Source organism: Topomyia yanbarensis, chromosome 3, assembly GCF_030247195.1.
Source record: "Topomyia yanbarensis strain Yona2022 chromosome 3, ASM3024719v1, whole genome shotgun sequence".
Lineage (NCBI taxonomy): Eukaryota > Metazoa > Arthropoda > Insecta > Diptera > Culicidae > Topomyia > Topomyia yanbarensis.
Genome location: NC_080672.1, coordinates 46,051,241 through 46,627,956, shown reverse-complemented (window position 1 = coordinate 46,627,956; position 576,716 = coordinate 46,051,241). Strand labels below are relative to the sequence as shown.

Genomic DNA, 576,716 nt, shown 5'->3' with positions numbered 1-576,716 from the left:
TGCCCATTATGTCAATCGTATTTATGCCAAATGACCATTATGCCTAACGTCCGTATGCCTAAAATATTTATGCCTAATGGAGTACACCCCTACAATCTCTTTGCCAAATTTTCGTCTCAATTTCAATCAACTTTGCAACCCAATCTTAGAGTACAGAAAAACGTGTGACTAATGCTACAATCCTACACTGACACTTAGAATTCTTTCTAGTCGAGGCTCGAACGTGTGATGACTGGCTTATGAGACCAGTTCAACACCCTCTGAACCGCCATACCAGAGTCCAGTCCGAACCAGCACAAAATTGGCGTCAGTTAGACACTAAACAACTAACATATTCCGAGCGATATTTCTGGTATCAAACGCAGAAGTTCTGACTTGTTGATAAAGAAACGGAATCCGAAATCTCGTCTTTTGGTTTAAAACCAAACGCTTTGCACTATGGAAAATTTTCCAAAAATATAAAAAATGGAGTGAACCTAAGCTCGTTGGAATCCGGATTCCTTTCAGTGACTTTCTGAACTAGGGTTATTATCGCTCGTCGTTCGAGATTCTCTTCCTCCCGTGGGATTATCAAGGCCAGGTTAGTAGTTACCGATACGGTTTAGGGCATCCAGATAAGCTTCTTTTAGCGGCAGGCTGGGTGTAATTGGTAAATCGATGGTCTTGTACGCAGCTCACCAGGGTTCTGTTCCCAACCCCGCACTTAGGCTTTAGAGATATTTCCAGAGGTTTTTCTAGCCCGTTAAAAGAGGCGAATGATAAGACCACGGCTAGGGCTTCGTACACCAGGATCTCGTCCTCCACCCCCACCCCTCCCCCATCCCCTTGCTAACTGAAACTGGTTACGCAATTGCAGAGGAGGCTTCCTGGTTTTGAGCGGTAGGTTACGGTACGATGTTCGCGTTTGGGGAGGGGATTAGATTCTCCACTTATCGATACATCAAAGATTCGTCGGAGTGATCAATCGGTTACCAAATGCCAATTTTTTGGTACGATTTCGGTAATATTGAACAGAAAACATGTCGAAATATGAATAATTTAAAAGAAATTCTGTTAAAAATCGCCGGTCTCATCAGTGTTTGGCAGCCAACTCAATCGCACGCATAAATGTCAAATTGAAAAAAGTCTAGGCAGTTGCCAAATCGTCGCTGTTGTGCTATCTTATGACAAACGCCATTTTGGGTGTAAACTGAGTTAGATATGCCACATTACTTGTCTGAAAAATCTCTACAAAGTAGCATTTAAGAATTTTGAAATTCTGCTTGCTTACTGAGACATAGCGAAAAACGTCACAAGAAGTTGTGATTTGTTTGGTTCAAATCACTGTATCTTGGGATTTGCTCCAGTTATATTAAAGTTTTAGATGTTTTTATGCTTAAAAATGTGACATGTCATACAAATTTTGTCATCAATACTCACTCACGACTCGTGTGAGTGCGACTTTTTTTACATTTTGAGCAAAAACTATCAATATAGTCAACCGAAATATTCTAATTTAATTCTTCTTCCATTATGTATTCGTCATAATAAGGACGGTTTTCTGATAACTATGTATTGTTATTCGAATCCTATGAAACGATTCGAACCTTTGCCGGCGTGACTCATATGCACAGTATAAAGCAATTCCTCAAATGAGAGATGTAACAGGTATCCTACCACCAGCAGCAGCAGCGATAATGTTACTCGTTCTGCTAACAGAGTAGGCAATGAAGGAATTCGGTCTGAAGCATTCCTTTTATACCATGCAATAAAATGTGTAGGACGCTTATGAGTGTCAAGATTAGATCTGTGAAAATTGTACATGTTAATCCTATTTTTTGCAGATTAAAGGATTTTTAAATAGTGTGCCATTAAAAAATACAAATAAGTTTTATAACATTATTTTACTGGCAATTATCTGAATCGATTGGTGTTCGAATCATGAAAATCCAACAACAATTAACTAAACGTAAGCGAAAACGTTGTGTTTTCTTACATTTCTACAATAAGTACAGTTGAAGTACCAAATTAAAGTTGCAATCAATTTTTAACTTGGACTTTTCTGAACCAAATGGTATTCAATCGACGCAAACCCATTAACAGTTAACAGCGCTGCAGTCGCTCAAAATTATGCCACATTTTCCTGACGCGTATCGAGTTTCAAATTTTAGGTTCACTCCTAACCCCAGGCCCACATAGTCGAGTAAAGTATTTTCAATGCCAAAAAAATAAAAGTTTATGCCATGGAAACTTTTTTTTTGAATGCGAGCAAAATTTCAGTATGATTTTGAACGTGTATGTGATAATCCGACATTCAATATTTTTAGTTTTGTTCAGAGTGTAAATTTCAAAGTCTTTACACTATGACTTTGAAATTTACACTCAATGGCTTTACACTTTGCTTCAGTCATCTAATATTAAACAAGCTCTCTACCCGATACCTTTCATCGAAGATATTGTATCTGTATCACTTTGCCCTTAGTTCCCCTGTCATAGTAACTCTCTTCTTAACTCTTTGTCTATAGTACTCACTTTTACTATTTTATAATTTTCCCAAGATCGTTAATAAATCTGCTTATATTTGTGAAAGATCAATTTCCGTTTTACGAGTTCCATGATCCATAACTTTTAATCAACACGTTAGTCAATTCAAAGAAGGTTTCATCAGCTACTACAAAACATAATTATGACCTTGATGTCCGATTGAGCTAAAAACTTGCATAGTTACTTGCGATGTAATAAGCATTTTATGTAAGACTGTATGCGAAAATTTAAAATGACCATTCTCATTGATATCTGCCCTGTAGAACCACCCTAGTTCTCCATACAAACTTTTAAGATGTGAAGTCCCGTTCCAATTTTTTTCAAAAATTTCTTCACCAGGGGTTTCCTGGGACCCCAAACTTTCGCCATTTTTTTCGTTCTGCCCCCAAAAAATTTTTTATTTTGTTTTGCAGTGTAATCAACGAAACATTAAAACTAGCGTCTAAATTCATAATTACCTAGCTTTAAGATCCCCAACTTTTCAATAATGTTGCGGTACATTTTTATACTTAGTGAAAATGCAGAATCTTCAAAAGTTCGAAAAAAGTTTTCTATTTCAATACCTCTATATCATCCACGATAATGCGATAACAAGATAAATTAGATCATCAAAAAGACAATTTTCAAATCAAATCAGAATAATGTTTCTACATACCATCAATTACATCCATATTAAAGATCACTCCCTCAAGGTTTCCTTCCCCGTTTTCGTTCGTGTTCGACCTTACGTCAAACATGCCTACCGGAACAAATACATAGAAGATTGGAAGATTCACCAAAAGGAACTGCCAAGCAGAAGAGGGACGCACGAATGTGAAGAATTTAATAATTACACAATTTGGGTCAGTTCTCTGTCTATCAACTTGTCGCTATATGCCCGCTATCTTGGCTTTTCATCTCTCTTGTCGCTGATTTCGTTCTTGTACGTTGATGCGATATGGCGTACTCGTATGAATCCTCGTATGGTCAATACCGCTCATATGGACAATCTTTTTAAGGGACCGGGGTAATTTTTTTAAAAGATTAACAATGTTGAAAGATTTGAAATGTTGAAAATATATTTGTTATTGAATGAAAAAACCATAATTGTATGGAAAAAGAATTTGTAACAAATACTGTATGAGAAATGCGAACCAGATTATAAAACAGAATTCTTAACAGTAAATATTCAATACATACAGTTAATAAGGAACACATGAAACATGATTTTGAAAAAAAATATGACAGGATATTAAAATTTGTTAAATAAACTATATTAGTTTATTAAAAGATTGAAAAACTTAATTTAAAACCACAAAAAATATTTCCTATTTAATGGCATTACCATAATTTTACCAGGAAAAAATGAAGTGGCGTCAGCGAGTCAGCTACAAGTACAAAGGATCACAGCTAACCGGTACGATAAAAATGTCTTTTGCTCTAATCACTAGGGCACGAATACCAAAGAGAAGACAGCTTTTACATGGAACAAATTGTCTCAATGACTTCGAAAAAATACCCAGAATGACTTCCCATCATCTGCATCCTATAATTACGATGTTCCATAGCAACGTAAAAAGTACTAGAACACCGTCGGAGGAAACAGCGATTCCTTTCCGTATGTAAAAACCTAGATCTTCCTCATCGGTGAGAAGCGATTTAATGTTCTTATAAATGCCGACGGTGTTGATCCGTAATTTCTTGCTTCGGCTTATGATGATCCTAGAACCGAAAAAAAAATCTTTTCGATTTAGGCGCCTTCATCAGCAGCGGGCACAGCAATAGCTCTTTCAACCGTAGAAAAGAACTAAAAACAGTTCAAGATTGATTATGAGTTGTGTGGGAATGATTGACAACAGGAAATGAGCCTTATCATAAGAGCTGGCTGGTACGGGGTTATGAAGTTATTAACCTCTTAGCGCTCACCTTTCCGCACGGACTAGAAACTGTGGCTCGGTAAACAGTCCACCTCCTCTGCTGCTGCTGCTGCGCAACAACCGGGCCGGGACTCTAATGTTTTTACATAAGATCCACCTGTGGTGGTGGTAATGGCAACAACGACGGCGTCGGCGGCGAGGTCATTCGCTAGCAAGGGCAACCAGACGGAAATTTCAATTTCGATTCTATACCTGACACCGATGAAGGCGAACAGGTTCCATCCGTCTTGCTCGATTATATCACCTGATGGGCACAGACAAATTGGCCGATATTAATCAAGTTGTGGTTTATGGGTGATGTATTCATTATTATTGCTGACCGGGGCGCTTGCTGGCTGGCTGGTTGGACGAGTTTGATGAGTGGCCATCGACACACAGGTTTGTGTAAATTGTGAAAGTCATAGCCCACTTGCAGCCTCAGCCATTTCGGACGAGTGAGGAAAAAGGAAGTCACTTTTGGTCAAGGTGAGATTAAACTATTCCGTCCGCTACATAGGACCAGCAGTACAGCCGAGTCAATGAGGAATCGATTATTAAACGTGCTCGCTGCGTTAGCAACGGACTGGGAGAAACGCTGTTCGACTAAACTAGCTGTAGTAATTAGATGGTTTTGCTTGTAATGACTACTTTGTGTGTTTTAGCAGCAGTTATTAGTAACAAAATGATATGCAGAGGAACTTTCTTATACGGAACACTGTAGTGAATCAGAGATAGGCTTATACTTTAATGTATAATGATACATGGATGCTAAGCGTTCAATTTGCTTATGAGATAATTATAGTTTATGCACAAAAGATTGACGTAGAGATATCGAAATAAATACTTCGTGGGGTGTTTAACATTTAGGTACTAAAGGGTGATTAGCAAACGTTTGTAATTCTTCCACAAATCTTTTCTCATTATCATTTGCTTGTAGAGAAATACACCCATATCCGAACACATAAGTTTACCAGTGTAATCATTTACTGCTTGTATAAACATTTAAACGAACACTAACGCCATCATACTAGCATATCCCAAATCGAAACGGAGAAAAAATAGCTTTCACCTAAATTTTGCTCCACTTTTTTGCTAAGCCAAACCATGTTTCGATTTCTTTAATTCTCATCAACTTAATCCGAACGCCCATTCTTGCATGGCATCACGCCGGACTAGGGGCTTGCCCAGAAAAACAAATTATTTTTGTTTTTGGAGCTAGCATCAATGCGGCGCTTGTTTAGTCCTGTCACTAAGTTAGTGTCGAATTCTGATGAGACGAAGTCGAAAATTCCATAACTAATTTAGGTTTTGGTTGATATATAGCATAGTGAACTATACTATATTTGACCAGTTAAATTCCTGGTGTATGTAAATTGCGCATACAAAAGCGAGTATGCCCAACAACTGGGGCTATTTCCTATCCTTCACGTAGTAGCAGTCATCAGCAACATCCGACGTACTGAAGTTATTGCGATCAGCTTTATCAGTTTACTCTTAAGCAGTGCTACCATGGATTATTTTTTCAAATTTTGATTCAATTTTTTTTTGAATTATTTTGCTGTCGAAATATTGATGATGTAAATAGGCTAGGACGATACTAATGAACATCAGCAAGTACAAATTGGGGAGTTTTTAGCACAGCGTAGTAAGGCATCACAAAAAAAATCATTTTGTTATTCTCAATATATCCGTTTTACGAAAAATACTGGAAGCGAGGGTTCTGGGAGATTTTGTCCCGTAAAATTGTTCATTTTTAATAACATTTCCGCTCTATATTGCAAATCATACATACTTTGCAGTTTGTCTAACAGCTCAATCTCAGGAATCTGAAATCTTTTTTTTGCATTTGATGGAAAACTGGGATTTCTAGACCAAATGTCAATAAAGTTAATGTCTCTTCTTTTAACCGATAATGAATCTTCTTCCATTATCTTCTTGAGGATCTCCTAAGTTCGACAAAATACTTCTGATGAAAATTGCAAGAAGAATAGTAGAGACATGTATAGAAGAAAATAATAGAGTTTAACACCAACTTGTCGTATTCTGATTAAGACTGCATTTGATGTCAAAGATTTATTTACATTAGAAAGCTGTAAAAAATAAATTATTTGTAGTGTAAAGCAGAAATGTTATTAAAAATAGGGATTTAGGGACAAACGATCCAGAGTTCCCGTATTTTTAAGAAACGGACACAGTTCCATTCAAACAGTCCCGTAGCCAGCATTTTGTTTCGGGAGGGGCTTAAAACTTGTTGCATAAATGTTTTAATTCTGGTGACTTGAGATAGTCACTTGAAACCGAATGTAATTTTGAAAATTTCTTAGTGAAAACAGTTCCAAAACTAAGGCAATAGACAATATGTTGTCTGATACAAGAAATGGTATAGTACACCGACGAATTCTTGCTTTTGAATTTGGTTTTTATTATTAATTTATAAGCTACCATTTTCACCGTTGGAATTTGCAAACGTGGGTGCTCTCATCATACAAGCCAACGAAATGAGGCTGTCCAGCGCAGATTCATATGATATTCGTTACGTCAATTGCCTTGGAACGATCCTCTGAACCTGGACCATACGAAGATCGTTGTCAATTATTGGGACTACACACTTTAGAAGATAGTAGACCCGCGTCGTAAACTACCCTCGTGTCTAAGCTTCTTATGGCTGAATATGATGTTTCCGATCTTCTATCACAAATTAACCTCTACGCACCAACCCGTGTCCTTTGTTCTCGAACACTGCTGCACTCTGAAATGTACAACACTAACTACGCATGCCACTTTAGGTCATTTCTTTTTAGCATAGTTCATTAAGACTCAATTATTTAAATACAAATACAAGAGAATGTCTAAATTCGCTCCAAATCTTCTGATTAGGCAGGCGATTTGTAGATGCGCAGAAACGGTTCAACTCCTATTCAACTCGCATTTATAATAATTTTCAAATTAAATGATAATCTATTAAAGACTATTTTCAGACAAGTGAGAACAACTAATTATTTATCTATTTAAGTATTCAGATTTTTCACAGATCCTATTCTTTTATGAAATTGATACTTTTTATATCATTAGACAGGCTTATTTTTTAGGCAATTCTTCTACTAGATCCTAGAAACTATGCCAAAAGACAGATCAGTGATTTTGTTTGTTGACATGTAATTACGAACCATTTACGAACTCTTTTTTACGTAATATTCAATTTACGTAACTTTTTTTACGAACTAAATTCGAAATAACGAACTCTTTTTGAAAAGTTTGAATTCGCACAGTACAGCATGAAGTTATATACTTATGTACTTATGTATTCTTGGTTAATTGTTACTAATATAAGCTGGGTATTTTCGGGATGGGGTTAAAGAGTGCATGACAGAAATCGCTGTCTTGAGCCATTTTGAAATCCAAGATGGCGACTTCCGGTTTAGATAAATTCTCTATAATCTCAACAATATGGGTATTTTCGGAATGGGGTTGACGAGTGCGTGACAAAAATCGATGAGTTGAGCCATTTTGTAATCCAAGATGACCACTTCCGGTTCAAATAAATTCGCTATAACCTCAACAATATGGGTATTTTCGGAATGGGCATGACGAGTGCATAACGGAAATTGAACCCATATTGTTGGTTATCGAGAATATGGCTCAACCGAAAGTTGCCATCCTGGATTTCAAAACGGTTCCAATTGTCCATTTTCAGCATCTACTTGTCAAGCCCATTTCAAAAATACCCATATTGATACGTTTATTGAGAATATTGCTCAACAAACGAATATTGATAAGAATATTAAGCAAACTTTTTTTACGAACTAAATCCCAAATAACGAACACTTTTTTTACGAACTAATTCAATTTACGAACACCCGGTTTGGTTTCTTAAATGGAGGTTTCAGTGTTTCAGTAGAACTATAGCTGTATTTACCTAGATTAAACAAATATTATATTTGAGCACACGACACTTATAGGTTTCATTTCGGAATTTATGGATTTTTGAACAAAAGAAAAGAGATGCTTCAATGAATTAATTTACTAAACTAGCCGGAATTTTATCTACTATAGGACTGTTCACTAATCGAAAAGTAATCACTGCTATCTTGCAGTTTACGTAAATTTTGTTAAATGTATCCAGAGCTTTAAAAAATTGACATCCCTGCGTGAACTTGAAAGAGAACCGAAATTCAATTCCTGCCCGCCGCGACGAATGAAATGTTTGGTTCGTTTCCCTCGTCATTCATTCTCCCGACATAGCGCATATGCGAACTTATGTTCGGTTTCAGAAGCAAACTGAATTTTGTTTATATGCTATCTCTGAGAGTGATTATTAAGCGAAAATGCACTAGACATAGATTACGCAGCTCACTAATGCTCGAACTGTCCACATAAAAACAAATGAATGCTTTGGTTGGTGAAGGAATTTATATTTCCTCTGCACTCAAACATTCGATTCTGCATGAAATTTCAGTCAGTTGGAAAGTTGAATAACCGAGGCGAATGTCAGTTTTGATAAGCAGAAATAGTTAACTGATTTTGAAATTTCGAAGCACTGAATGTAACATTGATGACACCACTAGAATTACTCGAAACTATAAATATGGGTGAGCTAAATAATTTTAGCATCACACTTGCTTCCGACAAATCCAAGAAAACACATCGCACTTGCTTCTCCTGTGCCGAAGAGACTATGTTTCTATGTTTTTAAATTATTGTAATTTATCCGATTTCTGTGAATCTTTTGCAAAATGTTTTGTCAGCGGCAGCTTTCGTGATGCGAAGATGCTTGCAGTTACACTTTCTAAGTCCATTCAAACAATTTGCTCAGTAATTGGTTCGTTTTTAATTAGCTCAAGTTTTTTTTTTACAATCTTCATCAAGATTGGGAGAGATGCATGACTTCTTGAAGAAAGCTGGAATGCTTTTTGATTACAGGTTCGTTTTAGCAAAATTTAGGAAACAATTTCAATCAACGTTGTTCACCTACCGTTGAATGTTGTGCGGATAACGAAGACGTAATGTGTTTTCGAAAGTGGCGTTTTTTTTAAACCGAATTGAGAAGATCAGTGCGAAATTCCGAAAGCACTCGTTCTGAATGCATAGAAAAGATAGAAGAGGTGCTCTTGAGCCTTCTTAGATTAGCTGATTCTTTTTTCCTTCTCCGTGATTTCTTATCATATCTCATTTTAGTCCAATACGAATAAAAAACAGATCGTGAGACTGCTATATACTGAAGACATAAAATCGAAATTATTGGACTAATAGATTCAACCAGTCACAACATTTTAGTCGCAACACTATTGTGAACTCGCATGAACGGAACGAATTCCTCGCATGGAAGTGATACTAAGTGCCAATGAAAATGATAATGTGTTAAAATGACACGAAAGCAAAAACAGTCGCCTCAGCTATATCGTTCTCAGTAAATTGAAATATTTTTTTGCCTAGTACGCTTGAATGTGATGTCTAGTATTTATACTAAGAGTACAGAGTGCACAGACCTAATACAGTAATTCAAATTGGGTACAATTCCAAAGCCTCATCATTCATTTAAATTTAAAATAGAGTTGCCAATATCGAGTATTACATCTGAGTTTTGTTAAACGGGATAATCACTTGCGATGATGCGTTCATTTTTGGTGAGTTTTAGTACTCAGTCGTCCATTAAAGTTCTACTAGTTTTTAAAATAATTCATAAGTGAACTCGGTTCAATGCTTTTGCCAATCGAAACAGTGGTTCTGTTATCTAGTTATATCTATTTCCAACAATAAAAATAATAAAATGAGTTTTACTAGTTGTCCAACAGATCTCCCGCAAGCTCTTTACCATTGCACGTAGATACCTGTTTACGAAGCAGGGAAATATTTTTTTCCTCACCAGCTGCGTATAGGAGATCGTTCATAACTATCTCGCTATTCAACACTTCCGTGTCATAATCGTGGATGCTGCCTTTAAGTTCGCAAACATGCTTGCTTGTTGCTTTTATGATTGTGAAACTCCTCAACGATTGTGCTGGCTGTAGATTTTGAGATATTGACGCCGTTGTCAATATTACCTAAACTTGTGCCACATATTTGGTAATTGTTTGTGTTCAACGGTAAATAAATCGTAATGTGACGTTTTATCACAGAACTGGAACGTACTAGTTTGCCTTTGATATGTGCGAAGAATACTATGTGTAATTGTACTATCGCATTATGTTTTGTACTGCATTTCTCCAATATGTGATATGTATCTGCAAGTAAGCGGTATCCGATCTTGTAACCGGACATTGATTCTCTCACCGTCCATTTATATGATCTTATCTTAATTACAGCATTGTCACACACAATCATTAAAATTTACTGGCTTTAAACCATTCGAAATCAATGATTTCGCCTAATCCAATTTGTTGAACGCTATGAGCGCAGAATACCTGAGGTGGTAGAACTCAATAAAGGTGGCTATGGTAAGTATAGCCTCCATTTTCACCTTCAGAAAATGTTCCTCATCACAAATACTCGGTCTCATGCGAATCATCACCAATCACAGTATTTGGCCGGTGCACCATTTCTTGCTTCTGAGACTGACTCATCTTGACAGATTACTTGGGCATAGTATAGTAGAAGTTTCCTTTGTTCTTCAGACAAGGAACACAATATAAAAGTAACTTTATTTGTCGTTCCTTTCACACCGGCTGGGACAGAAGCATAAACTACATTGAATTTCGTGACCATTGATTTTGGTTGTTGGAAACAGCAATCTTCTAACTTTATCTCAAACCAAACGAGCTACCAGCTAAAGTCGCTGATAATAATGCTTTCGAAATTATTTTCAAAACATTTCCGGGGGGGCTTTTGCACCCTACCCCCCCCCCCCCTCTAGCTACGTACATGCATTCAAATACTTCAATTGTTTCCTTTAAAAAGGCGTGAACTGTAATTTTCCACGCGCTAGTTCAAAAGTTATAGCATTAATTTATAGCATATATTTATTTATTTATTTATTTATTTATTTATTTATTTATATATTTATTTATTTATTTACTTATTCATTCAGTTCGTAGAATTTACTTATACTGGCACACACATGATAACAATCCAAAATTCAACCTTGTGTCGAATCCCCTAGAACGTTCCTGGACATGAAGATCTGCTAATTAAGTTTGATTTGAATATTTTTTTTTAATTCAGTTTCTTTTTCCAATGTACCTTTAATCGTACTCACACCAACTTTCTTCAACTCCAACTTGTTTTCAATAATTTTCGGATGTACGGTCTTTATAATATTCTTCTTTTTCATACTAAATTGAGTTTCCTGTTCATTTTTTTCTAGTTCTTATAGCACACAATTCACATTGTTGCCCTAGTATCATTTCAACACATGTCGAGTTTATTAAGATCAGATAAAACAGTAACTGCTTTATCAAAAAGGACAGTGCTAGTTTCTGGCATCCTTATACGTCTAGCTTTTTATAGTTCCAGAAGTGATTGTGGCAGTGATTTTTTTGCTACATCCACTAACTTCCTGCCAGATCAGAAATTTCTCGACATTTTCTTCGTTTCGACATTTTCTTTATTTGAAATAGGTCTGAAATGGTAAATTATGTCGAAATATTTCTATCCACGGAAGCGATGGAAGGCTGCCTCGATATTGTAAACAATGGCCTCTGAAGTTGACCAGTTCAGTATACGAGAGACGAAAATCCGCCAATTCATCCGAATACCGTAATATTTCGGTTTTATTTTGGGAAAGTATTCGTTGTCGATTTACCCTGGAGGTAAAGGGATATTTCCTTCCAAATGTAGATAAGTGAAGCGAAATAATTTAGTACCCAACAACAGGTTGGTTACAGTCGCGCGGTCTTCGCTGATTGGGCACGTTTTATGTTCTCAATATCAAACTGTCGAACTGTATAGGAAAACCTTACGGCCAAAACGCGGACTCCAAAGATGTATGATCAAGAGCTGAACAAATTAAACAGCTTGCAGAACGGAGGTTTTATAGTGCTAGGAGTCACTGAGTGTTTCCCAATAAATATGAATTTGTTTTAGCGAATGAATCTTCCGGTAAGCTGATGATTAGGCAAGAAATCTGCAGATGTGGCCGCAAGACTTCGATTTTCATAACAACCAACAGCAAAAGGCTAGATTATTTCAGAACCAGACACTTTCAAATGTGTGTAGCGAACACAAACTTGAATCATCCAGGAACCTTACCGGGGCTTGAAAAATTGGTTCGAAAACAGCTTTCGCATAGGATTCATCGTCGATCAAAATACATCCATCAAGGTTCGTCAGCACCTAATCGAACAGCTCATAAGCCTTGACCACTGTTTGTTGCTTGAGGCTTCGAATGGGTTGTTTATGTTCTCGGTACCATTATAAAGCTTTTCAAAGACGAATTCTCCACACAGTACAGCGGTTAGCAGCATTCATTTTTAGTCAAATCATAATGCTTACTAGTGGGATTAGCCTACATTTTCCGAATGACCTTCAACCGCAGTTGACAATGAATGCTTCCACTCCGACGTACGGTTTGCATTTTGCTAATTACACACTTTAAAAAATCTCAAGGTTTCTTCAAGATATACAACCTGAGTATCAGCTGTACTCAATTAATTCATAAAATGAATACAATCAATTCTAGTAACTTTTGGGGAATCAGGTCCAAGTTTTTGTTATCTATTTTTATTAATCAAAATTTTATTAGACTCTAAACTACATTTTTTTTGAAACTTATTTTTTTTGCAAAACTGAAAAGAATAGTCATTTTCAATTTTTGATGCCAAATATAATATAGATTCTTTGACACTGCAATGAAGCGTTCCTGCATATGGATGTCATTACTCTTCACACTCAGAATTGTTTCCGAAAATCTTTTTAGAGCAAAATTCAAAATTGGCAAAATTACTCTTAGACCTAAGTCTACGGAATAACGTTAAGAAAATCTTCCATTCACATTCGTTTTCGAGCTCTCCATCGAGACAGAGGTTGTTTTTTCTAGTCCGTAGTGCTGTGTGAGGCGATAAAGAATAGTTTTAATCCGCATTCAAGGTTATTTTGCCAGTTCGGTTCGGTCCTCAGTCTTTTGTTCGCGTGTGAGGATTAAACAATAGCCAGCTGTATAAGCTGGATCGGTTCGTCGTTGGACACCAGTTTAAAGCTAAGTGGTTTTTGTCATTTGTAACACATTGATTGCTTTCTTCCGTCTGCGCGGGCGCTGACCCCGTGCGTTGACGTTTTCTATGGTTCCCTCTCCGGATGGTCGAATGGAAGTTGAATCGGGTTCAACTTCTAAGGCTCCCCCTCGGCCCAAATGCTATCCAGAACTCTCAACTGGTCCATTTGTGGTCTTCTTTCGGCCCAAGACTAAATCACTGAATCTTCTTCAGATTTCTAGAGACCTGACGGAACGGTTCTCGGCTGTGACCGAAATTTCAAAGGTCCGCTCGGACAAGATAAGGGTGTTGCTAGCCAACTCAAAGCAGGCAAACGATATTGCTTGCTGTGAGCACTTTACGCGGGATTATACCGTGTATATTCCGGCTGTAAGAGTACAATCCGAAGGCGTCGTAACCGATGAGAGTTTGACGTGCGAGGATCTGCTGAAGTACGGGGTTGGCCGATTCAGAGACCGCTTACTTCAGCCAGTTAAAATACTTGAGTGCAAACGTTTGCACTCAGTAGTAGTTGCGGGGGATGGTTCAAAAACGTACCCCCAATCAAACTCTTATCGGGTGACCTTCGCTGGTACCGCTTTGCCAAATTTCGTCCTCTTGCACAAGGTTCGTCTGCCTGTGCGTCTGTTTGTGCCGCGGGTCATGAATTGCACAAAGTGTAAACAACTGGGTCACACAGCCACCCATTGTAGCAACAAGGCCCGCTGTGGAAAATGCGGGGAGAATCATCTAGATGATTCGTGTAGTAAGCAAGCCGAAAAGTGTCCTTACTGTGCGGAGAGTCTGCATGATATCTCGGCATGTCCCGCGTACAAACTACGCGGGGATAAACTGAAACGTTCCCTTGCGGGACGATCCAAACATTCTTTCGCAGAAATGTTAAAGAATGCTACGCCACCATCCTCAGCAAACATCTATACTCACTTGCCTCCTGACGAGGGCGAGGCTGGTAACCCACAAGAGGGAACATCTACTAGGGTGCCTAGAATTTATAGGAAGAGGAGGAACACTTCCTCTCGTAAAGTTCCTTGTAAAGGCCAGAAGGTGTCCCTTGAGGGGGCTCCGAAAGTCACATCTATTGGAAGTGTTGCAACCAAACCGAAGCAATTAGCTCCTGGTCTCGGAGGATTAAGCTCAGAGAAGGAGTTCCCAGCACTTCCAGGAACATCAAAAATCCCAAGTGTTCCTTTGTTTCAGTTCGAGAGTAATCACAGCACTGGAATTATAAAACTCTCGGACATAGTGGACTGGATAATAAAAACTTTCAATATTACTGATCCTATTAAAAGTCTTATGTTAGCTTTTCTCCCTACAGTGAGAACATTTTTGAAGCAGTTGACTGCTAAATGGCCCCTCCTCTCAGCGATTGTATCCTTCGATGGCTAACTCATCGAACGAGGTCACGGATTTGATCACTGTTCTACAGTGGAATTGCAGAAGTATCATCCCGAAAATCGATTCCTTCAAAATTTTAATAAATAATTTGAGTTGCGATGCATTTGCATTATGTGAAACTTGGTTAACTTCCGACATCGATCTCAACTTCCACGACTTTAATATTATTCGCCTGGATCGAGACACCCCCTATGGAGGAGTGCTTTTGGGGATCAAAAAGTGCTATTCCTTCTACAGAATTAACCTTCCCTCGATAACAGGTATTGAAGTTGTCGCTTGTCAAGTAACTACCAAAGGCAAATGCCTTTGCATAGCTTCCATATATATTCCCCCCAACACCGCGGTTGGGCACCGACGGCTAAAGGACATCTTAGAATCCCTGCCAGCACCGCGACTAGTTTTAGGAGACTTTAACTCTCACGGTACAGCATGGGGTTGCCTCTATGATGATAACCGGTCTTCCTTAATTCAGGATCTTTGCGATAACTTCAATTTGACAATTTTAAACACGGGTGAAATGACACGGATTCCTGCTCCTCCAGCGCGCCCGAGCGCCTTAGACTTGTCCCTTTGCTCAACATCGCTGCGGTTAAATTGCACGTGGAAGGTAATTCCTGATCCCCACGGCAGCGACCATCTGCCGATTGTAGTCTCAATCAATAACGGTTCAAGGCCATTGAAATCAATCAATATTTCGTATGACCTCACACGAAATATCGATTGGAAGAGCTATGCTGCCGCGATATCCGACAACATCGAATCTACCCAAGAACTTCCTCCGGAGGAAGAGTACAGCTTTTTGGCTGGCTTGATTCTCGACAGCGCGAATCAAGCTCAGACTAGGCCAGTACCCGGCGCGAACATACAAAAACGTTCTCCCAATCCCTGGTGGGATAAAGAGTGCTCAGACGTGTACGCAGAGAAGGCCGCCGCGTTTAAGACCTTCCGGAACGACGGGTTACCCGCCAGTTTTCGACAGTACGCGACGTTAGACAAGCGAATGAAGAGTTTGATGAAAGCCAAAAAACGCGATTATTGGCGCCGGTTCGTCGACGGATTAACGAGAGAAACATCGATGAGCACTCTTTGGGGAACAGCCCGACGTATGCGAAATCGAAACAGTACTAATGAGAGCGTGGAATATTCAAACCGTTGGATATTCGATTTCGCCAAGAAGGTTTGTCCGGATTCCGCCCCGGCACAGAAGATCTACCGCGCCGCGTCTCCTCACGATAGCGCGAACGAAACACCTTTTTCGATGGTGGAGTTCTCACTTGCTCTCTTGTCGTGTAACAATAAAGCTCCGGGGCCAGACAGAATCAAATTCAACTTGTTGAAGAATCTGCCTGACTCTGCCAAGAGACGCTTGTTGAACTTATTTAATAAGTTTCTCGAGGCTAACATTGTCCCACTCGATTGGAGACAAGTGAAGGTCATCGCCATCCAAAAACCAGGAAAACCAGCCTCCGACCACAATTCGTACCGTCCGATCGCAATGCTATCCTGTATCCGGAAGTTGTTCGAGAAAATGATCCTATCCCGCCTCGACAATTGGGTCGAAGCAAATGGCTTACTGTCAGATACACAATTTGGCTTTCGCAAAGGCAAAGGGACGAACGATTGTCTTGCGTTGCTCTCAACTGAAATTCAAATGGCCTATGCTAGCAAAGAGCAGATGGCATCAGTGTTCTTAGATATTAAGGGGGCTTTTGATTCAGTTTCTATCAACATTCTTTCAGAGAAGCTGCACCAGCATGGTCTTTCAGCGACTTTAAACAACTTTTTACTAAACTTGTTGTCGGAAAAGCACATGCATTTTTCGCATGGTGACTTATCGACTTCACGATTTAGCTACATGGGCCTTCCCCAGGGCTCATGTCTAAGCCCCCTTTTATACAATTTCTATGTCAACGACATTGATGAATGTCTTGACAATTCCTGCACGTTAAGGCAACTTGCAGACGATGGCGTGGTGTCTGTTACGGGACCCAAAGCTGTCGATCTACAAGGACCATTACAGAATACCCTGGACAATTTGTCTGCTTGGGCTATTAAGCTGGGTATCGAATTCTCCACGGAGAAAACTGAGCTAGTTGTATTTTCAAGGAAGCGTGAACCAGCACAACTACAGCTTCTATTAATGGGTCAAACTATCGCTCAGGTCTTCACAGTAAAATATCTAGGGGTCTGGTTCGACTCGAAAGGTACTTGGGGATGCCATATTCGGTATCTGAAACAGAAATGCCAACAAAGGATCAACTTTCTTCGTACAATAACCGGAACATGGTGGGGTGCCCACCCAGGAGACCTAATTAGGTTGTATCAAACAACGATACTGTCGGTAATGGAATACGGATGCTTCTGCTTTCGCTCCGCTGCGAACATACATTTCATCAAACTCGAAAGAATTCAGTATCGTTGTTTGCGTATCGCCTTAGGGTGCATGCAGTCGACCCATACGATGAGTCTCGAAGTGCTGTCGGGCGTTCTCCCGTTGAAAAATCGATTTTGGGAACTCTCATATCGATTGCTCATTCGATGCGATATCTTGAACCCGGTCGTGATTGAAAATTTCGAAAGGCTTGTTGAGCTCAATTCTCAGACCCGTTTCATGTCCCTGTACTTTGACTACATGGCGCAGAATATTAACCCTTCTTCTTACAATCCCAACCGTGTGCATTTCATAAATACTTCTGAATCTACTGTTTTCTTCGACACATCCATGAAAGACGAGATTAGTGGAATTCCGGACCACATACGCCCACAAGTGGTTCCAAACATTTTTTATAATAAATTCCGAGAAGTCGACTGTTCTAAGATGTTTTATACTGACGGATCAAACCTCGAAGGATCCACTGGCTTCGGTATTTTCAATCAAAAGTTCACCACCTCCTACAAACTCAGTGACCCTGCTTCAGTTTACGCCGCAGAACTAGCTGCCATTCAGTATACCCTTGGAGTCATTGAAACATTACCCGCAGACCATTACTTCATCGTTTCGGATAGCCTCAGTTCCATTGACGCTATTCGCTCGATGAAACAAGGCAAGCACTCCTCGTATTTTTTGGGGAAAATACGGGAGCTACTGAGTGCTTTATCTGACAACTCTTTCCAGATTACCTTGGTATGGGTCCCATCTCATTGCTCCATTCCGGGCAATGAGAAGGCAGACTCCTTAGCTAAGGTGGGTGCCTTAGAAGGAGACGTTTACGAAAGACCAATTTGCTTCAGCGAATTTTTCAGTATTACTCATCGGAGAACCCTCGAAAGTTGGCAAACTTCGTGGAGCAGTGGAGAGCTGGGAAGGTGGCTACATTCGATAATCCCTAAGGTATCGACGAAACCTTGGTTCAAGGGGATGGATGTGGGTCGTGACTTCATTCGTGTGATGTCCCGACTCATGGCAAACCATTACACGCTGGATGTACATCTCCGGCGTATTGGGCTCGTGGATAGTGGTATCTGCGCTTGTGGCGACGGCTATCACGACATCGAGCACATTGTCTGGGCGTGCACCGAGTACAGTTCCGCTAGGTCTCGGCTAATGGATACCCTGCGGGCCCGAGGAAGACCAACCAACGTCCCGGTTCGAGATGTGCTGGCAAGCCGCGATGTTCTCTATATGTCCCTTATATTCACCTTTGTGAAAACCATCAATATACAAGTCTAACTGCCCCTTGTTATCTCCTTATCATTCTCAGAACGCTCTTCCACCTGTATCAAACCATCTATATCGAATGAGCCAACAAACACGGGACCTACGGCACGAACATAACACGCTTAACTCGAAATGTAGCCGATCCACATCTGAGCCGTACTACGAAATCGTCTGGATAAACCCCTGCCATCTTGAGGAGGACCACCCGGCGTCCCAGTACATGATTCCCCTGATGAAGGCCACCCGAGTTTGTAATCCATCCGTTGATCTCACGATGCCTGAAACTGAAATAATTTTCTCTCCCTGCCATCTTTGTCTACCCTCCCTCCCCTGACTCTTATACCCAGAAGTAACACCCCTAACCCCCCCCCCCCCCATTATCATCACGAAGCATTTAGCTCTTCTTGTCTCTTCTAGTTTTAACTATTATATTATATAATCTCGTTGAAATTGCCCAACTCTACTACCCACAAAAATAACTATAATTACGAATCTTTACAAAATTCAATCATGCCCTCTAGTTATTCCTAGTTTTAAGTTAGTCGTAAAAAATTGTCCCCCTTAATTAAACATTATTTGCTCCAATAATCTCACTGATAAAAATGTCAAACCATATTGCCACAAAAACTAAATGACCCCCCTAATCTTACGAAAACAATATTATCCCCTTGTGTAGATATATAAGATAGCTATAAAATCGCATTAGTTTCATTTTAAAAAAAATCAATATGTAATCCCCTAGTTTTAAGCAATTTAAAATGTAAAACAAAACAAAATTGGCACCTTTAAGCTAACGCAACGTGCCTTATCAAATAAACGATTTGAATAAAAAAAAAAAAAATCTTCCATTCCAAAACGTGTTTATCTAATCATGTTTTGCAAGAAGATTGCATTTTTTTTCTTGCAATAAAAAGCATTTCCTCGATTAATCCATAAAACATATTTACCTTTAATATTTAAGCTGTCTGCACACGGGGCAACAGACCACACATAACAAAAAATATTCACTATGGATTTTATTCTAGCTACTCTAACGCGGTTACATGTAAATAGAACAAACCCCAATATTTCTGTTGCATGTGTCCTGTTGCCTCGTCTGCGGCACCTTGAATACACCATTCTACCTGAAACATTACCTCGAACAAGGAATTACGTTAATTGATAGAATAATTACAGCCTTTTTCGAAATAAGATGTAATATTTCAAAATAACTCGGAAAACTAGAAATATTTTCGTGTAACAACAAGATAACAAAATACGATTTGTTTTGTTTTAGTATTAGATTAGTTTCCTAGAATTTTCAAATAAAAACCATTGTAAGTTTTGAATATATATTTTTGTTTTGAGAAACGCGCAAGATCTCGCGCTGATTTGATTCGTTTTTTATTTTGACGTGTTCCGTAACAACCCTGTCAACAACTCAAGTGCCTTAAAAGCTTTCATTTAAAGATACCATCCTAAAACTTTCTAGGTATCTACCATAAGAAGAACATTAACGTTACCAAACTCATCACAGGAATGAAAGTTATCGCTACAAGTGGCCATGAAATTATTCTAGAATTCAATAGTTTAACTAATACAATGAAAAGTAATTACTTGTTCAAATCATATCATTATCCATCAAAATACCACTCATCCAATAATCCCTCCAAAACCGCCTTGCTAACTAAGTATTTTGTTTGTTCTAGGTAAGCCGGCAATGAAAGCTTAATTTTCGCACCTTTCGCTTCTCTTGATCACCTTGCCCTGCCCTGCTCTGCCCGTATCGGATGAACCGTCAGCCATCTCTCCCCAGCCGAGCAACGAAATGATACCATTAGCAACCCAGCAGTTCGTTCGTGGTTATGCTTTATGCTGCAGCCACAGTCTGCGTTGTTGCTAAGCAAAGCATTATAGGGTACCGAAAGCCCCCACGCAATAATCACTGTAATCTTCCCATTGCGCTTTGGATTAAATATCCACCGAGGCCGAGAGAAAGAGAGAACCAGCGCACAGAGCAATAGGCAGCCGCCACCACGTGCTCGCAAAATTTTAGCCCCCGGGACGAAAACATAAACGAAAACGAACTCCTCCCGAAGGCTAAGCGTAAAGCAACGGAACGGGTGAAGAAATAAACATATCGACAGTAGGGAACTGCTTTTTCTCTCTCCATTTCACCGAACATAAATCAGAGACGCGTACACGCTGAACGAAACGGGCGAAACTTTAACGAGCTGGGCGAAGTCAACGCGCGGCATGACGTTTCGTTGTGTCCCTTCGTACGACGCCAGCGCTCAATGGGTAAGTGTGAAGCTTTTTCCTACCAACATTATTATTCGGGGTTGAACTTTAGCTGTCAGCGGGTTTGAGCTGAAAATCTGGAGATGTCTCTGTTCGCAGTGGCGCGGGAGCGAGGAAAGTTGTTTCGAATGAACCGATGCGATGCTGATAGAATGATGAGATTATTAGAAATATGTTTCCTTGTAACCGAGCATTTTTGGAAGCGGTCGCATGCTCCTTCTTGCACTGGTCGGAATGATATCTCGCTTTTGCATACCATAGGTCAATTAGTTTGCCATACAAAGTCAAAGTAATGGGTATCGATATGTTACAGCAGGAAGGTATCGACTACACGAAAACAGAAAAGTTAAGCATATTTAACCAAAAATATGTGTTATTGAATCCAATCATTTAATGGTTATTACTTCAAACAACAAACTCATTGGTCTGAAAACATTTTTTTATTACAGCAGCAATAAATTTTTGCTTTCAATAAAACAGTTTAAATTTCTTTAATTTTGGTTAATGAATAATTAACGAAAACCAAGTAGAGTTACTAAAGTAACTAAATATAAACGATATAAATGTTGAAAAAAATGTGGTTAAAGATTTTCGAAAGAAAAAATTCGAAATTTGTAACTACATTTTCGATGAACATTTGATAATTTACTATTAAAAAAAAAAAGTTAAAATATCTGCAGTGCACAGGGCCCAGAGTGTTAATTTAGAAGAAATTTTCACTTTTTTCCAAAACTAAATAACTTAGTCTTATAGTATGTATAGGAAAGTTGTACTTTGCAAGGCCCTTCAACTGGTTTAAATAGCAGTTAAGGTGATACTCATTTCAATAGAACAATAAATTTTAGACTAATTTCCTGCAGACATGTATCATCCTTTCCATTCCACGAGAAGTCGAAATGTAATCTTTAGGATGTTCCTTAAAAACGGTTTTATTTGTACAACTTTTTTATTTCCTCGTATTCTCACCACTTTACCTCATAACACAAAACATTCGCTGCGGAGACCCCATGATAATGAACAAACCTTGGGCAAAGTCATTCAAATATTAATATCAAAATTAAAATTACAAAGCTGTACAATTACTTGGCTTTGTTCAATAAATAAATAACGACATTACGAAAAGTGTTAAGATAATACCATGCAAAACAACTACAAATTACAAAAAGTATACATAAAATTATATAAAATTTTATATGATTATTTCGTAATAAATTTATTATTATTCTATCAAAACAATTAAAAACTGATATGCATAGTAATATAGAACAGAACGTAAAGTTTAGAATTAACTCAATTCAAGGAAGAAAAAAAGTTGCTAAAATACAGATGTTTGGTTATTGATCTTCTGTTTTCTCATATAAACTCAGCGATTTTTTATTTCAAGCAGCGCTTCAATCTGGTTTTAAATATGTTCTTCTTATTGGTTGATTTTAATTCGTCAGGTAGAAGATTATACTGCATTAGTCCCAGTGTCGCCAATGTTCCAGATTTATCTGGAATCTTCCAGATTTTTTCCAACTGAACAGACATTCGTCCAAGTCAGACATTGCAGATTTTTTAAATTTTGCCAAATTTTTCCAGATATTCTGAATTCAACGTTACACCCCGGCGGGGATGACATAATACCAGATTTATCTGGCATAGCCTAAGTTTTTTAAGCTTCCAGCAAAAAGACAAACCTCTCATTCTACCAGATTTTCTAAATTATAGAAGTTGTTACACAAATTTTGGAAATCTGGGTCATATTTTCTCAAACAAAAATCGATCAATACACGTTCAATGAAGGACACAACACAGACTAACAGACATAACACTATGAGGGAATTCCCTCAAAAAACATCGATCCAACAATTTTCCCAGAACACTAGCTCCACCTTTTAGTCACAGTCCCAAATATTTATTTACTGGTGGGTTACCCCTCAGGTTTGGGAATAATTTTTCACTAGTGGTCTATCCCCCATATGCTTGTTCATATGTCAGTGGCGCCATAATTTCAAATGTGTCCCAACTACAAATATATTTAAAATGACCGTTAAAGCGGGCGAAGCTTTGTTTTTGAGTGTTAGTCTGTGGACAAAATGTATACCAAATTTCTATGACTTAGAGATTATTTCTACGCTGTCAAGTGACAAATTTTGCCAGACATTTTTTGTTGAGCAGCCAGATTTTTTTTTGAAAAATAATGGCAGCCCTGATTCAATGTATTATATATAGAGAGTAAAATGGCACTTTGGTATTCGTAAGATGAATCTTACATGAGTGGTGTGAGTGGTAACAGAGTAAATCGACTTGTTTTCGTCATACCGTTCGTTCCGCTCCCATTGAATAGTGACGTCGACCCGTTGTGCTTCTGGATTGTTTACATATTTTTGGTTACCAATACAAGCAAACCATGTGTTCTGATTGGCCCTGCGTATGAAATACATTTTTGTCCGAGACTCGTTAATGCTCTCGCCAAGCACGTAACCACAAAATAACTACGGGAAGCGTCTACGAGTTTTGAAGTAAGATATTGCCAACATCTGCAAGAAATTATGTTTCGAAATCTTTTTATGCGGTTCTTATGCGACTTTTATGCTGATTTTTCTAAGTATTGCGGTTTTTCATACTAATTTTGCTAACTATTGCGTTGCGTTGCGTTGCGTAAGCACGGTATACTTCGTTTTCATACTCATTTTGCTAACTGTTGAACACAAAGTCCACAGTTTGCTCCCTGATAATCATGAATAACATACCAAGCATTAGGTACTAGATACGAGAGTTGCTGATGAACGTCGAAGCTAGAGCTGGAACGTTCATTACGTGACAATGATTTTATTAAAATAATATTTATTGGTATTTTAGATAGCTCATACTAAGAATTTAATCTCATGTTAAAATAGTTTTGTTAACAGCGAGTATGTAAGAAATCTGCGATTATCCGATACCCAATAGTTTAAGCTTGTGCGACCACCTCGGCTTACAACTCAGTTATTGATCGGGACTAGCTGAAATTGCACAGGGATTCAATAAATGATAAAACCTGGATATAACAAACCAAAATTCTACGTTCCTGGTAATCCAAAGTTGTTTATTGATTAATACCGGCGCCGGCTAAGCCAGTACGTAGATCGAAGCTGGAAGAAGTAGGAATGTTAGTCCGACACTTGATATTACTGAATGGCGTATATACTACTGCGTACCCCACCAGTGTCACGGAGAAGAGATATTGAGAGAAGGGAGAGGTATTCGCTTGAAAATTGTGCTAGAGCTCGCGTACGATTCCGGGAAGGGCAAGTTGGAATTTTGGGACATATTGTTACAAAAATCCCCTATTTCTAATAACTATTCTGCTCTATGCTGCAAATCATACATATTTTGCTGTTTTTCGAACGTAGAAAAATCTCAGGAATCGAACTGAACCTTTGCGGTCTTTGTCAGAATACAAGGATCGTGGTTCTAAAGCATTTCGTCATTGATATGAGGTTTTATCATTTTCTCGTGCATATATGTCCTATATTTTTCGAGCAAATTTTCTTTCATTGTTAAAGGTGAAAAATCTTAAGTAACAAAATAGAAGTAGATTTACTATTGATAACCGACAGATGAATTAGATTTTTAAACATTTTGTCTTGATTCCACATTTTATCATTAAATATCACATATCAACTTCATTTAACTTTTTTTTATTTTACTAATTCTAGTGCGAAAAACGCTCAGGAATCATATGATAGATGTTTGATTTCAGGAAAAATACAGAAAATTGGGGTATATGGGAATTCGATGAATAACATGTGGTTTATAGGATAAATATCAGAAAATATGATATTTCTTAATTTTTCTATATCGTACTTATTTCTGTTTTGTTGTTTTTTCCACGCTCAACAAGGTACATTTAATAAAAATTGATTGAAGAGTAATTCACGTGAAAATGATATGTGAAAATTGATATGAATGACAAAATGCCCTAGAACCCCAACTTCTCGTAATTCGACAAATGTTGCAATACTTCCGTTCGATTTCTGAGATTTCTTCACATTAGAAAAACTGCAAAATATGCATGATTAGATGTATAGAGCAGAATGGTTACTAAGAATAGGGGATGTTTGTAACAAAATGTCCCAAAACTCCCACTTCCCACTTTTTCGAGGAACGAAAATACTAAGAATGTTTTCTTTCAAAAAAAGGTGTAAACTGTAATTTTCCAAGTGCTACTTCAAGAGTTATTGCATTTAATATATTTTTCCTCATATGTTCCCTAGTGCCAATGTTAAAAACTTCAAAGGAGTGGGCGAGGGGCTGAAATTGTCGAAATAATATGAAATTTGGCATCTGAGTTTACTTTAACATTTCTCATAATATGAAGGGGGAAAGGTCTTTGAGATTTAAAAAATGAGTGTTCTTTTGCATTGCCCTACTGTGCGATCTGAGAACGCCGACAATCATATATAGATGCCGCTTCAGTAAGGGAGAAGTTGGTGGTTGAGTGACAGAAATTGCGTGTTTCGCTGTTTTTATCACAACACAAGAATAAGCAGAAAACACATTTCAAATCCACTATATCAACAGTGAGAGTAAACTTCCGAACCAATTGGTGCGAAATACAACGATTAAAACTTCACAAAATGCATCGAATATTGAATATATAATCAAAACAACTAACAGAAATTGAAATCTTGTATTGATTTGATATGAAACGAAAATAGTACGGTAGCGATGATCCGTTTGCAAATTGGTTAGCAAAGCTGTATTAATGTGCAACATGACAACAAACTACGTCGCCATTCACCTCTAATACAGAACTCCTATCGCTTACCTCGATTGAGTATGTTTCAAGAAAATGTTGGGTCAGCGAAACATGCACAGTGAGAATAACTTACTCTTCCCAAGCATCATTGTTTTGGTTCATTGTGCATTTTCACTCATTCGGTCAATCACGAAGTGTAACTACGAATAGCCTACCCAAACTAAGTATCGATAACCCGTTTACAAACGTTTGCGTTTTCATCATCGATTTTTTGTGTAAATAAATAGGCACATTCAGTTGTGCAAAGCTCTCTGGTTAACTATTTAACATATCTTCTTGATACACAAAGATGCTGTTGCATAATATGAATCTAGCTGAAGGTATGCTATTGTTCCTGAATCGCTTAAGCTTCTTGGCCATTTTTACATCTTCCGATGTGAAAGGAATCGGGAAGACTTGAGTTATATTGACGATAATTATCTGTGAAATATTATTCCCATGTGAGCTTTCGTTAGGTTTAAAAGGACATAAGCTCGCACTTCTTTCAGTGCCCAATCCCCAAACGAAGCATGCATGAAGGCTCTTGTCAACTGCGAAAAAGGTACCCCGCTCCCAGCTTGATCGTCTTAATCACGGTTGTGACCATCAGCAGAATCGGAATTGCTTTCATCTGTCGTGATTTATCGGTAACTTTGGTAGGGTAGACACTCCCTAGTTCTTCTCAGTCCATTTATTCATCCCAACTGTTTGAACCCTTTGGGTAGGGCAGTGTCAGCTATCTCTGTCCAATGTACTGGCTCAAATGGTAGAATGAAAAAAGAGGCAATTGAGTTGTTCATATATGAGTTTTCCGTTTTTTTTTTAAAATTATATTAATTATGGAATTTGCGTTCCGATCTCGTCTCATCAGAATCCGACACGAACTTAGTGCCACGACTAAGAAAGCGGAGGATGGACTCTAGCTCCAAAAACGAAAACACGATTTGTGATTGCGAGCAAACCCCTAGTCCTGTGTCTCGCTGGAAATGACTTCAATTTTGAGCTAATGAGAACTAGCTTGGTCCTGTCACTAATTTAGTGTCAGATTCTGATGAGACGAAGTCGAAACGCAAATTCCTCACCTAATTTAGTTATAGGTGTTGTGGCCTTAACGCGCAAAGGTGGTTTTAAACAATTTTCTTCTTAGTTGGAAAAAAAAGTTTGATCTAAATTTTTCTCCACTAAGGAGAAATATAGCATATTTTATAATCAATTTTGTTACGGAAGGTATTAAAGATACTTATACTGATTTCAACACAATTCATTGTTTATGGTCTGAGTAATCTTATAAATTTTGTGGTCTCTACTAATAAAACAGTAAAAGAGTCATCTACCCTTCTCATGATCGGCAACGGATTTCTGGTTTTCGAAAGGAGTAAACTGAAGATTGATAAATTATCCCTTACCTACTGTTGATATGGCAAGTGTCAGAAAGGTTCCATGTCGGATCCTTTTTATCTTAAACCGGCCTGGGTAAAGATCACAATCCACCGCTTTGAAACCGTTGTACACAGCATTCCAGCTGAGCTTTCAGAGTCGTTCAATCCAGTTTCAAAATCAAATTCACGAAACAGCAACCCACCAACGGATTCCCCACCCAGTGCAAAGACAAAAGTGGTTACCAGAGAGAAGTAGTAAATATTTTTAAATGTGCTAGTAAATTAGCTTTTATTAGCCTGTTCCTTCGGGTTTGGGTTTCTTTTTATGGGGCGGAGATTTGGGCAGCACTTGTTTTATGCCTGTGACATCCCGCAAAGTTACGAGCTCTCCGGCGAGCATCCGCACCAGGTAGTGCCTTGAGAAATGCGAAAAAAGTAAGCAAACACAGTCGTTAAAATTTAGCAATTTGGCTTCAACTTGCTGGGGTTTCACCTGGCCAAAGTGCTTCATTAATACGTATGGCGTACAAGTGCGAATGGAACCGGCCGAAGCAGTAGTTTGCATCATAACCTTTAACTTCCCAAACAGGGTTGTACTGTGTAGAAATTTTTTTTTCTATCTTCGAAAGGGATTGACTATGAATGGCAATAGATGAAAACCACGAAACCATCCCGACAATTCTGAATCCGTCACCGAGTCTGCGTTTTAAGTGCTATGTCTTAAAAGTGCTTTTCGTCAGAATATGATGGCATCTCAGTCAGTGTGACACAGAGTCGTAAGGAAGAAAGATGGGTAGCCAGTGTGACTTGACCGTACATTTGACTTTACATTTGACCTATCACAGGCAGTATTTGTCCTACAGCTATCTTTACCGGCCTGCATGCAGGCAAGTTCCTGGATTAATGCCTGCCTGGTGGTTAAGGTGCTGGTCGCAAAAGCCAGTTGTCGTATGTTCGAACTCACGCCCAATGTGGATTCTTATTGTAATGTTACGTACTCCCAATCTGTCGAGAAAGAGAGAGAGAGAGAGAGAGAGGGCCAAAATCCTATAAAAGGATTTCAGTTTTTCAGCATTACTACTTTCGATGCCTAGTAAGACTCATCACCCGGAATGTACATTAAAATCCAAATTGGGAACATTACGGCGTATGTAAAAAAGCTACGATTGAACACCCATAGCAGCAGTAAATTAACAACCTGGATTTGAGATATTTCCCAATCCACAATTTAACCAAATTCGCATACCACTGATTGAATAGATTAGCTCAAATGTACTACCATCAACAGGTCCCATTACGTGCCCCGCATCTTCGACTTTCCTAACTATTCAAACTGCCCCCTTACTTTCCGGCAACAGCTTGCACGATTTGCACATGTCTCGAACCCATCGAAAAAAGGCCCATTCCGAGTGTGGATCAATCAATGGGTCGAATCGTAACAAATGGTCCAAGTGGACACACAACAATCAACAAAAACTTTTATTTCGCGCACTCTCACCTCTCATTATGTGAACGGCAGACCGCAACTTCACGCCATTTAACACGTACCCTTTCCTCACGTGAACCGCGATGGACCACCACCAGCTCGTGTAGGGTAAGCACTGCGCAGGTCGGCCGTTTCCATTTATTTTTTTGCTGTTGTGGATTTGCTTCATCTCATACGCGCATTTTCGGAGCAGGTCTTCGCAATCGAACAGCGCAGGACCCCGCCGTAGTCGCCGCAGCGTTTAAAGTACAAAACTGCGCGCGGCCCCGCGGTACATTAGCTTCCAATTATAATTTATTATTTCGAATATTTTAATAGTTAATCAAAGCTAACAATGAAGGTACCCGGGCCAAAAACATTTGTTCGTTCGATTCCGCACGCTTTCCTCCAGCACATTCCAAACGCTCGAGCGAGTTCGTCGCTTATCCCGTTCGACCTTCTTGCAGGTAATGTTGGGTGGCCAATGGGTGCGGAACGACGAAACGGATGGTGGTGGAATAATAAATGAAAAACCTATCATAGGCAGCCGAGTGGGCGTCCAGGTGGGGTCAATAGCAAAAAAAAGTACCCACAACATTCGAAAGCGTCGATGGGCACGGGGACTTCAAATCATACGTACATTTTAGCTGATTTGGAATCGCCAGTATGTACGGTTTTCTTTGGACCTACACGGTCCCATTCGAAGCGCATAATTGCAATGCGATTCAAATGGTACTCATCCTAAGGTAGTGGGAGCGACTGTGACCCATGAAAAGCTTACGTTCGTTGCAGGGCCACAATCGACGGTTCCACCATTCGCTCGAGATAAATACCGGGGACACTATGTATTCACAAAGTGACGATAGCACTTTTTACTTCACGGTAAACGAGGCGAAAAAAGAACTCTAGATTTCATTTTGGCCGCACAGTTGACCACAGCGACAACATTGGAATTCGCTAGTGCCGCTGCGGCGCGATGGCTTGGTGAAAGATCTTCCTTCTCTATGGCCGGCTAAATACAGCGTTGACCAGCTGCTGCTCACTTTAATGTACAGGCACTAGGGTAGGAAGCAAGCAAATCAGTAACAACACCAACAACAACAACAACAACAGCAGCAATGACAAAAAACGGTTTATCTCTTTAAACTCCAATAAAATAGTTTTTTATTCATGAATTCATGACACACATGTGCGGAGAGGTTGGCTACCAGCAGCAACGTGTGCTCTGGAGCAGACCAAATCGAGCATCGAGTTCAGATTGTGATTAGGGTAGCCGGACGGTAGGCAATACTTTTATTGGTGCATTGCTGTGCAAGATATGAGAAAAGGCTACTTCGCTATACTTAATATTTAATTTGTTGCGGAGAAAATTGGGTGTGGTGCTGATAGGTTGCTTGTGCAAGTGGAGTTTACCATAGACTAACAGAAGTAACAGTTAGTACGAATTCTCCAGTATTTCATTGTTCTTTCTCTTTACAAACTTATGCACTACATACATCAATAGTTTTCGTTTGGAACATTGCATGGGTCCTTTAAAAAATGACGGTTCTGCGAGTTTAAATTTATTACAGATTCTAAATCAGCTTCCCATACTGATGTGGAATAAAAGTCCATGTAAACCAGCTCTTGGAATTCTCTCAAATGTGAGCTCAGCGAATTTTATACAACGCTCTTTTCGTTTTGGACATTCCATATCCCAACAAACGATTTCTAGGTTTCAATTTTAAAATGAAATATGAAACAAAATAGAATGTTATTTATGGTATTCTGTGATTTTACTCTTCAAAAGAAATTTCAATCCAACGAATAAATAGAGCTTTGAATGTTAGTTGTTTAGGCTCGATATGCTATTTACTTTCATTTTCTGGTACTCACATGATGCAAGCTACTTAATATTTATTTAATTAAAAAAGTTCGCAGAAAAAATCGTGAAACAATAATCTTTTTACGATACGAACAAAAATCATGTTATCATTGTACTCAATTTTCCTTTCGTAGCATCTCACGAAGTCACCACTTCATACGCAATTGTAATAAAAATTGAGAGTTTAACTAATTTTGGGTCGCTGAATACATTTTTGTATCAGTTTTGAAATTCCATAACTCTTTTTTTTCTACTACTTTCATGTAAACCCATTTGAAGGCGTTGGTTGTTAAAGGGTTAATATACACGTTAATAATAATAACCAGTCACATCGGATAGTAGAAATGATTGACAAAACTAGTAAAAATCACTAATTGTTCAGTAATATTTTGTTATTTGGACAACCAATTTGTAAGAAGTGCGTCTCCAGATGGGTATTGTCAAAAACAAAGACGTAAAAACTTCAGCGCAAAAATGTGCAAGATGAGGCCTATATATCTTGAAACTACACTAAATTTTAACATAAGTGACCCATGAGAGACCATCTCAAAAATTTTAAGACGAATAAAGATAAATTACTGATATGACATTGAATTTATCAATTGCTTTTTCTTGATACAGAACAAACGTAAAGGATTTCTGCACAAAAAGCTCACATCTATAGTTTAGCACTACAGCGGTTCTCAACCTTCTTCGTATCACGGACCCCTTCGTAATCTCCCTGGGTTGTTGCGCACCCCTACATTCACACAATACTACAGCGAACAGAAGGTTATTGTGGATATCTACTACATTTTGCAAACCCTTTTCTTCGTGCTAATGCATTAGCTGCGCACTGAATTTTGTTCTATCGAATCTCAGCTTTTTCGCAACTTTTACTGAGTTTTACATAGCAGAGAGCACAGATTTTGCCGAAATCTCAGTTGAAGTGACGTTTGTTTTACAGAAACTTGGAAAATACGGGTCGCCGTCGTAAAACCTTGCTTATCGGCATTTGATGTGCTGGTTGTTGGTTTGGAGAAACTCGCCCAGTCAATATTATTTCATTGTCAGTACAGGAAGTTAGTTTCGGTATACAAAGTGCACCGGTCATTTATTTGCCAATTGATATTGTTTTTTTAAACATTTATTAAAAACTGTTTTTTTGTATTGGTTATAGTAGGCTGATTTTTCTTAGCGATTTCGAAGCATTATTTTCCGTAATGTGTCTGGTTACAAAACTGGCACGTAGGCATCTGACCAGGGTAGGTGCACAGCACTATTTGCCAACCGCATTTTAACAACACGAATGCTCTTGGGAATGACACTGAAATTTTTTCCTCAAGTAACGAATTTCACTTCTCCGTATTTTGTAACGGATTCCACTTCTCCGTATTTGACATAAATCTTTTAATGGGTTACATACCGTTTCAAGTGAAAAATTGAGGAAAGTCTGATTTTTTTATGTATGTAGCGAAGAATTTGTTACGACAAAGCTATAGGGTTTTGATAGTTAATTTTTCAGTGAAAAAACAAGCAAAAGTTTTTGAAAAAAAACATAGGAGTATTCCTCATACCTAAACGATTAGTTCAATTTATTATATTTTGTTCCTGCGTACGGGAACGTTTTCCCCCAAAAAATCTACGTTTTGGACTCTAAAAATTGCATTAAAAAATTCTTACCTTCAAAATGAAAATTTATGCATAAAATGAAATCGTTAAGGTACGAGAAAAATTAGTTACGAGCTATTAAAAAATGAAGAAGATCGGTTGAGTAGTTGTTCGGAAATCGTGATCACGGAAAAGTCATTTTTTGGAATCAACATTTCGAGATAATTGAGTTTAAAGTTTCAAGTTACCACTGCTCTTGGTAGATAAGGTGCGCTTCGAAGCGCTATAATTTTCGATCAATTGGTCGGGTCTCTATGAAAATTTTAGAAAATATTTTCAGGGAGTTGTGCTTTCAAATAAAGCAAGTTTTTTTTTTAGATTTTTGAGAAATAAAAAGGTATGTGTTCTGGTCTAAGGCGCGGCGCTGGGTCGTGTAGGCCTCAGCTCAGTTTTATCGTCATCCATATATGCAGGATCTTTTTTCAACCTTGTCATATTCGATGCCACGTTGCATGTTGTTCTTCGCAATGAAATGTTCTGCCTGGGCAAACTTTTAAACATTGATAACACAGTTTCTCACGTGGTGTAACTGTATATATGTCACTTCCTTGAGATGATGATCCGTTTTTCCTTTTGATAACAATTCAACAGTACATTACTGTAGGTCAAAGAGACTTTTTTGTAAGCCAATCGAAATTCTATTATACCGCTTTACAGGCACTTTTAGATTTTGTGGCCGGTTCATTTATTCGATATAATATTGTTTGTGAAGATCGACTTGGTTTAATATCAGCATATTAATTTCTGTTTGTTTAAAAAAAACTTTCAAATTTCAATATCCAACCGGTCTTTCCGGACCTCCATAATAGGGGTCCGCGGAGCCCAGGTTGAGAATCACTGGACATATTCATTCTTCTTTCTAATGAAATCAAAACTACTCCATTCGGCCGTATAGTTCTTGATATATAGCCATTAGAAATTCAATTCTTATGAATTGAATCGGACAGAACTCCTCGACATCACTTGCTTCAACCAAAGCTTGAGCCAGACGCTACTAATTCCTGATAGTTGACAAAATCAAAACAAATCTCGTGAGCGAGTTTACAAAAATCGGTATATTTTTAATCGATATATTCATGTCTCGTGAACAAATTCATGATTCCTAGTAAAGAGATTACGCTTCATCATCCGTGCTCGTGGAATAGTTCACAAAATCATAAAATACGTTTTCACTTTTTTATGATATGCAGGGCGAGGAAAAATTACCCACACACCTAGAAAAAATCGGTTTCCTGGCCCTGACATACACGAGCGTCAAAAATAACACAGTTTTTTGTTCGATTCTAATTTTACATGACATTGACTTGCGTAAATCACGCAATTTTACTCCACATATGGGGTTTGATTTAAATGTTGATAGTGTAATCCTGAGAGTATGCAACATTTAACGTATAAAAGTTGGATTTTATTTTATCAATCACTTCATTTCGCGGGAAAAATTCAAGCGCCAATTCATGAATCACGACAACACGAAGAGAAATTATGAAAAGTCGTGACTAAGCCTCTTAAATCATAACATGCATCAGATTACTCAATCACGAAAATCCAATAGCAAGATCGTAATAAAATATTATAATAACGTATGGGGAGGTCGACCGTAAAACATGACCATTGCCGAATCGTTTTACGAATCTCCATGTCTCTGGGAATTCGAATATTGGTTCACAAGAGCAATTTTTTAAAAGAACGTTGAAGTTTTTGCGAGCATTGCTTTCAAAAAAAGTTTTCGATAGACGAATTTCGTACAGTAAAACTATCCGATAACAGGTTAAAGGGCATGAATAGTTCCGAGTGGAAAAATATACGCTGAAAAAAAGTTGTAACATTTTTAACAAAAAAAATGTGTTTTCAAAAATTGAATTACAACAAAACCAATTTTTTGTTTGTTTTATTGTCAAGAAGATACAGTAGGATTCCGTTTTTGGCAACAATATATTTTTTTAAGTTGCCAAAACTAGAACCGTGCCAAAAATGGAACTATACCAAGCTTTTATTTTCAATTTGTGACTTCATAAATGTTACAAGAACATTAATTATATAATAATATGTGAAATGGAATAATACAAAAAAATCAGCAAATTTAATTTTATTCACTATGTCCGCCTCCATAAAATATAGTAAATATGACTCCTATGTTTGGAAATAAAGTCAAAAGTGATATCTATTATTACAACAAAATGTGTATTGAGCATTTTTTTTAAGATTTACTATGAACAAAAATAATGGTGCCAAAAACGGAATCTTACTGTAATAGGAAACATTTAAATTATGGAGAAACTGTTATGAGAGAACTCACTCTCTTCTAGCATCTGAACCATCCACTAAAAATTAAGCGTCAAATTCACGGACCGCGCGGTCATCCAAGAACACACGCGAATATGCAAATGAACACACGGTTATACAATCGAATTTAGGCACGCAAAGTTACATACACGCAAGCCCACGAGCTATACAAACGTCCATGCGACGTAGAAACGCCCGCGTAATCAAACACGTTAACTTACAAACGCCCGAGCCCTTCGCGATCATACACAATGACGAACATGCAATCGCGATCACCCACGCACAACCTCGCCCACGCAAATACAAAAACGCCTCGATGATTTAGTGAACGGTGTAGCACTTATCTTAATATGATCAACGCGGTCTGATGCAGGCACAAATTCCCACGCGATCATAAAATCCCTAAACTCGCCCATCTGAACCGTACAATGAACATCACATTCAGAATCACGGCCCGCTGCAATTGGTCTTAAACAGTGCTTTAGTTGGAGACATTTCCCGTCACGTCCGCAATTGTAGTGAGTGTTTTTGACGGGGAATCCTTCCGAGAACTCAGCTCTACAACTCCAGTAGGACTACTCTAAAAAAAACAAAATTAAGGATATTGTTGACAAAAAAACATACAGAAAATGGGTTTTTGTGTAATTTAATCTAGCACCAATTTTTGTTTTTGTAAAACATGTATTTTGCAATGTACATTATAAGGCAGATTTGTTTATTCCTATCAACTTTTTCGTGGGTAATTTTGCTGTACAAAATACGCCAATAGAGCGAAAATTTTTTGAAAGTCATGCATGCAAAAACTTCTACCGCCTTTTGAAAAATTGCTCTTGAGTCAATATGTTCTAATTGCCAGAGGAAAACATAGAAATTCATAAACCAAACGCAACCGCAAAGTTTTGTTTGTGATGGTCATATTTTATGGTCGGCCGCTTTCTCATGGAATCCTCCTAATACTAATAACTATAAGCAATTTTTTTTCGGTATCTTTACATTTGCACAAGCCGTACAGCCCGCTACAGGGACGCATCACTACAGCTCTTGCCAGAACGGTAGCCAAACCGAGTACATTTTCCCGTAGAGCAGTAGAATACATTTTTGTTTTGCTGCTGTACTCCGACTTCTCGGTGAGAGTGTGGCGTAGTAAAGTTTGTTCTCTCGCTTTGTACACCTTCCTCTGCATAGTCAAAGGGAGAGGTCCGCATACGAAAGCGTTAATGCCGGTCGTGGCGTAAATGAACCGCATTCATTATCGTCTTTTGTGATTAAAAATATTGAATAGATTAAAAATATTAAAAAGTGTAAACTAAGGAAAGAGAAGCTGTACCGTTACTGCTTTGCTTACAGACTGCCGTACAGCGCTGGGCGTCCTGCACTAGCGAACGACAGCAGCGTGGAAAGATAAATGAGAATGTAGGCAAAAAATTACAGCCGCAGAAAATGTAGGCATTTTGCATCCATGTTCTTGAGTCAAAATGATCTCATTGACTGTGAAAACTGTTTAGTCTTTCATGCTGGTGAAACGTGTAGTTTCATTGGAATGGAAGATGGTCGGTTAGGATTTTAGAGTTTTTCGGAGGGATCTTCGGGGAATCCCTCATTATCCAGCGCACTGAATTTATTTCTATTTGTCTGATTGGATTCCGATGGACCCGTGCTGCCAGGAATAATTTTAGTTAGCGACGTAAAATGAAATTGATTTATTGGCGTTATCTTGCAATATTTTTAAAAAATGAAAACTTCAATTTAAGCTGTTCTCGACTATCATTTCCCTGTATTCGGACTATTTTAAATATTCTAGGAGAATTGTATTGAGCATCGGAAGATAAGAATTGAACAGCTTCTAGCACTACGAAAGAAGCACCTATCTTCATCAAAACTAGTTTTTCGTGTTTCTTGATCGCAACAGTCTTGAAAGAAAATAATTTTGGAATCATATACGCGCTAGAAAAAAATGGACATCAAAGAGTTCATTCTGGTCAGTTTCGGGAATTCCAGAATTCGGTTCTCGGAGCGAAGTTTTTTTGTTGTCATGCGCCATGTAAAACAAAACATTAACTCACTGATATACATATGATAAAAGCAATCACAGTGAAAACTATTCAGTATTCAACGACTGGTTCCAGTTAGTTTTGAATTACTTGAACGTCCTTGATAATTATCATTTCTATAAAAAAATCATGTCGTCAATACGCACGTTTGCAATTTAGAGATTGAAGAAAATGTCATTTACGTATCAATTAAAAATAAGAGAGTCGAAGTGGGAACCCCGTGGTATACCTACACTAAACATTTCCGATAAAAAATCCGTACACCATTCAGTATCGAAGCGTAATCGTTCATCACACTCAAACACAAGGTTCGCATATTGTACAGGTTTTTTCGTCAAAATTAGTCATTTTTGGTATACCAATTGGTTCAGAAAGCATACATAATTTGGAAGTGAATTATATTTTCTCGTTTTATTGAATATGGTTCGAGTAAATTCCTATGCCATAATTTTTGTAGCTTGATGAGTAATAATCGAACATCAACATAGTCAAATGCTTTACTAAATTCTGTACATAGGGAACATGGATGCCATGGTCCAGCTCGACAAAGTAATTGAAAAGAATCACAACTTTTGTAATAATCTGTAGCATACAATGCCACCTGGCATTGAAAATACGAGCAAACAGCAATTTAAGCACGTTAGTCCGGCAGCTAGACTTATTCGATTAAGTTCAAATTTAGAGCAAATATTTCAGGTGGGACTAAAAATCGACGTGAACGGATGGTTGTAATATTTTGCTTGTGACCCTCGTACCAGCTACTGTTACAGTGAGTAGGTAATAAGCGACTTCATTTGTCTTCAAGTATTCGTTGTTTCGCTTCACCTAAGTTATCATCAAACTTCCCCTTCAGAATATCCGAATTTTATTCATTATAATTTATGTACAAATTGTACGATTCACCGCTGCGGTTACTACATTACATAACTATCAAACCTCATTGTATGTCACTGATAAACTATTTCACATATTCTTCCTGAAACGATTACTGGTCTTGTTCGAACCGGTAGACTATCCTAATACATGTTTTCCAAAGTGGGTTTTGCAATCATAGAACTAAAGAACCAGAGTGTTGTTAACGTTCAACTAATAAATCGATCCGGCTAATGGATGCACCGGTACGCAACAGGCAGTAAAACACTACCGCTGCACATTGCCCGGCACCACACTAATGAGTCTGATTCGAATCGATTCGACCGCTTGTGTTTATAGACTCACGTGACATAGGAACAAGCGTATGACAAACCAAAAAAAAACACTAAATTACAGCAACTGGATCTGGACATAATTATAATAGGTAGCGATCGCGCATGCGGAGAAAAGCTCGGAAAAAGGGAAGTAACGTCTCTCCGCCCCAGCGATGTCGTGTGACGGCGGGGAACACAGGCATGTCTCCGTGACTCGGGTAATTTATGGCCATTAATGGAAGTCCGTTGTTGGCGGTGCGGTGGTCGGCAGTATGTTGTACGGCCAAATTAAAAGCTAGTTTACACACTATAACCGTTTTGTTTGGGGGGAAAGATGCACACCCGCGTCATTTCGGATGACAGATTGGAATTCGATAGCTTCCGATCGGGGGAATGTTTGAGTTAGATGGAATCCGTGGCCTCAATCAGAGCATACAAATCATAGACTTCAATTCGTTATTCAGGGAGGTCTCCTCCCGCCTGAAAGATCGCAGTCCTCGAAATTGAAACTTTTACGTTCTCGTCCGTCATAAAAAGATGCTGCCAACCTCAAGGATACTACCACCTGGCAAAATTATATTAATTAAAGGTGATGCTGACGCGTAATTAAAAAAATAAATGCTCTTTGCAGATTATTTTTACGGTCGTTTTTCACTCCGCTCTTCCTTTCTTGCCTTAATTGCCTTTATTTTATTTTAATTTTTATATGCTAGTCCCATCCTTTCGGCCCCGGAACCTGAGCAGCAAACCGAGTGCGAGTAAAAACCAAAAGCATTGCTCATGTTCTGCTGATTAGCGTAGCCTACCGCATCCGCAACTACTCATAACATAGTGGATGGAACTGCTATTTAGGAGTACCGCGGTACGTCGGCAATTTAGTTGGGTTCATTTAGGCGACAAATTTCTACCGCTTGCACACGCAGAATAGCTCATCGAGCCACGTCACCCTTACGTACCTAGGTACTAGCAGACAGTTTACGATTTTTTAACATTGCAAACTGTTTGAGAGGGCCGCACCTTTACGGGTGCTACTATCTTAACGAATGCGGAATTCTTGGAATGAACCTTGGTGAGATTTTATTGAGGCAAATTTTAATTGCACCTGTGCTGATGGTGATGCTACTTTCGAGCCAAAGTGTCAATACGACATTCTAGAAAATTTCTGGGCGGTACAAATTATACCCAATGTCAGCAGTAGGAAAAAGAAAATGGTATTCAGAAGCACTCACTCCTTTTCGGAAACAAAAGACTTAAACGTGCGCAACACCAAAACTAGGCGACAAACCCAGCACGATTTCGTTCGCGCTCCAATACATTATTCAGAAAGGACGAATGACCCAACGACGACGGCGGTCGCTGTGCAATTCCCGCTTGAGCAAACAATATTCAAATGAGCAAAGTCACAACTTTGAATCTTCAATACGATATTGGCGCAGATAATTTCATTCATAAATTCTCTCCGGAAAGCGCGGATGCAACATTCCCGCCGGCGGTTGTGGACTTGTGGTACTTACATGTTTACAGCACAGAGGTCATTATAAATTGTCCACCTTCAACACCGGAAAATATATGCTTAGCCCCGCCGCCTTTCGATTGTCTTAACGGCATTGAGCCCCACCGCCCCCCCTCAATATTCGTGCAGCGTTTTTTTTTCGCATTATATCCGCATGCACATTTTTCAGACCAAACGAAACTAATACACTTGAATCACGATCTTTTCGTTCCACCTTCCGCGCGGATCTTTTCACTTTAATTCCGAGGAGTAGTAAAGAAGGTTCAAAAATTTAAATTAATAACAACAATAATAATAAAACGAGCGACACATAAAAAAGGTGATACCGGGTGTGAGGGTGACGATGCGGGGGACCTGGTTGAGCTGAAGTACTCCACACGGAGAGACGAACTCCGAATCCGCCTGAATGACTACGAGCTGGAACTTTGAAGTGTGGAGTAAAAAGTGTGAAGAGAACAGGTTCAAATCAAAGAAAGTACTCATTGGATCTCGTCGTTGGCGTTGGTTATTGTTGTTGGCAGTTTTTTATTTTATTTATTTCTTTCGATCGCCGCCCGTTTCTGCGGCGTGTCTCCTCACTCGGTGATGATGATCCGTGATTCGGTTGGAAGGCAGGCAGACAGAGGTAGGCAGGGCAGGCGGCGAATGACCGACAACGATACACGGGTGATCCGCGAGTACACTCAATTCGTCGTCACTTTGTGCAGGAATCGTTTTGTCTTTTTAGGAAAAATTTGATTCGGCTGCCGAGAAACTGGTGCGTGAAAATGTAAGATGCTCATAGATTTGTGGTTTCAATTAACTAACGAATAATGCTTCTTATTTTATTAAAACGGAAAGCACTTCGAACGCTCTATTCACAGGCTCTGGATCCGAGCTGTTGCCTGGTGGTGCTAATTCTAGCTGCGGATTATGCCTTAAAGTTTAAACAACCTGCGCAAGGGGCTTAGTTCCCAGAATATACGCTTCCTTAGTCAGTTCCTGAGTTGAATGAATAAAATTCGATCTCAGTTTTGGCTTTGTCAACGCAAGCAATCCAGTGAAGTTCTATTTTGTTCTTTCCTTTTATAAACCGAATCGTTCAAATATTCTTATTTATTCTTATATTCTTCGTCCCTAAATACCATCTCATAACCCTTTATGATTATTTAATATAAATTTATCTTACTATATTTTACATTTTTGCATTTTTGAATCTTCAAAATAAAATCAAAATGGGTGTAAGACAGAATTTACTGGAATTTGGTTTGGTTCGTCTTCTAGAGCCCATCAAACATATTTTCATGTTAAAGAGGGGGTACTTTTTTGGCGAATTTTTCTAGAAATTTGGGTGAAGCGAATTGAGAAAATCTTTTGTGTAGTGTAATGCATCATTTCAATAACATTCTGTAATTTTTTCATGTAAAAATACTTACAAGCGACTCGGCGATGAAGCTTTTTGTAGAACGTCTCTGGAAAAAAACACGATTCAAAAACTACTTAACCGATTTATTTCAAATTTTGCATACGCATTCCATGTAAAGAACACCTAACTTCCACGCTGAGTTCTTGAGATATTTTTTTCAATTAAGGGTGCTTTTTACTCATCTATCTATCTTATATTTATAAAAGTCAATGTTTGTATGTATATGATTTATAGACTCTCAAACGGCTTAACCGATTGCCGTCAAAATTTATACGTAGTTGGCATTTGTTATGGAGCGTGTTTGTGTGCTATTGGTTGGGGATTATCTGCCTGCCAGATGACGCTTCGAAACAAATTGTGTTTTGCTCCTATTTCGTTGAAAGTCGCAGCAACGCGCGATGGGTATTAGCTAAATTGAAATAAAAATTGCTATCTTTAACGAAAAATTCCGCCATTTTTTGAGTAAAAACCCTCTTAATCGAAAAATTATCTCGAAAACTCATCGTAGGGGTTAGGTATTTTTTACATAGAATGTGCATGTAAAATTTGAAAAAAATCGGCTAAGTAGTTTTTGAATGGCAGGTATCACCGCAAATCGTGTTTTTTCCAGAGACGTTCTACAAAAATATGATATTTTTACATGAAAAAATTACAGAATGTTATTGAAATTATGCATTATACTACACAAAAGTTTTGGTAAATTCGCTTCACCAAAAGTTCTAAAAAATTCGCCAGAAAAGTTTTTTTTCTTGCAGAAATGTCAAGTGAGTTTTTCCTTACGTAAAAATTAAACACGAGTTTTGCGTAGGTTTTTCGATATTCTTGTATTTCAACGTAACGTACTCGTGTGAAACGAAAGTCATCAATGAAAGCACGTCAGACATTTCGCGTGATTTAACAATATAATAATTTAAGCTATTATTGACGTAGATAATCGAAAAAAACATGATAGAAAAAGAGAATGAAATGGAATAAAAAAATGCTCCGAAGCGCAAATGTGATCGTCGTACAGCTAAGCAACCACGTAAGCCGGAATGTACAACTTCAATTCAACATTCTGGCGACGACGAGAACACCGAAGAAGCCATTCGCAAGTACAAAGCCAAACGTACCTGCTGAAAAACCAATTTTATCAACATCATTTTCAACATTTCCTTCTGAGGTTTCAAGAGTTTTCACATCATTTGCCAATTCCTCATTTTCTTACCTGAATGACGTAAATGGATTGCATGTATTATTTGTGTTAAATTTTTTTAAAATAATCTGCACTATTCATAATAGATTAAAAAAAATTCTATCCAGGCATAAAGTCATTATTGCCAAAACGTTGCCAGATGGATAACCTTTTCAACAAATGTTTATTTGTCAAAATCAGTGCAAAAATTCCATCGCACGAGCTCGCCAAAAAACTGACCTACTTGGCCCCACTCTACTCTCAAAATTAGAAAAAAATTTGTTGAAAGTTAAGAAAATATTTTTCGTGTTTACAACGGTAAACATCTCTTTATTGATAGTTTATGATAGAGAAATGCGAATAACTTATAAAAAGGGCATAGTATCACGAATTCCCAGTATCTCGAAAACTATAAGATTTCGAAGATTTTCGTTAAATCCATTTTAATTTGAAATGGTCTTTAAAATCATTCTGTAATAAAATTACAGTTTTGCTGACAAAAACTTTTTTGAGAAGTTCTACATGATTCAATAACATTTAAAAAGTTTCCTTTGTTTTAAAGATTGTGTTGAACAAAACCAAAAAATAATAAAATGGGTTTTTTGCAATTTAATTTTTAAATTTAAATTTTTTGTAGAAATTGTCAAAGCTTTTTTTCAGTGTATATTTTATTCATGCAGAATGATATAATCCCTTTAACTTATTCTCGGATATTTTAGCTGTACAAAATACAGTAATCGAACACTTTTTTTTGAAAAGCTTCCACGCCCTTTTGAAAAATTGCTCTTGTGTCAAATTGTTCCAATTGCCAGAAGAAATCATGGCGATTTATAAACCGAACACACCTGCAAAGTTTTGTTCGAATCGGCGACGATCATATTTTTCTAATGGAATCCCACAAAAGCTGTCATAGCATTTATTCCATGCGGATTTACGATTGCATTTTTGACGAAATCATTAAAATCGGTCATTCGGGCCCGTAGTGAATTTTTGAAACAAAACCATTTTTTTTTCGCGAAATGCATCTGGATTTGTATTTGGAAATACTATTGAAAAAAGAATCTTCAAATGAAATCTTCTGGCAACTGATAATCCTTCCTTACTGGCAGCGATTTTGAAAAAAAAAATACTCTGGACCCTAGAAGTTGGTGATGCAGATTAAGGAAACAACTATTTTTAGTCCGAAAATTTGGTTTAAGGGTGGTAAAAATTGCAAAGGAAAAATAAAATGAATAAATGAACGTCTGTAATCGGTGGTCTCATTTTCAGCTTATCCTCAGAATCCAGGAGTTATTTACTGTTAATCATGTATTAACCAGTAACCCACCATAATTTCTTTCTAAATTTATGATCCAGCTTGATTTGTCGTTATATTTGCACCAACTTCGTTGGAAGTACATCAAACATGACGAAGCTTGACGTTTTGTAATGGGGGGTAGTAGGTATATTTTCAAAACAGTTTTTTTACGAAATAAATGTAAATATATTCTAAACTAAGTTAAAGAACCGTGTTTTTAATAATATAACATTCATTAATAGTCCCAAACTCTGGGCCCTTATAAAGGGTTAAAGGGTGTCCCACATCATTGAAAAACGCGCTGGGTATTTTCTCTTGAAAATTTTGGTAAAAGTAGTTTAGGGTGTATTACACTGTATTTTTATCTCTGTCAGTTTTACGAAAATTGGAAAAAATGGCGTCACCCGAAAAGCTACGTCGCGAATTGATTTTGCTCAAAATCCGCAACTCTCTCATCGGATATCGCAAAACAACTCGGAATCGTGCAGTCAACGATAATTCGTGTGATTAAACTAAAGTCTGAGCATCGAACGGAATCTTGTATTAGTGATCACAAAGGTGTAGTGAAAGCGTTTAAGCGGAATCCCAATGCTTCAGACAGGGATGTGGCCAGTTGAATCTGTCCAAGTCTTACTTTCAGAGAGCCACGGTTCGGGAGGGACTGCAAACGTACAAAGTACAGAAGGCTCCAAATCGTGACCGACGACAAAACACGGTGGGAAAGTCACGGGGCCGGAAACTATACACCCAGATGCTGACAAAGCCTCATTGTCTCATGCTACTGTTCTTCACCGCACAGCACAAGTTTGATTTTTATTACATGGGTACGTTTCGACTTCGTCTCATCAGAAACCGACACTAACTTTTTGTCGGAATAGATTAGCGCCGGCCTGACGCAAATCCCTAAAACTAAAACACACTTTGTGTTTCAACCGAACGACTGGTTAAACGTGATGTCCCGTCCGAGCAGAAGTTCGGTTTATGCCGATAAAACACAGTGAAGCCGAAACTTGTCTTGGCTTAGCAGGCCTATGCGAAAGCGCTGTGCTATATTTCACCCTAAAGAGAAAAAAATGGGTAAACACCAAAATTTCTCACAAGGACGAAAATTTTTGGTAAAACCAGTCTTTGCACTTGAAGGGCACAAATCCATAATTATTACATGTGTACGTTTCGACAAGTTTGATGTTCCTGAGGAAGTAAGAATGCAGTTTGCCAAAAAATACAAGTTCTGGCAAGCGATCTGCTCATGTGCCAAACGGAGTGCGCCGATAGTGACTACCGGGACTATAAAGGGGAAGATCCACCTCAAGTAGTGTCTGCAGAAACGTCTGACTCCTCTGTTGAAGCAACACAAGGGCCCTACGATCTTCTGGCCGGAGCAGTAAGAAGCCAACGGGGCCACTTTCGTACCCAAGGACATGAACCCCTTCAATGCACCGGAACTAAGGCCCATCGAAAAATACTGTGCAATTATGAAGCAGGTACTATGGAAGCATCCCAAGGAGGTCAAATCGGACAAAGACATGAAAAAATAAGTTCCCGTACAGAAGAAGCTTAACCCTCCGGATGTCGCGCATATGGCCCACTGAACGCGCAGCCGCTGATGCCATAAGACGATTTCACTAGTTTTTCAGAGCAGCGTGCACTCAGTGCACTAGCGCGACTGCCGGAAGGTTAAGCCAGATGTTATACAGAACCCAATCAGTAGAGTTAAGCGTAAGGTGCGAGCGTACGGTTATGGTATTGAAGTTAAATGAAATAAATAGGCCAAAAGCTCACTAATGGGTTATATTTTATTGTCTGAAAGTTTGAAAAGGATCGGTCGACAAGGTAATTTTCTACTGGCGTTTTTTCCGTGATGTAATTTAATGTGGGGCGCCCTTTACGATAAGATAATGTAGTGGAAGTAAAACTACATGAGCTGTCTACAGGAACAGACGATGATGCAAATAAAAATATATGTCGCAAAATGGTCCTCCACCAAGGAGGATAAATGGAGAAACTTTTCCCAGGTATTTTTAACGGCGTTCGTGTAGTGAGAATGCGGATGAAACTCCGTGGAACCTGGAACTGACCTTCTCAGATCACGCTGGGTACTTATGACAATCAGTCTCCTACGTGTCAGAACTGTAAACATACAACACACTACGGAAGATCTTGCGCGATAGTACCCAAAACAAAAAAACACAATTTAAATAAATATAGAAACTTCGAAGAAGCTTGCAGCCAACGAGATGACAGGGAACAAGGAAGCTGGTTTGACAATTATTTTCCGCACACCAAGAACTTAAATAAATCAGCAATATCCAGGACACCAGCAGTGGCAACAACCAAGGAATGGAACTAAATGACCCTAGCCATTCAGCTGATGCTGAAAATGTTCCACCGCCACGTAAATGATTTTCTATACACAATGGCAAATTGCGTACGAAAAATTCAATGAAAACACAATAATATTAATGTTTTATTCATTTGTTTCAAATGTATAAAAGACACACGGCTCCGTGAAGCTCATGCATGGTACCGTGTCAAACATTGCTGACCTTTTATGAAAACGACATATTTATTGTTTCGACCTCACAAAGAATCTCCAAAGTTGACGTGTAATACTGTCTTCACGATACACGTGTTAACCCTTCGTAACTCCTTTTTTTACAATGGAGAAGACCTTTATGTCCTAGCCCAGTACACGTGCTATTGGTAGGGTCCAATCTACCACACGGGGTGCACTGGGGGCGTGTCGGACTCGAATGGTGACCAGCCATTAATACCGACTAAACTCCATTGGGCTCCGCCATCATTCCTCCCAGGAACTACCTATCGGTATTACTTCTGGGGGGATGGCTGTACTAAATGTACTCATTCACTCTCACTCACGCGTTCATACATCCTGTATGAGGCTTACTTGGGTGCTCTCTCAATCGCACTTTGATTCACTCTCAAACACTCCCACATGAGGCTGACTTTTGTGCTCACCTTTTACGTTCCATGCGAGGCTGACTTGTGTGCTCACCTTTTTCATTCCTTGCTAGGCTGACTTTTGTGCTAGCCTCTACCATACCTGTGAGGCTGACTTTTATGCTCACCCTTAACATGCCGTGTGAGACTGATTTGGATGCTCACCCTTCCACTCCTCTGCCACGCCATGAGGCATCGATAGCTAAGTTCCAACATACTACGCTACGACCCTCCCGTCTTGGCATGAGGCAGTCCACTTATACGCCTATACACTCACTCTTCTGTCTTGCTTCGGGGTGGCTGGGTTTACCCCTTACGCGGTTGCCATTCGCTGCGCCAAACCTGCCTCGTCATGAACAGACCATTCACTCCCTTTTTTGCGCTTGGCCTTTTTTCGCTCTAGCTAACCAATCACTAGTTAGCCGTGCCCGTCGTCTGTTGCTCGGTTCGCCAGATTACCTGTAGCCTACTGGCAATCTGGATGGTAGCAGCCGAGACTGCGTTCCACTTCTCCACCGATAGACACATCCGCTGAATAAGGGTATCAGGGGTTGTGTCCCAGCCACAGACGTCAAGCATTGTTCTTCTTTCGACGTCGAACCGATGACATACGAACAGTATGTGTTCGGCAGTTTCATCTACACCTGGGCAGTCCGGGCAGACTGGGACCTCCGCGTGCCCGAACCTGTGGAGGTACTTACGGAAACAGCCATGGCCTGACAGGAATTGTGTCAGGTGGAAGTGAACTTCCCCATGGGGTCTTCCCACCCAGCTCGATATGCTAGGTATCAGCCGGTGGGTCCACCTACCTTTCGAGGAGATGTACCACTCACGCTGCCATCTGGCGACCGAGGTCACCCTGGTGCGCTCGCGGGCTCCCCTATTTCCACGTAGCTCAAAGCACTCCTCATCTTCCCGAATGACCAGCCCGACTGGCATCATGCTCGCTATCACGCAGGATGCATCGTGTGATACCGTGCGGTAGGCAGATATCACTCTGAGGCACATCACGCGGTAGGTGCTCTCCGGTTTCTGTAGGTAACTGGTTACCCTCAGTGCTCTTGACCATGACGGGCCGCCGTACCTGAGGATAGACACGGCAACGCCTGCCAGTAACCTACGTCTACTGGCGCACACCTTTGAGCTGTTGGACATCATTCTCGATTGAGCCGCAACAGCAGTCGACGCTCTCTTGCACGTATAGTCGACATGGCTGCCGAAGGTCAGCTTGTCGTCTATAATGACTCCGAGAGACTTCAGAGTTCGCTGTGATGTGATCGCGACTTCTCCCACATGGATAACTGCATGTTGTGCCGACTTGCGGTTGTTGACGATAACTACCTCCGTCTTATGATGAGCGAGCTCCAGGCCTCTCGCGCTCATCCATTCCTCCACCGTGCTAATCGCGTGTTCTGCGGTTAGTTCTACCTCAGGAATTAACTCCCCGTAGACCTCCAAGGTTACGTCGTCGGCAAAGCCGACGATCTTGACCCCAGGAGGGAACTTCAGTCTCAGAAACCCGTCATACATGAGGTTCCATAGCACCAGGCCTAGGATCGAGCCCTGCGGGACTCCGGCGGTAATCGGAACCCTTTTCTGATCGGCATCGGTCTCGTATAGCAGTACGCGGTTTTGGAAGTAACTTTCCAGGATCCGGTACAGACCCACCGGTAGGCTAAGCCGGTGTAACGAGAGCGCGATGGCATCCCAGCTTGCGCTGTTGAATGCGTTCTTCACGTCAAGTGTCACTAACGCACAGTATCGAATACCTCGCCTTTTTCGTTGGATCGCTATCTCGGCAGTATTTATCACTGAGTTGAGAGCGTCCACTGTGGACTTACCCTTCCGAAAGCCAAACTGGTTGCTTGACAGACCGTCCGTACCTTCCGCGTACGGGGTGAGCCTGTTGAGGATGATCCTCTCAAGCAGTTTGCCAGTCGTGTCGATCAGACAGATTGGTCTGTACGCCGATGGGTCGCCTGGCGGCTTCCCGGGCTTCGGCAACAGCACCAATTTCTGCCTTTTCCATCTATCGGGGAAACGGCACTCGTCAAGGCATCTCTGCATAGCTAGCCTGAACATGTTCGGGTTCGCTATGATCGCTGCCTTGAGAGCGTTGTTTGGAACTCCATCCGGCCCTGGAGCTTTGTTCATTGCTAGGGATTTGGCCACTGCGAGTAGTTCTTCATTCGTCACTGGAGCCACCATTTCGACCGTGCCCGCACTGTCTCGTAGTGCAGGTGGCCAGGGGCTTGTGGCTCGAGACGGGAAGAGTACTTCGATAATCGTTGCCAACCGGTCCGGAGACCGTTCTGGGGGTGAGGAGCCCCCTTTGGTCTTAGCCATCACAATCCGGTAGGCGTCACCCCACGGATTCGCGTTGGCACTCTCACACAGGTTGTCGAAACACGCTCTCTTGCTGCTTTTAATAGCCTTGTTAAGGGCCAATTTCACAGCTCGAAACACTTCACGGCGGTTCTCTCTTGCATCCTCGGTGCGAGCCCTTTGCATCCTACGTCTAGCTCTGAGGCAGGCTGACCGTAGAGCTGCAATCTTGGCACTCCACCAGTATACCGGGCATCTACCGTTTCTGGGCAGTGTTTTTCTCGGCATAGTGGCGTCGCACGCGCGTGATAGAACAGCTACCAGCGCATCCCCGCTTAGACTGTCGGTGTTGGCCTCCAGTCCCAGGTCCGCGGTGAAAGCTTCGCTGTCGAAGTGATTGGACTTCCACCCGCGTACCTGACAGAGATCTCCCGCCCTCGGATGCTGCACACCATAGTTGATCTTAAAGCGGATTGCTAAATGATCGCTATGGGTGTAGCCTTCGTCTACCCTCCATTCCATGCCTGGAGCCAGACTCGGGCTGGCAAATGTTAGGTCAATCCACGCCTCCACTCCGTTTCTACGGAATGTACTAGCGGAGCCATTATTAGCTAGCACAGTATCGAGTTTCGCAAGCGCTTCCATTAGCGCTTGACCCCTGCTATTTGTACAGCGGCTGCCCCACTCCACTGCCCAAGCGTTAAAGTCTCCCGCTATGACTACCGGTTTCCGGCCCACTAGGTCCGACGAGAGCCTGTCGATCATCTGGTAGAACTGTTCTATTGGCCACCTTGGTGGGGCGTAGCAGCTGCAATAGAACACACCATTGATCTTGGCAATCGCCACACCCTCGGCGGAGGGGTGTATTACCTCTTGAACCGGGAACCGTCCCGTTGTACAGATTGCCACCATTCCAGACCCGTCCGACACCCAATTGCCGTTGCCGGCAGGGATGCGGTACGGGTCTGATAAGAGGGCGACATCTGTCCTCGACTCCGAGACCGACTGCCACAGCAGCTGTTGGGCTACTGCACAATGGTTAAGATTTAGCTGTGTGACGTTCACGGCTTCTTCCCTTCGTAACTCTAGCAGTGCACTAAGTGCACAACGTTGTGAAATTCAGACGAAATCGTCCTAGAGCGCAGGAGGTCACTTAAATGTAAATAATATCAATCATAAATTGTCTAAAGGAACTGATGCAGGAGACCCTGATTTTAAATGACTCAGCACAATTTTCGGATAGTCCTTCGTCGATATCTTCAATAAATTTCCAGCAATTCGAATTTTATATTTTTTATTTTAAACAATTTTGCTAGAATATAAAAAAAATTAAATCGACTTTCTTTCGCCTTTAGCCTTTTAAAAAACATTGTACAAAAGAATCCACCGTACCTCCTTGTAATCTTCGAACGCAAGAATCCCGCTCCGAACGCCACGATTTCAAATGGACCATCAACACTAAATCCACCTTTATTTAATATTATCTTAACACACATTTCATGCTTCACTTTTTCGACATGAATTGATCTCGGACCGCACTCGAGTCAAGTGTTCTCTAATTGTGCTTCGTCCGCTGACCCAAACCGCAGATTGATAGCGTACAAAATTTCTATGCTGGATCCGACCGAACCCTTTCGGGGTTGATTCACATACCAACACTCGCCTCGTCAACGCCACCTAACCAGCACCATCGTTGGCGGGGATCAAGAATTGACCCACTTTCACACTTGTTGCAGAATCCGCACGCAGCCAGCAACGAAGGAAAAAAATCACAACTTCTCTCATTAATCCAGCCGGGATCCTCTACACGGTTTACGCAATCAACGTGTAGCCCAATTTGTCACAGTAGTACCGTCCATCGATCAAACGGACGTTCCCATGAGGAGCAAACGGGGCCGTCGTCGCAAAAAAGGAGCAAAACAGATGATTAAGGCACATGTGAACGAGACCCTTGGCTCTCGTTGTCGTAATTTGAGATCGCTTCGATCGTCCGGCCTCGTTGTACAATGTACATACATACCTACATAGAAAGAGAGAACAACCACACCGGGAGAGCGGCACCTGCGGAGAAATCCGAGATTTTGGAAGTCGCTCCGCCGTGTCCCGTACGGAACAAGGCACGCGAGAGAGAAGTGGTGGACAAGATAAAAACATAAACATAGCTAGAGGCCATTATTAGCGACCCAGCGGTTTGTAGTTTACATGGGATACTCGGATCGTACGCATCGTATGCCCGGTTGGTCGTCGCGATCCCCTCCTGGAGCTCCGTGAACTGCTTGTGCCATTACTTCTTCGCCCCGTTTCGCAACCTAACACAAAAAAAACAAAAGGGTGTGTTTGATTAGATGTAAGATAGTGTGACAAGTGCCGGTGACGTCTGTATCAAAGGCCACAAAAGAACGTGCCATACATGTTTACTTTTGGAAACCCATGTCCAATCGATTTATCATTCTCGAACGATGAAAACGGAATTGAAGCGTGGTGCCACTTCAGAAAGCCTGTGTAATTCATTAGCTGTGATTTAGTTGGGAGGACTTTGTGCGTGATTAACGATCATCCAGTCAGTAGTGCCTTAACTCGTTGAACTCCTAGTGGAGACGCTCAGTATTCAGTGCCACAATGAAGAACCACTCGGTTAGTCATGAGATGGTAGATCTCAGTCCGGTTCAGATAAACGATCTGCGACACCATTCGTTAAACGAAATACTTAAAAGTAACATGGAAATTATGAAACCACCAAATCATCATCTCGATTCGCATCATTTTGGAAGCCACCATCACCACCATACAGCGGCGGCGGCAGCGGCGGTGGCCGCAGCGGCCGCCCTAGACTCAATGGACTGCGGTGGCCTGAATGTAGTGGTTAACGGCGGCCAGCTGATGACCGGTAACGATAGCAACAACAATAACAGTGCCAGAAGTGACAGTAACAATAATCACAACCAGGGTCCTGTGGCCGCCAATCGCAACAGTGGCCGAGGTGGCGTTGGTGGTGGTAATTCAAATAACGACTGTGACGATGACCTGAGCAAAAATCAATTGATTTTGATTGATGATGAGCGAAGTTCTATACACGACGATGACGACGTAAGTTTCACTCTGTGCCCGCGATTTTCTCCTTTATTTCTTAATTTCGATAAACTCCTTGTGAGCGGGTCGGCGCTGGCTGCCGCGTTGCGCTTTCTCGATCGGTTGGCGCGATTAGCTGTACCGGGCCGAGCGAACCGTCCGGTCCGGGCCGCAAAACCGAAATGCTTCAAATTTTCTAATCAGTTGGTCCGAAGTGGCACCACTCGCAACAATTTGGACGATTTTTAATTTACGAGGGGAACCGAACGAATCTTGCAAGTAATCCGAGGTACGTCAATCATTCAAGATTACTGAATTAATTATTCTGCGGCGTACATACGCGGGGCGGCAGTCCATGGCGCTGACGATGGTGAGGACTTTCGCTCGTTTTTAGTTTCGTACTAATCAGCCATGAGATGCGTAAGACAGTGTGGAGCGAAGAAGTAGCTGAGAAGGGCGTTCTGCGTGCTGTGAAATTTGGAGCAGAGGGTTTGGGATGTGAAAATTTGCTTTAATGGTTTGGTTGTTGACTGGTTCTCAGAACTAGGTTGCTACTTACTTACGTACTGGTGGAGGGCATAGGTGCTGGACAGGTTTACAGCGGAATCAACGGTTTGAAGCAGTTGTAATCGGCACTATCTCTGGAACAAGTAATCCGTTATGCACTATATATGTGTTGATCGGTCGTAGTTTACACAGGTTTTTAAATAAAGTTGGCTCCAGCCCAAATGTCTATTATCTGTGGATCATAAAGTAATTTAAAACTCAAAACGGATTACACTAATTTAAAGATATTGTTGTGCTACCGAGAAGATTTTCTTTGTCATCTGCATTACAAAAAGATGGGTAGGTAATGTCAGAGACATAACCGAAATGGAGTAGAATACACTTTAGGCTGTTAATACGAATGCTGCAATTTTTACTATTGTCTACAATGTTTAAGTAAAACGAGTTATTTCGGTATTTCCAATAGAAATACCGAAATAACGGTACACGTATATCGAATTTTCTTCTGCTTCTAAATGAATTTTTTTCACTGTCATTAAATGCCCTTTTCAGGATGATCATATGAGAACCCATATGTTAAAATATTTGAATATTTTACATTTCGATGTACGTGTACATATATTTCGGCATTTACATTATAAATACTGGAATAACTGGTTTTAATAGAACCTTTCAGTAGATAGTAAAAATGGCATTTGTTTTAACATCCCAAAATGTATTCTACTTCACTTCGGTTATTTACCGATGAGAGAAAAATCTACTATTTACTGATACATTTGCTGTTTGCTAGGGCAATAGAAAACCGACCAATTATCAATTTTTTTGTGCGTCTAACAGAGCTATTTATTATTGATTTGTTTATTTATCAACAGCTCATTATTGAAGAGTTATATTTCTCGCCAATCGAGAATATTTATAAGTATTTACTCAGACAGCGACGGTGGTTGAGTGGTAAGCGTGACTGCCACTCATTCCAGTTGGTCTGGGTTCAATCCCAGCCGAGGTCATTGAGATTTTTCTGAGTGAAAAAATCTGTGATCACGTCTTCCTTCGGGATGGAAGCAAAGCCGTTGGTCCCCGGAACATGAGTTGATGGATCGATATATAGTCCAGATAGTGGAGTCACCTCTCTGGCGTCGGTCATGAAGAAGTCAAATCCAACTTCTATGCTTACTAACAAATATCCTCCTCCCGTTATACTTGTGGAGTGCACAGTAGTATATACGGCCTCTAGCAAAAGCAAGTATCGGCCTAACATTCCTTCCATTTCCTTCCGCGAAGTACGTTCGGGCCTAGCCGGCGCAAGTATTGATCAGTAAACATTTCACAGAAAAAAATATTTTGTAATTTTAAGTTTATTTTCATGCACATATTTGGAGCATGAATATGAATGTAAAATTAAGTTCCACCACAAATGCACACGTCTTGTCGTGCTTCCTTCAACTAATTTTATTATAATTTTACACGTGGATTGAAAATTACAGTTTCTTTAAACGGAAAACCAATGCACTTCAATGTATTTTTACTCGAATACTGCTGTAAAATGAATGACATGTAATATTACACGAATGAAAGTGTAAAATTGTGTGCTGTTTGATGCTCCAATCGATTTCAACGTAATCTCCAATCAAATTTTTGATTCAATCGTTGTATGCTTACATTCGTATTGATTTACATGTCGTTTAAATTTCATTATTTTTTGGTGTGCAGTTGCACATTGAAAGATGTTTGGCTATTCCCAAGCATAATTATCTACTGATTCCCTGTGCAATAGACTGCCCTAGAAAATAATGAATTTTTGAAAACTCAATCGGCCCACCCCTGAGTCGATTCCTAGTCCCACCAGGAGTACTTGCTCCAAATTTGAAGCAAATCGGACAAAATTAGCTACCGGACCAACGTGCCCGAAGTTTGTATGGGAGTTTTCGACAGTTTACATGGAGACAACCCACTAGCGCGCATTTTCGCCGCTAGGTGACACTGTATACATCGCATTATCACTGTAAGTGAAAACAAGGAAGATAATTTAATTGTCTACAACTTTGTCGAAGACTGCTAGTCAATCCGGCTTTGTTAAAAGAAGTTATTAAACTTTTAACGAAGTGATGTCTGAGTCAGTTTTGCATGGGGCCTAGCAGTGCATAGTTGTGTATCGGTACTCGATTCCCACCAACTATTAATTTTTGTGAGTTAATGGTTAGATTTAGCTGAATAGCATGTTCAGAAGAATTGTAGTACATAATACGAGTTATATTTTGGTTAGAATATTTTAGTTCCACCTGTTACCGCATAGGTGGCGCCAACACTAACTTTTCAACGAAGAAAGATAGAATATCGAGATGTTTGGAAGAATTACTGAAAAATGTTTGTTCTAAAACTTTGTAGAAGACATCTAATTCCTATCTCTCTCCGTTGAAAAGTTAGTGTTGGCGCCCTCTATGCAGTCACAGGTGGAACTAAAATTTTCTAACCAAAACATAGCTCGTATCACATACTACAATTCTTCCGAACATACTATTCAGCTAAATCTAACCATTAGGTCACAAAAATTAATAGTTGGTGGAAATCGAGTACCGATACAAAACCATGCACTGTTAGGCCCCATGCAAAACTGACTCAGACATCACTTCGTTAAAAGTTTAATAACTTTTTTTAACAAAGCCGGATTGACTAGAACTCTTCGACAAAGTTGGAGACAATTAAATTATCTTTCTTGTTTTTACTTACAGTGATAATGCGATGCATACAGTGCCACCTAACGGCGAAAATGCGCGCTAGTGGGTTTTCTCCATGTAAATTGTCGAAAAATCTCATACAAACTTCAGGCACGTTGGTCCGGTAGCTAGACTTGTCCGATTTGCTTCAAATTTTGAGCAAGTACTCCTGGTGGGACTAGGAATCGACTCAGAGGTGGGCCGATAGGGGTCATTTTTTTCTTGTCACTCTACTGTGCAACTTCAGCTATTCCAGATCGATTACTGAGTAGCAGCCAGGGTTGGTCGCGCAAGCTCAAGCTCAACTATTAGAACTATTTCCTCAGTCTCTTTTCGGTTTTCTTTGGCAAAAGAATGGTCTGGATATTAGACAAAATCCTGGGATTGCCGGAGAGCAATTTGTTTAGCTCTTCGTCATTTCGACTGGCCAGCTGCAAATGGCGGGGGATGATTCTGGTCTGCTTTACTGCCAGCTCCATTATTTTGGCGGCAAGATATGCCATCACTGCTGCCGGGCAGACAGATGCTTCGGGATCGACGCGATCGCCGTGGTGACCCTTTCTAAGCAAACGATGGGTTCCACCGACAGGATGTGCTGGTGTAACCAGTACGAGTGTAACACGCGAATGATGCCGCACTCACATACCACCCCCGGTTTTATATCTGTGTTCGAAGCCAAAGGGGCCGGTCATCGAACAAAAATAGTTTCCTTCCATCGTCAAAGAGTCTGACTCGCTTGTAATCGAATTGTACGGACTAATCATGGTGCAGATAATAACCGCGTTCACAAAATCCATTATTTTCGTTATTTTCAGTAGCTGTACATTCTACAGAATTAGTTACAAAATTGTTGTATATGTTTCCAACCAAAAAAATCTAATGTTTTCATTCAGTACAACAGCAGATATTCACGTTCAAAAGCTCAGGTAAAATTCCGACCGATAATTTTAAAGCAGGGTCCCTATATTGAAACGTTAGAAGTAATCTACTTCAAAATGTTTACGATTGGTTTTCATTCAAGAGAACACAGGAATGAATCAGTAATTCGAGGTATTTACGTTTCTGTTTCGCCTCATCAATATCGTGGCAGATAGGCTGGCGACTAAATCCAAAAATGTCAACGCTACTTGTCTACACAACGAACCTTTATTTCTCCCTAAGACTAAATTGGATTAAACTATTTTGTGCAGGAAGGGCAGATTTAAGTGTGTCGAATAACTTCTGGAGATCAAGTTGGTATGCCACGTTACTAGTTGGACGCAGTCGAAACACCGAGATCTTCGTCTCGTTACTTGCCATTTGAGTCGTGTGCTATCCGGGGACTGAAATCTCTCGCAGTATTTCAGCAAAGAATTAACTCACTGTATTTCTGTTCCCATGTTGTAAGAGGCAACTAACAACAGTTGTGGCTGTGGCCCACTAGGAGGTTAATAGTCTATTATCTTATGAAAATTTGAAAAAAAGTTCTTACGCGTAGTCTTTCAACAGGATACATTCCATCAGAATGACGGGAAGTAATAGAAAAATAGAAATCGTTCCCAAGAATGCCGCGTAACCTAGAGGCAGATAAAGAGCGTTAGACCGATCAGTATGACCTTCTTTCTCAAATCAATGTAACGTTAATTCATCCACTACATTCAGAATGTTAGCTTGGGTGCGCACCGCTGCATGCAATGCAACATGCATATCAACAGCAGGGCCTGCCACCATCCTGTTACATATTATTCTCTATAATATATAATTTCGCAAAACCAATCACCAATTAGAAGGCTTTCATGGCACTTTGGTGACACGCATTCGAAACGCAATTTCCATAACTAATTTGAAAAAATGAGTGAAATGCAAAGGTTCCACAGTATAAATCGACGGATTAACCCAGGGTTTTCAATAGTTAGCCACATGCAGTGATATCTTCGAATCGATCAAAAAACGTATCGAAGATTATGGGAAATACAAAATCAACGCTTAAAATGGTTTTGAGAATGAAAATATCTCGTGCAAAAAAATCACTAAAATAAATAAAAACAACAAATTTTAAGTTGTTTCACATGTGGTCGGTGTTAAGTCAGACCGGACTAAGTCGCTAAACCCTAAAAAATGAGATAAGCATTGCAATGACTAAAGAATTTCTTCAGCTACATTCGACTTTTATCAGATTTGCAATATGTTTCAATGAGCAAGAATTATAGCAAAAAATAATTTCAAATTATAACTTTAAATTCATTTTTGCTCGAAATCAATGCAATGTCACTTAGTCCGTTTTGACTTAACACCGACCATATTTCTTCGGATTTTCTGATAGACAACAGTTCTTTTACACCTGTGACAACGTTTTGTCACATAAAGGAATTATTAGCACTAATTCTAACAATAAAATTCAATTAAATGTATTGCTTATTTTACAGCCGCCATTTGCCCCAACTATATACTAATCAAAAATATAAATAAAATGATAAGAACTGGTAGCTGTCTTGTTTCACAAAGAAATAATCCCATTAATGCAATAACAAAGCAGTTAGATGTCGAAACTCTACAGTAAGTACGCATTAAACGATGGATGAAATTTCATACGCAGAACTATCTTAGGATATTATGGGTGAACGCCATAATGAATAGAAATCATAGACAAACTATAACCAATATGACGAATCCATTCCAAATCAGTCTATCTTCCTACTTTGCACAATGATAAACTGTGTTTTGATTACGTTTTTAAGTTTAGACTAGGCAGAAAACTTCATTGCGAAGAACAACATGCAACACGACGTGGAATACAATAACGTCAGAACCAAGATCCCTGTGTATGTGGATAATGAAATGGTGGATGTTCGTATACTTGACTTGGCACCAAGCACTAAACCAGAATACATCAAACGAATTATGTCGCAATGCGGACAAACGGAATCGGTTTCGGAGATTTTTTTACGGATATGTATTTCGTTTTGGGACAATAATTTGAAAACAACCATTATTTTACGATTTTTCCATAAAAGTAACGAAAATTGCTCAACATACTTCTAAAAAACGCCTTCCTTTGAATAAAAATTTAGAGAGAAAATTTAGTTCCGCATCTAACTACTTATCAAAATTTGAGTTATCGATTTTTTCCAAATTAGAAACTCGTTCATATGAACTCTTAAAGGGCCAGTGAGGAATTGCAATGTATTGTCGCGTACTATAGGATTCTAGAATTATATCTTCTCTTATTTTTTTCAATTTGAACTACCAAGTTCACACAAATTTTTGAATGTATACGCAATCAAGTAAAAAATCGATTTTTTTTATTTATGCGACCGTCTCCTTGAAAGTTCATGCGAGCAAATTTGCAATTTTGAAAAAAAAAATCATATTTCTGCCATTTTCCAACCGATTTTGATGAACAACCGATCGTTTGATGCTCTCCCTACCCTAAATTACATTAAAACAAAGACGCTTCCGAATAAAACTATTGAGCAATTTTCATATTTTTCTTGAAGCTATTGCACAATAATGGTTACTTTCATATTGTTGCCCTAAAATCGCGCAGTATTTTTAACAAGAGAACAATACATAGCATGCAGTTGAAAAGTTTAATCTATTCTTATGTCCAGAACACTCAAAAAATTAATATTCGGTTGAAAAATGATCACGTAAAAAAAAATTAGTGCCGAGAGTCCTGAAAAATATTTTTTTGCTATGCTATATTTCACCCTAAGGAGGAAAATTGGGTAAACACCAAAATTTCTAACCAGGGCGAATTTCTTTTTTTTTTGCTATGAATCAAGATTTTAAGGGTATATCAAATTGATCAAACGCGGTTTTGTATTGTATTTGACAAGACCTGCAACCTATAACAGATCACTTGAAAAGTACATTCATTTTTTTATTTTATAGGTCCGTGAATAGGTGAAACTGCACTGAACCAAAAAAACCATTGTATCAAGCTTTCGATGATCTAGCTTGAACCTATAAATCCGAACCTGAAACTCAACCCTAATCTACCTAAGAGAGCATTATGCCGTTCGTTTGAAGCTCGTCGCTGTTGTGCTATCTTATGACAAACGACATTTTGGGGTAAACTGAGTTAGATATGCCATCAGGAATCCCCGACTACATACGGGGAAAGTGCCATTTAAGCCAATATATTCTGATTCCTGATAGATATGCCATATTCCTTGTCTGAAAATCTCTACAAAGTGGCATTATCAGAATTTTGAAATTCTACTTTGTTACTGAGAAACTTAATAAAATATTGTGAGTTTTATGCTTGAAATCACTATAGTTTGGAATTGGCTCAAGTTATATTTAAGTTTTAGATGATTTTGAGTGTAATAATGTCTTAGGAACAAAATGGCATAATCATTTTCAAAAGAAATAATACATGTTTTGCTAGAAAAATGCAGTTTTACTGTTAAACTGGAAATATTGCATGTTTGGCAACACTGTAACTAAAACTTTTGAGAGGAAAATAAATAAATGGTCTTCCCTGAATTGTTCATACCATCTATAAGTTTAAACATATTTAACTTCAAACTATAAAAATTAGCTTGTCATTAGATAGCACAACAGTTACGAGCTAAGGCTGTGTAAATCGGTACAGCCATACAAACATATACACAGACATTTTTTTGTTTTCGACGAACTGAATCGAATGGTCTGAGTTCTATTGTTTGATACTATCATAGGGTAGAGAACAAATAGCAGCCCTCCCATGAACAATGGCAAGTTTGTACCTGTGTACAAAATTTTGTGCACGCGTTCAACCTCAAACATGCTTGGTTTCGATGTACAGGCTCGCCTCGAACATCACACCCAAGCGAACGAAGTACAAACTCTAGTTCAAACATCCGTGTACGTACACCGGGTGCATACACGAGAACGACTCGCACAAGGCGAAAAGAATCAACGCTAGTGATGATGAGAGCGAGAAAGAGAAAACTGGTGCCACGAACCTATGTCCACGCACACCGTTCACGTACGCGGGATTCGGTTGTCCAAGCGAACATGTGCACGTGTTTTGGTACGATATAGCGTGTTGGAGTTCGTATTAGTGTGGGTTTATTATGAGCACAGAATCAGAGCGAACATTGTGTTCGATGTTCATTTGGGAAGACTGACAAATAGTATGAAATCTTATGGCTGTTTTTCAGTGTACAGCAGGCCCGCGCGCAAGGGGAAGATTTTGGGGGTTAAAACTCTTTCCATGAGGGTTTTGAATTACTTTGGAAAATTTACTAACTTCCTGTTCAGTAAAAAAATATACTGCAAACCGTTTTGATACATTAAATATCATTTGAGTTCAGTCACTCTAGAAATAAGTCGATGAAGAAACCAAGGACGAAACCTTACAAGGGTGAATGGAAAGAGATATATGTCAAGTTGGACGGCTTTTCTGAAGTATCGGTTCACGTTTCGATAAGCTTCAGCAACAGTTGTGTGTAGACAGCAGATTGTTTAAAAAAAAGTAGCAATACATATTTACACATCATACAATTATAAACAAACGCTTAATTCAACACTGACAACATTAACCAAATGCAATATTTAAATAAAAACAACGCTAACAAATCCTTAAGGATACCGGTTGGCGGATACAAGAGGTTTAAATTTAGTCGGTATAGGCTTAACTACTACAAGCGGGGTCTGTTGATGACTCCTTCAAACATTTACCCAACCTGTTGAGCTGAGTCGATTGGTTCACAAGACTAGATCCTTCAGCCCTAGGAAAAAAATCTTTAAAGGTTGAGGGTTGCTGTACCTTTCTTTCTTTTAAATCTCGACAAACATATGATTACGGCCTAAAAGCCAACTGTCAAAATCTACTTTGAATGGAAATTCCAGACAAACCGTTACTAGTCGAACACAGTTGACAACAGTTTATGAAAGAGAAAACTTTTCTCTTTCATTTACCACCAACATCTGTGATTAGCGTGTAACGGTTTGTCCGGAATTTCCATCCAAAGTGGATTTTGACAGTTGGCTTTTAGGCCGTAATCATATGTTTGTCGAGAAATGAACGATAAAAAATCAAAACCCTTGGGAATTTTTTGCGCACGTAAAAACATTTTTTGGCCCCGTATGGACATTTCGCCAACATGCTCAAAAATCGAACCGATAGCCTGAAAAATGGTATTAATTAGAAAGAAAGTCTCGCCAATTTTGTTTGGCCAACAAACTGGAAAGATGAACAATTTTGGCGCACAATTAAAGCACGTGCCGCCGATTTCAAAGGCCACGCCGGACGAAAAAAGTAGCTGATTGAACGTCGATCGGTTCTATTGTACGTATCTATCCATGCTGGGAAGATCCGTGGTGGTGAAGAACAACTGTAGTCGTTGCCGGTGCTATTGTGGTGCTCTGATTTCGTACCTGAGCGCGCCCGAGTCGAGACGGTTCCAACCGAAAGTCGTCCATTGCAATGGACCGTACAAATTTGATTACGCGCTTTTCGTTAACCTCGTTTATGGCGAGATTTGGAATGTTAAAATTCGCCTGTGTCGGTGAGTGATGCTGCATGCTGGCATAGATAAACTGCGTGTTGTTCCAGCACCTTAAAAATGCCTTTGAACTCAACGGCAGAGGAAATAGCTGAAGCACTTGACGAACCGCTGGTCGATATGTATTGTAACGAAATAACATTCACTTGTAATTTGACTCGCATGGGTTTATCTTGATCTTTTGGTTTGGAATGAAGCTCTTGCTAGTCAAAATATATTCCGAAATAGGTAGAGATTTTTAAAGAGATTTTTAATTTATTTTCATCAAATTATAATAACAACACAACAGAATTTCACGAAATTTTACAATTTACGTTGAACTTCAAACAATAATCAAACACTATTCTTATATTCAAAGCCAGCCACTAATTAAGTTGTACCAACAAATTTTCCCATGACCTCAAAGTTCATTATCATAATAGCGAAAAAAAATCTGCCTTGACGGATTCGTCTCCCCCGAGAAATTGGCTAAATTCGCCGAAAACATCTTTTAACGATCCGTCCGTAATGAGCAGTTCCACAAACTACGCGGGCCACTAATGTAAACCTCTTCATCTTCATTTCGTTTTCGACTTTATCGGCAGGCACATCTTGCCAAAGTTCACTTGAAAGCGTGCTTGATGTTTTTTTCCTCTATTTGTTGTTCGCTTGATGCCGGAACCATACATATGCAAATTCATTTCCAATGTCGCCAAACACCTCTATTTGTAGCATCGATTTCAATTTCATTTGTTGAAGTCATGTTTCATGACCTCGCCACCGCTACACATCCGAACTGTGTGGTTTGACGATTGGTACAGGAGAAAGGTGAAAAAAGACAAGTGCTTACACTACTCACGACAACGATCGGCGAAAGAATTCCCACACCACTACCGCCATCGGGAGGTTGTAATTTATGCAATAAGTTTTTTTCGTGTGCCGCCATTAGCTGGTTACAAATCGAACAACAACAAATCAGTTTTTTTTTCGGGCTAGCAATCGCCGCTGCCGGGGTAACAGAAAATCGTGACTCATTGAAAATTCGTTAGCAAAATTTTCGGTCGTGATGGTACGTAAGTCATAATCATTTTACGCTAGGACACTATGCTACCACCGATTTGGGTCAACAGAACATAGAATGACCAGAGTAGGTTAATCCACGTTCCGGGGTTTACGATTGCCAACCGGATTGAGGACTTTCTATATAGCAAAAATCAATTTTCCTAACAAATATAAAGTAATTGAAAGCTGAGATATTTTATTGCTGTTCTCTGCAGCTATCTGATGGTATGAAAATTCAACGGTTTGCTTGAAACCCGTGAACCGGGATAACCGCATTATTGATAGTCAATACCAGAACGATAACCCCAGTAGTAAGATTCGAAAGACTATCCTCGGAGCCAAACGAAGGTAGCTTTGCTTCGGGAGACTTTTCGATGCATAAGCGATGAACCTGCTCACTTAGTAGCACGCAAAACCTTCGTGTATGTGACAGGAAGTGCAGAACCTGCCTTTCAATAACACTGATTGTCTTCGTCACTTCCGGTGGTGCAATTTGAAAGTAAAAAATCTTTTCAGCATAACAGCTCAATTGTCGATCGCTATTAATTATCAATAAACATCAGTTTTCGTGCTCCAATAAAAGACAACGTTTGGTTTGATTTCGAAAATGTATTCCACCATAGGATATCCGGTGGTGCTGAAACCATGTTCGGTTTCCTTCTAGCCTCTGCATGCAATTCTCACCAGATCTCCGTGCAGGTTTTGCTCGAGCGATGGTCCGCGGTTGAACGCAAATTAAAATAATCCACGGTTTTTTGGGAACAGGCAGTCAGCACCTTTGAGGTGAAATTTCAACCCATTCAAGACTGTGCGTTTCCTACTGCAAACGATCTCGAACTTTAAAACGAGTTATGCGCATTAAAGTGTGTATTTAACGACTATGTTCAGTGGTTAACACGTTTCTAGTTTTAATGGTTTGACACTGCAGCAAATTAAAGCTGAAATCATCTAACCGATCGTGAAAGGGCTAAGCTGTTGCTAAAAAGAGCCTACTACTGGACGGACGAACAGACAAACGGATGGGTAAAGGAGAAGTGGCATTTATTAATTTGACCGGTCGCGACTGGCGCTTCGCTGGCTCTCCGGTTTGGAAGGAGAGGAAAATCTTTCACACCGTCCGATGTTTTTTCAGTATAAATCGTCGCGGACGATGGGGTGACAGCAATCAAATAATAACAACAAAGTTCAGCGTCGGTTGTGGGAATTGGTGTTGCCGCCAACCGTACTGGGGGCCGCTGGGCTGTATGGGACTGAATGGTTGGAGACGCGAGGGAAAGAAAGACACCGACCTCCGGTCTGATTCCATATAAAAGCTCGGGAAGGTGTATCAATGAGAGCTCTAGCAAAACGTTTCGAGCGTCCGGTCTATTTTTGGCAGATCTCTTTGATGACGAGGGGGAATTTATATGGTGTAGGATACAGGTACCAATTGATTTAGCAGGCTTTCATTCTATAGGGAAGTGTTGTTAAAAACTGAAAACGTATTGAGTATTCTTTATATTTCGATTAGAAATCCAAGATAATCAGTTTATCTAATTACTAATTAATACTTCCTGTAAGTTTTTAAATGTGAGAAAAGTGGTTCCGATTCCGTTAAAGTGGCCAACGCAGGTATCGGTATATCATGAAATACTGCATTAGGAATACACACGACAATATATTCACTAACGGTTTTTACACAAAAATTCCGGACATGTTTCGAAATTTGTTCGGTTTGTGCAGAAATATTGAAGTGATTTTAAATACGAAAAATTTGAATACTTCTTTTTTTTTTTTTTTTTGCAAACTTGGTAGAGACGAATGTTTGCAGATTCCTTATGGCCCACACAACCACAATGCGAGTATTTTCGGTATAGGCTTGATGAGTAGATCACAGAAGTGAAGTTCCCTCTTACCTAATCAATATGGGATTTATCCGTGCGAGTAAATCCAACAGATCGATGTTGGACGCTATTTTGAAATCCAAGACGGAGAGTTTCGGTTTATAACAATTCTGTGCAAGAGGAATTCCACGATGATCCGTCCGAAAATCTTTAAAACCGTGACCGACACTCTTAGATTCCAATGAAATTTTACACGTTTCACCGGCAAGGAAGATTAATATTTTCTACAGTCAATAAGACTATTTTGACACAAGAACAATTTTTTTTAAAAGAGCGTAGACGTTTCCACGTACATTAATTTCAAAATTTTCTTGCTCGATTCTGTATTATAAACAGCAAAACTTTCTGAGAACGAGTTTTAGGAAATGAATACTTCTGTATGGAAAAATATGCACTGAAAAAATGTTGTGTCATTTTTCATGAAAACGAAACTTTGTGTTAAGAATTTAAATTGCAAAAAACTCATTTTTATTTTTTTTATATTTTGTCAACAAAAACCTAAAGAGAAAAGAAACATTTTATATGTGCTTGTATGGTAAATAAGTTTTTCTAACCAAAACTTTATACATGTTTTACATTTCTTATAAAAGAAATGTATAGAATTCGCTCAAACTTTCAAGATTGTTCCCGAGGCCCGGAGGGCCGAGTCTTATATACCAATCGACTCAGCTCGACGATTTGGGACAATGTCTGTGTGTGTGTGTGTGTGTCTGTGTGTGTGTGTGTATGTAACGGACAAATTCTCATTCGTGTTTCTCAGCAATGGCTGAACCGATCTTATCCAAACCAATTTTAAATGAAAGAACTAAAAAACAGTATGAACGCTATTAATTTGTTTTTGATTCTGATGTTTAGTTTCCAAGATATGAATGTTTGAATGCGTAAAAATGGCGTTTTTTGCAGTTTTTTTGAATTATCTGCCGAAATTGACAATATAGATTAACAATTTATATGTTTTTAGACAGCTTTAACGAATACCTTTCGAAAAAGCTATATATTGTTGAAATAGAACTATTATTAAAAGAGATATTTAACATTAAATGCGGACGAAAGATTTTTATCATTTCCCATTGCCAGAAATATGACCAAAAACATGTAATCTATTATTAACGCCAAAATGGCTTATTTTAGGTCAAAAGTATCTTCAGAGAATTTAATGGAGGCAATATGCCCTTTCTTTTGGTATTGTGCTTTTGCTGATTAATCCCCCTATGAGTGAGATATTTTCACAAATTTTCTTGGAAGTGATTATATCGAAATGATGCCTTCAGCAAATTTGTAGCTCTTACTTTTCCGAATAACTTTACTGTAGACGTCAAATATTTATTTTGAATACTTTGAAAGTTATGGCTTGTTGTTTGTTGATTACTCTTTGTCGCCTATTTATTGTTCAATATAGTAATAATCCATTGAAATAAGCTAAACATTATTTCGATAAAACGAATTTTGTATTTCATTTTTCTATCTACAACCGCTAGAAATAATCACCGAACACTTCCAAGTTGTCTGGAAGGAACTTGATAACTTATCAGTACAAAAATGTTCATTTGTGCGATCCTTCTGACTGCAATTTTTCTAACTTATAACCATCGGATCGATCTGAAACATATCGGAAAATGAAAAGCGAAAAAAATGCAGAGAGAAGAAGATGCAGACTGATTTAATTCAATATTACAATAATAATTATCTGATCCATAGATTGATAACCTGTTGTTCTATGCTATATTTCACCCTAAGGAGGAAAATTTGGTAAAAACCAAAATTTCTCGCTAGGGTGAAAGTTTGTTGGTAAAAACCAGTCTTTGTACAGGAGGGCACAAATCCTTATTTCATACTGTGTTGCGTTTCGGCTTCGCCTCATCAGAAACCAACACTAACTTATTGTCGGAATAGATTAGCGCCGGCTTGACGCAAATCCCTTAAAACTAAAACAGTTTTAGTTTTAAGGGATTTGCGTCAAGCCGGCGCTAATCTATTCCGACAATAAGTTAGTGTTGGTTTCTGATGAGGCGAAGCCGAAACGCAACACAGTATGAACCTGTTGTTGTTAACATCATTAGGACTTTTGATAAATTGTCGTAATGGGGTCCTGATACGTAACTGATCTATTGGTCTTGATTTCACAGTTGTCCAATAGCATCAATATCAAATTTCTGCCTGAAAACATTCCAATAGAAAATTCCAGAGTTCTGTAATCAATCATAATCCTCAGATTTCTTTTCAAATTGAGCTCGTTTTTGTAGAGATGTATTGTAATAAGGGTCTTTATTTAATAGGAAGCGAAGTTAAAATTGATTCAATGTCTATGAAACATAGAACTGCTCACAAAAAAATGCATAACTTTCAACATTTGCTAAAAATGTTTTTGCCTTTCTCATTCACTCTAAAATTCGTCAATCTAATCCCGACCCGGAGGACCGAGTGTCATATGCCAATCGACTGAGTTCGTCGAGATCGGAAAATGTTTGTGTATGTATGTATGTTTGTGTATGTGTGTATGAGGAAAAAAATGTGACCTCTGTTTCTCAGAGATGGCTGGACCGATTTGCACAAAGTTAGTCTCAAATGAAAGGTACAACCTTCCCATCGGCTGCTATTTTTTATTGATTGGACTTCCGGTTCCGGAGTTACGAGTTGAAGAGTGCAATCACACAGCAAATTGCCATATAAACTGAAATGAAAAATTTTCAAAATCAAATTTGTATTTTTGATGCCAAATGACTTTAAAATGCATGAAACATTGAGATGTTTGACAAAAATTGACTTCTTTGGACTTTGGTACATTTTTGCCTTTCTCATATAGAAAGGTTATGCAATCACTCTAAAATTCGTCAATCATACCGGCCCGGAGGGAGTATGCAGTGAGGGGTTGCTACTTTAAAATTAAAATTAATTTAAAATATCTTAACAAGTTGAAAATTTTCGGCAGGACCTGGACCTCCCGGATCTTTCTTCATGATCCGCCGCTGGTTTCATCGTACTGAACATGTAATATTCATTTCCACCATTGCATTGCACATAACCAGCCATGGAATCGTAGTCTGGACAAATGAGAAAAGCACAATTGCACCACTAGATGGATTAAAACAGGTTTTTATTTTGGGAATGCGTCGAGTTGAGACGAAAACGTAATATGATTAATAACGACGATAACACTTTCCGAATGTAGAGAGAAATTTATGAAAAATGACGATTTCCATTCGACTCTAGCAGGTTCTGATCTATTTTGATGAGAATTTGATTTTTGTTGTATGACCAATTGTATGTATAGGTCAGATGTTTAAAAACAGTAATTTAAGGTCAAGATAACATCATTTTGAAATCGCCAATTTCGGAGGTTTAGTATCTTCGATGAGTTTTACAAACGTTAAACAGCGCATAATTTGATAAAATAATTTTAACGGTATATCGTCCAAGAAGTATTTATGGTGAATTTTGTCAGGTTAATATTCATGACTACAATAAAGTCTCAACAAATTCGCTAAAGACACGAACCTTATTACTATTTTCTGGAAAATAATTCTGCATAATTTTAAAACTTTAAAAATTATGGTTTCGGAATTATGCCGTTTGGGCAGTAAGATCGATTTTCACCAAACCCCCACCAAACCGAATTTCTGGCTACGCCGCTGACTTCAAGTAAGTAGAAACAAAGTCGTTCTACACTCGTTCACAAGAAACTTCTTCGAATGCTGAATATCTATTATAATACATTGACACCCCAATTGTATCAGCCAAATATGATTTTTTTATTGCATCGAACTACAACAATTTTTAGGTAGCTTTCAAGTGGTTATTTTATAGACTTCTTCCAAAATTTGGCGAACCTATTCCAATTCGTATACCAATTAATTGGTATACTTAAGGGTTTATATGTTGCAGATAGAGAAAATACTGAAATTTTCAGCTTTTTTCCTACACAATATTACGAAAGCTTATTAAACAATTTTTCCTAATAAGTTTGTGAAAATTATAAACTATTTGAAATTTTTTAATAGTTTAATTTTTTATATAACCGTGATTTTTTAATAAATAGTGACCATCACTTCACAACGTAGTCTATTTTTCATGGCTTGCGGTGAGCACGATCTCTCGAATTGCTGAACTGAAAATTATGGAATAGAAAATATTTTTTAGTGTTCTTTACAGATTTAACTCGCCGCGCAGATAGCTCTGAATTAGACCCGCTGGTGCCCTAAGACGATTTCGCTAGATTTTCGGAGCACTGTGCACCTAGTGCATTAACGCAAGTGACGGAAGGCTATCGAAAAGTTTCGTGAAAATAAAAATTCCAGTAATGATGATGATTTCCCCAAACGGTTCGTTTTCGAGAGGTTTTTATTTGTTCTTTGGCATTAGGATTAGCGATAATAATTCAAATCAAGGATACTACTGGGAAGTCACCTTTAGAAAAAGTCGATGTCGAAGTAAAATTTGGAACTATGCACGCATGCACTTCAGAGATAGCGTGATATCAGGAGCTGCGATTTCATTTCAACGCTTTTTTGTAAAAAGGGCGATACTCACAAATGTAAACATATGGCTTTTTTCATACATGCAAATGATAAATAAATAACCCCTTTAGGAAAATTCAGTTTTCCCACCACAATTTAGATATTTTATTAACAGAGCATTAACAATAATTCGTTGGTATGTCTATTTTATGGGCCATTCTTTCGCTTTCCCATTGATTTGGTTTGAGATTTCTAGCACTGGTGTTGTCCTATGCTGATTTGAGCGATTCTCTGAGTCCTGCCACTATCCCATGTAGTATGTGTTATCAAAAACATCGCGAAACATCAAGTTCTAAATGTTCTCAAACGATATAATATCCGAAGAGAGTGATAAGAGTTATAAGAAATGTCTCATCACACTGTTAGGTGGATTAAAAGCGTTTTTAAATTTAATATTAATAAAGATACCTCGGTTAGCCTGAACAGATATTCTGGTTAGCCGATGAGGAAGCGAAATCCTAAACCTAGGTTAGAGAACCAAACGCCCTGCGATTATTGTTGTGGGTACGTCGGCCTGCCAAACACTGTTGAGACGGTGTCGAAACGCAAATCCTACTCTTTATATAGTTATAGGTGCTGATTAATTCTAGTCATGGCGGCTGTTATCAGTTTCATCATATAAGGAATGTCACTTACTACCGCAATCTCGAATGCAAAATTTATGTCACAATGCGAAGAAGTGGTTCAATATCAAGCGAAGTTTTGACGACTGAGTTCGAGTGGTGCAAAGGCTGCTAACTTACGCTATCATTGGCTTTTTATGCTCACATCGCACTGTGTACTTACGGCAATGAAATTTTCATGTGTCAATTATGTATACGCAATGTAGAGCTTTGCGAGGAATCCTTGAAGAACAAGACAAATAAAAAAAGATGGGTGGGTAATGTCTAGGACATAACCGGAGTGTCGTGACTACTCGTTTGACTTGTAATTCAAATCGAATGATACTCAATGAAATATGTGGGAATGTTTCAAGTTATTCTTTATAATAATTATGGTGGTTCTGAAAAGAACCTTTGTTGTTGGCGTCTGCGTTGATAGGGGATGCGCTGGATTCTAAGCTCGTTGAGACATTCATTCATGAAATGAACAATTTTCTTGCTTTGAAATATCAATGTTAAAATCTCTCGAAACAACCATCGGAATCTTTTCCGTACAGAAATGAACACGCTTAGCGAAAAACTAGGGGCGGGTAACGTCCGGGACATAACCGCGATGCTCATATTCTTAAAATTCTGCTTGTATCTCCTTCAAATGGCTAAATTTTGCGCATTAAGGTCGATTCACCGGGCTCAGCGAAATTTTCCTGGGGATCCCGTTCGTTAGTATATTCAGCAAAACAATTTTATTACCGAGTTCTCCGCGTTGAATACAGGTCAATAATTTCATATAATGATTTCAACATGCAGACAATGTACATGTATGACAGGTGGGAGTGTTCTGAAGTGGTTTTAGTGGAGGTAACAACATAAAATCATGTATTGGACATTTTACAATGATTCTCCTTAACCCTGCAAAACCACGTGGTTGGCAGCAGAGGGTTAAGTTGTTTGGAAGAGATGACAGTTAATATATGATAACTAAAAATATAAAATTGTTCTATAAATTGCAAAGTTATTGCCGCGTTGACCTGAAAATTTGTCATTTCATTCATAAAGGAACAATCATTGAAATTATGTCAATTTATGCTTTGCAAGATTTCAAATAACTTCGAAGTGTGGTCACGACACCCCTGTTATGTCATATAGGGGAAGATGGGGTAAAACGCACCCCCGAGGCAAAATGCACCCCTTGATTGTATCGAAAACAGCTGAAAATTTCTAGAAAACGGTAACACCAGTCGGAAGTCCGCCATAGTAAACATACACTATCAAAGTTTGATTACCGTACATCAATAGCAGCTCGAGAAATAAACAAAAAACAAAAACGTGCTCTGCTCATTTAATTATTGTTGCTAGTGCAACAAGGATTTTCCGCTCTTAGAAATACTGTTTTACTATTATATTAGAGCATTGCAGTTCTATTTATACCGTTGTTCATTATTCTGTCGCACTACATATGGAAAATCTACTAAATAATTCACTTTTTGCTAAATTTATATCTCTGCTCTATCGGGGGCAAAATGCCATCTTCTCTGATTTTGCTGGTTTTGAATCGAAAACAGAGAAATCGTTCTGAAAACATACCAATTGCATAACCTAAGGCTATTTAATGGCACACTTTTGTGAAATCTCGTTAGAAAACAAAATTACTTGCTTGTTCGCCGAGCATTATGCCCCGTTGTTGCGGTGCATTCTACCCCGTTGTTATAGTGCATTATGCCTCGTTGTTGTGGTGCATCTTGCCCCCGCACAGGTGCGTTTTGCCCCGCTTATTTTTCAAAAGGTGATTTTTAATGATTTTGAAAAATTGAATTATTTTCACGTTTTTGAATGTTTTGCAAAGCGTTATGGTTTTGATTACAGAGGAAAATGTTGGCTACACGATATCATTAATTAAATTCTCCCAATTGATGTTCTATAGCTTAGTTATGGTTATATTTCCTTAGGGGGTGCGTTTTACCCCATCTTCCCCTACATTACCAACCCATCTTTTTCCATTTTGCCTTTGTCCTAATAAGGACGGTTTGTGGATAACTATGTTGATTCAAGACGGGAATCTTTTAAAACAATTCAAACCTTGCCGACGATTGTTTTTACTGCGTACATCCGTACGATCTTTCCCCTTTCGCAGCTCACACCGAATGAGCACGGTTTTCATCATGGTGTTCCTATTTATTGACTTTACAATGCAGATGGAAGGACGTCCTTTTGTTCGATAAATGAAAATATTTTCATCATTCGTTTTGGTGTAGCTTTCGCTTAGTGGCAGAGTTGGCACATTCACTGATTTTCTTGGAAGGATTTGCAAAAACCTTCGGGTTTGTAGATTGGAAAAACATTTTCTTATGATTCACTGGTAAAAGTACAGAATTACCAAGTGCAAACTTAATACCAGTTAATAAAAGAAACTTTCTAATTAAATTCTTTTTCCATTTTGTATTCGTCCTAATAAGAACGGTTTGTAGATAACTATGTTGATACAAGACGGGAATCTTTTAAAACAATTCAAACCTTGCCGACGATTGTTTTTACTGCGTACATCCATACGATCTTTCCCCTTTCGCAGCTCACACCGAATGAGTACGCTTTGCAGCCTTCGATGTTTTGGTGGCATTTTTAGTGGCAGTTACTACCGCCTTTTCAGTGCCTGCGTTTCTTAGCCTTTGGCTTTTTGGACTTCTCACCGCCACCACCTCCACCAACGTTTTTCTTCTTCTCTCCGATGGTAGCTGATTTGATTGGTCGTCCGATGCAGCTTCTCACGACCACGCACGTCTGTTATGCACTGCGTCTTACACACGTCTGGCTTAGAGAAAAGCTGCGACACCCCTATTTATAGGTTTTATCATTAATGTTGATTTCATTTAAAGTAGTTTTCGAACTATTTAAACAAATTTTATATAGCAAAGAACGCATCGGTAGCAAGCATTGAACGTTTTCCTTCCGATTTATGAAACAAGATTGGCAATCCGTTTTGTAGAAGAAAAGTTAATAAGGTTCAAAATGTACGTAACGCTTTCGCTAATATGCACTACTATCGCTTTCTCGCTCGTTCTCGTGGCGTGCATGAGCCTTTCCTTTCCGTCCGACTTCTAATGGCTTAACCAAAATTAATATCCCGGCTTTCCCCCACCAACTGCTCTCGTCAAGCAACCCAATACGAATAATCATAGGAACAAACATGTAGTGGACCTTTATATAAACTTTTCATTATTTTATTGTTCATTTGCTGCACCATTTTGACGGCTCTGTGCGGGATGGGCTGAAAATTTTCACTTTTCCGAGTCGTTTTCGAAAGATTTTTCAAAACACTATTTTTCCGTTGATAATGAATATCCTACATATTCCAAAATTTAATACAACATTGGTACAAATATTTTCGACAAAATGCCGAAGAAATTGATTAAATCCATTCAGTACAACAAAAGATAGAAGCGTTCAAAATCTTACATCATTTTTCTTCCGAAATTTTGAAAAGGGGCCCCTATATTGAAAGGTAAGTCGTTAGTCACGACAAAATAACACGCAAATTTAAATATAAATAGCACCCACTTCCATCCAGTGTCGATGTTGAAAAAACTCTAATTAAGTCATTCGAATCCAGAAGTCGGATTTTCGTGTGAGTACAGAAACAAGAGTTGCCTTGTTTTGCCGCAACGTCTTCCGTGAATACGTCGTAGAAAAATTAGTAGTTTTCTTTGTTTTATGTGTATTTTTCTGTATCTCCCTTGATTTTAACCCCTTCTGCTTTGTTTGCTTTGTTCTTCCTTGCACGGGTTCTAGTAAAGATGGATCTCAATAATTAAAGAGACTGATAGAATGGACTGGCATTGCTGTTAATAAGACTACAACTTCTCGGTTGAAATCCTGTCCGATCACCTCATTCGGCCCATTCGTGGTCTTCTTTCGAACCGGTGGCAAAAATCTGAATCCTTCATCAATCTCGCAGACAATACGAAGCTATATTCGTGTCCAAATTGTCTATGGTTCGACCGAACAAGCTTAGGATTATGCTGTCCAGATTGAAGTGAGCGAGTGTTACTTGTTTCCAATGAAGAATTTAGGGAATATTACCGCATCTACGTACCATCCCTCGATGTAGAGATAGATGGCGTGTTCTCCGATTCAAGTTTGCATCGCGTGGATCTATTGTAAGGACTTCTTGTTTCAGTCAGTGAAGATAACAATGGACCTACGTCCCATATCCATTCACACTCGTATCGGGTCACTTACGCTAGGCCTGCTTTGCCAACCTACGTCCTCTTGGGTAAGGCTCTACTGCCTGTTTTTTGCAGTGGGTTGTGAACTAAACTAAATAAGAGTCATGAGAACAATTCCCGCAGTGCACAGTGGTCCAGAATGTGAATTTAGCAGGAATTTTAACTTTTTGCTAAAATTGAATGACTTAACCTTACAATATGTTTGCCAAAGTTGTTGTACTTTACAAGGCCCTTCTTTTTGTTCTAACAGAATCCAGGTTCAGCAATATTTAAAATTAAACTTTTTAACGGCTCGAGATAGAGCTTGACTGTTTTCGACGAAGTTGTAGAGCAACACATTTTAGCCAAATTTGAAAATTATTTTAGGGCGCATAATTTGTTTTTATACACCAACTACTAAACATTTTTCGTTTCAAAGTTATGAGAACTTTTCATAATAAATATATTTTTTTCAATATCTTCGATTAGCGCACTTAATACCAAATACCGTTGCTGTCATATGAAACAGCGTGATTTGTAGTATAGATCACCAAAAATGGCACATGCGATATTTTTTTAAATATTTACCCAAACAATAGTGTATTTTTAGTAAAAAGTATATATAACTTTCTATCGAGAGAAGCTAAACATTCGGAAAAATTAAACAAATGGCTCTCCTTCAAAATATCAAAAAGTATTTCTTAAGTAATCTTAATGAAATATCAAAACTGAAAAAGTTATTAATATAACTCTGAATAGAAACACCGTGAAAGTAATTTAAACATGTTGCAATTACAATTCATGAAAAACCAAATTTTTAATATAGCTTTTTCAGTTTTCAAATTTTTCTGATGTTTGTCAGAGTTTTTGAAGACGAACATTTTCTTCCAACATATCAAAACTCTAGCTGCTATTATTCAAAAGCTATATCAAAAATAGATTTTTTGAAATCAATTTCATGAAATTTTAAAAAATACCGCATTCGTCATTTTTTGCTCAAATATAACTCTAATCATGATCTTATTTATAGTTGAAATCATTTATTTGCCCCAATGAGCAATATTTTTATTCAAAAGAACCCCAATTCTGGCGAACAAGTGCACATAACTTTTCAGCGAAAATAGTTAGACATGTGGTACCATGAAACAAATTATTCACCTTAAAATAATCTTAAAGTTGTCTGAAGACTGCTTCAGTTTTAAATCAATAAGTTTTTTGAATAAAACAGTTTTTATTTCTAAAATAATACTAAGAAACACCCTAATATTCAATTTTAAATTTGTTGTAAAATGAAAACTATGGCAGATAGAGCTAATATATCTTCAGCAAACTTTTCCAAAATCTGTCGTTCTACAACTTCGCTGAAGTTCGTTTGGCTCTAGCTAGAATGACTAAAAAGTTATTTTTTTGATCTTGGTATAATTAGAACCACCCTAACTGTTTAACGAAAAGGAGGGACTCACAAACTACGAAAACTTCTCCAAAGACCTAATAAGGCTATTTATTATGGGTAGGGCCCACATACTCTCTTGTAATGTCTGAAACTGAAACCTTTAAGGAAAATTTCAAGCGCTCTTTTGCAGAATTGCTGGCAGAACGACGACGCTAGCCACCTCAATTTGAACTTTGACTTCGCAAACATAGTGACTTTAACGACCCCATTGAAGGAACTTTTTATGCTATGCCTAGAAATTAGAAGGAAGTAATTTCGCAAAACCGAAGCCAATTGCTCCTGATCTTGGAACTTTAAGACCAAACAAGGAGCTCCCAGTACTTCCAGGGGTAGCTCCCCCCCCCCTCAAATGTCCCAGCATTTTAGCCAAAGATTCAGCCTAGTAGCAGACTGATGAAATTCTCGTTGACTGGCTTTCAACATATCTGATTCTCTTACAAGTCTTTTGAAAGGTTTTCTTCAGGCGGTGAAGCTTTCATTAATCCGGTCCTCACAAGAGCTTCCTCTCGAGGAAGAGTAGGTTTAATATGCGAATCACTCCATGGTGGGACAGTGAGTGCACAGACATGTATGCAGAGAAGTCCTCCGCGTGTAAAGAATCCTTGAAGGTTAGAAGGTCCAACAACTTCAGAAAGTAAGCGATGATAGAAACAGAACAGTGAACGCTAAAAATGCGATTATTGGTGCAGGCTCGTTGACGAGTTACCGAGAGAAACATCGATGAGCACTTATTGGAGCACAGCCCGACATAGACCTATCGCGTCGTGTCCTTTAATCGATGCAGAGTTTTTACTTGTTCTCTTGTCATGCCACAATAAAGCTCCAGTACTTGTTGAATTTATTCAATAGGTTCCTCAAAGGTAGCATTCTAATAGCTGTATTCTTCGAAACATCCACGAAGGAAGAGACTCGTGGAATCCCGGAGTTCGTCCGACACTGGCTTTTACTAGAGGCTGTATACACTAATTACTGTGCATTCCAAAAGTGTAGCGAGAGGAGGGAGATTGTTAGTAAATATAGTGATTCGATATTGTGCTCAATATACGTTTCAGGAATATCATAATGGCGCATAACGATACAATGTCTAAAATTATACTTATTTCAAATATTCTTTTACAGAACTAGCAAAAGGAAAATCAGCAAAAATTTCGAAAAAATAAGAGTTGTAAACAATTGAAAAATTTCGACTATTTTCGCGACAAAGATAAGAAAAAAAATTGAGCGGTTCAAAATGAACTGAACTGAAACCCTTACTTTATTATTAACCCAAATGCTAGAACGATAAGCAAGTAGATTTATCACGAATAGATATATCATATATAATACAATGATCAGAATTTAGAATAGTTTAGCACAAAAAACTAGATATTCTAAAAGATGTATGAGACGTAGCCTAGATAGTCCGATTTCTGTCGCTTCTTACGACACGGAAGCAGGAAAAACTAAATTACTCATTTAAAACAACAAAGAAAATGCAGAAGATGCAAAAAACAAAGAAGAGACTCATGGTTTTGTCGTCTTTTAACACAAAAATCAAGCTATAATATTATTATGCTCATTAAATAAGGTTTACATGATCATTAATAAAATAATGAGTGCATTTCTTAAAAGTATATGAAATTATTCAATGCAATAATTAAAAAAAAAAAAACAAAAAAGTAAACCAATGGACATGACAATAAAACATTCGTTTACGTGTTGATATGACTTCAAGGAAATTGGAAACTGGTTTTCGATCCTTCTCGCAAATTGTTCATTCTCAAACCTCATACATAATTGAAATCATCATTCCACTCAGACAAGATCATGCGTTTTCCCTATGCATATTTAATGCCCTGTGGATTAGTTCCCTATGCGTCTATATGGATATGTCACGAATTATGTCAGCTGAATCGATTGTAAATCTGCTCTATTAGAAAAAAAAACATTCTTTTCTGTTTTCTAATTATGTTCAACTTTCATAAACTTTTATTTCTTAATCGGTAAACATTTTTATAGTAAGCGTCATTTTACTGCACCGGTTCGACTCAAGTTCCGCGAAACGGCTTACGATTTTCTTCCGCATCACATTCAAACCCTCCGAACCTAGTCAATGTCACAATTTCCAATTGTAGTGTTAAACAGATGTTTACCGTCAAGTTGTCGTCCTACGACACACGGTAAATAATCAAAATCGATCATCGATGGGCACATAAAACGTGTACAGTTACATAACATCGCTTACCGTTCACCACTGGCTGCAGGAATCCAAAAGTCATCAACGGAGACCGGAATGTGTTTTATTGCTATTATTTTCGAAATGGGTGCGGTAAAAACCGATTAATTCACCTAACGCGCTAGAGGTCAGTCCTTAATTTCGAATTTAATCAACAGGCGATTAGAGAAGTAAATTTTCTATATTCTGGTGTGAAACAAGCTTATACACCGCACACATATCAATAAGTTGTAATGAACATGTAGGGTAAATGTACTATAATTCGCCCCCCTAAAACATTTGTTTTGCGGAAAAACTTTAAATTTCAACAATTTTGAATTGCTCTAACTAATTTTATTTTATCATTCTCATCACGTATCATATAGTATCCAATAATCCTGAATAAAAGTGATTTAAAACATTAAATTAACGCAAAATTAACAATATTCTAAATCAAGATGTGTTTCAATTTTCGTCCCCCTAAATTTAATCTTCGCCCCCCTCTTGCTCTATTCTTCGCCCCCGTGCGCCCACGCACAATTTCACGACTTCTATCATGCTACAATATCACAGAATTGGTAATAGTGAAAAGATTAAACAAATCCAGATTATATTTTCAAAAACTATCAAACAAATAATACGTTAACTTACAAGCTCTTGTATTTATAGTCTTGTTATGTTGTGTTGTGTTGCGACCCGAGTGAGAAGCACTCCAAGTCCGTTCGTTCGCTAGCGTGTATGAATAGCACTGCCCATTATCGCAAATTTGTCCCGTCTTCTATGGGATTTCTTATCTTTATGGGACTGATTTACGATCATGGGCAGAGCATGCCTAGCGCTCTTCATCGTTCGCGCCCGGATTAAGCAAAATCTCGAGCGGGAATGCTCGCGAGAAACCCAAGCTTTCATCTAGTATGTAGGGCATATCCAGGAAGTTTTTCTCGCAAAGTCTCGTGTGCTTTGTTATCTCGCAAGCGTGAAATGCGTTGAAGAGCACACGCGAGTGTGGATGCACGAAGAGTATGGACTACTAATGGCATATTCGTTTTTGACAGTGCACTACACCGGTGTAGTCGGTGCTACACTCATTCAAACTTGGGTGTAATCAGTCTATCTTTTTCTTTGCACTACACCGGTGTAGCACCAAGAAAAAACGAAAACGCCATAAGAGTGTTCTCGATATTTCACGCGAACAAGGAAGGCGATGTACGCGCCAACGTGCAAAAACGAACAAACCATTCGTTAACTGAATAGCATTACTAGAAAAATACTCTAAATGCTAGAAAAATCAAGTCACCCCAAGGCTTCTCACTACATTTTCGTAATTTCCGGTTTTGCAGCAGATGCAATGGATACATAAATTAATATGTCAAGCATATGTTTTAAAAATCATTTTGGAATTATCAACTGATATTCTTTATGTAAATCATGAATGAAACAGATATATTTTTTGGTAGTTGACTTGGGGCAACAATTTCAATTTCTTTCAAATATTTCGAATATGTCCAAAATGACTACAGATGTTCACTTAAATTAAAAGGATATATGTGTAGATACAAAAATCGAAACAATAACTATTCTTTTGTCTTTCTTATCGTTATACGCAAAACTACTCCATGTGCAATGGAATACCCAATACACATGAGACAATTATACGTAGAGCGGCAGTATAAGTTCTTAAGGATGTTTTTATAAATTATTATAAATATCCAAACAGTAGAACCAACATTATAGCGTATTTCACTATTCCCTAATAAGGTCCCGGGTATATACTAGAAACTTTGCACGTGATTATCTCGAAATCATGTTTTTCCAAAAATGTCTTTGCTGTGACTACGATTGCCGAAAATGTTTTCAACCGATGTCAAATTTCTTTTTTTAAATTGTTTGTAATTTAACTGTCGTGTCCTTGAATGATTCCATTTGTTCGTCAAAATTTTCATATCAATGTTATGAATTTCTTAAAAAAAATCTCAGTGATAATAGAAAAATAGTGAATTTTTTGGAAAAATCGTCCCCGTTCGCAAAAATAAAAAAATAACAATGCATAGTTCAAGAACAACACAAGTGCCTGTACTTATGATTTTTTTTGTTTTTATGTTTTCAATTGAGCTGTTATACAACAATCGTAGTCACGGCAAATCTCGTAGAGAAAACGCGCTTTTTTGGAAATGGTTATAACTTCGACAATTAGTGTGGATGTACCAATAGTCGAATACTCAAGGAAAACTTTTGCTAAAAATCGATGAATATACCTATTGGCAATGTTAATACATTAAACGAAAGCTTTCAATCCCAACTTCATAGGAAAAATATAAAGATTGTTTAGTAACCAATTTATGTATTCAAAACCGCTTGTACCACTATATGAACACATGTACCAATAGTGGTGCAATCGCTAGTATCTGGTCCTATTGTTGTCTTACGGGACTCGCAACTATAGGTACACTATGTCAACTATAGGTGCAAGGGAGCACCTATTCAAAATTCAAAGAACATCAAGTTTTAAAAGCTTTTTGAGCAAATTTCAAGGATACCAGTTTTATTGTGCGATTTTAGTGCGATGAATCGATAAAAAAATATTTGTTGATGGTTGGTACCTTAGTTAGGCGTATAACCCACTACTGACACTATTGGTGCACCTCAACTATAGGAGCACCCACCCTATTAATATTTATTCATGTTCACAAGTGGGTTTTGCAAAATAGACATTGTACTACGCTAGACGTATATTAAGTATTCGATATAAATATGGCTACATACCTTCATAAAATTTCAAATTTTTTCCTTTCGTCCTGCACCTCAATATATATAACCCCTCAATCACTGACAGAAACTCCGTTGTATTTATTTTCAATGAGGCTTTCCAAACGAATTAATTTTTGGCTTGTTTCTCTATAAACTATGCAAAAATGAATGGAGAGGTTGTATTTTGATAGGTTTTGTCTTCCTTACAGAGAAAACCTATAAACCTGCTCCGTTCTGTTTAGAATCCGAATATCATGAATATATATTCGCAAAACACCAAACATTACGTTTGTAAAAGGTTTTCTAATTATTATTGATATAGTTTAATTGAATTGTTAATAACATATTTTAGAAATCGAAAACAACTGCGCGGGATTCAAAGTTAAATTGCAGAATCTGACTGTCTTCACTGCAACTGAATAGGTAGAGATCAGACTAGGGGCGCTCTTATTTTTCTAGTATAAAAAGAGGTACTTTCATTTAGTTACCAAGTAGTTTATCCGTTTTTACTCGGTTTAGAGATGTTGACTTTAGAAAGAATGAATAGCTCTGTAAATAGCGAAAATCGAAGCGAAAACAGGTTATGATATTCTAGAAATTTGTCTATTTCAACCGTCTATATTACTTTCTAGAACATCAAAAATCGATTGAAGCTCCATAATAGAAGTTTTGGTGAAAAAAATCTTTTTTGAGGGTCTTTCACAAACAAATCCGAAAGAAATCTTCCTGGTAAATTTTTCTGTAACTTTATTGAAGTGAAAATAAATTTCGTAACTCACTATTAAGGAGATTAGTCAACGATCCGATGTGATTGAAAGAAGGATCGGAGAAATTTCCTCAAAAACATCACATAGCTACAATCAATAGTCTACTTTGGGACAACTGTGGAACGGGGCGAAGATAGAAACCCACACGAAGAAAAGAACGCTATATGGGATTTCGCCAGGGGCGAAGATTAGAATTGAGTTTCATCTTGCGTTAATTTTCGCCACTTTTTAAAATTGTTCAAACTTAATTAAATAAAGGTAATAATCGCGGACGTGCGTTGACATGTATTCCTGCAATGCTCAAAAACATTACTATCGAAAATTCTAACGCTTACTCACAAAATTTATATAACTTTCCCCGCGATAAAAAATTGTCACCATTTTAAGTTTTCAGGAAAATAAGTGGTCTACAGGTATTACTTTATTTACGATTAAAAGTACGTTATGAAATATTTTTGTTTAAATTAGGGCAGTTTACACATTTTATTCGTCTTAGTTTGTTTTTCAATAATAGTCGAAAGTGGAGGTCCAGATCGTAAAGCAGATAGAATTATTTGTAATTGTTCTACAAGGGGGGCGAAAATTAGGGAGGGGGCGAAGAATGATACTTCTACCCTAATTATTTTTATTGTTAATTTCCAATATTTGTACCGCTGGCCGACAAATTAACGACGCAGAACAAGCGCGATAAAAAATACTGCCCGGTTCGGTATCCCAGTGAGCCGCGCTGCCTGGGAAGTACACCGATTCTCCTGTATAAGAAATTCCATTCCAGCGCACAATTCGGGGAGGTCACCCCACTTTCGAGGCCGAGATTCCGAGCCTTCCTTTTATCGACAAATGGCGCGGAGGACAGAAAATCCCATCATTTTTAGCAACGGCAGCCGATCATGGATATCAAAGAAAGCGCTTGCACATTCTTGCGCTCTCTGTCGAGGCGCTGCCGCTGCTGCTGCTGCTGCTACTGCTACTACCGCCACCACCGCCAAAAACCCAGCCAAAATCTGGGTCATCGGTGAGACGTACACCGCACCTGAGCCGAAGCTGCGCATACCAACTGAAAGGAAACCCAAGCCGACACAACAGTCGCGATAATGAGAAGAAAATCTGTTTCGGTTTTTTTTGTTCGTTTACGGTTGTCCCCACGGTTGCCGCCACCGGACGCAGGTCGAAAGAGAGCTTAAACTTTAATCCCGACTACAATAAAGTTGGCGCGATGCGCAAATTTAGGCGCGATAATGCGCAAAGTGCGTCCGCACGAGTGTATCTTGGGTGATAGGTGCTTTTCCTCACACCGAACGCTGTACTATCTGCTGCGGTTTGCGGGGTTTTCGGTGATCGGATTAAGGTCTGTAGCACCGCGGCGGCGAGACAAACTCGGCGAGGTTTTATTGTTACCAGAAGGCTTGAACGATTGTTCATAAATTGTAGATTGGCCAGGGGACCCATTTGTGCTGTTTGGTCCGAAGATTACAGCAATTATCTGGCTTAAGAAAAAGTTTAGGGTTAATTCGTATCACTTATTGACAGATCCGATCAGGTTTCGCGGAAATGAAACCTTGCTGCGCGTGATCAACGTTAATTGTTATTTATTCGACTGCAGGTCGGTTGGGTATGGTGGGTAAAGAAATTTGGCATACTGTGGGATTTGGGCACACTTTTTAAATTAGGTGTAATTATTGTCGTTTCAAAAACCGACGTACCATATCCAAATCTATCCGGTAGAGAAACTCCAGATTTTATATAGAAGACCTACATGCAAGTATATTTTGGAATGTGAATTAAATTGACATGAACGGTTATTTTAACCGATCCAGTTCTAATGCTTAAAATCGGACCTATGGTAGAAGTCGCTGTTTGGAAGTATTTATTGAGAATTGTTAAATTTGTTAATTATCGTTAAATTTATTAACCTACTGATAGTTTGTGAGAATCTCCAAAGCATTACATACACATTTCACACTTATATACCAAGGTTTTGAACTTGCTGACGTACATAAATTCTCGATTTTCGTTTCTGACATACCTCAAATCTGGAAAACTGTCAAACAGCGCCTTTTGGCGAGCATTCGAAGTGATAGTAATATGACGATTCAGGGTCCTTTTCAACTGTACAGAGTATGAAGAATTCAACCACGAAACAAGCTCGTAATTTTATTTGAAACGGAGAAATGTAATCCCCCACTGCATAATCAGAAACGAAATAAAAAATTCAACAATGAAGCCATTTATAGGGTACACTATTTCAATAACGATCGTCTTGTGCATGCAGGACTTATTTTAGCCATGCTTGCATTATGTGCAATTCTCAGTTTTCATTGGTTTTTTACCAATCGTTAGATATCTTAATTGTTATGTAGAATATATATATAAGCAGTCTAAACGTTTATTTTTAAGCGAAACATCAAAATTATTAGAATCTATAAATAGTAGCAGCACAAATGGAAATCTGTTGGTGTGCATGTCGCAGGTGGATTGTGAAAGAAGAAAACAGCCCGTCAGTAAGGGCTGTAGAGAGAAAAAGCAGTTATCTGCTATCATGTATAGTGCATAGAAACTTTTGTGGAGAACTGTAGAAGAATATACTGTGTTGTTAATTCCAATGATTTTTTTTTTTTCATTTGATAGAGAGTTACGATCATTTTTTTTGTTTATTTTCCGTAAGTCTCTGTCTGCACTGAGTGCCTATCACCGACGCCAGAGACTCCACAACCAGATATCGGTTCATCAACACATAGACCGAAATCAACGACTCTACTTCCCTTGCAAATAAAGACATGACTATTAATATCAGAAAATCTCAACGACCTCGGCAGGGATTGAAACCAGACTCACTGGGCTGAGTGGCGGTCACGCTTGCCACTCAACCACTGGCATCGTCTGCATTCAAAATTTGCCAAAAAAAAATCAGCTGAACTTTCGGGTGAGCTTCGTTTAATTACTGCCATTAAATTATTTACAGCCACTTCATCAACTTTGTTCGTTACAGGCAATTTACTTTACCAGTTTTGGCTCTTCTTCGGGCTCCTCTTGACGGTGGACCAACATTTTTCGATTTGGCCGAACTCTAGTGTGTTGGGAGGGTTCCTGTCGCCACCTGAATCTTATAGGCGTCATACCACTACATGTCCTTTTTTCAGTAATAGCAGGATTCAAAATCCAGCAAAAATAGCGTGGAATAATCGTGTTGCTTCATTAAAAATAGCAGACGTTTTTTTATGCACTCTGTCACTTAAAGTTTCTCGTTGACCGGCTCGGTCGTAATGAAAATTTCGCTTTTCAAACCACAAGTACAGAGAGCCTGCCAACCAGATATTTCTGTATGAACTTCGACAGCTTCATATGCTTGAAACTATCTGCCACTATTCATCCCGGTTGCCATTACGTTGATAGCAGTTGATTTGGTCACTCTAATCGATTTCGCTAACTTGACGTGTAAATATTTCGCTTTAAGCCTATACACGAGCAAAATTTCTCTGTATTGCTCGATTTGCTTGGACTAACTAAAGAGCAAATATCAAAATAAAAATGGCATCTTTCTGCACGCAGGCAAATGAGTTCTTTTTGTTGAATATCGTGCAAAATAATGCGTTAAGTTTAAGTCCACCAAATTTTGATCGTAAAAGCATTCATAAACATCTCTATGAAATTTTTAGTGGCTTTAAAAGTAGTCGATTTATCAATATTTTAATATTTATCCAGGTGTCAGTATTGCACCGATTTGTTCGGATCTTTGTCTGGTTTAACCTCGAATTCCTAAAAGTTGGTGCACTACAACATTGCCAGTGGCAAAATGGAAATGTAATAAATTGAAAAGAACAATGGAGGTAGAATTTAAGTAGAGAAAAATAAAACAAGGAACAAAAGAGGAAAAACTAATAAATGGTGACATTTAAAATAAAAGCAAATAAAATAATAATACGTAAATATTCAAAACCCTACCAATATCAAAAAAAGAAAAAATTCCAAAGCGGAAAAACAACAGAAATGGACAAAATCAAGACAATTTAGACAAGTAAAAATTTGAAAATATGTAAACAATTTGAAGAAATAGCAAAATAAAACAAGTTGAATAACATAGTTAAAAATGGTTAACATAGTTAAGAATAGGTAAACAACAAAATGAAAGATAAAACATCATGAACATGAAAACAGGAAAAGGGTAAAAGGAAGAAAAATATAACTACAATAAAGTAAACAAATATCGTTAGATGTAAAAATAACAATAAATAGAAATATAAAAATTATATAAATAAATACAAAAATACAATAAAATAAAAAAATTGCAAACAAAATAAAAATGGAAGGTATGAAAACAAGAAAATGGAAAAACGCTAAACATGTTTCAAAATAGAAAAAATGTTAAATGAATGCAATAAATAGGTGACTATGAAAAATCAAAAGGTGGACAAGTTATTTTATTTTTAATAATAGAAATCGAAATAAATGGGAACAATTGGACAGAATAGATTGAAACAAAATAAATAGAAAACAGGAACAAGTGGAAATAGCCCAAAACAGGCAAAATTGAAATATAGAAATTTTAGAAAACATGTAAAATCAAAATGGTTTAAATGAGTAAAAATGAAAATTCTAGAAGAAATACGAGAAATAGAAATATTACGACAAAGAAAAATAATAGAAAATTTAAATAATAAATCTATACAAAGTAAAAGTGTAAAACAATTAAAATTGGATGATATGGAAAACATAAAACATTCACAAAACGCAAAAAGATCAAAATAAAATGATGGGAAATATGGTTAAATGAAAAATGTAACAAAATTAGAAACATGGATTTCAAAATAGTTTAAGGAGAGCAACTGGTGTAGTGGGAAAAAAATCGACTTGGACGTTTATCCACTTAATTGCTAGTAGTGAACCTCTAAAATAGTGTCACGCAATCTCGGTGAACACGCTGAACTTCTTTTGTTTTAAACAGCCATGCATTCCTCGCGCGTATTTGCTCTAACACATGCAGATTTCAATCTATTGGCATCCATTTTCGAAAAACTGACTGCGATAAAAATACAATGTAAACAATACACTCTAAACTACTTTTACCCAAATTTTCAATACAAAACACCCAATGGGTCATTTTCTAAAGCGTTTTTCCGTGATGTAATTTGATGTGGGACACCCTTTAATAGCGTTTTTCTCGAAACCGCGTTTCAAATTGGCGAACACGATAACATAATAAAGAGGATCCTAAAAAGAAAAATGTGGAAAAAGAACGAATAGAGAAATACTGAAAAAGGCTTTTTGGAAAATAATAAAAAATAAGAGAAAACGATAGATTAGTTAAATAATTTAATTAAATTTTATAAAATCAATTGAGTAAGCGAATAAACATGAATCAAATAAAACGATAACTGAAATGAAAAAAACATGAAACGAAAAATTTATTGAAAAAATGGGACAAATACAAAAATATGGGATAAATTTAAAAAAAGAAGTAAAAATGGTAATAATATTAAAACCAAAATATGGGGCAAAATATACAAAAAAAGTAAAATAAGATTAAATGAAGAAAATAGAAAGAATAAAAATTTAGATGAAATGGAAAAAGAAAAAAAGTAAATATGAAACAACTGAAAAAGAGAAAAAATGAGAAATAAATTATTTAAATTGAAAAAGTTAGTTAAAGATGAAAAAACTTTAGGGTTCTCGTATTTAAATGTTTTCCAAATGAACACGAGAAATTACTGTCGGATCGTATTTTTCGTGGATTTTCATGATCTTTCTTGATTTGTGCAGTTATTCAGAATTCGTTTCTAAAGTCCCATTTGATCAATCGAGCACTGTAAAAGAAGGTTGCTGAGTTTTCTTCTTCTTTCTAATAGATTCTTTTGTAATACATTTAGCAGTTACGACGTATTGGAATAAGTAGTAATAGAAGTCACATATCGCCCAGAAAAGATGAAAAATCCCTATTGTACTAATGATACTATTTTAACCGTATAACTAAAGCTAATAATCAAACCACTGTTTTTTGAAACCCACTCACAGATTACAAAAATTCGACAACTCCACAACTCTGGGTCCGGGGGAAACACTTGTCCCCCCTCCCCTCTCAGCGCCCCTGCTGACAGATACTCTTTCTGTCTTCCTTCTTATCTTGATTATAAGCTAATAATCGCTCCGTTTGCAAATATGACGTGCAAATGAGTGAATCAAAACAGAAGAAAGTAACCTTACTGTAGGTGGTGTCTCTAATGTACAGTTGCACCATACACACAACACAGTAGTGATAACATTAGATTAGCTGGGGCAGAAAGCTTATTTGTGCTGAACAACTTTCAACGGTTTATCGAGTATTAGAATTAAGGTTCCAGTATATTTTTTTTTTTTATTCAAATCGTTTATTTGATAAGGCACGTTGCGTTAGCTTAAAGGTGCCAATTTTGTTTTGTTTTACATTTTAAATTGCTTAAAACTAGGGGATTACATATTGATTTTTTAAAAATGAAACTAATGCGATTTTATAGCTATCTTATATATCTACACAAGGGGATAATATTGTTTTCGTAAGATTAGGGGGGTCATTTAGTTTTTGTGGCAATATGGTTTGACATTTTTATCAGTGAGATTATTGGAGCAAATAATGTTTAATTAAGGGGGACAATTTTTTACGACTAACTTAAAACTAGGAATAACTAGAGGGCATGATTGAATTTTGTAAAGATTCGTAATTATAGTTATTTTTGTGGGTAGTAGAGTTGGGCAATTTCAATGAGATTATATAATATAATAGTTAAAACTAGAAGAGACAAGAAGAGCTAAATGCTTCGTGATGATATTGGGGGGGGGGGGGGGGGTAGGGGTGTTGCTTCTGGGTATAAGAGTCAGGGGAGGGAGGGTAGACAAAGATGGCAGGGAGAGAAAATTATTTCAGTTTCAGGCATCGTGAGATCAACGGATGGATTACAAACTCGGGTGGCCTTCATCAGGGGAATCATGTACTGGGACGCCGGGTGGTCCTCCTCAAGATGGCAGGGGTTTTTCCAGACGATTTCGTAGTACGGCTCAGATGTGGATCGGCTACATTTCGAGTTAAGCGTGTTATGTTCGTGCCGTAGGTCCCGTGTTTGTTGGCTCATTCGATACAGATGGTTTGATACAGGTGGAAGAGCGTTCTGAGAATGATAAGGAGATAACAAGGGGCAGTTAGACTTGTATATTGATGGTTTTCACAAAGGTGTATATAAGGGACATATAGAGAACATCGCGGCTTGCCAGCACATCTCGAACCGGGACGTTGGTTGGTCTTCCTCGGGCCCGCAGGGTATCCATTAGCCGAGACCTAGCGGAACTGTACTCGGTGCACGCCAAGACAATGTGCTCGATGTCGTGATAGCCGTCGCCACAAGCGCAGATACCACTATCCACGAGCCCAATACGCCGGAGATGTGCATCCAGCGTGTAATGGTTTGCCATGAGTCGGGACATCACACGAATGAAGTCACGACCCACATCCATCCCCTTGAACCAAGGTTTCGTCGATACCTTAGGGATTATCGAATGTAGCCACCTTCCCAGCTCTCCACTGCTCCACGAAGTTTGCCAACTTTCGAGGGTTCTCTGATGAGTAATACTGAAAAATTCGCTGAAGCAAATTGGTCCTTCGTAAACGTCTCCTTCTAAGGCACCCACCTTAGCTAAGGAGTCTGCCTTCTCATTGCCCGGAATGGAGCAATGAGAAGGGACCCATACCAAGGTAATCTGGAAAGAGTTGTCAGATAAAGCACTCAGTAGCTCCCGTATTTTCCCCAAAAAATACGAGGAGTGCTTGCCTTGTTTCATCGAGCGAATAGCGTCAATGGAACTGAGGCTATCCGAAACGATGAAGTAATGGTCTGCGGGTAATGTTTCAATGACTCCAAGGGTATACTGAATGGCAGCTAGTTCTGCGGCGTAAACTGAAGCAGGGTCACTGAGTTTGTAGGAGGCGGTGAACTTTTGATTGAAAATACCGAAGCCAGTGGATCCTTCGAGGTTTGATCCGTCAGTATAGAACATCTTAGAACAGTCGACTTCTCGGAATTTATTATAAAAAATGTTTGGAACCACTTGTGGGCGTATGTGGTCCGGAATTCCACTAATCTCGTCTTTCATGGATGTGTCGAAGAAAACAGTAGATTCAGAAGTATTTATGAAATGCACACGGTTGGGATTGTAAGAAGAAGGGTTAATATTCTGCGCCATGTAGTCAAAGTACAGGGACATGAAACGGGTCTGAGAATTGAGCTCAACAAGCCTTTCGAAATTTTCAATCACGACCGGGTTCAAGATATCGCATCGAATGAGCAATCGATATGAGAGTTCCCAAAATCGATTTTTCAACGGGAGAACACCCGACAGCACTTCGAGACTCATCGTATGGGTCGACTGCATGCACCCTAAGGCGATACGCAAACAACGATACTGAATTCTTTCGAGTTTGATGAAATGTATGTTCGCGGCGGAGCGAAAGCAGAAGCATCCGTATTCCATTACCGACAGTATCGTTGTTTGATACAACCTAATTAGGTCTCCTGGGTGGGCACCCCACCATGTTCCGGTTATTGTACGAAGAAAGTTGATCCTTTGCTGGCATTTCTGTTTCAGATACCGAATATGGTATCCCCAAGTACCTTTCGAGTCGAACCAGACCCCTAGATATTTTACTGTGAAGACCTGAGCGATAGTTTGACCCATTAATAGAAGCTGTAGTTGTGCTGGTTCACGCTTCCTTGAAAATACAACTAGCTCAGTTTTCTCCGTGGAGAATTCGATACCCAGCTTAATAGCCCAAGCAGACAAATTGTCCAGGGTATTCTGTAATGGTCCTTGTAGATCGACAGCTTTGGGTCCCGTAACAGACACCACGCCATCGTCTGCAAGTTGCCTTAACGTGCAGGAATTGTCAAGACATTCATCAATGTCGTTGACATAGAAATTGTATAAAAGGGGGCTTAGACATGAGCCCTGGGGAAGGCCCATGTAGCTAAATCGTGATGTCGATAAGTCACCATGCGAAAAATGCATGTGCTTTTCCGACAACAAGTTTAGTAAAAAGTTGTTTAAAGTCGCTGAAAGACCATGCTGGTGCAGCTTCTCTGAAAGAATGTTGATCGAAACTGAATCAAAAGCCCCCTTAATATCTAGGAACACTGATGCCATCTGCTCTTTGCTAGCATAGGCCATTTGAATTTCAGTTGAGAGCAACGCAAGACAATCGTTCGTCCCTTTGCCTTTGCGAAAGCCAAATTGTGTATCTGACAGTAAGCCATTTGCTTCGACCCAATTGTCGAGGCGGGATAGGATCATTTTCTCGAACAACTTCCGGATACAGGATAGCATTGCGATCGGACGGTACGAATTGTGGTCGGAGGCTGGTTTTCCTGGTTTTTGGATGGCGATGACCTTCACTTGTCTCCAATCGAGTGGGACAATGTTAGCCTCGAGAAACTTATTAAATAAGTTCAACAAGCGTCTCTTGGCAGAGTCAGGCAGATTCTTCAACAAGTTGAATTTGATTCTGTCTGGCCCCGGAGCTTTATTGTTACACGACAAGAGAGCAAGTGAGAACTCCACCATCGAAAAAGGTGTTTCGTTCGCGCTATCGTGAGGAGACGCGGCGCGGTAAATCTTCTGTGCCGGGGCGGAATCCGGACAAACCTTCTTGGCGAAATCGAATATCCAACGGTTTGAATATTCCACGCTCTCATTAGTACTGTTTCGATTTCGCATACGTCGGGCTGTTCCCCAAAGAGTGCTCATCGATGTTTCTCTCGTTAATCCGTCGACGAACCGGCGCCAATAACCGCGTTTTTTGGCTTTCATCAAACTCTTCATTCGCTTGTCTAACGTCGCGTACTGTCGAAAACTAGCGGGTAACCCGTCGTTCCGGAAGGTCTTAAACGCGGCGGCCTTCTCTGCGTACACGTCTGAGCACTCTTTATCCCACCAGGGATTGGGAGAACGTTTTTGTATGTTCGCGCCGGGTACTGGCCTAGTCTGAGCTTGATTCGCGCTGTCGAGAATCAAGCCAGCCAAAAAGCTGTACTCTTCCTCCGGAGGAAGTTCTTGGGTAGATTCGATGTTGTCGGATATCGCGGCAGCATAGCTCTTCCAATCGATATTTCGTGTGAGGTCATACGAAATATTGATTGATTTCAATGGCCTTGAACCGTTATTGATTGAGACTACAATCGGCAGATGGTCGCTGCCGTGGGGATCAGGAATTACCTTCCACGTGCAATTTAACCGCAGCGATGTTGAGCAAAGGGACAAGTCTAAGGCGCTCGGGCGCGCTGGAGGAGCAGGAATCCGTGTCATTTCACCCGTGTTTAAAATTGTCAAATTGAAGTTATCGCAAAGATCCTGAATTAAGGAAGACCGGTTATCATCATAGAGGCAACCCCATGCTGTACCGTGAGAGTTAAAGTCTCCTAAAACTAGTCGCGGTGCTGGCAGAGATTCTAAGATGTCTTGTAGCCGTCGGTGTCCAACCGCGGTGTTGGGGGGAATATATATGGAAGCTATGCAAAGGCTTTTGCCTTTGGTTGTTACTTGACAAGCGACAACTTCAATACCTGTTATCGAGGGAAGGTTAATTCTGTAGAAGGAATAGCACTTTTTGATCCCCAAAAGCACTCCTCCATAGGGGGTGTCTCGATCCAGGCGAATAATATTAAAGTCGTGGAAGTTGAGATCTATGTCGGAAGTTAACCAAGTTTCACATAATGCAAATGCATCACAACTCAAATTATTTATTAAAATTTTGAAGGAATCGATTTTCGGGATGATACTTCTGCAATTCCACTGTAGAACAGTGATCAAATCCGTGACCTCGTTCGATGAGTTAGCCATCGAAGGATACAATCGCTGAGAGGAGGGGCCATTTAGCAGTCAACTGCTTCAAAAATGTTCTCACTGTAGGGAGAAAAGCTAACATAAGACTTTTAATAGGATCAGTAATATTGAAAGTTTTTATTATCCAGTCCACTATGTCCGAGAGTTTTATAATTCCAGTGCTGTGATTACTCTCGAACTGAAACAAAGGAACACTTGGGATTTTTGATGTTCCTGGAAGTGCTGGGAACTCCTTCTCTGAGCTTAATCCTCCGAGACCAGGAGCTAATTGCTTCGGTTTGGTTGCAACACTTCCAATAGATGTGACTTTCGGAGCCCCCTCAAGGGACACCTTCTGGCCTTTACAAGGAACTTTACGAGAGGAAGTGTTCCTCCTCTTCCTATAAATTCTAGGCACCCTAGTAGATGTTCCCTCTTGTGGGTTACCAGCCTCGCCCTCGTCAGGAGGCAAGTGAGTATAGATGTTTGCTGAGGATGGTGGCGTAGCATTCTTTAACATTTCTGCGAAAGAATGTTTGGATCGTCCCGCAAGGGAACGTTTCAGTTTATCCCCGCGTAGTTTGTACGCGGGACATGCCGAGATATCATGCAGACTCTCCGCACAGTAAGGACACTTTTCGGCTTGCTTACTGCACGAATCATCCAGATGATTCTCCCCGCATTTTCCACAGCGGGCCTTATTACTACAATGGGTGGCTGTGTGACCCAATTGTTTACACTTTGTGCAATTCATGACCCGCGGCACAAACAGACGCACAGGCAGACGAACCTTGTGCAAGAGGACGAAATTTGGCAAAGCGGTACCAGCGAAGGTCACCCGATAAGAGTTTGATTGGGGGTACGTTTTTGAACCATCCCCCGCAACTACTACTGAGTGCAAACGTTTGCACTCAAGTATTTTAACTGGCTGAAGTAAGCGGTCTCTGAATCGGCCAACCCCGTACTTCAGCAGATCCTCGCACGTCAAACTCTCATCGGTTACGACGCCTTCGGATTGTACTCTTACAGCCGGAATATACACGTTATAATCCCGCGTAAAGTGCTCACAGCAAGCAATATCGTTTGCCTGCTTTGAGTTGGCTAGCAACACCCTTATCTTGTCCGAGCGGACCTTTGAAATTTCGGTCACAGCCGAGAACCGTTCCGTCAGGTCTCTAGAAATCTGAAGAAGATTCAGTGATTTAGTCTTGGGCCGAAAGAAGACCACAAATGGACCAGTTGAGAGTTCTGGATAGCATTTGGGCCGGGGGGGAGCCTTAGAAGTTGAACCAGATTCAACTTCCATTTGACCATCCGGAGAGGGAACCATAGAAAATGTCAACGCACGGGGTCAGCGCCCGCGCAGACGGAAGAAAGCAATAAATGTGTTACAAAAGACAAAAACCACTTAGCTTTAAACTGGTGTCCAACGACGAACCGATCCAGCTTATACAGCTGGCTATTGTTTAATCCTCACACGCGAACAAAAGACTGAGGACCGAACCGAACTGGCAAAATAACCTTGAATGCGGATTAAAACTATTCTTTATCGCCTCACACAGCACTACGGACTAGAAAAAACAACCTCTGACTCGATGGAGAGCTCGAAAACGAATGTTCCAGTATATTTGTACGTCTATAAATGCGAAAAATGATTGCACGATGTCAATGTGGCACATATTTCTGTATCATAGCGAAACACGGATAAGTAGAACCGCTATGAATGATATTTGGAGAAACTTCATCCTAAGTATTTGTCAGTTTGTGTGTAGTGAGCATGCAGCTGATACAAGCTATTCCTTTCTGTCTATCCTTTTCAGGCATGCTTGTTGGTATCATCTATAGTCAGACCACGCTGTGCCCATACCAAGGTCAAATCCCTACGTGCCAATTATGTATCCTGATAAACTGATCATGTAGTTGCAGTTGCATAGACACAAAGATAATGATGAGTATAAGTTATTTTGTGTAAAGAAACAGTTGTTTGACTAGATTCCTTTGATTTTATGGCTATCTTTAAAACATTAACCTCTTCAGGCCCACGTTGTTTATAAACGAAAACATTCGCAAAGACTATTAAGAGTGATAACTGGAGTTGTTACCTGTCATTTGAGCACATAAAGCTATTATCTTTTCTCTGAGAATCTCTAATAAAAATTTTAAAATACGTTCAAATGAAGTAATATCTATTTATGACTTTCTTTCCTTTCAAGACAGACAAACAAACCAGTGACGGGGCCAGAAAGTTGTTTTGGGGGAGGGGGATTAAAATCGTTGATTTTTCGAAAATGCTTAAATTTCATGTAAAGTCGATAAATTATTGAAAGTTCAGAAATAAATTTAGTCTAACAGATCCCCTTTTATCATATGTCAATTAAGTCAAAGTATGAAAATACAAAAAGCACTTTTAAAGTGGAATAAAAGCTCGAAAACTGTTCGCATAATTTCGAAAGCATCAACTGATGGAGTTTTGCAAAAATTATACACATTGATATTTTTCTCATCAGATTTATGTGCGAGCAGATAGTATACATATACTGCCGATAATTGCAGAAATTTATATGTAAAATTAATAGATATTACGGTAAGATTTTTATCAGTGTATGAGGTTGGTTGAATACTAAGAAATCACTTGGGAGCTTTCCGCTAACAGTTCGAGAGTTAAAAATAAACGCAATTACGTTCCCGAAGATTCGTTTTGGGTGTACAAACTATAATTTACTACAAGATTGTTTGTATAGGTTAATATGAATTGTTTTCCGATTGTTTGTTGTATCACCAAACCAATTCAAGCCGCCGGTCCTTCTAATTTGTTACCACACGAGGGCCAGAAACTTTCCCGCCAACCCAAGTGCACTGATTGGCTCATTGTTCAAGCAAAACTCTTACCACCATGCGACCTTTTACAGCAAGGTAAACTCTCCAATCAAGTGCTAAAATAAACATCATCAAACGTCACCACCGCAATTGTCACTGGACTGCCACGACCGATGGTTATGGGGAAAAGATTTGACCATAGACACACGCAGTAGTTCCGTCTAATATCTTCGAATCGCGGGGGTTAAAAACCTCCGCAAAAACAAGTGACCGCACCTACATTAGTGATGTGTGCGAGCAAAGTTATTTTTCGGGCTTTCCTGTTCCGTCCCCTAAGCATGTTTCCCTGGAATTGTGCCCTATCGAGACATGCCTATTATTGCACATGTTGTCACCGAGTGATACAACCTGTTTTATGACGCCAATAAATAAGATCGATCAGGTTGTTTTATTGTTGCCAATTTCTTCATCCGTCGTTCCGTGAATGTGGTTTGGGTAAAAGTTTTAGAACCTGTGATAGAAAAAAATCAACAATTTTTACTACCCTGTTGACAGATAGCAATCAGTTATCGAGTTTTCTAGTACGACTAGAGCACCGAACTACCGAGGGAGAAAGCTTTCAAACGGAGCTTTCTGCTGGCCCCCATCGACAAATCATGTCCCGATGATGATGATGATTATTTAAACTTCTGTCTCTTGCAACGTACCTTCCGTACCATTCGGCGAGGAGGTGAACGGTGATGCTGGGTAGATAAAATTAATTACATTTCTAATTTACCCCCGGTGGCTTCGTATCGAAAATCCACACATTGCTGAACACACGTTGTGCGAGTGTGCGTTCGTGCAAAAATTCGGCGACCAATTTTCGAAAGACGCCATTCCGAGCTGTGAAAAAAAACCACTTGTACACCCGATACAGTGACCGCCCTATTATTGCGGGCCCCGTACAACCGCCGAAAGCCATGCCATAGTGGTCATCGGTCATCAGGCAGAAAAGCTCAGGAGGTGCCGGAGAAAGATGTAGAGGATAGGAAAGAGAGAGAGGTAGAAAAAAACGTTATAAAGGAAGATTAATGATTAAAATGTAACAACATGATTTATAATCGAAATGAAATGAAAGATTCTGTTGATTTTCTTTGGCTTTTGACTTGATTGACCGAATTATCGCTCCAGATGGTTATTCATTTTTTGCTTATTTTAATCTCTGCGCGAGTTTTGATCTATGCAGAATGGATGGTGCCGAGCAGCGCTCGGTCTTCGGGGACAATGGCTTTGGGCTCCTGGGGTCAGCTCTGAGTTTTGGCACAGTTTTGCGAAAAAAAATGATTAAAGTTGCTGAAGTAAACTCAATAAATTCGAAAGTCGTCGAATACCCGCCGTTTCCGTTCAAATTATATCATCTTCTACCTGTATCTGTATGTGTGGCTAACCAATAAATTGCCCCAATTTATGTATCCATCCGTGGCGGGCAGTCCAACTAAAATGCGCTAAATTACGGCCCTCGGACTGCAATTCTCATGCGGTCACCACTAATTCCGCACCAGCGGAACCCAGCAACCCATGTGGTCCACCGCTGTTTTCCTTTAATTTCTGTCCATTTTGTATCAAAATAGCGGAACCGAAACATAAATTTCCCGATTCAAGCCTTTCTATGTGGCCGATATGAGCGCGTGCAGGGAAGAACTACGTATAGCTCAACAATTCCCAGTACAAAACCCAACCGAGCTCTAGTGGAAACCCTGAGAAATGCGATATGGCCCACCCAATTTCGGTTCCTCCCCCCGATCCACACGAACGTTCGATTGCTTGTTTATGCTTCCGATCGTGATAATTAATTCTACAATAAACGTCACCTGATGGTTGGCCTAATATTTAACAGCATAGTCATTTCTACGAAGTTCCCATCTCGATAGCGGAAGGAGAACGCACGACGTATGTGGAGTGTGACAAGCGAGGGGGGAGAGAGAGCGGAATAAAATACGAAACTCCAACCGGCGGCGATCGGTGTGAAATTAATAATTAGCGTTGCTTCACTGCCGGCCGCTGGCTGTCGACGATGTGCGCCATGCGTGTGTCTGAGAAGCGCAACGGCACCTGGCGGCGAAAAATTAAGTTGAATCATTTTCATGGTTCTGATTCAAACCCCGAAAAGGCGTTATTGAGATGTGAAAAGAAAACGATTGCTGGACCAACGCATGGCAGGTACTTACATATGATGATGTGAACGTTTAATAATTGGTTCGATTTTGGTCTCTTTCGAAGAAGACACGTCTAATGTAGATATTTAATTTCAATTAAAGTTGTTCCACCTAACACATCAAAGTCGTGTGGATTGCGAACACGTATGGTGCTTTCGAAAATGTCGTTTTCTTCGAACCGAAATGAGACCGCAATTTTGAGACCACTGGTGTTGAGTGTATAGAAATAATAGAAGAAGTGCTCTTGAGTCGATTTCAATTGATTTTTCTTGCTTTCTGTTCTCCTTGATTTCTAATATTATCTCTATTCTACAACGAACAAAAAAATGAGATCTGAGATGTTACATAGTGAAGACATGAAATCGAAACGGTAATTCCAACTAATTGACTTATACAGTCAACCAGTCGCAACATTTTAGTCGCCGCCTATGATTGCCCATTAATATCTGTTTCCTATATCGTCGTGTCGTTTTTAAACTTACATTGATATTAATTTGTAAACCTAGAAAGCAACTAAAATTCTGTATCTGATTGTAATATTAAGTTCAACGTGTGAGCTTAACCTAGGCTCGAAAATTGGAAGCAACTATTGATGATTAATTGACTAATACATATGTGGTGTAGCAGGTATCGGCATCCAATTGAAGGTAACAACAAAACGTTAATCCTATTGCTACTTTTTAGGTTTCTTCACGAGTGTATTTAGTTCTTGGGTCATAATTAAACCGAAATTTTGACATTTTCCTTTTACTCGTTTTTTTCTTTTCTTATTTTTATCGTTTTTTGTACGATTGTTGAAAATATCCCGGTATTCCTGGAATAAAATTTAAGTGTCAATTTTTATTGACTACTACATTAAAATGGCCCTAAAACAAAAAATTTCTTCCCGTTTTGTTCGCAGCAAGTTGATGTTTTTTTGTCAAACACGCGTGGGATTTATACTAAGAGCACTAACCTAGTACAGAAATTCAAATTGAGTACAATTTAAAAACTTGTTATTAAAAACAACTAAATAGAATACTATTCATAATATCTTATTTTATCCATTATCATTTTTTAATATATATATATATATATATATATATATATATATATATATATATATATATATATATATATATATATATATATATATATATATATATATATATATATATATATATATATATATATATATATATATATATATATATATATATATATATATATATATATATATATATATATATATATATAATTAGCATCAATGCATTAGCTCCTCCCTCCGTTTGATTTATATATTTACATGAAGATAAAAACAATAAAACGATTTTGCACGTGGAGATCTGCTGGCGAGGCTTTTCCTCATCAACTGCGTCTTGGGGGTCGTTCATTTCCACCTCTCTTGTGCATAAATTCGTGTCACCATCGTAGTTGCTGCCTTCATGTTTACGATTGGATGTCCTTTCTTGCTTTGTGCCTTTACGGGTCACGATCGTGAACTTCTTCACTGATGGCACTGGCTGTTAAATTTTGAGGTACTTGACGCAGCTTTAGCAGTTGTCAAGATAAGCAAAAACAGCTGCCGCAAATTTTGCCATCGTTATCACATCTCGGGCCAAATTAAAGCCAAACAGATGCTACACACGATTGAAGAAGCGCTGTAATCCCGTGATGGCAGCCTTTGCTTATTGATTACACCACCGAAGCGGCGCTCTCCGGTGAGAGTTACTGCGCAATGCCCTTGTTCTAGTTTGGACGTTAACCCGTTCGATTAAGGCTGGTGCATCGATGCGTGCTAACAACAGATCGGCCATAATTAGGTCTCTTGCAGTATCTCTATGGAGTTCTGAGCTAAATTAATTGACAATGGCTCTCGTAGATGGGAAGTCGGAAAGGATCGCAACACGGAAGCTGTCTCAGAGCGCACCGTATAAATTTGCGTTGGATAGCTACAATGCAATCGTAGCCCTTCATGTAGAGCAAATTCCAGACCGCCTAGCAATACTTCAGAGAAAACCGAACTAGGAACAGTCCAAACTATTCAAGCAGTATATATCGGTGAAAGATTTCGCAGTATGGAAGATAAACCAGGTTTACCCGGTGCTCGATCAATAATATGCAAGACATGCTGCCTGAAAGTATGCTTGGAATATAGCTTCAAATTGTAATAATTTGTTTCCATTTTCCTATAGAATGTTATTGTAGAACAGTTAGCGAGATAGAAATGTATTCGATCATCATCAAATGCTAAATAATTATTGCTGCAAATCAAATGCTAAATAATTGTTGCTGCAAGAAATGTACGTCCTAAAAAGTCCTAATAGAATTGAAGAGTTTGAGGTCATCCGTGTATGATAACATATGGTCCTCTGTCCTCAGTCTGTAGTTCATAGTTGAAGTAAAGTAGGAATATGAATAGTCTAAGAGGGCTTCTTTGCAGGTTGTCTGTAAACTGCAAACATTTCGGAGTATTCGTTTCCTGTATTGACACTTAATATCTAGACACGACTGGAACCATAGAAAGAAGTGATTCATTGAATTCATTCATTTTGACTAGTTTGGCAATGACGATGTCGTTTTGTTAAAGGCGAGAGACAGATCGGTGTAGATTGCGACAATTCGAATAACCGACCAAGTGGTTCAGCTAGGCCGATTGGGATGTATTTTCATAGTTAAGCTTTCCTCAGTAGAGTCTGAGTAGAGTAATCCGTAATGTGTCGTCTTTGCACAGAACTGATGCGCATTTGCTTGTCGTTGATAAGTGTAAAGAATTCTCTGTGTACTATCGCATTATGTTTTGTTCTACAGGATCAAGTAGAAGGCAATAGGTTGGTCTACCCACATTCATACCACAAAACATTTAAAAAAATGAATAGATGCCATACTTTTTTCGATGAGGAACCTGAATACTCTAAGCCAACATGTTAATTCTTGACGCACTGAAAATATATAAAATATAAGCCACACCCATATTCGATTCGTCGCCAACAAGGAGTCTGTAACTCGATTTGTCTTAGCACTTCTGGTAGGATCGAAATGTAAGTAAACCAAATGTACTACAAAAATCGGAATGCAGATGCCTTGTAAGCAACACATTGAATATGGGTGTGGCTAACGCAATGAAACAATTTTTTCGACTAGACGTATAGTCCCCTGGTATTATTTGGAATTATGCACCAAATATTCGTAGGCCGAAATGAAAGTATTATAATATTTCATCTAGCTTGTTACGTGAACGGTTTATTGTTATATTTGTGAAATTCCAAGCATAGAGAATAGATGTTATTGTTGATTAGGTTATTAAGCACGGACAACTAATAGTAGTACAATGGAGATGGATCTTTTATGTATCAATGATGCAGTTTACTTCTGCGTGCTGAGATCCTCTTCCTTGGCGTTGCAACATTAGATGCATTGTCCGATGCGGCTTGAGGGTCATTCGGTCATGCCTTCGCTCGCGCGATCGCTAATGTCCATGTCGTTATCTGTAGTGCTTTTTTGCTATTCACTGACCAATTCTCATTTGTTTTTTTATTTATTGATCATGCTAGTTTTTGGTTCGAAGGCACTACGCGCTATCGTTGTTGCTTTGCTGTAGGTCATGGCAGTTGGTGTTGTGGTTTTGAGCGCAACTGTTGTTAAGTTAGTAAAGTATTGTTACTCCCCGATCCGTTGTCGTTAGTTGAGCAACCGTTTGTAGTTTAGATAAGACGACTCTTTTTTTTTTATTTTCACTGTGTACCTATTCGGGTCGTAATAGATAGGATTTTCTTAGCAGCCTTTACTCGAGGTTTTCTGTGGTATAGCGGCTGATCACATAATTAACACGTAGCGATCTGTCCTGGGTGCATGACTAATGTTCACAGATGTACAGATCGGAAAACTAGAGGTGGCAGGACGTAAAATCTAACAGCTAATCTTTAGTCTTCTAGTGGCAGTAGTCGAGCTCGCCACACATAGTCGAGTAAAGCATTTTCAACGCTGAAATTTGGGTTAAAACCAATTGTTCTCCACCAAGGAGAAAATTGTGTAAAACCACATTCGCGTGTAATGGACACAAAACCTGTAACTAAAATAATTATGAAATTTGCTTTTCGACTTCGTCTCATCAGAATCCAACATTAACTTAGTGGCAGAACTAGGCTAGCGCCAGATTGACGCTAGCTCCAAAAAAACGGAAGCACTACTTGTGTTCCTTAGCAAACCCCTGGTCAAGCGTGATGTTTTGCAATAAAATGAATTTAATTAGAGCTGATGGGAACTAGTGAAATCGAAACATTTGGTTTGGCTCAGAAAGCCATTACCAAATTTTATCTCCAATTACCTCCTCAGTGGAGATAAAATGGTGTTCACCCATTTTTTTCTTTAGGGGAGAATACTACATAGTGCATCTTGCTAATCTGCTTATCCAAAACAAATTTTTCAATTTCACTAGTTCTCACTAGTTACGGGTATCTCTGTAAAATGCACAAAAAGTTTTTTTATGTTTTATGATAATTTCAATTGAGCGACCGAAAATAAAAGTTGCAAGGATAGAACATGCTTCGCAAAACCCGTTTCAAATATATTAGAATATAAAAATCGGAAATAAACTTCAAGCATAAAAATCGGACAGAAATCCTTCAGCATAAGAATTGCTTAAAAAGTTCTCACCCGTAAAACTCGGCAAGGATGAACCTCCAGCATAAAAATCGTTTAAAAATAAATAAATCGCTCGTAGGAGCATCCGTATATCTTGATGTTCAAGATTAAAAGTCGGCCAAAAAAACTACTGTGTAAGAGTCGGATGTTTTTCTTTCCGGTTTTTTTACTGATGGTTTTTTTACCCGATTCTTACAAAGGAATGTCCCAGTCCGATTTTTATGCTTGAAGTTCATATTCGGTTTTTATATTCTCATATATTTGAAACGGGTTTTACGAAGCATGTTCTGTCCTTCCGACTTTTACTTTCGGTCGCTCAATTGTTATTCCCTTTTTGTCCATTTGCATTTTCCAGGATTGCAACTTGAAGATTCGACATGTCGTCTTACTAGCGCTACAATACTTAGCCTCGGGATGGTGGTGCCATTTTGTATATAGCTGCCATTTTGCTGCTTGGGCTGTATTGGATACGTTTGAATGCGATGAAATGTGCGGAGTATTATTCTAAAGATTACATTACAAACAAATCATCAGCAATCTATTGGCTTTTTATTTGCTCTATAATAGCATTAATTAAATATTTAATGCTTTCGTGGATTAAAGTGCCATGAGGCTACTGGGAACTGACATACACTGCTGGTCAATAAAATAGGTGTGAGATAAAAATACATGAAATTATGAGTTTTCTCTAAAAATATTGTTATATTCAAATCTTTTATAGTTAGACACAGTCGTAAATATGAAAAAGAACACTTTTATTTGTAAATTAAATGTTTTACTTTATGGTAACTCTCTCTCTTCTCCTTGAAATCCAAAAAAGTACCTTGTCAATAAAATAGGTGTATTGTAATCCATTGCATTAAAATTTTTCAAATCCAATGATTTTAAGACTTTAATATTTTTAACAACTAGTAGCCTGTGTAACCTCCCTTATTCGACCAAATTTTATCCATTCGTCTTGGCATTGAGCCATTCAAACGCTAGTAAGTTTCAGTTGGTATAGCGCAACTCTCCTTTTAAGCTGCTTCCCAAAACCGATCCTTATTTGTGAAATTTCGACCGGATAGCTTCTTTTTAAGTACATTCCGTAGATTTTCTATGGGATTGATGACAGGAGATGGGCAGGGTCCGAAATTATAGTCACTTTATTATCCCGAAATCATTCCTTTACATACTTCGATGTTTGTTTTCGATCAATGTCTTGCTGAAACTGCCATATAAAGGCACGTTATCTTTGGTATAGGACTACATGACATTCTTTAGGATGTCCATCCTTTAGCCTTGCATTCGAATCTTGCCATTATAGTGGTGTTGCGGAAAATAGGATCTGCGCCATGCCACGAAAAGCAGCTCCAAACCTCATTGTTCTCACATCCGTGCTTTATCATATTTTGCGTGTGTCGCAGATCAAACTCAAACTTCAAATCAAACCTTGGACGTCCTACGTTTCGTTGTGCATCGGAGGAAAACAAGTTTATCTTCGATTCGTCTCTCCGAAGGATATGTCCCCATTTTTTTATTCATTCTGAACCAGGCCCATTAACGGTATTTAAAAGCAAATTGTATATTTCTTCGAAGGCTTTTACTTGGCAATAGTGAAACCTTCTCAGCAATTCCTTCTGGAAGATTGGAATTTTACGGCCTACGGCGAACTATTCTCGGACTTACCACATTTCCAATTTGTGCTGAATTATTCCTGAAGGACGCGAATGGATCTGATTTCGCTAATGTTGTAATACGATGGTCAGCTGCTGTAGATGTTTTCTTGGGTTTTTTGCGTGTCTCCTTTTTTCAAAGGTTTCAAGGCATTTGTAACGAAGCTTTCGGAACGCCGAATTGTATTCGTGATTTATTTGTACGTCTTATCTTCTTGAACAAGCAAAACTCGTTCCACTTGAGTACAGTGAGCTGCTCGACCCATTATATAACAAATTTTTGACTTATTTAACATTTAACTTTATTAGCACGCTGAATACAAACTTTACCAAATAAAACGTTTAATGGAGTTATGTAACATAATAACCCGTTAATATATTTCACACACCAATTATATTGACCACACAAAAAGCCTGCGGCAGTCTTGTTTTGCATCTTGACAAAGATTGCAAATATAATCATCGCCAACAACCCACTAGTAACTTGACAGATACCAAGGCTCGTGTGTGCGGTAGGTGTGATTAAGATTCTTTTAACTTGGTATGTGTATATTGAGAGAAATACAAAATAATCTATCACACACCTATTTTTTGGTCAGCAGTGTACAACTAAAGATTTCAATTTGTGTAATAAAAATAAAAAAAAACTGTCGCTTTGATATGACAGCAGCAAACACCGACTTGCCATTGGCTGGCGCTACGATCGACCAGCAATCGCAAAACGGGCCTTGCATGCAAACTTGGATAAAATGCTGATTTTCGTATGCAAACCCGTATCCGATGATGAATTTCAACGTATCATTTCTGCATAGGTTTTTAGGGAAACTGTTCTAACTTATATGTCTGTTCTCTGTGATGAGACTTGTATGCGTTATATCATATCCATATAAGTATATAGAGATGTCAATTATGCTACATTTTTCCTGTTGAGCATAAATAGGGTTTGATTACATTGTTAAGAGTGAAATAGAGTTTGTATACATTGCCAGTGCTAATTTATAACCAATATACTTATTGGCACTTAATTTTCATAGATTATCAAAGTAGTCAAACGAAACCTTGCTAAATGCACTCAATTAGCGATCAAATTTGACAACAAGCCATTTAACGTGTGAAATGAGTACTACTTGAAATATTTCTTTCAACTTCTTCGTTTTTCATTTTTGGCCAAACCAATGTTCATCCTCAAACAACGTCCTGTATCTATGTAAACCATGCCACCGCGTGTTAATTCTGTCTGCATACTGCTGAGGATTATGCACACAAAAATATTTCTAACCTAAATATATTTTACTCACAATTGCCATAACAATATCTCTTATTTATGAAATATTGGCTTAAGACCTGGTCTGCTGAAATAAATAATTTCTGTAAAGTGATACATAACCATTTTCATCGAATGTAACTGTATATCACTTTTAAACAGTTTTTCAATAATAGGGGCTCCTAAGTTCAATGATGCACGAGTGATGTTAAGACGATTCGGTGAGGGTTAGGTTCAAGGTTAGGTTCTAGATATGCATTTCCATAAAAAAAAACTTTGGAAATTTACTTACCCACGGAATATTTGGTTACTCCTGCCTTCTTAAAGAAAATAATCTGAGACCATTTCGAAAAAGTAATCTACCATCCTTCAATATAGAATACACCGGAAATAGACCCAAAATTGATGAATAAACAAGCACGAAATATGTGCCCATACGCACAAGTAAATTATTTCCCTAATCGAATTATGATTTAAATCCTTTCCATCCTGTTTCAATTGGCGGCGTGTACCCGTCCGCCCTCTCGAAAAGCGAAACACGAAGGATCAACCAACGATTTTTTTTTCCAAGCAAGGCACAGCAAAAAAATACCTCCAACAACAGCGTCACTAGGTCTGGGACGGTTGAAGTCCTGCATCAATCTGTGCGCCGAAGACGACAGTTTTCGCCTCGCACCGCGTTTGTCGGTTTGAATTCGAGATCGCCTGAGGCCAAATTCGAAACCCATCAACTCCTGTTGCATATGTAGTAAGTGGTCCGGCTGCTCTCTGTAGCCATCAGTATCCGCAGTAGCACATATTGTGTTTTTTTTGGTTCCGTGTGTGTTCCGACCTACACTTTTCGGTCCCCTTCAACCAAATATACGAGCTCTCTTTGGTAGGGCAGGGCAGGGGCAAAAAACTTTAAAAAGTGAAACATATTGTTAATTATTTAGTTGGTTCTGCGCCATGTATAGCAAGGCACATTCTTCACGGTTGGTTTCTCTATTCTCTCTACTGGAAAGCTCTGCTAAATGTCCTCCGGGGAGACAGACCACCTCACATATGGCGGTAGCCTCCTGCTCGTATCTCGCCGAAGGGGTGTTTATTTAGGTCCAACGGCGAAAATCCGTGCCACGATAGCTATCCACCAGCAAACCTTTTGACGCACGGTAACTATCGATTGTTATTAGGATTTCGATTAGGGATTCTCCGGAATTCTCTACGGACAAAAGTTCGCCACGGCGATTCGGGAGTTCCTAGCGATAGAGACTTTCTCCGGTCCCGCAACCGGACCGGCTGGTCGTTCAGTGATAGAGTGATTAAGAATAGCGAACAATTATCGCAGGTTTTTTGTGTACGGCGGACACATTTGCGGTCAGCTCACATCTCATCGGCTTTAGTGGGATGAAGACATTAATCAAATCTGCGATTCACTTGGATATACACATTTTTTTTTTCGTTGCGGTTGCGAGTGCGCTATATGCCGGGCAACCGTCGGCGCAGCATGCGGTAGCAATGAATTGAGCCTTTGTAATCCGCTTCTTTTGATTACCGCGAAGGATTAATTCGATTAAAATGGGCTAGTAATTAGGCCGACTTCGAGTGTGACTAAATTGGGACCGGTCGGTGGTGGGGGTCATATGACGTTGCAGTATCTCAAGATGATTTCGATAGAGTTTATTTAATGACGCGCGCGTGCTCCTGAAAAGTGTTTTCAAACGTGCTTCTTTTATCAATTCTGTAATTTTGCTTCTTTTTTCTGCATATGCTAAACAACATACATTCCATCAGTTATCTATCATATGAACCCAGTAGTTCTCATAAACTTGTAGTAATCAAAATTTACATACATTTCTTCAAAATAAATTTGATTTATTCAAAGATCTGCATTTCCATTATCTTTGGTCCCGATCACCAAATTATCGAACGGCTCGAAAACCAACCACCACCGAACAAGACATGACCCCGCAGATATAATTCCTCACCTTTGTGAGCCATTACCTATCGTATAGGTTTCGAGTTCTCTGTCGTTTGTTGCCATTCGGTATCCGACGCACAAGGCGGGATTCCAATTACGCGTCGTGTCTGTTTTGAAAGCGTTTCGACAAGGAGGAACCTCTTCGTTACACAGCTTCCGAAAAATGTGAAGATTTAATGTGTTTCTCGGAATCGACTATTACCTATTCGGGAGGAGGAAGATTGAACGCTAACGGTACTCATTTTGCCTGACGATGTTACTGATCGGCTGCTTGCCGCAGATTTGGCTTATCTTTATGTTTTGGAAGCGTAAAATTGTCTACGAGTTGCGTTCACTGATAGCCGTCGCCGAGATAACTACCGAGATCGTCAGGTATAAGCTGTTGCAGAAAAAGAGCACTTTCCGGATATTTTCCCAAAAAAGAGACCTGGCCGTAAATTTGTTGATGGGTAATCCATCATTTTAATGGTTTCCTTAGCCCAACAAAACCAAAACCAAGGCAAGACAGTAAAATCGGCCCACTCTCTTTCCTACCCTCCCCCAATGCAGTCGAGTGAAGAAATGAATGAACCATCGAACAGTAACCCTTTGTGACTTGAGCGGTGCTCCGAACACTCGCCTTATCAGCAATCTAAATTATCCTTTATGACATCCCATCATGGCAAGGTAACCATGGGGCCGTACACATTCACACGAGTCGGTCTTGTAAAGGACACCAGCCCGTTATAGACATTTTTATCACCCCTTTTATTGAGTGGTGTTGTTAGCTATTATATATTTGCCCCAGTGACTTCATCCGAGGTGTGAATGGGAGAAAGTTGGCTGTCTGTTTGAGTTGTGCAACAGGCACATGTTTTTGTATGTTCTATGGTTTCGAAATATAATCTAATAGTTTCATAGTACGCATCAACTACAACTTTCCTATTGAGCTTGTAGACTTAATGAAATCCCAAATCCCTAAAATCAACTTATTAATTAATTGATCCAATTTATTCTTATGTTAGTGGACATAATTAGTAATAAAAAGTTCTGCAATTTAAACGCTTAATCCCTCTATAAAGGTAAGTACTCGGGTTTTTTATCAGGGTATGTAATACTGGGAATTTTTCACCGATTAGAACGCTTTAGGATGTTCAATAATAATGTGAATGAATTCAATACCTTTCTGTAATAAAAGTAAAGAGCGTAAATTTTTTTCTCTCCAAAAGTCTCTGGACTCCCTAGAAATGGTTGGCACGTTTCTTTTTGCTTGGGTACTGTCAGCTCAATCGAAGATGGCGTCGAAACAGTAAGCATTCCGCGAGCGTGTTGTACGGTTTTACGAAACGCATGGTCATCGTGGAAGACGCTCCGGAGTATCTTGAGTAGAAAAAGATACCGCACGTGCCTAAAGAAAGAAGCGCGGCCAACTTGCCCCAGTGCCGTCCCATTGAGGATTTTTTTGGCTCCCTCAGTACCCTAGTGTACAAAAATAATTGGCAGACCAAGGATACGAAGTTGACCACCACGATCCGGAATTGTACCGGGAGATGGACGTCGGTGCCGTCCTGCGCTCTTGTGAGAGCATCACGACTAAGTTGCGTCGTACGGTTGACCAGGGCCCTTTCTGCAATATTCATTGACGTTTTTTTTTTTGGAGAAAAAACATTATGTTTTTATTAAAAAATACTGAATACGTTGAAAATTTGTTTTTTAACTACATGATTGAAAAAATTCTCATTTTTTTAACACCCGTTAATCCGGGATTCATGCATATTTACACCCGATAGAAATGGAATTAGGGTTGTGATACAAGTAATACCAGTACCAAACTTCGCACCGCTGAAGTTCCTAAATATGACCTAAGCCTTAAAAATAAAAAATAATAGATACCGAATTTGAAAAAAAACACTAAACTCTGACATTCAACATCGTATGTTGAACAGAGTAGGTTTTCGACATTTTGGAGCGTCTCTCACTTTTTTCTCGAGAATTGTCCTACTGGAGCTTTAAAATTAGGGTTTCGGAAGGGCTTATCATCAGAATCACTCACTACAATTGCAGACGAGACGGGGAATGCCTCTAAATCACTGTTTAAGGCACAGCGGCCGGGCGGGATTCTGAATTGATATTCATTGTACGTTTCAGATATGTGCAGACGCAGGGACTTCACGACCGCGTGTATCATTGCGAAAAGCGCGAGTGTTGTACGTTAACGTGTTGGATCGCGTGGGCATTTGTATGTCGCGTGTGCTAGCGTGTACGTAACTTTGCGTGTAAAAATTCTATTCTATAACCGTGTGTCCATTCGCATATTCACGTGTGGTTTTGGATGATCGCTCGGTGCACGTTTCAGACATTAGAAGAGAGTGAGTTCTTCCATATCACGAGTTTCCTGTCATGTCACCATATAACATGTTGTCTAGTGGATATGAGCGTCTTTTTATTGGTCCAGCTGAAAGCATAGCTCCAGGCTACTAGGGCCGAGAGTAGGAACTTCTGGACGTAACCGACTCATAATCACTCGAACACGGGCGCTTGTAGGTTCACTTTTGGGACCGAGTTTGTAAATTTATAAGTGGTAAAACGTTCAATTAGTAATCGGGCCGTTATCCTGTTTATGAGATCGCGGACGCAGGCGTGCGTGGATAACCGCGAAGGGCTCGAGCGCTTGTATCTTACCGTGCTTGTCGGCGGTATGTAACTTTGTGTGCATAAATTCGATTTTACAACCATTCGCATATTCACGTGTATTCTTAAATGATCGCGCACGGACCGTGAATCTGATACTTAATTTTTAGTGTGTGGTTCAGATGGTGGAAGATCCCATATCACTAGAGTTTCCGGTCATGTCGCCAAGGAACGTGTAGTCTAGTTAATATGGGTGTCATTCTTTTTGGTTCCACTGAACATGGACCTAGGCTGCTAAGACCGAAGGCAGAGATTTTCGGACGTGATTGTCGCGCGAACATAGGCGTTTGTAGGTTCCCGCTTTTATAAGTATTGGTGCTAAAACATTAATTTTATCATCGAGGTGTTTTCATGTTTGCGAGATCGCGGGCTTTGGTGTGCGTGGATGATCGGGAAGATCTTAAGCGTTTGTATGTTAACGTGCTGATTGCTAGAAAAGTGAGATTACCTATATCACTGGTGTATCCGGTCATGTCTCCATGGAACGTGTTGTTCAGTGAATGTGACCGTAATTTTTTTATTGATCCAACTGTAGTTAGCACGAGGCTTAATACTAAGAGCGAGAGTAGAGATTTCTGGACGTGACCGATTCATGATTACGCGAGTGGTGGATTAATGCATGAGACCGCGTTTGTAACTTTATAGGTGCTAAAAGGTTCACTTAATTACCGGGGTGTTTAATGGTGGCGGCTGCAAGTTTGCGTGGATGTTTGCAATTGCATGTTTGTGACCAGGTTTATGTTATCGCGAAGGCCACGATGGTTGGATCGTTTTTCGTTTCCAATGGGAGAGATTGTGAATGTATATGAATGTGCAATTGATTGTGTAAGTGAGTGTTAGCGAGTGAGTGAAAAGCGTAAAATAACAAACCGAATAGAGAAACTATATGAGAAAGGCAAAAACGATGCAAACGGATTAATTAGAAGTGAATAAATTGATCAATATTATTTGTTATACGTGAGTAGTGGAAAAGTCAACTCATAGAAGTACAACAAAACAGACTAATGAAGTAGAAGAAAAAAACACACGCGCTTAAACTATTTTAACTCGTCTAAATGCCAGCAAATGATGTTTACTTACCATTAGCGACAAATGCATACTGTTAGAATTTTATCATGCTATGCTAAACGGGACTGGACGATAATTTAATCGTAACTTAAGTTATCCAATCCGATCTTCCCGAATGAATGGAATCAAATGCACGAGTTCAACACAGGAAAAAGTGGACACGAATCCTAGGTATGATTACCCACTATTTTTTTTTTGTTAACGGAAACTTTGCCACTGCGACCACTATTCAGGTTATCTTTTGTGGCTATTTATTCTATCATATACGCCAGTTCTGCATCCATTCCTTGACCAAGCCGTTACAAATACTCAGACAAACACTTACACAGATAGACATTAGGGTGGCACAAAAATTAGATTCCTGCTCCGAGCATATTTTTACGTATCATTTGGGTCCTAGAACAACTATGCAAATTCTTAGCTCGATCCCTGAAACTATATTTTTGCGCCCACTGTTTAAAGTTTACATAATTTTGCATGGGAAAATTAACTTTCACAAAATAATTCCTCCAGGAGTCTTCGATTATCTCTTAAAAATAAATCGTAATGTGACTTTTATAGGAAATTTAACAAAGAAACAATGTCTCAAAGACCACGAAACCACGATCTGACGCTTGAGAAAAGTTTTGAAGCAGAAACCGATTGATGCTCTGACGATTGATAAAATATTCATTTTTTTCTTGCACCACTGCTGTTGGTTGTCTAATTATATGCAATTTTGTTTTGATCTTCTCTTAATGTGTCTAAATCAATTACCTGAACTGTTTGGCCTCTTCACAAGAGTTTTGAAGGATAAGTCGAGGCTTCTTTTGTATATAATAAGAGAAAGTTAAAAATTTTACATATAACTCGACTGTCAGCATCAGTGAGGCCATGAAAATTTAAATTTTCATCATTTATCAGGGCATTAATCGGCGTTAAAATATAGTTTCACTGATCGAGCTTAAAATTTGCAGAGTTGTTCTGGGAGCTAAATGGGACCCAGAAAGTTACTCGGAGCAATTTTTTTTATATAACCGTGCCTCACTCTAATGAACATACGACTAGGACGTAGAAATTGTATACTAATACTAAAAACTACAATTATTACTACACTAATAGCAATAGACTATTACTTTTACATTTCTTTAATTTATTAGCCTGTGCACGTTGACGAAGTCGACCGATTAATCGACACATAATTACCTCCACTGCGAGCCGTGTCCACCAACACCACCATTGAGCTGTGGAACAATGGTTGCAAACACAGTCCGCAGCAAAAGTAGTATGGACAGGTACAGAGTATGAAAAAACACAAAACATAAAAAAGGCCTATAAGACCTCTCGGTCGCTTCGATGCACCACTGTCGAGGAGCAATGCAATAACCATCTTAGGACAATTATCAGACAAAGGTTCTTTAAAACTGATGTTCGAAACTTGGTTGATGATGTTTGCAATACCGTCAAACCCATCAACCTAGGGGAGGGCATTTTAGAGCGTCTCTCACTATTTAGAGAAAAAATCTTCGAGTACCGGTATTTTAAAGGTATTACCGGTACCAAGGGGTCGAGTGCCCTAGTACCGGCCCACGACTGATTGAGTTCGGTCCCGGTATCCTGACCATGTTGGTAGTAAGGAGGGACCTTCCGAGTGTCGTTGTGGTACGGGGTTCTTGACTCCGTGAAGTTTATATATCCAGTAATATTGAATCATGGGCGACCATTCCAACGCCCATGCGGTGCGACAGAGGGCCTATTCTCTTGTGCTGTATAATGTTGGTCTTAAAGCCAGTCTTTATAAAGTACAGTAGGATAGCAGATAGATCTATTCTCTTACTCCTCATCGAATATCTCGAATTTCTGAGGTCGTCCGCTCATGTCGGTCTCAAACGTTGTGCAAAAATAGTAGGGTTGAACACCCCACTGGGGCAAAATGCCTCTTTTCAATTCCCAGGATTCCTGAATTATCTAAAAAGTAAAAATGACTTACAACAGAATCGTTTCACGAAATCAACGGATTAAGTTAGTTTTGTATTTTTAATATGTAGTAAAACAACAATATACACAAAAGTTATAATATTACAGTTACTATCTTAGTTTTTAGCTTGGCTTAAGACTATGTGTACGTGTAGAATTATTCATGCATTCACAACAGCTCATCACCGGCTAAAACACCCCACCCATTGTTGTGGGGCATACTCACCGATTGCTGTGGGGCATACCATCCTCTTGTTGTGGGGCATATTACATTGTAACCGGTGGCATTTGGCCCTGGGTGAAATAAAAAACTAGAATTTAGGCATCTTTGAAAAATGTTTAATAATAGGGGAACCCGGGGCTATTAAGACAATGGGGGTAATTCGGACCCCCTCGATTTCTCAGAAAATAGCAAGACTTTCTAACTATCGTACATATTCGTGGAACCGCTATTCTGAAACATTAATTTTGAGAGCTGAAGTTGATTCTTTGTTCTTTGTAGAAAAAAGATACAACGAGTTTCGTTGTTTTGACATTCTCAAAACAAAAATCATTATAATGGAAAACCCGTGATTAAAGCAACAAATAAAAGTAAAAAAAAAAAAATAAAAGGTTAGTGTTTTGGAAAGCTTGAGGCTCCTATTTTATGGAATGATTTTTGTTTGGGTGAAATCAGAGATATTTTCGAGACGCTCACCATTTTTGTGCGATATGAGCGTACGGGGCTATTCGGACCCCGTATTCCGTCAACCACCGTTCAGCAGCTTGCGACTGCGCACACCATTGCACACGCCACGGCAAAGAAAATACATGGGCCGCCAATCGACAGCTGTGACATACCAGATTAAGTTTTTGTAAAGCAATTTATTTTTTTGCTTCTTAAGGCTCTTGTAACTACTTCATAGGTAAACATAATTTCATCGTAAAAAAATTAAAGAAAAATGACGGTCTGAATTGCCCCTTATGGAGATCCGAATTACCCCCACATTGTAAAAGGCTGAAAAAATGTGCAAATCGTCGCCTAGCGCTGCCATTGAGTGGTGAAAATGAACTTTTTATGGTACCAAAATGTATCTGAGGTTTCAAACTAACAATTAGGACTCTTGACCAGTATTTTTTTTCGCATCTATCCACCTAAAAGGGCGAATTGCTTAAGTAGGTCCGAATAGCCCCGGGTTCCCCTACTTGTATCAGGATGTTTTTAATAAAAATTGAAAAGGGTGCTAATTTCTAACTAATATAATAATAAATTAAAGTAGTTGGTAGAGAGTGATAGTGTCGAATTTAATCAATGTATTCGGTGCATTGGTAGAGTATTACTGATTGATTTTCATGAAAATTTTTGTAAAGGTGTTCTTGAAATAATTTTTATATATGACGAAAAGGTTAACATAAAACCACTACGTTTTTAAACGTCAGCTCCATCGGAAAAGAAGTACCAAAACATAGCATGGTTTAATGATCCAATTAAATCAATAATATTGATGAATTTCATGAAGCACCGTTCCAGATACATATTTATTATTAAATTTAAAAAATTGAGCTTCACAAATCAATTCAATGCACACGATTCCTCGCAAAATTCACATCTGTGCCAGAGGTCCGCTTACAAATCGCGGAAAACAGAAACTCATTTTTCTTCCAGAAGAAAAACTTTCCAACCTACCTTTTGTATGCTAAAACTCTTATCTCCCGGCGGGCACAAAATGTATGTGTCCGTTTTGCGCTGTCAGGTTATTTATGGGCGCCGGTCTTTTCAAACCGAATCCACCACCCATGTAAGCCAAGGACATGTAAGCCATATACAACATGGCTTCAACGAATATTAGCACATGTAGAAATTGATGTCAGTCTGTCCAAGCCGCCACCTCAGCGACAATTTGGCCTCTGTTTTTTTTACCCCGAGACATCCTCCAACGATTTTCAGCTCAGCCATTGCAAAAGTTCTACATTTATTTAAACTCAATAAATCAACAAATTCAGCAGACAAAGCAATATGTTTCTCTCTTCTTCTCTTTTTCATTTACAGACACTCACGCCGTCCCTTCAATCGCAGCTGGTAATTGAATTAATAAGTCTATTCAATTTCAGAGAGGGTTTCGTGACATGACATGACATGGTGTTGAAAAAAAGGATCGTTAGTGAAGGGAAACGGGATAAAATTAAGGGGTCCTGATCTGCTAGCTCCTCCCTTTCACGAACCCTTACAGCAACAACCACAACAACAACAAAACAGTAGGCAGGGTTCTAACCAAGTGCGTCCCTTATTACCCGGTAAATTTTGACCGATGACGAAACTTGCGTGCAAGTTGAGAAACCAGAAATCAATCCCAAGCCAATCAGAAAAAAATCAAATTCTGGCTTCTTCCCAAACACGTGTACAACCTGTTGGTCAGAGAAAGTTGAACCCGTTCGGGATTACCTGGGGCACGGCAAATTGCGACAACTGGCTCAAAACCCATTTACCCTTCAATTATATTCACATTCATCAATGAAGCAGTCAGCTCCAGATAACCGACCGGACCGACCCAACCATTCGTAACAGCGAAAAGGCAGGCAGCAGGTACCCCAGCATACCGGTCGGGCTGGCAATTAAAGAAACCTCCGAAAATTGCGATTTGCGCTCGCTTCCCGAAAAATTCCGCCAGAACAAAACGACGAAGTGTGTTTACAGCATAATTTTTGCATAAATTAAAATCGTCTTGCTACCGGGTCTACCTGCCTTCGCCCGATGGACGACGGTGGAGGCAATCCTCATCTCCACCGACCGTTGCACCGCGTCGTCAATCCTCGCGGTTCACACGAAATGCTTTCCATTCTTTCTGAAGGGTAGGAAAAATTACAACAATTTCGTATGGTTCCGTTCCTCTGTGTGCGACCAAGTCAATGTGCTACTCTATTTAGAGCAGGATGCGCGACATCGGTATCGTGATTTGCGAACCCTACCGACCGCAGTCTTTCCAAGATTCGGCTCCTAAGAGATGGCTCGTTGATAACGCTTTTGCGCGTCGGTATGTGTGGTTGGGTCGGGTAGAGATGACACTACGCAACACGGTTTGGTCTGAAGAATGGGTAGTTGTGGAGAAAATTAAACAGTGATGCCAGAATTGTGGGTTGTTTGTGATCAAAAAAAAAATCCAAAGAAATGTAGATCGAAATGGCTATTAGTATATGTTGTGCTCGCACAGTAATCGGATTTACAACAAGACGTATTTCAAAAGAAGAGAATATTTTAAATTTTGTAATTTTAAACTTTTCAAGTGACCTAGTATAGGTTGCCATGCTTAAATCTCCTGCTACAAAGATTTACTATCAAATCTTCGAAAACATACATTGATAAATTAAATTTTTAGAAGCATTTTGTGTAAAAATGGGATACATAACCGAGGTTTTGTATTTGTAAAAATCTATCTAACATTCAATGTCTTAATGAAATAATCTAAAACTAGTGCGATTGCATGCATCTTTGAAATCGAGTTGTGATTATGTTAAAAGCAAATAGTTCGGAGAACTCGTACTTCCTAACCATTGCGATGATTTGGAAAAAGCATTTGGAAAAAGCAAAACTCGTTGGCAAATAGTACGAGATGGCACATAGAGGTGCATTTGTGCTAGCAGATCAGGAACATCATATTCACTCAGCAATATTTTGGCCACAAAAACTGCCTGCGATGTCATTCTTCTTTCAGCAAGGGTGTGCAGGCCAAACAAACGACAGCGGTTTTCATACGGCGGTAGCTTTTGCGGATCACTATATGTCAAGAATCGCAGTACATGCCTGACAAACCGTCTCTGAACACATTCGATTCTATTGATCCAAACAGCATGGTAAGGATTCCAAACGACAGTGCTAAATGAACAGTGAAGAGCTTTAAAACACAAAGGATTACGAAGTTCGCTGGATATCTTAAATATGAATCCCAGTTTTCCATTGTAGCAGAAAAGTAACTATGATAGATTAGCTTGTAATCCAGTATTCCTCCGAGACCATTAATGTAGTTAACACGATGTAGCTGATTTCCAGAAATATTATAAGTCTTCCTAGTGCGACAAAAAGCTGATGGCACTGCATTTTGGAATACACAAAACCATCATATTCCGCACACACAGCAGTCGTTGAGAGTATCCAGAACGGCTTACAGTACCAGACAGACAGATTACGAATTACACAATATAGTTTAAGGTCGTCAGGCAAAAATTGTTTGCCACCAGGATTTAAAATACTACCATCGTCATTAATAAACACCGAAAATAGCAGTGGTTCGAGTGCACTACCTTGAAGAACACCAAAGATGTTCGAAAAGCAATCAGACTGAGCAGTGCCGATAAAAACAGCAACTAGACGATTCACGAGATACGATCGAAGCCACTCACAGAACCTATTCGTGCAGCCAGTTTTCTCAGTTTTGTTCGTCGAAAGAAAGCTCCACTGTGCGACACTCAGTCTACATTATGCGTTTGCCCGAGATACTTTATGCGTTTGTTGGAATACGGAGAGTTGGAATACGTTAAATTAGAAACCTGGATAATTTTTTCTCAGGTATTTTCAACATATTCCTTCTTACCTGGACCTACAATAGCAAATAGGAGCCGTAGTCAATTCACAAATCATGCTGTGTACATGTGAAGGGCAGAACTCTCCGTGCCAATCTGTATTAGGGAGACACACTATGGAAAACGCTGTACAAAAACCGCTAAAGAAAAAATATTAACACGACCTCTATCAGCATGTTCCAAATCACGATCAACCGTAGCTTCTATTTAGGCAACAACAACAACAACGATTTTATAACAACAATTGTTGTTATAAAACCGAAGAATAGTGTTTTTACCACAATACTGTACCTACGACATTCAAATAAACAGCTAGTCACGGCCGACAACAATGAAGCAAATAACAAACAATACGGATACATGGTCGTGACCAGTAAGTCTAACAAACAATCAAGTACATCCTATCGCTAAAACTTATATAATATCAACAGCGAGGACAGCATGAACGAAAGTGATAATTTGAGAGAAAGTCGAATAATGAACTCCAAGCAGCAGTAGGCGACGCAGCTAATGGATCTTCACCCAGAAAGTAGGTCTCCACACAAAGCAATAAATCCCTTACAAAAGAACCGAAAACAATTCCTTTATTCGAGTGCACATTTTTTGAAGAACAAGCGAAACCGTTACTGTGATTTTTGCTGGAGAAATTCGTCGAGATGAACGAATCACAGAAGCATAAAGATGGATGGGTAATTCCAGACAATGAAAATATAATGGAAACCCTTAAATGATCAATACTATTGTCAACGCTTGAGATTATTGATAGCGTATTGCAAAAAAATATTATCGAACCACTTGCGTAACACTAAATATTGGGATCGGATAACTCAATATATACGGGCGAAGAGAGCCTTCGTACTGTACCGTCTAAACGTGCATCCACATGTTTCTCGCTCACTGTACTATCGAGCTATTTTTCTTTGCTGACCCTGAGTAGGATTATCGAGCAAAAATGCACCAAACATAAATTACACAGTTCACTTCTGCTCTAAAATATAAAATATACCAAATTCTGCCTTCAATTTATTCAAATATAACAAATGAATGCTTGCGTTGGCGAATGAATTTATGTTTCCTCTGAATGAATGAGGGAGTCGTTGAAATTGAATGCTGGTTTCGGTAATTACACGCAGAAATGTGCAACTGAATAAATTCAAATGAGATTGTATCGAACTTAACTTATTCCTACTACGCCGTCTAAACGTACATCTACATGTTTCTCGATCGACTTTCAAGCGACGAATGAAACACAAAAATACAAGCGGGACTTTTCAACATTCGATTAAATCTCTTAGGTGCTTTGCGTTGTTTATAGAAGCCACACATAATTCGAAATATATAATACAAAATTGGTGAACATTGCTCCACCTGATTAATGTAAACACAGTGTGCATTCAGTACAACGGTTTCCGTTCACTGTAGAGGTTTTGGCATGCAGAATGTCAAAAAAAAAATATTCTATTACCGTATTGTATACAGACTATTTACTATTTTAGAAAGGGTTAAAGGGAATAAAATTTCAAATTTCTAATAATTTCTCTATAGTGCAATCAGATTTAAAATGTTTCATTTCTCTTTAGATTTTTATTGAAGAAATAAAAATTTAAAAATTGGGTTTTCTGTTATTTAATTTTTTTTATCAAAAACTTATGTTTTTGTGTAAATGTCACATTTTTTTTTCAGCGTATAATTATTTTCGGGCAGAACTTTTCATTCCATGCAACCAGAGTTACAAATATTCAAATTCATTGTATTGTACTATATTCAACTGAATGAATAACATGGATTTTTGAATGAATAGTTTTTCTATACACCACGAGTCGCATCAGGTTCATTTAAAGCCGTCAAAAAAGAGCTATTAGCTCTATTATTTTTAACTCTGCATGCAACTCTTTCTCAGATGCTTTTAATATATGAAATACAATTATCGAATTTTTTTTTAGGAAATATCTACATGCAAAACCATCTACGCACTTTTAAAAAATGGTCTTGTATGAAAATGTTCTCATTGACTGTTGATTTAGCCTTTCACGGCGGTGAAACGTGCAAAGCTTCATCTGAACCGAAAATGGTCGGTCACGATTTAAATGATTTCAGGACGGATCTTCGTCTTTTCGTAATGGACCAAGCATTCGCAAAGTGACACATTTGCTGGAAGTGAAAATTAAACTTAAGCTTTTGGAAATCATCTCTATTGCATTCCATCATATCAAGCAGACTGTATTGATAAGGTTCAACGAATTAGTACAGGGAAAAAAGATGAATCATGCACCTAAAATATATTGTTTAATAATCTCGTCTAACTGACGCGACAATACAAGAACCGATTCACACCTGTCCGATCAGCGATCAGGTGGCACATGGCGGAAAACCATGCACAGACATCGCCAATCTCTTCTGTGGTTATCATGTCCAAAATATGGTAATTCCTACCTCAACCACAAACTGTGGTCGAATTTTCAACAATAACGATAACTGAAAAGCTGCGTCAAGTACCTCCAACTCAACAGCCAACATCATCAGTAAGGAAGATGCGAATACCGACTGTTTCTAATTGGCTTTCGTTGAACATTGCCGCGCTCTTTGTCGATGGTTCCATTCTGTATCTGTTTGGTTGACCATTCGACATTCCGCTTTACCAGGGCTGCTACACCTTCCCTTTTCACGGGGTTACCAGTTTGAATATAACTGATGAGACATAGCATTTCTCTACCAGTCGCCATTTCCTGGGTAGACACTGTTTAGGTATCCTGTCAACATACGACCAAAGATCTCACCGAGGTTAGTTGCGCAATGATGGCCTCGGGTGGTGAGAGCGTGAATGTGTGAGCTATTTTCATATTGCGTTGATGGGTTTCATATTGTAAAATTACTCTGCAAGCTGATCAAATACGATCAACATTTTATATATGCTCGAAGAAATCTTTACTACAAAAACAAGTAGACTGAACGCTTGGCATGCGGGAATTCAGTTTGTGTTAATTTTTCAACGTACAATCGATAAATTGCACATGACTAAAATAACTCCTGTTTAAAATCAATACCATTTGTATTAAGGTATGAATAACGCACATTAACTTAGTTGGTGCAATTGTTCAAGAAGAAAAGAAGAACAGCTCATGAAAGAAATAATGATGCATTTTATTATTCATTCAACGAATGATTTTTTTTCGTGTACTGTGATGAGTTACTGGAACAAAAAAAGTATCGTCAAAAACGTAACATCCGTAGCCTAATGCGGATACTGTTCATAATACTACAAGTTTTCATAGCTCCAAAATCTAATGTTTGTTAATTATTTTGCTGTAATTTTTTAGTATGTGGATGCAATTGTATTGGTAATACATTTAATGGACATGACATGTGACATGTGTTTGAACTAAAACTGTTCACGTAGAGAAAGCATCCAGTTCATTCAGGGAAAAATGGAAAAAACTCTACACTTGTAAGGTATAAATATCTCTAATGTTATTTTTCATTTTGCAGCCTGTCGTTAAAATTATACAAAGGTGTGGTATAACAAAGTGTATTTTTTCCTGTTCCGAAAAAAAGAGCGTTAGGTTGAAATATCTACGATAAATAAAGTATTGCGATTGCTTATATATTTTTGTGAATTATACCTATCATTATGCCTAACGTACTTATGCCAAACGTCAAGCACCGGGAAAGATCAGTATTTTATGTAAATGTAAGGAAAAGAGACAAAATGTCGTAGATGTACAACTACTCGGAAGAAATACAAGTACTGTTCCAATACCGCTGAACAGAGCTGGGAAAAAAGTAGTAAAAGTGATTGAAAAGAACCTTAAAAAGGTCAATAACTAAAACCCTGGATAAAAGTCGTATATGCCACGCAGAGGCAAATTCATGAATTCTGAGACTAATCTACGGCGATTGGAGAAAGCTAAAAAACTACGGTTGTAGCATCCACTTCATAAAATCCTTTAATCTTTTCTCGCATGAAAAAAAACTTTACCCGGGATCAAAAGGAGAACCATAACCTATCGTCCTGTTAACCAAGTTTCCGACTCAGTACGTTTCTAGGCGTAGTCTCCAACGAGGTGTCGTCGAGCGGGATACCAATAGAGCCCCTCATGCCAAACTTAGGTTGCTCAAAAATCACATAGCATAGCGTAGCTGGTAAATCGATTGCCTTGTACGAAGATCACCTGGGTTCTGTTCCCAACCCAGCACATATGGTTAGAGATTTTTCTAAAGCCGGTTATTCTAAGCGAGATTTTTCCAACCCGAAAAAAGGCGAACGATCGTAAAGTTAAAACCTCTATAATCGAATTTAAATTAAATAATTTACAATACATATCTATTGCGTCGGAAAATAAACCTTAGCGAACAATTTAACCTAGTATATTTTTTCTGAAATATGACATTGTTTGCAAAAATTAACCACTGTATTATAAAATCGTCGGAAAATTTTGCAATATCACCGCAACAATCAAAACAATAGAGCTTATCATTGTTAGATACATCTCTTCGAAAGCAAACTCGACAATTTGTTGTTATTTTCCATTCTCAAATAAGCCATTCTTTAAAATAGATAATTTCAAGCGCATTCAAAAGATTCTGGCAGGCATGCTTCGATTGTCTGCCACTATCAATTTCAACAACATATTCTAAGCGCCATCCAAGTTCCTTCGACTCTCGCGCTCTATCTTTCTCTTTCCCTTCGATGTACCCAAACAAGCTCTCTCGCTTCCTGTCTTCCTCTCTCAACCAGCAAATCCTCCGTACATTTCCCGAATGTAATAAACTGTACCTTTATATCATAATGGGGGAAATTATCTGAGACAGCCGCCGTCCAAAAAAAATCCTACGCTCTTCTTGAATAAGGTTAGCATAACTCTCCCGATCGGTTGTATTGTATTGATGGGTTGATATACTTCACTGTATACAACAGCACTGCCAGCCAAACAGTAACCCAGCCGGGAAGAAAATAGCGCCTATTTTCGGGCCCAAACCGAGGACACAAAACATGACGTGACGAGGGAAAAGCATGCCAAAAAATTTTATGCGAGAGGGAGCACCAACGGCACACACGCAGCAGTAAGAGCGAGCAGTCAACGCTGGTCGGACGGTGGCGGACGGCAACAGCAACACTCGAATCGCCCGCTAAACCCATCGTCGCTACCGATTTTATGCTCAGTTTGCGATAGAAACTTCAGCCGTTATGATTGATTAGAGAAACACGCGTCGTGCGAATTGTTGTAGTATCTATTAATTCCGCCCGATAGGAGCCGAATTTCATCCTCACGTTGGTGCACGTGGGCGGGTAGGTGCGAGACTAATTTCGTGAAAGGCATCGCACATCTCGCACAGGTGGGTGAAGAGAATCGATCGCGGAGGTTTTCGAGAGTAAGGACCCGGCACAGGTCCGTCTCTGGGATTGCGTAAATCGTTTCGGACGGAGGCGCGTGGAATAAAAAAAAACATACTTACATCGAACAGATATGCGCCTTTGACCGTTTCCTTCGGACTTGTCCCTGTCTCTCGTGTGTGTGTGCCTGTGTGTGATAAAGGTGAAACATAAGAAAAAGTCGTGCCCCGAAATGAGTGCGACTAATTGAAAAATAATTATGCCGTTTGAAAGTGATTATCGAGTTTGAGCCGGTGAAGATTTGGCGGAAAATTGCTGTGTGACGTAAATAGGGCTAGGTCGTGCTGTGGAAACAACTATTGAGTGTTTGGAAAGTCGCCCGATTGGTGCTGTTTTTTGTCTGTTTGAGAAGGTGCATAGAAAAAAAGAAAACAATTCGACTGGAATGGTGGTGGAATGGATACCATTCTTGGTATGAGCGTAGATTACTGATTATCTGCGGTAGTTTACGCGGCGGGTTCGTTGCTTGTGGAATGTGATAGTTTTTGGTTGTTTGCCCACCTGCACGGCTGACGCTGCTGTGGGAGCCGTCTTGGAGCGGTGCTGGCCTGACTTACAGAGGCTGTGGATCTGGCTGTTGAACGATTTCGGTGATCTTAGCAAAGGATTGAAAATTGGGTTTTGGGCACTTGCTACAAGCCCTGAAGGAAATGGTTAAAATTCAGTACAAACTAGTACCTTAAAACAAAGCCTTTAATCCCAAAACCGATTTATAGCGCACAGAACAATCGAAGAGTCAGTGTAACATTCCTATTCAAATTAAGATGCAATCAAAATACTTGAATTTTTAAGCCTAGACAACTGATCGCCAGAAGAAAAGAGTTTTAGATCGCTTGCCATTGGTTAGAGATACCTTGAGGATTTCTTTTCGGAAGATGACCAGTGATTGCACTTTATTCAATATAATTCATTTATTTGATACGGCTCATTGCGGTAAAGTCGCTGCACGTGACTTCGGGATACGAAGAGCATTAAATAACTCGCTGCGATTTTCCCTCTTTCGCAAACCTTTTCATACAAATCCGTCCATCTTCCACATATCAGTATCATGGCAGATCGAGTTGGCTGCCAGATATGTGCTAAACCCAAAAAATCAAATATTACTAGCATTCAAATGGCAAACGGCTGTTCACAAAAGACATTTCGCATGCACAAAAGATCTGCTATACTACATACTAAAATGAAAATTGGATTAAAACAATTTCGGATCAAGGGTCTATATTAGAGTGACAGGAAAAAAATGACCCCTATCGGCCCACCTCTGAGTCGATTCCTAGTGCCACCAGGAGTACTTGCACCAAATTTGAAGCAAATCGGACAAGTCTAACTACCGGACCAACGTGCCTGAAGTTTGTATGGGATTTTTCAACAATTTACATGGAGAAAACCGACCAGCTCGCATTTTTGCCGCTAGGCGGCACTGTATGCATCGTATTATCAATGTAAGTGAAAATAAGAAAGATAATTTAATTGTCTGCAACTTTGTCGAAGACTGCTTGTAAATCCGGCTTTGTTAAAAGAAGTTATTAAACTCTTAACAAAGTGATGTCTGAGTCAGTTTTGCATGGGGCTTAACAGTACATGGTATCGGTACTCGATTCACACGAACTAAACATTTTTGTGAAATAATCGTTAGATTTAGCTCAACGGTATGTTCAGAAGAATTATAGTAAATAATACGAATCATGCATTGATTAAAAAAATTTAGTTCCACATGTTACCGCATAGAGGGCGCCAACACTAACTTTTCAAGGAAGAGAGATAGAAATTTGGTGTCTTCTATAAAGTTATAGAACAGGCATTTTTCAGTATTTCTTCCGAACATCTCGATACTCTATCTCTCTTTTATGAAAAGTTAGTGGTGGCGCCCTCTATGCGGTCACAGGTGGAACTAAAATTTTCTAACCAAAACATAACTAGTATTATTTACTACAATTCTTATAAGCATACTATTAGGCTAAATCTAACCCTTATTTCACAAAAATGTATAGTTCGCGGGACTCGAGTACTGGGGCGACATTATGGAACCATTTCGAATCGACTTTTTCATACAAGCTTGCATACAATAAACCTTTCGTTTCGAGATGCGCAATACCACCCCTGATACACAACCATGCACTGCTAGGCCCTATCCAAAACTGACTCAGATATCACTTCGTTAAAAGTTTAATAACTTCTTTTAACAAAGCCGGATTTACTAGCAGTCTTCAATAAAGTTGTGGACAATTAAATTATTTTTCTTGTTTTCACTTACAGTGATAATACGATGCATATAGTGCCACCTAGCGACGAAAATACGAACTAGTGAGTTTTCTCCATGCAAATTGTTGAAAAATCCCATACAAACTTCAGGCACGTTGGTTCGGTAGTTATACTTGTCCGATTTGCTTCAAATTTGGTGCAAGTACTCCTGGCGGGACTAGGAATCGACTCAGGTGTGGTCCGATTGAGTTTTCAAAAATTCATCATTTTTCTGGGCAGTCTAGTCTATACATTAAGTAAGTATTTGATTTGCGCCTCGAGCCATCGCTTTCAACTTCCGCCTAATAATCGCCCAATACACTGCGTTGAGAAAATATGGAATTGCGGGCAGTTCAGTGGATTGATGTCCATCTTGTTCTCACGCCACCACTATAATATACTTAATTACTGTTGTAGCAGATTGCCAAATCTGGCTACAACTGGACCTTTGTGAGCCTTAATCTAAGATCGCACTCTTGCTAGCGCACTACAACTTCAAGTCCATCGTTTTATTGGTTATGAAATATTTAGTTTTGAGTCAGCAGCTACAAGTTTCTTGCCAGCTCATCAGTTTCCAGTTGACTTTATCTGTCAAAATAAACTTCAATTTGTTAGGGACATCCATGCAGTGAGGTCGTTTAGCTTTTCTATGAGTTTGGTTGAAGATATTGTTAATTGCGAGACGATTTTTTTTTATTGATTACAGAAAATGCGTGCTGCCTAAAAACGAAGAGATTTTCGGAGTGCATATTCTGTTTACAGAACAGAAGCAAGACATGTGGGGACTACCGGAAACAATCTTCACGTCTCAGCTGCAGTGGATTTTTTTTCTTAATATTGCGACACGGATGTTGTAATAGAGTTGACGAAAGCATGTCGTGATAGATCTTGCTGTCGTATGTCGATTGTGTTATCTTCCGCATATACAGCAATCGTTTCTTTAACGCCTTCACACTCAATTACAATTTTCAAGATGGCCTCTTTTACAGAGTTTCTACAGTGAGTAGCCAGAAATCGCAATTCGAAATTCACTAAATCGCATAATTGTCCGTCTCCATAAATAGCGTGATTTCTCCTCTCATCGAATAACGTGACATGGTTTCATTTTCGTGGAAATAAGCAAACGTGTCATATCTTCTCCACTGTCAAAAAAAACCGAAAACAAAGTAGAACAGACCTGTTTTTTCGTGTTAGTGATTAGCACCGGTAAGGCAGTGAGCAGAAAAACTATATCATGATAGACTAAACGGCTAATTTTCCAGTGGATTTATCAGGAGAACTTGCGCGTTTTATTTATTCAGAAAACCTGTAAGAGTGATAATATTTTTTAATGTGAAAATATTTGTTTTCGTTGCCGAACTGTTGAATTATCCGGATAATCATAGAAATGATGAATACAAAGCCACTACCACTGGGGTCAATTTTTTGAATGATTCTATTGCGCACTTCCCATCAACCTGGACTCCACACTTTCAAAGTGCGAGTGACCAAACTGCTACTGAAAACTGCGAGCTGTCAAAACACCTGTATTTCAAGTGATAGAGATGGTACTTTCATAGACAGTCGAACTAACCAATCTATGAGAAGAATTTAATAGAAGAATAGTAAGTGCGCAGTGCGGTTAGAATCCAGCTTTTAGTGCCACAAACAATAATATTATATTATATTAGGGGGTGAGCGTAGCGTAGTTGGTAAACCGATTGCCTTGTACGCAGCGCACCTGGGTTCGAGTCCAGCACATAGGTTTAGAAATTTTTCAGAAGAGATTTTCTAAACCCGAAGTGACGAATGATCTTAAGATTAATACCTCTATACTGCTCATATATGCATAAGAGTTCCATATTGAAAAATAGCAAGCCGATGAAAACGCTGTTCAAGATTTACAGTTTTCATCGAGCTTTATGGATGGGACAACCATGTTTTGGTATTTTTTCGATATTTTCTGAACAAACCTGGTAATCTTATTTGTGCATTATGATTCAATGGTGATAAAGAGCACAATCCAACAGATATCTCAATTTCCACAAAAATACATCTTATGCATATCTGGTCCGCATAATTGAAATTAAAAAAAAATAATAATATAATATTCAATATTCATGTGACTTCCGTTTCACAGCATCCCAAGTTCTTTGTAAATAAATGATGAACTTCGCAAACAATTTTTTCAAGATTCGAATTCTATTGCCACTATGTCGATTCGTGACTTATTTTAAAATACAAGATTCTGCAACAGGAATAATAGTAGCGTGGAATGTGAGAACATCGATCAATTGTTGAATAGCAAATCGATCCAACGTCCTTTGGATAACTTTTATTTGTTTTCAAATCTTTTTATGAAATTATGTAAGAATTAGTTTTACATGGAGCCTTACAGCGTATGGTGCTGGGTTAGTATTTTATTTGATTCTCCGGTTTGTGAATTACAATCTTTGAAACAACATCTACTTTTCCTGTCTTGTTGTTAGTGGTACTATATTTTTTTACTATACTGACACGTTGGCGACTGATTGTCGTAAGTGCACAGCGTGGGCTGAGTTCGGGTAGAGCTAGGTCGCAGGGTCACGAAAGATGGAATAGGATGCCTGGGAAGAAGTTCCTCCTTTATGAGAATGCAGATCATGTTTAATAAAACTTCCTATCCTATCTTTGATCGGTGAGTTTCTTCAAATTAGAAATACAATTCGATATACGGGAGGAAGAACAATTGGTTTTTACAGCTATCTCAAACTATATAATACAGAATACAGTTCGATATAAACAAATAGAGCAGATATATTTTTTTGAACTAGTAATTCAAGTTTTAATAAGGAATATTAATGAATATAGCAGTTGAAACTAGGAAAATACATTCAAATATGCTTGGGCTCGATATATAGAAGGGGGCAACAATCGTATGCGGGACAAGAGAGAGAAGGCGGACAATGACGACAAGAAAAGGGGAATATAAATCTGCAACTTCGAAGCAAACGGAAGATTAGCAACATCAATTGCTGTCTCGGGCAGCCAATATATCCTGACTCGGGTCGACAGATAGTATTCTTCGGCCCGGTAGGGAATCCTTTAAAAGTGTCGGTCGCTCTAGCTTCGAATTTCGTTAATGCCGGCGTAGTATCGAAGGCGTAGACACTCTTGTACGGGTCAGCTCCATAAAGGCGGTTCAGAAAAATTAGGATATTTATCGTTTTTATAAAAAGCTACACAAATGACATATAAAGAAGATTACGACTTGACACGATACTCCGAACTAAAATATTGGGCGGTGTAACTCGGGCCCGAAAAGAGTCCTTCAACTGAGACCTGGCGTCACAATACCACGCGCATACCCAAACAACGTGGTCGACGTCGTGATAGCACCCGTCATAAATTCGTCATAAATTCATCGTCCATGAGAATGCATCCTCTGTATTTTGATAGAACCCAGTCGTGTAAATCCGGGCGAATGTTTTGCTTACTCTGCTTTATCGTCCCATTTGGTTGCTTGGAGGCACAAACTAAACGGTAACCTGTTTGATGGATCCATATAGTAGTTAGTCCCATTCGATAGACCCATTCTATTTCAGTTACCAATCCTAAGTCTCAGCACGACGGCAATTTTAACTTCACCGCTGAAACAGGTGTATTTACAAAACAAATTACTATCAAAATATTCTGAACGGTTGCTATAAGTGTTAGTAAAAAAAAGCGGTTAGCTCATGTTACTCCATCCTTCGTAATCCTGGATCTCAGTACTTATTATGCTCAGTTCATGCTGTGTTCTAATGAAAAACAGATTGACACATACAAATTATCTAACTGAAAGCACCCTACAGAAAGTCCTGAGCAAAATACCTTAAGGAATAGACATTTTGTTGGGACGGAAAGCATGAAATCCAAATACCGAATAGGGACCATTCATAAATTGCATACCGAAAAAATTACCCAAAATGACACAAATTGTCACAAATCTCTTTATCCCCCCCTTCCCTAAAACGTAATGAATCTACGTTCTAGCTTACGCGTATACCCCTAACATAACATGTCACATTTTGCCATACCCCTTCCTTTCTGCATCAACTAGTGTTACATAATTTATTAATCGTTCATTAGCAGCACTCTACAATCGGTGGTAGTTCAAAAATTGATTACCCATATTTGTGCATAAAGGCTCAAGATCTAACTTTGAAAAGCTGGATTTTAATGTTGCGTGTTCCACTCGTCAGTAACTGACACCAACTTGCTGTCAGTTAGACGATGTAGCCAAACTAACACCAAACTAGCGCCAGTCAGACACTAAATCCAAACAGTTCACACAACATATGTGAATGTCTAAAGCAACCGGCTGGTACCGAGTGATGTCTCGATCAGTCAAGCTCAGAAACTCTGAGTCACTGACGAGTATGGTGAATCGAACTGTCTTCTGGCATGAGAACCAAACGCCTGCGAGTATGCAACATTTTTCTCAAAGAAAAAGTAATGGATTGACCAATTTGCGCATAAGGGCACAAATCCTAACTTTCCTTTGGGAAAACGGTGAGTCTGCAACCTTATTTTAGACTTTTTGGTGGTTTCCATTGAGCTTTGGTCGGAGTCTCAAAGGTTGCAGGTTCGAATCCTACTTTTGGGGGGAGATTTGTTCACATACTTGCATTCGCTTCACTCACCATTTCGATCTGCTTTCCCCGTTGTATACCACCAAAAATCTCAAATAAGGTATTGGCACTTACGTCAAAAACCAAAAAATGAGTTATTTGTTTAATTCGAACGGAAGATTCACTCCCGTCATACCGTTGAAAACTGGACAAGGGACCAGAAATCCACAATTTTCATTAGTTTTGTCACGGGGTCATTAAAAAGGTCAACAATGGGTGGCAGCTGCGATTTTGTGTGGTCTGACTGGGCACGATCGCTGTCGCCAATGTGAAAATCATATGTTCTTTCTGGGACGTCATCATATTCCAGGAACAGAATAAGGGTTTGTGTATTGGGCCGAAGTCTCAAAGGCTGCAGGTTCGAATCCTACCTCTGGTGGGAGATTTTTTTCACATACTTGCTTTCGCTTCACTCACCATTTCGATCTGTTTTCCCCGTTGGATACTACCAAAACGTCTATTATACATAGTACCCAATTAGTAGCCTTATATGAATCGGCTTTCAATCTGCATCTAGGGCAGTCTTTAAGAGCCGTTGAGCATTACATTGTAATTCAATGCTAATTATTACCACTGTTGTTAAACATTAATGTAAAACTGTCATAATTGAAATTTACGTGCTTTCAGACATCTCTGATTGGTTGTCATTTTATGCATTGATTTTGCGACGCTTTTTCGTGTTTATTTTTAAGTGTGATTTTTAAAGTACATTATCCATCATTCTGTTAGAGATTTATTAGCTAATAAAGACTTTTTTGTCCCTAAAGTCATATTTGAATTTCTTATGAATTCCAATCTTAAACTTTGATACTTCATAAAATTTATATATTTTCAGTTGTTTAAAGACGACTTACTGATCGAAAGAATTACACTATCAAGCATTACATATTACATACACATGGGAAGAATGAAGCTTAGCTCTGTTATGGTTTGATTTAACCGAGTGAGCTAAATTAATTTAAGAGTTTATTATATGTATAAGTTTTGAAAAGATAAGTAGTTTTTTATGCCTTTTTGAGACGAGATTACAAAATGAAATTTCACTCAAAAGAGAAACTTCATCCTCGAAGATTTAAATGTCAGCATTGCTCGGGCGAGCTCTTTCTACCATCGTACGCCGACTCGGAAACAACAGCAGCAACAAACACTGCATTGCGCGCTGTATTTGAACTCCGCAACCGCATGTATGTATTGAAAACGGCACTCTGTGCTTGTGCTTCAACAATCGTACATTATGAAAAAAAGAAATCTCAATATAGTAAATAACGAAAAATTAATCGCATCAATTTTTTTCGTTTCAACATCCAACAAACGTCTAAGGATCGAATTTTCCACAGTACAATATAAATTGACCATAATTTCTCGTGAAACCCCACTAAATCACTGTATAAATGCCAAACTTAATGCGTGACACTTAAATGGCAACTCCTATACAAAATCGTCTTTATTTCGACTCTCCAAACATCTTCAAACAGACAAGAAACAGCGTTAATTGATTGTAATATCCCAGCTGTGTGCCGCATTTAGTGCAATTGGCGTCTCCCCGTCCGGCCAAACAGTTATGCAGACAGTGAATAAAACGTCAAAATGGCAGTGACACAAACGGTAATAACGTTGACAACCAGTGCCCCGAAATTGATGGTGTCGTGATTTGAAATTAACAACGTAACGGAAGACCCCACCACGAAACCAAAGAAGAGTTTGTGAGTAGCAGTTAGGTTCCGAGAGACGCACCCGCCTCAGCACTCATTTCATATATATAAATATAATTCTGGGTTGACCGAATTTCGCACAAACCGTCGCGGGTCGGCACAAGTGACAGAAATCCAATCAACGACAAACAACCGACGACAGCAACATGGCTTTGGCTTACGTGGACATGTCATCCGTTATCGAAGTGCAGGTATTTATTATCCGCGATCGTGCCTCGTCCCACGGAAAAGCCCTCCCATGCCCCAAACGGCGGAGATATATTTAGTCTTTTGAAAATTGGTTTCTTTTCGATGATCACCTTAATTAAAAGCGACGCGATTTTTTCTACTTCTTCTTAACCATGTACCCTTTCCCGACCTGTTGGTTCCGTCCATCGGACCCGGCTGCTAAATATATTAACATGTGGCCGGAAGTGAGCGGCAGCTGGTGACACAATTTCCCAGAGAGCTTTTGGCATACTCGGTTATAGGTGGTTTTACGACACAATCGTCTAATTTTGATCAAATTTAAATCGTTACGTTGGTGGTATAAAATTGCACCGAAACTAGGCTCCAAAGTTGTCGCCGAAAGGCGATTTTTTGGCGCGTGTTGTAAAAGAGAAATGTCGCTGTTCGCCAATAATCATTCTGCTTGAGTTGTATTTTAGTTAATTGTCACTTTGGATTAGATTGGCCGTGTTTTAGCAGACATGTTGTAAATTAGGGTTTGACAAAAGCCATCGATTCCAAGCATTCCGGCTATCCTGTACTAATGTTCGATTCAAAATTTTTGACCAGCGATCAAACTTTTTTAACCAGCCACGATCAAGCTTGCTATCTTTATCGTATATCCATCATAATTCTGCGATACTAGCCCTGGAATAAATCTCTCCCAATTCTGGCATACTCCGAACAAGTCAATAAATTTTATTAGCCACATCATGTGTTCAACCAATCAAAACGATCAAGAGAATTGAAAGGCAATGGCGAAAAGTAAAATCTATACCCAACGGTTGAGAAGCAAAAAAGCACATGTCATCATCGAAAAAAATATTTTGATTGATAAATTGTAACCCTCATAAACCTAGCCTATTCATTGGCACTAATTTCTGCTTTCTTTTCTCGTCTATCTCTCCGTGTTTATCTTTGCATGTTTTTTTTTTCTATCTACTGCTGCTGCTGCTGTCGCTCTGGTCTACCATATAGGAGCGGCTCACTAGTCATGGAGGCATAGGACTGACGAGTGGTAGTCCGGCATATACCACACACACCGGTGGTCACACGGGTCGCAACGGGCCGACCAGTGGGCACGGCGGTAGCCACGGAGGGTCACACGGTCCAGGACCCACGATGCACCACCAGACGCTGCAGTCGGACTTCCAACCGCCCTACTTCCCGCCTCCCTTCCATCACTCCACGCAGAGTCCTCCGCAGCAACAGGTTACTAATTTCTATCAACATTGAAACTCAAACTCAGCAACGACCAACTTTTTTCCAGAACCATGGGTTGGACTACCTGAGTACCGATCCCTACGGACAGCCGTTATCCTCGCTTCATCACGCACCCCTGCACCACTACAACCAACTAGCCGGGTTAAGACCGTCCCAGGAACAGCTAGGACTACATCGATCGCATCGAGAATCCGAACTCCAACAACACGTGGTGAGTACCTAAATACCAACAAACCCATGTCGAATATCATCAACCATCCATCCATCCATTCGGCCGGAGGGGTGCGTTCGTATGGCAAAACTTTTATCTCCAACTTTCAATCATCATTCCTTCAGTTGCTCGCGAAGCTCATAAAAATTGACCAATAAATCTGTGCACCGCGTCAGACCCACTCTGGAACGCCCCACCTGTACACTTCAACTGTCAAGATGTAGCAATAAAAATGAAATATTTGTTCAAACGAAATTCGACCTAAACGCTTGAGACTGTGATGCGAGCGGGTAGAAGCAAATCGCTGTCATGAGATCACGCATTTTGTTAATTAATTTTTGGTAAAACTAGTTAACCTGCTTGTTCCGATTTTTTATATGAACCGAAGATTTCGAAGCCGTCATCGATTAAATAGAGACGCACGATGCTGGGGCTACCACCAATTTTGTAGGACTGATCATCTTCACCATCACTCGATTTACCCGTTACAGTTTGCGGTTGGCAATTGGCTCGGCCACGGTACGAAACCGTTCTTCTGGCTACCGACGACTAATGGTCGAACGAAGCAATTGTCTAACGAAAATCGGATCCGAGTGCACAATTCGAACTAGCTGCCGCTGCTGGAAACGAAAGTCATGCTAGCGTTGTTAGTGGTATAGACGAAGATCTTGATCGTGTCATGTCACGTGGAGTCGACGCAATGTCTTGAAATGATTTTTTTCGGTGCCCAAGGGCGAAGGGCTGACCCGTGATGAAAATGACGGATTTTTTTATCGGGAACAGGGTCAAAATTGGTCAAAGTGATTATCGGTTTCCGACTATTTAATTTTCACCTGTCCATTGTGTGTATCGGGTGATTCCGGTGAATCATTGTTCTTTTTCAATATGTGTTGTTTAACTGAACAACGTGTGAATTGTTAGCGTGCTTTTTAAAAATAAACGATTATAATGAAAAGTGCCCATTTGTACCATAAAGCCAAATTGAAGCCTCTTGCATCTATTAGTTACCACCATCAATCGGGTTTCATCCGGAGACTCTCCGGTTTTTAGGAGCGATGACCAGGTCTCCGGGTTTACGTCTAATTCTCCGTGTCGGGTGAGACGATGGCTTCCATCACATGTTGGGTTCACTTTAATTTAACTCGACAAAACCAAATGCGTTGTTTATGGTTAATGGTGCACCGAAAGTGAAACCAAATCGACCTATCGAACATGTCATTCTTCTTTCGGAGATTATACAAGAAAAGTATTAGTATTAATAGAAATAATATGAGCATGAGCATGAGCATGATGACTGTACAATTCGTACTTGCTACTCCGTGATTGACCAGAAACCAGAAAATTGCACAGAGAATCAACGAATGGGGCCTGAGAGTAGCTATCCATCATCAACGTGCAATTTTTTGAGAGTACTATACTTTTAAATGCCAATAACGGCGTTTAACGGCCGACCTTGTCCTTACAGTCATCGGGGAAGGGAAAAAAAGTTAGTTGTTATGGAGACCGTGTATACCTCCGTATCTCCACGTTAGCCAGAAGAAGCAGTTTTTTTAGTACAATGGGGTCAAGAGTTACACAAATCTGGATTCATCTTGATGAATGATACGATCTATGCAACTCTCAGTGGTGAAACCATGTGTTTATTGCTCTGGGCAGGCGGTTGCCGAGAATTTATGACAGATTTCTCGTCTATTGAAGTAATTTTGAAATGCTCGGTTTGTAAAAAAGCAACAGTCGGGAGAGTTGCATATGTTTAATTGAATCAAACGGTAGATAAACGATTTTATTATTCCTTGCTTCATTCCGGTGAGACACGGCATTCCAAAAATAATGCAATATATTTAAAAGCGATTTTTTTAGTGTCTCGAGACATTTGTCGATATATCTATGAAATTGAAGGTTTCGTAATACACGCATTATTCATCGTGTATAAAGTTTGGTATTATTATTAATGACAATTATGTGTTGGTTTCTTTCTTCGCGAACGATTCATTTTTATGTTATAATTATTGTTGTTATAAGTATAAAATAAGCTTTACCGAAACACCTGAAACTTATATGACTGCCGATAATTGGTAACTGATTTTGCATTCTTCTTGTAAATTTTTAATTCTCGACCCTCATACATAATTCATAATTCAAAAGTCATCATTCACTACGACAAAACCATGCGTATTCCCCGCGCGTATTAAATACCCAGTGGATTAGTTTCTCAGAAATTAATGTGATCAGTCTAAAGAAAGGTGAGCTCTATTGGCATCAACCGGCGGACACGTGTTCCCTTACAATGTCATCCAATCAAAAAACATTTAAAAATACATGTGACAAAATATGTGTAGTTCAGAATATAAAGAAATAAAGACTGCTTAATTATTTTCATTAAAATAAGATCGGAAAAAACTAGTTGCAAAACCGAGGTAGTTCAATTTCAAAGATAGCACTGCTGATGAATCAATTTATAAAAATAAGTGATAAGGGAGGCAGACAAACATAGCTGACCACCACCACAAAATGTGAAACGCTTTACGCTTTTGCGTGTCATCCTTGCGCAGGGCCCATGCTAATCTTCCAATTTTAGTATATGTCTAGCCGAAGCTAGGACTATTTGTGCTGATAGAAAAAATATTATGTTAAATTATTTCAATCGACTAAACAAGACACTTTATTAATTTATATTCTCTTGTAGCAATGTAAAATAAATAACATGAAAGAATGTTAAAAATAAAGTGCTGTAAGCCACGAAATAGTAACTTTTCACCTCACTCCATATGAATTTATTGTGTAACTCGTTTGAAGACACTCAAAGTTATAGCGAAAACTGTGGTTGCCAGAAGTAATGAAACAGTCATCATTTTATGCAGTGTTTTTCTGTACGGGACTCTAATCATACACAGACACTAAACTGAACCATAGTTTTAAGATGACCAAACTACGTGTACCATACAAATACTGATATTTACTGAAGTGTTAAATGTATGTTCCGCTATGTCACTCAAAATACAATGCTCTATCAGGCGTATCCCCACAGCGAGAGTGGTTGATGCTTCTGATTTCTTACGGTTAACCAGGGATTGACTGAATCGATAAATCAGTACATATCTGTCGTGATTATTATGCTTATAATTTGCCTAAACACTGCACTCTGCGGTTAATATGAGAAAAATGTACAACTTAATCCAGTGCACAGTGGTTTTTTTTCTCCAAAAAGCATACGAAAAATTATTCTCGCGAAAACGGTATGGCATATGATGTCTTCTAGGCTGTTTTATGATGACCCAAGACCTTTATTTAGATGATATAGGTATGGTGAATAATCCCCCTTGAAATAAGATATTTACTACAATTTTTTTTTCAAGGCATGAAAAACAAGATGAATTTTCTAGAAATGCCAGAGAACTTGTTGTTACGAACATGTTTACTGAAGATCAAAAATCTCTATTTATAGTACACTCGAAGTTATTGACTGTTGTTTGTGAATGACCCCTTAAAATCTTTTATTCAACACAACTTTTTAAATATCGTAGATAAAGCTTCAGAATGTTCCGGAAAGTTGTTTGTCTTATAAAGATGCATATCTTTCCAAAAGTGATCATCGGTCAATCTCTTGCGACTTAGAAGTAATTGAGTATTTTTGGGTAAAATTAGCAATAGTTCTAAAAGCAATAACTTTTTAACGGGAAAAGAAAGAACGGGCAGCCAGCTTTAATTGCAATTAGAAATGCTATATCAGCACTATAAAATTCAATAGAGTTCGCTTGTCTCTCGTTGTCTGCAGAAAAGTTATAGATAATTTGAAAAAAAACTATTGTTAAAAAAACTATTGTTTTTCAAAAAATGTCAAATATCTTCGGAAATAGCCGAGATAAGAAAAATTATTCGAGAATCAAAATTGTGTATTTTGACAATTGAAATAGCTTCGTAGAATATATAAAACCCTTAGAAATGGTAATTGAAAAGATATTCACAAAACCATAATTTTGGGGGGGGGGGTTATTTAAATATAGCGAGCCGTGCCACGATTAATGAAAGAAATAATAGAAAGCGTACCACAGAGACACCCATGTTCGAACAAATAAGTTCATAATACTTAATAAACGTTTGCTCAAATATACTAGCATATCCTACCTAGAGGTATAATCCTGTCGACCACTTTGCAATCCCTATGTGATCAGCTAGGCACGAATCTAACATTAGACTATACAGAAAAAAAATATTTTTTTGAAAATTCAACCGGCACCCCTGAGTTGATTCGTAGTAGCACCAAGAGTACTTTCTCCAAATCGGAAAAGTCTAGCTACCGAACCAACTTGCCTGAAGTTTGTATGTGATTTTTCGACAACTTACACGGAGAAGACGCACTAGCTCCCATTTTCGCCGCTAGCTGGCACTGTATGCATCGTTTTATCACTGTAATAAGAAAGATAATATAATTGTCTACAACTTTGTCGAAAACTGCCAGTCAATCCGGCTTTGTTAAAAGAAGTTAACGCAGTGATGTTTGAGTCAGTTTTGCATGGGGCCTAGCAGCGCATGGTTGTGTATCAGTACTCGATTCCCACAAACTTTACATTTTTGTGGAATAATGGTTAGATTTGGCTCAATATGTAGATTAGATATAGCTCAATGTATATTCAGAAGATTTGTAGGTCATAATACGAGTTATGTTTCGCTTAGAAATCTTTTATCGAATACATGACCCTTATTATTTACTATAATTCTTCTGAATATGCTATCGAACTAAACTATTATTGTCATTTCTGTGTTTTACAAAATTATTGACCTTTTAAATATTTTTAGGTGGAATTCTAGATTTTGCCACTCCGCATTTTTTGTTTGTTGTTATTTTCATTTAATCTAGTTCTTCCAATTTGCTTATTTACTTAATTTATTACAATTGTACCTTTTCTCTATATTCCATTTTTCTCCATATCTTTTTTCATTTTATTTTAATTTGTACTTCGTTTTCAATTTCGTGTTTTTACCGAAGTATATCATTTTGCTTTTACTACTATTTTATGTTTTCCATTTTGTTCTTGATTCCAATTTGTCATTTTTTCTATTCTCGTTATCTCTATTGTTACAATTTCTTCCACTCATTCCATACAATTTCAATTTATCAAATTTTTCCGTTTCGCCCATGTTTTAAATTATTCATATAATTTTCATTTTATTCATTTATACCCATTCTTCTTTCATACAGTTTTACCATTTACATTTACATTGAAAAAGGCCAGCTTTTTTAATTGGTTCCTTCGAATATTCCATTGAGGTTTTTCGATTCCTAATTTGCAGTTTTCACTATTTTTATATAAAAATAAAAAGTCAGTTAGAATAAGCATCTAATGAGATGTATTTTCTGAGACGGGCTATGTTTCAGAACATTGCAGCACTTTGACCGACCAGGCCGAATGAGTTTTTGTTGTTGTGATGTATTTCCTCATTCTAGATGAATCTTTGCACATTAAGTCCCGATCAAACTTATGCAAAACTGAAAACAGGGTTACTACGAAAAATACGAAATGGCGCTTTTTAAGGCCACTTAAAAGTTCAAAAAGGTATTCCACTGTTTGCAATCGACTAATATATGAGATTGTAAAGATTTGCTATATAAGTGAAATTTCTGAAGCTTCACGTATTTTCACAAATTTTTGAGAACCTAAACTTAAAAAAAAATGTTTTAAAAGTTCTAGCCTATGATAACATCAATCGATTGCTGCGTAAAAATATATCTTGAACACGATAATGATTATTTCAAATTGCTTCAGCCTGTGTATGTACTAAGATGTCCTCTACAAACACCAGTTCAAAAATTGATAATCGACCAATGTTTATGGTAGTAATAAAATGTTAAAACTACACACAAGAAATAATGAAATTTAAACGACATGTAAATCAATCCGAATGTAAACATACAAAGCTTGAATCAAAATTTTGATTGAAAATTACGTTAAAATCAATGTACTTAATTGGAGCATCAAAAAGCATACGATTTTACACTTTTATACGTGTAATATTACATGCCATTCATTTTACAGCAATATTGGAGTAAAAATACACTGAAGTGCATTGGTTTTCCGTTTAATGAAACTGTAATTGTCAATGAACGTGTAAAATTATGATTAAATTCCTTGAAGAAAGCACGACAAGTCGTGTGGATTTGTGGTGGAACTCAATTTTATATTTATATTCATGCTCCAAATATGTGCATGAAAATAAACTTAAAATTACAAAATATTTTTTTCTGTGTATGTTCTGAACGGGTGTACCCCATTAGGCATAAATACGTTAGGCATACGTACGTTAGGCATAATGGAGGTTAGGCATGCTGGACGATTGGCATAATGGACGTTAGTCATAAATTATCATATTGAAGTATCCTTTAATGAAATAACTTTTTGGTGGTGACAGACTCGGGTGGTAAGAGCGCAAATGTTTGAAAATTATTGAATTTCTCTGGAAGCTGATAAAACTCGATCAACATTTTTATCTATTGTATATACCTCAAGAAATCTTCACTTAAATAAAAGATGCAGAACGAATGCACATCGAATGAACGAATGAACAATTTGCGCATCTCAAAAATAGGCTAATAATTCTCGTTTAAAATCAATCTATGTTGTATTTAGGAATGAATGAAGCACATCAACCACTTCATGCCCATGTTGTTTGTAAACAACAACGTTTTTAAACTGCTAAAACTTTTGCTTTAAGCAGAATTTACTCACAAACACAAGGAAAACCAGTATCTGGGACTTAAAATTTAGAACTGAAGTTATTGCTATTAGTCTGATTTAACTCTGCTGGAGCAGTACCACCACAGATATTTACAGTTGGCGTTGATAGATGAAATTTTTATGTATCTTCATTATTTTCCATTATTATTGAAAACTGATAAAGCGTATCAATTTGCACCGTCTTCGACTGTCTTTTCCTAGCATATAGAATATTGATAGTTTTCTGGGAGAATTGTGTTGAACACCGGAAGGTAAATATTGAGCAGCTTCCAGCACTGCGAAAGAAGCATTTTTCAAAGCGGGGTTTTCGTGTTTCTTGAACCCTATCAACGCTAGAAAAAAGTTGGGAAAGTAAGATTTAACTTAGATTAGTCCTTCATGCATGTAAGGTGTAATTGTCCAAGAAAAAAATATATAACCTTGAAGAACAGCTCATGAAAGAAAGAATGATGCATTTTATTATTCATTCAACGAATATACGAATATTGCTGGTTCTATATTGATTAACTCCCATATTCTTAAGCACAATGATTGTATTCTCGAGGCCATCATAAATGGAACTACGGAAACTCTTTGATGTGAGAGAGTTTACTCCTGTAATGTAATGAGTTTCCGAAACGAAAAAGGTATCGTCACCAACGTAGAATCCGTAGCCTAATGTTGATCCTGTACATTGCACTGCCGGTTTCCATTGGATCCAAAATTTAACATCTGTTCATTATTTTGCTTTTATCAAAATTGGTAATATATCTAAATGGTTAGAAATTTGCTTGAATTTAAACTGAATTTTCTTCATCTCGTCTACAGAAAAAATAGAAAAAACTCTACACTTACAAGGGTTAAATATCTCGTATGGTTTTTTTTTATTTTGGAGTCTCTCGCTAAAATTATGCGAAGGTATGGTATAGAAAACTTAACCTGAAAAAAACAAGCGAAATCTCTAACAAAAGCCTTGCGATTATTTTTATATTTCTGTGAATTATGCCTATCGTCCATTATGCCTAACGTACATTATGCCAATCGTCCATTATGCCGAACGTCCATTATGCTTATCGTACTTATGCCTAACGTATTTATGCCAAACGTCGCGCACCCGTTCTGAACTCCCCACTGCCCTTACAAATTTTCTCTTAAGAGGGTCTTCTAGTACAAAATTTAAAAAAATAAAAATTTTATTTTCTGCATATTTTGCATATTTAAGAAAAATGTGCTCGTGAAAGGTTTTACTCGTATTTGTCTTGGTTCATCTTCTAGAGCCCATCAAACGGATTTTCATGCGAGGCTGACAAACAGATCCAAAAGTTGATAAAATCGGAGATAAAAAAAAAATCGGGGGCAGGCAAAATTGGGGGTTGATAAAATGGGGGGTTGATAAAATCGGGTCTACACTGTATTTCAAACTAATTTACTTACAATCTTGAACCTTCAAAATATGCGGAGGAAATCCTAAATTAATTAGTACTGCATTGGAATCATTTCCAACATTAAATAAAAATTGAATAATTTAAAATTCTACGGTGATGTAACCCCTTAATGGCCTAATTCTTCTCGACAATTTCCTTTAAGAATAATAATGACATCCGGATATTATAAGAATTTAACGATATGTTTAAGTAGGGAAAGCTTGCTGACGTATTTTGATTAAATATTTTACCACAACCTGATCTTGGAATGTACAGTGTATGAAAGGTCTTCGAAGCATATTTTAGGATACCCAATGGCAATCAGTCTAATTGGATTAAAATATTTTCTGTTTCCAACTATTTAAATGAAATTGAATATGTTGAAAATTAAAAGTCATGTTTAACGAAATTTGAACAAAAATAGTACATCTCGAAAGAAATTTACTGCTTATATTCTTTCGGAATGTATGCAACAATCTTCGCCAGCGACCCTAATTATTACCCCTACTGGGAAGATAGGTATTTCTCCACATATTCCTGTTGTTGATAAACTTCATGCCCAACTATTTCCAACAATCTCTAAACATACTGAATGCCAACGCTCGCTTAGCATCTTATCTTTCCTGTAAGATAACGATAACAATAGCAGCAGCATCTTTCCAGCAACGTTCAACAAACAGCCGAAATGTTCAGAAGAAAATATTCGCATCATAACTCACAAGATGCAAGCTTCCGTATCCGCGCAGCTTCTCGACCCCATCCGCCTGCCAAACCCCTTTAAACCGAGAAACATTTTTCCTCCGCACTGTGTCCGCATGCCAAAAAACTTCCCTCGTCCTCGTCTATTTAGCCCGATCCGAAATGGTTTTGTTGTCGCGCTGCCAGTACACAAACCAAACCAGAAGCGACGAGGGTAGAATGTTTCCATCGACAAGTCCCGTACCTATATGAGCTCCGAAAAACGAGCTAGGAGCGGAATGTCAACAATTTGGCGTATTATAAACGACGGAAAATTCATAAACATATGTTTATCGATCAAATCTGCAAAATGTTGCCCTTTCACTAGTCCATACGGTGTGGTTGAAATCTCGTAAGTGGTTGACTTGCTTAGAGGGAAGAATTTAGCGGCGAATAACTTAGTTGCTAATTGGCTGAACTCCACTATATGCGTGTATTAAACCCAAAAATAAATTAATTTTATATGAGCTATGTAAGTTTAAAAGCTGAGACAGATCATAGGTACAACAATCCCGTATGGAAATTAGACCTTCTGTTCCGACAAAAGACGCTTTAAATTCTCGGTGCCCAGGACAATTGATGGGGTAGAGCAAAATAATGTATGATTAAAAAAGCGGTGGTCAAAAACCTAATAATTGGGAACCTTGAATTTATCTCGCTTTAATCAGTGTCCAAACAATGAAAAAATGGTATCAAAAACGATTAAGAAAATTAAGATAACTCGAAAGTAAATTTCTTCTTTCAAAGCATCCCTTCCGCATGTCGTCACTCTCACAGACTTTTGGAGTTTGTTTCCTCGCTTCTTGCTGATAGACAACTAGAAAGAGGCATAGTTGCCACATACTTTCCTCGTCGGAATTGTTTTTACTGCCGAAAATCTTCGATCGTTGAAATTGTTTCCTACTGATTTCTTCCAAGCCCCGAGGATAATTTGACTATCTCAATCCAGCCAGTATGCAGCGAGCATTCCATCCTAAGCCATGCTGGCTATAGTATGATACATAATTATATGGATAATATATATTTTTTTTTCTTTTTTCATTCATCCCCCTCAACACAGACACAACTTTCGCACGGATTTCCCTACTCGGACCGACGAAGTGACTACAGCGGCTCGATTGGAAGCGGTGCGGGAGGTACGCGGCTTGGAGCACACGAACACGATCCACTGTCGCTGCACCAGGCGCTACAGAGTGCGGTGGATGACGGCCAGAATCCGGTGATAGACGAGAATGCCGGTTTCATGAGTGATCTGCCGCTGCTGAAAAGTGAGTGATTTTTTCATTATTGTCCATTGTTTTTACTATTTTAAAGGTGTTATTTTATTCAGGCTGTTTATTTGACACAACAGTTTTAGGGAACATTTTAAGACCGTTTGGGGCAATTGGGTACTATTGAGTGAAGGGGTCCCTATAGTCCTTATCCCGAAACAGATTAAGAGTGACATTCGATGAATATGATTAAACAATGATTGATCAAGGGCTCTATTCTCACAGTCACGTCACCTAGTAACTAGAAGAAAATTTCCTTCTAGTCACTAGGTGACGTGACTGTGAGAATAGGCCCCCAGTATATCGTATTTTATTTTATGGGATCCAAAATGGGATATTTTGTAAAGGCAATTGAAAAGATAAGAAAACAATTGAAGGCTGGAAATATACGTTGTGTTTCTCTTAATAACATCCGTGTAATTGAATGTAGTAATTCGAACTACTTAGTTACATTGTGTTGCTTGAGGATAAAAAGTTTTTGGGCCAAGAAGGAGAAATAGTAAAATAGGGCTAATTTACCATAGTAGATCCCATATTAAATACCACATGTTGGTGTATTTATGGGTTATTGAAACCATTTTATGGTGTCTTTTGGCACGGACCATGTTTAAGGTCTTTTCAAGGAACTATGTGGTGTTTGAACCCATGAGTATTTGCTCGGGAAGGGTTTCAGCGTAAAAAAGCACTTTTTGTGCGATTTATTAAGAAATTTTGGTAGAGTGAATTAATCAAAACTTTTATATATTATATTGCAATTGCAATATTATCCTGTAATTTTTCCATGCAAAAATACAGTAATGTTTCGATTATATCACGCTTCTATGTCCATATATGTATACATGTATATATATATATATATATATATATATATATATATATATATATATATATATATATATATATATATATATATATATATATATATATATATATATATATATATATATATATATATATATATATATATATATATATATATATATATATATATATATATATATATATATATATATATATATATATATATATATATATATATATACTGTATCGACAAGCGACTCGGTGACGAAGCTTGTTGTGGAATGTTTGTGGAAAAAACACGATTTGCGGTGTTAACTTCCATTTAAAACAAAAAGTCACCGAGTCGCTTGCCGATAATTTTGCATGAAAAAATTACAGAATGTTATTGAAAAGTTTCGATAAATTCGCTTCACCCAAATTTATAAAAAAAAGTTGGCATAAAAAAACATTTTTTTATCGCTGAAACCCTTATCCCCCTTAAGCATACAAAACATGATCAATAAAATCATGATTTTGAACGTTCAAAGCTATCTGTGGGCTATAATATCCCAGGAAGAGCACATGATAATTACATTGATGATTGTAAAGATTATTCAATCTCTCAAGCGATTAAGATATTACATCTATTTAAATTTCACGCCCAACAAGCCGTCTCCTAGGTACTAGGGGCAGTCGTTGCTCTGGTCGCGTACCAGTGGTGTTTTCAATAATGATGCAAAAACTACAATACTAGATGATTTTCGGTATGCCGTCTGCCTACAGTACTGACTAGTGTTCTAGCGTATATAGCTTAGTCTGGGCAATAACAAGCGCTCATCGCTCGAAATACCTTTAAGAACACCGGAGAAGAAGTTTGTTCAAAACTCAAATCACCATCTTTGTCATTGTCCTTGTACCCACGAACAGACGTACGTCAATACTTAACATCTACCACTACGGTGTAGTTTCACCTAGCAGAAATATGACATACTTATTGTTCTTTGCCTTTGCACAATGTACAAGTAATCAAAGATCTTCAATCTTAAAGTATCCTTATCTGGCCGAGTTAGACCAGACTGGACCAATGATTTGAAAGATTGAGTTATGTCACGATACATGATTCGTTGTAATCAATGAAGTGCAAAACTATTAATTATAATACTCATTATGGGGCAAATGTCTAGCCAATTTACAGTGACAGACAATTTTAATTACTGAATAATTTCATAAATATTTGCATATTTATCAAATATTCTATGTATCAAACTGAAATTATGTGATAGTTTTTAAAACAACTAATCAACATGCTACTAAACGCTTAATTATTAGGGCCATTTTTTACACCCGTACAATTAATTTATAGTTCATATTGTAGTTTCTGAAATATCCCGATCCATCACGCGAAATTGATAGTATAAAATAAATTTTCAGTTCCGAAAGCAAAAGTTCGGCTACGATTCCAATTAAGCAAACGTCAAATAAATCAATAACTGCAACAATTAATTCATCTTTATTTTGAATAAATTCTTGCACTCGCCGCCTATCAACGGGTGCACAACTTCATCAGTTAGCTAATTCCACCAATTTTTCGTCCGACCAATGTCACTGATAAATTGCTCTCTTCATCTTTAGTTTCCGCTTCTGTATCGTCCAAAATGTCTCTATTGGACAGAACTGGGGCACGGGCATAACGTAACTAAACCATCATGTGACTTAATAAAGGGTAAAATCCATTTGTTGACGCACACCCTCCTATATACTTTCCAATTATTAGTTTTATCGGTCACAAAAATCCTGATTTGCTTGCCACAGGTACAATTCCCTTGCCAAATCCATAATTTTATTTGAGAATTTATCCGAAAAAAACAAACTTTAATCTTCTAGAAACCAGATTTGTAAAATTCAAACCCCGGCTTTTGCATAGGTTTCATCGTCAATCCAGACATATCTATCGAGTTTCGTAAGCTCCTAACCGTACAGCAAACGGACCCGGATTTTGTAGATTTTTGTTGTTTGGGGCTACTGTTAGGTTGTTTACTTGCACGGTTACATTTCTAGCCTTCTAGGAGAGGGATTTGATACATATTTCAGTGTGCAGTTTAATCGCCATGGTGGCATAGATCTATGACGAATAAACCAAAGTGTTCTAAGTGGTTGGTTTTCCCGAAAATACAGATTTCAATATGGAAGCTGGGACGACCTTGAGAGATGAGCAGGAGGAATCTGCTTCTCGTGGAACGTGGAATTTGCCTAATTAGTGAAATGTAAACGAGACCAATTTAAAGTTGGACCTCAGTCGAAAAGACCATCATATAATCTTGTCAAAAAGCCTTCTAACTGACAGGCATTTAATTGTCTAGCAAAATGATAGGTCTTGGCGTGTTTTTCTCAGTTTAGAAACAAATCAGGAGTCATGCAAGGAAGCAATATGAATACATTACTGTACACGCTGTTCTTCAAGGATTCAGAATTTATATATGGTGTTGTGAGTAAACCAGTAAATATACACCTTGTTATCCACTCTAGCGAGGATTGTATCTGCCTTGAAGAGCCTGTAGTGTGACTTTTCGAGATGACATCACACCGCTATCATATACGATTACCAAATCATGCGGATTTTGAAACCCAACTTGAGGTTGTGATGTATTGGTCGTTTCAAATCGAGACCAGCAAAATTTCCCTAAGACATCAAACAGAATTTCTCTTTGTGCAATCAGTGACAGTAAATTGAAAATTTATTGATATGTTCAAATTTATTTGACACGAATGAATACGTTAGCTTAACGGGGTCGTGAGTCTTTACCATAATTAGAAAAAAAAATTACACGACTTGAAGACCGCGGTCGATTATTTTGATATGCTTCTTCGGTTTACTGACTGCGATCGTGAAGCGTTTTTTCTCGTTGTCTGCATCTTGTTTAGCGGTACTGGTCGTTGTCACGGAAGCGCTGGCTGTACTCGTTGATGATTCAATATTAGTTGATGGTTTAACCGATGTTGGTGATTATATTATAATCGTCTGTGATTTAATTTTAGGTGGCGCAGTCATGATGTTTGTTTTGGTTGTATTTGATATTTTTTTCGTGAGGGTTTCAGCACGGTTTCAGCTTATTCACAGAACTGGCCTTTGGAGTTTGTTGGTCATAGGTGCACAGCATGGAGGGGAGTACCTGGTTTCAGGGTCACGAAAGAAAGAATGGAACATTTAGGCCGCACCATTGGCGATACCGATGAAAAAACTCCTCCAAGAATCGTCTTCAACGAAAACCACTTCTCCGTTGTGCGACACTAATCAGTGGGATGCGCCATCAAGTGTACCCGAAGATAGATCTTGAAGTCGGGTCCTTAACTGGACTATCCACCATATACAGGGGGTTTAACCTTAACATTATCATGTTCAACGAAGTTGTTCGTGTTGTTATTGTATATGAATTGATAAAGTGTGAAACGATTTTGAAATTGTACAACTATTACATTTTATACTTGTCAAAGCTGAATAAGGGTAACTTATAATTGGCGATATACATTTTCTCTTTTAACAAGTATCGCTTCTTTCGCATGGGTGGATGAGTTCTAGATGTTTTGAAGTCAATGACCGCTGTGAAACAACAATGCATGGTCCACTCGTTATACTCAGGATGGAAAAGGGTTACTTAATAACTACCAATATACAAAAGGTACATAATACGCACTATAACAATAACGTTTCTTTGTTTGCGACTTCTATAGTGCAGCGCACAAGATCGTTTCGGGTATGTGTTTTCTTCACGCTACGCGCAGTTTCCTTTGTACGCTTGTCGTGACCAGTGTCGTTGATCGTTGAAAGCAAACATAAATCCGAAGTGCAATGGATTAATTTTCGACAAACATATGATTACGGCCTAAAAGCCAACTGTCAAAATCCACTTTGAATGGAAATTCCAGACAAACCGTTACTAGTCGAACACAGTTCACTACAGTTTATGAAAGAGAAAACTTTTCTCTTTCGTTTACGAACAACATCTGTGATTGGCGTGTAACGGTTTGTCTGGAATTTGCATTCAAAGTGGATTTTGACAGTTGGCTTTTAGGCCGTAATCATATGTTTGTCGAGAATTTTAAACTCGCAATTTATATTCTGAGAAAATGTTCAACAATATTTTTAAAATAAAGGTTCATTTAAGTGGACATTTTAGTTATTCTAGATAAATATTTTGAAATCGCAAACTTAGAACTTCGCAATGGGAATTTTAATACTGAATTCATGGAGCGGCAAATAAAATAAAAATGAGACTGGATTCACTAGCTGAGAACAAATTCTTCGATTTTTTTATTTAATTAATTAATATTATTTGATACAGCTCAATGCGTTAGCACAAAATGAGCCATTGCATTACCCGCTTGGAGGTTATTCGGTCAACCCTCGCTCGCGTTTTCGTTCACTCGGACTCAAAAAAAAACTTGTTTTTCTCTTCACATAACAACTCAAAATCTGCTGGACTAATCGTTTCGAAATATTACCCCGTATTTGGCCACATAATTCTCCAGATAACAATGAGAGTTTTTTTTTCAATTTTTGAAATTTTTGAATCACTTCGAATTAAAAAAAACGATTTTTGCTAAAAAAAAAAGACGGCTAATAATAATAATCATAGTTTTGTAAAAAAAAATCTCTTGTTATTACCTAGAGAATTGTGTGAAGAAGAACTGTGCATAATATCAAAACAATAGGACCCTATTCCCGTTTTTTTCGAGGTGCCTCCGGATATTCAGTGTCGTTCACCCAATTTTCAACATTTCGTAATGAAAATTAAGAAACAAGTTGTTCAAATTTAGCATTGTTATATGAAAATTAATTGAATAGACCATTACTCTCCGTATCGCCAAAAATATGAGAAACGATTTTTTTCACTGTGAAAACCATACCCCTCCCTCTCCCCTTTATGTGTTTTAGGGATCACGGAAAAATTGAACAAGTGACAAAGAAAAATGAATAACAACTGTGCATTGTCTCAAGAAAAAAGAAAACATTGTAGTTATTAGTTCTGTCAATATGGGAAGTACAAGAACCACAAACGGTTGCCAAATTTGATGCTGCTGTTTAGGCCATAATGACAACTACAAAAGCAGCATCCAGTACTCCAAAATGAACAACTAGCGCCATCGACGGGGATGTTTATACCAATGCCAGCGAGTTTACGCTAACCCGTAAGTACAAGAGGCAAGGAAAAAATCTTATCACGAGTACCAAGATAGCTTTGATAATAAAGATATTGACATTAAAGGCAAAGGAGTAGTAAATGACCTCTAAGATGCGGTAGGCATGCAGACAAATGTTTTTCTACTGCGAAAGAAGGCCTTAATTAATTAACAGTGGAGCAACATTTGCGGTAAACTTGGGACAATTAGGCATCCAATCACAAAGGGATAAATGTTGCACGAATAAATTTCGTATATTATTGATCCATTGGGGTCATTCTTCTACAGAAAGTGGTACCTTTCTACGTTTAAATTTTTGAACGCTCCTTTAGATCAATAAGTCGCTTACTTACTCTACGTTATCTTCTATAAAAAGGTCACACAAACATGCGGCGAAAAGCTCCGCCACTCCATGAATGAATAACAGGGAACTACGGTGCCAGCGTAAATTGCACGACCACTTATATTCATTCTTCCGCCAAGCTATCCGAGAGCCTCCAACGTACCATGTGAGGAAGTTATCGTTATAATGGGATTATAAATGATCCCAATGAGGACGTGGCGGGAGCACGCACAGCAGCAGAATCCAAAAACAGATGCGAAAATCTCATTAGCATACTAATACTGTCAACCGGGGCTTCGGGTGACATCGAGTTTGTCTGTTTCTTGCGGACCCGTCCACTTCACGACGGTTTCTCTATCTATGGGCGATGATCTCCGCAAGTGTTACCCCAGTTGGTCACTAATCTCGGTACGGTATTTATGGTATAGGGTGACACCGTGCAACCGTGCTGGATCTAATCGGAAGGAGCGAAAATGAAAGAATGGAAACTTGATCCCTATAGCCAATCGCGATAACATCACTCTTGGGACCTGTTGTTGAAACCGATCATCCCGCTTTTACCGGTCAGACACTCAGTCGGACAAGTTGATCGACAAGCTGATCTGATGGGACGCACGCAATGCCTTCAGGAAGTGCAGCCGATTTGCCCGGTTCGGATAAAATCAGCTGCACTCATGAGAAAAAGAGGTGCTAATTAATCGAAGAACTTTGCGTCAATGTCGGGCTAATACAGACATCATCGTAAAGTTCCTCTCGTTATGGCGGAGGGTAAATCACAGAGGGAGACCCGATTATTAGCCATCGGATGAATGAAACCATGCGGCATAGGAAGCGGGAGAAGAATGCACACAAAAAAAATCTGTTAAAGCGCACACAAAGGTGTATTGTAAATTGTAATTTGAAGCTCCATGCTTCGACATTGAACAATGTTTTTCCTCGGACGACCTCCTGAAGTTTTTCGGCACGAACGGCGACTGAGGGTCTCTGGAACATAAATTATATGTATACTGGGTACGAGCGGGCAAAAAAATGTATAAGAAGGGAGTCTCCCAGGGAGGTGTCATATTTTGGAGTTGTTTATTTTTTGTTATTCTACACCACAGTTTGCTGCTATGAAGCTTGTTGGGGTGTTGAGTCAATCCCGCGTTGAAAATCACCATTTCTCTGTTTGTTTGAAGTGTTGCGTTGTGCTACACGGAAAAGTTTCAGATAGTAAAAGGTGGAATGTGCATTGTGAAGGAAGGATAATTTTTGTATGGAAATTACATATTGAATAAATCAGACGTCTGAAACACGTATTGCAGACCTTTGTAGGTGGCGCGGTGATCGATGCAATGCTGTTTGAGTGCAGCTGTCAAACAAGTGTAGCAAACATTTGCATAGATGGCAACAATGCAACACTGATTTCCAACGTTTATCAATTTGAAAATTTACACATATTTTATGGAAAGTTTTGCTCTAGCCTAAATGTCAACTATGGTCCTATGCTTATTACAACTAGCATCTCCCGAAAAATCGGAGATTTTAAATTTTTAAATAATAACTTTGTCCTTTCATCAATTTACCCACAACAATGCATCTTATTTTCAAACCCAACTATTCCTTCTCTCGCCAGATTTTCCAATTGCCGATATCAAGAAGGACAGCAGCCAAATGAACCTCGGTTCTCCATCGGATGTGTTCTGTTCCGTTCCCGGCCGGCTCAGTCTTCTCTCCAGCACCTCCAAATACAAAGTGACAGTAGCGGAAGTACAGCGGCGTCTAGCGCCTCCCGAATGTCTCAACGCATCCCTGCTTGGCGGTGTCCTAAGACGGTAAGCAGCAGCCCGAGTTCTACTCATTAAAATTCAAATAATTAAAAGCATCCACCCAGTCTATTGCGTGCCTGTTTGAAATTGGACCAACTCGAGAAAATCACGATATTGTTTTTTTTTTCTTCTCTCCCAACAGAGCAAAGAGTAAAAACGGAGGAAGGTTGCTGAGGGAAAAGTTGGAGAAAATCGGTCTCAACCTTCCAGCAGGACGGCGTAAAGCCGCCAACGTAACCCTGCTCACCTCGCTGGTTGAAGGTGAAGCGATCCATTTAGCGCGCGATTTCGGCTACGTGTGTGAAACGGAATTCCCAGCACGCCAAGTCGCCGAGTATCTGTCCCGACAGTACTCGGAGCCCCAGGAGTCATACCGGCGGAAAGAGCTGTTAATCAATACCAAACAGGTACTGTTCTCTGCTAGTAGTTAACACCGAAAATTGTTGTATTTTAAATTTTGATTTGTTCATTTAGATTACAAAAGAACTCATGGATCTGTTGAACCAGGACCGTTCACCTCTGTGCAACACCAGACCACAGCACATCCTGGATCCCTCGATACAGCGACATTTGACACACTTTTCGCTCATCTCACATGGTTTCGGTTCGCCTGCCATCGTGGCAGCGCTGACAGCAATTCAGGTATAGCAAACAATAAACAAATCTAACTTGACAAATTAACTGATCTTCCCATTTTCTTGCAGAACTTCCTCAACGAATCCATCAAACACCTGGACAAGATGTACCCCGGAAACGGTGGTAGCATGGTGACCTCCTCGTTAGACAAGAACAAAATGGACAACGAGAAGAAATGACAGTTATAAAACTATCTGTTCACTAAAATTGAACGATTTTAGTCGAGCGCTGCCAACTTACGGGAGAGGGGGGTTTTGGATGAATTAAAACTAAAATCAAATATCATAGAAGAGGCCAAAAACAAGCTTCGCAGGATCGTTGTCCCAAACTCTGTAAAAAAGCAAACGCAAATATTGTGATGTATAAAGAGAACAAACAACGCATAATAGCGTAAGAACAAGAAAAACAAGTTACACTATGAGATTTCAAGTTAAATTGATTATAATTAAATTATTATTGGTCACCACGCAAGCGAATGTTCGAAAGTCTGCACGTTTCATCTCTCGGTGTTATCAATATATTTAACTGTAATCAATTGAAAGCATAAACATAAAGTATTGTTTAGTATTTTATAATCATTTTGTGATAGACTATTGTTTTACATTAAACTATATATGTAAGAGCTAGCACATGTACATTTATATTTAGTTTGAAAAATTAATGGCCATCGATACTTATTTCATCAACAAAATTCCATTCTAGAGAAAAATGGCGAAGTAAACACTTAGCCGAATCGCAGTAATGATGACTGACAAGAGCACCTAATGATTCGTTTTATTTATTGTTTACACTTAAGCTCATCCATCTTTGACAAAAGAGCCGACGAGGTCTAGGATATTTGTGAAGTCATGTGCCAAAATGAATGCTACGACACAGATTTGTCTTAAACATGTCCTCCGATCGCCATAATCCTCACTCAAATGTGCCAACCGATCAACTTTCTGCTCAAAATTAAATTACCTGCCAACCCGTATCCCAACGAGTGCCATGTTTTCGGTTGATTTGACAACGTGACCATACCGTGTCAGCCATATTTGTTACTTTTTTTCGCAATCAGGAGGCAATCGAACAAAAATTCTTGCCATTTTCTGTAAAGTACCAATTATTCGAAACAGGACAGTGAGACAGAACGACACCTAACCAACAGTTTTTTCTTCCAATTAGTCGTCGTAAAGTCATTGCATTGTAAAATTTCGTAACATAATTTACATAAATTATAAAAAGAAAACCGTGACACTTTTGCTTTGCAGAAGTTTGTTGTATATGTACAAAAGTCGATTAGTAAAAATTATTACATTTTTCAAAACTAAATTAAGAACAGCATCAAGATAAACCCCGAACCGTAATTCCGCACAGTTTCTACATGTTTGTACATTCGATCCAGTTTGAAAGGATACATAAAAGCAAAGTTTTCTTCATTCACGCATTAGTAAAAGCTACACATAAATGAATCCCGAAAATTACAACCAACACGACAGGAAGCGTGTTTGGTATGCCAGAAACAAATTCAGCCGCCATCTGGTTGCCAGGAAGAAAAGTATTGTAAAACATAAACTACTGGACCGCTATAGAAAAATTAAGAAATTCAATTCAAACTACAAAAATTGTAAAATAATCGGTATAAGAGCAAATTTCAGAAGTATTATAAATTTAAATTAATGAAAATATATATATTTTAAACTCAAAAGTGTTTTCTTTCATTATCGAAACTGACTGCAGTATAAAACAAACGACCTCTCAAATACTTATATGGATTTCATAGGTCGTTTGTTAGTTTGGAATGACACTGCTGACAGACAATAATTATTCCATTTTTGAGTTTTCGGCAAAAATTATTGGATTTCGGTATAAATTACTGGAAAATGGTTTAAATTAAATGACTTTGGAACAGTTGCTCCATCTATATAACGAGTTACACATCATTAAAACTCCCTGTGTCAATCATCACTATAGCGTTAGTATGAATGATGTGTAACTCATTATACAGATGGCGCCCTCTAGTAAAAGTAAAAGAAAGCGAAACCTCAGCCAAAAACTGGGGACACCGCTTTGTGCCTGCACTAGTTGGATTTTTGCTCACCGCAGCGCATAATCTAAGCTCCAAATCGTTGGTTGACATATAGATAGCCAAAGGAGCGAATCGTTGCTAAACTCATGGAGAAATTGCCCACTACAGTCGTAATTCGTTTGTTGGGCCACTACCTATGTCCAACTAACGAGTTTAATTCGCTAGTTGGACCGAGTGACAAATGTCAAAAACTCTCCAAAGAAGACATTAGTAGTGTAAAAGATTGTTAGATAGATCGTCAAAGTCAATTTGACATGATATTTTGACGTTCAGATGCTTTTTAGTTGGACAATGGTCCAACTAGCGGAGGTCCAACTAGCGGAAGTCCAACTAAAAAGCAGTCCAGTTAAAAAGCGTCCAACCAGCGAATCACGACTGTAGTAGGATTTTACCCGAATTTTACTTCGATAATTTGTACTAATAGACGGTTTGCGGTGTGTCCAAAAGAATGTATGAAAAATATCGAAGCTGGGTAGCTCCTTATTTATACCTTTGGTAAAAATCTGGACACGATGAATTCTGGAAAATGATTTTAAAATTATCCACACCAAAAATCCGAGCGGAAGCAATTCAACATGGATTGTTTTCGTCGGGGAAAATGATGTTTTATTACGTTTAAAAATCTGTGCTGCTCTGAGTAAACTGGTATTTTTAGAAGCAGCAGATATTTTATTTTGACAGTTTGGAGAGATAACGGCGGAAAGTTTTCCATGATAAAAATCCGGCACAAAATCCTGGCCCAAATCCCGCTATCAAATTCCCGAGGTGTACAGTAGCCTTTACACTTCATGAAAACTGTCATTTTTGTGTAGACATCACAAAAACTGTCATGTTTGTGTATACAGTCGTGATTCGCTGGTTGGACACTTTTTAACTGGACTGCTTTTTAGTTGGACCTCCGCTAGTTGGACCATTGTCCAACTAAAAAGCATCTGAACGTCAAAATATCATGCCAAATTGACTTTGACAATCTATCTAACAATCTTTTACACTACTAATGTCTTCTTTGGAGAGTTTTTGACATTTGTCAGTCGGTCCAACTAGCGAATTAAATTCGTTAGTTGGACCAAAGACAAATAATAAAGACGTGTATCATCCGAAGAAATTTTTAAAAAATTGTTGCTCATTTTACAATTTTAGAATGAGTGACTTCGGTCCCTTCAGATTTGACCACACTCACCACTTGATGGCGCCCCAGTTTGACATTTTTGTTGAGAACGAAAAATAACATCATCAACTCAGGCAAACAGATTTTAACGTTGCTATGGTGCTGTACATATACTTGCATCAGATCCCTGGTTGAATATGTTTTGTATCTTGCTTTACGACAGCTATCCCGTTTTTCTTCATTTGGTTTTTGCTATTGATGGTATGCAAAATGTTCTTTTCTAGTCGAGATCAATGGAAGGTAATTGGTGTTTGGTTCATTGAAATAGCAGCAATAACAAATTTTAACTTTTAGGAGATAAAAAAGGGTCAGCTATGTTTCAAAATAAGGATTACTGTTGCAATAATTTGACGATCTATATTCAACATAGCTGTTCCAAATTGGGGAACCTTCAGGTTGGTAGAAAGTTGAATCAAATACTAATTTGTATTTGGTTGAATCGCATCAAAATTGGCTGAATCTCCAATCGTCCAGTGAATGTTTCATCCTGGACGGTAGTTAGTAATCGATGTAACAACATTTAATAAGCAAGAAACTGAAAAGTGGAGTATATTTTTCAATATTAGGAACCATAGTACTGATTCGCATTTCAAATGCCAAAATATCCTGACCCCTGAGATAGAAGACAAAAAGGAAGCTCTAAGCTTGCTCATATGACCCTAATCCTCGCTTTTCTAAACTCCCTTCCTTCAACTCCTTGCTCTCCTTTGAGTACTATGGCTCTTAATATTGAAAAATATACTTCAATTGTCAGTCCCTTGCTAATTAAATGCCGTTACAACAGTTAAAATTGATTCTAAAAGGTCGTTAACAAAAAATGGGGTAACAAATTGTTAGCAGAAGCCTTCAGAAAATAATTGAATTCTTATGGTCCTGAAAAGGACCCTTTCGGCGATGGTCACACCTGGCTGGTTAGTGGTGCAATGAAGAATAAAACGTGTGTACTGCTGACAATTTATTTGCTGTTGATGTTTACAGGTTAAAGTTAGAAAATAGATCGAAATTGAGCTTGCCAGGGGTGCTCTTTCTATAGCGTTGGTTGTGGTACTTGGTACCAGCTAAATCGTAGGTGCGGTTACTTTTCGGTGATACCGAACAATACATATATGTACTACGATACAATAGCGGTCAGTCTCAATGCATTTCTGAATTTTTCTGCTCAATCCCTAAATCAAACCGAACAGAATATGACTTAGGATTCTAATTGATTCCTGTCAAAATTGTAGCTCAAATGTAAACGCCGGTTCATACTCGATCAGCCTTGAAATCGGATGTTTGCATTCGAACCGGAAGTCTCAATTGGTGCCGGATGTTTGAGCTTCAATAACATATATTTTTTAATAACAAATATAGATTGTGGCACAGGAAAATACGTTTTTAAATGAAAGTGTTAGAGTCCAGAAAATAAGTCTAGAATATTGCATTGAATACAAATACAAATTGAGAAATACCTGTTGTGTAAAAATGCTATTTTTGAAATTCAAGTAGTTGCATATGTCTAATAATAAGACTTTAAATTAAAATTGATGTGAAAAATCCGAATCAACTGAATATACTCGAGGCATCAAGACCTGACTATGCCAAGACATGACACGATTAGAACACACAAATTTTATTTTGAGAGAGTGATTCCCTTGGAATTTGGTGTGAATTGGGAGAAAACAATAATTATTAGCGTTGCTTTAAAGAATCCACCCACGGTAGCGTGAAATATGGCTTATTGTGGTTTTACCAGACATCGAACCTACTTAATCTTCCTAGTTTCCTTCTCACATATTCGAAAAACTATAAAAGTTTTGTTTATCTTCGCTCGGTTATTTTTTCCATAGTTACCTTAAGGTTGTTAATTTTTCCTAGATACCTTTCTTCGATAGAAAAATGAGTGATGACACTTAAACGTCATGGTAGGGTTTGACATTGCGAGGGACCGTGAGTTACTTATTGGCGAATCCACTATGAGCCAAAAAATAAACGTTAGAGGCAAGGCCCTGGTTGGACATAGGCAGTGGCCCGACCAACGAATCACGACTGTAGTCATTTTTGTGAAAATTGTCATTTTTGTGTAGAGATTTCATCACAGACTAACAGACATAACACTATGAGGGAATTCCCTCAAAAATATCGATCCGGCATTTTTTCAGAACACTACCTCCACCTTTTATTCACGATCCTGAACACCCAGTTGTTGGAGGATTACCTCAGACTTGGGAACAATTTTTCAATAGTTGTCTTGTTCATGTGTCAGTGGCGCCGTAATTGAGTCATTAAATGAAGAATAAAATTCGTCTTTTATTTCATGAGCCGATAGAGCTCTTCTTTCTAAATATTACAATATACATGTTCAACCTTTAAAACTTCAGAATGATTTTTCATTGATTTTCTAAAAAAAATGTTAACACGTCCTCGTTTGACACTATCGGTCTTCCTTGGCAGGGAATTTAACCACATGGGTTAACATTTTCAACAGTTCTCTCAGCAAAAGGTTAGGGACCAAGGTAGTTCAATGGATGGTGTAGTCGTGAAAATTCAATTTTGTAAAATATTTTTTATTTGTTATTTTGGGTACAAAAAAAGTGAAAAAAAAGTTCAACAACGTATCTTTAGCGTCAATATCAAAAACAGCATATTGCTTAATGACCCAAATGTGACCACAGTCCCAACTACAAATATAATTAAAATGACCGTTAAAGCGTAAGAAGCATTGTTTTCGAGTGTAATGTCTGTTAGTCTGTGCTTTCCAGGTATCTGCGACGCCGCCATGATTTCAAAGCCAAGATCTAAAACGTCGCGTTAAGGTTGATCCACAATAAACATAATCGATTTCATTCGACACAATTTTATGATGGACTGGACGTTCTTTTAATTTGTTGGTATAATGGCGAAAAGTTTTTATTATTCACTGACATGTTCAAAACAACATTTTTCTTCACTTTTCGGTCCAATTTTTTCACTTTTCGACAAACATCTAAAGATCGAGTTATACCAAATACAAACATATTTGTATTTGGTTATACCGTACGGTGTATGATTAGAGCAGAACGAGCTTCAAGCAAAATGAGTAGAACAATCTGAACTGTCAGTGGGGCCCATAATTTGTGTGCCCGCTGAGATGTTGACTTATGTCAGTTCACAGCAAACGGGATAGGGGTGCCATATACGTGGTGCTTTCATACCACGGGATTTGAAATCCTGGGTTCCAAATCCCATGACAAATTTCCTGAATTATAAACTAGCCTATACGCAGGCGGATTACATCTTCTTACTGGGCGGGTAGCGCAATGAACTATTGCTAAAATTTAGAGCTCTCAACATATTACTAACAGGACAATGTTGACCGCCATGAAGGCACGTAAAAAGCTGAATTGTATGGAGCCTACAGCCTACAAATGTATGGAAAAGCAGCGTTTTATGCCCTCTATCATATTATTCTCTTTTGTTATGCAGCCGGTGTATAGCTTATACAACACCGTTTTTTTATTTCACATTCCTATCCCTCATCCAAACCTTGCACCGCAATGATGACTTTTCTTGACACTTGCTTGATTATTTAAACGTCAAACGTGTAAAGTGATCGCGCGAGTGTCGACGACCGAATCATCGAAATCGGGCGGTGTGTGTTTTCTGGAAAATCTATCCGGCTGTTTCCGTTACTGCTAACCAATAGCGATCATTCCCGTGGGACGAACCACTCTCCGGTGTCCTTGAAATCGATAAAGAACCAAGCCAACCGTTCTGCCCAGTGAAACAAAATGCAGTGCAACGTTCGGCATTTAGTGAATCTGGCTGCCAAGGTAGGTGAAAAAAAAGTGCGATAATGAACAGAAGCAAAATCGATTATGCAACAAGACAGCGATCGGAAGTGTCTATTCACCTCCTAAGCGAGTCGCTCATTTCGGAACAGGTCAAATCTAGAAACCGTTACTTCATTGTAGGGTACTACCGCGGCTGGTCTTCGAAACCATGGAGCAATTCTTGGAGCGCTGTATGGACGGTTCTACTCGACGACACATGATGCCGATCTGGTTGTGATTGGTTCCGGTCCCGGCGGATATGTCGCTTCCATTAAAGCTGCCCAGCTTGGCATGAAGGTGAGTGCGGGGACGGGGTGCGGTGCGCGAAAAAAACAAAGTCATTCCGAAGGTGACAAAATCGGAGGACGTACCTCTACAGCGATGGTGATTTGTGCTGGCGATATGTTTACGTCATTCTCAGTTGGAGCAAGGTTTTTTTCTATTCTGTTGCTTTACACTTTTGCGATGCTGGTGTTTTGTTGACGTTATCTGATTTAACAGTCGGGCAGCTTGTGAAGGGATTAAGAAGTGCGATTCCCATCGATACCATATGCAATGATTTTTATTGTTTGTTTATGAGTTGTTTTTTTTTTATTTTCAAAATATTGCGCCTCTTTTTAAGGTTTTGTTTGATATTGAAATTTTCCTTTGGCTTGGAAATTTTTGAATGGAAGCCGTGCTATATTATTCATATAATTAGAAACCCGTTGTTCGTTACAAATATTAAATGGAGAACAGCTTTTAAAAAAAAATAGCCATAAGCAGGTTCAATTTAATAGGCGCTGACCTAAGGTTTAGCATACCTTTCTGCACAATATAATGTGTAATGTTTTTTCGTTTGACAGTTGAGGCCATATTCAGCGTAAATAGTTCTTGATAAATTTCTTAGGTATTTGTAAGAATGATAAGAAAATGAATGATGCAGTAAGAGTAAGCACATTAAAGCTGAACAGGGTATAAACATTCTAATAGCTGGTAGATTAACATTGAAACACTCAACCAAAACTGGCATCATTCAAACACAAAATTGATTGCAATAGTTTAACCGTTCAAAGACCAATAATTGACGATTAAACAGACGCAAGTGTGGCACACAAATCAGCCATTGTTTCTAACATTTCAAAGAACGTAATATACAAAATACAATCTTAGTGTACTTAACTTGTTGCAAACATTCGGTAAAATAGTTCATCTATAACCACTTCTCTACTCCACTTTTCCAGACCGTCTGCATCGAGAAGAACGACACCCTCGGCGGTACCTGTCTGAACGTCGGATGCATCCCATCAAAGGCACTGCTAAACAACTCCCACTATTATCACATGGCCCACTCGGGGGACATGGCAAGCAGAGGCATCTTGGCCGACAACATTCGACTTGATCTCGAAGCACTGATGGGACAGAAGTCGAAAGCGGTTAAAGCACTTACCGGTGGTATCGCGCAGCTCTTCAAAAAGAACAACGTTACCCACATCAACGGATGGGGAACCATCACCGGACCGAACACGGTTGTGGCGAAAAAGTCCGATGGCAGCGAGGATATTGTTAATGCGAAGAACATCATGATTGCGACCGGCTCGGAAGTGACACCCTTCCCGGGTATTGACGTCGACGAGGAAACTATTGTTTCTTCGACCGGTGCGCTGAAGTTAAAGGAAGTCCCTAAGCGATTGGGTCTTATTGGAGCCGGTGTTATTGGCCTTGAACTTGGATCAGTTTGGGGTCGGCTCGGTTCGGAAGTGACGGCAATTGAGTTTTTGCCCACGATTGGAGGTGCCGGCATTGATCAGGAGGTTTCGAAATCTTTCCAAAAAATTCTGACGAAGCAAGGTTTCAAATTCCTACTTGGAACTAAGGTGATGAGTGCTTCTAAAACTGGCGGAGCCATTTCTGTTAGCGTTGAAAATGTTAAGGATGGCAATAAGCAGGAACTGGAATTCGATGTGCTACTGGTTTCTGTTGGTCGTCGGCCGTACACCGAGGGACTTGGTTTGGAAAACGTCGGCATTGTCAAAGATGATCGTGGTCGCGTCCCAGTGAACACCATGTTCCAAACGATTGTCCCTAGCATCTATGCAATCGGTGATTGCATTCACGGCCCAATGTTGGCTCACAAAGCCGAAGACGAAGGTATCATCTGCGTCGAGGGAATGCTCGGTGGACATGTTCACATCGATTACAACTGCGTACCCAGTGTTGTGTATACTCACCCCGAAGTTGCTTGGGTTGGCAAGAATGAGGAAGAACTTAAGAACGAAGGCGTTGCCTACAACGTGGGCAAATTCCCGTTTGCGGCAAACTCCCGTGCCAAGACCAACAACGACACCGAAGGTTTCGTCAAGGTGCTGGCCGACAAGCAAACCGATCGCGTGCTCGGTGTACACATTATTGGACCGGTAAGTACTGCTTTCGGTGGAACTTTAAAAAAGCACTTCCTAAAATCGCAAAACTTTCAGGTCGCCGGTGAACTGATCAACGAGTCTGCCCTTGCCATGGAGTACGGCGCTTCTGCTGAGGATGTTGCCCGTGTCTGCCATGCCCACCCGACGTGTGCGGAAGCGTTACGGGAAGCCCACACAGCTGCCACGTTTGGCAAACCGATTAATTTCTAAATAAGTGTGTAGTGTATGATGAACTCCGAGAAACATCAATGAATAATATAAGCTAAGAACATGCGGAGAATTTTGCGTAAAATATATGTGCTTTTAAAGCACTTCGGTCGAATCTAGTACTGCGTAACTAGAGTGACACGCGAGATTACAAATTGGAGAGAATATCATTTTTAGCAGTTCCCAGGAAGAAAAAAACGTAAGTATCACCAAGTAAAACAACAAATACAAGGCCCTTCATCTCGAACCGAAGCAGATGAGTAAGAACAAGCAATTCTGCTATTTTGTATCAAAAAGCGTAAGGAACCTATTAAATTATTGTGTTAGATACAATCTAAGTAACGCTTGTTTTTCTTTTAACACGAAATCCCGTCTAACTCTTTGACTTGGAGAGCGGGCCGTTTGGCGTAATGGGCTGTAACAAATCTCACAGTCACGTCACCTAGTGACTAGAAGAAAATTTCCTTCTAGTCACTAGGTGACGTGACTTTGAATATAGTGCCCCAAAGGTCATTCGACTTATTCATGTTTATCTAAAGAGAAATTAGGCTAGTGAAAGGGATTACAGCGCTGTTCTACGGATTCACGTGGAGCCTCATCGCTTCCAGCTTCAACGCCAAGTTTCCTAATCTTCTATTTGTTACTACACTTCACCATCTCAAGAGATATTCACCCTTACTCTTGTTTACGACGAATGCGAGATTCGTTCAAAAGCAATTCGAACGAATAGTAAGCTCATTTGACCACCTTCGAACGAATCGTAAACAAGAATAAGGGTGTTTACCTTGATTTTTAGCACAAAGTCATCGACGAACTGAACCAGACTCATGAAGACAAGACATAGTATAGTATTATAGTATAGAAGGTGGAGGACTAGCAAACCTAGATTTACGATAGTCGAAATTTTTCCCTGGTGCTTTTTCAAGACCAGGGATCTCTCCTTCAAGTAACTTACTTACCTTACCGTTCAGGCTAGAGCCTTGTTGTCTCTTGCTGTATGCAGAAGCCGTCTCCACTCCACTCGATCTATTGCTGCCTGTCGCCAGCCTCGCAGTCTTCGAAGGATCCACAGGTCGTCCTCTATCTGGTCTATTCATCGGGCTCGCTGTGCACCCCGTCTTTTTGTTCCTGTAGGGTCGCCCTCAGAACCATCTTCACCGGGTCGTCGTCCGACATTCTTATGACGTGTCCAGCCCACCGTAAGCGTCCAATTTTCGCGGAACGCGCGATGGATGGTTCTTCCAGCAGCTGATGCAACTCATGGTTCATTCGCCTGCGCCACGTTCCGTCTTCCATCTGCCCGCCCCCATATATGGTACGCAACACCTTCCGTTCGAAAACTTCAAGGGCGCGTTGGTCCTCCAAGAGCATAGTGCATGTCTCGTGGCCGTAGAGGACCACCAGTCTAACCAGCGTCTTGTAGATAATCAACTTCGTGCGGCGGCGAATTTTGTTCGACCGGAGCGTTCTCCGGAGTCCAAAGTAGGCAGGATTTCCCGCCAAGATCCGTCTCTGAATTTCTCTGCTGGTATCATTGTCGGCGGTTACCAGTGAGCCCAAATACACGAATTCGTCGACCATCTCGACTTCGTCACCGTCAATCTGAACTCGGGATGGAAGGTTCACATTGTCGTCTCTAGAACCTCTTCCTCTCATGTATTTTGTCTTCGAAACGTTGATGGCCAGTCCAATCCTGCTGGCTTCAGCTTTCAGTCTGATGTACGTTTCCTACATCGCCTCAAAGTTCCGTGCCATTATGTCAATGTCATCGGCGAAGCCAAGAGGCTGGACGAACTTCCTGAAGATCGTGCCACTCGTGTCTATCCCCGCTCTCCTTATTACACCTTCTAACGCAACGTTGAACAGCGCTTTTTCTAACCGTGTTAGCTTATCCAGAAAACCGTACTCGTGTATTTTCTGCCATAGCTGATCTCGATCGATTGTGTCATACGCCGATTTGAAATCGATGAACAAATGATGGGCACGTTGTATTCGCGGCACTTCTACAGAACCTGCCAAATCGCGACTATTTGGTCCGTGGTGGCGCTGGGACCCATGAATCCCGCTTGGTAGTGCCCCACGAATTCCCTTGCAAATGGTGACAATTGGCGGCAAAGAATTTGGAAGAGGACCTTGTAGGCGGCGCTAAGTAGTATGATCGCGCGGTAGTTGCAGCAATCCAACTGGTCACCCTTTTTGTAGATTGGGCAAACGACACCCTTCATCCACTCCTCCAGAAGAATCTCCGCCTCCCTAATTTTGGTGATTACCCAGCGCAGCGCTCTAGCCTGTATTTTAATAGCTCGCTGGGTAGTTGATCTACAGCTTTGTTGTTTTTCCTTGACTTCAGGAGCCGGCAACCTAGCGTCTTCTGCGCGTGCTCCAAGATCCGTTACCATACCGCCTTCGTCCTCTACTGCTTCACCATTAAGGTACTGGTCATAATACTGCTTCCACCTCTCAATCACCTCACACTTGTTCGTAAGAGGGTTGCCGTCTAAGTCCCTGCACATATCGGCTTACGGAACGTAGCCTTTGCGCGAACTGTTCAGCTTCTTGTAGAACTTCCGTATGTCGTTTACGCGGTACAGTTGTACCATCGCTTCGCGATTTCGTTCCTCCTGTTGGCGCTTCTTTCTCCGGAGGACCGAGGTTTGCCTGTTCCGTACTTGTTTGTATCGCTCCACATTCTGTCTTATTCCGTGCTGCAGCATCCTCGCCCGTACTGCATTCTTCTACTCTATTAACTGTTTACATTCGTCATCGAACCAGTCGTTTCCTGGATTCGGAATCGCTGTACCTAGTGCAGCTATAGCAGTACTTCCTATCGCGGAACGGATCCCTGATCCATCTTCAACAGTAGCTGCGCTCAGCTGTTCTTCCGTGGGTAGTATTGCTTCCGGCCGCTGTGCGTAGTCTTGGGCAACCCGGCGTCACGAAGTTACGCGATGTTGGGTCTTGGCGTCCGACTACGACGAGTGTTGTACACCGTCGAGAGTTTTGAGTGCATGCATACTGCAACTAGGTAATGGTCTGAATCTATATGGTGATATCAGAGAAGAATCGCCCGTCGATTAGAACGTGATCGATTTGCTTTTCGGTGCGTTGGTCAGGTGATCGCCAGGTGGCTTTGTGGATATCTTTTCGGGGGAAGAAGGTTATTCGTAAAGACGTTGAATCCCTCTGGATAAAGACTCGCCATCTCTATCTTATTCTTATTATTTATCTGTAAATGTCATTCCAATCGAGCACGAGAACTGTCAAAAGTACTCAATCCGAAGAAAATCGCTTCGAATCCTTCTGAAACGAGGGCCATTGACAGGTATCGTGCTCGATTGGAATGACACTGACAAATAAATGGTAAACAAACGATTGACGTGTCGAATCTTTATCCACGTCCTGTTGCGAAAAGCCGTCGTACACCTCCACCAGCTTCACATAGAACGCTTCTTTCTCGTTGTCGGGTCTCTCATCGTGTGGGCTGTGTACGTTGATGATGCTGTAGTTGAAGAGACGGCCTTTGGTGGTCAACTTACACATCCTTGCGTTGATCGGAGTCCAACCAATCACGCGTTGACGCATCCTACTCAGCACTAAAAAAGCCGGTTCTCCGCTCGTAGAAAGTAGCCGCCCGATGCCCGCTTTTCCATACCTTTTGTCCTGTCAAGTTCCTGCAGTGCTACGACTTCAAAGTTGCGTGATTGGAGTTCGTCGTAGATTATCCTGTTGAAAGCTGGAAAGCAGAATACCTGCAGTTCCATGTTCCTAGTTTCCAATCGTAGTCCTTATTTCGTCGCGTAGTTCTTTGCCGAATGTTCCGATTCGTATTTTCTTCTGCATTGTTCGTAACGGTTAGTATTCCAGGGCAGCTTGTTGGGCCTTCCCCAATCCCATGTCTCGCCGGAGAACCATCGTGCCAGCTCTGTTTAGAGTCCCACGCTGACACGAGGACGATACATCAGCCGCCCCTAACATGGAGAACAGACGCTGTTTTGAGCCGCCCCAACATGGGGGCAGACGTTCGGATGGACTCACCCTCCGAAAAGAGGAGCCCCCCCTTCCCTGTCAGCATACGACCATGGTCCCACCGGAGTTGGTTACCCGATCTTTCCTATTGTTACTCGTACCCCAGCTGGAACTGCGGGAAGGTAGGGATAGGAGTTACTGGATAAGAGGCTAAGGACCACTGCACAGCCCGGACTTAAGTCCATATATGAAGGTTATGCGATATTCTCACTAGTATTTTTCTCGTATCAGCTGAGCCATCAGAGACATTTTCGCGAGATTTTAGGTGATTTGAATGCAAAATGAATTTTTGACAGCTTTTTGAAGGGCATAACTCAAGTGTTTTTTGCATTATTTGACCATAGGAACTACATACGGTTATTCTCGTTTTTCAAAGAAACGGTTGATTTTATGAATTGCATTACTTCACCAAAATTATCCGTGTGATAAAATTACATCGTAAAATCGCCAAAAATAAGTCACTAGTTGGTTTAGTTAGTGTTTAGATAACTGTTTGTCATGAATTTTTATTGAATTCGAACTTCTAAAGCGATAACAACAACGACGCCCGTGAATGCCCGCGATCACACTATGCTCATTCGAAAGCTTTTCATTTTCTCTTTAAAATGAGCCTATGCTAGTTTTGCAAAAACTTGCGATAAGCAGTCAAAATTTGAAAAAACTGAATGGAGACGCATGGTTATTACTGATATTTAATTTGAATATTCACTTTATGACTAGAATAATGACACTAATTTATGCACAACTTTCAAATAGCATTTAGAGCATGATCTACAAGGGTTTTACTAGTGATCAAGAGTAAGGAGCCGAATGGGAAGTATGGTTTTTAAGTGGTAAAGGAATTAAGAATGTTTAAAATTCAGTAAATATTTTCAACCATCTGAAATGTGTCATAAAATGTTTCATGAACTATTTTTGCTAACTTACGCAATAACTGTCAAATTGAATGAACACAGTTGAGTTCTAGTCATTTGGTGAGACTATTTTTTCCGAGTTTGTATAGCGCTGATATAGCTTAAGGGTATGCGATATTATCCTAATAAAATAAGACCATTTTTAAATGAACCATATACGCGAAAAAAGGATTTTGGATTTATTTTAATTTAAGGTGTGAAATAAGCAATCTAAGCAACTTAAAACACACCTGCGAAAACAAAATCGTTAACCATCTTGTTGATAAGTGAATGTAAAATCAATATTCCACTAAGACGCTAAAAATGTTTGTTTTGAAAATGAAAAAAATGTAGTTTTCATACCAAGTAACCCACTAATGAATTAAACGTTCCAAAATTAATCGATCACATCTTATTTTATCCTTAAAAATAATATAGTCATTTCTAAAGCCACATAATGAGAATCAATTCGTTTCAATACAGAAAATAAATTCCAAAATTACAATTGAAAGAAATCTTTATAAAAGACATTTTTTTTTCTTTTGAGCCACTCTAATAAGTAGTAAAGTTAATTTCTATTTTCTATAGAACATAGGAATTCAGCGCACAAAAATGTCTTTAAAATTTTTTTTGACCTTCACAGCAAAATAATTATTTTTGAGCCACCCTAATGCATGATGAATTTTTTTTTGCAAATGTTATTGTCTATCCCGAGATAAACTAGCATTTTGTCGATTTGTTGCTATATGTTTCACACATGAGTGCGAACGAAACAAAAATAAACGTCAAATCGTTTTTTCGCTTGCACTAATGCAAAGTGAATAGGCGCGTGAATCAGCGCACGGCTTGGCGGCGCATGGGTGATATGTCACGATGTGGATTTAAGAAAAGATTCGCAATAATATCAAAAACGATTTAGCACACGAAAATTAATATACACAAATTTTAGGAACGATTTAGAAAAAAAAATTGAGACACCCTAATGAATAGTAAATGTTCATTTTTGAAATGTTTTAATATCGAAAACGAATTCAGCGTACCAAAATTACATAAAAACGTCCTATATGAACCGATACGGAAAAGTTTGGACTTTAGTCCACCTTTTGTTCTAAGTCGTGCCACTGTGCATTGCTAAGATCATATTGTCTACCGTTACATATCTCCTGATCTTTTCCCTTTCCTACTAATACAATTCCTTTTCCATAATGCTCGTGGAGATGTAGAGGTAGTCTCGGTCTCAATCAACAGCGAGTAGGGTTGCCACCTCGTGAGAGGCTTTGACCCGGAGATTTTCACTGACCTGGGGGGTGGTGGATTTTCAGTGGAACTAGACAGAAATTGAAATCAAAACGATTGCTCGGCATTTTAGAGAACTTTATTCGTTTTTTATTACTAAGTTAAAGTAAAGCTATAATTTAATCTGGTGTAGTATTTAACTTCCCCGACTAAGTGCCACGAATACAAAAGCATCTGCTACTCTCGCTGTGGAGGACAAGTCGAACGAGCATTGCTCTGCTCCACAACTAACAGGAAAAAGCGAGCAACGGAGGCAGGGCAGCAGCATCACACAGGGAACACTATGTGGTGTCGATTATTCATCACCAGAGGTCCCAAAAAGGGGCAAAACTCACCTCCCTAGCCAACAGTTACGAATCGCTGGAACAACAATACCGGAAGAACTCGTTTGATGTTGTCCTAGCCAGTTCGATCAGAACAAATTTACAATACCTTGGTGCAGCTCCAGCTCCACTAATAGTGAATTGATTTGGTAAAATTGCAGCAAAATAAATTTATTACACCATTTTGAGCGACTTGTGGGATGTAGGGGAACATGGGGAGACTTGACCAGGTTTTCAGCTAAACCTGCATAAATGTCTAAAAAAGCCTTCATTGCGATATAATGTGCAAAGTTATTGTGCGTCTTCATGATTTTTTTCAGAATTTTTAATTTAATATTTGAAAAGTTACAAAAGTTTTTCTGTGATCGATTTTTTTTTGGTCAAGTCTCCCCACTACGGGGAGACTTGACCAAGGCGTGGGGAGACTTGACCAAGAGAATTTTGAAAAATCATAACAAAAAATAATGACATAAAACATGCTGTAATTATTTTTTTCATATTGTCGAGATCCTTAGGTAGCAGTAAAAAATATAAAAGGGTTGCATTTGATAAATTTCGATTTCTTTAATGCATTCCTTTTTAAGGATTAACTGTACTGCTTGCATTGCATGTTCACACGTCACGAAATCAGTCCTACTCAAGGGGCGTGACACTTCCAATAACTTATAAATTATTATACAATTATAATGTTTTTGTAGATTTATAGACGATTATAATTTTATAGACAGCTTATACTTATACAATTTTCGAACTTGTTTTCGAACTTATTCTCAGTGTGCGGTGAATTTGTGTGAGTTGTCACTTTTGTTGTTTACATGGTTGAAATCAAGACGTGCATAACTAAAATTTAAAAATCGAACGCTTTTGTTCTTGCGCCATAAAATAAGATATCCGAAAACGATCACAGAGGTCAAATTGCTTATGGGACAGCAGGTACGAACAATAATGATATTAATTGTTAAATATATTCCCACTCTTCCAGAATATTGAACAAACCTCTCACGAGCTCTGGCGTTGAATTTGAGCAATATACCGGCCTGCCCGGCAGGATCTGCACAACGAGTTAATCCTATTCCAGACATCAATGCCGGTATGTTCCGGGTAGTGTATTTAACGCCAGAGTATGACCGGTGACGCGGGCAATTATCTGCTACAGCAAATATCCAATCAGCTGGTACTGATTGCAATCAACAAAGCTCAACAACTGTCTGAGTAACTGACGGGTCACGATTTTCAACCGGCGTTAAGACATCTTGGTGTAATTCGTACGGTTTGTCCTCGGATTACCATTTTAGCAGTGACGGCAACTGCAACTTCGAATGTTCATGAAGATATTGTGGCAAACCTTGGTTTGCGTAATCTGCAAGTTCTGTGCACTAGGTTCGATCGACCGAATCGGAAGCTTTATGTTAAAATTAAGGGCTCCCTTGGTGTGTGGATCTTTGAGAATTGCTTAGCAAAAACACTGAAGGCAGCATCATAATCTACTACTGACTCGGAAGGAAACGGAAGAGATTGTGGAGCTGTTGAAGAGCAAACGAATTGATATAAGGCGATATAAAAAATATAAAACCAGGTGAAATATTTTTATAAAAGAGTGTCACGCCCTTGGTCCTACTATTACTAACTTTGTTTACTAATACTAAAATATAAAGACTTATGTTTGAGGTGGGATTTTTTTATTGCATGATTAACATTAACAGTAGATACCAAAGCATAATAAATATCAGGAATTTTGTATCTTTCTTCAGCGTACTTCCACTTGGTCAAGTCTCCCCATAAAATCTTGGTCAAGTCTCCCCAACATTAGTTATTGCATTCAATGTCATGCAAATTCTAGTCATAACTATTCCAATGTTCCGATTTATGTAAAATCATTTTACTGCTTCACAAGGATTAAGATGGAATATTAGTACTTTAATAGTAATTAGTAGTCGAGTAGATATGTCCATACAAAGTTTGATGAAAAATTACATCATTTAATGCAAATTTATTAATTACGTAATATTTTCTGTAAGGAAAGGATTTTTCATTCCAAACTTTTAAAATTACCTTAAAGGATCGAAACAAGTATAAAAATATTTTTGAAAAAATTTGAAGAATCGAATAGAAGACGCCAAAGCCAAAAATAGAATTTTGCGCTTGGTCAAGTCTCCCCATGTTCCCCTAACATTTCAATTCAATATCAATTCTTCAAACTTATTTCGCTCATTACTCCGCTGTCGAGTCGAATTTCATGAAAGATACACATGAATCAACATCTTTACCCTTGGTAGAATCAATTTCAAATGTCTTCTGGGTTGAAAATATAACAAATTAAGAGAAATCAGCAAAACAAAAGTTTGTTTACAAATCTTATTAGCCCTATTCTAATGTTGATACGGAATTGTAGCATATAGTGAAATATTACTTTCCTTAATTTGTAGTAAATTTGATTTCTTTTTCATTTTCATTTCTTTGTGAAAGAAATCAGACATGTTTGGTAAACTTTTCTTCGCCTTCTTGAAACGAAGGGTTAGTCAGGCAAAATAAATCTGAACCAGAGTAATAGTTAACTTAGACTTTTTTAATATTTTGTAATAAATAAAAATTGAAATTATGCGTCTTCCCACCAAACCCGGAGAAATTGATGTAAAACCCGGAGGCCCGGAGATCGTTCCCGAAAAGCGGAGTCTCCGGGTCAAACCCGGAGGGGTGGCAACCCTAACAGCGAGTGTCGAACTAACATTCCTTTCCTTTCTTGATAGATTAAAATTAATGATCAATGATAAATTTGTGTAACAATTGATTACACTTGATTCGCATTTTTATAAAACTGCACTTTGGGGGAAAAAAATCCTAAGAGCCTGCATTTACTCGGGCAAGAATAATTTTTAACAGGATGGCAGAACTCTATAATACACAAGTAATAACAAACCCTGGAAAATAACCAAATACATGGTAATTTCAAAAGTACATTCTGGCAATTTCAAAACATAAGCAACATAGATAATTGGTAATTTTTTTCAATATTACCAATTATCTAGCCAATTACCATGTTCGTGGCAACTGTAAAAATTGTGAGGTCTATAGAAGTAATTTTACAATAATTTATAGTAAGTTTTAGTGTTAGGCTACAATACAAAAACAATAAACTTTAACGTTTTTACAAAACATTTCAATGTAAAATAGACTTTTACAGTGAAAAAGGGGGGTGGTTATGTATCTTAACATTAAAAAATCAATTTTTCTCCATACATTTTTTCTCGAAAACAGTAAAATTTAATGTGGATGCACTGCATCAATTTTTTGCCGAACAGTAAAATTTATTATTACATGAAATTTTATTGTAAATCTACTGTGAGAACTTGGCATCGTAAAATGTTGAAACAGCAATAACTATAATATTTATTGTTTTATGATTGTTTGTAGGGTAAATACTATTGTAAAATTCTATCCGGGATGGCATATTTTACTATTTAATCAAAATTGTTCATAGTGGTTACCACTACCATGCATTTCTTTTCAGTGCACCTTCTTTCATATATCGTGCACCCGCGCCATTCCATTATCTTGGCCGGTGTCGGTCACCAAAGTTCGAAAAGCACGAAACAAGGCGAAACGTCAAGTGCGCTGCTGTCAAATTGCGTGCTGGAGAAAACTTTGCTCTGCACTGCTCCTCTGCTGAAACGCTGGTGCAGCATTTTTGTGGTCGCGAATGTGTTTTGTATCGGTTTATCGAAGTAGTTTTCAGAGCAGCCCATTAGTTTTTAGTTTACCTTTTTCTCAGTTTCTTCATCCATCACGGACTGCAAGAGTTGCTGACCAATTGTTCCCGATCAGGTTAGTTCGGTTTTGCAACCAATTTCAAGCCGAAAATCGATTGCTAATTCTGTGACTTCAATCATCCATTTTCGAAGAAAGGGAGACATTTTCCCGTGTTCTGCGGTTCAGCTGCTGAATCTGTATGTATTCGCGTTTTTTGTGTAGCATTAAAAAACAGGAAAAAAGAACGTGGGTTCAAAAGATCCGGGAGTGGAATATTGATTGCGAAGTTTATCTCGATCAGGCATTATCTTGAAATTATTAACTACATAGTGTCCCGAAAGTAAGCGTATATATTTGCGAATCCTGTTACGGATTGTGATAATGGCCAAAGGCAAACAGTGAAGTGAAGCAAATGTGATTACTAATTAGAATGATACGAGTGAAATCAGCAAGGGAGTCCTTTTTGAAGTATACTTTCTACTCCACTCAGCAGGATTGAATCGGAGATATAAATCTGAACGGCTCGTAGGGTGACACTGGTAAAATGGATCAACAGAGTGGAAGCGGTCACTGGCAGCAACGTCCGGAAGCGAGTTTCGGGCCACTGCGGGCTCCCAAAGGTGAGATTAGGTTTACTATTATCACTTGCAAGATGGAACCCGTTTTTATTTATTTTTTTTTTGTTCACAAGAGTCACCTGAAATAGGTTATACAAAAAATGGAGTTACCGAGCTAGAGAGGGATAACACGATGGCTATACAGCAGGCTTATAGCGAGTTTGCACAAAAGAAATGGCCACGGAACGGGAAAAACAGGTTTTCTACATTCTGATCGTCAATAATGAATCTTGGTTCTTTTTTCTTGAGGTTCGTGGGTATCGAGTTATCTTAGCAGCTAGTGGTTTCTATTCTGTATCTGACAGACTCGCGTTTCTGTCCGATATTTGGAAATGTTTTGCTATGAGACTTGCAACATAATGCGCAAATGCTCGGAAAATGATGACGTACGTTGGCGGCTTGCATTCGAAAACAACAAAATTTGCGTTTGAATATGTTGCATTAAATGAGGTTCATGATCATTTGCACCGGTTCAAAACCATAAGTTGAGTCATTTTAATATTATCTTAAAATTGGAGCGCTGCTCAGTATTACATGTATCATGTTGATATGTATCATCTGGATGCTTGCAATCTGTTTTGTAAACAGAATAAGAAAAGCGATTCTCAACCTGGGGTCCGCGGACCCCTAGGGGTCGTGAAGTAGTCACCAGGGGTCCGCGAACAAGATTATTTCGGAATGAGCTTTTTTTGTAACAGACTGAAACTAATATTTGGATAAGCGGCCCTTAAGCGGGCCTTACACGTTCAATATTTTTGTCAATACTTGAGTGTATTGACAAAAGTATTGTACGTGTAATGGAAAAAAAATTATTGACGATGTGGATTTCAAACGGGACTGAAATATTGTAACAATATCGTCAATACTGGTATTGACAAAAATATTGAACGTGTAAGGGCCGCTTTACACGTTCAATATTTTTGTCAATACTAGTGAGTATTGACAAAAGTATTGTACGTGTAATGGAAAAAAAATTATTGACGATGTGGATTTCAAACGGGACTGAAATATTGTAACAATATCGTCAATACTGGTATTGACAAAAATATTGAACGTGTAAGGGCCGCTATAGTATACAATATGGATGTTAAGCCGTGGGGGGCCGCAACAACCCTTCGTGATTACGAAGGGGTCCGCGGGACGAAAAAGGTTGAGAACCGCTGGATTAGTAGGTTCTATGTCAGCAAAATCGATAGAATTTAAGCTCCAGCGAGCTATTCTCTGGTCCGATACAAAAAAAAAAATTAATTTCTTCTCAAATGGTGACTTGGATCAGGCCAACAAGGGGTTGATTAGCCTAACATTAAAAGAATTTTACTACTATCTGGGCTAGGTGTTATTCTAAAATCTAAAATATCTCCAATGTAACGAAACTATGTAATGTATAGTAGCCTGGCCGCGATTTTTTAGGCAAAATTTCAAAATAGCCATATCAACGAGCGCCGGGCTGAAAATGTTTCCTTTTAACCTAACAAAAACACCTGTAAAATTTTAAACCTATCCAAGAAAAATTAATAAACCCGAAACTGGATTGAAGTGAACCAAGAAAATTTTAATGATTTTTTAATTTTTTTGCTTTTTTCCTTATGAAAACTATTTTAAATCCACTAAAATTAATAAGAAATTGCATATATATTTTTATTGACGCGAGAAATAAATTACAAAATTTAAATTTCGCGCGGATTCGATCTTTTCTAACCAGGGGGTGGCATCCCTATGTTAATGTACATTGACCGTAGTAAACATATGGTGGGCCTAGCCACTTCTAGGCCCATGCCACCCATGCTCTTACATTGGGTTGTTTTAAAGTTGGCTTGAATCGAGAGCGAATGGCCGACCAGGTTAAAGCCCCAATAAATATACAATACAATGTTGGCTTGACCGCCTAGCAGGGGGTGTTCCTAACCTAATTGCGTGAAGTTGGTTGCAAAGATTGGAAATCCTTCAAACTTCTTCTCTAGGACGAACCATCGAGCGAATTTGCGTCGATAATGCTGCTATTCTTACAGCAAATTCCAAGTTAAAAGCATTCTCATTTTTTGTTAAAAAGTGCATCAGAGGACATCTTGAACCATTTTGGCGAGTCTTCGTGCTATCACTTACTAGTGGAACATTCCCTTCCTGCTAGAAAGCAGCGCACATGTTTTCACTTCATAAAAGGGAAAAAATCCAATAAAAATTAACTATAAGATTCACGGTCCGGGCGCGATTTTTCTAGAACACACGCGAATATGCGAAAGGCAAACGGTTTTAATATAGAATTTATACACGTAGTTACATACACCTTAGCACACGCGACATACAAACACACACGCTATCGAACACGTTAACGTACAAATGCTCGATCCCTTTGCTATGAGACACGCGATCGCGAAGTACCTATGCCCGCACATACCTGAACGGCACAATAAATATAACATACAGAATTCGGCCCGCTACGATTGGGCTAAAGCAGTGTTTTAGTGGGCGACATTACCTGTTTCGTCTGCAAATTGTAGTATGTGATTCTGACGGAGAGCCCTTCCGAGAACCTAGCTCTACAGCTCCAGTAGGACAACTCTCGAAAAAAAGAAACTTTCGAGATAGTGACTAGGACAAAAGTTTCTTATTTGATGCGCTTTCTTGATCGTTTTCAGAGGGGTGGAGATAGCGTAGTTGGTAAACCGATTGCCTTGTACGCAGCTTACCTGGGTTCAATTCCCAACCCCGCACATAGGGTTGTAAACTTTTCTAAAGAGATTTCTCCAACCCGACATAGAGGCGAATGACCTAAGGTTTAAATCATCTATAATCAAAATTAAAAAAATGATCGTTTTCATATTACGGCCATATCAATGAAGACTTTCCTGATTGACTGTGTCCGGGTTTCAATGAAAATCCCGAGAAAGCCTGTCAAACTCCATATTTCCTACAGAACTCCACGACATTCCAAGCTTGCTCATTACGTTGGTAATAATTGATAGGGCAACTTTTAACGATCCGATCCGACTAACTTGGGGTGCTGCGAGTAGTTCGGATTTTTCGCAAAGCGCAAATTTGATTGGTTACTCTTCTTGTTTGCGGATCATTTTTATAACTAAAGAGCAAATGTTAAAATCAAATAGAGGCATCATTTTGAACACACACGCACAAAATGAGGAAAGCTCAGCTTTTCTAAATAGTAGTATAATTTATATAAGTTTTTGAACCAGAGAACAATTTTTCAAATAACTCATTGGTTCTTTATATTCAAATATCGAAAAAGGAGCCTTTATCATATGTATTGTGACCATAACAAGCATTAAAGTACATGTAATCTAAATGAAATGATTGTTACGAATTTGGTTTAAAAATTCAATTTTTTGCCAAATAATTTTCTGAGTGTTGGTACTTTCTAGGAAAGCCTTCTGGGTTTTTGTTTGTTCTGGGGAAAAGTTTTCTGGGATTTGGTACTTTCCGTAAATCAGTTTTCAGGGATTTTGCGCTTTCTGGCAAATATATTTCTGGGGAAAAAGCTTCGCCATTTTATTTTCTAGGGAATGGTTTTCAGGGAAATGTTATAGAATCATGGAAAAGATTTGCCTTAATTTTTTTTTAAATTTTGTTTATGGAGGTTTTAACCTTATAGTCATTCATCTCTTTTCGGGTTGGAAAAATCCCTTTCGAAAAATTTCTAACCCCATGTGCGGGGTTGGGAATCGAATCCAGGTAAGCTGCGTATAAGGCAATCGATTTACCAACTATTCTATGTCCGTCCCCTTTCATTTGTTTCAAAAGTAGATACAGAACACTAGATTAGGATTGTCGCTGGCATCAGTGGTAGGAACATCATTGTTTTGATTCCGGGATATACCTGTCAAATGGGCCAAATAAAAAAAGCAAAAAAAATCCTCTATCGTCGTTTCATAGCGACTAATCATTTTTGTTTCTCTTAGCCAGCAAAACAATGGACATTCTTGGCTAATGTGTTTTCACTAATTAGAATGCACAAATTGTCTATATCTGCACTGAATTTTGACAAATTTTCATTTCCTTGTGCAGTGTATAGGGTAGAAGTATCATTCTTCGCCTCCTTCCTAATTTTCGCGCCCCTTGTAGAACAATTACAAATAATTCTATCTGCTTTACGATCTGGACCTCCGCTTTCGACTATTATTGAAAAACAAACTAAGACGAGTAAAATGTGAAAACGACCCTAATTTAAACAAAAATATTCCATAACGTATTTTTAATCGTAAATAAAGGAGTACCTGTAGAGCACTTATTTTCCTGAAAACTAAAATGGTGACAATTTTTTATCGCGGGGAAAGTTATATAAATTTTGTGAGTAAGCGTTAGAATATTCGATAGTAATGTTTTTGAGCGTTACAGAAATATATGTCAACGCACATCCGCGATTATTACCTTTATTTAATTAAGTTTTAACAATTTTAAAAAGTGGCGAAAATTAGCGCAAGATGAAACTCAATTCTAATCTTCGCCCCTGGCGAAATCCCATATAGCGTTCTTTTCTTCGTATGGGTTTCTATCTTCGCCCCGTTCCACAGTGGTCCCAAAGTAGACTATTGATTTTAGCTATGTGATGTCTTTGAAGAAATTTCTTGAAATAAAACGCTCCTTTTTTCAATCACATCGGATCGTTGACTAATCCCCTTAATAGCGAGTTACGAAATTTATTTTCTTCAATAATTCAGATAGAAAAATACTCACTTCAATAAAGTTGTAGTAAAACTTATCAGGAAGATTTCTTTCAGAAACTCTTGGTTTTCGAGATACAGGGCGTTGTTTGTGAAAGACTCCTCAAAAACAGTTTTTTCACCACAACTTCTATTATGGAGCTTCAAGCGAATATTCTAGAAAGTAATATAGACGGCTGAAATAGACAATTTTCTAAAATACCATAACCTTTTTTCGCTTCGCTTTTGCGTTGCGTGAGCACAGTATACTTCGTAAATTTCAGACTGATGACTCTCATTTCCAGCCAGACTACTTGAGGAGCATTGTTTGGGAATAACAATTGATCCAGTTCGAGCGAGATTTTCGCCTGAGAGCCATCGCGGGTCTCTTTACCGTAACTTGGGATGAGAAAGGAAGTGTTGATGTGGTACTTACTTAACGGAAGGCCCCGATTCAGTGACACTCCCTTAAGTACCACGGATTGGGTAGTGGGTGGGTTGTTAGTCAGGATTCGCTTCAAGCAAGCGATGCGACTGAGAATATATTTTCGTGCATGTTTGAATAGTTTATTGACTGTAGGATACGTAAATCTTCTAGGCGTTTAAACTTACCGTTTATCGAGATTGTTTCATCGAAAACAACTGGAACTCCGGGAAAGCCGGCTGTCGGGAGTATTATTGACAATGTAAAATGGACCGTAAACAATGAGTTTAAAAGTGGTATGGTGGAACATTAATAAATTATGTGACGCAAAGATTACCCAATCCTAACTCTCTGTCATATTACCACGTTGTTTTTCCCCTTGGCCTAATACGAATCGAATTCTTTTAGTTTTTCCTTCATTTTGTAGTAGCACTTTTATGCCGCTACTCGCAAAAGTGTTCATGTTCTATGGAATTTCCTATATACATGGCGCAATCGTGCATTTATGCCACAATTAGTCATATCTCTTCCTCCTAATAGTGTGGCAGAATTTATAAATGGTCCTTATTGTTATAATCACAAGCATATTAAGATCCCGTAACTTGAAATTTTCCACCTCGTTCGAATAAACGTTCCGATATTTCAATGAAGACGCGAAACAGAAAAAATATAAATGCTGCGTTCCTAAACGATATTAACATCATGCACGAATCAAACACCCCCCGTTTCCAAATAGTACGTACATATTCTTAGCTCAGTATAATTGACTGATGAGTTAATGGACTAAAAGTGAAGCATTAAATATGACCATAAAACATTTTTTCCTCGTGCTGAACTGAATGCCGCAAATTGGTAATTGGATTTGAATTGATCTTTCTAATTGTCATTTGTCCACCTTCATACATAATTCAAAAGTCATTCACTCAGACAAGACCATGCGTATTTCCCACACGCATTAAAGACTCAGTGGATTCGATTCCTAGTTGGTCAAATAAACACTAAACAAACAAATAAATTAGTTTGTTCAGTCTAAAGAGATGTCAGCTCGATTGGCATCAACCGGCGGGTGTGTTCCCTTACAATGCCATCAAATGAAAGTACATTTACAATTACATACGACAAAATATGTGCAATTCAGAATATAACAAAATGAAGATTGCTTAATTATTTGCATTTAAAAAAAGATCGGACGAAATTAGTTGCATAACCAAGGTGGTTCAAAGATAGCACTGATGATGAATCACTGTTTAAAAATTGGTGATAAGGGACGCCGACGGTAATAGCTGACAACCGCCCATAACCTGTTTTCGCTTCGCTTTTCGCTATTTACAGAACTATTCACTCTTTCTTAGGTCAACATCCCTAAACCGAGTAAAAACGGATTAACTAACTTGGTAACTAAATGAAAGTACCTTTTTTATATACTGGAAAAATAAGAGCGCCCCAAGACTGCTCTCTATTCAGTTGCAGTGAAGATAGTTAGATTCTGCAATCTATCTTTGAATCCCGGGCAGTTGTTTTCGATTTCTAAAATATGTTATTAACAATTCAATTAAACTAAATAATTAGAAAACCTTTTACAAACGTAATGTTTGGTGTTTTACGAATATATATTCCTGATATGCGGATTCTAAACAGCACCGAGCAGGTTATAGGCTTTCTCTGTAAGGAAGACAAAACCTATCTAAATACAACCTCTCCATTCATTTTTTAATAGTTTATAGAAAAACAAGCCATAAATTATTTTGTTTGGAAAGCCTTATTGAAAACAAATACAACGGAGTTTCTGTCTGTGATTAAGGGGCTATATATATTGAGGGGCGGGACAAAAGGGAAAAATTTGAAATTTTACGAAGGTATGTAGCCATATTTATATCAAACACTTATTATACGTCTAGTGTAGTACAATGTCTAATTTGCAAAACCCACTTGTGAACATGAATAAATATTAATAGGGTGGGTGCTCCTATAGTTGAGGTGTACCAATAGTTGCAGTAGTGGGTTATTCGCCTAACTAAGGTACCAACCATCAACAAATATTTTTTATCGATTCATCGCACTAAAATTATGCGACAGTAAAACAGTTATCCTTGAAATTTGCTCAAAGAACTATTGAAAAAATGATGTTCATTGAATTTTTAGCTCCCTTGCACCTATAGTTGATATAGTGTACCTATAGTTGCAAGTCCCATAAGAAATCATTGGGATTTGCAACAGTAAGACCCAAAATTAGCGTTTGCCCCTCTATTGGTACATGTGTTCCTATAGTGGTACAATCGGGTTTGAATATACAAATTGGTTATTAAACAATCTTTATATTTTTCCTATGAAGGAGGGATTGAAAGCTTTCGCTTAATGCATTGAAACGAGTTCATAGTCGTTTCATAGAAGCAATAGTTTTAAGTAGATTTAGCCTACACGTATGCAACGTGGAGGACAGTGCTCGAATCGCAAATATAAATTTTCGCGTAAGGGTAATGTGGGAGAAACGGGGAAAACTGATATCAACCTTTTGTACCGGAAACCATTTTTCTAGAAAAAAGTATAACGTAGTAAAAATAATTCAAGAAACCGGAAACATAATAAAACCGGAAATCAGTACAAGGGGAAATTGAGTCCAGTAGAAATGTAGGTCTGTAGATCGCAGTTCACGATCGATCGACTCTTTCCCTTACGAACCGCCGAGTGAACAACATTAAAAACAGTGTAGTGAAAACTAATTATTTAGACCGTAGTAATGAACATAATATAAATTGAAGTTGGCTTTTACCAGTAGCCGAGATTTACAGAGTTTCTTCTCTTGGTGAATTAGAAAAAAGTCGTGAGTGATTAAAACAATAGACTATATTTGAATTGTGAGTAATTTTAATTGTTCAGAAAAAAAATTGTATAATTAATGATCATTTGCTATAGGAATTATTTACTATAGATCGAGAGTGAGTGAATCAAGGAATAATTACAAAGGCTAGAGTAGAAAAAATAGAACTAGCGTCAGGTAAATGTGATAAAATAAGACAAAAGTTCGTATGCTAATTTGGTTGTTCCACAGCTTTCATGTTGGTGGCCGACATCGTTGGGCTTTCTATATATTTAGTGTTGGTCTAAGGATCGACCAAGCACCGGAGTGCAAGTCGACGCTCAACACCGACCGGGCTCTGCTCCATCCAACAGGACGACAGTGGAATACATCCGCTATTTTCGGTGAGTGCAGTGACCTCGAGTATTCTTGGCAATCCCCCGGATGTGACAATCGCCTCGTGGCTGCGTGCTACTATTGGCACATCTGGAGTGCGTTGGCTGCAATAAAAATCTCGGCCTCGCGGCACCACCCGCCGTTACCGGTTGCCACGAAAGCGAGTCGTGTTCAAAGGGAAAGATTTTCCCAAACGCCAGAGAGATTCGCCTGCTACTCACGCAGCTAACAGCCCAGAAGGGACGCTGTACCGCGTCCTCGTCGTGCGACCACGTGTGCAATCCTTGGTGCACGCCATCACCGCCCGCAGTGCACCGGCTGTCAAACGCCGTCCCCGCCGCAGCGAACAGCATCAGTTCCGCTTCGCACTGCTCGAAATCATCCAACCGCAGCAACAGTGAAACCAAAGCAGTACGCTTCGCCACTATCCATTGGTGGCCCGCATCGACCGCCGTACAAATCGTCCGTGGGCGAACCGAAGCAGCACGCTTTGCCACCACCCACTGGTGGCCCACAGTGAACACAGCATCGTCCGTCGAGCATCGATACGGTGCAATTTACCACCCACCCACCGGGTGGCCTACAACGAACGCCTCGTCGCACATCGTAGCATCGAACCAGCATCGCCGGTGGGCAGCGAATCCATCAGCACCCGACGGTGAGCCGAAACCATTGGCATATTCACCACTCGAGTGCGAACCAGGTAACCGTTCCAGTGCCTGTAAGTACGACCAACCACAACCATACATACGAACTTTCATAGTGCGCGTTGAGAGTAGGGAATTGGAAATTGTAAAGTAGGGTAAGAAGTGAGAGAGAGAGAGAGAGAGAGAGAGAGAGAGAGAGAGAGAGAGAGAGAGAGAGAGAGAGAGAGAGAGATTAGGCCCCGCACAGTTCGGGAGAAATTAAGAAACCAAGGTTAGATGACGTCACGAAGGTAGGATAGCGATAGGAGAGAAACAGGAAAATAAACTCTGAAACGATATTAAAGTAGACGAAATTTGCAATTAAAAATAAAAGGGTTTAAATAAAAAGTTTCTCTAGACTGTTTAAAAGCATGATAATTGGAATTTCATTATTTTGGAAAGTTTTGGGAATATTCGTAAAGACTGGTAGGAAAAGGTATTGGGAGCTTTGGGGTGGGAGATGAACTGGAGGCGGATTCTGCGGTAGGGTTAGGAATTAAAGCTAGCCAGGGCAAACTGATCTGTAATTCCGGCAGACGACTTCGTCGTCTGGCGCATAAGCCGGGTATTTAGAGGCCCTACCAGAATCCCCCTTACAGCATTAACATTGCCCATAGGTCTATTCATCGATTTTTTAGCAAAAGTTTTCCTTAAGTATGCGACTATTGGTACAAAAGCGCGTTTTTCTTTAAAAGATTTGCCGTGACTATGATTCCTGTATAACAGCTCAATTGAAACATAAAAACCAAAAAAAAAATCATAAGTGCAGGCGCTTGTGGTGTCCTTGAACTATGCATTATAATTCTTTTTATTTTTGCGAACAGCGACAATTTTTCCCAAAAAGCCACCATTTTTCAATTATCATTGATTTTTTTTTAAGAAATTCATAACATTGATATGAAAATTTTGACGAAAAAATAGAATCATTCAAGGACACGACAGTTAAATTACAAACAATGAAAAAAAAAAAAGAAATTTGAAATCGGGTGAAAACATTTTCGGCAATCGTAGTCACAGCAAAGACGTTTTTGGAAAAACATGATTTCGAGATAATCACGTGCAAAGTTTCTAGTATGTACCCGGGACCTCATTAGGGAATAGTGAAATACGCTATAATGTTGGTTCTACTGCTTGGATCTTTATAATAATTTGGGAAAACATTCTTAAGAACTTATACTGCCGCTCTACGTATAATTGTCTCATGTGTGTTGAGCATTCCATTGCACATGGAGTAGTTTTGCGTATAACGATAAGAAAGATAAAAAAATAATTATTTTTTAGATTTTTGGATCTACACAAGGGATATAACTTTAAGTGAGCATCTGTAGTCATTTTGGGCATATTCGAAATATTTGAACGAAATTGAAATTGTTGCTTCAAGTCAACTACCAAACTGATATTCTTTATGTAAGTCATTCATAATTGACATAAAGAATATCAGTTGATATTTCCAAAATGATTTTTAAAATATATGCTTAACATATTAATTTATGTATCCATAGCACCTGCTGCAAAACCGAAAGCAAATAAATTTTTAATCCTGTGCAAATACGAAAATGTAGTGAGAAGCCTTGGGATGTCTTGATTTTTCTAGCATGTAGAGTAATTTTCTAGTAATGCTATTTAGTTAACGAATAGTTTGTTCATTTTGGCACGTTACTATTCTCGTTCGATGGCGCGTACATCGCCTTCCTCGTTCGCGCGAAATATCGGGAACACTCTTTGCAGTCCATGCTCTTCGTGCACCCACACTCGCGTGTGCTCTTCAACTCTTCTCGCTTGCGAGATAACAAAGCACACGAGACTTTGCGAGAAAAGCTTCCTGGATATGCCTGTGGTTACAAGCAGGCCATATTTTTCTGCGTGTACCAAAAGTGCGGACCAAAGACTTTTACTAGAGAGACTTTCGATACTTTGACAGATATATACCGGAAGCAAAACAAACATGTTCCGAGGCGAAAACAATGGGAACACCAGCGACAATCCTAATCTAGTGTTCTGTATCTACTGTTTCAAATGATAGCATGTTAGACTGGAGACAACACCCATTCCAGTTCAATTACCTTTTTTGGCAAAGCGGAAAATTATCCCGTTGGTGGTTTTTTAGTTCACCAACTAATTCGACAGCAACCTATAGCTATCGACACGAATAAAATTCTCGTTAACTAACGATTTAACATTCCTTATGGAATCTGATGACTCATAGATATAACACCGTTTCTACTGCACTTAACTATCAGTGGTGAACGATGTTAAAGAGCGTCGAAAAAACGGAAAAAGACAAAACGATTTATAGTTGCACGAGATTTGTTGCAAGTGATGGGTACCGTTTTTGTTTTGCACGTGGAACATTATGTAGAATTTGTCAGTGTGTTCAAGCTGATTCCCTGTAACTGTTAAACGTCCATTTCGTAGTAGCTCTCGTAATATTCGTATGACAAGCAATATACACGACTACGTACACGACTGATCAGCTTTGTTTTTCGTGAATTATGATTGCTCTCCAGCCCGAATCGCGATCAGCTGATCCGGCTCACGGACAACGATGGCACTGAACTGCACCTGATACGTGTTGAGTCATGTGAAAGTAACGGTTGTATTGTGTTTGGGAGAAAGAAGATGAAAACCCATTTAGTTTCGCATGCCGATAAGGGATGCTGGGGTGTAATGGATCGTGATCTAATCACGGAATTTACTTTTAAATTGTTGTGTGTTAAATAGAACTGGCAAATTTTACTATCTCTGTAATGTATGATCAGTGATGTGATTTAATTATTGATATTATTTAAATTTTGATCTGATAATTTGGACTTTTAGAGCTATTTCTAACTATAAAAATGTGTGCATGTTAAATTCAAACGCTCAGTTGTACATACTTTTGAAAAATGTATTTTGAACACAGCAGACGAGATGCAACGCTTGCGGGATGGCGTTGGATTGGAAGCACGATAGATGCTCGTACCGCTCTCAAAGCGAGATCATTGCCGCTAGAAGAAGCTAGTTTGTTATCAAAGGATCTAAAATAAATATTAGATTTGTATATTCCTCATACAAACTGGCAGTATTTTTTCAGTGCCTTAAACATTGAGTTAATATTGTCCCATCGACTGTCCGGCTGAGGCCAAGCTCTCTTTTACCAGTAATGTCTGCTTATTCGGCGACGACCAAATAGGGGACAGACAATGCAACTCAGTATGCTTTCAATCGGTGTTCCCTCATTTCACAGTCTGTTTAGTTTGAAATTGAATTGAACCGATGAAGGCCGGGTTAAGAGTTGGAGTGTTTTTTTTTTGCGTTGCGTATAACCACTATCAGTGCTACATCTTTGACGCCATAACATTCGTTTCCGGTTTTTTCGCCATTTTTGAAGCAAGTGCTGACCCGTTATACATATTTTTTTATTGTGTGAAGTTCTGGATTCCGTACCTTCAAACAAGGTAAGCAAGGAGAAATTTAGCAACATTTATTCATATTATATTAAACATTTACAAGATACTTCCGTAATACACGCATGTTGAAAAATATTTTGATCACAGTGCACTGTTGTCTAGTATGAACATTTAGCACAGGAGCTTTAACTTTCTAGTTTCTACAAAATCTGCAAAACTGAATCTTATGATGCCTTTAAAAAAATATGATTCGATGTACCTTTTCTTTTAAATAAGCAACAGGTAACATAATTCTACTTAGATCTAAAAATTGACATTAATTGGTTCGATATTATACTGTACTATCTTCCATGAAATTGAAAGTTGCAGAACAACTAATTTTAAAAAAGATGCATGTTCTATCTACCATACTAAACATATGAGATAATCTACTCTGGCGGAGAGTTTCCCGGTGGTGATTGCTCTCCCGAAACCGCTACGCGCTGTTCATCACGCCATTTCTCTGTTGACCGCTTTCTACTAGAGCACTCTAGTTAGAGTGTGGCCAAGAGGCCATGACGTATCCAAACGAACATGAAATTTGACGTATTTCTATTGTGTATGCGTCAAATTCCATGTTTGTTTGGATACATCATGGCCTCTTGGCCACACTCTAACTAGAGTGCTCTACTTTCTACGTGTTTATGTCGCTTGTCATTCTGTGGACGACATTGTCCGGGTTGATGGCCGGCCCTCCCATTTCGAGCATCTCTGCATGTTGCTTGGAACCTCATACATTCAACTCCCTGCTTCGGTTTCTCCTCAACGTTCTCAAACTTTAGCAGAACGGTGACGTTGCCCGAACCGATGAAGATACTTCCTGAAGCAGCCGTGGCCCGATAGAACCTGTGTCAAGTAGAAGTTCACCTCTCCGTACTTTCTATTGACCCACGTCGACAGGCTTGGGATGAACCAGTAGGTTCACCTTCCTTTTTCTGTACTGTTCCATTCCTGCTGCCCCCACGCCATCAAATCGATTCTCACCATCTACCTCGTGTTTCTCCGATTGTAGCACTTGAATCCCTCCACCAGGGTTATGCAGTCGGGGATCATCCCGACGATAGCGCATACTGCCTCCGACTATATTATTCTGTACTTACGCACTCGCGACTCGTACGGCCATTTGCCGGAATGTCCTCTTCAGCTTTTCAGTACTCTCGAGCACTGTCCGAATTTCCTCCATTGTCGAAACTCCTTTGCGAAATCCGAACTGCATCTTGGACAGTTCGCGATCACCCTTCGTGCATTTCGTCAGTCTGTTAAGGATGATTCTTTCCAGGAGTTTTCCGGGTGTCTATACGAGGCCGGATCGTCCGGTGGCTTCTTTGGTGTCCGTCAGCTTTCACAATTCGGGGAAGTTACCTTCATTGAAACACTTCCGCCCGGATGAGCCAGGATCGCAGCTTATAGCACCACGTATGGTATTCCATTCGTACCGGGGGTTTGCTTTGGTTTCAGTTGCTTCAATGCTTCTGCGAGCTCTTCGTTAGTTATTTGTCGATTGTCCGTGTTTGCTCCTTCTTCTTTGTAATTTCCTGCTACGACCTGATTCATATGGAAGAGAAGAATATTCTAGCAGAAATTTTAAGAGAGTGATTCGTGTACAGCGAATTACACGAAGCGAATCCGGGAAATGATTGAATACGCCAGGGCTAATCTTGTCCTTCTGTAAGACCACATATCCGGAACACATCAAGATCAACCTGCTGCTTAACTGCTCTGGCGAACAACACGGCGAAGAAGAATGTGCAAAATCTGCGTTCTACCGGAAATGTGAAGGCGATCACCGGTCAACTAGCCGCCAATGCCAGTGTATAAAAAAAAAGAAGTGGATGTCATTAAAATTAAAGTCCGCGCAATCTACCATTCCCGGAAGCACGAAAACGAGCTGAACGTCTGAGGCTTAGGAAACTGCACAATCGAATGAGTCTTTATGAAGAGGGAGGATGAGCAGATCGCAAAACTTCTGGCGGAGACCAAACGCAAGGACGAGAAAATCGAGCAAATGATGACGTACATACACCAGATGAAACAACAGTTCGTCAGTCATGAAAAAACGCATCAAAGCTAATAACAGAAGCAAACGAACCAGCCAATCAGGTCAGTAACGACATCCAGGAACAATCCACCAGCAGTTAATACGGATTCGAAACGAGGAAGACTGCATAAGCAACACGCCCCTTTCAGTAAACCTACAACCTCACCGGATAACTTGAGCCCACTACCAAAGAAAAGTGCTACCAGCACCACCAACGAAACCATAGGTTATACAGGCGATGATTCCCGGATGTACAGTTCTCGCAATTCTCCTGGTTTTCCGCCGGCGAAGATGCATCGCAACATCACGAACAGCAGCAAAGAACCGATCTCTCCGTTGATATCAACACACACAACGTGCCAGCAGGACACCGCAGGTCACATTCGTCTTTATAATCGTCTCCGTCAACGACTTTCGCCAGACGAGATAGTAGATGCTTCGCACTTCAGTGAAACATTCGGATTTGCGAACTAAAGTCAGCGAGCTTAATCTTCTTTAGGTGTTAACTTTTTGTAAGGAATAAGGTGTTAGCGGGTCATATTGACCCCGATTTCGAACTCAGTTTTAAGACGCATTTTCAACCAAATCTATATGAATTGGTAGTTAAACTGTTTGTTAGAGTGTAAATTTTCAGTTTCTGGTAAATATTACCGTTTGACACCTGGTTGGTCAGTGGGAATCGGTGCCCAATGTGGTCATGTTTGGCCGATTCCGGTGGTATACTATTGTACCCCCGGAATTGGCGGTTCGTAATCCGAGACATCCAAGATTGGTCGTCTCATGTACGAATTTAATATATACATTCTCATTTTTGTTTTGTTGGAGTTTGTTATTAGTATTCTATCAATAAACCTGTGATTTATGATGACGGTTCTGCATACATCTATGGATGCAAAACATGACCCCATTTGGCAAAACGGCAACATTTACCGGAAACTGAAAATTGAAACATTAACAAACAATTTAAGGTCCAGTTTATATAAATTTGGTTGAAAATGTGTCTTAAAACTGAGTTCGAAATCGGGGTCAATATGACCCGCTAGCACCTTATTCGTAACTTTTTTTGTACAGCCCTTCTGGAATGAGCAAAAATTTTGAACTCCGTTGAAAATCGTTGCTCTCCATGAAAAAGGAAAAATAAAGAAATTCTGAACTTCTAGGTGCAAAACTTAAAATATCGCATTTTAACCCCAGCACCTAAAGAAGGTTAAACAGCTCATCACTAAATACGAACCGAGCCTAACAGCACTACAGGAAAAGAAAGTGGACAATCGAGTGATCCCAGCCGACTTCATCGGCAAGAACTATACTCTGTTGCTTCAGACGGAGTGAACCTGGCCTCCTCCCAATACCCAACAGTGCCAAGAAAAACTGTGTGATCTCCTCGAACAACTTCCACGTCCTATGTTAGTGCTAGGTGACGCTCATCACACATGTTGGGGATCTAACAAATCGATCGTATTAGGTCAATTCATCGCAGAGAAAACGTTGATCGAACGTCTAGCTATACTTAACAATGGATCGCATACATGAGTCGACCCAGCCACCTGTGCTACTTCAGCTATCGACCTCTCAATCTGCTCCGATACTGTGGCTTCGTAATTTACCTGGCGGACGGTTCCATATACATATAACAGTGACCGTTTGCCATAACCGTTTCCATCCCCGGGTTTTCACATATTCCAATAAAAAGGCGACAATGGATCTACAACCAAGCGGTCTGGATAGTTTACGAACGATTAACTGCTAACGCTATAAGACCGGGCGTCGAAATGTCAATCGACCGTTCTGTCGACCGTTAGATCACTGCTGCAAACATTGCAATCCACCGCACCAGCAACAGGGTCGGATCTAAGGCAGTTCCTTGGTGGTGCCCGGATGTTAAACCTGCCATAATAAATCGAAGTAAAGCATTCAGAGCACTGATGCGTATCGACCCACGAAAACCCGAAGCACTGAAAAACTTTCAGGAAGCGCAGGCAGCAACAAGAAAATCTATCCGTGATGCCAAACAACGATCATGGAAGGAATTTAACGCAGAAGAAGTGGTTAAAGAACTAGCAGAGCATTACAGCGCGATATCGGCCACATCCAGCTACCCTCCTTCGTTTTTTTTGAATTGAGATGGAAAATACCGAACGAAACCGTATTAACTTCTCATCTGAAATTGGCGACATCTACAACTCCGACTTCACACTGAATGAGCTTGTTTGGGCGCTCGACAGAGAACGAAGTAATTCTACAGGTCCGAATTCAGTCGGTTATCTAATGCTACAAGGACTACCATTGTCGAAGATTCGTGGAAACTTGAATTTTTACTAGTTTTCTGTCAGAGAGAACGTCGATGGATATTTAGTTGGAGAATGATGTGCCACAGGGTTCTGTGCTCTCAGTTATCCCATTCCTCGTAGAAATTCAATCTTCCGGGCGGTTCCGAATACTGTAACAGACCTATTGTACGCCGACGACATCCTTCTTGTAGTGCGTGGCAAGAAAAAACAACCACTCTATCGAAAATTATAATCAACAGTGAAAGCTGTCGATAGAAAATCCACTTCCATCTTCTACTGTAGCCCGAATGCCTGTCGTAAGCCCACACAAGCCATTAGGATACATAAAGTAGCCAAGGACATCACAAAGCCCTTGGTATCACTCTCAATCGATTGCTGAACTTCAAAGCGCTTGCAAGCAGACGATCGGAGCTCAATTACCACGTGGTCAACGAGCTTTCTTGCTCCAAATCGGTTCTGCCATTGTTACGGATTCCCGGACAAACTGACGCGATTAGTGAAGGCGACGATGGATCGGGTGATGTGCGTAGTACGTGTCTCAGGGACGCTCTCGAGTCCCTTCGAATCACGCAGAGGGTTACGGCAAGGTGATGGTCTCTCGTGTCTGTTATTCAACATCGCGCTGGAAGGTGTAATAAGAAGAGCAGGGATCGACACGAGTGGTACGATTTTCACAAAGTCCGTTCAGCTACTTGGCTTCGCCGATGACGTTATTGCACGAAACTTTGAGAAGATGGAGGAAGCCTACATCAGACTGAAAAGAGAAGCCAAGCGCGTCGGACTTGCCATCAACACGTCGAAGACAAAGTACATGATAGGAAGAGGTTCACGAGAAGAGAATGAGAACCGCCCGCTTCGAGTTTGCATCGGTGGCGACGAAATCGAGGTGGTAGAAGAGTTCGTGTACTTGGGCTCACTGGTGACTGCCGACAATGATACCAGCAGAGAGATTCGTAGACGCATCGTGGCAGGAAATCGTGCTTACTTTGGCCTCCGCAAGACACTTCGGTCGAACAGAGTTCGCCGTCGTACGAAGTTGACCATCTACAAGACGCTGATTAGACCGGTAGTTCTCTACGGGCACGAGACCTGGACCATGCTCGTGGAGGACCAACGCGCACTTGGTGTCTTCGAACGGAAAGTGCTGCGTACCATCTACGGTGGAGTGCAGATGGAAGACGGCACATGGAGACGACGAATGAACCATGAGCTGCATCAGCTGTTGGGGGAGCCGCCCATCTGTCATACCGCGAAAATCGGACGACTACGGTGGGCCGGGCACGTAGCCAGAATGTCGGACAATAGCACGGTGAAAACGGTTCTCAATTACAATCCGACCGGTACAAGAAGACGTGGCGCGCAGCGAGCACGATGGATCGACCAGGTGGAAGACGATTTGCGGACCCTTCGCAGACTGCGGGGCTGGCGACGCGCGGCCATGGACCGAGTGGAATGGAGGAATCTTTTGTATACGGCACAGGCCACTTCGGCCTTAATCTGTTAATAAATAAAAATAAATAATTTGTTACCTCCGACTATGGCATGGGACTCATTAGTAGGGGCGGAGATGTTGTCATCAAAACTCTCGCATCTTATCATCAAACGTTGTTCCTGTATCGATATATTTGTAATGGTTGCTACTGTATCTATTGTCTAATGGTTGTTCTTATCAACAACAACTGTTTCATTAGTTTTGCCAGGTCATGCCTTTTTTGCCCAATATTAAATTTGATTGTGCCAGTTACTAGAATCTCTGGGGTATAGCCATATTTAAAACGAACTTTCAAAAAAGGGGTGTGTGAGATCGTGCTATTAGTAGTAGTGTAAAAGATATTTATTCATATATCTAACTATTGATTGTTTGAATGCCAATGTCAATGATTCAACTAAAATGTTGTACAGTTAAATGGTGTCTAGTCAGCGAATCGCGACTGAAATAAAAGTTTCGCAAGGATTTTCGCCTGAAAACAAAAGGGTGCTATAATAAGAAAATTAATAAATGTTAGTATGACTTGGATTGCGTTTCTACTTCGTCTCATCAGTATCTAGTATTGTAGTAGTACATCGCAGTGGCTAATTAGTCGAATCTTTGGTTTCGTAATGTTTCTTTAAAAAATAGAACTTTTTTGCTTCTAGGACCTCAAACTGAACCAGCCGTTTACTTCGCGAACTCAAGATGTGTTACGCTTCTGGTTTTAGAGCCTATCGGGCGATAATTTTATTTTCACTAGGGAGTATTATAGAATAATAGGTTTTCTCAAACATGAAAAATCCGGAAGTGAAACTCGTAGTTGTTTTTCAAAAAATAAAGAATTTTGCATGATGACAAGATCGTTCAGATTGTAAATAATCCAGAAACGTTTATATTTTTCCTCTGTTCCAGGCTTATCGGTAGACGCTCCCGTATTCATCCCAAAACAGCAACAACCACAAACACCACAATACAACTCAGCATCACACCACCAGCAGCACCGCTACAGAGGTGATAACGTTGGTGGTGGAGGCGGTGGAGGAGGAGGTGGTTGTGGGACATATAATATGGTTCCGAGCGGGTCGCACTACCAGCAGCAGCACGATACAGGAAACGGGACCATGGTCAACGGAACGGACTCGGTTTGTAAATCGACCCTCTCGGATCGGTTAAAAAATTTACAGATTGCCAATGTGCCGGGTCCTCAACAGCAACAGCAGCAGCAGCAACAACCGCACGTGGGGCACCACAGTTACGGCGAAAACAAGGACGTGAGTATATTCTGCTTTTACTTATAATTTTACTGTTTTAATGATAGAACAGGTGAATGTTGCAAAGAGTACGAATCGTCCGGCTTTTTACCCCCGGAAAAGTCAAATATGAACAATTAAGGTGCATACGATTGGAATATTTGGTTATGGATGCGTTTCGTAGCAAAGGTTTTGAAGGAAACTATCGGCAATTACTAACAGATTGGTTTGGATGAAAAATCTTCAAAACATTTGTTCGTTGATAATCCGAGTGCCAGGTGTTATGAGTCGATGTAAATATTAGGTTCTACTGGGGAATTGAGAGCATGGACGCGATTACAAGCTGTAAATAACAGTGACTATACTTTTTTTGTATCCATATGTTAATTGATTACCTTCCTTTTTGTCGGAAGGAGCATGTTGTGATCAAATCAGTTAGAACATATCAAAACGAGTCTTAGCTACAGCACTATGCGTTACAAACAATCTTTTATGCAAATATATTTTTTTTCCAACTGTCCAACTGAAATCATCCACTAATCCTATATCTACGTATATTACTATTTGCATTCTATTGCACACAATCTCTACGAATGAACATAAACTGCACGGAACGTTACTAAACGTATCTGCACAATACTCGTCAACAAATGTGTCCGATAACCGCGAATAAACAAAAACCTTCAACCTATGGAATCACACGGTAAAACCTCGGAATCTCGCCACCCGTACAATGTAATACAGATGCGTAATCCTGCGCACTATAACCACCACCAACATCATCCGAACCAGCACTATCCTCAACATTCGCAGCAGCAGCGTCTTCAGCAGCAACATCATCAACAGCAACATCACCAACAACAACAACAGCAACCGCAGCAGCAACAACACATGCCAATGCATCAGAACGCAGCTGGCCACTATCCGTTCACGGTTGCGGGCATGGGATACTCTTCGACAGCGCTCAACAATCACCTGCACCATCCGATACTGGGAGGAATGGCCACAGTGGCTGGTGCTAATGGGCCTGGCATGTTGCCGCATGATAATCGCAACAAAAATAATTCCTCCGCAATTCGGTCCAGGTTACAGAACGCTCAAAATTTTCAGCCACATCACCAGCAGCAGCAACAGCAGCATAATCACCATCAACAGCATCAGCAACAACATCATCATCACCATCACCAGCAGATGTCGCAGCATATGCGAGGTGGTCACAACGATTATGGACCTGACGGTGATGCTGAACAGGTAGGGTATAAGTAGAAGCAATCGGAATTGGTTGGAGATGCATGGTTAGTGCTCACTGTTTCTAGTTTTTAATGTATTTAACGCCTGTCTCTATAGCGAGTGGAAGTAGCAATCCAGGAATGACAATATTTATTTTATTTTTAGTTATGTTGCGTACCCAACATTGGTTAATGCTTCGTTTTGGTGTTGCACGTTTTATCTGGAGCTTTGGACCCACCCCAGTATCCACGTTTTTAGTTGGTACCATTTGTATAAATTTCATAACCGCATCTTTCATCACCGTATGCTTTTCCTAGGTTTGAGAGACTAACCCATTTGCGACCGATGCTTGCATATTTCATCCCAAAAGTACTCATAGTTTATCGTTTATCTTTTATCACTTTTACTATTGTACGAAGAAACATACATGCTAATAGTGACAGCATTATTTTGCAGATTTCGGAAAACGAAACACTAGCTCTGGAATACCTGGCGGAGGTAATTGCTGAACTGTACGATAATCCGGGCATGTTTGAAAATATCCAACGAAAGCTAAAGGGCACTTTCGCTGAGTTCCGAAACAATCATTTCGTGCTGAGCAACGCCGTAGAGTTGATCTTCGAGCAGGTACGTACCGCATATTCGAATACCATTTCAACACATCTAAGATCCCCATTGTTTCACTATCAGTCCATCAAGGAGCAAAATTTCCGCTACATGGGAGCCCGCCTCTGTCACCTGCTGGACAGTCTTGACGGTAGGCCAGAAAGTGTATTGCGCCAGCTGCTGGGCATGAAGATGAACCACCAGCAGTCAGAACTACAGGGCTTTATGCAGAACGAGCAGATCAAAGTGCGTGGGACGACCCTGTTTCTGGCCGAGCTGTACATGCAACTGAGGAAACCGCAGGTATGTGTTCGGTATTAGATTCTATCGTCCAATTCGGTTCTGAAAGCCGGTTAACATTTCATTCGTAGGACAATAACAGTCAAATTGCAAGTAGAATAACCGGAGCAGCGAAAATCCTACTAAGTAAGGAAGGTCCGGAAAACATCAAGTGTGTTTGCCAGTGCTTGAAGGTAAGCTTGAAATAACAGCAAATGATGTCTCCAGTAACATTTTTGCACATACCGACACAGCTCTGTGGGTTTGAACTGGAGAGAGACTGTCACAGCGAGCTGATGGGTATACTGACAACACTAGGAGGCCTGGAAGGCCTGGTAGACTGTTCAACCGGGCGATTTATCCGATCGGTGCTAGAGTTGCAGCAAAAATCCTGGGGACGTAATGAAGAAGTTGGTAGGTGTACGGTAAATGTGTGTCAATTCGCCGATATAATCAAGTTGTATTTCAGTACCCGTTGCTGTACCGTCCGTTTCCGAAGCAAACGGTGAAGAATTCATCGACAGTCCCGTGTTTTACGGTCCTGACGGACAGGTTATGACGGAGGAAGAGAATGACTTCCTCGAAACGGCTGCACCTGTTGCGTTCGAGGAGTTTGAGTAAGTTTCCGAAGGATTCAAATAACCTCATAACTCGCCTTCATTTCGGTATCTCATTTCCAGGGACGACGGTGATCCTGATGAACTGGTGGACGATGACAACATGGACATGGAGATCAAAATGGCATTTAAGGACTTTGTGGCGAGTTCTAAAAACCGACAGCCGTACTAGCTGTTAGCGATCACGAATGCACTGCCGACGATTGTTTCGCTTTCCGCGGTTTCCGTTGGACCAGAAAGTGGACACTATTCCAGGCATTACTAACCAGTGTCTACAAAACAAAGGCAGCAGCAGAAGAAAACCTACATTCAGATCGATAGTAATGAGTATCCTATTTTTAGATATTTAGGTTTAAGCCAAAAATAAGCAAGCTTGAAAGAAATCGGAATGTGCAAGTCAAGCCAACTAAAGTCGAAACCTTTCCCTACCCACAAACTTTCAAAATTCCGCCATCAGCAACCCCTGTAAGCTATAAGTGAAAAGCACAATATATTGTTGAATCAGAAATCAGCTATGGAGGTAGAACGGTTTGTGACACTACGTAGGAATTCTACTTAAACCAAGAAAAAGAACAAGGATCAGATTATGAGTAGGCGATTTCCATTTTTTCTTAGTTTTTTTTCTTATCAGTTTATTATTATTAAATGAAATCATTGTGGATTTGTCATCAAATGAGCTAATTGTGAAGCATAAATTATACAATAAATCAGTGGATCAAAAATCGTAAAGTGAAAGCTATACTGACCAATTTTTCCCTGATTGAGCCTAAAATATCAAAAGTCGAGCTTGACCATCACCGATTCTGCAGAAATTTAGCCCATGTCAAAGTTAAAGAGAGCATACCGTAAGCTGCAACTATTCAGTCAAAATGATTCGTTAACTTGTGGAAAATACAGATCCTTCCATAACACACAAACATGCGCTAAGCTTCGTCCGACTAGAGCAGTGTCTAGGTTGGTCATCGGCTGTTTTAATAATTGCTGCTATCCGTTAAATCATCCGATCCATTACGCAGAGCGAACTCAGTCTTTCAAGTCCTTTCGGTAGTAGATCCTCCGCCACTACTTCAGGCTTTGTCGCGGTTTCAAGAATCATCTCAAAACCTTTCCAAATAACAACAAAAATCGTTTTGACTATTGCCATATGTAAACTGTGCTGGCAAAATTGGACAAGGCAGATAGGGCAAGCATAGAGGAATTATGACAAACACGTGGTTCTAAAATACAACAAAGAAAATTTTACTCTAGAGGAAAAACAAAATGTTGCAATGTTCACAATGAAAAAAAAAACAGTGATGAAAATATATGAAAAAGTAAAAAATATAACGTTATCAACAAGATGAAATTGCAAATTGAAACTATGATGACTGCCAGTATGGGTATAGCTGTGATGCTCTTTCCTGTTTCTACAAGCCATCTTCTATTCGCAGTCCGTAGACTTTCGTCGAAAGCTTCTCAGAATACGAAGACTTTTTGGTTGATGAATTTAGCTCGGTTTGCTTCATTCTTGCTTGTACTTACCGGATCAGTTTCAGGGCTCATTTTTACCAGCGGCCCTATTCTGCGCGGCGTGTGACGTGAGACGACTAATCTCAGATTCTCCATTGCGGTTAAATGGGCGTCTCACGTCACCCGAAGTGACTCTTCAGAATTGGGTGAGAAAAGTCACGTAGAGTGAGGTGAGATTAGTCGTCTCACGTCACACGCCGCGCAGAATAGGGCCGCAGGTTGTTGTGCATAAATTTTATGGCTAGAAGCAAAAACAGGATTTTTACTACCGCAACTAGACGCATGACATGAAAAAATATTTGGTAGCACACGGTGGAACCAGAATGAGGAATCGGGCTTTCACATCTACCATGTATTGATAGACTGTCGGACATTTCTCCGACGGCATTGATGTCAGACATTCCCAAGTCTAACATCGAATCTGACCAGTATCTGGTGGTTTGTAAGACCTGCGATAGACTGCCCAACATAACCGCATCCAAGCCTAAGAGGACCATGCGATTGAACATACAACGACAGTCGGCTAAGAGTGTCCGAAGAATATGTATGGCAAGAAGCTCAAAGAACAGTCAACTAGACTGAATGAGGCGGTTGATACAACAGCAACAGAGGTGTTGGGTATCGCACGTGGAATTCAGTGGATTGGCGCTTTACTATGCTGGATGTCTTTTCAATATTTTCAAAGCGGAAGCGTTACGTACACTTTGCACCTTAATATCTTTCTACTAACCGAATTGCTGATCTTGATTCACAAATCAGAAGGAAAACGTTCAACGCTTGCTACCGACACCTTGTTTGCTATATAAAATTTGTTTGAATGGTTAAACAACTATTTTTCAACATAAATGCTAAAGCTTATAGTTATATGTACCACAGCTTTTCTCAAAGCCTGCTGTGTATGAAACACAAAGTAGAATACACGTGCGTGGTAGGTGTGCCGCCCATTAAGAAGCTTCATCGGAATAATTTGTTTCTGACCGAATCCCTCCATTGCCATGCCTACCCTGCTGGCAGGACGAGTAAGATTATCGCTACTGCTGCTGCTGGAAGTATAGCTATTACATCTCTCATTTGACATGAGCCACGGAAGGGGAGCGTTTGTCTGTGTGAACTGGACGAATTTTGTTTGCAGTTCCCAGCGATGATAGCACAACAAAAGCGAGACGGCGAATTGCTGGTTTATACCGTGTGTATAAGCCATGGCGGCAAGGTTTGAATCGTTTCATAGCGTTCTTTACATGAATCGCAAGAGGGTATCAGCAATCCGCCTTTATTAGGACGAATACATAATGAGAAAACTAGAGGTGGGTAATGTCCGGGACATCACCACGGTGTTGACGTAGGACTATTTGTTGGCACATCACATTATTAAAATTCTGCTTGTATCTCTTTACAACGGCTAAATTTATACATTATGTTTGATTAATCGAGTTCAGCAAAATTTTCCGGGGGATTTGAATAGTGTCCCGTTCAGTAATCGATTTAGTAAAACAATTTTGTTGCCAAGTTTTCCGCAGAAAATATATATAAACAATAAGAGTATATAGTTTTCGGTAAATTTCTGCCGATAGAAGTTAAGGAATGCTGACTAGTTCACTAATTCAAAAATTACATTTGGCGAATGACCACTAAAAGTAGCTTGTTTTAGTCATGATTTTTTAACGTTACACAGAAAACTTTTACACCAAATAATTGTATTACGTCAACACCTCGAATATGTTCCGGTCATTACTTACCCCTAGTTTTTCTCCCAAGCATTCAGCAGGAATTATAACATATGACTAGTGAGGTCAAAGATCCTTTGTATGACCATCAGTGACCTAGATTCATACAACTCAACATTTTCTACCCACAATAGCGACGGTTTTTGTCGTAAATGTCAGCTCTTTCCTGGTAGCTGGAAATACAGGAATACCCAAGATGGCCAATTATGTCAAAGCTATATTTGCCATTACAAGAAAATTGTTAAGTTTCATAGATGGTAAATTCTCCTCATAGTTAAGGTCCGTGGTAATAAGTTTAGAAATGCATCGAAAAAAAAATTTAGAACATTCAAGCAAAATTGTCGTTTTTAGTAATAGTGTACAATTGTTACGTGCTAGTCGTATGTCTATCTGTCAATGTGTTCGACTGAGTATTTGTGACAGCTGGGTCGGGGAATGGATACCAAACTGTCATATATGATGGAATGGTAAGTAATTTATTATTTGGCGTGCATTTCTTTCCTTCCTAGGATTCGTTAGTCACTTTTTTCAGTGTTTAATTCGAGTACGCGATTCGATTGATTCGGAAAGATAGGATTGGATAAATTAACCCATTATAACCCAGCTATGTTAAAACTTTTGGCACAGAGAACAGACGTCCATCTTCAGCATTCAGCTTGTGTAAAAATCCACAACGGTTTTGAAGGTAGTTGGGATATCTAAACCAGGTGCGCTACTGTCGTCATGTTTTTTTGTGGCTGAGTTCGATTGAATTGACAGCGGTTTTATCTCTACCCAGTCAACCTAATCCGGAACCGGTTAGGACTTCCAGTATGAATTCGAGCTCAAATGCATGAAATTTCATACGCTGGGTCATAATGGGTTAAGGTACGATAAATTTACAGCTCGTGCGATCATCCAACAACACGAAGTACCATAAACGCTAACTCACGTTTCATACAAAGGCTCACGCGATCGAACACGTTGACTTACAAACGCTCGAGCCCTTCGCGATGTGATATACAAATCATCCATGCATAGCTACGCCCAAGATTTCGTAAACACGAACACGTCCCAATGATTTAGTGAACGCTATAGCACTTATTATCTGATTATTACGGTCTGAAGCATGCAGAAATAAAGGCTAATTCCCACGCGATCGTAACGTCCCTGCGCCTGCACATCTGAACCGTTTTAGCGTCTCGTCTGCAATTATAGTGAGTGATTCTGACGGGGAACCTTCCGAGAACTCAGCTCAACAGCTACAGTAGGACAACTCTCGAAAAAAGTCGGGAAACATCTTATTAAAAAATAATAATAAAAACAATTTTGTAAAGCGCTCCTGTAGTTACCTGGGCAATGATACACTCAGGCCAAATGTGTAGCAAAATTTATAAGAATTATCTTATGACGCATAGAAAAGTAACAAAACTATGTTTTCATAAGATTAATATGAAAACATAAGACTTTTATGATCACTTTAACATTTTATAAGGTATATGCCATGCGTTTGAATTTGACACGAGCATCTTATGATTCACATAAACATAAGAGAAATGTATAATATTGTCTTACGAGAAATCAAAGATATCTTATGGAACATGAAATCATAGCAAACCGGATTGACCAAATAAATGCAGTTTCATAAGACAATCTTATGATTTACATACGGGTTACTTGAGACTAAAAATATACGATATTCTTATTAAATTCGCTGTATTTTTGCGTGAGTGTATGAAGAAGTATTGATGCCACAAGTACAAATTTATTTAGAAAAGGGACAGATTTTTAAACTATTTTTGGTACAGATTCTGTGCGGTACGGATTACAGATTTTTGTAAAAAGCGATGCACTCTAGTAAACAGCAGATACCCGGTCAACGTGGCAAGCAGAAAGGTAGCAAAAGTTGGCAGAGTTTCTGTGAGAATTTTGCGCGATTTGTGCGAGAATTCTGGCAACGAATTCGCTCAAATGCAACAACCGTTTCTGACAGAAGCAGTTAAACCAACCGATGCTGCTCACTTTTATCCAGAATCCAGTCAGAAATGCACGGCCAAGATCTCTGCACGCTTCCTGCCACATCTTTGTCAGATGTTTTGCTCGATTCGTGCTAAATTCTAACAGGTAGGAATTGCCAGGATCTTTGCACAATTTATGTCCGAGTTATGCCAGGGTTTTGCTCGGTTCCTGTCAAAATTTGCCAGAAAACGCGAGCGAAACCGAGTTCGCCCTAGCTCAACTAACCCGACAGGATACGCGCAGAAATCTGAAAGGGCTGCCAAACCAAGACTTACAGAAATCTAGCAGAGCGGTCTCTGCCAGAATATTTGCTCACTGGGTAGATGTTGAGTTTGGCTGTAAACAAAATGACGGTGAGAAGCAGACCTCGCTAACAACATTACCTAGTCAAACCTATCCGGAATTCGAGCTGAAATTCTGACTTGCTTTTGCCGGAATTCTAGCTCAAGTGAGTCGACCGATTCCAAGTCGAAATTTCTGATTTGGTTTCTCGCATCCCAAGGTCGGAAAAAATTCTTTCATAAATTCATGAGAAAAGGTCACGATTTCGTGAACTAAACGATTTACGAAAACCGTGACCAAGATCCTAAAATTATGACTGATGAACCTCGTATTAATTAAACTCTTCGTGTTTCCAAAAAAACTAGCTCGCCTTGAATATTTACATGGCGTTTCATTCTACTATGGTTGTTCCCTGGGTTTATTTAGTTTTTGTTCATAATTTGGGGATAGACTGGTTTGCAAAACTACATCAACTAAAAGAACCGACAGTTAAACGATGTTCATCATTTCAGGAGCTTAATCGCGATTTTTGTAATTTCTCATCACTTTACCGTGATATTTTATTCATCAATTTACTATCGGATTATTCTGCGAGAGTGGCGTGATTTTTGTTCGTGATTTATGGATTTTGATCTCAATTTTCGTAATTTATATTCACGTGATCGTGATATTTTACTCGTGAGTGATTAAAGTTTATGAACTCAATTTTTTTCGTAATTTAGCACGTTACCGTGATATTTTATTCTTGAGTTTACTTTCGAATTTGACACGTGGCGTGTTGTTACTTGTGCTCATGATATCAGTAGTTTTATCATTATATTCGCAATTTCTCACAATATTATATTTTGTGGTTACAATCGGATTTTTACTTGGAGTAGCGTGACAAAATGAACTGGATCGTAAAATGTGACTGATACGCAGTATCTTGTTTTGTGAGTATTTACAGGCGCACGAATGTTGAATCTTGACCAATATAGTAGGAACCATCAATTAGTTCACGTAGTCATATAGTAGAAATAATGAATTAGTTCACGAGAGCTAGAAATTCCGAATTTCGTGAAATAGTTCACGAGAAAATATATGGACTGTTTTGGGTTTGTGAATTAACAGCTACGAAAATCAGATCATGATTAAGAGTAATGCATTATGAATCAGTTCACGTCCTATAGTCTAACTCTGAATATTGTTCCTAAATCTATGAATAACATCACGAGTCAATCTTTGGCTTTATAACCAATGTTGATAATCTTATGAACTAGTTCGCGTACAGAAATTCGAACATGACCGTGACTCAAGTTCAACAAATATCTCAAAACAAAAAGTAAATTAGTTATTGGACAGGCGTTTCGAGTTCCTCTCATCAGAATCCGACACTAACTTAGTTAACGGAATAAGCTAGCGCCGGATTGACGCTAGCTAAAAAAAACGAAAACACGTTGTGTGCTTTTGAGCAAACCTCTATTCCTACGTGATGTTCCGTAAGAAAACAAGTTCTGATTTAAGCTGATGAGAATAAAAAATAAAATGATATGCGGGTGTTACTGAAGGGGAAAAACGTGATTGTTCCGGAATTCATGGCACTTTGTTCATGATTTTGGGATTATTTTTTTCGCCGTCATTAATGAAATATAAATACATCACAATAAATTTGTTTGTTGTTCTTAATGTTTTGATACAAAAGTACAGATAGATTTTTTTTTAACTCCCGGTACAGATTTAATTGTGGTACTGAACAATAAAGAACTGTGCTAAATTTCAAAACGGTTGGTCCAGGAGATTTGGAATTATGGTGCACACCGCATTTTTTAGAAGATTCCATGTCACTTACCCAATTTTAAATATATTATACAATGAAAGTTTGGAAAAATATTCTAATTATAATTATAATTCTATTTTCGACTGAATAGACTAAGAGTTTCTGTATAGCCGATTTTTTTTTGCGAACGGTATTTTATCTCATCGAAATTATCTTGAAAATTTGGGTCAAAATGATACCGTAGTTAATTTTTTAGTTCCGAAAGTCCCAAAAGATAATTTTTTTTTGCTATAAATCAAAGTTTTGAGTTGAGGGTATACAACATTTTCCAAACATTGTTTGTGTTGATGACATCTACAAGCTATACTAGGTCACTTGCAAAGTACAACACCCCTGAAGCACAGTGATACTCTGCAAAGAAACTGAAATCAAAATCTCACATCATACGAAGTTTTTGACCGCCTCGTTGATCAATATCAGAAAAAAATATGCATACGTCGCTCAACGAATCTTACAATTGTAAAGTAAGCTTTCTTCCCCTCTCCCATGTGCCACAACCTGTCACAATTTTTCGTCCCCTGCCTCCGAAAGCGTCACGTAATTTATGAAAGGTTCCGAAACTGTGTGCATATGAATAAAAATGCATGACAACGTGGGGTGGAATGTACCGCAAACAACTCCTCTTTTTTCTCCTAGCGTACGTTACACCGTCTATCCCTATTACCCCTTAAAACATAATTTCTTCATTTTTTGGCATGCGTTATAATATCCTGAAAGAAAAGACGCCCTTTCCCTATCTTGATGGTTCTTTCAGTATCGAGATAGAGACAGTTAACTGTATTGTGTTTCAGTATGAATGGAACAGTGGAAAATTTTTCCTTTTCGTCTGTTGACTAATCCATGTGCAGTTGTATTAGTGCCAGATTGAGGTTAAATCTGATGGAATTTTTACCAAATGAGGTTAAATCAGATGGCGAATCGTTAACATCGCGTATACATATCCTATTGACTTATTTGACGTCTGGGATATCAACACAGTTGCAATAGGTTTGTTCCAGTACATAGAAGTTACTCCCTGTTGCTCCGAAGCAAAAAAATTCTTGCTCCTTTTCACTCCGGTTTGCCACCACACGAAGAAAAAAGAGAAGAAGATAGTACAGGAACGATTTTCTCCCTGCTTGCTCCGGAGTACTTCCAGTTTCTCCTGGCACTGGAACAAACCTATTGTGTATAGACAACATATAACACGATGTTTACAATTCGCCACTTGGCTTAACATCATTTAGCAAAAATTCCATCCGATTTAACCTCAATCTCGCACTAACACAACTGCACATGGATTAGTCAATACATTCTAAACGTCAAATAAGTCAATAGTTTAAACATGTATGGATTTCACCAGAAGGCGTTTATTTTACCCACACGGTATAAACATATTTTATGTTTGGGCATGTTTTGAGTCGTACCGTATTTATGTCGAAATATTATTACCAATTGCGCACAAAGCATGTCTACCGAAAAGCATATAAGGTGATTGCAGTATCTCAATCGCAAATTAGTTAGAAAATAATGACTGCTTAACGTGTTTGTGATTTTACAAGTTTCATCCATAAACTACGACAGATTAAGAGAAGAGAAATTTTTGAGGATTTTTGTTACAGTTTTTAGTAAGATCAAAAAGAAACAACTGATGACTTGATAAAAATAAAAGTAATCTAGATTTATCATTTTCATACGCGTTCAAACTTGTAGAACTGATGCAAATTACAATGGATTACCTCTAGCTGACGAACCAATTCAAATACAGTAATGTTTCGATTATATCACGGTCGGTCTGTATTTTAGCGTGATATATTTGAAGCGTGATATATTCAAAACAAAACAAAAAATTACATTCAAGCATTAACCCATGTATTTCTATAAACAAAAGTGTCAAAAATAATCAATCATAGTAGGGTAATGAGCCTAGGGTTGCCACCCCTCCGGGTTTGACCCGGAAACTCCGGTTTTCGGGAGCGATCTCCGGGTTTTACATCAATTTCTCCGGGTTTGCTGGGAAGAAGCATAGGTTCAATTTTTTTGGAAATAATTGATTCTTTACAAAATATTTAATAAGTCTAAATTAACTATTACTCTGGTTCAGATTTATTTTTCCCGACTAACCCTTCGTTTCAAGGTGGCGAAGAGTTCACCAAATATTGCTAATTTCTTTCACAAAGCAATGAAAATGAAAAACAAATAAAATTTACTACAAATTAACCTTCCGGAAGTCGCGCTAGTGCACTGAGTGCACGCTGCTCTGAAAATCTATCGAAATCGTCTTAGGGGAGCAGCGAATAACCGACACCACATAGTGTGATGTCGCAGCTCTGCCTCCTTTGCTCTCCTTTTCCTGTTAGTTGTGGAGGAGAGCAATGCTCGTTCGACCTCCACAGTGAGAGTAGCTGGTGCTTTTGTATTCTTGGCACTTAGTCGGCGAAGTGAAATACTACACCTCATTAAACCGATAAAACCGTTATCAAGCGTGAAAAATTTACAGTTTTGCTTTAACGTGGTAATAAAAAGCGATTAAAGTGCTCTAAAATGCCTAGCAATCGCTTTGATTCCAATTTCTGTCTCGTTCTACTCAAAATCCACCACCCCCCAGATCAGTGAAAATCTCCGGGTCAAAGTCTCTCCAGAGGTGGCAACCCTAAATGAGCCTATTTTTGCCATATTTCTATTATTACAATACCCATTTAAAACCGTTGGTTAGAGCAGCGTCTGCCATCTTTGTTCAACGCATTGGGTCAAACGGTATGGCATCAGCGGATAATTTTTCTCCACACAGCTTCACTTTACCTATCCCGTACCGTTTCTTAAAATTGTTGAACCACTTAAAACTAAACTTGAAGGAATCTGGCACGCTAAGGTTTTGGACAAATATCTTATTACATATAATATTAAAATCAGTGAATTCGAAGAGACCACGATTCAGTTTTCGTTGTTGCAACATCCATAGAGATAGTCCCGTCTCCAATTGTTGATGAATTCTTGAATTAATGTGAATACTTTTCTTTTGAAAGGACAACTTTTTCAAAAAAAAAGTATTCACATTAATTCAAGAGTAATGCATGTCTCGTCATACCTGCCATATCGCGTATTTTGGTTTTCTCATTGTGTTTGGTAGATTTTCTTTTGGATAACAATTAAGTGAATAAAAAGAAGTCAATTTGTTTACTCGTTATACCAGACGGCCCCTTGAGGTCACGGCAAATAAGTTACGAAGAATTTAAAACTAAAATTGGAATCGGCCGATAGATATTTTGGCAATCCTATTCACTGCAACAAAGTTTTTGGTGAAACATGATTTCGAGATTATTCACGTTTAAAGTTTCGCGCCACGCTCACGTAAAGGAACTGCGCTACAACTTTGCTTCTACTGCTTAAACATCTATAAACATACCGTTTTGTAGATACTTTCAGATTTCTTAAGAATCTGTACTTTAAGATAAACTAATATAAAAGATCGATTTTTTGACCGACCTCATCATATATAATCCGAAAGCCAATAATAAGCTGATTACACTACATGTAAATAAGCAAATCAATTGTAAAAAATCCTGAAAGTACCAGGACACAACATGTGGCTTAATTGGATCAAAACGTAGTGTGTCTTGTCCGTTTTTGAAAAAGCGTGATATAATCGAGACAAAACCGTGATGTAATCGAGGGTGATATAAACGAGTATTGATATAAACGCATAGTGATATAATCGAAACATTACTGTACTTTCTTGAGCACATTTTTTTTATCGATGCAAGACTAAAAGAATTGATTTGTTAATGGGAAGTGTGCACAAAATAATCAAAAATTGTTATCAGCTGATGTCTAGGAACTAAAAGAAATATTCGGTATATTTAAAAGAAAAAAAAAAGATCTCGATTTTGTCAGCTCAAAATAAATCATAGAGCTGATGAGATCAGCTAATCACTCGTCAAGTATTTTGTATTCACTTGCTCATAACAATTGCGGAATGTATAAGTTGAATAACAAAAAAATCATCAATTTCTCCGGCGAGCCTCCGCTAAAACGTAACTTCTATGTCTTGAATGTTTTCATCTATTCGAGCTTTTAAAAAATGTAAATGTAAATGTAAAAATGTAAATGTAAAAATGTAAATGTAAAAATGTAAATGTAAAACTTCAAAAAATCATAACGTGAAAAAATACCATTTTGAAATAAAATATTTTTAGACAACGCAAGAAAATTTATCGAAGAAATTAATAATTTGGTTGTAAATCAGATGTGGAATGACTCCTATGCAACTTTCACCAGTAGGCGCCTAGATTTTGCTAATTATTTTTTCTAGAATGATGAACATTCGAATAGTGATTCTGATGACGGTGCAGATAATAAGATTTGATTCAATAATTTTAATGTCACAATGAATTTTATTTTGTCGTCAATAGTACGGTACTCTGGCAAGGTGTATGTGTTTTTTCTAAAGGGTCAACTTCTAAATAGATAAACAAAAAACAGAAATTACGTCAATCGTGTATTTATTTAATTGCAACATTTTCCTACATCCAATGTTTTATTTGTGCTTTCAACTGAACATCAGGATATTCCTTTACGAAGTAATCCATACCGGATTGCGTGATTTGGTTACAGCCAAGCATCTCCAGAAATATCAGCGCTGGAAAAATAGCCTTCAAAATAACGAGATCGGCGTCGTTGAACGAGAAGCACTCGCGCAGCTGCAGTCGTTTCAGCTGACCAGGGGTGAAGCGACGGACGTTAAAATCGGCACAGTAAAGAACCGCATCTTCAAGCCAAGGCAATTGACTCCAGTTGACGTCTGTGTTGTGTACGGCATTGGCGGGATTCGCTTCGTAGGCGCAAAGCTGCAGCTTTCTCAGTTGTCGAAAGTTTCGACATATGGCTTCCGTCATTTGATTATCTAGGGTTTTCCCAGGTGGTAGACACACGTACAGATCTTGTACGTTTGGTGTGACGATTGAGAATTTATCGAAAAACTGTTCCATCATGTCCATACCCTTTTCGATGGTTAGTGCAAGTTGTTGGATTGATGGTAGGGATGAACATTCGTCCAACAGAGTAGAGGGAAACTTTCCCCTCAAGTTGAGCGTCCTGAGTTGTGTCAAATTACTTAAATCCGGCAGAGGTTTATCGGGGAAACGCAAATAAATCGAGTTAATTGTAAGCGACGTTAGTTGCCTAAAGTTGGATGTGATTTGCATCAAAAAGGGTATGGCATTTTTCTCACTTGGTGATATCACCAAATCTTTTAGCTGTCGTCCGAGGCGTCCCAAAGATTGAAAATGGCGTTCAGCACACAATTCACCGCTTACACGTTGAGCAATGTCTAGCCCATGAATTCGCTCAATTCTATCTTCAGTGACGTTCAGAACCAGCTGGGCCACACTGGGAATTTGCTCTAGCGCTCCATAATCGGTGCTTATCACCTCTTCACATGTTTGCACTCTATCATCCAATGTAACTGCTAGTTTCTTCAATGCGGGCAAACTAACGATGATGGCTTCCACTTGCGCCGGGTGTAAAGCTACATTCGTTGAAAAACTTTCACACGAATCCGAAAAGCGATTCAGCACTTCTTCACATAACTCCCAGTAGTTAGCACACGGAAACTCATGTCCTCCTCGAATACACTGGAAATTGCGCTCACAACGAATGATTCGGTATTTGCGCCAGCTTGAGATCAACGTTGATCGACTGTCGTCGTGTACGGCACGGCACAGTGGCACCCGGAAGGTGATCCGTCGAAGGAATCGACTAGAAAACACTAGCTCTTCCCACTCTTTGCACACAAGCGAAGCGGACTTACGATCGTTCCAGTGCAAGCGTTTGAAGATCATCTCCATCACTTCAGACGGCAAACAGGATATGTCGGCAACGGTGGATTCCTCACGAAAAACAGCCATTTTGCACCGAAAGTCAAGATCGAAGCAGCAACAGCAACGTACAGCACTAACGACACGATCGCAACGTGATCACAGAGGCAACATGACACAGAATGACGCTGTAAGATGCCTGGGTACGGGCTTTTATTCTATACGCAAGTGGCAAATTTCGCTTGCTACCTGGGGTCTGGGGAAGGATGGAAAACAAACGAACAATGTGTTCCTACTTCCTACTGATAGCCTTGTTTTGTCGTATCGATCGTATCGATGTGTAGGCTATACGGATTTTTTTCCCAAAACTGTACTGTTATATTATAATAGGTACCAAGTATAAAAATGTTGATGTATTGATTTAAAAAATAGCCGTTGGGTATCTATTTACAGACTTTCGGAATTTAATTGGTACCTACCATGAGTATTTTCACATCAGCCATTCAGTTGAAATGCTCAGTACAAGTCAAGAATACGAGAGTTTGAAATTGCGCAATTCAGAACAACGCAATATCGGAAAATACAAGATTCTTCAATTTAGTTGTGGCAGTTTGGTAATTTCATATTCGCACAATTTAAATAATTAATACACGGTGCTACAAAATAAAAAAAAATGAATGTACTTTTCAAGTGATTTGTTAAAGGTTGTAGGTCTGTCTGGTCAAATACAACACAAAACCACGTTTGATCAATTTAATATGCCCTAAAAATCTTGATTTATAGCTAAAAACTATTTTTCAGGACTTTCGGCATTAAACAATTTTCTGCGCGGTCATTTTTTTTAAGTGTTATGAAAAGAATAAATGGCCTTTCCAACGGTATGCTACATTATATAATGTTCTTTTGTTAAAAAGACTATGAGGTTTTGGGAGAACAATCTGAAAGGTTCCATTATTTTGCGATTTTTTCATAAAAAATATGAAAATTGCTCAACGTTTTTATTGAGAAGCGTCTTTGTTTTACTAAAAATTTAGCAAAAACATTTACCTCCGCATCCAACTACCAATTTATCATCAAAGTCGGTGGAAAAATAGCAGAATATTTTTTTTCCAAATTGGAAACTATGGCTATGGCTGTTTTCTACTAGGACGTTGATAACAGTCTCTTTCTTGGGACAAAGCCAGCCAAGCGGCCGTGTGGCATCCGACGGGTTAAAGTATCTCAAACAAGAATTGATCAACTGTACATATAAGCGTTTTCACATATTCTACAATGTTTGTGTGTGTAAAAAGTGGCATCTTTTGGCAATAATATTTTTGAAAAGAGTTGATCATAGTAGGCTATAGAAAATTTAACTTTTGAACTGAAAGAGATAGCGCTTGGCAGTCTTCGGCAAAGTTGTAGAGGAAAGTATTTTTATTAATTTTGCAGAAGACACTTGTATCTTACACTCACAGTAATTGAGTTATGAGATGTTTTCTATGATAAACTCCTTCAATTCCTATTTGTTGCTTATCACTTTTTGTTTATGACTTTTCACGTTAACAATGTTCAAAGGTATTTTTTATCATTACAAAACACACAAGTTTTTCGAAAGGACTAAATAGCTGTGAATGCTGTGTAAAGACTTATAGCTGATTTTGATTTTATTTTATCCTGTTTTCGAAGCCGTGTAATTTTACTATCGGCAAAAATTGTAATTCTACTATCAATTATTCTACTAGGACTGGGCTTCACCTACAAAACGATATTTAGGCGCTGGTGTTCAAAGACGTTGGCGCCGCACTCTGTGTACTAGCGCGTCTGCCGGAAAGTTAACATCGATATTGAATGATTTACTACGGGGTGATGTAAAATTTTATCTCGGTTCGGTTAATCGGATGAATTTTAGTTTCAGGATATGACTGACTGCGAAGCGCTATCTCTTTCGGTCCAAAAGTTAAATTTTCTTTAGCCTACTATCACAGAGAATAGATGCCCATCTTCAGCATTCAACTTGTGTAAAATCTCTAACGGTTTCGAAGGTAGTTGGGATATCCAAACCAGGTGCGCTGCTGTCGTCATGTTTTCTTGTGCCTGCGTTCGGCTGAATTGACAGCGGTTATTCCTTTACGGAATCGTTTGTTTTCTTTAAGCAAGATTCCATACTGAATCCATTCAGGATTTCGAACCGGTTCCGGAATGGATTTGACGGACAGTTGGGAAAGGTTGGTGTGGCGGCGCTAGTGTTTATCGTAACAAAATTCAAATGTTTGCACACGTTTTTTAAATATTTTTGTTTGATAATTGATGTCTGTTCTCTGTGCTACTATGATGAACTTTTTTCAAAAATAAAATTGCCAAAAGATGGCGCTTTTTACACCCACAAACATTGTAGAATATGTAAAATCGCTAATATGAACAGATTTGACTCCAATAAATTAAGTACCTCAAAACGCTGTTTTGAGGGCTTTAGGCCGATCAGTCTGACTAACGACACTTGCATTTCAAAATTGTATCGTTGGTCTGACCTAGGGTTGTGGTACCGGTAATACCGGTACCGAAAATCCCGGAAATACCGACCCATTTTTGGTACCGTAATACCGGTATTTTCGGTACTATACACTTTTTTATGACAAATATGTCAACTCTGCAGGGGGATCAGGGAGATAACACCTTTGTGTGGGAATGAGGTGGGGCCATCATCTTAATAATTCTAGAAGTTAAAGTTTTATTAGCGACATTCTGATTGGTTTCCATTATTCACTGGGTTGCGCGTAATAAGACTATGGTCTAAGTCATGTCTGTATTTGGTTTGCTCTTAAACCTTTATCTATAAAAGAACGAGCAGCGATTTAGTAGCTAACAGTTTTGGACTTGGTGAACTGCTTCAAATGGGGCGATTTGTAATTGTTGGTGATCGGAAAATTCAGCAAAACTCCATAGTTTACAGGAAAGCAAGGAGCCTTGATATGCATTAGAGAATAGTAGGCAAACGACATAAAGGTCGAAACCAATTTTCAGAAAAGCAAGAGAGGAAATGCGATTAACCTGCTCGGATTTACTGCCATTCTCGCTTTGATTTACTGTTGTTAAAAGGGTTTCATACATTTACCATCTGTTCAAGTCCACGAAAGTCGCACCACTTAGCAGTTATTGATTTCAAAGTGGCCTAGATTTCGAAATAAAAGAAGGTGTCCTATACGAAAAATATCTTCTTTGAAATGAGTCTTGCCATTCCGAAGCAATTAAAAACAATTAACATATTTTTTGATCAGCACAAGTCAATCATCTGAGAATAAGATCATCAGTTTGAGCATTCAATCAGTTTGAAGCTTTTTTCGATTTTTTTAAAAAAATATTCGAGTACCGATACTTTACCGGTACTGAGGGCTTCAGTACCGTAGTGCCGGTTCTCGCCAAAAAGGGTCGGTACTGCGAACCCTAGTCTGACCTTCTTCCTTCTCCAATCAGGTGAACGTTTAATTCCTTCTCCAATCAGTTGAACCAAATTCGGGATGTTAGCTTGGGCGAGTACCTGCTATATGCAATGCAACATGAATATCAGCGGGTCAAGTCTACTGCCACCATGTTTCACAAGGCTGCGTACAACATTTTGTTCAATTCGCAAAAGCAATCAAGTTTAAGAGTTTTCTTGATATTAAAAGTGCTTTTGACAACGTGTCTTTCGAATCCATTTTGGAAGCAGCACGAGGTCATCTTCATATATCATGATACACGCAATGCTTAGCAACCGACATCGTTACGACAAGTAGAGATAAAACTGAGTGTCTGCGGATGTCCTCAAGGTGGTGTGCTGCAACCACCTTTATAGAACCTTGTCGCCGATGGCTTGTTGAAGAAACTTAATGAGCTTTGGTTTCCAACGTATGGCTTCGCTGATGATTATCACATGATCATCGGTATTTGCATTAACACGCTTTTTCATTTTATGCAACAAGCCTTATGTGTTGTTGAGCACCTTCATATTGGACTATCATTTAATCCAAATAAAACATCAATGGTGCTTTTCACACAACGAAGAATTAGAACTGGAGCTCGTCCATTGCAGTTACATGTTCAATCTGGACATTTTAACATCGAGATTATAGTTGTCAACGTCCTATATGGGCGATCTTTGATATATTAGGAGATTAAGAAAAGTAAATCATCACACAATCTAATTCTCACAATGCTGACAAAATAAAGAAAGAAGTATTTGTTGTTCAGTTTTTATTGTATTTTTTGGGTGTTCTTCTCTTCTCATAGATCTAAAGCTAAAAAATGCCCAATCTAAAAGAAATGATGTGTTTTGCTTCGAACTGAACTAACTGAAATTGGAAATGTATTTACCAAGAAATAATAGTCAAGTACACCATTTGATCGTGCATGATAAATTGGGTTTAACGTTTTGAATTCTTCTGATTAGCGTATCCCGAGCAAATACTCACGGGTTCAAGCACCACATAGCCCCTTGAAAATACCTTAAACACTATCCCGTGCCAAAATTCATCAAAACACCATAAAATGGTCTCAATGACCCATAAATACACCAACGAATGGTATTTTATATGGGATCTACCGGACCATGGTGATGGTGTTTTCATGGGTTGAACCCATTTCAAACACCCATGTCAAACCCCATGAGCATGGAGGTATTATGAGCCATTCGTTTACTCAGGATGACAATTTGAATGTTAAGATAACTCGTTCTTAGTTTTGAAACTACGAGAAAGTTAAAATAGCACGCAGAAATATTATCCCGTTTAGATTTGTTTAGATAAAACTGGTCAGAATCGACATCAAACTTAAAACGTTGCCGAGTTGCTATTTGAAATCAATGGATATAATATTGATTCATAGAAAACTCCACAAATGTGTAGTAAAATAAAAAAAAACCTGTTTTAATCCACCTAGCGGTGCAATTGTGCCTTTCTCATTTCTCTAAACTATGGCACGGAGGCTTTTTATGTTCAACATAATTGTGGAAAAGTCCATTACATTCTTAGTACACTTTGCACTTATACACAATGGCATGCCAGCCACGAACTTGATGAGCTACGTGTCGACGGTGAAACACTTGAAACAAAAAAATATCATACTTCATTAGCCTAATCAGCATTAGATCAATGTTATTTGCTTGCTAACTCATTTTGTCATGCGGGGGTGGGTATGTGAGGAGGACGAAAGTCCCATGAACGAACGACTCCCCAGCTTAAATTGGTATGCTTTGTGATATAGTGGTGGTTTAAAGATGATGGGGTTGAAAGGGAGGGGTATGAGGGCTGGATGAGGTGGTGGTCTGAGGGGTGATTTAAGGAGATTTTTAAAGGAGGGGAGTGAACAGTAGAGGGGGGATGTAACCCCTCTCCGTAAACCATCAACTACGCCCCTGTTAAAATCCAGAAAACTTACGCGAGTCGAAAAAAAATTTGGCCGGGATTAGGTTGACGTTTTTCAGAGTGATTGCATAACCTTTCTATATGAGAAAGGCAAAAATGTGCCAAAATCCAAAAAAGTGAATTGTCGTCAAATTTTTTTTCGAGTTTGCATCAAATCTCGACGTTTCATGCACCTTGAACACATTTAGCATCAAAAATAAAAATTCAGTTTTTAATTTTTCCTATAGTTTATATGAGAAATTTCTGTGTGGCCGCACTCTGAAACCCGTAATTCCGGAACCAGAATTCCGATCGATCCAAAATTCAATAGCAGCCGATGGGAAGGTTGCACCTTTCATTTGAGACTAAGTTTGTGCAAATCGGTCCAGCCATCTCTGAGAAAAATGAGTGACATTATTTGACACATACGCACATACATACACACACACACATACACACACACACACATACAGACTTTTTTCGATCTCGACGAACTGAGTCGAATGGGATATGACACTCGGCCCTCCGGGCCGGGATTAGGTTGATGTTTTTCAGAGTGATTGCATAACCTTTCTATATGAGAAAGGCAAAAAGATACATAGTCTCTTCAGCAAAGTTGTTTCTTATTATTTTCGCTACAACTTTGCTGAATACTGTCTTATTATTTTCATAAATGACCAAACAAAAATTTGCTTCTCAGCTTTAGGGGGATTAATCACCAAACTAATATTGAATAAGATGGGGAATATTTTATAGACAAACTTTGCTGAAGACACTGTAGCCCGAAACTCGTTTTTTCGCGGTCAAAACAATTTTGATCACGTTTTTGCCTTTCTCAATAGAAAGGTATTGCAATTGCTCTGAAAACCGACTTTTTAACGGAGGCCCGGAGGGCCGAGTGACATATACCATTCGATTCAGTTCGTCGAGTTCGGCAAATGTCTGTGTGTGTATGTATGTATGTGTGTATGTGACCAAAAATGTCACTCATTTTTCTCAGAGATGGCTGAACCGATTTTGACAAACTTAGTCTCAAATGAAAGGAGCAACGTTCCCATAGGCTGCTATTGAATTTCAAATGGATCCGTCTTCCGGTTCCGGAATTACAGGGTGATAAGTACGAACACGCAGAAAATGTCGATTTTAATAAATTCTGCAATGAATGTATAAAGGTGAAAATTTTTCCAAAATATGACCACAACTGCTTCGATTTGTAGTATTAGGTCACTAACATCCATTCAAAGTCTATTTGGCCACATTGGCCACCATCATCGGTTCCGGAAGCCCCGGCGGAAGTAACTAAATTCAGAATAACAGTCACATCGGTTTCTCGGCGATGGCTAGACCGATTCAACTAAACTTGGCCTCAAATGAAAGGTATTGCGTCCCCGTAAATGGCTATTTAATTTCATCCCGATCCGACTTCCGGTTCCGGAGTTACAGGTTGTGGCGTGCGATCACATAGCAAATTGTGATTCAAACCGATGCTCCGATGAAAGCAAAAAAGGTAAAAATTTCGCTAAAATGTCTCTCAAACAACTTAAATTTGCTGTTCTAGGTCACCGACGGCCAACCAAACTTTCGTTGACTACATTGACCACCATAGACGGTTCCGGAAGTGCCCGGGAAAAGCTGCCATCTTTCTAAATTTACGAACTCACATCAGTTTGCCGGAAATGGTTTGGCCTTTTTTCACAAACTTAGTCCCAAATGATAGCTATAACATCCCCATAGATGTATATAAAATTTCGTACGGATCGCTTATATGGGTCCGGAAATATAGACTAAATCGTCCGGTCACATATGAAATTCCCATATAAGCCGGAACTCATTTTTTTTTCAAAGGGGGGACCTCATGAAATTTCAGAAATCGAATTCGTATTTTTGATGCCAAACATCTTTAAAATGCATGAAACGTCGAGATTTTATGTTATCTCGAAAAAATTTTTTTTTATAAAAATCAACTTTTTGGGACTTTGCCGATTTTGCACATTTTTTCAGTTCAATATTACCGTGGCTGTTTTTTCTTGTACAAAATTTTAGAACTCGAATAATGATTTATTTTCCTGTATATAGTTGTCATGTGATGTATAATAATAAAATGTAATATATGCATTTAAAAGTTTTTAATGAATATAAACACCGCACACATTCTCGTGATTCATGATTGAGAAAGGCACAATTGCACCGCTAGGTGGATTAAAATAGGTTTTCCTATTTGGAAACACTGTACAGTCTAATAGAAGCCGTCCTTCGTAAGGGAATTGACTCACATTTTATTGCGTTTCTCGTTTGAACGCTATCTGAAGTTTTAAATTTAACCTATATAAAATACATTGTAAAATTTAAATCATTTTATTTCAGGATCACAATGTTTTTTATTATCAGGAAGAAATATTATTATTAACAAAAAGAATGGGGTTGCTCCTTTTGAGCACGATAAGGCGAAGCTCTAGAATGTTTGAAAATTGACATCTTTTAGGCGAAAAACAACATTATTGGTTCGGTATCAGTTTAAGAGGGTCCAGGCATAGTGGAAGAGCAGAATTTAGAGGGGTTCACTTTTGTAGATTTGTCCGTTGGCGGTCCCAAACGTGATAAAAATCAAATCATTTGTCTACATCCGCAAAACGCTTGCCAGATATAGATTTGTTGACTATCGCGTTCTGTTTGTCGCTACGGCTCAGTCCCTTCCGAACTTTATATACCTACATACTTCCTTGGTTTGTTCAAAATAAATAGAAACTTGAACTGAAATGTTTGTGTAACGGTTGGATTGGTTCAATGTTATACTGACCTTGCTGTGAGGCGTTTCTTGTCGCTAGTATCATTCTGCTAGGTTGTCTGATGCTTTTTGATGGTTTGATCACATGGAATACGAATCAATGTGCGATTCCGAACTGCTTTGCTACCGATTCATTGATATGATGGATTGGGATATTGATAAAGCAATGCCAGTATAGACTTTAAACTGTAAACGACTTTCAATTCAAATTTCTGTCATTTTAGCAACGCACTGAAGAGTTACAAATATTCGAGTGTACCTTTTTTCGAAGACAGACGTTAGCATGGATTTACATCCATCCTCAGTGCGGGACCCCTGGCTCAGTGTGCCCATGTGGAAAGACGTAGTGCCGATATCAAATGGGAAATAACCTATTCATTGGTGCTATATAATAGCATTAGTAAAATGCAAAAACTGGCTGTCAATCTCTGCACAGCAATAGCACAATATATCACCTTTTCTTGCATAGTAGCAGCATTGTATCGGAATATAGAGCTTAACGGCTCTTTAAGACTGACCTATATACAAGTTTAAAGCATATATTAGGCTACACTAAAATGCTTATTGGTTTCTTGGGTGCTTATTTTGAGACCCAACCGGAGTAGCCGTTAAATCCTATTTTCGAGTATATTCACAATACCGATATCAAAAAGGGTACGACGGACCAGATATTAATCTTGCGACCAATCCTGTAAAAAAAATCGGAATGTAAAATTTGTTGACTCATTATCTTTATGCATATTTCAAGGCAGCGTACGATTCAGTGAAACGAAACGCACTGTGGCAGATAATGCTCGAACATGGCTTTCCGACAAAACTGATTAGTTGATTTATATTATTCTGCATGGGTCAAAACCAAACATCAAAATAGCTGGGAAGACTTTCCACCCACTTATCATGTTAGATGGATTGGAAAAGAGCGATATACATTCTAATTTGTTGGTCAACATAGCGCTTAAAGGTGCGATGTGAACATCTGCGACTACATACGGGGAACGTGCCATTTGAGCCAATATATTCTGATACCATCTGGTGTGCAAAGGAACAAAACTATAATCTCAAAATCGTACGTCTTTCTTGGCTTCACGTACAACAGCGGTATCATTGAAGTCGATCGTAGAGCAATAGAAGATGCATTTGAGCCTTTTGAAAGGGAAACAGCGAGAAGCAGACTGGCACTAAACTCTCGCAAGACAATGTACATGGTAGCTGGCGCAGAATGGGTCAGTCCGAGCGGTGTTGTCGTCGAGGTGGAAATGGATGGAATACGGTATAAAGTTGTCGACGAGTTGGTGTATCTTGGAATGTGATAACGATTTCAGCCTCGCGGTAAAAAGACGTGTAGCCGCTGCGAATAGTATGCTCCATATCCGGCGGCATAATCGTGAGTGGAGAGTGACGCAGGCGTACGAACGACAAGCTGCATCAATTATACAAACATTCTGACATTGGAAGTCTGATAAAACACGATAAACAACAGTGGGTTGGGCATGTAGTGCGAGTGCTAAGAGGATTCTACTAAATTTATTTAGAACAGGTTGTCTTCGGAGCAGATAGGGGAAGATGCGCGTGCGCACAACACTGAAGAATGGCAACCTGGAAGTCTGAATGAAAAGCAATGGATCATTATTCGAAGCATCTGAGTCGTTTGGTCATGATGAGGTTTGTGAAAAATAATTCAGCACATCGAAATTACTTTTTATGGCGATATTCAAAAATGCTATTGGCGATCTTTTGTCGATAATGCAGGTGTGTTCTTTGCTTCGAATGAACTTCGACTACACGTTGTAGATACGGCAAAAGCACGCGCCGATGGACATTTTCTCTTTATATACAAACAAAAAACAATAGTTCTGTCATTTGCTTCAAATATATTGCTAGAAGAAAATAAAATTAAATAAAATAACTCAAATTAATAATTATAAATACACGTTACTAAAAATAATTCATGCTTTTTTGCACGTCGCCCTGTTCCGAAACTGCTCCCGTTGCACTAAACGTGCTCCGAGTCAGCTCCGATGACAGGATCAAACTCGTAAATCAAAGAACGGATTCATTTCTGTACAAAGAAAGACCATCACGAAATGTTTCAGGCCCGCGCACAATGTCGAGAAAATATAAGATCTAAACTTTAATTTCACTCTTAGCTTACATGGCTAAGGGTTTTTTTTCGTAAAAAATTCGCAACACTACCGTGGAACAAGTTTTCTGTTGTTGCTACCATAAATCATATCAGTAATTTGTAATGATCATTTTTGACACACTCCTACCCTCAAAAATTGGCATTTTTCCCAATCGATTTTCGATTGATAATTTGTTTCTTTGTTTATATTGATAATTGTGGTAAGGAAACACTTTTGCGTTCAAAAAAGTTATTATGTATATATCAACAAAACAGGAAAAACGAGGTGCATCCTTAAAAAATACACTTTCTTGTTTTTACTTACATCTTTCATTATTATTTATACTGTTAATTATATGTACTTTTTTATTCATTTTAAGATCGCTCAATGGGTTTATTTCGTTTTCGAAAGCATATACCTAGGCTCCCATTCGAAGTGAAATAACTCGTTTCCACAACTACTAACGATGTCGCTTGTTTTTTTTTTGTTGCAGCTCTGTGTTTGTATATGTATATACGATTCCCATTGTTTTGATTTTCTTGGTTTTAGAAGACTTGCGTTTGAGGTGGCATTGCGGTGGTTCCACTCCCCGGATGTTCCGGACTATGCCGCTGTTTTTTGCGTTTCTTTTCTTTTTTCCGCTTTTTCCGTTCCTTGTCGTCTTCGTGGCGCTTCTGCTTCTTGTGCTTCTTTTCGTGGGTATCCAAGCCGGCCGCTTCGAGCGCCGACTGCTCGGACTGGGGCGCGATACCTTCCTTGTATTTGTGTTTCTTATGCTTATTCTTATGCTTTCTAGTGGGTGCCGTTTTCAGGTGCTTATACTGTTCCGGGAGCTGTGTGAAGCAAAGGGCGAAGATAAATGTTAGGAATGCAGCGTTCATGGGTTTGCTTTGACGGAAGGTTTCCACTTACCGGTCCGGGATGCAGGCGGAATCCCGCCAGTTGTACGCTTGTGAGGGGAAGTAGTTCCTTGCCAACGATTGGTGGTTTCTCGATTATGCTTCTGAGGGAGCTGTTATCCTGCAATAAAATTATCGGAAAATAAATTTTTAACATGAGTTGATCTATCGGCATCATATTTGTTTGTATCATTTGTGCGCATTGAGTAGGGCACACCGTTTGTTATTTCATAAAGCTATCAAGTTGAATATATCCAGGTACTTTTTATTACTATGAGCCAGATGCTCATAACATCGTACATATAAAAGAGAATGTCGACTACTACTTCTGTTCAGTACGGAATTGGCTCTTTTAAGGCATTATGAACGGAGCGCAACGCTTTCTGCTAGTTATATTAGCTGCATTTGCGGGACTAGCCTTCTCCTGTGAAACTAGCTGTTGTTGTTGTGGATGCGGTGATGAATCGAAAAACTGTGGCAACGAGAAACTCCAAGCTCGATCGCCGAGCAACTCCTACGCAACTTACAGCGGGAGCGCAATAACGGAACCATTATCATTTAATCCAAAATTTCGGAGTTTTACTAGTGATACCGACCCCACCGAAGAAGCCAACATGAGGGCCCGTGAGTTCGATGAAATGTACAAAAGATGGAAGGAAAGTCTTGGTAAATAGTATTTCTATACATTGTAGCTATATCGCTTGGAGTAAGAACATAATATATGCAATGTAAAATCAGGAATCAATAAAACCGGTTACTCATTTTTCAACACTGGTTATTTGCTCTGCTAAGTAACGTATGGAAACAAATCGATCGTAAATCGGTTGATCGATAAAACAAAATCCAAGTGGAAATGGAATAATGCTCATATGAAGTTTTATTCGATTACGACCAGTCTTAATATGTTTCCCTACCAAGTCATACTTGTTCAAGCGGTAACTTTCTTTAAACTTGGTCTAAAGCCTACTCCTTCAAAGGAAAGGAATTAGGAAAGTTAAATTTGACAAGCATACACCAAACTAGGAGACATTCTTTAAGAACAATCCAATCAATAAATAGGGGCCATATCAAGTAACTCATAATTGTTGATACCGATATTTAAAAGATGTTATTGTTTTTGTTCATTCCTGAAGCCCTAGCAAATCTCAGAGCGCTCCGACGCAGTCGTGCTACCAGCAAGCGACCACCTTAGCCGTCCAGACCCTGCGTTCGTTGGTCGGGGGAGGGGGTTTCCGAACTCCCGTCTCAGGCGAATATTTTGCTTTAAGTGACGATCCGCTTCCTGAAAACCTTCTGGTTTCTAGCACACCATTGAGTACATCATAACCTTGCAAAATGTCTGGACGCTTGGCACGTGGCGCTGGCGTTTGCGGTTGTACTACGTTGGAGGGTTAAGGGCGAACATCGAGGACGTGTACTTGGCTGCTGTTGACGGAATTACGATATTTTCGTTCTACTTGGCTTGATGATCGTATTACATCAATGCAGCACTTTGGGAAATTTTAGATGGTTTGTCGTGCGGATCAAAGCGATCGCAACAACATTCATGGTCGCGGCGAAAGCTTGATAGCTGTTTCTTCCGCAACTGTGAATTTAATGTGGACAGTTCATCACGCATTGAAACTGTTTGGACGAAAATTTCTACGCAGACGAAGAACAATTTTATTCGAGCTGTTTACATGCCTCCAGAAAAATGACTTGACTGCACTATTACGTAGCTCCATCGAGACTCTATAGAACGAGCTTCTCAGACAGATGCAAACGATGTGATGGTAGTCCTTGGTGATTTCAACAAATCAGGACTTATGTGGGTATACGGGGCTAACCTGTTAGGCATAAAGTCATTCGGCATAACGTCGTATGGCATAACGTCGTATGGCATAACGTCGTATGGCATAAAGTCGTTTGGCATAATGCCCGTTTGGCATAAGAAAAAAACGATAGTAGGTCATTTGGCATAATAGCCATTTGGCATAATGGTCGTTTGGCATAAAATGTACAGGATATTGAATGCTATTGCGGTCGTTTGGCATAATGGTATTTTGGCATAAAAGTCGTTTGGCATAAGAGCCATGTGGCATAAAGTATGAAAATACCCGTTCAAATGTTTATGGTGTTTTGATTCACTGAAATAAGTACGATTCCAAGAACTGCTCATGTTTGAAAGAAGGAATAAACTTCAGTGAGACGAAGAATATTTTTGTGTCAGATTGATTACATAAAAAACTAAAGTAAGTATGGAATTTGTGCATTGAGAATATTTGCATTTAGAACTATCTTGCATGAAAGTTAAAAAATTTGTGAAATGTCATGCAACAAAAAATCTGTAATTGTAATCTGCTAATGATAGGCTATTTTAAAACTACAGATCTCATGTCAAATCAATTAGAGGGAACGAGCGAAGAAGAACCATTGTATTAACCATTTAATTTACGAATATTTGGATTGCTACAATTTTTTAACCTAACTACTTCTTATACAATATGAAATCTAATTCGAGATATATAGTATCTTGCTTTCCGAATGTTTGTTCTTCTGACGTTTACTTTTGTTTGCTTTCTAAATTGAAAAGAGGGAAAAATCTCGACTAGTTCATATTCACAAGAAGAAAAAAGCACAAAGCAATAAAATTAAAAGTTAAAAGCAATTTACTACATATATGTAAAAGAAGGCAAAATCTCAGACGCTTTAAGTTATTATCGAAATCAAAAACATTCGAAGAATTGGCAATATTCAGAATAATGTAAACTCTTAGAAATTCATAGTTGCATTTAAAATGAATAAAATTCAAGCAAATTATCATGTTCAATAGAAAGTGGAAAGCTAAAGCGCAGTTGGCTGCCTAGCAGATCTTTTAGGACAAATTCAATGTTGACTGTAGTTTTATTGTATTTCCGGAAAATTCAGGCAATTTGTGGACAGTCGTCCAACTAATGAATTTGATTCGCTAGTTGGACCGAAAATGCATATGGTCAAATCTCTAATTATTGTCAGTTTGATTGGCAAAATGAATTTGACATGAGATTTTGACATTCAGATCCAACTATCGGAGCTCCAAATAAAAAGTGGTCCAGTCAAAAATTGACCAACCAGTAAATCACGACTGTAGTCCATATCGTGCAATGGTAATTCGGGACACTGCATACCAGAAAATTACCAATTTTGTATCCTATTATTTCGGCTACATATTAATCAAATAGACCTGAGAAATTAGGTTTAATGTCTATTATGCCAAATGGCTTTATGCCAAATGGCCATTATGCCAATTGGGCATTATGCGAAATGATCCTTATGCCAAATGGCAATCTATCTTCAATTTTGTTTTAATCGATTATGCTAAATGACTTTATGCCAAATGGGCTTCCCCCCTTCTGGACGCTTGCCCTAACCTATTATCGTTGACAACAAATCTTGTCACTTACTCCTGGATGGAATAGCTTTTTACGGACTAGATTTCCAACCATCAATCTCGTTCTCTTGACCTTGTCTTCGTCAGTGACTGACTGGCAATGGTATTGCTCTGTATTCTGCAAGTGAAGCTGCCAGCGTGATCATTCCTTAGGATAACTATAATTCCGCTTTCGAAATACAATTTTTTTCGGTAGTTCACCTTGATATAAACAAGCTTTAGCTGTAGATCGTCGTAATTTTCTCCAAAACGATCTAGTATCACTACGTCGCTCCCTATTGCTAATCGACTGGAGTATACTACATGATCAAGTGGATATAGACGCTGCGGTTGATGTCTATAACCGATTACTGCTTGACTGTGTTGGAAAATCCGTACTAAAATACCAACCTCACAGGAAGCCTCCCTGGTCTAACGCCATGCTCCGGAATCTGAAACGTGCCCGTGCCAAAACTATACGCTCGTACACAAATCGTCTAATGTCCTATTCTCAAGATCTTTATCGCAATAGCCAGTAATGAGTACCTCAGTTACAATAAATTGCTGAGCAAAGGATGTGTGAATCGCATCCAACAAACACTTATGGCGAAATCCGAAGGGCTTCTGGACATCTGTTAATACGAAGAGAAAGTAAACGGGTCTTCCATCTAGGATGGTCTACAATGTCGAAGTAGCAACTACGACGGCGGCAAAATGCTCCCTATTTGCCAGCTACTTCTCGAGTGTCTTCACAATTGATGCGCCATCTGCTATCGAACTCAAAAACGCGGCCCGTGATATTCCTGTTGCTGCGGTTCAGAACAATCGGTTCTGGCTGCAATACAGAGAACTAAATCGTCGCACGCTTCAGGATTAAATGCTATGCCTTCAGCCATTCTGTTCCGATATTTTACCGACGCACATTTCCAATGTATCACTCAAGCAGCAAAAATTTCCGAATGCTTGGAAGTGTTCTGTCATGTTTCCGGTACATAAGAAAGGGGACAATAGCAACATCACTTAGAGTCGAGTCAAAAATGTTTGAATCGCTGTTTTCAGCTATCGACAGTACATAAGCACTAATCAATACGGATTATACCCGGGTAGATCGGTTGAGACGAATGTAGTTAGCTTCACATCGCTTTTGCACCGAAAAAATATCCAGTAAACTTCAGGTGGACACGGTCTAGACAGATTTTACGGCCGCTTTCGACACAAAATAACCACGCGATACTACTAGCAAAGCTTGATAAGCTAGGATACACCGCGAAGTTGTTGTTCAAATTCGTAACATCATGTCTGAATCGTTTTCTAATAGTTCCGTGGTTACTCAAGGTAGTACACCAGGTTCGCTACTATTTGTAATGTTCGTGGATGATGCGGTCTTCGTCTAGTGCGTGGAGGAAGGACGAAATTTGTCAAACGTCTGCCACCAAATCATCAAATATACCCGCAGGTGCAGCACCATTTAAATCTGATTGTTGGCATTACGCACTATTGCAACTGCATGCGATCACAGTGCCAGTTTATCGAATGCATGGATTTTTTCTTAAACGTTGTGCATATGCACTGCGACAAGCAGTTCAACAATCCGTTTTTAAGAATTGCCGCAGAAAATCCATATTTATTTTGGATGTGCAATGAATATACAAGCTGTTAAATTTTCCCATTTTCTGTTTTGGAATTTGGACCACCTCAGAAACGTTGTTGCGAGGACGACCCTTTACGAGCAATGTTTTGGTTGACAGTCAACAATATTATTACGATTGCACCTCCTCGTTGCTTTTGGATGTATATTTTCTACTTTCATCCCAGCATTAGCAAAGCTGTAACGAGGAAATACAAATTATTTTGCATGTAAAAAGGCATTGAACTCAGTGCTCTGAATTTCATATAATTCAATGTTGGAGTTAACCTAAAGTACAGCGATGCATTTTTAAGTCCTGATATATGGGCGCAGAGCATACTACTCAGGAATTCCGCAACCGATAGCCGTACCGAGAACGCATGGTGCCCGTCGACCGATTTTCCTCCGCCTTCAGAAGAAGTATGCAATCGACCGATTCAACCCGGCCCCATAAACGACCCAGTCAAGAACTTCGCAACGATTGATATTGCATTCAGGTTTACTACCCGAACATCGATGGCCTAAATTCATCAGCGGACAGCTGACAGTACTCTGTCTCGCCAGGTGTTTAGTTCGGCATTTGATGTCTGTCGCTGTGACCTCAACAGCCATAAGACAGGTGGTGGTGTACTTAGTGCTGTTCACCATGGCATAAAAGCCCGATTGATCAACGATGACCGGGACCTTAGTGAAACTTGCTGATAGCACACTGTTCCTGTGTATCATGTATTTCCACCTGATAGAATTTGCAATTTCAACATGGTCGATGTACACCTTTCCTTCGTATCTTTCGTGGCCTCGGTTGCCGCCTCGAATGACAATATCGTTATTCTGGGAGTCTTCAACTTGCCCGGATTGACGTGGTGTCCTGTAAGCAATTGGTTTCTACTACTGGATACTGAAAAATCTGCGCTTATTGTCAATGCCACCTGTATTTTAGATACCAACAGTAGCGCCACGTTTCAGCAAATCAATGATGTCACCAATCAGAATGGACATTAGACATCTCCACATTTTTAAAAAGTTTTGAAATATACATGGGTCAGCCCAGATTTTAAGAAGTTTCGTCAAAAATGACTTGATTTGGGCATGATTTAGAGGTGTCTCCAATCAAATCGCGTTTCTGGTATGTTTCCATAGTAAGATCACTTACACTCTGATTTAATAGGCCCTACATGCCACATATCATCAAATGTTGTTCCTTAGACATATCTTAGAGCTGCAGATAAGTCAGTATATATGACATCAGTTTGTTGATTCGCATCGAACCCTTCGGACACAAAAGAGGTTAGAGATAGTAGATTCGTCGACGTCGATCGATTCGGCATGAATCCGTGTTGGTCTTTAGAAATATATTCCTTACAGTGAAAAAACACTGACTCCACCACGACTAACTCAAAGAGCTTGGAAATGGCACAGAGCGCAGAAATTCCTCGATAATTGTCAATGTTCCTCTTATCACCTTTTTTGTGGACAGGAAAGATGAACCTGACCGTTCGAGTTGTGCCACGCCTCTAGCTGCAACGTCAATCTGCTGCAAGGACAGAGTCTCACTGAGGAACACACTCGCAAATTTAGAGGCGAACAATTTGCATATGGCTTGTGAATCATGCCCACCTTCACCATTCAAAAACATTGTAGAAGGCAAGCCGGTTTCTTTCCGCTGCTCATTGACGTATCTCCAAAACGATTTAGGATCCGACTTAAGCTTACGTTGCATTTTTCGTTGATAGTTTGAAAAACAAAAACTGTTCAGTTTTTTAAAATCGTTATTAAGCCTTACAGAATAAGATCTCAGTGACAAGGTACGGCGTTTGGTAAACTTTCGTAATGCTGCTCTTTTCGCAGTTTGTAGCTGACGTAGCTCGGCTGTCTGCCAGGGGGATTGATCACTTCGTTGATTACACTTTGGGACACGACGATCGATTAGGTAGCTCATTATATGGCAGAACGTTTCAGCGGCGGAGTTCACATCATCCTTGCTTAGCACTGAATCCCAGTTAATGCTTTGTAAAATATTCAAAATGCTGCTATAGTCGGCCCGCTTATAATTGTAACACACGGTGGGCGCGTGGCTCGAAAACTTCATAGGCGGTACATCCTAAGGTGTAAGATGTTGAGGCGGATGGTGGCGGACATACTTTACTAGCGGGGCGAGGGCGGTGGAAATATACGGCGATTGATCTCTGGCATTAACGAAACATAGATCTAAAATCCGGTCGTTTTCGTTCGTGGTGCTGTTGATCTGTTGAAGTGTAGCCGTGCTATAGCCATCCAGAAGAGTGACGCTGCCAGGATGAAAAACAGATTCGTCTGGGTCGGGTTGTAGAAATCCGTTATGAACGGAACGTCACTTTATTGTAGAAAGGTTGAAATCGCCGAGAATCATGATTTCGTCAGTGAGTTCAGCCAATTTCCACTACGAAACCAAAGACCGACACCAGAGAGTCTAAGGCCGCTTACAGAGTGGCGACGAGAAGCTGAACTGGGGCTGGAACTGACATTAGAGTGCGAGATGCGAGAAACCTGCTTGCTGCAAACCAGCGTTTATTCCACCTTGCACTCCTTGTTTCGGAGGAATATGGGAGGCGGGCGTTAAGTGTAAACTTTGCTTTGGAAGGTGTAATAAGGAGAGCGGGGATAGACACGAGTGGCACGATCTTCAGGAAGTCCGTCCAGCTTCTTGGCTTCGCCGACGACATTGACATAATGGCACGGAACTTTGAAGCGATGTCGGAAACGTACATCAGACTGAAGGCTGAAGCCAGCAGGATTGGACTTGCCATCAACGTTTCGAAGACAAAATACATGAGAGGAAGAAGTTCTAGGCAATGTGGACCTCCCTTCCCGAGATCGGATTGACGGTGACGAAATCGAGATGGTCGACAAATTCGTGTATTTGGGCTCAGTGATAACCGCCGACAATGATACAAGCAGAGAAATTCAGAGATGTTGGCGGGAAATCGTGCCTACTTTGGACTCCGGAAGACGCTCCGGTCGAACCAAATTCGCCGCCGTGCGAAGTTGATTATCTACAAGACCGGTGGTCCTCTACGGCCACGAGACCTGGACTTAGCTCGTGGAGGACCAACGCGTCCTTGGAGTGTTCGGACCTAAGGTGTTGCGTACCTTCTATGGTAGCGTGTAGATGGGAGACGGAACGTGGCGCAGGCGAATGAAGCATGAGTTGCATCAGCTGCTGGAAGAACCATCCATCGCGCATACCGCGAAAATAGGAGGCTTGAGGGCGACCCTGCAGGAACAAGAAGACGGGGCGCACAGCGAGCACGGTGGATCGACAAGATAGAGGACCACCTGCGGACCCTTCGAAGACTGCGAGGCTGCCGACAAGCAGCAATGGACCGAGTGGAGTGGAGACGGCTTCTGCATACAGCAAGAGACAACAACGTGAACGGTAAGGTAAGTAAGCGTTAAATGTTAAACCATATGAAAAATTCTAGGTTCCCTGCGTTAAAAATGTTTACACTATTGAACCAAATCGCCTGTCATGTAGTTTTATCTACAGCGGGCTTTTCTAGTTTGGACAATCGAGCAACAGTCGTTACAAGAAGCTAGTTGGTTAACCACAGGAAAGATTCAAACAAGGAAAAAGCAGTGTTGAAATTTAAAAACAAGGTTAATGTACATATACTGTCAATAGACATAATAGTCCCTTGTGCATATGAAATCCATTGCAAATTCCACTGTTAGACTATCACAGTAGTATACAATACAATACTTTTCCGTACGATACGAATACCACTTAGAATTAGTGTCAAAAATCAATAAAAAAAAAGAGTAATTGGAACGATACAAAACTTTCGTTTGTAAAATTTTGTCAAAACGTCACCACATCGACGTGGCTGTCGTCTTGGAAATCAGACTACGACCTACTATTTTTGTATTTCACTTAGAATACAACTGCATACCATACAGAAGACCAACCCGTGTACAGATAGGGATGGATGGATACTAATAGCTGTTCGAAGAGGATTCAATTTCGTCCAACTAGATTTTGAAATCAAGCTTATTGAGGTAAACGTAATAACCCATCAATACTTAGAGCATGCACCTTTATATAATTACGAAAACCTATACGCGAAATCTTGTAAGCTGTTAGTTTAATATTTTTTGGATTATCGCAGAAACATTGTCTCTTTGGTTCGAGTTTTATCTATAATAATTAGGCAGCTAAATTTGCAGATCTTCAAATTAAAAAACTGAGAAATGATAGGAATACGTTCGAGAACTTATTTTACTCAAAACGTTTCTATCTGTCCATTGCTGATATCGAGTACGACGAAACGGGTATTGATAATGTATTGTATACCTTTGTAAATTCACAACTAAAACCAATTTGAAGACACTTCCCAATTTATGCCCCAACTAGAAATTATCATCCTATCTTCGCTAGCAATATATAGCGCATTTTCGGTACTTACGAGATGTCCTGGTCCATCGATGACACCGGGCAAATTCGGCAGAAATGATGAGAGCTGCTCCTTTACCTTCTTACCACTAAATTTACTATACGAATGCTCGAGGCCATAGTGAGCCATCAAGTTGGTCGCCCCGGTCAGTTCGCCTTCGCCTGTAACAAAAAACCCAATAACTTATATGCACCTATTATCGAAAACATACAGAAATAAAAAAAAATCAATTGTTTCCATAAACGCTTCAGTAATATTGAAGTTTACTAAAAAAAAAGCTGTATCGCAACATTACGACTCGCAAAAAAAACCACTTACCTGGTGGTTCCTTCATCAGGTAAAACGGTCCACTGTGCACGATCGACGGGTTCTTCCCGAGCTGGATGGTGGTTTTGAGAGTTCCGGACGAGTCCTGCCGGGCCACAACCGGGGACCGTCCTCCAGCCCCGCCGGCCCGTGGTGACGATTTGGGTGAGTACTGTTCCACCTTCCGGAACGGATCGGTCATCATTGCGTTGCCGAAGTTGTTGAACATGACGGCCGCTTCTGACGGTGTTGCAAATATTGCTGCTGATGGCTCCGTTTCTTCTACTTTTTCGTCGTCGTCGATTCACTTTGAACAAGGGAGCCCCAAAGTTTCAAGGCAGCAGAGCGTATTCGAGGCATTCAACAGAGGCCTCTAGCCCGACCAGTGGGAGACCTGAACCACCCGTATTCCGGTTGTAAGCTCACAACGATACTGATTAGTTCACTTTTCTGCCCGAAAAGAATGAAAACACACGCGAAAATTGCACTTTTTTCGAGACAATTTTCACCTCTTTCGATCGGAGTTCTCCTTTTTCGCGACGAGACCTGCTGCTCTGCAACGAAACACAGAGAGGAGTTCGCAAACGAGCAGCAGGTTTGACAGCCACTGTATTTATGTGCGAAAAGGCTTTTTAGATTTTGTTCGGTTGGTAGCGCTCCGCCCTTCAGAATCGGTGACGGTGCGCACATGTTTACGCTAAGTTCCAAATATTAATGTTTGGGTACTAAGCGTGAAGCGTACTCATGTTTTCCCATCCTCGCTTTCAGATGCTTTGTTGGACGAAGGTCCAACTAGAGAAGATACAACTAAAAATCAGTCCAGTTAAATAAATAGTGACCAACCAGCGAATCACGACTTTATTATAATAAACTAATCATTCGCTCGGTATCCCAGATCTAGACTGCCCTTGTAGGCAAAAGTGACGTAAACGCTAGGGGCAGATCACTTGCGATGCATTTTTAAAAATCAGCGAAATTAAATGCATTTATTTCCATCAAAATAGAAATTCATAATGTATTTTGCGTTGCGTGTAATGTTTTTGCGTTGCGTGCAATGTTGTTTGCGTTGCGTGTAAGACGTCAAAACCCTACAAAAAAACTAGCCCTACATTTAACAAAACGTCGAACAAAGTGGATCAGCGTAGGACGTTTGTTAAACAAACTTTTCTGCGAGGGAGTGCAAAGCTGATGCAAAAATGGAAATTAAATGCATTTTTTCTAATTTAATGCAAATTTGTTATACATTCTTAGAGTGATCTGCCCCTAGCGTAAACGCCACATTGGTCAAATTTCACTTTTTCGTATTTTTAAGTTTGCCAAGAAAATCCCCATCTTTCAGTACAATCGACTTAAAAAAAATGACTTTTTAAATGCGAAAAGCGAAGTGACGAATGCATGTTTTTACCCGTACCATGCAGGACAAAAATTGATTTCTTGAAAAATATCCTCGAAGGCGTTTATATCACTTTTGCATACAAGGGCAGTAGACCGATTGCTTCGCTACCGTGTGTGAAACAAATTTTATTTGTTTATGGGCCTTAGCATCTAGGCCTATCGTATGTTGACTCAAAGCCTGTACATCGCTAGAGATACGAAAAATACGAACATGCTGTACTTAAAATATTGATTGTAATTAAATTACAATCAATTTGTCACGTACGTTTACAATATTGGCGGTACCACTGAGTATCGGAAAGCGGCCATCGTTGAAAACGAACAAAAAGTAGTTGTACTGCACATTGTCGGCAGAATTTTCATAAAAATCAATCAATAGCATTCTAACTATGCCCAAATGCGTTGATTTTTATGAAGATTGTGTAAAGGGTAGCGATATAACTGCATTTTTCGTTTTCAAAGATGGCCGATTTTAGGCTTTCTCAGTTGAACGTTAATGCACTTTATGGTTCTAAAAGCACAGACTAACAGACATAACACTATAAGGGAATTCCCTCAAAAAACATCGATCCGACAATTTTCCCAGAACACTAGCTCCACTTTTATTCACAGTCCCACACACTCATTTACTGGTGGGTCACCCCTCAGGTTTGGGAACAATTTTTCACTAGTGGTCTATCCCCCGTATACTTGTTCATATGTCAGTAATGTAATGTAAAATGTGGCCACAATCCCAACTACAAATATATTTAAAATGACCGTTAAAGTGAGCGAAGCTTTGTTTTTGAGTGTTATGTCTGTTAGTCTGTGCTAAAAGTAACTAATTAAGTATAGCACCATGTCGTATTACAGATTTAGTGCTTGCCCCTCGAACAGCGGAATATTTCGCCAAATTGTCCCCCATACGATTTCATAATGGTGCCATTTTTATGGCTTAGTAGCTACTACCCAGTTACCTTGGCAAGCAGAAGGTTAGCAAAAGTTGAGCAAAGCGTAATTGATGCTGGCAGAGTTTCTGCGAGCATTTTGCGCGATTTGTGCGAGAATTCTGGCAAAGAATTCGCTCAAATGCAACAACCGTTTCTGACAGAAGCGGTTAAACCAACCGATGCTGCTCACTTTTATCTAGAATCCAGCCAGGAATGTACGGTCAAGATATCTGTACGCTTCCTACCACATCTTTGTCAGATGTTTTGCTCGATTCGTGCTAAATTCCACCAGGTAGGAATTGCAAAGATCTTTGCACAGTTTATGTCCGAGTTATTCCAGGGTTTTGCTCGGTTCCTGTCAAAATTTGCCAGAAAACACGAGCGAAACCGAGTTCGCTCTAGCTCAACTAACCCGACAGGATATGCGCAGAAATCTGACAGGGCTGCCAAACCAAGACTGACAGAAATCTAGCAGAGCGGTCTCTGCCAGAACATTTGGTGACAGGGTAGGGTTGTTCTTTATGTGACTATAGAGCCTAAATGGTACAATTTTCAGCTTGGTGGTTAGGGAACTAGGACGGAATTTACGGATAGCTTTTTTCTCGACATTTTCGCACAGACTAACAGACATAACACTATGAGGGAATTCCCTCAAAAAATATCGGCAATTTTCCCGGAACACTAGCTCCACCTTTTATTCACAGTCCCAAATATTCATTTGCTGGTGGGTTACCCCTCAGACTAGGGAACAATTTTTTACTAGTGGTCTATTCCCCATATGATTGTTTATATGTCAGTGGCGCCATAATTTCAAATGCGGCCATAGTCCCAACTAGAAATATATTTAAAATGACCGTTAATTAGGGTGAAGCATTGTTTTCGAGTGTTATGTCTGTTAGTCTGCGATTTTAGCACAGAGAACAGACACCCATTATTGAACAAATATATAAATAAAACTTGTGTAAACTTTTGAACGAATATAGATTAAAACACTAACACCGCCACCCCAGCATATTCAAACTACCGTGTAAACTCATTCCGGAACCGGTTCGGAATCCTGAATGGTTTCGTCAGTATGGATTCCAGCTCAAATGCTACAACCGATTCCGACTCAATCGGTTGTTTGCATTTGACTGGACAGTGGTATAATTATGTCGGTCATTTTGAAATCTCAATGTGATCCGCTGTCAATTCAGTCGAACTCAGCCACGTCACCTGGTGGAGATATACCAACTATCTTCGAAAATGTCTTCGATTTTTACACAACCATAAAACACTGGAGTTTGATGTCTGTTCTCTGTGATTTTACCTTCTTGTTCTTTTTTTTGTTGTTTAAATTTATTTTTGTAAGAATTTGCGCATGACTAAAAAAAGTATGTTGTTATATTAGCAAATCTTAAATATCATTGTAGAAGTCTAGATTCTCGTAAAATGTTGACTATACGCACACTAAGCACAGAAGAATTTGGCACCGCCAAGCTAACGCATTTGTGCCTATCAAATAAACGAACTGAATAAAAAAGTAGCTTTTCGTACAGGGAATGTTTTAGGAAACAGATGTTAGAAAAACTCACAATTTTTTCCAATTTAAGTTCAAAGCTCATTGCTTATTAAATATTAAAATCTCGCTTTATTTTAAAAAGGGCCTATAAACAAAATTTGGGATTTTCGTTTTATTTAATATTCAGGACCTCTATTCGAAGTATCCAGCTTTTTACGTGCCATAATCGCCCAGTGAGATTAAGTCATCCTACGTTAGTACAATGCGTTGGATGTTTATTCAATGAACGTCCGACATCTTCAACTGGACGTTGCTGTCAAGCTAGCGTAAACGATTATTGTCAAAAAGGGCAATTAAACGTATTACGAATTGAACTATTTGGACCGCCCATATGGCACCTAAAAAGCTGGATTATCATCTGTAAAAACTCAAACGCCATAAAAAGAAATAATTGAAAAACATATCGCTATATTGAGTAAACGACCAACATTAGTTTAGTGTGCGACGATACATTGGCCGTTTACTTGAGGAAACGGACAATAAACATTTTTGTTTTGTTTTGATTCATTGGCCCTTTAATTTTTTCATTTGAATGAAACATCATTCCTAATAATGCATTGCTTTATTACAGAAAAGAAGAAAGCATTTTTCTAAGTATTTTCTTTTTGAAAATCTCAGCTCAAAGAAAAAATTTGCGAAATGTGAAAACGACAATGCAACCTATGCAACCCATGCAACCTGCGTGCTAATTGAATTAACCCTTAAAACATAAATAAATAAGTTTAGTAAAAGGGCAATAAATAATTTGGCGTATAAGCAAAAGGCCAAAAGTAAGCGACCATAAAGCCACACGATTGAAGCAAAAAGCCAATAAAATTTTTGATCGAAATCTATCTGGAGCTAGAACTTCTATCAATCCTGTTCGTTTAATTTATTAATACTTTAATAAAATGCGCGTGAAATTATGCTAAGGACATTTTAAATGTGCTCAAATTATTGTACGTTTCATTGTAAACGAGCCATGCAATCATTTTGAGGCGATAAATTGAATTGGTGCATTTGATAATAAATTTTAAAAACATCGAAAAATATGTATTACCCAAGTTTAATGTGTGCTAATTATTTACTTTAACTCGATTTATCAATAAAACTGAATGAAAACTGTGCTTCTAAAGTTTTAAGTTTCCGTATGCTTTATTTACAATAAGGTTTTACATAAAATCGCATTACCTTTTTTAAAGTGTCATTCATCTCATAAGAAAAACATTGCGACGAATCGTGCGTCGATTAGCGCTACGAATCTTGCTGCGACGAAAAATAATATTTTAATATTTTTTCTTCAGTAAAACATGTTAAGTCTCGTTTTAACTTACTCTCTCTTTCTCGTAGTTCACCCCCCCCCTCCTGAGACTTTAAAAAGGTTACGTCATTTATGAATGCTCTCTTACATTCACAAAAAAGCAAGATCACAATATTGTATTGTCTACTTTAAGACCTTGGACGACCATAAATCATCCAAATTCTTAAATATACATCTGGTAACTGTGAAAACGACAATCGAATCGCAAAAAAAACTAATAATGTTTACTATTTAGACCAATCTGGACAAAAATTAAGGAAACTAATTGAGCAGTATATGTCGTTTCTTACGTTATATGATAGGGTGCGCTTTTCCATATTTTGAACATCTTGCGGCAATATATATAAAACTAGAGCTTCTTTATGTCGTCCGCACTACAGACACTTTATATGACAGACTAGCGGAGAGAAAAACAGCAAAACTAGCAACCATGAATGTAAACTGGCATCACGGAAGCTCCCATAAGCTTTCAATGGGCTTACTCTTGTACTTCCCCTCTCAAAACCGTCATGCTCGTTTGGCTGCACTTTTTGACAGTTCGTTTGGCTGTAAATTTTGACACTTCGCTAGTCTGTGTATAAAGTGTCTGTAGTCCGCACCATAAAATATCCTCATCCCAGTAAATTACATCCGGTATAAGATTCGGAATATGGACTGATTTATGATGGAATTCCAACCGAAGGCAACAACCCATCCTAAATGAATCGGTTGTTACATTTGCGCTTAAATTCTAAAAGAAAACATTCCGATTGCGATGAGTAGGGAATCTGCTGTCAAAATGAGTGAAACAGAGAGTTGTGAGAGAAAGTATTTTTGGTTGAAACCAATGAGTATTCATTTGAAAATTTTCAAGTGTGTATCTAAATAAACTTCTACAAACTGCCCCATATTTTTTCAGCATCAAATCATCATTTTACAACTACAATATTATAGTTTCTCCAAAATCCCAAGTTTTAATATCTTTCCCACACATTTAAATTCACGTTAGCCACCACCGAAGTAGCGCCATCTCTTAAATATTTTCATGGCATTATTACCTAATTGTAAATAAGAATACAATAGCAAGAGAGCTGATTCAAATGGTCTTTAGTGACAAATGTTAACAAACTGAGTTATTTGCAGCACAGCTCGTGATTATTACACAGCTAACGAATACCGAAAACCAAAGCTAATTATATCCTCTATATATCAAAGTAACAAGGGTTTTACAAAATATCGCAAAATTTTCAAGGTCATATTTTCAAATGTTGCACTTGAGACCTTTTAAACTGAAAGGACACATGCGTGAAACATTTCAAAACTTCTTCGACTATTCATAGGCGCCTTGCAACGACGCAAAATTCATTTCATTCTATGTTTTTTCCCATTGCACATATGTAGGTGCATAGTGAAAACGCCCTAAGCATCAAAATAAAACAAATTATTTACTTCTGTTCATGCGACTTATTTTTGAAATTGAATTTGGAAAGTATAATGAATTGAATTATAATTGGAAGCCTTGTTTTTTACAAAGTAAACAGTTTCCTTCCAGTTAAAAGTTGTTTTTTGTGACAAAGTATGTCATTGGTGTTCTTTTTGCCATCAATTATTTTTTGATAAATTCCTTCACATAAAACAGGAAATGGATACACCGTCAGAAAACAGCTGATAAAGCACAAACATATTACGTTGCCACTAGCTAAAAATCATTGGATAATGTGATTGAATGCATCAGATATGGTCGGTGTTAAGTCAGACCGGACTAAGTGACAAAATATTCATTTCGAGAAAAATGAGTTTAAAGTTTGCATCCTTTACATTATGATTGGAAATTAATTTCTGCCATAATTCTTGTTTTTTGTTACATATTTCAAATCTGGCAAAAGTCGAATGTAGCTGACTAAACTCTTTATCCAGTGCTACCATTATCTCATTTTTTGATGTGTTCCAACTTAGTCCGGTCTGACTTAACACCGATCATATGGCCTTCAAAAGTTCGTAAACTAACCTCTCTGCGACACAAACTAATTGATGCTGAATAGAAGAAGCGAAATATTTAACACATTTATTTCACTAAAAACATTCCGGAATATGAATTCAAAAAATAAAATTCCATTGAATTTCAAAATATGCTTTTTTCCTAGATCGCCACAGAAATCAACCAATGAGCCCCTTGAAATCAATGACATTCAAACGTCAATCAGTTTTTGACTTACAGTTTTGACATAAGAGTGTTGCGAACACGCAACTAACGAACAGCCCAATTAGCGAACCCCTAACTAACGAATTTGCGCTGTATTGTTATACAATTCATTAAAATTACTAAATGTTTTAAAGATAAAAGCTACATCCTCAAACCAAAATTGTTACAATACCATCATGTTTAGAAACGGTAACGAGAAAATGGCATGTATTGATGGGAGACCGAAATACAGCATGAGGGTTACGGATTCAAATGATGCAAACATTCAAAATGAAAGTCGTTCCATTATTGTTCTGAATCAGCAAAACAAAGCGAAGCTATTTTGTTTTCTACAAACTCGCTAGACAGGAACACACGTACAAGACTTCAACCACGCCTCTCTTTGTTGTGGATCCTCTTGCAATAAAAAAATCGCAATTGTATCGCAATAAAAAAATCGCGGCAGATTTTTATTTTGGCTAAAAGAAACAAACAGAATAACAACAAACAAGTTTTGTGAGGCTTGCACATTTGCAGTGTTGCTTGTAAACCGTAGCTGGGTTGCTAGTTGAATTGTTTTCACTAAATTAAGATGGCGTCTTTTTGTTATTCTAGTCTCTTTAGTTTTAACCACTTCCAGCCAACGGTTTGTTAATATAAACCAAAGTTTGCCGCAAATGTTTTTTTCTAACACTTCTTTTAAATCCAGTGCCACTATTTTCGATAAAAATATAAATAAAATTGAGGAAATTATTGCTCAAAAGTTGCATTATTATATGGAAATTGAATGTTCCTACTAACACACGCGCTGTATCGCTTAAAAAATTAAAATCAATTTTTTTCACCTTAAATGCCTAACCTCTCCCCTTAAGAAACTTTTGTATACAGCAATGGCATCGAAAACATTTCACTCTGAAAAGAATCAACTAATATTAGCGTGTAACCCACAGTGCAATGTTTTACTATAAAAGGCTTTTTATTAATATAGACGCAAACCTAATCATTCTGTGTGATTGTAGTCGGTATTGCAGATACACCCCTTCCTCATAATGGAGCAATGTTTTATCGAATGTCGGTTTATCTTTATAAAAACCAGCCGGACATTTAAGAAATGTTCAGGGAAATTTGCGTCTGTGGAAAATATTTGACACATTTGTAACGCATTAAATTGTCACATAGATACTGTCTACATTTAGGCGCTTTGCTCGTCCGAATTTCAGATAAATTTTACGTGTTGCTACCACAGTCGATTTGATTTGGTGCGATACGTCTAGTACGGATTTAGGCTAAGTTTGAGGCTTATACCATAGTCGATTTGATTATGGATAGAAGTCTGCTGATCGCATGGAAATCAGGCGCAATTTATGCGCCGGAATTTATGAAACAATCTAATCTTGGGAGACGGTTGAGTGAAACAATTTAAACATGTAGGGTGATACGCTTTTTTAAATCTTTAAAGTTCGCGCTATTTTTCAATAACTCAACTGAAGCTATTAACAATCTATCACAGAATTTAGTATCTTTGAACAGACATGGGGCATTAAGGGGGAATGTACTGTTGTTATAATTAGCACTATGCTCAATTTCCGTTTCAGTGTTCTTTCTGTTGTAAAATGTGGCTGTCATCGAGAGAACTATGGTTTATTAAATCTTTCATTTCAATATACAACTGTAGACATTATTGTTGCTTTATTCTCTTAACAACAAATCTTTACACAAATAGTTTAGGTCAAAGTAGTTATATACATAAGAAAAACTCATAGAACAAGAACAGCAGCAGAAATTGAATTTTGGATCATTTGAGACTACCAAAAAACAGAGCCCACTTAACTGCCAATCGTATTGTCGTGTTGCTATGCAATACCGGGGTATCCGCCGTTGTCTTGCTCAGAGTTTGTCTAACATACATTTTTATTGTATACAGACTCCAGTTTAGGTGTTCGATTTATCTTCAATGCTCATGCTCGTTACCGTCAAATGTTCATAACTTGTTCATACACGTTTGTTTGCTTAAATGTTGCTTACAGTGATTTAGCTTATTTATGTTCTGTACAGGACTTAATCATTAGATCGAGAAATTTTAAGAATTAAATTAGCTAATTAAGATTCAGATTAAAATAATGTTATACAAATTTATTTTTACAAACTTTCATTGTTTAGAGAAAACCGTTCCAGAAACCCAAACTTACGACACAATCGCACGTTTGCATGTTTAATGTACAAATTTGGAGCTTAAAGGAAACGTGTCTTTTTAACCGATACTAAAAGTAATTGAGTATTTTTATATCATCGTGATTTGTGTGTTGCTTGAAGCTCAGTATATTTACACGGAATATTTGAACAACATTACTTTTTTCCTACATTAATAACTAGGGTCAATCTTGTTGGCGTTTCTTGGTAGTTTCGTTGAAATATCATATCGGGAATGTTCTGTATGCTTTTTTTGGGAAGGTTTTGTCACATAAATCGAGGAACAATATACACGAACTGTTTCTTCCGTTTCCGCTGAACCGGCGTCTGTCGTTTCGTCCGTCCGGAGGCACTGGTTCCTACTTTTGGTACATCAAGAAAGAACGGATCCGACCGGACATCGTCCTCCTTGTACTCATCGTAAGCTCGAGTGGACTCAGATTGGCCTTTGGCGGCTGTCAGCTGGCTCGAAGCGGTCGTCGATGTCGCAGACCGATTGCTGCTACTGACGGAATAGTTGATTGTCCGCCCATTGTTGTCCCGAATGGAGGTGCTAGTCGTGACGATCACCTTTGGTGACTGAACGTAGTAGTTCGGCCGCGTTCGAGGTACTGCGGATGATCGGCTGTCGTGCAGGAGATCGAGGCGACCTCGACTGTACGAACTGGTTGGACTCTTGTGGTGTTCGTTATTGATGATAAATCTACTAGTGTTGTTTTTATTCTTAGAGTTATTGCTACTACTGCTGACACTGCTACTAATACTACTACTACTACTGCTACTTGGATTGCTTGACTTACTAGTAAGGCCACCGGTGCTAGCCAAGTGAGTGCTGAGCTGATCTTCCCCGGAGCGCTTGCTTGCCACTACAATTTCGCTATTTGTGTTTGACTTAACATTATCTAAACTAGGATTCTTGGCTGGTTCCGGGGCCACTTCGGAGCTGTAGTCTTCGTAGTCATCGTACTCAACGTTATCGTCCTGGAAACTGCTCGGTTCCGGAGATGCCGCGGTCACTGGTTTGGACTCGCTAGGTTTCATTGCAGCATCCGCTGTTGCGGCCGTGGCCTGCTTTCCGGCCTGCGTTTTGACGGTAGGTGGCGGTGGTGTGTTGTTACCATGGATCGAACTGTGGAACGGTGGATCGGATCGTTTGAGTTCCTTGTGCTGAGGGATTTGGGTGAGGTCTTCCTCCTCAGTGTCGAACTCGAGCGATATGTCTTTCTGGTGCCGGTAGTCTTCAAAGGGTAGATGCAAGGAGACCTGAAATGTAGCAAGAAATCAAACGCGAATTTTGATCGGAATGTTGAGGGTGGTGGGAGAAGTGGGTTATTCAATAATAATTGAAGTTGGATATTATTCTGTGTACCTCGTGTCGTCCTACCTGTGGGGGTGGCTGCCTTCGATATCCTTCGAAACGATCCTCCTGTTCGTACATGTCAGGCCGTTGTTGGGAGGGAAGTCTGAAGCCTTGAGCACGCAGTCGAAAAGGTGCCAGCTGCGACGCACTAGGCGGTTGTTGGTGATGTTGCATTTCTTGGGACTGCGATGATGATCCGAGGGGGGATGCCGCCGGCAATAGCGGGATTCTCTTTGGTGCATGAGTTTGCTGCTGCTGTTGAGGATTAATAGTGATGTACGGGTTGTAAATCGGAGGTCTCGTTGTGGTAGGAGTTTGTTTCTGCTGCTGGCGTGCAATTTTCTGTTGATGCAAAATCAGCAGCGCCTGATGATTCTTGATCTCGGATTCGTGCTGTTGTACCTGCATCTGCTGCTGCTGAATAGCCTTCTGCTGCTGTTGAACAGCAGCTTCCTGCTGTTTCTTCTGCAGTTCTTCGTGTTGCTTTGCGATCATCTGTTGCTGGAGGAAAGCTTGCTGTTGCTGGGCTTTCTGATGCTCGAGCACTATTTTCTCCTTCTGCGACAAATTGAACTGCTGGGAGCTTTTCTTGGGACTACTGGAATTATTGCTAGTAGTGTGCGTGGTGACAGTCACATGCGAGTTGGTCACAGCCAGCGTTCCGCCATTTTGGAAATGTTGCTGTTGGAAGGACACGGCCGGTTTATTGCCAGGTTTGGCGGGGTCTTCCGGTTTTGGTTGATTTTTCTGGCTTTGTTGTTGCAGCGTAAACTGCTGAGGCGAAAAGGATCCATCATCTTCGATTGTTGGTAGTTGATGATTACCACCGCTCGGATCGCCCTTCTCTTCGTAGTCATCATCATATTCGTATTCTTCATCCTCCTCCGGTGTCTTCGAGGTGGAAGACAAATAGGAATGGTTTGGAGTGGTTGGAGTGCTAGATGGCCCAACTGGAGTTCCTTTACTATTGTTAAAGACAAATCTACGCGATGGCGTTGTCATTGTTGGCCTTCTGGTTGTTGTTGTCGTCGTTGTAGTCGTTGTGCTAGTCGTTGACGATGGACTACTGGCACTACTGGAAGCATCCTCTGAACTGCTCTCTGCAAAAAAAAAAAACACTATTGTTTAATTTTGTAACCTACGAAGCTGCGATAGGATGCCTTACCCTCCGGGGCCGGAATGATAGTATTTCCGTACAGTTCGAGATTCAAATAATAGAACCTTTCCGACTTGGTGCAATCGACTTCGTCCACGCGTTCGCAAACACGTGTTTCCTGATCGAAAACCGTGCCGTTGAGGCAGAGGAACTTGATGTCCATCGGTTCATCGCCTTGTCCGATGGTACATACATGGAACATTTGGCAGGATGCTTCCAGGTCGGCATAGTATCCACCGATTACTTTTCCAGCGCACGTGAAATTAGTCTCCGGCAGGTTATCAAAGTCTAAATACTGCTCGAAAGATAACGGTCAGATCTGGAAACAGTGTAGCCAATTGTAATATACTTACGCCAGGTTCTGCTAGACTCCGCCCACAGTACAAAAGCAGCAGTACAAATGCTATAAATGTCCCTGAAAATAAAAAAGCGGTATAATGATTACCTGCATACAGGGGACGTTGAAATCTACACCTACCTTGCGAGAATGACTGCAAAATTTTCAGAACCTTCATTCTAGATCTACGCCGCATCTGAAAAGGGACAGAGAAGATTGGATATCAGTATCATTCTCATGGTTTGCATCAGTATCAATGGCATGTAGAACACAAGTTGAACTTCTAAAGTGTGTGAAAACAGAAACATTTCGAAGATCAAAACAATGCGTATCTGTCATGTCGAATTACATTAGGCGAGCTCAACAGACTCGAACAGTTCGTGTATCAAATTTAATTTCGCAGCCTCAATGAACGAACGGTAAGGCACTTGATCGTAGCTGGCTGCCATTTCTTAATGAATGAAACTCCAACCACTTCCACACGAGTAAACCGCAGGAACAGATCTAGATTAAAGGGCTACGGTTCAATCAGCGCCAGCTGAGATTTTTTTTCCCATCGTGCGTTGATGCATTCATCATTTCACCTGTCCCTTCGGGGCATGAGAATGGTAGAGACCACGTGATTTCTTTTCCCACTGGCAGTGGTTCTTCGTCCAGACTTCATTGATTTTTTTCCCATCCCTATCAATGACCATGTCCACCCATTAAAGGTGTAAAGGTGGCGAAAATCCGGAGAAAACAAAAACGCCACTGAAGCAGCCTGTCTTCATTCAGGTGGTTGTAAGCTAATACACTGATATAATCGATTGGATTCTGTGGTTTGCAGTTTTTTCTCTCTGTTACATTGCTAACGTTTCTGTTTTTTTTTCTTTGTTGATTGTTCATTACTCCAACGTTCGGTTCGGAAGAAGGCAGCGGCGCAGAATGTATAGTGTACGTTGGTAGCCAGCCGAAATTCCTATCTTCCCGTGCGATCGGTTTTGTTGAACCGAAACAGCGGACAAACGAAAAGCAAATCGAACCGATCGGAGATCGATCCACATAACTGTGTGTTAGTGACTGTTTCACTTTGTTTATAAATGAAATTTATGGGATACAGTCAGAATTTAAAAACTTTTTCTTTTTCTGGAAAGGGACCTTTCATATACAACGTAACGAAAAAAATCCCCAAAACTGACTCCCCCTTCCCAGTCCGCTTCAGCATCTCGTACAGATCAGAACTCAAAAAGCGCACCGCTTGCGAACAGCATACACAAAAAAAAATATCACACGCATCGCGCAGCTTTAACGTGGACGTGTAACATGTCGACACAGCAAAGTTTTACTGCCCTCCATTACGAGTGAAATAAGTGAACCGCAAAATAAATTTCACTCATTACAGGAGAACACAATCGCGATTGCCTTTTCGCAGACCCGTCTTGGGCCAACAGTGCGCGTTCCAACCGTTCCAGATCAAGGTGAAAATGGAACTTGTGCTTACAGAAGTGTGACACATACAACTACATCATACGAGACAAGTTGTATTAATAACGTTCAACTCCTTAACTTAGGCAGAAAGATTCGTCGTGAAGAGCAATATGCAATATGCAAATCAAAAAACGAACCAAGGTCCCCGTGTATACGGACCTTGATCTGACAGAAATTCGCCTACATGATTTGGCACTTTGTACTAGCACGGATTATATTTCAAGATTCATGTCGAAGTGGGACAAGTAGAATCCGTCACGAACGACACTTGGAGAAACTTTTCCTGGCATTCTCAACGGTGTTCGGGTGGTGCGAATGCGGGTGAACCAACCTATACTGTTGTACTTGACTTTCGGGGGCAGATCATCTCAGGGTTTTAACTACATACAAAGAACCCCATGCATATAACTTGGGCAGACGCCCACGTGTCAGTTCTGTAGAAAGACGGCACACTACGGTAAGGGACCATCCATAAATGACGTAGCATTATATGGGGGAGGGGGGAGTTTTGTATTTTGTGATGATGTGTGACGACAGGGGGATAGGGGGTTTTGTCATGCTACGTAGCTAGAGATTAACAATCATCGCTTTTTTTTTATTTTGCGGGGACAAGGGGGGTAGAGTTACCGTCAAGCTACGTAATTACCAGGGGGGGTATTTAGAAGTTTGTGACGAAATGCTACGATGGGGGAGGGGGGTGCTAAAAATCGCTCAAAAATGCTACGTCATTTACGGATGGTCCCTAAGACAAGTGCCAAAACAGTTAAAGAAAACTCATCTACTTCAGCCAACACCACCAAACAGCCTTCGACATTTGTTCATACAACGCAGACAGCCGGTCTAAAAATAAATACCGAACAAACAATATCCCACCCTATCCCTAAGCCAATAGTTAACATACTTAAGGAAGGAATGAATAAGAAAGAGCTATACCAAAGTCATGCTCGAAAACACAAAACACCAAACAACTAACAGCGAAAATCAGAGCTCTAGCGACGACGGCATGGCTAAACCACCGAGAAAGAAAATTAACACAATGAGCGGAAAGCAATGCGCTCAAATAATGAAAAACGGGTAAATAACAAAATGAACAATAAAACATCATGAACATGGAAAACAGTAAAAATGGCAAAATAATGAATAATGAATACAACAAAAAATATAAAAACAAGACGACAATAAACAAATATAAAAATGAGGGAGTTAAACGTAAAAATAAAAATTATGCAAAATGTTTGAAATATTAGTAGCAAATTTAAAAAGTGGAAAGCATGAACGCAAGAAAATAGGAAAATGCTAAAAATATTTCAAAATAGAAGAAATGATAATGTACAAGAATGGAATAAAAAGATAAAAATAAAATAACTACGAAAAATCTAAAAATGGACAAGTTATTTTTTAAAAGAACTAATAGAAATAAAAATAAATTGGATCAATTGGACGGAATTGATTGAAGAAAAAATAGAATTGCAAAAACCCCATTTTTTGAAATTTTATATTTGGACAACGAAAGCCTAAGGAGAAAAGAAACATTTTAAATAAGATTATAAGCATGATGAAGAACTTTTCGGTAAAAAAGGTTTTCTGACAATAACACTTTCTAACACAAAGTGTATAAAATTTAGAAAATTTACTTCATATTCTCGAAAACATGTTTTGTAACAAAAACACATTGGATAACGGGTTTCACATAACACATAACATAATACACAACGAGAGGCAACGTTATATGTCTAATAGAAACGGATAAAATGGGATTCCGCTAACTTACCTCAACTGCCAACTAACCACGGGCTCCCCTACTATTTGCAGTCAAAAATACATTTTTATTTTTAAATTTGATTCTAAATGCCACTTTAAATCAAAACGATCATAGCAAATTTTTTTTTTGAAATGTAACTTTCGGCTTCAAACTATAAACAATAGATTGTTGACATTTTATGATGAGAAAACGCCAATATCTTTTAAAAAGGGAATAATTATACGAATTATTGGTTTTTTGTTGCAGCAATTTCAAATATCTCGAAAACTATCGCATTTTGGAAGATATTTGTTAAATGCATTTTGATTTAGAATGATAGTTAGAATTATATTCTGTAATAAAATTACAGTGTGTCAATTAGTATGAAAATTAAAAATATGTATAAAGTTATTGTTAGAAAAACTTTTTTACCTATAAGTTCTTCATCATGGAATCACATTTAAATGTTTTTTTCTCCTTAGGCTAAAAAAATAAAAAAAAAATAAAAAAAAAATGCAATTAAAATGTTAAACATTTTGTTGTGAAAAATAACACAACATTTTTGTTCAGTGTATATATTATCGTTAAGAAGTATTCATGCCCTGTAACTCGTTCTCAGATAGTTTTGCTGTATAAAATAGAGTAACCGAACAATACAAATTTGAAATTAATGCACGTAGAATCGTCCACGCCCTTCCAAAAAAATTGCACTTGAGTCAAAACAATTTTATTGACCGTGGAAAATGTTTAGCCTTCCATGCCGGTGAAACCTGCAATGTTTCATTGGAATATAAGATGGTCGATGAAGATGGCTTTGAAGATTTTCGGACGGATATTCGTGAGATTCCTCTACAGTGGCTTCAATTTTAACTAAAAAGAACACCCGCTCAAATTGCTGCTGGGGAGAGTACTTTCAGTAGCCATGTGTTTGCTATAAATAAAAACCTATTTCATTCTATTATTTTATCGATCCGTTAAAAATATATATTGTTGGTGGCAATATAGTTACTATTATCTTATAAAGGGTTAACAGTGTGAGGATTGCAGAAATTCCATAGCGTTTACCGCTTATTGTACTGTATGGACGATACAGACGATACAGAGTCAGTCGATGCTTGCATTCCAAACAAGCAACATCATGATTGTATCGTCCATACAGATACGCTGCACCTCTATTTATAATCTCATGGTATATGATTGAGTCGATAGGTCACTATATTTTTGGTTAAATAAAACCATGTACACACCTGGAACATCAGCGGTTCAACTTTTATTTGAAGAGTATGAATACTGAATAAAAATCAATGAGTTAAATAATAAATGACGTCAATTAGTAAGAAAATGAGAAAGTGGCAAATGATGTGAAAAATCATGAAACCGCGGAAGGAAATGCTGACAAAACAGCTTTTTTCAGCAGCTGCGTCTGGTTTTGCACTTGAAAATGACTTTTTCGATGTGTTCGTCGTCGCCAGAGTGTGGAATTGAAGTTGTACATTTCGGCTAACTTGGAGCCTAGCTGTGTGACGATCACGTTTGCGCTTCGAATCAATTTTTTTAATTTCTTTTTCTTCCTTTTTTCGATCACGTTTTTTCGATTACCTACTTCAACAACATCTTAAATTATTACATTGTTAACTCACGCGAAATATCTGATGCGCTTTCATTGATGACGGGCAATTCCATTTCACACGAGCACGTAATGTGTCGAACGGAACCTTGAATTGTTTAGAAGCTGATTGAATGCTGGCGCCATCTTGTCCAGATGAAATTGCGTTCTTTATGCGTTCTGAAAATGGTGTTACGACATAGTAATTGAACATCTTGCAGATATTTCACTGCAATAAATAGGGATCAGGACAAAATGACTCAATCAGAACGGCTGTGAAAATAAAATGTCTTAGAGGGTAAAATGAACAAGTGGTAGTGGGGTAATATCTTGCCACGCCAAGTACTAAGCCTCAAAATTAGTCGGAACGCTAACCTCAAGTTACGACATCTTCACTGTTTTCCAACAAACCCTAAAAGATTAATCACCCATGGATAACTCCAAGTTTATAGATGTTTTGCAATGCTACAGGATTGTAAATTGGTTAATATTACGTCATGAAAATTCAAATTTTCCGTGACAAGTTTTTTTTACCTACAAAATGTCCTGTGTATGCAATGCTCTTGATCCGCTGGGACATCAGCATTGCTCGAAAAATGCTTTCCAATTGTAATTAAATTCACCTTTCCCGTGGTACTTGTAGAGATGCAGAAGATTCCGTGGTCTCTAGCAGCAACATAGGTCAGACTAACATCCGTTTTTTCCATAGAAGATCTACCTTCGAACGTGATCGTCGCGGCGTTGGCATTGAATAACATGCAGTGATAAGGATTCTACCATGCGGCCCAACATGATAACGTCAAGCGTTTTGTTTCTCACGGAAAAAAATTGTTCCCAAAATCGTGAATAAAGTGCCATGAATTCTAGAACAATCACGTTTTTACGTTACGAAAACAGGACCATGACCAAAAATCATGGCTTTTATAATTATGTTCAATTGCCCTTCGGTAACGCCCGCATAACGCTTTCATTTGTGGAAATAATTGTTTTTGTTTTATGAGCTTCAGTCACGGTTTCCACCAAGAACTAGTTCACAACTTTATGAACATTATTCATAAAACCAAAGGTTGACTCATGACTTTTTTTCAGTTATAAGAACAATAGTTCACAAATTCAAAATATTCTGGTTATTTTTCGTGAACTATTTAACGAAATTCGGAATTTTATTCATGAATCCATTCAATACTAGTGAACTAATTCATGATCCCTAATATATTAGTCACGATCCATACTCGTGAAATGGTTCACAAAATCATCAAATTTTATTAATGCATTCGTGAACTGGTTCATGATTCCTAATATATTAGTTATGATCCAATGTCCGTGCTCGTAAAATAGTTCACGACATCATGAAATATTATTCATGCATTCGCGAAGCGATACTTAGTATAATAGTCACAACTTATTATTTGATTTTGTGAAAAGGTTCACGAAATCATAAAATATTATTTATGTATTCGTGAACTGGTTCATGATTCCCAACATATTAGTCACAATTCAATATTCGTACTTGTGAAATAATTCATGAAATCTTGAAATATTATTCATGTATTCGTGAACTGGTTCATGATTCCTAATATATTAGTTACGATCCAATATCCGTGCTCGTGAAACAGTTCACGAAATCATGAAAAATTATTCATGTATTCGTGAATTGATTCATGATACCTAGTGTAATAGTCACAACTTATCATACGTTTTCGTAAAAAAAATTCACGAAATCATAAAATATTATTCATGTATTCGTGAACTGGTTCCTGGTTCCTAGTACATAATTTACGATCTATCTAGTATCTATTTGCGCGTTTGTGATATTTAGCAGATATTCCTAATAATTTCATGCACTTTTTTATGAAATATCCAGCTGCTAGCGACCAGTAATAGGTATGAGCAGTAGATATAATAAACTATCAGAACCTCGAACATTGTGATGTCTGGACAGAAAACGAAAACTGCACTGAGAACCCCAAATAGTGTGCGTGATATGGTTCACAGAACATCTGGTTCGCGATTGAGTCTTATTTTAGTGATCCAGTTCATATTGACCGTTAGTAACCAAAATATAAGATCACGATAAGGCGAAGAGAATTTACGAATACCATGATAAAACTGCTGATATCATGAATATTAGTTACATTACTCTTTGAAAGTAAGCTCTAAAATAAAATATCATGATAACATGAACAGAAATTACGAAAATCGTGACTAAGATCCTAAAATCATGAACACAAATCACACAACTAGTGACAAAAATATATAAAATCGTGACTAAGATCCTAAAATCATGAACATGAACTGCTCTGTTCATGACTAAAATATCACGATAACATGAACAGAAGTTACAAAAAACGCGACTAAGATCCTGAAATCATGAACATAAATCACATAGCTTGTGACAAAAATATTTAAAATCGTGACAAAGATCCTAAAATCATGAACATGAATCACTCTGCTCATGACTAAAATATCACGATAACGTGAATGGAAATTGCGAACATCACGACTAAGATGTTGAAATCATAAACTTTAATCCCGCTAACGTCATGAGAATTTACTAGAATTGCGAATAAGCTCTTGAAATCATGAGCAACGTTTGACTGTCGACTGTGTATTCCCAAATCATGAACAAGAATCACAACAAAAACTAAACATGTCCAGAGAAAAACAACAGTAACCCTACCTAACATTCGAATGTAACGCCATGTAGATATTCGGGGCGAACTGGTTTTTAGAAAACACAAATAGTTTCAGGAATACGAGGTTTATTATTCATAATTTCAGGAACTTGGTCACGGTTTTCATAAATCGTTCAGTTCACGAAATCGTGACCTTTTGTTCATGAATTTATGATCGGATTTTTTTCCATTTAATAATCATTTTGACATAATAAATAACGAAGTAGTTATTTTTATGTTGATGTTGAAGACATAAACATAATAACAAGACATCCAGTGTAATACAACGCTTTCCGTACACCCAGAACTGTATTTTTTGTTGATGAAACAGATAGAGCAACAAGTGCATCGCAGATGCTAACCTACCGTAACTTCCTGCATTAATGTAGGTAGGATAGCATAAGGAAGGGACAAACAGCTCAGCCGTTCTGCCGCCACTTCACCTTGCCGAGGCTCCTATTGTCTACTGTAGCCGCGGAGCGGAGGTACGACAAAAAAACAAAACAATACGGTGGCGGTGGCTCTTCTTCGTCACGATCGCTGGTGTCTCGAAGGGCGCACTGGCACTATTGTGGTGTGGTGCGAAGAAAACCGCGAAAAACGTCGGCTGCTTTTTTCTCGATCTCTCTCGAGCATTGCGAGACGTTGTGAATGAGAGCGTATAGGGAAAGGGATCTTCGGCGAATTTTTCAATTTTGTTCACCTTCCTGTTTGTGCAGGGATTGGGCGTGAAAGCGGTGTGGTGCGTGTCTGTTTTTCTTACGTTTTTCCATCGTATGCTTGATCAGGCAGTTTAAAGCAAGTGCTGGCACTGCAGTGCACTTGTTTGTTCCGGTAAAGGATTGCAAATTGTACTGCGGAACAATCGATGAGGTTATGAATCATGTTATGTATATGTACTGTTTAACGTATAACATGATCATTTCGGGATCTTTTGATTTAGTTGTGCTATTTCAATCGACAAGTTATAGAAAAAGATTCAGTTTTCTTACTGATTATCTAATTTATAAAAAAAACGGAAATTAATTCCTTTGTGTCGTTAATTCTGACTGGTTTTATCCAATCAATTGAACAAGCGGGCCTAATTCGGATGCTTACAGGCAACGGTAGGTACTGAAAACGCAGGTCACAATAGAAGCATGGAGCTTGTGCTTCACCTTAAGGTTCATCCGAGAACGACTTAAAAAGTGGCCATCTTGGAAAACGAAAAAAGCAGTTTTTTCGCACACCGTTGGAAAAATCTTCATGAAAATTAATCAATGCATTCGGCGCATTGGTATAGAATTGCTTAACGCCTTTAGGTTTTATATTTAATCGCAACAGTTTGATGGCAGCGACTTACTGCACTCATCACTAACGGACTCGGTTCGGAAACATTCAATTGTATATGCTTAGCAGCTACATTTAATACTATATAGAGTTTATAATACTCGCTATATACAAGTTATTTTTCGAACACCTTTTCCAAAAGCGAATTTAGTTTCCTCGGAGAAAGGGTGACATTTGAAACGATATAAGCGTAATGGATTTAGACAACATTGTTACCTTGGTAAAAGACAGAAAATTAGATCTTTCTTTGGTTTTTGTCATTTTTTTAACTCACCGATACGAATTTTCAATATGGAAGGTTACAACCCGTGGGTAAAAGTATTCTCTTTTCTAACAAAATATATCTTATTATCAATTAAAGATTTTTCCTTCACTGGTCTTTCGAAATAATACATTTATCATTTCAATATGTGCGCCTTCTCCGTTTCAAATATTTGTCAGGTGCATATGAGAAATTAAATGTTTCGATATAATTTTGTTGCGATACAATTTTGTGGGCCTGTAACGGACGATGCAATAAGGATCATATAATGAGTATTGATTCATCTGATGTTCTTAAAAGACACGAAAAACTTATGTCTGGATTCTGTTGGCATGTAAAACAGTTTCTACCAACCCAAAAAGCGAAACTAATTTAGATCGATTTTGCATACATATTTGCGAAGAAAGAATAATCACATTGTCCATCGAAAAGCAAACGTTCAAATTCACTTATGACAAGATCTACTATTACAATAATTATAGTTTTATACTAAAGTATGTCAATTAGAAAAGCTTTCAACCCACGATAATAATTGTTGCTATTTGAAAAAAAAAAAACCGTTTATAGAGTATGTGCTGAACGCATGCCGTCCAACGGCTTTCTGCAGCTTAGTTTGAATACTTTCTACACCTGCAGTTATTACACTTGTCCGTCCCCCTTGCGATCGCACGTGCCACATAGTTAAGTCGGTGCGGTGCGTTCTCTAGAGGATTTTCTTTTCATCCCCTCGCGCTTGGGTCTGCGCCGCTTGCGAACCAGCTGACCCTATCTTTTACAATTTTAACGACTTTTGTCCCCTTACCCTTTCCGTGAGACCATTCTATCAACGTGTGGTATTTATGTCCGTCTGTATGTACTTTCCTAGCCCCGGCAGCGAGGATCATGTAGAAACGAACAAAACCGTTTAACAGTGTGATCTAATTATCATTCGAATTTTCAAAGTTTTTCGATCGTTGGTGACTTAACAGAATCGAGAAGTGCTGCCCTATGTACGCACGGTACGGTCGGTGGTATATACTTTTCCGCCCCATGGCCCAAAACAACAATATAAAGTCGTCGCCGCAACGAACTTCCTGTCTCGCTCGGTTGAATTTATTTATTTTGTGTGCATTTGCCTTTTTGTATGTTGCTGCTATGACTCCGGGTGGGGAGGATCAACCAAGCGAGGAGACTTTTCCAGTGGCAGTCCGCCCTGGCTGGCAATCGCTAACGGAGAACAGACGCGAATGTAACATATAAGTGTTGGACCGGTGGCGGCAGGGAGAGCAATAGACAAAATGTAACGTTTACAAAGGCTAAAATGCAACTTTAGACCTTAAATCTGATTTTTGGAGACCTTTCCCAGAAGAGAATTTAATTTCCTCGGCGAAAGGGTACATAGAAAAAAAAAATTGATAGTAGTGAATTCGTTAGATATATTTACAAGAATAAGCCTCCAAAGTTCTTATTCAGTGTGAGCCCGAAATGTGATGTATTCGACGTAATAATATTGTTGTGGAATATGTTTTAGCAAACCTGGAAGGGATGGGAGTGTCCCGGTTCGGTGTAGTAGTAAAATTACCGTTCGAAATCACTGTTCCAGAGAATGATTTTCGTAAATTGTGGCATTTGTTGAAAATTTGGCAGCACAAAACGATACTCCGTTCCACAATGTAATCAATTTGGAATAATGATTCAAGATGAAAACTAAAAGCTGTAGTTTTATCTGCGGTTGAATTACACTGTTGTGTAAACTCATAAAATTGCACAGTGGTCCATAATGTTAATTTAGCAGAAATTTAGATTTTTTGCTACAACTTCATAACTTATCCTTTTAATAGGTTTAGGAGAATGGTTCTAATTTTCAAGGCTGTTCTTTACGTTTTACTAGAAGCTAGGGTGCTTCTATTTTTAGCATGATCTAAAAACGAACTTTTTAACGGTTCGAGATAAACCTTCACTATAAAGAGGTTGTAAAATAAAACATTTCGACGACTTTGCTGAATACATGCTCTTTCCATGCCACGAGAAATCCAAATGAAAGCTTTGGGGTGTTACTTAAAAAAGGTTATTATTTACATAACCTTTGTAGTTTTTACTTTACACTAACGTAACCTTCGGACAACTTTAAGATGCGCATAATTGTTTTATATACACCACCCACTAAAATATTTTTAATTCAAAGATATGATCATTTTCACATCAAATATACAACTTTTTCAAATCTTCGATTGGAGTACTTAACATTAAATACCGATTCTACCATAAGGAATCTCATACTTTGCAGAAAAAATGCCAATGATGATATTTTTAAGATTGAAACAGCCTTACTCCATTGTCTGGGGCTAGGAATCATTCTAAAATCTGAAATATCTCCTATGAGACGAAACTATGTAAGGTTTGCTCGCTTATAACTCCGCTATAATACTAAAAGAATTTAATCATTTATGCACCAGCGGATTCGGAAGCGCCTAACTTAAATATTGTTAGTAATTCAATGTGTGTGTAATAAAAGTAGTCTATTGAAAATCTTTAGAATTGAAAAGTTCACGAAAAAAGGGAAAATTTCTATCAATGAGACAGCTATTTCAGGCAAAGCCGTCAATAGGAAGCACCTAAGTGGCTCAATCAAACACGAGTAATAAATATATGTGCCACGTGCCTGTTTGAATCAGCCAAATGAGCAACATCATGGCTACAACGTTTGGATGCAGTAATAAGCGTTATACGCTATGGATTTTCGGCAGCGATGGCATCGCATAAGTTAAACCGTGTACGATTTCTTCGGGTACCAGCACGATATCACAGAATGATTTATCAAAGTGGGTGGGTGGGGTGGTTTCGGATTGAGTTCAATACTGCAACATGTGCACACACATCGCACCCTGCAGTATTGCTTGAGTAGAAAAAGTTAAAAAAAGATTTTATTTTTATGCTTGTATGTGCGTTGCGTCAATCCATATTTTCGGCAGTTTGTAAGTACATAGGGTAATGAGCTTATTAGCACATATGTTTCATATTTCGAATATATGTGATACGTTCTTTATTACTAAGGTATCTGATAACATACTTCTGTCGTTATTTCTATAGCACGGGCGGACTCAACTGGATTTACAGATACTGAAAAGTGGAGGTTGGTTGTAGTTTTTTTTTCAGGGCGGGGAGCCTAAGTTATGTTAGAACAGTTTTACTTTTGATTTATTTCCAAAAAGTTGTGAGATAATCTATTCTTACCTGTTAACCCATGAGAAATGCCATCTGACTCAATCATCTGATTGGGTTTTATTACAGGTTTTCATTGTTATTGTATATCAATCGGATTTTTTAGAGCATTTTCAGCAGCGTAGTATTTTATATAGGAGTTTCAAAGCGGAATTGAAACGGAAACAATCACATTCCCAGCAGAGCCTTTTGATTTATTGTTTCGAAAAGTTTTGTTTCTAACTGTTTAACTGGTATATGCTGCCGTTCTCTTTGTTGCTTCATTTGTATTACGTTTGGAACTGTTTTGAATATATATTGAATATCAGCACATAAACTCATGTTAGATAGATTGTAAAAAATAATTTCGAGTCAAGTAACGACTGAAGAAAACGTTCGGAAGTATACTACAAAGCTGAACTTTTTTTAAAAAAATTGGGATGGACTCTCCCAGCAGCAGTTTGGGTGGGTGTTCATTTTAGTTTGAAATTCATGTTTAGAATTCATGCTATATCTTAAGCAGTACCGGACTGTTCTGCACTATGTATTTACAACACAGTTCTAAACGTGTTTCAATTTGAGTAACAAATAGAACGGTGGTGTACACCAATTTAAATTTTTAAATCAAACTGTTTTAAATTATTAAACAAATCGCTATACTGAGGATGTAATTGTTTCAGTTCTAGAACACCTAGAAACACAATGCACTAAGTTCAATGTTTTAGTTTAAAACCGAAACCGTTTTAATTATTTAATTGATTAAGAAAGACTTAACCTAAAGACTGTTCAACTATGTGCATTAGTACATTATTTTAAATTTGATTGGAAAATAAAAGTTCCTATTTCATAGAAGAACTGAATATTTCCTTTGGTGAGCGTGGGCTTCCTCATCCCAGTCCTCAATATGGAGCTACTCGTTTTGAATATATTTTCTGGACAGACCAACCTATTTTTGCTAGATGGATCAGCTAAATAGTGCCAATCAACTAATGAGATAATAGATTAATTGAAATAATTGATTAGTTTACAAGTATAGCAGAGAGCGTGTTGTTATACTTGCTTTTAGAATTTTGTTACTGTTAAATGATCTTCAAAAAAATATGGTCTCCATGGGCAAATTGTAACATATGGGAGCAGAAGAGTAAATTAGAACGTGAGATAGATAATTTTGATAGATTTAAATTAAGTAATCTAGAACGATAGTTGTGAGAGATTAAAATTCATTCGTGATTATATTACACGCGCTTGAAAAAGCTTTACTTTTAATGTCACGTTGATCGTGCCCTGTACACAACCCTTTAATTTGAGTAGTACATGGCCAATGAGTTCAATAATGGAGTTAATCTTATGAAGGCCTGGAATTGCGCCCAATTGAGAATTACTGAAGAAAGAAGAAGTAAGAAGTAAGAAGTAAGAAGTAAGAAGTAAGAAGTAAGAAGTAAGAAGTAAGAAGTAAGAAGTAAGAAGTAAGAAGTAAGAAGTAAGAAGTAAGAAGTAAGAAGTTAGAAGTAAGAAGTAAGAAGTAAGAAGTAAGAAGTAAGAAGTAAGAAGTAAGAAGTAAGAAGTAAGAAGTAAGAAGTAAGAAGTAAGAAGTAAGAAGTAAGAAGTAAGAAGTAAGAAGTAAGAAGTAAGAAGTAAGAAGTAAGAAGTAAGAAGTAAGAAGTAAGAAGTAAGAAGTTAGAAGTAAGAAGTAAGAAGTAAGAAGTAAGAAGTAAGAAGTAAGAAGTAAGAAGTAAGAAGTAAGAAGTAAGAAGTAAGAAGTAAGAAGTAAGAAGTAAGAAGTAAGAAGTAAGAAGTAAGAAGTAAGAAGTAAGAAGTAAGAAGTAAGAAGTAAGAAGTAAGAAGTAAGAAGTAAGAAGTAAGAAGTAAGAAGTAAGAAGTAAGAAGTAAGAAGTAAGAAGTAAGAAGTAAGAAGTAAGAAGTAAGAAGTAAGAAGTAAGAAGTAAGAAGTAAGAAGTAAGAAGTAAGAAGTAAGAAGTAAGAAGTAAGAAGTAAGAAGTAAGAAGTAAGAAGTAAGAAGTAAGAAGTAAGAAGTAAGAAGTAAGAAGTAAGAAGTAAGAAGTAAGAAGTAAGAAGTAAGAAGTAAGAAGTAAGAAGTAAGAAGTAAGAAGTAAGAAGTAAGAAGTAAGAAGTAAGAAGTAAGAAGTAAGAAGTAAGAAGTAAGAAGTAAGAAGTAAGAAGTAAGAAGTAAGAAGTAAGAAGTAAGAAGTAAGAAGTAAGAAGTAAGAAGTAAGAAGTAAGAAGTAAGAAGTAAGAAGTAAGAAGTAAGAAGTAAGAAGTAAGAAGTAAGAAGTAAGAAGTAAGAAGTAAGAAGTAAGAAGTAAGAAGTAAGAAGTAAGAAGTAAGAAGTAAGAAGTAAGAAGTAAGAAGTAAGAAGTAAGAAGTAAGAAGTAAGAAGTAAGAAGTAAGAAGTAAGAAGTAAGAAGTAAGAAGTAAGAAGTAAGAAGTAAGAAGTAAGAAGTAAGAAGTAAGAAGTAAGAAGTAAGAAGTAAGAAGTAAGAAGTAAGAAGTAAGAAGTAAGAAGTAAGAAGTAAGAAGTAAGAAGTAAGAAGTAAGAAGTAAGAAGTAAGAAGTAAGAAGTAAGAAGTAAGAAGTAAGAAGTAAGAAGTAAGAAGTAAGAAGTAAGAAGTAAGAAGTAAGAAGTAAGAAGTAAGAAGTAAGAAGTAAGAAGTAAGAAGTAAGAAGTAAGAAGTAAGAAGTAAGAAGTAAGAAGTAAGAAGTAAGAAGTAAGAAGTAAGAAGTAAGAAGTAAGAAGTAAGAAGTAAGAAGTAAGAAGTAAGAAGTAAGAAGTAAGAAGTAAGAAGTAAGAAGTAAGAAGTAAGAAGTAAGAAGTAAGAAGTAAGAAGTAAGAAGTAAGAAGTAAGAAGTAAGAAGTAAGAAGTAAGAAGTAAGAAGTAAGAAGTAAGAAGTAAGAAGTAAGAAGTAAGAAGTAAGAAGTAAGAAGTAAGAAGTAAGAAGTAAGAAGTAAGAAGTAAGAAGTAAGAAGTAAGAAGTAAGAAGTAAGAAGTAAGAAGTAAGAAGTAAGAAGTAAGAAGTAAGAAGTAAGAAGTAAGAAGTAAGAAGTAAGAAGTAAGAAGTAAGAAGTAAGAAGTAAGAAGTAAGAAGTAAGAAGTAAGAAGTAAGAAGTAAGAAGTAAGAAGTAAGAAGTAAGAAGTAAGAAGTAAGAAGTAAGAAGTAAGAAGTAAGAAGTAAGAAGTAAGAAGTAAGAAGTAAGAAGTAAGAAGTAAGAAGTAAGAAGTAAGAAGTAAGAAGTAAGAAGTAAGAAGTAAGAAGTAAGAAGTAAGAAGTAAGAAGTAAGAAGTAAGAAGTAAGAAGTAAGAAGTAAGAAGTAAGAAGTAAGAAGTAAGAAGTAAGAAGTAAGAAGTAAGAAGTAAGAAGTAAGAAGTAAGAAGTAAGAAGTAAGAAGTAAGAAGTAAGAAGTAAGAAGTAAGAAGTAAGAAGTAAGAAGTAAGAAGTAAGAAGTAAGAAGTAAGAAGTAAGAAGTAAGAAGTAAGAAGTAAGAAGTAAGAAGTAAGAAGTAAGAAGTAAGAAGTAAGAAGTAAGAAGTAAGAAGTAAGAAGTAAGAAGTAAGAAGTAAGAAGTAAGAAGTAAGAAGTAAGAAGTAAGAAGTAAGAAGTAAGAAGTAAGAAGTAAGAAGTAAGAAGTAAGAAGTAAGAAGTAAGAAGTAAGAAGTAAGAAGTAAGAAGTAAGAAGTAAGAAGTAAGAAGTAAAAAGTAAAAAGTAAAAAGTAAGAAGTAAGAAGTAAGAAGTAAGAAGTAAGAAGTAAGAAGTAAGAAGTAAGAAGTAAGAAGTAAGAAGTAAGAAGTAAGAAGTAAGAAGTAAGTACTTTTTGGTTGGGCGGTATTGCGAGCAGTTGGGTGGATTGATGTGCTTTTCAACGAAATCTATCCTGAATCTACCTTATTACCGTGGTACCACTCTGTAGCACTTCCCGGCTGTAGCGGCAGCGTACCAAATCTGGTCAGTACTTCAATGGACCTTTATTTGCATTATCGAAAAGTAGTATACATGCTCCTAGCCCTCTTATTAATACAGATTCGAATACCTCGTTTTATTAGTGATGAAAAGTTTGGGTTTCAGTCCGTAGCAGCAAATTTCTTGCCAGATCATTAGCTTCCAGACGAATTTATTGACGAAAATAAACAGAAAACTTCACTCTGTTCACTCTATTTACCAGAAAAAACGTTTGTCTGGAAACCTGCCTGATATCCAAAGTTTTCGTCATTGATGAGAGAGCCTAATCGTGCAACTTCCGGCTGCTATAACTAAATTCTGCCTTGTAGTCCTCTCCGGTTGCTTGGCGACACGGAATGAGACTCCGGATGGTACAGTGGCTGTCACAGTGTTTTTTGACAACATCCTGACCCAACAGTTCTGAGTTTTCCATGATCGACCTCAACGCATTCTATGTATTTCAGCTGCTGATCCAAAGTTCCAGCATAACGTTTGCTTCAAACATTCCGAGACACAACCCTCCGGGACATATTCTTATCAATATAGAATCTCCCACGTAATTTTCCATCTAGCACTCCCATTTTCCATCTAGCACAGCATTTTTATACGACACGGATAGAGACGAAAATTTTACCACTGAAGTAATATAGTATACTACGTTTACCACTGAATTAAGTATACTAAGTAAAATTTTACCACTGAATTAAGTAAGTAAGTATCGCTGTCATAACATTTTAAATCCAACCTCTAGATGCGCTAATATATTATTGGTAAAGCGTCTGGACTCCAAATGGACCATAATTTATTATCTCCGCATTGTGTGAGTCTGAAAGGGTGACGCTTCAGTGCTACATTTCTAAGGTAGTAGTATTCGATCATATGGCAGCGGTGTTTGATATCTACTAACATATAAGGTGTAAGGGAATGCAAATTTAGTGTGAGAAAACCGTACTAATTGTAGAGTTTAAGAAGTTATGAAGGTCAGATTACTACGTGTTAATTTTATCAGCATAGTGATAACACTAGTACTTTTCAAAAATTGTGTTATCATTATCATTTTCGTAGTATTGCGGTATTGCGAAAAAATCATTTCTCGCAGTTTAGAAAATGTATCTTCACTTCATCTCAAATATCTACTGTTGTACACCCAAAATCCGACGAGTATGTTTCTATTACTTTTGGGTAAGATTCTATTGTCTTTTCGGTAACAGACCATGCAATTGCGCATTGTGGTATTAAACTCATATTCCCGCAAAGGTAATAAACGGTGGAATGAAGAATTTCGGTTGCTGTTCATGTATGTGCATCACACAATCAAACACTTTTTCAGTATGTGTCAACCTCGGCTCTGTTCGCATGTAGAATAATTCGGTCGATTGCTATGATAGTATTAGTACCGAGTCAAACCAACCGGAATCCTGGCGAATATCCAACCAAATTCAGGCTGGAATCTACCCCAATATTGGCAGAAACCAGCCCGAAATACGGATTTTTTTACTGGGTAGGTTGGATAGCAAAAAAAATTTTTAGGCAGTTTCCGGATCCGGCCTAGTTGCCAGATCCGACACAGTTCCCGATCCGGACCAGTTCTCGGATCCAGACCAGTTTCCAAATCCGAACCTCCCGGATCCGGACCAGTACTTAGATCCGAACCAGTTCCCGGTTCTGGACCAGTAACCGAATCCGGACCAGTACCTGGATCTAACCCATCCCCTTTTCTCCTTTCCAAGTCCGGACCTGAACCAGGCCCAGACTTGGTGCTTAGATCCAGACAAGTGTCTGGATCCGGACCCTCGGTTCGGACACGTGGATCCAAACCATAAGTCTTGCTTCCCGTAAATGACGGGAAGGACCGTTCATATTTTGTGCAGTTGCTATCTTGCTGTTAACGTCCGTGATAGAAAAGAAATTTCAATTTAACACCGGCCGAAGTACCCCCACCACTACTCCGAGCCGTTTTTTTCTGACTGTGCTTTGAAGCTAGCCGAGTGTGAGCCGATCTTCAAATACGGAATGTGTCGTGTAGAAAAATCAAACCTCGTCTTTATCCCCATTTTGTTTACTCCGCTTGAAGCGCACACCGAGGAAAAAAAACTATTGAAATCCATAAGAATCACTTATGACTTTGCGCCACAAGTATTACGTATAGAAATCATAAGTCTGCTTTATGATTTAGAGGGGAAGTAGGCCATCGAACCATTTACGAATTTCATAAGTCAGACTTATGAATTTATTAAGAAATTATTATGGCTTTTATAGATCGTACTTATATTAGTCATTGTGCCAAAATATGAAATTTAAACAGGATTTCTTATAATGTTCATAAATATATAATATGTACCTGGTTCAATACATAAATATTAACACAATTTTTATTTCATTTCACTCGACATACATTTTTTCGATAATAAGATTAAATTTACGTACATACATATTCGATGAAAAAACTTCAGTTAAAAAAATTCTGCTTGGAAGCCCGATAGTTCCAGGAGTGCTATGAATCGACTATGGCTGAGCTTCTATCATGTCACAGGATTGCCGAGGTGCTGCAAAATATACACAAAAGAATTTTGTGTTGAAGCAAAAGCAAAAAACAAAAGCTTACCTTTATCCTCCACTTATTTGCAAACAAGCGCTAATTTGAAGCCAACTCCACAAAAATTTTTTTGAATTATGGAATTTTCATCAAATTATTCCTTATCATAAACTTAACACACGCATATGAATTCCATAACGTGAACTTATGAAATTCATGTAGTGCTTATGAAATGCATAAGCGTCTTATGGAATCTAAATTGTGCAGGTTCATAAGTTGTAACTTATGAAAATCTTAAGTATATTATCTTCAGTGCAATACAATGACAAGCGAAGTGCTACACACTTCCAGACAATCCGACGCGTTAATATTTATTGAATAAGAATTGATGAAACTTGAGTGCGACGCAGAGAAGATTTGAATGTGTTGGTATTGCTGTTTGGGGAATTTTTTGTTGGGACCGTTTTAACATGAAATGTCTTGCTATTAGAACATTTTTTTCTTATTACCGTAAAGGTATTACGGCCGAGTTTTGGGTGTACCTTGCTGATTTTGATGATTTTTATATCAATTTGTCGGTAATTTTATTACCCATCGATTAGTCGTACATTTTTTTTATCTCAGTTACAGTATGTTAATTATTTATATCTTTATTTAAAAAATGCAATTTTCAACTAATTGCGCGAATTTTTTTTTACTGTAATTTTTAAAAATAGTTTAACTCGTCGAAGTTGAAGTGTGTTCGATTACGAAAACTATGAGCTCATAGAAATCGGAAAAGTTATATAGAAGTTACAGTATTTTTGTAGTCCAAAAAGTCAATGTTTTATCATAATTGTTTTTCCACAATATGTACATTTACATTATCTGGGATAGTTGGTTGAAGATTCGGAATGTCATCTTACCAGCGCTACAATGCTTAGCCTCGGGATGGGGCTGCCATTTTGGATATAGCTAACGAGCAGAATTATACAGCCCGAATATTTAAAAAAAAATCATTATAACATATCCTTCTATCTTCTTTAGATCAGCACATGGGGAAATTTCTAAGAGCAGTTAAGTCCTATATGCCGATTTTATGCTGATATAATAATAGAAAGTGCGAAATGTTTTGCTATTATAGCGCATGTTAAGGAACTGTGCATTGTCATACACGGCAAGTGCGCTCCTTTGCTGCTAAGTCTCACTCAGAACGAATCTTCGGGAGCGTTAATGCATCTGTTTTTTCGCTCTATGCACAATGCTTCATGTTCGAAAAGAATTGCTTTTGAGCATGAGATTGTGATCACAAAAACAGAAAATGTGAGCGCGCTATTTTGGGTCTATCAAAAGATTAAATGCAATTGCACCTGTACACATAAGTTTAATAAAGAGCATTAATACACTCTACGCTGATTGTGTACATTATCAGAATATAGTCTGCTCGCCTCGCCCTTTCATATATTAAAATAAACAATGGCGCACAAATATTCATGAACTATCAGATCAAACAAATTCAAGCGACATTTGTACTACTTGGCCCATAAAGAATTTACATTGAATCCAAAAATTACGATTGAAGCAGTAACCCGTGAACAGGGGAAGCCGAGTTTTATGTAGATAATGGAACGGAGCAGAGCGTTTCCAAAACAAAAGCAGAGCCAACCATCGCCGCTTCGCTTTGAACTTCTGCGATCACGCAAAACTGTGATGCTACATATTCCAAGTAAGTACACTGCGTCATGCTAGTTCGCTATTTTCGCTACCATCATCATGGCGGTTGGTGATTCTCGGCTCGGTTGATATCAGCTCCAAATTATTGTGGGTGCGCACTCTGTCAATGTTCCAGAACAATGATTCCCATGGCCTTCGCGCTTGGATGATTTCTACGCGGGTACGGTGGGAATGTTCCGCGTTTTGGACGATTGTGCGCTTCATTTTTCACTTCTTTCCGCGCAAACGAAGGTACAAACTACAAAGCAAAAACCGAAAGTGTCATATTTGAGACTGAATAATTAACTAGATTAGAAGTGGCCTTGAACTTCACACTTGGACTTCGGTCGGGGCATAGCCAAGGGAAAGCGCCGATCTACTCGAACCGATCGACGATGCCGGAATGAAGCAGAGCATGAACGTGAACCAGTTGCTACCGAGGAAAAATGCGCCTCCGCCCGCTGTCAGTGAACCGAATGGAAGGAGGAGAAGGAGAAGGATGTCTGAAAACCGCCGTTCCGTATCGTGGCCACCATAATGTTGTTTTCCCGATCGTGTTTAATACATATGTTTTAGCATTCAACTAGCGTGCCTCGGGTTATTTATTTCTATTTACTGCGATTTGCGATACGCAACCGGACACTGTCTTCATTCAAAAGAGGGTAGCAATGGTAGAGAGAGAGATACATCGAATGAAATCATTTGTAAGGTTTCAAAGCGCCTGCATGAATGGAACAAAAGCAAGAGTAGTTTTGGTTTGAGCAGCAGTTGGTATAATTCTAACAGAGTATAAAGCGTATGAACAATCACTTGTGCGCTTGAAAGAGAAACGTGAAAAATTCCCACACATGATTAATGGTAGTAGGAAGCACTTGACTTTGTATGCTGGTAGGATAGGGAAGTAATTCATACGAAGGATAGAATTGAGACGGCGATGAATGGAATTTTAGCACAAAAATAATATTCTTTAATGTAAAAATAATTTCCATAGCATTGTTATATTTCTCCCTAAGTAAAAAATTGGGTAACGCGGTTTATGCTGAAGGACTTCTTTAATAAGACGAGTTCAACGGAGCTTAATAGTGATCAAGTCGGCTGCTATCTACTGGTGAGATGAAATCGAAATGTCAAACCCAACTTATCATGTAATTTATTTGAAATCAATTTCAATTTTTGCAAAGCGCTTTCTAGAATCGTGTACTATAAGAAACGTGACTATTTTTTTAGTTTTTGTTGTAATTGGTTCATACCAATTAATTGCTTTCTATAATTGACATCTTCGATTTTCGTTGAAGTAAACAACCACATCATCCCATTCCCTCGGCTTCTACTTTAATACAAAAGACGAGCCCATCTTTTTACAAATACGCACATTTTACCTGTTCAACGATGGCTCGCGCCACAATTTTCCTCGCCCTGTAAGCAGGTGAATTGCGTGTCGGATGAAAAGATCGGCCGCAGGAATCGTCATGTGGGTTTAATGACTGTTGCTTTCTTCCGTTTTGTTGTTTTTGTTTTTCTCCATTCGGTATGTGGCCGAATATCCTCGCTGACAGTAATCGACGTCTGACGACCGGCGTCGTTTATTGAGGAAAAGGACTCGGAGATGATCTTTCCGTTGGCTATGTTCGTGTAGATACATAAACGCGACATAATAGTTGTTATCTACTTTCGTCCTTATTTTCTTACCAATCGGACTCCATAAATTCGTTAGGGTTGAATAGACAGCTGTTGAATGTGTCCGTCTTATTGTCTTGTTCTGGATATATTAAGGAACTTCAGGAATGTTCATAAAATAAAGGGGTGGAAAGGGCAATGCACCTTGCGCTATTTCCTTCAATATTCACATGAAAATTATTTTATTATCAGTTTGAAACGAACTCACCAACGTCAGTTTTTAAAACAGCAGGACCTCCCATGTGTAATGATCATCTGATCGTCTGTGGACAATTTCAACTAACGGTTTAATGATCAAACCGCCTGACATACAAAATTTCATTTTCTTTCGTTTTCCCTGGTCCTTTTTAAACAGACCGGCAGACGGTATCCTTGCGTGTTCTAGTGTCGGTATAAATTACCCATATTTATGATCAACGGTATTTACCATCACTGATGGCTTCCTACTCGACGATCGATCCTTTACGATGTGATGTTTCTTGTTGCTCTTCTCCACACAGCCTTTTCTCGAGCTTGGCATCCGTACGGAGGCTCGGCTTATATGCGTAAGACCTATATATGTACATGTCATGGACCTCTTCCGACCTTCACGTGCACCGGCTGGCTGCTTGAAAGGGGCCTCTTTCTACCTGTCGATCGTCAGCACAGTCGTTTCACCTGTTACTTGTTCTCTCTTATTGTGTAACGTTTATATCTTTTTAATCCATTTATCATCGTAGATACATGGCCTTCGTTTTGTACTGTCAGTGCCACTTGTGCAACGGGTTGGCGGCGTATTGAGTGGGTAGCTTTTGTACCGTTTTCGATCGTTGTTATTGCATACATTTGGGCAATTTTGATTATCTTGATTGTTCTTTTTATACAAGAATCACTATGCGGGGTAGAGGGTTATAATAAACACTCCTGTTTATACAAAAGAGTCATATTTCAAAGTTTGACGCTTAGTGCTTTGCAAAAACTTCGGATTTCAGAGAAAAATAATAATTTAAGTGCTTTTTGAGGATGATTATGTGCATCTATTTTTTCAATGGCTATCGGAAATAAATTGAAAGAACTTTATTTGGGACGAACTTTTGCACCGAGGGATTCCATGAGAAACCGTCTGATCGCAAACCATCGTCGATTCGAACAAAAACTTTCAGTTGTGTTATGTCTATGAATCTCCATGATTTCCTCTGCCAATTGTAATATTTTGATACATGAGTATTTTTTCAAGAGGGTAGACATTTCTATGCGCATTAATTTCAATTTTTTATGTTTTGTTAACAAAAACCTAAAGAAAAAGGGAACATTTTGAATGTGATTGCATGATGGAGAACTTTTCGGTAAAAAAAGTTTTTCTAACAAAGACTTTATACATGTTATTAAATAATATACTAATTGGCATACAAAACTATAATTTTATTACAGAATATAATTCTAAGCATTATTTTAAATTAAAGTGCATTTAACAAAAATCTTCGAAAATGCGATTGAGGTCGAGATATTTGGAAAATTGCTCCAACAAAAACAATTAATTCGTGTAATTATGCCCTTCTTAAAAGTTACTTGCGTTACCCCATCATTAAATGTCAACAGTCTAATGTTTATCGTTTTAAAGATGTAAAAGAAATTTTTTCTGTTTATTTGGATCATGGGAAAACTTTCAATCAAAAGTTTTCTAATAATCACTTTTGACATATTTTTATAGTTCATACAATTTGCAGTCAAAAATACAATTTTATTTTTAAATGATTTTAAACGCCGTTTTAAATCAAAATGCTCATAACAAAAGAATTCTGAAATGCAGTAGTTCTCGAGATATTTTAAATTTTGTTTTAGCAACACAATTAATTTGCTTAATTGCGACCTTTTCATAAGTTATTCGCGATTCTCCATCAACAACAATTTGTTTTTCAAAAGGCCCATAACATTTTCTGTTACTTTCCCTTTGAGATCAAGGCGATATTGTAAACCATTTGAAAGATACACTAATGTTGTTGATGGAGAAACGCGAATAACTTATGAAAAGATCATAAAAAAACAAAATAATTGTTTTGTGAAAATAAAATTTAAAATATCTCGAAAAGTACTGTATTTCAGAAAATTTTTGTTATGAGTATTGTGATTTAAAACGGCGTTTAGAATTATATTAAAAAATAAAATTGTATTTTTGACTGCCAGTAGTATGAACTATAAACATATGTCAAAAGTTGTTGATAGGAAATTTTTTTATTGAAAGTTTCTCCATGATCCAAATACACTGAAAAGGTTTCTTTTAAGTCTTTAAAATGATAAACAATAGGCTGTTGACATTTTATGATGGAGTAACGCGAATAACTCATAAAAAGAGCACAATTACACGAATTAATAGTTTTTGTTGGAGCAAAATTCCAAATATCTCGAAAACTATTGCTTTTTCGAAGATTTTTGTTAACAGTTATGTGTCCAACAAAAACAACACCTTTAACAGGCCAACGAGGGTACCCGGGTACCCACAAATTGAAATGCTCATAACTATGGCTTCCTTTAACCAATTTGGACACTTTTAGATGTTTTGGATTCAGAAACTCGTCTACTTTTTGATTCTGTACAATAGAACCGGAATAATGGATCTGGTTATTGGTAATCCGGATTTTCCGGAGTAATGTTCCAGTACTAGGATATGATTTGTAAATGTTAATAATGTCCTAGCAATATGAGTATCAAAACTCTTCAAATTGTCTCGGAAGTCTGTTTTTTATTGTTACAGGATCCTATGGCAATTTGAAAAATGGAATTGGAATGGAATGGCCACTCAAGGCCCTACGGGAACCTGCTCCGGAATGTCCATTCCGGGGTCAATTCACCAAATGGTTCCAAAACCACGAGATACAGCCTACTGATGCAATTCCAAGAATTTTGATCCCCATATTGCTAGTATTCCATTGAAGTTCGCAAATAGTACCCCAGCACTGGAACCTGCTTCCGGAAACCCGGATTCCCGGGAACCGAATGAAGTAACTCGATTCATTATTACCAAGTCCAAAAGTGGATGAGTTCCTGAATCCAAAACGGCCAAAAGTATCGAAATCGGTTGGATATTACCTTAGTTATGAGCATTTTAGTTTTGTGGGTACCCGGGTACCCACGTCGGCCTGTTACGTAGTAAAAAAATTCAGGAGCCCCTCCTCACTCCCACCCTTACTATATCAACAATATTATTAACCCAAAAGCTTGACTTAGTGAAGTTCTAAGATGTCACAAAATTTCAATTTACAGCTATGGATAAAACATAGGAATTTGATATATTGAAACTTAAAAAGGTACCCGGGTACCGCGTCGGACACACAACGGTTAAATGTATTTTGATTTAAAATGATACTTAGAATACTATTCTATAATAAAATTACAGTTTTGTATGCCAAATAGTATGACATTTAAAAACATGTATAAAGTTTTCGATAGAAGAACTTTTTTACCGATAAGCTCTCCGTCATGAATCACATTCAAAATGTTTCTTATCTTATTATATTTTTATTGACAAAGCATAAAAAAATTGAAAAAAAATTAACTTAACCCATTATTGCCCAACCTACTATATATAGTAGGTGCTAAGAATAACTGTTAATACTCAATCAATAACGCAGAACAGGCATTATCAATGAGTTAATGTTGTTCATATACTCTTGCAGAATACGTTTAGAGAAGTTAGAGTGGTTAAACCGGTGTTTATGTTTTGTTTTTATTAAATTTATTAAATTAAATTAAATTATTTATTAAGGGGTTGCACATTTTTGTCAGGATTACAAGAAAAAAGATATTTTTGAAAATTAGATATTCTGAAACTATATACGCTGAGGAAAATTTTCTCAAGATTTCATGAAGATCGCAATACTACAACTTGAGTTACATCTATTCATAGACCGCTACCCATTGACCACTCGTCGGCGGTGTGTAGTGTTTGATACGCTAGACTGTTGACACGTAGCGCCGACAGTAAAACTCGATTATCTCGGAGTTGTATTTTATTGAAAAGTTCATTCGCGGCGATCATGCTATCTCAGAAACCAATTAATCGATCAATCTGGAATTTTCACTGCTTGTTGCTTATTATATCAGCAACTTTGAGTACAAAAATAATTTCACTGGAATAACCACATTATTTTTTCCGATCGGAAAACTCAATTTGTGATGCGCGTGAAAAATAAGTAGGGGAATAATGGGTTCCATTTTTGTTTTTGTGAAAAATTTCACAACAGTTTTTTCAGTGTATATTTTTTTTGTACGGAAGTATTGATTACCTGTAACTCGTTCTCAGATATTTTTGCTGTATACTGTAATCGAACACAAAAAAAATTGAAATTAATCCACGTAGAAATGTCTAAGCTCTTTTAAAAAAATGCTCTTTCATCAAAATATTGCAATTGGCAGAGAAAATCATGGAGATTCATAAACCGAACACAACTGCAAAGTTTTATTCGAATCAATTATGGTCATATTTTGCAATCGGCCGGTTTCTCATGGAATCCCTCTCTTGCGGGTCGATATTTACAACAGCCACCCGTCTTCATCGGTATTTGCTGCATTATTGGTAGTGCTGGATGTAGATTTGGAGATACTAAGTCCAATCGTTATTTCGTTGATCGTATTGGCAGTAGGTTTTGAGGTCCAGCCAAGAACTTCTTCCGGAGGAAGACTACAGATTTTTGGCTAGCTTGATTCTCGACAGCGCGAATCAAGCTCAGACTAAGCCAGTACCCGGCGCGATCATACAAAAACGTTCTCCTAATCCGTGGTGGGACAAAGAGTGTTCAGACGTGTGCGCAGAGAAAGCCACCGCGTATAAGACGTTAGAGACGCGAATGAAGAATTTGTTGAAAGCCAAGAAACGTAGTTACTGGCGCCGGTTTGTTGACGGACTAACGAGAGAAACATTCTTTGGGGCACGGCCCAGCGTTTGCGAAACCGAAACAGTACCAACGAGAGCGTTGGATATTCAAACCGTTGGATATTCGATTTTGCCAAGAAGGTTTGTCCGGATTCTGCCCCGGCACACCCCTCACGATAGCGCGAACGAAACACCTTTTTCGATGTTGGAGTTCTCACTTGCTCTCTTGTCGTGTAACAATAAAGCTCCAGGGCCAGACAGAATCAAATTCAACTTGTTGAAGAATCTGCCAAGAGACGCGCGTTGAAATTTTTAAGGGATCATCCATAAATGACGTAGCATTATATGGGGGAGAGGGGAGTTTTGTATTTTGTGATGATGTGTGACGACAGGGGGTAGGGGGTCATGTCATCCTACGTAGCTTTTTTAAAGGGCAATAACTAACATCTTTTTTTATTTAAAAAAAATCCGGGGCCAGAGGGGGGGAGTTACCGTCAAGCTACGTAATTACCAGGGGGAGTATTTAGAGGTTTGCGACGAAATGCTACGATGGAGGAGGGGGTGTCAAAAACCACTAAAAATGCTACGTCATTTATGGATGGTCCCTTAATAAGTTTCTTGAGGCTAACATTGTCCCACACGATTGGACCACAATTCGTATCGACCGATCGCAATGCTGTCTTGTATCCGGAAGTTAATCGATAAAATGATCCTATCCCACCTCGACAATTGGGTTGAAGCAAATGGTTTACTGTCATGTATACAATTTGGCTTTCGCAAAGGCAAAGGGACGAACGATTGTCTTTACGTTGCTCTCAACCGAAATTCAAATGGTCTATGCTAGCAAAGAGCAGATGGCATCAGTGATCATAGATATAAAGGGGGCTTTTGATTCAGTTTCTATCAACATTCGTGACGAATGAAAATATTTTAAAGTCACGTAAATAAAAACAAACCTAAAAAAAAGTTTCTATCAACATTCTCTCAGAGAAGCTGCACCAGCATGGTCTTTCAGCGACTCTAAACAACTTTTTACTAAACTTGTTGTCCGAAAAGCACATGCATTTTTCGCATGGACTTGTCGACATCATGATTTGGTTACATGGATCTTCCCCAGGGCTCATGTCTATGTCAACGACATTAATGAATGTCTTGACAATTCCTGCACGTTAAGGCAACTTGCAGACGATGGCCAAAATTTACTCCCCCTCCCCCCATGTAACAAATTGTCACAAATTTTTCTATCACTCCTTCCCCTATTACGTAACTAATTCTTTTAAAAAAATATGTTTCTTCAGTAAAAATATGTTACGTAACGTTCTAGCTTACTTCCCCTCCCCCATGTGTAACAATATGTCACAATTTAAAGGAACCCCCTAAAAGCGTTACGTAATTTATGAACGGTCCCTATAGAGTTTCACTTTCCCGGCTTTAACTTAAGTAACAGTCTGTATGGCAGAATTCGCCAAAGACGAAGTAATAATAAATAAATAAATAAAAGTAGAGAAGCAAGATAGCAGATGGCTGGGAATCAAACTGCGGTGTCTTCCAGGATTCTTTGTGGGGAGCGAAGAATCCAGTTTTTGCCACAGTCGCTAGCAAGATCCCTGCAAACAACGTTAACATGAGAAAAAAATGTTAGATATTGACCCGGTCGGTTCAATTAGACCAACCACCATCCTACCAGGCAGCAGCTGCATATGGTCGGTGTTAAGTCAGACCGGACTAAGTCGCAATACATAAAAAATAAGATAATGATAACACTGGATAAAGAATTTCTTCAGCTACATTCGACCTTTTCCAGATTTGAAATATGTAACCATAAACAAAAATTATGGCAACAAATAGTTTTCAATTATAACGTAGAGGATTCTGCGATTCAAACTTTAAACCCATTTTTCTCGAAATCAATATTTTGTCACTTAGTCCGGTCTGAGTTAACACCGACCATATAATCGATTAGTCTCTGGTTCTATTGTGTTTCGTCTTGGATTCGCGTTTATCTAAGCGGCTAAGATGGTCTGCCAGACAGCGATGATACAAAATCGAAACGTAAATCCATGACTCACTATGATAAAATGATAATGATTCATATAATAAGCCTCACCAAATAACTGAAAGTCGATAGAAACAATAAGTGTATATATCAATTACCTGTTCTGCCTGTTCAAAGGACGAGATGCTGGTCTTTTCTTGTATGTTCGAGTCTCAGTCAGGAAAGATTCTAAGTGATCAGTAGTATCATAGCACTAGTCTTGTAATTATCTTGTACAATAAGAATCGCCTGCGAAATCTGTTGAAACAGAAGGTCAAGTTTCGTTACGGAATGGCTTTGCTTTGTTTTGCTACCAGTATAATGTCGGAAGATTGCATACGTATATTAATGTTTCAAGTAGTAGAGGTAATGTTCAAATCTTGCAATGAAGTTCTATCTATTGATATGAATGTCCAACACCACTTGGTGAATGGAGTCGGTACAAATCACCTGCCTGTGAGGTCTAGTGACGGTGGCTAAGGAATTTAAAGTATCTATCATCCTCCAGAAGTAATCTCTATGTGAGGTAAAACCATTGTGATTTCAGAAATCGGAGATGAGTGCTGTGGACAAAAAATGTTAATTTACAAATGTCTAAGTACCCACATGTTTTGTCTGTGACTACGTGGACAAAGTGTTTCGACCATCAAAGAAAATGAAAGGATCACGGGGTACCTTGACTTGACATCTATTGCCTTTCAATAGTAATCAGGCAAGCTGCTTCAACGTATCCATTCCCGAGTTTAAACCTCCATTTCACTGTTCGTTTAACCCATTGATCTATATCCCACTAGCAAATATGAAATCATCAACTGCAACTACAATTTTCTTCGAGTCGGTGCTGTAGGTCACTTTCAACGCGGACTTTAAATTTCTACTCATTTTCCTAGAGGTAGCCGCTTGCAAAAATCTCTCAATGTGCTGAATTAAGCTTTAGAAAATGCCTCTTATCAACAACTTCGCTCCTCCGTTCGTCTGTCTAGGCTCTCCACTGCATAATCGACCTTCTCCGCTGAATGTGAAGAGTATATGTACCCGACGGTACTCACAGGTGGGCAAGTTTGAAGATGTTATTACAAGATAGCACTCGAGCTCTTCAATGTTTGTTGAGCCGGATCAGATGAATAGATTCGTTATGGTGGATAAAAATATCATTTTGCACATTTGCCACAGTCAAAAACTTGCCACGTTGCGATTGATTGTTCAATACCTATGTTTATTTTGTGTACGAAAACAAAGCAGTACAACCATTGCGATGCGAGTTAGCGACACTCCACAGCAGTCATCGTCATTACCTTGCGCATTAACATCAACATCATCACCACCATCGTCGTCTTCGTTCCAGTGGAGTTGCGGTATAGTTTGTAAACGGGCCACCATTCGTGTTTCCATCAGGTATTCAACGGAGAGTCGTTTTCATTCATTAATATACCCCGACTGTATGTGTTTTTCATTCGTTCCAGGCAGATGCCTTTCGAGTGGCCAGACCCAGACGCAGTGAGAAAAGGTCAGCACGGTAAATCACACGCTTCATATTTTATTTCTATTAATTTGATAGAAAAACGTCTCTGGTTTCGGATTGTAAATGTCAAGCCCAGCAAACGAATGTGTTCGGATCCTAGAAGATACGTTACATTGTGTTGAATATATTACAGAATTTTCAGAGATTTGTATGTAATTTGTCACGCTAGTATTTGATGTTACATTTGTTTAATTTTGTTTAGGTTAAAAAATTATTTTCATTGCATTTCAAATGTATTATTTTGACCCAGATGCGAAAAATGGACAAGTGTATTATTTGAAGCTACGTAGTCGACGTTAATTAGCTTTGTTTTCGAAAATTTCCGTTGATATCGAAAGGCAAACTCTTTGTACTAACAGTCCCTTGCGAAACTTGACCTTCTATTTGGGCAATTTTGCCGTCGATTAGTAAGATGTAGTAAGGCTAGTACTACGATCCTACTGAACACATCAGTGTACCCTTTAATATTTTCATACAACACCTTAACTGTAAATTTGAAAACGATCGGCCTCTACTGTCGATATATAACTGATGTGTGTCGAATTGTACCCTGAGGTTTAGCTAATTAGAGTAATCAAACGTGTTCGATTTAGCCAATAAAAGTTTGTGTGCAGTGGTAATTATAAGTACGCCGAATAAGATTGATGGGTGTATGATGATAGAGGTCTACCGGCAAATGAATATGCCTACTGCCTTCCTTTCCTAGAGTTCATGTACTTATGCTCACCTCGTCAGTGGCGCAGCGGTACCGCAATTGCAGACGCCACGCGGCACCATTTGGGCTCAAAGTACAACTCGTACCATAAGTGATGCATGTTTACAATATGCGCTTTGTTCCTTCGTCGACGAAATGTAGGTATACACGACGGGGGTCGATGGGGTGGTCCCAAGGATGGATGGAAGCTCGAATAGAATCATACAGAAAAAAGAAGATATTATGAAATTTCCAACCGCTCAATTTGCAATCGCGCTGCTTTGGTACCGCCCTCCACCCCAGTCAGCTGTTTCTCGCAAGCGGAGCTTTCAAACGTTCAAACGCGCGCGCGGAGGTGTGAAAAGGTTTCTTCCTTCAGTCTGTGCAGCGTGGGCCACGGGTAGGTGGGTTGTTTGCCACACTGCACTGAGAACCATGTTCTGTGCAGCATAAAATGATTATAAATTGCTTCTGCGAAAGAACTGCTTCACAACGAATAACGACACAGTTCAACTGGCAGTGAGAAGGAACCTTTTTGTAGTGCTTAATTATAAAAGTGATAGCATTTAAATGGCAATTTCAAGGGAGTTTATATTTTTTTTTAACCACGGCGGTCCGATAGTAAGTGAATTTAATGAAACTGTTGCATATTTATGCTTTATAATTAAAATCTCATCGGAAATTGCCTCATTATGTTATGATTGTACCTATTTGAATAATTTCCTAGCAGCAGCGTGGACACTCTGTATCATACAAGTCATATATTTGATTGTACTTCTGTTTACATAATTTACCAGTTATGAACTAAGCAATACTTGGCGCAGAAATAATTAAAATAAACTCAACCCTAATTTATGAAAAGATAACAAGGGGTGGGGGGGTCGTATTGGTAAATCGATTGCCTTGTACGCAGCGCACCTTCGAGTCCCGACCCCGCACATAGGGTTAGAAATTTTTCATAAGAGATTTTTCTAACCCGAAGAGGCGAATGACCTTAAGGTTAAAACCTCTATAATCGAAATAAAAAAAGATAACAATTTTCCAACTCTCTAAAAATAATTAAATAATTCAATTGAAACTTTCGCGCATAAACAAAAAATATTTAAAAGCACTTCGTCATTTTTTTTGTTCTTTGAATGACTCAAATCCTTATCAAAATTCTATTTACAGGCAACATATTTGTAAGATTGGAGTCAAAACCTGCGCTCGGATTTTCACCGATTCTGCATCGCTTCCAATTCTCAAGAAAAGTAAAAGAAGAGTGCTATTAGTCGAAAAACATCAACCGCCCCGATTTATTACATTGTAAATATCGAGCAGCTCAGCTTCTCCGATCTGGCGAAAATTAAGCGCACTTTTCCTCCGAACCCATGCTCTCCAAGCCAGATTGTGTGCATGTTTGAACTATTGAAAGTTCTCACGCAATCCAGTTCCAAGCCCGGTAAGTTGACTAATGTCAGCTTTGCTAGAGTTCTGTGCGATTACTAGTCTCTGGGGGAGAAAAGCCAACAATTTTCCCAAGCCAACCGACTGCCAACGGGTTCAAATGGCACCCAGCAGATACTATCTTTATAGCAACAAATTGCAAATTAGTGAGAACCTTTTGAGTTTCAGCCGAACCGCTTACTGCTGCTGTTGCCGGTGCTGCCGTGCTAACGCTAGTAGTGCTCTATTGGGGCAACGAATTGTTAATTGATTTCCTATTGACGCCGTAGGGTGGATAGAGTAGGTTAGGTAGCTGAGCATCAAAGATTTGCGCACGCTGAAGGTGAGGAAATAGCTGCTGGCGATTGATGGAATTATGATTGCTCTTTCAAGCGACAAGTATGCAGTGCAAGACGCGAAAAATCCGTTGGATTTCTGGATAATAATTCTATTTAATGCCCACTTATGCCGAAGACAAAGAATCATCTAGCCGGTAGGTGTTTTATTATTGAAGACTCACCACCGGCGCGGACTTTGATTTATGTGGTCTTGGATGATGCAGTTGCATATGTTCAGATGACCTTGATAATTTGATCGATCTTCACGCTATTTTGTAACCACTCTATCACCATTAGATTGAAATTAATGCTCCAATTATTTTATATTTTACCGGAGTGAACAGCTGTTGATTGTATTTAGTGAACGTGTTTGTGTAACTCCAGTTAGTCAAGTGTAATTCGATAATACCGATCAGAATACGAGCGGTTATTTAAAGGATTTCGCCATAGCAGGTTTATAGCGATACACGATCAGGAAGCATTTTTCAGTAGCAAGAGTTTCAAAGGTAACACGATTAAGTTTGGTTTCTCCTCTCACTCAGTTCAGAAGTTAAATATCGCTCCGCTGCTGCACACTAAATTTTGTTCAACTGAATCCCAGCTTTTTTCGCAATTTTATCGAGTTTTACACGGCCAAACACTCAGCTAACAAAGCTTTTACCGAGATCACGGTAGAAGTGACGTTTGAACTTGAAACGCGCCGTCGAATGCAATGACATTTTATACAGTATCCCAGATTATATAGACGATGACACTATTGAAGTAAAGCTACATGGCCTTGCACCGTGTACTAATGCTAACGTTTTCAAACAACACATGTCAAAATACGGAGAAATAGATACCGTTAAGGAAGATACTTCGAAGAACTTCTTCCCAGTTCTTCGCAACAGCGTGTGGTGAGAATGCGTCCGACTAAACCAATTCCATCCTACCTGACCGTCCAATCCAAAGTACCACATATACTCAGCAAACATTAGTCACGTATCCATGACAGATACCTACGTTCCAATTTTGTGATCATACGCTACACCACGGAAAACCTTGCGCACAGGCTACTAAGGAAATTCTATCTATCTATCTATCTATATAAAAGACAAAGTTTGTATGTATATGATTTATACACTCCCAAACGGCTTAACCGATTTCCGTAAAAATTTGCACACAGTAGGTATTTGGTATGGGGCGTGTTTGTGTGCTATTAGTTGGAGATTATCTGCCCGCCAGATGGCGCTTTGGAACAAATTGTGTTTTCCTTCTATTTCGCAGAGTGTCGCAGCAACGCGCGATGGGTATTAGCTAGTCTGTTATAAGCTAGACCGATACACAGTCGTATGCTAAACCGCAACTGGTTGTTAAACCAATCGCTGTGGATCTGGCAGTAACTAACACTAAATCAATAGTGATCGTGCCCAGTATGTACCAGTAAAATTACCATAACCTAAAGCGAAGAAACAAAGATTACATAAAATGCCCCCAAACCAACAATTAACATCACCAATAAAGAAATAAATGCCGATGAAGATGGAGTTACAACAGCGACCCGAAAGAACAAGAAACAAAGTGGGACTTCCGACAATGAACAGCATGAAAGCAGTACAGATGACAACATGGCGTGAACGACAACGCGGCAAACGGACTGACTCCCAAGTTGCAGAGGATAACGCTGCTAATGCATTACCACCAAGAAAAAGGATTTCAACACGCAGTAGCAAGCTGAGTCGTCAAGACCCGACGGACCTGCAGTAACTCTGTCATTTTTTTGTTTACATCTTTTAAACACACGAAAGATCTACGGTTCAGTTGTGATAACGCCTGTCAGTTGTAAGCCGTTTCAAATAAATTAGAAGAAAAAAAAAGTAGCACGATTGACTCCGGAAATTATAGCTGAACGATACAGATTTGATTTTTTGAAGAGTTGATATGTGGTATATGTTAATATGTATATTTATCGAAATCCCGAGTTCCGTACAAACAAATAAACTTTTCAGGTATACTGGAGTAGCAAACTTTACGAAAAAAGTCACAAGAGGGAACGTAAGATTTTTAACCGATTAGGTAAATGATGTATTGATGGTTTAAACCAGTCCAACAGATTCCACAACTACAATGTTGATCAATATTTAAACAGCCGGTTATTAACCTTCCGACAGTCACGCTAGTGCACTGAGTGCACGCTGATTTTAAAATCTAGCGAAATCGTTCGTGCTCGTTCAGTGAACCATTTGCGCGACTTCCGGAGGGTTAAGCAACTCCGATTTTACGAACTTTGTATCTGCATGTATAAACCTCCATAACAGCAAAGTTTCAAAAGTTTCCGCTTATGGGTCCAAAAACTATTGGAATGTATTCAAAATCGAGATTGTGTAGGATAATTTACCCAATATCGGTTCTGCTAAAGAAAACAGCAAAACTAGAGATCTATTGCAAAATGTAATATCAACCAATTTATACTTGAGTGTATTGTTTATAAATTACTTAGCTCTGTCATGTAAATTAACAAAGTTTAAAGGGAATAAAAACGTCTGGGAATATCATGTGTAACCGCACTCTTTAACTCATAACTCCGAAATCAGAATTCCGATCCAAATGGAACTTAACAGCAGGAATCTATACCTTTCATTTGAACTTAAGTTTTCATACCACGGACCCCTTAGAAATCACCCTGGATAACATCGATTTTGTATGCTATCGAAAAGTTATTTTCAGTTTGTTAGGAAACAAGACTTAAAATTTCAGTCTGCTCTCATATAATAAATTTTTCTTCGCGGACCCCCCAGGTTGAGAATCACTGGTATAAGAGACTCGGCCCTCTGTGCCTCGGTTAAAAAAATCGAAATTCCGAGAGGTTGCATAACCTTAACTTCCTCCCAGCAGGGCAGCAGTTCAAATTAACGACACCCCTGGATCTACTACGAGTTGTGGAGTCTTACTAGGATACGATGAGGTTTGGGTTGCATTGGGCCCTTCTAAACCTTTAAAAAAGCCATGATTCCGAAAGCAACTCCGACGAAGCGAGTCTGTGCCGCTTCTTCTAAGACCCTAAGATTTCAGTAATCAAAGATCTTAGTAATTAAAGCATCCTAGCTCATTCGGCACATCAGGATCAACGCCAATAACATCCTGATTACGGCATACTCGACATAGCGAACGTTAGGACAGGATTCCACCACAAGTTATTTAGGAGGAGAAAAAGCAACAGCAACAGAAGCAGCAGCAACAACAGCAGCTAGAGTAGAGCGGGATGAATTACACGCCACAGTAGCCATAAGTAGTGCCAGCGAAGCACTTGGTGAAGGAGCTCTACAAGTTTGTGGATGCGAGAAACAATGTCCATAAGGACATTGAGGAGATGGTAATCAGAATCCGAAAGATGCTACTGTCTGCCGTGAATGAGTTGACACTGCAACGCGGAGGGTTAATGTAGCTGAGCGAACTAAGGCTATTATCTTTCTAGCCCCTCCGAAGCAGGGTAAGAAGAAGCGAATTGTAGCGGAGAACACGGCAGTTTCCGCGTGACTCCAAAGAGGACAAGAACCTCGCCAGCAGACGGAAGACCAGGCGGGCCCAAGAGAAAGACGCTCGAGAATGCTGTTGCTGTTGCCGAAGAAAAGGACGACACCCAACAGGGAGGAATCTGGAGTACCGTTATAGTTCGAAAGAAGAAACACGGGAAACAGCAGAAGCAGAATGAAAATCATAAAAGGGAGCAGAAGGAGAAAGTAAAACCTTCGGCTCGTCAGAAGGCGCCAAAGTGAGATGCACTGATCATCGAAGCGAACGATGCGAGTCCTATGCAGTTCTTCTCAAGAATGTGAGAGAGGACCCAGAGCTAAAGAAGTTGGGAGAGAAAGTTGTTAGAACGAGGTGCACTCTTCGAGCTGAAGAAGGATCCTTCCGTCAAGAGCTTGATCTACCGCGAGCTCGTTGCTGAATTCTTGGGCAGCGAAGCGAACGTGAGAGCCGTGTCGCAAGAAGCCGTAGCCAGTCTAGAGATAACGACCAAAGAAGAGATAACGACCATAGAGTGTTGGAAGCCCTGGCGAAGCTGGATGAAAGACTGTGTAACGAAGGTTCCGCTAGCACATTCCGTAAATACGGTCGGCAATCCATCATCGACACAACATTCTGCAGTATTTCGCTGATGAATTTGCGACTTAGTGAGCAGTACCACCAAGCGATTCACTACACCATTGGTCGGCGGATTTGTACTGTAACGCCGAGAGTGATGACTGGCGAGCGGAAGTGGAATATAAAGAACTTCGACAAGGACCTTTTTGTGAAAGCACTTCGTGCTGACAGCCTGACTCCAATTCCGAGTGCCGATGAGCTGTCGGAAACAGTAGCCGGGGCGTGTGATATGACAATGCCGAGGAAAATGGAGCCGAGGAACCACCGGCGTCCAGCGTACTGGTGGAATAAAGGGTTAGCATCCTCCGGGCAGTCTTCCTGAAGCCCAGAAGACGCGTGCGGAGAGAAAGGTCTGAAGCAGTCAGAGAAGAGTGTAAGATAACATTCCGGGCGGCCCATGCCACTTTTAAACGCGAGGTAGTGCTGAGCAAGACCACCTGCTACAAAGAGCTGTGCAGAGACGCTTTCCGTATTGTGCTGGCCAGGGCCAAGGGTCCCTTGACGCTAACAAAATGAAGATTATTATGGAGGGTTTTTTTTCCTGAAGCACGACCCAACCACATGGCCACCTACACCGTACGTCGATGCAGACGGTGGAAATGCTGGTGTCAACCGAACCTCCAACGACAAGCTCCTTGTTGTGGCAAAAAGCGAGGAAAGCTCCCGGACCGGACGGTATCTCCAACGTGGCACTGAAGACCGCGATCCTGCCGCTTCCGAACATGCTCAGGATAGTTCTACAGAAATACCTGGATGATGGTCACCCAACAAACAATTATGCTGGATAATGGCTTGTCCAGTTCTTGTTCAGCTTGTTCCCTCGTAATAAAGTCTTGTTCAGCTTTCGTTGTTTGTTGGGCACTTCCCCGATAGATGGAAGATCCAGGAGCTTATGTTGCTGCCAAAACCAGGGGAACCAGCAGGAGATCCAGCGTCGTATCGGCCTATATGCCTGCTGGTTTCGACGGTAGACGCCATCCGCGCAGTCCTCACTAGCGCGGAGAAAGCAAAAGTAATCGTTACTGCGCCCTGTGGTAACGACAGACGTGAAGAACGCGTTGAACGGTGCTAGCTGGGGGCGATCGTCGTAGCGCTGCACAGAATGCGAGTTCTGAACTATCTGTGCAAGGTTCTAAAAAGTTACTTCCAGAACCGTGTACTGTTGTACGAAACGAACATGGGGAAGAGGGTCACATCGGGAGTACCTCAGGGCTCCATACTTGGCCCAACGCTCTGGAATATAATGTACAACGGAGTGTTGACACTGGAACTCGCCAGGGAAGTGGAGATCATCGGCTTTGCAGATGATGTTGTCCTAACGATAACCGGTGAGACCCTTGAGGAGGAGGAGATGTTGACGGCAGAGACAACAGCCATCGTTGAAACGTGGATGGCTGACGTCAAGTTGCAGCTGGCTCACCACAAGACCGAGGTAGTAGTGGTCAGCAACCGTAAAAAATTCAGCGTGTCGTGATCAGCGTCGTGGAATAATCCATCCCAGTCGAGTAGTACGCTACGTAGCATCGGATCGTGCGTCGGTGAGCCAGTGAATCGGACGTCGACACCCCACCGGGCAGTCCGTGAGTAGGCTAGGTCTACCGCCGGGAATTAGAGCGAGTAGATCGAGTGCAATAGCTAGCAGTGGGTCGTTGGGGCACCAGTGAACCGGAAACTGCGCTCTGCCCAGAATCGCTGGACAGACCGCAGCACCTACTGGCTGGCCCGTTGAGTAAGCTAGGTCCACCGCCGGATCGAGAAAATCGGGACAAAGCGATGAGCTGAATGGCTCACGGAAACGAACATCGGTATCGGGAGAAATCTACCGCCAGGGAATTCACTGTAGGGTAGATTCAGTGTCGTTGACTATGCCAAAAATGGGAAACGAAACGTACATCGATACCGAGAGAAACTCCGCAGCCAGGGATCTCTCAGTCGAAGTACGGTATTTCCTTCTTATTTTTTCTCTTGCTTACCTTCCGTGAATAAAAAATACATTCCCGTTTGCACAATACTCTGCCCGCAAGGCCGAGGGCGAAAAAACACCTGTTATCAACATGGAATCCCCGATTCCCCTGATATTCGGATTACTCTCTGAATAACTTACTGCTTAGTCCTCGGTCGTAACTCAGATAACTAAAATTACGTGTGAGCGCTTTGCGCGGGATTTTCGCGTCTATGGATCTGCAGTGGTCATGGGAATTGAGGGTGTGGTATCCGAACCGGATCTGAAGTGAAAGGACCTGTTGAAGCACATAATTGGCATCTTCATGGACACCTCACTCCAACAACTCAAGATTTTTTGTATTGCTAGCAACTGCATTGAGCAAAAATAGCGAAGAATAACGCTATACTCTCTCAAACAGACTCGCTTTTTCCGAGTCTTCGTTTCCCAACTGTTCTCTTTAACAAAGTTCGTCTACCTGTTAGCCTGTCTGTATCGTGGGACATCTGCAATTGTGGCAGTAAGAAACGGCGCAGTAAATGCGGGGGAGATCATAAGGGTGATTCTTGTGGCAAAGGTACTGTAAAGTGTATTTACTGCTGAGGGACTCCGTATGATCTTCAATGAAAATGTCGCTCTTCAAGCCACAGGTACAGATGGCGTGCCCCACAAGATATTATTCTTAGCGAACTTAGACAGCTTAATGTGTTTGAAAATCTCTGCCGCTCTTCCGCTTTCAGTCAATGTATAGTATTCCTTTCAAGGAAGTTATTTAAAGTCTGGTAGGTTCTGTGATCTTGTACTACGCAGTCAAACTTCGTCAGTAATTTTATGTGCACCTTCCGCGATCGTTCTTTAGTCGACTTGTTTTGCTTATCGCCACAGTTTGGTGTCACCACCTTCTTGTAAGCCGACAATCCAGCGTTTTTAGCTCAATGCACTGTTGTAGACGACACTTCCAGCTTGCTTGCGACATCTCGACCGGAGAGTTTGTGAGTACCGCTCCTCCTGCTAATAAAGATTTTCGTCAATTAAGTGGGTTTATTATAAAGACAAAGAATGTTCGTTTTTCAATGTTTTACAACATCTGCGTCAAAAATAGTAATTCTGAATTATGTTTCTTCATAGACATCTGCAACATGTGAAACTTTCACTTCGTTGTTGCTTCGTGAAGTACTAACATCAACTGGCACATACATTCACGAATAGCTCAACAAACGAAGAAGTCCGTTTGATGTACGTATATCAGATTTTCGCACGAGGCAAATATGCGGGCAAGGTGTACAAAGGGCGTGAAACTTTCATGATGATATTCATTACTTCAATTTCTATGCTCTACTTATAAGGGCGAGTTATCAGCATCAACAGGATAGTTACACTATCCCTGCTGCTACAAAATTCATAGAAATTAAAGGTTGAGTTCCGCATAGGAGATAGATTGTTTTTAGTCAAAACTGAGATTATTTCTGTTTTAAAAGTTGGTTTAAATTCGGAATATTCCTTTGCTCAATTATTTTAAGTGCTTCAAAAACAACCGCCAATCCGCTTTACAGATTATATCTCTAATGACTCTTATGATAATCTTACCCAAAAAACCAGAAGGAAGTTAAAAACACTTTCTGGCTTTGCCCAACCTAAAATTCACCAGTGTCTCCTGGTACTCAACGAATTATTTGTGTTAATTTTTAAACACATATCATACCGCGTTTAGGATTATTTCCCCTTTCCATAAGCCATACCCCTTTCTCTCACCATTATATGTAATTATTTTTAAATGACCCCTTAATAACTCCAAACGCCTACCTGATATATTTACCCTAAACAAAACCTGAACTGCAAAAGGTTCATTCTACCTCGATCTGATTAAAATTTATGACTCAACCAACCGCAACTCACGATTACCTAGATCGATAAGTATTACTTATGCAGTCTGCCCGCAAAGATCATCATCACCATAATCAGTCAACGAGGTCCAAAGCCACCGTTGATGCAGCAGAATGAGTAGGTATAACCTGGGAGGTAAAACATTTGCTCACGGCTCAGGTTCGCGCTGCGAAGAAATCGCCAACCTACTCTGATTATAGCTCGCTATCATACTTAAATTCATGGCCTACTTTTGCAGAAAATAGCTCAACATCGCACGACCAACTGCTGACTTTGCGCTAGATTGAAGCAAAAATTGCAATCAGATATCCATTGCTGGCCTTCCGCAGGGCGGTACAAGGAAATTTGCATTCAAACTAGGTAACTCGATCACATCGCGGTTAATTAATTAGCCGGCCAAATTAGTTCAATACCTATAAGAAGCTCATTCACTAGCCGCCGCCGCCACCCGCCCTATTTACGGCAATAGTACCGATGCAGTTTTTGGTCTACGCCATCTAAGGCTGATTCGGTGAAGTTTTGCAAGGGCACTAAAACTAAATGAACACCAATTGCTTTCCCGCAATCTAGCAAGGCAATGCTGGTAGTGGGAAAAAGTTTGCAGCTTGAGCTATCCGTAGAGGAAAAACTGGTTTTCTCTGGGAAAAGCGCCCTTCTGTTTCTAGTATATATTATTCAATAATCAGCGTTAATTATAGCACTTTCCAACCGATTGGCAGCGGTTTTTTGCCTTTTCCAGCTGTTTCCAAAGTATCTTTATTTCATTGGCTTGCACTTCATCTCGATGTTTAGCGAGCAGCTTTTCTATGCACTTAGCACTGCAGACCCCCCCCCCCCCCCCCCCTTCCTCCTTCAACAATTGACGAGGTGTGCAATTGAAGCAAATGTTACTACTTGGGTGATTATTATGATTAATTAACTCATTAGAAGAACCATTGTTTTCTGCTTATTGCTTGTCCTCTTCGAGTCAGATGTGGATGTATCGTAGTTTGGTGTGAAAACTGGTGCGTTTTGTTGGTGGGCATTTATTTGGTCGGCGAGAAATTCACCACCATAAGTGCGACCGAGAGTATTTAATAAACAAATTGCAGTAATGGAAAAGGTTCACCGAGTAGGTGTAAATCACTTGTATTGCCCTTTGTTGAGCTAATAATTTAACACTTTTCGACCGAGAGAGTCGCAGCTGTGCTCTAAGAATAGGTTTAAGATATTAATGCTTTTCATTCGAATTAACAAATTTAGACCACAGCTCCGACCAGATGGCAGCTAAATTTACAGCATGAATGACTTTTTTGGGTTTCTCAATAGATCATAAAGTTATAAAGCCTGGAAAGCACTCTCGCTGTTGCATTGGCACTGAATCGAGGAAACGATACATTCCTTAGATTTTTTGTGTCGAGCAACACATGAACATATCAAATTTAGATGATAGTATAATCCCTTGGAGACCATCTGGAATTGGACAGTCACCGACATATATGGGGTTTTATAGATATAATGCCCCGAGAAAACCTTTATTTTCGGCAATTATAAAACATTGCAACAGTGCAGCCTATTTCGTTGCGTTGTGTAAAAATTAACGGCCTATTGAAAGGCTAGGTACGTTGCCGCCAGGTGTGCTACTGAGTTTAAGTGTATTGACAGCTAATCACATAGATATTTTAAAATGACTGATGTAGTTATACCACAGACTAAAAGACATAACACTTGAAAACAATTCTGGGCCCGCTTTAACGGTCATTTTAAATAAAATTGTAGTTGGGAATGTGGCCACATTTGCAATTATGGTGCCACTGACATATGAACAAGCATATGGGGGATAGACTACTAGTGAAAAATTATTCCCAAACCTGAAGGGTAACCCACCAGAAAATGAGTGCTTGGGACCGTGAATAAAAAGTGGAGCTAGTGTTTTGGGAAAATAGCCGGATCGAAGTTTTTTGAGGGGATTCCCTCATAGTGTTATGAGAGTTAGTCTGTGGTTATACCTCTAGTTGGTGATATGGCTGATATGCCGCGCTAGTGTTCTGACGGTTATTCGTTTAAATGGTTTTACAATTATTTCATACTTATTAGTTCGGAAACAGACTTTCTGTCACTTTATGATCCAATCAAAACTCTCATATTATTATTTTTGTTTTTATGGTAGCGATTTTGTGTGCACAAGATGGCTTCCACTACTTGGGACTGGAAATATAATATTTTATGATTGCATACATTGATGTCTAGTTAAATGTTTGCTGTGGTAATTGGTTTTTTATGATTTGTATTTTATTCGGTCACGAATAAATATTGTGTTTTGCTCAGTCACCGAGGATATACATATCTGGGATACTATATCTGATCAGGAATTGACGTCCATCTTTGACATTTTTCCTAAGCGGTCTAAGGCCTGTATGAAGTCACTGGAGGACATTTGGTCGGTATTAAGTCAGACCGGACTAAGCAACAATTTATTGGTTTCGAGAAAAAGGAGTTTAAAGTTTGAATCGCAGCATCCTTTACATGACAATTGGAAATTACTTTTTGCCATAATTCTTGCTTATTGTTACATATTTCGAATCTGGCAAAAGTGGAATGTAGCTGAAGAAATTCTGTATCCAATGCTATCAATATCTCATTTTTTGATGTTTTGCAACTTAGTCCGGTCTTACTTAATACCGACCATTTCGAGACAACAACGTAAAGATTCAATCCCATCTTAGTATACCTACATTCCTCATAAATATATTGTTATTCCATATATAACTATTAAAGTTGCGACATAAATATTAATCACGGATGTTTTTTCCTCACATTACATTCCGTTTGATTTTACATGAAATATATACTTAACATGCGCAATGACATAAAATTATACTTATTGCCATATGTAAAGCAAAATTACATGATTTACGAAATTCAATGTCATGTCAAATTAAAATCAAACGTAAAACTAAGTCATTTTTATGTTCGTGTATGCCAGTGTTAGGAGACGTAAATTTACACAATTTTTTCTAGGTATGTAGCTTGCCACAACTATTTTTTAGTTTCAGCCTAAGACTAACAGAAAATAGTAGTGTTGCTGTGTATCGCACCAACTTTACAACATACGTTTTTTTGACATTTTATTCCAAACTTTAGTTATATTATACAGCAAGATCTGGCAAAGTTTCTGAAGCAATATTACAAAACAAGATTCCAGCGATCCAAAAAATATTCGGACTCTTTCGATCTTGTCCGATCCATATATTCCAAGCGATTTGAAAATATTGAAATTTTTACTAATTTGAGGTACACCAAAATGCTGTATGGCCAAATACTATGTTTGAAAAATATATCTCTCGTTCACAGGCGTCCTTTCTCCTCTCCCTTTTTCAATGATCATCTGTTTATGAAACTGGAAAAACGAATCTATTCACAAAGATCACCTCGAGATTACTCGGAAGGATATAGAATCCGGATTTCCGGAAGAATGTTCCAGTGCTGGGATACTAGTTGTGAATTTCAATGAAATACTAGCAATATGGGCATCAAAATTCTTGGAATTGCATCAGTTGACTGTATCTCGTGGTTTTGAAACCATTTGGTGATTTGACCCCGGAACGGACATTCCGGAGCAGGTTCCCGTGGGGCCGTGAGGGGCCATTTTATTCCAATTCCATTTTTCAAATGGCCATAGGGTCCCGTAACAATAAATAACAAACTTCCGAGACGATTTGAAGAGTTTTGATACTTATATTGCTAGAATATTATTAAAATTTACAAATCATACCCAAGATCCCATTTAAAAACCATACTGGAACATTACTCCGGAAAATCCGGATTACCGAGAACCAGATCCGTTCATCCGGTTTTATTTTACAGAATCAAAAAGTGGACGAGTTCCTAAATCGAAAACATCTAAAAGTGTCCAAATCGGTCAAAGGAAGCCATAGTTATGAGCATTTCAATTTGTGGGTACCCGGGTACCCTCGTTGGCCTGTTAAAGGTGTTTTTTTGTTGGACACATAACAGTTAAAGAACTCATAAAATAAAGAACGAATAATTGTGTGATTTTTCGTTCAAGGAATAGAAAAACCTATTGCTTCTATGGATTCCAAAATTTGAGAACAAAGATATTTTTTTTAATTCATTTATTTGACACAGCTCAATGCGCTAGCTTAGAGGAGCCGTGGCTATTTTGTACATCTACAAGATGCAAAGCAGAAAAATTGCAATTACTTTCATTTAGAGCCCGTATAATCCCATGCGCACAACTTGTCATTGCGAGCGGAGATCTTTTTTCGTGGTGGGAAAATGATCGTTTTCTCGTCAACTTCGGGGTCATCCATGTCTCTCTCGTTATCGTTTACGTCCGTATCATCATCTTGATTACTGTCTTGATACTCGCGATCAGATGTTTTTCCTGATTTCTTGCCCTTGCGGGTCACGAGTGTGAATTCTCCATCTTCGGTGGTAGGTATTAGTTGTTGAGTTTGAAGTGCTTGACGCAGCTTTTGCAATTGTCATTATTGCCTGAACCCCAAGCAAACGAAAAGCTCAGAATACCCCATGCTCATAGTCCAAATTCACCCATGGTCCAGAAGATCCTATTTAAAAACCATATTCTGGTGTATTTATGGATTTTTGAGACCATTCGATGGTGTTTCGATAGTTGTATAATTTGGCGGGTTCAAACACCATACAACCCCATAAAATGTCATGTATATTATTCATGATATTTTTATGGGGTTGTATGGTGTTTGAACCCATAAATATATTGCAACCATTGTTGGCATTTCTCTCTGCAGGTGAGCTTTCCTCAGCAGCTTCTGCACAGGATGGTCCGTATTGTGCCGTCTGTTCACAGAACTGGCACGTATTAGTTTGTCCTTGATATGTAACAAGAATTCGCTATGTAATGGTATCACCCCCTTCTGGTTTTTTACTGCAGGGTAAGGTAGGTGGGAATGGGTTGATCTACCCGCAATTTTAGCTTATGGTTGGAAACATTTCATGCCATAATCAGGATGTTGGTTCGTGGTTTTATGGAAAAAGTACAAGGAACAGTCCAGACCTGCACTAATAAATATAGAATACTAGCTAATACGCATCGCGCGTTGCTGCGACACTCTGCGAAATAGGAGGAAAACACAATTTGTTCCAAAGCGCCATCTGGCGGGCAGATAATCTCCAACTAATAGCACACAAACACGCCCCATACCAAATACCTACTGTGTGCAAATTTTTACGGAAATCGGTTAAGCCGTTTGAGAGTCTATAAATCATATACATACAAACTTTGACTTTTGACTTTAGACTAGCTAACACCCGTCGCGCGTTGCTGCGACTTTCAACAAAATAGGATGAAAGCACAATTTGCCCCGAAACGCCATCTGACAGGCAGATAATCCCCAACCAATAGCACACAAACACGCTCCATTAAAAAAGCCTACTATGGCAATCGGCGAAACCATAAGTTGGGAGTATAATAGTAATCGATATATTCTGCGTTAACTTTCTTGAACGACATGCTCCAAATTTGAGAACTGTTGGTTCAAATGTTTGCTGAACTAGGAAAGTTGTGGTATCGAAACTGAAGCGCAGTATTTGTATATGTGGCACTTTACTTCTTTTATCCAACTCGAGTATAGATAGAATCATTCCCATACGTACTGCAATCAACAAGCGGGTGTAGAATTTGTCGTTAGAATACGAATCCAAAGATAAATATATTTAAGGAGTTCGCTGAAGCTCAAAACACTCGGCTTCGGTGCTATCCAAATTTTATGAATAGTCGGATCCAGTGTTTGCCGCAGTATAAAAGTTCTTGTATCGAAACTGAAGCGCAGTTTGTCTATGGGTCGCACTGCACGTTTCTCAATCAGCACTGACAAGGAGTGCCGTTTTAAATACCCTCGGTTGCGGTGTTCAAATGCAACATGCAGTGCAGTGCTGTGGTGTATGCCTGGCGCTTGACTGACATAATTTCAAAAATCTTTAGCTTTATCTATTTGGAATCTGTTCATAAACTTATTTCTGAGCAAAAATTTCTATATACTGTCACCGTACGAATCTACAAGCAATTCGATGCAATTCGGTGGACGAGTTTTTTTAATTATAGCAAAAACGCAGAGTTTCCACACATATTTTTTCGCGCAAAAAACTAGACTTGATTATCGAAGGAGAAATGTATGTTGCTGTATGAAATAATTGACGATGTGTATTGTGCTGCACGGTCGGTGTGTTTGGTAGAACAATTTTATTCAAAAAAAAAATCGGCATCGCTAAAACTTCAGCACGTGATAGAATGCGCTTTTCCCTTTCATTTGAAAGTAAAATTAAAATATTCTATCGGGGGCTCCAGAACAACTTTTTATTTTAAAGTTTTTTTGTTTGAAAACATAAGTTTTTCAATGAAACTGGTTCACATTTTTGCCCCTAGGTAGTACTTTAGTCATTCAAATATTACCAAATATGCGATATTAAATTTTTATCAAAGTTTCTAGATTCGCACGGAGCCTATTGGTTAAGAAGCTTTGTTCCAAAAACATTTTTATTTGTAAAAAAATGGATTGCCTTATTTTAACAGTGTGCTCAGAAGAACTTGAATGCTAGCAAAGTCCCACCTTGAAGGGTAAAAAAACATAATTCCAGATTCCACCGTTTTATGCGCACCAATGATATTTTAGGAGCATGGAGATATAGAGAAGAGTAGATAAACTTTGAACGAAATTAGTACTCTTTTGAAAGATGCTGGGCAATGCAGCAAAATGAAACATTTTTTTTCTGTCACAGATATACAGTAAAGACCCGTTTTTATCAGCCCCTTGGCGAATTTTAAGCTGATAAAACAGGGACATTGATAAAATCGGGACATATATTTTTCTGTCTTTTTATTAAACCGAAGCTCTTAAAATGTTCTTCCTTGTTCCTTAGATATAGCCTTGCAACCTTTTTTGATTATTTACTTTACGTTCCCCTTAAGGGGGTCTGACTTTGCAAAATTAAAAAAAAAAAATTATTTTTGCATTTTTCGGATCTCTAAGATAAGAAATATATGCCTAAGAAAGGATTTATTCGAATTCAACTTGGTTCGTTTGCTAGAGCCCATTAAACTACCAACTATCAATTTTCATATGAAGCAGATAAAATCGGGTTAAAAAGCTGATAAAATCGGGTGCGGATAAAATCGGGTCTCCACTGTATTTGTTTCTTCTTTTTTTTCTTCACTCATTCTGGAGTATGCTTGATGTAACCTTGAATCCACCTTTTTGCTCGTTAGCATCTTGTGGGATATCTATATTTGGCCTAAATTTTAACATTATATTTGATCAAACTCAATTATATATGCAGTCATTTGATTTGATTTCGATTGAGAATCCTGATTGACACTGAACTGAACTGGCAACTCTGTCTTCTTGATATGTTGTCTTTGCTCTTATCCCCTATTATGAGGGAAATCTTCAATAAACATACTTTTATTACTTGAATGTATGGTACAACCTGATATTTTCTTGTTCGTTTTCTGTTGTGATCCGTGTATAACGAGTAACGACTCCGGAATTTCTTCTTAAAGGAAATTATGAAACATGGTTTTATTCTTTTTTCTAAGATTGTGTGCTCGATTTGGAAATAAAATTTGAGGACAAGCAAAAATCTGCATCTATAAATTCAAAAAGATAGCAAACATGGATCCAAAACTCGAAGAGCTTTTTATCTTTTTCAATCATTTTTCTTTTAATGTTGATAAAGACAAACAGGATTCTCCACCCAAAATTGCAATAAAATCCGTTGTTTATTACAATGACTCGAACTGTATACTTTAGTTCATTCAAATATAAAGCTTTGAATTTAAGCCAATTGTATTTTACCAGGCAGGATAGGATCAGGAAGAAGGGTCGTTTTAGTTTACATTAGCTATCTCCTAGAGCGAGAAAAGTAATGAAAAAGGCATGATAAAATCCGTTACTACATTAATCAACATCTTGAAAAAGTATAAGATTATCGAATAAATTTGGTCAACACCTTACCACACCTCATAAAGTGTCATTTTCGCCCAAGACCCGGAAAAATCTGATAATATATTTTTTCTGCTGAGAATGGGACTTTGTATACATTGAAATTTATCTGAATTTACTGTTCATTTAAACCCAACATTTTTTTGTAAGTCCTTGTTAATCGACTTCTTAATCCATAGGCCCCGCGCACACCTAAAAACTGATTAAATTTTAATAACTTTCTCGGGTGATTTTATATCGATTTATAGCATTATACGAAGTTGTAGACAATGGGATTGTTCATCAGATTCTCACTTTTAGTATTTTTTTGAATGTCTATAGTACCAATTAGTAGCAAAAATGCGCATTAATTTCATTAAAAAGCTTAAGTTTTCAATCAAAAAAACTTTAAAATAAAAAGTTGTTCAAGACCCCCCGACAGAATATTTTAATTTTACTTTCAAATGAAAGGGAAAAGTCCATTCTTTCATATTCCGAAGTTTTACAGATGCCGATTTTTTGAATTAAGTTGTTCGACAAAGACACCGTGGCTGAGGTTGATGTTGACCGATGATAAACTCATGAATTAAGTATGGCATTTCCATGATAGCTTAGCGTGATATTTTTCTCAAGGGTTAAAAAATCTATATTTTTTCGTGATTTATTTTATGAAGAAGCGGAGGGGGCAATTTATGGTCCTGTAATAGTTGATTGAGAGGCAACTGTACTTTTCCTAAAAGTCGTGCTTATGTATCTTTGAAGCTAACATTTTCAAGACTATGTTTTCCAGAATGGATGTATATCACAAGTACATCTCACTACCAATAACAAATGTTTCAACCTATCACAAATAGCATCAAAAGCTTTGTTTCTGGAATGCCATTTGTAACACGAAATTAAAATAACGTTGCATCAAAGATGATAACGCTATCGATGTATGACAACAAAATCGAGTACAGGATCGGGCATGGTTATGGTCCCTCACCTGGGCTCTGGCACCCCACATATTCTCACTTAGCTCTCACCTAGAGTATGAATTCTTTCTATCCCTAAAAAATAGGCAAAGGACCCTAACGCTAAATCCTTTATCATCGAAACAATAAATCGAGCACTGATATTGCTAGGATTGATTTCTTCTGTTTCACTGTGTAATTTCGTTTGCTTGTTTTCAAAATAAGCAATGCTACTGAATCAGCATTGTATGTCTGTAGGTTCCGCAGTTTGAACAAAATCAAGATCGCGAAAAATTAGCCTATCAGTTTGCATCTTTGACTTGTCTAACTACTGAACAGCTACTTGAACTACAACAGTTCCACAAGTCACAGATTAACACAGATCATCCGTCCTGACACCTTTTATTTTTAACTTCACACATGGCCTTTAACTTGCAGTTGGTAGGTATAAATCAACATTTTCACGGTTAGTAAACACCTGATACATCTATTTCCGTAAGAGCTAGAGTAGTTTCTGATTTGCACCGTTTTCGTCTTTTGTTCAACAAAACATAATCTTTCAAAAACGACCGAAGAGATTTGTGCAACATATCGCACTATAAAAAATCCATTCCAACTCCATCAGTCAATTGTGAGATGAATTTATCCAGAACCTTGGCGGGAAAAACGTAGTAGGGAAGTCGATAGCTTTGCACGAACCTCAACAGGGTTCAATTCCTAATCCCGAAAATTGGATTTTAAATTTTTCTAACCTTAAAATAGAGACTAATGACCCTACGGTTAGAACCTCTACAATCGAAATAAAAAAAATATCCAGAACTTATCACACATTATTTCAAGGACCCATACAAATAAAGAAATCGTTTAAGCTTAAATATTTACACCACCACAGTAGGAATGCTTTCCGTACCTTCAAATGCACCATTATAACAAAACCGATTTGGCGGAAGATCAGCTCGTCACCTCGCATACTATTTATCATATGCATTAACTTGTTAATTTAATACAGCGCAAAAACCGACCATTTGTTCACCACGAAACGGCTCGGTGATTTAAAGTGTCTCTCGCTTGTCTGACAGTTACAAGAAAGTAACGCTAGACTGAGTTTTTTTTCATTTTGCAGTCTCACTGATTGCGGATCCTTTGATGCCATTACGATATCTCTTACTTAGGTTAAACTGTAAGTATATCTATGTATAGTTAGCATGTATCTCGACCCCATGCAGAGTGTTTTCACGCCATATAAGTAAAACAAATTAAAACTACACGGTTGCTGACTGTTTCTTATCTTGCAATGATCACCGGGGTGTCACATTTTGTTTGCTAATTAGTGGTGCTGTCTAACATGAATGGAGAGCTAGAAAGCCATGATTAGATTCGATTTTGTATGCTTCTTAGATGATAGCGAGGAAGAGTTATTCAGGGTACCGTGGATGATTATTCGAACGAGTTTCAAAGATGTGAGATATGGAGACATTTTCTTTTCAATAGTGCAAGAATGTTAAAAATTCATTAAACCTTTAAATGATTCATTTAATTCCGTCAAAATCTTTCGCTAAAGAAACTTGTAAGTATAAATACTTTAATTATATTAACCTGTTTACGCTGAGTCATTAAATTAGTGAGCACATTGAGAACAAAACCTGACCCCCATCGACTGGTTGGTTTCTATAGTTTAATTTTTTGATTTGGCCTTGCTTTTTCACAAAATTTTTGAATTTAAATATCGATTTGTATTCTTGTCTTGAAAGTTTATATTGAATATGCTCAATCATGAAATCCTAGCGTTTATGGCAATTGCACTACTAAATGCATAAAAAACAGGTTTTTACAATATGTAAATGATATAAAAAAGTGGATTAAAATGTATATCTGATCGTTGAATCCTTTAGACGCAGCTTGTTGCTGCGTGTTAAGATCCTTTTTCTATGTGGAGAAATATTAATATTTGCTATTATTTCCCTAGTGACTTCGACAACATAGCTACACGAATTAAACATCGATGGACGGATTAACATATTTGTCCAATTATGATTAATCTAACCACGTGGTATATTAATGACGCTTTATTGCATTTTTCGTTAGTCTATAATCACACAGAAAAAAATCCTTGTTTGAACAAATCAGTTTAAAATAAATGTGAAATTTCTCTGAAATCAACTGAGATGTAGTCAAACTCAGTAGTGCACCTGGTGGCAGTATCCCATTTTCTTTTGAATAGATCGTTGTTTTATGCACAACATAAACACTTGAAATGGACATCTGTGTTCTGTGCAATAACCATCAGTATGTACTCCACGAATAATACCGTGTTTCTCAAAACAACTACTTAGTAGGTTTTTATGGGATGTTACTATTCTGTGACATATAGAATTATATACAAACAATAGACAAAACATTTTTCAAAATTATCTGGAAATTCAACGGCAAAAGACACATCAAATCAGAGCTGTACCATTCAAATATGTGTAAAAGGCAAACAAACGAATGATACAATTATATCAATACTATTTACGGAAGTAGTATATCCTCAATAATAAATATCAACTGGAAGCCATCGATTTACCTACTGGTTTCTCCTTTCTCGCAAAATCAACGCACATAACCATTAAACTTCGTGTACGGAGGACAGCAAACGTGCTGCCTCTGGCAACTTGTTATATTTGTCATTGCACCTGAGTTGCGGACGAGAAAAGTGGTAGAGAGCAAGAAAACGAAGTTATCATCATCGGGTGTGGAAGGTTGCGGGATACACACAAAACTCATGTTAATCATTGCCAATATGACAGATACACACACACCAGAGCTACCCGAGACCGGGTTATGTTTCAAAACTGGAAGCTGTGCGTTGGACCAGCCACCGCATGTCTTGCATATCACGGTGTTCCTAAAACCGTTATTAACTAAAAAAAATGACCATAAATTTGGCATACGGCATTCGACAGATACAGTATCCAAGCATCTTCTCAGTGAATTTCAAAATGATCCATCGAGGAATTCGAGAGATATGGCGATTTGAAGTTTTATGATACTTTTCATAAGGCTACCAGCAAACACCCACGGGTTTGGTCCAATCTCTATAAACAAAAAAATATTTGTCTACTTATTTAGTACATGGAATTCGAAAGATATAGTAATCAAGTATATCCCTTGCAAGTTTGAAAATATTTCATTGACACAATCGAAAGTTATAACGGTTTGGATGTGGTATGCGGTCATAGATGGGTTTTCTACCAGACTTCAAGCGTGAATCCATGTTTGTCCATTGACTATTTAGATCGTTTATACGTGTCGCGACTTTTAAAGGAAAACCTTACCATTCAATTACATAAATATAATGCACGAAAGGTGTTATTTATATGGTGCACTGAAAAAATATGGAAATAGGGTTGTCTACCAAACGTTGAATATAATGTGTAAATTAAAAAAAATAGATGAAAGTTGGAATGTTTACTTCAAAAAACCATATCTCAATGGTATGTTGCCTGATTCTAATTCTTTTTTTCATTATTGAACAGGTAGACGTTTCATCGTTAATTTTCATCAAGAAGAATATAAAATAGAGTTAAATAAATAGAGAATATAATTGGTCTCAACTATACGTATTATAATTATTTAGTGATTATTTTTGTATTAAAAATAGCGGCCTATCAATTTTTATATATTAGTTGATTGCAATTGCTGTTTACTACAAATTATGGATATATGAAATGTTAAAACTAACACAGTCGTGATTCGCTGGTCGCTCAATTTTTAACAGGAGCCCCTTTTTAGTTGGACCTCCGCGCTAGTTGGTCCATTGTCGACATCTGAATGTCAAATTCTCATGTTAAATTCAATTCGACAATCAAACTAACAATAGTTAGAGATATGAGCAGATGAACTTGTACTAATAACATCCCCATTGATCCCCCTACTAACAACATCCCCCAGTTTTAACATCTGTCAACCCAACCAGCGAATCACGATTGTACAAAATTTCCAACAAAAACCGTATCATAACATAAATTGATCTGAATCAGCAAATACCTTCATATTTTTGAATATATGTATTGAATTTATGGTTTTATTTTTCCATGATTTATATTTTGCGTTCGTTGCATTCAACTAATGTATAGAAATTGATAGGTCGTCGTTTTGAATATAAATATATTTACTAAATAGTGATAATACATATAGTTGAGGATAATTAAGTTGTCTATTGTTTGAAGTAGCCAACTCTATTTTATGTTCTTCTTGATGAAAATTAACGATTCAATAATTAACTGTTCAATAATGAAAAAATAATTAGAATCAGCCAACATACCATTGAGATATGGCCTTTTGAAGTAAACATTCCAACTTTCATCTATTTTTTTAAAATTACACATTATATTTAACGTTTGGTAGACAACCCTATTTTCATATTTTTTCAGTGCACCATATTAATAACACCATTTGTACATTATATATATGTAATAAAATGGTAAGGGTTTCCTTTAAAAATCGCGACACGTATAAACGATCTAAATAGTCAATGGACAAACATGGATTCACGCTTGAAGTCTGGTAGAAAACCCATCTATGACCGCATACCACATCCAAACTGTTATAACTTTCGATTACGTCAATGAAATATTTCCAAACTTGCAGGGGATATACTTGATTACTATAGCTTTTGAATGCCATGTACTAAATAAGTAGACACATATTTTTTTGTTCATAGAGATTGGACCAAACCCGTGGGTGTTTGCTGGTAGCCTTATGAAACGTGTCATAAAACTTCAAATCGCCATATCTCTCGAATCCCTCGATGGATCATTTTGAAATTCACTGAGAAGATGCTTGGATACTGTATCTGTCGAATGCCGTATGCCAAATTTATGGTCATTTTTTAGTTAATAACGGTTTTAAGAACACCGTGATATCATTAACCCTCACCAGTGTGCAATTGGAACTATAAGCATAGACTAACAGATATGGGGAAATTTCTTCGGAAAATATCGTTTCGCTCATTTTTCTAGAATACTAATTTAAGCATTTATGCACTGTCCAAAATAGTAATTTGCAAGTGGGTCATTCCTCATGCTAGAACAAAAAAGAGGCTAGGAATATGTCCCCCGTATGCATACGCATGTGTAAGTGGTGCCATTGTCGCATATGTGATACCTGTCGCAACTAAAAATATATTTTAATTGACCGTTGAAGGGGACAAAGAATTGTGTTGATCTCATTTCTAACTCGATCGGAACAATCAAAGGTGCTATGGGTTTTTCGTTTGATCAGGTAATCAATAACTTTGAACAGAATGTAATAAATTAATGCTTCTGTATGAGAATGAGCCTTTTAATGATGCTAAGCTCAACTTTTAACATATTTGGCCAACCCTTGAAATTTCAAAATGATTTTTTTTGATTTTCTACGACATTGTAAACATGTCCTTGTTTGACACTATCGATCATATTAGACAATAGTTTTAGCCCCATGATTTTTGACAATTAACCCAGAAAAAATATAGGGGTCAATATGGTTGAATGATCGTGTGGCTCTGTTACATCAATCTCAAAACATAATTTTTATTGAATGTTTCACGTTCCTAAAAGTACGGCTAAAAAGTACGATTATGTATCTTTAGCGTCAGCTGCATCGGCAATGATTAAGAATAGTATATAGCGTAATGACCCAATTTGATAGACTTTTTTTTTTAAATTATTGTTTTTTTTTATTCTGGGTCTGAATTACCCATGAAAGGGTTACCCAACTAGCGTTTAAACGATGGATGTTGATGAAAATGCAAATTTTTGAAGTAAATAACAAACATGCAAAATGGCAAAAAATATAAACGCATATAAAAAGAGGAAGCGAGAGGCAAGATACGATCTTGAAGCAATGGAGATAAAGACAACATAATAGAAACAAAAATCGACAGGATAGGATGAACTGGTGATGAGATAGTTGAGGGAAAAGCACTCAGCAGGCGGGTTTGTTTACATTTCGCGAAGTATTTGTACGAACGCGGATGGTGTTTTTATCATCCACCGATTGAGGAGCTGTAACTGGACTCAGTTAGGTTGTGGTGTGATGTCACTCTGTATCCTTAGTCCGCCTTGTGCTATTTTTTCCTAGGAATTATAATCCTATATTGATACTTGTAAATTTTAAATTTTTTGATCTAAAGATTTATTTGAAACAGCTCAATGCGTCAGCACAACTGAGCTGTGGGTCTTTTATTTTTTTACAATAAGTTAAAATAAAAAAAAAACCCTAAGAATGTCGGTCTGGCAGATCTTGTTGACGCAGTTTGCTGCTGCCTGTTGAGATCCTTTTCCTTGGCGGTGAAGCCGCTTGGGAATCATTCAGTCTTCTTCTTTCTTCTCTCGCGTTATCGTTCCCATCCATGTCATCATTGGTACTGCGGTATGTTTTTCCGTAGTGGGCTGTATGGTTACAGAATTGCCATGTTGGTGTCTGCCCGAGATATGTGATTAGCGTTGTTTGCTTAGAGGTCACGCCTTCCTTCGGTGATTTGCATTCTCCTGGTGTCATTCGTAATAGATTCTACTTATCCATATTGCGACATGATTCGTTTGATGTAATCTTCCATAGTGCGCGGGGCCAAATCACGGATACGCATGTCCACCATGTCCTTATGCACGGGGATCTTGATTCTGGTGTTATTAAATTCGACCTCGTGTTGCATGTTGTTCTTTGCAAGGAAGTTCACTGCCTGTGCTAAACTTCTAAACGTGATCAAAACGTGATGCAGCTGAATGTACGTAACTTCAGCGAGATTAAGCTCCATTCTAACCTTAACTAACTGTTTCACTTCCTGAACTGTGGGTCTAACACGAGTTTCATTAAAGTCGATCGAAATCGTGTTATCCCGTAGCACGGGCACTTCTGTTTCATTTGGCAAACTTATTTCACTCCGCAGCCGGAGGTAACGATACAATTTGTTTGTGCACTGATATAGAACAAAAGCTAGCTTGATTTACTGGTGCCTATAGCCTGCTATAGCGTAGCGATTTTTTTTGCTTCTACTTTGTGCGAGGTCAGAAGATTGACTGAATGATACTTGTAAATTTGAATATTCGAGTAGTTCTGTCAGATCCTATGCAAGCAGGGAGACCAAGCTATGGTTGACACTATCCCTCATGGGGAGTCAGATGCCAGATTAGTTTGCCAGCGCAGAGTTTTTTGCAGCTTTTAGACAAAAAGACAAATTTTTAAATTATAGAAGTTGTTACACACAAATTTTGGAAATTTGGGTAATATTATCCTAAAATTTAACAAAAATTTATTGATGCACGTTCTATGAAGACTAAAATGTTTGTCAAATTTCAATGATTTTAAGATCAAGTGACAGATTTTTTCCGAAAATTTATAGTTTTTAGCAGCCGAACCTAGTACTATCAACTATTGATAACGAGTTTTGAAGTAACAATTTAAGTTTTATAGAACGCTTCAAGTGCAATTTACATCAATTGTTACTAGGGCGGTGTCTTTCTGAGGTTTGATCGGGACCGAGGCAGCTGTTAGCCCACTCGTCATTTCAAGTCGGTGTCATCCTTCCTTACTCAGAGAATAGAACAGCACGCTGTCAGCCCAAAACCACTGTCAAATTCGCGATCCGTGTCCTGTTCGTTGATATTCTTCATGTCCCAGTATGCCGCAATCAGGATATAACTGGCTTCGATCTTGATGTGCCGGCATGTGATGTTGGCACTCCGGAGGCCTAGGATGCTTTTATTGTTAAGATCTTTGATTCTTGAAATCTTAGGATCTTAGCAGAAGCGATACAGACTCGCTTTGTCGGAGTTGCTTACGGAATTATGGCTTTTTTAGATGAGCCCAATGCTGCTGCATTCCCACCAGATCCTAGCAAGATCCATCAACTTGCAGTAGGTTCACGAGAATTGGGTGGAGGGAGTCGTTAAGCGCCTGAACTCCTGTCCATGCTGCCCCGACTATATGTATGTGTGTATTAAACTGCCCAGCAAAATAATGAATTTTTGAAAACTCAATCGACCCACTCCAGAGTCGATTCTAAGTCCACCCAGGAGTACTTACACCAAATTTGAATCATATCAGACAAGTCTAGCTACCGGACCAACGTATTTGAAATTTGTATGGGATTTTTCGACAATTTACATGTATAAAACCTACTAGCTCGCATTTTCGCCGCGAGGTGGCACTGTACGCATCGTATTATCACCGTAAGTAAAAATAAGAAAGATAACTTGATTGTCTACAACTTTGCCGAAAACAGATAGTCAATCCGACTTTGTTGAATGAAGTTTATAAACTTTCAGCGAAATTATGTCTGCGTCAGTTTTGCATGAGACCTAGCAGTGCATGATTGGGTATCAGTACTCGATTCTCACGAAGTAAACAGTTTTGTGAAATAATGGTTAAGTTTAGCTCAATAGCATGTTCAGGAGAATTATAGTAACTAATACGAGGCATGGTTTTGTTAAAACATTTCAGTTCCACATGTTACCGCACAGAGGGCGTCAACACTAACTTTACAACGGAAAGAAATAAAGTTTAGGTGTCTTCTAAAAAGTCCGTTCTTTCTAAAATACATTACTCGTTGGTATGTAAAAAGTGCTTTTAAAAATAGCGTCAAACGAAGTGCATGTTAGACAAGTTATTATGTGCAGTCCAAACGAAAATCAGGGAAAGCCAAATTAACTCCTTGGTTTCACAATTTTTGGTATTTTTCTTTGGTTGTTACCCCCCTAGCATTAATGCTGCCCTCTCATCACGAGCCCGATTTCGCCTGATAGAACATAGCTCCAGACAGGTCGGTGAATTTGTCTCTTTCGGTGCAATGTAGACATTATTTGCTTCTTAACATGCAAAACGTCACTGACGTAGTGAGGAGATGCTAAAATATTCAAACCCGATGCAAACTACAAGCCATTCGAAAAGAGCCATCCATGCTGGGAAAATATAGAATTAAAGAGCAAATGAGTTGCTTCTTCATTTGCTGCTGTAGTTTTGGCTTGGGTGCGTTCGCTGTGCCAAGTTGCTTTACTTCATTTTCTATGCAAGCAGAATGATTCATATGATAAGAATGGTAGACGGACGATTCGAGATGTCATTTTCCTCATACCTGCGAGCACCATCATTATTCTGTCCATTCTCAAATGAGCATGTGAATAAACTACTGCATTATTCTCAGAGAACTGTGAGTCAAGATATTAAAAAGTAAATTAAAAGTTTCGTAACTGCCCAAAACTGCACTTTCCAAATAACCCAAAGTCATTCGGAAAACACAACTATCTTATGCTAATTTGGCGAACAACTGAATATCAAACCGCTATACTGTTGGCAAATCCGTCTCCGAAAATGCTACAAATGCTACCGAGAAAATGAATAACCCAATCGAAGTACTAAACAACAAATAGCGGTCAAAATTATCTCGCATGGTGTACGATCAAGTGCTGATGAAGCTCAATGGCTGAGACTTGATCGACGATGAATCATATGCGAAATACAATTTTTATCAAATCCTGAAGCTCACATTTTGCAAGGCTCCTGTTTACAGCAAGTTTCCTGTTAGATTCAAATTTATTTTCACGAAAAAGAATTATGGTTTGGCAAAGAATCCGCTTCTGTGGCAAGAGCACCAGCGTTTTTGTGACGGAAAACACCACGAATTGGAAGAGTTGAAAATGGGGTCCTACAACAGACAGATTCAATGCTCAATAAAGTCCTATGATAGTCTAGTTGTGTGTTGGACAGATCTAGCCATTGGCCATTTTGTAAAAATGTAAATTTGCGATTTTTTTTAGAAATTTGGGCGAATTGATCAAAACTTTTGTACATTATAATGTATCATTTTATTTTTTTAACAGAGTTCGAATAGAGAATCCGTTATATATTATGAAACAAGCCCAAGAAAAAAATTGGGATCGATGCGGTTCAATAAGTTGACCCTGAGAAACTCAAAAATTTCCATTCCACAAAAAATTGAATAACACAATTTTCATCCGATTTAAACTAAAAATGGTTTTTAGCAGGATTTAAGCTCAACAAATTGTGATTCTTAGAATTATTTTATTTTGCACAAAATCTTGACCAAACATTCATATTTCCTTAAAAATGAGGAAAAATTAAGAAAAAAGATCTATAAACTCGTAGCTAACGTCAGAACCATTAGTCACACTAAAACAACATGTTCAGATGACCAAAATCACATTTATTTAATTTAACATTGTCATATTTCGTATCGATGCTCTGTAATCTAAGATGTATGGATTTTACTAAACGTACTAATTCTTTTAAAGGTGAAATTCTTTTTTTTAGTCTAACTCAAAAACTGTTCTACTGTAAATTTTTGGAATAAATTTTCGTATTCAGCACACGATTTTACATTGAAAATGACCACCAGCTTACTGAGTTCAGAAATGCTGTTAACTAGTGGTATTAAATGTAAAACAAAGTTTAATTAATGGCAGTGAAATTAATAAAATGAATTGTCGGTTAACATCGAACTGGGACATCCACCGATGCTTCTCCGAAACTCTGCCTTAGCTCAAATTCTATCAGCAGAATACAAAAGATTAGTCCGCAAGATATCAAGCCTGTTCCTACTGACTCTGCCAGTTTTCCGATCTATGTATTTCAAATCCTTCAAACATTCCCTGTTTACTAATCTCTAGCTAATGGAATGTAGTTGGAGTCAATACAATTATTTAAATTTAAAGAGTTGATAAATTGGACTAAGAAAAACTTATATAAACTAAGAGACTCCTCGTGATCACCTTTGGACGAAAAGAATCTAATTTGTCGAGCAAAGTAAAACATTCAAATTAAGGGTTTACACTACCGCAGAATTTTTAAAAAATCGTATTTTTTATTGATCTAAAATGTACTTTAGAGTCTAGAAAACACACAAAAAAATAATGAAATTTTAACGACATGTAAATCAATACGAATGTAAACATACATAGCTTGAATAAAAAAAATTGATCGAAAATTAAGTTGAATTCGATGCACTCAATGGAAGCATCAAAACAAATATGATTTTACACTTTCGTTCGTGCGATATTACATGTCACTTATTTTACAGCAATACTGAAATAAAATTACATAAAAGTGCATTGGTATCCCGTTTAATGAAGCTGTAATTTTCAGTCAACGTGTAAAATTAAATTAAAATTCGTTGAAGAAAGCACGACAAGCTGTGTGTATTTGTGGTGGAACTTAAGTTTACATTTATATTCATGCTCCAAATATGTGCATGAAAATAAATTTAAAATTACCAAATATTTTTTTCTGTGAATGATATCCCAAAAAGGCGAATTATTGTAATTGTTTAATGTTCAAATTTTCAATTCTGCCGGTACGTATACTCTACGCGTGCTGTAAAATTTAACCGCGTTTTTCTCGAAACCATATTTTTGAGCATGGTCGGAAACATAACTGAAACAAATGATTTTTGATCTTTTTTGAAATTTTCACAGCATATTCAAAATTAATTTCTCCAGCGACGTACGCAGGATTTTTTTCTTATTGTTATTTTTAATCAGCTTTTTTGTGTCAATTTTTATGACATTTTCAGTGTTTTTTCACTAAAAAGAGCGCCATTTCGCGAAAAAAACAAGATCCTACGTACGTCGCTTGGTATTGTTATAAGAAATCGGAAAAATTTTAGTTTTAAGCTCTAGGTTAAAAATTACGGGAGATAGGTTTCCAGCCGTGGACCCTTTCCAAAAAGATGGGTCTACGGGAAAGGCTGCACGGGCTTCTTGAGACAAAATTACTCGAAAACAAATGTTTTTTTAATGCTTCACAACTAATATTATAAATCCCATTTGATAAGATCTCGATTTCCCTCTATTTTTTCGATTTCTACAGTGGTGTAACTCCTTAAAGCAAGAACAAATCATGTTTTAATTTCAGCAACAAATTTAAAACTTATTTTTGTCTCAGTTTTAAAAAATTGGAATACTTATTTGTGATTACCAACAAATTTCAATATTTCAAGTGGATCACACTGCTAGCAGAAATAGTTTTCTCTTTGATATTCTCCGGGCTCAATGGTTAGCTACGTCCTTGTTAGACAGCATATTTCCGCTACGCAACACACGCATCATCGTCCCCAGCTTCGCAACTACCCTGCCGAACCGGGTTTTGCAAAGTTTAAACTTCCCATCGATTTATCGACAGCGAGACCACGATTCAAGTGGACAGGACCAGCCACAGCAGCGACAACTATTAGCTTCGCTCTCTCGGTTTCAATACCGCTTGACAGCCAGCTGTGACAGACGATAATGGTGGCATTGAAATAACGCTTTTCTGTGGCATTTTACTGGCAATTTCACAGGGAAAGGAACACTTGTGCGTGCCACAGAAAGTGACGTTGAAGGTGAAACGGGAAAATTATGCAATCGGCGGCGTAGACAAAGTCCTGTGGTGCAGAGTGGGATTTCAATAATGCGATAGAAAGGCAGTTTTTTCGCCAAATTGGCATCAAGCCGACCTTCTGGGTTTCGTGTTTGACTACATTTGGCTAATGGTTCAACTTTCAGGAAACAGTTCAATGGAGGGATTGCGATTGCCGTCAAAATATGAGAATTTTTTCTGTTTGGTGAAATCAATTTGTACGTCTACTTTTTGATTTATTATCTGGGCAAGGTAAGAACCGAGCTAAGTTGGATTGAGTTTGAATTGTTTTGGTTGCACAAGGAACCCCATATTTAGGGGATAGCCGTCGAAAATGTAATAAAACAATTCTAATAAAATCAAATTTTGTTACTTATTAAAATAAGAAGTGGGTGTTTCAAGTATCAACGGCAGATATGCAAGAAACTGAGTTGTTCTTAATTCATAATAAAATACCATGCGTGACCATTATAGTTGTTTGCAAAATTTATACGTTTAAAACAATCAGATTTCTACCAGATAAATAGTGCTTATTCTATTAGCTTTATTGAGGAGATTTCCAGCCAGTGGCTAGTACATCTCAGTTCCTATAAAAATGGACTATATGCAATTCACGAAATCAAAATATGTTTAAAATGGTGAATAAATTAATGTAGACCCCAAATCACATACGAAACTGCTGAAGCAGCAACCTACCTCTTTACCCATCGCGGCTATCAATGTCATCTCATCGCGCACCCGCAACAACTCAAAGCGTCAATTCATCAAAATCATGCTCTCGAATCAATTAGTTTTGCATCACCCACTGTTAAAATGACTTCCTTCACATATCATCATTGTGAGTGACCGACCACAGCGCGAAGACAGGAGGACCAGCACTTGTCGCAAGCAGTGCCGCAGGCTACCGTGCCGCCGTCCGCCGCACTGCGTAGTGGAGCGACAAAGAGTGTGTGTGTTTACGTCAACTTGTTTATCGCGTTTACCTGAAATGGAAGAGCAAGAGAAGAAAAAAACACCATGAGTTTGCATCAGACAACAGGAAGGATGAGTGGTTCGTAATTAATTTTCTAGCTGATTTAATGATTATTGGCATTCACGCGCAGATGGAATGCGCGCGTAAGTCCACCGATCGATGCGATTTGTCATTAACATTCAGGTGATTTCCGATGTCCCGCGTGAAGCTGCGAGTCGGCAGACGACCGTTAGCATATAGGCATACACTATGCAGGCATACACTTATGATGCACCGTGACGGAGACGAAAAGGGAATCATGTGGCGCAGCAAATTGGTCAATGCCGATGCGATGAGATGAACGCGGATTGCCGACGGCTTCGACGACGATGATGATGCGATTAGTTCGGTGGTGGTATTATCGAGTGGGTTTTGCTAAGCATGCGAACTAAATTGAAGGATTTTTGCGTTTCGGCAGGTGCTTTGGAAGTGATGCTACTTTGGGCTTTGATTGATGGTAGAGGCACCGAAGTTCAACCGGATTTTGCGAGAGAAACGAATTTATGACGGGAAATTAATCATGGCTTAGTTTGGGATGATCTACATTTGAGTTTTACAAATTTCTCACGCTTTTCAGTGGAAACAGATTGGAGTTGCGCAATGATTCGATTTATGTGATAAATAATACTCACGGGAGATGCATTCGAGAGTAATAGTTGTAGTGTGTCGTTAGGAAATGGGAATCATAGTATATTGGCTCAAATGGCACGTTCCTCATGTGTAGTCTAGATTTGAGCCTTGCCTTGTCTTTGTATCATTTCCTTCTTATTGGCAGGAAAGGAGAAGGGTGAAGCATAATTGGAAGGGTTAGAAAAATGGCAGCACCAAAATAAACAGCACCTAAGTTAAATTCACAAGCTGTTCATATTGCCTGCGAGAAACCCTAAAGCTCTTTATCGCACTGGATTAAAACTTTAGTATGTTACTAAATTTCAGTCGTCTATAAACACAGCTTCGTCTACGCATGGACAGTCGAAATCGCATTTTCGTTGCTGCTGAACAGTTGCATAACAGTTAATATGCAAAAGCTTTTGCTTGACGACAAGCTTGTAGATTACGCCAATAATTGCAGCGCTCGGTTGAAGCCCAGGACCGGATCTTTTCCTACATCCACCATGTTGAAATTAGCTCAGTTCTAACTAAGTCATTCTCTGCGCCTGTTCTGTCCAATTTGTCGGCCCACTCATTTCCAGATATACCAAAATGTCCGGGTACCCAGAAAGGTTGAAAGTATTGTCAATGCTAAGTTCTTCAATTTGAATTTGGTATGTAATCACTAGCTTGAACCGTGATTTGTCCGAGCTTGCACCGTGATTTGTCCGAGCTAAGGACCTTGATTGAAACCTGCCAATGTGAGCAGGCTCTGTTGAAGAGCCGATTGTACCTTGCACATAATCGAGAACATTTCAGCTTAGAATACAGTGCGGTATCTACCTAGCGAGTGAGACGGTTGCAATCTCATTTCTCGACTGTAGACACCAGCCCAAAGTGGGTTAAAAAGTAAAATACGTGATCGTTTTGAATAACTTCGAAATAGTTAGTATAAGCGGTATGTTACTTTCGGAAGAAATTACGACAATGGGACGTCCCTTCTTTTCAGGCCCGTGCGCAGAAAATTCTCAAGGGGGGGGGGGTTGACTTCTTAACGTATATTTTAAAAGAAACGTACAGAAACCTTCAAACTTTGAAGAGGGCTGTTTGTTATCGAGAAGGAGTCATCAAAAGACATCGCTGCATAGTGGTCGGAAACCTCAAAAGCGTGAACTTAATTCACTAGAGGCCAAACCATCGAATATATTTACAGGGTATCTTTGGACGAATTGTTCGTAAGAATATTCCCCACAACTTGATAAAAAATTAAAATTATGCATGGCTTACTACGATCAAACTAAAAAAATAACTAAAACATGCTGACGAGGTATTTTGTTGAGCAACTTGAACTTGTAGGACTTAAAGTTATCGATTTATAAAGCGTTTTCTATGACAACACTCTTAAATTTAGTATTTTAATATAACTTTTTCCACTGTGACTTTTCATGCAAACCATGTTCCAAACAAATGTGGAAGCACTAAAACCACATAATATGGTTAAAAACTATTAGTAATCATACTCATTCGTTTCAAAGTTGTTGAAGATTTTAACATTTTTTACTATAATTTACAAAATTTTACGATAAAAACCGAAAAAAAAATTCGTTGATTTTTATATGGAAAAAGTAAAAAATATTACAAAGCAAACCTACCCTATTCATAGCGTTCTAGAGTGTCACGCATCAAACCTTCTTACCTTTTTTTATTTCGATTATAGAGGTTTTAACCTTAAGGTCATTCGCCTCTTCAGGTTAGAAAAATCTCTCATGAAAAATTTCTAACCCTATGTGCGGGGTCGGGACTCGAACCCAGGAGCGTTACGTACAAGGCAATCGATTTACCAACTACGCTACGTCCACCCCCTTCTTAGCTTTATTATGCGTAGTTTGGACATTGAAAATAGTGCCTGCACGTACATTTTGGTTTGCACCTTTCTCTCTTGTACGCAGTTGAAGTTGGTGTAAAAAAAATTAAAATTCTTCAATAACTCTAAAACGAATAAGTATTTTTACAAGAGGTGTGCGCCACGCCGTCGATTTCAGGTAAAATTTTTACATGCTGTCTTCAACAATATTTTTCATGCAATCTTCAACAATGATTAAATTTTTACAAGCAGTATTCAACAATATTATGTGGTTTTAATACCTCAACATTTGTCTGGGACATCGTTTGCACGAAAAGTCACAGTGAAAAAAGTTATATTAAAAAACTAAATTTAAGGGAGTTGCCTTAAAAACGCTTAATAAATCGATAACCTTTAGTCCTACAAGTTCAAGTTGTTCAACAAAATTCTTTATTATGAGCATTTCTAAAACTTTGTCGAAGACATTAACTTGCTACCTCGTCAGCATAAAAAGTTAATTTGACTAGTTCAATCATAGTAAGCCATGCTTCAATTTAATTTTTATCAGATTGTGGGGAATACTCGTACGAACAATTTCTCCAAAGACACCCTGAGAATATATTTAATGGCTTGGCCTCTAGTGAATTAAGTCCACGTTTTTGGCATTTCCGACCACTGTGCGCTGCCTGCTCGTGGTGGATTCGGATTGGTTTGTAGTAGTTGTTAAGCCAAACGACTAAACCTAAACCTCTTGTATGTCGTAATCCTCATCCATCCGGGGCAACCGTTACGTACTGCTTTAATAGGGATTGTGTTCTTGCTTATTTTGTTGTGTTAATCGTCATGTTTTTATCCACAGCTACTTTTCCGTACTTGTTGTCCAACCTTGACGATATATCTGACCTGCTCAGGTCTGCTGCAAATATCGTCACCTGTTGGTACATGAACCGATCCGGAGGTGTTGACCATAAGGATTTACATCTATTTACAACCACTTTCGCCGGGCTTCTTATCCTATTTTTCTGCTAGCTGGTGCTGAGAACATCTCGGTGGCGGTATTTCACTCTATACCGATGCCCATTTTCGCGATCCATTTCGCTGCCACTCCAACGAAATAATCATTGGCGTTAAAATTTCTCTAGACAACGATATCCCGATTTCTCCAACTTCGTGTTTTTCCTCCTTAGCTGCCGTTGCTAGTCCGCTGACCAACATCTGCTGTCTACTCCCTACTGTTGCTAATATCGAAGCTTGTCGAAACGTGAACGGATCCTTCAGCGAAGCCGTCCAACTCGACATAAATCCCTTTCCAGCCACCCTCGCAAAGTTTCGTCCTTGGTTTATTCATTGACTTGTTTCTAAAGTGACCGAACTCAACAACGATATCCCGATTTCTCCAACTTCGTGTTTTTCCTCCTTAGCTGCCGTTGCTAGTCCGCTGACCAACATCTGCTGTCTACTCCCTACTGTTGCTAATATCGAAGCTTGTCGAAACGTGAACGGATCCTTCAGCGAAGCCGTCGAACTCGACATAAATCCCTTTCCAGCCACCCTCGCAAAGTTTCGTCCTTGGTTTATTCATTGACTTGTTTCTAAAGTGACCGAACTCAACAACGATATCCCGATTTCTCCAACTTCGTGTTTTTCCTCCTTAGCTGCCGTTGCTAGTCCGCTGACCAACATCTGCTGTCTACTCCCTACTGTTGCTAATATCGAAGCTTGTCGAAACGTGAACGGATCCTTCAGCGAAGCCGTCGAACTCGACATAAATCCCTTTCCAGCCACCCTCGCAAAGTTTCGTCCTTGGTTTATTCATTGACTTGTTTCTAAAGTGACCGAACTCAAATGACATTTTATGTGTCAAAACGGTTTGCAGTATATTTTTTCCTGAACAGGTAATTAATAAATTTTTAAAAGTAATTCAAAACCTTCACGGGGGTGGGGTTAACCCCCCCCCCCCGGCGCACGGGCCTGCTTCAAAGTGAAGATATCCAGAGGTGATGCATTTACCAGGTGGATTAAGCATTGCATCAGACGGAGATGTTGGGTGTTATATGAATACGCAGATCACCAAGTAATCCACCTAGAAGTGAGATAATGAACTTCTTATGCAATCCATCCATATTCATTACTCGTAGTATCGCTGCAAATTTTTGAATTCCAAAATTCTAGTGAAAATTTGAGTTCGTTTGCAAGATTTAGGTTCAGGAATCACGGCGGAAAAATTACCAGTTGCATTATTTATAATAAGGATGTGGGGAATCAATATTTCGCGCAATACATAAAAATAATGTCACCGTACTAACCATCATTTACCATTCCTTACATATCCTTCCTTCCTCTTCATGTTCGTGGCAACTGTCATGACTCACATCTATCCTGCTACAGTAATACCTCTATATAAAGCACCCCATTTTTTCATTACTTTTTATCGAATTACGTTATAACGAAGCAAAAAAGTTTTTTTCGCTGAATCCAAAATTTTCCAAAGTAATCCGAAAATGACCAAAGAAAGATTTTTTTGTCATCTATCATCTATTTTAGTCAATTTTGCTCAAATTAACCAGATATGTTCTCAAAGCAATAGCATAAACTTGCTAGTGATTTTCTTCATTTTCTCTGTATTTTGAAATCAGTAAGCCATGGGATTTTGATATTTTCGACCTACACTGCAATGAAAAAGACTTCTGATACAGTTGTACTTTATCACTTTCTTTTTTGATGTTACATCCTTTTTGGAAAGGAAAATATTTGTAGTCCTGACAAAATTTGCAAAACTTTTGTATTATGAGAAAACTATGACTAATTTATGTTCAAACCCTGCTTTTCCCCGGAAGACATATTCCTTCGAAACGTTGCACTATGGAGAGTTATGTGGTTGAGAATGCTTCAATTGCAATCTAACTCAATTCTATAGTGCGTGGTTATATACACTATAATTAGGGGGGGGGGGGGTGGTTAAGGGTTTCAGCGTGAAAAAAATAACAATTTTTTCGCGACTTTTGTTTGGAAATTTGGGTGAACCGAATTGATCAAAACTTTTGTACATTACATTACATCATTTCAATAACATACTGTGATTTTTCATGCAAAAAATTTGACAAGCGACTCGGTGACGAAGCTCGTGTTTTTTCCGGAGACGTTCTTCAAAAAGCTTTGTCACCGAGTCGCTTGTCAAAATTTTTGCATGGAAAAATTACAGTATTACGAATCAAAGTCCAAAAACATCTAAAAAATTAAATTCTAATAAAGTCGCCCAAAGACTCCCTGAACTCTCGATAGAAGATGTAAGTGTAACGATTATTCTAACTTATAGCTAAGGTTTCAATTGCCCATCTTTGCCTTATGCTAAGTACGCTTCAATTGAAGTTTCAATGCTACAGTTAGTTACAGGGGCGTTGGATAATTCAGTACACGTTTCGTTTGAATGATCCGTAATCTACACGTAAATTAACGAAGATTACATTCAGAGTTTATGTATTGGATAGATAGTTGATCTGACAACATTTTAGCCATAAACATTACTGTGTAGCAACAAATGACATTGATTTGTACTGAAAACCCCAATATAACCTTTTCATTATCAATGTGACTAAACATATTTATTTGTGAAAAATAAGACTTGAAATTCCACGAATGTTCATGTCTCAAAAGCAGTTTGTATGCCTCAACTGCGTCTCGCTTTTCGAAGAATTCACGTACTTATTCTGGTAGTTTGAACCCCTCCTATGGCATGGTATTAATTTGTATAGGACTCACTAATCCATATCTCCGGAACGAGAATTCCTAACAAAACAATTCGCAATTTATAAGGATGACTGGAAATAGACTGTAATGCAATCGACTGAATGCACGGCTTTTGAGCTATCGACAATAATATAATCGCCAACATAGTTTAGACACTTTACACTCCTTTCTATATATTTGAATGTAAATGAATACTATTTACAGGTACTACTATACATGTATCGTATTATATTCGTCTCTCTTTCTCTATTTAAAGGGCTTGAACGCACAGGTGGCCTATTCTCAGTTTACTATTTCTAATAATAGGCGGCTCCAGCCGGATGGTAAAGAGGGGGCACGTCTTCTTGGAATAATGAGTCTGATGCACGATTTGGAACATGAAATTTCAAATCTTGGAAACGCATTTCCTGGCAGGCGTGGAGTGTGTCAAAAAGGTGTCAAATGAAACACAGAAATTATTTTATATTTTCCGTAAAGATTCCTTCAAAGATGAAAAACTTTTCGGATCGTGCCTCCCCCTGGAACCTCCAGTGTTTCTAATTAAGCTTTAAAATACTGGACCTGAAAATCCTATTCTTTACAAAAATCTTTTTTATTAATTTATAAATAAATAGAATAGTTCAGTTTGTTGATAACTTATTGCGGCCCATCAATAAAGTAGAAACACGAAATAATCTTGAACGACGCCGTCAAGAAATGAAGAACCACAACGAAATTATGAAAACCAAAAAGAATGGAAACACTGGAAAGTGTATTGTATAATGATATACTATTTTTCAAAAGATGATATTTTCACAAAACATTTAGAACTTTCTGAAACAATGGCTCTCAATTCGTTTCATTATTATAAGTTATTTTTTTATTCACTTGAGTCTTATTTTTAAATTTCATTATATGTTATCATTTTTTCAGTTTATTCATTTCATCGGCTTTTTTCGTTTTGTTTATTTGATTCATTTTAAATATTTGATTAATTGTGAATATTGTGCTAATTTTCAATATTTGGTCATTTCATCTTAATCATTTATTCATTCAGCATTCTGTATTATTCATTCATTTCGTTCATTTCAACTTATTTTATTTATTTTATTCGTTTCATTTTTTGAATCCATTCCGATCAGTTTATTCATTTCATGCATTTTATTCGAATCATCCATCTAACTTATTTTATTTACTTTTTCATGTCATGTATTTTATTAAATTTTTCCAGTCCATGCATTTTATTCACTTTTTCATTATCTATTTTTTTTGTCATTCGTTTTATTAATTTTATCCACAATAGTAATTAGACACCATGTAATTTATTTTATAAATTTTATATCTTTATTATTTTATTATTATAGTTTTTATTATTTTACTCTGTTTATTTTCTTATTAATCTGATAGTTTTGTTTATTTTATTCTTGTTATTCGTATTATTTATTATATTAACCACTACATGCCCTTGTTGTTTATAAACAACATCTTTTTTCAAACAGCTATACAGACATTGTGTCCATTAAGGTAATACTCGTTCTGAAAAAGATAGAGAGTGACATAGTCGGAGGAGGTACTCTTCCAAACAAGTCCAGGTTAATTATAATCACCAATTTATAGATGCGGAATAGAGGGAAATATACACTACATCCACACAAATATTAGTATCGCGACCGCAAATATCTACCCATACAGGGGCGGCGAAACACTTTACGCCCGAGTGGGTAAAAAGCATAGGGTGAGGGGTCCATTAGTAAGGATTGTTTCCCTTTTCGCAATGCACACGCTTACATTACATTCACATTAAATCGCGTTAGTTTATGCAAATGGAATTGTGGTACATCGATGTTTTCATATGTCTGTAGTGCGAGATACATGCGTTGCGCATCTAAATTTTTTCAAATGCTTCAAAATTTCGAGTGGGTAATTACCCACTCTGTTATTTTCGATTGGGTAGTACTACCCATACCACCCACGCTTTCCGCCGGCCCTGTACCCATAGTTGTTCAAGATCGTTACTATCAGTTTTATGTTTTAACAAGAATGGTTGAATACGGCGATAAGTACACCGCCACCACGTTTTTCTCTATACACTTAGGGTTTTACGCGTTTTTTTACGCAGATTTATGAATTTACGCGGTTTTTATTCGCGCGGATTTTTGAATTTACGCAGTTTTCATTTACATGAATTTTGAAATTTACGCGGATTTTTGAATTTACGCGGTATCCATTAAAGAGGTTTCCATCAACCCGGATTCTTAAATTTATGCGGTCTTCATTTACGAGGATTTTGAAATTCACGCGGTTTTCATTTACGAAGATTTTGAAATTTACGTGGTTTTCATTTACGCGGAATTTGAAGTTTACGTGGTTTTCGTTTACGTGGCCTGTATCCCCCGCATAAAAAAACCTGAGTGTACTGTCTGGATCGCGATCATTATGGTAAAGTGTGTGCTTTGAGCCGAAAAATTGATTTGATCATTCAGCCACGTTTCGGGCTGAACAAAAACACCGTATTCGAGCTCTACAAACAGCGACGAACAACTCGTCAATTTTTGTGCGTAGTCCTCCTACGTTCTGATAATAGATACTGTAGATGTTCCTGCAAGTAATGTTTTGATCATTATGCCATTATGCCAGATTTATCTGGCGCAGCCAGAGATTTTGACAGCTTACAGACCAAAAGACAAAGCTCTCATTCTGCCAGATTTTTAAATTATAGAAGTTGTTGCACACAAATTTTGGAAATTTGAGTCATATAGAGTCAGATTTTGCCAGACATTTTTAGTTGACCTGTCAGATATTCTTCGAAAAATAGTGGCAACCCTGGTTCTGAAGATTGATTGGTAGCAAGACGAGCGGCGATTGTGGTGGCGTCCGCCTGTAATAGGGATGGGTTTTCAGCGGAGGCAGCATCTGTATGTCCTACTTCGGAAGAACACAAACAGTAGTTCCAGTATAACCATAAAAGTCACCAATAGCGAAATTATGATATACCATTAGCGATATGAAGATTGACTGATATTTCGTTAGGTTCTTTAAGCGATTTTAGGGTAATGAGATTATATTGATTTAAAAATGTTTGGAGAAGCTTGAAACTTACTAACAACTTCGCTACAACACTGAAAATTGCTTAGCACTGCATTGTAAGTTTTATTCGAGTCCCACTAGGTGACGGTTTATGTTGCCTTTTTTGGAAACTTCGATCATTGTGTGCAGATTGATGTAGGCACCGAGTGCGCCCTCTTTGATTAATATAGAAAGGGATGAATCATTGGTTGCTCGTTTTCGGGTGTGTACCTCCATGCAAAAAAGTACCAACAATCGGAAGTGCGAGCACAGTGCACACATGACTATTATTGAATATATATTTTCCAAACGCAGGAAGCCGCACGTGTAAGCCATATCCGCCATTTGGTTGCATTTTGCCATCATTGTAATAACAACACGCTTTTTCCATTGAACGTTCAATGTATAGCATTTAGCAGTGGCAGCAAGAACTAATGAGTGAGTGGCTAGTTTGTAGTTTTAATAGCTAATGACTTCATTTCTAATAGACCACTACTGCGTTACCGCCTTCAAAGCCTGAAGAAAAAAAAATATTTGCGGCTTACAATCACTACCCTTTTTCCGTTTCGTTGATTGGTCTCTGTTTGTACCGTTCGGAAATTGAACAGAGGCACGTCCGCTCGCAACAGCAGAAATAAGTTCAAATGAACTACCCGAGCGCGTTTGGAGTACGTGTCTGAATCCGGTCGAGATTTTTTTTCTCCTCTGAACCGCCATTCAGCCGACCCGACCAGGGCAATGGTAGCCGTACTGTGGTGTGGCACTATCTGTCCGTCATCAACCATTGATCGCTCACTCCCGGCTACACAAATGGTAAGTATACGGTGGCAAAACATTCAATTAGCTTGAATGAAAAATATGAGTTTATATTGGATACTGCCCGGGGGCAACCCGTAACCACGTGCTTCCAAGGAACGAACGGAGTCTGGCTGGTGTTCGGAAAACGTTGATTGATTGGGCAATAGGTTGAATTTTGTCATGTCTGTCTCACTCAATGCTGATGAATGAGCACTGATCGGAACATTTATAACTGCCATTACTTTTTTTCCTACTCTCGTTGGTAGCACTTTGAGAATGTTCAACAAAATAACTCGATAAGTTTCGGTAGCCGCTCAGGTTGAGTAGGAAACAGACACTCAGTGAATGTATAATTCTGCATTTTCACTTAACAAACGAATTTTTGAGCAAAAAACCGTAAACTGAAAGGTAAATAAACTGTTTTTAGTTGAATGAACGTTCATTCTTGTTTAATGTGGCCAAGGGGATCGTGTTGCAAAACAGTGTGAAGCTTTCAATTTGTCAACTTGTTTTGCGAAACCGGTCACTATTCAACGACGGGTAAACTTAATATCGTTCAACAAATCGTCTATATTGGTCTGGTTCTCGATTAAAGTAATCTTTATCGACTTGGATAAAATCAAGCCAAATTTAAAATGTAATTTAGATAAAGGGGCCGCAATTTTGTGGGTGTACAACGGCACAATTGAAGGTCGTTTGCGAATGCATGATCGTATTTCAACGTTTATTCTTCCTTTCATTTGCTTCTCTTTCGTCTCATGACGGAGATAATCAAATATACAAGAACAAGACAATCACCTCCTTCGCTGTTTTCGATAATCGTGTAAAGATATGATTACTTGAATCTCATCGCAAAATTATTGACGGAATCTTTGGGACCACCTACGCCTCATCGATCGGTACATGGGCAAGGTTCACAAACACGTCTAATGGTGAGATGACTTTATTTTTTTAGTAACAATCCAATCTTGCTCAAAATCGAGTCGGACCAAAATATAATCTAAATCCTCCATTAGAATAATATTCGTTCGAGGACAGAGCGGTTAATGGAAGGTTTCAACAATATCTCTCTAAATCCTTCAAGCACTATCATCTGATTGAACAAGCTTCATCCGCTTCGGCATAACGAAATTACATACCTTTTAAAGATTAGTCCCCATTGTCCGCCGTCAAAGAGTAGCTTTTTTTACTGTCCACCCGTCCGCCCGGCATAATTGTGCCACCAATCAGAAGTGATTGTACGGCTAGTTTTTTTTCTTTCCGTTGGTACATTAGATCGTTCTCTCCCATGGGCACTGGTTTCGCTTTTGATCCGAGCCATGCGCCATGCGCCACGCGCTCCAGTTCCAGTACAAATCAACCGTGTGCCATTCTTTCGTCCCTACCTCATGTTGTGTCTTTTTATCTATGCAAGACATAAGCCTACTTACTACTTATCGAGTGTACATTTATACGCGCACTTAACTAGCCGCCAGTGTAGTAGGGGCGAGCTCTCAGCTGAGTGGAGGAATTTCGCCTTGATTGAGCTTGGAGCAGGGAGTTTTCGAAAGGTGTTTCCTCGACTAACCTTGTTAGGAAGCTGTGGTCAACACCGAATGATGATAGTGGTAGTTGGTGGCGGCGGCGGAAGGGACGGTTTTTTTTTATTATTCTCTGCAAATCCGAGTGATCGCAATATCGTTACGGTCCGATTCCGTGAGTGTGTGTGTGAGTGTTTGTATTAGCGCGGCATTATCGTTGAAGGTTTAATGATATGCTGTCCAAGCGGTACATTGATTTTCGTGATTAGTGCGGGGTGTGGTTCTACTCAGTCATGACGAAGTGGGTGCAATACCAGGTCATTTTTTATTGTTGAATTACATATACGATTTAATTTGGCAGGTTCGTCACTTACTGTTCAGGAATGAGCGTTGAAATCCTTCGCAGAACCAACAATCAAATCACTACTGCATTGTTGAAATTGCTCAAATTTTTTAAATTTCCTTGTAAGATCGAGCAGTTTGTGGGATGTAAGTAAATTATATCCGGCGTTAAAGGTTCGATACCATCTTATCAGATTACTTGACCGACAGTCACTGCTTTTGCTCCTATTGAAACAACTGGTAACGGATGAAGTACCGTTAGTACATAAATTTGAATTAAGTTAAGACCATAGAATTGTTTCAGTGGGTGTTATTCTGTCGTGTTTATTTTATAAGACAGTTTCGGTATATTTATTTCACCGAAGCTGTACACAAAAAGATGGGTAAGTCATGTGAGGGACATAACCGAAGTGATGTAGAATTCACTTAGGCTTTTAATTCGAATACTGCAATTTTTACTATTCTCTGTAATGTTACATTAAAATCAGCTATTTTGGTATTGATAGAAAAGTCCCGATATAATGGTACACGTACATTGGAATGGAAAATGTTCAAACATCTATGCCTTTCTTCAAGATTACGGGTGAATCTATATGAATGAGTTCCAGTTTTATGTTTTACTTGCGATTATTGATAAGGTTGGCGCAAAACTTTTGACCCGAGTGATATAAGCATAGCGTTAGGAATTTATTACTAATATACGTCACATTTCTGCAATACATGCGGGTCATTCAACGTCAGATTTACAACCAAAATTTTAATTTCTTTCAAAAAAATTTCTTGCATTCTTTAGCTATAAATAATTGACACATTTTAGCTGAATATGTTTTTTAAGTTATTAGATTTTGAACTTTATCAAATATTTTTAAAATTTTTATAAATTTTATGAAATTTGACATTTTTCATACAGTGATAACTCAGAAACTATTAGATTTGTGGAAAAAGAACAAAATAATAAAAGTAGCGTTTTCGCTGTTTTCTTTGTAATATTTGGTTTTGATATGTAACTTATGTATTCTGTAATAGTTAAAAGCATTTTTTAAAGCAGAACGAAAATTTTTTTTTGGTTTATTTGAAATAATTTATAATTGAGAAGAATGCATCTACAAATACTTCACGAAATATTACAATTATAACAGGCCTGATACTGGGCGTTTAGTGTAAAATTGCCTTGTTCTAAGTTTATATTTGTAATATCTCGCGAAGTTTTTTGATATCTGCTGTCAAATTTTGACACAATATTTTTAACATATTTCTTAATATTTAAAGAAAATATTAAGTAAAAAATTTGGGTCAGCTTTAAGAAATTCAATTTATTACTAATAATTGCAGATTCCATAAGTTATACAGCAAATAAAAAGATTAGTAAATTTGTTTTGTTTAGCTCATTTGAAAACGCAATTTTTTACATTTTCTTGTTTGGTACGGGACCTAGCCTCGCATGGTGGTGGTTCAGAAGCAGATTTCCCCGAACTTATTTGTTTTACCAAAAAATGGTTTCATTCAAGCATGATGTTCAAAATACCTTTGATGGTTGTAAAAATGAATAAATTACGTTTTCTCTTTGAATCTTGATGATTTTCATTCATATTTTTCCATTTTTAGTAAATTTTGGGTGCCGATAACAGACCACATTTTTCTAAAAGGTAAAAAATGATCATTTTACTCAATTGTTAGTAAATGTTTTCATGTTGACAGAACAAATGAAATTCGTTCGCCAGTTATTAGCAAAGGCCTCCAGCTTTCCATTTGTATGCTTATGTCCCTATATTGTGCAATTGGAGCAATATTGTGACCCAAAAATAAAAGGGTGTCGACAACCGACTACATTCCTCTACATATTCAAATACGTTCAACATTACTTGGATCACTAATGACCAATCAAAGTAGCTTTGACCACAGTGGCCACCTATGACGGATCTTGATGCCCCGGAGAACTCGCCAAGCTAATGTCATACCTTTACCTGTTATTGAATCTCATTCAGTTCTGACTTTTGGTTCCGGAGTTACAGGCTGATTATTGCGGTCACATAGGAATTTCCCATATAAACTGGTACAAACGATTGAAAATCTACTGAAATGAGCATCAAATTACTTCGATTCGTAGGCCTAGATCACGGATGGCGAATCGAAGATTATGGGAATATATTGTCCACTATCGATAATTCCGGAAGTCCCGGGTTCCGGACATATTCCAGAACTAAAGCCATTTCGGTGATGACTGAACCAATTTCCACTAACCTAGTCTCAAATGGAAGGTATATTATGCAGTTCGTTGTTGCACTCTCCATCTACCCATACCCCTCTTTTCTCTCTCCGACCCTCCTCTAGCACCCCCTCCCCTCACAGACCAACCTAACACCTGCATTTCCTTCATCCACCCAGTACACAAAAATAAGATAGGTGGATCCCGACGCATCCGACCGCTCCATTTTTATATATCCCATCCCTTTCCCACCGACCCGCATTTCAAAATATGTTAACATGGAGATAACATTGAACTCACGCTGATTAATATATTTAAATATGATATTTTTATTTGTTTCAAGTGTGTCGACATGTTACTTATCAGATTCGCCACAATCGTGAACTTATCACAATATGCTTATCAAGTGTAATAAGAATGTAATAGACATTTCCACAATATTTTATTGAACGTAACCAGGCATTGAAGCATAATTAGGATAAATGAGAAAGGCATAATTGCACCACTAAGTCGATAAAAACAGGTTTTTGCCTGTCTCATGTAGAAAAGGTTATGCACCTGCTCCAAAAACCGATTTTCTAACCGAGGCCAAGAGGGCCGAGTCTCATATACCATTCGACTCAGTTCGTCGAAATCGCAAAATGTCGGTGTGTATGAATGTATGTGCGGATATATTAACAAAATGTCCGCATCATTTTCGCAGAGATGGCTGAACCGATTTTTACAATCTATGAAAGGTATAATATTCCCATCACCAGCTATTAAATTTCATTTTGATCAGACATTTGGTTCCGGAGTTAAGAGTTCAAGAGTATGGTTACAAAAATGTTGTTATAATTTGTCCACATCGGTTTCTCGGAATTATCTGAACCGATTTACACATACTTGGAATATAAACCGGAACTAAAACTTTTCTTCAATGTGCTTGACAAAATGAAATTCCAGAAATCGAATTTTGTATTTCTGACGTCAAATATCTTTAAAATGCATGACACGTCGAGATTTTATACTACAACGAAGAAAATTTTTTGGGACTTAGCCGATATTGTACCTTTTTGCCTTTCTCATAAAGAAAGGTTATGCAATCATTCTGAATATTGGCAACCTAATGCCATGTGCTATTCAGTTCGTCTAGACTGGAAAATGTATGTGTGTATGTGTGCATGTATGTATGTGAATGTGTGTATGTGGAACGATCATGTCACCTCTGTTTCTCAGAGATGGTTGAATCGACTTGCACAAGTTTAGTCTCAAATGAAAGGTACAGCCTTCCCATCGGTCGCTATAGATTTTTTTTATTGATTGGACTTCCGGTTCCGGAGTTATGGGTTGAAGAGTACGACCACACAGCAGTTTCCCATATAAACTGATACCACCATCATATCAAAATGATGCAAAACTTATTAAAATGGATGCAAAATTACTTAGATTTGCCAGTCTAGATCAATAATGACTAACCAAAGTCGTTTTTACCACATTGGTCACCTACGATGGTTCTTGATTCCATGTAAGCAGGAACTGAAAAATGCACATCCACAGTCTCCACAAACAACTGTCAAATTTGTAGCAGCTGCTTTGGTTATATTAACACTAAAAGTTGCGCCAATTGAATCCTCAAAATGAACAGCCAGCACCAGTTAACACTCGTGATTCGTAAGGGTAAGAAACAAGGAAGAAAGGTAATAACCACTATGATGACACGGAAATATACGAGATAAAAATAAATGACAGCCAAGACGCTGTTGATGGGGGAAAAATTTTCCGCGTCTAGTAAACAGGTCTCCACGCGTAATCGCTAATCGCTCGCACAAGATCGGCCAAACAACTATTAAAACTCGTTTTATCACCACTAAAACTTTCTAAAAATGAGTTCGTTATTAAAATGACAGTTTATGTAGTTATTCTAAGTACTTTTAAATGAAAAGAAGATTTTTGGGAAAGTGAAAAAGAAGGATATTGGATACTTTTTGGCCCACACTTCAACAATATGGGTCTTTCCGGAATAGCATTAACGAGTAGACGTCAAATGTCGATGTCTGAGATCATTTCGAAAACCAAGATGGTGACTTCCGGTTAAGCAGAATTGTTGAAAACTCAATCAGTATCGGTAACGGGTTTGACGAGTTGATGCCAAATATCGATGTTTGACGCCACTTTGGAAACCACAGTTAAGCGGAATCCTCTAATTCCAGTCAATACGGGTATTTTTGGAACGGGCATGACGAGTAGACGCCAAATGTCAATGTCTGATGCAATTTTGAAAACCAAGTCAGTAACTTCCGGTTAAATGAACTTCTCTAAAACGCTATCTGAATGAGTATTTTTGAAACGGGCTTGCCGATTAGACGCCAAATACCGATGTTTGGAAACTAAGATGGCGAATTCTGCGAGTTTGAGTCCATTTTGTATAACAAAATGGCATCAATCGAGTCAAAAAGTTGACGAAATCGGAGGCAAACAAAATCGAGTGTTTATAAAGTCGTGTCTTCACTGCATCATTGAGGTTAAAGAGGTTTTCACTAAAGCAAAAGTCTGCGTGCTGGATTTTTATATGGTTTCCGGGATTGACACTCGGCATCTATTCTTCACCGCTATTCAAAAACTTCTCATATTGTTGTAGTTATAGAGATTTTTACTAAACCAAAAATATTCATCATGGTTTTCAAAAAGGGCTTAAGCATTGATATTTAAATACCCATATTGATCGAATTTTCGCAAATTCTGCTAAACGAGAAGTCGCTATCTTGGTATAACAATGGCTTGAGATATCGATATTTCTCGTCAAATTCCAAAAATAACCATAATGATTGGGTTTTGGGAAATTCTGTTGAACTAGAAGTCGCCATCTTAGTTTTCAAAATTGCGTCAGACATCGACATTTGGCAATAACTAGTTAGTCCTGTTTTAAAAATATCCATATTTTAGAATTACGGGAAGGAATCTTCAATATCTGTCTTTCCCATTTTTCCAAAAATATTCAAAAAAAAGTTGCATTCAAAAGGATTTACAATAAATGCAGAAATCGTGTTAAAGGATAATATACAAAGTTGAGGGAAAAAGTAAGCTAAGTTCGTTATTTTTTAAGGCTTTCATGCAAATTTTGTTTGACAAAACGAAAGACTATTTGTAGGCTGTACTCTTGAATCAAATTAAAACAAATTGTTCAAAAAGAAGTATTGAAAACAGTCGGAGTTATGGAGCTCCCCTGACGCGCATTTTTGGCAGAGTAATGCGGTGAACACTCTCCAAGACAAGCCGCTCAACTAAAACCAAAAATTTAAAAAAAATGAAAATAATGTCTAATGAAAAATCCAAGATGTCAAAAAAATCGCTGTTTGAGGTATTTTAAATTTTAAAAGAAAATTAATTGCAAAGAATCGAACATTTTTAGATGAAAAATTAATTGTTCAAGTACACGAGAAGGTTAATACGAATAAATAAAAAAATGAATGAGCTGAACAATTTTTGAGATATCACGTCCGACGTGTTTAAAATTAATTATAAAATTAATTATAAACCTACGTATACGGGAAAAATGTCAATTTTTCAACCGCTTTACTTTTTCTTTCTATTTTAGCTGTGACTAAATAAAGTCCAACATCAAAATTCCTTTTCGAAAAAAACGACTTCACTTCTGCGCGATGTACAATGTAGGAAATAAATTATCCTCTAATTAAATTAATTTCAACGGAAAACTAACAAACTAATAAACGGCAACAGCGCTCGCACGGCGCCATTAGTAGACCGTGTATTGTCAGGATTTTTTTTTCGATATGATTTACTGCCGAAAACTGTTGGATCAAGCTTCAAATACCCAATCAGGCAAGTCTAAAGTCTTCACCGCATACCGGTGACTATAAAATAAGCAAGCGATGGTCGAACTGCACAAATGTAAATTCCTGCCTATCTTGTTGACTGCCATTTTTTTGAAAAATCGCGCATTCACGCCTTTCCGCCTCTAGTGATTGATTTGATTCGGTTGGTTGATTTGTGGAAGAGTTGCTTAAACGCGGGGTTCACCGAAGTCACAAATCCAATACTTTCCTCTGCCATTCCTAACAATAGTACATCTACATACATATACAGGATGGTTGAGACGATTCGATTCACAAATCAATAAGTAAGCCTAACACCTCCCGGGGTGTCGATTATTTCTCGCAACCGAAGTCAAAAAACGCTGTGGCATGTATGTGGAGATGAATACAACTGCGAAACGAGTAAGTACAAAAGTGATTCATTCATTATAACATCGAGCACTTGTTACTGTGTTTAATTTATTACCACATGCAGAGGTGTTTATCCAAGTTTGTTTTTTCCAGCTACGAGTACTGTTGGTGGGTATTCCGTCTCTGTTTGGCTAAATGTTTTTTATTCACCGATACCGATAAATTGGATAGAATTAACTCTCAAAGTGATGTAATTTTGTTTCATATTTTTGAATCTAACAAAAATTTTAACGCCTCCATATGACTGGCAAGCGACGAACCCATTCCCCAGTTACGTGATCTGGAGCTACATTAACTAGTTAATTAGTATTCCGGAGAGTACGTCAAGTTCTACTGCACTACAGCCACTAAAGACACCGCACGAAATGAACTACAACCCACTAGGCAACGGTCATCCGTCAGCGTCAGGCCCGAATCAGCGGACTGATTAACTTCACGCAACGCAACGGGAAACCCACGACATTCACATCCCCTCGTCACATAATAGTTTGGAAAGGTTTCTGGGGCTCGTCCGAACGGCGGTACATTACCAGCAATTTGTTTTCTTTGCTCTCGTACCTTCCGTGGTACGGGTTTTGGACTTCAATAAATCAGTCCCGCGGTTGACGTGCTGATTTACAAATTTCCTAGCTAATTTAATTTTCCTCTTGGTTATTCAAGTTCCCGCCCGGGATCGCCCAGCAGATTGTGGACACGCGAGTAGCAACCGGGCGGCTTCTGTTTGCTTGGAGTACTCCTTTGAATCTAGCGCCAGGCCCACTAGCTCTCGTCCAGCTGCTGCAATTTTTCTTTCTCTGGCGTAAAAGCCTATTTGATAGTCAATGAGCCACTCTAACTGGACGCAAAGCGTATTATGCTAATTGGATCATGTCCGAGAGGGTACCGTGCGCACAGGACATGGGGTGGTTCGCGAAGCTTCGTTAACAAGTATTTGAAATTATTTTAAAACTGAGCTTTGGAAAAAGGGTGTTGTGCCTATTATGGTAGTAGAGCCTGTTGTGCCCCTATTTCACACCCTGAGTCAATTCCTAGTCGCACCAGGAGTACTTGCTCCAGCTATTCTCATCCACGTCCCTTATCACCTTATCACCTTATTAATGGTTTACTTTTAGTCCATTAAATGGTCAGTCAATTATATTGAGCTAAGAATAACTAAGTTAGTCAATCTTTGCGTGACATTATTTATGAATGGTCCAAAATACCACTTTTAAACTCATTGTTTATGGTCTTTTTTATATTGTTGACAACACTCCTGCTATCCGAAGTTCAAATTGTTTTCGATGAAACAAACTCTTGATAAAGGGTTACGCAGAGTTTCAAATGCCATGAAAAACATTTACGTATCCGACAGTCAATAAACTATTCAAAGTTTTCAAGAACTAACATATATTCTCAATCGCATCGCTTACTTGAGGCGAATCCACCGACTACCCAATCCGTGGTACTTATGGGAGTGTCACTGAGTCGGGGCCGTTAAGTAAGTACCACATCAACACTTCCTTTCTCGTATCACAAGTTACAGTAAAGATGGTCGTGACCCGCAATGGTGGTTCTCAGGCGAAATTCTCGTTTGGACTGGATCAGTTGTTATTCCCAAACAATGCTCCTCAAGTAGTCTGGCTGGAAATGAAAGTCATCAGTCTGCAATCTATGAAGTATAGAGTGCTTACGCAACGCAATGAATTTAATATGTGGATATTTTTGGACTTTGATCCGTTAGTCAATCCAATAAAATGAATATTCTTCTTCTATAATATCATCCCAAAGCAGGTATTCATAATTTGAAAATGTCTAACCCATACATCCCGAGCAAATACTCATCGGTTCAAATACCATATAGCCCCTTAAAAAGACCTTAAACATGGTCCGTGCCAAAATTCACAACCATCAAAACACCATAAAATGGTCTCAGTAACCCATAAATACACCAACATATGGTATTTTATATGGGATCTGCCGGACCATGGTGATGGTGTTTTCATGGGTTGAACCCATTTCAAACACCCATGACAAACCCCATGAGCATGGGGGTATTATGGGCTTTTCGTTTGCTCGGGATACCTTACTTCGACATACAGCATTCCAACAGAATGTCAAGAAAATGAACACGTTTTGATTGAGCTGATTTTTTGTTCAACTATATATTTACTAAAGTATGTTAAAAAGGGGTTACTTGAGCATAAGCATAAGCATAAGAGATCGCCCGTAGTTGCTACTCCGTTATTGACCAGAACCAAATTAGGTTGCAAAATGTTCATTGGAACAACATGCTTGGGAATAACATGATGTACCACATTGTACAATCTATTCTGATCCCTGCATGCTGATCAATACCGACGCCGGCCACGTCCGAATGCAGATCTTCTGGGAAAGGAAGGAATGTTAGTCCGATACATGTTGCTACTAAAGACCGAGGAATCCTCTGCATCTCCACATGTATCACGGGAATGGGAGAGTTGTTAGTAAGTGTGCCAATAGCGTTATCATGTAATAATTGCTCTGGGCAGCCGGCTGCCGAGAATTTGGGAAATTTATCATTTGTTGTATTAATACGATTAGCAAAATAAGCAAATTGAACTCCGGATAGCTTATATTTCTTAATAATATTCAATCACGCGACGTATTTTTTCGTGGTTTCTATAGTGTCGGTGCTGATTTTACCCAGCGATCGTTTGAATAAAATGAGGAATCTTATATAGAAGGTTCATCAGACTCTTTCATAGGTGTCGCGAAGTTGGTGTTCTAGGATTCGTTCCATGCAAGCGATGTGACCTGTACATAGTTTATTAGGTAGTAGTTTAGTAAGTTTTCGAGAACACGATCGCTCGAAAAAGAAGATCCTGTTTAGATTTTGGTTCTTTTTAAACTCTGGGTAGCCGGCTACCGGGAGTATCCTATGTTTTCTAAACAAAAGCAATTTCAACTCCACACAGCCGATCGTGGGAGTATTGCCTAGAAAAGCTAATCTTATCTGCGTAATGGGCCGGATCACTATTTATTGCGGCATTATTTAGACTAATTTCGCTATACCTTCTCCACGATATATTTTTTTGGGTTGCAAACTACCGAGTGATAACATGTTATACAGACAAAGAGTTATGATAGCTCGAGATGTTATAAATCAACGAAAGTATCCTATTTTCCATATCGGATTGTTTGTGAAATACACGTATACGAACGATTATATCGAACATTAAAGGGAAATACAGAGGATCGTTAACCTGATGCACGGGCTTGTTACCAATATCGGAACTTGAAATTAGATTCATTAAAACAGACGCGGCGAATTTTCAGTACGTATTGACCCGCGATCATCGATACTAATCAAATTAAAGTCTTATTGGAGCTGATTTCCCAACAACTATTCATTTTTACGGTATTGTTTTCTCTGCTAGATCTGTTCGCACCCTCTCATTCTGCTACTATTGGCAGAAGGTTGATAGCACCCAGTCGTCGCCGGTCTAAGGACCAAATGCCATCAATAGACTTAGACTCGCGTAAAGGCATAATAGAAAGCTAACCAATGAACATGACTGCAAAACACTTATTATTCGTGCTGACATAACTGAAGGTAATTGCTTACCGGTCCCCGATCCCTCTCGCGAATTGTCAATTCTCAAACTTTATACATAATTGAAGTCATTATTCCACTCAAATTAGGCCATGTGTTTTCCCTAAGCACATTGAATGCTCTTTGGATCAGTTCCCCCGTTGGTAAAACAAACCATAAACAAACATATAAATTAGTTTGCTCAGTCCAAAGAAAAGTTTGCCGACCGGCAGACACGTGTTCCCTTACCGTGCCATCACATCAACTAACACCCAAATTTAGCTTCCGATGGCCCTACAATTTCTGACAAAGTGAAGTTCTGGAATGTTGAGATATTTATCACTGTTTACGAAAGTAAAAGTATTATAAAGCTAGTGTCAGGCCTTCATGAGACCTCAAGAAGTCACTTTTGGAGGTATTCGTAAATATAGATTTGTCGGTGGACGGTTCCAGATTTAATAAAAATATAATACAAAATTTAACAGATCTACAGATCGCTTGCCACATAAAAAACTTTTTGTGCAATTCGACAGCTCCATCTTAGGCCAATTCAATAAATTTCCTACATGAAAGTTTACTTTTTTTTAAAAAACGGGAAGTTAAACCTTGGCGTGGAAAAGCCGGTATATTAATATATGCTGTTACTTAGTGTAGAATTAGATCTCGTCCTTTATGGCTATTATACAACCGCCAGAAGAAACTTAAAACGTAGGAACACAATCGAGAATAGCGAATCAGAAAAGGTGGCTATATGTCAGTGATTCACTAAATACAGAATGGATAAAGGTTATGATGTAAAACCTTAAGGTCCGTCCAGGTTAAGTACGGAGCAATACCTCGACCTAGGAACTCCTTAAGTCTTCGGTACGGAGCAATACCTCGACCTAGGAACTCCTAGCATGTTGTTAGTCGCCTCTTACGACATGGGAGCAGTTCCCAGAGGTTCTATTCTTGGCTGAAATAGTGCAAAAAGATTTCAGCCCGCCGGACACCACACGGCTTTGTATGTTAAAAAGGGGTTACTTGATCCCATAAATTGACATTTGATCCTCTCATACACACCGCTGACCATAACAAAATTCACACCATACCAATAGAAGTAATTGTTGCAAGAAAATAACAAAAATGCTTTGTAGAAACTTAACTATAATTGTTTACTACAGTATAAGTAGCAACAATGCATCCCATATTTGACGTTTCTCAACCATAACAACATGCAGCTTTAAAATAAATTAAATAACAATGTCTAATCACAATAATCTAATCAATATCACAACCCATTTAAAACATTGAATAGGCTAAAGGGTTTATTTTGACCCTATTAATAAGGGTGCCACACTATTTCATTAATTATTATTTTCATTACTCAGCGTCTTTGCTGTTTGCTGTTTTCTAATATAATAACAAAAATGGCTTGAAAATGGTGAAATTCTACTATTTTGGGCACAGTGAAACCCCAATTATCGCACTACCATTTGAGCAAAGATGGCAGGCTCTGCTATAACCAAAGGCTTCAAATGGGAAGGGTGATGATAGAAACATGGTAAAAACAGGCTCATTACCCTACATGCTCTTTTAAACATGTTTTCAAAGAGGGATCAAATGTCCTCAAGATAGTCTACACTAATCTAAGAATTTTCCATTTGTTTGATGCTTTCCAGAAATGCTTGTTACGTCATTCCTAGAAACCATATGATATTACAAAAAATATTTAATTTTTTATCATTTCACGGAGTTGAATTGAAAAATAGAAAAGGGGATCAAGACTCCTCAGCCTCCCCTATATATAAACGCTCATTATATAATTGAATTAAATTGTAGTTGATGTAGTTTTCTATTTTTGGTCATATCACTATCCATAGTGCAACGTTTCGAAGGAATAACCCTTCATCTTCAGTCGAAAACAGGGTTTGAACATAGATTAGATATAATATTCTCAAAATACAAACGTTTTCAAATTTTGTCAGGACTACGAATATTTTCTTTTTCAAGTTGTATGTCATATATTGAAGACCCGTTTTTATTAGCCATCGATTTTATCGGCCAGCCAGAGTTATCGGACTATGTCTAGGGATTAAAAAAATTGTTTTGCAGCTTTCATTTGATATCAAAAAGAAATAAAGAAATATGTTTTGTACATGAGAATTGTCATTTTTTGTCAGCCGCATATAGCCTTTAACCGAAAAATAGAGCCAGGATTCATTTCAAACTTTAGTTGTGCAAAGAATTAGAATAAAATGGGTGCACGCGTTTCGAGAGATTTATCTAATTATCATCAGTCGATTATCTGGGCTTTTTTACTAAAGGAATACTAATTTTGGTCAGGCGTACTCAACTTTCGTCTTAGTTATATATTCAGTCTTGAACATAAACTCGAACGAAATGGGGATTTGGGGCGATTTTTCAGACCTTTTTGCATAAAAAGCACCTTTCCAGGTACACGTCAACTAGCCTTTTCAAAAAAAAAAGTTGTGTTTTGGGTCCATTTTTCCCACTGTGCAGCAGGTAAATACATCAATTCTGGATAAATCTTCATTTTGAAGTGAGCTTATGCATTGTTTTGTCTTTGAAGTGTACTTGCATATTCATTATTACGAAATAGTTCGTTTATTATTGAGGTAATTCATGAATTGTTTTCGAGATTGAATTCCTCGAGTCACGAAGATGTGTTTTCACATCCAGATATACAAAATCGGTTTAATTTTGCCCCTAAAACACCAGTAAAGCAATACTCTTTGTGTAGCGATCTCATTTTTAGTTATTGAAAATTAACCCATTCATGCCCATGTTGTTTGTGGACAACAACGTTTTTAAACAGATATAACTTTTGATTGAGGCAAGAAACAAATAAGGCTAATAAATGTGATTATTGGCTTTCATTTGAGTATTAACAGTTACAAGGATCAGCTCTAGAACTGAAGTTATTGCAATTAGTCTGATTGAACTCCGATGGATCAGTGCTGCCAGGGACCGTTTACGTTGTCGACGGAAAATGAATTTTTCATATAACTTTGTTATATTGCCATATTAGTGAAAACTGATAAAACTTATCAATTTAGACTATTTTTGGCTACGTTTTCCACGCAGTTGGACTATTGTAAATATTCTAGGAGAATTGTAGTGAGCATTGGAAGGTAAAAATTGAGCAGCTTCTAGCACTGCAAGGAAAGCACCTACTTTTATGAAAAAAGGTTTTTCGAGTTGCTTCCACAGGGCACAGTGGTCGCAATGGTACCAAAACGTGCGTTTAATTAATAGTGCTCTAGGAGTTGATTTTAGCTATTTGGTGTGTTAGAAACACTTTTTCAGAATAGAAACCTCCTTCTTTTGATGTATACTGAATTGTGATTAATCCACCTAAAAGTGAGATAGAAAATTTATTTCCACTAACTTTTAAGATAGGAGCACGATGTCAATGACAAAGTTATAGTAAATTCTACTGCGAGAAAACTTGTTGAACATGCAAACTCTCCAAAATGTAATGGTGTTAAGATAAAGCACGTTGTTTGTGGGAGGCACCCACTTGTTTAAATATTTTTTAAAAGTAATTTCCGAAAGCAAAGGTTTTTCCATCAGAAACGCGAATGGTACTGTTATATTTAATGGTCAGGTCAGTCCATCCATCTTTAATGAGATATCCATTTCCAGTATACTGAGGACCTTTTTGTTTAGCAATGTTTTAACCATACTGTCATTTGCCTCACTGCAGAACTATTTCCCGCTGCTTTTCTGCCAATCCACAACAAATTTCTTCAATACACATAGTTTAAATACTTCTAGAAACGATAGCATTTTTACATGTTTGAGCCATTGCAGTTACACTACTCAACTTGCAAATTATCGATTACTGTTATTATTCAAAACAGTCAAACTAGTACGCTAATAAAAATCTGCTTTGAGTTAGAATCAAATCCCAAAATAAGAATAAATATTAGATCAAATATACAGATTGTGCAATATAGACTTAAGTAAAGCTTGGCGTAAAGTAGCCCCAATTGTAGATAAAATGGACATATGGTCACCAATTACCAAACAAACAAAAATACAGATAAAAATTACAAACACAAATAATTGCTCTACATTGCCAGGTTAATTTCACGAATCTATATCCTCTTATCTAATAATTTGACTAGTATATCACACTTTCCCAAGAGAATTTAAGTTACAATGCTTTTTGAGTATATTTTATATTTCAGTTTCATCGCCTACTACGATTCCTTGCAAGCATTTTCTTATACCTATATACATTTTTTATGTTTGTGTTGAACCAGCGAATACCAGGGGAGGCCGATGCTAGTTGGCGGTGTTTTCAGTTTTCAATTTATAGGTAGATCTTGCAAAATAAAACACGCGGCATGAAAGAGCAGACAGTTGGCAACATTACTGATTTTTTTTTTCAATTTGTTTATTTGATAAGGCGCGTATGCGTTAGCTTAATCTCATTACTGATTGTTTGAAAAGTGTTTGATGCGTTGTCTCCATTTTTAGAGACAAAAATATGTAACGCAGAAAACCCACCAACTTACCCCGGCCCCGGGGTAAGTTGGCGGTATGTGAGGATACGCCAAAAACTAAGCAATCAAATGGAGATGCAATTACTTCAAGAGTTCTTTTAGAACGTGCTGAATGTCTTTTCGAGAAAACTGTATATTAACCGACATTTGCAATTATATTTTAGTTTCAATACCCCGGCATTTTGATTTTGACTAGTACTCCCTATTCAAAAGCAAATTTTCGAAAATCTTCATGCAATTGGCCGGAATAAATCTCTCCGACATTGGCGAGATACGCAAGAAATAGATTTTCTTACACTGGAGTAAGTTCCAGAAATAAAAATTTTTGATGACTTTTTTGCACTGTAAATAGTATCACCAACTTGCCCCGCGTGAAGCACCGCCAACTTTCCCCAACCGCATATTTTATAAAAAACTATTTAAAAAATAATTTTTGTTTGTGGCTAGATGTAATATCTATACGGATACTGAAAGCTCTTTTCATGCGCTATCGAAAAATATAATCATTCGTGAAATAGATTGAAAATCACCCTAAATAACACAAAGTATTTAAAATTTAGAAGATTTACTTGGTATGCACAAAAACACAATATCACCCACAACTTCCACAAAACGAATCGTTTTGCAACAAAAACACATTGGATAACGGGTTTCATATAACTTGAGGTACACAAGAAGAGGCAGCGCTATATGTCTAATAGAAACAGAGAAAAAGGGATTCCGCCAACTTACCCCAACCGCCAACTAGCCCCGGGCTCCCCTACTATGTTATATCTGAACTAACACGAAATTGAGGTTTAAAGTTTTAAGTATAAGCCACGTCTCCATAAGGGAACAAGATGAAAAACTATAACTTTGCGTCTACTACTCCGATCTCTATAAAAATTTTAGATAACATTTTTAAGATCCTGAACTTTACGATAGGAGAATACAAAAAATCGATTTTTTGGACGACCTCAACATATGTATCCACTAAAGATCGGTTCAGCCGATAATTATATGACATTAGTGCACATACATACAGACACTGCCCCAACTTATCGAGCTAAGTCGATTGGTATATGAGACTCGGCTTTTCGAGCCTAGGAAACAGATTTCAGAAATTGAGCCAAACAAATACATTTCTTTTGTAAGAAATATAAAACGTAAACGAAATAGATAGGTAAAAAGCCCATCGTCGATTTTTCTGCTCATTCGTGATCTGCCAACACTTGACATAGTATCTGTTCTAGTAATTGATATAATTCGTCAACTGGGACAGCTTGTTAATTTCTTTTAAGACGCTTTTCCACAATTGTGTTTTCTCTTAGTTAAAAGTATACAGTTTTATAACAGTTCTACGGCAGTGTTCTCAAGATAAGCTTTAATAAGGATGTCATCGAACTTTTATTATACCATTCTTGAGATGTGGGGCTGCAGGAAAATGGTCTTTTAAAAGTGCTCATAAGCTTAATAGCTTGTATGAAATATGGAATATTACGGAAGTTTTTACAAGTGTTATTGTCAGATTCTGACGAGACAAAATCAAAACATAAATCCCTCAACTTGCAAATGAATAAAACCAAATAAAATTTGGATTGTTGCTTAATTTCAGGCGTGGCTTTGCAGGTTCACAATTAATAGAACTATTATATTCAATATTAATAACCACAATTAAAAATTGAAAGACCAATATTCAATTCAATAAATAAATAACTGTGAGATACTATTATTTTAGAAAAGACTTATTAAACGCTTCAATTAGTTTCTAATTATTTCGTCTTGATGTTAATACTTATTTCCTCCATTCGACTATTCCACCAAATTCTCTGAAAATTGAAAAGGCATTGTTTCATAAACAACCCACCTTATATTTCAAACGAAGACGGAGATAACGTATACAGCAATCTATTTTTAACAACCACCCTAAGGCATCAATAGCAGACTAAAAAGGGCTTCCGCTCCGGTCGTAACGTGAATGCACAATTAACTGCGGACATGATCCCATTTACACCTTTACTCTTTATTTCAGATCATCGGACAAGTTGCCTGACTTGCTAACTCATCGAGTCATGGTTCGAAAGCACTGCACACACTGTAGGCTTGTCCCGAGCGACGCACGGCACTTTACAATATACGGTGTTTATTCTGATGTCGACACTTGCGAAGAAAAATGGTTTCCTTTTTAGAAAATACGTACTTCGGTAGCTTTCAAGATCTGAATAAATAGTACTATAGACAAATTATTTTGCACCTACTGAATTTAGTTTTCACTTGACTCGAAATCACTGAATCACTATTGTGGACCTATAAATATCGCTAGGCGATTGTCGCGCGTTTTTGTTTTCGGTCGCTCGGCCGCACCGTGTGGAAACTTTGCACAATGATTTATTGGACGCCAGCCACGTTGCTGGAGAACGTTTTGTAGTCCACACGCACTACTCTCTTCTCGGCACACGATACTGACCAGGGGCTACTCGGCGGACCCAGGCTAAATCAACCGCACGCGAAGACCAGCAGGTTGTGGACTGGCTTAGCTGATTGGACACCGGACCGTTGAAGGCTCTAGATTGCCGAGGATTGGCGACCATGTTCAGTTCTCAAGTAGCCCACGATAAAAAAAGGGATTGTACGGTGGTGCTTAGGCTGTCGGGTCCACTGCCGGGCTGCAGAACGCGTCGTTGTCGCCGTCGTCAAGATCTTGTGAACAAGCGATCTAGTGCTGGCTTGATACACTTTGAAGGAGGAAAAAACTACAGTTTCGCGACCCAGCCCACACCCAATAAAAACGCTAAGCTTTCCCGCACCACACGCCGCACAAGGTAGTGTGTACGTACGGTAGGTACTGCATTGAATGAGGGGGAAAATAGAACGGCCTAACGGCCGACGTGTCCCAGTTCGAGGTCGGAGTTTCGTTGGATTTATTGTACAGGTACGTGCGGTTTCGGTTTGCAGAACGAGGTATGCATGGATTGCCTCATTTTCCATACTGTACCCTTGGCTGCGGGGTAACTGCGTTGTTGTTCAGCTATTTCGGTTTTGTTCGACGATAGGAAACGGAATGTTTACCATTTGTAATGGAATGTAATTAGGCAACAAATTAATTCATCCGGTGATGCTTAGAAGACACTACTGTATTCATAGACGAAGAGTAACTGGTTTGAAAGTGGACTTCTAAAGTGAGTGGCCGTGTTTTTTTAATCCTAAAACGAAAACTGTGTTTCATAGAAGATAAATAGATAATTTTGAGCTTATTTTATGCGTTCTCATTCCGATTCTATTAATCCGTCACAGTAATAAGCTTCCTAATAAGCAATGAATTCAAATTAAAATCAACAACGGATCGGCAAACAATTATTTTCTCAAAACAATCCAATAAATCAACGGTTCTGTTTTGGCCTGTTTGTCCGAAAGTGATAATTATTTCCTCTATGTGCGTACCCATAATTACATAAATGGTACGTGCTTAACATTAGATCGCCACAGTCGTGTGCACGATCGGGTCAATAAATATCACGTTTACGTTGCGGTGCCGATGACGGGGAGTGGGGGCGCTGTTGCCCGGGTTTAAAGCCATTCATACATATTTATCTTATATCCCCGAGATCACTCTGAGCTACGACTGAGTAAAAGACATCATTACATACGGCTGTAGTGCGGTTGGTATCGGTATGCTGTGGAACGGTCGAACGTCAACCAACCAACATATTCTACGCCGTACGAGTGGGTGCGGTTTTCAGCTCAATCATTATGGGAAGGAAACCGTTCACCTTGTCCTTCGTTTGATTGTGCCGAATTCGCGTGTCGTACAGGATCTGTGGTTAGATTGATTAGATATGGATTGAGCGGTGATCTGCAAGATGGGTTGTTTGTTCGGTATAGAATCGGCTTTTTTGTAAATGAAGTGTGTATGGTTCTAATGGTTGTTTGACATTTAGAAATAATCTAAACATTGGCGGAAAGAATTTTTGGCTTCCATTGTTGTCCAAATCAAGACAATAACGTACCTTGATCTTGACAATAGTCATGTTTCCGTGATCTCCACTCAGCAAGATGTTGCAAATTTGAGTCACGTATTTAATTAAGGTTTGTTAATTCAATTATTTGCAAAAACAATCAACAATATTTGGAAGCAAAAATACGAATCATTTTTCTTTAATAATCATCATTAGTATATCGCAACTTCTTGCGAAAATTCATTAACTAATTAGCTTTGGTCATACTTACATGATATTCTTCGTATATGTTATCGGAATATTGCGTGGAGTTCGTATTGAAATCCATTATAGCACAGGCTTATTTTTTTAATTGTTCTAGGTATTAAATCAGTATAGCAATATTTAACCAAAATATATACAATGTAGTTTTATTTCTAAAATGCTTATATTTATTAATTCTCTAGACCTTAAACGATCTCCTATGAAAAATGATTCAATAGTGTCTTTGCCCTCGCGCTTAACTAAATATATGCGATCGCAACATTGTGCTCGATTCAATCAAGTTGCTATAAATAATAACAAACGTTCTTTTGGTGTCAGCTGTGCTGTGCTTATTTGCTAGCACCGTTCTCTACTATCTACTTAGAATATGCAAATCTACAAATTGATGTTTAAGATTTTCCCACTTTGGAGGGCACAGGGAGTAGAACGGCTGCACTACCACCAACTTCAGAGACTCGAACCTTCTGGCGCTCTCCTCAGAAGCGGTTCGGTTTCGCAATTACCCTTAGTTGAAGGCAAAATGTCATGTTATGTTGCGTCGGCGTATTGGTTGAGGGAAAAAAAAAATGTCGAAGCATAATAACAGTATAAAGTATGTGCGCATTCCACAACAAATAGGACTATTACACAGCTTTGCACAGTTCCTGAAAGCATGATAAAACTGCACATTAATGTAGAATCGACTGGAAATTTTCGATAGGACCGTTTCAGGATTACTCGGAGTCATTGGGTGCTATTGAACTAAGGGCCTCTGTCATTAAACAGATGTAAACAGAAGTACATTCGAGAAACCACATCGAAGAGATAACTAATTTCAACATGTAGTATTTTAAACCTCGGTTTCTAAAACGAGGCATATTATTATAATAACAATTGGAAAGATAAATAAATCCCTCGGCATAATATTGTACATTGATGTAGTCTGGAAGCGTTTCCACCAAAGCTGTATTACAATGACTATATCACATAAAAATTTGGGATACGAATATTTTCACTTTAGATAAGTTATATTATGATCAAATTTAGCATTTACTTGTTGATCTTTCTTACTCACTTATGCCATTGTCAAATAATATGTTCAAGTATCTGAAGTTGGTGGTTTAGGGCCAAGTTCTCACTGGAAGCACCTTTCTTTTATTGCTATATTTTAAAATAGTTCCATCCTAACACTAACTAACCCAATAAATTGCTTATTCACAAGCCTGGTCACATACGTGAACGCCCGCGATCTTGTCAACAGTCAAACACCCCGGTAATTAAGTGAACATTTTAGCACCCAAAAATTTATTAACGCGGTCTCAAACGTCAAAACACAGCTCGCACAATCACGAATCGGTCACGTCTGAAAGTCTCTACGTTTCATCCTAGCAGCCCAAACTCAGGCCTTCAGTTGGAACAAAAAAAAATAAAAATTAGACAACACGTTCCATGGCGACATGACCGGGAACTCTAGTGAAATGGGAGAACCCACTTACTTTCTTGTATCTGAACCATACACTAAAAATTAAGTATATTCGTGGTCCGCTTATACGCTTATAAAAACGTCAACATACAAACGCTCGAGTTCTTCGCGATCATCCACGTACGCTTACGCCCACGATCTCGTAAACGGGACAACACCCCGGTAACTAAGTGAACGGTTTACCACTTATAAATTCGGAAACGCGGTCTCAAGAGTGAACCTCCAAACGCCCGCGTTCGCGCGATCATGAATCTGTTTCGTCCGGATGTCTATTCTGGCCAGTCCCTATTCTCGGCCCAAGTAGCATAAGTCGAATGCCTTCAGGTGGACCAATCAAAAAGCACATATCCACAAAACAACACGTTCCATGGCGACATAAACACGAATTTATGCACGCGAAGTCACATACACGCGACAAACAAACGTACAACTGCTTGAACCCTTCCCGATCATCCACGTGACCATCCGCGTTCTTGCAGACATAATAACATCCCGGTGATAATATGAACGTCTCAGCACTTATAAACATCCAAACGCGGTCTCAAGCGTGAACCTACAATCTCCTGCACTCGCCCAATCATGAATGAGCCAGGTCCGGAAGTTTCTATCCTCAGTACCAGAAGTGTAGGTCCATGTCTTCTATTAAACCAATTAATAAAGAAAGCTCTCATATCCACTGGACAACACGTTCCATGGCGACATAACCGGGAACTCTAGTGATATGGGGTAACTCACTCTCTAATGTGAACTGTACACCGAAAACTAAATATCAGAATATCAGTCCACGTGACCATCCAAGAATGCACGTGAATATGTGAATGGCCACAAGGTTAAAAATTGATTTTATACACGTGAAATTTCATGCACGCATGCTTACGCGACAAACATGTTAGTATACAAACGCTTAAGCTCTTCGCGATCAACCACGCACATCTACGCCCACGATCGCGCAAACTTGATAACACCTCGGTAATAAGGTGAATGTTTTAGCACTTACGAAGTTTCAAACGCGAACCTACACACGTCCGTGTTCGCGCGGTCACGTCCGGAAATCACTTCCCCTCCATCCTAGCAAGTTAGGTCCATGCATTCAGTTGGATCAATCAAAAAATAAAGCTTATCCACTAGACAAAATCTTCCATGGCGACATGAAAGGGAACTCTAGCGATATGGAAGATCTTACTTTCTTCTAGCATATGAACCGTATACCGAATATTATGTATCAGATGAACGGTCCGCGCGCGATCATCCAAGAACACACGCGAATATGCGAAAGGCACACGGTTATACAATAGAATTTAACACGTACACGTTAGCACGCGCGACATACAAACACACACGCGATCAAACACATTGAAGTACATATGCTCGGGTCCTTCGTGATAGTACACGCGCTCGCAAAATCACTATATCTGAACCGTACAATGAATATAACATTCAGAATCACGACCCGCTGCAATTGGTCTTAAGCAGTGCTTCAGTGGGCGACATTGCCTGTCTCGTCTGCAATTGTAGTGAGTGGTTCTGACGGGGAGCCCTTCCAAGGATCTAGCTCTATAGCTCCAGTAGGACAATTGGAAAGATAACAAAATATTTGAAGACTAAAAATATATTTGAGTTGCGACTCTTATAAGTGCATCCATATAGCCTAATCCACATTTAACAGTTTGCAGGTAAATTAACATGCACAGAAAAAAATATTTTATGATTTTACATTTAATTTCATACACATATTTGGAGCATGAAAAAAGATATAAAATTAAATCATTCCGCAAATACAGTGCTTTTTCCCATGAATTTTGATTTAATTTTACACGTTGAATGAACATTACAGTATTATTTACTGAAAAGCCAATGGTCAAAAAGCTGTATTTAGGAATACAAAACTGTTTGCGCCTAAACCGTTGGTTTTAGATATATGGTATCTTTGATACTTAGATATGTGAAATTCAGCTACATAATGTTTCACAAAGTTATAAATCAATCAAATGATGATGATGATGGTCCCACCTCATACCCCCACAAAGGTGTGAGCTGAACGATTTATCTAAAAGATAATTAATATTTTGATCCATAACAAAATCAGTTAACCAAAAGAAATGGACTGGTTCAATTTTCAGACATAGCCTTTCCTTCAAAAGAACGTAACCAGATACATTTCGAATATTCCGCCAACAACCAGGGTCCATCAAGAAAATTTCCATTCCGGGAAGATACTTGATAGAATCTTGAAGCAACTTTTGTGAAGAAACTATGTGGCTATCTCTAATGGTTTATGTGCTATGATTTTTGCAATATTTAAGGTAGGGTGGTTCTTGAAAAATTGGCTTTTTATTAATATCTTTTTATGTGTTAAGTTCTCGCTAATACTTTGTTCTAGAGGTTTCAGAACTTTTGTAAATACACATTTTTGCTGAAATAATAAAGTTTCTATCTCTTTTGTTTGCATAGTTACAGGCGATTTTCAAAACAAATTTTTTTTCAAAGTTGTATATCTTCCAAGGTTGCAAATGAATTTTCAATCTTTTAATTTCATTTGAAAGATCGGAACTTTTCTAGTTTTTGGTAAAAAAAAACTACAGAAGCGTTATTTCTGTAACAAAATTAAATAATTTTTAAAAATGGTATATTTTTCAACAAAAATCGTTCATAACTTTTCAAATAGACGAGATAATAACTTTATTACTTCAGCAACAATATGCGCTATACAAAGTTCCAAAAGTGCTTCAAACAAAGTATTTACGATAAATCAATGTATGAAATGACAAATGAAAAATAGTGATTTTAAGGGGTCACATTTTCTTTGTTCAATCTCTTATGGTAAAATCAACTGAGAAATAGCCAATGTGTGTGATAATGCCGATGGTCATTGGTCAATAGAATGGACTTGTAAACGCTTTTGAAAGAACAGTCTACCGTACATCTAAATGGTTGCGTGGATTTACAGTAGTGTTAATTGCATGCAAACTATCGTTAATTCTAAATCGGCCAACACAATTTATCTATGCTCACTTAAGTAAATCCTTTTTGGTTTGGACTAGTGCTCGAAACGAGTGCTAGAAAGAAAATGCTTTAGTTCACGTCTTGTTATCTTAAAATAAAAGCTTGAAACGATTTTGTTATTCATAGCAGCGGCAATTATTGTATGTTTTTACACAGTGGCGTAGCCAAGTGGGGGTTTTGGGGGTTAAAACCCCCTTCAAACCAAAATATTTGAATTAAAGAAAAAAATGATGTTGACTAGTTTATTAAATAATCAAATAATAATTTTGGAAGTTTATTATCTGTTCATTACATTGAGAACCTAATGTTTTAAACGTTATGGGGACTTTTTGTAAATTTTGAGAATGGGATCTTGTAACTAATATTTTAGTGAGGATAGTTGATAGTTGATAAATCATGTAAATATCAAGCAAAATAGCTTAATGAAAAAGCTTACATAGAAACTGATGAAAAATTGCGTTTTACGCTTGTCTCTAACAGGTCGGAATCGGTTTTTATGTGCATTTGATTTTTTTGGGTTATCACTTATATAAAATGACACTATTGATTGGTAATAAAAAAAATGAAAATATTTCAAGTTTTTCGCTATTTAAGATGTACATTTGGGTATCGAATTGAATGGCGCCAAGATTCCATAATTTGGAAACCATCAGCTTTTGAAGGTTTAGTATTTAGCAGCATACTTTTGTTGATTAATTTTTCCAGTTGGATGCATTACTAATTCCAATCAAATTTGGTTCGAGACTTAGTGTCTTCAGCAAAGTTTTCAAGAATGTTATTGCAAATAGCTTGGTTGAAGATATTAATGCAACCCGTATTTGTGCATTATAGGTCATATTGCATCACGAATTCCCTGACTAACGCTTATAGGCGGCAGCAAAGAATTTGGGAGAACACCTTGTAGATGACGTTTGCTATCCTAGTATGCAAAAGTGACTTCAACGCCACTTTGGTCAAATTTAATTTTTTCGTATTTTTAAGTTCACTACGAAAATTCGCATCTTTCAGTGCAAAAGACTTCAAATAAAAAATAACCTGTTGAAATGCGAAAAGCAAAGTGGCGAAAGCATGCTTTTATCCGCACCATGCAAGAGTTGAAAATTGATTTCCTGAAAAATATACTCGATGGCATTTACGTCACCTTTGCATACAAGGGCAGTTCAGTAATGTGATTAATCGGTTTTTAGTTGCAAAAATCCCGTTTAACACCATTTTTATAGATGGGACATACTACTCCCTACATCCTATACTTCGGTAAAATCTCCTCCTTCCAGATCTTCAAAAGCACCCAGTGGAGTGCTCTAGCCAATTCCTCTAGTCTGTGTTTGAGTAGCTCACATGACAGTTGATCATTGCCAGCGGTTCAACCGTCCTATTTTTTCATGAATCTAAGGTAGTAATCTGTTGTCGACTGCGCGCGTCTCCAAGCTGATTCATACTCTTGTCGTCTACTGTTTCGCAATTTGGGTGTTCGTCATAGTATACTTATCAATCGTGAGAATTTCTGCACATTATTTATAAGGTGTACAGACTATCCTGTGCGATAACCGGTTTACACAATACCCCCGGCCTATCAGGATGTTTATGTCGCCGATGACGAGCTTAACATTCCGCCATAGGCAGCTATCATAGATATGCTCCAGCTGCGCATAAAATGCATCTTTCTCGGCTTCGTGAGGTCAGTGCACATTGATAATGCTCTAGTCGAAGAAATGGTTTTTGATCAACACTACACACATCCACTTGATCACGCATTGGCGCATTTTGCCCAGCTCTTGTGCCGTCGCTCGATCCCCGCATTTCCACACCTTCTGCCCCATCTATCAAAGCTCCTCCAATGCTACGGTTTCGAAGTTGCGAGATTTCAGCTCATGCTTTTCTGCTTGATTGATAGTAAAGGGGTGTTTTTGGACCACTCGTTGAACTTGACCTAACCTGTCTCGTAGTCCGCAATCCAACATAACTGACATCAGCGACAGATATTTAGTTCTGCCTACGGTAGGGTTATAGCGCCCATGCCCGCTCACACCATCCGATTTCACTATTACTACAGGACACAGTATTACCCAGTCGATCGCGGCCTACTGATTAAATGTCAGCAATAGATCCGCCAGCATTTTTGAAAAATATAAGATTTTCGTCAAAACCCCCTCCAAACCAAATTTCTGGCTACGCCACTGTTTTTACAACATTCATACAATGTTTGAAAGTATAAATTAAATATCGACTATAATGATGGCTGTCGATAAGTTAAGGAAAGATTTTCAATTCTTTGTTACTATAAACAAATAAAAGCAAGAGATCTGAAAATCGCTAACAGCGAACTGGTAAAATGACTCATAAAGCATAATTCCCTAGCATCTATATAATGCATGATGACGGTACTTGCTTTATTGGCCACGTAATAGATAACTTTTATTTAGAGTTTACTATAGTACGCTATTAACACTATTGTAAACTCGCGCTAACATATAGTTGTACGGTAGACTGTTTTATTTTCAAAAAGTGTCACATATTCAATAGATTTTCTGTGACTTTTGAAATTATCACACACATTGACTAATTCTCAGTTGATTTTACCATAAGAGATTGAGCAATGAAAACGTGACCCCTTAATATCACTATTTCTCATTAGTCACTTTTTTTAGCAGAAATAACGCTCTCGCAGTTTTTTCACCAAAAACTAGAAAAGTTCCGATCTTTCAAATGAAGTTAAAAGATTGAAAATTCATTTGCAATCTTGGAAGATATGTAGCTTTGAACAAATCCATTTTTGCTTTGAAAATCGCTTGTATCTATGCAAACAAACGAGATAGTCACTTCATTTCTTCGGCAAAAATGTGTATTTCTAAATGTTCTAAAAAACCTTTAGAACAAAGTATTTGCGAAAAATTAACACATAAAAAGATATTAACCCATTATTGCCCAACTTATTTTTCACGCGCAACACAAATTGTGTTTTCCGATCGAAGAAAAATGATGTGGTCATTCCAGTAAAATTATTTTTGTACTCAAAGTAGCTGATATAATAAGGAACAACCAGTGAAAATTTAAAATTGATCGGTTAATCGGTTCCTGAGATATCGATGAACTTTTCAACAAAATACAACTCCGAGATAATCGAGTTTTACTGTCGGTGCAGCGAGTCAACGGTCTAGCGTATCAAACACTACGCACCGCCTACGAGTGGTCAATGGGTAGCGGTCTACGAATAGCTGTAACTCAAGTTGTAGTATTCCGATATTTATGAAACTTTGAGAAAATTTTTCTCAGTATATGTAGTTTCAGAATATCTAATTTACACAAATTCGATTTTTTTCATCCTAACAAAAATTGTGTAACCCCTTAGGGGAAATTTATTAAAAACAAAACATAAACACCGGTTTAACCACTCTAACTTCTCTAAACATATTCTGCAAGAATATATGAACAATATTAACTCGTTGATAATGCCTGTTCTGCGTTATTAATTGAGTAATAGGAGTTAATCTTAGCACCTACTATATATAGTAGGTTGGGCAAAAATGGGTTAATAGAAAACCAATTTTTCAACAGCCACCCTACCTTAAATATTGCAAAAAATCATAGCACATGAACCGTTAGAGATAGCCATATAGTTTCTTCATAAAAGTTACTTTAATTTGATTAAATTATAACTTTGTAGAACATAATGTAGCTAAATTTTACATATCTAAAAGTTGATACTTTGAACACCATAACCACAAGGATCACTCAAATTCAACTAATTTAAAAAATGGCAATAAAGTTCTGAGAAAGTTTGTTTGAAGATACTATATATCTAAATCCAACGGTTTAGGCGCAAATAGTCTTGTCTTCCTCAATACAGCTTTGGGACCATAGTGCAATGTATTTATATTTATGTTTACTCAAAAATGACTGAAAAACATATTACGTGTAATCTAATACGAATAAAAGTGTAAAAGCATATGCATTTTGATGCATTATGTACATTGATATTAATTTGATTTTCAATCAAATTTTTGATTGAAACATTATTTGTTTACATGTCCTTTAAATTTTATCATTTTTTGGTGTGTGCGGTAATCTAACCTTCATAGTTACATGGTGTTGTTTGAGGAAGTAGCAGTGTAGCATGAAAAGTATGTATATAGTGAATATTGTATTGTAATTATTGTTCAAGAATACTGCTTAGTTTATAATTAGAACCCATAGCAGCGAAAACCCGTTTTTATCAGCTCCCTTTGTTTATGTTAGGTTGACAAAATGGAGACAATGGCAAATCCCGCCAAAAAGTTTCAACTTGTTAACAAATTTTAAATTAGTTTCAATTTTAATGTAGTTTTTAAACTCAATATCATTTCAAACCAATTTTTTCACTGGTTTTACAGACCTACTAAGGAACTTTATTTAGGAGAAACTAAGAAATTTTCTAGTTTGACGATGTTCAGATTGATTGCATAACCTTTCTATATGAGAAAGTCAAAAAAAGTTAGGTGAACTTTTGAATATGGGACATCACTTTTTTCACGTAAACTACTATAACAAACGAACAAAACGCACCAGGACTTCCAAATTTCGAGAAACATCGTTTATTAAGCTTCAAAACAAACGCAAAAAATTAGTGTAGTTTGTTTGAATAGAAAAAAAAAAGTTTTACAGAGAAATTAGGGTGAACGTATAAATGTGAGACACACTGTATTTTTCCATGAAACCAATGTCACAAACTTCAAGCAAAGTGAGAGGAGGTCTAAAATTGTCAAAATGATATGAAATTTGGCATCTGAGGGGGGGGGGGGGGGTTGATGAAAGGTGGAGGTGTTAGGGTAAGTGGGGGCGATACTACGCCAAATTGCATATTATACCTTTGAGACTTGTTTTGAGAAAATCGGTTCGGTCATCTCCGAGTAACCGATGCGCAATTGTTGGTCACACACAGACATACACACATACGAATACACACTTTTTCTGAACTCAACGAAGTGAGTCGAATGGTATAAGAGTGTCGGCCAACAATTTCAAGCAATTTGTAACTCATTTTAATAATTTTTGTTTCATTTATACATATATTAATTATCGGTTTATATGGAAATTTCGTATGTGGCCGCATACTTCAACCCGTAACACAGGAACCAGAGCTCCGATTCAAAGGAAATTTAATAACATTCAATAGAAATATTCTAGCTAGCATTTAAGACAGATTTTGTGAAAATGGAGTCAGACGTTTCTAAGAAGCAGATGTGAATTCAACTCAGGAACATAACCAATTTCCTGAAGCTTATACCATGCTGACTCCGATTTATATGGGAATTTCATGTGTTACTTCACTATTCAACCTGTAACTCCGGAACCGGAAGTCGAAATTGAATGAAATTCAATGGCAGCCTATGTTGTACCTTTCATTTGAGACAAAGTTTGAAAAAATCGGTTCAGCCATTCCTGAGTAACCGATGCGCTTATTTTTTGGTCACATACATACATACACACGCACACACACATACGCACACACGCACAGACATTTGCCCGACTCGACGAACTGAGTCGAATGGTATAAGAGACACAGCCCTCCGGGCCTTGGTTAAAAAGTCGGTTTTCTGTAGGAGAAAGGCAAAACAAAAAAAAATGAACGAATTCAGTATTTTTTTATTAAAAACATAATGCTTATTCTTCAAAAAACGTCAATGAATATTGGAGAAGGGACCCTGGTCAGACGTACGACGCAACTTAATCGCGATGCTCTCACAAGAGCGCTGGACGGCACTGACGCCCATCTTCCGGATATAATTCCGGATCCTGGTGGTCAACTGCTTCATATATAACAATATATTAATATAACAGCAAAAGTGATGAAGAGGTAGTATATCGTTCATTTCGTCAAGTTTTTCCCATATCCTACACTATAGTATTTAGTGGAAATTATCTTTGCAATTGGCATCAAGGTCATTTCAAACGGCCCATGACGACTGATTACTACACGTGGCGATCATTGCATTCCCTTCGCTTGCTATAGATTTCAACTAATTAAAGTCAATTTTCACTTCCACCAACTGCTACTAAATACCGACCTAAGTGTTCCAACATATCTTTCGAGCGGTAATGTTTTAATCGAAACTAATTGCTCTTCGATGGCAACCGACCGGCCCAACGTACTTGAGCTATTGAAAGTACCAACAGTTTGCATTCCTCGCGTGAATAGCCCTTACTAATGCCAATTTGCACGAAGAAAATAGGCTCTCGGTAGGTTCTGACCTTCAGTCTTGACAGTGCTGGCGGCCGCACGTCTCAACACTATTTCTGCTAACCGACCAGAGGTCAAAGCCATCAATCTTGAACTGTGGTGTCTTATTTAGCAGCTGACCCAGGCAGTGAACAATGGGAGGCATGTCAAGCATGTGCTCTACCGTTTAATTACGGATCGGACCATACTCGGGTCGGGTGTTTAAAAAAATCGATCAAATAAGACGAGCGTTGCATTTAATCCAATACGCAGAATGGTAGCGGGTTACTGCAAAGTAATAAATGGTTCAAGATCTTGCTACCAATAGACTAGCTGGACATTGATACAAATGGTTTCAATTTTGATTGCAGACAGCCAACCCAGAAAAGAAAATGTGACACGCTCAGGCTTCAAGGGTAATTTATTAATTCATGCAAAATTTTTGCACGCTTGGTTTGACGTACATATAGATACTGAAGGTGCTCGTATGCTAGTGAATGGATGGGCGTGGACTGGGTGCCAGTGTCTGGCACCACATTACCACCGGAATCAGATCAGTACTTACGTATAGGAATTTAACGTTATTGTGCAATTAATCTACGAGGTTTAATAATTATTACCTTCAGGAACTGTCGGGGGTCGTCTGGATGTGGACTGTTGGCCGTGACTTCAACGAGATATGTGTATAAAATGCGAGCGACCAACGTTGGAGCAATATTTTACGTATGTATCGTGTTTCTGTATTATAATAAATGAATCTCGAGGGATTGAAGATATGATAGAGTGGGACATGGTTATATGAAAAAAATAAAATTTTGCTCCGACTTACTTTTTGGGTCCCATTTAGCTCCCAGAACAACTCTGCAAATTTTTAGCTCGATCGGTGAAACTATATTTTTGCGCCCACGGTTTAAAGTTTACATGGGATTTTGTATGGGGAAATCGTCTTTTACAAAATAATTCTTCCAAGAGTCACCCTTTGCCTTCTAAAAATAAATAGATGTCTGATTTTTATAGGAAATTTGTCAAGGAAGCAAAGTCTAGAAGACCTTGAAACGATCTGATGCTTGTGGAAAAAGTTATTAAGTAAAAACCGATTGATGTTCTGAAGATTGATGAAAATTTTACTTTTCATAGCATCACTGCTGCTGATGGTCGAATTATATACAATTTTTTTAACATTCTTTTATTATGCACAAAAGAAGCCTCAATTTATCCCTCAAATCTGTTGCAGTGTCCAAACAGCATAGATAAATGATTTAGACACATTAAGAGAAAATTAAAACAAAATCGCGTATAAATGGACAACCAAAATCAGTGGTGCAAGAAAAAATGAATATTTTAACAATCGTCAGAGCATCAATCGGTTTCTGCTTAATAACTTTTTTTTCAAGCGTCAGATCGCTTCGTGGTTTTTGAGACTTTGTTTCGTTATTAAATTTCCTATAAAAGCCACATAGCGATTTATTTTTAGGAAGTAATGGGCTGCTCCTGGAGGAATTATTTTGTGAAAGTTAATTTTCCCATGCAAAATCCCATGTAAACTTTAAACAGTGAGCGCAAAAATATAGTTTCAGGGATCGAGCTAATAATTTGCACAGTTGTTCTAAGACCCAAATGGCACCTAAAAAGTGGCTCGGAGCTGGAATCTAATTTTTGTCCCACCCTAATGTATACTACATTGTTCTTTGGTGTCCGAGATCGAATTGCCCTGATGGTCATGGCTATTCGTATATTTGTTTGCCCTGATCCAAAAACCTGTAGTTTAACATGATCAAAAAACCTTGTTTTACAATATTACGGCGATAGCTCAATTGGATAAGGTGTCAGTCCACTCAGTGTCAACGAAGCCAACTTCAGAAGAATGCGTGCAACAAAATAAAACGTCGATCGATTGAATTGACATGTGAAAGGGAAGAGTTTTTTCTCTCCAGCTAATATTTTAATATTTTTGCATCGCTAGATCTAAAATAGTCATGTCACCATAACCTGTATGGTTCTTGAATGGTATGTTGTCAAAATGTATATAAATGTTGTCAAAATGTATATAAAAAAGTATAGTAGTGATCGAGTTTGAAAAAATGATAATGATTATGTTCGATATTGTACCAGACAATGATAACTCTATTGTTGAACGAAACATATAAAAATGGTTTTGAACGTTTGATGGAATGGTTGGCATATGGTACACATTTATGTAGTTTACAATAAAATTTTAAGAAGGAAACAATTAACAGGCTAACATTTTTTATGGAAACTTTAAATGCTTCTGCTGATACTTAAAATCCTTTCATATCGAGATTCGAACAAATGGCAGCTTCTTTACGTATCTTGTAATTGATTGTGCTAATACAAAAAAACACTTTTAATAAATTATACCAGAATGGTTCAATCTACTGTTGGGTGAATTTAATTGGTTTTTCGCTTCACTACGTCCAATAGATTCAGAAAATTTGAAAATTTCTTTGCAGACACTAAGCCTCTGCGATAAACATAAAGTTAAAGCTATTTACAACATTTGTTCAAATTTCAAGATTTTTTTAAAATTCGTTTCTATAAATATTTTTTTTAGTGATGTAACTCGACGGGCCTGGAGGTTGGATATAAGACATGTGTCAATAGTACTATTGGCAAGTATACATATGGGTACGACAAAACTAGATTCCTGCTCTGAGCAACTGTTTAGGTTCACTCTCTGCCAGAGTGGATTGCCCTACAATCCTCGGACGTCTGGATCTTCAAGCCCGCGTTCGAGCTATACGTAATAACTCTCTTCTGCGAGTTCCGTTCAGGAGAACCAACTATGGTTGCCAGAGCGCTGTTACCGGACTCCAGCGAATTTTTAACAGTGTGGCGACGGCCTTTGACTTCAATGGGACGCGAAATGCGATACAAGCGAAAATGTTGGCAATTTCAAAATGTAATTAGTTTAAGAAACCATCATTGGGGCATAGGGGCCTGTTGGTGAAGGTAATGAACATAAAACATAAAACATAAAACATAAAACATAAAACATAAAACATAAAACATAAAACATAAAACATAAAACATAAAACATAAAACATAAAACATAAAACATAAAACATAAAACATAAAACATAAAACATAAAACATAAAACATAAAACATAAAACATAAAACATAAAACATAAAACATAAAACATAAAACATAAAACATAAAACATAAAACATAAAACATAAAACATAAAACATAAAACATAAAACATAAAACATAAAACATAAAACATAAAACATAAAACATAAAACATAAAACATAAAACATAAAACATAAAACATAAAACATAAAACATAAAACATAAAACATAAAACATAAAACATAAAACATAAAACATAAAACATAAAACATAAAACATAAAACATAAAACATAAAACATAAAACATAAAACATAAAACATAAAACATAAAACATAAAACATAAAACATAAAACATAAAACATAAAACATAAAACATAAAACATAAAACATAAAACATAAAACATAAAACATAAAACATAAAACATAAAACATAAAACATAAAACATAAAACATAAAACATAAAACATAAAACATAAAACATAAAACATAAAACATAAAACATAAAACATAAAACATAAAACATAAAACATAAAACATAAAACATAAAACATAAAACATAAAACATAAAACATAAAACATAAAACATAAAACATAAAACATAAAACATAAAACATAAAACATAAAACATAAAACATAAAACATAAAACATAAAACATAAAACATAAAACATAAAACATAAAACATAAAACATAAAACATAAAACATAAAACATAAAACATAAAACATAAAACATAAAACATAAAACATAAAACATAAAACATAAAACATAAAACATAAAACATAAAACATAAAACATAAAACATAAAACATAAAACATAAAACATAAAACATAAAACATAAAACATAAAACATAAAACATAAAACATAAAACATAAAACATAAAACATAAAACATAAAACATAAAACATAAAACATAAAACATAAAACATAAAACATAAAACATAAAACATAAAACATAAAACATAAAACATAAAACATAAAACATAAAACATAAAACATAAAACATAAAACATAAAACATAAAACATAAAACATAAAACATAAAACATAAAACATAAAACATAAAACATAAAACATAAAACATAAAACATAAAACATAAAACATAAAACATAAAACATAAAACATAAAACATAAAACATAAAACATAAAACATAAAACATAAAACATAAAACATAAAACATAAAACATAAAACATAAAACATAAAACATAAAACATAAAACATAAAACATAAAACATAAAACATAAAACATAAAACATAAAACATAAAACATAAAACATAAAACATAAAACATAAAACATAAAACATAAAACATAAAACATAAAACATAAAACATAAAACATAAAACATAAAACATAAAACATAAAACATAAAACATAAAACATAAAACATAAAACATAAAACATAAAACATAAAACATAAAACATAAAACATAAAACATAAAACATAAAACATAAAACATAAAACATAAAACATAAAACATAAAACATAAAACATAAAACATAAAACATAAAACATAAAACATAAAACATAAAACATAAAACATAAAACATAAAACATAAAACATAAAACATAAAACATAAAACATAAAACATAAAACATAAAACATAAAACATAAAACATAAAACATAAAACATAAAACATAAAACATAAAACATAAAACATAAAACATAAAACATAAAACATAAAACATAAAACATAAAACATAAAACATAAAACATAAAACATAAAACATAAAACATAAAACATAAAACATAAAACATAAAACATAAAACATAAAACATAAAACATAAAACATAAAACATAAAACATAAAACATAAAACATAAAACATAAAACATAAAACATAAAACATAAAACATAAAACATAAAACATAAAACATAAAACATAAAACATAAAACATAAAACATAAAACATAAAACATAAAACATAAAACATAAAACATAAAACATAAAACATAAAACATAAAACATAAAACATAAAACATAAAACATAAAACATAAAACATAAAACATAAAACATAAAACATAAAACATAAAACATAAAACATAAAACATAAAACATAAAACATAAAACATAAAACATAAAACATAAAACATAAAACATAAAACATAAAACATAAAACATAAAACATAAAACATAAAACATAAAACATAAAACATAAAACATAAAACATAAAACATAAAACATAAAACATAAAACATAAAACATAAAACATAAAACATAAAACATAAAACATAAAACATAAAACATAAAACATAAAACATAAAACATAAAACATAAAACATAAAACATAAAACATAAAACATAAAACATAAAACATAAAACATAAAACATAAAACATAAAACATAAAACATAAAACATAAAACATAAAACATAAAACATAAAACATAAAACATAAAACATAAAACATAAAACATAAAACATAAAACATAAAACATAAAACATAAAACATAAAACATAAAACATAAAACATAAAACATAAAACATAAAACATAAAACATAAAACATAAAACATAAAACATAAAACATAAAACATAAAACATAAAACATAAAACATAAAACATAAAACATAAAACATAAAACATAAAACATAAAACATAAAACATAAAACATAAAACATAAAACATAAAACATAAAACATAAAACATAAAACATAAAACATAAAACATAAAACATAAAACATAAAACATAAAACATAAAACATAAAACATAAAACATAAAACATAAAACATAAAACATAAAACATAAAACATAAAACATAAAACATAAAACATAAAACATAAAACATAAAACATAAAACATAAAACATAAAACATAAAACATAAAACATAAAACATAAAACATAAAACATAAAACATAAAACATAAAACATAAAACATAAAACATAAAACATAAAACATAAAACATAAAACATAAAACATAAAACATAAAACATAAAACATAAAACATAAAACATAAAACATAAAACATAAAACATAAAACATAAAACATAAAACATAAAACATAAAACATAAAACATAAAACATAAAACATAAAACATAAAACATAAAACATAAAACATAAAACATAAAACATAAAACATAAAACATAAAACATAAAACATAAAACATAAAACATAAAACATAAAACATAAAACATAAAACATAAAACATAAAACATAAAACATAAAACATAAAACATAAAACATAAAACATAAAACATAAAACATAAAACATAAAACATAAAACATAAAACATAAAACATAAAACATAAAACATAAAACATAAAACATAAAACATAAAACATAAAACATAAAACATAAAACATAAAACATAAAACATAAAACATAAAACATAAAACATAAAACATAAAACATAAAACATAAAACATAAAACATAAAACATAAAACATAAAACATAAAACATAAAACATAAAACATAAAACATAAAACATAAAACATAAAACATAAAACATAAAACATAAAACATAAAACATAAAACATAAAACATACAACATACAACATACAACATACAACATACAACATACAACATACAACATACAACATACAACATAAAACATAAAACATAAAACATAAAACATAAAACATAAAACATAAAACATAAAACATAAAACATAAAACATAAAACATAAAACATAAAACATAAAACATAAAACATAAAACATAAAACATAAAACATAAAACATAAAACATAAAACATAAAACATAAAACATAAAACATAAAACATAAAACATAAAACATAAAACATAAAACATAAAACATAAAACATAAAACATAAAACATAAAACATAAAACATAAAACATAAAACATAAAACATAAAACATAAAACATAAAACATAAAACATAAAACATAAAACATAAAACATAAAACATAAAACATAAAACATAAAACATAAAACATAAAACATACAACATACAACATACAACATACAACATACAACATACAACATACAACATACAACATACAACATACAACATACAACATACAACATACAACATACAACATAAAACATAAAACATACAACATACAACATACAACATACAACATACAACATACAACATACAACATACAACATACAACATACAACATACAACATACAACATACAACATACAACATACAACATACAACATACAACATACAACATACAACATACAACATAAAACATAAAACATAAAACATAAAACATAAAACATAAAACATAAAACATAAAACATAAAACATAAAACATAAAACATAAAACATAAAACATAAAACATAAAACATAAAACATAAAACATAAAACATAAAACATAAAACATAAAACATAAAACATAAAACATAAAACATAAAACATAAAACATAAAACATAAAACATAAAACATAAAACATAAAACATAAAACATAAAACATAAAACATAAAACATAAAACATAAAACATAAAACATAAAACATAAAACATAAAACATAAAACATAAAACATAAAACATAAAACATAAAACATAAAACATAAAACATAAAACATAAAACATAAAACATAAAACATAAAACATAAAACATAAAACATAAAACATAAAACATAAAACATAAAACATAAAACATAAAACATAAAACATAAAACATAAAACATAAAACATAAAACATAAAACATAAAACATAAAACATAAAACATAAAACATAAAACATAAAACATAAAACATAAAACATAAAACATAAAACATAAAACATAAAACATAAAACATAAAACATAAAACATAAAACATAAAACATAAAACATAAAACATAAAACATAAAACATAAAACATAAAACATAAAACATAAAACATAAAACATAAAACATAAAACATAAAACATAAAACATAAAACATAAAACATAAAACATAAAACATAAAACATAAAACATAAAACATAAAACATAAAACATAAAACATAAAACATAAAACATAAAACATAAAACATAAAACATAAAACATAAAACATAAAACATAAAACATAAAACATAAAACATAAAACATAAAACATAAAACATAAAACATAAAACATAAAACATAAAACATAAAACATAAAACATAAAACATAAAACATAAAACATAAAACATAAAACATAAAACATAAAACATAAAACATAAAACATAAAACATAAAACATAAAACATAAAACATAAAACATAAAACATAAAACATAAAACATAAAACATAAAACATAAAACATAAAACATAAAACATAAAACATAAAACATAAAACATAAAACATAAAACATAAAACATAAAACATAAAACATAAAACATAAAACATAAAACATAAAACATAAAACATAAAACATAAAACATAAAACATAAAACATAAAACATAAAACATAAAACATAAAACATAAAACATAAAACATAAAACATAAAACATAAAACATAAAACATAAAACATAAAACATAAAACATAAAACATAAAACATAAAACATAAAACATAAAACATAAAACATAAAACATAAAACATAAAACATAAAACATAAAACATAAAACATAAAACATAAAACATAAAACATAAAACATAAAACATAAAACATAAAACATAAAACATAAAACATAAAACATAAAACATAAAACATAAAACATAAAACATAAAACATAAAACATAAAACATAAAACATAAAACATAAAACATAAAACATAAAACATAAAACATAAAACATAAAACATAAAACATAAAACATTTGGGTCCTAGAACAACTGCAAATTCTTAGCTCGATCAGTGAAACTATATTTTTGCGCCCACTGTTTAAAGTTTACATGGGATTTTGAATGGGAAAATTTACTTTCACAAAGTAATTCCTCCAGGAGTCGCTCATTGCTTTCTAAAAATAAATCGTTATGTGGCTTTCATGGGAACTTTAACAAAGACGCAAAGTCTCGAAGACCACAAAACGATCTGATTCATTTTTTCTAGCACCACTGCAGTTGGTAAGACAGTTATACGTTATTTTGTTTTGATCTTCTCTCAACGTGCCTAAATCAATTATCTATGCTGTTTGGCAACTTCGCAAGAGTTTTGAGGGATAAAATGAGGCTTCTTTTGTGCATAAAAAAGCAAGTTGAAAATTTTGTTTATAATTCGACCGTCAGCAGCAGTGATGCTATGAAAACTGAAATTTTTATCAATCTTCAGGGCACCAACCGGTTTTTGCTTTATAAGTTTTTGCACAAGCATCTGATCGTTTCGAGGTCTTCTAGACTTTGACAAATTTCCAATAAAAATCATGCATCTGTATATTTTTAGGAGGTAACGGGCGACTTTTAGAAGAATTATTTTGCAAAAGATGATATCCCCATACGAAATCCCATGTAAACTTTAAACCGCGGGCGCAAAAATATAGTTTCACCGATCGAGCTTAAAATTTGTAGAGATCTTCTGGGAGGTAAATTCGACACAAAAAGTTACTTGGAGCAAAATTTTATTTTTTTCATATAACCGTGTCCCACTCTATTATACGTCGAGCATTTTTTGTTGAAAGTTACGAAGACGGGGTTAAGTAGCTTTCCAAAATAGAAGTTTTCTTTACGGTTCTTGAACTAAAGTCATGGAAGCTTTTCCTTCTTGCAGAAGGCGGAATACATTCATAGTTTCTATACGTTTAGGCTGAAGATTAATGTGTGCTGCTCTAACCATACTCAATTACAGCATTGCACATTTCATCATCAGCACTTCTATTCCTTGTTTTGACGTGAGTCAGGTTTTTCTCCGTTTTTCTAGGTTTTTAGGAACGTGTCCAATGGAAAATAGACAGAGAACGAATGACCGGAACGGTGACCTTTTATATCGTCAAGCAGAAATCGAACCAGCGTTTTCCCAGTCTCTAGTTGGGTGCGTGAACCACTCCGCCATCGAGGAACTGTGATGATGTCATCAGATTCCTAAACTGTATCGTGATCACCGCTACAGCCCCAATACCTACTTATGGACCCATCTACCCCCAAGGTGTTTCACGATTCATTGTCGCATCACCTAAGGGTTATGTGTAAATCCGATAGGGTTTACAGGAACCACGTGATGTCTTTCGAAAGGTGAAATTTATTCATTTACGTGAATAATAACTTAAAATCAAAGTGATTTATTTGTTGAGTGTAATTCTACGAAACGAAAAAGATCAAACATGGACGCTCGTGCCACCCGAGGCCAACACCAATAAGTCCCTCTAAGTGATACATGATAATTTATGCCTAACGTCCAATGTGCCAATCGTGCATTATGTCTAACATATATTATACCTATCGTTCATTGTGCCTAACGTCTTTATGCCTAACGTTCATTATGCCTAACGTACGTATGCCAAACGTCCGTATGCCTAACGTATTTATGCCTAATGGGGTAAACCTACCCCCAATGGCTCTTATCAGCAAATCGTCGCCGCCCCTTTTCAGGCAGATCTCACTCGTTGTCAATTGTTAGCTACGGTGGATCGCATTCAAGCTTAAGATATTATTACCACTGTTTGCATCCTAGTGAAGTCTGCCCTCAAGGCCTATCGGCAGATAGTAACGCCAAATCCAGCAGTTGTACAGCACAGTGTTTCAAAACGCCGTTTTCACGATCAAAATTCAATAACTCCTGAACCATTGGATTTGGAGATTAGACTTCTTCGAAGAAGTTTCTAGATATAAATAGACGCATCTTTTGATATGATGAGTTGAGTGATTAATTCACCTAAAAGTGAGATTGAAAATTTGTTTTCCCAAATGATTTAGTAAGAAGCAAAGTGCTAGAAATGTGAAGATTTTTTTCAGAAGACGCTAAAGCTCTATATAGCAAGGATAGCGAGATATGAGACCCCTTAAAAACAATTTTTCTAAAATAACTTCTTACGATTATTTTTATGTTAAAAAGATCTTCTACAAAGTTGTTCAGGGCGATGAAATACACATTTTTGGAGAAGACGATAAATATGTAGCTGTTAAAACAAAAAAGTTATAGTGGAATATTTTTAAGTCAATTTGCACCTTAAGGAACTTTCTTAATCGCGAAAATCCACACATGGTTTTGATTACAGTTGAAAGTACTAACTTTTTGCTTTTCCATACAATATAAAAACCTTTGTCTGACGTAGACTGCTAGGTAGGTAACGTATAAAACCAATACTCAATATTATTATCTAGCGCTAAGCATTTTTTTTTTTTTGGTTTTCAGTTCATTTTTCATATATCATAACTATAACATTAGCCATTATAAATTACTTTTTGCTTATAATATATACAAATAGCGAGAAACGTGGCACGAAGATTCATCAAAAATGACGAGAAAGTGGCCAGAATTACCGGTTAGACCGAAGTATCAACTTTGTTGAATAAAGTTTTTTATTATTATCATAAATGACCAAACAAAACTTTGCTTCTCTGGTTTAGGGAGATTAATCACCAATCAGAACATATTGGCTCAAATGGCACGTTCCTCGTATATAGTCAGGGATTTGTGCCTTGCCGTGTGTTTTCATCATTTCCTGAGCGGAAGGAAAAGACAAGAAGGTGTGGGGAAGTAGAATTGGAAGGGTGGGAAAAATAACAGCACAAAAAGAACAACATACAGCAGGTAAGTAAACTCACCAGTAGTTCAACGCGCCTGCGAGTAAGCCTAAAGCTCTTTACCACATTGGGTGAGAAACTTTAGTATGTCTCTGAGTTTCAGTCGTCCAAACATGGCTTCGTCTATATAAGGACGGCCGAAAACTCGAAATCGCAGTTGCGCTACTGCTGGACAGTTGCATATCAGATGATATGAGGTTCCGTAGTCGGATTCACAAAGATCACATGAAAAAGACTCAACGCGCTGAATAGTTGCCATGTGATTATTTAGTTTGCAGTGGCCGGTAAAAGCCCTGGTCAGCATGCCGCAGTGGAGCTTCGATAAATGTAGGTGTAGAAGTTTTCGCAGTCCGTTTTTGGCGAGACTCGAACTGAAATCAAATTTATTTAATTCAATGGTACATTTCAGTTAAGTCATACTAACATACAATTAGTTTCTTCTCGATGTCTTCAAGTAGACAATTGCACTCTTGGAGATGATTTTCAGATGATAAGTAACTAAATAACAATAAGAGAAGCATTTAATCATGATGCTACTCGAGCATAAACTTGGTGTCGTAAATTTACTTCAAACCTGTTCTCTACATAGCAAACCTCTGCGACATATTAAGGTAGCTCGTACCACAATCGACCTTTGCTCAATTTGAGATTAGTGGTATTTGATTTACCGATATATCTTAATTATTATACTAAAGATAACCTATCGCACAATGTGGTCCAGATGATTCCTCTCTGTTTCGTTTGTTTACAATTAGCTTTGTCTATTTATTATCCGGTCTTCGTCGACGCGCCGACTTGCTCCGGCATACCTACGCCTCGCCGCATCGAGTAGATGAAGCAGTGATTGCAGCGAACGAGGGGCTTGTTGGAAAGGTTATTAACACCCCGACCCGTAATGCCTATCATTGGTTGGCCTTACTATCTTCGAGCACGTCCAAGAGAGCCACCTTGATCGCTGGTCGTTGAAGAATACCCGTATTCGTTTGAACATCCACTTTACGCACCTGACCATCGGGTCCCTGGTATGCCTTAATCACGCGGCCACGTATCCATCCGTTTCTTACTGATTCGTCGACCACGATTACAAGATCACCGATCTGTAACGGTTTTGTGTTCGAAAATCATTTTGTTCGCCTAGCAATGGTTGGAAGGTAAGCCTGGATCCATCGTGACCAAAATTGGTTTAGTAGATATTGCATCAATTTCCAATTAGTTAGCAGAGTAATTGTTTGCTGCATTGGAACTCTACTTGGATTGTTGTCCCCCGTCGAGCTCATAAGTAGAAATTTGTTCGGCGTTAAAACTTCTTGCTCCGGTGTTTCCAATGGTACAAACGTCAAAGGGTGGGAGTTAACGATCATCTCTACCTCAGTAAAAAGTGTGGTGAGTCCTTCATCATCCAGCTTATCGGGATGTGATAGCGTTTTGAACGCCTCTTTGACGGATCGAACTTTTCGTTCCCATACGCCGCCCATATGGGGGGCGGATGGTGGATTGAAGTGCCATTCTGTTTCCGCGTTGGTGAATGTGTCCGCTAATTTGCGGGTAATGATTTTAATTTCCTCGGCTAGCTCCCTCGCTGCGCCACGAAAGTTTGTACCGTTGTCACTGAATATCTGCTGAGGGTTTCCTCTCCTATTAATGAATCGACGTAGTGCCATTTTACATGACTCTGCAGACAACGAATGCACCACCTCCAAATGAACGGCACGTATCGTGAGGCAGGTAAACAATGCCACCCACCGTTTGACGTTGGTTCTTCCTTTCTTTACTATCAGCGGTCCAAAATAGTCTACACCAGTAAAGGTGAATGGACGTACATAGGGACACACTCTGACCTGAGGGAGAGGGGCCATTCTTGGTTCGTCAGGTCTGGCTCGATAAACGCGACACCACATGCATTTTTTCACCACGCTACTAATCAATGATCTCAACTTTGACACGTAAAATTTCTGCTTGATCTCATTCAACACCGTCTCCTTGTTGGCATGACCGTAGCGCTGATGTATGCGAAGGATGAGTAGTTCCGTCACATAACTCTGTCGGGGTAAAATCACCGGATTGCGAAAGTCGAAACTATAGAATGCGGCTTTTGGATCGATCCTACTTTCCAGTCGGAGAATATTATCTTCATCTAGAAATGGTGACAAACGTTTCAGAGCACTAGAATTCGCCAATTGCCTATGCTGCTTTAACGGTAAATTTGCATTTAATTTTAGTATTGTTATTTCATCAGGATACGCTTCAGCCTGAACCATCCTCCACAAGCTTCGCTCCGCCGCCACATAATCTTCCCGATTCAGCATCACATTGCGGGTTTGCACTGACTTTGGTTTATGCAATCGACATTTGTTCACGAAATGATGAAGATAGGCCAATCTTTTCAATAGGCCTTCCAAGCGAGAGAAATCAGAAAAGGTGACAAGTGTTTGAATCTGAACTTCTCGGTGCACTTGGGCAACCCGTAGCTCCTCGGTCGGTTCTTCTAAATTGAATTTACTCGTTGGCCATTCTGACTCTGGAAGAAGTAGGAAGTCCGGTCCGCAAAACCATCTGCTGCCGGGGTCGAAACTTGGCCCACCACCCCATTTCGTTGCCTCGTTCGCGATGTTCATACGGGTTGGGACCCATTGCCACTCGTCGAATTTGGTTTCGTCGAGTATTTCTGCAATCCTGAATGCTACGTAAGGACGGTACTTTCGTGGGTCCGCTCTGAGCCAGGACAGTACAGTGGTCGAATCGGTCCAGATAAACCGTTTCTGAATTGGAAGATTGTGGGCATCTGCTATTGTCTTGAAAAGACGTGCACCCATCACGGCGGCGTTTAGTTCATTTTTGGGATAGTCTGCGGTCGTAATGGAGTTACTTTAGCTTTAGATGCTACCAAAGAACACCTTCCAGAACCGTTACCATCGACGATCCGAAAATATGCAACACAACAATATGCCAGCTCGCTCGCATCTACAAACACATGTAATTGTAAAGATTGGTAGCTACGCGGATCGTATTCCGGAAAGTAGCATCTGGGAATCTTCACACGATCCAAATATCCTTGATAGCAAACAGTGGACTAGCTGCTCGGGACGTCCGCATTCATCTCTTAATGTATTAATAATCTCCGGGATTGCTGAAGGCAGAGTGAGTATACTTTGCACTTTCTCACGAGCACTTCCAACTAGACTCTTTTGCAATCTAGCAAGATTTTCATCAGGTTGTATCCCACACATGGCTGTAGTCGACTCAAACGAGCTCAAAAACATTGGCCATTCCAAAGGGTCTCCATCGAATTTAGGTAGATCTCTACTGACAACATGGCGTGCTGCGAGTTGTTGCGGGCTAATAATCCCATCCAATGGCCACACCGACTGTGGCGGCACGAAATGCCCAAGCGTTGGTGGTGGATAGAATGCTGATCCATTGAGTTGTGGTATCGGCTGTTGCAATGAATAACTTGCTCCAAGTGAGGGGTTTAGTTGCGAATAAGCTATCCCGGGTCGCTGTTGATCTTTCGACAAGGTTTGCGTTTTAACCGCGGTCATAGATATTGCAGGGTGTGCCTGATTTACGTTCGCACGTGAATTCATAACAAGTGGCTCAGTTGTATGAGAATATGTCGTCGTTGGAGGCATGAAAGAGCATGTCGGAAACGGCAAAGGTTGATACACCAGAGATGGTTGCTGGTAAACCGATGGGTATGGCATACACTGCGCTGTAGAACGAACCTCAAACGGTGTCCCGGTTGGACGTAAGTTCCTGGTGGATGACCTGTCATGAATCCAGTATTGATTGCGTTCACATGAGAAGCAAGATTCGCTTGAGACTGTACTGGAATGAATGGTACTGTGGCCTCTGAGGATCTTATCGGAGGGAGCATAGGTTTTGGCAGAACATATGAGGTGATGGCTGGATGCTGCTGTTGTTGTATACTATAATTGATTGGCGGGTTACATTGTAGAATCGGAGCGAGCGTGTAAACAGGCTGAGTAGACGAATCCATGTTTCCCAAGGCAGGTCGTTGTACGGGGCCAGTAGTCTTAGAAAGCAAACTGTAGCTGTTGACACGGTAGTTGGGGTTGATGTGCTTGTGACAGGCGGGTTAGCCTTGTCGACAACGAAGTTTTGTTCGGTAACCCAGTTACGTACATCATTTTGACTATGATGGCTACTGAAGCTTTTCAGGCTGCCTCTTTCTTTTTCGGCCTCAAGCTGATGTTTCTGGGTCAAAAACTCTCGTTCCTTTTGCGCCTTTTCCATCTGAAGTTTATCTTCCAGAGCTTTCCTTTCCTCTAATTGCTCCAGTCTTAGTTGGGCGCTCATGGTTGTTCTTACCGAGGTAATAGAGCCGCAGAATGTGGAGCAGTGGCTACATCTCCATGATCGATCGGCGATTGTTTCCGTTACACCTGCGCAACTATAGTGCCACCAGGTGTTGCACCCGTCGCAGGCCACCATGTCCTCGACATGGTCAGGCTGGTTACAACGCTTACAATTAAAGGCCGCTTGCTGCATCATATCTTCAACGGAGTGTGTACTGGTACTCTCAGCTCCTGGAGTGCTAATTACTTGTAATTTTCGAGCTTGTAGAAGTTTTCGCAGTCCGTTTTTGGCGAGACTCGAACTGAAATCAAATTTATTTAATTCAATGGTACATTTCAGTTAAGTCATACTAACATACAATTAGTTTCTTCTCGATGTCTTCAAGTAGACAATTGCACTCTTGGAGATGATTTTCAGATGATAAGTAACTAAATAACAATAAGAGAAGCATTTAATCATGATGCTACTCGAGCATAAACTTGGTGTCGTAAATTTACTTCAAACCTGTTCTCTACATAGCAAACCTCTGCGACATATTAAGGTAGCTCGTACCACAATCGACCTTTGCTCAATTTGAGATTAGTGGTATTTGATTTACCGATATATCTTAATAATTATACTAAAGATAACCTATCGCACAATGTGGTCCAGATGATTCCTCTCTGTTTCGTTTGTTTACAATTAGCTTTGTCTATTTATTATCCGGTCTTCGTCGACGCGCCGACTTGCTCCGGCATACCTACGCCTCGCCGCTAGGGTTGTGGTACCGGTAATACCGGTACCGAAAATCCCGGGAATACCGATCCATTTTTGGTACCGTAATACCGGTACTGAACAAAAGCCAGTACCGGTATTTTCGGTACTATACAATTTTTTATGACAAATATGTTAACTCTGCAGGGGGATCTGTTTCAAAATATCGGTCTGCAAGATAACGTTTAATTATATTAATTTGCCTTCTAGATAAATCATTGAGATAACACCTTTGTGTGGGAATGAGGTGGGGCCATCATCATAATAATTCTAGAAGTTAAAGTTTTATTATCGACATTCTGATTGGTTTCCATTATTCACTGGGTGGCGCGTAATAAGACTATGGTCTAAGTCATGTTTGTATTTGGTTTGCTCTTATACCTTTATCTATAAAAGAACGAGCAGCGATTTAGTAGCTAACAGTTTTAGATTTGGTGAACTGCTTCAAAGGCGATTTGTAATTATTGGTGATCGGAAAATTCAGCAAAACTCCATAGTTTACAGGAAAGCAAGGAGCCTTGAATTCGAGAATAGCAGGCAAACGACATAAAGGTCGGAACCAATTTTCAGAAAAGCAAGAGAGGAAATGCAATTAACCTGCTCGGATTTACTGCCATTCTTGCTTTGATTTACTGTTGTTAATAGGGTTTCATACATTTACCATCTGTTCAAATCGACGAAAGTCGCACCACTTAGCAGTTATTGATTTCAAAGTGGCCTAGATTTCGAAATAAAAGAAGGTGCCCTATACGAAAAATATCTTCTGTGAAATAAGTCTTGCCATTTCGAAGCAATTAAAAACAATACACATGTTTTTTGATCAGCACAAATCAATCATCTGAGAAAAAGATCATCAGTTTGAGCATTCAATTTCAGTTTGAAGCTTTTTTTTTCGAATTTTTTTAAAAAATATTCGAGTACCGGTACTTTACCGGTACTGAGGGCTTCAGTACCGTAGTACCGGTTCTCCCCAAAAAGGGTCGTTACTGCGAACCCTACTCGCCGCATCGAGTAGATGAAGCAGTGATTGCAGCGAACGAGGGGCTTGTTGGAAAGGTTATTAACAGTAGGAGTTTTTTCGAAATCACTGGGCACGGTTGTTCTAGAAACGCCTTTGTTTGGCGACACGTTTGTAGATTTCTCCAATAATTGCGGTGCTCGGACGAAGCCCAGGACCGTATTTTGTCCCTTATCCAACTTGTCGAAATTGGCAGGGCAGACTCAAGACCAACGAAGTCAATCGCTGAACCTACCCTGGCCAATTCGTCAGCCCATTCATTTCCAGTAATACAGGAATGTCCGGGCACCCAGACAAGGTAGATCGTGTTACAATGCTTAGTTCTTCGATTTGGGTTCGGCACGCGATCACAAGCTTGGACCGTGATTTATTTGAGCTAAGGGCCTTGATTGTAGCCTGACTATCGGAGCAGACGTTTATAACTCTGCCGGACAAACTGAGTTAAAGGGCTGATTGTACCCCGCACATAATCGCAAAGATTTCTGCTTGGAATACAGTACAGTATCCACCTAGTGAGTGAGATTGTTCCAATCTCATTTCACATCAGTAGACACCAGCACCAGCACGTCCCTCCATCAGAGAACCGTCAGTGTAACAGACTACTTGCGATTGTTGTTGTATTTCCATATAGCCAAACATCCACTCCTCTCGAGAGGGAATCTTCACAAGGAATGTCCTGTAAGGAAAACTACATGTGAGTGTAATATCGCTGAGAGCAAGAATGTCTTCACCCCATGTAACCATTTGTGACCACAATCGTGTATGAATGGTAGCAAGATCAACATGGTTACTGTTCCAAAGCCCAGTAACCTGCAGTCTGTATGCGCGATAGTGCTTCTTGTTTGAGATGTATGTGTAATGGTTCGATATTTAGAAGTGCCTCAAGAGCAGCAATCGGGGTTGTGGTGAAAGAATCAGTCAACGCCATGAGCGCCATTCTGTGCAGAAGGTTTAGCTTTGACTGGACTGTCACCACATCTCCCCTCTGCCACCACACAAGACATCCGTATGATAGTATTGGACGTACAATTGTCGAGTAAATCATATAACTCCAACGTATTTGACTTGATCTGCACACAGCAGCTCAGAATCAAAGAACTGCAAGGGACGAACCCCGGCTATTATTCGCTTCTTCGTGAAAAGAACCATTGAAGTTTTGCTTGGGTTAACTGATAATTTAACTTGTCGACACCACTGTTCGACAGCTCTTAATGCCTGTTGCATTAAGTCAAAAATTGTTCCAATGCAAAGTCCAGTAATAAGTATTTGGTAATCGTCAGCAAACCCACACGACACGATCATTTGATTCCCACGATTTGCGAAGAAAATAATGGTCCACTGTGTCAGAGATTCGCATAACACAATAAGGGAAAACCCAAAATGCTCCGTGGGCGACTGGCACATTTTAGACCTTCCAGTCATCAAGTCCTCGGCACGGAACTACACCTTGACTTAGGGTCTCCTACTCTCAGTCGCCTCCTACGACATGGGACTGCTCCCATGTCGTAGGAGGCGACTGATGGTAGGAGAACCTAGGGGCTCAACGTTTGGCCGGATACCACACGGCCTCTGGGCAGGTTCGTCTGTAAACATCGAAATTTGCTAATCAAAACTCAGCAAAACTTTTCCGAACTACCATCAGCCGAGAGTCTCACCGAACCCCCAGCCAACCAAAATTCGGCAAAATTAAGCGGATCATCGGTGAAAAAACTTCGGTGCGTAGAGTGAACGTTCCGCTGCGTAATGCAGCATACTGGGGAGTTCGCCCAACTCTTCCCAGGCTTCGTTCGCCATTGAGAATATTTTAGACCTCCTAAATAATTTTACCCATAGCACGGGTCTCATGACACTATGGAATTGGGGTTCCCTGTTTGGTGGGTTTTACCACCGGAACAGGTAGTCCGTAGTGTAATCTATTACCGACACTACACGGTTTATCTTGGCTGTTCGGAGGAAGAAGCTGACATTGAAGGACAACTTCCATAGATAGAACGAAGTATAAACTTTGCTGAATACAGTTTTTTGTTATTTTCATAAATGATCATACAAAAATGTGCTTGTCAGCTTTAGGGGGATTAATCACCAAAATAATACTTTATTAAAAGAGGGATATTTTTTAGACAAACTTTGCTGAAGGCACTGTGCGTTGATGAATTTTCGTATATTCCTTGTTTTGACGTGAGTCATGTTTTTCCAGCGCTTATTGTACAGCAACTAGAATATATCAAACACGCAGGCTTATAATCGCCTATAGCGAACCCCGAAAAGAGTATTAGGGTCACACGGACTCTAGGTTGGTTTTATCCGGAGAAAGATAATAGACTGTTATGAAATCCTAGTGGACCACAACTACGAAAACAAAGTTACCCCATGAGCATTCAAACATTTGATCATAGCGTCAAGATATCCATTCCAAAATCGCTTCTTCTTCTTCTTCCTCTTCCTCTTCTTCTTCTTTGTTTTCTACTTCCTTTTCATGTTCTAGTTATTTTCGGTCGGCCAATTTTCACTACGATGCCAAACACCGACGCGAGAGAGGTGACTCCAATATCTGGACCTGATATCGACCCATCGACTCATGGACCGGGAACCAACGACTTTACTTCCCTTCCACAGGAAGGTGTGATCACAGATTTTTTTCGCCTCAGAAAAATCTTAACGAGCTCGACTGGGATTAAACACAGACCAACTGCGCTTATCTCTTGTAAAAATACACAAATACACACAAAGTACGGTAGTTCAGAATACACGAGGCCTCGTATCCGAATATATCAACGCTTTAAACACAACACTTCAAGTTGATCAAAGAGAGGTCGCCCGCTTACAGCAAACGCTATCACTCGTTTGGCGACCGTTTAGAATGTATGCGCAAATTTACAGTTTAACTTTCAGGTGTTTAAAAAAAATGTCAACAAATAAAACCGAATGGCAGCTTAGCTGGTAATATAAGCCATGTGTTGTGTCTATTTTGGTATCGGCAGTATTTTATGTTTTTATTTCTCCCTCTCCTCTCCTCTCCTCTCCTCTCCTCTCCTCTCCTCTCCTCTCCTCTCCTCTCCTCTCCTCTCCTCTCCTCTCCTCTCCTCTCCTCTCCTCTCCTCTCCTCTCCTCTCCTCTCCTCTCCTCTCCTCTCCTCTCCTCTCCTCTCCTCTCCTCTCCTCTCCGCCCTTCGTATTAACGATTGGCGTTCCGTACGGTGATAGTATCAATTAATTTTATCAATATGGCAGAGCATGTGGGAAATAGGTTTGAAACGCTCCCGCAATCAGTCCCACAATGATAGGAAATCCCATAAAAATGGGAAAAATATGCGATTATGGGCAGCACACAATTAAGTCAGATATTCGAAAATTTATTTTGAATTATCTAAGGCGCAATTGTTCTACCATCACAATATTATGGAAAATTATCAAAACTTGTCCAACGTCAGTTCAACGAAATTCATTGAAACATTTTTTTTAAAGTATCTGACGCATTTTAGCCCTCAACATTATACGGATTGAACTAGTCGTCGTCGGAAAGTACCGACTTTTTTCCCGCTCGGATAATCTACTCGTCCACCTCGTAGTTAGTATTACGGTCGGTGGTAGCAACATTACCCGGTGATAATTTGCTCTCAATACCTACTTCGGCAGTCAGTCGCCGAGACGTTCACGTGATTTTTACGTTCTGCTCATTTTTTTGTTTTATTTTATCGTAGACCGTCTCTTGGTGAACCGAAGAAAAAGTTAGATAATGATATTGAATTTATTTTTTCTGGCATTTTGTATTTTCTTTTTCATTCAAAGCGCAAACCCCTGGCGGACGATTCTCGCGTTCATCCGCGCGGACCTGTGGTCATGATTATTATAGTTATCACCGGTGCGGAGCGGCACGTCGACTCGGGGTTTCTTTTCAAGAGGTGGGTGTGATGATCTGTGCAAATTGTAATGGGTATGTCGGTTCGGTCACGAGACAACCGGCCAGATCAGCCTCGCGCGCAGTCTATCAGTGATTGATACCCTTTGATTACCAATTTCGTGCGTATTAAAGATAAATGACGGTCAGCAGCCGCCGCGGCACCGTATCTAGCGGGTTGAGTAATAAGTAAGGTGTATGTTATTATGATTGACTTTAGGTGTGATATGACGTTTACAATTGATGCAAGGATTCATGCAAGTTTTCGAACCTGTTATAATTATATAGCACAAGTAGCAATGACAAACGCTCGCAGAGTGTGAGGGTTATATGGTTGTTAGTAAAGGTACTTATTTAATATTTCTTAGTGACATTATAGAATATTGAAGGCTTGCTGATGCCAGAGTAAGGTATTTGGTTATAACCCGTAAGTGTGGAGTATATTTTGTTTTGTTTCCAGCGAAAACGATTTACAATGATTTATTACCAAATCATGTAACTGACATTCCAAAACATACAGCACATTTCGTCCATTATGTAGGTTAAATCTCGAGCCACTGTTGCCTTTTCCTGTACTACCTACTACTCAACGATCGTAACGAAATCATATTTCAATTTAATAATCCGATCAAACGCCTCCATAAACCGCAGTTTGCTCCACGCAGAACGTTTGGTATTATAATTCAATGAAACTGAAAGTAAGCTCCCCCGCGGCAGCTGACCACCTTTGGAACTCGAGGCATGTCTCGGTTAATCAGGTTAATCACAATGTTTCGATTTGCAACCATATAACACAGTGAAAAAAAAGTATAGCGATGCTACGATCAAACGAAATTCCACAAAAACAGGATCAAAATAGCGTCGTCCTTCAGTTCTTGCCGCTGGTCTCCGACACCCCATCAAAATCGTATGTTTAGCTGCAAAGTATGAGTTTAGCTTTTTTTTTGCAGTGGCCCAAACCTTCTAACAGTCACTCCGGCAGATCGAAAGTCTACCGCTGCGGCCACCAAATACCCGTACAGCTGTTATCATGATTAATTCCTATAGGGAAATAAACGTGGTGAATGAAAATGGCAAAAGCCACTGGCTGAATTGCGCTGCTGTGCATTTTACCAATATTATTATATCATCGCATTCTATACACGAGTTTACCAGTGATTTACAATTCAATTAGATACTCAGCTGATGACGACGATGAAGGGATAAGTAGCCTTTGTGGCACGGGTAGGGTAAGTGAAACTCTCAACCGGTCAACGCGGTGGTGGTTGGATTTTGCTTCTGTCAATGAATATGTCACGGTGAATATTCAATAACCGTTCGAATCTGATCTTTTTGTTCGAAATGCAAATTTAAACCATATTCCAACTCACCCGAGTCTGAACCAATTCGGTGGGTTGATACGCACCTGTAAAGACAGAAAGAAAAGAAGAAGTAAATTAGCATTGGCAGTTGTGGTTCATGTAAGCAAGGCAAACGAAGAAATGACAATCGGCGAATTAGTATGCCACAAAGTTGCCCACCACAACCATTAGGTCATCGAAGTAATAATAATGGTAAACAGATTTCCACGGTGTGTCAGGTTTCAGTTCGGCGGAGACAGAGCGAGCTAGGCACTACTAACCTAGTGAAAGCATTTTTGCCGCGTCATTTTGAAGGTCTGTAACAGTATGACGATATAAATTTTAGGAATTTTGTTGACTAGGAATTTATTTATGGAATCTGTTGCGAGGCAGCAAGCGGTAGACTGGGTCAAGTGCATGATATTTTGGTGTCGCTTCTGGGTATCTATAACAGTAGATAATAGGGGGATTTTTGTTGAGATTAACGAGGTCAAGCTCATTTACAAAATTTCGAAGCATCAAGCGCTTAAAATTTTAGACATATTGCGAATAAAGGTAAAATGTAGTTTAAAGAGAAAAAGCTTGCTCAAGTAGCGCGGTCGTAGATATTGGCGCTCTAACACGATAGTCTGGGAGCGGAGCGGTGACGCACGTTACCTTAACAAATCAGGTTACCATCCCTCCGGGTTTGACCCGCAGACTCTGGCGATCTGCAGCCCTCCGGGTTTTACATCAATATCTTCGGGACATTTTTTTCTTTTAATGATTGAATTTCTAACGAGTTCTGCAGGTGTTCTCGTTGGTTGCTCCTTTGTATGAACCTCCCTAGCGACTGCGAGTAGCCGGATTCTTTGCGCTCTGCTTAGAATACCGGATGGCGCCGCAGTGTGCTTCCCACACTGCTCTGGGGAATACTTGTTTGGCTTATCCTCCACAGCGAGAGTGACTGGTGCTTTTGGAATCTTTGCGGATAGAATTGAAAGTTAAACCGAAACCGAAAAAAACAGCAACCGAATAATTTACAGGTTAATGTCAACGATACAGACAAAATAAAGCACTCATCGAGTGAGTCAATTTGGCAATTTTCCATCCAGTGCTAAATGGATAACCTGAAGAGTTTCTATTCTATTCTATTCCATTCTAAACATTACACAGCCAGTATTGAAAAGCATCCTGGAAAACACTGCAGTTAGTCTTTCGTCTTTCGAATTGAATTGAATGACCGTTTCAGATAATAGAAGGTTAGGATAAAACGTTGGGAGTGACTTGGTTACGAAGGTTAATGTCACTCCTTTGGTCCTTTGGGATGGGACAGAGGAATTTACACTTTGCGCTGGTTAATTTGCCTAGGTTAAAGCGCCTTTATTCGCTCATTAATTTTAGAAGCACAATATAGAAAAGAAAAACTGCTTTCAACTATTCTGTAAATACCAGATCTTATATTCCAATTTTTCTGACATACGAAAAAAGTTAGTTAGAACAGATCGGAATAGATACTAGGAAAATTTAGCAGATCATCCTGGAGCTTACCGGAAACACCTGAACAATATGCAATTAGTGGTAATATGCATTGCTTACTTGCTGGGCTCATTTCGGTGGCACGGTATTCTATTCACCCTTATATAACTTACAGGCTTGGAGCGGAGTCCTTCTAACGCGAACTTAAATGTTTCGATGTTCTAAACATCAATGTCTTGCCGGTTTTTGACTACATCGAAAGTTCGGATTACCAGCGCTTGGATGTTTAACCGTTAAATGCATACTGTTGCCATTTGGCAACATACCGGTTTTTTTTAATAAAAAGCTCAATCAGTGATATATTCTGGCAACATTTTTCACCTTTTGGCAGCGTACATTGTAGCCGACAAGTACAGTTGGATGAATTGACACAGTTCACGTTAATCGTTGACATTTCGCACAATTAAACGAAAGTCGTTGGAATTACCGTTTTGCTTTGCACCGAGAATTAAAATTTACAAATTTTCAAGCACAAAAGCACACTATTATCCAATCAAAAAATATTACAGCAACAATGTAAGTTTATTCTCTTTCTAGGTTGTGTTATTTGATAAAAATCATCACTTTCCAATACAGCATAAAATGTGTATGTTGCCAAATGGCAACATTATGCGTTTGGGCATATAGTGATACCTACCAAAGTAATGGATAACAATAAGTGATATTTCTTAATTATTTCAGAATGGATGCAAGGAAATACAGAGAAGAAGCTTTTGAGCGTTTTCTTGCATCAGGATGGAACGATATCCGAGGATGATGATATCACTGATGTCAACAGTTTGGATTATTATCAAAACCGAGAGGATCTGATTCGTGAACTTGAGGGCAGTTCTGATGACGACGAAGATGACACATCTGCTGCTGATAGTGCAGATCAGGAAGAAGACTTCGCAGGTTTTCCCGAGACTTCGGGAACCAGCACAATTGAATTCAACTGCACAAGCACACGATTTGTTCCAGTTCGAAAATCTGGAACTCAAGAGCTTACGTGGAGGAGCGATCATTTCGTATTCGACGATGCACGGGTATTATTTTCAGGATCTCAGCCGTCGCCACAACAGATCGTAGATGGGCAGACACCTTTTCAGTGTTTTTCGTATTTTTTTGTTTTGGCGAAAATTGTAGAAGGAACAATTTTTTATCTGGTGCAGAAAGGAATTAGCCACTGTCCGCCTGTATCGATATTAGAAATCAGGCAGTTTTTTGGTATACTGATATTCACGTCAGTGTATCATTATCCCAATGTGAGATCGTATTGGTCAAGACATGGTTTTTCAACCATAATGGAGACTATGACTCTGAACAGATTTGAAAGAATTCGTTCATTAATTCATTTCAATAACAATGATCTTCACAAGCCCAAAAATCATCCCAATCATGACCGTCTCCACAAAATAAGGCCTTTGATAGATCATTTAAATGAGTCGTTTTCGACAGCTATTCCTATTGAGCAAAGGCTGTCTCTTGATGAGCAAATGTGTAGCACTAAGGTTGTCCATTTCATGAAGCTATACATGCCCAATAGACCTCATAAGTGGGGTTTCAAATTATTCGTGTTATGCTCTGTTAGGGGATATGCATATAGATTTGAAATCTACACACCTAGAAAAAATCGTGTAAATTTACGTCTCCTGACCATGACATATTTTACGTTTGATTTAGATTTTACATGTCGTCGAATTTTGCAAGTCACGTAATTTTACTCCACATATGACATTTGATTAAAATGTTGAATGGTGTAATTTTATGGCACTGCGCGTGGAAAGTACATCTTTCATGTAAAATTAAACAGAACACGATTATTTTTCGTCATTTCGTCAATTACGGTTTGTTAGATTGTGGCAAGTTTGAAATTACGTCAACGATAAAATTCAGAATTTTTTGGTGTGTATAGTGGACAACAAAATCTCAAGATTTTACCGAATGAACCTGATCTTGGTACCGTGGGATATAGTAGTCCGTTTATGTCGACCCTTGGCCAAAAACGTGAACCATATACTTTACTTTGACAATTACTATACCTCTCTACCTTTGTTACACTATTTAGCAACACAAGCTATACACCAAAAAAAAATGAATTTTATCGTTGACGTAATTGAAAGCATGACATAATTTAATAAACTGTAATTCACAAAATGACGAAATATATCCGCGCTCCGCTTAATTTTACATGAAACATATACTTTACATGCGCAATGACATAAAATTACACGTATATGACATAAAATTAAAATTAAACGTAAAAGTATTTTTGATGCTCGTATATCAGGATCAGGAGACGTAAATTTACACGATTTTTTCTATGTGTGTATTCACGCCTTAGGAACAATTAGGATGAACCGCCTTGGGAAACATTGTAAACTTTCGCAAAATAATTTCATGAAAAAATCAGTTCCTCGAGGAGCTTTTGAAGAGCAGACAACAGATTATGAAGGGGTTCCTATCAGTGCCATCTGTTGGAAAGATAACAAAGTTGTTACACTAGTTTCAACCTATGTAGGCGCTGAACCGGTTAATACTATCAAAAGATTTGATAAGAAAATGAAAAAGCAAATTTCAATTCATTGCCCAAAAATTATCACTGACTATAACATGCACATGGGAGGAGTGGATCTGATGGATAGTTATCTAGGTAGATATAAGATAAGAGTTAAAGGCCGAAAATGGTACATTCGATTGTTTTACCATATGTTAGATATGGCAGTAGTAACCAATTCTTGGCTATTGTACAAAAAAGCCAATGAACGCTATGAATTCAATATTATGAATTTGGCTGACTACAGAACAGACCTGGCAGACACATTATGTAGATACAACACAAATACATCATCGAAGAGAGGAAGACCATCGTACATCATCGAAAAAAACTTGAGGCGAAAAAACGACGTGGTCCAATGAAACCTGTCGCTTCAAAAGATGTGCACACTGATGGCAAGGATCACTTAGAAAATCGTTGTGATAAGAAAAACAGATGTAAATTGCCTAACTGCAAAGTATATTCACGCATAGAATGCACTAAATGTAAGGTTGCACTTTGCCACACAAAGAATAGAAACTGCTTTGCAATGTTCCATACTTGATTATTTGATTTGATTATACAAAGCCCAAACGCATAATGTTGCCATTTGGCAACAAACCCATTTTAAAGCAAAATAAAATAAAAAACTAACAATTGATGCATTTCATTCCTACTCCCGTGATTTAGAACGTCATATCCTCCTTCTCCATTTTTTTCAAAGCGATGGAAAAAATCATGCATAGGGCTAATGTCTATCCCAATCAGCAATCACGATAATGTTCGGTTTCCGAATATTGTCATTCCAGAACACCTTTCTTTTTTGCCAAATCATCGATGCCCGGTCGATTGCAATATGCTTGGTAAGGTGTATCAAACTTGGCGTCCAGATTAGTGTTTTCATCTTTAACTGATGAACAGGAGAATTTCCCGAGGGTACTGGCAGCTACTTGCTGACAAATTCTTCAATTCTCTAATGACGCTATGTGACTAATGAGCCAATGTAGTGTACATCGGTCAAATGCGGCGAAAATTCAAAGTTCGCATTCGATAATACGAACCTGCTCTTGGCTACGGAAGAACTAATCAATCCAGTGTGGCGGCACACACTATAGCCCACAATAACACAATAGACAAAATATAGAAATTCGTGAAAAATGAACGGAGCTTTGCACACCTGAACGCGTGTGTATCCAGGTATATAGTCAATGCTAAACATACGCCCATAAACGAGGACGCCACGTTAATATCAGTACCCATTTTGCCATTGACAAATCTGAAAATTCTGTGAACATTTTTAATCTCTTCGCGATGAGTACTGCACGCAGATGGACAATATCGAGCCTGAAACCGGTCGACCAAAAAGGTAATATTTTTATATTTAGTAAGCGTTGTGTTCGGTTTCACGTCGCGTTTTTGTGAGTGTGAATCGATGCCTTACGTTGGTACATCCCCAAAAAACACGTGGTTAGTTTTGCCAAAACATTACATTCTACGGTTAATGAGCATGCGCATTATGAGGATACAATTAGTAGTTACTCCGTGATTAACCATAACTTGTAAAATTGCACAGAGGTAGTTCGACGAATGCAACCTGGAAGTACTATACTATATTTACCCCTAAGAAGAAAAAATTGGGTTAGCGCCAAAATTTCTCACTAGGCCGAGATTTTTTTTGGTGAAACCAGTCTTTGAACGTGAAGGGCACAAATCCTAACTTAATAAAATCATGGGTTTTCGTCTCATTGAAAACCGACACTAACTTATTGTCGGAATAGATTAGCGCCCGCTTGACCCGAAATCCCCAAAACAAAAACACACTTTGTGTTTCAATCGAACGACTGGTCAAACATGATGTCCCGCCCGAACAGAAGGCCTGCTAAGTCAAGACAAGTTTCGGCTTCGCTATGTCTTACCGGCATAAACAGAACTTCTGCTCGGATATTTAAAGTAATCAATATTGACCCAACCAGAAACGTTTTTGGAATTAGATCCCTGTTTCTCTATTTTATTTGTTTTATGAAAGTCTTGCATACTTTTTTAAATTCGTTTAATTCAGTGTCACATTCTGCCTCTTTTGTTTATTTTCCGTTATTCTTCACTTTAACCATCTGTTTACTTTTCTTCTTTTTTACGTTTTTCCCATGTTACTAGCATTTAATATTGTTATTTCGCTGCTTTGAAAATTATTTAATTTTTTGGCATTTTCTTGAAGGAATCCTGTATTCTGTGCTCCGTTTTTTCTACTGCGTCATATTTTAATATTCAGCATCATTTTATTTTCATTTTATTTAGCTTTTTTTCCAATTTGTCTATATTCGCAATTAATTTCCAATTGGAATTTATTTTTGTTTTTCACCATATTTTGCATGTTTAATTGTTTTCTATTTATCTATATGTTTGATTTATTTCCTCTTTTATTTTTTACTGTTCTTTCAGATTTTTTTAATATTCCTTTTGTTCATTGTTTTTATTTCCCTTTTTTCTATTTAACCTACTTTGAATTTTTTTTCTTTTTGCCATTTTCTATATTTTTCCATCTTTTTCACTGCTTTGTGTCTTTAATTTGTATTCGTATTTGTATCTCAGGTAAAAATCGGCGGCGCGCCGGCGTGGCGCCGATGTGCTTACTATTTTTACATACAATCGACGGCGCGGCGAGGCGGCGGCGGCGGCGTGGCGCACACCTCTAGTCGGAAGTTATGGTGATGAGCCTATTTGCGCCATGTTTCTATTATCACGTTACCCATTTGAAGCCGTTTGTTAGAGCAGTGTCAGCCATCTTTGTTCAACGCATTGAGTCAAATGGTAGCGCAACGATAGGGGTTCTCGATTCGAGTTTTCGTTGCGCTCAAACACGAGATTTTTACTGTTTTCAGTGCATTTGTGTTATTATCTTGGTACTTAACAACGAAGCAAAGCTGTTGATGTCAATTTTTACGCATTCCATTGATTGTTGGCCAAGAAATGAATGAATTAGTGAGACACCCTGCTAAGTATGGCGAAAATAAGCACTTTACCTTATTAGTCTGTGGTTGTTAGATTGTGGTAAACTCCGAATTTTAGTTTGTTGTCCACTTTTCTGGTAATCATCAGGTCTAAGAACGCCAATTTCATTTCAATTTCATTCTGTACCGTTAGAATTGCTCTAATTTGGAAAAGTCCGAGGACACCAGTCCGAGGGTTTGGTTCATCTTGTCCCAATTAGCAATATATTTGACACTTGTTCACCATATTTATATTAATTTACGAAGTACATTAGTTTTCCATAAAATCATTCGAAAACGGCTCGGTAAACTGGGATTTCGTAGTCTATCTTGGGCAGCGTCAACAACAAGCACAAATCAAAAACCAAAAAACTAGTTAATTTTCAATATAGTTAAGTTACGCTGAATATTTGCGGTAGGTACCATTCATAACCAGATGTGCCAATGCGACGAAGCTGCTATTTCAGGACTGTACATCGACACCGGTATACGGAGAAGGCAGTATAGGGAGGTGAGATCAATCTGGATTGTTTGTTGTTATGGCAATTAGTTTATTCCATTCCGTGTCTATAGCAGACTTCATCTTTAGAGTCAGCATTTGATTCTGCTGCGAAATCGATACTTTGTCTGATATCAAAGTTCTTTTCGAGAGTTAGCATATACATATCTCAAAATATTTTTAATACTTTTCTATTACTATAAATAGCCATAACTGACACAATGAATATCCCCAGTATTCATTATGATAGTGTTCATAATGGTTGAATATTTTGATTTAATTATCACACAATTTACAGCGCGGCAGAGCTAAATTTGTATCTTCGAGCAGGCTGCATTATTCATTGATATGGGAATTTCAAGGCTTGTTTACCAGCAAAACACTGCTTTTTAGATAATTTAATTGTGCACGGACTGAACAAAAATCTATTTAAAAAATCTAAGGTTATTAACGCACTTACTGCTAAAAAGACCGAAAACTCGAGTACATTATTCAAAAAATGCATAAAATATTTATAATTTTAACTTTCAATCCTCTTAATAGTCTAAAAAATTAAAATTAAGAGCTGAATCTTTCACGGAGTTTAAGTTTTCCGCGAAAAGCTGCGGAGCGAGATTGTTTATAAATCTACTAGTTTCATTTATTTTGACTTTCAAAAAGCATTGTAAATATATGCTCAAATATAAGAAATGTAATATTACGCAAAAGATAATTTGTCTCTCTTGTTGTTTTAATGTTCAAAAAATAATCATCTTTTTATGAGCAACTGATGAGGAGATACTCTTTATTTGTTCCGATTCGTACCGATAGACGCTATTTGATGAGCGGCAGAACCCTGACAACGAAATCTTTTTTATTTGGCTATCAAACAAGAATCGAAAAATTATATTTAAACATCTTTCATTTTTGAAAACTATATTGAACTTCAATGATTATAGATTTGCATAAGTGTGTACGACAGCCGTAAGGGTATTCTATTCCACTATCACTGTATCTGACATTACCCACCCATTTCTTTTTCGCGACAAAAATAATAGGAACGCACCTTTTTGGTAATTTTCATAGAGCCACCGGTGCTTGTAGTTGTTGCTGCTAGGATTTTATATATAATCTGGGGACCCTAAAATCCTGGAACTCCTGGCCCTAGCCCAGTCGGCTCATGCGTAAAAATGGTACTGCTAGCTAGGTTCCCAAAAATATGTGTTGGGTGGATTGAATAAACGGCTTTTCAGCATGAATCAGCTAAAAGCTGTGGAGCTTTATTAATGAAATGCCCTATGGAACTTATACGCTACTTACATCGGTTCAATACGTAATCCTTCTTCTTCCCAACAATTGTGCAGGTAGAATACTATCCCGTTTAAAGCTACAATTTGGATCAAAATGTTAATTTTCAGGGCGAACAAATTCACGCCACGTTTGTCCTAACCTTAACTTGAACAATCCGACACCGTCCGTTCTGACCGACAGTATTCTTGTGCTACTATCACCTGTTAAGGAATATAATTCAGGGTAAGGATTAAAAGAATTCCTCTCCGACGTAGGTTCTACTTACGGGATTTAAATTTTTGCTTGTGATGTTCACGAATTCAATGGTCTATATTTTCAACTTCTAACAAATTTCATCTATATTTTTTCTTATATCTTCCTCTCATCTGTGCATGACGTCTATCTTTTTCTATCCTACCATTTCAAACGGTCCTTCTTCCCTTTTCCTATCCTTTCATTTCAAATGGTCCTCACTACATCAAAATTGTCCTTCACCGACAGGTGGTCGACAGTGGAGTTGGAAGGGGTCAGCGGGACATACCGTAACACTCCCCGACCCGTAAGGCTGGTTAGCTATCTCCGGTTCAGCTTTACCTTCTGCTGTTCCCGGCTGAAGCCCCACCTTTTCTATGTCGATCCGCGCCAGCTTTGCTACAGGTCGATGCACCATTCCGTCGGGAGTCTGCACCACGGCATCGCGAACTCGCCCATCTCGGCCCACCACGACCTTGGCTACACGTCCTCGAATCCATCCGTTGCGTATCTTCTCCTCCACGATGATCACCGAATCTCCTACCTCGATCGGTTTCGTCTCCTCAAACCACTTGGTACGACGTGCGATGGTAAGAAGATATTCCCGCACCCACCGGCGCCAAAACTGATCTACCATTGTACGGCATAGATTCCAGTCGTTCCTGCAGGCTTGTCTTGGATCCGTAAGCATCTTCGGAGTCTGCGTTACGCCGCTCGAGCTCATTAGAAGAAAGTGGTTCGGTGTTAGAGCCTCCTGTTGCGCCGTCTCCAGAGGAATATATGTTAGCGGTCTCGAATTGACCACACTCTCAGCTTCCACTAGCAACGTTGCCAGCGTTTCTTCGTTCGGCGTTCGAGAAGACTCCATTGCAGCAAGAGCGGTTTTCACCGACCGCACTAGACGCTCCCAGGCGCCACCCATGTGAGGTGATCCAGGTGGGTTAAACACCCATTTCGTGTTCGCGTTGGTGATCGTTTCGGCAAGCTGGCGCTCGATTTTGCCCATCTCCTACTTAAGTTCGTTGCTCGATCCCACGAAAGTTGTGCCCCTGTCGCTGCGGATCTCCACAGGTGCTCCTCTGCGTCCGATGAAACGCCTGATCGCCATCTTGCAAGATTCCGTTGAAAGTGTGTGAGCGACTTCGAGATGGATTGCTCGTGTGGTCATACACGTGAACAGAGCTACCCATCGTTTTGCAATACTTCGGTTCACCCGCACGCCGATCGGCCCGAAATAGTCGACGCCTACGTAGGAAAATAGACGTACGTACGCCTGCAACCTGGCCGCCGGGAGTGGAGCCATTCGGGGTGTCGCCAGACTTGGCTTCTTGACTTTACACAAGACGCACTCTTTAGCCACCTTACGCACGAACGGGCGCAGCTGCGATATGTGGAAACGCTGTCTCACTTCATTCACGACAGTCTCGCCATTGGCGTGAAGAAATCGTTGGTGGTACCATTCAACCAGCAGTCTAGTCACTGGATGGGCTTTCGGCAATATTACTGGAAACTTAGTGTCAAACGCGGCGACGGTCGCAGCAGATATCCGTCCATCAGAACGAATAACATCTGCTTCGTCCAAGTACGGAGACAGTTTGTATATTTTGCTGGTTTTCTCCAGCCGCGCCTGTTGTCCTGGCTGCTTGTCCCGCATTACTGACAAAGTCGCCACCTCGTCCGGATACTGCTCACACTGCACCCAACGAAAGATTGTGGTTTCGGCTGTTGCTAATTCCTCTTGAGTGAGTGGTCCGTCCAGTCGAGTCTCTCGTTTTACCGTTCGCCGTAGATTTTGTACGTAGCGATGAACATGTGCTACCGATCGTTACAAATGCGTCAGTTTCGAGAATCGCTCCCACCTCACAAGTTGTGGCGGTACGACAACCTCCTTGTGCACCAAACACGACCTCAGCTCTTCATCGGTCGTCGCGCCGACTGAATCTGCATCTACGGTCCATTGATCTTCTGGCAAATATAAATCGTTGTCACCACGGAACCAACGGCCGCCTGAGGACAAACACGGCCCTTTTCCCCACTTTGTCGCATCGTCGGCGACGTTCTTTCTCGATGATATCCAACGCCATTGCTTCGCCTCCGACTTGGACAAAATCTCACCTACTCGGCAAGCTACGAACTGGCGATATCTTCGATGATCTGAATTTATCCAAGCCAGCACCATCTTAGAGTCACACCATAACACTGTCTTCTCGACTACGAGCGAGTGCCCAGTGAGGATGGTCTTCATCAAGCGTACTCCGATTACCGCTGCCATCAACTCCAACCGTGGGATGGAGTGTGCCTTCAGTGGAGCCACCTTGGATTTCCCACCGACTAACGCAACAGAAATCCCATCCGGAAATACCGCCCGAAAGTAAGCGACACACGCATAAGCTTCTTCGCTAGCATCCACGTAGATATGCAGTTGCAGCGACAAGATATCTTTCACCGAACGTTGCGGAAAGTAGCAACGCGGAATGCTAATCTGGTCCAGATGTTTGAACAAACTCGTCCACCGCATCCACTTCCCAAGTAACTCCTCCAGAATTAATTGATCCCATGTCGTCTTCGCCCTCCACGGCTCCTGGATTAGTACCTTGCCGTGTATGAGGAAAAAACACAACAATCCTGCCGGATCGAATGGGCTCATCACTACTCGCAGTGCCTGGCGCTTAGTTGGATGCTCCGCACCCACCGCTAGCGTCGTTGTAAACGTGAAGACATCGTCGACCGGCTTCCAGTACATCCCGAGCACGCGTTCGGTTGAACTGTTCTTGTCCAGCTGGAGACACTTTTCTGTGACTGGGTCTCTCTCCCCGACCCGTGCGAGAACCTCGGTGGAATTTGAAAGCCAGTTCCGCAGAGAAATCCGCCGAGAGAGTGGACCAGTTTGACTTCATGTGCCAGCTTCACCGCTTCGTCAACGTCGTCAGCGCTGTCCAAGTAGTCATCCACGTAGTGCTTCCGGATAATTGCGTCGGCTGCAACTGGATACTGTCTTGAATGCTCCTTAGCGTTCAAATTCTTCACGAATTGTGCCGAACACGGTGAACACGTTGCACCAAACGTTGCGACGTCCATCAAATACACATCGGGGGCTTGTGTAGGATCATCTCGCCAAAGCAGTCGTTGCGCATGTCGATCTTCTCGTCGAATCCGAATCTGGTGAAACATCTCCTTCAGATCCGCGCACAGAGCGCCCGTTTCTCCCGGAATCCGTATATAACATTGAGCAACGTATTTAGCAGATCCGGCCCTTTCAACAGCATCGTGTTGAGTGCGACTCCATCCACTTTGGCCGCTGCATCGCAGAAGATACGAACCTTGGACGGCTTCTTGGGATTGATGACCGTTCCTAAAGGTAAGTACCACGTACGCCGTGGATCTGAATCATCGAGCTCCTTCCGGGTCGCTTTGTGTATGTACCCTTTCGCTTGATACTCAGAAAGCTGTCTCCTCACACTTTCGCCGATGAGTAAATCCCTCTGCATACGCCTTTCCAAACACTGCAGTCGTCGAACCGCCATCTGGTAGCTGTCCGGGAACTCGAAGCTATCGTACTTCCAGAGAAGCCCAGTTTCGAATCGCTGTCCGACCCGCTTAGTAGTTTCCATCAGGATCCGATTTGCTCGTTGAGTTTCCGCGGACTCAGGATGGGCGACTTCCATTATACCCAGACTCTCGACTGAGAAAAACTTCTCCACGAGCTCATGTAGGGTCTGCTCGGCCTCCTGGCACTCGCATATGTGGAAACTATGAACGATATCCCCTGACTTGTCCTGGTTGGATCCGTAAACCGTCCATCCCAAACGTGATTTTGCTGCTATCGGCGCTCCCGGTCGGCCATCTCGTAGCTTGAGTGTCGATTTAACGTGAGCGTTGTCGTTTCCGATGAGGATGCGCGGTACCGCTTGATCGTAATCATCGATCGGTAGGCCCTTTAGGTACGGAAAGGTTTCTGCGAGTTCCGCGTACCGCAAGGATTGTCGTGGTAAGTCCAGCTTGCTTACGGTGCGCACGTCCGACAAAGAATGTTTGGATGCCCCTGACCGTCCTGCTATTTCCAATGCGACCCGTTGAGAATTAGCTTCTGACCTCTTCACGTTCGCCGTCCACTGCAAGCACAATGGTTGCGGATCTTCTACAACCCCAAGGTCCTTTACCAACTCTTCGTCAATCAGCGTTCTCTCCGAGCCGTCGTCCAAGAAAGCATACACGGACACAGATCGATTGTTCCCATACAAAGTCACTGGAATAATACGAAAAAGCCTAGTCTTCCCAGCGGAATGATGGTTGGTGACAGCTTTGGAACTACTTGGCTTAGCTTCACTCGATTCTTGCCTGGACCCATTCTTCGCCGAATTTCCGTCGTTCCCAAACTTCTTACAGCCATTTCCTGGCGTCTTTCCGTTTTCCCTGGCCTGCTGGGCTTCATTTGTGTCCCGTTTGGAGTGCAGCAAAGGGTGGTGACGCCGTTGACATCCGTCGATATCGCATTGCTTGCGATTCTTGCAGGGGCGCCTTCCGTGTGCTCCAAGACAGAGCCGACACAAGCCGAGTTTCTGTATTGTCTCCCAGCGTTCATCGACCGTTTTTTTGTCGAACTCTGAGCAGTCTTTTACCCGATGCGCCGGGTTTTTGCAAATGAAACACGCTGGGCTTGATAGGCGCATCGTAACGCCAGATGCTTCTTTGTTCGTCGCCATCAAAGAAGAATCCTCCGTTGAGTGAGTTCCGCAGAAGTTTTTGTCCTTTCCGTTCTTCTCCTACACTATTCGCTGCTGCTGTACAGGTTGCGGCCTAGGATCGTAGTTCACGGTCACGTCGGATGCCGCTCACACGAGCGTCTGCATATACTGCGAGAAAGAACGCAGGTTCACTTCCCCGCAGCGCTGCTTGTATAGCGACCAGTCCAGTTTCATATGTGCTGGAAGCTTCTCTACCAACTCGAACAGTAGCATCGGATTGTTGAGATGCGCTTCATGCCTCCCGGCTTCCAGATGATCACAAAAATTCTGCACCGCCATACCGAAACCGATTAGCGTGTCTAGTCTTTCCTGTTTTGGCGCAGGCACCCCTCGGATCCTCTGCAACAACGCATGGATCAACAATTCCGGTCTACCATAAAGTATCTCCAGCGTAGCTAAACATTTGGGACGCTCGCCGGTAGCAACAGTCGACTCCGCACCGATTCAAGTGCGTGCCCCTTCAAACACCGTTGCAACCTCGTCAAATTTTCCTCGTTCGAAAACCCGCACGTCTGAGTAGAGTTAACGTACGAGCTAATGAATAGCGGCCAGTCCTCCGGATTACCAGAAAAGATTGGCAACTCCTTGTTCATCACGTGTCTTGCCGCCAATTGTCGCGGTGTCGGTCCCCAATACGCCTGCTCGTCATGCAACGGAGGTTGCTGCGCACCAGCCTGGAACTCCGTAAACCGTGGTTGCTCCTGCGGTCCCAATTGGATTCCTGGTGGCACCGTCTGCCTTCTCGAAAACCTTTGCTCAGTGGGGATCACAGACGGTAACGGTTGGCCGGCGTACGACTGGGAATACTCTCCTCCCAGTAATTCTTCCACTGTCACTGGACCTCTAATCGGGCCTGCACTATCTCTATTCACTGCGGTCGATCGCGCGGCGATTGCAAAATTCGGATTACCAACTCGCGGAATGACAAACGAATTGCCTGCTGGAGGAGGTTGGGTGAGAGGAAAGGGATAGTTTTGGAAAGCATGCTGCTTGGGGATTACATTTGCGATGCCTTTACTAGGCCCGGCGAGCGCGGAGGTAACCGAGAAAATGTTAGCCTGACCTCTACCAACTATTGGCGCTGTTGTGCTTTCGGCTCGACCGATAATACCCCCTAACGTTGGATCAAACCCTGACTGCCCTAACGAAATACCTGCCAACGCTGCTTCTAGAATACCCTCGTTAATGCTAGTTGGTTGCTGCATGCCGTCCTGCCTAGCTTGTATTCCAGTTGCGGTCGTCGCGTTACTCGTACCAATAGCTGGAGCCTTCTCCGTCGGGACAACCAACGTCGAATGGGCGGCCTTCCACTGCTGTACCTTGCTGAAGGAACTCTGCACTGAGGCGACACTCCGGTTGTCTTCATCGCCTTCCCCACCTAGGTCAATCACCTCTCTCAAACGGAATGACTCGTTCATTACCGCCTGCTCTAGCTGCAATTGCCTCCGCTCAAACTCTGCTTCCTTTTTCTGCTTCTCTTGCTCCATCTTCCGCTCGTGCTCCCGGCGCTCCAACTCTATACGCTTCATCGCCAAAGCCTTCTGGGCCTCAAGTATCTCGAGCTGTAGGCGAGCCCTTATTGCTCCAGCACTACAGGTTGAAGTGCTCGTTCCTGCTTTGCTGTTAGCCTTGCTTCCGGGTGCATCAATCACCGGAATCTGTGCCGACGGTCTCTGACAGTTTGGGCATGTAAACGGTCGGTCTGTCGCATCAATGCTGTCGTTCACACCCACACATGTAAAATGCCACCACGAATCGCAGTGACAACAGCTTACCATCCGATCCGTGTCAGGTTCATTACACTGGTTACAGTGTGTTTCCATGGTGGGGGCACTTCCTGTACAATTCGGCATTGCTTCGTGGTTATCTTGGACGATCTTTTAGATTGTTGGGTGGATTGAATAAACGGCTTTTCAGCATGAATCAGCTAAAAGCTGTGGAGCTTTATTAATGAAATGCCCTATGGAACTTATACGCTACTTACATCGGTTCAATACGTAATCCTTCTTCTTCCCAACAATTGTGCAGGTAGAATACTATCCCGTTTAAAGCTACAATTTGGATCAAAATGTTAATTTTCAGGGCGAACAAATACACGCCACGTTTGTCCTAACCTTAACTTGAACAATCCGACACCGTCCGTTCTGACCGACAGTATTCTTGTGCTACTATCACCTGTTAAGGAATATAATTCAGGGTAAGGATTAAAAGAATTCCTCTCCGACGTAGGTTCTACTTACGGGATTTAAATTTTTGCTTGTGATGTTCACGAATTCAATGGTCTATATTTTCAACTTCTAACAAATTTCATCTATATTTTTTCTTATATCTTCCTCTCATCTGTGCATGACGTCTATCTTTTTCTATCCTACCATTTCAAACGGTCCTTCTTCCCTTTTCCTATCCTTCCATTTCAAATGGTCCTCACTACATCAAAATTGTCCTTCACCGACAGGTGGTCGACAGTAGAGTTGGAAGGGGTCAGCGGGACATACCGTAACAATATGTTTTGAATCAGTTAATTTCTAAAATACTAGAATTTTAATGAATGCCGATAACACGAAACGAATTTATTCAATTTTTAGCTTTGATCATTTTTTAAAATCTCCTCGCTTGGCCACGCCACTGACTCAGCTCAGTCATATGAGTAAAAATCAAAATCATTCTGTACTCCGACCTTTAATCGAAAATTAGTCAAAGTCTATAAATAATAATGTGATCAAATTAATCATGCTCAACCATAGCTAAATCAACAAACTCAAAGTAGATGCCAATCGCGTAAGGCATTTTGGTCCCACAATCGTACACTTCCAAACTCTCAAATATTGCAATACTTTGCGATGAGAAAGAGAAAAAAAACCCATATATCAAGCCCATTTTACACTTCCGATGGTATTCTTAGATCGACCGAAATTTAAAGGTCACTTTATCTTGTCGTCCTTGAACGCATGAACGAACACACCCAGTGGACAAAGATTCGCGGTGATTTTTTTTTCTTCGAATGAGATCTGGTTTTAACTCAAACAAACGCGATCACGTTTGATATTTCGGCAGCGACAGTGCTGCGCCGAAGAGCATATTTAATAGTTTATCTTTAGGAGTGTTTCTCCGGTTGGAATTACAGGGTGCCTCAGAATAGGTGTTAAAAAAATTTCTTAAATTTTTTTGCGAGATAGGTAAATTGTATTGGCAGCTCATGTTAAAAATAAATAACGATTGCTTTTGAATTTATTTGTAAACTGTCATAGTTTATGAACTCACAGTTTGTACCTTGTCAGACATAAAAACAATTTAAAGAAAAGATGGTTAAGAGTGAGTAAGCGGTTTGTGTTTCGCACTTTAAACGGTTTAAAGATTCTGGAAGCGTAAAAATTGTACATAATGGAAGTGCTAGTATGACAAAGATGATTCGAACTGAATTAATATTATTTGTTTTTATAATACAGTTGGTATTCTATAATAGTTTAATTTGATTGATTTGTTTTCTTACTACTTATTCGATTTTAATTTAATGACATCTATTCTGAGACACCCTGTTAATCTCAGTGTTAGGTACCAATCTCCGCACGGTGTGAGTGACCTTTCGAATGGACGAAATTCTAGCTCTGTGCGGATGTGCAGAAGATTAATCGGATTTGTATACATAACCGATACCACTGAATAGTCTGAGATTATTTTTATGTTCGCGGCACTAAGAATCCTTTTTCGTACCAAAAGATTCTGAATGTCAAAACTAATTAACATAATCAAAATTCCAATGCATTAGGCAATCACAACCCATCATGTCCAACTAGAGTCTAGACAGTCCATACACATCACCTTCAATAGCGAAATCAGTCCGTTTCATAAAGTTACTATGCGTAAATCTATTATGCAGTACGACTACCGTGCGGTGCCGTCTCGGATACCGACAGACAAGGGAAAAAAGCTGTACACACACCTGAAAACGAAAGTATTTATCTCTTTCATCGGTCGTTCAGTTCCTGGCTGGCTGCACTTGTTTTTATTACCGCAGCGTTTGCTGTTGCATACGAAACCCATATTGGTCATTATTATTCGTTTATTACTTTGTAGCAACAGTGTACCGCATCATCAACAATAAATAAATAATAATCAAAACAAACTAGCAACTGATATCTGCCGATCGCGGTGCCATGCAGGCCATGGTCTGGTGCGGTTTACAACTTGCTTACTCAAATGGAAACTTATATTACGTTTTAATATATCGACAGTGAAGTGATACCTCTAATGAACTATAAAAAAAACTGGCGCCGTATAGGTTTCAAATTAAGTTGAAATCAAATATTCAATCTGATTGTACGCTTTGTATTTAAGATTTTTTGCTGTATCCTGATTTGTGTATTTAAATTTATAAATTTATTATGTTCAATTGAACAACAAATGTCCCGCTGAAATAATTTTAACAGCACGTTCAAACGATCGAAAATAGAGTTATTTCGCAAAACTTTAGGTTTACATATGAAGACTCGAGACTAGACGTCGGCGCATCAAACATAGCGAAGTTGGCCAGTTCCCAAGGATCTGGGATTGATTAGCATTTTAAATATGACCAGTAACATGCTTAAAAATAGCAGAACAAGCTACTGTGGAAATAAATTGAAAAATGTCAAAGTTTTGATTTTTTTTAACGTGCATTCGACATTTTATCACAGACTAACACTATGCGGAAATTTTCCCAAAAAATATCGACCTACCAATTTACTCAGAACACTAGCTCTATCTTTTTTACACGCCCCAAGCACTCATTTGCTAGTACGGTATCCCTCAGGCTTGGGAAAATTTTTCACTATTGGTCTATCCCCCGCATACTGTTGCATATGTCAGTGACATCATCATCGAAAAAAGCGACCACAGTAGCAACGACAGACACTTTATACACAGACTTGCGGAGACAAAAACAGTAAAACTAGCAACCATGGTTATTTACTAGCATCACGTAAGATCCCATAAGCTCTGTACTTCCCGTCACAATACCGTCATGTTCGTTTTGCTGCAGTTTTGGACAGTCCGTTTGGCTGCATTTTTTGACACTTCGCTAGTCTGTGTATAAAGTGTCTGTAGTCCCAACTAAAACATATTTAGAATGAACGTTAAGGCAGGCTAAGTATTGTTTTAGAGTATTGTTTTTACTCAAAACACAAAAATATACGTCACTAAAAATGATCTCAAGATTTCAGTGTTAAGTCGTTTATTATGAGGAAAAAGAAATATTAGTTTAATAGAACGTTACTAGTTCATCTTAAATCGAAGAGTAAATCTAAATGAACTGTAAGTCAACCGTCTGACTATACTACACCGGCTCTGCTTTTCGAATTTGATCCAACAAAGTTCAATCAATTTCTTCGATCACCCTCCTTCTGCACACCTGTACCATCTATTCCGAGCATGAGATCCGTCGGTGTGTTGTTTGAGTAATAAAACCAATTTTTTGTGTGCTGCTGAGCCAATTATGTGTACCTATCTTCGACAGGCCGCGTCGATGAGTTCGTTTCAAATGGGGTGCACGTGCGGTTGTGTAATATCTAATGCTCTCTTCTATATGTAGGTACACCTACCAGACCACTCGTCCACGCACCGGCCACAGAAGCTGTAACAAGTGAAACTGATACCCTACGTTTACCCTTTACAAAATCGAACGCAATTTTCTCTGATTTTACTGATCGGCGAGGAAGCGGGTAACATCCGTGAGAAATTAAGGGTTTCTTTTTGTCGGTTAGATGTGTGAAACAATAAAAAAAACACACAGAGCTGCAAGAGCGAGCAGTGATGGTATCTTTTGGCACATAATTGGGAGAAATCGTGCACGCGCAAGTAAATTAAGGTGATCTTGATCGTTTACAGCTGGAATTAAGATCGGCAAACTGATTTTTACATGGTGAAATAAAAAAAGTGATTCGGTGTCGTGTGGTTACTAGGTAAACATGTGCACTTTTTTCGATGTCTATCGATTCCGGATGTAACGGATATGTTATTGAATGACATCATCTATATTTTAAGCAGCAAATTTCGCGATGAGTGCTTTTTTGCAATTAGTCAACACTAATTACTCTGAGCAAAGTTATCTATTGTCCTTCAATGTCAGCTTCATTCTCCGAACAGCCTAGATAAGCCGTATAGTGTCAGTAGTTGTTGTTTCAACCGACTAAGAATTACACTACGGACTTCCTGTTCCGGTGGTAAAAACTCACCAAACAGGGAACCCTAATTCCATAGTGTCATGCGACCCGTACTATAGTTAAAATTATTGAGGTGGTTTAAAATATTCTGTATGGCGAACGGAGCTTTTACCGGTTGTGGTCCACTAGGAGGTTGATAACAGTCTATTATCTTTCTCCGCACAAAACCAGCCTAAAGGCCGTGTGGCATCCGGCGGGTTGAAGTATCTCAACCAAGAATTGATCCACTGGGTCCCTGTTCTAATGTCGTAAGAGGTGACTGAAAATAGGAGTCCTCAAGTCAAGGTGTTTCTTCTTGCCGAGGACTGAACGACTGGCAGGACTAAAATATGCCAGTCGCGCACGTAGTGCCGTGTTAAGCGAATCTCGGACACAGTGGACGTTTGTTTCTTCGCAAATCGTGGGATGCAAATGATGGTCATGTCCCTAATACCCATTTCTGGGTTCGCTATAGACGATTATAACCCAACATGTTTTGTATCTTCTAGTTGCTGTATAACAAGTGCTGATGATGAAATGTGTAGTACTGTAATCGAGTATGGTTAGAGTAGCACGAATTAATATTCAGCGTAAACGTACAGCAACTATGAATCTATCCCGCCTTGTGCAGGATGGAAAAGTTTCCATAGCCTTGGGTCAAGAACCGTATTTCCATAAAAGAAACTTCTATGTTGGAATGCTACTTAACCCCGTCTTCGTAGCTTTTAACAAAAATGACATAACAAATCCACGTGAAATGCTTCGTGCATGTATACTTGCGAATAGTGCTATTGACGTATATCCGACCTCATAATTCGCGATATTTGTGCTGGCACGGTTTAATTTGAATGTTGACAGCATAAACAAGAAAAACGTCTATTGTTCGGCATATTTGTCGCATAATGAACCTTCTGATAATTTCAAAAGGTTTTTATCATACTGAAAAAGAAATAGGTTTCCTCTCATAATCGGCAGTGATGCAAATGCCCACCACATAATCAGATATCAATTTGAGAGGCACCGAATTAATGGAATACTTAAGTAGTACAATTCTACATATACTTAATACAGGAAACCGCCCAACATTTTGCCCGAGCTGGCGGAGAAGAGTTGCTAGATATAACTCTCTGCTCTAACAGTATTACGCATGGGTTGCCAAACTGGCTCGTGCCAAACGAGCTCGAACCGTCGTTATCTGATCATAAGTAATTGTTTTTTATCATTTAAATGTCTTGCTAGATATCGTCACATATCGTAATCCCAAATCTACGAACTGGAACCTCTTCGAAGAGGGCTTGGCGACTAAGTTTCATGGGTATCTTTCAACGATTGAATCTCCACGTGACTTGGATGAGCTCTTGAATAAAACAAGCTCACTCATAGTAGCAGCATGCCAAGAGGCTGGTCCGCTTCGAGTTATGCGTGCTTCTAGAGGAACATCTTGGTGGAATACCGAACTTGTTCGACTCAAAAAGTTATGTAGAAGAGCTTGGAATCGCAGACGCAGGGACGGGTCGGAGGCATTTAGGTTGGCTCGCAAAGCATACAGAAATGCCCTTCGATCCTCTGAGCGAAGTGCACAAATGTAGATTAAATAAGTTACTTTCTAAATCGAAAGACTTTCATGTCAGATCGATTAGAACTGCTAATGGTGAATACTCGTCTGACGAAGATGTAGTACTCAACTGTCTTTTTGACGCACACTTTCCAGGCTGTACGGAGCCATCGCTGACGACTGCTCCTGAGTTCTCTTCAGGTAGCTCTGATTCTTGGGCATTTGCTCGTAGAACTGTGACAACCGAATCGATCAAATGGGCGATTGAAAGTTTGGCTCCGTATAAGGCTCCGGGAAAGGATGGAATCATTCCAATTCTACTACAAAAAGGATGTTTTGAAAAAGATTCTTATTTGTAGTCTTGCAACAGGATACATTCTATTGGCGTGGCGGGAAACAACTGTCAAACTCATTCCCAAAGGTGGCAGCGCCACTTATGAGGAGGCAAAGAGCTTTAGACCGATCAGTCTGACCTCCTTCCTTCTCAAATCAGTGGAACGTTTAATCGACCACTACATTCGGGATGTTAGCTTGGGCGAGAACCCGCTGCATGCCATGCAACATGCATATCAACGGGGGAAGTCTACTACCACCCTGTTACACAATGTTGTCTACTACATTGAAAAAGCTCTTTCACAAAAGCAATCAAGGTTAGGAGTTTTTTTCGATATTGAAGGTGCTTCTGATAACGTGTTTTTCGAATCCATTTTGAAAGCAGCACGAGGTTATGGAGTACCTTCATATATCACGAACTGGATACTTGCAATGCTTAGCAATGTGCTAATCGTTAAGACAAGTAGAGATAAGGAAACTGAGTATCTGCGGATGTCCTCAAGGTGGTGTGCTGTCACCACTTCTATGGAACCTTGTCGCCGATGGCTTGTTGAGGAAACTTAAAGAGCTTGGGTTTCCGACGTATGGTTTAGCCGATGATTATCATATAATATCACCGGTAAAGGCATCAACACACTTTTTGATTTGATGCAACAAGCCTTATGTGTTGTTATGCAATGCAATGGTATCTTCATGTTGGACTATGAGTTATTCCAAATAAAACATCAATGGTGCTTTTCACGCAACGAAGGGTTACAACCGGAGCTCGTCCATTGTAATTTTTTGACGCTGAAATTATTATCGCAGATCAAGTTAAGTACGTTGGGGTAATTCTTGATCAAGGCACTGACTGGACATTGCAAATTCAATTATCACATGGTTACTATTCAGCGCGCTGAGTATTATTCATGTGATCTTTGTGAATCCGATTACGGAACATCATATCATTTGATATGTAACTGCCCTGTAGTAATGCAATTGCGTATCCGGATTTTTGGGTCACCATACATAGATGTACATGAATCAAAAACTCAAGGATATGCTATTGTTTCTAACCCAGTGTGGTAAAGAGCTATAGTAAGCCGTGTTTGAATGACAATATCTCTTCGGGGTTGTTGTCGTTCTGTTATCTCAATATCCCCTCGGGATGTTGATATATCCCGTCACTGCTTAAATAAAAATTCTGAGTCCCTCTGGGGGTTAGAAGTTTTATTCCTGCTAGCACCTACAGAGCGTTCAGCATCCTTCCGCGGCTGCAGAATGCCTTGTTTTAATTGTTCACTGTCGTTATTTTCGTTAGCCCTATCCTTGCCACTTCCCCAATCCTTCCCATCAGGGAAATGATGAAAAGACGATTCATAGCAAGACACAAATCTCCGATCAACGTGGGGAACGTGCCATTTGAGCCAGACACTACCGATTCCTGATTATCTGCTAAACTGGTTCATAATGTCTAGTATATTGGTCCCGATTTACTATTCCAACTTATTAAATAGTTCACAAAATCATAAAATACGTTTCAATGTCAATGACATTCGTGCAACAGGCATAAGAACACTACCAAAATCTCGCACATCGATATTCATTTGATTATGTTTAGTGTGAAGTTCGAACGAAAAATTAAAACTGTTCTGAGTGCCAAAAATGCATTACAGAGTCGCAATTGGTCGGTGTTAAGTCAGACCAGACTAAGTTGCAAAATCTTAAAAAATGGAATAATGATAGCCGTGGATAAAGAATTCCTTCAGCTACATTCGACTTTTACCAGATTTGAAATATGTTCAATGTGTAAGAATTATGGCAAAAATTTATTGCAAATTATAACGTAAATGATGCTGCGATTCAAACTTTAAACTTTTTTTCTCGAAATCAATACAATGTCACTTATTCGGTCTGACTTAACACCGACCAATTCGTCTTCGTGAAATAGTTTACAATACTACCCATCTGTTACACTTTAATGATCCTGTTCATATCGTCGTGTAAAAAATCCGATAGTTAGTTCAGGTCTAACAAAGAAATATTACGTAAATCTTTATAACACTGTTGATATCATAAAAATGAGTTACATTACTTCGCGGGCCATCAATATAAAGAATCAAGTTAACGCTCAAAAAATACATAAATAGTGATTGAACACTAGAAAACATGCACAAGAGAATGAAATATCAAAATAATGAATGAAATGTCAGAATATTTAAAGCAACTACGAAAATCGTGACTAGCTTCCTGAAAGCATGAATATAGTTAATTCATGAATCATTAAGTCGATAGCAGTGGGGCGAAATCTCAAATTCAGTTGCTTATTTCAGCGCAAATTAACCCAAACCACCATTCAGTTTCAATGCCTTCCTTATTCAATTACTTCTAAGCTGACTAAAGTTACCGGTAGAATTGATAGCCTTCAGTTCAGTGGAAATTTAAATTTATTCAGCAACAAAAGCATTCATGTGTTATATGTGGACAAAATGAGGTGAGATGACAGCATCTCCTACATTTTAGAGCGAACTGCGTAATAATATGAATTTTTACTCTATAATCCCACTTAGCGCCAAGATAGAAACAAAAATTAGTTCGCAACTGAAGCTGAATTCTAACCGAAAATAACTGAATGAATGCACTGCACCGAACTAATGAAGGACGAGGCAGAAAACCTGAAATAGTCCCTTCTGCGCTACAGGCACGAATTCAATTTTGTTTCTCTTTCAAGCTCACCAGGGATGTCAATATTTCTAAGTTCTGGTCGATATAGTCAATACAAATCAGTGCATCACCAAATTATGAACCAGAATCATAATATAAAAACGCTTTTAATCCACCTAACAGTGTGATGAGACATTTCTTATAACTCTTATCACTCTCTTCGGATATTATATCGTTTGAGAACATGTAGAACTTGATGCTTCACGATGTTTTTGATAACACATACTACATGGGATAGTGGCAAGACTCAGAGAATCAACATCAGTGCTAGAAATCTCAAACCAAATCAATGGGAAAGCGAAAAAATGGCCCATAAAATAGACATACAAACGAATTATTGCTAATGCTCTGTTAATAAAATATCTAAATTCCTCAATCAATGCATTGTGGTGGGAAAACGGAATTTTCCTAAAGGGGTTATATATATTGTACTAAGTAAAAACAATTAGAGGTGCGCGCCGCGCCGCCGATTTCAAGTAAAGGTCGAGGGCGCGTCGGCGCCACGCCATGGTGCTTACTATTTTTACATGCAATCGTCGGCGCGGCGCTGGCGCACACATCTAAAAAATCGATTTTTTTTAAATTAATTTGAAGTTTTTACTTTACTCAAATTTCCAATGCGACTGAGAACTAAGAAATCAACGCGTTTTCTTGAAAAGCGCGATACTAGCAGTGACACCATTCAAAGAAAATCAATAGTGGTCAAAATAAGGACAGAAGGTGGCATCTCCTACATATTAGAGCGAACTGCGTAATATATTTCTTGTGAATTTTTACTCGATAATCCAACTCAGCGCCAAGATAGAAACAAAAATTAGTTCGCAACTGAAGCTGAATTCTAACCGAAAATGACTGAATGAATGCGCTGCAATGAACAAATGAAGGACGATGGAAAAAACTGAAATATTCCCTTTTGCGTTGCAGGTACGAATTCAATTTTGTGACCATAGAGGCTGTGCAAAATTTGATGGAAGAAGTCAAACGATAGGCCCAGTAATGAACATTCGCTAAAAATAAGCTTTTTTCTTGATTCAGTATATGAATTGAGATTGCAAAGGAACATGATTTGATTTTTTAATAAAAATTTGCACCGATTTAAACACATTCTCGTTTGATCATATTTTGATCGCAATACGCTTTATTCAACAGGCAAAAATTCAAATATAAAGCCTTGTATTTTTTGGCTTAAACTAGTTTTGTGGATACATAAATTGTTTCATGAATTCTAAATTTATTATTGATGATTTCTAGAGTTTGGTTATCGTTTTCAAAATAGAAAATTTCCTTGCACACATAATCATTTTCAATGCAAAATCTCCTCGTCACTTTTCGATATCTTTGCGTCACAACTTTCCCACAGTAAACCAACACATAGTTATCGCATCGTTCGGCTACATATGAGGAAATGTTAGTTCAAAGGAAATGATCCATATTTATGTAAATACTCGCCAACGGACGATGTGTTTACTTCAAATGCCGTCGGCGGACGTGATGAATGAAATTTATATCCAAAAGCGCTCACATACCTACTTACGACCAGAACCGGGGCTCAGCGAATAGCGCCGGGAACCATACACTGTTTAACTCGCGCACAATAATCGTCATATAATCGACGTGTAATACGATATCAGCCTTGCTCCAAACATTTGCTCAAATTATTGGCTTAAACTAGCTGGTTCACAGAGCGGGAGACCCAACAAGGAACTGCTAACTGAGGCTAAAGCTGACGAAGAAGTGGTCGTAAAAAGTAACGACTCTCTCTCTCTCTCGACCCCATTGTAACCACGCTAAAGGTAAGATAACTAGTCCCAAAGGAGGGAAAAGTGCGGTTTTCCTCAATTCGATCCCATCAATAAAGATAAATTCTAAAATAATTGACATTTACCTTCTCAAAGTTGTCATCGTTGTCGTTATTGTTGGCTTCGCCATCAGCGACGAGTTGGTGCCATGGGAATTGGGGTCTTGGAAGCAAAGAAAAAAATACACAAAAACCGGGAAGAGCGAAAAGGTTGACAGTTGTCAACCAACAACGTTCCAAATGGAAATATGTACAGCCTCGCGATGGAATGGATAGAAATTGCTCCAAGCAGCTGGGTAATTGTTTCTGTTTGAAAACATTACGTTGTCGGATCCACGCGAAACTGGCGGAGGATTAGAGGGTATGCAAGTTGATGACTTGATGTCGGTTGTGATTTTTCATTCTGGTACCTTTGAAGTGGTCTTTTGAATAGAATAACTTCATTTATGCAATATTGTCACATAGGGATTTTGTACTGGTTGGTTCACCATTGGAATGTGGCAGAAGTTATTTTGGGTTAGATTTTTGCGTTTCTCGAGTAGATGTTATTAATCAATTTATAATGTCGTTATCATATATTGTGGTTATGTTGAAATGTGGCCTTCGCACTATAGCCGAAAAATGGGGCGCATTACATAACGGAAGCATAGGTCTAAGATCCCTTTCATTTGGTTACCCGCAGCGATTGAGTCGTGACCTTTTTATGCCGTTTCTTCGTGTAGAAGATCTTCTCATTCATTTAACCAAATTCGATGCCTCGCTGCTAAAGATGGTGAAGCGTGTCTCTTTAGGTCACCTCGTTCGTGTTCCCATCACAAATCGCATATTCGTAAACACATCAAGACGCAACCTCTGGATGCGTCCGGCTATAACGTTAGGGCCTACACTGGTTAGTTTGAAGCTTCACTTAACCGACTGCGGAGAAGCCACTCATATTCGAACTGCCAGCGTACGGAATGGAGTCAGTTATTTTCTTTCCAGATACAACGACGATGTTATGTATGTTCAGATGTAGCTTTTGACCCCATGTCGAACGAACAGAGAAACTTATGTAATGTATCAGAAAACTTTGATATCATCGTATCTTATTTTTTAGTTAAATATTTGAGACGCGCCCGAATCTTCACCCATTGGTGTGGTGGTATACGCATCTGTTATCGCCGCTCCTTCGAATCGACATGATATCACTACCTATTTTACCGATTCAATCGGAATCCGGATCCTTCACTAACTAGTTGTTTTGTTTTCGTCCGTTGGTTGTAACATGACCCTGACCTTCAATTCAGAACCAGTTAGTGAAAAAGGCCAGCCAAACTTTAACTACGTTCCTGATGCTGTTTATAGATATATGCGCCATCGAAGAAGTAATCAACTCGTACTCAAACCGTTTAGCGGTGAGACAAATCCGGTCTTTTATATGCCACAATTTGCATCACGTTTGGCTCCTGTGCGATTATTATTTGAAAAATTCATTTTATTTATCACTTCGAAGCTTACAGGCAGGTTTTTTGCTAACATAAACAGCAAACGTCGAAAAATCGTTTGGCTAAACGGGTAATTGGAGTTGGGGCTTCATCCGGACGAATACTTTATTCGCTAAATAGAAAATGTAATTTAGACTGATTAAAACAACTTTCCTGATACAGTTCACTTGTAGAGGAGAGAGTGTAGCTCGTTAGCATGTTCAATTCTGGTAAGCTTTTATCATTCGATTTGGTAGTCGAAATGTATGAAATTATAGTTGCCGTGGGGTGTCATAACCTGACAATGTGACATCAACCAGCGAATCCACATATTCACAAAGTGTCGATAGAAACAATTACAACGATATAACCCCAAATCTTCTGCGAAAATCAGCCAATTGGCGTAGAGTGATTTCTAAGCGGTCCGTGGTACGAAAAAGGTTGGGAACCACTGATGTAAACAGTTGTAATATTATCCCACATTGTCCCATTGTGTGCTTCCTGATTTATTTTCTAAACTGCAGTTCCCAGTTAACTGGGAAGAAAATATAAATGAAATTTCGTCGTAATGCGAGGATTTTAGTAAATTTCAAACTACACGCTTGCAAAAAGCTTTATTGTTTTTTGAGCAAATCATGATTTTGCATTTCGATTTTGTCTTATCAGTATCTGGCATAGGTTGACTTTTAACACAGATGGACGCTAAATCCAAAACGGAACACTACCTGTGCTGACAAGCAAAAACTGGTCACGGATGATGATCCGATAACACAAACGCCGGCCCGTGGTTCAGGAACAAACATTTAGGCGTAGCATAGCCTTAATAGGATGGCTAATCGTCAGGGAGTCAGTCGCTTCCTCGATTAAGTATACTGCCCCCAGAAGACGCCTTTCCACCCTCGCTGGGAAGGATCACCCGAACGAGCCTAGCTGTCTGTCACTGACAGCTGTCAAGAAGGATAGCGAAGCAGGGCGGCCAAAGGTCAAAGGCCTCCTGAGAAGTACAGTGGGATTATGTTTGGGATCTCGCACGAGGAGAGTTTGAGGAATTAAACGCGGTAAAAGTATTTATTTAATTGTTTTGTTTACTTTGTTTATTTAAGTTACGAAAATTCGAAAAGTTTTGATAGAAGCACTTTGGCCGCCTTGTCATATAAGATCTGCCAGCCATGTAAAGATAGAACCCAGGTAGTTTACTTAAAATATAGAGACAACATAAAAAAGAACTACAATCCTTTTCCTACAGCAAAGAATACGTGATTCTAAAATGACTAAATCTCTATGGGATCAACAGAATGTCCATCGATTCTAAGGGTTGCAAGATGCGAAGTAGAATGTTGATTTGATGGGAAAATGTGGCTTTTCATGGAGTGAAAGTAGAAGTTGTAAAGGGTGATTTTTATTATTCTCTTTAATTTGTGACAAGACAATTTTTATTATTCTTTTTAATTTGTGACAAGTTGTGACATATGGGGGAGGGGGAGTAAGCTAGAACGTAACGTGTTTTTACTGAAGAAAATTTTTGTTTTTAAGTATTTTTCACGTAAAGAGGTGTAGAGAAATTTATGATATTTTGTTACATAGAGGGAGAGCGAGTCAACTTTGGGTAATTTTTACTTTACGTAATTTAATAATGGTCCTTGGCACTATGATGGTACATATAGTCACAAAAATGCCCTATTCCTAAAAACTATTCTGCTCTAAACTGCAAATCATATATATTTTGCTGTTTTTCTTATGTCAAAAAACCGCAGGAATTGAACGGAACCTTTGCGACCCTTTTCAGAATACGAGAAGTACAGCATTTCATCATTCATAATTAACTATTACGTCCCCAACCCCCACTTCACTAAAAATGTTAAATTTCAAAATAAGGGTACTCAGCCGCGTTTCAACCAAACTTTTTGCGGTTTTTAAAAAACGATCAGAAAATTTGTCCAGTTTCAGAAACCAAGACCATCTTTCCGGAAATGACCGCACGGAAAAAATCCGTTCATAAATTCATGAACAAAAGGTCACGATTTCGTGAACTGAACAATTTACGAAAACCGTTACCAAGTTCCTGAAATTATGAACAATAAACCTTGTATTCATGAAACTATTTGTGTTTTCTAAAAACCAGTACACCCCGAATATATACATGGCGTTACATTAGAATATTTGGTTGGGTTACTGTTGTTGTTCCCTGGACATGTTTAGTTTTTGTCGTGATTCTTGTACATGATTTGGGGATACACAGTCGACAGTCATGATTTCAAGAGCTTATTTGCGATTCTTGTGAATTCTCATGACGTTAGCGGGATCAAACTTCATGATTTCAAGATCTTAGTCGCGATGTTCGTAATTTCTATTCACGTTATCGTGATATTTTAGTCATGAGCAGAGTGATTCATGTTCATGATTTCAGGATCTTTGCATGATTTTAAATATTTTCGTCACGAGTTGTGTGATTTGTGTTCATGATTTCAGGATCTTAGTCGCGGTTTTTGTAACTTCTGTTCATGTTATCGTGATATTTTAGTCATGAAAAGAGCAATTCATGGTCATGATTACAGGATCTTTGTCACGATTTTAGATATTTTTGTCACTGGTTGTGTGATTTGTGTTCATGATTTCAGGATCCAAGTTACGATTTTCGGAATTTCTGTGCATGTCATCATGATATTTTATTTTAGAGCTTACTTTCCAAGAGTAATGTAACTATTGTTCATGATATCAGCAGTTTTATCATGGTATTCATGAATTCTCTTCGCCTTATCGTGATCTATTATATTTTGGTTACCAACGTTTTCGTACTCGGAATAACGTGACAATATGAACTGGATGATTAAAATAAGACTCAATCGCGATATCTGGTTCTGTGAACTATATCACGCACACTACTTGGGGTTCTCAGTGCAGATTTCGTTTTCTGTGCAGACCTCACAATGAACCTTGCCAAATGAATAACGATGTTCGAGGTCCTAATAGTTTTTTTATATCTACTGCTCGTATCTATTAGTGGTCGCTATCAGCTGGGTATTTCATGAAAAAGTGATTGGAACAAAAATGATTCCACGAATAATACTCCAAATTTGTAACTGTTATACTAGGTATCATGAACCAGTTCACGAATACATGAATAATACTTCATGATTTAGGGATCATGAATTAGTTCACAAGGACTGAATGGATTCATGAATAAAATACTGCATTTCGTGAAATAGCTTACGAAAAAATAGCCATAATATTTTGATTTTGTGAACTAATGATCCTATATCTATGAAAAAATCATGATTCAACCATTGTTGTTATGAATAATGTTCATACAGTTGTGAACTAGTTCGCGTACTGAGAATCGAATTAGAAATAACTTGGTGGAATCCGTGACTGGAGTTCACAAAACGAAAACAAATATTTCCACTAATGGAAGCGTTATGCGGGCGTTACTGAAGAGAAATTGAACATAATTATAAAAGCCATGATTTTTGTTCATGATCCTGTTTTCGTAACGTAAAAACGCTTTTAATCCACCTAACAGTGTGATGAGACATTTCTTATAACTCTTATCACTCTCTTCGGATATTATATCGTTTGAGAACATTTAGAACTTGATGCTTCGCGATGTCTTTGATAACACATACTACATGGGATTGTGGCAGGACACAGAGAATCGCTCAAATCAGCATAGGACAACATCAGTGCTAGAAATCTCAAACCAAATCAATAGGAAAGCGAAAAAATGGCCCATAAAATAGACATACAAACGAATTATTGCTAATGCTCTGTTGATAAAATATCTAAATTCCTCAATCAATGCATCAATGTGGTGGGAAAACTGAATTTTCCTAAAGGGGTTATGTATATTGTACTGAGCCAAAAAAATCGATTTTTTTTTTGAATCGATTTGAAGTTTATACTTTACTCAAATTTCCAACGCGACTGAGAACTAAGAAATCAACGCTTTTTCTTGAAAAAAGCGATACTAGCAGTGACACCATTCAAAGAAAATCAACAGTGAATATTTCCAGACTTGTTTTTATTTCCTATTTAAGAACTATTGTGTTTTTTACATCCTAGATTGCATGATTCAGTGATCGAGACTCAAAACTTCATGAAGTATTTGAAATTATTAAATAAAAATTTGTGTTTGCTATTGAAATTGACAAAATGATAGTATCACCCCTTTGACGATTGTTTACTTTTTCGGTCCCACCTATCAGCATTGAAGTATCGCCCTTACGTTTTTTTACAATACCAATTTTACAATTGGTGGGCGTTTGGTGAAAATCGATCTTACTGTCCAAACGGCATAATTCCGAAACCGTAATTTTTGAAGTTTTAAAATTATGCAGAATTAATTTTTCAGAAAATAGTAACAGAGTTCGTGTCTTTAGCGAATTTGTTGAGACTTTATTGTAGTCATGAATATTAACCTGAGAAAATTCACCATAAATACTTCTTGGACGATATACCGTCAAAATTATTTTATCAAATGATGCGCTGTTTAACGTTTGTAAAACTCATCGAAGATACTAAACCTCCGAAATTGGCGGTTTCAAAATGATGCTATCTTGACCTTAAATTACTGTTTTTGAACATTTTTCCTATACATATAATTGGTCATACAACAAATATCAAATGCTCATTAAAATCGATCAGAACCTGCTAGAGTCGAATGGAAATCGTCATTTTTCATAAATTTCTCTCTACATTCGGAAAGTGTTATCCTCGTTATTAATCATATTACGTTTTCGTCTCAACTCGACGCATTCCCAAAATATAAACCTGTTTTAATCCACCTAGTGGTGCAATTGTGCTTGTCTCATTTGTCCAGACTACGATTCCATGGCTGGTTATGTTCAATACAATGGTGCAAATTAATATTACATGTTCAGTACGATATGCACATACATACAATGGATCGACAGCCACGATCTTGAGATACTATGTGATACTGAAACATCGCTTGAAACCAGTGGCGGATCATGGAGAATGATCCGGGAGGTCCAGGTCCTGCCAAAAAATTTCAACTTGTTAAGAAATTTTAAACTAGTTTTAATTTTAAAGTAGCAACCCCTCACTGCATACTCCCTCCGGGCCGGTATGATTGACGATTTTTGGAGTGATTGCATAACCTTTCTATATGAGAAAGGCAAAAATGTACCAAAGCCCAAAGAAGTCAATTTTTGTCAAACATCTCAATGTTTCATGCATTTTAAAGTCATTTGGCATCAAAAATACAAATTTGATTTTGAAAAATTTTCATTTCAGTTTATATGGGAATTTGCTGTGTGATTGCACTCTTCAACTCGTAACTCCGGAACCGGAAGTCCAATCAATAAAAAATTCAATTGCAGCCGATGGGAAGGTTGTACCTTTCATTTGAGACCAACTTTGTGCAAATCGATCCAGCCATCTCTGATTAACAGAGGTCATTTTTTTCCACATACACACATACACACACATACATACACACCCAGACATTTTCCGATCTCGAAGAACTGAGTCGATTGGCATATGACACTCGGCCCTCCCGGTCGGGATTAGATTGACGAATTTTAGAGTGAATGAGAAAGGCGAAAACATTTTTAGCAAATGTTGAAAGTTATGCATTTTTTTGGTGAGCATGTTTCATAGACATTAAATCAATTTTAACTTCGCTTCCTATTAAATAAAGACCCTTATTACAGTACATTTCTACAAAAACGAGCTCAATTTGAAAATAAATCTGAGGATTATGATTGATTACAGAACTCTGGAATTTTCTATTGGAATGTTTTCAGGCAGGAATTTGATATTGATGCTATTAGACAACTGTGAAATCAAGACCAATAGATCAGTTACATATCAGGAGGACCCCATTCCGACAATTTATCAAAAGTCCTCATGATGTTTACAACAACAGGTTATCAATCTACGGATCAGATAATTGTTATTGTAATATTGAATTTAATCAGTCTGCATCAATAAATTTTCAACTTCAATCCAATATTTTTTTTGGGTGTGGTGGGGGCTAGGGTTGTATGGTGTACCCCAAAACCTTCTCTTGGCTACGCCGTTGCTTGGAGTTATTTATTTCGCTTTTCATTTTCCGATATGTTTCAGATCGATCCGATGGTTATAAGTAAGAAATATTGCAGTCAGAAGGTTCGCACAAATGAACATTTTAGTACTGATAAGTTATCAAGTTCCTTCCAGACAACTTGGAAGTGTTCGGTGATTATTTCTAGCGGTTGTAGATAGTAAAATGAAATACAAAATTCATTTTATCGAAATAATGTTTAGCTTATTTCAATGGATTATTACTATATTGAACAATAAATAGGTGACAAAGAGTAAACAACAAACAACAAGCCATAACTTTTAAAGTATTCAAAATAGATATTTAAAGTCTTTAGCAAAGTTATTCGCAAAAGTAAGAGCTACAAATTTGCTGAAGGCATCATTTCGATATAATCACTTCCAAGAAAATTTGTGAAAATATCTCACTCATAGGGAGATTAATCAGCAAAATCACAATACCAAAAGAAAGGGCATATTACCTCCATTAAATTCTCCGAAGATACTATTGACCTAAAATAAGCCGTTTTGGCGTTAATAATAGATTACATGTTTTTGGTCATATTTCTGGCAATGGGAAATGATAAAAATCTTTCGTCCGCATTTAATGTTAAATATCTCTTTTGATAATAGTCCGATTTGAACAATCTATAGCTTGTTCGAAAGGTATTCGTTAAAGCTGTCTAAAAACATATAAATTGTTAATCTATATTGTCAATTTCGGCAGATAATTTAAAAAAACTGCCAGAAACGCCATTTTTACGCATTCAAACATTCATATCTTGGAAACTAAACATCAGAATCAAAAACAAATTAATAGCGTTCATACTGTTTTTTAGTTCTTTCATTTAAAATTGGTTTGGATAAGATCGGTTCAGCCATTGCTGAGAAACACGAATGAGAATTTGTCCGTTACATACACACACACACACAGACACACACACACACACAGACATTGTCCCAAATCGTCGAGCTGAGTCGATTGGTATATAAGACTCGGCCCTCCGGGCCTCGGAAAAAATCTTGAAAGTTTGAGCGAATTCTATACATTTCTTTTATAAGAAATGTAAAACGTGATTGTTCCAGAATTCATGGCACTTTATTCACGATTTTGGGAACAATTTTTCCGTGCGTAGTTCCGGATATATTGTTGGGAGTACTGGGATTACTTCCTTTCCGAAAAACGAAAAACTTTCATACCCGTCTTGCGACACAAAAAACTTTATGATTTTGCAAAACAAATGCATTGGAAAACATTATGAGAGTTTTTAGTCGAAATGGCCACAGTTCAGGGTATTCAGGGAACCTGGTTCCTCCGGCAAAGAGGACACTTTTCGACCGGTAATAGAACCCATCTTGCGGTATATCAAACATCATGCATGCAAACATTTTGCAAAACAAGTGCGCTGGAGGACATTTTGAAGGTTTTTTGGTCAACTCCAGGGTATTCCGGGAACCTGGTTCCTCCGGCAAAAAGGAACACTTATGGACCGGTTATAAAATCCTTCTTGCGGCATGTCAAGCTTCATGCTAAATCAATTTAGCACGTATAGTTTTGTTATTCAAAATATTGAATATCTGGAATATTTTACACGTCCCATGTCAAGTTTTGGTACTGATCTAAGTTAAGCCAGTTGTCCGGAGATGTTCGAGAGTCGAAGGACACCCTAAAGTGGTCAAAAATATTTGAAACTATAAGAATGTTCTAAAAGGATGTCATAGCGTAAAATCTTCAGGTTCGATATGATGTAAGTTAGGTTTTGGCGAATCTCTAAATCAAATGATTTATCCGGATAAATCTAAAGGACGTCAAACAGTGTCAAAAACGATAATTACCACTTTGAATGTTCACGCGATAGACAAAACAAATTTTAATACCCTTCAAAAAGAGTTTTCAAAAGAGTTACTTAAGAGGAATCAAATTCAGGTAAAAACTCAGGTTGTGTTCTATACGCATAAAATACCTCGAAATATAATCAGCATTAATAGCGAATCGAAATTTTTCCACCTTCCGATGGAACCAGATTCCATAAATATCCCTTATAACGTCGGTACACCTGTTTTACAACCGGATGAAAAGTGTCCTCTTTGCCGGAGGAACCACGTTCCCGGAATACCCTGGGGGTGGCTAATTCGACTAAAAACCCTCAAAATGTCCTCGAGTGCACTTGTTTTGCACAATTGTAAAGTTTGACATGTCGCCAGACGAGTTTTATAACCGGTTGAAAAGTGTACTCTTTGCCGGAGGAACCAGGCTCCCGTAATACCTTGGGGTGTGGCCAATTTAACCGGAAAGCCTTCAAAATGTCCTCCAGTGCACTTGTTTTGCAAAATCATGAAGATTGACGTGCAGCAAGATGGATTTTATAACCGGATGAAAAGTGTGCTCTTTGGCTGAATAACCGTGTTCCGTGGGATGTGGCCAATTCTACCAAAAACCTTCAAATCGTCCTTCACTGTAATTTTGCAAAATCATTAAGTTTGACCTGTCGCAAGACGAATTTTATAACCGGTTGAAAAGTGTCCTCTTTGCGGAGGAACCAGGCTCCCGCAATACCCTGGACTGCGGTCATTTCGACTAAAAATCTTCAGGTTGTGTACAACGTTTTTTTTCTAATACAGTTTTCATCACTAGAAAGCGGTATTGCTGGATACATAAAAGGATTAAAATTTTCTATACCCCTTAAAATATCACATTTTTGCATTCATGCAAAATTTTTTTTTCAATGTTGGACATAGTCCTTATGTTGCTATAATATGCAGTATGCTTCTAGGTACGAATAAAAATATATCTACATAAAAAATCGAAAATAAAATATTTTTGGTTTTAGCCAGGAATTTGTTCTAGTTACTCCTCTGTGCGATGCTGGGGGGTGTTGGTTGCGAGGTTTTATTTTCAAATAAATTATCGTCAACCTACTAGAGGCATTGCAGTAACTAAATAGATACGGCCAAATTCTTAGTGGACCAGATCTTAGAGAAATTTGCTTAGTCACAGAAAAATTTGAGAACATGATACATTTTCGAACAACATAAAACTCGACATCCTAAACCTAGGAAAAAAAAATACCGAAATTTCAGATTCCGGGTCGGGAACTTTGCTTCACATCTATATATCCACAAACGATAATGCAAAACGTAAGATCATCAACATTCCGGTACTCACCTTTTTACATCCGCTGGCCATAGAGAGGTAGCTCCGAGGAGTGAAATGTTTCCCCACCGGCAACTTTACTTCGCGTTTGAGATGAAGGGCTTCTCTCACGATCCTTCACACTAGAACTCCGATTTATCTCTATCCACAACGTGACCGTTCCAAAATTTCATGTTTCGCCAATTTTCGCTTCCGTCAACTCGTTCAGAACAATTGTTCACGAAACCCTCGTGGGTACTAAACTGTTTGAGTTAAGGTTAATTTCGGCAGGTTTCGATATCAAATGCTCAACAAAAAACTCAGAACTGTTCGCTAATCAAATATGCAATTCAAACACACTCGGCTATGGTCTCGCGAAACGCATGCCTTTTTCCGGCTGACTATTCACACGCCAATCGATTATACAATTTTTCAGAAAAAAAATATCTAAGAAAATGACGCTATGAAAACGAAACACAGAGAAAAGAAATGCGGCAATTCGATTGTGTCACATTTTCCGGCAGTCGGCCACTGGCACTACTGCACTGGTTGCATTTTCCGCTCGCCATGCTCGCGTTCCCACTACCGTTTATGCCCCTTATCGCTCGATTCACGTTTCGTTCGGAATCCATGCGGGCAGCAGCCACGGGCACAATCTCGATCAGATGAAGGAAGAAGAAAAATACGGCACACAAACAAAAATATCACCTTCAACTTTTTTCATTCACTTGGCAACGGTCACTTTTTCGCGATTTATTCGCTCTTTTCATTCGGGCTCCTATATCTGTACGGTTCGAGTTCCATAAAGTTGCATGGAAATTATGCTATTTTAACCACGCGAAAAACCTTTTCGTGTCTCACCAGGCAGTGGGTCACCGCTGCCGCTATCGACCGACGACGGTGACAACTTTCGGTCACTAGGGCAGTGCGTGACACTTCTCTGGCTGGAACTGCGGCAATCTCTGGCTGTCGGGCAGCAGTTGGTTGGCTGGAGAATGACACAGTTTTGTTTTTCGCAATGTTACTAGCAGAACTCGATTTTTTTACTCGTTTTTAACGTCCGAGGTGGGAGTTGCTGATGGTTTTCAAAATCCAACTTACGGTATTGGTTATTGTTATCAATGATAGATATGAAATAAACAAGAATATTTTCTGAAAATATTCGATCTTGAAATGGTATAAAATAAAGGATTTTGAACAGATAATCATTAAAGTAGGTCATTTTTCAATTGTTTTCAGATCGACGTTGGTCATCATTAAATCAGCTGACCTTCACGAAACAGAACATCCCGCTTTTCTCGAACATTCCTCTGAGCACAGTAGCTCAGAGGTATTTCGCTCGTTTTTTGTTTGTTCCACGATCTTAATTGGGTGTAATGTTTCCCATGTGCACAGTTTCGCGACGTTCGAATCTCACGAACGTGCCTTGTTCTTCGGTGAAAATATGTCGAGGACACGAAAGATTTACGCCTGGTGGGGCTGTCTAGGACATTACATTCTTGCCGACACAAAAGCTGCTCCAAACCTTTAGGATTGGTGACAGAACAATAATAAGCTCTGCACGAGGTTTGCCTGCAGTTCGCTTCGCTACTATAGACGGCTAGCTCAAAGCTAAATACAGATCATTTCCCACATGCAAGGAACTGGTAGCAGTCAGGCACTGCTGTGATGACCATCACACAAGTAAGTCATTAAGGGTGTATTAAGCGCTACGGGGGGTCAACTCCGGGTTCGTTTTTTTTCAACCGGAATGACTGTCAATATCTAAAAACGGTTGTCGCCAGCTGCTATCGGTTTATTGCGTGTGGGAATTGTGTGCTAGCAATAATTCATTTTAGTTGTTTGCAAAATCTTTAGAGATGGAAAGTCATGGTTTTTGCGATTCAACTGGTGTGGAATCTGTATTTTTTTCTGCGGTACAATATTAAAGTGGCACATTAAAATAAAATCAATTTCAACATGTGGAGCAAAACAGCGCTTAATCTGGTGATGGCGCTGGGAAGTGGTCGAATATGCAAGCATTTTAAAGTCTTTTTTGTTAATAAACAGCCCCGCTCAATCTATTTTGTCACAGTTTTAAACTACTATGGTTCCTAGATATTCATCGCGGTGGAGGAAAATGAATCAGATACATAATCATACATTTATTTAAACAGCTAACATAACTGCCGGATTATCCTAAAAGTAAAGTGACTCGAGTAATTAACGCTTTCCCGCTTATGGTGTCTGTAGATCACCATAACTTTGAACAACTATAACTTCTGGTTCCAACAAGATTTGTTTGCAAAAACCAGTTAGTTTGATTACTGGGGCTATCTCCTTTCATTTAAGCACTCTCAATTGTTAGTATTATCAGTAGGACTAAAGTTTTTGCAATTGAATTGCTTGGATTCCTTTTAAATAGTGCTGCCAAAAACAATTTAAGTTGAAGGTGGAAAATGAAGTTGTCTTGCAATATTATTGAAAACTAATAAAGTCTATCAAATAGACTGTCTTCGACTATCTTTTCCATGAAATTGGAGTATTGTAAATATTGGAGAAAAATTGTATTGAGTAATGGCATGCAAAAATTTAGTAGTTTGTAGCACTGCGAAAGAAGCACACATCTCATCAAAACAGGTTTTCCGTATTTCATCGCTAACTGCGGTTGAAGGTCATTCCGAAAATCCCATTATGATTTGGTAAATAATCCTGGCTCTCAAATCCTACAATCCACCTGCTTGCGGAAAGGTTGCTGGCAGAATCAAGTTTGTTTCGGAGTATAGGTTCGCGAAAAAAATATGGTTTGGCAAGGGTTCTGCACCCGTGGAAGACGGATAAGAGTAGGATTCGGGAAGTATACCAATAGTGAATCAACGACGCTGGAGTCTAATGAATCCCAAAAGAGCTGAATGCACCAAATTGTCGCCAGTTCTGTCAAATAGAGAAGTAAGCCAGGGAGCAATCACTAACGACATTGGTTTTATTTCATATCCGGAAAGTCTTTCAAATGAAAATTAAAGGGTTGTGCTCCAGACACGACCACGGTTGCATCGAAAATGTCTTACGAACACATGCGCAATTTTTCAATTTTTTCCATTGTGTATTCCTCTTAAAAAGGACGGTTTGCTGATAACTATGTCTTATGGTCGGCATCCTATGAAACGATTTGAATCAACAATTCGGCAAAGTATATATGGCGTTTATGAGTATGGTGATGAAGACTGTGTCAGCAAAAGTCAAGCGCAAGCTTGCGAAAATTGCACAAAAGTATTGGATAATGCGTTTCACATAATTTGAGGTACACAAAGAGAGACAGCGCTTTATGTCTAATAGAAACGGAGAAAAGAGGGTTCCGCCAACTTACCCCAACCGCCAACTAGCCCCGGGCTCCCCTACATAGCCAACAGTTAACGATATTCATGATTTCAGGAGTTTATTCGCGATTTTCGTAATTTCTTGTCACGTTAACGTCATGAGTTTACTGTCGGATTTTTCTGTCAGAGCAGGGTGATTTATGTTCATGATTTCAAGATCTGTAGCGATTTTTGTAATTTCTAGTGAATTCATCGTAGAGTAGAGTGATCCAAGTTCGTGATTTCAGGACCACAGTCACGATTTTTGATTTTTAATCACGAGCAATGTGATTTGATTTATGACCATGAATGCAGGATCTTTGTCACGATTTTCGTAATTTCTATGTACGTTATCGTGATATTTAAGTCACAAGTAGAGTGATTTATGTTCATGATTTCAGGATTTTAGCCACGATTTTTGATATTTTCGTCAAGAGTAGTGTGATTTATGTTCATGATTTCAAGATCATGGTCACAATTTTTGTAATTTAAATGTACGTTATCGTTATATTTTATTTTCGAGATTATTTTCGTATATGACAAGTGGAGCGATGTTACTCATGTTCATGCTATCAGAATTTTTGTCATGACATTCGTAATCATCTATATCACGAACACGATTTGTGACTCTATAATGTATTTTGGTGCTCAGCGCAGCTTTCGTTTTCTGTCCAACATTACATTGAACCTTATCACATGAATATCGATGTTCTAGGTCCAAATAATTTCTTTTTATCTTCTCGTACCTATTATTGGTTGCTAACAGCAGTTACGGAAAAAATCCATTCATAAATTCATACCACGATTCCGTGAACTGAACGATTTACGAAAATTGTGACCAAGTTCCTGGAATTGTGAATAATAAACCTCGTTTTCATGACACGATCTGTGTTTCAAAAAAAACTCGCCCTGAATATATACATAGCGTTACATTCGAATGTTTGGTTGGGTTACTGTTGTTGTTCCCTGGATATGCTAAGTTTTTTTATTCTTGTTCACAATTTGGGAATACACAGCCGACAGTCAAACGATGTTCATGATTTCAGGTATTCACGATTTTTGTGCTTTCTCACCACGTTACCGTGCTACTTTATTCGGATTTTTCTGTCAGACTGGCGGGATTTATGTTCATGACTTTAGGACCTTGGTCGCGAACTTTGTAATTTTAATGCACGTTATCGTCATATTTTAGTTATGAGTAGAGTGATTCATGTTGACAATCTCAGAAGCTTAGTCGCGATTTGATATTATCATCACGAGTAATGTGATTTATTTTCATGATTTCAGGAACCTTATCATGATTTTTGCAATTTCTGTTAACGCAGAGATACATGTTTATTTATGGTCTTTATTTCAAGATTCTAGTCACGATTTTTGATATTTTGTCACGAGCGGCGTGATTTAAATTCATAATTTCAGGATCTTGTAATTTCTGTTCGCGTTATCGTGACATTTTATTCTAGAGCTCACTTTCGAATTTGACACGTGGAGCAATGTGACTCATGTTCATGATATCACCAGTTTTATTCTGTGAACTGTATCACGAACACGACTTATGGTGGTCACTACAGCTTTCGGACATTCCATGAAAAAGTGCACATTACCATATCGCATGCAATTGAAAATGATTAGGAATATATTCTAAATATTACAAGCACACAAAATAGATCGTAAATCATGTACTAAGAACCAAAAAGTTCACGATTCCATAAATAATATTTCATGAATTTGTGAACTATTTGACGAGCGCGGATGGTCAAACGCATGTATTGTATTAGGAATCATGAACCAGATCACGAATGCATGAACAACATTTCATGATTCCGTGAATTATTTCAAGATTACGAAAGATAAGTCGTGACTATTATACTAGGTATCATGAACCAGTTCACGAATGCATGAAAAATATTTCAGCATTTTGTGAATTATTTCACGAACACGGATATTGGATCGGAAATAATATATAATGAATCATGAACCAGTTCACAAATAAATGAGCAATATTTGACGATTTTGTGAACTATTACACGATCATGAACGGCAAGTCGTGAATATTATACTAAAATTCATGAACCAGTTCACGTATACATTAATATGAATAATTTTCCTAAAGTTGTAAACTAGTTGAGCTTAAGTTTGAGCTTGTGCGACCATCCCCCCCTGGCTGCTACTCCGTTATCGATCTGGACTAGTTGAAGTTGCACAGGGAATCAGTAGATAAATATGCTTGAGAGTAGCGAAACATCTTTCAATTTTCAACTCTTGGTAACCCTAAAGTGTTTATTGATCAATACCGGCGCCGGCCTGGCCCGAAGGTAGATCGCCGAAGGAAAGGGAAGGAATATTAGTCCGATACTTGTTTTTCCTAGAGGCCATATATACTACTGCGCATTCCACAAGTATCGCGGGAGGAGGAAATTTGTTAGTAAGAATAGAAGTTGGATTCTACTTCTTCATGATCGATGCCAGAGAGGTGACTCTACTACCTGGACCAGATATCGATCCATCAACTCATGGACCGGGGACCAATGGCTTTGCTTCCTTTCCGAAGGAAGACGTGACCACAGATTTTTTCAACTCAGACAAATCTCAACGACTTCAGGGATTGGATTGAGATTGATTGAACCCAGACAAACTGGGATGAGTGGCGGTCACTTTTACCACCCAACCACCGGCGTCGTCTTTCATAAAGTTTTAAACTAGTTCACATACATAAAATCAATTTAAAAATAACATGCGGAAACCGTTACTTAGGTTCACTAAACAAAAACAAATATTTCAACTAATAAAAGCGTTATGCAAGCGTTACTGAAGAGAAATTGAACATAATTATAATGACATGATTTTTGTTCATAGTTCTGTTTACGTAACGTAAAAACGTGATTGTTCCGGAACTCATTTGCACTTTATTCACGATTTTGGGAAGATTTTTTTCCGTGCGTGATTGTTATTTTTATTTTTGCATATTCACGGATGTTTCAATAGTGTGCTATTAAAATACACATGTAAATTAGGCAGAATTTTTTAATGGTAGAGTAGGGTGGGGTCAAGTAGGTAAGTTTTCTTTGGCGAGCTCGTGCGATAGTATTTTCACACCGATTTTGACAAACAAGCACTCGTTGGAAAGGTTATATACATCTGGCAACGTTTTGGCAATAATGGTTTTATGCCTAGCTAAATATTTCAAACTAAATCGAATAAGGCGAAGATACTTTTTTCGATGTTTTTATAACCTGGTACGATAGGTCACTATATTCGAGGTTAAATTAAGGAATGTATACTAGGGTGGGGCAAAATGATCGTTTTTTCAGCACAGCACTTTTTTGGTTCCTTTTGGGGTCCCAAACAACTGTGCAAAATTTGGGGTCGATTGGTGTTGACCCGGCGTAGCGCATTGGGTTTGAAATTTGTATGGAGATTAGTATGGGAAAACCTACATTTTTGCATTTTTAATTCTACAGACTACAATTCTTCCTGTAGTAAGCCAACGAATTGATAGAAGTATAGTCCAGGATATGCTGAACAACTTTGCCGAAGGATGTATGGTGTTAGAATGTCTCTAAGCCAAGTTGTAGCTGTTCAAAGTTCAATACATCGAATTAAATGCCAAAAATCATTTTTATTGCCAACACTGCGGGTGTACCAATGGCATTTCATATAGAATTCCAAAATAACATTATATATTTTAGATTTACCACCTTGGTATGTTTGGATGAATTATTCAAAAGCCTTAGCTCAATTTCATGAGCGTAGGTAGTTTAGCAATAAGGCGTAGTATGGGGGGGGGGTGCTGTGGGGAATCTTTAATATGTAGAAATTCGAACTGGAATGTTGTCGAGGTGGAATGTTCAGACGAATTATTTCAAAACATTTACACAATGTCCTACGCATAATAGTAACGATGAAATAAAACATACTGCATCCTTTTGCCTTGACTTTTATCAATAGAAGTTACGTTACAGACTGAATCAACTGATGTCCAGTTGATATGTCAGAGGATTGCATTGAATATATTTCAGTTTAATACGCACTATGATTTGATGGGATGCTCATTTCGATCACCTGAAGCAAAAATTGATATAGGGACCTGGTGGATTTTATGTTGAAATCCAGAAATTAGTTTCACGCCTCGTGATCGAACAGCATAGAAATGAGCATGCTATCAAATCATGCATATTATACCGAAATATAATCGTCTGACACATCAACTCAACATCAGTTGATTCAGTCTGTAACATAACTTCTATTGATAAAAGTCAAGGCAAAAGGATGCAGTATGTTTTATTTCATCGTTACTATTATGCGTAGGACATTGTGTAAATGTTTTGAAATAATTCGTCTGAACATTCCAACTCGACAACATTCCAGTTCGAATTTCTACATATTAAAGTCCCCCTCCCCCCCCCCCCCCCTCACCTCTCACTACGCCCTATTGCTCAACTACATGCGCTCATGAAAATGAGCTAAAGCTTTTGAATAATTCATCCAAACATTCCAATGTGGTAAATATAAAATATATAATGTTATTTTGGAATGCTATATGAAATACCATTGGTACACCCGCAGTGTTGGCAATAAAACTGATTTTTGGCATTTAATTCGATGTATCGAACTTTGAACAGCTATAACTTGGCTTAGAGACTTTCTAGCACCATGCATCCTTCGGAAAAGTTGTTCAGCATATTCTGGACTACACTTCTATCTAACTGTTGGTATACTGCAGGAAGAATTGTAGTCTGTAAAATTGAAAATGCAAAAAAGTAGGTTTTCCCATACTAATCTCCATACAAAATTCAAACGCAATGCGCCACGCCGGGTCAACACCAATCGACCCCAAATTTCGCATAGTTGTTTGAGACCCCAAAAGGTACCAAAAAAGTGCTGTGCTCGGTTGACGTGGCTATGATTACGTTTTTCCATATAACAACGCCCCACCCTAATGTTTACACATAGAAAATCACCGGTTCTACTGCTAGTTGAAGAGTATGAATACTGCAGATTATTTCCAAATTACATTGACGTCATACAGGTAAGAAAATGAGAAGTGGCAAATGATGTGAAAAATCATGAAACAGTGAAAAAACTTGTTGTTTCGGCAGCTGCGTCTGGCTTTATACTTGTGAATGACTTCTTCGGTGTCCTCGTCGACGCCAGAGTGTGGAATTGAAGTTGTTCATTCCGGCTCACGTGGTTGATTAGCTGTGAGACTCTTAGTAGTGCCCTAGAGACCCCAAACGGCTAACCTATCCTGCCCAAGCGTATGTTTCATGTTGATGCCCGTATTTTATCAAAAACAAAAATATCGAAAATCCAACACGAAACATTCGTGTTCAGCATTAATTTTTACGTAAGAAACAACTCGCTTGACATTTTTTATATTGATTAAATGTACTGTACAGAGGACGAACGACAATGTGTTTTCGCAGAACAACACGCGCCGTAACTAATACAGCTGATCTACGGTAACAGCCGAAATGACAGTCGCCAACGATGTTCTCTACCGTGTATCTAATTCACACAAGAAGAGCAACCTCGGCAATAACATAACAAAGATACCTATACCCCATACCTATTCGACCCCATTCTACCCTACTTGTCTGAACCGATTGGTGATCGAATTTTAAAAATCCGTTAGCAATAAATAAAACGTGAGCGAAAATTTTGCCTGTTTCCTTATATCTTCACAATAGGGGAACTTGGGGAGACTTAACCAAGCGCAGAATACTATTATTGGCTGTGATATGCGTGCGATTTCCAAAAAATAAACTACTGCAATTAGAATCTTCGAAACGACGTCTTGGGAACTAATGATCCACCATTTATCACTTCGCCCAGTAAAACCATGCTTAAAGGCTTCGGAAGGCTCTCCTATACAATTCGCCAAGCCTAATTCCAAACAGTTCGACCCGTCAACACGACAGAACGCGGACCAACGCTCGCACGGCCAGTAATAGCGCAACAGTCAACCGTGTGGCCTCTAATAGAGCGTGCAAAATGTGACAATGTCGGGCAATTATTGAGGGTGATATAATCGTACATTACCAGGGACTGTCATTTGTGGTCCCAGCCAGCCCCATCAGTATTGTCTCGCTGTCTCGATTCAAACGAGTTATAGCTACAATTATAACGGGGTATTTGTTTTTTTTTTCCTTCTAAAGAATGTGCGCCCCAGTCAGGCGGTACGAGAGCTGTGTAATTACAATGCCTCCTCGATAATCGATTGAGAGTCAGCAGAAAGCCTTGACAGTCACTTCGAATTCCGGTTTGTGACATTTGACTTGGGTCGGCTGACTGGCTATGCTTGCAAGGATAGCCTGGGGTGCCGGTAATTGGCGAAAACCGCTCACTGTCAACCGGATCGGCGGGCGGCGAATTGATTGAGATAATCGGTATTATTTAATCCAAGGAATAGGGGCAATATTACGATTATTTGCATAATGAACGACAACAATCATAATATTTATCGGATCTTCGTCGTATAATTTCGATTGCACTTCGACGCTAGTCCTTCAGATCATCCAAACTTAATGAGCGGGTCTGATGAGACCACCGAATCGTGTGCACAAGAAGCAATAATTTGCGATAAGGTCAAGTTCACTCATGCTGTGTCCTCATCGGCTTATTCAACTACTCTGATGAAGATGTTTCATCAACAATAGCCCCCCGGTATGTTATGGATAAACTACCTCCAATTAAGCTTGGTAACGGCTATACAACAACACTTGTCGCGCAGTAGCAATCCATCGCATTGTCAGTTCGTCGCCGTGATGTGGGTGGCAAAACCTGCAAAATTTAGAGAAGAAAGAAACGTCGATTAGTTTCAAGTGAAGACATGACCAGTGGATTTTTTTTCTTGCTGCTAAGGATCGAATAATTGCATTACTGATGGACGCTAATTGAACGTCTTCTTTTTTATCCACATAAAATTGACATTAGCAAATGCTTGTGGACACGGAAATTGTCAATCTAATGTTTTACAAAAAATGCCGAATAGATTCTTTTCAATGGACTCCTCTTGGAGGATTGACACCGGGCTGAATGAAGGCAATAAAACTTGTTCCTTTTTTGTTGCACTTTAGAAAACGTAAACAACGCTCTACCGCAAAGGTCACCGAAAAGGCATTTTAAAAATTAGACGCTGGAGGTCGCATACTTATAAATAGCTGTATGACAAACATAGAGACACAAAAAATGAAGGACGAATGGCGAGAGCGATCTGGTTAGTCATACACTTTTAAATTTGTTTATTTCGGTCTCTAAGAATATTACGAAAGCTACATTTGAAATAAAGGGTGTGCGGAATCAAATTGCATCACAAGAGAATGTTAGTCAAAATTCACCCATTCAACTGGGGAGCTTCTTGCTGATAAAACGGTGAGAGAGAACAAGATTTTCCAGGTGCGTGCGCACATTTGTTTACACCGCTGATGTTTTTCCGTCTCTATTTCCGCAACGGTTGTATAATCGCTAGTGAAACCTACACAATGTAAACAATACACATTACACTAATTTCACCAAAAATTTGATTGGAAAATAAATAATAGAAAAAAAAAAGTTACTGTAATTTGGCAGTGATGCAATTTCATTCCCTTCTTAGGATTTTTGATCGATATACAAGTGGGAATAATTTAATTTCATTAAGAGTGGACCTTCCCTTGTCAATCAGAGTTTGGCTTTTATAACAAGAAAACTCGGTATGCGAGGTGCATGAAGAGAATGCAAGTTTGAGGGTGGACCAAGGGGAGCGTGATGATGAAAGGGGTAAAGGGGTGGGGACACCCAACTGCATATTATGTAGCTTTGATTAGGGAATATTTCCGGAAGCCGTGATTTCCGGAGTCGTCGATAGAAGACAATATATTCAAAGAATGTTTGATTGGCAATCGGTGACCTAGACCTGCGAATAGAAGTAATTGGGTGACAATTTCAATAGATTTTTAGCCTCTGAGATATTACGATTGTAATAGTTTATATGGGAAATTCCAGTGTGACCTTACTAAGCAACCTGAAACTCCGGAACCAAAAGTCAGAATTGAATGAAATTCAATAGCAATCAATGGACCTACTGTCTTTCATTTGAAATCAAGTTTGTAAAAATCAGTCAAGAATTCGTTGGGAAATAGGTATGATATTAGCGTATGAACTTGGTGAGTTCCCCAGGGGGCATCAAGATCCGTTATAGGTGACCAATGTGGTCACAGCTACTTTGATTGATTATTAGTGATCCAGGCCCGCAAATCCAAGTAATATTTCACCCCTTTTAATATGTATTACATCATTCGAGCATCATGGTGTTTTCAGTTGATATGGGAATTTGCCGTGTGACCGCACTCTTCAACCCATAACTCCTGAACCGGAGGTCCGATTAAAAACATTGTTGGCAGCTGATGGGAAGATTGTACATTTCATTTGAGACTAATCTTGTGAAATACGGTTTAGCGATCTTTGCGAAAATGAGGTGACATTACTTGCCACATACATACATACATACACGCAGTAGTGTAAGAGAGTATGCGAGAAGTAGACGCATTAGACCGGCAACAATTTTGACTTTTTTTCGGAACACTGCTAATTCGAATGGTAACTGGTAATGATAATCATAGGCCAAATATGAGCTTTTTCCGATAGCTCTAGTTCACCCACAAGAGGTTTCAAATTTCTATAGTAATATATATGAAAACTCGAAAATAAAAACTTAAATTCCAATAAAAATTTTAAACAGTAACACAGTATTTTATAACGAATAGCTTTGTTGAAGATCGCATATTGATTGGAGGTTCCCCTAAAAAGTTATTTAACTATGAAGACTAACCAATTTTTTTTTAATTTCCTATTCTAAGCATGTGCGAGAAAGAGAGACAACACATAACTTTATATGAAAATATCTTTTTACTGTAAAATCGGATCAATTCGCAGTCTTCAATGTTGATCCTTACACCTTAAGCTATATATCTGCATATTTTGTGATGCACAAGATGATACTGGCATTTTGTACTGAATTTATTGTTTCAATTGTCTATTTTGCATATATTTTCACATACAAACTTGAAACATCTTGTGAGTGAATTAGAGTTTTCAAAAAAAGCTTATATTTGACAAGTGGTATGTGAAGCTAATTACCGTTTGATCTCCCTGCTGCAGCACGGAGTAGGTTAAGCGGCGAGCGAAAGTGAAAGACGAAAGCCTTCAACAAAGAGCTCTTCGTTGAGTCATTTCGGCCGGACGGTGGATGCGCGGCAAAAAATCAATTCAAAACGTGGATGCGCGGCAAAAAATCAATTCATAAACTCAAGAACAAAACATAACAATTTCATGAACTGAACGATTTACGAAAATCATAACCAAGTTCCTGAAATTGTGAATAATAAACTTCGTATTCATGACACTATATGTGTTTCCAAAAAAAAACTAGTTCGCCCCGAATATATACATGGCGTTACATTCAAATGTTTGGTTGGGTTATTGTTGATGTTCCCTGGACATGTTTAGTTTTTGTTATGATTCTTCTTCATAATTTGAGAATACACAGCCGCCAGTCACATGATGTTTATGATTGCAGGACTTTATTCGCTAATTTTCTGATTTCTCATCACGTTGCCATGCCCTTTTATTCATAAGTTTGCTATCGAACTTTTCTGTCAGACTGACGGGATTTTTGATCGTGATTTTAGGATCTTAGTCGCGAATTTCGTAATTTCTATTCACGTTATCGTCATATTTTAGTCATGAGTAGAGTGATTTATGTTCATGATATCAGGATCTCAGTCGCGATTTTTGGCAATTTAAACACGCGTAATGTATTGTTTGTTCATGATTTCAGGAACATTGTCATCATTTTCGTAATTTCTTATCACTTTTTCGTCATATTTTAGTTATAAGCAGTGATTCATGTTCATGATTTTATGATCTTAGTTAGCGAACTTCTGTTAACGTTAGCGTGATATTTTATTCTAGAGCTTGATTTCGAATTTGATACGTGGAGTAATGTGACCCATGTTCATAATAACAGCAGGTATTTTCTGTGGAATATATCAAAACCAGGAGGGTGTCACTCCTGTCATCCGCTATTGAGATATACAGACTTTGACAGTAGCCAACATATGTGGGCCTAGCCGGCTCTAGGCCCATGTCGCCCGTGCAATAGCATTGGGTTGTTTTGATTTCAACAAAGGCAGATGTTGGCTAAGACAAAATGGCTGCCTAGCAGGGGCCTGATCAAAACACGATTTGTGGTGCTCAATGCAGCTTTCGTTTTCTGTCCAGACATCACCCTGAACCTTATCAAAGGAATAACAATGTTCGAGGTCCCAATAGTTTTCTCATACTGCTCATACCCATTACTGCCCCTAATAAAAATCTTATGATTAAATAGCCTAACGACGTGTTCAGGATATCACCTATACTATATATGGAATGGTTTTACCATATGGGTTACAGTAAGTGTATAGTTTATTTTTATGAGGGTGGTCACCAGCAGCTGAACATATCAGGCTGGATGTTGTTGGCTCAGGGTGCGTTGCCTGAAAGTTTTTATTTCGGAGATTAAATTTTTGGAAACTTCCCTGTTAAGCTCATCCCGAATGCTGGCTGGTTCCAATTCGTATTCCGGCTCCAGTGGCACAACCGATTCTGGTTAGAATCGGTTATGTAACTGGAGCCGGAATGCGAATTAGAACCAGCTTGAATTCCGGCTCATTTACGGTTGCACTTTATTGGTTTCCACAACAGGATGTACGCGGATTTTTCAACTTAAGAATTACTATTTTTCATCAGGTGCATCAGCTTCCTTCTGAGAAGTACAGCCAAGCTTAACTTCACACTTGAGTTGTTAGAGGAACTTAGGGTAAAAGCGGTACACATGTTTCGATCATACTAATTATCTTCAATCGATTTTCTGGATTGTTTTACACAGGAAAAACTACTTTAGATGAGCCGCCTTCAGCCTCCTCCTTTTGAATTGTTGAATATGGCCTAACTCCACACTTGTTTTATATAAGGAATTGGAGTAAAACGGGCACACACGTTTCGTGTGGTCATTCTAACTATCTTTTATCGATTCCCCGCATGTTTCTACATAAAAAATACTACTTTAGATCAGCCCCATTCAGCCTCTTTCCGAAAAGTACAGTCAGATTTAACTTCACAGTTGAGTTATGGAAGAAAATGGAGTAAAACAGGTGCACATGTTTCGTGCTGTCATTCTAACGATCTTCAATCGATTCTCTGGACTATTTAACATGAAAAAATCTTTTAATCAGCCGCATTCCGCCTCGTTTTGAAATGTTGAATAGAGTATAACTCCAGTCCCGTTCGATCATTCTTGCTATCTTCAATCGATTTTTCGGATTTTTCTACATAAGCATTTTTACTTTTCATCAGCCGCATTCAGAATCTTTCCGAGAAGCGCGGCCAGGTTTAACTTCACACTTGAGAAAAGTGAAGAATCGGGGTAAATCGGGTGTACACGTTTCGTGCGCTCATTAAACCTATCTTCAATCGATTTTCTGGACTATTTAACAATAGGAAATGCTTTTGATCAGCCGCTTTAAGCCTCTTCTAAAATGTTAAAGAAGGTATAACTCCACACTTGTATCATGTGAAGAATTGTGGTAAAACGGAAAGAAACGTTGGGTACAGTCATTCTATCCATCTAAAATCGATTCTTCGTATTTTATCACTTAGTCCTTTCATGCCCAACTTTTTTCTAGTACATGTAGGGTTTCAAACCCATTTTTCCTTGAAAACGGTGACATCAAAAAAACACGAAAAGTCTTTTTTCATGAAGATAGGTGTTTCTCTCGCAGTGCTAGAAGCTGCTCAATTTTAACCTTTCAATTCTCAATACAATTCTCCTAGTATATTTACAATAGTCCAATTGCGTGGAAAACGTAGCCAAAGACAGTATAAATTGATGAATTTTATATGTTTTCAATTATATTGCAACGCAACGAAGACATATGAAAAATTCATTTTCGGTCATCAACGTAAACTGTCCCTGACAGCACTGCTCCAATCAGACTAATTGCAATAACTTCAGTTCTAGAGCTGATCCTTCTAACTGTTGATACTCAAATGAAAGGTGATAGTCACATTTATTAGCTTCACTTGTGTTCGTGAGCAAATCTTGTCTTAATCAAAAGTTGTAACTGTTTGAAAACATTGTTGTCCACAAACAACATGGGCCGCATATAGTCTTTTACCGAAATATTGAGTCAGTATTAACTTCAAACTTTAGTTGTGGGAATAATTTGGGCAAAATGGGTGTATACGTTTGGTGTGAATATTCTAATTATTTTCAATTGATTTCCTGGACTAAATTTTAATTTTGAAGACTGAAAAAAATTGATGACCTTGAAACATTATTGATTACATCGATGTTGAAACTGCTGCCAAGTAAGACTTTCACGGTAACCAATGTGTTTTTGGTCTTCAAAATTAAAATTAAAACGAGCAGCTTCCAAATAAAAAATGAAAATTCAAAATCTCTTTAGTAGACACATTTGTATAATTTCGGGTTTCGGGAGTAGAGTGCTCCTTTCACTTCTTTTTGAGCTCTTTCACATTTCAAAGCTCCAGTAGTATTCTTTCTACAAAAAGTGCGGATTACAATAATAATGCGATCACCATCGTCATTAATTTGATTAATTCTGTCTATTTGGTTAGAGTTGACCTTGTCCATTTTTAGGGTAAATGCACAGCCAAACGTGCAATCCAAAGATCTCCAAAACGCAAAACATTTGCAATTTTTTTCGGCTAAAAGCTGTGTGCCGAATTTGGAGGCACACATTTGGACTGAGCGATCAGTTTGATCCAGGAAGTTATGCTAGCACGATCAAAATAGATATAACAGAAAAGGCAATATCTTGTGCAAAAGAATAAAATGGAGAAAAAAAACCTAAATAAAATCGTCTGCTATCACAATAGGGTATATACCCCGTCAGACTCATTTCAATGGTAACTTAAACAAAACCTGTTCTAAATTTAAGAATCGTCAATAGATAAGCCTAGCTCGTAGCAAAAAATACAAAAACTCGAGCAAACGATAAGAGCAAGCCATTATCAGCGAACAAACAAACCTACGCTCGTATTCACCGCAAGCAAAAGTTTTGTAAACATAGCAAACTGTTCCACAATCAGCTGGCTGTGGACGCATTAGTGCTGGTGAGCCCCAACAATATTCTGATTGTGTAGTAACGAGAGTCTATGTGAGAGACAACGAATCCCGTTTCTTAAGAAACAAAACGTCGCACGTCGCGTCGCCGTACGGTTTTGCGATTATCAAACGAGCAACATTTTTTGTCACTCAGTTGAGCTGCACACCTTGAAGCAGTCATCATCCGCCAAAATACCTACCTGAGTGGTACCGCCGCCGGGACCGCCACCGAGTAACGCGTAATTCAATTAATTTTCCATATTCGGTAAACTAATGACCCGCAATCGAAAACATCGACACCGAACTTGGCTGATCCGGTGGTGGCAGTAAGTGAAAAAGCCGCAAAGTATGGGTGAGGTGACCAAATCATGTTGCTACTGCTGCTGCACCTGCTACCAGTCTGGACTTTGTTGTACCAGGTAAGTGACGAATGTGCTCATACACGAGCCTCTTAGTGGTGGGTTCAATTTGATCAAGAAAACTTTATTGATATTTGAGAGTTGATACGCGACCTGTTGTCCTAACTGGAGCAGCGATCACTAATAAGATAAATTCCAGTGGAGATGTTGTAACACCGTAGAACAATAGCGTTTACTGAATATTAATACATATGTCAGAAGGTGATATATTAGCTGATAGGAATTGTCCAACTAGGAAATACCATAGCTTTAGCCTAACAAATTTCCGATCCCAGCTACGTTCCCGACTAAACGAAATGTAAATTCCGATTGCGATCCGATCATTACTCAACCAATTACGCACGGCCATCAACCGTTCGCTTCTCCCATATTCATATTCATAACACTTCCTACGACTGTTCGTAATTTATTTATATTTTGATACGAAGTCAACCTGATTCAGCCATCTCTTTCACTCTTCTTTCCTTCTTTCAGTCTGTGCTGTCTGGTGGTACCGATTGTTGGCCTACTATTGATACTGGCCGGAATCGTGGTCGCACTGCTGCTCGGCTTTTCGATAATCCATCATGATGCCAAGGAGGACACGATCACCCGTCTGGTGACGGTGCTTACAAGCGCAAATCGGTCACACGCGGGGGAAGCGAACGGTACCACTACCGGTACTTTGTAATGTAATTTAAAAGATGTGCTGAGCTTATTGTTTGTTTAGGTTAAGTTTGAACAAATATTACGTTAATTTTATATTTATACTATTATTTATATGTGAATAAAATGTTATATTTAACGTCGTAGGCATTGAAGTTTAAACGTTTAGGAAAAAAAAAATTGTCGTTGTGCTGGTATGGTGGAATCCATTTCGTGAAATCGAATTCGATGATATTTAACAATCTCCACTCATGTAAATATAATACCTCAATAGCCTGAAAGTTAATACCAGCAAAAAACAATCTCAAGGATATTTTAATCGAAATAATTCATCCCTCATGGACTCTCGGGTAATCGGAGTAGTCCTCATGATAAGTAGCAATTTAGTTTTTTATTTACCACCTAAACCCATTCTCCAACGGTTGGACGCTATAAAATATTCAACTATCAAGATCCACTCCACACTCCGCCAGCCCGAGCTTAGTGCTAACCAATTGGATAGTTGTGGTGTAGCTACTGTCCTGCGGCTATTGTTTTTGTATTTATTGTGATGTTACCAACCACCCTTGAACATCATCGATCGCCATCGAACAACGGTAGCACAGACGACGCAGCTCACCTTGACATGTTTGCCAGAAACAACTTCATCAGCAGCAACAGCATCAGGTGTACCCAATGTGTATTAGCGTCACGTAAAAATAAACAAAGTTATTAGATTTGATGGCATATTATCTAATGATTGATCGTGATGGACCTACTTTGAGGGGAACGGCTGAAGGGTGGTTCCAGTATTGAAACCCAAAAGGCGTGCACAGCCCAGATTAGGCGAATATATATGCCTGCCTACGCCCGCCCAAACGAATGAATGAATCGCTGCACTTTGCACATTTGTGCGAATTATGTTAACGAAGCGATTGGCAGTAGGTAGGGTGTTGAGCCCCTTTTAGTCCCCTGTGTCTAATCACAGCCTATTCGTTAATTCGTGTGAGTTAGGCGTTAAACTGAATGTTTCGTCATTGGCACATTAGCTCAAATAGCACGTTCCATTAAAAAATGTTTATTTTACAATTTCATATTAGGTTTGTCGGGGATCCATATCATTAACGAACAATGCATTGATTAGGTCGATGAATAAACGAAATAGTGAAGCGCCTTCGGTATAGGATTAAAATAGGCCTATCACTCTATATCACACCTTCTAGGCACTTGCGAGCAGAGATTTATCACTTTCAGTGCAAATAGCTGCAGCTTATGTGCGAGTTACGATGTATTCAGTGAACTTCTGTAGGAGCTGAAATGAATTAAAGGGTTAAAGTAGAGCGGGGCAATACAACCAAGATGGTACATTACAATCGAAAATCGCTTGCCTGAAAAGAATATGTCAAATGCATGGTATTTTTAGAAATCGTCGCTACTTGAATATTCGTCATACGACTCTTTAACGTCACTTGCATAACACAGTTTACATTCCATTTTTTCCGAAACAGAGTAACTCGAGATCAGATCAAATTTTATTGAGATAATTAGTGTGTTTTATGTAAAATATCTGAGGAAAACGGTAGCATTAGGATTTTCATTATATGTTGAGAGAAAATGCCCTTTCAACGTTAGACTAAATAATTTGCATAGTTGGCAGCACTGTCGGTTGAAACTATCATTGTTCTATCATTGACGAATTCCCTTCATAAACTTTTCGTAATTGATTTTTTACTAAATAGTACCGGAGATACAATCAAAAGAACATCAAGGATGTTGTCAAAACAGGAGGTGTTCGATTGATCGAGTGGTAGTTCAATCAACACAAAATTTAGATTTTGATATATTGGCCATAGATGAACAATCTCTCCAAAATCAATTCAAATTCATGATGGCCGATTTCAAGTTTGCACATTTTTTATCTCTTCGGCGGATTGACTCATAAATATTACTGAAAATATTCTTTTCTGAGAATGCGTTGAATTGAAAAGTCAATATAAATGATAACGAAAATAACACCTTCTAAAATGATTCATCGTTAGTTTTATTTAGTTCAACTATCGAAACGGTCGCATCATGACTATTGACATCGATAACAAGTTTGTTAGGTCTACCTTTTACTTCTGCCTGAATCAAATCCATAAGCGAGCACATCGAATGACAACTAGTAGCCTCCTGATTAACCAAAGAAGCCATTGCCTCTCTTCTTGCTCTCATGGTTGAAGTTCACGAAAAAACACTCCTCCGACTCACTACTGCGGTCATTGACTCAAAGTACGATTTTCAGTATTGATATCATTGGACACGTTAGCCCAAGCAGAAAATTTCGTTTCCATAACAACTAAAAACATGTGGTTGAAAATGACAGCATTGGAAGTGAGATTGGCGTGTATACAGAAGATGACCAAACTGAGGTACGATTACAAGATCCGGCACCACATAATAAACCCATGTTCATTAAAAATGCATGTCGCAAAGCGAACAAGTCAATTTGTTACACCTGGTACTTGGAGAAACTTCTCTTCTTGGATATTATTAAAGCCATTTTTGTGGTGAGGATGCAAGTCGAAAGACAGAAAAATAGATGATAAGGGGGCGGTGGTCACCGATTTTTGTCCGCGTCCCTTATCACTAATTTTATAAGGTGATTCAGCAACAGTGCTATCTTTGAAAATGAACCTTCTTGGTTATGTAACTGTTTTCCCGATCCTATTTTATTGGATATAATTAGGTAGTCTTCATTTCATTATATTCAGAATTGCACTTATTTTGTCGTATGTAATGTACAATGTTTTTTTTTTTTAATTTGATGGCATTGTACACGTGTCCATCGGTTGATGCCAATCGAGTTGACATTTCTTTGGACTGATCAATCTAATTTCTAATTTTGGTTGTTTAGTATTTATTTGACCAACTAGGAAACCAATACACGCGGCATTTAATATGCATGGGGAATACGCATGGTCTTGTCTGAGGGAAATGATGACTGTTCAATCATGCGTGATGGTTGAGAATTGACAGTTCGCGAGAAGAATCAAAAGCCAGTTACCAGTTTGCAGCAGTCATATCAGCACGAAGAACAGTTGTTTTATTGCCATATTCATCGTCTTACTTTTAGTCCAATATCTCAATTAAATTAAATTAATTGTTCTCATTGAATACGTTCATATGCATTGAAGTAGTGCATGCACTATATTATTGCCATGTTAACCATATTTCATCATGATTGTAAAAATATTCTTGCTTGATTATTGACGTAAAAGGTGACAAGTTAGTTTCTTTTCGTTCTTACTAACACTAACTAGCAGTTAGTGTTTTTACACTAGTTAGCGTCATCGGTTGTATATTCAACATACAAAGCTGGTCGTTTCAGGTATTTCGGTAGCGCTTTTTATACCGCTTAAAATGCGCTTCAGTTAGCATAACAACGCGCGCGAATAATGATAATATAACAATCAGCATCTTATTCAATTGTTATATAAATACCAAAGTTTATACACGACTAAATAATACTTGTATTGCGAAATCTTCAATTACATAAGTATTACCAAATCTATTTATACAAATTTCTCGATACATTAAAGGTAATCGCTTTTCATGATATTGCATTGTTTTTGGAATGTCGTGTTTCGCCGGAATAAAGAAACAAGGAATGATAAAATCGTTCACATAGCGTTTTATTGAATTGAACATAAACAACACTCACGACCGTCGGCAGTCCGGAGCTGAATAAGATTTTTTAACAATCCGAGCATTTCCAAATTAATTCAATAAACGATAAATCTATTATAAATTCTGGGCAGCCGGCTGCCCAGAGCAATAAATACATGGTAACATTTCGTCGCTATTGTGCTATCTTATGACAAGCGCCATTTAGCACATTTCGAGAAAAAACGTTTTTTAAAGTTTGAGATCTTGAAACTTAAACTTTAAAAATAGTAGAAACAATTCATCGAAGACAATTGATGCTTCTATCTATTGTGTATTAATCTCTCAAATAATATGAAGATCGGTTGACTATATTGCGAGTTTTTACTAAAAATGTAAACAAAAGTCCCACGCGTCAGGTGTGCATTGATGACAAAATTTGTATGACGTGTAAAAAGCTTCAATTATAAATTCAAGTTTGAAATTTTGAAGGAAATGGGTTAGGAAATTTAGAAAAAATGGTAATTTTTGATTACAGTGTTGCCAAAGATGCTATATTTCCAGTTTAAAACTGCATTTTTCTCTCAATTCGTGTATTTTTATTTTGAGAATGGTGATGCCATTGCGTTTCTCAGATAGTTTTACACAGAAAAACATCTAATACATCAAGATAACTTCTCGACAAGCGTATGATTACGGCTTAAACGCCAACTGTGTAACTGGCCAGCCTAGCGAGCTTCCGAGGTAAGTAAGTGGGTGGTTTATGCGCCACTCTCAGTTGAGAGACCACCCACCTGGTTTAGAGCTGCCCGGCCTTGTGAGACCCTTCTGGAGAAGGTTCTGGTTTTCCTCAATATAGGAAGGAAGCAAGCTAGCTGATCACAACCGTCCGAGCCGCTCGTATAATAAACCCGAGAAATATCCGAAATGATCAATACAAACTAGTTCCGAAGCAAAGATTCTGTTCGCGGGGGTTTTTCATCACTGGCAGAGTCCAATCCGACCAATTGACGAACCAGCGTTCGATTCGAGAGTGGTTCCGGTTGGTATCGGGGCCAACCTCCCAAGCAAAAGACAAAAAAGACGAGAAAAGAATACCGACCGAAATAAACTAGACCCCAAAGACTTCACCAAATCACAATTACTACATCTACCGTACGGGAAACCTCATTAACACAGAACAGAACTTTTCACTTCATCAAAACATTTATTCCTATTTACAATTGCGATTTTATTCCCATTCTTCGGTTTTCTCTATTCAAGCCTAGCTAGACGCATTTTCCTCTCTATCCCTCTCGGTTTCCCTATCCTCTAGTGTGGCGATATACAGAGCATTGTGCGTGCTCTCGGCGTGGGTATTGTTTGATATCGTGCGGTTTGCAAGTTCACCGCGAGCCACGGCTGGCAAATCTGACGGTAGGGTAAGGCCGTCTAATGTGACCCCATGCGCATGGACAATCACAACATATATTTCACTCTACTCACGACCTAGGATTTACGTGGACATGATGGCGGGAAACGGCGATTCCTTCTGCTGCTGTTGCTACTGATGACACCACGTGCGATCACCCTTGATCGGACTGGACTGACGACGATGGTCTTCACCGCCGGTTCGTGGAACTTACGCAGACGGGGTACTTCCGTCGAAACATTCGGTCGTCACCGGAAAGCGTAGATTGCTGTTGATGTTGCACTTGCTGTCTTCGAACGGTCCTGCCAAGGCGCGATTTGACGGACGCCGCCTTCTTCCGGCCACGTGTACCGCCGGGACCAACCTTGAGCCGAATCGTGGGGTCAAGAGCGGTCACTAACGAGAGGTGTGATGTGTCGGACTTTCGACGGCTGCCACGAACCTGTGAAGTAAATTGCCGTCGCACGAGGACAAATCAGCACGCGCACATTTGGGGGTAACCAAAAATTACGGGTTTACCTTATATTTTTCTAGCAGCGCACACACTAGAATCGCCAAGCTACTTATTGCTATACTTTGCAATGCTTTTCTATTGGGGAGGGAAACTTATTAGCAATTTGGTGAAACAATTAAAGTCGAGTCAATTTACCATACTAAACACATCACGGCGCGAACAAAATTGAACCACTCTTGCCTCTTCCACTGAAACGATCAAAGTGGTTTATTGGGCTCTAGAAATCCTCAGAATAACCGCGATTTGGAGATCTTCGTCAGCTGATCTGACGCAATTTCCACGAAGTGGACAATAGAGACATTTCTAATATCATATTGATCATCCCGAACTTCCCCAGTTTCATGACCGCATCTCATTTCTGCGGACGGTGTCTATCATGCACGGCTACTGCCTGTCCAAACATTAGAGTGAAACAAAACGCTCTCCCAACAGTGCAAATATTCGTGAAATTGACCAAGGGTCGATGGCCTCTTTCGGCAGCCCAATCCCTTCCCTCACCGGCGGCATCGCTAGGCCAGCAAATTAGTAATGGGCAATTGCGAAGAACTACGGGCACTCATCAAGTGCGTATTATAGCAAGTCTCTTGATGAAGTCTCTCTCGCGCTACCGTAGCAACTCGATTTTGCGAACATTTCTCCATGGTTTAAATTGATAATATGGATACCATGCATAATAAACAATTTAGAACAAATAACAATTTACGCATACGTACTAATATTTACAAATCTATATACATTTAATTATTTACAATTAACGTATTCGTAACGAGTACGTTAATTGTAAATAATTAAATCAATCACAGATGTTTGTAGTAAACAAAAGAGAAAAGTTTTTTCTTTCATTAACTGCTGTATACTGTGTTTAGCCATTAACGGTTTGTCCGGAATTTCCTTTCAAAGAGAATTTTGACAGTTGGCTTTTAAGCCGTAATCATATGTTTGTCAAGACTTGAGCCAATCCCCAGACACAGTCATTTAAAGCAAATAAATTACAATTTCTCGCTACATTTCATGCTATATCTCTGTAACCAAGCAGAATGTCAAAATTCTGAAAACGTCACTTTGTAGAGATTTTTTAGAGAAATAATATGGCATATCTAACTCAGTTTACCCCAAAATGGCGTCTGTCATAAGATAGCGACGACTTCTGAGAGTTGCATAGATCGTATCACTTATCAAGATTAATCCAAAAAGTTACCTATCCTACTAACAAAAACTCCCGTGACAAACATGGAGATGAAGAGGTATACACGATCTCCATAACAACGTTTGTTACATTAACATTCCTTTCCTTCCCCGATGACCGTAAGGACGTGACCGGCACCTCGATTGGCTTTTCAAAGCATAGAGCTCTCGAAACGTGCACATAGAGAATGAATAGCTACTCCTAGGCCTCATTCGTCGAATCTCTGTGTAATTTCGCTTGCTCTGGTCAATCACGGAGTAGCAACTACGAATTATACGGCCATGATGCACGGAAACAAAAATTACGCGAACGACGCTAAGCACGCATCAAGAACAGAATAACATTTGCCAATTCGGGAATCAGACGACACAAATTGCGCGGAAGACGGAGAATGTACAATCGCAACCCGTTCTCATTCTTTCATAGCAGATTGTGTTGAAATGCAGCGATACCTTAATAATTTCTGTGATTAGTGTCATCGCAATTTGCTAACTCTTCGTGTATCTAAATGCTCTGTGATTTTTCACGCGCAGAAAAAATAGTCTGGAACTACACTGTTTCTGAGGACTCGCTCGAGAGAGTGTCAGTCGTCAGAGACCTTGGTGTTCTTTTAGACTCTCAATTGGTCGGTATTAAGTCAGACCGGACTAAGTGACAAAATAGTGATTTCGTGAAAAACGAGTTTAAAGTTTGAAATGCAGCATCCTTTACACTATAATTGGAAATTATTTTTTGTTTATTGTTACATATATCAAATCTGGCAAAAGTCGAATATAGCTGACGAAATTCTTTATCCAGTGCTAGCATTATCTCATTTCGGGTCTGACTTAACGCCGGCCAATTGTCCTTCAGAAACCACTGCTTCCATGTCATATCAAAGGCGAATAGGAGCCTCGGATTCATTATATGTCTAGCTAAAGAGTTCACTGATCTATATTGTTTACGAGCTCTTAATTTTTCGCTTGTTCGGTCTATCTATCCTATCAACTTAAAGTGGACAGTAGGAAGTAAGCTGAGGTTCCTTTTTGTTTCTCCTTTATAAGTATTGCTCGACATACCAGAGACAATGTACGACATAAGTATACATACCATATACGCGGAGGTCAACATCTGGAGCATGTAACTTTGTCGCTTGCGATACAAAGTTGGATTCGCTATTGTACCATTATCCGCATACGATTTTTTGCTTGAGTACAGTGCGGTGATGGATAAAAAACTGGAAACATAAAGGATTTTCCAGATTGCACGGAGCTGTACAAATGAATCACATGCATTTTCTAATTTTAATTTCAGACATTGCTGGAAGAAAATTGGAATGTCGAAGTACAACAATCCACCTTATCCTGCTTGACGGTTAGCTCTTTATTACATGATGTTTATTTATTCATACAATGCAACACTTTAGAGTTTATATGCATAGTAATAAAAGTATTAAATTTTTTAACGTTTCAATCAGCCAGTGTAATTATTGCAGATTTTTATGATCGACCAAACCATAATAGCCCTCTGGAATGACGCGAATGAACAAAGTTACATCCAAGCCTTAGATTTGATGTCGAAATTAATTCAACTTGTGCTCCGTCGCAATAAATCGAATTAACTGCATACTCCAGTATGTTTTGAAAATTGAAACAAGTCGTTTACATACTGTGTGATACAAGAAAATTGCCGCAACATCTATCGCAAGCGGAGCAAAACTATAACTCAGAAAAGGGGCGAATTATGTCGTAAAACTTTAATGTCGGCCAATTTACGATCGATTTTGCACGCAGCTTTGATGTATGTTCGATATAAAATTATACTTTATGTCAAAAAAGTATTTATTTATGTTTCGAAAAATATGTTAATCACAGTTTCATTACACTTCACATCGAAACGAGAGCCCCAGTTATTCCCAACATGATCACCGGTCGGCCTTGCCATTGCATTGCATCGAGTTAACCGCATGTTCGGGTTGTAAAAGTAGTTTATCTTGATTATGCGTCCGTCGCATGTTGCCAAAAAATTGGTACTAAGCTTGTGTGCTTGTAACACCACTGAACATTATTTTTTCCAATTTCAACACTACATTGGCATGACAGGCTCAGATGATACTTCCATGCATGATATGCAGTAATTATATAGGGGAACGCGGGGCTATTCGTACCTACTTAATGTAAATCGCCCTATTTAAGTGGATAGATGTGAAACAAGGTCCTAATCATTAATTCGAAATCTCAGCTACATTTTGACGCCAAAAAATCATTTGCACTACTCCATGGCAGCGCTTGGCGACGATTTGCAAAACTCTACGTCTTTCCTTCGTTTTACAATGTAGGGGTAATTCGATCCTCCCCACGGAGCAATTCAGACTGTAAATTTCATGTATTTTATTTGTTGTGGCGTGCCGATGCTATTCATGGGTCCGAATAGCCTCGTACGCTCAGCAGCGTCTGGAAAATATCTGTGTTTCCATCCAAACAAAAATCATTCCATAAAATAGGATGAAAGGCAATACACATTCTCCAGGCACCCTTGGTTCTACAGCTTAGAGTCCATCATTTTTAGGAGATGAAAAATTTGGGTTTTGCAAATTCCTTGCTAGATTTTCAACTTTTTCACAATGTGTTGACGATTTTTTAGAGTTTTCGACGAGGCTGTGCAGAATCAATTTTCTTTTCTAGTCTTTTATTTATAACAACTGTTTTACTACTGCTCGTATTGAGACGAAACTTGCACCACTGAAACACGATTTTTTACAAATAAATCGTTGTCAAAATTTTTGAAATCCGATCACTAGAAGCACTGACACAGAATAAAAAAATGTCCAGATTCCAGGTAAAACAGAATTTAGATATACGGAATTACTAATTGAATTATTAACGAGGAGCTGATCACATTGTAAACAACTCAAGTCGCTCAAGATCGCCATCATTCTTGAACCATCCCAAGTTCATGTACATTACTCACATTCCACTCTAACCTTCCCATCAGGAAAAGGAGAGCATCGCGGTAAACCGTCGCATAAATCATTCTATCAACTCAAAAGCGAAGACTATCCACTGGAACGGCTGCATATAAATATGTATAAACTACTTTTCATTTATAATTTATGGCCATTCATCCTTCCTGACTTCGACTACATTCCGTTGACTGACAATGGGAAATCACTTTACACTCTAGTTTGGCCAAGCCCGCTCGACTCTGCCGCGGCTGCATATCTTCAACGATGATCTACTATCTAGTTGAAGCACTCCTTCCCGAACAAGGATGATTACGATGGGATCGTGTTCTATACCGACCGTCGAACGAACCTTAATCTGTCAAACCGCAACCGGCATTGCGAGATGCTCCGACCACAATGCAGCTCGGTTATATAGATTTGAACAGCGGGTCCAACTACCTTAGCAACGGACATTATCGTAGCACTTAAATCTTATGTAATTAATATTTCTGGTCGAATTCAGCTGGTCATCAGGCTTAGTAGTTACAGGCTCCACTCCCACCACCCGGACCCAGCCAACGTGAGTCATGAACTCAATGCAACGGTCGTATCGAAAGGACAGAGAACCAGCAGCATGTGGAGCAACTGTCTGCCTATAAACAAGAAAAAAATTGCGCCAACCGCAGAAGGCTTTCACTCTCTTTAGCAGCTACCGCCAGATCTGGTTCACTGTCTTAGGCCTTCGTGCGATCGGAGTCTGTGAGCCCACAACTTTGAGCCATAAGCGTGCGGTTCGCTCTGAAGCAGGTTTTATTTTTATCACTTTACCACCGGTGCCGCCCATGTTGCAGCGGGGGGCCAAGTGAGACATATCTTTGGCCCTGTTTACATGAGAAAAACGGCACCACTCCGCAAACCTAATTACCTGATGCAAGTAGGTACACATTCGGTCGAGTTGCACGATAGAACCATGTATCGGTGGGACAAGCGATTATCGCAGCATACCGATTGTGTACTGCAGCTGCTCGATCCCCCGTGTAAGGGCACAACAATACAAAATGGGACAAATATTTATCATTTTTAAAGAGCTAAAACAATTACCAATCGTGTTGCTGCGGGGAAACTTTGGGTTCTGTCTCGTTTATACTATTAATCCGACTGACATATTTGCTTGTAATTGAATTACGTTAACAAGAGTGATTATTAAAATAGTGCCGAAAATCACGCTATCGCCTTTGAAAATCGAAAATATCACGTTTCTTGATTAAAACTTCGTTACCGCTTCATCTTCAAGAATCATAAATGTTTCCATATCCATGATAATGGTTCACTCCAGCATTATTTTAGAACTTTTTCTACGTCTACTCAGTCAAAGAATTACATTCTTGACCTTAGACCGTGGCCAACCATATTATCAGAGACGAAGGATTTTCCCATGTTTGAATACCTCGCGAGAATGATCCAGAGCCTGAAAACAACAATGACTAACAGTACTTTTAAGGTTGTCTGAAATAGATATACTAACGATCTATGAAAAGATGAAACGCAATAAAGGGTGTACAGAATCGATTGGCATCACTTTCTAATTGCTGTAATTTGTTTTCCATTAGGAATATTCTTTTGAAATTTTAGGTGAAATTAGTTCAATTTGTATTGTTTACATCGTATAAGTTTGACTAGCAACTGTGCAACCGTTGCAAAAAACAAATGAAATCATAAGGACATCAACGATGTAAACAAGTTTTGTGCACATACCAAGAAAATCCGGATCGCTTTCACCTTTAAAGGGCTGAGAATGATCCAATCATACGAATACAGTAAGTCGTGTTTTGAGGTGGTACAAGTAACATGTGACCGTCGATAGGAAGGTACGTACGCCAACCTACCTTGCTGCGATCTGCCCCTTATGCGTAATACCCTGCAGATCAGGACGTTTCAACCATGTAACAATCAAGTATAGTGCCACAACATTCTCCTCTGGACTGGGGTGAAGAACCCCCAGTATTAATTACCCAGAATTAATTCCGGGGATGTGATAGATCAGCAAACCTTATTATTAAGAGCCATCAACGAACCGGGAAACGAGAAACGACGACACCCTGCCGATCCCATGCTTATTTTAAAATCTGTACAGGAAGTGTTTGGTTCCGAATCAAAAAACCTGGTGAGCGCGACAAAGGAGGCAAGCTTTTATAACCCTACAACAGTTGTATCAACCTCTAAGTAGTCAAAAGGTAAACATTAACTTCTGCAAGATGACGACACGAATGATGAATGAAGTTCATGTTTGACAATTCTCGGTGGTTTATTTACTTCGTAAGTTGTTTGAGTTCGAGTGCAACGGGTGTTCATCTGATAACTCTCATGTAAACAAACCACCGAGAATTGTCAAACGAAGTTCATCCGCCACATTTCGTGGGGTTATGTCGATTGGTGTAAAACCTAATTATTTCTCATTCAACCTTCAATACAGTTCAGGGTGTCATCTACGATCCTGACATCAAAGATTTAGAAGAAACCAGACGAGTGGAAGAGCTAAATACTCAGGGGATTACGAAGGTTCGTCGAATATCAAAAGTGTTTGACGGTAAACCGGCCTAATACACTTTTGATATTCGACTAATACTTTTTAAATGCAAAAAAATGTATCGTCGCCTTCATTTTTTTGCATTTAAAAAGTATTAGTTGGGTGATTAATCCCTCTAAAACTGAGAAGAAAGTTTTTGCTTATGTTTATGAAAATAAAAAAAAACTTTCTTTGGTAAAGTTGTTGAGAATATCTTAAGTATTAACTTCGCTGAAGAGACTATGTGTCTATCTGTCGATTTTAATTTACATTTGTGGAGATTTTTTTGATATACCCCTGAAAATTGCTTTTTTCAATATACTTTTCCTGGTAATTTTGTAGAATTTCAAAATGTTCCAAGATGTTGTTCAGCATAAGAAAATACAGAATTTTTGTAATGTAAGTTTATTTGTATCTATTACAACTTAGAAGTTATCGAATGTTTTAGTGTCCAAAAAGCGATATTTTGGTACGGAAGCCGCAAATTTCCGCAGACGAATGCCAATACGAATCTGTAAAACAAACACTATCAAAATCGTTTGGTGGGCTCTAGCTTACGTTCAAGTCAAATTCGAGTAAATTCCTTCTTTAGCATATTTTTCTTATTTTAGAGATGCAAAATATACAAAAATAATAATACTGTACTGTAAGACCTCCTTAAGGGATTTTTTTACTAAATGATCAGAACGCTTTGTCGAGGAACTAAAGAGGAATATTTTAACCGCTCCGGTTTATTAAAAAGAAAGAAAAAATATATGTTAGTCCAGGTGTTGGCGTTTCGACTTCGTCTCTTTAGAACCAGAAAAAATATGTGCCGATTTTGTCAATGTCATCGTTTTATCAGCCTATAATTCGCCAAGGGGCTGATAAAAACGGGTCTTCACTGTATTCAAAAAACGAATAAAACTCTATTATGAGGCCGTACATAAATTACACTACATATTTAAGGGTAAAAGAAGGAAGCATGAAGCATCTTGTTACATAGTGGAGAGAAGAAACGGAAGAGGGGGCTAAAAGCTTCCTAACTAGAAAAGGAAATCAAACATTGGAAATATGTATGTATATTCTCCTTTTCAAAATCCGAAATCTTCTGGTTTAAATTAAAATTATAATAAAATCTGTTAAGCACCACACGACTTAAATGTGTAGTATAATTTGTGAATGGCCTAATAATAGTGGTTTAGTAGTTTTTTCAATATATGTTTTTGCGTGCTAAAAATTACTAATTGCACAATAGCTCAAAATTTGTTTTCTTCATGGTCAAAACAATATTGATCACCTTTTTGCCGCTTGGAAACACTGTGCACCTGGGACTCTTCTGTGCACCAACTTGATCGAAAAGTTGAAAAAATTCAATTTTGACACATCGTCGGACCCTTCTGCGTATTGAAATGTCCAAAATTATTGATTTTCAATTGCCAACAACTTTCCCTTCAACATAATACATTTTCCCGAAGAGTTGAAATAATTTCATTTTGACTCATCGTCAGACCCCGCTGTGCATAGAAAATGTCCAAAACTATTGATTTTCAACTACCAATAACATGTCCTTCAATAGGTATTTATTTCTAAACAATTGAAAGTTAACCGCATCAACTTCAACTCCAATAAACGGGAAAGTAACGCAAAATGTATCGCGATAACCGATGAACCGACGATGACGATGAAAGCGACGATACAATTATCGACGATGACGATGAAGGCGACGATACATTATCGTTAACGGAGTTTCCGATGACGATACATTATCGTTAACGAGTAACGCCGATAAATTATCGTGAAAAATGTATCGCATTAACAACCCTGCTAGCGACTTCCGGCCTATCAATTTGATTGGCTGTATAGCTAAAACGATCAGAAATCAGGAATCAGTAGCGTCTAGCTCAAATGGCACGTTCCCCATGTTGATCGGAGATTTGTGCCTTGCCAAGAATCGTCTTTTCATCATTTTCCTGATGGGAAGGATTGGAGAAGTGGTAAGGTTAGGGGTAAGGAAAACAACGACACAGAACAATTAAAACAGAGCATTCTACACCCCCGGAGTGATGCTGAACGATCTGCAGGTGCTACAACAGCAGGAATAAAACTTTCAACCCCCGGAGGGATTTAGAACCTCTACTCAAACAGTGAGCGGATATATCAACACCCCCGAGGGGATATTGTCATTCAAATACGGCTAAAAAACTATAGCTCTTTACCACACTGGGTTAGGAACAAAAGCATATCCTTAAATTTCAGCTCTCTGTACATAGGTTCATCTATGTATGGAGAACCAAAAATCCGGATGCGCAATTGCATTAATACAGGGCAATTGCATATCAAATGATATGATGTTCCGTAGTCGGATTCACAAAGATCACATGAATAATACTCAGCGCGCTGAATAGTAGCCATGTGATAATTGAGTTTGCAATGTCTAGTCAGGGCCCTGACCAGAATACTGCAGTTGTGCTTGGAGAAATGCAACAAATTTCTGGACATTTTCGGACTCACATCCGGCAGAAAAGCCTTTGTCTGAACGCAAGTTTGCAAGCTACGCCAATGGTTGGCATGTTCGAATGCAGCCCAAGAGCGAATCTTGTGCTTTATCCAACTTATTGACAGTGGTAGAACTGGTTCTGGACCAACGAAATCAGTCGCAGCGCCAGCTCTAGCCAATTCGTCCGCCGATTCATTTCCAGTAATACCGGAATGACCGGGTACCCATAGAAGGTAGATAGCATTTGAAATGCTAAGTTCTTCGATTTGAGTTCGACATGCGATTACTAATTTCGATCTCGAATCTGCCGAACTAAGTGCTTTCAGGGCAGCCTGACTGTCAGAGCAAAAATAGATTCTTTTACCGCAAATTCCCTGTTGAAGTGCGGATTGTACGCCACACAGAATCGCAAAGATTTCTGCTTGGAATACGGTACAGTATCTACCAAGCGAGTGAGATTGGTTTAATCTCATCTCATGACAATAGACACCAGCACCGGCTCGGCCCTCCAATAAAGAACCGTCCGTATAACAAACTACGTATTCTTCAAGTTGTCGCTCCATCCAGCCAGACAGCCATTCCTCACGAAGAGGAATTCTCACATTGAAAGTTTTAGAAGGAAAACTACATGTGAGTGTAAGGTCACTGGGAGCAAGTGTATATTCATCCCAAGTAACCATTTGGGGCCACAGTCTTGTGTGGCTAGTTACACGATCTATTGGGTTACTGTTCCAGATCCCAGTAACCTTAAGACGGTATGCACAAGAAAGTGCTTCTTGTTTCAGAAACACATGTAGTGGTTTTATGTTCAAGAGTGCCTCGAGAGCAGCAGTAGGTGTTGTCGAGAACGCAGCAGTCATCGCCATCAAGACCATTCTCTGAAGATGGTTTAACTTTGATTGGATTGTCATGACTTCTCCCTTCTGCCACCAAACAAGGCACCCGTATGCCAGTATTGGTCTAACAATTGTTGTGTAGATCCACTGAATGTACTTGGGTTTGAGTCCCCAAGATTTGCCGAAAGCCCGTCTACATTGGCCAAAGGCCATGCAAGCTTTCTTGATCCTGAAATCGATGTGAGCTGTCCAATTAAGTTTTGAGTCGAGAATTACCCCAACGTACTTAACTTGATCTTCGACAATAATTTCAGAGTCAAAAAACTGCAATGGACGAGCTCCGGTTGTAATCCTTCGTTGCGTGAAAAGCACCATTGAGGTTTTATTTGGATTAACTGATAGTCCAACATGAAGACACCACCGCTCAACAACACATAAGGCTTGTTGCATCAAATCAAAAAGTGTGTTAATGCAAATACCGGTGATCATTATATGATAATCATCGGCGAAACCATACGTCGGAAACTCAAGCTCATTTAGTTTTCTCAACAAGCTATCGGCGACAAGGTTCCATAGAAGTGGTGACAGCACACCACCTTGAGGACATCCGCAGACACTCAGTTTCCTCATCTCTACTTGTCTTAACGATGAGCACAGATGTCGGTTGCTAAGCATTGCGTGTATCCAGTTCGTGATATATGAAGGTACTCCATGATCTCGTGCTGCTTCCAAAATGGATTCGAAAGACACGTTGTCAAAAGCACCTTCAATATCGAGAAAAACTCCTAAACTTGATTGCTTTTGTGAAAAAGCTTTTTCAATGTTGTAGACAACATTGTGTAACAGGGTGGTAGTAGACTTCCCCCGCTGATATGCATGTTGCATTGCATGCAGCGGGTGCTCGCCCAAGTTACCATCCCGAATGTAGTGGTCGATTAAACGTTCCACTGATTTGAGAAGGAAGGAGGTCAGACTGATCGGTCTAAAGCTCTTTGCCTCCTCATAAGTGACTTCCGGCCTATCAATTTGATTGGCTGTATAGCTAAAACGATGGAGAGACTAGTAAACCGGCGCTTTGTGACCTTTCTGAAGGAGGTAAACTACCTCGATCTGCAGCAGTTTTCCTTCGGCCGTCAGGCTCGTTTGGAGAGGTAGTCGGTCAGGCGCTCGAGGAACACAAGCACGCCGATATCGTCAAGGCCTACAATACGGTCGCGGCGAGAGGGTGCACTACGGCAATTGCATCAGCGGGGGATAAGAGAAAATAGGGGTCGCTTCGTCCAGAAATTTCACAGGAACAGAACCTACCGAGTGTGGATCAGGGGAAAAAGTCTTATACTTTCCGGAAAGCCAAGGATCCGTATTGGCAGTTCCTCGAGAAAAACGATAGGAGGGGGATGTCAAGTATTAGATATAGTTAAAATATCTACTTTACATTAACCAATACTCCACTCTTTAAAATTGCCAGTATGCACAGGGTCATCGCCCGTGGAACAAACCGCGCAAACCTGGACATCAAACCGATCGTAAAAGAAATGATCCTCATAGCGCAACGCAAGCAAAGTTTCTGCAATTGGTCAATAGTAAATCAAAATCACCACAAAATCGTCACTGACGGATCAAAGCTGGAAGTTGGAATAGGGGTGAACGGTTTCTGTGAAGGATTAGCCCTCCGTCTGCCTCCAGAGTGCTCGGTATTCTCCGCAGAAGCAACCGCCATCTCCGTCGTCATAAATAGAAAACCCTAAGGAGCATCCGTACATCTAGGAAATCGAAGACACCTATGATATTTTCTCTACAGTTTGCTGAGTTCCGGGCCATTACGAAATCAAGGACAACGAGAATGCTGACGATTTGGCCTCTATCGATCAACGAGCGAGGTCAATGGTTATCCACGAAGTCCCGGTTAATGGCATCATTAAAGCATTCGAGGAGAAAACCTCCAACCGCTTCATCGACTAGTGGAGGAATCTGCGAGGACACACACAAAAAATCAAGAGATCTCTCCAAAGATGGAATGACAGCGAGAGTAAAATAGAGCAATCTCGCAACTCTCGCGGCTCCGTGTTGGACATACCAGAATCACCCACGCCCACACTATCTATCAAGTAAATCCGTCACATGTAACAGCAGGTTGAGAGTCCGCAGACCTGTTAACTGACCCGTCTACAACACGTCAACTGCCTTCGTCGACAACACGGTGTATCACCATCCATAAAGAATATAACTTGGAATGTAACGAGAGAAAAAAACTACTGTCATTCTGAAAAGGCACCAACTTAGTTCGCAGATATTTGAAGAGAAAGGAATACCATGATCTCCAATCCTAAATAGACGTCCGAACTCAGAATACATAAAATAGATTAAGGTGTTATTTAGAGCAGTAATTCTCAACCAGGGGTTCGCGGACCCCTAAAGGGGACGTGAAAAAGTTTCTGGGAGTCCACGAAGTTGAATGTCCGGATGAATAACGAAAGCCTTATTTTCGTAACAGTAACCTGATAGCGAACAAAATCGATTTGACAAACAGTATTTTATCGTCACCTCCGGCTGTGCTGTGAAGAACCACCTACAGATAATAAAAATGTCTGTACTACCGGAAAACACAAATTCGAATGACTAAACGAAATTGCCTTGGGCCTACAGTATATGAAATAGAACAATTACTAAAAATGAAAATGGAGTTTAGTCTTGAGGAGTGACATACATACAGTTGCACCACATGAGAAACTGTGCAGTGCTAACGTTTAGAAATTAAAACCAGGCCGAAAGCTATATTGCAAAAAACACAAGCCACACGTCGTCGATTATGACAACGTTAAATACAAGATCTCTGTATGTACTGCTGACGATAAAATTTAAGCACATGACCAAACACCATGCACTAGACCAGAGCATGTTAAAAGATTCATGATAAAAAAACAGGGAAGTGGTATCCATTACAAACGATACTCGAGGAAAGTTTCTCACTGGAATCCATAACGGGGTGCGTTTTGTGAAAATGAAAATGAAATCACCAAACCTATCCCCTCCCATCGATCATTAAAAGCCAAAAGAGAGGGAGACTATAATCAAATAACGCAGTTCACCTACCATTGTCAGATTCCTACGTGCCAGTTCTGCAAACCGTTGCTATGTGCTGTCTACATTACGAATCACCATTCTTATCTTATTACAACTAATACCAGAGAACTGCCATCAATATATGCTGCTAACAACCAATAACTGATGCGCTTTTTTATCTAGAAACTAACTACTTGTACCAACAACGATTGAGCCTAGTGACTCCAAACCAACAACCAGCTCAACAAATACAGACTGATTTACAACAGCGACCCATAAGAATAAGAAATAAATAAGGACTCCTAACCGCGAAACGTGTACCGCACCGATAGAGACATGAACGACAACGATTGAGAGAGAGAGCAGATGGACTGACCTCAAGCTAAGATGAACAACAGAGCTAATGTATCCCCGCCAAGAAAACGGATCTCAACACTCAGTACCAAGCCGCGTCAATTAGACCTTGTGTTTTTTTATTATTACTTAATGTAAATACATGAAAGTTGAGTTGTGTTGAACAAGTTAAAAATAAATATATGAATCGATCTCTGGCGCTAGCTTAGTCATGTCACTAAGTTAGTGCCGGATTCTGATGAGATGAAATCGAAACGCAAATTCCATACCTATTTTATGAAAACCGTAGTTGAACTTTCAGGGTCCACACAACCCAAGGTAATTTCGAAGGGGTCCGTGGTATGTAAAAGGTTGAAGACCGCTGGTTTAGAGTATTGTATAAATATATTTTGATAGACGAATGACCACTTCGGTTAATGCATATAAATAAATAAAAAAGAAAAATACACAGTTTGGTAGGCAATTCGCTCGTGTGGATAGCGGTGCACCTCGTTCGTTCGGTTCTGAAACGGTAAATGGACACGTGTACATGATAGAATGCCTCGAAAACGTCTGCTTCCACTTCTGAGGTTTCACGATGGCCCTATGGTTTCCTGGTCGGATTTAGCCTCGTACCATTACTCGAAAGAGTTCTGGAGTGGTGAATTGAGAAGTACTGGACCATCATGAACCAAGCACATCGGAAGCATCCTTAGAAAGTTCAATCGGAAGCGGAAATGAGAAAAAATTGATTTTCATACAAAACCAAGTTGGTCCACACGTTGTTCAAGATATTATAAGCAGCGTTAAGAGGAAGGTGCGTGGACTTTGACATGGCCATGAAATTAAATAAAACAAACAAGGACCTAAGAAAATGTTTGAATGATTTTGTTTCCTAAATGTTCAAAAACGTTCAGTTGAATGGGTGGATTTTGAAAAATATTTTCAAAACCCTTTAATACCACCTGTCATATGCGTTGACTTCACATTTAGAAAAAATGAAAATAACATGTGGCGTTAACAATATTGCGACGTATTTATCTATCCGATAATAAAAATGTTACAGGTTTCGACATGTAAAATAAAATATTGTTTCTTTTTTTATGTAAAACTTGGCTAAAGATGCTGAGAAATTGTGAAAGACGTATATGTTTACCTGTTCTTGATCGTAAGTTCGAATAAATTGTAATGTATGTGCACCTTGCGAGGCGTAAATATCTTTAAGTGTGTTATAGGAAACCTACCAACTTTTACAAGGTCTGGGAGAGAGGAGGTGTTAGACATAACGCATTGCTCTGAAAGAATTTCAAAAGAGCTGGAAAATTGGCAGGTACCAAGTGAAATTGAGCCGTCTCTATCCGATCATAGATATATATTTTTTGATCATCTTGATGTCACCCTACATGTGGTAACATATCGTAATCCTAAATATACAAACCACATTTTGGAAAACTTGATAACTAAATTTCTTGGATATTTTCCAATGCCTTCGCTCAAACAATCTAGCCTGAGTGTATTCCTTATATAAAGGGTGCTTTTGACAAATGTGCCTTCCAATCCTCTCTGGAAGCGAGGCGCGGTCATGGAATATCTGCACGTATTTCGGTTTGGATAAACGCAATGCTTAGTAAGCGTATTCATTGCTCGTTACTGAGACAGGCAGAGATATGGAAGTAGTGTACTTGTTGTTGTCTTCAGGGTTGCGTTCTGTCACATTTGTTATGAAACCTGGTTGCTGGCGGCTAGTTTGGGAAACTCAATGAGGTTTGAGTAAATCGTATTATGCAGCGGGTGGACATAAGAAAGTACAACCGTCTGCCGCTACCGGAACTCGTTTCATTTTTTTTTTTTTTTCTAAATTTCCAAATGAAAGCGAAGTAATTTGAGCATCGGATTATTCACCATAAAAATTCACACAAATGTTTGTAGTCCTATGGCGTCGTCGGTTACTGCCCGGAGGATTTAACAATAACAATTATTCTTCCATTCGCGACAATTCTGTTGCAATTCGCAAAAATACCCGATCGACTAAAAGCAGAGCGACACAGTCGCAGATTGAAAAAAAGCTTGATTTCACAAAATTATCCGCTTAATCCGCACCGTCAATCCGACCCGGCTGGGATTTCTGGTACTGTTTTTATGTGTTATGCATGATAATGGAGCAAACATCGTTGTCCAACACCGTCCGCCGCTCGACTCGAAATTCAATTTATTTATTACATAAAAAATGGTTGTTTATTTTAATATGCTCCAATGGTGTGTACTGTTCGCAGAAAAGCTCAACTTTCCACCCTCGGCGCCATCGCCCGCTTGCAAATTGTAGCAGACCAACCACATGAATAGCGGTGCGGTGTAAACGGCCGGAATGTTGAGTGCCGAGGGAAATAATGCCTAATCATTTCGAAAGATTGTCTGTACCTGTCAGAGTTTGGACTAATCGCGCAGTCAGCAGAGCTGGAGCACGGACCAGTTTGTATCTCACTGTCTATGCTTTAATACAATCTAGCACTTTGAAGGGGTACGCCTCCCACGAATCTCGTACGTTCATTCAGTTATTCATTCACGAACTCATGTGCGCCTCCGACTGTGCCATGCTATTTTTATGTATGTTTTTTTTTTGTATTTTGGTGTGATATGAACGAAAGGCGCCCATTAACGGTAGCGTTTCCTGACCTAAGTGAGCTACCGACGCGACGTCGTCGACATTCACAGGTGTTGGGTACTTGTTGCTAGAATTACATCACCTGCTGATGGCTTGCGGTACTCGATTCGGAATATTGACAAGTGGAACAAATCAGGAAATGATTTCTCATATGTGTAATAATTCTCGTTGAGTGAAAGGTGTGCGGAACACTCGATGCAAGTGTTTCCACAAGTATGTCAACATCAGCCAATTCGGACTGTGACAACGTAATCATAATTTACTAGGCAAAATTAATGATATAATTCAAGTTTTATTACAGTTTCGATCATTCGCTGATATTTCTTATAAACTGCGGCTTTATTACCTGTCTTGTTTGAATTTACTACTTAAAAGATAGAAGCATTCCACAACAAAATATCACTTTCAAAAACCACCCATGCAGCGCCAAGCTAAATAACATTAACATTCCTACCAAAAACAATTCCCGTCTCCCACGAGTTGAGATTGCTCATAGACCATCATCATGTTCGTGGAGGTCAAGTAGTTTCCCAACATTGTCATTATCGCACGTTTCCCGTACCATCGCATGCGATCTATACGCCGCCCCAAATTTGGTTAGCTAGTGCGAGTATGTTGCTAAACATACTGAAGCTGATGGTAGTACATTACCATGGGAGCTTTTATGATCAGGCCAAGCTGATTTTATTACACGCGAAATGATCATGATCAACTCCACGGATGGCCCGGTGTCGAAAAATCGGTAACCCTTTCAAGGCGGAAAGAGTCCCATGTATAGATACTGTAATCAAAAATTACACTACTTTCTTTGACAGATGACAGATGACAGTGGTGCTGGCGGTCGCCAATCGATGTTGTTTTAGTATGTATGGTATCATCACTAGGCTTTCATTGCCTCAACAAACCATTCAATTTTAAACTTTCTCGTCTGACAAAATTCACGGTGACAGTCTGCAAAGGGTTAAAACATATAACTTATATCCCACACCAGACACTCACTTACAGGCAATAATTTGCGAAGAGCTTGCTCGGTGGGAGTCGGTCTCATTCATCCAAGAGTTAAAGATCAGAAGATCATTGGTTTAGAGTTGCAATATGCTGAAGGAAATCATCGGGCAACGGTTGAAGCGACGGCGGCGGCATGGCAGTGTGCTGTTCAGCAAACAAGCCACCTCTACGGCGCCCGGGTACGAGATCGGCAAATCACACCGCGTGTGACCCATCGCCGTGCATCTTTTCGGGTCAATGTCGCGTCCGGGGAATGTTTGCTCGCCGATGTGCGGTCGTCAGTTGTACTCTGCTGATGAAGATGATGAGCAAGCTTGATGTGCTTTTGGACAAATTGTTGTCCAGCCAGCATCGGCATCGTCGCTGCCGACAAAAGGTGAAGAACTTTTTCGCATTTATAACATACTGTACGGTAATTACCGCTTGTAGCATTAGATGCATTCAAAACAGGTTTTTCGCTTATAGCTGAGCGTGATTAGCGTTGAAGTTTCTCTATGAGCAAAATGACTGCTTGTTGGGAAATATTGAGATTTTAAATCTCTTCGGTCTCTACGTGTCTTGTCAATGTCAGCATTCCGCTCGTCTTTTGTTAATGCTTAGCAATAAACTCGATGAAACAAGTGCAATAAACACTCTTTATTGGGACTTTTCTATGAATCTACTTGCTAAAAATCTCACGCTTAGTGTATGTTAAGAAAATTATTACAGATAAACTCCGATATAACGTACATCTCAATCTAAAAATTGTCCGTTATATCGAAGCATGCAAAATTCTCACAGAATTGTTGTTTATGGTACTTTATTTTGTATAATTTTAATAACTAAGTTTGAAATCTAACCTACCTAGCAGTATGAAACAACTTTTCTCATAAGAAAGTTATAGTGGTTCCATGAAAAAGATGCCACAATTAATTAAAAAAATAAATGAAAATATTCTTATATTTTTTTACTCCTTTCCTAATTATTAAGTCATTCGTCATTATTAGTTCTGGGCTTATAGAGTTTTTTTTAATATTCCCACCGTCTGCGCCTCATCAAATAAAAGCAATTTATGAGCTTTAATCGTTAGAATAGACTATAAAGATCCACTTGTATCCACGATTCAAGAATTTCTGAAAGTATATTTCAGTCCGCTAATCGGTTTCCTAAATACTCCGAACCGGTCGCAAAACGTGCACAAATATGATACAAATATGATCTCTAACTCTTATTTATTTGATGTGACACATAATAGGATTTGAAAACAATCTTTGATTCTAATTACCGGATTCATGAGTCTCAGAAACCTGCAGCAAAATTTAAATATCACTGGATTCCTCGTAGATCGTCAGGGGGACGTCATTTCATGATGGCAACATCAATGCAAAACTGGCAAAGCACTCATAAGTCCAAGGAACTGAATTCAGGAATTTCTGAAATCGAAGCTAAATGTGTCCGCATTACTTTCAATTTGATTCGTAGATCATATGGTTGACGTAATTTGATGACCCAAATGTTGAGAATGATAAGAGGAATCTGTAACCATGGAACTTAAACATTTTCATTTAACCCAGAGAATCAGATTCCGCAGTCCCGAAACTAACCAACGATGGTCACACCATTATAATTAAATTTAGTTTTCAGTTAGAACTTACTGATCTTGTATTATTTTCTGAGATAAATGGTGGGTTCTAATAAATTTGGACATGAAAAATAATTTAAAAAATATGTACGTTATATCGAGGAAAAATGTATGTTACATCGAGTAACGCTATATCGAGAGTACGTTATATCGAGGGTAAGTTGTATCGAAGATTACCTGTATTTCTATTTGAAACGCGTGACCAACTATTCCTTAAGTTTCAGTTACCTCAAGCCTTCCAGATTCAGAAAACAATAAGTTTTGGTCGAGTTTCGCACATTTAAAAAAAATTGCTAGTTTTTTATCGTATTTGTTTCTGAAACCCATAAACATATGAATGGCTGGCGACCAAAAGATGCTAACCAACATTTTGAATTTTTACAGGAAATGGAAAAAACTTCCGCATTTCCAAATGAACATTGTTTTTACTGTATTTGTTAGTAGTTCATTGACCCATGTTGCCTCGAAAAAATAAGATCATTACATGTACTACTTTTCAATTCACGAGCATTTTCGTTATTCGGGGAGCTAACCCCGGGGGTACCTAGAGTCCAAAAGGGGCTAACCCACAATTAACATGTCCTTTCCATACCATTCGTTTTAGAGCTATGGTGTCTTTGGCAAAATTGTTGTGTGATATCTAGCGCTTTATTTGCACATTTCATATTAGTTCGGAATCCAGTCGTTAGGGCGCCGCTGTTATCAACTTTTTAATGGAACGAGATAAAAAGATGGTGTCTAGGGAAAAGTTGTATGTTAGGTAATTATAAGTATATCTTCTGAATACACCAACTTTGTAAGTCCGATAGATTTTGAAATATTGCGCTTTTTTAAAAAAGTAAATGTTTTTATTAAACCTTCTCTATCTCGAAACATACAGCACCTACAAAGTTTGCATCTTCAGAAGAAATGTTTGAAATGATAAGACCTACAACTTTTTCGAAAACACTACATTTCTATCTAGCTTCATTAAAAAGTTGCGCCGCCCTAGCGACTGAATTCCGAACTAGTGTAATTCAACCAAATATATCACTAAGTGCCATACAGAAACTCTTCCGAAGACACCCTAACTCTATAACGAAAGATAATATTTGATTCCACGTTTTGCCTTTCTCATATAAAGAAAGGCTATGCAATCACTGTAAAAATCGACTTTTTAACGGAGGCCCGGAGGGCCGAGTGTCATACACCATTCGATTCAGTTCGTCGAGATCGGCAAATGTCTGTGTGTGTGTATGTATGTGTGTGTGTGTGTGTATGTGTGTGTGTCATTTAAACTCACACAATTTTCTCAGAGATGGCTGAACCGATTTTCGCAAATTTAGTTTCATATGAAAGGTATAACGCTCCCATAAGCTGCTATTGAATTTTTAGTTGATCCGACTTCCGGTTCCGGAGTTACGGGTTGAAGAGTGCAGTCACACAGCAAATTCCCATATAAACTGGTACCACCATGATGTTCAAATGATGTAAAACATATTAAAATTGATGTAACATTACTCTAGTTTGCGGGTCTGGATCACTAATGATGAATCAAAGCAGCTTTGACCACATTGGCCACCTATGACGGTTCATGACGCCCCCGGGGAACCCGCCAAGTTCCTAAGCTAATATCACACCCATTCCCCAACGAATTCTCTACCGATTTTTACAAACTTGATTTCAAATGAAAGATACAGTAATACCATTGACAGCTGCTGAATTTCATTCTGTTCTGACCCTTGCTTCCGGAGTTACAGGGGTGTTAGTAAGGATACACTAGAATTTTCCATATAAATCGGTTCAATCGTAATACCTCAGAGGCTAAAACTTATTGAAATGGTCACCAAATTACTTCTAATCGCAGATCTAGATCACTGATTGCCAATCAAACATTCTTTGAATATATTGTCCACTATCGACGATTCCGGAAGTCCGGAATTCCGGGCATATTCCACAAATAAAGTCACATCGGTTCTTCGGTGATGACTGAACCGATTTTCTCAAACCAAGTCTCAAATGGAAGGCAAAATATGCAGCTGAGTATTGCATCAGAGCCCCTCCGCCCCTCCCCCGCCTTGCCCTTACATCTCCCTCTTTCATCACTACCGTCCCCTTGGACCACCCTCACGCCCGCATTTCCTTCATCCACCCCGTATACCAAAATAAGATGAAGGATTTCTGACGCATCCTCCACTCCCACTCTACTAACCCCCCATTCCCTCCACTTTTAAACCCATTCCACCAACATTTCAAAATATAATCACATGAAGATAACATTGAACTCATGCTGATTAAGCTAATTAAATACTATTCTTTTGCTTTTCTCATATAGAAAGGTTACGCAATTGCTCCAAAAACCGATTCTCTAACCGAGGCCCGAAGGGCCGAGTCTCATATAACATTCGACTCAGTTCGCAGAATCGAGATCGAGATCGCAAAATATCTGTGTGTATGTATGTGTGTATGTATGTATGTATGTATGTATGTATGTATGTATGTATGTATGTATGTATGTATGTATGTATGTATGTATGTATGTATGTATGTATGTATGTATGTATGTATGTATGTATGTATGTATGTGTGTATGTGCGGATTTGTTAACAAAATGTCCACATCGGTTTTTTGGAGATGGCTGAACCGATTTTTACAAACTAAGATTCAAATGAAAGGTATACTATTCCCATAGGTTGCTATTGAATTTGATTTTCAACCGACATCTTGTCCCGGATTACGAGTTGAAGAGTATGGTTACAAAACAAAATTTGTTGATTTGTCCACATCGGTTTCTCGGAATTTTCTGAACCGATTTTGACAAACTTGATTTTAAATGGAAGGTCCATCAGCTGCTGTTGAATTTTGTGTGGATCCGAGTTCTGGTTCCTGAATTACAGGGTGATACGTACGATCACGCAGCAAATCTTGATTCTAACGAATTCTGCGATGAATGTAAAAAGGTGAAATTTTTGCCTTTCTCAATAGAAAGGTATTGCAATTGCTCCAAAAACCGACTTTTTAACGGAGGCCCGGAGGGCCGAGTGACATATACCATTCGATTCAGTTCGTCGAATTCGGCAAATGTCTGTGTGTGTATGTATGTATGTATGTGTGTGTATGTGCGTATGCGTGTGTGTATGTTACCAAAAATGTCACTCATTTTTCTCAGAGATGGCTGAACCGATTTTGACAAACTTAGTCTCAAATAAAAGGTGCAACGTTTCCATAGGCTGCTATTGAATTTCTAATGGATCCGACTTCCGGTTCCGGAATTACAGGGTGATGAGTACGAACACGCAGAAAATGTCGATTTTAATAAATTCTGCAATGAATGCATAGAGGTGAAATTTTTTCGGAAATATGACCACAACTGCTTCGATTTGTAGTATTAGGTCACTAACATTCATTCAAAGTCTATTTGGCCACATTGGCCACCACCATCGGTTCCGGAAGCCCCGGCGGAAGAATCTAAATTCAGTGTAACAGTCACATCGGTTTCTCGGAGATGGCTAGACCGATTCGACTAAACTTGGCCACAAATGAAAAGTATTGCGTCCCCGTAAATGGCTATTCAAATTCATCCCGATCCGACTTCCGGTTCCGGAGTTATAGGTTGTGGCGTGCGATCACATAGCAAATTGTGATTCAAACCGATACTCCGATAAAAGCAAAAAAGGTAAAAATTTCGCTAAAATGTCTCTCAAACAACTTAAATTTGCTGTTCTAGGTCACCGACGGCCAACCAAACTTTCGTTCACTACATTGACCACCATAGACGGTTCCGGAAGTGCTCGGGAAAAGCGGCCATCTTTCGAAATTTACGAACTCACATCAGTTTCCCGGAAATGGTTGGGCCGATTTTCACAAACTTAGTCCCAAATGATAGCTATAATATCCCCAAAGATGTTTATAAAATTTCGTACGGATCGCTTATATGGGGCCGGAAATATAGACTAAATCGTCCGGTCACATATGAAATTCCCATATAAGCCGGAGCTCAAATTTTTTTTTCAAAGGGGGGACCCCATGAAATTTCAGAAATCGAATTCGTATTTTTGATGCCAAACATCTTTAAAATGCATGAAACGTCGAGATTTTATGTTATCCCGAAAAAAAATTTCAGTTCAATATTACCGTGGCTGTTTTTTCTTCTTCAAAATTTTAGAACTCGAATAATGATTTATTTTCCTGTAAATAGTTGTCATGTGATGTACAATAATAAAATGTAATATATGCATTTAAAAGCTTTTAATGAATATAAACAACGCACACATTCTCGTGATTCATGATTGAGAAAGGCACAATTGCACCGCTAGGTGGATTAAAATAGGTTTTTTAACTTTCCGACCACAATGTACCGTTTTTCCCTCAATCCCTTATTGCTAGATGAACTTTCAATGTAGAGACATGACATCATCACTAGAATTTTCGAAAACATATTCTGAATAATATACATTTGTGCAAGAAATACATATTAGATAGAAAATAGCCATACATAGCAAGTATATGAGCGGCTCTTACCTTCAGGAACGACTGTTTGGGCCGAAACGTCAACGCGTGATGCAATCCAACTTAAACAGTATTACATCGAGTTCATCGATATGTGAGCTACAACGCAAAATTTACTGATTGACTACTTTTTCTTAAAACCTCGGAAAGCGAACGAGAAAACTTGAATTTCCATAAGACTCAATGTGTGGTTGGACACATTTTGGACGCCAGCTAGTACTGGGGTTACCTCCATGGTTAACTTTGACTGCTAATAGCAAAAAATCTATAAATTATATTCAAAATTCTTAAATGGCAGTACACGTGGATTACTTAGAACTAACAAAAAATGCAAAAATGTCGATTTCGGACAAAGGTGGGTTAGCCCCTTTTGGACGCCAGCCATTCATATGTACAGAATAATATATTCCAACGCGCTCATTTTTCTTTTCATTTTGTAATGCTTGTAAACCAACAAATGAAAATTTACAAATTTATCGATTTCGCTATTTTACAGATTTGGAACTACTAGTTTACGAACATACCAATCTTCGTCTGCGTAGTAATCTTCGTCCAAACAGCTTCAATGTTTGATCCACACCAAATTCACAGGAGGCAAGTGCGATAGAAATAGAGATAGAAACTCCCCCGCAACGATCATGGGTGCTATTATGAACACCTCGATCCTCGCGATAAACCGCGTAAGAACCCCCGAAGAGTTGCATCGATGTAATACGATCATCAAGCCAAGTTTCTGTCAGAACGTAAATATCTTAGTCGCCGCCAACGGCGTCCAAGTACAAGTCCTCGATTTTCGTCCTTAGTCCTCTGACATTTTGGTAGTACAATCGCAAACCGTCAGCGCCACGTACCAAGCGTCCCGACATATTGCAAGAACGTGATGCACCCGACGACATGCTAGAAACCAGGTTTTCAGGGAGCAGATCGTCATTTAAAACAAAATACTCGCCTAAGAAGGAACCCCCTGGGGGTGGGCGTTTGCCTTGTACGCAGCGCACCTGGGTTCGAGTCCCGACCTCGCACATTGGGTTAGAAATTTTTCATAAGAGACTTTTCTAACCCGAAGAGGCGAATGACCTTAAGGTTAAAACCTCTATAATCAAAATATCAAAAAGAGAGGGACCCCCTCCCGACCACCGAATGCTTCGGAGGGCTCCGGGACGTCCGTAGTACGGTATAACAGGCGTCCCGGTGATGGCAGCGCAGTGTGATTTTGTTTGTACAGTCTTGTGCTTCTTTGTAACGGTGGCATGTTGTGCACGAAAGGAATTCGGAAGTCAGTTGGTTTTAGTGACATGTCGATGAATTCTCAAAACAGTAGGCCCTCGGCCAAGGTAGACAAAGTAAGTGCAATCTGTTTCAGTACTGGATCAAGGCCAATCTTGAACGACACGAAGGACAAATTTGTCGTATCCTTGCCCTTTGGCACTAAACGCACGATATCTGTGGTGCCTTCAACATTCAAACAACGAAAAAGGATTTTCTAGACGTCGCTGTTGGTGGTCATAGTGGAAAGCTGAACACTTTTTTTTCCAACACATACTATCAAGCGTTCAATTATTGTAGACGCTCAGCCAAAGTTCTCTGAACATTAAAGGACCAACAATAAATTGAGCTTGAACATCAGCGTGATGGCCGTACAATTCGTAGTTGCTAGTCCGTGGCACAAATCCCCGACTATGTACGGGGAACGTGCCATTTGAGCCAATATATTCTGATTCCTGATTGACCAGAACAAGCAAAATTGCACAATGAATCAACGAATGAGGCCTTGGAGTAGTTATCCATCCTCAATGTACACGTTTCGAGCGTTCTATACTTTGAAAAGCCAATAACGGTACCGGCCACATCCTTACAGTCATCGGAGAAGGGAAGAAATGTTAGTGTAAGAAACGTTGTTTTGGTGACCGTGTATACCTCCATATCTCCACGTTTGCCACAAGAAGGAGTTTTTATTAGTAGAATGGGGTCCAGAGTTACACAAATCTGGATTCACCTTCATGAGCGTTACGATCTATGCAACTCTCAGTAGTATTATCATGTGTTTATTGCTCTGGGCAAGCGGTTGTCGAGACTTTATCGTTTATTAACCCTTTCATGCCCAACTTTTTTATAGTGCATGTAGGGTTTCAAAACTATTTTTCCTTGAAAGCGGTGGGGTCAAGAAACACGAAAAGCCTTTCTTCATAAAGATAGGTGCTTCTCTCGCAGTGCTAGAAGCTACTAAATTTTTAGCTTCCAATGCTCAATACAATTGTCCTAGAATATTTACAATAGTCCACTTGTGTGGAAAACATAGCCAAAGACAGTCTAAATCGATAAGTTTTATCAGTTTTTAATAAGATTGCAACATAACGAAGAGATATAAAAAAATCATTTTCAATCGTCAATGTAAACTGTCCCTGGCAGCACTGCTCCATCGGAATCCAATCATACGCATTACAATAACTTCAGTTCTAGAGCAGATCATTGTAACTATTAATACTCAAATCAAAGGCAATAGGCACATTTATTAGCCTTACTTGTTTTTGTGAGCAAATCTTGCCTCAATCAAAAATTATAATTGTTTGAAAACGTTGTTGACCACAAACAACATGGGCATGAATGGGTTAAATTTATTTTAAAATGATCGCTTTGTAAAAAAAGCAACTCCAGTTCCGGACAGCCGACAGTTGCTTGTGTTTAATTGAATCCAATAATATCTGAAGCGACCAACTTTGTATGTCGGATACACAACCGTTGACAAGTGCGCGGTTTTTATACGCAAGAAAAAGATTGAAAACAAAAAGAACGAAAAGAAACTAACTTGTCACCTTTTGCGTCAATAATCAAGCTACAATATTTTTATACTCAAGAATAAATATAGTTACCGTGACAGTAATATAGTGTATGTACTACTACAAAGCATATGCAAGTACTCAATACAATAAAACATTTGTTCTTCGTGCTGATATGACAGCCGAAAATTAGTTCAAAACTGAATTTGAATTCTTCTCGCTAATTGTCAATTCTCAAAAGTTATCATTCACTTAGACAATACCATACGTATTCCCCACGCGCGTTAATTAACCAGTGCATTAGTTCCCTAGTTGGTCAAATAAACACTCAACGAACAAAGAAATTAGTTTGCTCAGTGTAAAGAAATGTCAGCACGATTGGAATCAGCCGGCGGATACGTGTTCCCTTACAATGCAATCAATTCAAAGAATATTTAAAATTACATACGACAAAATATGTGCAATTCAGAATATAATGTAATGAAAACTGTTTAATTATTTGCATTAATATAAGATCGGAAAAAAATAGTTGCATAGCCGAGGTGGTTTATTTTCCAAGATAGCAGTGCTGATGAATCACTTTATAAAAATAAGTGATAAGGGACGCGGACCAAAATAGCTAACCACCGCCCATTAAAGGACCATCAATAAATTATTTACTAAGGCGAAGGGTGTATAGAAAATTGTTACATATGGCAGCAAGAGAGTATACTGGAACGTGACGCAGTATGTTCTACTGGAAACTATAGTCTCCAGTCCTGAGATGTGTCGATACTTTAAAGCTGTGTATGTATGTTCAAGTTAGAAAATTTCACATTACAAAACGTTGTGTTTAATAAAAATGTAATAATCAATCAAAAACCTAAACAATGCATTAGAGCAAATATCTGGTGAAAGTTTTCATAAGTAGAGGTTTGAAAACGAGAAACGATTCGATGTATAGAAAAAAATACGAAATAAAAAAGTTACGTTGTCAAATTAGTTCATGGAAAAAAATTACATTTTTTCTTATGTAACTTATGAAATCTGCATTTTTTTTTTAAAGTTGGACTATTTTTTACTTATCTTCTTCTATTGATATTAAGAACCATGTTAAAAAGTTTAAGTGAAAATTTGGGAGTGGATATCAAACTACTTTGCGAGATATTTCAAATTTAAACTTACAATATAGCAATTGTTTAATGAAGGCCCAGTGATAACCCTGTTATAATTGAAATATCTCGTAAAATACTTCCATTCTGAAATATTTTCATAATTTTCTCAACATAATTATAAATGGCATTAAAATAAATATTTTTTTCGGGGCGTTTATTAAAAAATATTTGCTTCTAACATTTGTAGAATGCGCGTCATTCTACGTCAAATGTACAACTAAAATTTTAATTCTCTCCATTTTTTTGCATTCTTTAGCTAAAAATTGTTGACACCATTTTTTGCTTAAGATATTTTTTTCAAGTCATGAGTTTTTGAACTTTATAAACTTTATAAACTATCCGAGTATTCAGTGATTGAAAAATGTTCAATTTTATAAACTTGAAAAGTTCAAAAACTAATAACTTGCAAAAATATCATATTCAGCCAAAACAAAAAATACGTGTCAATTATTTTTAGCTAAAGAATGCAAAACAAAAATTGAGAAGGAATTAAAATTTTGATTGTAAATCTAACGTGGAATAACCCATAAGCTTAATAATCTTCCCACTTATCAAGTAGCTTGGTGTTGATTGTTTTTCACATCGAGGAAAGTCTATTGATAGGAAGTAAGTATATGAACTATTTGTTACATGTAAATCATAACCGGTGACGATGAATTTGAACTTTCTTATATTATTGCTAAGGTGCGATATAATAAACCGAAAATCTGGTATACAAATGTGTACTTACTTGATATTTGCATTGTATAAACGAATAAATACAAAATTATGACACATACCTGAAAGTAAAGAGATAAAATATTATTAATAAACTATCAATATGGGTGTTACGATCTTAAATTGGTCAACACAACTTGACGCATTTGTTCAGCGCGCATTAATTTTTTTCTCATGATAACATGGGCGGAAAAATTTCGTTTCTCGCAAGCATGGGAAAAATCACAACACGAACCGTTCGTTTTCCTATGAAGCATTCTTCTTGCATATGACATGAAGCAAAGTAACTTGGCGCAGCGAACGCACTTGAGCCGAGGCTGCAATAACAAATAAAGAAATTGCTGTTTTGTTCTATCCCTTTCCCGTTGGGATGGCTTTTCTCGAATGGCTCGAGGTTAGCATCGGGTTCTCGTCAAACAATTATACAGTATTTTGATATCATTTTCCCACAACACAATAAATACTTGGATGCTCTGCCTCACTAGACTGCCCAGAAAAACAATGAATTTTTGAAAACGCAATCGGCCCACACCTGATTTGATTCTTCGTCCCACCAGGAGTATTTGCACCAAATTTGAAGCAAATCGGACAAGTCTAGCTACCGGACCAACGAGCCTGAAGTTTGTATGGGATTTTTCGACAATTTACATGGAGAAAACCTACTAACTCGCATTTTTGTCGCTAGGTGGCACTGCATGTATCGTATTTTCACTGTAAGTGAAAATAAGAAAGATTATTTATTTGTCTACAACTTTGTCGAAGACTGCTAGTGAATCCGGCTTTGCTAAAAGAAGTTATTAAACTTTTAACGAAGTGATGTCTGAGTCAGTTTTGCATGGGACCTAGCAGTGCATGGTTGTGTGTATCAGTACTCGATTCCCACGAACTATGAATTTTTGTGAAATAAGCGATAGGTTTAGCCTAATAGTATGTTCAGAAGAATTATAAGATATAATACGAGTTATGTTTTGGTTGGAAAATTTTAGTTCCAAATGTGACCGCATAGGGGGCGCCAACACTAACTTTTCATAGAAGAGAGATAGAATATCACGATGTTCGGAAGAATTATTGTAAAATGCCTGTTCTACAACTTTGTAGAAAACACCTAATTTCTATCTCTTTCGGTTGAAAAGTTAGTGTTAGCGCCCTCTATGTGGTAAAATGTCGAACTAAAATGATTTAACCAAAACATGGCCCGTATGATTTACTACAATTCTTCTGAACATATCATAGAGCTAAATCTTATGATTATTTCACAAAAATGTTTAGTTCGCGCGAATGGAGTACTGGTACACAACCATGCACTGCTAGGCCCCATGCAAAACTGACTCAAACATCACTTCACTAAAAGTTTAATAACTTCTTTTAACAAAGCCGAATTCACTAGAAGTCTTCGGCAAAGTTGTAGACAATTAAATTGTCTTTCTTATTTTTACTTACAGTGATAATACCAAGGATAATACGATACATACAATGCCACCTAGCGGCAAAAATGCGAGTTAGTGAGTTTTCTCCATGTAAATTGTCGAAAAATCCCATACAAACTTCAGGCACGTTGGTCCGGTAGCTAGACTTGTCCGATTTGCTTCAAATTTGGTGCAAGTACTCCTGGTGGGACTAGGAATCTAATCAGGGGTGGGCCGATAGGAGTCATTTTTTTCCTGTCACTCTACGCCTCACACTATCTAACGCAGCGAATGAAACAGGTGTCTCGCTGGCTATTTTAATTTCGATACCTTTGCATCATACCTATTAGTTTAATCAATTTTGTCCGAAAGTCCTGTTCAAGTAATTTCTACCACAATTCATTTCAGTTCATTGGATCGTTTACTGCTGTACAGTACAGTAAAACACGATGATTCCGCAAGTTATATTTCCGAAAATATATTCAGAATTGTTTTTAGGATTCATCGTTGATCGTTCTTCTTGAAACCCATTTCGGTATTTACCAACAAAGGTTTCAGCCAACGAACGCATCCTGTTATACAGATAATTGAGATTTTCTTTTTAAACACTCGAATAGGGTGCAGGATATTTGCAGTTTTAGCTGCGATAGTTTCCCTCGAACTTTTTTGTTGGAAACAGCAACCTCCAGATTAGAGATAATTTGAGAGTATCTCTGAACTTTATTAAGTTGATGATCTATAACTAATTTCCGGTACTTTATTGTCAGTAATCGTTCGAGAAATTAGCTATTATCGCAATATCTTGACTGCGTCAGTGAAACAAAAGCCACTCTGTCTCTCCATCCGTAGAATTGTGTTACAACAGTTTTTTCCTAAACATAACGATCACCCCCGTAACACAGATTACCAGATCGTCGAAAACCATGCGGCAGCTTCCACAATCAACAATGCCACCATGTTTCCTACCGGACATCAAAATAAAAAAATTGGAATATTACTCAACCCGATTCGAAAACAATACATTTCAATTAAAAACAAAGGAAATGCTACCAACAGCCGCGTGGACAGCCACTTTAATGTCGAGCATAGCGTGGACATGAGCCGGACAAGTGGTGCATGATGTGTGTGCATCATTATTGTCCGCGAGAGACAAAGACAAAACGTACCCAGCGAAAACGGTTCATCGAGCTACATCGGAATTTACGGCTGGTCGTAGCCATTAGCCAAGTTTCCAGTAGCCCCGAATAACACACGCCACGAATCAAGTAGGAAGTGAATTCCAGCACAGACGGCGGGCGCGGCGACGGTGGGTAGCCAGACCGATGGCTGACTATTCGATGCACCCTCAGCCGACCGTCGCTGGTTTTAGTGCCGACGAGAAGCATTTGTGGTTGGCCATTGGCCGTAAATAAGTGTAGTATTGGCACTTCGGCATGCATGCATGAATGCAATTAAAAATGAAACTCCGTCGACCCGTCAAAGTGGTACCCTTTAAAGTTCAGCCTAACGTCGAAAGCATCATGCAGCTTTATCTTGTTCAACTATAGAAGAAAGTTTATGCGATCGGTTAAAATTGTAACCAATTAGGCTGTTAGATTTACAAGAAAATTTTCTAAAACAATCTGCAAAAATTTCGTTGCAAGACGTTTCCGTTTCAATATTTATAGACGACCAAGATTTACTGCGATGCAGTGCCAAGGTGAGGTTCGTGTCTCAGCGAAATGGGAGTGAAGGTGAACATAAAACGAGTGTGGCTTCATGGCAATTGATGTGTCGGCTTTTTCTATCGCCGAAAACGGACTAGTTTAATGTTTACCGTGGCATCGGATGATCATACATTTGGAATAGGTAAAAAAATGGAAAGGGCCATAACCTTCGCACATTACGGCGTTTGCTCTCTGGTTCACGAAGCTGCGATGAAATGGCTTTTACGTCACAAACGGTCCGCCAATTGTGAGTTGTCTTGCTCTGTAACGTTGTTCTTCTGATGTGCTAATTCGATAGGCAACCAAATATCGATCTTTTCTCGTCCGAATTCCACCGAAAATGTTAGCAATCTTGAGCACCCTAATTCAAACTTTCAATTTCCACAGCAAACATTTTAACATTTTCTCACAACCCACAAACAAGCAGGTCCATTCATCATCCCAACTATTAAAAAAACTAGTCTCTGACCTTTTGCCCATCTTTGCTCCCATCGCATCACATCGCTAGAAACAAGCACTATGTGCCTTTTTGCCACCGCCGCGCCGCCGCGGTGCGACCGGTCGAGTCGTCTTCTTATGCAAATCTATATACCTAACGAATCTATATTTTCTAGCACGTGATCACCATCCAGTTCGAGCATCGCACCACGTCGCCTCGGTAGGACAGTTCGCTAAGTCTAACATAACTCCGGTTTATCTTTGTAGTTCGATCAATTGCTTCACGCGTTCATTGCGGAGCAGTCTTTGCTATGTTGTGGGGCTCAAAAATTTCCGCAGGGGCTGGAGAAAAAATGATAAATATTTCAGCAATCCTCGAATTGGACTTTAAAATGGGATTCCTTCTGTGTGGCTGGTATTTTTAGCAAAACGGAGCATTAGGTTGAGACTTTTCTTGCGAAATAGTTGTAGAAATATATTATCACCAGGCCCGTGCGCAGAGGGGTTTACGGGGACTCAAGGCCATTATGAAAGGGTTCGAGCTTCTTTTAAAAATTTCTTAACTCTTCCATCCAAAGAAAATTTCAATACTTCCAGTTGTTTGGCACATAAAATGTCATTTGACCAAGTTCTGGTTTCTAATACACTCTTAGGGTTCTGATGAGACGTTTTTCAGGATACTGACGGAATCATATTTAGGATTCAAATATTTTTTATATACTCCGTTCATTTGACACGGTACATTTCGTTTGGTTTGAAGGTGATAATTTGCTCTGCTTCACATATGAAATGTCCCTGCGCACCATTGAACTGAGAGGTCCTTATAGTTGAACAGGTGTAAACAGATGTAAGTTTACGTCCGATAAAAGTGATGACCACCATCACGTACTTCAAAGTTGAGCCAAATCGGAAAAGTGTAGCTACCGGACCAACGTGTTCGAAGTTTATATGTGATTTGAGTCAGTTTTGCATACGGCCTAACAGCACATGGTGGTGAAGTCTATTCTCATGAATTTTGTATTTTGCGAAATAACTGTTGGGTTTAGCTGAATGGTACGTTTGGAAGAATTTTAGCACATTTTACGAGCCATCTTCTAACAAGAAAATTTTAGTTCTGCATTTCATCGCATAGAAAGCGACTGATTCACCACTATATGCTGATAGCCCTTATATAAAACTCACTTAGACATTACTTCATTAAAAGTTCTTCCAAGGAAGTTGCATTGGTTTGCAGTCTGCGACAACTTTGTTGCTTTTCTTTTGTCGGTTCTCAGGGTAAAGAGGGACAAGTCTGTCTTTGCCAAGAGACATGCTGGTGAACTTGAGTGATTCGTAGTTTTGCTGCCTAGCAGAAGACAAAAGTTAAGCACGTAAGATATTAAGCCTGTTCTAATGACCCTGCCACTTCTAGTTTTCCGATCTGTATACTTCACATCCTTGCTCTCACTTGAGTACTGTGGCTCTAAATTATCAGAACTATCCCTACCTAGTAATCTCTAGCCAATTGAATGTCGTTAAAATGTTGTTGACAATAAAATTATCTCTTATTTTCACTTGGAGTCATAAATTGATGCATACAGTGTCACCTAGCGGTAAAAAACACAAGTTTGTGGCCTTTCCCCATGAAAATTGTCGAAAAATTCCATACAAACTTCGAACACGTTTGTCCGGGAGCAAAATTTGTTAGATTTGGCTTCAAAAATACATTTTTTTCTGGCTACTTTAAACTTCTATCAGAAGTAATTTCTAGAGCACACTTAATTTAGAAACAATTAAATGTTATCAGGTTTGACCATTGTTCATTTAAAGAATCATTCAATTTCTCTTCTCCTTGCACTTAAACTAAAATATATCCTAACTATTGGAAATACCGCTCGCTTTGTTGTGTTTGCTGTGAGCTTCTTGAGTGTGAGCAGTACAACGTTGCTGACGTGATGAAAATTGATACAGTATGACTCCGGACTATTTTTATGTATCTATTTGAAGGCACTTTAGGGGGTTAATATACATGCTAATAATAGTAGCAAATCACATCGGATAGCAGAAATGGTTGGAAAAAATAATAAAAATCACTAATTTTTCACTAATATGTTGTTGTTTAGGCAACCAATTTGTAAGAAGGTTTATGAACTACAGGGCGTCTCCGTAGGGGTATTTTCAAAAGCATACATAAAAAAAATTTCGGAGCAAAAATGTGTAGGATGAGGCTTATCAGTGGAGTGGCCAAGGAGGTTTTGGCGGTTACAACCGATCCAAACCAAAAATATGTTGATTGGACAAAAAAATATTAATGCTGACTAATTCAATTAAATAATACAATAATAATTGTCTAATCAATTAATTAAGAACTTATTGCTGTGAGGATCGAATTTTAGGAAAACTTTGAGAATATGATCTTTTAACTGATCTCATAGTCGGGATCCCATAGTTTCAAATCATGTTAATATCGTATAAAATACTTACATGAGCAGACTCCAACAAAAACTGACTCCCGAGCCTTGAAACTAATCAAAACCCAAAGATTATCGATCATGAAAGGATGTACCAAAATATGGATAAGGGACAATGTTTCGTATGAGGAGCGAAGTTGAAATAATCGTAAATTTGCATAAATTTCTACATTTGCTGAAAAGCTTTGTTTAAGGGGTTACATACCTTTTTATTTTTCAAAAAATCGAGAAAAATTTTAGCACTTCTTTATAATTTTTTTTTATTACTTTATCTTTCGATTTTCTCGAAATGTCGTTTTTTCCAAAAATGGTTTTCCCGTGAACACGATTGCCGAAAAACCACTCAACCGATCTTCTTAATTTTTTTTCAATTGATCGTAATTAATGTTTTAGGTAAAACCTGTTTTAATCCACCTAGTGGTGCAATTGTGCATTTCTCATTTATCCAAACTATGTTTTAGTGGCTGGTTAAGTTCAATATAACATTGTGGAAATGTCTATTTGATTCTTATTACACTTGATGAGCATATATAAGTGCACTACCGTCACGAACCTGATAAGCAACCTGTCGATACTGACACACTTGAAACAAACAAAAATATAATATTTATATAGCTTAATCAGCGTGAGTTCAATGTTGTCTTCATTTAACATCATGGTGGAGAAGGATGGGATATAATTAGTAGGAGGGGGGGGGATGTGTCGGGAATCATCTAACTTATTTTAGTATACCGGGTGGATGAAGGGAATGCATGTGGGAGGTTGGCCTGAGAGGGTGGGGGGGGGGGGGGGGGTGAGACAGGAGGAGCGGGTTGAGAGGTAAAAGGTGGAGGGGTAGATGGAGGGTTCAAAACAGAACTTCATATTATACCTACCATTTGAGACTAGGTTAGTGAAATTTGGTTCAGTCGTCACCGAAGTGGTTTTAGATCTCGAATTTGCCCGGAACCCCGGGACTTTCGGAATTATCGATAGTGGACAATACATTCCAATAATTTTTGATTCGATTTTAAACCTATGAGGTATTACGATTGTACCGGTTAATATGAGAAATTCCTATGAGACCGCAATAACTAACCTGTAACTCCGAAACCAAAAGTCAGAACTGAATTTGAAATTCAATAGCAGTCATTGGGAGTATTATATCTTTCGTTTGAAATCAAGTTTGTAAACATCGGTTAATGGTTTGCTGGAAAATAGGTGTGACATTAGCTTGAGAACTTGGCGAGTTCCCAGGGGGCATTAAGATCCGTCATAGGTGACCAATGTGGACAAAACTACTTTAATTGGTCATTAGTGATCTAGACCCGCAAATCCAAGTAATGTTGAACGTATTTGAATATGTATTACATCATGCGGACATCATAGGGTTACCAGTTTATATGGGAATTTGATGTGTGACCACGCCCTTTAACCCGTAATTCCGGAAGTCCGATCATCTAAAAATTCAATAGCGTCTTATGGGAGCGTTATACCGTTAATTTAAAACTGAGTTTGTGCAAATCGATTCTGCCATCTCTTAGAAAATTGAGTGACTTTATTTGACACACCCATACATACACACATACATACACACAGACATCTTGCGATCTCGACGAACTGAATCGAATGGGATATGACACTCGGCCCTCCGGGCCTCTGTTGGAAAATCGATTTTTGGAGTGATTGCATAGCGTTTCTTTATATGAGAAAGACAAAACGTTCCTGCATGCAGGAAAAAATATTATTTATTCAGCTGATCGTTAAGGTACGAGGAATACTCATAGACAAATTATTTTTTTTAAGTTTTTGGATTTTAGTCGATCTATTGGTCTTCAATCGTGATAGAAAGAGCTTACTATGTTAAATAGAACAAATAGCCTCAATGGAACTGAGGCTATCCGAAATGATAAAGTAATGATTTGTGGGAAAATGTCAATCAGCCCAAGGGTGTACTGAATGGCAACTAGTTCTGCCGCTTAAACTGAAGCAGGACCACTGAGTTTGTGGGTAAATTGATCATTTATTCATCCCTTTGCCTTTGCGGAAATCAAATTGTGCATGTGAATTAGCTTCGACTCAATTGTTGAGGCGTATTAGGATGGAACAACTTTTGATACCGGACAGCATTGCAATCGATTGATGCGAGTTGTGATCGGATGCTCGTTTTCCTGGTTTTTGGCTGGCGATGATGCTTACTTGTCTTCATTCGTGTGGGACAACAGTACCCTAAAACATAATACATAAATTCAAGAGTTTTAATTCTGTCTAACTCCGGGGCGTTTTTGTTTTATCCCAAGAGAGCAAGAACTCAAAAAAGGTGTTCCGTCCGTGGTATCGTTAGGAGATGCGGCATATGGGTGGAATTCCGTGTCATTTCAGCTGTGTTCAAAAATGTCTAATTATAATTATCGATCTTTACGGATCATGGATTTAGGTACATTGATTATTATAATAATGGCAACCCCATACCACATTATGCGAGTTAAAATCTTCTAGACGTGGCGTTAACAGGGTTTCTATAATCGAAAAATCGCTTAGAACACTTCAAAGAATATTTTATCTTTGCGCGGTTTGCACGCGTACATGTTGAGACTTCATGCAGATTCTCCCCACAGTAAAAACACTTTTCAGCATTCTTTCTGCAGGAATCATTATGATGTCCACAGCACTTTCAACAACGGACCTTGTTACTGCAATCGGTAGAGCAATTCTTTGCAATCAACGTATTTCATGACCCGTGGTACAAATAGATTGACAGGTAGACGAATCTTATGAAAGAGGATGTAGTTTGGCAAGCGGGCCAAGTGATGGCCACCCCATAAGAGTCTGATTGAGAGTAAGATTTCTTTCCATCCCTTTCAGTTAGTACTGATTTCAAACGCTTGCAATCCAATATTTTCACCAACTGGACTAAGGGGTCCCTAAAACAATCAACCCCTTACTCCAGCAGATTCTCACACCATTAATTTCGACTTTCGTTTCGGGAACATAGACACAACAGTTTTAAGCGAAGGGCTCATAGCAAGCAATACTGTTTACCTGCTTTGAACCTGCCAACACGACCCTAAATTCGTCCGAGCGGACCTTCGATATTTCGCATTTAAAGACTTAGTGTTGAGCTCGAAGAAAACCACAAACAGCCGGTCGAGAGTATCGTTTCAATAGAAGACTACAGAGACACCCGCCAGATTACAACAATTACAGATACATCATAGGATAGATGAAACACTCGCGTAGACGAAAAGGCTAGTGTGTTCACAAACGGTAAAGAGGAGAGCGAGAATTAAAAAACCGGTATTTATCTCGGATTTTTATGAACGTGTCCACTGGAAAACAGACAGAGAAAGAATGATCGAAGCGGTGAGAATGAAGAAACGGTAAAAATTCACCTTTTTTATTGAAAACACTGAGAAAAGATATGTTCTCAAGCAGGAATCGAACCTGCGATCTCCCAGTCTCTAGTTGGAGTTGGGAGGAATTGGAGGCTGCGACGGTGATCACGATACTGTTGGGAATATGTGATAACATCGTCACAGTTCCTCGATGGCGGAGTGGTTAACGCACCCAACTAGAGACTGGGAGATCGCAGGTTCGATTCTAGCTTGAGGACATATCTTTTCTCAGTGTTTCCAACAAAAAGGTGAATTTTCACCGTTTCTTCATTCTCGCCGTTCCAGTCATTCTTTCTCTGTTTTCCAGTGAACACGTTCATAAAAATCCTCGAAAAAGGAAAAAAACAAAGACTCACGTCTAAACAAGGAATGTACGGTATTTATCTATTTAATCACGTATTGGAATAACGTCTATTGTGGAACTCTGGATAGAACGAAAAAACCACTGGACAATCCGAGAGCTGCGAAGCTAGTGAGTTTTTTTTATTGAGGACCACGGAGCAAGAATCCGAAATTTAATGAAGAACTACTAAACTTTAAAAAACGAACTTATTTGCATTCGAAACGCATTGACTATTACGATGTAGGGTGATGAGCCCATTTGCGCTATGTTTCTATTATCACCCTACCCAGCCGTTGCCGTTGGTTAGAGCAGTGTCTGCCATCTTTGTTTAACGCATTGAGTCAAATGCTAGCGCAACAATAGGGGCACTCGTTTCGAGTTTTCGTTGCGCTAAAACACGAGAATTTTACTATTTTCAGCGCATTTGTGTTATTGTATTGGTTCTTAACAACGAAGCAAAGCTGTTGATGTAAATTTTCATCCATTCCATTGATTGTAGGGCGAGAAATTAACGAATTAGTGAGGCACCTTGCTTAGTGTGGTGAAAACAGGCACTTTACCCTACAAGGATTCTCATACAAATCCTTACTAAGAGTTTATTAACCTATTTTTCAGGATTCTGCTTATGATGCTGATAGAATCCTTGTTAACATTTCGATTGAATCTTTATCGGTATTTCTACGTTTACTACTCAGAATGCCGTTGTAACTTTTCTCAGGATTCTGGTGACATTCATCTCAAGAGAAAATCTGTTTAAAATTCCCATGGATTCTCACGCACTGTCTGTGGTCTTCTTAACAGGACTCTTAAGAAAGCCTTCTCAGTATTCTAATAAAAAAATTTCTCAAGATGGAATGCTACTGAAGATTATGCCCAATTTTCTAATAATAATCCTGCTCAGAATTACTGCAGAATTCAGCTTAGTATTTCAATGTAATCTTGCTCAAGACTTTGACACTCCATTTTCCGAGGGCATATTATCCGGATTCTTATGATGCAGGTTACCACCAAAATAGGAGGATTCCATTAACACCATGCGAAGAATTAAAACGAAATTTTGAGTAGAGTTCCATATGAATCCTCCTGGACGGATTTTTATCAGAATTCGTGGTAGGACTGCTTCAAATCACTGTATCTTGGGATTTGTTCAAGTTATATTGAAGTTTTAGATGTTTTTATGTGTAAAAATGTCGGAGGAACACAATGGCATTAAAATTTTCATAAGGAAAATACACGAGTTGTGAGAAAACACAGTTTAAGTTTTAAATTGGAAATATAGCATATTTGCCAACACTGTAACCAAAAGTTATTAATTTTTTCTTGATTCCCTGACTCATTTTCTTAAAAATGTATCTAACCGATTGTTTATAGACCAAATTAAACCAAAGATATGATTAAAAGTTAATAATTGATGCTTTATTTGTATGGAAAATTTTTCATGCACGATTATGACACGCCATACAATTTTGTCATCAATACACACCTATGACATGTGTGAGTGCGACTTTTGTTTGCATTTTTAGTAAAAACTTGCAATGTAGTGCACCAATCTTCGTAATATTTGAGAGATTAATACAGAATAGATAGAAGCAACAATTGTCTTCTCTGAATTGTTTCTACTATTGATGAGTTATAAGATATTCAATCTCAAACTTGAAAAATCGTTTTTCCCGAAATGTGCTAAATGGCGCTTGTCATAAGATAGCACAACAGCGACGATATGTGAAAACTCGCTCTGCTATATGCAACTCAGAAAAGAAAAAGATGGGTAGGTAATGTCAGAGACCTAACCGAAGTGAAGTAGAATACACATAGGCTGTTAATTCGAATGCTGCAATTTTTGCTACCTTCTGCATTAAAATCAGCTATTCCGATATTTGTTATGATGTATTGTGTCCCGTTGTTGTAGTGCATTTTACCCCTGCACAGGTGTGTTTTGGCCTGCCCATTTTTCTAAGAGCAATTTACAATGATTTTGAAAAATTGAATATTTTTCATGTTCCTGAATATTTTGCAAAGCGATTGTGATTTCAAAGTAACATGTTGGCTAAATGATATCATTAATTAATTTTCCCAATTGATGGTCTTTAGCTAAGTTATGATTATATTTTCTTAGGGGTGTATTTATCCCATCTACATACGCTTGCATTACATTCACATAAATCACTTGCGACGCGTTTGTGCAAATGGAATCTTGATCATACCTTGAAAATTTCAAACGTGCGCCCGAGACACATGCGTTGCAAAATTCAAATGTTAGGTTTGTTCCAATGTTTCGAGTTGGTAATTACCAACTTGATTATTTTCAAGTGGATAGTACCAAGGAGCTTTTATTCTCAGGTGATACGATGCTCAAAATCGCCGATCAGCCATGATGGTTCCAGAAACGACAGCTAACAACATTGTTTACTACATCCCCATGCATGTTTGCTTGGATTTCAGTATGTGAAAAAAGTTGTTCACCGTCATTTTTCTACTCCGCAGCTTTCTGCACGCTTACCTCACTCCTCACCTAGTTACTGCCAAAGACGAATCACCTTATAACTCTAAGCACCTTGGATAGTACTACCTTTACTACTCATATCACCCACCGGCCCTGATTATTGAACATTTCATTACACATATGTATAGTGGGATCAAAATACATTCACTTGCTGAATATTTTTAGAAACGGGCCACTTTAAAGTATGGCATGTACAATAAAGTAAATTAAGGGCCAAATCGGATAACAAATAGTTTTTGGACTTACTGTAAATTGTACTTACTTTACAGTTAAGAGCCAGCAGAAGAGCATATGCACGTGAAATGTCAGCATTAGAGAGTTAAGACGAATACCATATACATAATATGTTCAAACCTTCAACAAGTAGGTTTCTTAGTGTGGAGTTTTCGCAATAACCCTGCAATTGCCACGTATGATAATAACCCACAACGAATGTAGTGCCAGGCATCGATGCCACATGTTTTTTATGAAATGTCTGCAGAAGAATAATTAAAATGTCTGTAAATGTCTCTAGATGGTTGTGTAAATCCTAGTTACACTAGAATATTAATTTAAAAATAGATTGAAATTAGAATACTATTAATGAAGGAATCACTCGTATTCGAATACAGTTATTCTAGTACAATTTTGCTAAATACTATTACTCTTTTAAAAGTCTGTAGAATTCTTGCCACGTCTGTAGGAAGCTATCAAAAGTCTGTAGAATTCCGACATGTCTGTAAATCCTGTCATACATGCAGCAGTTATACAATTAAACTGTGTTTAAAACAGCATATACATAGATGATATGTAAAAAGTTATCCCAGTTTGCCCCGAGTATCAAATCAACGACAGAAACATATTATATCAGCATCCAATAAGCCAACATCATCTCCTTCACACAACACAACAACCAATGCTATTAAAATCGTCATCGTCAATCATACTACCGCTTTCCAAAAGAAAATTGAATTTATCTGAGCCTGCCATGCATAATTTAAAGAGCAAGAGAGCTGGGTCTTTCGCACTCAACCACCCCTTCGCACGCCACTTGCAATCCGCATATTGAACACCGAAAAAAGAGCATTCTGCTTTTTCTGCGATGTGCGCTGATCATTGTATGCACGCCACGCCTGTGCATCATTGGATGGAATGATGCCTGGCGGCAGTCATTGAATAACCGAAGAGTTTAAGCTGACACAAAACATAGCAGCTACTACGAAGTCAGAAAGCAAACTAACGAATTTTCTCTTATGTGCCGTTTTTATACCTGGCGAAGTTCATATGATAAAAAAGAGGCAGTCCTAACAACGCTCGCTGCTTGGTTGAATTATACGGACCAATCAGCGCAGATAATTACCACCTTTACAAATTACATTATTTTCGTTATCTATAATAGACGTACATTTTTCAGGATCAAATACAATATACGTGCACATATTTCCGATCAGATAGTGCAAAAATATAGCAATTTCGATCAGTACAACGGAAGTTAATCGCATTTGAAGACTTGGAAAATATCTCAGCAGAATTTTTTGAAAAGGGACCCCCATATTGAAACGTTAGAAGTATTCTACTTCAAAAGTTTCTACTTACTCGCTCGAGAGTACAAGCAAAATGAGAATGAAGTTTGCAGAAATCCCATTTAACCCTTTCATGCCCAACTTTTTTCTAGTGCATGTAGGGTTTCAAAACTATTTTTCCTTGAAAACTGTGGAGTCAAGAAACTCGAAAAGTACAATTCTCCTAGAGTATTTACAATAGTCCAACTGCGTGAAAAATAAGTTTTATCAGTTTTCACTAATATTGCAACATAACGAAGTTATATGAAAAATTCATTTTCCGTCGTAAGCGTAAACGATCCCTAGCAGCACTGCTCCATTGGAGTTCAGTCAGATTAATTGCAATAACTTCAGTTCTAAAGCTGATCCTTATAACTGTTAATACTCAAATGAAAGCCAATAGTCACATTCATTAGCCTCACTTGTTTTTGTGAGCAAATCGTGCCTCAATCAAAAGTTATAGGTGTTTAAAAACGTTGTTGTCCACAAACAACATGGGCATGAATGGGTTAAGAAAGACCGTACACAAGGAAAGAGCAAACTCTTTCCCATACTCGCTTGAAAACGAACAAAATCACAGTGACGCTCGCTTTTTTCGCAACACTGTTTAGAATACTGATGACATTACCTTGTTCCACCAAACTTTTTCAGCATGAATATATTAGTTGAAGTGTGCAAAGCACATTAACCCAAACCTCCGTGTGCTGCGCAACGAACCATTTCCTCGCTACAATCGTGTTTCCACCGAACCATGTTATTTGAGCTAGAGTAACATAGGTTCCCATGTTACAAGATCTAATTTGTGTAGGTATACTTTTTTTCTCAAACTGCGTACATCTGACCAACCGACAGCATTATTTTTTTCTCTAGTTCCCAAACGAAATCGAAAGCAAACGCGTACCTATCTAGGCTTATTGACTGCGAAAATCCCGCAGTCATCAAGCAGCTGAACGTGAGAAGAGGATGCCTCCAAGGGGCCATGCATAAATGACGTAGCATTTTGGGGGGTAGGGAGGGTATACTAAATTTGTGACGAAGTGTGACGAGGGGGAGGGTAGGGTCAGAAGATGTGCGACGTAGCATTAAGTTTAAAAGCCATTGTTTAGAGAATGCGGTTTTTCATGAGGTAAATTTTACGATTCGTGGAATTACAAGTTGGCAAAAATACGAAAAGATTTTGTATGCGGATGTAACTTGCTACACTAGTTAGCTAATGTTGCTAATTAGTAGACTTATTTTGGAAACTGAATTAAATTTTAAGTTCGGATTCAACCAAACAAAGTTCAGTAATTTAGATGGACGTATGCTTCTTAGAATCATTGGCAGCTGCAGGATTGTGAACTGAGAGAACTTCTCCTCATGCTCCAATTGACATATAAAATTCAAAACAAAAGAATCAACACTATATTTGTCATGAAATGGGCTTATTTTGCACGCAATTTGCTGTTGTAATGAAAATGTTGATAAAAGTCGTCAAAAACTTTGAAAGGACATGTATTTAAGGGGTTATATGTTGAGATGCGGGAAGAAATGGAAAAGTTTGAATTTTTATAAAGGTATGTAGCCATATTTTTATGAAATATTTGTTATACGTTTAGCGTAGTACAATGTCCAATTTGCAAAATCCACTTGAGAAAATAAATAAATATTAATAATTGTCAAAGTTATAGCAATTTCCGTTTTTTTTCCAAAGAGGTTTGCCGTGACTACACACAAAAAATAATGAAATTTAAACTACATGTAAATCAATACGAATGTAAACATACAAAGATTGAATCAAAACTTTGATTGAAAATTACGTTGAAATCAATGCACTCAAATGGATCATCAAAAAGCATACAATTTTACATCAATACATGTCATTCATTTTACAGCAATAAGCGTGTAAAAAATACATTGAAGTGCATTGGTTTTCCGTTTAAAGAAACTGTAATTTTCATTCCACGTGTAGAATTATAATAAAATTCGTTGAAGAAAGCACGACAAGTCGTGTGGATTTTTGGTGGAACTTAATTTTACATTTATATTCATGCTCCAAATATGTGCATGAAAATGCACTAAAAATTACAAAATATTTTTTTCTGTGTGCGATTCCTGTCCAACAGCTCATCAGAAACCACCAAACTAGAAAAATTCATTAGTATATGTACCTGTAGATATATATAACCCCTTAAAATAATTGAAAAACATATGCAATTTTTTTTTCATCCCCCGGCCGCTTTGCACTGGTCGAGGGGGAGGGGGTAGGTAAATGCTACGTTATTTATGAGGGGGAGGTTAGAACTTTGTGACCAAATGCTACGAGGGGGGAGGGAGGGGTCAAAAATCGCCGAAAAAAAGCTACGTCATTTGTGTACGACCCCCAAGTGGTTCATCCTACTCATCGCCACCCCCTCATTTCGAGCACAAACATACACAGAGGGTACCTACTAAGCTCCGCCGCTTGGGCACACGTTGAGTGATGGTGGCGAGTTCGGCGGAGAGAAGGATGCAGCATGCAACTGTTAAATGTTAACCGGTTTTCAGCACCATCATCATATCTCGACGCTACCGCTCATCTCAATTGGTTTGGAATAGTGGCAGCGGCGGCGGTGGCGTCAGCGGCACCCGGTATCGCCGAGTGACTTCTAATTGATGATGAGCCACTTCTATACGGTCTGCGGTTTGTGGTTAGAGCATCAGCTCTGCGAGCGGGTCGCCTTTGGCCAAATTCACTAGAAACTATCTGGGGACCGAGCAAACCTGTTGTGTAGCGGCTGTTGACTGTTGCCATTAGCACTTGAAATTTGCCGCTTGGTTTGGTACATTTGGACAAAATTTCGTTTTCATTTGCGCTGAGTGGTCAGGACAGGAATTGTGTTATGACATCGATTAGCTGGAAGTTATGATAATTTATGCAGAGCTGGCGGGTCCGGTGGTCAACTGATTGGAATTTCACCGAACTTGATCGCTCCCGACCGGGACTTGATCTTCATCTCAGCCCAGCGTCGTTCGCGAAATTGGCACTGTAACTAGATCTGAGAATTGAACTGAACCCATGGCTTTTTGATTAATCACTTTCGGTGTAAAGTAGTTATGTCACCCACTTCAACGAAAGGAAACTCAATACTTAGAGAAAGCGACGCAATGCCTTAGTACTACATTCCGTTGCGAAACGTCACCTTCTGTTTCTGTTATTGACTCCTCAGCCGATTCCTAGTGTACAGTGCTACGATCCTCCTGACATTAAGAATCAATCTTGATATAATTGATCAATTGTTCCAGAAATTACACTTAATCGATCTATTGCTGAACGGAAGTCTATGTTAATCTGCTACCATTGAACGCGTGGTAGCATCGTTTGACATTTCCAACAGCGTTTTTTGTGTATCTAAGGCAGAGAGACTTAAATTCGATGGTATTCCATAATTGAATAGCACTTTTTCAGCACATATTTCAAGTGAGTAAATTATTACACGCATTTAGCGATTTTTTGCATTATGTGTGTTTTGTTCAATGCCGTATACTGTTAGAAAAAAATCAAGTAAATTCGCGTCTAATGACCTTGATAAATACGAGCATCAAAACCGACGTTTAATTTTAAAATTACGTATAGTTGAATTTTATAAATCACCATGGGGTTTGTTTGAAATGTGATATATGTAATTTAATGGTACTACGTATGCACAGTGGTCCAGGAAGCGAAATTAGTCGGAAACAATTGTTCACGCTTTCATATTTGAGTTCCCGGCGGTGAATTTGACTGTACGTTGACGGAGAGTTCTCCGGCGAAAGAAGTTCTCCCGACACCGATTCTTCTTTGGTTTCAGTACCACAACTTCTTGAGCCCTTTGGCTCCGTGTGCCATTCAAACGATTATACAAAATTAAGTGGCTTAAAAAATATTTTTTCGGCATATGTTCGACTGACGACAGTTTGTGAAAATCGAATTCCGCCAAATGAAAAAAAAAATCTTTTCCTCGCATTACGGGCCGTCCATTCCCGATGCAAGGGCAATAAAAGTGCACTGAAAACATCTAGAAACACAGCGTACATTCTAAAAATAGTGAAAAATGTTTTTTTCAAAAAAAAAATTCGATCCGAAAAGTGAAAAAATGCGGCAGTAAGAAAAATTGGCATATTAAAATAATTGGCGTTTTACCAGCGACTAGCGACTACCAGGTGTCGCCCCAAAATTCTTCGCCCGAAAAATAGGTGGCAAACCAGTCGGTCGATGCTCAGCTATTTTCGTCCGCGTCCCTTGTCACCTATTTTTATTGGGTATTTCATCGGCGGTGCTTTGAGAATGAGCCGCCTTGGATATTCAACTTATTTTATTTATTTATAACTTTGCTTTCTTATTTTATTGCAAATGAGTAGAGGTTTTGATTCTTTTACATTCGGGATTGCAGATATTTTATCGCATGTAAACTTTGGGTATTCGTTGATGTGATGACACTGTAAGGGAACATGTATCCGCCGGTCGGCCAACTTTTCTTTGGACTGAGCAAGCTAATTTCTGTGTTTGTTTAGGGTTTGTTTTACCGACGGGGAAACTGATCCACAGAGCATTCAATGTGCTTAGGGAGGGCGCATGGCCTTGTTTGAGTGGAATAATGACTTCAATCATGTGTGAGGTTTGAGAGTTGACGGTTCGCGAGAGGGATCGGGGACCGGTTGGCAATTACCTTCAGTTATGTCAGCACGAGGAATAGGTGTTTTGATGTCATGTTCATTGGTTAGCTTTCAATTCTATCTCATGCCTTCACTCGAGTCTAGGTCTGATGATGACATTTGGTCCTTAGACCGGCGACGACTGGGTGCTGTCGTCCTTCTGCCGATAGTGACAGAATGGGAGGATGCTAACGGATCTAGCCGAGAAGACAATATCGTAAAAATGAATAGTTGTTCGGAGGTCGGCTCCAATGGGACTTTGATTTGACTGCTATCGATGATCGCGGGTCAATACGTACTGAAAATTCGCCGCGTCTGTTTTAATGAATCTAATTTCAAGTTCCGTTATTGGTAACAAGCCCGTGCATCAGGTTAACGATCCTCTGTATTTCACTTCAATGTTCGATATAATTGTTCGTATACGTGTATTTCACAAACAATCCGATATGGAAAATAGGAAATACTTTCGTTGATTTATAACATCTCGAGTTATCATAACTCTTTGTCTGCATAACGTGTTATCACTCGATAGTTTGCAACCCAAAAATATATCGTAGAGGAAATATAGCGAAAGTAGTCTAAATAATGGTAGCAATAAATAGTGATCCATCCCATTACGCAGATAAGATTAGCTTTTCTAGGCAATACTCCCACGGTCGGCTGTGTGGAGATGAAATTGCTTTTGTTTAGAAAACATAGGATACTCTCGGTAGCCGGCTACCCAGAGTTTAAAAAGAACCAAATGAACGATGGAGATGGGGGCGACCGGCAATGATGGTTATCACGCTGTTGAGGTCTTAATATGGGTCGGATTGGTATGAATTCTTACTTACCACTTCCTAAGCAAGTCTTATAAAATAATCAGCAGGTAAACATGATGAAGTGTGCATTCGCCAAAATCATCATTACAATACAACGCAATGCAACGTAACGCAACAACTGAAATAACTCAGTTTGCATTCCTGTTTTCACACTTCTTAATAAAGTTTAATATTAATAAAAACTCCTCTTACTACGAAATCATTATACCTGTGCCATTCCAACTATCTAGAAGAATAGTACTCGAAACAATAAACACGCAGGCAAATACAATTTTATTCGAAAGATCGCTGGGTATAATCAGCACCGACATGATCGAAACCACGAAAAAATTCATAGCGTGATTGAATAATATTAAAAAATATAAGCAGTGCTCCTTATAGCCAGCTATCCGGAGTTCAAGTTGCTTATTTGCTAATCGTATTAATACAACAAATGATAAGTTTCCCAAATTCTCAGCAGCCGGCTGCCCAGAGCAATTATTACATGATAACGCTTTTGGCACACTTACTAACAACTCTCCCCTTCCCGTAATATATATGGAGTTCACATGTATTACGGGAAGGGGAGAGTTGTTAGCAGAGTTGCACGAAATCATGACTATCACTTTTTCATCAAAATGTACGTAAAACTTCGGTCACAATTCAAAATGATCGTCTTTTTCAGTTGAGAGACTTGAGCAACCAAAACTGAGCATAGTGAGTGCCAACAGCAGTGACGAAGGAGAATGAGAAAAAAAAAAGTGACGGCACGCAGCGCAGACAGCAGAGTCAAGTGAGAACACAATGTAAATTCGTCTCTTTCCGTTTTGTTTACCTCGTGCTGTTTTGTCTACCTCGCAAATTCAACAAGCGTAGTTTTTATTTACTGAATTTATACCATATGATTCAATCACTGCCAGTATTTATGGACCATTCGTACTTGCCTTAAATTCGATCGAAAACTACTATACTGATATTTGAACTTGAAAGATACTTATATGCTTTTTGACCTGGTGGTATATGGTTGACCATATTTATCAACAGATAAAGCACATTTTTCAACTAACCGAACACATCAACATGACTAAAAAGCTATATGTTTTAAATTCCTTGCATTTTAAGTCTACCTACTGCTAGTGGGAATAGGCCAGGTTTTCTATCTTCTTTATGCTCTAGATTGCGAATGAACAAAATTCAGGTTTATATTATTAAGGAATCCCATAGAATACAGCACGAATATTACATTATTAAATATCACATTATATGAGCATTTTACGCGGCATTAGCATGTTCCATCATCATACATCGAATAATTTCAAGAATGAGCGTAATTCTATTACAATTTTTTTCCAAACATCGACGGAAATTGAAATACAATTTTCCTCAAACAATCTTCGGTTAGCAATTAAGCCAATTTTTAACAGGTAATATATTTGAGCTGTAATATTGAATTCAAAATTTGCATCGTGGAGAATTTAACACTTCCTTTGCCAGACTTCATGACAATAATTTTCGAAACTGACTGTCATCGAGAGGTTTCAGTCAAGCTGAACCGAAACCAAATGAGCAAAAAGCCAGAACATTTTTCCGCAAAGGCACTCACGTAGTATGACTGACAGTATATGTTGCTGTCTCAGTGTGGGAACTTACACAGAAAGAGAGTCGAATATGAGTGCTTGCGACCGTGTAGGAAGTTTTTCTGTTTACGGTTACCGAATGCAGCACTGGTGGAGATGCACAGGAATCCTCGGTCTCTAGTAGCAACATGTATCGGACTAACATTCCTTCCTTTCCCAGGAGATCTGCATTCGGACGTGGCCGGCGTCGGTATGCAGGGCATACCGCATGCAGGGATCAATATAAATTGTACAATGTGGCTCATCATGTTTTCAAATAAATAAATTACTAAATAAATTAAGAAAAGAAATCATTAGTTGAGTTCTAAAATTGTATAAAAGAAGAAAGTCAAATCAAAAACTTTAACCATCAGAACTAGTAAACAGCGATTTGAGACTTAGCTCACGAAATTTTTCGAAACCGCCACGGTAATATTAAATTGAAAGTAAAAGGTGCGAAATCGGCAAAATCCCAAAAACTCGATTTTCATCAAAAAATGTTTTTTTTCGAGATAACATAAAATCTCGACGTTTGCATTTTAAAGATATTTGGCATCAAAATTACGAATTCGATTTCTGCAAAGTTTGGTCGAATCGGTCAAGCCATCTCCGAGAAACCGATGTGACTGTTATTCTGAATTTGGATACTTCCGTCGGGGCTTCCGGAACCGATGATGCTAGCCAATATGGCGGAAGAGACTTTGAATGACTTTTTTTGTTTATTTGACACGGCTCAATTCGTTAGCATAACTGAGCCGTGGGTCCGTTTTAATTTTTACATTATGTAACAAATAAAAATTAATTTTCACTAAGGCTATCCATCGGATCTTGTTCACGCAGCTTGCTGCTGCGTGTTTAGATCCTCTTCCATGCGGTGAAACAGCTGTGTTATCTGCCGCAACTATAGGGTCACTCAGACTACTTTCTCTCGCGTTTTCGTTCACGTCCATGTCGTCATCGGTACTGCATACATGTTGCTCAAGGTCGGATTTTCTTATTTGTTTTTTTTTTTTTTTTTTTGGTGGTGTTGGTTGTTAGTTTGGAAGCATTTGATGAAATCGTTGTAATTTCGCTGTTCGTAACGGTATTTGGTTTAGTGGTCCTTTGTTGTTGTTAGTGTTTGTTAATGCGCGGTCCGCAGTCGTTGGTTTAGCATACGACGACTGTGTACCGGTCTTAGTCGTAGTAGATGGACTTTCTGCCTCCGAGCAAGGTTTCCCGTGGTGTAGCGGTTGATCATAGAACTGGCACGTAGGAATCTGCCGTGGCTACGTGACCAATGTTCGCTGATTAAATGTAACACCTTGTGTTTTGCCATAAATGGTCAGATATGAGAGGATAGGTTTTGTCGGCCGCTTTCTCACTACAAGAACTCCATTGCGAAGACCTGGGAAAACGTTCCTTCATGTGTCTTCCGTAATGGTTTCCACTTCACCGTAATTTGACATGTGTTGTTTGATAACAGCGGGATTAGTACGCGGTGCCGAGTCATGTAGCTTAACTTCAATAGTGTCACGGTCCACGTAGGTGGGAGGCAGTATAAAATGTCATTACATTCGACAACGTGCTTCAAGTTGTTGGGCGTAGCAAATGATTCTGCTTGTTTAATGTTTTGGAACGTAATCAGTACCTCATGATGTAGACGTTGGAACTACACAGCATTGACTTCTGCTATGTTGAGCTTCATGGTCACGATTGTTAGCTTCTGAACTGCGCAAGATGAAAAACCGAACTGACTTTGAATGACTGTTAGTTGCGTAGTACTACAATTCCAAGCAGTTGTGGCCACATTTTGGAAAAAAAATCATCTTTATACATTGATTGCAGAATTTGTTAAAATCGGGATTTGTTGCGTGATCGTACTGTAATTCCGGAACAGGAAGTGGGATCCATTAGAAATTCAATAGTAGCCGATAGGAACGTCGCGACGTTCCATTCCTTTGAGACTGTCAAAATCGGCTCAGCCAGCTCTGAGAAAAGCGAATGATATTCTTGATCACACACATGCAAATGCACATACATACAGGTGATGATCTGAAAACCGGAGGACGGAAACGACCACAGAACGGGCGGCTTCAAATGCGCTACGTACAAAAAGGCGAAGGTTGGCCAAAATGATGGAGATAACCCAGCTAAATCTCAATCATTGCGACATTGAACAGCAACTGTTGTGGCAGTCAACAACAGAAACGAAGTGCGACGTTGCAATTATTGCAGAGCCGTATCGTGTTTCTCACAATAACGGTAACGGTGCAGGGATGGCTGCAATCCAAGTAATGGGCAGTTTTCCTCTACAAGAGGTGGCGGATAACACACACGAAGGCTTCGTGATCGCCATGATCAACAGCGTATTCGTCTGTAGCGGCTTTGCTCCCCCGAGATGCCCACCAGAGCAGTACAATCGGATGCTGAACGCACTAACCAACTCGTTAGTCGGACGAACGCCGGTTGTTATAGGAGGACGGTCGGGAATCCATCATCGAGATAACATTCTGCAGCCCTTCGAAATTCCATAATCTCTACTCCTTTTTTTTTATTCATTTCGTTTATTTGATAGGCACAAATGCGTTAGCTTGGCGGTGCCAAATGCTTATGTTTTTACATTTTAGATATCTTAAAACTAGGAGGTTACAATGTTGAAATATTTTTTTTACAAAGGAAAAAAAAAGTTTACAGCTATCTTAAGACTAGAAATAAGATTCAATATACAAGAGAGGGCCAAAAGATTTTTTATAAAAAAAATTTAAAACAAGGGATTCACTTTGATATACAAGAGAGGGAGTAATAGTATTTTACGAAATATTTTACGGTTATCTTAAAACTAACAATATAGTTTAGTACACAAAAGGGGGAACACATATTTTTGAGAAACTTCACAAAAATCTTAAAACTAGGGATTCAATTCTATTTACAAGATGGAGGACAAGAGTTTCAATAAAGAGTAAAAATTATAGCTATCTTAAAACTAGGAATACAGAATACTAATTTGAATTTTTTAACTAAAACTTATGCTTGGTCAAGATATTCAGAGGGTGGCTTATTTCCGCATCAGTGTAGCAGCAGTTGTATCAAGGACGGGGGAGAGACAGGGAAAGAAGAGCAAAACTTGCAACTTTCGCTCGAATGGGTGGGGGGGGGGGGGTAAGGGGGATCAGCGAAACAAATTTGCGCCTCAGTCTAGTAAGTCGTCGAGTACCGGATTGGCGGATGGTATTCTTCGGACCCGCGGGGAATCCTTCAAAAGTCATCGGACCTCGAGTCGCTCTCGCATCAGTCTCCTTCTATGCAGGCGTAGTGGTAAGGGCGACGGCGGTTACATAGTGGCACTCTGGAGCTGATCGGTTCCACAAGGCAGGAGGAAACTCTAAAAACGAGAAATAAAAGAGAGGGGCTAAATTGGGATATTTATCGTTTTTATGAAGGTATAAACAAGGGACATATAGGGGAAATCACGAGTTGCCAGCATATCTCGGACTGGTACATTGGGTGGTCTACCTCGGGCCCGAAGGGATTCCTTTAACTGAGACCTGGCGTCACAATACCCGGCGCATACCCAGACAACGTTTTCGATGTCGTGATAGCCCTCGTCACAAGCGCACAGACTACTCTCCGCAAGCCCAATACGCCGCAAATGCGCATCCATGGTGTAGTGATTGGACATAAGTCGGGACATTACGCGAATAAAATCCCGACCCACATCCATCCCCCCGAACCAAGGCTTCGTTGTTACCTTTGGGATAATCGAATGTAGCCATCGTCCAAGTTCCCCATTGCTCCACGAGGTTTGCCAACTGTTGAGCGTCCTCTGACGACAAATACTAAAAAATTCGTTGAAGCAGATTGGTCTTTCGTATATGTCACCATTTAATGCGCCCACCTTTGCTAATGAGTCGGCCTTTTCATTGCCCGGGATAGAACAATGAGAGGGGACCCAAACAAAGGTAATCTGATAAGATTTTTCAGATAACGTACACAAGGACTCCTGTATCATCCCCAGAAAATAAGGAAGTTGCTTTTTAGGCTTCACCGCACGAAGAGCCTCGATAGAGCTGAGGCTGTCCGAAACGATGAAGTAGTGATCTGTGGGCAGAGTGTCGATGATCCCAAGGGTGTACTGAATTGCAGCTAACTCTGCGACGTAAACTGAAGCGGGATCATTGAGCTTGAATGAAGCGGTGATAGTATTGTTGAAGATACCGAAGCCAGTGGACCCATCGAGATTTGATCCGTCAGTGTAAAACATTTTGTCGCAGTCGACTTCTCGGAATTTATTATAAAATATATTGGGGATCACCTGCGGGCGTATATGGTCCGGGATTCCACGAATCTCTTCCTTCATGGATGTGTCGAAGAATACAGTAGAATCAGTATCTAGGAAACGGACACGGTTGGGATTGTACGAAGAAGGATTGATGCTCTGTGCCATGTAGTCGAAGTACAAGGACATAAAACGGGTTTGAGAATTAAGCTCGACGAGCCTCTCGAAATTTTGAATCACCAACGGGTTCAGAATGTCGCATCGGATGAGCAATCGATATGAGAGTTCCCAAAATCGATTTTTTAGCGGAAGAACGCCCGCCAGCACTTCGAGACTCATCGTATGGGTCGAGTGCATGCAACCCAAGGCAATGCGCAAGCAACGATACTGGATTCTCTCCAGTTTGATGAAGTGTATGTTCGCAGCGGAGCGGAAACAGAAACACCCGTACTCCATCACCGACAATATCGTTGTTTGGTACAACCTGATCAGGTCTCCTGGGTGAGCACCCCACCATGTTCCAGTTATTGTTCGGAGAAAATTGATCCTTTGTTGGCATTTCTGTTTCAGATACCTAATGTGACATCCCCAGGTATCTTTACAGTCGAACCAGACCCCGAGATATTTAAATGCGAAAACCTGGTTGATCGTTGCACCCATTAATAAAAGCTGGAGTTGCGCTGGCTCACGCTTCCTAGAAAAAACAACCAACTCAGTTTTCTCCGTGGAGAACTCAATACCCAGCTGAAGAGCCCAAGCAGACAAATTGTCCAAGGTATTTTGTAATAATCCTTGCAAGTCGGCAGCTTTGGGCCCTGTAACAGAGACCACCCCGTCGTCTGCAAGTTGCCTTAGCGTGCATGAATTGGCAAGACAATCGTCAATGTCATTCACGTAAAAATTGTAGAGCAGGGGACTTAGACATGAGCTCTGGGGAAGACCCATGTAGCTAAATCGCGATGTTGTTAAATCGCCATGCGAAAAGTGCATGTGCTTTTCAGACAACAGGTTTAGCAAAAAGTTATTTAAAATTGGCGAAAGACCATGCTGGTGCAGCTTCTCTGACAGAATGTTGATAGAAACTGAGTCAAAAGCCCCCTTAATATCCAAGAAGACTGATGCCATCTGCTCTTTGTTAGCATAGGCCATTTGGATTTCTGTAGAAAGCAACGCAAGGCAATCGTTCGTCCCTTTGCCTTTGCGGAAGCCAAATTGTGTATCTGACAGTAAGCCATTTGCTTCAACCCAATTGTCGAGGCGAAACAAGATCATTTTCTCGAATAACTTCCGAATACAGGACAGCATTGCAATCGGCCGATACGAGTTGTGGTCGGAGGCTGGTTTTCCTGGTTTTTGGATGGCGATGACCTTCACTTGCCTCCATTCATAAGGGACAATGTTACCCTCAAGAAACTTGTTAAATAAATTCAACAAGCGCCTTTTTGCAGTGTCAGGCAGATTCTTCAGCAAGTTGAATTTGATTCTGTCTAACCCTGGGGCGTTATTGTTGCACGATAAGAGAGCCAGTGAGAACTCCACCATCGAAAACGGTGTTGCGTTCGCGGTATCGTGAGGAGACGCGGCGCGGCACGTTTTCTGTACCGGGACAGAGTCCGGACAGATCTTCTTGGCGAAAGCGAATATCCAACGGTTTGAATATTCCACGTTCTCGTTGGTACTATTACGGTTACGCATACGTCGAGCCGTATCCCAAAGAGTGCTCATCGCTGTTTCTCTCGTCAACCCGTCGACGAACCGGCGCCAATAACTGCGTTTTTTGGCTTTCATTAGACTCTTCATTCTCCTTTCTAACGACGCGTACTGTAGATAGCTAGCGGGTAACCCGTCTTCCCGGAAGGCCTTATATGCAGTGGACTTTTCCGCGTACAGCTCTGAGCACTCTTTATCCCACCACAGGGTGGGAGACCGTCCATGGGTATTCGCGCTGGGTACTGGTTTAGTCTGAGCTTGATTCGCACTGTCGAGAATCAAGCCAGCCAAAAACCTGTACTCTTCCTCCGGAGGAAGTTCTTGAGTGGATTCGATTTTAACGGATATCGCGGTCGCGTAACTCTTCCAATCAATGTTCCGTGTGAGGTCATACGAGACATTGATTGTTTCCGATGGTCTTGAACCGTTAGCAATTGAAATCACGATAGGCAAATGATTGCTACCGTGGGGATCAGGGATCACCTTCCACATGCAATCTAACTGTAGCGATGTCGAGCAAAGCGACAAATCCAACGCGCTTGCGCGTGCTGGTGGTGTAGGAATCCGCGTCATTTCTCCCGTGTTTAAGATGGTCATGTTGAAATTATCGCAAAGATCTTGGATTAATGTTGATCTATTATCGTCATGAAGACAGCCCCATACCGTACCGTGCGAGTTAAAGTCTCCCAGAACTAGCCGCGGTGCCGGTAAGGATTCCGTGATATTACAAAGCGTTCGGTGCCCTACCGAGGCTCTAGGAGGAATGTAGATGGAAGCAATGCAAAGGTCTTTACCTTTGATTAAAACTTGACAATTTCAATGCCTGGTGTCGAAGGGAGGTTAATTCGGTTGAAGGAATAGCATTTTTTGATCCCCAAAAGTACTCCTCCATAGGGGTTTTCTCGATCCAGACGAATTATATTAAAGTCGTGGAAGTTGAGATTTATATCGGAAGTTAACCAAGTTTCACATAATGCGAAAGCATCACATTTTAAACTATTTAGTAAAAATTTAAAGGAATCGATTTTCGGGAGGATACTTCTGCTGTTCCACTGTAGAACAGTGATCGAATCGGTGACCTCGTTCGATGACTTAGCCATCGAAGGATACGATCGCTGCAAGGAGGGGCCATTTAGTAGTCAACTGCTTCAAAAATGTTTGCACTATAGGGAGAAAACGTATCAGAAGGCTTTTAAGAGGATCAGTAACATTGAAAGCTGTGAAAATTAAGTCCACTATGTCAGAAAATTTCATTAGTCCGCTACTGGACTGAGTATCTGTTTGAAAAAAGGGGACACTTGGGGTTTTTGATGTCCCTGGAAGTGGTGGGTACTCCTTGTTAGAATTAATATTTCCAAGTCCTGGAGCAAATTGCTTCGGCTTTTGTGCATCACTTCCGTTGGATTTATTGATTGTAGTTGGCGCACTCTGAGTGGACGACACCTTGGCACTCTTACGAGGCAATGTAGGGGAAGCTGGATTTCTCCTCTTCCTGGATTCCCCTGGGTTAACCAAAGATGTTCCCTCTCGTGGGTCGTCAGATTCTTGCTCAACGTTAGCCAAACCAGCATAGGGATTTTCGGACAGGGCAGATGGCGAAGCATTCTTTAGCATTTCTGCATAAGAACGCCTTGAGCGTTCCTTAAGGGAGCGCTTAATTTTATCCCCGCGCTGCTTGTACGCAGGACATGATTTAAGAGCATGTGAAGGGCCCCCGCAGCAAATACACTTTTCAGTTTCTTTGTCGCAAGAGTCATCCTCATGCTCTCCTTCGCATTTGCCGCATCGTTTCTTATTTCCACAATATGTGGCTGTGTGGCCCAACTGTTTGCAATTGCTGCAGCTCATGACCCGCGGTACAAACAGGCGAACTGGTAGGCGAACCTTGTCAAGGAGGATGTAGTTGGGAAGAGAGGACCCGGCGAATGTCACCCGAAGCGAGCCTGATAGAGAGTAGGTAGTCTTACCTCCCTCGGTGTTTGCGGTATACAATTGTTTGCATTCTAAGATCTTAATCTGTTCAAGAGAGGGGTCCTTAAAGCAGCCAACCCCGTGCTCCAACAGTTCTTCGCATTTCAGGCCCGGTTCGGACATTACCCCATCGATTTCACAGGCCACACAAGGCACGTACGCTTTAAATTCCCGCGTAAAGCGCTCACAGCAAGCAATCGCGTTTGCCTGGCCGAGATCATTCACTAGAACACGTATTTTGTTTGCCCGAACACGTGTTATCTGAGTTACGGCCGGGTAATTAGCAGTCAGATCTCGAGAAAGTTTTAATATATTAACCGGTTTCTCTCCGGTCCGAAAATATACCACCCATGGCCCAGAGGAACCTTCTGGGTACTGCTTTATACGGGGAGCAATGCGAGTGTTAGGGGGATCAGGGACTTCCATGATTACATCAGATGGTATTTCGCCCTCGGCCATTTAAGCACGAGGGCAGAGCGTTATATAAACGGGAATGTGTCTTATTATTTGATTACAAGGTAGAGTAAAAGTAGGGAAAAGGAAAGAAAGCAAACGAGGAAAAAAAATAAAGAAAAACTTATCTGCAAACAACGTCGATTGTTCCGCACCAGCGAAAACAATGTACTGGATTTACTGCCGGCACCAGCAGAATGGCAGCTAACGAACGAACAAAGGATGACCTTGACTCACTGAAATTTACACACCGAACACCACTGTGAAATATAACGATCCGTTCCGTTCAAAGGTTGGGAGACGTATGATCTCTCTACTCCTTGATGTAAAAATAAGAAGCTATAAGTGAAACCTAGAACAACTGTGTCCATGATCTAAGCGGTCAACTGCTACGTATGTAAATATCATTAAAGTTCCATCAACCTATTGCACAGTTCAGAAACATTTGGGCAAGTATTATAAAGGAACTTCTGAAGACGATTTCCATCCTTGTCGAATAAATAGTTGAGCAAAAATTATTGATCCGAATCAAACATGTCTTCGGAGTTACAGTGTACGTTGTGCAAACAGATTGGATCACTGTTTTAAAGCTTCCAATCCGTAAATTTATTTCCCAGTATTGACGCCACTCTTGGGATTCCCTACTTATTTCTGACATTAGATGGATTGTAGCAGAGTGATGCACTTTCTAATGTGTAGTATGCAAAAGAATGAAACTATCATCACGAAATCTCACATGCTTGTATAAACGAAATCGACATCATTGAAGCCGATCGCAGAGCAGTGGAAGAGGCGTTTGCCTTTTAAAAGGGTAGCTTCGGGAATCGACCTGACTTTAAACTGTGAAAAGAAAAAAAACTTCTAGAATTAGTAATTGGTAGACATTTTAACAGGGAGATCAGTAGCCTACAGACACGTACAAAACTGGTTCTATACAAATCTCGGATACTTGTTGGAGACTATCGTTGAAGAATAAACCATAAACTGTACCAAGAATACACCCATGTTGTCATCCATAGGTAGCACGGAATACTACAGTGGCATGGAGTATGAATTTCGGCAGAAAGACAAGCTAAAGTTATATTCAGGAAAGATCCTTTAGGATAGTTTTGTTACTTTTATATACATCATAAGGTAATTCTTATGAATTTCGCTATACGTTTTGCCTGAGTGTAGAAGAGATCGTTCACTTCCCGCACTCGCTGTGTGCAATCGACGAAGGCGGCGAATGACCTTCAGGGTCAAAGCCAATTAAGCAAAGAACAACAACAATTGAGGAATATGTACGTCCGACTGACAGAAAAGGAGGTTTTTCAATGCTGCCTAAACCAAACTATGCAAAATTTTCATAATGTTTTGACGAAAATGTACGAAAAGTTCGACCATCAATTATGACTAAATCTTAACCAGCTCACAACATTAACCAGACCCGATTTTATGTTTCGGATTTTCATTTTCACGACTTTGCCATACAAAGGGCAACTTAAATTGAGTGGAGTGAAAGAATATTGAGCGTAATATCGCGATGCACTGAAAATTCGCAACAAATTGTTGATCAACTACTAGGTCACACTATGTTCGAAGCAAAAAACGCATGGAAAGTAATGAGAAAAAAGTACGATTCGGGAACTCCGATTAAAATTATGCCCGCTATAGCGTTTCGCAAAAGTCTGATCATGATCATACCACTAATTCTCAACTCTCAGATTTTAATCATTATGCCGTTTAGCGCACGCCAACCCGACACTCGATGGCGGATCACCACTGCCAGTAGATAATTCACCAGATCAACCACCGACTTGCTGTATGCAACATACCGGTGCACCTGCCTTAAGCTAGGTTACCACCTTTGCGCAGAAAGAACATGCAAGCAAGCATTGTGAAGTTTTGTTGAAACTACTTTGTGCCTATCATTTTTCTACCTCATTTGGGGGCGGTGTAATTGGCTGATCTTGCTCTTACAGTAAAAAAAAATATTGCAATTTAGAACCAACCGTAAAAAGTAGCATTTATGCTCTCTATATTTAGACAGAAAACAGACTGAGAAACAGCACCTTTTGTGTAACACGACGTACTTAGTGTAGGGCAGTAACGCGCGAGTCGAAATAGCAAAAAACTGATAATTTTATTTTGCTAGTGGTGCTTCTAGGTAACCTTTTGTGCTAAATCCTAGTTAAAAGTGGATCGTTATTATTATCCATATTTTCAATATTTTACCACTTTTCGTCATTTGCTAATAAGCAGGGCGCAGACAAGAGAACATATTTGGTGTGCTGGTGATTTACTTTGAAGACATATTCAAAGAAGAGTTTCATAACGGATGAATTTTGAAGTGATAAACGAATTAGCAATGAATATGACTGACTTCACTTCGAACCCGATCGTTTAGTTATAAGTTGATGCTAGTAAATCAAATATCTATATGTATTGCAATTTGAATCAATTGACCACCCCTAGCGAACACATCAATCCAAAAGTTCACTACTGAGATCATAGATAACTAACTATACTACCACCTTAAAGTTTCCCGACGCCATCATAGGAATATTCCTACCGTACAATGGAGCTAGTTCAGGTACACAACAATTTCTGCATCAGCTGGAAATGAGGTACCTATCAAGATAATGTGTGGATAACATTTTCTAGAGCGCGCATTTATGTCAATTAGGTTATCTTCTTATTTCCTACTAATGAGGCATAAATTAGCAGCCACCGCTGCATCATCACTGATAGATGATTGGGGTAGCCATGGTGGTTGATGATCATGGTGATGATGATGATGAAGACGATAATGTGATGTGGTTGGCGGCGTGTGTCTAGGAAAAGTGCATTCATGGTGAATATTTGCTGTTTACGAACAAGCATGCCGAGACCAGCAATAAGTGGAGATTAACAGTTTTTCGTGGGGAGATAGGAAAACTCTAGTGACTTGTGAGCTGCGGTTCGCCGGTTCACTAGTAATAACCATTAATCACTCTATCAGCTGTTGTTTTTGTTTGCCATTACGTAAATGGCAATTTGAGTGGGCTGCGAGAGCATGTATTTAAACTCTAGGTTAATGGCTGCGATCCTGGCTGCTGGGATTTGATTGGAGCAGATCGCCTTATCACAGATAACAGACGTTTAGGCTAGAACAAAATTTCTTCAAAAACCTGTGTAAACTTTCAAATTGATATACGTTGAAAATCCGTGTTTCACTATTGCCATCTGCGCAACTGTTTGCTACACGTGTTTGACAGCTGCACTCTAACTGCATTGTAGTGATCACTGCGCCATCTGCAAACTTTTGCCAAACATGTTTCAGATGTCTGATTTATTCGGAATTTCAGCAGCGGGTATTTACACACGATTCAAATCGAGCCTAAACGTCTGTTATCTGTGGCCTTATTAAATAGGGCCTTTGGGTACCATCATTACATATCAAATCCCAAAAATGATACCGTGGTGACTCAAAATCCGGCCATCTTGACAAAATTTTACATTCCATATAAATATTATTTTGTATGAAACAATTGTACGAAAACACACTACGACATGTATGCGCCTAATGACAATTTTAACAGAAAAAATAGGGGCGTTTCCAAACAATTATTAAAAATAAAATATTGTCTCGTGCCCTGTACTGAACGGATTTTAAAATAACAGTTTAGCTTGCCTTTTTTTGAACGGTCGTCTCAACCGACACTGTATGGCAGATAAGCGTTAATAAAAGGAGAAGAATCTTCAGTGTTCGTTAGAATTTAATCAAATATGTTTGAGCAAAAGTCTTTCCAATATTCTGTGGCTGTAGTCCACTAAGAGGTTGAGAACGGTCTATTGTCTTTCTCCGGACAAAACCAGCCTAAAGATCTTGTGGCATCCGAATTTTAACCACGAATATCCACAACATTGAAAAAGCTAAAAATAATCAAGCTTAGGAGTTTTTCTCGATATTGAAGGTGCTTTTGACAACGTGTCTTTCGAATCCACAAGAAAATCACAAGAGTATGGTGAACCTTTATTTATAACGAACTGGATACACGCAATCCTTAGCAACCGATATCTGTACTCATCGTTAAAACAAGTGAGATGAGGAAACTGAGTGCCTGCGGATTTCCTCAAGGTAGTTTTCTGTCACAACTTCTATGAACCATTGCTGCCGTTGGCTTTTTGAGGAAACTTAATGAGCTTGGGTTTCCGATACATGGTGTCGTCGACAATTATCATATAATTGTCACCGGAATGCACATTAACACACTGATTCTTGACTCAAAACTAACTTGATCTGCACCCATCTATTTTAGAATCAACAGAGCTTGCTTGGCCTTCGGCAAATATTCGAGACTCAAACCCAAGAATATTCAGTGGATCTACAATTGTAAGACCAATACTGGCATATGGGTGCCTTATCTGGTGGCAAAAGGAAAAAAATGAGAATCCAATCAGAGTTAATGGTCTTAATAGTGATGGCTTGTTTGTTCTCAACAACACCTACTGCTGCTCTAGAGGCATTCTTGAACATAAAACCACTATATGTGTTTCTGAAACAAGAAGCACTTTCTTGGGCATACCATCTAAAGGTTACTGGGCTTTGGAACGGTAACTTAATAGATCGTGCAACTATAGCCACACAAGACTGTGGCCCCAAATGGTTACTTGAGATGAGTAAACTCTTATTCCCAGTGATCTTATACTCACCACGTTGTTTTCCTTCTAAAACTTCTAAACCTCGCGAGGAATGGCTGTCTGGCTGGATGGAGCGACAACTTGAGGAATATGTAATTTGTCATACTTACGGTTCTTTGATGCAGGGCCGAGTCGGTGCTGGAGTATATTGTCGTGAATTGAGCTTAAACCAATCCGATTCGCTTGGTACTAAGCAGAAATCTTCGCGATTTTGTGTGACGTACAAGCGACACTTCAACACGGTGATTGCTGCAAAATAATTTATTTATGTTTTGGTAGTCATAACGACGCACTTAGTTCAACATATTCGAGTTCGAAACTAGTAATCGCATGTCGAGCTCAAATCGAAGAACTTACTATTTCAAATGCTAGCTACCTTTTAAGGATATCCGGTCATTCCAGTATTCTTGGAAATGAACTGGCGAACGAATTTGCTAGAGTGGGCGCTGCGACTAACTTCGTAGGTCCAGAACTAGTTCTACCACTGTCGATACGTTGGATAAAGCATGAGATTTACAACCATTGGCGTCATAACAAAGACTTTTCTGCCGGATTTGAGTCCGAAAATGTCGAAGAACCAATTTTACTTCATTTTTCCATGCAGAATTCTAGTTAGACTACTGATTGGACATTTCAAACTCATTTATCACATGGCTATTTCTCAGCGTTCTGAGTATCATTCGTGTGATTTTTGATTACGGAACCTTTTATATTTTGACATGTAACTGCCCTGCAGTAATGCAATTACGTATCCAAATTTTTGGTTCTCCATACATAGATGAACCTATTTAAAGGGAGCAAAAACTCAAGGATATGTTGTTGATGCTAGCCTAGTGTGGTGAAGAGCTACAGGCTTTATCAGTACGGTTCATTATTCATTCGGGTATGAAGAAATCAGGCCATTTACTGTTAAGTGTTGTGATTGTATTGTGTTATCATTTTCCATTTCCCTACCTTAGTCTTTCATCTCTCTTTCCCTTCCAATTAGATAAATGATAAGACGACATGGCAAGACACAAATTACTGAATAATACGGAGAACTTGCCGATCAATACAATATATAGCACGCTTATAACTCCGCTATTACTAATGTAATTATTTATACAGCAGCTGATTTGGAAATGTCTAACTTGAATATTGCTAATAATTTAATTGGAGATTACAGATTACACTGAATGCTATTGCTAAATAGGTCAATGTTAAAAATTTCTAATTGCTTACTTATAACTAGTTTTAGTTTAGTGGAAGTAGTAAAGGCAGTTTCGTTGAATTTGTTACAACATCTGTCTACCGGATTGTTCTAGCCATATGCTGTACGGTACCTAGGAATCCACAGAAGCAGACGTTGGCAATATTTCGAGGTACTGTTGCGATGGATAGACAGGAGGGTTGATAAATGCATCTCGGGAGTGATATGCAAAAAGGTTCACCGACTCGGCAGTGGACTGTGAATTTTTGTACCGGGCTGTTTTATACTGCAGTTCAATCTGACGAAGAACAGTTTTGTTGTTGTCGGTCCTATGGTGTAAGTATCGCTTTCGTTGTTTCCGGAGTACGTTGCGTAGGCGAACAAGCTCGGAATTCTACCACGGAAACTTATAATCTGCTTTTCTGCTGAGACGTTTTTTAGAAACATTACGGCGAAGAATCTCATATATGGCATCATAGAACGCCGCAACTGCCTGATCTACGTCATTTCCAACCAGCATCTCACGCCAATTGAATGCGCCAATGGCCATTGAGACTTCATCGAGGTTGCATCGAGTAAAGTTAAAGCTGAGATCGTCGTTGATTGTATCAAAAGCGTCACTAGCATCAGAACGCGCATCATATCTCAAAACGCAGGGTTTATGGTGAGGGTCTACCTTCAGTATAGATGCCGGAGGCTCAATCAGTTCGAACACGTCCGTGTCGTTGACGATGGCTAAATCAAGCGTCCGTCTATTCACGTTGCTAAGAGAGCAGATTTCATACAAACCACCAGCGACCAGCGTTTCTGTGATAGCCATCTCTTGTTCCGATGTTGCATTTTCAGGAATGTAGCACTTTAGGTCGTCATCAAAGATCCACCGAAGATGAGGAATATTGTAATCGCCTACAACAAGTACATTGTCTTGTCGGTTGGTCCTCTCTAGAATATTCTGGACCGCAGAGGAGAGAAATTTATACATGTCAAAATCGCTGTTCGGTCTCAGATAAATACAGCAAACATATAAAGATCGGCCTGGTGGTGAAACACGTACAACAACTTGTCCCAAATGTTCACATCCAGGCAACTTTAGTACAGTTCGAGTTAGATTTTTCTTTATCGCTATAAGAACACCACCTCCGCGGCTTCGATGACTTGTGGAAGAGTTGCGATCGTATCGGTAGATTGCGTAGTTCGTCGATACCTCAGCTTTTAAAATGTCATCACGTAGCCAGGTTTCGGTGAGAACACGGCAATCATGTGCTGTATGCGACGGTGTGCTATGGACCAAAAGGTTTTCAGGGAGCGGATTAGCACTTAAAGCAACATACTCGCCTGAGAAGGGAGTTCAGAAGACCCCCTCACGATCTCCGAACGTAGGGCCGGGATTGTAGTCGATGGCACGCTAGAAACCGAGTGATGTTCAGAAAGTGGAGTACGAAAACCGTCTGTGCCATGTGCGTTCTCAGAATTACGGACTCGATAATCGGTAGCACCAAAAGTAGCGTTGAGGCGCCCTGTATGCCGCCCGAGGGTCCCACCCTCCATTAAAGAGTGAGTTAATTTAGTGTTATACTCGGCTATTGATGTGCTGCTATTCCTAGCGGGGTTATAGGTGTTGGAGTTAGGTCCGCAACGAGAGATTGCGAGCGTGCGAGAACGTTCGAAGGAAGATCTTGCAAAATAGAACACGTTCCATAGAAGGGTAGACTGTTGGCAACATCCCTGAATTTTATTGAAGTGTTTGTTGCATTGTCGTTGTTTTTATAGACAAAAATATGTGAAGTAAAAAAAACCCGCCTACGAGGTAAATTGGCAGTATGTGTGAATACGCAAGAAAATAAGCAATCAAATGGAAATTCAATTACTTCAGGGGCCCTCATGGAATGTGCTGAAAGTCTTTTTTAATGGCATATTCGTTTTTGACAGTGCACTACACCGGTGTAGTCGGTGCTACACTCATTCAAACTTGGGTGTAATCAGTCTATCTCTTTCTTTGCACTACACCGGTGTAGCACCAAGAAAAAACGAAAACGCCATAAGAAAACTGTATTTTAATCGACATTTGCTATTATATTTCAATCTCAGTACCCCGGCATTTTGACTTCGACGCGTACTCCATATTAGAAAGCGAATTTTCGAAATTATTCACGCGATTGTGCGAAGTAAATGTCCGCTGCATTGACGAGATACACAAGGAAAGGATTTTCCTATTTTGGAGTGAACTCTAAAAAAAAACCTTTTATGACTATTTTTGCACTTTAGACAGTACAGCCAACTTACCCCATTTTATATTAAAAATATTCTAAAATAGCGTTTGTTCGAAGATAGATGTAATATCTATAGGGATACTGAAAGCTCTTTTCACGCAGTATCCAAAAAAATATTCATTCGACAGTCTGAAAATCGCCCCAAATAACACAGTGTTTAAAATTTAGAAAATTTACTTTGTATGCTCGAAAACACAATATCACCCACATCTTCCACATAACAAAATATTTTGCAATAAAAACACATTGCATAATGGGTTTCACATAACTTGAGGTACACAACGAGAGGTAGCGCTATATATCTAATAGAAACGGAGAAAAAGGGATTCCGTCAACTTACTCCAACCGCCAACTAGCCCCGAGCTCCCCTACTCTTGTTTTTTGACATTGTAAATGTCTTACGATGTTACGTTTTTGCATCACTATTTTGACGCCAATAACTTTGTTATTTATGATCGGATTTCCGTCTGTTTACCAAACTCAGTTTTACCAGGAATCAGCTGAAATTATGTTTTATGGCTATATTGTTTTGGCAATAGCACACTATTGAAAAACAAGCAAAATTGAATAGATCTCGGAAAAGTGAAACCTCCCATAAATCAATCTTTCCCTGGCAGGGCCGTCAATCAGATACGGGAGGCAATTTTTGGAGTGCCGCGTGTTCGCCTGCGTCAGTCGTTGCTCGATTTTTGCACGAGCAGAACCTGGACAATAATGTCCGGACGATGCGATAAATGGGACATGGCAGTGACGGCATGGCAAACTTTGCATAGACAAACTAATTCGTGTATTAAACGTTTCAAATCGCACAGCACGGTGAAGAGCACGCGATACACTTTGCGCAATTGCACACAGTAAAAAAACTGGTGCGATAAGTTCGAGTCGTGTATACACGATGATTGGCAAAGTGGGTGGCCTTTTGTTTGCTCACTGCAGGGTGCGACGGGTTTTATGCCACTTGTGAGTTTACGTTGGGATTGGGACAAAGGGGACAAATTCGGTTAATGAGACGCCAAATGTTTTTGGTGGTTGGATTGTGCGCAAGTGTGAGCCGATTGGCACATACGTTTTATATTTCGTATATACGTTGTTTTTGGCACTAAGACATCTGGCATGTTTCTTTATGTTTAAAGCACGGGCGAACTTAATTGAGTTTGTGTCTACTGAAATGCGGGGGTGTGTTGAAGAAATTGGTGGGTAAGCGGGGGTTTCAGAATTGATTTTTGCTTTCAAAGGTGAAACTAAAGCGATCTTTCGTAGTTAACCTAAAAGTAAAGCCATCTGACGAATAGAAAAAATATCAGTTATTATCCCAGTTTTGTAAGCATTAGTATTTTATATTGTTCAAATTCCGTTGGGCATACTAAGCATATATTTTATATAGGAGGTTCAAAACAAAACTGAACGTTTTGTTTTATTATTATTTCAAACATTAAAATTGTTATACGCTTCCGTTTTCTTTGTTGTTTCATTAGAAACACGTTTAAAACTCTTATAGAACAATTCTAGATTCATGATTGTGACAGTTCTATTGTATAAAAATGAAAATTTAAAAACTGGAACTTTAGTATTGGGAAGTGAATTTTTACTATAACGTGATAGTTTTGTAACATATTATGTAAAAAGAAACCACGGCGTAGAAAAGCTTTTGCAAATGCCTTGTCAAATAAACGTTTTATTAAAAATAATTAATTATGGATAATTTTCTTGTAAAATAATAATTTATATTTGGTTGGGCTTACCCTCAGTAGAGCGCTGAGTGTATCGATTATATTTCACAAAGTTGCTAATTGTAATCGATTAATGCTAAGAGATAATTAATTAATTGAAATAACCGTTTAGATTAAAAGCATAGCAGAGAGCACTAGAATTTATAATTTTGCTATTTTTATTTTTTTGTCTGAGGGTAAATAATAAATTATGTTTACGCGAAGGATGTATAAAAAATTGTAACATATGGAAACAATGAGTAAACTAGTATGTGCCGTAATCTGTTTTTACTGAAGACACGCACGTCTTCCAATAGTTGCATTTTCAATGTCACCGTGGTTGTGTCCTTTAATCTTTTTATTTGGGAACCAAACGAAACACTGTTCATGATTTCAGGATCATAATCGCGATTTTCGTAATTTCTATTCACGTTACCTTGATATTTTAGTCATGAATAAAGTGATTCATGTTAATGATTTCAGGATATTAGTCAGGTTTATGATCATGTTTATAATCACGAGTAATGTGATTTATGTCTATGATTTGAGGAACCTTGTCATGATTATCATTATTTATATTCACGTTGTGATGCTTTAGTCACGAATGGATATTTATGTTTATTTATGTTCATGATTTTAGGATCTTAGTAATGAGTTTTGATATTTTTGTCAGGAGTTGTGTAATTGCCGTAATAATTTCAGGATCTTAGTCACGATTTTTAAAATTCTGTTCGCGTTATCGTGATATTTCGTTGTAGAGCTTAACTTCGAATTTGACACCTGGAGTAATGTGACTCATGTTCATAATATCAACAGTTTTATCAAGGTATTCACGAATGGTAAGTTGTGATTATTATACTAGGCCTCATGAACCAGTTCACGAATACATGACTAGTATTTTATAATTTTGTGATTTATTTTACGGGCACGCATGGCCAGTCGTGATTATTATACCAGGAATCATGAAACAGTTAATGAACACATGATTAGTATTTCATGTTTTTTTACTATTTCACGAGCACGAATGGTAGGAAGCATGAACCAGTGCACGATTACATGAGTAATATTTTACGATTTTGTGAATTAATTCACGAGCACCGATATTGAATCGTGGCCAATATATTAGGATTGACAAATTAATTCACGAGGATTGAGTGGATTCATGTTGCTAAATCTATGAATAACATCATGAGTCGACCGTTGATTTTATGAATAATGTTCATAAAGTTGTGAACTAGTTCACGTACATAAAATCGATTTAGTAATGACATGGCGGAAACTATGACAGAAGTTCACAAAACAAGCACAAATATTTGGACTAATAAAAGAGATATGCGGGCGTTGCTAAAGGGAAATTGAACATAATTATAAAACACGTAATTTTTGTTCATGGACCTCTTTTCGTAACGTAAGAAAGTGATAATACTAGAATTTATGGCGCTTTATTCATGATTTTGGAAACAATTTTTTTCCTTGTATAGTTAGGTTTTGCCATGGGCGGCTCCAGCCAGAAGGTAAAGGGGGGGGCACGCTTTCTTGAAAAAATGTGTCTAACGCACGATTTGGAAAATTAAATCTCGAATCTTGGAAACGCATTTTCTGGTAGGCGTGGAGTGTGGCGAAAAATTTGTCAAATGAAACACAGAAATTATTATATGTTCCTTAAGGAATCCTCTAAGGTTTAGTTGAATAGGAGGGGCACGTGCCCCCTGGTGCCACCCCCTGGAGCCGCCAGTGGGTTTTGCTGAAACTGATTCTAAACCGAATTTGCTCCTGAATGAACAATTTAGCATATATCAGGGTAAAAGGTTCATTTTCAAGTCATCTACGCACGCCATGATGTTATTTCGTAGCAGAGGTATTCACAAAAGAGCACGAAGAGGAAATGATCAAATTGGCTTCCTTAGGATACGCATGATTTGATGTTGAAAAGGTAGAACAATGCAGTTCCTAGTCTTACAGATGCACTACGGTTTATGAGATGCGCAAAGATCCATATGGTCAACTAGTCATGGAAACCAGTCCGCCTTAACTTCTTCACAGCGAGTTGATGAGGAACACGATCAAAGCTTTCGAGTAATCCGCATATACCGCATCGATGCGCTGACGTTTTTCTAATCTATCGATAAGTTCAACCCATTCCTCGTCAGGTTTTCTTGTAGGGTGCTTTCTATCAAAGCCATGCTAGTGATGATGTGTTTTATTGCAGGATGTAGAAAAATCAACTGCATACATTTGAAAAAAAAATGAAATGTAACTCCGGATTAAAATCTCTCTGTATTGCACGTTACCACATTAAACTTCGGCGAAATATATTCTCGCCGAGATAGCATCAAAAATTAAACAATTGTACATTTTTATATTGAAAAAGCCACCACAAATCTTATGAAGATTCCCGTGTCCATGAACTCTTGGAAAGGTTATCCAACAACGTTGAAAATGAGTCACACTAATGAGAGCGTGTGTGAGTGATTATCAAGTGAGAAGCAGAAAAAATGCCAAATATTGCACGTAATTGCACCATCTTATAAACACCAAAATACTCGAGCAAAACGAGTGGCAAAAGAGATGAGATGAATTTGGGTCATCGAAGCGTCAACGAAAACAAAAAAATGAATCATTTACACGCAATGTTCTGGTCGAATGATACCTCCATTCGATACTGTCGCGAATTTTTAAATTAATTTCTAATGTGTCGAGATAAGTGTCTCCACAATCGATAGGAAACTTAAACAGTCCATCAAATCTGTACACGAGGGTAGGTGTAAATTATTACGCTAAGCCGCGAAAAAGAACTGGTTTAAATTTAAATGATACCGGTATCGGTTCGGATAAAAAAAACTTGCTTGAGGTTAACAAGTTTGATAAGTAAGAAGTGGTTGTGGAGATCGCCGAACGAGGTTGGCATTGATATTGTGTTCCAAAAAGCTCCTGCTACGCCTACTACCAGCTTTAGTACTGTTCAGAAAACTTACGCGATTGTTCGCTATTGCCATTAGGCTTATCAAGCTGGCTTTGTATTTAGCCGTTTTGACGCGTGAATTTGGAGGAAAACAAATTGCTTACACAGTGAATTTCGCGGCAAACAAACCGCTTCTGGGTTTGAGAGGAGGGTGGTCGTGTCCGTATGTTAAACATTAGACTTCCCAATAGTAGGATGAGTCGTAACCAAAGCCACTATATTTAATCGCAAGTTAAGGTTAATGTGTTGCAATTTCAAATTAGTCATCTTAATTTAATATAATTAACAAAAATATAATTAAAATTTTATTCCTTGATTTCTAATATACCTGAAACTTATTGCTTTCTAATAATTATCACTGTAATATCGCGCTTATTTCCTAGGCAAAGATAATTTTCCTTACCTTGTTGCGCAACCGAAACGGAGCCAATTACCACTTTTTAATGATGATTGTCTAATAAAACGGCAGCAGTCCAATTCTGAGTACAATTATTACGATCCGTTTAACACGCCATGAGTCATTTCGTTGAGACGAAAACCGAGAGTGAAATTAGATCAAATGTTTAGATCTCAAACTCAACTCACTCGTGCACAATTTCGAAAAGTGTAAATTCACATGCACATAAACCAAGGCCAGTAGACATCCTCCCCCCTGGTACCCGGGGCGATGAAAATGTGTTCATTGTCGATCACACACCAGCAGCAGGCAGCAGCAAAGCGATTTACTCAACCAACTTTCGTCACATAGGAGTAGGTAGGTAAGCCACAGTAGGCAAATGTCGTCTCGGATTCATCCTAAAATAGACAAACGATGATTGAGTGGAACATCCAACACACTATTGGAAGCTGAGCAAACAAGCTTGCATAGTGAAAAGATGTACATTGGAATGTGTCGATGGGATCGACACAAACTCGACTCAAATTGATCGGTTCCAAATTTTCAGTCTGGTTGATTTTGTATTTGTGTCTTCAAAGTTGCAGGAGCTGAACGGTCATTAAACGACTCGTTGTTTGACTCCTCAGGCAAGGGCGACCACTGACAGTGAAAAACATCGGTTGCTACCGGATTAATTGGCGACTCGCAACGGCGGGAGACGTGTCCGACAAAAGATTCATTCAAACACTTGTTGAAAATTAGAAAAGAAATTTGGTAGCTATTATTTGCGATTTATATGGTCGACGAGCGTTTAAAATATAAATTGGTTTCACTGCTAGTGTTGGCAGTGGAAAGAAACAGGGGTTCATTGCTTGGGTTGCGTATGTCGCCCGTTTAAGTCCCTTGTATTTTTCAGATTATGCTAACTAGCATTTATTCATATTAACATAAGTCATTATTAACCAATTTTTATAAATAAATAGTCAAACTAATAAATCAACTATTTTAAGTTCAAATACTACGATTTCGTTTTGAATTTTCCAGGACTTTGATCGCGTAAGATTCATTTGTCAAAAAAAATAAACCAAAAGATATTTGCTTTATACACTTTGTTTCATATCTTCTCAGACAAACGGCTCCCTTGTAATCGGTCCTCGGGCTGAACACCGCCTGTGTGTCTCACTTCAGAAGTACCAACGCTCTTTTTTGCTGCAAGTCAAGATACCTGCACGTGTGTTCGAGAGAGCACTTCTTCGAAGTCGATTGCCTATGAGATAATCTGATCCAATGCATGCTGCCAGCACTTGGCCAGCCGCTAGACATTAGATGTGTACCATTGGCCCAATCATGCACAATTCGAGGGGAGTCTTGAAAGTGGCTAGAAGAAGATGGCTACAAGTGCTGTGTTTTCCGCCGTTGCTCTTGTGGAACGACAGCAACCAACCCCCGTACTAGGTCGGTAGGCCGGGACCAGAGTCCCGCGAGGGACTTGTTATTTAGGTGGAAGGCGACCTCGGGAAAAAGTGTACTCATTATGTTATGGAACTTTTCACTTTCGTTTCCAGATACCCAGGGAGCGGGCGTGAATGGAGTCTCGATGTTATTGAACTGACGAATGACAGTTCTCACGGCACTTTTTAGTACCTGTTAGCGACTTGGGTTTATGGCCATGAGAAAGATATATTGAAAAGTTCATTCAGTAGATTTTACGTGTATAATGTAGGAAAGTTGTCAAGCGGTTCTATAAAACTACAGCTATAGGGCAAGTTGCGAGGTGCATCAGTGGCGTCTCTATGCAGGGGCACAGTGCGCTAGGGTCATACATAAATTTCAATTTAAGTGTTTCTAACATCTAGAGTTTATTTTCAAAACCATGTCTAAATGAAAATGTCGATTAAGGCCGTCTAATTGCGGATAGCAGACTGGTGTTCGGATTTTAAAAGTTAAATTATATCATAACCAAGTCACCAGAAGATTGGATAAAATAGTATTATTGGCATAAGCAGCGTCAACGTTATTTATGAATAGCATTTTTAGCCGCCCAATTTTGAAGTAGTGCACTTTTAAGATCGCATGGAGACTGCAAATAACCAATTATAAGCAGCATATGGCTTGCGATCTATGTAGCTCTAGAATACTCTTTAAGCTGTACGCACACGAAGCGACGGGACACTCGCAACAAGAAACATTCACTACATACTCTGAAAGAGTTTACCCATTAGCTGACACAATATCCCACCGTTTCACATAATCACCTTAACGGTATCTGGCTTTATTACCAGAACGTACGTGGTTTGTGAACCAAAATTGACGCTGCTTTTCTTGCTGTACGTGATTGCAACTTCGATGTCATTATTATAGCGGAAACTGGCCTGATAACAGTAGAGATGTCTGTATGATTGAGTCACATATTTCATTGGTGCGTGAGATTTGTGACAAGGGATCAATGGAGGACAGCGTATTGGTTTGCGTAGATTACAATCAACCACGCTTGAGTTGGTTATTGCATGATAACATCATTCAAGATCCGTCTTAATTGATTTTTTAAATCTTAACTAATTCAATGTGCATGCCAATCAAATCTGACGAGCTCTTGACCTAGTGGTCTGCTCGATGAGAATTTCGGTCGAGAAGTCAGTGTCGCCCTCCCCCACCTTCTGCCTGTCGACACGTACCACCCACTGCTAGTTGTCATGATGCATGATGCTAACCCACTAGCAATGCTGAATTATCGCAGAATTGATTTTTGGAGCTGTCTGGATTCGTCAACACATCTAGGAAACAGCAATGGGGATGCAATGACTATAAACTTCTGCTGAATAATTCAGGACTGGTTACAGAATAATCTGCCAGTAAAACGAAAGCCTGTTCCTCCGGTGTGGAGTACGTCGATGCTGCGAGCCCTTCGCCGAAAACAAAATGCATACCAACGCAAACTTCGTGGCAAACGATCGCCGAACACGAGTCACGATTTTTTTTGTTGCCAGTGAAGCATACTGGAATCTCAACGCTATTCTACATAGGTCGTACGTATAATGAGTTCATGTAGGCTTACGAAGTAATCACACAGGATTTTTGAACTTTGTAAATTCTAAAAGGAAAAATTCCAGCGTTCCTTCCAATGTTTACCTCGATGAAAAGCAGCATCGTTTAATGCTTGTGAATTGTTTACCAATCATTTCGCGTCCGTCTTTGCTCCCTGCTCAGCATCTGACCAAGAAACCGATATCGCATCGCATAGTAATTGTTCCGCAAGGTATCACTCATTTCTTGAAGTACCTTTTTGGTTTCATCCGACATGGTAATTGCAGCTGCAAGGAAGCTAAAAAGCTCTTTCTCCCCTGATCCAGATGAGATTCCAGTTGCTGTTTACTGTCGCTTTGGCTGAACCTTTGTCTCGCATCTGCAACCAGTCATTTGACCAGGCTAAGTTTCCCGACGTTTGGAAACAATCCTACGTGATCCCGGTGTTCATATCCTGAGATAAGCGAAACATCAAGCAGTACCGCAGAATAACGAATCTTTCAACTGGATCTAAGTTGTTTGACATTATTGTCAATCAATTCATCCTCAGCCGTACAGCAAGTTATATCTCACCAGATCAACATGGCTTCATGCTCGGGCGATCTGTTATAACGAACTTGCTTGAATTTACGTCAACTTGCATCAATTGCATAGAGAAGAAAACACAAGAGGACACTATATACACGGATTTAAAAACAGCTTTTGACCGAATCAACCATGAGATTCTTCCCAATAAGTTGTACGCTCCTATCTTACGCACAGAACGCTTTGTGTGAAACTGTGCTCTTGTATATCGGCTCCATTGAACAATAGTTCAGGTGTACCGCAGGGCAGCAATATGAACCCACTGCTTTTCACACTGTTTTTATTGATGTAGCTGTAGTGTTAAGTTCCGGGTGCAAGCTCACATTTGCCGACGGCCTTAAGCTGTTATTAGTCATCAAGTTGAAAGCACTATTGGATCGCTTAGTGAGGTGGTGTCGAATGAATCAGTTTACTGTATACATTGCCAAATGCTCAGTGATGACGTTCCATAGGAAGAACGATCCGTTAATCTTCGAACACAGTATCAATGTGGTTGCGGTACAGAGAGTCAATGAAGTCTGTGACCTAGGCGTAATTCTTGATCACAATTCAATTTTCATATGGTCAACACAATTGCGAAGGCATATCGGCAGTTGGGATTCATTGCGAAGATTTCGCGGGATTTTACGGATGTGTACTGTCTAAAATCTCTATACTGCGCATTGGCCAGACCAATTCTCGAGTTTGTCTCGCCGGTTTGGAATCCGCATCACCTAACTTTATGTTAAAAATTGGAAAGAGTTCAAAAACGGTTCATACGTCTTGGCATGATTCGTAAAATTTACCACCGTATCGTGACAGTTATCAGCTGCTCAATCTGGAGACCTTAGAATATCGTCGAGTATCCAGCAAGCTACTATATTGGTGAAAATTTTAACCTTCTTTAGGTGTTGGGGTCAATATGACCCCAAATGTAGATTCAAATTGTGATAACTTTTTAAGTTTTGCACAATGTACGTTTAGAATTTCTTGACTTTTTCTCTTTCAAGGAGAGCAACGATTTTCAATAGATTTCAAAATTTTCGCTCATTCCTGAAGAGCTGTACAAAAAAAATACGAATAACGTGTTAGCGGGTCGTATTGCCCCGATTTCTAACTATGTTTTAAAACACATTTTCAACCAAAAGTATATGAACTGATACTTAATTGTTTGTAGAGTTTCAATTTTCAGTTTCTGGTAAATATTACCGTTTTCACCTGGTTGGTCAGTGGGAATCGGTGCCAAATAGAGTCAGGTTTGGCATCCATAGATGTATGCTGAACCGTCATTATAAATCACAGGTTTATTGACAGAATACTAATAGTAAACACAAACAAAACAGAAATGAGAATGTATATATTAAATTTGTACATAATACGATCTTGGATGTCCCGGATTACGATTCCAATACCGATTCAGGGGGTAAAATAGTGTACCGCCGGAATCCGCCAAACATGACCCCATTCGGCACCGATTTCCACTGATCAATAAGGTGAAAAACGATAATATTTACCAGAAACTGAAAATTTACACTCTAACAAACAATTTAAGTACCAATTCATATAGATTTGGTTGAAAATGTGTCTTAAAACTAAGTTCGAAATCGGGGTCAATATGACCCGCTAACACCTTTTTCGTTACAAAAAGTTAACACCTAAAGATGGTAGGGTTTCAGGGTTCCAACCGCATCATTATGAAAAGATTTTTGAAAAAATTAGAACGGGACTTCACAGTTTAAAACCAAATTTACGTGAATTTTTTTATAAATAACATCTTTTAGATTAAAATGGGCATCTTTGATCAAATTTTCCCAACGAACTGGGCTTGGGAGCAGAACAAATAAAAAGGTGGCAGGGCTACAGAGTTCCAACCACATCAATGTGAAAATATTCTTGAAAAAATTTGGAACGGGACTTCACAGTTTAAAATTAATTACATCTTTTAGGTGAAAATGGCCATCTTTGATCGAATTTTACCAACGAACAAATAAAAAGATGGCAAGGCTTCAGGGTTCCAACTACATCAACTACAATAAAAAGGTGGCAGGGCTACAGAGTTCCAATCACATCAATGTGCAAATATTTTTGTAAAACAATTGGAACGGGACTTCACAGTTTAAAACCACAGTTTCGTTATAACTTATGAAAAGGTCATAATAAAATAATACACTTTTTAACAACATTCAATTAGCTAGAGATTACTGAGTAGGGAAAGTTATCAAAATTTAGAGCCATAGTACTCAAGTGAGAGCAAGGATGTGAAATATACAGATCGGCAAACTCGAAGTGGCAGGGTCATTAGAAACAGGCTTAAAATCATACAGGCTAATCATTTGTCTTATGCTGACAGCATAACTACGAATCACTCAAGTCTACCAACCTGCTCCTGGTAAAGACAGACTTTTTCCGGTTCAGGAAAACGTAGTAAATTAACTAAATAGTACCTTGTTCCCCCCTTTTGTGTACTAAACTATATTGTTAGCTTTAAGATAACCGTAAAATATTTCGTAAAATACTATTACTCCCCCTCTTGTATATCAAAGTGAATCCCTTGTTTTAAATTTTTTCATAAAAAAATCTTTTGGCCCTCTTTTGTATATTGAATCTTATTTCTAGTCTTAAGATAGCTGTAAACTTTCTTTTCCTTTGTAAAAAAAAAATATTTCAACATTGTAACCTCCTAGTTTTAAGATATCCAAATGTAAAAACAAAAGCATTTGGCACCGCCAAGCTAACGCATTTGTGCCTATCAAATAAACGAAATGAATAAAAAAAAAAATAAATAGTACCTACATTTTAAATAATAATTACCATCTCCATACTACCTATTTTTTATAGTTGGTCCCAGTGAGTCTAGGTTTAATTCGAGTCAAGATCATTCGGATGTTCTAAAATGAAAAATTCAAGCCTTTCTTCGTAAGGGAAATGGCTCGCAAAATCTTAAACTGAGGGTTCAAATTTAACATATGTCCTTCCGCCAGTCGCGTAATTTTTTACATTTAGGCGACCGTTTGAAGCTCTAAGATGATTGCATCTGAATTTCAGGACATTGTGCACTACGCGACTTCCGGAGACTAAATTCTAAAAACCAAATGATTTTATTTCAGAATCACAAAATTTCTCCGTAATCAAAGAGAGCTCATAAAAATATTATTAGTGACAACAAGAAGAGAGTTGTTCCTTTTTTGGAGTTATGCTGAGTTAGTGAAATCGTTAAAAGTGATTAAATCAACTGTCTCAAACGTAATAAAACGTTCTGGAAAAAACAAGTTGGAAACCGCAGCCGTTACAAAAAAGTGGTCAGTTATTTCAAGTGGAACCCCGACCTATCCATTCGAGTTGTCGCAAGCTAGTTGAGAATATCGTCTACAACTGTGTTTTGAGTCAAAAACGAGCCGGACTGTAGACTTATAAGAAGATAGTAACTCCAAACCACGACAGTAAACTAAACCGGATGCTACATACGAAGTTCGATTGCGTGGTAATCGACTAAGAAACCAAGACAGATTTCAAACAAGGTTTCAGGTTCTTAGGCAGAAGCTCTATACGGCATATAAGAGATTAATGGTGTCAGACATGTTCCTGCATATGAAAGTACCGAAAAACGATAGGAAATATCTGGTTTGGCAGACTATCTGTACTTGTGGCTTGAAAAGCGACACTTGACTAAGAAATTATACTAACCATTTTTTAGTATTGCTTTGTTCGTGTTTATATGTTTTCAGCAAAGTTTCGTAAAATTATAATACCAGTGGCGGATCCAGAGAGGGGTCTTGGGGGTCCGGACCCCCCGAAAATTTTTAACTTCATGAGAAATTTTAAAGTAGTTTCTATTTTAAATTCATTCTAAATTCTAAAACATTTCAAATCAGATTCGTTCACTAAAGCTGATTTTAATTAAATGAGGGTATTACATATTACGTATTGTACAATGAACATTTCAAAATCGAAATTTTGGACCCCCTCCGAAATTTTTTTCTGGATCCGCTCCTGTATAATACACATCTACATCTGTTGGGTACTCCCAAATTCAGAAATCTTTTTTATTTAGCCGTAAAACATTTTTAATTCCATTATTACCTAGGTTCTTTCCTGAAAGTTGTGGCTGCTAACAGATTACATAACTTTGCAGAGTACACTATTTTGTATAAATGTCAATTTTGGGATTAAAATGATAATTTTGATAAAAAAAATGCTTTCCTCAAAATGATTATTTAAAAAAAAAGTGAAACATTGTCAACCAATAATAAACGCGATTACATCGTTGTAGTTTGTTGCATAAGTAGGTGAAATGATTATCGAGACTTTGTGGAAACTGTATGTTCACCTGCTTCTCTATGCTGTAGTTTTCTAAGTATTCCGCATATATTATATGATTATGTCTCGAAACTGACGTCACAGTAAATTAGTCTTTTCGGTAAAGTATGCAATCCGCTAGTGTGCGAAACTTGCTAATGTATGTTAAGAATCAAATTCTGCTGCATGTAACTCGGTTCCAGTGAGCCGTAAAAATTTAAATTAGAAGAAAAAACAGCAATGGACATCGGCGTCATAAATTTCACCAGCAAATGCATTCATTCTACAAACCTAGACGAACAAGATTAACATAACCTATATCAAAACAGCCGCCACGAATTGTTCAGCTTACAAACGGACGAAGCAAAGATGATGCTAAAACTAAATAGCCTTGCATTGAACGTGCCTGATTTGCAGGCTTGATTGAACAGGACCGTGGCGGCGACATTTGGCATTTGAAATCGTCGCGGGCAAAAGCATCTTCGCGTGCAAGATCATCGTGCGTCGCGACCAGCATTGCGCCAGGGGTGCAGAAAACCTTCTCGCTTGGCAAGCACTTACATTCGAAGATATTGCCTTCTTCACTCGAAAAAAGTAATAAAATACGAATAGTGCAAAGCAATCATTTGTGAGAAGTTGCTAAAGCAATTAAGGTTGCAGAACAGATTGGCGGGAAGTATATCGTCGCACCCCTCGAAGAGATCTTGTCTGTGAGGGAAATAGAAGCTTCACTTTATCCTACTCGCTTGATTTTGGAACCGCTCGCTGCTGACGCTCATCTGTTTTAGACCGTGATCGGTATGCGAAAATTAGTATACTAACACTAAGTGAGTGCAGCGATGTTTAGTTTTCTGAGGCTAAAGTCAATTGAATACACTCAGTATGTTTCACGAGATGAAGTAGTTTTAGTGTCCAAATCGATGTAGCTACCATGTGATAGTATTGATTTATGGTACGAGAGAAAAAAAAAACAAGTTTCCTTCGAGCTTCGGGCTGGAATTGAAAGCCATTAGATCGCATAGGATCCATCTTCTTCGAGAAGGGATTCACAGTGTGGTGGAATGCCATTAGTTCGAACAACGCTATTTTCAGTGGAACGAGAAAAATGCGTCAATAATTTTCGAATCGACCTTCAAGCGATTTACATCGCTGAACTGGACTGCTGAGGACGGTCAATCAAGATTTGTATTCGTATGAGACCGAACAGGCGCATGGATGTTGTCGATTGTGTTTTTTTAGTAGACACCTCCGAACTAACGATGCTAGATGAGAGACAAGACAACCGTGCATCACTACAGCACCAGATACCGATGTTAGACAGCTGTTTGTGGTAAATTTATCGACCTACCTTCCTCCGCATGTAAGTCAATCTTTGGCTTTACCATAAAATTTCAGCGAGAAGGAGAAAGAAAAATCTGCGAAATAAGCTCAACCCGGTTACTTAGTCTACTGCGACCAAATACCAACCGGTAGGGTAATTCATTTGTCCAGGATATTATACAATGGCCCTGTTTCTTTTGCGTTCTCTACTGACACCTTTCTCCACCGACTGCCAGCAGCTTAATTTTGTTCCATTTTTTCTCCAAGTTACGGATTGAACTGCAAATTGGTTTCTCCTTGCCTGGTGGTGCAGGTTTAAACGTTTGCGATTAAATGATAGAAATCTTGGTTTATACCCGAAGCGTTATTTATTATAGATATCTGATGGAAATATTGAAATGCCGCGCATCTGTTTAGGTTATCTTTGGTTGCACAGCACCAAAGGGCACAACCTTTGAAGGCTATTTGATAAATCGAATGTACTACACTGTTTCAAGACAAAATCGTTTTCTTTTGCCCTAGTATTTGTGGATGCAACAAAATGAATAAACCTTTTACAAAATCCGTAACTCTCAACGATCGAATCAACAATAAAGAATGTCTCCAGAAGAATCGTTTGGGCTTGATTTCTCATAAATTATAATTATTTCTCATGTTATATTACTTTAGGATTATGACTGCATCTATCAAGAAGAAAGAATGTTGGAGTAGGGTGAGTTAAACGTCCATTATTGTAACGTTGTCTAGAGTAGCAAAAATGTCAGCGTATATACTCTAAAATGTGTAACCATAATCGAAGCGCATTGGTGTTTATAATTTCTGGAACACTTGATGTAGTTTGCATATGTTCATTTACATTGTTTCGTTTGGTGTTGTTCTTGATGTTCAACCATGAAACTACATGAAACTACACAGAGCCCCTGCTTTAGAAAAAGCCACAATGTTTCTTCCAATCAATATTCCTCTTTGCTTACAGATTCGGGAATCTTTGCAATCTATCAATCGATCGCCTTGAGATCCGTTCATTTTGTTAGCATTCCTTTCTGCCGGAATAGAGATAATGGTTCGTTGAATCATTGTTTTCTTTTGCACGAATTGGTGGTAAGGTACATTTTTGTTACATATTCCGACAGACGTTTTATGAATTCTTTTGTTCTGACTGGTTCGAGAACGTGTAGAAAGCGAACTTGTGCATTTTAAGTAATTATTACAGTATCCCTACTGGGGAGTGGGCGTAGCGTATTGGTAAATCGATTGCCTTGTACGCAGCGCACCTGGGTTCGAGTCCCGACCCCGCACATAGGGTTAGAAATTTTTCCTAAGAGATTTTTCTAACCCGAAGAGGCGAATGACCTTAAGGTTAAAACCTCTATAATTGAAATAAAAAAAAAAAAAAAAAGTATCCCTACTCAACAAATTGGTTTTTCGAAGACAACCCTGATGGTTGAGCAGCAAGCCTGAATGTTTCTATACTCAGTGGGTCTGGATTCATTCCCAGTAGAAGTGTTTGAGATCTTTCGATTTGAAAAATTTCTCGTTACATCTCCCTATGTGACAGAAGTAAAGCCCGACCCATGTGAGATCTAGGGTTCAGAGGGTGGATCCGCTTCCAAGGTGTCGGTTATTACTTATTTATTTTATTTATATGATATTCCATCAATTAATTTGATATAACCTGATCAACAAATCTTCTCCATAACACCCGGTGCGCGGCTGCCTCTCTCCACTCACGGTTGCGGCCGATACCTTCTAGATCTTGTTGCACCTGATCACCCCACCTATCCCGCTGTGCTCCTCGTCGTCTTGTACCTGCCGGATTTGAGCAGGACACAATTTTAGCAGAATTGTTGTCCGGCATTGCCCTGCCTATCGTATCCTTCCGGCTGTGGCCACCTTCTGTATACTTGGTTCGCCGTAGAGCCTGGCGAGCTCGTGGTTTATCCTTCGCCTCCACACACCGATCTGCTGCACGTCGCCCAAGATAGTCCTAACCACACGGCGCTCGAATACTCCGAGTGCTTGCAGGTCCTCCTCGAGCATGGTCCAGGTTTCGTGCCCGTAGAGGTCCGGTCTTATCAACGTTCTGTATATGGTACATTTAGTGCGTGGGTGATTTTTTTTTTTATCGCAATTTCTTTTGGAGCCCATAGTAGGCGCGACTTCCATTGATGATGCGTCTTCGGATTTCTCGACTGTTATTATTATTAGCAGAGATCCGAGGTATATGAATTCCTCCACTACCTCGAATTCATCCCCGTCGAACGTAACACTGCTTCCTAGGAGGGATTTTTCCCATTCGGTCCCTCCTATCAGCATGTATTTTGCTTTAGACGCGTTCACAACCAATCCAACTTTTGCAGCTTCTCGTTTCAGTCGGGTGTAAAGCTCAGCCACCGTTTCAAATGTTCTCCCAATAAGGTCCATGTCATCCGCAAAGCGTACAAATTGGCTGGATCGTGTAAAAATCGTGCCTCGGTTGTTGAACCCCTCTCTCCGCATAACACCTTCTACTGCAATGTTAACCAACGGACACGAGAGACCATCACCTTGTCTTAGTCCCCGGCAGGATCCGAATGGGCTTGACAGTTCACCCGATATCCTCACACCATTTTGCACCACTTCCATCGTCGCTTTAATTAGTCTTGTGAGCTTCCCGGGGAAGCCATGTTCGTTCATAATTTTCCATAGCTCTGTGCGATTGATGCAATCGTATGCCGCCTTGAAATCGACGAACATTTGGTGCGTTGGGACTTTGTATTCACGGCATTTCTGGTGAAGATCTGGTCTGTTGTCGAACGCCCGTTGACAAAACCGGCCTGATAACTTCCCACGAACTCATTTGTAATAGATGATTGGCTTCGGAAGATAACCTGGGATAACACTTTGTAGGCGGCATCCAGGATGGTGATCGCTCTATATTTCTCACATTCCAGCTTGTCACCCTTCTTATAGATGAGACAAATAACCCCTTTCTACCACTCCTCCGGTAGATGTTCGATTCTAATTATCAGTGTGTGCAGACAAATGGCCAGACTTTCCTGGCCCATTTTGATGAGTTCAGCTCCAATACCATCCTTACCAACTGCTTTATTGTTCTTGAGCTGTTGAATGGCATCTTTAACTTCCCCCAGCGTGTGAATAGGCTGGTTTCCATCGTCCGCCGTACTGACGTAGTAGTGTCCTCCGCTGCCTTGGCGTTCTGCATACGTTTTTTCTTTTCCGATATCGGTTATAAGAACCCATTGTCAGCGAGCATGCCGCAGTGAATATGAATTTAAGTATCTGCAAGAGAATCTAACCGAAAAGTAATCTATAGTTTAATGTACCTAAAAGACATCAGGTTCAAAAAATGAAATTTCTTGGTCTATTTCAGGCAAAGTCATCAGTATGGAACACAAAAAGAATGCTATAGTTTTGTGAAATTTTAAATATAAGTTGACTGCAGATTTGTCTCTAATGTCATTCGAAGTTAGGTGTTTGACGGACGGAGTATTTTTTCGGGAGACTTTAAGAAATCAGTAGACCCTTGGTATTTAAAGGCGACGGACGGAGGATTGTTCTGGTAGATTGTATGTATACCTGTTTACTGAGCTGACAATTTTGTTTGGGAATTTGACCCGCCTCTGCGGTTCAATCTTTCAACGACAGCTATATTTATTTCCGATGATTGAAAGCTTGTTAAATACCGAAAGACCCGATTTCTAAAAAAATTGACCGAAGTTCGTTCGTGTTTGACTACCACGCATTTTATGTGAGCATCCATTTAGGAGACTGTATATTAGGGTGCCAATGGCTTGTATGGGAAAATAGTAACCATCGAATTTTATAACCAGACACCTCGAAAAAAGTCTCTATGCAAAGCTTTAGCTCAATCAGACATGATAAAAAAGTCGGACTTAGTCAATTTTCCGAAAATTTTCACCCGTGAAAAAACACTAAGAACTCTTTTAATATTAAAAAATCGTAGTTTTGATGCAAAATGGCTTAGATGGTCAAAAAAACGTCAAGATTTAGCATCATTCCGAATTTTTTTTGTGTGGATAGACTTTACTGGACTTGAAAATATTGAAGTTTGGAAAGTAAGCTTTAAATTCTTTTAGTGCAGACAGCAATAGAAATGTAGAAATCGTCGGATCTTATATCATCACGTGATTTTTGTAAAGGTCTAAAACTTTTATATTTTCGAAAATAATATCAATTTTTTTTTTAATTGTTAGCAGATTTCGACGTTTCATGCATATCTAAGACATACAAAATATTAAAAGTTATATTTCCAAACTTAGGTCGTCGCAGAAAGGCCTTTTTTCGACATTATTCCAGATCTCAATATTTCATGACATTATAGGACATTTTTTCGAGTGATAGGGACTTTTTTGGATGTGCTATATCGGTATATCAAAACTAATATATTGAGGAGACTATTTTTAGGAACTATGACCTTTTTTGTGAATTGCTCATTACGGTACATACATTCGAATCATCAGTCCAAGTACCATCACGACATTCTGGTTATGTCCCAGATATTATCTACCCATCGTTTTGCACATGCGAGTAAAACAAAGCTACGACTTATTCAGCGGTAACAGATATTTTGCCCAGATAGGCTCAGAATTGTGAATGAATTTTATGAATGACTACCACGTCTACATGCTCACTCACAAAGTGTAGTCACTGATTCGAGTTTGTCATGCTTGGATCTACTGAAGCACGGTGTTATTTCAAACACCCCTTACTCCAATGAGCAAAAATTTTGAATGGCAATTGCACTGGATGGGACAAAATGGTGTGTCCTCTTAAAATTCGTGTCAGCTAACCTTTGGCAGGAGAGTCCACATAACCATTCTTGCGTACAAAAAGCGTCCGACCAATGTGAAGCATTCCCTTAAAAAATGCTCTTAGTATTGTTTTACAGAAATACTAAAAACAGCTGCGCCACTCTCGATTACAAATCATTATGCTCACTTGACTCAGCCCAAGTAACAATTGTGGTATTAAGGCACTCTTAAAGAGCCTCTTAAAACTTAGATTGCACTTGTAGCGTGCAATAAAACTCTAAATGCCTACTGGGAGTAGCGTGACTCTGATTATCTTCACGTGTGGACATCTTTTATTGCTCCGAAAACTATAGGCAGGTGAGATTACTTATAAAGGTTTAAATTTTTCTCCTGGGAGGCCGTCAAATATACCAGCTCGAAGTAGCTTTGACACAATGTCTTGGAGATAAAACAAGAAATTTACAAATCTTCTACGAACTCCAAAAGTCTCAACCAGAAATTCAACTTAGTGCAAAACTCGTTGATCACTGGCATCTTTGTGATATTACGGAACCCTTCCTGGCATCGGGAAATTTCAGCCTAGCGTAATCTTCTAGCGCCTTTGGTAGGATCTCAGTTGTGCACTACTTTGGTGTTTACATTGGCTGTCTTTTCCAGTTCGATTTTCGAACAATAAGTTAGTGTGTGCTTGGAAATGGAACTCCTCTCATGACTTATCCTATGATTTATTCTCACTTGTTTTATAAAATAGAATACGATTTCAGCGCCCCTTAAGTTTGGCGCCCTTGGCGAGCGCCAACCCTGCCAACCGCATGCTACGGCTCTGGACGTACAAAATGTGGGAGTGTCTTCTTACAATCAGGCTGCCCAAAACGCACATAGTCCGCAGTCTCGAGATCCACGACATTATGGTCTTAATGGGAATGAAACTGAGTGACGAATTGCCTAGAGCAATCGTACCGACTGACTTCGTTAGTCCATAAACCAGGGGCGGATCCAGAGAAAAATTTCGAAGAGGGTCTGAACTACCGATTTTGAAATGTTCAGTTAAATAACATCATTAAAACTTCAACAGCATGATAGCCATCATTGCTGGCCGCCCCCATCTTCCTCGTTCACGGCGAAGGATAAAGGGTAAGATAGACGGGAAGTGTTGATGCTCTATCTACTTAACGGATGGTAGACGATTCATCAGGCTCTTCCATAGGTGTCGCGGAGTTGTTAGCTTGGAAGGGTATAAGGTCTAGGATTCCCTTCAAGCAAGCGATGCGACCTGTAAAGCATAGTTTATTAGGTAGTTTTTTAGTTAGTCTTCAAGTACATGATCACTCGAAAAAGAAAAGGTCTTGTTTAGTTTTTGGTTCTTTTTAAACTCCGGGTAGCCGGCTACCGAGAGTATCCTATGTTTTCTAATCAAAAGCAATTTGCACTCCACACGGTCGACCGTGGGAGTATTCCCTAGAAAAGTTAATCTTATCTGCGTATTGGGATCACTATTTATTGCAACAGTATTTAGATAGATTTTACTATTCCTTCTCTACGATATATTTAATAGGTTGAAAAGTACCGAGTGATAACACGTTATACAGACAAAGAGACAAAAAGAAAATATTTCCTATTGTACTATTCATTTTTACGGTACTGTTTTCTTGATTAGATTTGTTCGCACCCTCTCATTTTGCTACTATCGACAGAAGGCTGATAGCACTAAATCGTCGCCGGTCTAAGCGCCAAATGTCATCAATAGACTTAGACTCGCGTGGAAGCATGAGATAGGAGACTTGTGAGAAGTAAAGAGATTAGAAAAACAAAGAGACCGCATGCTCCGTCCGGAATCCGAACTCAGCTATAAGCTTCTACAGCTGAATTGAAACTCCAAACGGAACATGGCGTCCCCTTGCCATTCTAATTTCTTTAGTGAAAACAATGTAATCTCACCGTTTGACGTCCGACTATCACGCCTCCAATTCCGTTCCTCATTTAATAAAAATCAGTTTTGATGGTCAAATTTGGTTTTGAATGATTTTGAACTTGGAACAAATGAGCGACCGAAAATAAATGTCGTAAGGACAGAAAATGCTTCGTAAAACCCGTTTCAAATATATTGGAATATAAAAACCGGATATAAACTTCAAGCATAAAAATCGGACTGGGATATTCCTTTGTAAGAGTCGGGTAAAAAAACTTTCAGTAAAAAACCAGAAAGAAATACATCCAATTCTTACAAAGTAGTTTTTGTTAGCCGACTTTTAATCTTGAACATCAAGATATACGGATGGTCCTACGAGCGATTTATTTATTTTTAAACGATTTTTATACTGGAGGTTCACCCTTGCCGAGTTTTACGGGTGAGAACTTTTTAAGCGATTCTTATGCTGAAGGACTTCTGTCCGATTTTTATGCTTGAAGTTTATTTCCGATTTTTATATTCTAATATGTTTGAAACGGTTTTTGCGAAGCATGTTATATCCTTGTGAATTTTAATTTCGGTCGCTCAAATCTAAAACTGAAACTAATTGAAAAATTTTCAAAAAATTTAAAAAAAATCGGGGGACCCACAGGACCCTCCCTCTGGATCCACCACTGTCATAAATAGATATACCAAGGTCAAACAATCCATAAGATTTGTTCTTGGGGTGCGTCCAAACGTAAAAACGTTCAAAAAAAATTTGCCTGGTGTGAATCTGAAAATGTTAAACAGTTTGTTGCCTTTTTCTAACCACAATGGAAGGTTTCTAGTTAGATAACTCAATGTCTCCAAATTTGATAGATTGAGTGAAGTTTTTCGTATTTTTGATAACGAATAAATGTCGAATGACATAGTTATATGACATATCTCGTCAGGATTTTCAATTGTTGTGTACATCATTTAAACTGAACCAAAAGTTATACCAGATGCACAATGGTTATACGTACTATTATCTAGCAAAAAAATCATATTCGTTTTCACTCCATAAATACATTAAACTAGAATTGCAAACTGCCATACGAGGGACAAACATCCATTCCACATTCGTGATTACCCAAACCGTGAGAAATCGAAACACTGAAAACTGCTACAGGAAGTGGCCCACGCTTGAACACCAGACAGTTATAATTGACGTCATAAAGCGTGTAATTGATGCTTGCGTATTCACAGCGGGTGAAGGTGGCTGCTATTACTTGGAACAAATTAACCGGTCCACATCACGAAGGCCATCCTCATATAGTAGCGAATCTCTGTAGTTTCATGCATATGTAGAGTATGGAGGATGGTTGGTGGAACGAATCTACTCCATGTGTCGTGTGGCTGACGCAAAAATAACATGGTTTTGCATCGGAAGCTCGATAATCCTAAATATTCACATCTGGTTCTGGTACATCTATTTAATAGGAATGTTTCACTTTCCGATAAATACCTACGATGTCATTATGCACTTCTGAAGCTGACTAGGTGAGTCTGCTTAGATATTCGCAGCTTCGATTTAGTAAACAAACCCGCGTGGCGTTGCAGACAGGGACCGAAGCAGGAATGTCAGGTGCTTTTAATTTGCAACGGCAGTCAGGCAGACACTCCAACGCAGTGCACGTAACTTGCAGTCAGCTGCGTACATCATCCACAGGCCTACACCGCGATAGCATTAGCATTGGATTCATTCAACTCGATACCAAATGGGCTGTCTTTTGAACTTTGGTTGATGCACACTTGTTTGCAAGTTGAGGGAGAGAGGGAGCAGCAATAAATTGTGCCAATGATATATTCGAATATGTATATATTCAGTTTCTAATGCATAATGGGGGGCGTGCGTGACTGGTTTCGGTTATTAGGAATCTTATCTCATTTTTTTCAGATTTTTCCAGAAAGTGTTTTTGCTTGAAACACTCAAAAATGTACCCAAGTTTCGTCGTCGTTTTTCCCAATATCCAAAGTTCCGAAAATGTGTCCCAAGGTAATCGGTTGCCAAACTCTTTACTCAATTTGACGATTTTCCAGCTAAGTACTCACCGCAGTCGGTCTAATGAAATACAGACCGTGCAATTGATTCCCCAACCGGCGCGACGCGGCAATGTAATGAGCTGTACGTATCCACCACATTCAATAGCATGACGGCGAACAAGTACAACAGAAAGAAAACAGGAAAATGAAGACAGCATGGCAATCCGCAATTTCTTTCCTACAAATGATGCATTAATTGGATAAGTTTGATGATGGTTCGATAAGGTCTGACTGCAACTGGATGGTTGTCGGTCGATGAGTCTGAAGAAGGCTCATGTCATCACTCGGAAGCTTATTTTTAATCGTATCGTATCGTTTATGGTTTGTCTGGGGAATGCCATGCGAATTGGAGGAGTATGAAATTGACAAATAAGATCTAATCGAAATCACGATAGAGTTTTTGAGACATGTTCTGTCAAGTAACTCCAAGTTCCTTTATTATTTCATATACTATATAATTGTGATACACATCAAAACATAGTATTATTCATAACTCTCCGAGCTCTCGATCGAAGCAGTTCGTTTTCTGGTGCTGTGCATAAAGTGAACAAGAATAAATTGTCAGTGAAGGTCAACCATTGTTCGAGGCAGTCTTTGTTCGCCGGTGCCCAGGCTGGTGAAGTGAATACCAGAATAGCCGGAATCGCCGCTATATAAGCTAAGTATTCTTTTTTTTTTTTTTTTTCTTTCATTTCCCTTTCCCCGATCGGTCTCTACTTCTGCCCTTTCCCCTGAATATAAGTTTCATCTCTCGTTTACACCACGTGTTATCCTCGTGCCTAAATGGCCGAGGGCGAAGTAACATTGGATGGGAATGATATTCCCATGGATATACCGGATAAACCCGAAATTACTCCCTCCCCTGATTCCCCCAGTCCTCCCCGTATTAAAACATACCCAGCCAGTTCGACTGGACCCTGGGTGGTGTATTTCCGGCCCAACACGAAATCGCCCAATATTCTAGAAATCTCACGGGAGCTGACTGCCAACTACCCGTCCGTGGCTCAGATAACACGTGTTCGAGCTAATAAGATACGCGTTATAGTAAATGACCTCGACCAGGCAAACCAGATTGCTCGCAGCGAGCGTTTTACGAAGCAATTCAAAGTGTATGTGCCTTGTAGAGTTGTGGAGATCGATGGGGTCGTCGCCGAACCGGGTCTAAAGTGCGAAGACCTGTTGAAGTACGGGGTTGGCTGCTTTAAGGACCCTTCACTTCAAAAGGTGAAAATTCTGGAATGCAAGCAATTGTATTCCGCAAAAACTGAAGATGATAAGACAACTTATTCTCCGTCAGACTCGATTCGGGTGACTTTCTCCGGATCTGCTCTTCCCAACTATGTCCTCCTGGATAAGGTTCGCCTACCTGTTCGCCTATTTGTACCGCGGGTAATGAACTGCAGCAATTGCAAGCAACTGGGCCACACAGCCACTTATTGTGGCAATAAAAAACGGTGCGGCAAATGCGAGGGAGAGCATGAGGATGACGCTTGCGGTGGAGAAACTGAGAAGTGTATTTACTGCGGGGGCCCTCCGCATGCTCTTAAGTCATGCCCGGCGTACAAGCAGCGCGGGGATAAAATTAAGCGCTCCCTTAAGGATCGCTCGAGGCACTCTTATGCAGAAATGCTAAAGAATGCTTCGCCATCTGTCCCTTCCGAAAATTCCTTTGCTCTTTTGGCTGGCGTTGAGCAAGAATCTGACGACCCACAAGAGGGAACATCATTGGTTAACCCAGGGGAATCCAGGAAGAGGAGAAATCCAGCCTCCCCTACATTGCCTCGTAAGGGTGCCAAGGTGTCGTCCACTCAGAGTGCGCCATCTACAACCAATAAATCCAACGGAAGTGATGCACAAAAGCCGAAGCAATTTGCTCCAGGACTTGGAAATATTAATTCTAACAAGGAGTACCCACCACTTCCAGGGACACCAAAAACCCCAAGTGTCCCCTTTTTTCAAACAGATACTCAGTCCAGTAGCGGACTAATGAAATTTTCTGACATAGTGGACTTAATTTTCACAGCTTTCAATGTTACTGATCCTCTTAAAAGCCTTCTGATACGTTTTCTCCCTATAGTGCAAACATTTTTGAAGCAGTTGACTACTAAATGGCCCCTCCTTGCAGCGATCGTATGCTTCGATGGCTAAGTCATCGAACGAGGTCACCGATTCGATCACTGTTCTACAGTGGAACAGCAGAAGTATCCTCCCGAAAATCGATTCCTTTAAATTTTTACTAAATAGTTTAAAATGTGATGCTTTCGCATTATGTGAAACTTGGTTAACTTCCGATATAAATCTCAACTTCCACGACTTTAATATAATTCGTCTGGATCGAGAAAACCCCTATGGAGGAGTACTTTTGGGGATCAAAAAGTGCTATTCTTTCAACCGAATTAACCTCCCTTCGACACCAGGCATTGAAATTGTCGCTTGTCAAGTTTTAATCAAAGGTAAAGACCTCTGCATTGCTTCCATCTACATTCCTCCTAGAGCCTCGGTAGGGCACCGAACGCTTTGTAATATCACGGAATCCTTACCGGCACCGCGGCTAGTTCTGGGAGACTTTAACTCGCACGGTACGGTATGGGGCTGTCTTCATGATGATAATAGATCAACATTAATCCAAGATCTTTGCGATAATTTCAACATGACCATCTTAAACACGGGAGAAATGACGCGGATTCCTACACCACCAGCACGCGCAAGCGCGTTGGATTTATCTCTATGCTCGACTTCGCTACAGTTAGATTGCATGTGGAAGGTGATCCCTGATCCCCACGGTAGCGACCATTTGCCTATCGTGATTTCAATTGCTAACGGTTCAAGACCATCGGAAACAATCAATGTATCGTATGACCTCACACGGAACATTGATTGGAAGAGTTACGCGACCGCGATATCCGTTAAAATCGAATCCACTCAAGAACTTCCTCCGGAGGAAGAGTACAGGTTTTTGGCTGGCTTGATTCTCGACAGTGCGAATCAAGCTCAGACTAAACCAGTACCCAGCGCGAATACCCATGGACGGTCTCCCACCCTGTGGTGGGATAAAGAGTGCTCAGAGCTGTACGCGGAAAAGTCCACTGCATATAAGGCCTTCCGGGAAGACGGGTTACCCGCTAGCTATCTACAGTACGCGTCGTTAGAAAGGCGAATGAAGAGTCTAATGAAAGCCAAAAAACGTAGTTATTGGCGCCGGTTCGTCGACGGGTTAACGAGAGAAACAGCGATGAGCACTCTTTGGGGTACGGCTCGACGTATGCGTAACCGTAATAGTACCAACGAGAACGTGGAATATTCAAACCGTTGGATATTTGCTTTCGCCAAGAAGATCTGTCCGGACTCTGTCCCGGTACAGAAAACGTACCGCGCCGCGTCTCCTCACGATACCGCGAACGAAACACCGTTTTCGATGGTGGAGTTCTCACTTGCTCTCTTATCATGCAACAATAACGCCCCAGGGTTAGACAGAATCAAATTCAACTTGCTGAAGAATCTACCTGACACTGTAAAAAGGCGCTTGTTGAATTTATTTAACAAGTTTCTTGAGGGTAACATTGTCCCTCATGACTGGAGGCAAGTGAAGGTCATCGCCATCCAAAAACCAGGAAAACCAGCCTCCGACCACAACTCATATCGGCCGATTGCAATGCTGTCCTGTATTCGGAAGTTGTTCGAGAAAATGATCTTGTTTCGCCTCGACAATTGGGTTGAAGCAAATGGCTTACTGTCAGATACACAATTTGGCTTCCGCAAAGGCAAAGGGACGAACGATTGCCTTGCGTTGCTTTCTACAGAAATCCAAATGGCCTATGCTAACAAAGAGCAGATGGCATCAGTCTTCTTGGATATTAAGGGGGCTTTTGACTCAGTTTCTATCAACATTCTGTCAGAGAAGCTGCACCAGCATGGTCTTTCACCAATTTTAAATAACTTTTTGCTAAACCTGTTGTCTGAAAAGCACATGCACTTTTCGCATGGCGATTTAACAACATCGCGATTTAGCTACATGGGTCTTCCCCAGGGCTCATGTCTAAGTCCCCTGCTCTACAATTTCTACGTGAATGACATTGACGATTGTCTTGCCAATTCATGCACGCTAAGGCAACTTGCAGACGATGGGGTGGTCTCTGTTACAGGGCCCAAAGCTGCCGACTTGCAAGGACCATTACAAAATACCTTGGACAATTTGTCTGCTTGGGCTCTTCAGCTGGGTATTGAGTTCTCCACGGAGAAAACTGAGTTGGTTGTTTTTTCTAGGAAGCGTGAGCCGGCGCAACTCCAGCTTCTATTAATGGGTGCAACGGTCAACCAGGTTTTCACATTTAAATATCTCGGGGTCTGGTTCGACTCTAAAGGTACCTGGGGATGTCACATTAGGTATCTGAAACAGAAATGCCAACAAAGGATCAATTTTCTCCGAACAATAACTGGAACATGGTGGGGTGCTCACCCAGGAGACCTGATCAGGTTATACCAAACAACGATATTGTCGGTGATGGAGTACGGGTGTTTCTGTTTCCGCTCCGCTGCGAACATACACTTCATCAAACTGGAGAGAATCCAGTATCGTTGCTTGCGCATTGCCTTGGGTTGCATGCACTCGACCCATACGATGAGTCTCGAAGTGCTGGCGGGCGTTCTTCCGCTAAAAAAATCAATTTTGGGAACTCTCATATCGATTGCTCATCCGATGCGACATTCTGAACCCGTTGGTGATTGAAAACTTCGAGAGGCTCGTCGAGCTTAATTCTCAAACCCGATTTATGGCCTTGTACTTCGACTACATGGCACAGAGCATCAATCCTTCTTCGTACAATCCCAACCGTGTCCGTTTCCTAGATACTTCTGATTCTACTGTATTCTTCGACACATCCATGAAGGAAGAGATTCGTGGAATCCCGGACCATATACGCCCGCAAGTGATCCCCAATATATTTTATAATAAATTCCGAGAAGTCGACTGTGACAAAATGTTCTACACTGACGGATCAAATCTCGATGGGTCCACTGGCTTCGGTATCTTCAACAATACTATCACCGCTTCATTCAAGCTCAATGATCCCGCTTCAGTTTACGTCGCAGAGTTAGCTGCAATTCAGTACACCCTTGGGATCATCGACACTCTGCCCACAGATCACTACTTCATCTTTTCGGACAGCCTCAGCTCTATCGTGGCTCTTCGTGCGATGAAGCCCAAAAAGCAATTCCCATATTTCCTGGGGAAGATACGGGAGTCCTTGTGTACGTTATCTGAAAAATCTTATCAAATTACCTTTGTTTGGGTCCCCTCTCATTGCTCTATCCCGGGCAATGAAAAGGCCGACTCATTAGCAAAGGTGGGCGCATTAAATGGTGACATATACGAAAGACCAATCTGCTTCAACGAATTTTTTAGTATTTGTCGTCAGAGGACACTCAACAGTTGGCAAACCTCGTGGAGCAATGGTGAACTTGGACGATGGCTACATTCCATTATCCCAAAGGTATCAACGAAGCCTTGGTTCAGGGGGATGGATGTGGGTCGGGATTTTATTCGTGTAATGTCCCGACTTATGTCCAACCACTACACCTTGGATGCGCATCTGCGGCGTATTGGGCTTGCGGAGAGTAGTCTGTGCGCTTGTGACGAGGGATATCACGACATCGAGCACGTTGTCTGGGTATGCGCCGGGTACTTGGACGCCAGGTCTCAGTTAAAGGATTCCCTTCGGGCCCGAGGTAGACCACCCAATGTCCCAGTCCGAGATATACTGGCAAATCGTGATTTCCCCTATATGTCCCTTATTTATACTTTCATAAAAACGTCAAATATCCCAATTTAGCCCCTCTCTTTTTATTTCTCGTTTTAGAAGCTTTCTCTTGCCTTGTGGGACCGATCAGCTCCAGACTGCAACTATGTAACCGCCGTCGTACTTACCACTACGGAAACTGAAGCGAGAGCGACTCAAGGTCCGATGACTTTTGAAGGATTCCCCGCGGGTCCGAAGAATACCATCCGCCAATCCGACCTACTAGACTGAGGCGGTAATCTTTCGCTGATCTCCCGTTTGAGCGAAAGTTGCAAGTTTTGCTCTTCTCTCCCGGTCACCATCTACGCTTTCTCTCCCCTGTCCTTGATACAACTGCTTCTACAGCCCCCCTCTGAATATCTTGACCAAGCATAAGTCTCCGCTAAAAAAGTTCAAATTTGTATTCTGTATTCCTAGTTTTAAGATAGTTGTAATTTTACCTCTTTGTTAAAACTATTGTCCCCCATCTTGTAAATAGAATTGTATCCCTAGTCTTAAAACACCTGCGAATTTTCTCATAAATATTTGTTCCCCCTTTTGTGTACCAAACTATACTGTTAGTTTTAAGATAACTGTAAATATTTCCCAAAAATTATTACTATTGAATTCCTTGTTTTAAAATTTTTTCATAAAAAAAATCTTTCGCCCCCACTCTTGTATATAGAATCTTATTTCTAGTCTTAAGATAGCTGTAAAATTTTTCTTTTTTAAAAAAATATTTCAACATTGTAACCTCCTAGTTTTAAAATATACAAAATGTAAAAACAAAAGAATTTGGCACCGCCAAGCTAACGCATTTGTGCCTATCAAATAAACGAAATGAATAAAAAAAAAAAACATAGTATTACTCCAAATGTTTTTTTTTGCTTTTGATGTATCCCATTAACCTTTGCACAGTGTTCTTTCCAACTTTTTTCGAAGCACTGAGCCACTTGAAACGAAATTCTGAGATCGATTATTCTGCCCCACCAAACTTCTTTAGATTTTCCTTCACAATCGACCAGTATGTTTCGATCAGACGTAGACGAGTGCAGTTTGGTAGATTACAATCCTCAGAAACATAAACTATTTGTTTCTTTTCATACCAAGCAATCGTGTCCTTAGTGTAATGGCAGTGTCTAAATCTGGTCAAAGCAACGTTTATGTTGCACGTTTATTCAGGAAAGGTAATAGCCAGTTTTTGTGACACTCCTACCCATAAATTTCACCGGTTACGTTATCTGTGGCTACGACTGTCTGAGATTCCAACCCACAAGAACATATAGCTTGCCAAACATGATATTTTTCAAGAAATTTTATTTTGTATATGCGTTTTAGTTGCTCTGGAGCATCTTTCCGATCAACTGCAGTGTAAAATTCAGGTCTGAAAAGATACTTTTTGAAGCAATATGTTTCAACATCTAATAGATCACACGACTTTTTTTTGTGAAATTTTTTTCGTGAAGCTTCCTGCAGCGCGTTTTTACAAAATTGTGTTGTTTCACCTTATGCTCTGGATAAATTTAACATTGCAACTTAATTCTTAACTGCTCCTATTAAGATCTTCAGACTTGCTTAATAAACGACGAGGACCCTTTTTCCATCCTAAGGTTAAGTTGGCCATATTCTCCACCACTTCCAACCATTCTATTCTTTCTATCTACAGGTAGATAATCTTTATATCGGTCAACGATATCTGCAATCGTTGACTTAAAGGGGGGAGGGATAACGGCAAGGGTTTCAGCGCGAAAAAAAAACATTTTTTTCGCTATTTTTTTGGAAATTTGGGTGAAGCGAATTGATCAAAACTTTTGTAAATTATAATGTATCATTTCAATAACCTTCTGTAATTTTTCCATGCAAAAATTTCGACAAGCGGCTCGGTGACGAAGCTTTTTGTAGGACGTCTCTGGAAAAACACGATTTGCGGTGTCAACTGCCATTCAAAAACTACTTAACCGATTTACTTCCAACACATTCACATACACATTCTATGTAAAAAATATCTAACACGTACGTTGAGTTTTCGAGATAGCTACATGGCTCAATTCGTTAGCTTGACGGAGCCATTGATGTTGTATATGTTTACAATATGTAAAGAAAATATAAATAATCAAACCAACTTAATCTACCTAGCAGTGAGATGAGACGTTTCTTACACATATCACTGTTGGATCATTTATTAGTTTGCAGAACTCATGTGAAGTAGGCACCCAACTGTTTCTAGTCCTGCACGCATAAAACCTCGAATAAACTGAATCTATTATAGAAAATCAATAAAAGAACGAAATAAAAAATAAAGCGGAAAATGAAGAAAAGGTTTTCAAATACATAAAATAAATAGAACGATTATTATAAATCAAAATAATTAAAATACATAAATCAAATTAGATTAGCTCATTGAATGAAAAATTGGGCAATATTCAAAAATGCTTATAAAATAATAGAATAAAATTAAATAAAATTAAAATTAATTAAATTAAAGAAATGAACAAAAAGAATCAAATGAATTGACAATCAAATGAATCAAATGAATTAAATGAATCAAATGAATCAAATGAATCAAATGAATCAAATTAATCGAATGAATCGAATGAATCGAATGAATCAAATGAATCAAATGAATCAAATGAATCAAATGAATCAAATGAATCAAATGAATCAAATGAATCAAATGAATCAAATGAATCAAATAAATCAAATAAATCAAATGAAACAAGTAAATCAAATTAATCAAATGAATAGAATGAGTTTAATGAATCCAGTTAATACAATGAAACTAATAAATGAAATGGATAAAATAATTGGATTTAATGAAATGAATAAATTCATAAAATAAAAAATAAATGAATTGAATAAAATGAATAAATAATACAAACGAATTAAATAAACAAAACGAATAGAATTGATAAAATTAACAAAAAGAAAAAAAATTATAAATCAATGGAAAAAAATGAATTGAGTCAAATAAGTAATTTGGATGAAAATAAATAAAACTGAAAAAATAGTCAGATTATCAAAATGAAGAAACTACATAAAATGTATAAACTGAAAAAAAACAAATAGAATGCATAGAATGAAAACAGTGAATAAAATAAATTAAATGAATGATATGAATAAAATGCGCGAAAAAAATAAACTGATCAGAGTGAACCCAAAGAATGAAACGAATAAGAGATAAAATGAACCCAAATGAATAAGAAGAATACTTAATGAAATAAACAATTAAAAGATAATGAAAAATACTTAAAATTAGTAAATTATTCAAAATTCATAAAATTATCAAGACCAATGAAATCCATGAAATGAAGAAATAGAAACAAATACTATTTAGAATGAAATTAAAATTTTTGATTAAAGTAAACGAATAAACAGAATTGTACGAATTTGAGAACCATTGTATCAGAAACTTATGAAATGTATTTGAAAATTCCATTATCTGAAAAAATGGCTTATTAATATACAATGAACTTTCTAGGGTTTCCAATTTTTTTTTCACCTTTTCGTTTTCGTTCTTTCTTTCTTGATGGTGTCGTTTAAGATTATCTGGGGTTTCGACTTTATTGATGGACCTCAATTAGCATTCAGGAACCTGGAACATTGTCAAAGTTGTCTTTTTGGTCACATGCTTCCGAGAAAATGATTTTTGTACAGAATACGTCAATACGCGCAATTCGAAACAATAAAGTACGACAAGGCCACATGTGCTTTCAAGCGCCTTAAACAGAGAGCGACAGAGGGAGAATGCGATTCGTGAATGGGACAGGTAGATATTTTTAAGTTTTCGTTTGCATTGAAGTAAATAGTGTGAAGTGTTTAGGCTACGTCGATAGCACAAAAGTCGTGCATTCAGTCTCTTTTCAGTCATCCTTATAGCTTGAATATTGTTTCATTCGGAACTCTCGTTCAGGGAATATGGATCAATGAGTCCTATACAAACCAATACTATGAAAAAGAAAGGGTTCAATCTATCAGGATGGCGAAAATGTAGTCAAATCAACCAGATAGTCCAATGCATAAAATCTGATTATAATCTCGGAGAACTCAAACGAAATTTGTACTGAATTACCCAAAGCCTCTCTACTCATTATGACTGCCATTGAAACACAAATTGAAGTGTACTCAGTATAGAGCAAAAATGAACGACGGAAAGTTAGAAGACACATTGTACTTGCATCCCCCATCGAAAGTGGGGTCTTTGGGAGACTTCTTTTCACGGATCTAATTCGTGGATATTTTTGGACTTTGATCCATTATTTTTCATAATATTTCATACCAATAACATAAATATGTATTTTCAATAATATCATCACAAAAAAGGTATTATTTCTTTTCACATGACATATTTGAGCATGTTTCATTCAAAATTCAATAGGGATACGATGAGTTTAAATAACGCACGTGGAACTTCACTTTTCAAAATTTTAATCTTCGAACATCCATATCACCCAGTTAGGTTAAATATTTTTCTGAGAAAGCCATGAAATTTCTTAATTATAGTGTATATAAAAGCTCTGAATTGAACAGAATTAAATTAGAGTTAATGTAGTTTTAGATTTTTGGACACCTGCTTACCCATAGTGCAACGTTTCGAACGGTATGAACAATTGGAAATAGTTATAGTTTTCTCATAATAGAAACGTTTCGCAAATTTTCTCGGGAGTACAAATATTTTTTTTGTCAAGTATTTAATATTTAGCTTGTTTTCTCGAGTGGGTCTCTTCTACACTAAAGTTCGAAAAACTATTTATAGGGTGACAGAAGACAAAAAATAGTTTTATCTTCTCAAACCTCACACATGATTGGACATTAATAAATATTTCAGAGTAGCAGAAAATCTTATCACTTAACTTAGGAATTGATAGAGAAACAGCAAGAAAGATGTGAGTCGTGACAGTTGCCACGAACACGAAGGAAGAAAGAGACTGAGAGAGAGAGGGTGAGAGCGAAAGAGAGGGGGCATATGAGAAATGGCAAATGATGGTTAGTGCAGTGACCTTATATTTATACATAGGTATATTATGCGATATATTTATTTTTTACACTCTTATTATAAATAATGCAACTAAAAATTTTTGCGCCATGACCAGTATAACCTAAATCTTGCAAAAAAAAAACTAAATTTTCGCTAGAATTTTGGGATTAAAAATACAGTTGCTCTCGATGATACTACGAGTAAATCTTTTTTCTCACTACTAGGTGGATTACTTGATGATCTGTGAATTAATATACAATACTCTATAGGAAACGGTCTCATTTTTAGTTAGTGGAAATTGGTAAGCAAGGAATAACAATACAAACTGCTTAATATCTCCGCCGCTCGTGAACGGGTTTTGACAATCTATAGATTGCTAGAAAAGTATTTTATAAGCTTTCTACTGCATTGTGGTTTATGCGGCTTGATCACTTTGTTCGAAAGTAATTTGCTTAAAACATGTTGTGTTTTCACAAAATCACCCATATCTCAGAAAGTAAACAAAAATAATAGTGTCAATCTGTCACGTTGGGCCCTTCATTTGAAACTAGTTTCATTAAAATCGGTTCTTCCATTACTGAGATAATTACATGACATTAGTGTACATACATTTATCCATACACACATACACTACACACACACATACAAACATTGTCCCAATTTGTCGAGCGGAATCGATTGTTATGTGAGACTCGGCCCTCCGGGCCTCGGAAAAAGTTTTCAAAGTTTGAGCGAATCCTATACAATTCTTTTGTGAGAAATGTAAAAATATATGTTCATTATGTTGACTATTTTCCAAAGTTGTTTATAATCACAATAACTAGCGGTTGAATGAAGGAGTTTCAATTTCAACTATCGTTAGTAATCCAATTTCCAAAAACCCATTAAAATTATTCTCCCAAAAATTATTTTTGAGAAACAATCGCCAACATTCTTAAAAAAAAGTTTTCCTAACATTCTTCATACAATCACTGAAGACTGCTATAACATAATAATTTTTTTTCTAATCCCATTATCTTCCATTAAGCGATTCACCAGATATCATATACATCGCAAGAGATGAAAAGAAACCACGTTTTGGGACGAAACCTATATCTCCGTTGAATGTGAAAATGTTGAATAAGTGCCTTATAATATACACAACGTCATTATGAAAAGCTTTGATAAAAAAATGATGAAAATTTCTTAACTTCTTCAACTACATATACAACCCCGTAATCTATAACTTATAAAAATTGATATATTGAATATGAATTATGACTATTACTTGATAGATGATCAAAATCTACACAGTAAAGATTCATGAATATTATTTATAACGTAATTTGTACATTAATTCAATAAATAGTCCCATAAAACTTAATCTAATACTATGTTTCTATTCAAATTGTCATAAACAAAAAGTACGTCACTCATAACACAAAGCTAGAGCATATCTCAGTCAATATTATTGCAGAAGATTAAATCTTATCAAAGCAACAAATAAATTTCCTCTACTCAACGATTTTTTCAATTACATGAAAATCGTGTAAATTTCAAATCACATGTAAAATAAAGAGATTACGTAGCACATTTCTTACACTCAAGTAAATGTAAATTTATTGGTTTTATTCGAACTGTGTATAATAATCGTCTATTGTTTTCATATGTTCAAAAATGATATTCATTTTACAAGTGGCATAAAATTACACCCTCAAATTCCTTATTCTCAGAGATGTAAGAGAAATCTAATTACTTGTTTTCCTTGTAAGGCCCAGTACCTCAAAGCAAATTAGTAAATGGATAAAAGAAGATATTGTGACAAATAATAAAACGGATATTAGCAACATTACTTAAACTTATGCCTATTTCAGATATGGATTCGACTCGATCTAGGTTTTCTCCAATGGTTTCAAAATTCATTTAAAAATAACAGTTTCGAGCGAGCCTAGAGCGACTAGGAAATAGACACTAGAATAACACAGAAGGATGGTCAAATGTCACAAGAGAAAAATATCATCAATCACCGAGTCTGAAGCAAGCAAGAGATAAGCAACAGCAAAAACCACACTGACCTTCTTTCTAATTCTGTCGATGAGCCACCTCGTCTGCTTGCTCGTGACAATCAGACAGTCTCCAAAATCTGCATCCTCTTGCCAACCCCTCGGACTGGCGGAGAATCAGCGGTTTTTCCAATTGCAAAAGAACGAGCCACCTGCCACCAAACAACCAGCTCGCCGCAGTCTCGACGGCTATAGATCCACATTTGGTCCGCGACTCGTGTTAATGCCGTCCACCCCGCACATACATATTTCTCAGCTCGCCACCGAAAGCTGGTTTTCTGGTTCCTTGTTCAGCAAACAACATCCACTATTGCACACTCACTCTCCTTGCACTTTGCATCTCACTCACACCGATACTCGCTGAGATGTTACTAAACGATGCAATGCACTTCAAAAAATGTGCGATAATTACAGTGAAAAGCATCACATTCCTCTTCCTTCCTCCGGTATGGGGGGTTTGTGACTACTTCACTCCATCTGCTTTGGTGCACTGCATTTCTTCCATGCAGCTTATGCTACGGAGAGGATTCATGCACAGCAAATTTCGGTTTACTCTCGGGGGAAAACAAAAATCGATTCTTTTGTTTCTTATTTTTCAAAATTGAATTCGTGAAAAAATATTGCAACAAACTTGATGAAAGTGAATTATGTAAAAATATGTTTTGCCAGTATGTATGTACCTTTGCCTTCCATCATCCAATCGAATCGTTTTATTATTTACAAGTCACCAACAGCAGTCACACACATGAATATCTCGGGAGAGCTTTCAGAGAGCAGGTTGACACTTTGCGATCAACAGGTTCAGTTGAATATGATTTTTTTTCCTTCTTTTTCTCCCTCAGCTGCTGTCACACACCACCAGAAGTAGACAGCTTTGAACTAACGATTATAGCATGATGAAAATTTTGCATAGCATTTGTGAATTTACCAATTTTACGCTATGTACTTGGGTTCGTATTCTTGGCAGCCTTTTCTTCTTATTATAACATTTTTCAGTGTTAAGCAATAACCAGCTGAGCGGCGACGATAACAGCAAGCAAAAAAACAAAAAGAGTCACTGCACTGCTGCTTATTTATCATACAAAAAACGCAGCATAACATAGTAACCACTGAATGAAAGTGGCAAAATGCAACTTTCGCAAAATGAGCGATGAAAAATGCGCTTTTTAATTGAATATCGATAGGAGCTACCCATAGACATAGGCAAGAAAAACACTGCACTAACAGGCAAACACTTTGCACACTGTTGCACTAATAAACGCCACTAGCTGCGGGAGGTTTTTCCAAAAGCGTAAACATAAAGATAAAGAAAACATCAAATTGTACTACCAACAGAAAATTTCAACGAAAGACTTCACTAGTGCAGCGTAGACAAGCGACGAACCTTCGCGCACGGAGAGTGTAACGTACACTAGTCGGGTGGTTGGGGCTAACCGTGGCCCACAGCCGTAGTGAAACCAACAAACTCCAAGTCCGCGCGCTGAGTGAGAGATCCACCAACAGCCGAGCGAATGTTGCTCGTTCGGCTCGAGAAAGGAGCTGCATGCATTTGAACACAACCAACCATACTACGGCTGATGTGAGCATGGGGTACAACAAGAAAAATGAATAAATACACATCAGCTGAAGGCAGGAGAGGCACACCACTACTAACTTACTCACTGATCGGAGAGTGGTTGTCGCGGTTACCGCGACAATGCCATGCCATGAGCGCACGTATGGTTTGGCAGCCTGGGCCACCAGGGGAAGTTGCATAGAAACAGTCGACACAAGTAACTACATGCGAATGTTGCCACTCGTGCAAATCACATCCAATCCACGATACGGAGTATGGTTGGATGTTAGCTGTGAATGGGGGTTTGGAGAGATTGAACAATAGTGTGATAATTCGACATGTAATTCCACTGAAGCAGATAACTGATAAAATCGCATATGTTATTGAGTATAATTTTTTTTAAACATATGTTAAAGCATAGATGATAGTAATTAATTTCACTATAGTTACAATTGCCTTGATCTGCCATGATTGAGTGTAAGACGACGGAATTACTCGTCGTATGATCGAGCCCCAGCCAGGAAGTATTCCAAGTGATCAGCAGGATCGTAGAACTAGGCATGCAATTATCCTGTACATTAAGAACTGGCTGCGAAGTCTGTCGAAAAGGAATGTTCTGCTTCACGGAATGAATGGAATGCTCCACTTTGCATTGCTCGTATAAATCAACATTCTGGCGTTCGTGGTATGAAGGTCAACGGTAAGGGAATACAGAAATATTTGACCAAGCGCGAGATTCAACAAATTTTAATAACGTGTTCAGTTTGGTTCTTAATTTTTTTAAAATATTTACTACAATTCTTGAAAACATACTATTATGCTAAATCTAACCATTATTTCACAAAAATTTATAGTTCGCGGGACTCGAGTACTGATACACAACCATGCACTGCTAGGCCACATGCAAAACTGACTCAGACATCACTTCGTTAAAAGTTTAATAACTTCTTTTAACAAAGCCGAATTTACTAGCAGTCTTCGACAAAGTTGTAGACAATTAAATTATCTTTCTTATTTTCACTTACAGTGATAATACGATGCATACAGTGCCACCTAGTGGCGAAAATACGAACTAGTGAGTTTTCTCCATGTAAATTGTTGAAAAATCCCATACAAACTTCAGGCACGTTGGTCCGGTAGTAAGACTTGTCCGATTTGCTTCAAATTTAGAGCAAGTACTCCTGGTGGGACTAGGAATCGACTCAGGGGTGGGCCGATTGAGTTTTCAAAAATTCATCATTTTTCTGGGCAGTCTAGTGAACATAGGAGATGCCTACTCCAAACTATTCTCCGCCAAGTCTGGTATTCCGCAAGGAAGTCATCTCGGACCACTCATATTCAGTCTCTATTTCAACGATGTGGACTATCAGTTGAAAGGGCCCCGACTGTCATATGCAGACGACCTAAAAATCTTCAACACTTTCAGCAGATGGTGTGAAAACAACTGAATGATTATGAACCCAACGAAATGTTCTGTGATATCGTTCTCTAGACAAAAAGATCCCATTGCGTTTGAATACAACTTGTCAGGAGCTCTGTCATATGCAGACGACCTAAAATCTTCAACACTTTCAGCAGATGGTGTGAAAACAACTGAATGATTATGAACTCAACGAAATGTTCTGTGATATCGTTCTCTAGACAAAAAGATCCCATTGCGTTTGAATACAACTTGTCAGGAGCTCTTGTTCCCCGAGTGAGCTGCGTCAAGGATCTAGGAGTGGATACGAAACATACATTTAAGAATCACATTTCGTATGTTGTTGGTAAAGCATCGCGAAGCCTGGGCTTCATTTTCCGTACGACTAAATTCTTTGCAGATATTTATTGTCTCAAAAGTCTCTACTGCTCACTAGTGCGCTCCAAGCTGGAGTATTGTTCGCAGAGTTAAAAATATTCAAATTCATTGAATGAAAATTGATCATATTCAGCCGCATTCATTTTCAATATTCAGTGACGCAACTGAAAACGTCAAACGAACAAACCGCCCATTCATCCATGTAGATTTTCAATCGTCTCCGATTATTACACGAAGCGACCGTGCAGCAACGAATCAAACGTATCAAAGTAGGCCCTGGCACAATGTAAGCGATGATGATTGTTGTTTCATATGCTTTACCGGTATTTGAAAACATTTTCTAGATAATTAGTGAAATGAACATATTGTACGATATTCAACTGAATGAATAAGATGGATAGTTGAATGAATATTTTTTCTATTCACCGCGAGTCGCAACTGGTTCATTTTCAGCCGTCAAAAAAGAGCTTCGATTATTTTTAACTCTGATTGTTCGGCAGTCTGGAACTCCAATTACATGAACAACAGCATTCGAATTAAAGGTATTCAACGTAAATTTATACGGTATGCTATTCGACGCCTTCCTTGGCGCGATCCTTTTCGTCTTCCAAGCTACGAGAGTCGGTGTCAACTCATCCAGCTCGATACCCTTCAGCATCGTAAAGAAACTGCAAGAGCCCTATTCATCTCTGATTATCTATCAGGACGCATCAATTCCCCAGCTTTACTAGAGTGCGTCAACATTCAAGCAAGGTCTAGAAAGCTACGCGGAAACGTTCTTCTGAGAGTGCCTTTTCGACGAACTAATCACACCGCAAATGTCGCTATCACGGGACTACAACGACTCTTCCATCGTGTATCGCACTTCCATTTATCTCGGACATTATTAAGGAATCGATCTCTGCAGTTTATTAGAAGTAATTAATTTAAGTTTCCATCATTGGGGTCGAGTGTGGGCTGTTGATGTGTGTGTAAATAAATAAATAAATAAATAAATAAATAAATAAATAAATAAATAAATAAATGAATAAATAAATTAATAAATAAATAAATAAATAAATAAATAAAATGGTGTTGAAAGGAGTGGGGCTTAGTGAAGGGAGGGGATAATGTAAGAGGAATGTTATGTGAGTGGAAGGGGATAACCCTCAACCGGATCCCTAGTTTAAGTTTCAGAAAACGCATCTTAGTCAAAAAAAACTAGATTTAAGGATTAGGTTGTCGATTTTCGGAGTGTTTGCTTAACCTTTCTATAGAAGAACGGCAATAAGGTTTATATATGAAATTCACGTGGGTCGGATTCTTTTACACATAACTTCCATTCAAATGAAATTCTGTAGCAATCAATGCGACGTCTTTCATTTAAGGCTAAGATTGTAAGAATCGAGTCAGCAATATATGAGAAACAGGTGTGAATTTAATTTCGGAACTACCGGTATACCAATTTATATGGAAATTTCGCATGTGACCGCATTCTTCAACCCGTAACACAGGAACTACTATTCCAATGGAATTTAATACTCAAAAGGGATGCTGTAGCGTTCATCTGAGACTAAATTTATTAAAATCTATTCAGACATTTCTGAGAAGTAAATGTGAATTCAATTCAAGAGCACAGCCACTTTCCTGATACTTCCGGTTTTGTATTTTGTATTTTTTTTTATTATTTCAACGGACTCATACAGTCTAATTGAAAGCTTAATTCTAATTATAATTGCAACATACATAATAACAACCTTTACTAACAGAATTCACAAGATAACAAACAAATCACAATCAGCAAATAGTAAAATACAATCACACATATTCAGCAACCAAGAATAAAAATAAGTTGTTCAATCAACGATGATCTGGGAAGACAGAGGAGAATCAATATGTATGTTTGGGTTCCATGGTCCATAATTTCGAAATTCTTTAAACTCTCTAAATCGCTCTCCACGCGGCCATTTGATAGATGAGAGAGCTTGTTTTGTCACGCTTGGATCCAACTCCACCTTGAATGAGACGTAATCTAGCGTTGTAACGTCCTGCCAACTCGGAACAAGCTTTTTTACTTTTGTGGAATCATTAACATTTAAATATTCCGACACAAGAGTTGAAACTTCTTGCTCACTGACATCGCTTTTAATATTCGATAGAAAAGCGTAAAACTATCTTTCGCAGTGTTTTCGGAAGGCATTGTTTCCAAGCGGGTTAGAATGTTTGGAGAAGAATGACGAGGAATTGTGTTGACAATAGCACTTTCATTGCGTTGCGAAGATGAGCACGGTTTCATACATTCTTTTAATTCAGCCACGGTAGTACTCAATGATTCAACACTATGCTTCAAGCGCTCAAATTCACTTTCGCGCTGTTTTTCTCGCATATCGTAAGTTGCTTTAAGCGAGTTGATAGCATTGCGGAATCTTACATCCTCCAAAAGAACGCGGCAATTGTCACACATCCAGATTAATTTCGACGCTCTGCACGCAAACAATTCCTCTTCCGTTAGACCGGTGCATTGTCCGTGGAAGTAACGAATCTCATCGCAGAAACCTTCACAAACTGCTAGCTCCGATTCACCAATTGCTTTTCTGCACTTTCTACACGGTTTATCGGATAACTGGTTCATGATGACGTGGTACTACACACTGGTACGGAACAATAGATGTTTGTTGGATTTCGGCGGCGAAAAATAAACTCGGTTTTTCTCGATAGCGCGCAATTTTAAGAAGCAGCAAATTATAACAAACGATACGTTGACAACTTTACTACAACTTTGTCGCTTTTTTAGAACGAATCGAACGGTTTAAACGTGAGAGAATAACAGATTGGTCAGAGCACACAGGAACAAAACGCGTCACTACGAATCAACAATCACGTCGAAGGTATCCAAAGTGGTCAATGTGGGTTTGATTGGGCATCAGTGAGCTGAAACTATAAATTCAAGTAATTTAGAACACATTTTTAAAAGTTTTGCGTCTTTTAGATAACATGCAAATACCGATGTATATGGGAATTTCATACGTGACCGTACTCTTCAACCCGTACCCGAACTCTGAATCAAATGAAATTCAATAGCATCCTATGGAAACTAAGGTTTATAAAATCGGTTCGAGCATCTCCGAGTAACCGATGCGCAATTGTTGGTCACATACATATATACATACACACAGACATTCGCCGAACTCGACGAACTGAGTCGAAAGGTTTAAGAGACTCAGCCCTCCGGGCCTCGGTTAAAAAGCCGATTTACAGAGTGATTGCGTAACCTTTCTGTAAGAAAAAAGTAAAAAGTACAAAATCAGTCTGAAAAAGTAGATCCTTGCAAAAAAATTAAGATAACGTTAAAACACGACGTTTCATGCATTTAAAAGACATAGGATAAAAATACGAATACAATCTCTTAAACTTCCCTTGAAAAACAAAATTTTTAGTTCCGGGTTATATAGGAATTTTATATGTGATCGGACTATTAAGCACATATTTCCGGAACCTTATAATTGTTCCGTACGAAATTTTATATCAGTCTATGGGCAGGGCAGGAAATATTCGAACCGAACCTACACACCTAGAAAATGTAGTGTAAATTTACGTCTCCTGACCCTGACATATACGAGCATCAAAAATGACTTAGTTTTACGTTTGATTTTAATTTTACATGACGTTTAATTTCGTAAGTCATGTAATTTTACTCGTCATACAGCGTTTGTTCTGAATGGTAGGAAGTGTAATTTTATGTCATTGCGCATGTAAAGTATATGTTTCAAGTAAAATTAAACGGAATACGGTAATGTTCCGTCATTTCGTAAATTACGGTTTGTTGAATTGTGTCATGTTTGCAATTACGCCAACGATAAAATTCAGATTTTTTTGGTGTGTATGTTCGAATACTTTCAAAGCGCGAAGCTTTGCGTTACTGGTTCGTATTCACAAGCTTCGCATCACAATCGCTTACCATCGTAATTGCGGACATTTGGGCGATACTTTTGCATGCTCTTCGGCGAGGACAAATGAAGCTTCTTGTTCATTTCATTGATGTTCGGAAAGATATGTAAAAGCTTTTGCGTAGTTTTCGACGAACACGAGCTAAGCTCTTGGTTCGTGTGATCGATATTTTTGAAACAGTTACACGGAGCTTCGAAGCGATGTTCGCGAACACAGAAAAAAGATTACCTCGAAGTATTTCAGAATCGCGAACACCGAAGGATTATATCAATTTAGCATCGCGAGGGCCATCGCTAACATGTTCGCCGGACGATATTAGTTTTCTTTATACAAATACCTACCTACTAGTTATGTAAAAAAAAGTATATTCTAGACAGAGGCCTTGTATTAAGGGTGGAATAGGTGAAAAATAATTGTGACAATGTGTAGCTTATGGATGCTGGGGTTAACTGAAAAGTGACGTAACAAGTTTATTTAAGATACCCTACTGATATATTACCAGTAGGGATAAAATCAAGATTTCGTGACAGGGCGGGGATAAATTTTCAAATGAAATAAATTAGGGCTAGAAAATGAAGTTAAACACAATGTACACAACGTATTGAGTGGCTCGCTTATCTTAGTCATGTTCCTATGTCAGTTTCTTGAGGATAAAGATATCGATATCCATTCAAAGGAAAAAATCGATTATCAGTTAAATAAATAACGTCATGATGTGTATGATGAATCCTAGAAATAAATAGGGAATGTCAATAAACTCGACCATTCCCGATTCATATTTGGCAGTTCTGGTCGTTTTGTAAATCTTGTTTTCGACTAACAGTAAAACCATTTTGATTCAGAAGTATGTTTTAGAAGGGCGCATGTTTTTTCGTGCACTTATTTAAAAAAACGCTTTGAATCCATCTACCAGTGTGATGAGACATTTTTATAACTGTTTTCGAATATTATATCGGTTGAGAACTTTTAGAACATGATATTTCGAGAAATTTTGAAAGTGAAATTAAATCAGTTGTAAAGCTATAGAAAATAGCCTTTTAAAATGAACGGACAATCGAGTTATTACTAATACTTTATGAATACATTATCTAAGTTCTTCATTCAATGCAATATGTATGCAAAAAGTTAAAAACTGGATTTTCCTTGAGAACTGGGCCAAAAAATCGAAAAAAATGTGTTGGCGATCCGAGAACTAGAACAGAAATTGTAACCCTTGGACCTCTGAAGTGCATGCGTACAAAATGCTATAGTCTAATGTTTGTTTTCATTCATTTCATTTAATAATTTTCAGTTGAGCAATTCTGTCGCAAACTGCATTGTGGAGCGAGGGTCATAACTTCCTAAATTTAAGTGTTCCTATTAATTTAGTACACTCTCTTTAACATAAACTACTCTAACGAATGAACGAATGGGAGTAGGTTCGATAAATTTTGAAAGAATCCGTTAAATCAACCACTTAAGGGATTATACCACCGCAAAATTAAAAAAAAATCGAAATTGATCTTGATTGATTTTATTATTCCATATCAACATTTGAATAGGGCTAATAAGATTTGTGAACAAACTTTTGTTTTGCTGATTGCTCTTAATTTGTTATCATTTCAACACAGAAAACATTTGAAATTGATTCTACCAAGGGCAAAGATGTTGATTCATGTGTATTTTTCATAAAATTCAACTCTGTAGCGGAAAAATGAGCGAAATAAGTTTGTTTACAAAAGTCTCATTAGCCCTTTTGAAGAATTACTATTGTATTGACCTTAAATATGGGTCTTCAAAATAATATATCAAAATATGGAATACGACAAAAAGCGAATAATAATGGAAAGACAGTATTCGAAAAAGTTCGAGTTTAGAACGACTTTCATTCTACTTGGAGTTATTTATTTCGCTTCTCATTTTCCGAGATTTCCCTTACATAAAGCATTTCGGCTATAACTGATTCAAAAAAAAATACAGGGGGCCTAAAGATTTCTTTCTTTTATTTTTTATTAGTAAAAGTCAAATAAGGGAAGATTACATCATGGAGAAGATAAACCAAATTTTGTCCTTTTCAGAATTGTTTTTGGATTTCCAACAAAAAAAAATCACTAGAACATTGTTTGTAAGTTCTTTGCGTTTCTCCATCAGTAATTAGTTAACAAATACAATACAAACAAGTTGGAATATCCTTCTCATTATTTATCACAAAACACATGTACAGGAGTCAGGAAATAAATTTCATAAAAGTGGAACATGTAATAAGTTTGACACTTCATTTATTAAGTGAACAGATTCTGTCGAAAATGTTTGAAAATAAATATTTTGTCTCTTGTGATTAGGTAATCAACCAATAAACTTATAAAATGGTACAGATGCCAAGAAATTATAATTCAATTAATGACAATAATAATGGATTCAAGTATGTAGGTATTTGTTAATAAATTCATTTGGTAAAATTAAAAATAACGTTTAACACACAAATCATCGCATATTATTGAGTGAATATGACTAGCCGATTTAGGAATGTTGCGCAAGAACGTTAGAAACCGCAACAAGTTGAAAACAAAGGCCAACGGACTACGCCTAACTACCCCTCAGTGGATGCAAATAACTGAAGTTCGCCGTCTAACTGAACTCGGACGTCAGCAGTGAGATTCCATCCGAAAATTGTTCTTTTTAGGAAGAATTTGTTTTAGATAGGGAGATTATTAAGAGAGGGGTTTTAGCGTAAAAAAACACTATTTGAGATTTTTTTAGAAATTTGGGCGAAGCGAATTTATCAAAACTTTTGTACATTATAATGTATCATTTCATCCAAAAGAGTCATTTCACCAAAAAAAATTTTTTCACGCTGAAACCCTTACCCCCTTAAACATACTTTATACATCTTCACCCTAAACTCCTTGGCAGGGAAAATATACTCCGATTGAAGAAGAAAAGACGAGTTTGCAATCAAAGTAGCTAGTAAACATAATTGTATTCCGAAAAAAAAAATTGAATTTCACTACCACTAAGCTCATTCAAAATCGTGGCTCATAAATTGGTAAGGTATGCGACGCACCTAATCCCTAAATCCTAAATTATAATCGTAAAATAATCCATTTTATTTATACTCAACATAAGATTTACAGATTATGATTTTAAGACAGATAGTCACGTAGCGAACATGTTCGCGGTGGCCTCATGATGCTGATGCTTGAAGCGATATAAAACTTCGATGTTCGCGATTCTCAAATAAACGAGGCATTCGCCTTAATGTGTTCACCGAATATCGCTTCGAAACTCTGTGGAAATGTTCCAAAAACGCAAAAACCACGAGCCAAGAGCTTACCTCGTGTTCGACGATGTGTGCTTCTAAGGTTAATGTGAACTTTTTCGAACATTGTAAAGAGCGAACTAGATGCGAAGCTCGCTTCGTCCGAGCAGAGATAAGTTTTACCCCTAAATGTTCGCAGCGATTGTGTGAAACTCATCGATTGCATGTGGTATGCTTGAGAAGGTGCTTCGTGAAGCTTCGAACAGCAATCAATTCATTTTTCGAAATTTTCCTGCCCTGTCTATGGGGATCCTTTCATTTGAAACTAATTTCGCGAAAATCGTTCAATCTATCTCCGAGAAATTGATGTGAGTTTGTCCCATCAAAAGTCTTCCGACGTTGAATACCGTAAAAGGTTCCGGCAGTCTTTCATTTAGAATATAGCTATTTTTCTCAGGACTGCTGGAACCTTTTGCGGTAGTCAACGGCGGAAGACTTTTGAAGGGAGGGAGTAGGGTTGATGAAGGGTGCAACCAACCGCATTTTGTACTTTTCATTTGATACTTGGTCTATTAAAATCGGTTCAGTCATCACAGAATAACCTATGTAGTTTTAATTCTGGAATATGCCCGAAACCCTGGGACTTCCGGAATTGTCGAAAAAAGACAATAAATTCAAAGAATCTTTGATTGGCGATCAGCGATCTAGATCTGCAAATTGAAGTAATTGAATGTCCATTTCAATAGATTTTTAACTTCTGAGGTAAAACGTCAGTTTATATGGGAAATTCCTGTGTGACCTTATTAACCAACCTATAACTCCGGAACCAAAAGTCAGATCTAGATAAAAATCAATAACAGTCAATGTCGTATCTATCATTTAAAGTTAAGCTTGTAAAAATCGGACAAGAATTCGTTGAGAAATAGGTGTGATATTAACTTGGAACTTGGTAAGTTCCCCGGGGGCACCAGGAATCGTCATAGACGGCCAATGTGGTCAAAGCTACTTTGATTGGTCATTAGTGATCTGAATCCGCAAATCCAACCAATGTTTCACTCATTCCAATATACACTACATCATTTGGGCATCATGGTGGTACCAGTTTATATGGGAATTTCTTTTAATTCCGACTCCCGGTTCCGGAGTTACGAATTGAAAAGTACGGTCACGCATGAAATTCCCGTATAAATTGGTATTTTAATGTTATCTTAAACATACAAAACATCATAAAATGTGTTCTAAATTGTGTGAATTTAGTTTCAGCTCACTGATGCCCAATAAAACCCACATTGACCACTTTGGATACCTTCGGCGAAACCGGAAGCTTCGGAAAAATAGCAAATTTCTTGAATTGAATTCACATTTGCTTCTCGGAAATGTCAGACTCGATTTTCTCAAATTTAGTCTCAAATGAAAATTACAACATCCCTATTTACTGCTATCAAATTTCATTGGAATCGGAGTTCCCGTGTATTGGTTGAAGTATGCGGTCACATGCGAAATCCCAGTGTTAAACGGTATAATCATATCTAAATGATGCAAAACTAATTGAAATTAGTCCTAAATTGCTTGAAATTGTTGGCCCTGATCACTAAATGCATGCAAAATGGGAACCGTTGAGGATTCCGGAAAATCCGGGGAAATGGCGAAGTCCCGAAATTAGATTCACACCTGTGTCTCTAATATTGCTGAGTCGATTCTCATAATCTTAGTCTTAAATGAAAGGGATAGCATTCACATTGATTGCTATCGAATTTCATTTGAACGAAGTATTGATTCCGAAGCTATGAGTAAAAGAAGCCAATCACACGTGAATTTCCTTATATATCTTTTTGCCTTTCTCCTATAGAAAGGTTATACAATCACACTGAACATCGACTCGTAAAAAGGGGACCGAAAGGTCGAAACTTTTATACCATTCGACTCACTTCGTCGAGTTCGGCAAATGTGTGTGTCCGTATGTGTGTATGTATGTGAGTAACAATCGCACATCGGTTACTTGGAGATGACCGAACCGATTTTCTAAAACTTAGTCTCAAATGAAAGGTATAGGTTGCTATTGAATTTATTTCTAATCTGACATCTGGTTCCGAAGTTACTGATTGATAAGTGCGACCATATATCACTATTACATCTAGATGATGCAAAACTTATTATATGAACATGGGTGTTAAATTACTGAGATTTGCAGGCCCGTAGTCGTATTATTCACATTGGGCACCTAAGACGGTCTTGATGCCCTGGAGACCTTGCCAATGTTTAGAGTTATTTTCACAGCTATTCCTCAGACAATTCTTGTTCGATTTCCACCATCCTCCAAATTTGAAATGATGGATGCAATGCTTCAATTGGCTGCTACAGAATTTCATCCCAATCTAACTTTTTGTTCCGGAGCTACATGTTAATGTGGTCACATAAGAATTTCTCATATACCTGTACCATCATAACACTTACTTTTTGCCTGTCTTATAGAAAGATTTTACCTTCATTCTAAAAATCGTCATCCCAATCCAAGCCAGTTTTTTTCACTTAAATATATATTCTTGTTTTTGACAGGGATGAGTGGCGGGGTGTTACCCAACATATCGCTTATAATATATAATACAGCGCAAAAAAAAAAACTAAAACTAACTATGGAGAATTAACTCATCAAAATATATTATTTAAAGACTTGCACAACACACTCAAGTTGGTTTTTTTTGTCGAACAGTGTTATAATTCATAGTTTAGAAATACACTTATTTGTATATGCTTAAAGAGCCAATAAGTAAACGATGATAGTTTTTATGGAGAATCGTGTATAACTTCAAAAAGGCGTAATTTCACGAACTGATTGTTTTTGTTGAAACAAAGTTCAAACCATCTTGAAAACTACCAGAATTCACAAGATTTTGGCTCAAAGCAATTTGATTTGAAATAACATTTAGAATAATATACTGTAATAAAATTGCAGTTTTATTTGACAAATAGTATGAAATTTACAAACAAGTTTTAAGTTATTGTTAGCAAAACCCATCACTCAGTTTATTCAACTAAGCGTTACTTTACAGAATCTAGTGGATGTATTGCCAGTTACTTAACAGTGGTCCTTTATTTTGTAGAAAAAGTTACGATAAAGCGCGACCAGATCTTTAGTCGAATGACACTTACCGAGACATAATTTGGTTGATTTTGATAATTACCAGCAATTTTGGAAGTATTTCAACGTAAAAAAATCATTCACCTCAAAACCGCAAACGTGTAAGTCTGTTACGTGATAAATCATTGCCTTCTCCGTCGCATGGAGCAGGCAGCATGACAATAAATCAGCTCAAGATCAACACTTTGCTCATGGCACGGTAAGCCGATTCCCATATCCGATTACAAATAGCTGTAATTCCCACCAGCATAAATGTAGGTAAACAGAGCGATTGCGCAACATTACAATATATGTATGCGTCAAAGCCCATAAGGCACTCCGTTCGCATCATGACAGAAATCAACCCGCCCCCGTATCGGAACACGATCCCGTGTCCATGGAACATTCGAAACATGTACACACTGATCGGCGCCTGGTCTGGTCCGGGAGATATATGAGAATTCAGTCCAATCAATTAATCAGACTGGGCAATTTATTTCGAACCCGCCATTGTTTCCAGCAGTTACTCGATTGAAGGTACTTGCCTTGTGCCGCCGCGCCGAATCGAAACCAAAACATATCGCTGGTAGGTATAGTTGTCCGAACCAGAGGTGCAAAAGTAGAGCAAGGACAATCGCCGATTTGCGAAATTTCTCCGTTTCGCGAGCTAAACAAATTACCGCCTTTAGTCGGAACGACAATGTCAATTTCCCCATCCCGTGCAGCAGCTGGCCATATTTTCTACATCAACTTCACCGGTGCACTGCCTTCGTTCCGGGGCACTATTACGATGATGCACAGTGGTTTTTGTTTGCAAAAATCCAGCGATAAATTATTAACGCTATAACGGTAAAGCTTAAGTTAAAATTATCTTCGTAGACGATTATGAACGTTTTAAACCCTTTCTTTTGGTGCTATGTTCCTGCTGATCAAACTCTCTAGAAGTGAGGTTTTTGTTTTTCTTTCTTTCTAATCAAATACAATGAGATAATAATTTTAGCAAAGTTGTAGAGCTCATTTTTACAATAAGCTTTATCGAAGCCCGTCTTTAAAACTCAAGTAATAACTCGTTGTTTATAAAGCAAACACATTTTGTAAAATAACTTTTTGAATATCATTTCTACTAATTCGATATGCTATGCTAAGGTATTCGTGTCATCAAAATGCACTACTTTTTCCCGCAAACTTTTCAGAAGATACTACAAGACTATCATTCAATATTCGCGATACTATTACTTTTGGTCAGATTTTCCCAGTTTGTGAGCACTGTGCGCCGCCGGTTACAAATAATGGTCAAATTAACCACGATAATATGGGGCGGGTCGGGGTCAATAGTTGGGTTGGGATTTCGTCGAATAGTTGACTTCTCAGAAAAGTGGCTGATAAATTAAATGTAGAAAAAATCGGTTCAATGATTCCTATTATTCCTTTCTCTGACTGAAGGATGTATGTCTAGACATACAAATCCAGTAATTTTTTTTCTTGATTTGTGTCATGGTTCGTCCTAATCTATGTACGAATAGAAACCAAAAAGAACATGAACCTACAAAGCCGAAAACGGCACAACTTTTCAAAAGTACTGCAAATAGATAAATAAATAATCATTGATAAAACGTTCATTAACCAAATGTTGGGTAGGTCTAATGTTCTACAAACTATACCTTTGCCTTATACTGCAGAAGCCGCTCAAACATCTCATCAATATGAATCATTCGAGCACTAGAAGTAACAGGTATCAGCTCTAGAACTGAAGTTATTGGAATTATTTTGATTGAATTCCGATGGAGCAGTGCTGCCAACGACAATTTACGTTGACGACGAAAAATGAAATTTTGATACATCTTCTTTATTTTGCAATATAATCGAAAACCGATAAAACCTATCAATTTAGACTGTCTTCGACTGTGTTTAACACGCAATCAGACTATTGTAAATATTCTAGGAGAATTGTGATGAGCATTGGAATGGAATGGAAGTACTTATCTATATGAAAAAAAGTTTTTCGTGTTTCTTTACCTTACTATTTTGAAAGGAGAATTATTTTAATAATTTTTTATTTGTACTAAGATAAAGTTGGGCATGAAAGGGTTAAATAGCTTGAAACAGTTTAATTTATTCTATTAATCTTATAACTTTATTAATATTGTCTAATTTTCATCAGCTCACCTGATTTGATTTATTTATTTTAATAATTTGATTTATATTAATCGTTCCACCCATTTCATGGATTAACCAACTTTTTTTTGAATGATTTTTTTCAATTTGATTTGCTTTCTATAATTTATTCAGTTTATTCGAGGTTTAATTCGTACAAGACTCGACACTGTACTCATGTCACCTCTAGCTGGTTGCCATCTTCTGAGAGTTCTGCAAACTGAATGATCCAACAGTGATATGTGTAAGAAATGTCTCATCTCACTGCCAGGTAGATTGAATCGGTTTTTCCTATGTTATATCAGTTTTGGACATACCTTATTCCCTTTACGGAAAATCGGTAAATTGGATTAGTACACTGGAACCTCCATTTACGAACCAAACCAGGGGTTCGTAAATTTAATTAGTTCGTAAAAAAGTGTTCGTTATTTGGGATTTTGTTCGTAAAAAAAGTTTGCTTCACATTCCTATTAATATTCGTTGCGGTTGAGCAATATTATCGATAAACCTAACAATATGGGTATTTTTGGAACGGCTTGAGAAGTAGATGATGAAAATGGACAAATGGAACATACCTAAAATCCAAAATGGCGGTTGAGCAATATTCTCGATAACCATAACCATAAGCGAATTTATCTAAATCGAATGTCGCCATATTAGATTTCAAAATGGCTTCAGACATCGATTTCCGTCATGCATTTGCCAACTCCATTCCGAAAATACCCAGTGGTTATAGAGAATTTATCTAAATCTGAAGTCGCCATCTTGGATTTCAAAATGGCTTCAGACATTGATTTCCGTCATGTACACGTCAACCGCATTCCGAAAATACCCATATTGTTGTGGTTATAGAAAATATACCAAGCCGGAGGTCGCCATATTGGATTTCAAAATGGCTTCAGACATCGATTTCCGTCATGTACTCATCAATCGCATTCCGAAAATACCCTTATTGTTGTGGTTATAGAGAATTTATCTAAACCGGAACTCGTCATCTTGGATTTCAAAATGGCTTACGACATCGATTTCCGTCATGTACTTCTCAACCAAATCCTGAAAATACGCAACTTTTATTAATAACAGTTAGCTATGAATATGTTAAATTGTATACAACTTCTAGTTGTACCGTACGCACTCAAACTTTTTTTTGCGAACTTGGTTCGTAAAAAAATAGTTCGTTATTTAGCCTTTAGTTTATAAATAAAGTTACGTAAATCGAATATTACGTTAAAAATAGTTCGTAAATGGAGGTTTCAGTGTACATAGAATTGTCTACATATCTGATAATTTTCTAAATATTTGCCCCAAAAATGAGTACTATAACCGGTAGTTTTGCACTTCATTGATTACAATGAATCGTGTATCACTCTACATTTAGAATCAGTGGTGCATTCTGCTCTAACTCGGCTAGATAAAGTTACTAAAAGCACACAAAGTAACAGATTTAAGATTTTTTTTTATTCATTTCGTTTATTTGATAGGCACAAATGCGTTAGCTTGGCGGTGCCAAATTCTTTTGTTTTTACATTTTGGATATTTTAAAACTAGGTTACAATGTTGAAATATTTTTTTTTATGAAAGAGAAAAATTTTACAGCTATCTTAAAACTAGAAATAAGATTCTATATACAAGAGAGGGGGCAAAAAAAATTTTTTATGAAACATTTTTAAACAAGGAATTCAATAGTAATAGTTTTTAGGAAATATTTACAGTTATCTTAAAACTAACAATATAGTTTGGTACACAAAAGGGGGAACAAATATTTATGAAACATTTCACCGGTGTTTTAAAACTAGGGATACAATTCTATTTACAAGATGGGGGACAACAGTTTTAACAAAGAGGTAAAATTAAAAATATCTTAAAACTAGGAATACGGAATACAAATTTGATTTTTTTATCGGAGACTTATGCTTGGTCAAGATATTCAGAGGGGCGATTTTTTCCAAAATCGGTATAGAAGCAGTTGTATCAAGGACAGGGGAGAGAAGATGGTGACCGGGAGAGAAGAAAACTTCCAACTTTCGGCCAAACGGGAGATCAGCGAAACCAATCAGCGCCTCAGTCCAGTAGGTCGGATTGACGTGATTTAAGATTGTTGATTACTTGTACATTGTGCGAAGACAAAGAACAATGTGTCATATTCCTGCTATGTGAAACTACACCGCACAGTGGCTGGAGGCTGGCCAAAACCTCAAATATTTATTTTTGAAATATTGATATTTTGAATTTTTCCCAAATTTCTCATGTATTGAATGATGTATATTCAAGCTTTTATGATCATTGAATAAGAACACGATTTTAAACATCAGTTTAAACGTAGCAAAGTCCGGACTTTTTAATGATTTTCATTTTCGAAACCACTATTGCTCTGTTCACTTCAAATGCATGTTGCGCTTTTGATTTTAGTCCGATTTCAGCACAACTAGTTTCATTGTGCCATTTGAGCCAATATATTCTGATTCCTGATTCTGATTCATTGTGTAGGGAAACGAAAGAACTTGGTTAGCGCTTAAAATACATTCGTGAAATTTGCTTGGAACTATGACTCTTTCGTTTAAATATGTTTGAGGCGGTCAGAACAAAAATACTTTTTTTCACTAATGTATGCTGTACAAACATGCGAATTATTTCGGAACGGTCCCATAGTATACATTCTATGGGAAATAACCTCTACTTTTCGAATATCAAGGTCTCGTTCTGCGCCTAGATGCGCAAAAAGATTTAAGGAGATTTTGAATATTTGTTGCTGATATGGCGCATGGTGTTGGTGTAAAATTGTGTAAAATAGTTAGACAATCTACAGTAAACCAACACGTTTTACAATGGATTTAAAGCAGTGTTCTTCATTTTTTATGGTATTGCTTATAGTCATAAGAAAGGTTCAATGACACTGTATGGAAAAATGCATTTAATATTTTACGACTTTTGGCATCCAAAATGAGCTCAGCACCTCAAAATTAGCTTAACTTGTGATTTTCAGCCAAATTAGGTAACATTTGCGGTTTTGTCCGACTGTTGTTTGAAGATCCGCCACTGTGCACCGTAGCGGTTGATGTTAGCTACGCACTAAAGAGTTGATTTGCGATTTGAATTTTTCCCAGATGTTTTTTAGAAGTGTTTCAAGTGAACTTACTACCACACCTGGTGAAATAAAATTATAAGTCTTTGTTATTACTTAGTTCAAGCTAGGTACGCCAGATTACTAATCAGTGTTGTAGGTATACGGTATATCAAGAAAGCTACTATCAAAATCATTGTATAAAACTCACTGTTTTTCGACTAGTGAAGTAACTACCCCTAGTACCTAAAAGAAGGATTGGTGAACGTGGAATTAAAATGAATTGAAAAGATCATGTAAGAACCATTTACTCTTTTAGGATATCACATATGGCCTTGAACGTTCAAAATCATGATTTTATTGATCAGATTTTGTTTGCTTAGCAAAAATTCTGATCAACAAAGCATGTTTAACGTGTCACTTACTTTGGAACGGTATCTCACATTTTACCAGAAGTTTTTTTAGACGGCACATTCTTTGATTCCGCGGTTTGGCGTACTTTTTGATTCAATTATTTTTAGTAGATCTATTCTCTTCGGATTCGATGCGGGAAGATACCCTATTTCTACCTCAACATTCGAGGCGATTTGTGCGGATATCCTATAAACAATTACGTACCAAATTGGTGTACGTTTTTATAGATAAATATTAAACAGCAAACCGAAACCAGACGTGTTAACAAATTAATTATGTCGGGGCACAGCGAATAATGGATCTCAGAACCTTGCTTATGCAACATTCTTTTCATTCTTACTTTGTGGACTTGTTGATTTTTCTCGGTGAATCAACAAGTTCACAAAATAAATATGTTGCGGTGACCATTAAATCTTATATTCTTTCCATTCGTTGCAAATACTTTGAAATTGCTCGCAAAAATCGGAATTCGCTTTTGTTAGCAATGTTACTAAATAGGCTTTTGTTGGTTATTTAAAATGTTACAAAGAAAAAAGTGAACTGATCACCTAGTGATCGCTTCTAAACTTTGAGCATATTAGCTTAGCTTAGTTGACCGCCAGTGAGTTTCCCGTGATTGATCAAAGCCTGTTTAAATTGCATATTGAACCAATAGTACGATACTTGGGAGTAGTACATCATACTCAACGTGCAACCTAAAGAGACTAAGATTTTAATATGATCAATAACGTAGATGGCCACGCCCATCCAGGTCAATTTTGGGATAGGAGGGAATGTTAGTTCAACACTTGTGACTATTATGACCGAGGAATTTTCTGCATAATCCACAACTGTCGCAGGATATGATTGGTGTTAGTAGGTAGGGAGATTAATCAGGATATATCTTGGTAGATATTGTGATTTAGCTAAGTACTCACGCGCGCTGTCTTTTCATTTTAGATCAAAGTTTTCAGGTGTGCGACCTCCAGGATAAATATGAATGCCGTTCGAATAGGCATTTTAATAATTATTCTTCCGCGAGGCGTTACATAAAAGGATAAAGCCACGTGGAATATAATAGAGTCTATTCTAGCCAAACATGTCAAATGGTCCTAAGTGCAAATGACAGTTTCTCTTTGTTTACTTTCTCTTTCGCTAATAACTCGCCAGTTTATACGTTTGTTACTCAACTCTCAGCAGAATAAGCTAGTCGACATCAGAGTTTTTCGATATATCCTGAAACAATACTGAAAAGTTTTAAGATGACACCATAATAATCGAAAGAGAAATAAACAAAGAGAGACTCGCATTTGCACTTAGGACCATTTGACATGTTTGTCGAGTATTCATCTATAGACAATATGTACGAAGTCGCTCGCGATTAATTGCCGAAAATTCGAAACAAGCAATTTGAACTCCGAACAGCCGGTCATCGGAAGTTTTGCTTCTCACTAACACTTATATCTAGACCTTCTATTCAAAACGACATATCTACAATGAGCGACTCCCCATGCTTACTTTCTCTTCTGTTAACCGTTTCATGCCCAACTTTTTTCTAGTGCGTGTAGGGTTTCGAAACTATTTTTCCTGGAAAACGGTGAGATCAAGAAACACGAAAAGTTTATTTTCATAAAGATTTGTGCTTCTCTTGCAGTGCTAGAAGCTGCTCAATTTTTACCTTCCAATGCTCAATGCAATTCTCCAAGAATATTTACAATAGTACAATTGCATTGAAAACGTAGTCAAAGACAGTCTCAATTGATAAGTTTTATAAGTTTTCAATAATATTGCACCACAACGAAGATATATGAAAAAATCATTTTTCAATGTCAACGCAAACTGTCCCTGGCAGCACTGCTCCATCGGAATCCAATTAAACTAATTGCAATAACTTCGCTTCTAGAGCTGATCCATCTAACTGCTATAACTCAAATGAAATGCAATAGTCACATTCATTAGCTTTATTTGTTTTTGTGAGCAAAACTGGCCTCAATCAAAAGCTATAACTGTTTAAAAATATTGTTGTCCGCAAACAACATGGGTATGAATGGGTTAATAATTCGGTCGCTTTAACATTTATCCCTCAACTCTTTGCATTATATGCTAGTCCAAACCACCGTCTTTCGATCTGTACTGTAAAATAATTGAAAAGTGCTATAGTGACGCCGTAACAATCGAAAGAGAAAGCAAACAAAGAGAGCCGCTCATTTCAGACATGTCTCCTTGAAAAAAAAACGCTCAAGAAATAATCATTTCCAAAGTGTGCAGTACAAAAAAAGCGTACAAAAAGTGTAAAAGATATCCCAAATGAACGTGAAGAAATTCATTGCGAAATGTTAATGACAAGTTGACATCTGGTAGAAGAGCAATACTGGCAAAGACCAACCGAGTGCAGAGTACTGCACTGTAAGATTTTAAAAAAGGACCAAGAGTGCGATTTTACGAAGTTTTAGCTTCCGATGGCCCTACATTTTTTAACCGAGTTAAGTTCAGTAATGTTTTTCCACTGTTTAGGAAAGCAAAAGTAGTACAGAGCTAGTGTCAGACCTTCATGAGACCTCACGAAGTTACTTTTGGAGGTATTCGTCAATACAGATTTGTCGTTAGACGGTTCCAGATTTTATAAAAAAAAAATACCTAATTTGACACATCTACATATCGCTTGCAACATAAAAAACTCTTACGACATGGGAGAAGGTCCCAGAGGTTCTATTCTTGGCTGAAATAGTGCAAAAAGATTCCAGCCCGCCGGACACCACATGGTTTGCTTCTAAAGTTTTAGCATATTGATGTAGAGAAATACAAAAATCTTTTTGCCAGAACAGCTTATGGTCGAATTCGGGGAGGGGGGCACGTGCCCTTCCCTGGAACCACCAGTGATCACACACAACCAGCAAAATTAAACGTAATCTAATAAATTTCGTATGCCAGATAATAATCATAATCGTGTTAAAATAAAGCACCATATAAATATTAATATAATAGAATAACCGTGCAGAAACAAGGTGAAGATATTTCAATATTAATTCTTCAAAAGGGCTAATAAGATTTTTGTAAACAAACTTCTTTCGCTCATTACTCCGCTGCCGAGTTGAATTTCACGAAAAATACACTTGAATCAACATATTTACCCTTGGTAGAATCAATTTCAAATGTTTTCTGTTTTGAAATTATAACAAAATAAGAGAAATCAGCAAAACAATAGTTTGTTTACAAATCTTATTAGCCCTATTCAAAAGTTGATATGGATTTCGTACTTTGAATCGCTGTTTTCTACGGTACCTGATTTTCCTGATGGGATTCTTATGCCCTTATGAGCAGTGCGGTCGGTTAGAATAGGATGTTACAATGGTTAAAATACACGCTAACAGCTAACAGTAAAGTATAAGTATGACATTGAAAGGCTGCTACATCCTGCATTGGTTTCATATTTTAACTCTTGTTGACATTATCGTGTAGAAATCTAATCCACTCATATTACCAATGCTTCCTTGCCTAGGTCGCAGCGTGACTGCACAGCAATCCAGTATACATGATGAACATTAGGCACTGGACAACAGATGTTATTGAGAATGTCTACCGCTACCTCTAGAAGAATGTAGAAGGTGCTAACGAGAGTAATTTACGGCTATTGAATTAACTGTTTTTCCTTGATATTTCAATTGAAAGAAGGCAAAAACATCGGCAGCAATCTGTTGGCGTGTAAACAGACATCTGCTGATGGAAACGCATAGTCATTGGCGTGTGCTGAGAAAAGAGCCTTGGTTGCTGAGATTGACTTGCACAAAGAATGTGAGACATTTATTTAATAAACAGCGGCAGTTGAAGTGTAATTTACTCGTATCCGTGTCGGTTTCGTGACCATTTTGTAATATATATTTTGTCATCTTCGTGAAGAATCCAGATATACAATGATGCTTGACAGTAACATAATAGTTCCAAACTAATCTTGAAAGATAGGTGTACATATATGTTTTATTAATGTTATTGCATGAAGTTGACAACAACGCCCTTGCAACGAGTGCCATATCTTCAAATCGAGCAACTCAGGCAACGCATGAATATAATGTATGCAGAAATAGGTTTGTACGTCAAAAATATGTTTTCCATTCCGCCCAATGGATTACAGTAACAAGCGAAGAAGCAAATGCTAATGGTGGGGAAATGTGAATAGTAAATGGAAAAAATGCTCCAAATGAGAAGAAAAACACAGGTTGTTTTTTTTATTTGGAGCATCTTTCAAGTACAGTACGCCAAATCACATAATCACATACGCTATCACTGCGTAACATTTCAATTTAGGAATATATGGAAACGTAAGATGGCTACACCCCTTAGCTGGGGGAACGATAAGCAAACGATGTAAGGTGTTTCAAATAGTAATCATTATGACAGAAATCGAGTCAGGCAGCATGTGGGACAATTAATTGTGCTGCAAAAAAGGAAAGAAGCTAAGCAAAGTAGACCTTTTTGAAAATTGCTTGTCAGAAAAAGTTATATTGAGAATAATTAATTAATTAAACCCGAGGCGGAGATTGTACTCATGGTAGACGATGAGATGGATACAGGTATACTTACCGTTATTTTAACCCAGAGTTTTTTCAAATCTCTTGCCTAACCGAAAGCATTTAGCGGATCATTTTAGGGTAATTCAATGTATATTTCGAAATTAACTTCACTATCAACATTCTAAAATCGCACATGCACACGTTTCAATCTTATCCCTTTAATATATGAAAACTATTTCGACCACCACATAGACGTTCAATTTGAAAAAGAAAACACTACTTGCGTTTCATTTTTTGTTGGGCCTACATAAAATGACTAGACGTCCCTTTATAACAGAAATTCTGATTCTGATGAGACCAGAGCAGGATCGGTACATGGTTCGTATAGCAAGCCAATGCAAATGCACATACTTGTTCATGCAATCAATAATAGCTCTCATAGTGACCACAAAAGGTAACACATTTACAAATTGGACAACACGATCACCGTTTAACGATAACGATCGCGAAAAACTGAAACCCTGGCCATTCGAAACAGCCGATCTCCGCCCTCTCACATTATTCAGCAAAGCATAGCTGATCTTTGCCGCGTAGTACGCGTCGGTATCATACCGACTCGGTTCGCATGTCATTCCATATTTTAAACTGTGCTATAGGAAACCCTAATTCCCCCTGGCGAAATATAGGCATATAAAAAAACAAAACAGAAACGCAACTAATTGCGCGCGATATATAAGTAGTTTTTGGCGGGTGTTGTAGCGTTTCAAATTATTCAACACACAGTCAGTCGTCAAAATAGTTCGTTGAATGATAATCGTTAAGGTACATTAGCGTTAAAAATTCATTAGTCACTCGGTGGATGGAGGTGGTGTTAATTACTGGGATATTAGACCAACTTTCGAAAGGCTACATACAACTATGGGCAATTGGGTACGAGTCATTGACTGACTTACTGTGCAGCCAGCAATCGAATTGGTAAGGAAACGGTTGAACAAAGTTCACGTTTATTGCGACTGAAAAAAGCAAAATTTGGGTGCTACAATCCCTTTATGGAATTTAGACGTTCTGCTTCAAAAGACTTTGTCGTCAATTCTGAGTGTTAAGAAAATTGGCAGGGTATAATACTACATCGTACACTAAGAATCCTTCCTGGTTTGGTATGCCAGCACCTATAACCTGTGTCGTCGGATTAGGGATATTATAATCAATTGATTTGTACGTAATTGATCTTTTTCAACAAAAAAGTAGTTGTTTTTTGACTAGCCCGTTTCTCTAACCACGCCATCCAACTCCACATCACAAGCTGGGACGTAGACTAGATAATCCGTTTTAAAGCGACCATCGGTCACGGTTGAAAAATATGCCGTTTAGAGATATTTCTTTGGACCGAAAGAATACTTTCCATGGTCCTGTTGAGTTAGGGGCTAGTTTTAGTGCCACATTCTCCATCAGTGATGGAATCAGGAGTATTATTTATTCGTAACCCATCTGAGGGCATCTTCTCGCGGGCCCACCACATCGTACTCGGTGGACCGGTGGACCGAACCTACTAAATAGGACAACCAGTAGGTGCCGAGGTCGGTCCGACGATTCCCAATAGAGCGTGATGTTCGGTACACTGGCGTCTACGTGGCCTGCTACCGGTGCATCGACCCGGACTACTTCAGCTAGTCCCCGGCGGTGAATCACGCCTTCTGCATGGGGCGATTTCCCGCTGTTCCATTCATGCCCGATTCTATGCAGGTGATTCCAGTAATAGCCATGACCTGACAGAAATTGTGTCAGACGAAAGTTGACTTCTCCGTGGACACGTTCGTGATCAATCGGTGTGTTCATCTTCCATTGACTGCGTTGTTTCATTCTCCTCGTACTTCCCCATGGTGTCAATCCGCGTCATTTGTCGGGCTTCTCTGGTGTCTGTCCCTACCCCACTGCTGATCCTCTTCCAGTACAATGGAGATCATTCTGGAAATGACGCAGACGGCATCCAACGATATGGTCCGGTAGTCACCAGCATAAGCATAAGCATAAGAATCTCAACCACCTGAACGCTGTTGAAATACGACTTGTTTCTTATGTTTCCGGAACTACCGTGCCCGAGAATTGAAGTTGATACGCTCGCCAGGACTCTTGAAATTCCGTCGGTCGGTGATTATCACGCCCAATCGCTTTACCTCACGCGTCGAGTAGATAGTATAATCTCCTACGAGATGTTCAGCTGTTGCACTACCTTTGGGTTGCTACTCAACACAACCTCTGTTTTCCATCCATCTTTTTCTCCAGAATCCTATCTTCTACTGCATTTATCGCCTCCGTGGTATTTCCACCTCCATTGGTGTTTCGACTACATGGAACACCACATCTTCTGCAAAACCTATAATCCTCTCGCCTCTGAGAAGGTTCTGTACTGTTCTGCAGCGTCGTACCGACGATAGAGCCTCCAAGGACGCCCACCTTATTTGTTGTATTTCTCTCTCTTGTATCTGTCTCTTAAATTAGTATTCATTTCGGAAAATACCGGTTTTCGGTGCGGTTGAACTATACTAGCTACCTTTATTGATGCATTTCTGCAGCGTCCTTCCCCTGTATCGCCGCTGTTTTCAGAGCCAGATTAGGGATTTCATGAGATCTAGGGGCATTCGCAACATCGATCTGCTCTTCGGTGGTTAATCAGGTTTCTTCTTCATAATCATCCTCCTCAATGTACGGTGCAAGTGGCCAAATAGTTGGTTCATACTGCGCGATAAAACCTCGATGGTGACCTTCATCTTCTCCGGGCACCTTTCAGATGGTACAACTAGATCTTTTATCTTTGCCATTCTACACCAATTTTCGTTCCGCTCTACGAGCCCCCTGACTTCTTCTCCTGGCTCGGTGGTAACTTACACGTAGATCGGTAATCGTCGAATTCCACCAGTATGCTCGGCGGTAACCATTTCTCAGTTTCCCATTCCTCGGCATGGTCGCATTGTTAGTCGTGTTTCACACGTTCCTCTTCTCTTACGGATGGTCATCTGTGCTTCTTTCAACTTGCACTGCTCCTTCATCTTGCTTCTTCGTCCGTAGAAACCTTATCCAAATCCTTGCATTCTCTGTTTTATTTTTCGAATATTAGGTTCTTTACTGAAACAGTTAACCTCACTTTTATTGACAGTTCGATTGTACTGTTGTAACCAAGAGGGTGACGTGACGTCATATTTTCGTAGCCAACATAAGAACTTTGCTTGTAACAACATGAACGAAATTAATTTTTAATACGAACGAGGAGCACTTTAGTTTACATCAAATCAGTTAAAGTGTTCATTGTTTTCTTTTGTTTACTGCTACTATTGTTTGTTGATGACGCTTTAAGCGATTTTGACGTTGTCAATCTGACCCCCATCGATCGGTGGAAAAACGATGTTGCCTATTGTCAAACTCTGTATGTAGAGATAGGAATGCCAGTTACCTGGTTGTAACCCATCAGGGTAAGGGCCCATATTATTGGCTCGAATCAAAACTCGTCGAAATGTCAATTGACGATAGGTTCATCCGAAGTGTTCATTTGTGTTTACATTTTGCTAGCGTTGCTAATTTTATTTTGTGTCCACATCGCTTTTCCGCGCGCTGTCCGACTTGTCTACCGCTCAGTCGGACTGACACTACGGATAGCCCCTATGTTTGAGTAAGCCGGGCAAACGAGTGGATCACAGGTTCGCTTGCTTCCGACAGTGGGACGCAACGCTCCAGCACCCCGTTGAATTCTAACGATTTCACCACCTGGGCGCCAGGTTGATGATATGAAATGAACTTTGTTTACTTTCGACAAGTTTTGATTCGAGCCAGCCATTTAGCACTGCGTCGAAATATACCTATTTGTGCGTACTCTTTCCGTAGAGTGTACTTGTTTACAAAAAATATGGTCACTGCTGCTCGATACCGTTCACATTTGGTTGTAAATTTTTGTTCATTTTCGCGTTTGTGAACGGTTTTGTTCGTGTAGATAGGTTCGATAATTTTTGTTTTATGTTTGTGAACATAAACATAAGGCTTATACAGGCCACCGCTCTCCTTTTACTGTTAAGTTGATTGTTGGTTATGCTGCAAAGGCGATGACAGCTATGTACCGAGGCGATTTGAGTTTGTTTTGGTCGTAAAGGCTAGTTTACAGTTCGGAAAACGTGTCACGGGATTTGGGTCCCTGTGTATTTTAAATGGAGCTCGGGATTTCAAATCCCGTGACGGGAAATGAGTCTACACAAAAATGACAGTTTTCCTGAAGTGTAAACCCAACCGCGGGAAACATCACGGGATTTTAAAACTCTCCACACAGAAATCCGGCCGGGAACAATTCAACACAAATTGTTTCCGACGGGGAAAATAGTATTTTTAGAAGGTTTGCGATTTGCTGCAAGTTGGATACTGTTTGTATTTTTAAGAAGCAGCAGAGTTTTTGGTTTGACAGTTTGGAGAGATCTCGGCGGGAAATTTTCCCTGATCAAATCCCGACGCAAATCCCGTGCGAAATCCCGTGATCCATTTCCCAAACTGTAAACTAGCCTTAAGGAAGACGAGTTTCTGGTAGAAATTGACGAACCACGGTTATAGACAGACGTCGATTTTTTGGTAAAAGTTTATCGCCACAATAGCTTTGGAGTGAAGTACGCGTATGAGACAGACGAGATTCCCGTCGAAAGTGCCAGCGTGTGGTTCGGTAAACCGAATTAAGGGTGCAGGATCGCCATTGTGGGAAGCTAACTAAAAAGGAGTTTTCACTTCCCCGACAAATCGCAAAGGATCTTAAGCGCCCGCCCTTCTCGCTGTAGAAGATATGCCGACCGTGCGTTGCTCTCCTCTACAGCTAATAGCCAAGGCGAAGGAAGCAGGAAAGGCAACGGCCTTGCCTGGGAAAAACACTGCGGTGTCTTCCTGGGTTCTTTGCGGCGAGTAAAGAATCCGGTGATTCGTCACCACCATCGCTAGGGAGGTTCCGACAAAGGAGTAAAGCTCACCTCCCTGGCTTATTGTTAAGGACCGCTGCCGGAGCAGCCAAAGACCAGATGAGAACGCGGCCGTTGTAATCCCGGGCGGTCGGAAGCAACCGTCCGCCTTCCCGCCATCTTCAACAGCAGCGGATCGTAAGGAACGACCACTAGTGAAGAATTGAGGATGAATACACGGTAAAAGTAATTTATTTATTTGTTTACTTTTTTGTTTGTTTACATACCACACCTCCGTCCAACTAACGAATTTGATTCGTTAGTTGGACCGACTGACAGATGTCAAAAACTCTCCAAATGAGACATTAGTAATGTAATTGCATATATTCACATATCTAATAATAGGGATCTTTAATTTGGGAAAATTGTGCCAGTTTTTCATATGTATTGGTAGCGGGTGTCCTTACGAGTACACTCATATCATTCTTAAGCCTTAATTATTCTTTTATGATTTTTAAATTTAAAAAAACCAAATTAAATTCAACCAGCAAACTGACAGTTGTCCTACTAAATGACGTATCTGCTAATATCTCGTTCGCCTCATTGTTAACCGGGACAGCACCCCACACAGCATGATCTGGTACTTTGTCAATCCGCTAGCAGCCTGCCATCCCAAGTTTAATCTGCAAACTATGGTAGATCTGATAAGGCAACCTATAGAGTCGTGCATGTCTCATGGGTCTGGATGTGTTATTGTCCTAAAAGGAAACAAACTAAAAAATGTTTTTTTCAATAGTTTCGGGCCAAAAAAATTGAAAAAGGACTGAGATATTAACTCACGGTACTAATCAGCATCAGAATATGCCTTAACCCGCACACCCCTAAAGATCCCTATTGTCAGATTGATTTTCAAAGTAAATTTGACATAAGATTTTGACATTCAAATGCTTTTTAGTTGGAAAATGGTCTAACTAGCGGAGGTCCAACTAAAAAGCGGTCCAGTTAAAAAGCGTCCAACCAGCGAATCACGACTGTAGAAGCACCTATGCCGCCCTGAAAAGAAGGTTCCGCCGTGCAAACAAGAACCCAAGTAGTGGGAAACCCCTACTTACACGTTCACATGGACTTCGAAAATTTTGTGGATGACTAGATTAGCTCTAAGCAAATCACAAAAAATTGTTCTAAGTCCATGTAAACAGTACAAGCGAACTGTCAAAAATGAACACCAGTTCATTTGTCACGTCACCTTAAAGTATTCAATTACTTTAGCTCCACTCCGCCGCTTTTATGAACTATGAGCGCTTCGCCTCTATTCCTCTCTTTGATGAACTTCAGTTTATTGGCCCTGTTGTTAACCTACTCGTTACTACAATTTACTTCTGAACTTGGCTGCCTGTTCCGGCACATTCATCGCTGTTTTCTTTATTTGTTGAACATGCGTCGGCGTCTGTGATGTCCTTGAGATTTTTGAAACCACTGGGACTTACATGTACCGTCGAAACCACTGGGACTTACATCTATCTCTTTGGTGTGAAGTAGGGTGTGGGTAGTCCTGTGGGGATTACCTTCTACCGCGCTGATTTCCAACACTGCTGCATTTATGTTCACCTTCTTCGGTACCACTGATACCCGGTCAAACCATTCGGAATTTGATTCGGAATCCTGAATAGCGTCAGTATGGATTCCAAATCAAATGCAACAACCGGTTCTGAGTCGGAATCGGTTGTTGCATTTAATTTGGAATACATAATGACTCCATTCAGAAATCCGAACCGGTTCCGGAATGAGTTTAACTGGGTACGTCAAAGCAGTCTTAGCTGCCGACAATTCCTTCTTCAGTGTTTTAGCTCTCTGTCCCGCACATCGTCATTACCTAATGTCCAAGGCTTCTTCCTCCTTGGGAACCGTGTCTAGCATCGTATTTACGGCTGCGTTTACACTTCTACATGTTCTCCACCGTCCCACTCGGCGTTGATCTGATCAGGCCACCTCTTGAAAATAGGTTTACTACCAAACCATTCCCATCAGCCTCTTGTTTCCACAAACTCATTTTTGTTGGGTCTCTCGTCAGCCGCTGTTCAAACCCACATGGAGTAGTCGCCATTGTGATCCTATCATTACTATGCACACAGTGAGGCCATACTAGGGTTGACACAGCTTCGCATGGGAAACTGAGATCATTGCCGGATCATTGCAATTCAGTTTTTGGCATCTGGGTTATGTATACACCCATTTAAGTTAAATTTTTCTTAATTTTGAGTATAGCTGCAACTACTTAAAGGTACCTTATTGTACTGAAGAGCTAGACTGGGTCGAATCTCTATTTTTGTTTTCGTGAACACTAAAAAGTTCGAATGATATGAAGAACTCGAAATTACCTAGCTCTAAGTTAAAAGTAATAACTAGGTAAGATTTCCATCCGATCACCCCTCGAAGCGTAGCTACACTGTCGAATAATGCGCCAAAACCGTGTTTGCATTAGCAAAGAAACCGAATAAAAATAAAATCAATCATTCTCATGTGAACTTTCAACTGATTAACCTCGTGTTTCAATTCTCTCTGTCTGGTCAGTTAGATCTCTAGGTCGATTTGTTTAATCGCGTCGCTTTTTAAAAATAACTTATTCTTTGGGTTTAACTATTTTTCTGTGTGAATTTTTCTCTTTGACCGTGACCCGCGAATAGTTGCGATGGACACCGAAATGTCAAATTTTGCCTACTGAGACCGCACTATTCGATAGTCAAGGATCTTCACTGATCAATCGATAAGCAGATTGACCTTTACCGTTTGCAGCCGTTTCCGAAATTCGACTGTATCAAGTGGACACTTTTTGTTCAGATTCGCGCAGCGCTCCAACACCTTATTACACGCAGAAAAAAGATTTGTAGGTTGAATAAAAATATGGATTGAATTCAATAAATAAAATTATTGGTCGGGAGACAATAAATTTAATTATTGAATTCAAAAAAAAATATCGTTTCAATAAAAAATGTATCGTTCCCTTTTATAATATTTTTATTGACAGAAAATCATTTAAATTGTAAATGTTTTTATTGAAAGCAAAAATTTATTGTTGTTCTAATTAAAAAATATTTTTTAGTCATTAATTTTGTTGGTTAAAATGATAAACAATAAATTATTGTTTTCAATAACACATATTTTTGGTTAAATGCTAAATTTTCCTGCGTGTGGCTGTCATCTTAATTGCCGCTGTAGAAATTGCAAATCTTACGCGCCTGTTTCCCGGTACTGACTTCCTCAGCTAATCTCCGAGTCGAGGATGGCTGTAAAGCGCTTCCAACGGCGATCCTACTGCGTCGCGGATCGACCGCAGTATTTCGCTTTTATTGGCCATTTTCCGTCGGTTTCAAGCTCAATTTGATTTGCTCAAACACCATCAACTAACGAGGCGGAGACGTTTAAAATTAGCATTGGCGCGAATCATCACTTCTCAGCGCAGTAAAAAAAAAATTACCGCATCTGGTAAGGCGTGAGCCGATAGATGCACAAATACGCGAGACGTTTCAAAATGGATCCGAAAACTGCAACCCTTTTAATATATCAGCGGAAAACGAAAAAAAACTACAAAAAGGCTTAGGCAAAGTGAGGCATTTAATTATACAAGCAGGCCGAGCAATTATTTAATCTTGTAATTAAATTATTTAATCTTCATCAATTTCGCCTTCTTGGGTATCAGGCACCTGTCGGTGCTACGAGCACTAGCAAATCTGTTGGGATGGTCAGGTCGGTCGGGGTTGTACGCGTCGAGACCGATGGACTCAATATGGTTTATGAGTTATTCTGGTGACTGGCGAGTCGGCAATCAGCGACGTAATTGCTGCTATACAGCGGCTTTAGGAAAATCGATATGGTAATTATCGGTTTTGCGCTCGGAATATGGTGGTAATAATGACAATGCTCGATTGTCTTTTCAGATCCATTTCTATTCAAATGAGCTTGTTTCAATTCAATTTGCAGGCAAATTCATGGTTTTGCAGGCAATTTGTAGCTGTTGACAAGATATTTTTGCGATGGAAATTAGATAAAGTTTTCACGGCATTGATGGCGCTGCGGGGTTGTATTTTCTTATTTCTCATTCTATAGCTTTGGTGTATACGACAAAGTTTTTGCAGGCATATAACTATGACAAGTTATTAAAGATATACCAAGATATAGAAAACTTTCGTAAATTATACGATTTTTCGCATATATGTAGAATAATTCGTAGTTGTATGGAAACGTTTTTTATTTTTATTATGAGTCTTTGGTAAAAACCACGAAAAGACTTTAGTAGGTTGATTACGAATCTGTTTCATTATTCAAACAAATTGTTTGATCAAATATACGAAAGTTTTTCTAATATTCACGAGCATCTTTCATAATATGAACGATTTTTTTCGAAAAATTCTAAAAATAATTATGCACAAAAAACTCATATCGTTGAACGAATATTTTCGTAAATTTACATATTTAGTATGACACGTCGACGGCGGAACTTTTTTTCGTCAATGAAATGAAATCTTTCGTTATTTTACGAAACGTTTTTGTACAGCACGAATATTTCATCATTCGCACAATTTCATTTCGTTCACCGAACAAAATGTTTGTGCATAGCACGAATATTTCGTCAATCGCAAGATTTCATTTTGATCATCGAACAAAATTTTCGAATGTTTTTTCATCTATTGTTGTATTATCAATGTTTAACAATATCGATTTTTTACATTAAAGACATCGATCTGGCAAAATCGATTGTTTCGAAATGCTCTTCATTACGAAAGATGTTCATAGCAATTTTTTGCTACCATCGAAATAGCCTCCTAAGAAATTTGTTTGTCGCCAATCACGGTTTTTTGCTAAAGAAACCCCACAATATTTATTCACCAGAAATAGTTACTACAAGAGTGCATGTAACTTTCGTAAGCATTTTTCGTAAATGTCACGAACAAAAGATATCACATTCATTCTAGTACTCAATACTGATCGAAATGACGAAATATCAGGCCAGTAGCCAGGATTTTGTTTTGGGAGGGGCTTTAAAATTATTTCATAAATCTGTGTGGGCCTAGGGGTGGCCCTTGGTGTGGAAATTTGCAGCTTGCTGTTGGTGCCTGGCTATGTTTAGACTTGTCAGCAGACAAATAAAACTGCTAGGTTGGACCACTCAAACAATCTGCAAATAATGTTAGCGGACTATATATTGGATACCACTTGCTACTGGATGTGATAGATTGGAAGGAAATGCACTATTTTACACTTTACTCGTTGTATTATAACACTCTGACTTGTACTTTACATTTCACTTGTTGGAATAATACTGGCTGCTGTGATGCGCAAAAAGCGCGAATTCATATTTCACGCCACGCGGTTTAGAAACGTGTGGATCATTCGCAATGCTAACGATGATGCATTGCAGTGATGCGTGTATTGCTGTTGCTGCTGCTGTTTGTGATATACGGTAGTTTATTCGAGAATGTTCTTGTTCGTTGATGATGCTGCTCGAATAGGCTTGTGTGGTGTGGATTGAATTACTTGGCTGTTATTGGCGCTGAATTGAGGCGCGAATAAAATCTTCAATTCTGATCTGATGAAATTTTGAGAAGTTCTTTATGAAAACAATTCCAAATGTAAGACAATAGAAACTAAACTCCTAAAAACATATTCATTGTTATAAACAAGGCTATAGTACATCGACGGATTATTGATTATAAATTTATTTTTATTATTTATTTACAAGTTATATTTTACTCTCGCTCCAACAACTGATGTTCAAGATCTCAAAGTATTGACATGCTAACCGAATATAACAATCTTTGACGAAGCTAGAAAATGAAAGGTATTCTAAACTACACGTTTGCAAAGTGGAGAAGACGCTAAATTGAAATAAGTAGAAATTTTTAGAATGTTCGAACGAAGAGAATAACGAAATTTTCATAAAAGCTCCTGATTTAGCAGGCCATTTGTAGATGCGCAGAAACGGTTCAACTTCTATTTTCTTCATCTGGCATCTTGCCATTATTACCAACTGGTGGCTAGACTATGGCATCACAATTTTTTAATATATTCAATTTAAATGAAACTATTTTCATGAGTCAAGACTGGCTCTAGCCTGGCAAATTAGAGCCTTGGCCAGAAAAGATGGTGAACAATGTGATATATATATATATATATATATATATATATATATATATATATATATATATATATATATATATATATATATATATATATATATATATATATATATATATATATATATATATATATATATATATATATATATATATATATATATATATATATATATATATATATATATATGTGTGTGTGTGTGTTTCAACGATTTAATCAACTTGAAGCAACTGCCTAGAATTAAATCTATTAAAGAAACCTTCGAAAGCGACAAAATTGCTGTTTCTGGTTGCAACATTAAGTTTATTATGATTCATTCACTAATATGTGGCGTAATTCGTGGATATATGAACATCTCAGTAAAACCGTTTTACCACTTTTTGGTTTGCTTACTTTCACACGTGTTTCTTGCTTATTATTCGATTGTTAAAAATATTAAGGTGTTAATTTTAACAGTATTTTAGTATGGACTGCATTCCCTACATATACACGAAATTGAGTGTCAATAGAAAAACTATTGCATTGAAATGATACGAAACAAAAACTGTTTTCTTGGCTATATTGTTATCAGCTAATTGAAATGTTTTTTTTTACTAGTACGCTTGAGTGAGATGCCTGGTATTTATACAAAGCGTATGGTGCACTAACGTATTACAGACATTCAATTTGCGTATAATTTAATTAACTTAATTCTGGCTAATATCTTACATCTGAGTTTTGTTAAACTTGGCAATCACTATCAAATGAGCCCTTATTTGAGCAGAGTTTTTTTCCCTAAAACTTTTTCGCATTTCTTACGCTTCATTGTTTAATTCATTTATTCGATTCGGTTCAATGCGTTGGCTAAACGGAGCTGGGGTTTTTTTTATATATTTCCATGATGTAAACAACAGAAATGATAAAACGTTAAAGGTTCTCCAACAGATTTCGTGCGAGCGACTAGCGATTCTTCGTGGGTGCCTGTTTACTAGGATAGGAAATGTTTTCTAACCAACAGCTTCGTAATGGTAGTTCATTTCTATTTCGTACACTTCCGTGTCATCATCGTGGTTACTGCGTTCATGTTCGCGAACATCTGATTTCATCCTTGTTTCACACCCTTACGGGTCACGAGTGTGGACTTCCTCAATGATGGTGCTGGCTGTTAATTTTGTAAAACTTGACGCTGACCCTGCGTCAAGTTTTACAAAAGGTAATGGAGGTAATGCGTCGGTTCATCTAGATTCTCACCACAAAACGCCATTTAAAATACGGGGAATTACTTCCTACATACAGAAAAAATATGTTAAAAGTTAGAGTATTGCTCTCTTAGAAAAAAAAACAACCAACGCCTACTTTTGAGTTGAAAATAAAACTATTAAATTAACCAATAATAATAATCAAAATAAAAGTTTTATTTTCAAACTTAGAATATGTGTTGGTTGTTTTTGCTAAGAGCGAAAAACTCTTATTTTTACCAACACTTTTTTTCTGTGTGTAGATATGGATATACGAGGATCTTAATTATGGCTGTGTCACAGAAACCACGTGCTACAAGTTATTATGCAAAATGACTGGTTTCGCCTGCGCTAGTTTGTTGGACGCTATCAGCACTGTATGCCTGATATGTTTGAACTCGATAAAGGCGACTTCTGTCAGCATAACCTCCATTTTCACCTTCAGCAAATGTTTCACATCACGAATGCCTTATGCGTCTTATGCCAGAAGTTAACCTCCGTATTTGACTGGAGCACCACTTCTTGCTTCTGCGACTCACTCAGCTCAAAAGATCACCACACCAAGAATGAAAGTAAGTTTATTTTGTCTTTCCGACGAATCACACTATATGAAAGGAATTGTTTTTGTCACACTCAGCATACTGAGCAGGTTTCGTGACCGGTGTCTTTGGTGGTTCGAAATAGCAATTAACGACTTGGTTGCTTGGGTACCAACTAAACAGCGTTTTCCTCCATAACAGAAAGACAGATATGGACCACAGTCTATAGAGAACAGTTGCGCAAAGAGTGAAGTAAAAAAAAGGCTACCTATCGAGCACAATTGGAATCCATCTCTGATACCCCTGCAGCAAAGCTGGATTCTAATTTTGCTCGAAAGGAAGACTTTTATTGCGACACCGAAAATGTCATGCCAATTTTCTTATAATGTTTAAAATCAAATCAAAATTTTAGGGTAGTTTTATACATATATTCACTTCAAAAATAAAAAGAAAAGTTAATCGATGGAGCCTTGAGTGTAAAATTGAACGCATTTTCGCTTGATGCCCTCCATCAAAGTCTTTACAGTGTCATCCGGTACCAGTTTCTCAGTTTTTTTCCATTTTCTTAACATGTCCTTCGCGTCTTTGACTGTCTTCTTGCTCTTCCGAAGTTCCCGCTTCATAATTGCCCAGTACTGCTCCACCGAGCGCAGCTCCGGACAGTTTGGCGGATTCATGTCCTTTGGAACAAAATGGACAGAATTGGCCTCATACCACTCCAGGACACTTTTAGAATAGTGGCATGATGCCAAATCTGGCCAAAATAGCGGAGCTTCGTCGTGCTGCTGCAAGAACGGCAAAAGGCACTCGAGGCACTCAGATTTGTAGATCTCGCCATTTACTGTGCCCTTTGTCACGAAAGGCTCACTCCTCAGTCCGCAAGAGCAGATGGCCTGCCAAATGAGATATTTGAAGGCGAACTTCGATGTTTTCTTCTTCTTAAATTTGTCGTCCACATAGAACTTGCTCTTACCAGTGAAAAACTCAAACCCAGGAATTTGCTTAAAATCGGCTTTTATATACGTTTCGTCGTCCATTACACAGCAGCCATATTTTGTCAGCATCTTCTCGTAGAGCTTCCGTGCCCGAGTTTTAGCCGTCGATTGTTGCCGCTGATCGCAGTTTGGGAAGTTCTGTACCTTGTATGTATGTAGTCCAGCTCTCTTCTTTGCATTCTGAACGTAGCTCTGCGACATGCCGATCTTTTTAGCCAAATCACGGCTTGAGACGTTGGGATTTGCTTTAATCATCCGCTTCACCTTTCCCCTTCGTCTTTTTGTTCTCCGGTCCCGGTTTTCTTCCAGCTCCTTTGCCGTGGTCTAACGCCAACCGCTCCTGGAACCGCTTCAACACTCTGGAGACGGTTGAATGGTGAATGTTCAACATTTTTCCCAACTGTCAGTGCGACAGGTCAGGAAATTCCAGGTGTTTGGAAAGAATTTATTCTCTTGACTCGTGTTGGTTCACCTCCATTTTCGTTGAATCTAAAAGCACGACTTCGAGTTTGACAGCATATAAACAACACACATCAATGAGAAAGTGTGCAAAATTTGGTTGATTTTTACCCAATGGTAAAAAAGTTATGCCCTGTTGAATGTGTCGCAATAATTTCGTGTTCGCCTTTTATGGACTACAGACACTTTATATTTGACAACCAACATCTCATCTCGGTCCAGCACTTTGGACCCCATTTTTTGGTTACTTCACCCCAAAAAGAGAATATAGGGTAAGCGGTTTCGCATGTCTCGTGTACTAGTCGTTGACATATTTGTAAAAGGTATTTGGGACGAAATACTTGCTAGACAGCGTTCCCCTGACCAACACTGAAGTGTGACGGCCACCATCTCAGGGTTTCTTCTTTAGCTTAGGCCACCTTGTTCCTTTTAGTCGGGAGCGGGACATTTGGCATAATGGACATTTAGCATAACGATTATTTGGCATAATTTTGAGAATGAATCACACTGAAAGTCATTTGGCATAATTTATTTTATCTCCCGGATAACTATCTTTGGGCATAATTTCTAATTTTGCTTAAAGTGAGGGTCATTCGGCATAACATTTGGCATAATTTTGCCAAGTGATCTCACTGAAGGTCATTTGGCATAACAGAGGAATGTGTAGTTTATCAGCAAATGACCCACAAGGTTGAAGTTGCACTAGGCAATAGTGAAAATGTTTAGTTTTCCATTACCTGATATTGATTATATTTCAAGTGAATACATTTTATAACTGATTTTACCTTCTTTTAAATATGAGCAGTTTTTTTAAATTTTGAAGTAGAATACTTCTAACGTTTCAATATAGGGGCCCCGCTTCAAATTTTTGGCCGGTATTTTACCCGAGACTTTATACGCAAATATCTGGTGTTGTACTGAAAGGAAACTTTAGATTTTTACACAATCTGATTGAAAATATGTGCAACAATTTTGTAACTAATTTTGTAGAATGTACAATTACTGAAAATAACGGAAATATTCGATTTTGTGAAAGCAGGTATTATCTGTTTTATGATTGGTTCGTACAATTCGATTACAAGCGAGCCAGACTAGCTCCTCCTCTCTGTCGATGAAAGTTAACTTTTTTTGTTCGACGGCCGGCCCCTTTGGCTTCGAACATAAACTGTATCAAGTATAAAACCGGGGGTCGTATGCAAGTACGGCATCATTCGTGTGTTACACTCGTACTGGCTACAACAGCACGTTCTGTCGGCAGAATCTCAGTTTCTCGTCTAGCGCGAGGTACAGATTGCCTTTCTTTTGTGATTGCTGGATGAGCTGACCAAACATACCGTATCGTACCCACACCCCACATCGGCTGTTTTCAGGGCCACCAAAACAAATCCTGGTAAAGAATTGAATTTAAAGTCGAAATCGAAATTCCATAGCTAATCTCTTTTTGATCAAGCGTTCGAACGTTTGTTTCTAAATCGTATAGAGCGAAATTTTCAATAATAAATCATAAAAAAAGTCAAATTGTAATTCTTAAACAATCAATTCCATATCAACATTTGAATAGGGCTAATAAGATTTGTAAACAAACTTTTGTTTTACTGATTTCTCCTAATTTGTTATCATTTCAACACAGAAAATATTTGAAATTGATTCTACCAAGGATAAAGATGTTGATTCATGTGTATTTTTCATGAAATTCAACTCGGTAGCGGAATAATGAGCGAAATAAGTTTGTTTACAAAAGTCTCATTAGCCCTTTTGAAGAATTACTATTGAATTGGGTGGCCCTGAAAAGGGCCTTTGGATTCTTTAGATAATTTAATAAAAGCTGTAGCCTTAAACACGTTCTTCACGGTGACTCGCTTGACGTGAATAGCATAGATTAGTTCTTCCAACAATCCTGGTAACGACGGATCTCACGGAGAGCGACTGTTCCCGGTTGATAACGATAAGTTTTGTTCACTCCACGACTAACCGGTGCACTTTTACGCGCAGCCTTCGTTGCCAGCTACTTTCGAGGAGCCTTCCAACCAGTTGATTTACGAGCAGTCTGCTTAGTACGAACGTGTTCATTGGTAGACGATTTCAAGAGAAATGAGCACGATGAAGATAAAACACAATAAAACGCTCAGATACAGTATCCCTCTTCATACTAGCTTGGCTCGCACTGAACAACCAATCAGCAAAGAGTGACGAAAAACTTACCCTCTCCTCAACTATATAAAGAATACATATAGCGGCAAAAGGCATAAGTTTCATTTCCAGTCGGACTGACTGGTCGCGGTAAAGGAGGAAACCCAGTGAGCAAATTTTCTGGCAGAGACCGCTCTGCTAGATTTCTGTAAGTCTTGGTTTGGCAGCCCTGTCAGATTTTTGCGCGTATCCTGTCGGGTTAGTTGAGCTAGGGCGAACTCGGTTTCGCTCGCGTTTTCTGGCAAATTTTGACAGGAACCGAGCAAAACCCTGGCATAACTCGGACATAAACTGTGCAAAGATCCTGGCAATTCCTACCTAGTAGAATTTAGCACGAATCGAGCAAAACATCTGACAAAGATGTGGCAGGAAGCGTGCAGAGATCTTGGCCGTACATTTCTAACTGGATTCTGGATAAAAATCAGCAGCATCGGTTGGTTTAACCGCTTCTGTCAGAAACGGTTGTTGCATTTGAGCAAATTCGTTGCCAGAATTTCCGCACAAATCGCGCAAAATGCTCGCAGAAACTCTGCCAGCATCAATTTCGCTTTGCTCAACTTTTGCTAACTCTCTGCTTGCCACGCTGACCAGGAAGGACTTGCCCGGTCAGCGTGGCAAGCAGAAGGTTAGCAAAAGTTTAGCAAAGCGAAATTGATGCTGGCAGAGTTTCTGCGAGCATTTTGCGCGATTTGTGCGGAAATTCTGGCAACGAATTCGCTCAAATGCAACAACCGTTTCTGACAGAAGCGGTTAAACCAACCGATGCTGCTCACTTTTATCCAGAATCCAGTCAGAAATGTACGGCCAAGATCTCTGCACGTTTCCTGCCACATTTTTGTCAGATGTTTTGCTCGATTCGTGCAAAATTCTACCAGGTAGGAATTGCCAGGATCTTTGCACAGTTTATGTCCCAGTTATGCCAGGGTTTTGCGCGGTTCCTGTAAAAATTTGCCGGAAAACGCGAGCGAAACCGAGTTCGCCCTAGCTCAACTAACCCGACAGGATACGCGCAAAAATCTGACAGGGCTGCCAAACCAAGACTTACAGAAATCTAGCAGAGCGGTCACTGCCAGAAAATTTGCTCACTGGGTGGAAGAGCTGCCTATCGTGGAGGAGTAAAGCGCATCACGGAGTTTGAAAAGCTGCAAAGCGTCATCATGGAGGAGCGCATATCTGTTTTGATTTACGCAAAAAACGGTGGCGTGCTGAAGGTGTTCCTGGAAATCATTTTTTGACGCTGTGACATATAGTGAACATGGCAAGCGCAAAACCGTCACCGCAATGAATATGTGTATACTGAAAATTTTAAATTTAATACGGATTTAGAGGTGAAAAACTAAATTGCTTTAGGATCAATACGAAATAGGCCCTTTTCAGGGCCACAAACCTATTAGAGGAATTAGTTTACGTTTTCTGTTCCACAAGATGTTTCTCTTTAGTGAGCATATTGGGTTAGAGTTTACATGGGATTTTGTATGGGAAAGTCAACTATTACAAAATAATTCCTCCAGGAGCCGCCCATTACTTCCTAAAAATAAATCGTTATGTGGTTTGTATAGGAAATTTTACAAAGAAACAAAGTCTCGAAAACCACGAAACGATCTGATGCTTGAGAAAAAAGTTATTAAGCAGAAACCGATTGATGCTCTGACGATTGAAAAAATATTCATTTTTTCTAGCACCACTGCTGTTGGTTGTCCAATTATACGCAATTTTGTTTTAATCCTCTATTAACGTATCTAAATCGTTTATCTATACTATTTGGTCACTTCGCAAGGTTTTGAGGGATAAATTAAGGCTTCTTTTTACATAATAAGAGAAAGTTAAAAATTTTGTATATAATTAGACCGTCAGAAGCAGTGATGCTATGAAAACTGAAATTTTCATCAATCTTCAGGGCATCAATCGGTTTTTGCTTAATAACTTTTTCCACAAGCATCAGATCGTTTTGCAGTCTTCTAGACTTTGTTTCCTTGATAAATTTCCTATAAAAATCAGACATCTGTTTATTTTTAGGAGATAACGGGCAACTCTTGGAAGAATTAATTTGCAAAAGAAAATTTTCCCATACGAAATCCCATGTGAACTTTAAACCGTGGGCGCAAAAATATAGTTTCACCGATCGAGCTAAAAATTTGCAGAGTTGTTCTGGGAGCTAAATGGGACCCAAAAAGTTACTCGGAGCCAAATTTTATTTTTTTCATATAACCATGTCCCACTCTACTGCTCACTCGTTCGATCAACTCTGGAATATTGTTCAGTTGTGTGGAACCCTCATTATCTTAACGGTGTCCATCGAATTGAGACAGTACAGCGCAGAATTGTTCGGTTTGCCCTTCGTCGATTGCCTTGGAGCAACCCTCACCAGCTGCCAAGTTATGAAAGCCGGGGTTTGCTTATTGGACTCGATACATTGCAAGTGCGACGGGATCTATTCCGTGCTATGACGATTTCGGATATTTTGCAAGATCGAATTGACCGCCCCGAGCTTCTCAGTGCGATAAACATGAACGTTCCCCCTCGCGCTCTTCGCAATAATTTATTCCTCCGATTACCTCTTCGCCGGACTAACTATGGAGTAAACGGTGCCATCATTGGTTTGCAGCGGACCTTCAACAGAGTGTCATCCGAGTTCGATCTTCACATTCCACGTAGCAGATTACAATTTGACTTTTTAAATAGATTAAGAAATTATCATTAGGACCACACTGTGTCTGTTGATATTAATTAATTAAATTAAATTAAATTTGATTCAATAATTTTCGAAAAAAGTGAAACAAATATTCGTCCCACTCGAAGCCGGTCTTCAGTTTCCTGTGGGCCGAATTCAACCTCTGCTGAAGAAAGGAAACTACGCCAAATCTGTTGGAGTGGCAATACTCGTCTATCTGGCGGCACCGAAAAGCATTAAACCAACCCTTGTACAAACGTCCTTTTCAGGACGACCACATATTTGTGATAATGAAAAAAATTGAAATCTTTCCAATGGTACATATTGTTCTAGAAATAGTATCTCAGGATGGATTACATGTTGTACGATGCAGCTTGTTGATATTTACTTGTCCTGAAAATCAGTCAATCAATTCAATTGGATTGGGTAATGATCGAAATACTTTCGTAAACCCACTGACATGAAAATCAGAAGCATCATGTCGAGGATATTGTTTTAAAATTCCATAAGCTTAAATAGAATTCTTGATTACTGTTCAACTAACCAGATTATTCAGAGACGTAACTATCAAATATATGATTCGATAAAATGTACAATGAAAAAGAAACGATTTGGTGAAAGCGTCAATCTGAGCCTTGATTGATCGTCTACCGCTCGACCGGCGCTAGCGGGAATATTACTGGTTTTTAGTATTTTCTGTTCCCTACTTCCTTTTAAGAGGGAACGAATCGGTGTTTCTCATCAAAACCCATACAAGGTCGGTAATTTTTTTTGCCCTGGAGATGAAGACATAGACCTTTGAAACGCAGGTGATAGACGCAATAAAATATTAATGTAAGAAACCCGTGACTAAACGCCATCTTTCTTTAATTGATCCAGCAATTTAACATTTTCATTATACGATGCAGAAAGAAATCAAACGGTTTATAACGCTACAGCTACACCAATCATGTCAGTATCGCACCCATGGACAACAGTTCAATCCGGAAATAGAGAGCAGAAGTCAACAGCATCCAACGAGAATCGAATCCAGCGCATCATTCGCCAAAGCGAACATAAACGGTCCTTTTCAGGACCACCATTATTTTTATGAAGAATCAATTAGAAGTCTTTCCTTTTTCCGAAAAATTCCGTTGATAACCTACATATTCATATAAATAGTGTATTCTACTTCACTCTGGTTATGTCTCTGACATTACCCACCCATCTTTTTCATTTTTTATATTATTGTGTTTGTTCATTTTCACAATAATGAATTGTTTGTCCATGAGGGACGTAAATTTTACAGATTTTTGTTGATGAAGTGCACCAGAACAGCGATCCACCAGACGTATGATTTGTTTTGGCTATCATTATTATGGGCATCAATGAGTTTTATTTTTCCATATAGCGTTTCAATAAATAAAATTATCCTGCTCATCCTTCATTATATCATAAACTGTTCTTTTGAATTATATACCGTTCGCTCTAGACGATAGTTAACTTTTTCATTTGTGGATACCGCCAAGTTCTTATGCCAAATGACTCTCACTTCACGCTAATTCAGAAATTATGCCAAATGAGCGTTATATCAAATGACCGTTATCGTGGAGATAAAATAAATTAATGCAAATGGCCTGTGATTAATTCTCAAAATTATGCCAAATAACCTTATGCCCAATGGCCTTATTCCAAATGACCCAGACCTGACACGAGACATACAAAAAGCAAAAAATCGAGCGTCAAATTCAGCAAGGGGGTACTGTCAAATGCAGCCAGTCCATTTAAACTATGTGAGGCAAAAAGAGAGGCTATGTGAGACGAACGATAGAGTGAACAGAAAAAGATAACATCTATCGGCAAGTCCCGTCCCAGACCCCTTTTATTCTGCTAGTTGGTAGTGCTAGCTCGCTGCTCGACACTTTTTTTTTATTTACGTTACTTTAAAATTATTCATTCGTCACGTCCTGTTCGACACTGTCCGACCCTCACTGTAACTACCTACATACTATGTTCGCAACTGTCGCCAATATGGGGATGTAAACCTACCCGTAGAAATCGGCACACTTGACTTACATCACAGTAAACTTCGTCAATAAGACACTACGACAGTTTGAGATATTATTTTTTATTATATTTCATTAAATTGTATAAACATATTAGATCCACGACTTGATTGTGCTAACGCATTGAGCCGTGCCAAATAATAAAAAAACCTTGTCTCAAATGCTATTGCTGTTGAATTTTGTACGGATTAGACTCACGGTTTTGGAAATTCGGGCCAAAATCGATCACTTATGAAATTCCCATACTTATAAGCAGGAACTGAAAGGTGAGCGTCGACTCTGTTCGATAAATTTAGAAAATTTATGGAATATCACTCTATTTTCTTAGAGATAGTTGAATTGATTTGCACAAATTTGAGTTTCAAGCGAGCGCTCCCATAGGCCATTGCATTGAATTTAGATAACATGCAAAATATAAAAAACAAATCTGATGAGACAAGCTTATCTTCGTTTTGGTCCCTAAAATTAAAATATACGCATTCAATTGTTCCGGTTTTAGAGAAACTTGTTATCTAGTCCGCATCAGGTCATTCAATGATCTGTGGACCCCTTAACCCCTACCTATTTAATAAAAACAATATAAGCTCATTATTATGTTTAAGCCAAATTAAAACATCACTTTGTACACACATTGAAACGAAAAATATAAATCGGAAAAACAAAGGCATACAAAAATGTCAAATTTTGGATATCAATTCAAACAACCTCCGCCGTACTTTAGTCGTCTTTCTTTTCCGTTTCGTTATTCGCTTTCTCTTCCTTACAATTATCGTCATCGCTACATTTTACATCGATTAGCACTTTTCCTGTGCACTGCTTCTTCTGAATAAACTCTATGGCCTCCTGGATTTCCTTCAGCGGGAACAGTTTGCTGATATGGCCCGCAATCATTCCCTCCGCTCGCATCTCGATTGTATCGGAAATCATCTGTCGGTAGATGTCCTCGTCCGGATGCTCGTACAAATCCACATGTCTCACGTTTTCGATGAGTTTTGCAGCGTCGCGCTCTTCTTTTTCGGTACGTTCCTTTTTCTTGGGAAGATCATACTTCGGTTTGGAAGCCATTAGTTTATCGAGGCTGTGAAAGGGATCAACGGAGAACATCTGACCTTTCTCGGGGTCAACGCTAAAATAGTGATACTTGTAAAAAATGAATATTTCAAAAGCACAAAAAACTTACAAATCGGCCAACAGATGCAGCAATCCTTTACTGACTGCGTCGTAAGCAACTTTAGCCTTTTTATCGCCCACCGCATCCGCAATATCCTTGTATAGTTTCGTAAAACTTTTTCCCATACTAACCGTTTTGTAGGCGCCTTTTTCTCTCACTAAATCGGAGCTGCTCTCGGTATCGCAAATTGCTATCACTTTTGCCTTGTAAACATTCACGGCCACATCGATTGCAGCTAGTCCCATCCCGGCTGGTCCGGCTGTGATCAGAAGCAAATCGTTCTCCTGCAGAGGACAGTGTAAGGCAAACGTCAACAAAGCCGTTCCGTGGCCATACGGTATCACGGTCATCTCTCGCAAAGGAACATCCGAAGGAACCGTCCACACATCTCGATTTTTAACAATCACTTCCGCCGTCAGTCCGCCATTAGGGTCCTGCAGGTCGTTCAGAGCTATGACACGATCGCCCCGCTTCAGAAAATTGGGATTGTTTTTTCCAATTTGCATGATCTCTCCGGAGACTTCATGACCGGGAATGAACGGAAGGGGTGGATTCAGTTCCGGGTGCTTACCGGCGATTATCTGAACATCGGTGGAATTCAGACTGCAGTAGTGGACTTTTATACGGACCTGGCAGAAATGAGAGGTAGCTTGAGTAACTAGTTTGCTTGATAGGAAGTTTTTTGGTGTCTTACCTCATTGTCCTTGAGCTGATCGATGCGTTTTACATTTTCAAGCACTAGTGGCTTTCCGATTTCTCGCAAAACTGCAGCCTTATGCGATTGTCTTAATACTATCGTGACATTCCGGCTGAAGCTGAGGACACTTTGCCTTAACGTATTGGTTACAACGGAACTGAACATGTTACTTTGATTAATTAATTATTAACATTTCCTCTGAATAATGTGATTAAATTGAAGTACACAAACTAAACCGGCTGTCACACACCCTTTTTATTTACATTTTTTGATCATACATTGTCAAAAAGGTCTAATCCGCACCAGAGACAATAGTATAATGGCGACTTGCGGCAAAACTAAAAACTTAGTCTTGCGATACCTATGATTCAGCTCTTGAACTGGCAAAGTGATGCAGCTTCTTTTTTTCATACGAAAGTCAGTCGTGTAGCTTCAAACAAAAACCTCATAGATAATTTGACAGTAGATAAATCTCCCAGTCGACTGACGAAATCGGATGTTTCGAGGTCGACCGATCAATTAATCGACTGAATTGGGTTCCGTTGGTAAACAATTTTCGTCAACACATTAATCGCCAGATTTAATCTGTGTTAATCTGGTTCTTGTTTCAAACTACCAACTAGGGTAACCAACCTAAATATTTTGAACCCTGTTCATATATTTGCCTCCTTTGTAACCGAGCGCTCATTCGTTACACACGCGCTTTATTTAGTGTAACTTTACCTTGAGTTAGGCGATAGCGGCGAAGGTGTTTATCCCAGCAAGGGCTGGACTACAAATATTATATTGTGTCAAGTGCAGTGTAGTGCAGTATTGAGCAGTTGAACAGTTTTATTACCTGAAAGACGGCTTTGTTTAGACGAAAATCTTGTACCAACTCCACTGCGTGAAGGTCACGCGGGTGACGGATAAAAGAAACGAAGGATCGATTCATCTACCAGCTAGTGAAAAACTAACTGGTGAAGTGTTTCGTTTTTACTTTTTTTAACGATTTTTTTATTATTGTTTTTGATTATCTTTTAATTTTGATTTAGGTTAAATAGTGCGGTCGAGCGTGTTACTCCCGCAACAGGATATCCCTCCAAAGATGAATCTTTTGGGGAAGAGGAACGCCTATCTGATTCGCAAAAAAAGTTGTTAGCTACGATACACCTTCTCCACTTCCCCCCACAATGTCTCACAGCCCCCCGAGTCAAGGTTTACCAGGATGGATGGTATACTTTCGGCCCAAAAATAATCCGTTAAACAGCATAACTGTTGCGCGGGAGCTGACAAAACGTTACTCGGCCGTAACTGAGATTAAAAAGGTTCAGTCAGATAAACTGCGCGTAGTCGTTACTGTCTTGAAACAGGCCAATGACATCGTTAGCAATAGCCTTTTTACGATGGAGTATCGCGTCTACATTCCTTCTCGAGATGTGGAAATTGACGGTGTGGTAAGTGACACGGGTCTAACTGTCGATAATCTGATGAATGATGGGGTTGGCCGCTTTAAGGACTCTAACCACAGACTAACAGACGTAACACTATGAGGGAATTCCCTCAAAAAATATCGTCCGACAATATTCCCAGAACACTAGCTCCACCTTTTATTAACGGTCCCAAACACTCATTTACTGGTGGGTAACCCCTCAGGTTTGAGAATAATTTTTCACTAGTGGTATATCCCACATACCCAGTGAGCAAATTTTCTGGCAGAGAGCACTCTGCTAGATTTCTGTAAGTCTTGGTTTGGCAGCCCTGTCAGATTTCTGTGCGTATCCTGTCGGGTTAGTTGAGCTAGGGCGAACTCGGTTTCGCTCGCGTTTTC

At 38.6% G+C, this 576,716-nt stretch overlaps 6 protein-coding genes, 2 long non-coding RNA genes and 1 pseudogene across 41 annotated transcripts in view; 3 read left to right on the top strand and 6 right to left on the bottom strand.

Annotated features, from left to right (window-relative positions):
* Positions 1-152,128, top strand: part of LOC131693780 (transcription factor AP-2-epsilon) — a 402,059-nt gene extending 249,931 nt beyond the window's left edge. For 3 of the 8 annotated variants that reach the window (XM_058981904.1, XM_058981903.1, XM_058981902.1), the window contains exons 2-10: positions 20,306-20,897; positions 113,460-113,489; positions 131,146-131,379; positions 131,438-131,602; positions 141,538-141,745; positions 149,665-149,863; positions 150,000-150,264; positions 150,332-150,499; positions 150,562-152,128. In XM_058981904.1, coding sequence (XP_058837887.1) covers positions 20,853-20,897; positions 113,460-113,489; positions 131,146-131,379; positions 131,438-131,602; positions 141,538-141,745; positions 149,665-149,863; positions 150,000-150,264; positions 150,332-150,499; positions 150,562-150,672 — 1,425 coding nt within the window. In that variant the 5' untranslated portion in view covers positions 20,306-20,852 and the 3' untranslated portion in view covers positions 150,673-152,128. Of the gene's footprint in view, positions 1-20,305; positions 20,898-113,459; positions 113,490-129,803; positions 130,152-131,145; positions 131,380-131,437; positions 131,603-141,537; positions 141,746-149,664; positions 149,864-149,999; positions 150,265-150,331; positions 150,500-150,561 lie in introns of those variants that run through there. The other 5 variants (XM_058981906.1, XM_058981901.1, XM_058981908.1 and 2 more) reach the window with 4 other exon arrangements.
* On the bottom strand, positions 134,110-134,202 carry LOC131694365 (U6 spliceosomal RNA; annotated as a pseudogene).
* Positions 152,129-157,280: 5,152 nt separating the features above from the next.
* On the top strand, positions 157,281-160,467 carry LOC131690061 (dihydrolipoyl dehydrogenase, mitochondrial). Its single transcript, XM_058975537.1, has 4 exons — positions 157,281-157,520; positions 157,662-157,817; positions 158,744-159,916; positions 159,977-160,467. The coding sequence occupies exons 1-4, from the start codon at positions 157,479-157,481 to the stop codon at positions 160,130-160,132; spliced, it is 1,527 nt and encodes a 508-aa protein (XP_058831520.1). The 5' UTR covers positions 157,281-157,478; the 3' UTR covers positions 160,133-160,467.
* A 9,840-nt stretch (positions 160,468-170,307) lies between these two features.
* Positions 170,308-194,338, top strand: LOC131689380 (uncharacterized). Of its 2 annotated transcripts, none has more exons than XM_058974432.1 (10): positions 170,308-170,489; positions 170,908-171,034; positions 190,130-190,488; positions 191,212-191,718; positions 192,154-192,324; positions 192,388-192,606; positions 192,675-192,776; positions 192,837-192,996; positions 193,052-193,199; positions 193,263-194,338. In XM_058974432.1, exons 2-10 carry the CDS (start codon positions 170,959-170,961, stop codon positions 193,369-193,371), a joined length of 1,851 nt encoding a protein of 616 aa, XP_058830415.1. In that variant the 5' UTR covers positions 170,308-170,489; positions 170,908-170,958; the 3' UTR covers positions 193,372-194,338. The 2 variants fall into 2 exon arrangements, with proteins under 2 accessions (XP_058830415.1, XP_058830414.1); XM_058974431.1 differs by having other exon boundaries at positions 170,905-171,034.
* Positions 194,339-216,332: 21,994 nt separating this feature from the next.
* Positions 216,333-227,839, bottom strand: LOC131690429 (mediator of RNA polymerase II transcription subunit 19). The gene is made up of 4 exons (XM_058976177.1): positions 227,254-227,839; positions 226,948-227,096; positions 217,504-217,611; positions 216,333-217,424 (listed from the first exon to the last, which is right to left on the bottom strand). The coding sequence occupies exons 1-4, from the start codon at positions 227,468-227,470 to the stop codon at positions 217,137-217,139; spliced, it is 762 nt and encodes a 253-aa protein (XP_058832160.1). The 5' UTR covers positions 227,471-227,839; the 3' UTR covers positions 216,333-217,136.
* Positions 227,840-236,251: 8,412 nt separating this feature from the next.
* Positions 236,252-529,586, bottom strand: LOC131693868 (uncharacterized). 26 transcript variants are annotated; one of them, XM_058982095.1, is made up of 10 exons: positions 528,132-529,586; positions 414,088-414,184; positions 404,100-405,162; positions 367,109-367,143; positions 302,552-302,838; positions 239,772-239,826; positions 239,647-239,708; positions 239,303-239,588; positions 238,147-239,237; positions 236,252-238,040 (listed from the first exon to the last, which is right to left on the bottom strand). In XM_058982095.1, exons 5-10 carry the CDS (start codon positions 302,579-302,581, stop codon positions 237,045-237,047), a joined length of 2,520 nt encoding a protein of 839 aa, XP_058838078.1. In that variant the 5' UTR covers positions 302,582-302,838; positions 367,109-367,143; positions 404,100-405,162; positions 414,088-414,184; positions 528,132-529,586; the 3' UTR covers positions 236,252-237,044. The 26 variants fall into 26 exon arrangements, with proteins under 26 accessions (XP_058838078.1, XP_058838075.1, XP_058838097.1 ...); XM_058982092.1 differs by lacking the exon at positions 367,109-367,143; XM_058982114.1 differs by lacking the exon at positions 367,109-367,143 and having other exon boundaries at positions 238,162-239,237.
* LOC131693871 (uncharacterized) lies at positions 355,872-356,807 on the bottom strand. The gene is made up of 3 exons (XR_009306344.1): positions 356,321-356,807; positions 356,182-356,251; positions 355,872-356,124 (listed from the first exon to the last, which is right to left on the bottom strand). It is a non-coding gene; the product is annotated as an uncharacterized LOC131693871 (long non-coding RNA).
* On the bottom strand, positions 360,332-361,192 carry LOC131693872 (uncharacterized). The gene is made up of 3 exons (XR_009306345.1): positions 360,568-361,192; positions 360,429-360,498; positions 360,332-360,371 (listed from the first exon to the last, which is right to left on the bottom strand). It is a non-coding gene; the product is annotated as an uncharacterized LOC131693872 (long non-coding RNA).
* A 43,541-nt stretch (positions 529,587-573,127) lies between the features above and the next one.
* LOC131688891 (quinone oxidoreductase-like protein 2) lies at positions 573,128-575,178 on the bottom strand. The gene is made up of 3 exons (XM_058973499.1): positions 574,904-575,178; positions 574,219-574,838; positions 573,128-574,164 (listed from the first exon to the last, which is right to left on the bottom strand). Exons 1-3 carry the CDS (start codon positions 575,069-575,071, stop codon positions 573,756-573,758), a joined length of 1,197 nt encoding a protein of 398 aa, XP_058829482.1. The 5' UTR covers positions 575,072-575,178; the 3' UTR covers positions 573,128-573,755.
* Positions 575,179-576,716: the final 1,538 nt, after the last annotated feature.

Bases quoted from the DNA above. Each gene is read 5' to 3' on its own strand.
- LOC131690061 (XM_058975537.1), top strand. From the start codon at position 157,479: ATGCAGTGCAACGTTCGGCATTTAGTGAATCTGGCTGCCAAG. The intron at 157,521-157,661 runs GTAGGTGAAAAA...ACTTCATTGTAG, and splicing joins TAGTGAATCTGGCTGCCAAG to GGTACTACCGCGGCTGGTCT. The intron at 159,917-159,976 runs GTAAGTACTGCT...CAAAACTTTCAG, and splicing joins GTGTACACATTATTGGACCG to GTCGCCGGTGAACTGATCAA.
- LOC131689380 (XM_058974432.1), top strand. From the start codon at position 170,959: ATGGATCAACAGAGTGGAAGCGGTCACTGGCAGCAACGTCCGGAAGCG. The intron at 192,325-192,387 runs GTACGTACCGCA...TTTCACTATCAG, and splicing joins TAGAGTTGATCTTCGAGCAG to TCCATCAAGGAGCAAAATTT. The intron at 193,200-193,262 runs GTAAGTTTCCGA...TCTCATTTCCAG, and splicing joins GTTGCGTTCGAGGAGTTTGA to GGACGACGGTGATCCTGATG.
- LOC131690429 (XM_058976177.1), bottom strand. From the start codon at position 227,470: ATGTTCAACAACTTCGGCAACGCAATGATGACCGATCCGTTCCGGAAG. The intron at 227,097-227,253 runs GTAAGTGGTTTT...TTTTTGTTACAG, and splicing joins CCTGATGAAGGAACCACCAG to GCGAAGGCGAACTGACCGGG. The intron at 217,425-217,503 runs GTAAGTGGAAAC...TGCTTCACACAG, and splicing joins TCCGCCTGCATCCCGGACCG to CTCCCGGAACAGTATAAGCA.
- LOC131693868 (XM_058982095.1), bottom strand. From the start codon at position 302,581: ATGACATTGATAGCCGCGATGGGTAAAGAG. The intron at 239,827-302,551 runs GTAGGTTGCTGC...GTCCCTTTTCAG, and splicing joins TAGCCGCGATGGGTAAAGAG to ATGCGGCGTAGATCTAGAAT. The intron at 239,709-239,771 runs GTAGGTGTAGAT...TTTTATTTTCAG, and splicing joins TTTGCAGTCATTCTCGCAAG to GGACATTTATAGCATTTGTA.
- LOC131688891 (XM_058973499.1), bottom strand. From the start codon at position 575,071: ATGTTCAGTTCCGTTGTAACCAATACGTTAAGGCAAAGTGTCCTCAGC. The intron at 574,839-574,903 runs GTAAGACACCAA...CATTTCTGCCAG, and splicing joins ATCAGCTCAAGGACAATGAG to GTCCGTATAAAAGTCCACTA. The intron at 574,165-574,218 runs GTAAGTTTTTTG...TCACTATTTTAG, and splicing joins CTGCATCTGTTGGCCGATTT to CGTTGACCCCGAGAAAGGTC.